At 42.2% G+C, this 489,839-nt stretch overlaps 1 protein-coding gene across 15 annotated transcripts; it reads left to right on the top strand.

Annotated features, from left to right (window-relative positions):
* The first annotated feature begins 17,726 nt into the window (after positions 1-17,726).
* Positions 17,727-433,121, top strand: ATP2B2 (ATPase plasma membrane Ca2+ transporting 2). Of its 15 annotated transcripts, XM_077184648.1 has the most exons (25): positions 17,727-17,880; positions 120,925-120,976; positions 159,646-159,745; positions 256,331-256,817; positions 310,956-311,153; positions 333,719-333,976; positions 334,960-335,085; positions 336,419-336,544; positions 345,704-345,745; positions 347,362-347,526; positions 349,604-349,818; positions 351,340-351,582; positions 378,327-378,568; positions 379,504-379,738; positions 385,397-385,576; positions 386,615-386,702; positions 393,065-393,171; positions 393,798-393,989; positions 402,409-402,622; positions 405,250-405,461; positions 407,509-407,616; positions 411,336-411,518; positions 418,361-418,532; positions 425,101-425,156; positions 429,516-429,639. In XM_077184648.1, exons 4-24 carry the CDS (start codon positions 256,619-256,621, stop codon positions 425,106-425,108), a joined length of 3,513 nt encoding a protein of 1,170 aa, XP_077040763.1. In that variant the 5' UTR covers positions 17,727-17,880; positions 120,925-120,976; positions 159,646-159,745; positions 256,331-256,618; the 3' UTR covers positions 425,109-425,156; positions 429,516-429,639. The 15 variants fall into 15 exon arrangements, 14 of the variants coding, with proteins under 14 accessions (XP_077040763.1, XP_077040765.1, XP_077040762.1 ...); XM_077184650.1 differs by lacking the exon at positions 425,101-425,156 and having other exon boundaries at positions 418,361-418,474; positions 429,516-433,121; XM_077184647.1 differs by lacking the exon at positions 425,101-425,156.
* Positions 433,122-489,839: the final 56,718 nt, after the last annotated feature.

Raw genomic sequence — 489,839 nt, 5'->3', positions numbered from 1 at the left:
AAAACAGTTGGGGTTTTAGTTTTTGTAATACCCAGTAAAGCTTGTCAGTGTTTCAGCGTTCACTTGTGAACACTGGCAGGGGAAGGCAGAGCCCCCTTGGCAGTGCTGGGTGTTTCTGCCTGGTTCAGCTGGAGCTTTGAGCACACCTGGGGGTTCTGCACCTTCCTGGGGGCAGGCACAGTGAGCCCTGGCTGTCCTGGCAGTGCTGGGAGCAGCAGGACACACTCTGCAAACAGTGGAGCAGCAGCCTGGCAGAGCAGAGGCTTCTGAGCACGATTTTCCATTGCTCTGTGAGGTTCACCTTTACACTAGGAGCAAAACCCAAAGCTGCTTCATGATAACTGTGTGTTAGTTGGAATAACTATAAATAGCTGTTCTGTGTAACTCTGTGCACTGGTGGACTGTACCAAAATTGTAAAGACTCTTTGAAGTGAACCAACTTCCTGGCACTCAGCTTACAGAAAATTCTTTTATCAGTATTGAAAATGGCTATGCCTCCTGAATCACTGGCCTGTTCAGGTTAATGGATACTGGGCCTTGCCCTCTACTTTTACCTGGAAGTCAGCTGGTTTTTAGTGACACAGTGACATGGAAATCCAATTTTTATTGGTTTGTGAGGTTTGTCACATCAAAAATGTCCAGGTTTCATCTTCTGTGAAAGCAAGATTGCTGTTCCTAAAGTAACTTTGCTTTATTCTTGATGGAGAATAAAGGGAGAAGGTAAATGATGGCAACCTAACCTCATTCTTGATGACCCAGTCTAAGGTCACAGCACTGCTTGCATTTTTAAAGACTTATTTGGGATTTAGCATTTTGTCCTGTTTCATCTCACTCTCCTTTCTTCACTGCACACACTGCACCATGTCACTCTTTCTCCTTTCCCTTTTTTTTTAGTGTATGTGTGGTTGGTTTTGTTTGTTTTGTTTTGTTTGTTTGTTTGTTTTAACTTGCTCTGCTTTCTCCCCACATCAGCACAGTCCTCATGGGTTGTGATGGCAGAAACCCAGGTGTGCTCCAGCCTGCTCACATCACAAGGATAGAAATAAAAGGATGGAAATGCCCACAGATGCTCTTTCTGTCTGGTAGGATCAGTAGAAACTAGCAGAAGGGAAAATTCAATATACTTAGGACATGTAATGGAGGAACAAGACCAGAGCTGATCAGAGGACACTGCTGGAAATGCTTTTGGGTCCATTACTTTTACATCAACATTTACATCAACATAAGTAGCATGTCATTAAAAAAAATAATTTGGAGGCAGAATTAGGGTTTAATTTTCCTTTCAGGTGCCACTGTTAGATGGCTGTGATCTCTTAGCTGCACAGCCATGAATGTTGGGAACAGGCTGTGACCCATTTGGGTGATCTTGTGCTGTCTCTACCTTCCTTCTCCACATCCATTTTTAGTATTCCTTTTTTTATTATTCTGGATAATATCTAATCATTGCATGAGAGAATTTATCTCTTGGGATCTTGAAGGGGGGGAATGTTTCCTAGTAATTTTTTTATTGAGGTTTCTTAATGCACTTCTATAACATTATCTAGGTTGGACTAATAATAGTCTCTTGGCTTGATGTGATATTCTTCAGGATTTATGTGCCTCAATTAGCTTCCCTCTTAAATAGCTTGTTACACAAATGAGGTCCCAGACCACTGCTGCATAGAGGAGCCATGACCAGGGCACTCCAGAGCTGTGTCACAGCATCTGCTGTCCCTGGAGGAGTTTGGATCCTTGAATCCTGATGTTGCTGCCTCTCACCTGGTGGCATTCCAGCTCTCCTCCTGCCTGGAAGGTGTGCAGCCTCCAGGAGCTGGGCTGCTGGGGAGCAGGAGGCACTGACACAACCCAGATCCATTGTTCTGTCCAAAAATCACAGTGCTGGAGCTCAGCAAAATGGGGACATCCCCCACCACACGGGCACAGCGTTGTGTCCCTCCCCACTCTATCTCTGGGAGCTGCTTTGAGCTCCAAGGGCTTTGTTCTGCCCCAGTTCCACCAGGCTGGGATTCTGTTGGCACCCTTGGCAAGGGCAGGGCCTGGCACTGAGCAGGGCTGAGGGCAGAGGAAATCCTCAGGCTTGGCTGAGCTGCACCAGCAAATTCTGTGACAGGAGAGCAGCAGCACTGCTCCTGTCAGTGCAGTCCCTGTCCCTCCTCAGGAGCCATCACTGAGGGTGGGCCAGGCTGCTCCAGCCCAGAGTCACCTCCCTGCCTCCCCAGGGTGGGCACAGCACTCAGAGCTGCATTTCTGCCCTCCCCAGGGTGGGCACAACACTCAGAGCTGCATTTCTGCCCTGCTCAGGGTGGGTACAACACGCAGAGCTGCATTTCTGCCCTCCCCAGGGTGGGCACAGCACTCAGAGCTGCATTTCTGCCCTCCCCAGGGTGGCTGCAGCACTCAGAGCTGCATTTCTGCCGTGCTCAGGGTGGCTGCAGCACTCAGAGCTGCATTTCTGCCCCCTCCAGGGTGAGTGCAGCACTCAGAGCTGCATTTCTGCCCTGCTCAGGGTGGGTACAACACGCAGAGCTGCATTTCTGCCCTGCTCAGGGTGGGTACAGCACTCAGAGCTGCATTTCTGCCCTCCCCAGGGTGGCTGCAGCACTCAGAGCTGCATTTCTGCCCTCCCCAGGGTGGCTGCAGCACTCAGAGCTGCATTTCTGCCCTCCCCAGGGTGGCTGCAGCACTCAGAGCTGCATTTCTGCCCTGCTCAGGGTGGGTATAGCACTCAGAGCTGCATTTCTGCCCTGCTCAGGTGACTGCAGGTGTCCTTTTGCAGTGACTGTAGGTGTTCTGCAGGTAACTTCCAGAGAGAAGAATGGTTTTAAAGAGAGGAAAAAATGAACAGGTTTCTCCTCATCCTGCAGAGTTGAGTGGCAGCTGATGAACTTTTCAGCCCTTTTGCAGCTCAGAATCTTTCTGATTTCTGTCAGCAGCAGTGGAGTTCAGTGTCCTCCTCATTACTGGTTAAGTACAAAGCAATTATTCAGTCTGTTAAATAATTTCTTGCTCTTTATGTGATTTCTTACAAGCTGGACTTTTAACACTGATTAAACAGATTGAAAATACACTGTCTGCAGCTGCATTCCAAAAGGTGGCCTGCAAAATAGCCTCAGATAATTTTCTTTCACATTTTTCTTCCTCAGCACCATCCACACACAGGAGCAGCTTTGCAGGGGGAACACAACTTTGCTGAGTTAATTTTACTCTTGCTGTGCTGTGAGTGGTGGGCAGCTGGGGTTGGAGGGAAGGACTGTCATCAATTATCTAATGTTTTCCCCAGTGAAAATGTTTATGTAACAAATATAATTATAGCTTTTATGTAATTGAGGGGGGAAAAAGGTTCCTATTTCAGTATGTCTGGATATTTCAGTTAATTTCCAGTCTGTGTCTGTACAAAGTTCTAATTAGGGGGTCACAGAGCTCCTCAGAAGCTTTGTAGTTCCTCGTAGATGGAATTAAAACTGTTCCTAAAGATATTTAATTTTTAAGACTTTCTTGGGAATTCTGTAAACACTGTCCTAATTCTGCAATTTGTTCTAGTTGTCTTCAGTGTTCAAAACAGGGAAAACAGCTGAAACCTCACAGGCAAGCAAAATGTACCCTGGCACTTAATATTTGCTGTGTGTGATCAGGTGTGACAGCTGTGCAGGGGGTGCTGCCATGGGACAAACATCCTGTTTTCAAGGCAGCAGGTTTGCAGAGGTGAACACTATCAAAATATGGACCTAGGACGTGTGTTCTGTGATAAATGTTCTGGCAACCCCCAAAATCATGGGATCTTTGGGACTCATTGCTTCTGGCTGCGTGTGCCAGGCAGGGAAGGGGGAGGAGATGAGGCAACGTGGAAAAATTGAGATCTTACACTGCAAATCTTGCTGGTGATACAATCTAAACAAGGATGAAGGATCCTGAATATTCCTGAAGGCAGTGTTTGGAAGATGAAAAAGAGAAGTTGCTCACTGTGTCAGCTGAATCAGCCAAAAGCCAAGCTCAGGCTCTTGGAAAGCAAAGGGAGCTGCCATGGATTAGTAATTAAACAAGGACCAGTAATTCCATCTTCTTGCCAAAGAACACAAGTACCAAAAAAAGCAAGTGCTGTGCTGCATAAACAGGATTGTCTGGGAGATGGTGAAGTAATCTTTCCACTCAGTTCCTGATAAAGCTCCTCCTGCAGCCCTGTGTCCAATTTTGGGAGCCCTGCCATGAGGAGGATGTTGACAATTTAGAGGGAGGCCTGTGAGGAGAATCAGGAATAAGGTCTGGCAAAGATGTCTTGGGAAAGATTGCAAGAGTTGGCATGTTTATTCTGCAGCAGGGAAGTCTGAGGGTGAGATGGGAGGAGGCTTCCAGTCAATAAATACTAATTGCAAAGAGAATAGGAATGAACAAGGTTTCAAGAGGCTTGCAGTGAAATGGGGTGGGAATTTAGGCCACACAAGAGGGGAAGCTGCCTAAGAATTAATCTGTCTCTAGGATGGGTGGCCTGAGAAAGTGACAGGGTTTTTCTGACTCACTTTTAAAATTTATTTTGTCACTTAAGGAAACGATGGATTTGCAAAAAAAAAATTCCTGATGAATTTCAGCCTGTCATTAGCTCACCCATAAAAATTTGTGAGTACAAGGAAAGAAATTGGTTGTTAGTTCTAACATGTGGTTTTCTTTGGATATCTACAATAATGTGTTGATCACATTGATATCTGAACTCCTCTGTGGCACCCTGTGCATCCTCATCATCCCACTGGATATACAAGCAAGATGCAAAAATGGATTTTGCTGGCAATATTTGGGTACCTTCAAGATTCTGTCATTCACTTGGTGTTAAACACCATGTAACTTAGACCAGCTCTGTAAGAGGAATCAAAGTAACAGAAATAAAGCACAGAAAGGAGATTAAAACCCCAGAACAACACAGGTTATATTTATTTCTGTGGGTGATGACTGCTTGCCCCAAAGGGCAGTGGAGGGGACAAACTCAAACTGGAACATTTACCTTGTGCTGCAAATCCCTGGATGATCCTGTTGGTTTGTGGACTTGGCAGGAGCTTACTCCTGATCTTAATTCTGCAAATTAATTAGAAAAGTGTCCCAGCTTCCTCTTTTTAATGGTCTTTGTAAAAAATGCCTTTCTCTGCTGCTTTGCCCTCGTCTCAGGGACATAAACTCACAGTTCAATACTAACAGAGGAGATGAGCTGGTAAACAGCCACAGGTGTTTCTATTTCCACCACCTCAAATTAAATTAAGGAGTAATTGAGTATCTCTTGGAGGCAGAAAGTCCCAAAGCAGCTGTGTAGTGTGTGTGCCCCAGCCATGGCTGTAAGCACTGGTGCCACGGTACCAGCACATCCCTATTGACTTGCTCCAGCTCTATTGATGGGCTGCACTTGGATTCTTTGCTCACCTCTCTTTGCTGCTCCACTGCCTGAATTTTACAATGCAGAGTCCTGAATCTCAGTTCCACAGAATGCCTTGAACCTCTTCCCCTCCATGGCTGAGCCACTGCCCTGCAAACCTGTGCTTTTGCTTTGATGCCTTTTTGGGACTACCTAAAACCAGAGGCCAGGCAGAATTAAGGGAATAAAAAGCAGTTCTGTTTATTGAAGGGCCTGCAGGTACATTTTGGGCAGAAAAAAACCCCCAGGGTCTACACCCAAAATGGACAATGGCTCACAGCTTTCCACACTTTTCTAAGTTTGGTCCATCTGCACATTGGGGGTTCATCTGCCAATTCCAGCTGCAGGTAATGAAGTCATTGAGCCCAAATTTGCTCCCCCCAAGTCCCTTTTGTTCCCATCTCTGGGTCCTGGGGCAGTGAGGTGTCCTTGATTGCCAGGCCTGGAGAGGAATTGTTGTGTGTGCCCAAACTGGGGAAGCTGCAGCTGACACTGGGTGTGCAGTTTGGAGTGACACACTAAAGAACTGCAGGAGTACCAATAAATGGAAAATACAAAAGCTAAAATGCTAAGGCATCAGCTTTTAGCACTTGTGTATATTAGCCAAAAAACACTGGCTATTTCAGGCTGTACATATTCCAAAGAGATGCCTTCCTTCCCCTGAGGAAAACAGCAAAGAACCAGTAACATCCATCATTTTAAAAATGGAAAAACCTACAAAGAGATACTGCAAATAGAGACTTAATGGTCTGTTTCCAAATCCCATTTTGCTGTTGGTACCATCACACACAAGACACAAACTGAGAAGAACAAGAGCAGTCTCAGAAAACAGAGCTGCACAAAATTCTTAAATATTTAGTTTGACTTGGATTATTGTGTGAAACTCTGCTTTCAGCTGCTCTCTTGGTGGGTGCACAGGCCTGTCTTGGGTAGATGTGATAGATGGGCTAAGCTGGGGTTGCACAGCACAGCTCTGAGGATCCCAAAGCGTTGTTTCCCTGCTCCCTGTTTCTCTGGCTGCACCTGGGAATGTTCTTTGAGCTGCTTCTGGCACACTGGATTTTCATCCCTGCCTTTCCATTCCAATTTCTTGTGTGTGGACCCCAGGGATTCTCACTCAAAGCTTGTCTGTGCTAACACAGAGAGGCACAAACGTTGTCACTGCTGCCAGAGGGTCCAGCCTTAGCACCTTGGGTTTTTTTCTCCCCACCATCAGTGACACACCTGGAGCTTCTTGAGGCTGGTACTTACTTTACTTTGCTGTTTGCCAGAAAGGCCTGCTGCAGCTGAGAGTTCAATAATGTGTATTTATATTTTTGAACATTAAAGTGTCTCCTTGAAGACCAGGCTCTTGGTCTGCCCCAAGGCAATTCCCACTTTCAGATTTCTTTTGTGATGTGCTGAGAAAAAGTTGATAAACTCATTAATTACATCATGCATAAACAGTGAAATCATTGAGGGGGGAAAAAATCCAAACCCAGGATTTCTTTTTAAATACACTGATTATTTTGTAGGTTTGCATTTTTAGAAGTAAACACAAGAACTTGAAGCCTGTGAGACTTGTCCTGTTTTTCCTTAGCTCAGTAGCAGAGTGCAGGCTCTGGCTGCTGGATCCTCCCAGAGCTGCCATTCAGAGCCTGTATCCAAATTAATCTTTGTTAGATGATGTAAAAACAGCAGCAGAGAAACTGACCCAGGAGTCAGTGGCAGCAGGTTAATTCTTGAATCATTTCCATCACAATAGGAGAGGGAAGGGAAAAGGAGTGAAGTGGTGGCAAAGTGAGAGATTTTCATGCAAGTGTATATAATAAAGAGAAAGGGAAGATAAGGGCACCAGACACAGAGTGCATGGAGTCTCTTTATTGCAGAGTTGTCTCCTTAAGCTCCTTTTTTAAGGTATTAAGAGTTGCAAGAGGCCAAGGTAATTTATATGGGGCAATAATATCAAACAGGTTTTTTACACCTTTGTAATAACATGCCTGAAGTATTGCCAGTTTAAAGCCTTTTCTTACATGGAATAATCACTTTGAAAAAATGTATTATTCCCCAGCAGTAAAAGCATGGAAAAGCTGCAATGTGTTATATTAATTCAGACCTGACAAAAATAGAGAGCATGATACAAAGAGGTGCATTTGGAGGAATAATTTTTTATAACTCCTGGTCAGACCTACATAAGTTAACCAGGAGTTTATCCTTTGGAAATCAGGAGCTCTGTAATAATGCAACACAGCACAGTAATGTGTACAAACAAAGAGACTGGACAGGTGAGGAGACATCAAGTCAAGGAAAATGAATAGTTCCACAAATTAAAAATATTTTAAAATTAAGGATTGAAGGTGAAGGACTTGAGAGCTGTGGTTACTGGTACATGTGCACTTGTCTGAGTGTCATATCTGGTTTTCTGTTGCATAGTCTGTTTTCCCCAGTATAAGAATGATATTAAAAATCACTTCCCACAGTTTACCTGTATTTACCATTTTGGGAGAAAACCATCTAACATCCTTCATCCTCTCATTGTATGCATCAATTTGTAAGGAAAACTTAAACCTGATCTGTTTCTGTCAGCTGAGGGTCAAACATTGTCCAGGAGTCCTTAGGAGAGCTCAATGACTGAAGTAACTTTTAAATATTTTATTAAATATTCTATATTAAATATTTTATATTGCATTTTAAATTTTATTAAATTTTATATTAAAATTTATTTTATATTAATTATTCTACAATAAATATCAAATATTTAAATAATATTTTATTTATTTTATTTTATTGTTTTAGACTTTTTAATATTTTATTTAATTTTTTTTCAGGTATTGCTACAGGAGAATGTGATTTTTTTAAATTCCTTAAACCATTGCCTCTTCCACAAATGGATAGACAGAAGCAATTCTTACCCTGGTGTTCCTTGTGGGCATGGAGGGTTGGTTCATGGTGTGTCAGATCTTGCACTGTCACATTCTCCAGTGCTACACAAGAACAGGGAATGAAGAATGGAATAAAACTTTCTCTTTGTGGTGCTGGGATGGGCATTTATTCTGTCCTTGGTATCTCTATTCACTTCCTTTTTGCTTTGCCCTGTTAAAATGAGATGTAACCAATGGTGGAAAGGCAAAGTGAGCAGGAGAACCCTCAGGTTTGTGTGCAAACCCTCAGCCTGAAAAGGGTCAGAGGGTTGGGGTTTCCCTTCCCCTTTTTCACCTCCTTCTGTCCCCTCCCTCCCATTTGCTCAGCTATGAAATGCTGCAATATTTCACAGTCATAATGATAAAAATTGGTATCTGGGAACCTTTGTTTGTCTTTGCTCCTCCCAGTTCAGACCAGGATTCATTGTTGGCTGATCCTGGTGAGGAGCATCTGAACACAGGAGCCCCACTTTGCCATGAGCAAGGAGGGTTTGCTTGTCTTTGCACACTTCAAACTTGAGTCATGTCCTATAAATACACTGCACACAATGAGGATTTAGGCATGAAACAGTCTGTACTAGTGTTTTAAGAAGCAATTTTGTGTTTTTCATACACTTGAAATCCATGCCAGGCTAATCTTAGAGTGCCTGTTCCAGCTTAGCAAGGTCACATCATGCTTTGTGCAATCACACATGTGAGTTGTATGTAACTTTTTATTAACTCCTCAGTGTGCTAAAACCATGAATAATTCATTTCCTTGCTGTTTTTCTCTAACCATATGATAAATGAACAAGAGAGGGGGGAAAAGATGAGAGACTGGTGAAGCTTTGTCATGAATGCCAGGCACTGAGAAACCACCAGCCCTGCAGCTCACAGATCCCAGTAAGTTACATAATGAAAGGAATATTAATCTGTACTAAGTACATCCACCTCAACACCCCCTTAGAACTGCAATAATTACTGCTTTAGCAGAGACTCTGATTAATGTATTGTCAGTGCAGCCCATTAAAAGTAAGTAACTGTGTATGTAGTCTGAGAGAATTTCTAAGGAGTAGATGAAGATTTCCTGGGGTTTTTTGTGTTGGTTTGGGTTTTTTTCCTTTTTAATTTTTTCTTTTTCTTTGTTTTTGTTGTTTGTTTCTTTTTTCTTTTTTTTTTTTTTGGTTTTGGGGTTTTTTTGCTGGGCTATGGAAGGTGGTTGTTTTCTGATGTAGGTTTACTCCTGTAAAATAAAGCAACCTTTTAAAAAATATTGTATCTTCATACCTAGGTTTGCTTTCTTTGATCTGAAATAACTGAATATACCCTTAAGCCTGTCCTCTGTGCATATAGGCAGGTTACAGGATGGATGTAACCTCTGGGCAGGTGCTCTGTGAGCTGATTTGCTGCCTCATCTAAACCTTGAACATTTGCCTCAGTGCAGAAATTCCTGGATTTTCCCTGCTGAAACTCCCCTAACGCTGATTCAAACGTGTATTTTCAATTTTGCCAATTGTTGGAGACTAAATGCAGACACAACTAATGAGCATTGGTTTAACCAAGAAATAAACCAGAGACAGGAGAGAACTGGAAGAGGAAACAGAGATAATTTAATTTCCAGGACCAAGGCCTGGCTGCCTCCTTCCTCTGGGAGCAGCACAGTCCATCTTTGGGACCTCCCTCTGTGCAAAGAGCTCACTCCCTTCTTCCTCCCAGAGAAAGGAAAAAGGCTGCAGGAACCAGAGCTGCTGGGGAGGAAGTGATGGTGCTGATCCCAGCCTCAAACAAATGATGGAGCTGCAAAGGGGAGGATTTCTGAAAGGATTTCTGAAAGACTCAGGGAGTTTTCAGTCACCCCAGAGCTGTTCTGGTGAGTGCTCATGGAGCACTGGCAGCCACCCACCCACCAGGAGCTTTTCAAAGCTTCTTCAGCTTTTGTTTTCCAGCACATCCCAGTTCAGTCCTCTGCTGAGCTCCAGGATTCCTGAGCATCACTGGGACCCTGCCTGTGAGCAGGAACATTTGTGCTGCCCACAGTCAGGAGAGATGGGACATCAGGTTTATTTCTTTCTTTTTAAATTCTCCTACTCAATCAAAAATTGTTTATTTTGGTGAGAGTTTTAATGGTAATATGATACATAAAAGTGATATTTGCCTCATTAGGAAGTGTTTGTGAGTGAGGACAGAGTATGCATCAACCTGGGAGTGAGAGCAGCCCAGCAGAACAAGACCATTTGCACTGAAGCCTGAACCATTCCTATATATATTAAAAAAAAAAAATTAAAAATTAGATAATATATATTATACATTACATATGATGTATTACTATATTATATAATATATGTAATATATGCTATATGATATTAATATGTTATATATTATATGATATAATAAATATATATTATATACAAGAAATCTATAAAATATATAAATATAGAAATATATATTTATAAAAATATAAACATACACTAAAATATGAATATACACATATACATATATATATACATATACATATATGTGTATATATACATATATATACATATACATATATATATTTATAAATAATCCCATTGTAAGAGAATAACACTTCTCCCAAGAACTTGTTTGTCCTGGGATTTCACTTACATATAACAAAAAGTTTAAACCACCTCTAAGAGGTAATTAAATGTTAAAACTTCAGGGGCTTGGGGAATATTTTTGTACAATGCACTGGCATTCTGTGCCAAACACTATTCCCAAGGTAATTTTGATCCAACCAGTACTGAGGAACACGAAAGATAAGGGAGGATTTTCAAGATCAAGAAGTCTGCAGAAACTCAGACCACTCCAGAAAAGTATTTTAAAATAAAATTCATCCCAATGTTTATCCATGGTTAATTAAAAGTTGTGTAGAAAGTTATACTGAGAGAAAAACTTTGGTTGGGATGCACTTTGTCCGTATATTGTTGTTGACAAAGTTCAGGTTTAAAGCTTTAAATGACAATTTTACTATTTATAGAAATAAGAAAGAATCAGAATTTATTGGCTGAGAAAAAAAAAAACAAGTAGTTTATAACTGGGAGTAGTTTTTTGTCTAAAAGTTCTAGATCAATATAAATCAATATGTTGCTGAAATGCTATAATACAGAAGGTTGAATGAAAAATAAGAGGTTTGTAATTCCTCCGTCTGTAATGTAATCCACATGCACACTTTTGCCTTTCTGCTGTTTGCACTCATCACTGTAATTTATGCCCAGGATCATTAGACAGATATATGGATTTAATTATAAAACAGTATCAGAGGTTAATTCTTAATTAATCCTTAAGTGCATAATTTAAGTGTGTAGGCACCTTAAATTCTCTCTCCAGATAATGGAGAGGTGGAAGGGGGGATACTGAGGGAGATCTGGAATTGCCAGCTGGGTGTGCTTATTTCTGTTTTCATTGTTTTAGGTCTGTGAGTATACATAAATAAAATACTATAAATATAAAAATACCTATAAATATAAAAATACATACAAATATAAATATAAATAATATAAATATAAATAATATAAATATACCTATAAATATAACTATACCTATAAATATAAATATAAATATAAATATAAATATAAATATAAATATAAATATAAATATAAATATAAATATAAATATATCCCACTCTTTTCAGAGCTGAAGGCTGCAGGTGAGGCCACACAAATGCAGATCTGCCCCTGCTGAGCCATGCAGGGCCTCTCTGCTGTTGTTTAACTTGAGTTAAACCTCAGCAACCCCTGGGACAGCTCAGACCATCAGGACTTGGGTAATTCTGGGATTAATTGGGGAGTGCTGGGTGATTGTGGGGTTAATTTGGGGATGTTTTGTACCTGAGTCTGACGTGTTCATCTCACCTCAGGGCTGGCTTGCAGTGGCTGGGAGAAGATCCAAGGTGATTTTTTATAAAATGCAATGAGAAATAAGCCCTGGGTTCATTAGCAGGAGTTTTGGCCAGAAGCTGGAGAAGTGAAAAAGCAGATTTCACTGTTGATAAATTGCAGAGCAGCTTAACAGCATTGTTACCTTCCTTCTGCAGTGCCATGGCTCTCCTGAGTGCATCCAAGGGCTTCCTGATGGTTTTTCCTGGCATCTCTGGCTTGAAGCAATCACTAAAAATGCATGCTGACAGATCTGCCTTGCCCTGGTGCTGGTGTTAATTAAGACTTGAAGTATGAAAGGTAAGGGGGCTTCCTAAAAAACCAGCAGGATTGTAATTTACAGCCTTCAGTCCAAAGGAGATATTGTAAAATGTTGTTGTTCTCCAAGCCAGTGAATTATTCTTACCCAAACAGCAGCAAGTGAAATCTGGCATTTATGAAATGAATGTGGGACCACATCTAGGTTGGTTTGCCTTGCTAAATTCACTTTATTTGCATTAATTTTATGTTATTGATAAATATTTTAGGTATTTTTGTGTAGTATTTTTTCTGGGAACTTCTGCTGCAACCATTGGTGAGGACAAGTATTTAAATCAATTATTCTGCTTCCCCTTGGGAAGCTGCTGTGGAAAGCAAGGACTGACTTTTAAATTTATAGGAATGTTGAGACAAATTTGCCAATACTCAGCTGGTTTTCCAGCACTGACCTTTATCTGCTGCTTTGTTTTCACTGCTTTTTTTTTTTACATTTGATTTCACTCTTGTTTCTGTAATGCCCTACATCCCATGTCCCAGGATTTAATGCTCTGCCACTTTGAGGATCTTTGGTACTTGCACGAATTTTGCAAACTGGTGCCTATTTCAGACTATCAGGATTGTTCTTGGAAAACAAAGTAAAAAAAATAGTTGAAAAATCAAAAAGAGAGGATCATGTTTGAGATTATTTGTGATTATTATACAACTTGAAATTGTCTTTTCTGTGCTTAACTGTAAAATAACAGTGCTGTGACTTTATATTTGGTAATTCACCATCTTTTGCCTCTCAGAATGTTTTCAGAGTTTTTAATCCAACACTTGAGCATTTTCTCTCATGTACTTCAATGTTAATAAATAAATAAAACAAAATATCTAAGTTGTCCTCAAAGCAATGTCATCCCTTACTAAAGCTTTTACTTTTGCCAGCTGATTTCTCACAATAATCTGTGGGATGGGTGGTATATAAAATTTGGGATTTTTTACAGCAATCTTGCTGCATCACTTAAGAGGATTGTCCAGGTGTGTGGCAAAAAGGTTTGGATATTGCAAAAAGCTCTTTTGCACAATTTACCCTGTGTATATAAAAGAACTGTGTGACTGCTAAGGAGTGCAGGGGTCAAAAAAGTTATCCTGCCCCCTTTTATATACACATAATTAGCAGATTATGACAAAACAAGTCAGATTATGCATCTGGCAAAAATAACTTGTGGCCCTCTCAGAAAATATATAATTATAATATCATGTTGTCACTATTCACCATATTCTTCTGATTCTTTTGTTGTGGTGGCTTCAGGTTGACTGGTCAGGGTTTTTAATTTAATTTTTAATTATTTTTTTTTTTTTTTTTAGAATAAAGGGGCTGTGGACACCTCCATCCATTGTGTTCTAAATGTGGGAGGTTTTAAATTTAATTTTAAAGATTTTTTTTAGAATAAAGGTGTTGTGGACACCTCCATCCATTGAGTTCTAATTGTGGGAGAAAATGGCCTTTTTTGCTGTTCCTGCTTTTGGTTTAATGTCATGTTTAACAAATTACAGCTTGAGAACTGCTTCTGCCTGGGAAGCACCAGATTTCTTTTGATATTTGTTAGCATTGATAGAGAAATCCATTGGTGACTTTTAGCCAGTTTTATTTCTGGCCAGGGTCAGCAGTAGCAGCAGCCTGGGAACTCTGTGCCTGACCTGAGGAATTGCTGAGCATCAGGTGCAAGTGGAATTGCCTCTGCTTTTTGTGGGGCTGGAGCTGGGCCACAGCAAGGTCATTTCATGTCAGTGCAAACAAAATGTGCCCTTTGCACTTGACCCTTTTTGCTTTGATACTGAATTAGAGCAGCAAAAGGATCGATCCAGAATATCCCAATATACCTAATAATCCCTCTGGTCAACCTGTATTTTTTCCAAACAAAGCAGAGAGCAGGTTTTTGTTCTCTTCTCCCGTTGAAACATTAAATGTAAAAATCAGTTTCCTCATGCTGGTTGCTACAAGACATCATGGCAGTATCACAGAGTGTTTTCCTGCCACAGCCTTTGGCTGGCATTGCTTTTGCTCTTCAAGCCAGCAGATATTCAGGGCTGCTTGGCTTTTCACTGGCAGGCTGGTGTGAGGGTGTGAAATTACTGCAGGAGATCTCACTGGAGATTCACAGGGATACATTTTCTACTCTATCAGATGCTGGACTCGTGCCACACTTTGGTGGCATTTGATACCATGGGAGTTTTTCCTCAATAGAAGCCATGGCTGGGTTTGAACATTCTGCCAATGAAATGTCCCAGTTTGTTGGACAAGCCCCAGTGAAATGTCCCAATGTCTCAATGTGTTGGAAAAGGCCCAGTTTGGTAGCTGGGAGTGCAGTGTGGGCACCCCAAATGTCCTCCCTGCTGCTCGTGTTTCACTCGGGGCTGGGTCACCCCTCCTGGAGGCAGCACCTCTGTGCCTGAAGGATGAGCACAGCTTTTAGGGCTGCCCTTTGCTCTCTTGATGCACAAACTGCTGGTTTGGGCAGATTCAGTGCTCTTCCCTTTCATTCTCAGTGCTGCCTCTTGGCACCAGCAGCAGTTCAAAGATAACTGTGAGTGCAGGAGGGCTCATGGGATGGAAGATGTTCTGTTTATATGTGCTGTCCAGACATCAGAGTTGTGTCCTTTCACACACACATCTAGTTGTAGAAATTTCCCAAAGGAGGCTGAAATACCAATAGTTTCTCCAATCTAACATAATACAGCCAAAATCCAAGCTGCTGAACTGGCATCCATTGTCACTTCCTTTCTGAAATTTCCTTGAAAAATCCTCTCCTGTTTTGTTGGTGTGGAAATTAAGCTCCAGGTTGTGAAAATGATGTGAAGCTAAAGCCTGAGAAGAACTGTCTGAGAAGGAAAAGTCACTGTTAGGTTATTCAAACTTGAGGCAAGCATAGTGCCAGGGTTTAGTGATTGCATGATCTCTGCTCCTTTGCATTCTTTGGTGAAAGAGGTGACCCCCACTATGCACACATTCCCCACTTAACCAGGAACACGAGAAGAATTTTAAGGAATCTCTAAGAATCACCTTAGGTGAGAGGAGGTGCAAGGAATTTAGGGAAAAACACAACACAAACAGTCCTAATCTCTAAAATATAATAAGAAGTGTTACATTTAGTCATTAGTTGATGTTGTTACTGTTAACATCACACTTTAAGTGTTTTTAAAAGCTGTATGCAAGAGGTTGAGTTCCTAGAAAAGCTGTAGTAACAGAAAAGATGTGCTGAGACCCCTGTCAGGTACTCTACAAACACATGGGGACAGCTTCTAAAGCTGGCAGAAATGTACAAAATTCTCTTCACTGTCTGCATGGGGAGAGATTTTCATAGGCAGGAGATCTGAAAATGAAGAAATCTGTCATTCATTGCTTATCAGAAGTGATAAACAGCCAGACACTTCTGCTATTTCACCATGATTGACAAAATCAGTTGTAAGGGCTAAAAACATCTCAAGATGGAGAGGAAGCAAGGAAAGCAATCATTTGTTTGTGCTGCTGTGGTGTTATTAATTCCAGCTGCAGTAGCTGACCTGCTGAGGATGTTCTGATGTGGGAATCACACGATGGAGACTGTCCTTCTGTGGGAGATTTCAACCCTGAGCTCTGCCCTGGGAGCCTGGGGATGTAACAGGTGGAGCTGGGTGTGGAATTCTGTATTTCTGTGAAAACAGTCTGGGGGATGTCGTGTTTTTGTGCAGCACAGAATTACCAGTGAAATGCATTTGCAGGCAGCTAGTAAGGATGCACATCTAATGCTTTTCAAATGGCACTCCAATCATCTGCTTTAAATGATTAATAAGCATAGGCTGAAAATAGCACTGCATTTACCTAATGTTTGCGTGATTATTTTTGTAAACTTTTCATTCAGGCTTTCTCTGCCATCTTTCTAAGCATTGTCAAAACAAGAAACTGCTGCTATTCTTGATTAGTTTTTCTCAGTTGGTTTGATCTTCCTCATGACCCAGGGAAAAGCACCCTCCCTTGTTCACTCTCACTTGACAGTAGGCATGTGGTTTAAGATCAGATGAGAAAACCAATCTAGATATTTGCAGAATACTTACAGGTTTCTGATTTTCTTCCAAAGCTGGTAACTGAACTTGGTGAGACCTACAAGTCTGGATTTTGTTAACAAGCTTGTCTGAAAGCTCTACAAATATACTGTAACATCTTCTCCTGGCTTTCAATAAGTTAGAAAGAGTTTTAAAAGATGTGGAGGGATTTGTACTTTCATGTTGCCTGTCCTACTTTTTCCTTTAGTCCTTGCTGAGATAAGGTTAAAACTGGAATTTAAATAGTGTTAAGGAAGAAGCCAAGATAGTAATCAGAATATAATTAACAGTGTATCATCTGTCAAACAACCAGGGCTGGGCAGCGCTGCTATTCACCAATAGAAAGTAGTGGAATACTTCCAGTTTTCCAAGTAAAATGCTGGTGTTGTTCACGGTAGCAGCCTGCAGGTGTTATGTGATGTGTGTGCATCCCTCACACCACACAACCCCCACCCCACCTACCAAATACACTTTTCTGCTCTTCAAAATCCCCTCTTTGGGGACGTTTGGTAACTGGTTTTAACTCTCAAGGTGAAAAGATTACGTGGCACAAGAGAACTGTTATGAAATCTAACTTAAGCCCATGTGTAAAGCCAGAACGTGTTGGTTGAATACCCGGCATTAACTACTCTGGCAGCATTTCAAAGATGCCATCCTCTTTGCAAACAGAAGTACTATCTTCAAATCTAAGTCTTCAAATATCTTCAAATCTAACCCCACGGGGTGGGGTTTTATTACTAATTTTCTAAATCTGGAGTGCTGATGCTCAGTCTGTGTTATGCACATCACCCGTACATCATAATTCCATTTTTTGTACTTCCTCAGGTGCTGTGTCCCAGGGCAGCACTCTCCAGCTCTCAGAATCCTCGCCAGGCTTTCCCCTTGAGACTTTTGCAGAATTCTGTCAGAAAAGCGCCGCGCGTTGAGGAAAAATAAAAGCCAAAGGAAGGTGCTGGTGTCAAACGTTCGGTGCTGAACAGACGCGAGGCGCCTCAGAGCCGCGCTCACCTGCGCGGAGCCTCCGCGCATCCCCCGAGCCCGCGCAGCGGCCGCGCACCTGCGGAGCCCTGAGGGAGCCCTGCGGAGCCCTGAGGGAGCCCTGCGGAGCGGAGCGGGGCGCGGAGCAGCCTCTCCCCGCTGAGGGGAGCCCCAGCCCCGCCGGGGGAGGCTCGGCTCGGCTCCGGCACCTCGCGGGGTGGGGAGAGAGAGGCGCTGCCCGCCCCCCCGGGGCTTCCCCGCTAAGTGTGACGGAGCCGCCGCCTCCCGGCGCAGCGCAGCGGCCCCGGCGCAGGAGGAGGCGCCGTGCGCGGCCCGAGTCCCCGGGCGCTGCCGCCGGTGAGGGGACAGCGCCGGCTCCGCGCTCCCGGCGGCTCCGCTCCGCTCGCCGGCTCAGGTAGGAGCGGCAGCGGCGCCCCCGGGGCTGCCCCGAGCCGCGGTGACCTTGAGGGGGGCGGCGGGGGCGGGAGCGGGGCCGGGGCCGAGCCCATCCCGGCACAGCCGGGGCCGGGGTACCGGGATGCGGCCGGAGGATGCGCTCGGGCGGGGATGGAGGCGGCTCCGCGGGGCGGGCGGATCGGGCAGCGGCTGCGGGAAGCCTCTGCTCTCAGTCCTGCCCGAGCCCGGAGGGCTCTCAGGGACGGGAACGGGTCGGGAGGCGGCGGTGGCCGCGCTCTGCCCCGGCCGGGGGCTGGGAGGCGGCGGCGGAGCCCCCGCCGCTCCCCATAGAAATATGAATTGGAGAGAGTCAGCAGGAGGTGTTTGCCCGCAGCCCCGCTCCCCCGGCGGGGTGATGGAAGGAGAAGCCCTCCCGGGAGCGCCCAGCTCCTGCGGTGCCGCTGCGGCCGCGCTGGGGCTTTTCGGGTTTTTTTCTTCTTCTTTTCCACGGGGGGATTAAAATGTTTTACAAGCAGTAGTTTCCAAAGCCTCGCAGTACTCCAGCGGAGCGTTTGGAGCGGCTGGAAGCCCGAGGAGAAGGCGGCGGGAGGGAACTTTGCCCGCCCAGGTGCCCGGGATGCCGGCTGGGGTGGCCGCTGTAGCCCCGGCCGCCTCCACCTGGGCATGGATGTCGTCAAGATGTGCTTTCCTACAGTCACCGACCAGAATGGGCTCTTCTGCTGCAATCTTGCTTTGGAGACTGTACTAGAAACGTGAAAGGAGGGGCACTGTCTTCCGTTCTGTATCTTTGAAAGGCCTCCTGTATTGTAGGGGGAAGAAAACCTCTCGTTTGCTGAATTAAACTGTCCAAAAGTTTATTTCTTTCTGTGTATTTCTTGCTGATTCTTTTTGCTTGTGGGTTTTTTTTTTTCCATCTTACTGTGCAGTTTTATCACGTTACACCAACCCGATTCTGTGCTAATACTTTCTTTACTTTCTTTTTAATTAAAGCGTATTTTGTAGTAAAGTGCTATTTGAGAAGCATGGGTACCAAGATAAGGTGCTGGGAAGATAGGCAAGCTGAAAGCAATGTAGAGTAGGGCTTAACTGCTCCCAAAATAAGCTAAAATGTAAGTTTTTAACCAGTGTGAAAGTTGATAGTGCTGTAACTCAACTCCCAAAGAGTAGAAGGGAATCTTTTAAGGAATTCTGTGTGTGGCTGGTCGATACTGCGAGCCCTGGTTACGTAAGCAGCTCTTTGAGTGGCTCTGCACACACACTGTCATGTTCTCAGCAGCACTTTGTTTCTGAGCCTGTCCCCTCACCTACATGGGACTAATTTTCATGTGCTGACTCAAACAGGATTCAGCATTTTCATGACTTTTCTGTGGAGAAGAAGTGGTTTGTGGTATCTTGCTAAGAAAGCAGCTCAATATTCACTGCAGTGACTTCATGGTCTGACGTTAAGCTCTGTTTTCAAAGTGAGCATTGCTGCAAGCTCTTCCTACAGTAAAATAATATGGATTAAATGTTCAGTTTCGTGTCAATATTAACATAGTCACTTTAACACTTAATGGAGTGAATGCAGGGTATTCTGTTACCTTGAATTCCTATTTGATACCATTAGCAGCACTGTCCTTTGCCCACATGCTGTACATCCAGGACCACAACCTCTGGATTATCCAGGCTGTTGAGTGTGATCCAAATGCTTGGCGTGTCTCTCTGTCCTGTAGGCACACGGTTTGGGTGATTGGGAGTGGGGCTGTGACCCATCCTCATCCCTAATAGGCTACAGCTATGAGCAGCAGGTGAGCAGCATTGAAGGTAACGAGCCAGGGCTGCTGACCAATCACCAAAGGGAACAGAGGGCACACAGGTGCAGTGCATTAACCCAAGGGGATAAAAGGCCGGGATAAGAATGAGGAGGGCAGATATGTGCAGCCTTCTGGAGTGGAATGGTGTTCCTCGGGATGGGCAGACCCCTGAAGCCTTCTCAAGCGGTGAGCTGCTACTGTGTATGGGTTGGAGATTTCTGAACTTGTGTGGGGATACTCTGTGTTTTGTGACCATCTCTGCTGCAACATTGTGCCAACCATATCTTTTAACCATTCAATTGCCTGTTTCCTGATCGTGCTAAGTACATTTGTATTGTTTTTGCCAAGCTCCGTGGGGAGATAATGGGGATATTTATATGGTGTCCTGTGGTGCTGTGACCTCAGTGGGTTTGGTTTGGAGGAGTGCAGGGAGGAGGCAGAATGGAGAACTATCACAGCCAGTGGGTTGGGTTTGGGCTGCTTTCCCCTAAGAGGTGTTTGGTGTTACTGCAGATGCCTCAGGGCTCCTCTCCTGGCCTTTGTCACTGTTTCAGAGGGCTGTGAGTCTCCACTGTGCCTAAAGTCACGTACCAGGCACCTCTGACAGCGTTTGCTGCCTTTTTGGAGCTGCCTGAGTCAAACCTGGTGCATTTGTCTGGCTCCTTATCCTTGGTTATCCAAGAATAAAGCACCTCAGGTCATTTACCACAGAAACTTCAGTGATGTGACTGGGAAGTTGGACTGTTTGTCTGAATATTGATAAAATCCCCTAAGTGCTTGGAGTTTATCTGCATCAACAAAGCCTGTGTATTCTGGTTATTGTAGGCAGTTTAAAGGGGGGCATGTGAGGTTGAAAAGGAAATTCTGATACTCAAAACCCTCTAAAACTTGGATTGTAACTTAAGGATAGGTTCAGGACTGCAGCTGGGGAAAAGCAATCTGCGATGACCAGAGGAAATAGCAGAGTAATTGTACAAGAGATAAGTGATTGTTTTAGTGGCAGTCTGATGGGAGATGATAGTGAAGGAGATAATTGGGAACAGAGTGAATGTTTACATTTAAACAAAATTGTGTGGCTGCTGAAATCTTTTAAAACAAACATCTGAACAAAGTTCAAACTTCTGGTGATGCTTCTCCTTGGAATGTGTGTGTCAGGCATAAGAATTCTGTTTCCAAGCAGCTTTACATTTAATGTACACTGTGCAGGAAATGGTTGTAAATTGCAAAGTTCAGAGCAGAGCTTAAGCTGTCCTTGAAAAGAAAAAGTTGGTAAAAAGTAAGTTAAATAAAAATTTTATGAATAGAAGTGGCAAAGGCAAGAGGATAAATAGTTTTAATTATCTGAAAAGAAAAATATAAGATATTTAAGAAAGGAAAAGTGAGAATGAACAAGAAATATTTGTGTGTAACAGGATGACAGAGGTGACAACAATGAGTGTCACAGTCACTGAGATCCAGGTTGGTCTCAGTATAGTCATGCTACAAAATTATCAGTTAAATCAGAATGGCTTATTTATTGCCAAAGCCTACTTTGAAACAAGTTTCATCTTCATAAATGGACTTTTTTAGTAGTGAAATATTTCAGACTTCCATTTTATGGGTGTGACCAGTTTTTCACATCTATGTGGTCTGAGACAGCATTTCCTAAGGGATGTGTGACTCCCATATTGCTGATGACCCCAGATCCAGCAGCATGGGCTTATATCTAAGGGTCATCATGTAAAAGGCTGTGTTTTCACCTATTTTGGAAGTTATGCTCAGAATTCTTGAATATTTTGTAACATCTAAATAAAACAACTGGTGTGCTGCAGGGGCGCCCTCCACACACTGGAATGTAAACCAAAAAAGCTTTAAATATTTCTAGGAGGCAGAGGTTGCTGCATCTTTAATTAGTGCAATAGGAAGTGTGTTTTGGGGAGTTCCTTGAACACCTTTAGTTGTGCAGAAAAGGCATTTCTGAAGAGCCTGCTCAGCTCAGTGCCTCCAGAGCAATTCTCCTGTGGATGCTTCTTTATCTGCTTCCAGCCTTTCTGTCCCCTGACCCAAAGGCTTGCACTGCTGGGTTTTACAGTCCCTCCATCACTCCTGGTCCCATTCACATCCCAAGAACTGCTCAGCTTCTGAGGCTGCCAAAGGCTTGGGAAGGCAAGGTTGTGGTGCCAGAGCTGAGCCCCCGTGAGGGAGCAGCAGCAGTGGGGCCGTGTGTGGGGTTGCCCAGTTGCCATAATACAGGAACCTCTGTTTGCACAGTGAGTTTATTCCCTGGGTGGTGGAATGCCCTTAAAAAGTCTCAGCAGGGGGGTTTTCAGAGCCAGACCTGCCTGATTTCATTGATGCTCTGAGGTATTTCTGCCTGCATGGAGCTGTGGGGTTGTGTCAACACAGAAACTGGCACAGGGGCTTGCAGGTTAATCAAGGATTGATGTTAATTGTTGAAGGGATGGGATTTGGAGCTGCAAGACTGAATCACATTTCCCCCTCACACTCCACAGCAGAGTGACCTTGGATGCACATTTCAAGTTTTGAAAACCTTTTGTGTGTTGTGAAGCCAGAATAATGCAGCTGTCTCTGTTCAGAGTTTCTATTTCTAAGATTGATAAATCATTAATTCCACAGTGTTTGGGGAATTGCCTTTAGCCTGATTTATTTATTAAAAAGGCTCAAATAGCTTGTATTGAACTTATGAAAATTATACCTCCTCTAAAATCATCCATCAGGGATGAGGATTGCTCCAAGACACTGCAGCTGCTGTCCACTCCAGCTGCATCTCTTCATGGGATGCTTTAGGGTTCAGGAGTTTCCTGGAGAACAGGATTTCTCCTGGTGCTTTAGCAGTGAGCCTAATGCCCAGCACATTCCTTTTGTTATCTCACGATGAGCAGGAGATTCCAAGCCTCTGCACAGCTTTCCTGTGCAGAAAAAGTCACCTTGAAAGCATTTGCTGATCCTGTGTGTTCTGTCCTGCTTATTGAACAGCCATTCTTCATTAGGGGCAGTTATTCCCACTGATGGGAAATCTTCCATCCTGGGAGGGGTGATTGCATTCAGCACAGCAGACAAAACAGGGCCATCTTTTAGATGATCCAGCATTCCATTTTTTGTGACTCAGGTAATTTGTTCATATTTTAAGCTTTTTTGTGCTGTTGTTATTATTTAAAGAGGTTAATACCGTGTAAGAGGATTGAAATAATAGGAATTGTGTTTTCAGGGAATGTTCCCTGTAACCCATACTGAACACTTCCAACAGGTTGGTGATGGGTTCCTAGAAAGTATCCCAATGGGTATTTCAGAGTACTTTTAAGCAGAAGTGTGAATGAGGAGATTTATGATAATCAAGATATGCTATCAGCAGTTTTCTTTGCAATTGCTGAAGCTTCAAGTAATTACCAGAAAAATTAAGAATTGCATTCTTTGTCATCTGATGAAAAGGATATGTGCATTTTTAGGTGCTGGCCTACAGTTACAGGAAAAGCAAAATAGAAATTTTGAGAAGCAATTTCATTATTTAAAATGAATTGGTGGCATTATTAGGTGTATTTACAACTGCTTTGCTGCATTGAATTTGTAGCCTTAGGTTCAAATGCAGTGTTAATGCTTTGCTTTAGTCTATGAAATCTGCGTGTTCACCAGCATTTTTCTCATGTGTCAAGTATTTTACAAGCTTTAAATCAGTTTATGTGAAGTAAAAATAGATGGCTGGCATGAGTTTTAGCCTATAAACAGTAGAAAATAACTACATGAAGACAAAATGTTAAAATTCTACCTGGAAAAGTTCTATTCCACATCATTGGGTTTTTCTTAATTACAGGAGGTGTCCAAAAGCCCTGACAAGAACTGGGCCCATTTTTTAGTTGAGCTTGAAAATGTCACAAGAATCAATCTGGAAGATGTAGAATGATTCCTCTAGAAAGGTTAAATACTCTGAAAAATTAATGTGTTATATACAGCAGCCCTGGTGGTTCTGTGTCAAGTGCTAAAGAATTGGAGAGCAGTAGGAACAGGGAAATGCCATTATGGGCTGTGAAGGTTGGTGTTAATGGGTGTGTTCCCTGCAAAGATCCACTGTTACACTGCTTTTTGTGTCACCCAGCACTGCTCCCCTCATATTTCCCCTTGGCACTGCTGACATTTATTGCTCCCCAGCTAAATAGGATGACAAGACAGAGTTGCATTTACTGTGAATTTTCTTGTGATTTTTTTTTTTTTCTAGTCGTGTTCTGCAAGTTTCTGGACAGTGGAGAAAAATGGAAAGGTTACTGTGGGAGTGGCAGTCCTGTTAGACATCCTGGCATGAAATATGGCATTTTTAAAAACACCATTGTACTGGTTTTTACTTATAGTCAACTGTGGCTTTTAGAACCCTTCCAACAGAACTCAGCTGATCTCTATTTAGTGTTTTTCTTAATGTCTAGATTTGCACTTGTTTTGCTTACACTTCACTTTTCAACAAGTCCTTCAATACTTTAAGTTTTAGTTTGAATTTTGATCTTGTTTTCTTGTGGTTGGAGGTGATATGAACCCTACCTGTTTCCTTCACAAACATTTTTCTCTCCTGGCATTTTCTAACATGTGCAGTGAGTTGTGAGATGAATTCCACTGGCAGAGAGTTTTAGTAATCATTTTTAATTTGGCTGGTTTTTGATTTTTTTTTTTTTTGAAGAAACTGCACCCACTAAACTGCAGTTTTCTATCAGTCCTTCCCCCCCATGAAAACACCATGTTGGCCAGTTAGAGAAAGCCTTACTGCAGCCACTCTGGTATTGGGGTTTCCTTCTGTAATAGCCCTGTTACCACATCAAAAAGGAAATTTCATTACTTTGACATTCTGATGATTTTCAGGCACCTAATCCTTGAGGTACCCACGTGGTGATTTCACTTGTTCCAGTGTCCTCTGTGGTATGAAAGGGAGGTGGTTGGGTTTGCAGTTTCTTCAGTTTAACCTTGCTGCTCCTTTTGGAGCTGCTCACTGGTTTTGCCTCTTCACTGTCCTTTGGGAGCTCTACCTCCCTCTGTGCATGATTGAATATAATAACTAATGTTTGGGGATGGCTTTAGGTAATTCCTTAGGTACTCTGTGGTGAACTTCATCATTCTCTAGCAGACTGAGTATGTCTGGCTGCTTTTGATACTTTTTAGCCTATTCTTTCTTTTCTTCAGGCCTCTGGTCCTGTCTTCTCTGTGAAAATCACTTTAGAAACATTTTTGCTTTTCATTATCCTTTAGATGGAAACATAAAAGAATATGAAGGAAGTACTGAATGCTTCAGCTTTCTCTTTGCCATCTGTTATTTTCTCTCCTTTCCCATTAAATACTAGAGCCTCTGCTTATCTTTTTCTCCCACTTACTTCTGTTGTATTTATAGATCCTTTTCCTATTGCCTTTTTATGTCCCTCATTAGTTGTTGATCCTTTTGTGCGTTGGCTCATCTGGATCAGAACTGAGCAGTTTGTGCCCTTCTAATTCTTGTTCTTTGTTAAATGTTCTTGTTTCACCTTTTGTACAATCTCTTCTGCTAGTCAAAGCCTTTGAAGATTCTGGGTGTAACAGCCTCTTCCAGTGTTTCCTCTATTCCCCCTGCACTGAGATAATCTCTGGCACTATTTTATACACTTCTCATTGGTAATTGTCAGTTTTCCTGAATTCCTCGATCCTCTCTTTAAGAGATGTTACAAATCATTTGACTGAGTTTGCTGCAGTTGCTGCCCTGAATTCCACTTCTTTCTTGTGCTTCCTTTCAATGTGTCACCGGTCAGTTCTCTTGGCTTGTGATGATGCTCACTTGAAATGTATTGCTGCCCTTAAGATCCCTGTTAATCAGAATAAAATACAGCTGCAGCCTTAGCAGTGCTTCCATGCTCATCCCTTTATCCTGTTAGCATGGCTCCAGCTCAGTGATATCCTGGGTTTCCTCCTCATGGAAAGAATAAAAAAATGCAGATTTTTGAGGGCTGTGGCATGGGATGGGAGAACAAATTGTGTGTGTTACCTGCTTTGTTCGGGGACACTTTGTGCCTTCAGACACTTGGCTTGTCCTTGTGGGCTGTTGTTTCAGATTTACCATTCAGCTGTTACAGAGTGCACATAACCTGCCTGCTTCAAGGGTTAATTAATCACTACTTGTAAAGCTGCTGGGAATTTTGGATAGAAAATGCTGCTGTAAGCACAAAGCTCTGGTTGTATGTGCAGGATATTTGTAGTGTTATTCAATAAGAGCATTAAAGCCATTTACTTATGTAGAAGTGAAGTGTAATGTGTTCTACACATACACAACCAACCAGGTCTCTTCTGTACATGAAAATACAGGTTTTTTTTGCTGCTATTCTTGAGGGCACCTTTCTGAGAACCTTTGCATTTCAAGTAGAAGAACTTGCCTAGAACCAAATTCCCTGTAGCTAAAATTTCATCCAGCCTTAGGGAGAGAATCTGTAGACTTAGCACCAAGGGTTGTGTTCTTGTCAAGTAACATTTATGGCCTGATTGTCAAATAAGTTATAGATAATGCAGTAAGAAGGTTTAATGTATTAAGGGCAGGATTTTTAAAAAGAGGAGAAATGGAAGCCAAATGGAATTTAAAGTCCTGTTGGCTTGTCAATGGGATTTGTGCATCCCTAAGTTGGATGTTTTTGAAAACAACACTGTAAATTGGTGACTAATAGAGATATTTGCATGATAATGGCTTACAAGTTACCATTAATAATTCAGCTGGAGGTTATTGCAGTTGGACTCAGTACCTCCTGAAAATGGTGAAAAGCTTCTCTCTGTGATTTTAGTGGCTTTGGGTTATTGGGCACTCTGATGAAATAATGTTCTTTTGAGGGATGATTTTGCCCCTTTCAATGCATCTTGGCAGTCAGAACTGACAGTCAGGAATCACAGGAGAAATGGATGCTGGAGCCTTCTTTAGTGCTATTCACGTGCCAGTATTTTCAGGGATGTGTAAGATCCTGTCCCCCTGAGCTTGGGAGGAATCAGGCAAAGCGAGTTTCTTGGTGGAAGATTTCCACAGGCAGAGCTTGGCAGTGGATTTCCTTGGGAAGTGGGAAAGTGGCTGTTCTGGCTGTGCAGCACGGGTTCTGCATGGCATGGCCCCGTAATCCCTGCCCTCACTGTAATCCCTGCCCTCCCTGCAGAGACCCCCTCCTCTTCCTGCATCCATCTCTACCTGTCCCATCCTTGCATCCCTGCAGCCCCCATATCATCCCCTCAGCCTGCATTCCCTCATCCCACCCCATCCCATCTCCCCGCATTCCCCCATCCCATCTCTTCATTCCCTCATCCCATCTCTTCATTCCCTCATCCCATCTCTTCATTCCCTCATCCCATCTCTTCATTCCCCCATCCCATCCTTTCATTCCCCTATCCCATCTCCCTTCATTCCCCCATCCCTTCATTCCCCCATCCCATCCCATCTCCCCGCATTCCCCCATCCCATCCCATCTCCCCGCATTCCCCCATCCCATCCCTTCATTCCCCCATCCCATCCCATCTCCCCGCATTCCCCCATCCCATCTCTTCATTCCCTCATCCCATCTCTTCATTCCCTCATCCCATCTCTTCATTCCCTCATCCCATCTCTTCATTCCCTCATCCCATCTCTTCATTCCCCCATCCCATCCTTTCATTCCCCTATCCCATCTCCCTTCATTCCCCCATCCCTTCATTCCCCCATCCCATCCCATCTCCCCGCATTCCCCCATCCCATCCCATCTCCCCGCATTCCCCCATCCCATCCCTTCATTCCCCCATCCCATCCCATCTCCCCGCATTCCCCCATCCCATTCCCGCAGCCCCTCCCCGGCACAGCCGCCGCTGGCTCGCACCGCTCCTTCTCCCCGTCTGCCTCTCCTCTGTCCCTCCGTTCTCCGCGCAGTCGGCACGGATCCTTTCCCTGTAATCCATTTCCATCCCTCACCTTCCGTTCGCTTCCGTTCCCGGCCGCTCTCCCCGAGGGCTGCGGGCTGACCCCGCCGCTTTCCTCCGGCCGGGTTTGCAGGGATCCCGGGAGCGCAGCTTTGGCTGGTCTGTGTGCAAATGCACAGAACCCGTGTGCGTTTTTATGGGGAACATAAGAGCTGTAAAACAGCAACAATAATATATACATATATATATACACAAAATAATATATATATAAATACTATATATATAGTGTTTTTAAAAAAGCAGATGGAATATTGTGAGATTTCTGAGGAGATGTGAATTTTTTGTTATTATACCAATATCTGTGAAAAGACATTAATTAATCAAAACGGGGATTGGTGTAAACACGTTCATTAACACTGAAAGATGAGCTGATAGGTCCAGATGCCTCTGCAGTGGAGAGATTTATTTTCCCAAGTGAAAGCACAGAGGTGCTGGTGTTGCACTGGAGTCATTGGGAAGTATTTCAGTATTTTCACTCGGTGCCTGCTCGCAGTCTGCCTCTGCAGCAGCACGGGCTGTTCAGCACTGATGGCTTCTCAATAAAATCGTGCCTCAGACCTGACTCTGCCTGAATTTCTCCATGGAACAGAGGATTGCACAGCAAAGGGCACTTGGGGAAGTTGGAATGAGCATTTCTGGGTGCACACATCAGTGTTTGGCTCCTCTGTGAGTGCTTCAGTGCTGGGGTGGGATGGGATTTTTCATCCTGTTATTCCATACCACTTTTGGCTTCATGACTTTCCTACCATTCAGCCTAACTTTGTTTTCTTTCTTTGCATATTTCTGTGTAAATATGATGGAAAAAATGATGTAATTGTGGGGGAGCTTACTATATCCATTCTGATTTGAAACCTGTGACTTCTGGAAGGAGATTGCAGCCCTAAAAGGTTTGCTGTGTGAGGGGAGGGCATACAGCAGGAAAAGCCATAGGATGGCTTTAAGTGTTGAACAATAAAACCGGAACAAAAAGCTTGCTATAAATAGCAGCCTGGTCCCAGCTCAGTGAAGTACTTAAGCACATGCCTAAATCCCTCCTTGTTCAACAAAGCACTTACATGTGCACTTGAGTTCTGCAGGAATAAAGCATTGGACATCAGGCCTGAGTGCTGGGTGGAATTAGGGGTGGTGGGGACACACAGACCCCTGAGAAGGGGGCTTTTTATAGGACATTTCTGACCCCAGAAAAGAGTGGTTTCCTCCAGACCCCTGGTGTGCTGGGAGCCTTTGTGGGTCCGTGTTTTATAGGGAATTTCTGACACTGTGCACTGACCAATTAACTTGGAGAATTCAAGTGTTGCAGAGCAATTGTGTTCTGATATTCCAACAATTGTGTTCTTGTGTTGTTTGCCAGTAGATCAGAGTTAATGATAACTGCTCTTTTGTGGTAGTAGGACCTGTATTATCCACTGAAGTGAATTTCCATTTTCTTTGTACAACTGATGCAGTGAGAGTTTTCCTCCTGACACCAGAGGCAGCTGCACTCAGGAGTTCAGAGCACGGGCTTCTCCACCCAGGTATCCCAGTTAACACTCTCAAGGAGTCTTCAGGTACATCTAAAAACCATCTGGATCTCAGTTTTAGAGTTACCTGCACAAGATCTCTTACAAAGGCCTAATTTCTCAAAAAATACCATCTCTTTTCTTATAAGGAAATCTAGTTTACCATTTCAGTTTTTCAAAGTATTGCCCACTATTCTACAGGGATCCTGACTATTGACAGCTATTTTTAGTCATCTTATCTCTGGAAAGGCTCCACATAAATTCCACAGTGGTTGTTGTGGCTGGCTGGATCCATCAAAAAGTGAGAATTAAAAACTGTATCTCAATCAGGCGAAAATAATGAAAATACAATATATCCTGCTTTTTTACAGCATGGACATTTACAGTGAAACAGACTTTTTTTTTTTCATTTGTAGGAATAAGAAGGTTGTAAAACTTAGATTTCCACAGAGATGGAAACTTCAGTGTGTCAGTCCCTCATCAGGGATTCTGAGATACAGATTGGCTTTTGAGAAACCTGCCCTGAGTCCCTGCTCTGACTGACAGTGCAGCTTTCACATCTCAGATCACTCCAAGTTAATCAGCCCAAGATTCCCCAAATGCATTTCAGAATATTGGTTATCTTTCACCCTCACAGCTGGAATAATTCTTAAAAAATTTTCTTTCCAGTGGAAATCTGGTTCAACTAATGAGTGTTTGGACTTTTGATAAAGCAAAGGTTTGACTACAAAATATTCTGATGTATGGATGAAATAGAGTTACCATGATGATTTAGTGGAGATATTTATCTAGATATATATGTGTGTATATATATACACAAACACACACATATCTGTCAAATGGATCTAGAAGACCACTTTCAAAAATTTTCTTTGAAGAATTGTGGCTGTTTAAAAAGAAGTCTGTAGAGCCCAAGTCATTCCTGGTGCTAATTGTCAGTCACAGTGCTGGGGCTTTGTTTACTTCACTCTTTCTCTGTTGAGCAAATCTGTGTACCTGTTTTGTGGGGGTGCTCTAAATCTCCACCAGGAAAAGCACACTGGAAGAATGGTTAATTCAAATGTTATATGTTTGAGCTGATTAAAGAAATTCTAATCTGGATCCTTATGTAGGAAGTTATAAAAGGCTTTCATAATTTAAACCAGATCAAGTCTATAAAGTCATAATAAGCTCATGTAAATCTCCCCAGTGTAATAGTTGAAAATTTTTCAATTCTATAATTAAAAACACCCCTCTGTAAATATTTGAGTGAAAGTCCCTTGTTGCTTTGCATTCTGTTTGATTTGGGCAGATTGAGGAAGGCCCATTTTGGGCTGGTACAAATCCCATCAGTGTCAGGATGGGCTCTGGCTCCATGGGCTGCCCTGGGCACTTGGAGTTACACAAAATGGGCTTTATCTCTGTGAGCTTCAAACTGTGTGAGTGGCACTTTCTGTACCAAGGATCAAAATGTCTGTTAGAAACGGGATCAAAACACCCAAATCAGGCTGTAGAATGACACACAACTTCTGTTAAAATTAATGCAGTTTCACTATGGGATGTAATTAAGCAGGTTGGTGGACAAGAAACTAATGAGCTGATCTTGATGAAATATGCAGAGAGAGTAACTTCCAGTAGGAGATTGCCAGGGAAATGACAGATTAGAATGGAAATAAACTGATGGAATATTTGATGGTCTGATGTTGAAATGTGCATGCAATGAAGCAAAGGAGTTCTGCAAAGTAGAATTCTCTGTCAGGCTTCCCCTTTGCTGAAAAGGACTGCAGTGTTTTTAATTAAATGTTCTGGAGCTGTTTTGTTAAAGCTTTATGGCAAATAAATTCTTTCATTATTTGGTCAATGGTGGTGCCAGAGGCCTTCAAGTCTTGCCTCCAGGAGAAGGGAAAATATTTTAAGCTATATATAAAGTACCATTACTAATTTTCAATACAAAAATGTTCATAATTTTTATCAAGAAAAATTATCCAAGAAATGGAATTGCCTTCTGTTCCTTTTAAGGAAAAAAACCCCAATTTTTCAAAGATAGAATTTTTTTATGTGTGAGGGAGTATTGTGAATGAAGTTGAACAAAATGGTCATGCTTATTTAGTTAACAAAAATATCTAATAAAGGAAAAAGCATTGGGGAAACATGATCAGTCATTAATTCCTTTGCAGTGCCTTCTGTGCATTTTTTCTGCAGAAAGCTTTCAGCTGACTTTAACCTAAGTAGGGCTTCATCACCTGGATATCCATCCTCCTCTTCCTCCAGCTCCTGGGGAAATTGAAATCAAATGCATTGTGCAGCAGATTAGTGGTGGGTTCAGTGATCAGCTTGCAAGGCAGTGGTGAGCTGGAGCTTGCTTGGGAGTGCTCCCCTGCCCCAAACCCGGGGCTCTGGGTTCTCCCTCCATCCTTCCCTTCTGTCCCAGACAGCCTAAGAGGGAACCTGGAAATGCACACACAGGGCTGAGCATGGGAACAGCAGGCAAAGGGTTCTGAGGGAGGGAACATGGATCTGTCAGCTCAGAGCAATTTATTTGCTCATGTCCAATTCCTCCTGGATGTGGAAGGCAGCTTTCCTCTGGCCACACTCACAGCTCCTGTGTGCCCGTGCTGGGCTCCTGCTTTGGGGTTTAGGATTGGTGGCAGCTGTTTGTGCTCACTTTTCTCATCCTCACCCAGCAGCTTTGTAGATGTTGAAGGTGCAGTGACAGTGCTCAAAATAGCTTTGGTCTGAGAAACTCAGTGTATTTTCAAGTTTTTTTTTTCCTCTCTCCCTTTAATCTATTTTTTTCTGTTTTGTTATCCAAGATGCTCTTTTAGCACACCAGGGCTGGTAGGAATTGAAGTTCTTCACAGATTAGTCCAGCTGTGGAAATCTTGGCTGGATTCATAGAAATAACACAACACTGTTGTTGTTAAATAACTATTCATATAAATAACATATAACATATTCATATAAATAACATTTGTTATGAATAACTATTCATATAAAATATTCATATATTTAAATAACTATTCATATAAATAACATTGGTTATAATGATCTCATTCAACTATTTATATAAATAAGGTCACAACTTTTATATTTAAATACATCCTATATGAAATATATACTTCCTAAGATGCTTATTAATATGCACAATAGTAGCTTGGCTTTCTGAGGGCAAATAAGTTTTTGTGTGTGTTGAAGCAGGAATTACAAGGAAGTTCTGTGAAGCACTTCCTGTCTATAAATATTTGTGAAAGCCATGTCCAGCTATAAATAGGAAGGCAGGCTGGAGATGTGATCTTAGGAGACACCAGACTCAGTGAGAATGGTGCTGGAGTTCTGGAGCCAATGAGGCACCAAAGAGGTGCTTTTTATAGATGAGTATTTGGCCCTGATGACACACACAGATTACTAAATTGATTAATTTTCTGTTTCTGGCACAAGATTTTCTCTGCATCATCTCCATCATATGTGATGTTTTCCTGTAAGTTGTAGTTCCTGGAATCAGATAATACTGCAAAACCACATTTTTATTTTTTTTTCTTTGACTTTCCTTTTAAAAAATCCTTTATAATTGTGTAGAAAAATGTTTTGAAATGCCTCAGATGTTGACTTAAAAAGAGAAACCATCAATTTTTCTTCCTTTTTCCTCATTTTTATAAGGAATTACCAGATTAGGATTTTTTAAAAAAATTTCTTGGTAATAATGTCTTTACAAGATGAATCTGGGCTGCTTTGGAAGCCAGTTCTCTGCTACAGTAGTCAGCATTAATACAGCTGCATGAAATTCCTAGAGTGTATCATTGCCCTTTTAATGTTCAATTGAGAGTGAAAAATAGCATTTAAACTCACTGGGGCAGCAAGTGCAGGAAGGTGGAGTATCCAGTTGCCAGCAGGTTTACAGACACAGAATCATTTAATAAACTTGAAAAAAGTAGCTGAAAATGAAGAAACTGCACATGAGGTTGAATCCTTGGTGTGCTCTGTGGTGCTGTTGCACTAGAGCAGATTACAGAAATCAAGTAGGAACATTCAGAATTTTCCTGTCTTTAAAAAGAAAAAAAGAGAGCTCTTTGCTATAGAAATTAAATCCCAAATTCTGTTAGATAATCTCAAACTTAGTATTGAAAACTCATGAACAACCCATTCTTATCAGCTGTGTTACAGGGAATTTCAGTGTGATTATGGCAAGCAGAAACTGGTGGTGGAATAAATCCTCCAAACAATAGCTCTTAAACTTTCAGAGGATTCACCTTTTAAAAATAACATTTTCTGTGTGCAAACTGCTTTTTAGGGAGCAATGAGGGTATAAATGAGATAGTCCCTATAGTGTCTGTCCTCTGGGCAGCCTGGAGGGTGGCAGGTCCCAGCTGAGCTGGTTTTACAGCACAGCCTGGATAATTTCTGTGTGTGCCTGTGCTGCAAACACCACAAGGATCTCTGCAGGCAGCAGAGCTCAGTGCTCTGGGATCTTTGCTCTGGGAGAAGTTTCAGCTCTGATGTGTGATGAAGTCAGAAAAAATGAATGGTGCTCCCAGGGCTCCTTCAGAGGAGCGTGCAGGGAAATCCTTGAGCCTGCAGTTCCTCCCAGGTGAGGGATGAGTATCCCTCAGCATCAGCTTCATTGCCCTGACCTGCAGCACTGGAAACTGGGAAAAAATCAGGATTTAGAAAGCTGGGATTGAGTAGGAGCTGCATATTTACCTGAGGCAGCCAGGCCAAGGCAGCTGAGGGAGATGCCCTGACCAAGAGAAGGTTAGTGGTGTAGAATGGGTGGAAAATGTTCTTTGTTGTTGTTGGTTTTTTAAATCTCAACTCAGATAGAAGATAGCCAAATTATCCAAGAACTGGATGAAAATAAAGTCATAGATGTTGAGAACCTTTTGAAAATGTCTTTATTGAATTGTTGACATGAGTGAATTCTGAGGAGAATAAGAGGAAGAGGCAGCTGATGAGGCAAAGCCTTCTCTGGCCATCATGCTAAAACTCCACAAAAATCCCTCACAGAAGCAGAGGGGAGTGGCAGAGGTTTATCTGCAGCTATTTTTGTGCTGGGTTTTCTTTTTCCTGTGTAACTCAAGATGGGCAACTGCTTCAGAGACCTTTGTGGGGAGAATGACAAACAGCTGAAACGTGTGCATTGCACTCTCTCCTGTCTCTGTGTCCAGGCTTACTCCAGGTGTGGTTTTTCCATTTCTTCAGTGCTCTGGGGACTGCAGGCAAAATGCAGATGAAGGCACATTCCTGTGTGCCTTGAACTGGGTGGGCATGCTTGATGTCTCCTCACTGTTTATGTGCTTTGGTGTTTCTGATAAACCAGTGCTTTTCATCAGCAGAAGAGTTTTTCTAATCTGGTAGTTTATAAAGTCATCAGAAGGTCTGCAGCACAAATTAACAATCTACTGTCATGTTATTGCATTAGAGAAATCAAAAGTAATATGAATAAATGTAATCTTTGACAAGTAATTAGTATATAAAGTATACAATGGACAAAATACTTACCTGAAAATAAGCATTGTTACCAAGAACAATGATATTGTTAGGCAGAGACATTAGTAGTGTGTGTCAAAATCACATCTTAATTACAAATGGTTTTTAGGGAACTTCATTGTGTTGTTCTCCTTTTGCCCACCCTCCTGATGATGTGATCTTCTGTAGTTCCCACAAAAAAGCAGAGAAGAAAACAGTTATTCAACAGCAGTAGGGTGGGAACATGGCAATTAGGGCTGAATGCAATTCCAAGTTATTGAATATATAAACAGAATTTTCATACCTCTTATTTCTAATGGTGACCTGCTCTGAGTCTGTACAGATGGACAGCCTGTTTCTCCCTCCTTAACTGTTTTTGCAAAAAAATAAACTTTCCTTTCAATTTCTGCTCTTTAGAGTGCATTAAGTACCTTTACTTTTCAGTATAGTTCCTCTTTATGTAGCTGTTTTGCAAGATGAGCTATAAACATTTATAAAATGTAATTATAGAGACGTTTCATTGCTGTATAAATAAATGGGTTTGAAGACAGACACAAGAATTCTCCATGGAGTCACTTATGGTGTGCATTGACTCTCAAATTGATTTTCTGAGTAGGAGTAACTGGCTCAGAAGTGCAACCAGTCCCAGCACAGCAAAGCTTTAGGGGTTGCTGTAAATCTGTCAGTGCCTTTTAGCAAAGTTTGTAACCTTACTTTGGTTTAGTGCTGCTCCAGTCCCGTTGTTAACCCCATGTCAATAATTCAAAATGTTTCACGGCGGCGCGGGCAAATTTAGAAATGCCAAATTTTCAAGGAAATGATGTGAATGAGAAGAATTATGGCTTGTATGAGCAGAGGGGATAAACCTCTATGGAAGTGTTCAAATGACCCAAAGGCCTTATGAATTACAGTTGCCAAGGCAGGACTGTGCTGTTTGAAGAGTTAGCAAGTATTAATTGCAAACTTTTCAACCATGACAGATTTAGGAAAGCCTAGAACCTGGTGCATTTGGTCTTGCTCTTAGCTGATTTTCCCTGTCTGTTTGATCTGGTTTTCAGAGCTCTTTGATTTGACCAAGATAAGTGTGTGTGCACAGAAACACCAAATCATTTAATTACCACTCAGGGTAAGTGGTGGATGTGTACATGCACATAAACACACACATGCTGTCCTCAGTATCATCCAATTACTACCCAGAGCAAATAATCTTCCTGGTTTTTGTGCTCTGGGGCACAAAAGGAATGTTTTCTTCTTTTGGTTTGTTTTGGGGGCAGTAGGCTAAGGGGTTTTCTGGAAGATGTCATTTCACGTCTGAGCACAGAAACATAGTGGAAGTGACTGTGAAAATTAGCAATACATTACACTTTGTTGGCATTTAAATGTTTTGTTTTGTATGAGATTGATTTGTGTGTCTCCCTTGCATCCTGCTCAATGTTTGGCATTTATATATACAGCACCATGATTAAAAATGTTTTCTTGCCTAGACACTATAGAAATATTGTGCGTATTTATTGCTTGCATGTGGACATATACAAAAGTCTGTGTATCTAGATTTCTGTTTTTCTTATCTGTTTTGGGTTTTCACATTTTTGTTTCAAGGCTATTAACAGAAAGAATAAATATAATACAGCTCTTATGAAATGCAGTTTGGCCCATTGGATGGGTAAAGGGACCTTGGCCAGTTTACCAGTAAATAGATGTTTAAAGCAGGGAACTAAAAATAAGATTAGAAAGTGATCACTAATGGGCATCCTGTAGGCTGAGCAAGAGACTACAGAGACAAAAATAATATTTCTGTGGTGCATGAGTACCACTGCAATAAAAATGAATAATGACTGAGCTGCTTTCTCATCCTTGGAGGGGCCCTTCCCCTGCTGGCCTGGAGGGCTCTTTGTGCAACTCCTGCCCTCTGTGGACTGCCCCAGCTCTAGGTAAGCAGGAGACTGCAGGCTGTACAACCTTTTAGCCTTGCTGAAATATTAATTCTTTCCAGCATTCCAGACTATGCACAAAGGAATCAAAGTACAAATGCTAATTTTTGAGGAAGGAGGAGGCTGTGAGAGAAGAGCTCAGAACTTGCTACACCAATCAAACCTACAGCAATGTTGGCTATTTTCTTGTCCCTTCTCTAGCTTGGCCCTTCCTTTCTCTGCATTCCTCACGAAGAGCTTAGAGGCTGGAGCCTTTATATTTTGCCCTTTCACTACTATAACTATTTAGGAATGGCTGTTGTTACTAATGCAAGTCCTTTGCCTTAGTTATCCCTGCTGAAGCTTTGGGTTTGAGAAGGTGAATGCTCCTGAGTCCTGGGGTTTGGTTTGTCCTGGGGTTTGGTTTGTCCTGTTGGGTTTTTCCTGCCAGCACAGGTCCCAGCTACTGACCAAGCTCCTGTGCTCTCTATGGGCCCCTGCAGGATGTCAGTGGATGATTTTACCCAGCTGTGAGGAGCAGACTTGCATTCCACACTGGACTAAAATCCCTGTGAATTATCCCTCAGATGAAGTTGGTAAATTTTGTCTGCTTTCATATTTGTAGTGACTGAAACAAAAATTTTGAAAGAAACAAAATCAGAATTGAACTGAAACGACAGTTGTGGGGTTGTTGGCAAAACACTGCATAAGGATTTGCTTTTCAGCCTAAAATATTTGCCAGCTCAATTAAAACTAAATGTTTTCCAGGTTTCCTTGAATTTAGGTGAATTTGGAAATGAAAACCTAACACTGTAAAAGATTTTAACATGAAATGTTAAATTGTCAAAAAAAGAAGCATTTTGCTTGGATTTCAAAATGAGATCTTTTACATTCTGCAACTTTTGCTCTCACATTTTTTCCAGCTTAGCCTCTTGCTCAAATACAACTTAAAGGGGAATTGGCTTTAGTCATGACCTCTCTCCCCTGCTCCTGCTCTGCCTAGCTCTCCCCAAGACAATCCTATTTTTTCCTGCTGGCTGTGTTATCACTGATCCCACTGACTTCTGCAAAATGTTCCTGTGCTAAGTGGGTGCCATTTGGGGAGTGACTTGCTCTTTACTGAGGTTTGCAGCTGGACTTCTCAAGAAAGCTCAGCCCATTTGCTTCCAGCATGCTGCTTGATAAGTGATATGGACAGCCCCTTCCCTAAGCAGTGAAAGGAGGAAAATTGAAGATGTCTGTATCTGTTTGTTCATATTCTAATTCTCTAAATGGATTAAAAGTCTAAAGTGTGCATTATTTTTAGGTTCATCAAGAAAAGCACACATCCATAATTCAGATTAGAGCAGACCTGTGCTCTGTGGCAGGGGCTTTCATCTCAAATAAGTGCAGCTATTTCTTCATCCAGGACATTTCCCACCAGCTGGTTATTGCAGTAGCTGTATGTGCTATTTATGATGTGTATAGGAAAAACAACATATGTGCTTTTATCTGATAAATAGTCTAAAAGCTTTTTTTGTTTGTTTGTTTTACAGTAGTTAGAAATTCTGCTGTTGCAGACTTGGATTGAAATTGCTTAATTTTGGAATAAATACTTTATGAAAAGTGGCTGGAATTAAATTTGAGGTGGTAGAGGATGGGAAGAGGTGCATGTACAGAGCTTCAGGCTCCTCTTGTGCACCGGTGACCACAGTGCTCAGTGGCATTTCTGTCATTTGCTCTGGAGACTTCTGTCTGTGTTAATGCTCATCTGGTAATTTTAATCATCATTCCTGGTTTTAAATGCAAAATCTTCCTGCTTTGATCTCCAGGCTCTCCCACAGCCCTGCCTAACATTGCTCTTGAGCAGGCTTTTCACAGGCCAGATACTATTTGTCAAAAAATCAAGAGAAAATGTCTGCCCACAAGTTTCTCATTTGCATATTCATCTGGGCATATTCCTGGCTCAGCCTGGGCTTCTCGTTCTTTTCCTTTCATTAAAATCTTCTGCTGTGCAATGAGCTCATCACAGCACTTTTCCTCTCCCTGTTCCTTCTGGAGAAGAATTGCCTGTGTAAATCACTGAAATGGCATCACTGATTGCCACAGTCTTGTAATGTAGCTGCAACTCTGAGAATGATTCATCCTCGGATCTGCTCAAGGTCTCCAAATATGAAAGAAAGGAGAAATAGTTTGAATTATATAGAGGAAGTTCTGCTGAGAATTCTCCACAGCCCTTGAAGCCCCCTGACTAACTCCTGCAGGTGATCAATATTGTCTATCAGGGTTTTTTTACCCAGCCATCCAATTAACTTTGCCTCCCAGTGATACATGGGAGAAATGAGACCAGAGTTTTGCTGGTACCTTCAGACTCTGCAGGTATGTTTTACACCAAGATCCAAAAGAAAAAGTTCAAATATGAAAAAATAAAAATCCTATCACAAGAAAGGCAAAGGATAAATGACTTCTCTAGAAGACTGAATGAGAATTTACTTCAGGAAATATTTCCCAGACACCTCTAGGCCTGACAGAGAGGAGGAATGGCTACCAGCTCTATCAGATAACCCAGGAAATGCTATGGCAAAATGCAGCTGCCATTGCCTCTGTGTTGGAAGGCAATTACAGAGAATGGAGCAACAGGATTGTAAGGGAAGTGTAGAGGAGTCGTGTAATCTTCCCAAACCCCACAGTCAAACAGGGGAAGCTGTCAGAAAAAATCCCTGGCACGAGCGTGTGGTGGGCAGTGAGTGCTTGCTCTAGTAAATGCTGATACACTTCTTTTCCATGAGCATTGGAAATAACCCTCCTCTAATGTGCCACACTGCTGGAAGTGCCTCATCTCCAAAACACAACACCTACAGAGACAGATTTAAAGACCTAAAATTCTCATAAGAGCTTTAATCAATGTCCTTTACTTATTCTCCAAAAGTTCTTGAAAAATGTAAATGCATGTCCTCATATTCCTCTGCCTGCAAACTGAAAAGAACCCAAAATTTCACTGCCAATAAAGGAGAGAGGGGAGAACTGGATCTGAGGCAAAAAAAAAATGTTTTGGTGAAATAGGATTAGTTCTTAAATCTCAAAAAAGCTTGTGGAGTCATGCAAAACAGAAAAGAGAGGTTTAGCCTGCATAGAAACAGAATCACATGAGTGCAATATCATTCAGACTTTCACTCATGTGACGTTTGGTTGTTGTTGGAGATAAATCTTGGAGAAAAGAAGTACAGTAGTTTTTATAGATAAGGAGCTCAATTTCCTTAGGTTCTTGCAGTACGTGAAATACAATTATTGCAAGAGGGCTGGAGTGGGAATATGGAAAATACTCTCCTAATTTGGCTGCACGTGTGTTTTCTTTAAACAGTGAGTTGTTGTTTTCTTGTTTGGGGGATGTGTGTTGATTTGTGGGCTCTAACACCAGGTGCAGCATGTGCCACTGCTGGAGCTCCATAAGGGAGTGACAAAGCACAGGAAAATGAAGACTGCCATGGTGAAGATGAGTTAGAAAAGTCTAATCCTGGGGAGAGTGGCTGGAGAGAATGAGATTTATTTGTTTGTATATGGGAGCTGCACAGCCCCTTCTGTCATTTTCTTGCAGACTCTTTGAATAACTGTCCCCATGCAGGGGTGTGTGGAGGGTTGGATCTCTGGCCAGCAGCACCTGCAGAGTGCTCAGTGTTTGCTGGGCTGTGCACATGAAGGAATGAAGGATGTAGAGCATTTCCTGGGGCTCAGCTCCTCTCAGCTGCTCCATTCTCCCAAGGAGTGCTCTGTGCCTTTGGGCTCAGGAATGGTTTGGGTTAACAAGGCTGCTCGTTGGTTTTTCTTGGTGTTTTTATAAACCTGGGGCTTGTCTGGAATCAAGTTTACTGCTTCAGCTCATTCAAAGGAGGCATAAAGGCCTCACCTTCTGTTTCCTGAGGTAATGCTGCACCTGAGATTGCTCAGTGTGGATTGTCAGTCCTGTTGGAGCTGGTCTAGATAATGCAGTCAGGTAGAGCAGAAGTCTGAGGGAGTTCAAGTAGCACATTTCTCATGGAAAGGTTTTTTCAGAAAGCAGATTGTCCCAGTGCTGCCTGCAGTGCTGAGCCCTGTGGCAGCTGTTGCAGGCACTCAGGTTTGCACAGGGTCAGAGCTCGGGTGGATACGGGGTCAGTGCTGCAGGTGCCACTCAGCCATTCTGTTCCCTTCCCTGCACTTGGATTTCCTTCAGCATAACCTGTGGAGTTGTGTGCTGACTCCTTCCCCTCCTCAGAACCTTTCTGAGGAGAAATGAATCGATGGCAGCACTCTGAGATCTTCCAGATGCTGTGGCTGAAAATGTTCTGCAGGGCACACTCACCTGCTCCTCAGTGTCTTCTTTCTGTAATCGAGAGAGCTGAGCTCTTCTGCTGTGTTTGTGATCCTGGCTCACACTGGCAGTGACCAAAGACCATTCTGGTCAAACTTGTCTCAGATTGGGTTCAGAAGAAACAGGAGAAAATTCAGGACTCACAGTCCCATAAGGCAAATTCTGTTTTAACCCCTGGATGGACAATGGTGATCCCAGCACTGAATTCTTTCCTCAGAGCCTGGCATCCTCTGGCAGGCAGGGACACGAGCCATAACCATTCCTTACAGCTTGTACCTGGCCTTTTGGGCCACTTCCAATGTGACAAAAGTCTACATTACCAAAAACACTCCCTGAGTGCCTTTTCCTGCACCAAATTCAATTTTCACTTGCACTACCAAGGATTCAATTTGGAAAAATTTTATCCACACACATTAACGTGAAAGAAATAATACTCTGATGGGAATGTGATTTTTAAAATTATTTTTATAATAATGTGATTATTTTATTAGTTTATTGTACCATGCTCTCCTAAACTCTATGAAGCTCCCATGCACAGCTTCTTGTTGTTTTCTAGTTATTCATAATAATCTGTTGTCTTGCCTTGTCTCTGGTGCTAAGGTAACACCACAGCAGATGGAAGCTAATGTCTTCTGAAGCCTGCTCTCAGAGACAGTGAAAGTTCATGTTCCTCTTGAGTTCTTCTCCTATCATTACCTGATAGCTGGTATTTTGCTGATACAATATTATTTCTATAGGAAAATTTCTATTTTTCTACGATTTTAGTCTATAGGAGATTTTTTTTCCCCACCAGAAACAAAATACAAATAAAAAAGTGGATTGAGGCAGTATGGTTAAAGGGGGAAAAATGTTTTCTCTGGTTAATAATTCTTACAGAAAAGTAAGTTCAGCTTGAAAGAATCACTGCTGGGATGTTAAATGAGTGTTTTATTTAAATGAAGTAATGCCACCAGCTATAAATCACTTGGTGGCTCTGCCTTGAACATTTTTCTCTTTGGGTAGATATGACTGATTTCTAGAGGCAGGAAAGGTTTATTTGCATTGATCCCACAGTGCTGACCTCAGTGCCATCAGCTGTGAGTTTAATCACATCCATTCAGATGGATTTCACACAAGCAACGGGAAACTTTTTCAAACCCTACAAATATTGAAGCTTTCCTTATTCTTCCTACAAAGAACAAACAGGACTGCAGTATTTTTTATATGGGTGACAAGTAGAAGTTCCAGTTGAAATGCCTTTTATTTTGTAGTGGAGAAGTGATGCTGAACTCGAGGGAGACACAGGTGGGATGTTTGAGAGTTCAGACCTGAGAGCCCTCACTGCTCTGGAGGGAAGGCAGAGCCAAATCAGCTTTAATTTGTCTCTCAGGCCAGCAGCAGGGCCATGCTGTGCTCTCAACTGACCCTATTGTTTGAAAACTGAGGATGATAAAGAAAAGGAGCAGGAAGTAAGATACTGTAAATGAACAGGCTTTCTGTGCAGCAGATGGAAAGTGAAGCCTGGGCAGAGGGGAGAGAGCTGCAGGTGGAGCAGCAATGCAGTGCCATGTGCTCCTCTGAAAATGCTCCCTGGGATGTCCTTTAGAGAGCAAACAGGGCATGGGCAGAGAGCAGCCACATTTCCAGCCCCACACAGATGTCAGCCAGGGCACTAAAGCAGAGAGTACCTGTGCCTGGGGAGGATTTGCCTTTAATTCCTTAGAACAGGAATTTGAGTCATCATGGTGAGCACAAACCAGCCAGGTGAGCTGCTGGGGTCTATCAGAGGAGTAATTGCTCAGAACATGGAGAAATAACTTTAAAAAGCCAGGGCAAAGCCATGGGGACGGTGTTTGGCAGGCCATGTGTTCAATGGTGAGAGCTCACCTCACTGATACACGGACAAGCACTTGCTACCAGTGCTCATATCTGGCTTCTGAGGCAAGGAACTGCCATGAAAAATCAAAACACTCCAAAATTCTTCACATCTAGATGGTAAAAGATTTTATTTCAATGAGTGATCTAGAACAGGAAACCGGGCTTGTGGCTTTCACTCATTAGTGATTTAAATCAATCAGAGCTGAGTTGATTTGGCTCAGAATGTCACCCAGGCTGCTTTTCCCTCTCTCACTGGTTCCCTTTCTCCTGTTTTGGTGCTCTCAGTGAGTTGCTGGTGGAGAAGAGGCTTTGGCAGCCAGCAGAGACAGACCCTGAGCAGCAGCCCCTGTGCTGAGCTCCAGCAGTCATTCACAGCCTGCAGAATTTGGAGCCAATTTTGGTGGCCATGTCAAAGAATTGGCAAAACCTGGAGCTGTTTGAGTGCAAGCTGAAGAAGATGAAAGTAGGATGTGCAGAAGATGCCATGTTCCATTTCCCAAGGAATGGGAGATGACCAGGAAGTGTTAAAATTCCTTGGACTCACCTTTTTTTGTTCTCATTTTGGTCCAGTCCCTGCTGTTCCTGCCCAGCTCTCTGCTCACAGGATGTTTTATGGGGCTGCCATTGTTTTCCTGGGCAGCTTAGGTTGTAATTTCAGGCTGTTCCCACAGTATATTCAATATGTTTCCAGTCAGTGGATTTCAGTTAAGGAGATTAGTTGCTCTTATAGAATGCTACTGGACAACATTAATACTTGAGAATTATTGTGTAAAATAAGGTTTAGGCTCCCTGGGTTGAGGGTGGTAAGCTGTAAAGTTTTTTTTTTTTCTTAAAGTGCTTAATTTTCTTGTTTGCTCCAGATGGATGGTTTCAATTGATTTCAGGCAAAGGTATTTCTACTGGCCATGCATAATGCAGGAGCCTTGTCTGAAAAAAAAAGAAAATATTTTTTACTTTGCATGGTTATGGATGTCTCAAACCCCTCTAAGCAAAGACTGCTGCAGGTATTTTCAGGCACTTTTATTTATGTGAAATAATTTAAATGGATACTGTAGGTGACTAAAGTGATGGTTGTTATTTTGTGCTGTCTTTTACTGCATCATTGTAAATCAGTTTAACCAAATATTTGCTTGAAAACCCTAAAATAGCACGTTTTATTTCACTTTTGATGTAAATGGGCATAATTTCATTTGACTTTATAGCATGTCCTCTGTCCTAAAGTTAGCCCACATTTCACAAGGGCCACTCCAAGCTGCCTGTTGGTGTAATTTCTGGAGAGCAGAGTGAATCCTTCAGGAGTCTTCCTTGGAACACAGAAAGCAAAGCCTTTTTCTGTCTTGACTCCTTTCTCCTCCTATTCTGTCCCTTTTCCCCCCATGTGGGATTTCAAGGTGCTGCCCTACAGACCTTCTCTGCTCTGGCTGTGGGAATATTGGGTTGGAAAAGGCTGGGCTTGGACTGCTCTTACACTGAGATGTGGACATCACCAATATCTCACTTTAATACCTCAGCTTCCCATACAAAACCCTTAAAACCTTGTCAGGAGCAAGGTGAATTTTCTGCCCAAACATCTGAGTGCCAGTTCCAGCAGCCTTTTCTGGGGCACACGGGGGTTTCTGGCTGCAGGAGCTGCTGGGTGTGAGAGGTCTCAGTGAGTCCTGGAAGCTGAAATCTCATGGGCAAAGCTTCCCCTGCCAGGCTGGCAGCACCTCCTGGCTTTGTTCTGCTCCTGAAACACTCAAAATGACCTTTTCTGTGCACTCTGCTGGACTCCAGGGCGTGTGAGAAACCTGAGAGCAGAGGATTTATGGAACTGCAATGGCTGGAGGCTCAAGAGCAGCAAGATCTGTCAGGAGAAGGACTGGATTTTATGAAAGCAGTTGGTATCACTGGAACTTGTAAAATTTAAAGTGTTGTGTGTGAGTGGGAAGGCAAAACTAAATAGAGAGCATAGAGTTGGCCTTAAAAAAACCCCAAAAACCAACAAAAAAACAGAGCAAAATTTAATTCTCAGGAGTATAGTCTGTGAAACACTTCATGCTTAGAATATTTTTTTTTCTCATAGAAGCAGACTAGAGCAAGAAAGAAGATTAAAAACCTCATTTCTGTAGCTTTGAATGATCTTTAAATGCTTCTTCTTGACTTTTAGCTATAATCTGTTTTTTAAATTTCTATTTTGGGCCAAAAACTTTTAGTTATAGTGCAGTTTGTCTTCTCTTAGAAGAAAACCCCAAAAAGTGGCAGTTAAAAAGGACCAAAGTATCATTTGTATGAGCTTCCAGTTCTTTGGTGCCAGCCTTACACACATGACTAGTCAGAATCTTTGCTGCATTTTGCTCAGTAGTGATAATGTACCAACTTTGCCAACTTTGTGTAATTTGAGACTTCCCCCCAGTGTTCTTCCCAACGTGGAAAATTCTCATGCTTGTGCTGCCACATATCAAAGCACTGAATTTTTAGTGTTTTTATGATGCCTACAAAAGGTACAGGGTGAGCAGGAGAGGGTGGACAGGAGTTTACAGCAAACACTCCCTAGGACATAAAGGATATTTAGCTCTTTCTGTGCAGAGTTAATGGGATTTTATTGTTATGTTTGCACATCAGTGCTTTAATCAACCATTGCTGCCTGGCTCTCTGTGTGCATAAACCAAAATGTGTTTGAAGAAGTAAAATTTGTCCTCAAGCACCAGTGACTGTTTATAAGTAATCAAAGCCCATCTTGGCTGGGCTGGGAGGTTGATTTCTGTGCAGTTGTTAGCACAGAAGAGTCACCTGTGGTGTGAGAAAGCAGAACCAGCTGCTGTCATGGCATGCACCACGGAGGCTTTTTACACTCACATGCACAGAGCTATGCCACCAAACTTGTTTTTGCATTTGAGACTGACAGATCCCCTGGACATTGCCCTTCTTAGGCAGAGCCTGTGCCCAGCTGTCACCCCTGGAGCTGGCACTGCTGCCTGGAGTGCTGGGCTGGCTCTGCTCCATGGCTTTAGCCTGTCCTGCCCCAGCCAGCACCCAAAAATCCCTGGATGTGTGTCTGGACCAACGTAAGCTCGCTCTGCTCGTGCTGACGTAAGATGCAAAGGCTGTGGCACCAGGAGCCAGCTGAGATTATCAGATCTGTGCTGAACTCTGCAGCTCGAATTTGTGCTGCAGCACAGGCAGTCTCAACACTTGATTACAAATTGTTATTTAGAGATGCTCAAAGTTATTTGAAAAATTCTTCCTTTGCAAGAAAAAAAACCCACCCCAAGTGAGAGACTGGTGCTACCCCACCCAGTGCTTACTTTGGCTCAGTCCATCAACACTGTCTGGTTCGTTTCCATGCTGGTGTTTGCTCAGAGACTAAAGACATCCTCTTTCTGCAGTGGGAAACTAATACAGAAACTTGGGCTGCTTTCTAATTTTTTTTTTTTGAGGCTTCAAGAAACTGAATGTCTTATCCAAACAGGGGCTCCAAATCCCTGTAAATGATACTCCAGTCTTGTTGTTTCTGTGCTCACCATCACTGGTCAATGGCCAATGAGTTTGTGTGCACAGGGTGATCACACTTTTGGTTGTTAGTGCATGTTTGTCATTCCTTTAACCTCGGGTTAAAGAAACAGGTTAGAAACAGGTTTTGTCCCTGAGCTTGATGGCCGGGTTTTCTGAGCTGCTAAACTCTATTTCTTCAGCCAAGTGTCCTCCTTATGTATATCTGTGTGTGTGAGTGCTACTAAATGTCTCACTCCTCTTTCTCCATTTAATGGCCTTTTTCTCAGGCAGGTCCTTGTGTTGTGATAGGGCACTCACAAGGGAGGCACTGAACACTTCCCTCATCCTTTGCCTTATCTTCAGTCCTTTTATTGAAAACTGTATTCAAACTTCAGCTATTGAGTTGACATCTATTTAAGACAGAAGGAATATGTCTTTTGAGCTATTATTGTTAAAAAGGAGGTTTTGAGATCCAGGACAAAAGACTGGATGTTAAACCTCCCTCTCTTGCAGAGAATTCATTCAGCAGCTGATAATGCGATCTGCTCAGGATAAATGAAGATAAGACATCCAGGCTCTGTCAGCAGCCTCAGTCCCCTGTACTGTTTGTTGTGGAGATGTATTTTTTTGTTGTTTTAAATGCCGCTGGGGCTCGCAGCGTTTATTGGATGCTGCTCTTCTAAGGGCTGCAGCAGCTGTGGCCTTCGTGCTCACTGTGCTGGAGCCGGCAGTGTCTGAGTTACTGACACTGGATCAAATCCCAGCTCTGCTGCTCCTGGGGCGCCGCTGGGTTTGGGGCGGGGCGGCGGGAGCCCAGGCGAGCTCAGTGCCGGCAGCTGCCCATGGACGGACGGACGGACGGACGGATGGACGGATGGATGGATGGATGGATGGATGGACGGATGAGCTCCTTCCTTTCCCGTCCCCTCCCGGGGATGCTCCGGGCTTCGCGCGGGGCTGCACCGGCCGCGGCCGCCAGGGGGCGCCGGGCGGGCAGAGGAGCCCCGGGGCTGCCCGACCCCGGCCCCTGTGGGCGCTGCCCCGTCCCGCCGCCCCTCCGGTACCGCGGCCTGGCGGGCGCCTCTCCCTCCTCCCGGGGCTGCGGGGCCGTTCCAGTGCCGACTTTGTCACCCGTGCACCGCCGCATTCTCTGCGTTTCCCGCTCCGTTCTCTCTCCGTTGCCCATTCCGCTCCCTGCATTTCCCGCTCCGTTCCCCGCTCCGTTCTCTCTCTTTCTGCGTTTCTCGCTCCGTTCTCTCTCTCTCCGTTCTCTCTTTCTCTCTCTCTCCGTTTCCCGCTCTGTTCTCTCTCCGTTTCCCACTCCATTCTCTCTCTCTCTCTCTCTCTCCGTTTCCCACTCCCATTTTCCCACTTCGTTCTTTCTCTCTCTGTTTCCCATTCCGTTCTGTCTCTGTTCTCTCTCTCTCTGTTTCTCACTCCGTTCTCTCTTTCTCTCCGTTTCCCACTCCCGTTTCCCCTCTCCTTTCTCTCTCCGTCCCCCGCTCCGTTCTCTCTCCCCGTTTCCCGCTCCCGTTTTTCCCGCTGTTTCCCCTCTCCTTTTTCTCTCTGTTTCCCACTCCGTTCTCTCTCCCTCTCTCCGTTACCCACTCCCGTTTCCCTCTCCGTTCTCTCTCTCTCCCCGTTTCCCTCTCTGTTCTCTCTTTCTCCGTTTCCCACTCCCGTTTTCCCAATCTCTTTCCCCTCTCTGTTCTGTCTCCGTTCTCTCACTCTCTCTCACTCTCTCTCTCGCTCTCTCCGTTTCCCACTCGTGTTTCCCGGCTCCTTTTCCCGCTGGCTGCGGTCTCTGACCCTCTGTGGATCGGAGCTCCCCCCCAGCACAAGCAATCCCCGAGCTCGGGTGGCCGAGCTGTGACCCCAAGGCCGGGGCTTTGGGTGCCCGGAGGAAGGGAACATTTCCAAGGGATCCCGAATCGAAGGAGTCGTTTCAAGGCCCCTCCTGCCCCGTTTATAAATCTTTCTGGCACCACCTTAATGGTGTTTTGTGTTGGTATCCTCCCAGGTTCTCAGACACCCACTTTTCCTGGTGTGTTGGCCCTTAGTGCTGAGCAAAGAGCTTCTGCCTCTTTTCCAGAATGCAAGCCCCAGAATTCTGCCCCAATGTTGTGTTGAAACCCCAAATTCTCACTGCCCAGCATTGCCATTTATTTAATGCCATATGGGAGGAAGAAATGGGGCCTTTCTGATTGTTGCACGATCTCTTGCAGTGATTCAAGTGACTGAGTAAATACAGAAGGTTTCTTTTCTATAATCTCTTTTCTACCATAAAACTACAAGTGAAAGCAGCTGATCATATTAAATCCAATTACAACTTAATAGCTTTATATGGAGTCTTCTTTGCATTTCTTAAAAAAATTCCACATTCAGGACGTGTCCTGAGAGGAGTTGATGGCAGTGTAATACCCATGTTCTTTGTAATATTGTTCTTATTATTGAACTTTAAGCCAATCTTTGTAATGTATTTTTCCCCCCAAAAGTTATCAATCAGGATCCATCACTGCATTATTAATTGCTAACTAACATGGGTGAAAACCAACCACAAATAATTTTAAATTTTTAAAATCTGAAATGACGATTATAAAACTGTAGTTCTGAAATGAAGCATCCTATTGGGATAAAACAGTGAGTGTGTTCCTTGTGATGAGGGAGAAGAGGATGGATTTGCTCTCAGCTTGCTCTGTTTCTGTACCCACTGCTGCTGGCCTGGCTGCAAACACCAGGCTCTTGAATGTGAAATGTGTGACAGAGGGTGTGTAACATTCTGCTGCACAGAATTTCTGCCATCCTCTGCAGGTGACCTGATTGTCTATTGATGAGCACAGACATTTTTTGATAATTGAGGCACCTTCCTGCTTATCCACCACTAGGGTGTAAACAAACAGGTGGGTGGCCAGAAAAAAGTGGAATTACTTTTTTTTTTTTTAAGTTGTAGCTAGAGCCAAAAGAATTTTTAGCTTTTGGACAGATATTGTTGTCCAAGATCTGCAAAGTTTATCTGAGGTTTCTGAGAGCTCTGCTCAGAGCACTTTTTAGAGGGGACTGTTCAAAAATTTCTCTGGCTCTGGGAAGCATCTGTGACTGGACATCCAAAACCCAGCCATGGATTCCAGCCTGGTTCAGAATGAAAATGTGACTGTTCCTTCCAGTTTAGCTGTGATGCATCTGCTCAGCATGCTTAAATTGCTGCCTCATTATGTGACAATTAATAGTTTTGTTGATGTTTATACACATATGTTAATATTTTCCTCAACATTGTCATCCCCCTCTGCATATTGATGAAATGAGATTTCACCCCATTTAGCATTTTTAATGTGGCAGAAACAGAGCTGTTTGTTTAAGTTTAGGCACATTCTGTTTGCATCAGTACAGCTCCTGGTTTCACCAAAGGCTCTATCAGTAAAAATGAGATGGGAAGCTGCCTCCAAAAATGTGAGTTACATAACAGGTAGAAATCCTCTTTGGCTATAAAATATTTATTCAGTATTATGTAAGAAAATGGAAAAGCTTGGAGGTGGAGAAAAAAGAGGAAAAAAATCTAATATAAGATTTGAGTGGGAAACTGAAGCAGATAAAATCTGAGAAAGTGAGCCTGGTGATGGTGGAAAACAGAGTCTATTTAAGGTTTCCTTCATGACTTCACCATTAATTCCCAAAGTTTCCAGGCTGAGGAGAGAAAAGAAGTGTACAGGGTCTGATCTTTCTGGTGCAGAGCTCTCACATATTCTTAGACTCCAGGTAGAGGAAGAAGTGTCTTTTATTTGCTCCACCAAGCTTTTGTCACAGGGTGTGAGGATCCAGTGGCAGCTTTTTCTAGGGAGGTGTGACTGAAAGCTCCTGCAGCCACTCCTGCCGGGGCACAGGGATGCTGGAATCCTGCAGAAGGATGGAATCCTTCTCCCATGCCAAGGAGCTCTGCAGGAAAGCACAAAGTGTGGTGTGAACACTTTAAAGCAAGTGAAAGTTTTGCAGGATGTGGCTGGAGTTGTGCTGCTTTCTGCTCCCTGAGCCAGGGCAGAGGTTTCCCTGCTGGATATTTGAGTTTGCTTTCTCTCCAGGCAGAGGGTTTGTACCTAGCTCTGTCTCTCAGTGCATGTATATGGGTTTCTTTGTGTTCTGCAGATAGGTAGAGAATATGGGCTTCAGGTTTTTTTTTTAAGTTTTTTTTTTTTTAATTTTGTTTTAAAATGAGAGGTTCATCTTATTTATCCCCAGTTTTAAAGCCTTGATGGTTTTATGTTCTCTTTTAATTTAAATCTATCGTGTAGAGGTAGGAAATGTCACTATAGGACACAAAACAACACAACGTGGAATCACTGCTCTTTCCAAGGTAAAAAAGGGACCTTTATTTTTCTGACTCCAACATTTATAGATTTCCAAAGGTGACAGTGGATTGGAGAATTACACTGGACAAACCAACAGTCCATCAAATTTCTCCTCCTCCATAAAATAATGCAAAACAATGAGTTATTTACATAAAGTGTGTGAAAAAGTTAGTTACAAGAATGTGAACATCAGAAGGCTTAGAAAATCTTAAAAAATCAGGGTGACAGGAAAAACCTTTAGTTGTTTTATTAATGTTTCACCTCAATGGTTGCATTTCCTCCTGCAAGAATTACAGTGGAAAGCATGGATGACATATGTACTGTTAATTTAGTAAACGATTGATTTTAAATATTTGGCCAGAAAAGTAGGGATGAATTCAAGTGGATGATATTCCTTGGTTCCAATTAATGTAGGAGCAAAGGATTCTCACTGGGGAAAGGCTTTGATTCCCTTATCTTGCTGTCAAAGCACATGATGAGGAAAATGAAATTAACTTGTCAGAAGCAAAGTTTGGTGAGAACTCATCTGCGTGCAGAATAATTCCTGTAAGCATGACATCTTAATTTCAAGATGTTTCTGACACTGCACAGAGAATTTGTCATGCAAATGAGATCCTCATTAGGAAGTAATATTTTTAGAATACTTTAAGTAAGGAGAAGTGTGTTCTTCTGAAGGCTTTCTGTACATACATAGAACAACCCTTTAGAAAGGAAGGTCATACTGGACATGGCTGTGTTCATTGTCCCAGATATCTCCTTAGGAAATCTGAATCTGGACTTCTGGAAATGGCAACAGAAATGGGATAGAAAGAGTAGATAGAAATCCTAATAATGAAGGAAACAAGAGATGCAGGCAGGTGTTTGTGTGTGTCTGTGAGAACCTGAGCCCAGGTGTCCCTGAGTGCTCCTGCAGATTCTCACACTGGTCAATGAATGTACTTTACATGATCCACCTCTCACAAAATGTTGTGCTTTAAAGGCCTAGGCTTTAATGTCCCAATTTCAGCCTACCAGTGGAAGCTGAGAGGTTGCTTTGCTGCAGGGCACCACTGGATCTGCTTCCCATTCATTCCATTCAAGAAGAAATGGGTCTGTTTCTCCTGCTTTTGAGCCTAAAGGCTTGGCTGGACTGAGAGGGGCTTTGCATTCATCTCAGTTGTGTTCCTTCTTGCCTTGTTTCGTAACACAGGTACTTGTGCAGGTAATTTCCAGCCCATTGCAGAGCTGAGGAAGCTTTCTGTGTGTCAGCAGGAGGAGGCTGGACTTTGCTGATGACAGAAAATCCATGGGTTCTGTGCAGTCCCCTGGGGTGTGAGCAGCACAGAGCAGGAGGTGATAAGAGGTTTTGCTCAGTGAACTGTCCTGAACCAACTGCAAGAACCAGAGAAATCCTCTGCCTTGTGTAGCATTCCAGCAGTGTGAAGGACAGAAATGATGAAGGTGTATGGGAAAAGTGGTGATGGAAATCAGGAACTCAGCTCGCTGCATGGTGGGAGTGACAAAGAGGAAATTAATTAGTGCTCACATCACAACATTTGCTACTTGGCTCCCTTTCTGATAAGACCAGAAAGGTATTGTTAGGGAGGAGCAGTTTGTGTGAATTTCTTATGCTGTAAATAGGAGCAGCTGATGAAAATGAATGTTCAGTTTGGTGTCAGTCTCCTGTGGGACTGAGAAAGTATCAGGAGCTGGGATGATCTCTGGTATCTGTCAGCCTGAATATTGAAGTAACAAAGTGTGTGAGCCCTTCAGCTCTGTGTGCTTAGGAAATTTTTAATTGATGAATGTGGACACTTCTCCTTAATGACGTGATCAGACCTGGAGAGAGTTACAGACAAAGTCTGGAATGTTCTGGTCCTGGCCAGAATGCCAGTGAGCACGTATGGTACCAACTGTTCATTCATATCTCTGTTGAGATGCTCTTGTTTCCTTCTAATATATATCCTGAAATTACTTAATTTGTGGGTAATTTTTTTTTTTAATGATAGTCATCTAAAAAAACCCAAAAGTGAAACTTCTACCTTGAGTAATAAAATAGTTTCTGAATACTTCTATATTCAGTTTTGTATGGTTTTGGGTTTGATAGAATCTTAAAGAGATGAAGTTTGGGGATGAGTGTGTGCTTTCCCTAAGTGAAGCAAGGCTTCTGGCAGCCACTGAAATGCAGGGACACAAATGCAGTCACTGCTCAGAGCGTGGTGCTGGCTTTGAAATGTGCTCTGGGTCTGGGCTGCCTTTATGAACTGCACTCCCTCCTTGTCTGGGAGGATGCTGATGTTGGGCTTTGGGTGGCTCTGTGTGCAGGGAGGGAAGCACAAAGCACCCTGGGATCTGCTGATGGGGAGAAGGGGGCAGAGAACTGCATGGAGCACACCCTGCTCTGTCCACAGAGGAGATTTCCCCTGGTGGGGTTCTGGTTTTGTTCAGGGAAATGGAGTTTATCTGTGTGCTTTAAATCACTTTTCATTTCTTTTGTGTTTTTCTTTTTCTTCTGTGCTTTTCTTTTAAGGAAATTCATCATTAAAAAGGAAACAAGCAAAAAATTAAAACAGAGTCAACCCCCCTCAACCCCAAATAGCAACCACCCCCCAAAAACCCCTAAATCAAACAAAAAAACCCAACCAACCAAAAAAACCCCAAAACAAAAAAAGCCCCCAAAAACCCCAACAACAACAGAAAACCACAAACAACCAATTCAGTGAAAAACCCCAGTGCTCCCTGAATCTGGGTAACTGCAGGCACAATGAAATAATAGTGATTTTAGTTAGTGGCAAATAAATAAAAATGGAAATTCTGTCATTATGACAGCAGTTTCTAGAGAGCATTGTTGAATTGAATATGCCTGTAATATATCTGTATTTGAGAATCTACAGGTAAATAGCATATATATAAACAGAGTAGTGATATGCACTCAGTCAAATCAAAGCATTATTACTTTATTATAAAAGGCAAGGAAATATTTTATGTAATTTATGTAATTTATATAATTTATATAACTTATATGTTTTATATAATTTATATGTTTTAGATATATTTATATTTTAATATTAGGTATTTTATAATTGTATATTATATATTTTATATAAAATTACATAAATATATATTTATATTTTATATTTTTATATTTTATAATAAAAGGTAAGGAAATGGGAACAGAAATGGGATAGAAAGGGTAGATAGAAACCCTAATAATGAAGGAAATAAGAGATGCAGGCAGGTGTTTGTGTGTGTCTGTGAGAATCTGAGCCCATGTGTCCCTGAGTGCTCTGCAGAGTCTCACACTGGTTAATGAATGTACTTTACTAGAAGATTTATTGGCTTTTGGGGGCCAACCCAGTGTCTCTGAGGGTGTGATGGACGAGGTGCACCATGGGTGCTGCATTCCAGGCTGCATTCCAGCTGGCAGGCACCTGGCACCCACACTTCACCTGCCTGCAGTGTTGACAGAGATAATTGCAGCGTTTCTGGAGAGAAAAAATCCAATGTGATAGCAGTGAGCTGCAGGGGGATTCCTTCCTGAGGCACTCGGGGCAGGGGTGCCTGGCACAGAGCTTGGTGCTGTCAGCCAGGGCTGCTCAGCTCCTGCAGCAGCAGCAGGAGCACAGTGGGTGATTGAAGGTGCTGCAGAGAACAGATGATTCTGCCTGGCAGAAATGCAAAGGGTTCCTCACTCCCCTGCTCATGGTGTGGGACATGAGGGGCCAGCAGAGCAGGTGCTGATGTCACCTCTTGTCACATGCACATTCTTTGGAAAATCCCTTTGCCCAGGATTTTTCTCTTGGGAAGCTGAGAAGCCTCAGAGAAAAGGAAAACAATTCTTATCTCATTTGCCTCTCCTGTATTGTGCTCCTGTGGAATGTGTTTGGAGATTGTTTACCCACAGGTGATTGTTCCATTGCATTCTGCTGGGAGTTGTTTTCACTCTTTGGCCAATCAGAGCCAAGCTGTGTCAGGACTCTGGAGAGAGTCAGGAGTTTTCATTATTATCTTTTAGCATTCTGTAAGTATCCTCGCTGTACTCTATAATTTAGTACAGTATTCTTTAATATAATATAGTATAATAAAGGAATAAATTAGCCTTCTGAGAACATGGAGTCACATTCATCATTCCTGCCTTCATCAGGGCACCCCACAAATAGAATAATCTCTGCTGTTTTCAATGAATGTTTTGTGTTTGGGGCTCTGGTCACAGTCTGGCAGACTGTGCAGGGGCTGGCACAAAGCTGCCTCCAGAAGTGGTGAGCCTGTGGCTGGGATGCCTTGGGGAATGTGGCACTCTGTGGATTTACTGCTGAGATTCAGATCCTGATTGATTTCCTGAAAGGATCAACCCCAAAGCATACATTTATCACAGGGAAACTTAAAAATGAGCATGATTCTTCAGTAAGGTGCTATTTCTCTGAGGGTAATCCAAAGTTCTGGGATGTAGATGGCTCAAGTCTGGTGGCATTTCTGTGCAGTCTGTCTGGAGTGACAAGCTGTGGCTGTGCAGCTGGAGCTGAGTTGAGAACTCAGAACTGTCCCTGCAGTTCTGGCACGGGCAGAGCAGAGGGTGGTGAGTGCCTGGGCGTGCAGGGGCACAGCCTGAGCTGAGCCAGGATCCTTTCCTCAGGGTCAGAGCCTGTCCTGGGCTCAGCCTCCGTTCTGTGGGCTTTGTTTGTCCTGTTGCACTTTGTTGATGCAGTGCTCAGAACAAACAGCATTTTAAACTTGTGGAGCACAAGGGACAGAGGATGAATTTTGTCATGCAAGCACCAAAGAGAGCAATAAGTACAGAAATAAGGCATCCCTCTTGCCATCAGTGTTTTATTTTTTAGATAAGAAGTGTTGCTAGATCTAATTAATTCACTAGTATGTAGAGCAGAGTTTGATATATGGGGTATTTAACAAAAGTTTAGTGATTGCTTTTATTAGTCTAATAAATTGGTTTTATAGATTTTTTTCCTTGTCAAATATAATCATTCAAATAATATCCTAATCATGCAGTGATTACCCATGATCACAGACTCTAGTCTGTACACAGTAGAGATGCTCCTGCTTTTGGTAAACTCTGGGTTACCACAAGAATTAGTTCTGGGTGTTGCAGCAATTACAATTGCCTTTGTGCTCTCTGCTTGATGAGTGATAGAAAGTGCAAACCATTTTGAACAGGGACACTCAGGTGTATTTGATGAGAATTTAAACTTTCCCATAGCTGTTCATTCTTTGAATTCCCATACCCAAACTAATCTGGGAGGCTGTAGTTTTTCATGTTTCAGGACAGATTTCCCACGACCCTGACTATAAATAAAACAAGATTATTATTTCTGGAGGCTGATTCTTTCTCTGAGCAGTTTTCAAGGATGCTTTTTAAAAATTAAGACAAACAAACAAAAAAAATAATTTAACCAACTTTTTTTTCTGTTATCACCCATCCATTGTCTTTCTGTGAATTGAATCTTAACCCTCCAACTGAGGCTGTGCTGACACAGCAAAGTGGTTTGCTCTTGATTGTTTGCTCTTTGGAAAAATTGATGGTAAATATGAGGAAGGTTAAGACTTGCAAAGTCAGAAATGAAGATGTATGCAACCATTTTGCATTCAAGTTCCAAGGTTGGCTGCGTGTTTTATATATAAAGTTTGCAATTCCCATTTATCAGCAAAAAATCTGAACTGTGGCCTGTGTGTTCATGGCTGGCCACTCTGCTAAGCTGGCCACAGCTACATTTGGACAAGGTTAAAGGCAGGTAATGTGTAGTCTTGATGACATATGCTTTATGTCATCCATCCTTGATGAATTTTCAGGGAAAAGGTTAGATTCTGATTTCTAGCAAGATACTGGAAAAAGAGCTTCCTGGACTTGCTCAGAAATGATTTATACTTATGGTGTTGGTCTGTAGATAAAAACCTACAAGACAGATCTGCAGGAGATGTATTTCTGTCCCTGCTGGCTGTCAGGAGAATGAAAAGATTTTGTACTCTGAATTTACTGACTCTTTAATGGAAAAAGGTAATACAGCATGATTAGAATATTGCATAGGCTCATGAGTCATATGAATTCTTTAATGAAAATTTAAAATTTTGCTAACTGCAGCAGTATTACTGATGCTGTGATCCCCTTGAGCAAAGGACTTGGCTCTATTTTTTATTGCTGTTCAAAGGTAAATAAGGCAACCAAGTGGGGAGATTTGACAATTTGCAAAAGTTGGTGGCCTTGCTTGAAAGCTGCTCTAGGTGACCCTGCCTTGGCAGGAGGGCTGGACTAGATCATCTCCAGATCATCTCCTTCCAGCCCTGGCTGCTCTGGGCTTCTCTGAAAGCTTTGAGCTGAAGATATTAAAGGAAAAAAAATTAAATCTTCCAAGTAAGAGTCACTGGTATGGGTTAAGGTAAACAAGACCTGAGTGCTGCTGGAAGGGAACAGGAGTGGCACATGCACTTGGGAGAAGAGTTCCAAACCAGTACAGAATTGTCTGCTGCAGTTTGAGAATGCGGTTTGTGCTAGCTGAACAGTTATTTTTGTAAGCAAAGCAAATCACAGCTGGGCTTTATTCATGTCCTTGGTGCCTTCCAGGCTGGGCCATGTCATTAAAATTCCACTCTGTTAATGATGGAGATGTGGTACCATGCACTAGGGCAGATGAAGTGACCACAGGGCCCTTGACATCGTGCCCTGGTGTGATGGGTTGGCCTCAGCTAAGGGCTAAGAGCAGGTGGGGAAGGGACATTCCTCTCCTGGCTTTGCCATTTCTTGTGAGCTCCACCTGTTGAAGTTGGAGGGAGGAAATTCTTTTCCAATGTGCTTCTCTCCACGGATTTTGTGTTACTAGGTGGTCCCCAGATATATTGTCAATCTACATTTGAAGGAAAAATTATAACAATTTTCTTTATTAAACATATTTTTCCCCACCCCAAATGAGTCCAATAGTATCTCAAAAGCTTTTTTGTGTTCTTCTGTTTCCCAATAACAATCCTGTGCTTGGACTTAAGCTAGAACTGCTCTGCTGATGGGAACTGTGTGACAAACAAAACACTTTTTCCCTCCTGTTTTCCTGAGCACCTTGAAGCTTGTGCCCACAGCCAGAGGGAAGGGGCATCCTCCTCCTTGTCCCACGGGTGTTGGAGGAGATGGTTCTCACACCAATGGGTGTGAAAAGGTGGAATCTGTCCCTCAGTCTGAGGTCAGAGCTCATCCTGCTGACAAGGGCAGGGTCTGTGGGGTGGCTGGCAGTGCTCCTGGCACTGGGAGTCCCAACACAATAATGCAGGAGCAATCAGGAGAGGTGAAAAGTTTTCTCTTTAAAAAGGCAGGAAGGGCTGTAAAAAGAGAAACAAGCAGAAGAGAGCAAACTTGGGAGTAGTCAGTGGATATAAACCAGGGCAAAAGGAAAAGTTGAATTTGCTGGCATAGACACATTATGATTCCTATGTGCAGGTAAAGCACAAAAGGAAAGAATTTAGGAATTTGTATTTGTCGTTTCTATACTCGAGATACATTTCTACAATTTAATTCCATGGTTTCTGCTGCCCACTTTAATAAGGATTTCTGTGTTTGATTGCAGATGTTTGTATTTCAAGGTCAGAAAGTTTGAGGTGCTCCAGCTTTATAGGTTCTAGAGGAAAATAACTCACAGCAAAACTGTACATGACCTCAGAGGCAAACACAAAATAAAATAATCCCTGGGATCTGCAGACTTAATTTAGAATGCAGAACATTTCCCAAGCAGCAGTTTACTGTTTTGTTGGAATGATGGAGCATATTGTTAATGTCTTGAAATTTTTAAGAGCATTTCAAGATTTATTTTTGTAACCATTATTTGGCTTGGTTATTCTGAGATTGGGTTGAGTTTGTTTTATGGCTCTCATGTTGGTTTTTTTTTAAATTCCTTATCAGGTCAGAGGTATTTGATAGACGTCTCATCAGGCTTGCTTTTGATTATTTTGGTTATTTTTTAATAGTGTTTTCTGTGATACCCATTTGCAGCAAAAGTAACAGCTAATTCTGCAAGTAGTGTTGTTATGTCATCTCTTTCCTACAATGTTTATGGTTTTGTTTTCTTTTTCCTTTCATTGTTACCTTATCTCTAGAAGAAAATTATTCCAAGTTTAATTCTAAACCACAATTTTCTCATAAAAATACAAATCCTGTTAAATAGGAAGTTATATAGGATTTATATCAAACTCTGTAAGCGGTGTTGTCACAATTTTTTGATTTCTTGTTTTTTTCTGAAGAGATTTTTCCATTAATAAAAAAGTTATTGGTTTTTTCTCACTTTATTTTTCTGATTTTCAAGTTGATTCTCATGTTTTACAAATATGTTTATTTGGAAACGCTAGTAGTTATTAAAGCCTCATAAGAGAAGCTGATTTTGGCAGTTAAGTTGCTTTTTTTAGCCATTTGTTTTCTAACATTTCCTTTTCCTTTGCCTTGGGCTAGAGAATTAATTTTGTTATGTTGGGGTGAGGAGAAGTCATTTGCTTAGGCTGTTTTTCTATCAGAAGAGGTTATGAAGCCATGAAAGACAGTTAATTTGGAGAGGAAAATAAAAAACTGTGCTGCATGTGGGAGCACCTTCCTTGTAAAGTGTTGTAATGTGTTGTATCTATCAAATGAGATTAAACAGTGGCAGGCTGAGACAAGTTTAATGGAAAAAAGCACCCCAAGCCATGCTTTGGTGAAGGGAGTGGGGAGAGCTGTGGCATTATTCAGTGACATTGGGATGTGGGGACATCCCAATGAGAGCTGTGGCATTATTCAGTGACATTGGGATGTGGGGACATCCCAATGAGAGCTGTGGCATTATTCAGTGACATTGGGATGGGGGACATCCCAATGAGAGCTGTGGCATTATTCAGTGACATTGGGATGGGGGACATCCCAGTGAGAGCTGTGGCATTATTCAGTGACACTGGGATGTGGGGACATCCCAATGAGAGCTGTGGCATTATTCAGTGACATTGGGATGTGGGGCCATCCCAATGAGAGCTGTGGCATTATTCAGTGACATTGGGATGTGGGGACATCCCAGTGAGAGCTGTGGCATTATTCAGTGACATTGGGATGTGGGGCATCCCAATGAGAGCTGTGGCATTATTCAGTGACATTGGGATGTGGGACATCCCAACGAGAGCTGTGGCATTATTCAGTGACATTGGGATGTGGGGACACAGCTGTGTCTGTGTGAGAGGCACAGGGGGTCTGTCCCCAGCACAATGAGGCTGCTCTGCTGTCCAGGTGCTGGGGTCACAGCCCTTGTCCTGCTTGGCCTCAGTGCCACAGGCTGGCCTGGCTGAAAGGGACCTTTAGCCCCATCCCAACCCACCTGGGCCCTGGACAGGGACACCTCCCACTGTCCCAGGCTGCTCCAGGCACCAATGTCCAGCCTGGCCTTGGGCACTGCCAGGGATTCTCTGGGTACCTGTGCCAGGGCCTGCCCATCCTCCCAGGGAACAATTCCCAATTCCCAATCTCCCATCCCTCCCTGCCCTCTGGCAGTGGCAGCCATTCCCTCTGTCCTGTCCCTCCATCCCTTGTCCCCAGTCCCTCTCCAGCTCTCCTGGAGCCCCTTCAGGCCCTGCCAGGGGCTCTGAGCTCTCCCTGGAGCCTTCTCCAGGGGAGCACCCCCAGCTCTCCCAGCCTGTGACCATCCATCACAAAGTCCTTGATTTCAGTTTCAGTGCCAGGAGTGGCTGAGACAAACAAATGTCTTAGAGGGAAGGCTGTCCCTGTGGACAGACAGAGCTCCTGCTGGTTCTGCAGCAGGAGCTGGTGCCAGCAGGCTCTGCATGAAGAGTTCTTCTGCTGTGCTGCAGGATGGAAGCTCTGGTGTTGGAATTGCAGGTCACCAATGGACATTTCCATCAGTTCTTTTGTAATACCCACTTATTGAGGCTTTGGATTTTATCCACTCTCTTTTCCAAATGATTCTTTTTTCCAAAATATTTCATAATTTATTTTCTTTTTCCATTTCATCTTGGTGTTTAAGAATAGATATTTTTCAGACATCATTAAAACTTCTGCCTCCATGAAATTTTAACAGTTGTGACACTTGAGAGGCTCTGTAGTGGGCAGCGATCATTTGTCAGGCAATGCTTTTTAAGACCTGCATTATTATTCAGTGATTAAAAATTCACAGGAGTGAAAGGATACCTTTGTAAATATTTTATTCTTTCTTTATTTGTTGTTATTTTGGGGTTTTTTTTCCCTACAAGAGTTTTAAAGATGGTTACACCTGCTATGAAAGGCTGCTAGAACTGTGGGATGATTTTCTGTGGACAATTCAGGCTGAGGTAGGCAGTGGGAAATGAGAATTTAAGGGAAGGGCTCAGCATGTTGAATTGCTTCACAGACTGCTCCTGGCCAGGTTCTTTTGAGAATGAGCAAAGAAATACTTGTAGTAATGTGCATATTTTTCTTGTGGTGCTTGGTTGAGATGCTGGGAAAGCTTTGACATTGAGTGGAGTTAGGAACTGCTGGAAGAAAATGCATATTAACATAAAATATAATAGATGCTGCTACCTCATTTTGGAGAGGTAATTGGCTGCAGCCTGTGCATTGTTTAACTAATTTCCACTTCTTTATTGCTTCTCTTTCTATCATGGAATAATGAATATTCTTGGGGTTTTGGACATTTGAATAGAAATGTTCACCTTTTCCTGATGTTCCCCTGCCAAGTTTTAAGTCTTTTGTGTGTGTTGTTAAAAAGCTGTTTTGGCACAGACTCTTTTGGGAGGGCCAATCTTTGTGCCTGTGTTTTTGTGTTTGGTAACTGTTTAGCCATAGTGTTGTCAATGGGATGAAAATGCCAAAGTCAGCTGTGGTGGGAACTCCTCAGGTTCCAAACCAGCAGGCAGTAAATTTCCAGCTGCTTTACACGGGCAGTGTTCTGTCACTGGAGAAGTTGGATCACCTTTCTTGTTTAGAGTCTTCCTATTTCTGGCTCTAACATCAGCATTTTGTTTTGACCAGCTCCCAGTAATCACTATTGGAGTACAAAATATTTTATTTTCTGACCTGGTGTCTTAGAGTTTGACTGAGCCACCTGCTTTTACTATTTCATGTAGGAAAAACCCCCATTTCTTCAGAATCCCTTGTAGAAAAGAATGTCATGTATAGAAAATCTCTACGAGTGTGCATGAAGTATGACAAGGCAATTGTTTAAAATCTTTCTTTGGGAAGCTCACTTGTAAAAAATATTGAGAATAGAAAAGATTTCCTATGAATGGAGAAGACTAAAGAGGAGTGGACCTGTGTGTTGGATCAATAGATGTGCCATCTCATCCCTTGTCAAAATCTACTTACTCTTTTTATAAAGCACAGTGGAAGTTAAAAAATGAATGTGGGTGAATAATGCTCTGTCAAATGTCTCTAACAAATGATATTTCCAGCAGTGGGGTGGAGTCAGGACTGCTGAGATGGGACAGAGCTCATAGTCAGGGAGGAACTAGATACAGGAATTCCAGCAACATTTTAAGGATGAGCTTTCAGCTTATTTATTTCCTGTTCCCCTAGGAAAATAAAGAATCTCCTGCAGCAGTGGAGCAGTGTATGATTGAATTGAATTGGCATCTTCCCAGAGCAGAGAACTTGTTGTATTGACAGTGTATATATTTCAGCTGCACAATTTTAGTTAAGCAGTTTCCTTGCTGGAAATGTCAAGTTTCAGTAGTAGTACATTTTGGGGATGGTAACTGATATTTAAGATAATTGTGCTGCATGGATGCTTCTTTTTTTTCTCCTCAGTGAGCACAGATAAATCCTTGAAGGAGACTTAAAGAGAGACACCTTGGATTAGTGCAGGTTTAGCTGTGTTTTACTGAATATTGTATTTGAACTGCTCTCTGGCCTCAAGTGTGAGAATGGCAGATGAACATGGGGAAGGTTTGTTGTGCTGGGGGTTGTGTTTTTATTTTAGGAAGCCACATTCTGGTTGTAGAGCAGGAGAGAAGCACTGCTGGTGAATGGTTAGCAAAGCTCTGGCTGCCATTTCCACTGCCATGTGTTCCCTGGGCTCTGGGCCCATCTCCCAGTGCTCCAGGGGTCACATAATTGTCACCTGCCCGTTTCTGGAATGAACACGAGCACACCAAACGTTGTTTAAAATGTGCTCACTTCAGTTGCCCAAAGATTCTGAGTGGCAAGAGACCATCAGGATCCCTTTGATGCTGTTCAAAGCTCTCCCTTTTCCCTTGGATCAGAGTGGTGCAAACCCCAGTGTTTGCTTTTCCCTTGCAGTTTAGGTCTGTGAGATTGCATCTTTGATATTCTGGGTTTCCTGCTCAGATGGAATAGCAAGGCTCTATTTCAAGGGCACTGCAGGGAACGTGTGATACTCACCGAGCTCTTCTTGAGCAAGGAGCAGAATTATTTTAGAAAGCTGTTGAGGCAAACTGGTAGGATTAAACTGGCACACACCATATAAAGGAAAGCTGGTCAATCAAGAGAGAAAACACCTTTAAAATGGATTTTTTTTTTGTTGTTATTTAGATGTAATGCCCCAGTCAAAGATTATTTTTTTCCTCTTGCACTGCTGAATAAATGAGTGGCAGCAGAATGCAAAATACAATTGACACGTTTATAATGTTCTTGTGAATTTTGGCCTGGTACTTCTCTCCCTGTTAATCCCTCAAAGACTTCTAATAAACAAATTTAATGGTACCAGTTGTGCAGTATTTTTTAAATTGAGAAGTTTTTTCCTGCTTTTGTTGGATCCATCTCAGCCAGAAAAGCAAATGCCTGCTGTTTTATGGGATTGTTGTTTTAAACTGTGTGTGCTGACAGAATAAATATTCAAGAGACAACATCATTTTGTGTGTATATATATATATAGGCAAGTTTGTTTTTTTTTTTTTTTTTTCTTTCTTTTGAGCTGATTTCTTGCTGGAGGAATAATGGTGGTTGCTGCTGTGGGCTGGGGAGGTGTTGAGGGCTCCTCCTCGACCTCTGCTCTGGTGAATGCAGACATCAGTGTTTGCTCTGACAATGCATTTGTGTCTCTTTGAAACAGGTACTGAATCGTCCTCATTGTGCTGCTGCTCCTCTGAACCCATTCATGTTTCAAACAATAAAAAAAGGCATTGTGAGAGCCAAACACTTGTATGCCAACATAACAATATTTGAAGAAGATAATCAAAGCTGTTTGTTCTGCTTTGCTGCTTTTGCTTTGTCTGCAATTCAGGTCTTCATTATGAAGCAAGATGGTGTCTGAAACAGTGTCTGTGAAAGAGGTTAAAAAAAACCCAAACCAAAATAGATCTGGGGCTAAAGCACCAAGAGAAGAATGGGTACTGGCTTTGTGGAACATTCCTGGCTGGGTGTCCTGTGTGTTCATGGCCTGGTGTGTGCTAGGCTCCTCCCTCCAGGTGTGACTTTGGAAAGAAACATTCTGAAACCTTGTCATGGGAATGTGCCTTTATATATATGGACACAAATAAATAGATAAAAATTTGTTTTATTTGCAGTTACACTTAATAGAAAAGCTTAGAGGTTTTTATCTTTCTTATGATAGGGCTTTCATATAAAATAATGATACTTCTGCTTTGTTGTAGGGGCAGAATTGTTATTTAAGCAGTGCTATAACAATGATTGGTGGAAGCTTCAGCAGAGCAGAACCCTGGAATTGTTTATATGTAGAGTAGAAGAGACAGTGAAGAACCAAGAGAGAGCCTTTGCTAACAGAATAGGAATCACTGGTTTTTTATTTTTCCCCCCTTTTGTTTGTGAGGTTTTTTTGCTGTTGTTGGTCCTTCAGCCTTTTGCTGAGCTGTCAGAATAATAGGTCATATGGTAATTGGAAATATTAATAGAGAATAGCCGGAGCATTTGCATGCAGCAGGCAGCAAGGAAGACCTGCATATAGCTCAGGCTTCTGCATCCTGACTTGAAAGTTGTCTTGATTTCTGATGGGCTATGGAGAGATGTATATATAGAGAGAGGTGGGCTGCTCTGCTGAGCTTTTCTCAGCCTTAAGATGGTAATTTTCCCAGGAAATTTAATGCAGTAGGAGCGCTTTCCAAATAAGTACCTGTAGCCACTGACACTTTGAATAAACTTGTACTGAAATAGATTTGGCTTTTTTTAATTTGAGTTGAGAGATGTGTCTTACTGGCTGTGTGGAATTGGGAATTGCTTTGTGGGGAGGAAAAGTAACCACAAAAACCCCTAAATCAAACCACCTAATACCCACTCAAAACCTGCCTGTGGATCCCAAAGCTTTGCAATTCCTGAACCTGTGTTTGGAAGAAATAATTATGATAATAAGGTCAGATTTCTAAATGTTTTTTATCTTGAAGTCAACTGCTTAATTATTCCTGGAAATTAAAAAGTAGGCACTAAAAATATATATTTATGGAAGTGCCCTGCACTATTCCAAATGCTCCACCCAGGAGCTGAGGTCATGCTTAGCAATAGATTGTCTCATACAATTAAATGCTTTGCTGGATTAGAGCCAAACTGTTTGGCTCTGATGTTTATGAGTATTTTGTGCTCATTTGTATTTTGTGTATTTTTTGCCCCCCAATCTGTTGATGCTCAATCTTTGGGGGTTTTGTGGTAGATCACAGGAGCTCTCTGGCAAGCTGGACAAATAATTTGTGATTTCTTAGTAAAGGGCAGTTAATATTTGTGCTGGTGACACCTGTTAATATTTGTGTTAATATTTGTGCTGGTGACACCTGTTCCATTAATGGCTGATCTCCAATACTCTTGGAAAGGTGAAGTATCCCTAAGTGGGGCTGAATTTGGTTCTTCCCATTGGATGAGGCTGATGTTCACATGGAAATGGGTGAAGGCCACAGAATAATTTTGCTTAACAGACTCAGAATATTGAAAATGTAAAGGGGAAAAAAGAGAACATTTTAAGACTTCTCAAAGTAATTTCTTTGATCCAAACCAGTAGCATTTTAGTGAAATAAAACTGGAGATTAAGGATGGGGAGGGATTTCTTTATTTGCTTTATTTTGTCAAACTTTCTGTAGTTTCAAGATGAGGCATGAGGCAGCAGAAAAGCACTGGAGATTCAAAGAGGGGGGTTGATGGTTCTGGAATATCTGCTGGACATCAACCAAAGGCCATACACACTTATTTCCAAATGTGGTAATAAATTCCAACATGGTAGTTTATTTCCAATAGCCAACAATTAATTATTTCAGCTTTCACAAAACTAAATGTCAGCCTAAGTATATTGTTTAAAATGTGACATGAAATGTCTGTTGAAAAGCCTGAGATGGCAGGAAGACAGAGAAAAAGAATAAAAACTAAAGCAGGGAGTGGTAATTTTGTTCCTCTGAAAATGACTTTGCATTTTGCCATTAATTTTCCTGTGTAATTTAAGTGCTCTAAATCCAATATCAAACACTGAAATTTTTTGTGTTTTCATTACAACTGAAATGTATGAAACAATTTTTAGATTGATGTGGAATTTTTGCCAGGGGAGAGCTCCACATCAGTTGTTTAGTCTGCTGTGAGAGTTTACTTTGTCATGGTGTGTGTATTAAATCTTGCCCCAAACGCCCAGAGGATGTGCTGGGATGTGCCTGCTGCCCTGTCCACTTCCCCTGCCCAGGGATCTCTGCAGCCACTGAACTCCAGGGTTCTGTGCCCTCTCCTGCTGTTGTTCTGAGTGTGTGTGCATTTCCTGGGTATGGAAAACGAGGATGGGACCCGGGAGCTGCAGCTCCTGTGGGTGTTTCAGGGAGTGCAGCAAGTGGCACTGGAGCACAGCTGGTTCAATGGAATATTTACTCAGCTTAGGAGGAGATGAATGGTTGTTTGAGCTGAACTTTGTCCCTGCCCTTCCAAGTTTCATAAAGCACTTAATGATGACTGAGCTGCCCATTAAATCCAGATGATTTCAGTCCTGGGAAGGGAATGTTTTCCAATGACTTGATTTAGGCTGCTTTCAGCCCAGAAGGTAGAATGGTGCTGAGGGTGTAACAATGTCCTTCTTTCAGATTTCATGCAATGCACCCTCATGCTTATTCACTGAGCAATGTCTGCTTGGTGCTCTGGAGCAGCAGCTGCTCTGATGGACACTTGGTGCTTCCTTGGCTTTGGGGTGCAGGTGTCACCTCCTGGCCAGGCTGCAGTGCCCAGGGTGTGTGACAGGGCCAGGCTGCAGTGCCCAGGGTGTGTGACAGGGCCAGGCTGCAGTGCCCAGGGTGTGCAGGGTGTGTGACAGGGCCAGGCTGCAGTGCCAGGGTGCCCAGGGTGTGACAGGGCCAGGCTGCAGTGCCAGGGTGTGCAGGGGTGTGACAGGGCCAGGCTGCAGTGCCCAGGGTGTGTGACAGGGCCAGGCTGCAGTGCCCAGGGTGTGCAGGGGTGTGTGACAGGGCCAGGCTGCAGTGCCCAGGGTGTGTGACAGGGCCAGGCTGCAGTGCCCAGGGTGTGTGACAGGGCCAGGCTGCAGTGCCCAGGGTGTGCAGGGTGTGTGACAGGGCCAGGCTGCAGTGCCAGGGTGCCCAGGGTGTGACAGGGCCAGGCTGCAGTGCCCAGGGTGTGCAGGGGTGTGTGACAGGGCCAGGCTGCAGTGCCCAGGGTGTGCAGGGGTGTGTGACAGGGCTAGGCTGCAGTGCCCAGGGTGTGTGACAGGGCCAGGCTGCAGTGCCCAGGGTGTGCAGGGGTGTGACAGGGCCAGGCTGCAGTGCCCAGGGTGTGCAGGGGTGTGACAGGGCCAGGCTGCAGTGCCCAGGGTGCCCAGGGTGTGTGACGGGGCCAGGCTGCAGTGCCCAGGGGTGTGACAGGGCCAGGCTGCAGTGCCAGGGTGTGCAGGGTGTGTGACAGGGCCAGGCTGCAGTGCCCAGGGGTGTGACAGGGCCAGGCTGCAGTGCCCAGGGGTGTGACAGGGCCAGGCTGCAGTGCCCAGGGTGTGTGACGGGGCCAGGCTGCAGTGCCCAGGGTGCCCAGGGTGTGTGACGGGGCCAGGCTGCAGTGCCCAGGGGTGTGACAGGGCCAGGCTGCAGTGCCAGGGTGCCCAGGGTGTGTGACAGGGCCAGGCTGCAGTGCCCAGGGTGTGCAGGGTGTGTGACAGGGCCAGGCTGCAGTGCCCAGGGTGTGCAGGGTGTGTGACAGGGCCAGGCTGCAGTGCCCAGGGTGTGCAGGGTGTGTGACAGGGCCAGGCTGCAGTGCCCAGGGTGTGCAGGGTGTGTGACAGGGCCAGGCTGCAGTGCCTGGGGTCTATCACTGGGCCAGGCTGCAGTGCCCAGGGTGTTCCCACCTGTACAAGCCACTTTATTTTAACCCAGCCACTTTATTTTAACCCAGGCACTTTATTTTAACCCAGCCACTTTATTTTCACCTTGTCCCTGTGGGGAGCTGGAGCCTCTGCAGCTGTGCCCCAGCCGTTTTGCTGCAGTGCTGTCACTGAGAGAATTCCATGAGGGAAAGGGGAGCAAGGACCAGAGGTGGGACATGAACCCTGGTGTGTTTGGGGAATATAAATCATATTCACTATTGCACACTGCTTGATGTAATCACTCTGCTGACAGGAGGAATTTTATCAGGGTGGTTTGACATTCCTGTCCAGAGCTCATCTTTATGTAGGTCAAAAATCAATTTTCTTTCTAGCCCCAAATGAACCAATTTATTCATATTGAGATCTAGACTTGAAATTTTATTTTACTTAGAATATTTTCCTCTTGTTCTAATTACTTCTAAAAAGAAAGAAAAGTAGGTGTAATTTGGAATTTAATTGCTGAAACATTCACTGGAAGAACAGGGAGATTTGAGCACGTAGTTATGATGTACTGCAAGAATAAATGTTAAACTAAATTTTGATTTTTAGCTGCCTGGTGCTAAATAATTTATCTGTTCCTGAAAGAGTTGGAGACAATAGGTTTAATGAAATGATCAACTGCACCTTAAAGTGAAGAGATTTTCCTCACATGCTTCTGAAATAAGGCTGAGAAGCAAAATGTTGAGTATGGAATGGAGGTCAGAGATAAGGAAGATCACAAGGATAATTTTTTTACTTTGGATTGATTAAGAAGGTGTTGCTGAGCACTTCTATTTGCTTTCTGCTTGTTTTCCTGCAGAGTTCACCCTGTGACATAGACTGAGCACCAGAGAACAACCCCTCTTCCCATTTTGTTTTCTTTCCAGGTTTTCTGGAGCTTTCAGCCATTGCTGGTTCTCATAATTGTGTGAGGTGAGGACTTGACCTTTCCTGAGTAAACTCTTGTTTACATCAGGCAGATCATGTGTCTGTTTTCTTTTCCACATTAGTCTAAGTCACCATATTTCTGACAAACCAGTAGGACTAGATTTTTTTTTTTTAGGAGCTTTTCATTTGTTTGTGCTGATTTGAAATAATTTGAGTTAATCAGCACCATGTGATTGACAGTGGGAATCCAGATTATTTCTGGTGATAGATGAAATACTGTCACACTCTACTCCCCCCCAGCTCACAAGGGAAAGCTAGATGGTAATTTGGAAAGGAGATCAGCAGTGTTTAACTTCCTGTGAAAATCTAGGCTCCTTATGGTGGTGTTTGTTCAGCCACTTGTAGCTCTCCTGGTTGGGTTCCAGGCCACTTGTACAGGGATTTTAATAAACTCACTTCTGTCCTCCTCCAAGGAAGGAGGTCTCTGCATTCCTGGAGAATCTGATTCCTTTCAAGGTATTTTAATTTTTTCTTAAAATGACTTTGGGAAAGCTGTGAGTTCCTGTGTGTTCTCAGAGATTTTCAACTCATGCTATTTTGAGCAATGCCATGTGATTATCTAAGAATGTATTAAAACCCCACCACCTTCTTTATGTTCCTCTTTTTCTGCCAGATTATCGCAAACATGAAGGGTGAATTTTGAGCTCATTTTGGGCTGACACAATTATTTTATTTAATCCTAAATCATGAAGCTTTTTGGAAAAAAAACTATAAATAGCCGCTGTTAGTTTGTTCCAGAAAATGAAGACCATGTCAGTCTTAGGTGGAAACCATTGGCAGAATTGTTGAGAATGAGGTTTCTGAAATGATCCCTCCTAGAAGTCTGTGCAGATTTTGGGGCTCTAGAAGAGGTGGGAAGGTTGGAGCTCTCAGTCACACTGCTCCCTGCCTGCAGGGATGAATTAACTTGCATCTCTTGGGCACTGAAAAAGAGGTTTGTGTTTCAAGAACTACTCAGCTGTGGAGTAGATAATGAACTGAGCCATTGTAAAATAAATAACTGAAACCCAAACCCATTTAATTCTGATGAACCTGCAGTTTGTGTTGTCAGGCAGTGATTGCACTCCTACTGTAACTGCTCAGAACTGTGGAGGGGTTTGGTTTGGAAGGGACCAGAAAAGATCCTCTGGTTCCACCCCCTGCCATGGGCAGGAACACCTTCCACTAATACATGAACAAAAAATGGAAAAGGTCCTTGCTTTCAAGAGCTGCATTTGCCAGAAAGGAACAAGGAGTCTGTTTAGTGCTCCTGGATTAATTCTGAGGTTTTGCTTGTTGTAATAACAATAGGGACTCCCCCCCTTTCATTCTGGTTCACAAAAGAAAAAAATATTTCTGTTGGCAACGTTTCAGCATTTCAGATACCTGGAGCTGAGTTAGTTTGAGCAGCAAGAGCTGATAAGCAGCTCTGAAGGTGTGCCAGGAAAAGATCTCCAACACCTCTCCCCCCTCTTCCTTCTGCTGTTCCTGCACTATCTCTGTGCTAGATAAAGGCCTTCCCCCACAGACTGATTATCTTTGTCCCTGGGGAGAAGCAGCCAAATCCATTAATTATTCCCATTTCCTTTGCCAGGGAAAGCAAGTGCAGTAGTCAGAAAAGCCATCTATTTTAAACTTTATTTTAAATAAATTCATCTATCTTATTATTTTAAGAGGTTGTTTACTTAATGTTCTGTTTATTTCTGACTGACCTCTGCACTGTTTAGCTTTTTTAAAAACATTCATCAGAATATGCACAGCACAACTAAATGGATTTAATTCTTCCTTACCCTGCACTTGTGCTCCCAGACCTGTGTTTGACATTAATGAACATTGCTGGGATCATGCAGCCACACTGGTAGGGATTTACAGAGACAATTATTAGGTGATCAGGCAATCTTTTTACTTTTTTTTCCCCTGTTTATTTCTGAAATGGGAATTATTCATCAAGGTCAAGCGTTACATAGAGAGGATTATGGTTGGTTGCTTTGTTTTATTGTTTTAAATATGGAAGAAATAAACAAAGATGTATTTTTCTTTAAGGCTTTTAGATGTTTTATGATATTTTCCTTAGAAAAAAACTGTTCCTTTACTCCTGCATTTTGACATCTTGAGTCCTCCTGGTATGCCTGAGCCCTTGGTGGATGCAAGTAAAGGATGCAGAACATGATAACTTGCCACAGCTGAATCTGAGATGTGAGGCAAGGTTTGTGTTTATTCCTGTTGAGAGGAGAAATGTGGCTGTAGCTGTTGTAATATGGTAATGCTGCCCTTTCACTGACCATTGGATCAAACTCCTTCTCATGATCCAAATCAAAGCAAGCTTTGCAGTGACAGATTCTGCTGCTTTAGCTGAGAACCTTTAGCCTGCTGCCAACACTGCAGTTGAGGTGGAGGAGGTTGCAGGGCTGTGCAGTTGATAGATCTATCCAGAGCTATTTTTTCAGTAGGAAAAAATAACTTTTTCTGATATATTTTTTCCCCCTTTAACAGATATGCTTGATTTATTCTGTCATAATTAAACTTATCTTTGGGTGGACCATGTTAAGCCCAAAGATTGTACTCTGAGGCTTGACAGATGGCTGTGTGCAAGCAGAGCCTGTATGCTGCAGTAAGTTTGGGGGAGAAGAATTTGTATTGCTTGTATTTCTTGTTTTATTCACTTAATTTAATGGTGCTTTTAATGCTTAGGTCAAAATAAGACAAGAATTGGGTTTGTTCAGCCTGGAGAAGAGAAGTTTAGGGGTGACTGAATTGTGGCCTGAAGGAGCCAACAAGAAAGAGAGGGAGGGACTTTATCCAAGAGCCTGGAGTGACAGGACAAGGGGAATGGCTTCACACTGGCAGGGAATAGGATTAGACTGGATCTTGGGAAGAAATCCTTCCCTGGGTGCATGGGGGGGACCCTGCACAGGTGCCCAGAGCAGCTGGGGCTGTCCCTGGATCCCTGGCAGTGCCCAAGGCCAGGCTGGACATTGGGGCTTGGAGCAGCCTGGGACAGTGGGAGGTGTCCCTGCCATGGCAGGGGTGCAATGAGATGATTTTTAAGGTCTCTTTCAACCCAAACCATTCCATGATTCTATGATAAAATCAAAAATTGCCCAGTGAGATTCTGTTTCTTGCTCAGTGTTAAATTGCTCGACTCTCCCTGATGAGACACCATCCATTTCTGTCCCTTCTCCTGGGGTAGATACTTCCAAGAGCCAGCAGCTGGTAACCCTCCACAAAACCCAGTGAAAGCTGAATATTCATCTCTAAATGGGAATATGGAGCTCCCAGAGACAAGGCCAGTGTCCAGTGATGGCACTGGCACTTCCCATCCCACCTGGGAGTGTTCTGACCCAGCCCCAGAGCTGCTGGCAAAGCTACCAAGGAGGTCTGGCTTGAGCAAAGGTACCTGTAGGACATTTCCTTGGCCCCAGATGGTGTCCTGCAGCACTGCTCACTCACTCTGCATCGCTGAGTTTTAGGGAGGTGGAGCTGTTGCTAAAATGCCTGAGAAACAGGACAGTGCCAGCCCTGCAGGTTTAATGAAGAGATCAACTGCACCTTAAGAAAATGAAGAGATTTTCCTCATGTGCTTCTGAAAAAAGGCTGAGAAGCAAAATGGAATTTAGAATGGAATGGGGGTCAGACATAAGGAAGATCACAGGGATAATTTGTCAAGGTGTGCTGGAGGTTTACCTCCCAACCACTGGTTGCATAGTTATAAAAATTTGCATTAATTCTGCATACTTTAAAAAAATATTCCAGTTATATGGTGGCTTTCACACCTTGCCATGCAAACTACAACTGGGAATTACTAAAATCTGCTTTTATTGCCATTGCAGAGAAAAGTGTCCCGGAATTAAGATTAATTCTGCCTTGCAGTGCACAGCCTGGCCAGGCTGAGCAGCTCCCAGTGCTGCTGGGTGGGATTTTGGTGTTTCCTGAAGGCTGGGTGTGACTGAACATTGCTTTTCTTGCTGTCCTGCCTCCCTTGATGGGAAATCCTGATGCTGAGTCCCTTTGTGGCAGTGGAGGGGACATTGTGCTGCCTCCTGTGCTCAGCTCTGTTCCCCCTGCCCACACAGCCATTCCTTTTAATTAACAGGCAGCCACTCTCTGCCTGCTGCAGGATTTGTATAAATGACTGACTTTAATTTGACCTCCTGGAGTGTGAAGGGATTTCAGCCTTCAGTGAAACCTTCTGAGTTGCTGTCTGTCCTGGAGTGTGCAGGGGGTGGGATCTGATGAACCATGGCCACTGGAGGAACTCCTGTTTGAGCTGGGTGTGACTGGGCTCAGCTTCTTCTCCATTATAGGGTAAAATGACAATAATGGCAGATTTATTGTGGTTATAAGGAGCTATCTGGCATGAAGGCAGCCATTTATTACACCTATTTTAATTCTAACCCGAGCTTTCGATGCCATTTTAGCAGAATAGTCTCCTACTCAGATCCTGAGGGTGTGCTCTTTGGAGACTTGGAGAGAATAAATTTTAATTCTTTCTCAGCTCCTGCTTCCCTTGTGCCACCCCCATGGAGATGTTGTCCTGGCTGACCCCATGGAAGGTGTCCTTAGGGGTAGGAGGGAAGGGCTGAAGGGCAGAGGAGAGGAGCTTGAGTGCAGCTGGGACATTGCAGACAATTCCTGCAGGCATTCCCCTCCTGCTGCTCCCCCTGAGCTGGGGCAACCAGGGAACTTTGTGTGCCAAGGACCTCAGAGTGATTCAGTGAGCCAGGTGAGCTGGGCAAACCTGGGAACTTTGTCAAGGATCTCAGAGTGATTCAGTGAGCCAGGTGAGCTGGGCAAACCTGGGAACTTTGTGTGTCAAGGACCTCAGAGTGATTCAGTGAGCCAGGTGAGCTGGGCAAACCCGGGAACTTTGTGTGTCAAGGACCTCAGAGTGATTCAGTGAGCCAGGTGAGCTGGGCAAACCAGGGAACTTTGTGTGTCAAGGACCTCAGAGTGATTCAGTGAGCCAGGTGAGCTGGGCAAACCAGGGAACTTTGTGTGTCAAGGATCTCAGAGTGATTCAGTGAGCCAGGTGAGCTGGGGCAACCAGGGAACTTTGTGTGTCAAGGATCTCAGAGTGATTCAGTGAGCCAGGTGAGCTGGGCAAACCTGGGAACTTTGTGTGCCAAGGACCTCAGAATGAGCCAGGTGAGCTGGGCAAACCAGGGAACTTTGTGTGTCAAGGATCTCAGAGTGATTCAGTGAGCCAGGTGAGCTGGGCATTTTCTGCTGAAAGGGCAGAGGCCACAAGGAGTCCCAGCCCCTGAGGTACACATGGAAGTGCTCAGGAACACATGGAAGTGTAGAACAGATTTGTCACTGGTGGTTGCTAAAATTTAATTTTAAATTGAAGTTTAAACCATAATTCCCTTTCTTTAGTAAAATATTGAATAGCTCATAAAGCTTGGAAAATGAGAGCTAAAGCTGCATCCCTGTGTGAACAGCCAGCATCTTGTGTTTAATAATGATTCTGTTGGCATGTTGAGATGGTCCTGCCTGTGTCAGAGGGAAGGCTGAAATTCCAAACTGATTTCCATTTTAAAGGGAGAGATTGAGGGCATGGAAACCAAGCTGAGCTCTTGGGAGCTGGCTGAAGGCAAAGAATTGAAAAGCTGATCCAGAATGAGTAAGAAGTTGTGACCTCAGTCACTTAGAAACCAACCTGGCAGAAAAACACCAGAAGGAATCCTTTTTTCCTCACAGACAAGATACTTAAAAGTCCAAACCCCAAACCAGATATATTTTATTTTCTTACTAGCTATAAAGGTCTGGTGAAATTTTTTATTTATTTTCTTTTAAAAAAATATTATTTCCTTTCCAAATTTGATGAATGTGGGGGACAAATTGAAATTTTTGGTAAATAGTGGGTCTTGCTGCTGTGGGGACTGTACAGCCTTGGGGACTTGTTCCCCTGTTGGGCTGTAAATCCAGCCCTGTGCCATCACTCCTGATTTCTCAGTGGCCAAAACACAGAGTAAGTTCACTAATGTGAGGACACTAATGGTTTTTAATTGTCCTAATTGGTATTGAATGCTGTCCCCTGATTTCCTGTGGGGTTGGAATTCTGGGCAGCTGGAAGGGAACCTGTGGTTCTCACAGTGCCTGTGGAACAGAGGGCAGTGTTCAGTTTCAGTGCTCACTGGGGTGGGTGTACATGGAGAATATTGCTGAAATAGCTCCATTCTGAAAATATTTTTCAAGTATAATTTGAGTCTTTAATTTTAAAGCAGTCAGAAATAGATCCAGTGTGTTCTTCCAAATCCCCCTGCTACTCTTTGGTTTAATCAGGTAGAACTTTTTTGTCTTTTAGGGATATTCAATGTCCTGGGCTGCTTTATTTTGACTTTTTTTTTTTCTCATCTGTAACTGCTCTTGGAGTGCTTCAGATTCAATGAGAAATAATGTTTAGAGCAGTACAAAGGAATGTGACTTTTGTGAACATTTGGATTTTCCTCTGGGTTTGTGCCTTGCACCTGAAATCTGATTGGCCACCTCCATTCTGCAGAATTTGCCTTGCTGAGAATTCTTCAGTTTATCTTCCTTGACTGCTTAAGAACCAGTTGCATAAATATTTTTTTAATTAATTAAGAGCATCTAAACCAAATAGCTGCAAAACATGCTCCATCAGATAAACTTAATTTCACCAATCTTCTCTTAAAGGATTGTAAAATAGTATTTTTAAAAAGGTTTTTTTTTCTGTCTGGTTTTGCCCCACATTCTTACATTGTAAGATATTTTAAAGACCTGGCATATTTCCCAGGTATTTTATTTAAAACTCAATAAAGGAGGTTTAAATTCCTTTCCACAGAATGTTTTAATTCTGTGTTAGAATTCAGATGAGGTTTTTTTGGATATGGAGGATGCTGCAACCTCCTCTTCAGCAATATGGGAGGAAGTTTTCCTCCTTTTACAGATGAAAATGCATTTTCTGTGCTGGCTTCACTTAGGTATGAAGTGTTAATTGGAGGTTCTAATTTGATGTACATATTTTTGATTTGCATTTAGGGACCCTGGTGTGGTGAATACTAAACAGGAAGCAGGGGATGATGTGAAGGCTCTTGATGCTGTTCTCTGTCCCATTTTTCCCCCATTGTCTTTTGGAAATTATTTCTCACTCCACAGAGCATCAGTGGCTTGCCATTATTCCATAATTCTTGGAAGGAGCCTGGTGTTTCTGGGATGCTGGGGGAAAATTCCCTTGGATTTGCCAGAATGAGCAGTGACAGGGTTACAGGTGCTGCTGGTGATTTCCTCCTGTGAACAATGGGGAGTGATGCCTCACACTGGAGAGGTGCTGACAAGCACATAATTGTATCTTTGCTTGTATTTCCAATTACACTGAAGGAAAAAAGAGCCTTTTCACCCAGACTGTGCTTTGGGATCCATTCCTTTAATGTGTGTTAGTTCAATAATTCTGTAAAATTCAGCTTGTGACTGAGAGTTTCCCACCATTTTAGTGGGATCAAAATGGTGCTGAAATGAATGTGTCTGGAATTTTGTGTGGTTCATCAAAATCAGCTATTTTGAGAGGAATTTTTCCTGAACTTCTGAAAAATCTCCCACCATTTAATGAACTTTAATTCTTGGCACTGTATTTTGCTAAGATTTCCATAGCACTGTCTTATCTTTTGTGCATTAACAAATTCCCTTAAGAAAAGGTGAGAAAAGTGCCTGTAATCTTCCTTACCCTTCCCAAAAGTGTGTTTAGTACTTAATCTATGTGGGATTTCATAACTTCAGCTCAAGCACTGCTATCACTGTCTGTGGATGCTATAGCTGGTCTTACCCCCACAATCAAGAGACAACAGGAAACTTCTGCACTTTGAGCTCTGCTTGGCTCAATTATTTTCAAGCACTGAATTAATGTAAATGCACCTCGTGCTCCTTCCCCCTCTTGCATTTCCCATCACAAGCTCAAGTCACTGCATGCTGGGACAAACAGATTGTGGGCTTTGAAAATGTTTGGAATTAGGTGGTGTTGAACTGAAATATTCCAGGCTAAAAGGCCAGAAATATTTTATCTGGAAAATCATGAATGTAGAATTTTTTGCCAGCCTTCTGGCAGGGATTAGGGTTACAGGATTTATATTGTGGCAACCATTTCTGCCTACAGTAATTTCAATAGTGCTTTTCCTCCCTTCATTATCAATGAAATTAGAAGGGCTTTGCTGCATTTGGTTCAGATCGTTTTCTGTTTCACAGGCTGTCATTTCAAATTGTCAAATATTTGCTTGCCTCGTGCTTGGCTGTGGTGCCAGGCTGTGTGTGTAATTTGTGTTTGTGTAGGTTTGCACCTGATGCTTTGATGCTGTCAGGGTGTGTGTAATGTGATCCCTGGCTTCCCCTGCTCCTGCCTCGCCCTTTCCCTGATCATCATCATCTGCTGCCACTCGCTTGGCTTCGCTGGCAGCTGCAGGAGCACTGGGAATTCATCCCAAATCCTGTGGGGTGTCTGTGCTCTCTGCATGCTCCACCTGAAGAACACTGTAATCCAGCCTGAACTTGGCCAGTTCAGGAGGAAAAAAACCCATTTACTTTGTAAGAAAAGAAGAATTTTTGCCTTTTTCTTCATCAGGTTTTAAGATTCTTTTTGCTAACAATATCCAAATTTTTCTTTGAGTTTTGCCACATTATGGTGAAGTGAAATGTGCTCTGTGAAGTCAGTTTGCTATTAAATCCAACTTGGACTGTCTAGCTTGGTTTCTCCTGGACATCTCTGGCTGGATTTTTGGGAGCAGGGTTTGGTTTTCAAGTCCTTATATATGGCAAAATTAGATTTTGAGTGTTCCCCTTTTTTTTTTTTTTTTTTTTGAGATCTGTAGCTTCAAATCTCTCCCTGATGCTCAGGGTGTAAATATTGGGATTCCTGCCCTTGGGCACCAAATCCTTTGTTCAGGCACTGAAAGTGGAGCCCATTTTTCTCAAGTTTTCTGTATCAGATTTCATTGATCTCTTTATTTGCATAAAGTGGGGGAAATTGTGGCTTGCAATGCCTGTGTATTTTTGTATTTGAACAGCAATAGAACATAGATGGAGCTGTAAAGGACTTTCTGACCTAAACAAATCTAATGATTGACAGTTTGACACAGCACTGGCTCTCTTTGGAGACAGTTCTATACCTGCAAGTTGATTACTTTTTGTTGTACATTTTCAATCACTTGTTTATTAATTATTTCTGGGAGAGCTGAGGGTGCCCTCTGATTGAGTTTGCTGTGTCTGTGCTTATTTCAATGCAACTCTGAAATGTTAGAAGTGTTTTGAGTGTGTCAGGGTTAAACTCAAGTGAAGTTCCACGTGCCAGGGGGTGTCTGCAGGTCCTGAGCCCACCTGGCAGGGCTGTGCACAAACTGCTCATAGGATCAGGCCAGGATCCCCCCCTGGATCCCTCCCCACCTCTCTCCTGTCTTTTTTTTTCTGCTCCAGCTCAGATTTGGTAAGAGCAGTGTTTTCAGTGTTTTTCTGTTCATTGCAAGGATCAATAGAATCACAATCCTCCAGATCTTCACCAAAGATGACCATGAGGCTTTGCTGTCAGACTGGGTGTTCTCAATCATTTTCTTCATTGGTTTTGATCTTCATCATTGATTTTGTCCTGTGTTTCTGTATGTTGAACCACTTCTCTCATGTGCTTCCTCATTTCCAGTGGATTTCTGTTCAAGGGGAATGCCCATTTGTTGAGGCTCCCATTGAAACCAGAAGATCTATTTTCTGTTTGCTCTGTGTTTCCCTTTTGCAGTTTATCTCAGGATTCAGGAGTCTTATCCTGTGAGTTATAAACTCCACACCAAGCTAATAACCACACACACCTTGCAGACAACCTGGGGGTGTCGTGGCTGCTCAGCCCTCAAGGCCAGGAGGGAGAATTTCTGTCCCCACTGAGGTTATTGAGTAATGCAGGGGTGGGAGGATGGATTTGTATTTCCAACCCTTGCAGCTGCATTCACTGTGAGGTTCCAACCCAGTGAAGTTCAAAAGGAAACAGCATTATCATAGCTCCTGCTGGGAAGCTGTAGGGGAAGATCATAAAGTATTATAGTTTGTAGTCAATCATGTATTTGATGGTTTTTATCCTGAAAATCTGTTTAGAGGCATTTCTCTTTTCTCCTCTTGTTTCTGACAGTCTGGAAGAGAGAGTCCTAAAATATTTTATGTGCTTCTGGGGATTTCATGCAGCTGGAAATAAAGATTGATGGAAAGGAGCAAAGCTGTGAGCAGCAGTTTCATTGTGCCTGCCCCGTGTCCTCAGGCTCGCTGAGCTGATCCCTCTCCCTGGTTTGCCTGTGGTGACGATGCCTTGGGTTTCTATTTTCAGCCTTTGTAGCGTCACAGGGTGGAACTGTGGCTTTTCCCACTGGGGTTTCACTCCTGACCCTGCATAAAATCCCCTGCTAGCACAGGGCACCCCTCTGCCACCTGTGCAGGAGGGACCAGGGGCTCCTGAGCTGCCACCACACCTGCACATCACTGACTGCTCTGTGTGTGCACCAATCTCTTCAGGAGGCAGAAACCCAGAACTCCTGAGGCCTTCCACAGCAGCACCCTTACCAATATATGGCATTTTCAAAATCCAAATTCCAGAATATGAAGCTTAAGCAAATGGATTTTTCTCTGTGAGGCTCCTGCCAGTTATTGGTTAAAACCAGCTCCTATATCCACCCAGAAGGGACCAGAAAAGGCACATAGAACATGAATTAATCCATGGATTATTCCTTTATGTACTCTAGATAAATACTCTCTTTTAAAACCATTTTACATTGGGAGGAATTTAATGTAATTCAAATTATATATATTATAATCTAACTTGCTAATAAATAATGACTTTCTTTCTCCATAGAAATCCAGCTGCACAGACTAAAGTGCTCTAAGAGATTTATAATGCTTTTGAAAAGAGATTTTCTTGTCTGACTAAATGCTAAGTGTTAGTCTGATTCCAAATTTGAAGCCGTCCTCTTAAAAAGTCTGCTGAGGTTGGACATCACTTTTTGCTGTGCAGGGAATGCATTATTAGTGCACAGAAGTTGGAATCAATTCTGAAACAAATAAAAAAATGCTGGCAAGGTGGGGGTTTAAAAATTATTATTATTATTTTTTTAATTGCACATTTTAAAGACCCTGTTTTCGTAGTTATGTGGTATATTCAGTGCAGAAAAACTGAAGAGAATTGCTGTAGCTCAGTTTCATTCCTTAGCAAAGAAGCCAGCAGAAAATAGCTGAGTGGCTCTTCAAACAATCTAAAGACAGAGTACCAAACTTGGCATAAAGAATAAATACTACTTATTTTAATAAATTTCCCAAAACTTAAAATACCCTGTGTATTTTAAATTTTGAACAGCATGGAAGAGGCACTTGAGCTCCAATCCTTTGGAACCAAATTAATGTTGTAGTGGAGGATGAGGCCTGAGAGAGGAGCTGACACTGCAGTGCCAGTGCTAGAGCAGTTTGCCTTGGATTGACTGATAATTTAAAAAGAATGGTCTGAATTGTCTGGTTTTTGTGAAAACACGAATTTCCAGCTCCATGCACAGCAACAGTTCTGCTGGTTCTGGTTTTGCTGAGAATGAGACTCCAGCCTTCCTCCGCTGGGGAGGATCGGAGAGGCTTGAGATGAAGTTAAATTGTCAGGATTTAAAACTATTCTGTAGCATTTAGGAAATGATTTGTAACTGAAGTGATAGAGGGCTCCAGGCTGTAAATTCAGAAGTCAGATGCAAAAGACAGGCAGGAAAGAGACATCCCTGATAAGAGATTGTTTGAAGTGCCAAACATTGCTCAAATTGCTGCAGCTCCATCCCACTGCTGGGAAAGTTCAGAGCCTGCATCTGAACTCACTCAGAGCTGCTTTTCTAAATGAATTAACTGTGTTGCAATGGTGCTCTTGCCTGGAATTTCTGTCTGTTGGGCAGTTTGTCTGAACAAAGAATAAGGTCTGTGGTATTAAAAGGTCTGTAAATACCATCTGCATTATTTTAAGGTTTTGTCTGTGTTTTTGTGGATTTTTTTTTCAACAGAGTAGGGATATGAGCAGGTAAAAACAGATCATGAATTGTTCTGACCCATCACTCTGAATAATTGCAAACCTTCCTGAACTTTGAACTTTATTAATAATTCCAATGCATAGGTCCTTGAATTTTCAGCTTGTAAGAATTTCAGGAAAAATAAATTTTCTGTTGCTGTTGGCCATGAATAACTTGTGTTAATCATGAAATTTCAGTCTTGGCTTCATAAATTCAAGATACTTTTAGAAATACCTGAGAAAAGGTGTTTTTTTCACACAGGTGGCTGGGGGACCATTTGCATTAGGACCTGATGGGAGATTACTGTAAGATCCTCCAGAAAAGAAATCAGATATTTCTAGAAACTCTGTGTGTATTAGCTTGTCAAAAGGAGAAACTGAAATCTCATTCAGGCAATGTAGTGTACATAGCTGCACACAATGTTTGCCAAAAGGCAAAATTAACATATTAGAGGCACTTAACTGACAGTGTGTGTTGTTCTGAGTTATAGTGATCTGCTTCAAAATTAGGTTCAACAGTTTTGGTTCCCTACAAGCTGTTAATTAACTTGAGAAAACTGTGCTCCAATTAAAAAGGCTGGAGAGGGTAATTGGGATTTTTTCCATGGGCTCTGTCTGGTCAAAGCAGAGCGATTGCTGTTTTTAGTCCCATGGAGAAGGAATTTTCTCTTTCTGCTGGTGAGTGTAAGAAAGGAGCAGATGATTTGGACAAAGCTGAAGCATGGAATATCTATTTCCTTAACCAATCCAAAAAAGATTATCTAGAATCAGATGCTTGATGCAATTTCAAAATAGTCCTGCCTGCCTGAAGGTAAGAACGTGCTAGAAAAGATTGGGGTGATTTAGATGGATTCCACTTGGTCAGGCACAGTGAGAACACGTTCTGTGCTATTTAAGGAATTCTTGAAAGCAAAGTATGATTTAGTGCCATTTGACACAGAGAATTTGTTAGGAGGAAGCATTCCCAGAGAGCTGGATGCTGTGGGTGGGTGGGAAGCAACATTACTTTGTAGGAGGGTAAAGAGGGCCTAACTGGGTATTTGGAAAGCTTCAGAATAGATTTGTACCAGATGTCATTAAAGAGTGGTCAGGTTTTACTGAGAACCCATCTCCTGTATGGCACTGCAAGGGATACCAAAAGAGGGGAGACACACAAATGTGGCTTCAGGAGGGCATTTAACATGTCTGTTAGGATATTTTCAGAAGAAAAACCTGATTTAGGTGAAATGACTGCAAAACAATTAGGCCAGTTTAGAAGAATATTCAGAGTTCTCAGTTATTCATTCCCTCTTTGGAATGGGTCACTCAAGGATATCTTCAGATCCTGATTCTTATGTGTAATTTTTTTATTAGGTTGGCTCTAGAATACAAAAACATGTACAAAGTTTAGTTGTTTCAGGATAAATGCATTTCAAAATTATTTTGCAGGGCAGTACTGGAATTAAAACTGATATTTACAAAAAGGTGTGGCCTTAAAACCATTGAAGAACAAATAAAAAAGGGAAATGTATTATTTGCTATTACAAGTAAAAACCTAAAATAAGAGATAATTTAGTAGGCGGGAAGGAATTGGGGTTAGAGCAGGGTGTAGCATTATAGCAGACTTTGAACATGACAGGATTGTGTTTTACAGATTTTTTAATCTGGGATGTTTGGAGTTACCTTTGTAATGTGCACCAGCTCTGAGCTCACCCTCAGAGCTCATAGAGACCCACTTAGCTTCTAATTTGAGCTCTTAAAAAAATGTCAAAGGGAAGTTAAAGCAAAGGAGAAATTGTGGTTAGAGCAGGGTGTGGATAAGGGGAAAAAAAAAAAAAAGACTTTTTTTTTTTTTTAATTAAATATTTTGAGAAAGTGTTCTGTGAGGAAGAAAACCCTGAGAGGATTGGAAAACCAGCAGCTGGGAACATATTGCTTTAAAGAGAGGATTCTGAAAAGAGGATGGGGATCAGTTGTTCCCTGTGCTCCCAGAAGCAGGGCAGGAGAAGCCATCCCCAGTGAAGGGAATTTTCAGTGGGGTGATCCCTGGGGAGAGGTGAGAGTGGAGCTGCACTTGGACACTGGGCCTGGGACCAGGGCACAGCTCCAGGCAGCTCCAAACTCTGGGAAGGACTCAGGGTCCCCCAGCCTGGCCCTTCCAGGTGAGCAAATGTGATGGTGTTTGCAGGGGTCTGAGGATGGGGGAAGAGTTGAGGATCTGACTCCATGGTTCAGAAGGTTTGATTTATTATTTTATGATATATATTGTATTAAAACTATACTAAAAGAATAGAAGAAAGGATTTTATCAGAAGGCTGGCTAAGAATAGAAAAGGAACGGAATAACAAAGGCTTGTGGTTCAGAAGGAGAGTCTGAGCCAGCTCACTGTGATTGGCCATTAATTAGAAACAACCAACATGGGCCAATCCCAGATGCACCTGTTGCATCCCACAGCACCAGATAACCATTGGTTACATTTTGTTCTTGAGACTTCTCAGGAGAAAAAAATCTTAAGGAAAGGATTTTTCAGAGAATGTGTCTGTGACAAGCAAACCTCTCCTGGCACATCCTGCATGGCCCCTTTGGCTGCCATCGTTTTGGGATGGGCTTTGAGGGAAGGAAGGGAATGTTCCCTGAGGTGGGAGCCCTCTGTTCCCTCTGTGTCTTTTGTTGTGGTGCACAAAACCAGGTCCCACCAATCTGGGCACCCTGTTCCTGCCTGTCTGTACAGGCTCTGCATGGGCACAGTGGGAAACCCTCAGGCATGCTCTGGATTTTACCCAGATCTAGAATGTTCTCTGCAGATTTGAGAAGTGCTGGTGCATCCAACAGTTGTATTATTTCACTTTGAAAACTCAAGATGAGCCAACATGATGAGACAGCAGATCCACGTGAAGTTTCTCTGAGTCTGTTCACACTGCTGCTGCTCTGAAAGGTCAGAGGGTTGAGTGCTGATATTGCCTCAGATTTAAGTGGATTGTCTCCAGATATTGGAGTAACCAAAGGTGGCTCTGACACTTTCCTCAGATCTTCAGAGCTTGGGAGTTAAGCACTAAATAACACTCAGACCTCCTCTGTCATCTGAGAGCTTAACAGCTTCACATGACTCCTCACCCATCTGCCTCACCTGCATATTTTGAAGCTGAATTGTTTGAAGCTGTCAGGAGATAAGGAATTTATGATCTCTGCTGGGGGAAGGGGAGGAATATAATTATGTACCACTTAACAGAAAGAAGCAGCATTACACAGCATCAGAGCAAACTGCAATGCCTTTCGGTGATGAAAATTAGTCTGAGTAATAAAAAAAGGTTATGTACTTAAAAAAAGGAGCAAGCTGAGGAATTATTTTTAATGTAAGTCTTTTCAAATGAGGTCTGTTAACAGCTTATAACGAATTCACAATCTTGCTTGGACTCACCACGTTCCATTTGCTGCTCTCCCTCATGCGAAGCAGCCAAGCCAGGTTTTTCTGCAGCATGTTTCAGAAAGCCACACAGTTCTCGTGATCTGAGCATTTTTTTATTTAAATCATTCAGGAATGTTTAATCTAAATAAATATGCCATTCTTTCCATTAGCCTACATTCATATATTTGTATGATCTGTGTTTAAGCAGCTGCTTAAATGGCTGCTTGCTGCTATATACTAATAATGTCAAACAAAAATTAATTAGACAGCTTAACCACTCAAAGTAAACTATTTATTTCAAGTTACCCTTATGTTTACTACTTTCACATTTAAAATCTCTCATGTGACTGTGACTTGGCCTTTTGCCTTTGCATGTTGTGCTTTAGGACAAAGTGAAAAACTCTGTTTTCAGAGATCTTGTTAAATTAAGCATAATCCTGTTCGCGTGCTGCATCTGAAGGAAAGGGACTCGTGCAGAAAGAGAGGCACGGGGAGGAGGAGAGAGCAAACAAGTGCCCAATACTTGGAGTTATTCCTGGAAACAAGTGCCCAATATTTGGAGTTATTCCTGGGGACTTTGGTTTGGAGCAGTGACAAAGGCGATGATTGGCAAAATGTTAACAAATAGAAAATTCTTATTTAGTGCTCAGTAAATTATCTTAAAGACAAACTTAGGAACGTGAGGAAAACACACGAGCTCTGTGGAACTGTGCCTTGGTGTTAGGAGGGTGGGCAGGTGGCACAGGTGGGTTGTGGCTCTCTCAGGATCTCTGCATTCTTGAGAAGGAGCAGCACCCTGAGAGTGCCTGGTGCTCCCCAGGCCTTTGTAAAAGCTGCAGTAGCTCCCAGCAGATTCTTGTACAAACCCTGCAGACAATGGATGCTCGAGTGCTGTGCTTGATCTTCACCCCTGGAGAATAGCAAGCAGTGAGAAGACCAATGCTTGAAACGTGGAGGACTCAATTTCAGCTCTATTTATGTTTTTTACGTGGTTCAGTGCTAAGAGTTGAGAGTTCAACATTGCATTAAATAAAATGTGCTGCTTTCCCTTTGCAGTAGTTAAAAATATGTATGAAAAATGCTTTTCTGTGAGTGGATTGCCTTTGTCCTTTGGAATTCTCTTAGGCAGCAATCTTGAACTGTTTTTTATTTATAGGGTTTTTTTCCATTTGGAATTTTCAGTGCTTTCCAAAGGAATGCTTTCCCTCCAGTTTTCTGAGGGAGCTCAGGAAATATTCAGCATTTAGTGTCTGGCAAGGGTGGAGGGTAAGGTAACAGTTTGGGGAAAGAACTCCAACCCATGAACCAAATGAAGAAAAATTAAAAATAAAATCAGTGTTCTGGGTTTGCTGTGGACACAAATAGGAATTGCCAGCAATCTCAGAGCTATTTAAATGTACAAAATATCAGCATATATCAGAAAGGAATAAACCCTTTCCATATATTTGGTGTACATCAGTCCTGTGAGGCAGAAATGTTTTCATGTGTCCATATATTCAGGGAGGAGACATTTCCCTCAGTAATAACAAAGGTGTGTGTGGGATTTTTCTGGCTAAATTACATTTTGGGGTAGGTTCACCCTATAAGTCACCACCTGTTCCTGTTAGAGTCACATTCCTCCTAAAGACCTTGTCAGAAATAAATTGCCAAGAGTGCTGATGGAAGAGGGTAATAAAAATAATTGATAAGCAGTGATAGATCACCCAGTAAGCAAATTTATAGCTGTTTTAAGTGTTTATCTGTAATTTTATATAAGTAATATCCATTGCCTTTTATCATCTGCATTTTCTGAGGGAAGGGGGAAGCTTTTCCAAGGTGCCTCTGGAGCAGGGCAGAGTCTCCTTGTTTTAGACAAGCTTTCATTTCTCTGTGAGCAAAGATCAGGGATCTGCTGCTCAGCCAAAGGCCATTGGAATTTTATGATTCCTTTGGTTTTCACCTCCCTGGGATGTCACTGTAAGAACTGTAAAAATTATCTATTCTGTTAAAATCTTTCTGATATGTGTGTGTGTGAGCTGTATTTACTCTTAGTTAATGATGTTAATTTCTTAACTATAATTATTACTGAAAAAAATTTAGTATTGAAAAAACCCCAGGGCTGGATGTGTGTGGTCAGCATCATTCAAAATGAATCTTCTCAAGCATTTGCTGTCCCATAACATTTCCCATTTGAGCTTGTCCTAATTGGTCTGCAAATCACATAAACTTAAAGACTCCCTGTTTTGGTTAAAACTAATAATAGCAAAACCAGCTATTCTGGGTATTCCTTTTCAAAATTATCTGATCTTTTTGGGAATATTGAAAGACTTCACTGTTCTCCCTTATAGTTCTCTGAAAGCAATTGCAATGATTATCTTAATGTTTAGAGTTTTCTTTCATTCAGCCCAGGACTAATTTTGGTGTGATTTTCTTAACTAGAATAGAAATTAAAAAAAAAAAGGGTTTTTTGGGATGGTTTAATATAATATGGCTATTGCAGTTTTATTTTTCAACTCATCCTTTCTGAGACAAAGCTTTTATTTTCTTTCCTGAAGCGTTGGTTATCATTGTTTGTGGGTGCTTGTGTACATATGGTCTAAATATTCTGTATGTGTATATACACATAGATCATTTTCCCTTTATTCACACAAAATTATTTATGGTTGTTCTTAAACTTTCTTTGTTTGGAGATGCTCCTCTTTTCCCAAAATTCCCAAAATCTCTTTTGCAAAGAAGTCAATGGTGGCCTCAAAAACTTCCTGATACTTTCTCTCTTCCAGTGTCTGAGACCTGTAACCATCAGACACCAAAACCCATAAAATTGCAAAAGTGCATTCTTATCTGCAGATAAAATTTTGCCTACAAATAAAATGTAAAGTTGAAAGAAAATTTCCCAACAGGGCCATTTTAATGAATTTTTTTCGCGATTTTGCAATATATTTGTCGGTTATGTTAAGTAAAAACTCATCTCAACTTTCAGGTTACACAGGTTGTGTTTAAGCCAGACTCTGTACCATTCAAAACAAAGATTTTGCAGTTGTCTGAATTAAAAAAAACCCACCCAAACATAAAACCAAAAAAAACCAACTTAGACTGCAATATAGGTGATATTTCCTCAAGACTTACACCATCTTTTTATTGTTTCCTTGTAATTTCCTACTTGGGCATTTTTTTTTCCTTACTAGAACATAAAGGACACAAATTTGGTAGTCTTATTTGTTGGATGTGGGGTGAAAATGTACTTTAATTACAAGTGAGCTTGGGGGTCCTGTTGGCTCAGACCTACAAGTTTTAATGTGCATTACTGGCAGGAATGGGGCTGGTTTTCACTTTGGGGAACTGAGGAGGGTTTGATCGTGGTGCTGTTCCCCAAACTGTACATTTGGAGAATTGAACTCTACTGAATTTGTAGAGTTCAGTTAGAAATTGGTGTTTAGGCATGGTTAAATTTGTTCTGGTCAATGTGCTGTAGGAGCCACAGAGGCAGCAGAAATTGTTGCTTTTTCTGCATTTCCCCACACTCCCAGGTACATTTTGCACATTAACCTCGTTCCTTGGCTCACTGCAGGAGATGGAAACAGTCTGTCCCAGCCTAAATAATTCTGTAAATCTACAGGGCACTTCAGTGAGGTCAGAGAAACCTGGTCTGGCTGGGAGCACTCAGAAGTCATTAATAACATTTTTTCACTTCCAGTGAATGTGTGAAAGAGAATGGGAAGGGGAATGGATCTCTAGAAAGGGGAAGGGTTTGTGGATAAAATCTGAACTTGTATCAGCTTTGCTTAACAGGCTGAGAGATTGAGTCAAGCCTGGAAGCTTGAGTGCTCCTCATACTTTATTTTACTTTTTCTGGTCTCTTGGCCTGTGAGTTGAGATCAAGAATCCAAGGAAAAAACACCACAAACTGACCTAAAGGGGCAGGCAGAGATTTGTGCCAACCTTGCTGTGAAAGCTGTGATGTGAGTGTTGTACCTATGGATGAGGCCCAGCAGAATTATTTTACTATTTTCAGAATTTACAAATAAAACAAATGCATTCCTCTAGCTTGGATGATGATAGGAAAGCAGCTCCACCTCTGCTCTACAGCATTAAATATTGGCCTTGCATGAAGCACTAGCAATGATATTCTTTCCTGAGCACAGATTTGCAGGTGTGGGGTAAATGCTTGGATCAGGAGAGGTTCCCTTCCTGCTGGGCAGCCTTGGAGGCCTTTCAGTGCTCCCTGTATTTTCAGTGCTCACTGCTTGCATCTTTTGGTTCTCTTTAGGGCAGAAATTTTTTCCTTATAAGTAACATTTTGAAGCATCAGTAAGGATTATGGTCTCATCTTCTCAAATGCTATTTTTGTGTATGATGTCACTGATCAGTATTGTGTTGAGTATTGCTTAAAATTAGTCTGAATTAAGTACCCTTTCTGTTCTGTATTTACTATAGAGTTCCTCAAATTTAACCTGTAGGACCTGACAATGGTAAGCATAGTTGCTGCTACTGCTGATTTGCTTTTTTTTTTTTCCATTATTATCTTGCAAAACCATGATTGTGTAAAGATAATAAAGCTGTTTTTTAGTGATGGCAGTTGGGACTATGATGTGAAATTACTGCTTTCTTGAGTGGCTCTGAAAGTCACTTTTGGATTAAATTGATTTCTTACTCACGCTGCTGTTACTGAGTTCAGCCCCCACTGTCCATTGAAGGGTTTATTTGAAGGAATTGTGCCTTGCCTGCCTTTGGTTGTGTCAGCATTTCCAGGGGAAGGTGATGCTGCACTGAAACCTTGAGACAGTTGGAGCTGTGCTGAGACACAGCACTGAAGGGTTTCCAGAAGGTGAAACTTTGCTTTGTTTCATTAACACAGGGGACAAGAACAGGAAATCACAAAGAGGTAAGGAGATCTAGAAGTCAAAGAGAGAGAAGCTAGTGTTGTTGTAATTCTAGTAATGTTAATTAATGCAGTTGAAATATTTTACAGGTAGAATTCAAGTTTCATATTTGAAAAAAGATGGTGAAAAACATCCTGGAAAAGAGGGGAGAATGAATAATTGTTGTTGTTATCCTTGGAAGGCAGAAAGCAAATATCAGAAGTAAATACGAATTCTCTCTCTTCAGTGATGAAATAGGAAAATGGTTCATGCCAAGTGAGAGTGGAATTGCAGCAGAAATCATCCTGCAAAGAGGGACAGGGTTTGTGCTGTGCCTGTGCCCTGTCTCAGCCACAGCTGCCATCACAGGGAATTTCTGTCTGATCTGATTCCCACCAGGCTGGGAAGGTTGTGGGCACAGTGAGGAGAAAGGTTTTGCTTTCTTGATTTGAGAGTGTTGTTCCAAGGCTTAATCACAGATGAATTCTCTGTTCTTGTGATGGAATATTCCTCAGAAGTTTTGCAGTGAGTGTGGATTCATGAGTGCACCACAGCTGAGCAAAGTGTGTGCCCCCAGGAGGAAGGGGGGAAGTGGTACTTGCATATGTTGTGAAAAACATATGCAACTAAATTTAGCTCATACTAGCAGATTCTACTTATTTTGAAGATTGTGGGATACTTTCAACCTTGGATGAAAAAGGGCATGGGAAGATATTTTTTTTTTATTTCTATTTGGGCTCTTGCATCTCTTTCTCCTTTTTCCCTCCCCCAAGGAAAAAAAGCCTCTGCACAGAAGACAAATTATTTCTCTGCCTACACTTGTGTCTTAGTGGTCTGATTTTAGCACTATGTCGTCATGCTGCAAGATTAATTGGCATATGCTGGTTTTTGTTTTTAGCCTTCTCCAGTTTTGTACAGTAGCTAATGCTTCTCCCACAAATCTTAGATTTAACTGTGAAGGCTTAGCTTATTGTCCAAAACAATTCCTTCCCTGTTCTTTTGAAATGCAGGAACATTAGAAACTGCTGTTCCTTGTGGGTAATATATATTTTGTGTATTTGTTATTAATACTGCTGGATAAAATTTGTACTGGATGGCTTAAAATTTATCTGCTAGCACTTCAGAACTGCTATTAACCCTTTCTAGGGGGTGTGCTGGGCTGGGAGTGCTCTGAGTGCAGGTCACAGAAATATGGTGTCAAATTGACCTTTTCAGTTCTCTTTTCATAAATTGTATTTTCCTCCCTGTCTCTTATTGGGGAAATTGAACACTAACATTGGAAGTACCATGAACCTTACTTTGATCTGGTTGGAAAACCACTGACTGCTTTCCCCTTTGAGGGGAAAAAAAAAATCCCTACTGATATTGTAATTGCATGTCTCATCAGTAGCTGAAAGGAAAAAATACTTGTACCCTATATTCCAAAGTATATAATTTCTTCTCACTAAAGATATTTCCTCTCCCTGCACATCGTGCTTTGCATGTGGTGTGCTGCTGCCTTTCTGTCTCAAGCCAAACAAATACTAGTTAGTTGAGATAGATTTTAAGGATTCTAATTGTTTATAATCTTCTTATGGAGTCAGTGACTATAATATATTCAAATTCAGGGATTGTACCTTGGATTTTCAAGCAGTGAAATAAGGTTGTTTACTCGCTGCTCTGAAGCTTTAGGAGACATTTCAGAGAATTCCCTTTTAACACTGCACTTCACCAAGCTGTTGGTATTTCTTCCTTGACAGCAGGTACCCTTAGGTGTTGAATCCAAAGATTTTTGGCATCCAGAGGCAAAAGGATTTATAAGACAAGTCTAGGAAGGTCAGTTCTGAACGCTGAGTTGCTGTTTTCAGAGGTGACTGTCTCAGCTGCTTTTAGAGCTCGTCCTTTGTCTTTGGAGGACCTCATTTTACAACAGAGCTGCTGAAGGTTGAGTCAAGTTTGTTCAGAGCTGTTTCCCTGGGAAACATATTGGCAGGCATGATTTAGCAGTGCTTGTGTTAATCCTGTGCATTCCTAGCCCTGGCACATTCTCTGAGCTTTTCCTCCACGCCGCACTTTGAGCGTTTCAAGTGTGCGAAGCTAAAGGCGTTAAAAAGATGATCCAAAAAATGAGCTTTTTTTTCTCTTTTTCTGTATTGTAGGTATAAACATCAAAAGTCTCAAAAAGAGGGGCCATTACATAATATGGAACTGTAGTTTTTGAAGTAGCTTCAGAATCAGCCTGAAATGTGAAAAATGTGACACCACTGGCTCCTGGAAGTGTTTGGGGCAGTTCATGCCACCAGTCCTCATAGATAAAATGGGTGTGCAGATAATTTTGGTAATTTGACTGCTTCATTTAGGTAAAAGACCTTTTCATAACCACCCTTTTTGCATAAAGGCAAGCTTCTGGACAGATTCAAAAGCTTCCAAAAGAATGGTTATTCAGTAGGTCTGGGGAGGTGAAGAGGACACTTGTGTTTTAAAACCCACACAAAAAGCAATGGCTTCAGGCAGACCTGCAGGCAGGAGGCACTCAAATGGTTCTGACTTCTGCCAATGTAAAAATATGAGTAGAATATGTTTGTTGAGGGTTTAATTATTGCTTTTAAAACAAGAGAATTGTATCTGGGCTCTGACTTAGAAGAAGGCCTGGATTTCATTGAGGTTAGGCCTGGGCCACAATGGAGTTTGTGAATTTGTCTCCAGTTCAATCCATCCCTTTCAGGAAGCTGGACCATGTACCTCAATAAATTAGAGAAAATTTCCTGCAGTGGAGTTCTGCAGAAAACTGAAACTAATTCCTTAGGGAATTCTCCAGCACAGAGCTGAATCCTGGAGTGGAAGTGTGTTAGCACTCTGTTGTATTTTGTGGTATTTGCACCAGTATTTATGGGACTCCCATAATATTGTGACATCTTGTCTCAATAGCTCTGAGAAATGGGGAATCACTCCTGTCTACAAAGACAAAATGAGTCACTCAATCACTGAAAAACTGGGACATCTTGTGGAGCAGGACAGAGTCATTCCCTGGGCCAGGGGTGCTGCAGCACTGGGGGACACAGCAGCATGAGCAGCACAACACAGCCTAGCTGCTTTCACAGCCCTATTTCTGCTGTGTGTTAGCCCATAATCTTGTTTTCTTTCTCATTAAAAAAAAAAAAAAGTTAAATTCTTATTGTATTGTCTGAAGTCTGAGTTGGTGAAAGGAAATATTCCAAGCAGTGTTCTCTTCCTGAGATGGAATCTGTGATTTTACCATTGGGATGAAGTGAGCAGAGGGAGAGTGGCTGTTCCTAACTCATCTAAAATGTCATTGAAGGTGGTTGGTTTTGATTATTTATTTCTCTTGATTACCAACATTTTATTAAATGAATAAAAGTAGAAACAGCTCTATTGTTACTCCCTTCATGGAAAAACATCCTGATTGAGAACCACCCCCTTCTTCATTTCTTCCTTATGGCAATGCTGGCTTTGGAAAGCAGGGCCAGGAAGGAAGCAGGGAGCCCAGCTTGCTGGGGAATGAGCCCTCACAATAGAATCTGTGTAAAATCCAGTTGCTAATGTCACCCAGTGTTCCCCCCAGGTCCTGCAGTCCAGAATGAAACCCTCACATCTTCCCTGCTTGCAGCTGTTGCTCAAAAGTCAAAACATTCTCCAAAGGACGTTTTGTTACAGAAAATGTGGGTTTCTACTCATGAAAAATTGATTTCTTTGAGTTTCTGACAGAAATTTCTGTTTTTTAAAAACTGTTTTCCTTGGTGTTTCAGACCAGCTTAGTTTGGGAAGAAGGAGAAGTTGAGAGGACTTTTGAGGATAGAAACCCTTTGTTGGGGTGCAGAAGTTGTGTGATGGAGCATCAGGGAGGAGCTGCTGGTTTGTGAGCAGAGTCTTGAGCAGGGATTGAGCTCTTCAGCACAATCCTGAGCCACTGACTGAGGTCTTTTAGTCTCAGGCACTTCCTAAGAACTGCAGTTAGATCAAAATGCACTGTCCTGTTCCAAGGGAGGAGCCAAATGCTCTGTCCAGTATCCCCAGCTGGATTTGGAGCCTAGAGATCCCAGATGATCTCTGATGCATTTTTGATTATTACTGTTATAGGCAAGTTTGTTTTACTGTAACTGTACATAAATTAGAGTGAAAATAGACTCAGTATCTGAAAATCTCTGTAAAATCCTATTTTCTGTATGGGTAGATTTTCCTGAAAGGAAGCATCATTCTTAATTTAAAACCAAAGGAATACACTAAAAAATTACATTATGGAGTGTCAGGGATGGCAACATTTGTTTTCTTCTCTGTTAGTGCAGATAAGAACATGCAGTTGTATTTCTGTTTTATTGTTGCTTTCAGTTGTCTTATTGGAATGTCCATATTATGTATAAGGTGAAAGCATAAATGCTACTCCAAATATTAAATGCTTTAATAAATCATATTTGCTTCAAGTGGGAGATCCATTTAACCCCTACAAAGAGAGAAAGGATCTTTTTGTTTTGAAATGTGCTGCAGTTTCGTGCATCAACTGTAGCTTTCAGGTGAGGTTAGCAATCCTAGAACAGTTGAAAGGGAATCAATCTAAAGTTATCTCATTGCACCCCTGCCATGGCAGGGACACCTCCCACTGTCCCAGGCTGCTCCAAGCCCTGTCCAGCCTGGCCTTGGGCACTGCCAGGGATCCAGGGGCAGCCACAGCTGCTCTGGGCACCTGTGCCAGGGCCTCAGCACCTTCATATCAGGAATTCCCAATTCCCAATATCCCATCCATCCCTGCCCTCTGGCACTGGGAGCCATTCCCTGTGTCCTGTCCCTCCATCCCTTGTCCCCAGTCTCTTTCCAGCTCTCCTGGAGCCCCTTCAGGGGCTCTGAGCTCTCCCTGGAGCCTTCTCCCCTCCAGGTGAGCACCCCCAGCCCTCCCAGCCTGGCTCCAGAGGGGCTCCTTGAGTGTCTCTGTGGCTCTTCCATGGCCCCACTCCCAGAGCTCCATGCCCTGTTTTTGTTTGGGGCCCCAGAGCTGGACAGAGTGCTCCAGCTGGGGTCTCAGTGACACCAATTACCCCAATAATAACTAATTACTCCCATACTTCATGCTTGCCGAATCAAGACTAGTATTTTCAAATCCTTGTTCCACCAAACTGTGTGTGTCATAATGGTCTATATTCCACTTGACATCCCTTCCCTAATGGGAAAGCTGTTAGAGACTGAAGTAAATATTTTGGGATGGGGGGGGATTAAGATTTTCTTCCAATAATTACTTTGTGTGTTTCCCTGTGCTCCTGGTTGGGTTGAACATGGGAGGAGGCTGGGGAGAGACCACATGCAGTCTCAGTTTGGAGGAGCTTCTGTGAAGGTTGATTTGTGTAAAATGCACAGCACTTCTCCTTTCCTTCCTTCCTTCTCCTTCCCTTCTCCTTCCCTTCTCCTTCCCTTCTCCTTCCCTTCTCCTTCCCTTCTCCTTCCCTTCTCCTTCCCTTCTCCTTCCCTTCTCCTTCCCTTCTCCTTCCCTTCTCCTTCCCTTCTCCTTCCCTTCTCCTTCCCTTCTCCTTCCCTTCTCCTTCCCTTCTCCTTCCCTTCTCCTTCCCTTCTCCTTCCCTTCTCCTTCCCTTCTCCTTCCCTTCTCCTTCCCTTCTCCTTCCCTTCTCCTTCCCTTCTCCTTCCCTTCTCCTTCCCTTCTCCTTCCCTTCTCCTTCCCTTCTCCTTCCCTTCTCCTTCCCTTCTCCTTCCCTTCTCCTTCCCTTCTCCTTCCCTTCTCCTTCCCTTCTCCTTCCCTTCTCCTTCCCTTCTCCTTCCCTTCTCCTTCCCTTCTCCTTCCCTTCTCCTTCCCTTCTCCTTCCCTTCTCCTTCCCTTCTCCTTCCCTTCTCCTTCCCTTCTCCTTCCCTTCTCCTTCCCTTCTCCTTCCCTTCTCCTTCCCTTCTCCTTCCCTTCTCCTTCCCTTCTCCTTCCCTTCTCCTTCCCTTCTCCTTCCCTTCTCCTTCCCTTCTCCTTCCCTTCTCCTTCCCTTCTCCTTCCCTTCTCCTTCCCTTCTCCTTCCCTTCTCCTTCCCTTCTCCTTTCCTTCCTTCCTGAGCTTGGCAAATAATCAGTCTTTGGAGAGTGAGTGAGTTGCTGAGCTATTTCCATGCAGGTACAGCCATACTTGCATTGATTCCTCCTGCAAAAACCTAATCAATGGTGTTAGTGAAAGGAATGAATTTGTTTCTGAAATGACTTCAGGAGCAAGGGATAATTATTGGAATTTGCAGTAACACTTTCTCAGTAGGGTCTGGGGAGGGTATCCGAGTCTGTAATTTTCATCTTGGATTAATTGTAGTTTGATGTGGCTCTGTTGTGTGGGTTTTGTGCAACATCAAAGGCAGAGAGCCAGGGCTTGTGTGCTGGGCTGTCAGTAGGTCAGTGACAGCACACTTCTCTTCATCTTGTAATCACCAGCTAGCCAAGAAAGGGAATCTAATGTTTCTATGCACAACAGTGTTGCCTTGTCAAGAGCATTAAGTTGCAATGCTGTCAGCCCTTTGAGAGGTTTTTATGTATTGGCAGAACTTTCTCTGCTCTGGGCTCCAGCACCCACCTTGCTGGGAGCTTCATCTGGCAGCTTCAGGCTGGGCACACAACATGCTCAGCACCTGATCTGTGAGCATCACTGAAAAAACTTGTTGGCTCCAGGTCATGTAAGAATTCTGCAATAGCTGCAGAGGAAGAATCCAGCTGGCCAGAATTGCACAACAAATTCATTCTTTTCATGGTTTTTCGTTTGGTGGCAGGGATGGCGGAGACTTGTGACAAAACATGTTTGGCTGAAAAATTCAAATTCATTGTAGTCCCAAGTGTTTGTGGAAATGGATCCTCTTGAAAGGGTAATAAAGGAGACCTTTGGGAGCTGCTGGTTTCCTGCTGGCCCAGCTTGGCTTGGCAGTGGCACACGGAGCCTCCGTGGCCCTGCTGTGCTCCCAGCCTGGGCTGGAGGTGTCAGGACAGGGCTCCCTGGTTCCCAACAGGACCTCCCAAAGCCTGAGCTTCCTCTGCTTTCACCCTGCCTTTCTTGATCCTTTTGGAAAGCCAGGAGTGTCCAGAAGGCACTGGTGACTCTTAGAAACCAAGCCCTGATTGTCATAGATTTCAAGAACTATTTTGATTTCTTCTCCTTTGGGAAGTTTTGCAATATCAGTCTTCTGTTTTCCAGAATTTTTTGTAAAAGTTTTTTTGTTCCTTCTTTTGCAAATCCTGTCAATAAATGAGAGGGGGGAGTGACAACACTTGTGCTATCAGGGCTGACTTAGCTGAGTTATGTTCATTTTTTGTCTCTAATCATGTTATTCAGTCACATGCACGGCTCTGTTCTGGGTGGCTGGAGCAGGAGTGACCTGTGAGGCCACTTGCAGTGACACAAGGCAGTGGGCAGGTGACAGCTCCATTCTTGGCCCTGAATCACAATCATTTCACCTTATTACTCGCAGAGTGTGTGACTGAAGTGCATAAAAGTTCATTATTCCCAGGTAATCAGAATTCATTATTTTGCAAGGGGTTGAACTCCTTGAAAAGGTTCTAAAGCCAGAATCTAGAGTGGAATAGAGTTATGTCCCTTTCCAATGACATTTTACCATACAGAAATTTTGTTCAGAGAACCCAAACCCATTGGTATTTGTGCAGAAACAACCTTCTAACCTGAATGATGTGTTTATGGAAATTTTGGGTAAGTTTTCTAAACACTCACCTGCTCAGGGTGTCCAAGGCCTTCTGCTATTTTAACTTGATTTTGCACCAGGCTCAATGTAACAAAGTGAGCATTTCTGCTCTGAATATTTGATGTTGTCACTGGAAAAGTCCCAGCTGGAAGGTGCTCCTTTAGTGGCTTTTGTTTGGAATTTTTTTAAATAAAGAGACAGACAAGGGTGAATGTGACCTGCTTTGAGTACAGCAAGAAGCTGTGAGGTTTTGGGAAAACTTTTATGGTTATATGAACAATTTTTTCTAAAGGCTTCTAAACTTTTCAGTGCTTTAGGCATTAGGAGTTCCAAGGGGGTTTTAGCACTTGAAGTAATATTTTTACCAGGTGTAGAGGTTCATTTATTGTATTGTATTGAAAATATTGTACAGCCTTGTTTCTTTCAGGTTTTTGCATATGGAAACAGGAACCTGTCACAATGCAGGTACCAAATACAGGTGCCTGACTGTAGAGCTCAGATAATGAACCTTTATCTTGAGTGCAGTTACTGTTGATATTGTTGAGCAGAAATTGCAAAGCATCCCAAGATATGTAGAAGAAAAGAGAGTTTATTATTTAGTATTTAATTGCTTTCTCTAAATTCTGTCATGTTGTCAGCCTGTTACTTTCCTTCATTATGACACGTTCCAGCAGTTATAATTGTTTGTGACTGCTTCTTTCAATGTTTTGTTACATTTCTTTTTTCAGTTTTATTTTGGCAAATTAGACTTTACCAGCTTCTTCACAGCGATCATGCAAGTGCTTCAATATTAGACTTGGTTATGCACTTTGAAAAAGATGGAGTCTGATGGAGGAAAAATTCATGTGAGTGTCCTGAGCATACTTCAGCGGTGCTTGATTAGGAAATACCTTTCCTGGTGAATCAGCCTTTTTGTTGCTTTTGTTTGGGTTCTTTTTTTTTTTTTGAGTTGCTCTTGTTTAAAAGCCTTGGTGACTTCAGTTAAGTCAGCTTGTGAACAGTTCATAATTAATTTCCATCAGTTTTCATTTCCACCTTTAAAACTGAAATGTGTTATGCATCTGTACTAGAGATGTAACACTGAGGTTTTAACCCAGGGAAAAAGCCAGCAGAGATGATAAATCTTTGAAGAGCTCTCATAAAACAGGTGTTTTCTCCAGGATCTCTCTCTTAAAACTGCTTTTACCTCTCTGGTGTAGAGCACTTCTGTATTAGCAGGCAGGTTTGAAATTTCACAGATATCTGTAGCTTCCAAATGTCTTATAAGAAAAGCAATAATTATTATTACTATAAGAAGAAGAAACATGAATGGCTTTCCTTTGAAGTGTGTAACACTTTCTATATGATCTGATACCCCACATCAGTGGAATGCTTGTACTCCTTTAGAAAATGTCTTTGTTGAGGCAGCTCTTTGGAGTTTAATAATACTTCAAGGTGGATCTATCTGTCAGCCCCAGCCCTCGTGCCCTGTTATTTCACAGACATCTCAAGGAACCTTGAGGTAAAGGCAGAGCATTGAATGCTGTTGGCTTTTTAAAGAGCTTTCCTTTTCCTTTAGAACTATTTAATTTCTTTGCTGTACTATTTGCAGACCATATTGACCTAAACCCCAAACCAAACAAAAGCAAACCAAACAAGGCAAGCCCGTTGCTTTTTCTGGCAAAATAACCTTCAGCAGAAGTTCAAGCTGGAATTTGTTGTTGGTGCTGAGCAGGGTGGATGCAGCTCTGTTCTGAGGAGCCTTTCTCTCAGACACTTAAGCATGAAAGCAAAAAACCCCAATTTTGTTCCCACTGTAGTTTTGTGCTATCCTACACCACTTTTTCTGTGCATCACTGAACATTTACAGCCATGTGCAGAAACTGAAGACAACCCCTGGGTGGTTCTCCAGGTTGTGCCAGGTCTGGGCCATGCCCCACCACTTCCCCTGCAGCTCCAGCCTTGGCTCCTGCTGGTGCAGACCCTTGCAGCTCTTTTGGGAGAGGGATGGGTTGTGTGTGAAAGGCACAGCCCAACTTTTTACCTTGCCTCACTGAAACCAAAAAGTGAGTGGGGTCAGAAGGGCCTGTCTGTCATTTGTTGCTCCATACAGGGGTTGTCGTCATGGCAAAATTCAAACTGAAAAAGTCTTGGCCAGCCCAACAGCTTGGTGCCTGTGCACAGCTGGGGTGGTTATTGCTGTATGTTGACAGCAGTTGAGTGGCTGATTTTTTGGCTACTGAGAGATTTGGCTGATGTTGCTGTGCTGTTCCATTCTGCTTTGGAAGTCAATTACCCAAACTGTCACGCAGCTGGAGAGGGGCTGGGGTGTTGGAGCCAGAGCTGCCTGGACTCATTGAGCTCAGGTGAACCTTAAACCCCCTGGCCTGGAGCAGACAGGGAACACCAGTCTCATTCTGTGTGGGGGTGCAGTGATTTAGCAATCCATGTCAGAGACAAAGCAGAAGTTTTTCCCAGGCACTGAGAAAAATGCTGCAAGGCTGCAGGTTCACCTCCCCCTGCCCCTTTGCTGTGTCTGTCCTGCTCAGGAGGTTCCTTTGCCAAAGGCATTTAGTACCTGCCATGCCTTCTCCCAGAAGCTGTCCTGATGGTCCATGTGCTCATGTTTCATGGCACATTTGGAAACCTAACTGATGTAAAAGCAAATCTGAACCAGAGTGAAATCCACACAAATGCCTCCAACAGTGTCTCTCCACTCCTGCTGTTGGATCAGTGCACTCTTGCCTCAGAACACATTTTTATTTAGCTTACAACTAAGTTTAATATTTTGCCTCAGAGAGTAGAGGATTGGTTGTTCCATGTGAGTAATCCCACAGCATTGCCATTTCATTTTCCTAGCAGTTGTGTAACAGCCAAGGTATTGTGACATTTATAATCAACAAGAATTCAGATCTGCTTTAAGGCACTGGGCTCTTTTTTTCTCCCCCTGACTAAAGTAAGGTGTTTTTTTTTTCTTCACTACATTTTCCCTGATTTTTGGAAGAGAAGAAACATTAATGTTTGAGAAAGAGCTCTCATTTTTTCAGCAGAAAGCACTGTTTGAAAAACACAAAACAGGTTACAGCAATGAGTTATCCTCTTATTCATGGATGAGAAGCTGTTCTCCCCCAGATTGTGCTTTTTGATGGAGAAGGTCATCTAAGCTTTCTGATGTTCAGCACAGCACATCTTCATCCAACAAATGAGGTATCTCCTCCTGCTGTCAAATTATTTTGGCAGATCAAACTTCCCTGGGCCTTGGAGCTGTGTGACAATAGCTGCAGTGAGAGGGGTGCTGCTCATGGACTTTGCTGCCAGACTTGGAAGAGAAAGGATTTCTGGCAGGATAATTGGACCATGAAGTTCAGGAATGATGGTGCTGGAGAAACAGAAGGGGAATTTTCAAAAATTTCATTTTGGCCTTTATCACCAGAAAAGTGTGAAGGAAAAAATTTGATTTCCACCCACCAAGTGTGGCATCCTGGTAGCAGAGAGTTTGTCAGCAAGGCAAGGAAATGTTCGTGCAATCCTGCTGAACAGTGAGCTTGGCATGGCAAGAAATGCCAAAAACGTGACACTTGTGGCACAGCTTTGTGGAGCCAGTCAGGGTGGCAGTAATGAACTCATCCCAAGCAGATGTTTCTCTATGTGTGCTTGCATTTTTTGGTTTTAAAATCAACCCATTCCTGAAAGTTAGAGGTAAATACAAGGAGCTATCTCATTAGTAGTTTAAAAACAAACTTTTAAACCAGATTTTTTGGTGTTCCACAATGTTTTTTTTTAGTGGCAGTATGATGGGTTAATCAATTTATATGTTCTAGAAAAGGTTTGTAGTTTAAGTTGCTAAAAGTAGTTTGTTTTGGTTTTAATTTTAAAATTCTTTCAGTGCCATTAAAGGGTTTAAGGCAAAACCATGAATTTTTCCCTCAGTCATACATTTCTCGAGTTCAATTATGTTCTCTCATCGTAGATTTTCATCACTCTGCCCAGGTCTGGTTGGACACTGGAAAATACCAGTAATTGGATAATAAAGCCACTTCCAGTGCCTTTAGCTGAATTCTCAACAGAGTAAGATATTTATGATCTGAATATCTTATTTATCTCATAAAAAGTGTTCAACTATTCAGTCCTTTCCTTTTTCCGTTCCACCAACGCCTTTCTTCTCTTTTTCTTTTTTTCTTCTTCTCCTTCTTCTTCTTCTCTTTTATTTCTTCTTCTTCTTATTCTCTTTTATTTCTTCTTCTCCTTCTTCTTCTTCTCTTTTATTTCTTCTCCTTCTTCTTCTTCTCTTTTATTTCTTCTTCTCCTTTTCTTCTTTTTCTTCTCCTTTCCTCCCCTTCTCAGTAGGATTTTGCCAGAGAACCATCAGAGCTGCAGCAGATTCATCGTGGTGGGGTTGAAGTTGCAGGTCAAATGAATGAATCAGACACCTAAACCCAGGAATGTGCTCCAGGATGATGCCTAGAGAATATTTTTAACTGTATTTATCACAGCTACTTGTGCAAGTGTTGGTCAATAACACACAGATTTCAGCTCGATTTATCTCAGGTTTGATGCCAAACCAGCAAAGAAAAATGTTCTTGCTCCTTTCCCCTTTCTTTCTCTTCTCCCTTCATGGAAAATGTTGGCCACAATGGAGATGTCACCCACAGGCTGTACCTGCAGCACTGTGCTCTGCAGCAACAGCAGCTCTCTATTATTAGACAATAATTCAAGTGAAGATATAACTGTGGGTCATTTCCATACATTAGATATATTTAAAAGCATACTTATTTAATTTGCATAATTAATACTTATACAAAATTCTCCTTTTCTGAGCTCAAGTGTGTTGAATGTTAATGGAGCTGCATTTGCAGGGTCCTGAGGGAGATGAGAACTGGGGCCTGCTTTGATTTGTTGTGGAGCAAAACCCTCCAGCAAAAGCCTTTGACTTCCTGTGTGTCACTGCTGGAACCCTGCAGGAAAAATGTACTTTTTTTTATTCTAAGGCAGCAACAGCTTTATTTCTAGAGCTGTCCTGTTGGGATGTTTGTGAAGTCAGACCAGGAGCTGGCTTCTGCATATTTTTAAGTGTGATAGAGGAAAGTTTTATTGATACTTTATTAAAATTTTAGCTGCTAAAACCCTTCCCAAAAATGATGCTAGTCTAAAACATTTCCTGAATTATCTCCAGGCTTTGAGAAATACTTAAATTTTCCTTGTTGTAAGACCCAAGGTGGGAAACTGGCAGTTGGCTTTGAAATTGTTGTTGTATAATATACTCCTAGTGAGAGTTTTGTTTGTTTCGTATTTAAAAAGGTGATTGTGGTGCTTAAAAAATGTAGTTTTTTTTCTTCATTAGATGACAGAAAGTCTCCCAGCAAGATATTTTTGGTATAATCTCTTAAGTAATTGATGTGTCCTCAATTAGTGTGTAAGCAACACAGCCAACAAGTTACCATCCCAGCAGAATTTTAAAATGATGTTAAATGGCATTAGACCAAAATATTTACCCTCTTTCCTCAGGAATCTTTTATAAATAAATAATGAACAGTGCAAGTACTGAATGTCACTGGTGGGCAAAGCAGTAAATTTCACTTTGCCTTTAAGTGCTGCTTTGTGACCTGCAGTGCCCATCAGAGATCTCTTTGGTAAAAAAAGCTCCTTGGTGAGACATGGAAGAATGTAAAGTAGAGGGAAGCAGAAGAACCAGTTTTGGTTTTTCTCTGTGAAATAAATACAGGTATATTGGATTATGCCCTCCATCAGGTGGATGGGACGAAAAACATCATTGCAGGGGTTCTCTGCAATGTCTTTCGTGTATCAGCCTTGCTTCAGTAAGAACAATGCTATTTATCTTCCAGATAAATGGAAGTTAACCAAGCACTGAACAAGGCTGTGGGAGCTGCAATAGCAGGGGCTGAAGGCAACAGTTGTGGCTTTGCTCCTTTTATCTGATTAATTAGTCTGAGGAATGTTCCCTCAGGTGTGGAAGGTTTTACAAACCCTTAGAAAAAGAAGTGCCTCTTCCTAGGAAGTTCCTAAGATCTGAGAAGGGACTCCAGATGCAGACACTTGTGTGTTTTCCTGGTGGATCTTGTCTCTTGAAGTATCCTGATTTGTGTCCATAGAGAGTCTGTCCTTAAAACAGGACCTGGGCTGGTGTTGGGGAGCAGAAATGAGGGAATGAAGAAAGGAGGTAAAACCTGGTGCAGGTTTTATGCCTTGACCAGTGGGATTTTAGTTCCCCTTTGGATCCAGCCTCCAGCTCTTTCTTTTCCCAGCTTTAGTGACTTTTCCCTTGAGACTGTGAGGGTAGGGAAGAGAAGGGTTGACTTGCTGAGGGTATTACAGACACAAGCCCTGAGTGTGGGTGCCATCATGAGAGAAAGGTTGAGCTGTGATGAATTAGGTGATTCCCTCTCACACAAGAAGAGGAATGAATTCTTAATAGCAGAGAACTGGAAGGCAGCCTTATTTACCAGGCAGAGGGAAAACAGGCTCCCCAAAAGGCCCTGTCAGAGCCCCTGGCTTGTCACAGTGTTTTCTGGAGGTGGGAAGCAGGTGAGAGTCTGATTGAGAAGCTTTTCATGAACTTAACCACAGCTGAGAAACTTAAATTGTGGCATTCCATCTTCCTCGTGGCTCTGGCTCTCAGCTTACTTTTAAAGACAAATCATCATTGATCCAGCAGAATCCTTCTCAGACATTATTTCATGTCCCCCTCGTAAGGAACCCCTCACAGGGAGATGGTTCTGCATTGATTCATAAACCATTGCAGCTCACACAGACCTGCATGTGTCTCTCCTGCTTCTTCAGCTGTGGAGAAGGTGCTTGGAGGTGGGGCTGGATGTGGGATAAATCCCTAAGTGATGTGTTCCTCCTTAGGAAAGTGTCTGCAGGGAAAAGCTGCTTCCTCTGTAAATTCTGATGTATTGTTATTGGAATGGGCCCTGGGGGGTGATACAGGTATGATAGAAGTGCTGGAGGGGACAGGACAGAACAAGCTTTTAAAAGCTGACTGGGAGCCTTGTTTTTGTATTATTTGGTGTGACAAGCAAAGCTTTTCTTTGGCCATTTCTTAGGAAGAAATGAGTCTCAGAAGAATGGCAAGTAAAAGTCAGGAAAAAGCTTTTGCAGTTCTTTTTTTGCCCTCTATTTCAGCCCTTCAAAACTTCAAGTTTATTTTTATCCCTACCTGGGACTCCCTATGCAAAGCTGGTGACTTCTGCCTACTGGGGCCTTGCTCTTGTATTCCTTCTTTTGAAAGCTCTGTAGCCCCTGTAGGAAATGCATCTTTTTTGTGTTCTGCATGGTTTGTACATTTTTAGGTGCTGACACAGTATAATTAAAATTGAAGAAGGTAGGGAAGGCATTTAGAAACAGTAATTACTGGTATGTCAGTAACAAAATTAGTGGGAAGCGAGTGTGAAAAGATAAATCATCCTTCTGTGAGCAGCTTTGGTGGATGCCTGTGCCTAGGGGCTTAGAATGTTATGTTTGAGCTGCAGGACCACAGATGTACCTGTAGCTGCCACTAGTGCTAAAAAGTCTCTAAATCTCAGTGAGGGAGTTAGCTGACCTTTCCTCAGCATATTAAATACTCATCAATTAATTGATCACACGTTGATATGCTGGTGCTTATCATGCAAGCCCAGTGTGGGTGGCTGCATCACAAGAGGTGTGGGCCATGAAAGCATCTGTGGAGGTTTGCTCTGGGCTCCCAGCACAAGAACCCTTCAGCTCTGCTGAATATGGATGAGCCTCCCTTGCTTGTTAGCCTTAAGCCTGCAGGGCTGTTTGAACAGTTTTGGCAGAACTTGGTTTTCCAGGATCAAAGAAAGCTGAGCCAAAGCTTAGCTCTGCTCTGGCTGCTGGTTCTGCAGCACTGCAAAGGAAAACAAATAATACTCAGTTTGCTTTCAGGCTCTGTAAACCTGCCTGTTGGAGCTGAGTTTCCAAATCAGTTTATAGTCAAGTAGTGTAGGAAAATATATGAAGGTTTTTCTGCCTTTTGTTGTTGTTTGTTATTTTTTTTTAAATGAAGATGTTGAACATTGTCTATTTGGTTTTATTTCTTTCTTTTTTTTTTGTTTTTGTTTGAATGGAGCTGCTTAGGTCTCTGCCAGTTGTGTTAAGATAAGCACACAGGTAGTTACTGGGCCCTGATCATTCAGCTTTGGCAATCAAATCTTCAGAACTCAAAATTTTTATTTCAAAAAGGCTTCCAACTAGTGTTGGTAAACTACATGTTTAAATGTACATTTAGGTTTACAAAAGCTTTATAAAGACATAAAATGCTCTGCAAAAGCTATGTACTTTGAATTTTGAAGTCAGTACCAGTCTTGACTGCCCCAGTGTTCCCACTGCAGAGTGAGTGGAGCCTGTGTGCCTGAGGAGAAACACTCCAGGCAGGTGGAGCAGCATTCTGAGAAACAAGAGCTGCAAACATGGCCCAGTCCAAATTCTGATCGTGTGAAATCAGATTGTGCACAAAGAGGCTGCAAACCTTGAGAAATATCTGATCAGCATAACAAAATCTTGGGAGCTGCAGCTCATTTTGCCTCTTTCTGCTGTTGGAACCAGAGCTGACATGAACTTTGTTTGCACTGAATGATCCAAAGGGAAATATTGGATTCTGACCCTGCAATGAGTTTTGCATGGGCTCATTACCATTGAGACAGATGGGATACATTAGAGTTTCCATTTATTGTTTCACTGAAGTAATAAATGGTAGCTTTTTTAATAGTTTATGTTCACGAAGCACTATGATTTTTATTGCACTTCAGTGAGATTTGCAAGCTGCCATTGAAATAAAAACCAAAAGAAAAAAAAGCAAGTGATTGTGAAGCTGAAAGAAGATTTTAACAATATTCAGCCCAGATTATCTAAGATAATGTTTAATTTTGCCATTTCCCTTTCCCTGTTCAGCAACTTTTCCCAGGAGCTCGTGCTGCTCCTTTGTCTTTGGGCTGTGTGCAAAGCACCCAGGCTTTGTGTGTTCCTCTGTGTGCAGGGCAGTGATCCGTGCAAATGTTGCCATTCCAAAAGCAATTCTGAGGTTTCAGGTGCTCTCCTCTTTCCTTTTTCTTCTTCACTGCCTGCCAAACTCCCTTGTGCAGCCCCTGCAGTGGGTGGCAAGGTGAGTCACCTGCTGATGGTGTGGCAGTGATGCTGCTGGCAGGGCTGCGCGCTGCTGATTGCTCCATTGTGGTGCTGAGCGCTCCTGAGCAGAGCCTGCATCTCATCCAGACCTCCCCACGGGCACATCAGCCCTCCTTTGTTCCCTGGCTTTGATTTAAAGCTCTCTGCTGTGCACTAAAGGTGCAGCAGGAACAATAACTCGAGCGAATCGGCTCGTAAAGCTGAAGAGTATTGATCTGTGTCCTGTAGAATTAGAAATTACTGGCTTGGAGAACAGTTTGCTGCTCTGAGAATCCCTGCTTTGTCTTTGTGTGCAGTGTTCAAGTCTTCCCATGATAAATGACAGTTTCCTTCCACAAATCCCAGCCAGGAGCTCACAGCCAGGTGGGGATCGGTCCCCCCAGATAACAAGAGATAGAACAAGAGGAAATGGCCTCAGGTTGCACCAGGGGAGGTTTCTGTTGGATATTGGGGAAGATTTCTTCGCTGAAAGAGCAGTCAGGCACTGGAACAAGCTGACCAACAGGGCTGTGCTTGGATCATCCATCATTCCATCAAGCCCTGTGGATGTGGCACTTGGGGACACGGCTCGCTGGTGAACGTGGCAGTGCTGCATTAACAGCTGGGTTCAGTGACCTTGCAAGTGTTTTCCAGCAATTCTGTGAGTCCTGTTGGTTTCTTGTCCCTAATCTCCATGTCTAGAAAAGCCAGACTGTTCATTTCTACACTCTCTCAGTGAACAGTGCCTGTCACAAATTTCAGGTGTCGAGGAAGCTGTGCTGCCACTCGAGTGAGAGCTTTTGTGTCCCCTGTCACAGCCCCTGTGTTCCACTGGGGCTGAAAACCTGGGGGCTGGGTTTGATTATATTATATTTACATATATAATAGATATGTAAAAAACCACAGCATATGGTAATGAATGGTAAAATCATCTTCAGATGCCCCAGAACGGTTTATTTTGATTATAAACTTGCTCTCTGAGAAGGCAACATTTATTATAACATCACACAAATTAGGTATGTGGACTGTAAGGAAGGAGATTTTATTTAAAAAGAAGACCACAAAAAGAGGAATCCTTTTTCCATTTCTGAGGGAAAATGTCTGCTTCATACAGAGTATTCTTCTGCAACAAGATCCTGCTTATAGGACAGTACAATAGAATCCACATTTTCCATTTGGCAGCAATGAGTATGGGTCACTCTGGAAATCCCTGAAAGCTTTTTATTTTGCTAGTTTAAGGGGAATGAAAGCAAGTAAATGAAAAGATGAAGACCAAGCCTGCTGTAAAGCTTGTTACTGATTTGAAATGGTCATTTTGAGACAGTTGAAAATGGACTTACTTAAAAACCCCAAACAATCACCTTCTCCCCTGCTCATCCAAAAATTGGCCATTTTGTTCATTGATGAGTGAAGCTCAGTCTCAAGCAGTGAGAGTAAGAAGTGAGAGTGGATGGTGTAGCAAGACAAAATGTCCACTCTTAGGCTAAACATTTAGATACCTAAAATGGAAGTAGAGAAATTTTAAATGAAGTTAATGCATCCTTGCTTTGAAATGTGGGGCATGGTGTTATGTGTGACTCTGGTGGGAAATTTGGTATATTCCTTTGGCCTGTGGAAATGGCACTGGTGAAGAAATATGGCTTTGTGTCAGAATACCTGGGTCCTTGTTAACCCTTTTACTCCTTAAACTCATGTTGGAGATTTATCTGGAGACAAGGGCCATGTGTCCTCAGTGGGAAATAACCAAACTGTCCGACAGAAATGTTGTGAGTCCAATGGTTGAATGGGCTATGATTAGCTTGGTCCCCTATGGGTGGAAAACTTTATGGCCTTTTATATGCTGGAAATAAATCCAGCCTGTTTCATAAGTGTATATTTATTGTGCCACTATAAATATATCAAATAGTAAATATAATGTGCTATTCACATGAGAAATATTTGGGGGAATATGTTCTTTGGAGCCCTTGGTACTTAACACAATATAGGAGGTTCTGTTTGGGAGTGAGATTTACTGCTAAGGGAACAAGTAATTATGAAAGTCTGCTAAGATTGAAAATATTAAAAATTTTGTTGCTTTTTGCTATGGCAATTTTTACTTATGGTTTTCCCTTAAACAACTTGAGCAGTTTTGTGCTTTTCTGTTTGTGGTTTGGTTTTTATTTTAATGTTGTACCCCAAGCCAAAGAGAGAAGCTGCCAGGAGACCCAATTGGGCTCTTCCAGTGCCTGAAGGAGCCCACAAGGAAGATGGAGAGAGACTTTTCACAAGGGAGGGAGGGACAGGACACAGGGAATGGCTTCCACTGCCAGAGGGCAGGGATGGATGGGATATAGGGCAGGAATTGTTCCCTGTGAGGGTGGGCAGGGGCTGGCACAGGGTGCCCTGGATCTCTGAAAGTGCCCAAGGCCAGGTTGGACATGGACTTGGAGCAACCTGGAGTAGTGGCAGATGTCCCTGCCCAGGGCAGGGGGTGGGACTTGTTGGAACTTGGTGATTTTTAAGGTCCTTTCCAACCCAACCCTTTGTATGATTCCATCCTGCTGCTTATCTGACCTTTCTGGGGACAGACCATGGCTGGTGAGTGCTGCTCTGGCCTGGCTGTGGGAGCAGAACCCACTGTCACAGACATCCTTTATGGAAAATCCTTTCCTGAGGATTTTTCCTCCTGAGAAGCTGAGAGGTCTCAGGAACAAAATGTAACCAATGGTTATCTGCTGCTGTGGAATGCAACAGGGGCATCTGGGATTGGGCTCATGTGAGTGTTTCTAATTAATGGCCAATCACAGTTCAGCTGGCTCAGACAGAGAGTCTGAGACAGAGCCTTTGTTATCATTCTTTCCTATGCTATTCTTAGCCTTCTGATGAAATCCTTTCTTCTACTCTTTTAGAATAGTTTTAATGTAATATATATAATAAAATAATAAATCAGCCTTCTGAAACATGGAGTCAGATCCTCATCTCTTCCCTCATCCTCGGATCCCTGTGAACACGGTCACATCCCAGAGACTGCTCCCAGCCAAGGATGATGCACAGAGATATTTCCCAGCTCCCAGATGGAGATGAGAGCAGAGTTAGGGAGGAGTAAATGACTTTTGGTGGAGGGGAAGAAGGGCTGTGCTTGCGTTTCAGCCACAGCTTGCAGTGGTGTCACAGCTGCCTGGAAAAGCAGCTCTTTGGGGTCTCTTTGCAGCCCTATTAGAGGCTGCAGAAATGGCTTTTCTGGGAGTGCTGCAGGTGCCTGAGGAGTCATCTTCAGTTCAGGCAGTAAATCAAAAGCAAACCTTGCTTGTGTTGCACATTCCAGGGATTAGAGGTACCTGGGAGGGAGTGGGGCTTTTCCCAGGGCTCGTTAACTGCAGGAATGGTGACAGCAGTGGGGAAATTGTTGTCTGGAGGGATCCATGTGGGGAAACCTGGGACAATAATGATGCCATTACTTATAAATAATAGGTAATGCCCACTCATAGCAACACAAGCAGCATGTGCAGGGTTTTAGGCTGAGTTTTGGTGGCAGCTCTTTATTCCAGTTTATTTCACTTGCTGCAAGCCTGATGCATTTCTACCTTTGCCTGCAGTTGCTGTAAAATAGTTCTGGTGGTTTGCCAGCTTGTATTTGTTGTCTCATTTCTCCATGTTGTGAAGACTAATAATGAACTTTTATCTTGGTTTGCAGCTTCTTTAATTTGCTATGTGGGTGCTTGTTGTGTAAAGTTAAATATTTGCCATCAAGTGGAATTTGCAGCAATCTTAAAGCATTTTCATCATTTAATCATCACTGATAAATTTCTCTGAGCACTGTGTGCAAGCCTTTCTGAGATTCTGTGAATGCTGGACCCTCTGAGGGATCTGGATGTTGAGGGTCTCAAATGAGGGCCAAAAATCCCTCAAAAAAGTAATATGTCACTTAAAATTCTTTATATCACATCTCACGATGTGATATATCTGCATTTATTCTGTGAATGACAAATTTTACCAAAAAAGCTAATTCAAGGCCTCCCAATCACTTTATGAGTAGCATTTTTGCATGTATTTGCATTTAATATCTCTAATCTCTGGTACAACAGAAATCATGTTACATTTTCTGTAGTTGATGCCAGGGGTTTTATTCCCTTGGATCTCTCTTCCATTTTTCTCTTGTCAACATGCATACTTTATCAGAACAAGAAGACAAATATATTACAGAGTTAGAACATTTCAAACAGGATCATTTTATGCCTGTATTTCCTCAAGCACTTGCTCATGTGGTTGGAAATTATCTTGAACAGTGGTTTATGCTGCTGTGTGCCCTAAACTAGAATTTTGTCTGCACAGAAAGGCATTCACTAAACCCCAAAATCTCTAATCCATAGCAAGGAATTCTGGTGTTGCTTCCTCTGCACAGAAAGACAGTAAAACCAAGAGTCTCTAATCCATAATAAGGGGACTTTTTAAAAAAAACTAAGATGTTTTACAGGGGTAAAAAAGTCCTTGTCAGAGGAAATAGAAGCTGAAATTTCTTTTAATGGTTGTGAAAATAGTGGTGACTGATTATGAAAGTCTGCTAAGATTGAAAATATTACAAATTTTGTGGCTTTTTGCCATGGCAATTCGTACTTATGGTTTTCTCTTAAACAACTTGAGCAGTTCTGAGCTTTTCTGTTTGTGGTTTTGGGTTTTTTGTGTGTGTGTGGTTTTTTTCCCTAATCTATAATAAGGGAACTTTTCTTTTAAGCCAAGACATTTTACAGAGGTAAAACCCCCTTGTCAGAGGAAATTGAAGCTGAAATATATCCTAATGTCTGTGAAAATAGTGGTGCCTGATGGGTATATTGAGATAAGGTGATTTTTGGGAAACACTAAGGCAGCATAATCATCTTTTGTGCTACTACACCAAGGAATAAAGTTGTTTTCTCCCATTTTCTTCTCTCTTTGTAGTATAGTGTGAAAAACGCCAATAATTTGTTTTTAAAATTTTAAAAGTTTAATGGTAATAAAATGGTTATAAAAATAGTAATATAATTAGAGTAATAATAATTTGGACAATTTGGATTTGGACAATATGGGACAATAGAAACAAAGAGTTACGGACGTTTGGGTACCTTTTCTGGGCAAAATAAGCCCGAAAAAGGACCCCTGTTAACAAAGGATTAACCCTTAAAAACAATAACCTGTTGCATATTCATACACCTCACACATGATGCATAAATTCCATTCAAACACAGGATTCTGTCTGGGCAGTGTCAGCTTCTTCCTCTGAATCCTGACAGTGTCTTCAGGGCTGCTCGAGGCAGGAAGAAGTTCCTTTCTCCTGATAATGGAGCAATAAATTCTCTTTCTCTGAAAGATTTGGGTGTCCTGTGGCTGCTATCTGGTGCAAGTCCTTTCTTTAAAAAAAGTATCTTACATAGCATAGTTTCTATTTTAATATTATGTTATAACCTAAAACTATATTTAACACATTACTTGAGAAAATTAATACAGCATCACTTTCTAACACAACACATATAATATTCATTTTAATATTTGCAAAAAGCCAATCATAAAATAGGCATGTTTTTACATATAGCAAACCCCCAGCAGAGGGGAAGCAGCACAGTTGTCCTACTTTTGGCTGCTGGGACACGTTGGGAGCACCTCCAGAGAGCAGGATGTGTTTTGGGGGCAGCCAGGGAGGAGCTGGAGTGGGATGGAAGGAGCTGCAGCCCCCCTGCTCCTGCATCCTGGGCTCAGGAAGCAGCTCCAAGGGTGTTGGAATCCAGAGCATTCCTCTGGCTGTGCTGGAGGGCTCAAAGCCCTGCCTGGGGGCTCAGAGACCCTGGCACAGAGCCCAAGACCTCTGTGCCTTTGATTTTGACCCTTAGAAAAAATTACCAACCATATGTAAAAATGAAGAATTACAAGCCATGAAAGTTTAAGTAGAATGATAGTTAGTTTGTCACAGCGTGAAAAGTAGAATCTTGGGTTTTTTAGAATAGGAACTTGGAGTCCCAAGATGGAAGAAATTGGGTGTGCCTTGTCCTTCTTTCTCCTTCTTCCTAGCCTCCATCTTTTAGGTGATGGTGGCACTTTTAGATTAGTTTAGAGTAGAAGCTCACTGTCTAACATAAGTGATAGGTATTGGAAAATAATTGTAATTAAATACAGGTAGTTTTTAGTATAAAATACAACACCGCCCCTGAAGGCGGTCAGTGTGCCACAGACTGACCTGCTGAACAGACCTCAGTAGATCAACACAAGAATGTTGTAGATAACAGAAAATAACCTTGCAAACCAAACCAGAAGAATCCTGGCTCCTCCTTCAGCTGCCAAGCTGAGAAAAGAAACTCTCTGACAAATCTCAGGGTCACCACAGAGAGAAGGGGCAGCTGCCCAGAGGGGATCATCCTGCCAGTGCCACCAGAGATGTCACCTGGGCCTGGCCAGGAGAGCCTGGCTTAGCCAGGCAGAGCTTTGCTGGAGCTGTGTGTGGGTGGCTTCAGCTGGAGCCTGCAGAGCTGTCAGTGCTGCCTTTTAGTGACAATGGTGTGGGGGAAAGCTGTGCAGGAGAGGGCTCTGGAGCTAAGGAATGGTTTAAAATACTTCTCCTTCAGCCTGTGCTGGAAGAGCCCTGCTCTGCCTTTGGACAGGTTCTAATCACTGCTCTGTAAATTCCCTGGAGTGCTCCAGGCAATTCTTTTAGGACAGTCCTGCAGGAGATAGTTCAACACTACTCAAAATCCCAGTAACAAACCAATATTTTTTTTCCAAACAGCCCATGTAAGCATTTTTTGTAGGTCCATCCACTGAAGGTCAAAGGAATAGTTTAGGAATGGAGTCACCTGTCAACCCCCTGGAAGTTTTTTCACTCTCATTATATTTGAATTTATTGAATTTACTGAATTTGAAAAAATGTCCTAATTGCTTTTGGATCAAAAGAATTCACCTTGAACCACTTCTGGATGTGCCATGGAAATGATTTCAGTATGTTATTTAATCAGTGAAAATTTAAATTGACCTTTTTTTTTTTTTTAACTTGTGGAACTAACTGGACTATCCTGGCAAGATACCTTGCAATAGTTCAAGTTGTAATGTGTGTAATTGATAACAATTTGTAATGAATAATTAATGTGTCTGCTTATTATATGTGATGGGCAAACCAGCCATCACAACTACATTGAAGTTAGTTTGGGAAAATGTTGGAAAGCATCTTTGCATAAATCACCTTGCCTGGCAGTGCTGTCACTGTACTTTGCTGATGCTTTGGAAGACCTTAATTCAGAAAATGAATGAATTTGCAGATAGAACTTTGTCAGAAAAGCAGTTTAACCCCACCTGTGTGACCAGGGAGGTGTTAAACCCTCTCTCAGATCCAGGATGTTTGGATGCACTTGTAGGAAGGGATATGGATAAAATAAAAAGCAGAAGTGTTAAAGCTTTGTGGGAAATGCTGGGAATGCTGCTCATTCTCTGAATTCCCAGTGAGGTGCTCATGGTGGGGATCTGGCAAACTGCTGTAATCTGTGTTTTTAGAGCTCCTTTCCTGGGAGAGGCTGTTTAGCTGAGCTGCAGGTCAGGCCTTGCCCGTGGATGTGCCCTTTCCACTGCAGGATGCACACTCTGCTGCCCAGCAAAATGAGATGGAGCACACCCAGAGCCTTTTTCTTCCTGGGCCTGACTCAGAGCAAACACACAGCTGTCTCTGGTGCTTCAGGGAGATTTCCTCTTGAATGAAGTTCTTTTCCTGCGTGCATCACCTGAGAGTGAAGGAGCAGAAAGAGGCATGAAAAGGAAAATTCCTGTTGTTTTTTTAACACCTGCAAAAGCACCAGCACAAGCCCAAGTCCCTGCTGGCACAGTGGATGGCTGTGTGAGCTGAAACCTCTCTCTCTGCATTTCTGAGAAGGTTCACAGCCTCACTGCACACTCTGGGCTTAATTGAAGGCTGATTCATCTTTCTTACACCAAGCCTTGCAGCTCTGCAAGCTTTTGAGATGTGGCCAAGTTCAGCACCTAAGCTCACACTGAACTGTGGTGTTAAAGTCAGTGCAGTCCTTTTTACAAGAGGAATGCTGCAGGAATTTTCCTTCCTGTGCACACGGCAGCATTCCTTTGTTGCAGTGTCATAAATGTATTTACAGTGAACTGTAGCTAACCCAAATTTTCAATACATAATTTGTCTTTTCCTTGGGAGGGGACATGAGTGATGTATTGCTCAGCAAATCTCTGAAGCTTCTGAAGAAATGTACTTTGATCAGCATCATTCAGGGAGGGTAACTTCTTTCCCCCTCATTAATTCTCTCTTAAACGTGGATTTTAATGAAAAACCTTGAGAAATGCTTTTGGCTTTTTTTTTATTTTATTTTGCCTTCAGTGGGTCATTTATATTCTGCACAGACTAGAATAGTGCTGTGGGGGGAGCACTTAAATAGGGAGAAGATATTTGTCATCTGTCACACTCTGAAATTAAACTTTTGATATCGAGTTATTGCCTTAGAAATAACTTCAAGAAATTTACATGCAGAGAAAAGTACATGGTGGGGGAAGCTGTTGAACCAGTTATTGCATAACACTGTGTTAAATCCTCTGTCACTGAGCAGCCTTTAAAAATATTTCTTCATGAATAAATTAAAAAAATACATTCATACAATACACATTTCTATGACCACTTACACGGATTTTTTTTTTTAAACAAAATCACAGAGAGGAGGCTGAGATTTCCAGAGCTGCTGCAGAGATTTCTAATTAGAAATTGATATCAAGTTTTGTTCGGTGCTTTGAAAATTCTTGTAGTGCATTTGCATTTATTAGGGAGAGAATGGGGCCATGTTCATTAGAAAGTTGAGGAATTAAAGCTCAGCAGTACCAGTGGCAAGTGGTGAGAGAAATATTTGCTATTTCATAATGGCTACAGTGGAAAGAGTATTTGGACTCTGGTGTGATTCTTCCGCTCTTTGGGAAGATGTTGAAGGGTTATAAATGAGTTGAAACAGCTTCTCCACAGGGCTGGGATAATGGAACTGTTCCTGGCTGCTGAGTTTAAGGCCACAGAGTGAGAATGATGGACTCTCCTTCCCAGAGCCCGTTTCATTCCAAAATGCTGCCTAAAAGCAGATACCTGTTGGTGCCTCTGCTCGCTAAACCCATCATTTACTGGGACAAGTGAGCAACTTGTATTTTGGGCTAAATCAAGTTCTTTGCTTTGTGGGTTTGCTCATCCCCCAGGAGGAGCTTCTGCCTCGGAGGCACTGCTGTTCCTGAAGGAGGGCACACAAATCCCATTTCCTGGGGCTCTGCAGGGACAGCAGTGAGGGATCACTGCTGGGAATGCTGGAAAAGCAGCATGGTGTCAGCTCTTGACTCCTGCTCTCAGATCTAGGAAAAGATGTGGTTTTCCCTAATAGCCCCCCCTGTTTTTCAAACATGATTTATGTTTTCTCAGATTTTATAAGATGATTAGGTTTTGAATCAGTTTTTATGGGGTGTTTATTGCACAGCCCTAAAGTGTCCAAAAGTGTTATTGGATCCCTGAACTGATCTCTGGGAGAAAACATTCACACATATTGAATACAGCTGTAAAGCTCTGTAACATCACAGACTTATTATCTGAGGATTCTTCTGGCCCAGATCATCTCCTAGAATCAGAAAGCCAAATTATTAAAGGAATTGGCAATAACTGCAGTTTATGAAGAGCTGGTAAATACAAACGGTGAAGGAGTTTGCAGATAAGCTGAGTCATAATTGTATCATGGTCTTTGATAGTCAAGTTCTGCTACAAATCCAGCCCCATTTGTTAGAAATAAAGGGAATATTTAGAAAATATATGTCTAATATGGCTGAGGGAAAGCTATTACTGTGCCTTTTGAGCCACTGCATTTTCTTATAACCAAAACAATTTCAGAAGAACAAAAGTCCCATCTCCTGGGATATGAGCAGTGTGCAGGCAAATGAAGGCTGGACATCACCCAGAGTCTTTAGAAGTACACAGCTTTGATTCCAGCACCTAAAATCTTAAATCCCTGTTTCATTATTTATTTTGAAGCTGATACCTCTGGGGAACAAAATGTTTATTGTCTGATAGACCCTTACATGTTTTTGTTTTTGTTTTATTTTTCCTGTTATAAATCTATAATAGATGGCCTTAGGATAAAATAGATGCACCAGCACATCTTAAGCCATTAACCACACCAAAGACAGTGCAGGTCAACATCTAAATCACACTGTACCTAAATTTGTCTGGATCTATTGTATGATTTTGGTAGAGTTGCTCATTAATGTATTTTATGTTAAATTAACATACAGAATAGTCTTTGTATGAAATACTTGAGGACTGAAGTCACTGAAGTTTCTTGGGTGATGAATACCTTTTTTTTATCATCCAAACTCTGAACTTCTGAAATAAAGACAAGGTAAAGAAATACAAAAAGAGGGGAAATCCCACCCAACAGAAAACCCCAAGCCAAAACCCAATCCCCAAATTTTTTTGCCCCTTTCCTCCATCAGAGTAACCCTTTCATTGACCAAAGCTCCCCAGAGCAAGTCCCCAGCACACTGGGATGTGTCAGTCAGGACTCCTGTGGGACAGAGGCCCTGCTGGGACATTGCACAGGAGGCTTTTACCTGCAGCTCTGCTGTTCCCTTGTTCCCACCAGCCCAGCCATTGGTGGAGGGAGGGCATCAGTCACCTCAGTCTGCAAACAGAACACATGGGATGGTTTGAAATAACCATCCAGAACTTCCATCACCAAGCAGAAAAGCTGTGTTGTCTGTTTGGTGCCTACAACCCTCTTCTAGCTCCAAGAGTGACTCAAGGTGCCTGGGATGTCACTTTTATTTTAATGTCAGTAGGTTTGATAAAAGGTTTGCATGTTCCAAAATCTGAGTGCTGTGAGTGTTTTCAGCTCCCATTTCCAGTGAGGACTTGACTGAGAGTCAAAGGAACCCTTCAGAAGAGCATCTTTTGGTAGAGCATGGGAAGCCATCCCTTGCTGATTTTCAGCTCTCCACGCAATGAGAGCTGATAGAGGATGTGGCACAGCCCCTGAGAGGCTTTGCTGCCTTTCTGTCTGACAAAAAGAGCTGCCACAGTGGCTGTCAGGTTTGTTTTGTTGTGCTGTAATTACAGATTCTGAGATCCTGGGGAACTATAGGGAGAATGAGATGCATTTCACACTGGGAGCTAAACTTGGACTGATGCTGCCCTTATGAAAGGTGGGAGCAGTTGAAGGTGTGGCAGAGGTGTGTGCCACTACTGCAGGGGGCTTTAGGGGAAGACAAAGCCCTCAAAATGACCATTTAATTTAAAAACAATGAGTTCTCCTCCTTCCATGCATCATTTGTGATGCATTTTCCAAGTATCACTGTGGTTTCTCTCCTGTCGTCCTGTCTCTCGCTTTCAGCCCTTGCGACTTCATTTCTCCACCAGCTTGAATTGCAGCTGGGCAGTTCATGTTGGGCTTTTTGCTAATGCCACACTCATGCCATCTTCAAACATGAGTAAACTTTGTCCTGGGAAGCCAGGGCCAAGTGCAGCAGGGTTTTGAGGTCTCTTGCACTGCACAGGATGGAAGCATGGCCAGCAGGACGCTTTTCCTCCTGGAGATGTCCTAACACAGCTGACTTTTATTTACACCTGCTTCACCCAAAACTCTGCCACCTTTTATATTAACAAAAGTGCTATGCTTGATGCAAAATCTCCAGCCTTGCTCATTTTGATAAATTCAATTTGTTTGGTTTGTCTTAAGAGATGGTACTGTACAGCAGCAGCATTTGAGGACATTTAGAAAATAGAAAGAAATTCAGTGGTGATGCAGTGAACATGTTTCTGGAATTTGTTGCAAATTGAAAAACACAGCAAAACTGACCAAGCTCCAGTTTTAATTTTGGCTTTGTTCAGTGTCATGTCAAATACATTATGCTCACTAAAATTTAACAAAATCATACAGAACTTATGGTGATCATTCTCAATATTTATATAAATGTGTGTTGATGAACAATATATTTTTCAGCTATACCCTCATGAGTTTGTGCATCAGGATAAGAATCTCTCATTCCAGCCTTTACAAATCCCATCTTAGGTATCTTTTGTGAGCAGAATAGTTTGGGTTGGAAGGGACCTTTAAGAGCATCCAGTTCCAGCCCCCTTCCATGGGCAGGGACACCTTCTTTGTCCACTGGCTGAAAAGGTGCAAATCAAATAAAGGAAATAATGGAAAATCTTAACTATCCAACTGCAAGGGTGCACATACTGAGTAGTGGAAAATCCTGCAAGTGGAAAAGCTCTTTTTAGGTGTTGGAATAATTGTACGTTGCTCGAAACACGCCTAGAACAGTTTAAACAGTTATTAAAGAGTGTTGCCAGATTTTATCACTGCAGTCATGCATATAGATCAGTGATCCCTGAGCAGCACTGTGAAATGTGTGAATGAGGTGCACTTGCTAAAAATAACCCTACTGAGTGCTGCTCCTAATTGCCACAGAATCCTGGGGAAATGATCCCATTTCAGCAGCACAAAATTGACTTAAAATGTTTGACTGCAGCATTGCCAGTGAATTCTCAAGAGATGATAAAATATTTGCTAGACCTTGGTCATCAGCATTTAAAAAATGGAGCAAACAATCACCATCAGATTCTACTTGGAGCTGTTGTAATTCTGTTCTTGTGTCGCTTTGGGTTCTGGTTGTGTGAAAACACCTGGCAGGGCTGCAGCTCTGGGCTGGGAGAGGCTGGAACTGCTCTGCCTTACTTTGTAAACCAGATATAAAGAAAAGTATCTGTCCAGCAGCTCCAAATATAAAGAAAAGTATCTGTGAATTTGTTTTTAAAGTAAATAAAAAGTTCTCAGGATGTTTGACAGCAGCTGAGCATCCCAGAGCTGACTGACAGACAGAGAAATGATCCTTCTGTTTCCCTCCCCCTTTAGAAGTTTCTTTTAATACTTAAACAAGTTTCCCCCATGCCCTTGTACCCCAGAGAGAATCTGTTTTCCTTTTCATAGGAAATGGGTTCATTGATGAGGAGCCCACCATTGCCACCTGTGTGACTCTTCCAGATTTCTGGATATTGGAGAAATGGGAACTCATCTATTTTGTTATAATTTTGTTACATATTTTTGTTATGATTCCATCTTCACTCTGGGAAGGTGAAACCTTTCCCTCATCAAAACCAGTCTTAAAAATCACTGAGATTCTTTTCTTTCTAGCAAATTCTTTGATTATCCATTTCTTTATGGTTATTCATATTTTAGGCAGCTGCAGCAAATGACAGGTTTGCAGGCACACTGAATTTCTGCTCCAGCAAGGGTTTAAGCTATTTAGGGAAATGAATGAAGCACAAAGGTTTTTATTTAACTATAAATTTTGTATGACTTTAATTTTTTTTCATGAGTGACTGGCTTTCTTACATCAAACTCCTTCACAGGGAATTTTACAGCAATAGGCAGTACCTTTGACAACTATAATTTTCTAAAACTCTGGGAAAGCCAGATGAAAGAATAAATAAATATTGATCTGGCTGGGGTTTAAGTAATCCCTGATTAAAGTAAAAATGCATTTTAAAAGTAGCATTGATTACTCCTGGACTCCAGTTTTGTTATCCTTCCCAGGCTGAAAATATTGAATCTTTACAGAGTCAGAGAAATATATTGAGAATACCAATGAGACATTTATTTTAATTTATCACCCCAGCGTTTGAGCACTTTTATGTGATCCTCTGAATTTATACACAAATTCAATCTCACAGAATTGGGACAACTTTACTGCTGAGGCAAAGGGAGGCAGAAGGTTTAAGGACACACCTGTGATGCTGGGCACAAACAGATTTTACAACTTAGGCCTCCAAGGCTACGTGTTGGAACTGGATTTAGCCAGGACAGAGCCAGGTATTCCCATCCCTGCCTGCATCCAGCCCCGCTGGGAGTCCCCTTTCACTCATTTAATTGTCTTTGTACCATTTCCATCCCCTCTGGCAGAGATGTTCTGACTTGCTGTACTCCAAAGCCTTTGGGTATTTGGGTATTTCCCCCTGCTGTGTCTCCCTGTTTGCTGTTTGATTCCTGCAGTCACCTGCTGATTTTTGGGACTGGTATCCAGTAGAGGGATTGCATTGCCAGCTCCTGGACAAGGTGGACTTGCTGTTTGCTCAGCTCCAGCATTGTGTGTGCAATTCAGAGTGAGAGAGCTCTGGTTTTTAGCTGTTTTCATGTATTCCCACAATGGGGAATCTCTGGGATAAATGTGCTAAAGAGATGTTGGTAGCCCAGGTGGTGGAACAAGATGTTTGCCTTGGAACTCCTGCAAGCACTTCTGTCAGCTTAGGATGGCAGAGAGGTATTTTTATCACTTGTAGTGCTTACATGGCACTTCAGTCAAGTGGGTTAGGCTTGGTTTGGTTGTTTTTTGGCCAGATTTCAATTCGATTCATGATGTGTCACCTCCCTAAGTCAGCTTTGGCTCCCAAAGCTGAAGTCGTGTTGTCCTTTTAATTTCTGACCGAGCAGTTGTGCAGCAGAACCCAGAGTCCCTGGGAATTCCTTTTTGGCTCTTAATAGCACGAGGTGCATTCTGTTTGTGCATCCCTCTGATGCTCTGGAGTGCTTTGAGGGGTTAGGAGAGAAATTGCTGTTGACTCCCTGTGTGCTGAAGCTCTGGGAGGGCTGGCACTGCTGTGTTCCTGCAGCACTCTGCTGGTTTGGAAGGGAGACATTCCCCGAGCAGCACCAGGGGCTCTGCTGAGCTGATTGCTTGGCAAGTTGTGTCTTGACAAATGTGCTTCACACAGGATTCTGTCTCTGCTGATGTGAAATCACCCCCAGAAGGGCTTGAAATAGAATCTTTGCTGAAAATTTTGTCCTGGCATTAGATTTGTGACACCTGCAAGTCTGTCCTGATGTAATTCTTGGAAGAAATGTTTGTTTTCATCTCCAACAGGAAGGGAGGAAAACTTTCATGTGCCCTGATTCATGCTTGTATTTATTTGGTAAACATTTTCCCCTCAAGATTTTGATTCTGAGAAAAATTGAGGTTATCAGTTTTGTTGAATGCTTGTAGACCTGAATGCTAGTACAAAATAATTATAAGTAGTAACAAGCATGATAGCTTTTGTGTGCATTGTTAGTTGGATTTTTCTGAAATTAGGCAATATTAAATGCTTCAGTTCTATTGGAAGGTGTGTAATATTTTATTTTTTTGAAGGTGTGTTATACTTCATTTTTTTAAGAGTCACTTTTAAATTTTCTGTTATGGAATAGCACAAAAGAGATGACCTTAATTTTATTAATTGTGCAACAAACACATTTGGGTTTAAATAAAACCAGCTGCTTTTCAATGATTGAACTGCCTTTTTCTTTGATTTCATATTCATTATACCCATAATAGTTTAAATTTCCAAAGCATAAACAGGTTTTTTTCTTTGTTTTTATCAGGTCTTGCATGCTGTGACACAAAGATCTCCTCGCCTGGTGCGCTATGGTCATGGTGAGCCTGATCTCCTCCTGTTGTCCACGTTGTCATTCCAGGGATTATTATATCAAAGGGGTATAATGTTATTTTAGCAACCAATCATTGGAAATCATCATAAACACATGGAAATGAGTTTAGTACTTGTTTTTTTGCTGAATTAGTGACAAATCTCCAGCTTTCTACAACATCCGGTGCAAAATGGGTTTTCAGAACCTGTGAAGGATCTGATAATGGCCTCAAAGTTCCAGTGGTCATGGTCAAAATTGCAGATAAGGCAGGATGGGGCCAATTTTGTAGTTGCAAGTAATCAGTGACATCAGAATTCCTGACAGGAATCAGAATTCCTGCAGATCTCTCCATGAGGAGATCTGCAAACAGCAACACCACAGGCCCAGCCTGGGCCCAGTGAATCCCCTTTTGTCCTGGTTCCAAACCCTCAGGCTCTTTAGCTGTGCTAAGGGATTCTCTGTGGCTGCCAACTTTTTGGCACTTCTTAAAAAAACTCAGTTAAATATATTCCATAAACTCATTTTGTATAGGCAAAAGAAGCCCCTGTGCTGCTCCTCAGCAGCACACCTTCCTTCTCTTTCCCTTCTCCTCCAAATATTAGCAAATTGCCCCTTTTATAAAGATATGAAAGTAAACCAGTTTTGGGGATTAGGCCTCACATTTATCAAACAGTTTCCTACTGTGTTCTGCTTTTTTTTTCTTTTTTTGAGGGGTTAGGTAGCAAACACCTTCTGTGTTTCTGGGTTTACTGATACATATTTTTAAATTGATTATTTTCCCTCATGCTTTTAACGGGAAGTAAGTGATCCTCATGTGGCTCCAGTGTTCTTTTTTTCTTTTTTTCTCCATTTAATTTTTTTTTTTACCTCCTAAATTCTCCCTTACATATGTCTCAGGATGTTTGAGCTGCTTGAGGACCTTCAGCTCTGTGATGGGATTGGGGATGGCAGAGGAGGGGACACAGATTTTTAATCTCCTTCCCCAGCTCACCTGAGCTGAGTCCTCCATTGGGATCTGCCTCACGAGGCTGTTGGGGTAATCAATGGCCACGTTCAGCTGAGCTCCCTGGTGTTTCTGAGAGCCATCAAAGTGCTGTGGCTGCCTGGAGGAGCTGTTCCATCCTGGGACGTTCATTGGGCTGTCAACAACCATCCCCAGCTCCCAGGGGAATCCTTTCCCCTGCTGAGGGGCCCTGGGCAGCTTTGGGATCCTGGCAAGGACAAGCCCTTGCTCAGTTGCACATCATTAATGTGGGGAATTTAGGGTTTTTGAATAGCTGACTAATGTGATGAAGTACAAGTTGTTTATTGTTTACATTATGCACATATTTCTAGATTCTACAAACCATTAAGTGCACACTTTTTGATTGGTGCTTTTGTCTTTTTTACTCATTTTCCGCCTGCATTTCTCAGAGTAATGGTTGGTTACAGCCCAGGTGTTTCACAGTCCTCTGTCATCTAGTTCTTGTGGTCTTGGCATTCAGTTTCTCAGCCTCTTCTTTCTGAATTTAGTACAATTTATGTTCTAATAGCCTTGATGAATTCTTGAGGCTTTGATAACAAACTTAGAAGCAGGCTGGCTGGTGCACACTGTGGCCTAACCCTTGCAAATACATTGCAACTCATCACATTCAATTACTCAGTGCTCTGCAAAGGGAGATGATGCAAGAACAAAAGCTCAACATCTGCCAGGGCTTTTAATGCCAACGTTTTCTTTTTTTTTTTTTCCTGGTGTTGTCTTCTCTACTTTTCTGACATTCCAGCAGCTTTTCCATGTAATGCATGACTTTTTCCCCACATTGTGCTGTCCATGGTGATATTTGGAGCAGCTCTGCAGGTGCTTGCTGGAGGTTTGGGAAGGCTGTGAGGATCCAGAACTGACTCTGAATTTAATGAATCTGGGAGCCCCAGAGAGACAGTTAATGGCTCCATCAATAACTTCCTCATATTCTCAGGTTTAAAATATTGGACCAGTATTTTGAGGTAGGTTAGGAGTGTCCTTCATTTTGGGGTCCCCTGCAAGCTCTGCAGATGTTCTCTGAAGCACAACTTCCTGCAGAAGGCCCCAAGCTTGGCATTGCTTGGCTAAAATATTTTTTACAACAAATACAATAAACCATTGGCATCTCAAGGGCTTACAGTTAAATTTTCCTAATGCAAATTGCTTTTGAGTCAGGCAAGTCTAGCAGTGTTGTTGTTTATCTTTTAAAAATACATTTTATCAAGGCTAGCATGAACCCCCAGATGAATTGAACTATAACTTTTTCTGATTTTGATGGAAAAAATAATTTTATGATGTTTCAATCTTTCTGTAATGATGTTGAGAGGGAGAAAATTATGATTAAAACAGAGTATTAAAAATTCTGCCCACAAAATAATTTGTGAAAAGGAATTGCAAATCCAGTGGCAAGGAATCTTTATAGCCAGATAAAACTGCTTGGGGCTTCCTTTTGTTTCTAATTTATATTCACAATAATGAATGAGAATAAAGTAGCAATCAGAGACATCAATTAAAACAATCAATACAGTTGGTTTTAAATCAGTTACCAGTCCATACTTTTGAAAATACTGCAGCCCAGGTTTTGTGATGGGATTCTATTAGCAGAGTGTGAAGAACTGGTGCAAAGGGAAATTGTTTTTCAGGGATTCAAGGATAAGCCACACATCTACACCCTAAACACACAGGTAATTTTTTATTATCTGACATATACTCACTCTGGTGATGCTGAACTTTTGAAATAGTTTTATCAGGTTGCAATTGGCACTTTCCTTGTGCAGTCCCTGGTTTCTTTGGGGATCCCATGGCACCCTGAATTGGAGCTGGCACTATTCCCCTCCTGGTGTGGGGCTGATCTGATCAATGTGGGGACTCTGATGACTTTGACTCATTTGTCATTTTTTGTCTGCTGTAAATTGTTATTAGGTTTTTCTTGTAGAATGCAGTTTATGTTGCTGAATACAGAGGGAATAAAGCATTGCTGAGGCAGAGTGGTTCCTCTCCTGCATATTCCCCATGCTGTGCCCTTTCCTTGGCTTCTTGTGGCAGGATGGGCTCAGAACTGACCTTTAAAGAAATACTGTGTATAAATAGGAGTTGTTGAACTTCTGCAGAGATGGGCTTTGGATTGCAGGTGTTCATAATTAGATTAATTTACAGAGTAGATCAAGCCAATGAAGGAGGCATGGAAAACTGATGGAGGGCTTATCAAATTAGCTAAGTAGAGCAATTAATCAGACAGGCCTTAACGGTTTGGTTTCTATTTTTTGGTTATCAGCTGGAGCAGTTTGCTTTCAGCTTGCCTTAAAGAGGACACTGAGTGCAAGGCTGTGCTTGGGGAGACCCTTCCCTCCTTGTGTCCTTGTCCCCCCTGTGTCAGTAGGGTGGCACCACTCAGGGCTCCACTGGCATTCCCAAAGCACAGAGCAGCCTCCTGTCAACCAAATAATTATCAAAAAAGGGTTTAGCATTCTCTGTGAAAATACCAGCAAAAAAGGCACCAACAGTGGGCATGAGATTTTATCTAAGCAGTAACTTGTGAGTGAAAGGGATCAATAGGCAGCTCCTCAGCAACTTCTGGCTGCAGTGTGGTAACAATTATCTTAAAGGTATTTAAAAGCACCTTAGAATGATGATTCTAACAAGTTGTTTTTATTCTAATTGAGTTCATCCAGTTTGGGGAGAATTATGCATATTGACACTTCTTTTTTTTGTTGTTTTTCTGACTCCATTTGTAAATGATTTGGTATTTTTAGATGGACTTTTCCTGCCTTTCACTGCAGGAATAAAAAGAGGGTTCCATAAGATTATCCCAAGAGTACTTTTCCTCATTTCATTTCACAATGAACCTCTCTGGTAGCTGTCAGATTTGGCCCTGAGGCCCCAGAACGTTGACATGGAATAGGGGGCAGAGATCTCTCTCCAGACATGACCCTCCCACTTCCCTTTTCCTTCATTTCAAGAGGTCAAATAATTTCTTTTCCCACGTCCACAATGAGTCCTAAAGCACATCAGAAAATGGGGAAGAATGGAAATTAGCTCTTCTTCCTCCAAAGCTGAAGAAAGATGATCTGATGAGAACAAGACCTTCCTTCAGATCTCCCTAAATGCTGAACTGCCTCTTGTCTAGAGGTTAAATATAGGTTTAAGATCATTCCTTGTGCCTTCCTTTAAAAAATACCCAATGAACATTCTGGCACATCAGCTTTGGGCATTTATATTTAGGAATCTTATCACAACCTAAAATGCTGCTGTAAAAGTGGCTTCTCCTCTCTGTAAGTCCTCTGCCATTTTATCTTAAATATCCAGAAATGAAAATCTTAACCAGGGTTATCAACTTGGGTCAAGCTTTGAAATCCCTTTTAAACATTTTGAGTGATATTTTCATTGCCCTTAACACTGAATACTTCAAACCCCAAAATGTCTTGTGCTTAAGAGTTCTTTTGAAAACTGCAGAATCCTTGAACAGCTGAAGATTAAGAGGAGGCTTTTTGGTGACTATTTCAGAATTTTTTTATAGGTTGATCATCATGTTTGCCTTAGGAAGATAAAGGATAGATCTAAAGGCTGATGCCTGAGATGTGTAAGCTGCATTTTCTTTTATATCTCTGGAAAAGTAGTCTCTGATTTTTCTGATGAATTTCTGTCTCTTGCCTTGATTTTTGAATCACTGAAAATAAGACACAGCTTCTGTTTTAACCAATATGGGAAACTGCTAAAAAGCCTGTAAATAGGAGTAATTAACACCCACCTCCAACAGTTCCTTTTTCTGCTAATTTAAATACAGGATTTCTAGGTCTAAAAGCATGTGAAGATAGTTCAGACAACATATATGTGCTTTCAACGTGCTTGAATCCAATCAGTTCTTCCTTGGCAAGGCTGCAGGGCTGTGCTAAACGTGATCTCAATTACTCTGGTAGTGATACAAACCCAGGAAGGATCTCATGTGTTTATTTGGAGCCTGTGAAGCAGCCAAGATACCTGGATGTGACTGATAAATGGATCAATAGAGAGGGAGGGAGGATGGATGGGTTGTAAAGCTAAGCATTGCTCCTGAAGAGCTTGTTCTTGTTCAAAACCCTGAAGTGCAAACTCAAGGAGGGTATTTTGCTTTGTGGAGGCTTGAATTAGTTGGGTCTTTTATCAGTCTGTTAAACATTATCTGACTGTTTCTCTCCTAAAATGCAGTCTTTGTGGGAAAACGTTTCTTGTGGTGCTGGTATCAAGGTTTAAACCCACTAATAAAACATGATCTTAGTTAATAAACCATGAATACTGGTGTGCTGTAAGCTCTGTTTGTGCATTCACAGTCTGGGGGGCTCAGTTCACTGCCCCACTCTGTGACAAAGCAGCTGCATTTCCCACTGGGAGGGTGGAGCAGCTCCCACAGCTCTGGGGCTGCACACATCAGGAGCCCTGACAGCCCAGCTCAATGGTGGGAAATGTCCCTGAGAAGTGAGGACACGAGCTCAGAGATGTCTGCTACGTGTTTGGGATGGTTTCACTCCTGGTGGCATCAGCACTTACAGCTCTGATCCACGGGAGCCCTGAGCTGGGCTGGGTGAGATCAGAGCAGAAGCAGCTCCCAGCAGGATTTTGGGAGGAGCAGAGCTCTCTGATGGAGCTGGGCTGTGCTGGTGCCTCTTGCAGGTCAGAGAGGCTCTGTCAGCTCAGAAAGCTCCAATTATCTCCTCCTCAGAATTCCTCCCTGTGGGGGAATCAGAGGGGTCTCCTGCCTGTGATCCAACACAAGGCTGCTTTGGACAACAGGCAGCTCTCAGCATGGCTGAGTGCTCTGGAACTGTTGGATTTCTCCAATTCTTCCCCCTGGACATCTGAGGCAGCTCCCTGACTGCTATTCCACAGGGTCCTGGAGCTTTCTCGTTGATGCAGAAGGAGCCTGGTCATGAATTTGAAACCACTTCTGCCCTTTGAATTTTTTTTCCCAATGATGTAATAAAATGTTTAAAATATCAGCTTGAAGGAAAGACTTGAGAGCCATAGGAATAGGGAGAGAAATCATATTGTGCAGTGATAATTACATTTATGATGTTCTTTTCATTTCATTGACTCTCTGTCTGTGTTCCACTGGTGGCAATGTTCTTCTACCACTCCAAGCAGTAAAGCTGGAATAGGGGTGGTACATTAATGGCATTCAGGAGTTATAATCCTTCTGTCTCATTTCCCACAGCACATAAGCCATTATTTGCAATTTTGTTTAATGCTTATAATGTAAGCTTGGTGTAACTGTTTATTATCCCAGTTTTCACAATATTTGTGTATCATACAAAGGATGTATTTTGCTCAGGATGCTTAATCAAGGTCATTGTTGGCTTTGGTTTGGTAGCTGGGTTTTTTTCTTCTCCATTATTTTTCTTTGAGAACCTTGATGTGCTGTAGTCAGTAAAAAGAAGGTAGAATAAAATCCCATTTTTAATGGTCTGAGTGAGGTTCATGGCATGAATACATCTATTTAAAGTTTTTTTCAAACTTACTGTTTTCTATCAAGTAAGAATGCTTTTACATTTGCCTAAACACTGCATCAATATTTCCAGCAAAATAATTCTTTTCCTCAAATTTCCTACTTAATAAAATACAGCCTCTTTGAACTCCACAGACCTCACCATCTGTTACTCAATTTTCACTCCATAAAATTTTGCTGACATCTGTTTAATCAAATATATTTTTATAGTCATGGAGAAATTTAGTTCAAACTTGGTATTATCCTGTTTCTATATGCCAAACAGAAAATATGAAAATAATGAACAGGAACTTATGGGAGAGGAGAGGGAAACATTAAAGTGGAGTCTGTAACTACTTAGGGCACCTTTCAGACCTGGAAGTGACATCCCTGATGGTTCTGTCTCCTCAGGCTGTGGAGCTCGGGGTTCCCTCAGCTCCTGCTCTCTCCATCGTTCCCTCAGCTCCTGCTCTCTCCAGCCTTCCCTCAGCTCCTGCTTTCTCCAGCCTTCCCTCAGCTCCTGCTTTCTCTGGTGTTCCCTCAGCTCCTGCTTTCCCCAAGGTTCCCTCAGCTCCTGCTTTCTCCATCATTCCCTCAGCTCCTGCTTTCTCCATCGTTCCCTCAGCTCCTGCTTTCCCCAATGTTCCCTCAGCTCCTGCTTTCCCCAAGGTTCCCTCAGCTCCTGCTTTCCCCAATGTTCCCTCAGCTCCTGCTTTCTCCATCGTTCCCTCAGCTCCTGCTTTCTCCATCGTTCCCTCAGCTCCTGCTTTCTCTGGTGTTCCCTCAGCCCCTGCTTTCTCTGGTGTTCCCTCAGCTCCTGCTTTCCCCAGCCTTCCCTCAGCTCCTGCTCTCTCCATCGTTCCCTCAGCTCCTGCTTTCTCCATTGTTTCCTCAGCTCCTGCTTTCTCTGGTGTTCCCTCAGCTCCTGCTTTCCCCAATGTTCCCTCAGCTCCTGCTTTCTCCATTGTTCCCTCAGCTCCTGCTCTCTCCATCGTTCCCTCAGCTCCTGCTTTCTCCATCGTTCCCTCAGCTCCTGCTTTCTCTGGTGTTCCCTCAGCTCCTGCTTTCTCCATCATTCCCTCAGCTCCTACTTTCTCCAGCCTTCCCTCAGCTCCTGCTTTCTCCATTGTTCCCTCAGCTCCTGCTTTCTCCATCGTTCCCTCAGCTCCTGCTTTCTCCATCGTTCCCTCAGCTCCTGCTTTCTCTGGTGTTCCCTCAGCTCCTGCTTTCTCCATCGTTCCCTCAGCTGCTGCTTTCCCCATCATTCCCTCAGCTCCTGCTCTCTCCAGCCTTCCCTCAGCTCCTGCTTTCTCCAGTGTTCCCTCAGCTCCTGCTCTCTCCATTGTTCCCTCAGCTCCTGCTCTCTCCATCGTTCCCTCAGCTCCTGCTTTCTCCAGCTTGGCCAAACCTGGCTGTTCCCCATGGCAGCAGAGTTTTGAGCAGCTGTTGGGCTGGGCTTTGGAAAGCCAGGACTAAGCTGACCAGGTTTTACCAGCCTGCCTTCATTCTGTGCCCATCCTTGTGCTTTTTTCCTTTTCCCTCCATGCCAGGGAGGTCACTCACTCCCCCAGGAGCTGTGGGGGCTCCTCTCCTGAGCAGGCAGGACACCCTGTAGGGAATTGAGGCAGTCACACGGGGAGAAGAGGCAGATGCTCCTCTTGGATCCATCCCCATGGGTTCTCTAGGGGTTTTGCTCTCTGGATTCATTGCTTTCCCATCAAATATTGTCGTGCTGGGGTTTGTGGGTGCTGCCACCACCTCTGGAGGGGATGTTGTGGTTGTTGTTAGTGAGCCCTTCCTTTCAGGCTGGTTTTCCAAAGAAAATGAGGCATCTGCAGTTCCTGGCTGTCGATCTGTTGATTTGGTTTTCTGTCAGGTTTGATTAGGAGATTTCCATCAGGATTGTGCTTTGACAGACCCTTCCCATCTCCCATATGGCATTCAAAATAAACATCTGTTTAAAACAATAATTTGTAATGTTTGATAACCAAATAGCAGTCTTTGTTCCTGTTGGTTTTGTAAATTCTCTTGGTTTGTTAAGGTACAATATGTTGTACCATGTACTCTGGATTTTGGAGAAGTTGCTGTCGTGGCTTTTCTCTTGTTTATTTTCTCTGTTGCTATTGGAGTTGGTGTTTAGACAACTTCCAGAATGATGGAGCTGTTTACTGCAGATTCATATTGTTTTGCTTGGAAACCAAATTGATATTTACAACTGAGTAATAAATTTAGAATATTGGTTTTTAATTGAATCTGCAGCAGAATATGCTGATTAACTTGAATTTAATGACGAAGAGCAATGCTCTTTGAATTTTTCATGGAAATCCCATTATCTGCACATGTAGTATTTATTAAATTGAAATTATCTCATATTTTAAAATACTATTTTGTTCCCTTTCACAAAGAAGAAAGTCAAATTGTTATTGTTGATTTTACTGATTAGGTGGACAAAATCAATTGAGATGAAACATGAGTATAATTTTGTAATACTTAGAGCCCTTCCTTAATTCATTATCCTCCATGACACTATTCATCTACCTTGAAGTTTTCTTTATTCAGGGTCATTTATTAAGGTATGCTTGAAAGAAAAACATCTGGAAGCATTCTTTGATTTGTTTAAAACCTTCAGTTTATTTGGAAGGAAAACTTCTCAGCTGGTCTTTCCAAAGCCTTGAGAGCAAAGCGAAAGCAAAGCTGAGATGCCAATGTTTATTTCTTCGTGGTTTTCTGACAGCAGATTACAAGGGGGGAGTTTGTTTTCTGGCCATTTTGCAGATTGTTTATGGTAATGAGCATGCTGTATAAGTTTAAACTCAAATTATAAGCAGAAGAGGTTTTGGCTGGATGTTAAAATTTAAACATGCTCTTTGTTTTGTGGCTGATAAAATTAGATTGTACTTGTATTTGCTTATAATGAGATCAGCAGGCTAAAGAAAAGCAGCCTCTCTCTCAGCATGATCTATGCATGCTGCTCCTTCAGAAGGTATCAGCAGAGGGAACTGGATTGATTTTGGGTGCTGGTGTTGCTGTGAGGGTTTGGGAGGAAATGCAGACCCTGCAGTGCAGCAGTGCTGTTCAGCCTCCCATGAGTGTCTGAGTGTGGGATCACCTGGCAGCCCCACCCAGGCTCTGCTGTACGTCAGGGACACAATTTTTAAATTTTTTTTTTCCCTCAACTCTATCTTTTGCTGATATGTAGAACCAAACAAATTAAACTGAACCATGATAGGAAAATCTGCTGGCATCAGGTACCAACTCAGGCTTCCCACTGACAAAGAAGCAGAGGAATAGCATTTCCTGAGGTCTCACTCCTGTCCCCAGCACAGGCACTTGGGAGGGCCCTGAAATGTCTCTCCAGTGGCCAAATCTGTGGGTGCAGGGGTGATTCCTGAGGTGCAGCTGATCACTCTCCCCTGAGCAGATTCCTGCTGCTGCTGGAGTCACAGAGGCAGAGCTGGGATGTGCTGCATTGCAGGTGCAGGAATTCGGCTCTGCTCTCCTCTAAGCCCAGCTCACCCCAATTCTCCCCTTGTTCTGCTCTACTCCACTTGCTCTCCCCTCATTCCAGTTCTTCTATTCTGCTTAAGATCACAAAGAAATCTTGGAGTTAGATATAATATGCTGATAACCTTATACCTGGGGCAGGAGAAAATGGAGTAGGAGTCACAAGGAAAAGCAGCTGATTTGGGGATGGTTTTTTTGGTTTTTTTGTGTGGTTTTTTTTTTTTTTTTTTCCAGTTTGACAATAAAAGAAGCTGTCCTGTAGAAAATTTAGAGTCAGGTAGTGCAGCAATCCATAGGTAGGAGAAGTCCAAGCAGGACACGGAGCCCCTGGCACCATCCCTTGTCTGGGTGACATGCAGTGGGACCAGATGTTCAATCAGTGTTCCATGGTGAAGCTTTTCAAGGTTATTTTAAGACAAGGCTGCTGGTACAGAGGACTTTTTGATGTGGTTTGAGGTGGTGATACATGGAATGTCACCAATTCTTGCATTTCCAAAATGCCAGCTGAGCAGCATAAGCAGATAAGGCAAAGCAGGATATTTCAATAATAAACACTTAGATTTATTTTAGGGTAGTTTGAAGGAGATGGCAAACAAGCAGAAGGAACACCACGATCCAGCAATCCTGAGTGTAAAAACTTTTAGCTTAGAAAGATAAATTCCCATTTCCTTAAGAATACAGGCTATCACAATGAGAGGATAAGATATATGATGAATTAAAGCCTAATTAGAAATTAGAAATAAAGTGGGGGAATTAAATGGCCTATTACTAATGCTGCAAAAGTGCTTTTAGGATGCCCTGGGGATCAAGGCTTTAATGATGATTTGTTAGTGAATTGCTGAATTTAAGAAAAAACTTCAAGTTGCACTGGGAATCTCTTCTTGCCACTGCAGAATTTTCCTTGGAACAGTGCATTTTCAAGGTTTTTATTTTCAGATATTCAAAACAGACATTTTAATAACTATTTTTGTAATTTAACTCACTGTTCCTGCTTTTGATCTTGGCCAATTTTTAAACATGCCCTCTGCATTTTGTATTCATGTAACCCGTTTGTTTATTAAAGCCTATTTTCCCTGATTTTTTCTTAATTAAGAGCCTGTTATTAGACTTGGTGAGCTTGGGGTTAAAAATATGTTACCATCTGCTTCCCATGGTATCCATGCAGTAAAGGGATGTAGTCAGTGCCACAGAGTGATGCAAGAAGTAAATTACTGTGAGAAATTGTTTCCTGGGTGCTGCTGCCACTACAATTTCATTTTATTTTGCTTGTTGCTTTGCCATGACATCAGCAATCTCATTCTGGGCTTTGGTGGTAATTTGGCTTGAACTTCATTAGGCAGAGGGAATGGCCCTGCACTGATGGAGAGATTCCACCTTGCTGAAATGGTGAAGTGCTGATTCTGCACTGCACTGATGTTTCTGTGACACAGCTGAGCCCAAAGGTGGCAGCCTGTGACTTCCTTAGGAGGCTCTTGGAATTGGTTTTTTTTTTGGAGGAAAACGATGGTAATACAGTGCCAAAATTGTTGGCTAACAGAAATCTGTTTTCTTCCCCACCCCCAATTTAAAAACAAAGCCAGGGTCTGGATTTCCATGCTCCATGGTTTGCCAGGTTCTGGAAGTATCTTCAGATGGTGCCTCCAACATAAAAACTGTTGGAGCAACAAATCCAGGGGAAGGCCAGGATGTTGATAAGGATGTGGAGCACCTCCCCTAAGGAGACAGGCTGGGAGAGCTGGGGCTGTTCAGCCTGGAGAAGAGAAGGTTGTGTGGACACCCCCAGCACTTTCCAGGGTCTGAAGGAGCTACAGGGAACCGGAGAGGGGCTCTTTGTCAGGAATTGGAGTGAGGACAGGGAGGAATGGGTACAGATTGAAAGAGGGGAAATTTAGGTTGGATATTATGATGAAACTTTCCTGTGAGGCCCTGGCACAGGTGCCCAGAGCAGCTGGGGCTGCCCTGCACCCCTGGCAGTGCCCAAGGCCAGGCTGGACAGGGCTGGAGCAGCCTGGGACAGTGGGAGGTGTCCCTGCCATGGCAGGGGTGGCACTGGATGGCTTTAAGATCCCTTCCAACCCAAACCATTCCATGATTCCCAACAGCCAGAGGAGCTCTGAGCGTGGTTGTTTCCTCCTGATTCTCTGTTTGCTCTTAGAGGTCCATGCTCAGGTGTTAGTGGGGTGAGCTCCATAGGGTGATAATGCAATCTCCCCACGGAATCAATCAGGTATGGCTCTCTTGTGATGCACTGACTTGGCAGTATTAAAGAATTTGGAGAAGAAAATGGCATATCTGTAGGAGGAAAATAGCATTTAGTACTGGTTTTACTCATGTTAGCAAATTTCACCTCAAAATGGCACATTGACCCTGTTGCATTGGCTTTGTTGGGCTGTTTGAAGAGCCAAATGAAAATCTAGGGAGCAAAAACGTGGAGAGAGAATAAGGAAGATAAAAGAAGAGAAAAAAAATTAAAAAATAACTGTCTTTGGACTTAATTTGGTCTCTTTTTAAAATATAAAAGTTTGCAGCATGATCTCACATTTTTTTGTTTCATTTTCCACCCCAACTTTGGCCTCAACTTTTTGTCAGATTTGACACAAATCACAGGATAGTTTAAAATACAATAATTATTTTCAGATGAGTTAAATTTTTTGGAAAGATATTTCCAATTTTTATGTTTCATGGCTGATTTTAAAACTTTGTGTTAACAGTGAAGTTTAAAATACATGCAAAAAATATTAAGTGTCCTTTTTCTTTCTAAAGTTAATCCAAGGTAAAATTAATGGAAGGTATTCACTTTACACTTAGGTGTGGAAGAGAATGGGAACAGTTTTATTTTTTTCTATAAGTAGTAACTTCATGGGATTATAATGTCATATTTCTTGATAATACATAAGTGCTTTTACTCCTACATGTACTTTCACACAATGTAAATTTAGTGAGTCACAGTCAAAGTACAAAGGCACTGGGAGTTTGAAAGATTATTTTGCTTTATGCAGCAGAAACCATTATTTGGTATCAAGCCTCCAAACTTTTAAATCATCAAAGTTACAAAAGTCTTGCAGTAATTATAGTAAATACTGTGAATAAGCTACTCAGTTGATACCTAAATTTAGTTTATGCAGAGAATTAATAGACATTTTTGTTTTACATTTGGAGAATAATTTTAATTAGAAGCAATTAAGTAAAATTACATCACTCCAAAGCAAATTGCTGCTTTCCAAATTTCTTCAAATCTCCTTATATTCCATTAGTATGTGAAAGCTTACAGTAATTAAAGTTTGACTTGTTTATATTCTATAAGAAGAGCTAGAGAGGAGTTCAGGGAACCTTTCCACGGGGAAGGGTTTTACCAGATTGCAGAGTGCTCTGATTCCTTTTATTTGGAGCATTTTTGCTCCAAAGCCTTTGGTACATCTCCACTCTTGGAGCCAGGAGAGAGAATTAAATGGACAACTGATGAAGCTCTTCTTCCAAATCTCTGCTTATGCTTCTGGTGGTGGCATTGTCTTGATGTTTTATGTGCCTGATATTTCAGCTGGAGCAAATATCTGAACCCAAAAAAGGCTCCTCCGAATGTCTGCACAGGAAAGGTTCCTGCTGAAATTTTTACAGCGTGGTTATAGCACTGCCTAGGTTATGTCCCACATTAAATTCCTCCCTTTTCCATTACCATTTTAGCAGCTTGCTTTTGCCATAAATACTTGTAGGAAGAGCCCAGGGATGAAGCAGTCCCTCTAAAGCCTCTTCCTGTGCCTCGTGACTCAGATCCTTAATGGGATGTCAGGATTTTGTCCGTGAACACGGACAGTGAGCATAAAACAGGAGGTGGGATACTTGGAGTTCACTTTTATGGCCTGAACCATGGGAAAGAAATGAATTGGTTCTCCAAAAGCTGTGGAGAGGAGCAGGCAGCTCCTGCTGCCAGCAGTAATTACAGCTCAGCCAGGTCCTTGCCAGTCACCTGGGGAAGGGAGCTGGCCCAAATGCGTTGGCCACCACTCTGAGGAGTGCAAGAAAATGTTGGTTTGGCACCTCTTGAACTGCACTTCCCTCTCCCTGAGGGGGGATTGGCAAATGAGCTTGTACATAGCAGGCCTTGAGATGAACAACAGCATTTAATGCATGCTTCAACTTCTTTTTTAGATAAGTTTTCAAGATTTTAGAGACAAAAATTAGGTTTTCACAAGAGGAAGTATAGTGGATATTTTTGCCCCTGACAAGGGGGAGAGAATGATGCACCTGACTCCATCTTATCAGAAGGTTAATTAATTACTTTATTATACTATATTATTCTATACTATATATTACATTATATTACATTGCATCTAAACTGAATCTGCCAAGCACACAACTGCACAGAAACCTGTGACTGTCACCCACAGTCCTGACACACACACACACACAGACCTGGCCCTGATGAGCCAAGGAAACAAAACCCCATCACTGTGGGTAAGCAATCTCCATATTGCATTCTGCTTTGGCACAAACACAGGCACAGCAAATGAGATGAGAATTGTTTTTCCTTTCTCTGAGGTTCAGAGAAGGTGAAACCCAGAAATATTACTGGGAAGAATTGTGCCTTGCTTTTCTCTGTGAAGAGAAATGTGGCGACAAGGAAGTTTGGTGTTTCTAATGGAGTTATCACTGCCATTCTCTCTTCTCCATCCTGAGGCAACAGACAGAATCAAATATCTGTTCTTTTCAAAAAACTCTCTGCAGATGCCTGCATGGACCAGTAGTGGTGTTAAGATCCAAGTGCTGGGAGATCCAGCATGGAAAATGAATATTGCAAGTGTGATTGTAAATATCGTTAAGTTGGCTTTAAAATTATATTTTCAAAATCATTATTATGTTTTTTTATTATATTTTTATACATGGTTCAATATTTTTTCTTTTCTACTTTGTGATTCTTGAATATCCAAAGCCAAGAAGGAAAAGGAGAAACAAAAATAAGAAGAAAGAAAAATTATGAAGAAACAAGTTGGCAGCTTTTTATTGTATAGAAAAAGGAACTTTTAGATATATTTTGAGAGAATTTAGATTTTTTTTTTCATGCCTCCTTTTGCATCCTTATAGTGGGTCATGGTACTGTTCTTGGAGCTGATCTATGTGATATTTTTAAAATTAGTGGCAGTAAATTGTCAGCTGTCAAGTTATCTTTAGTCTGTGACAGCTTTGGAAGTGTGGTCCTGAGGCCACCTTACTTTTCAGACAGGATGACCTGGGAGGGGAGTGTGTAAAATAATAGTAAATTAACTTAAAAGGGCTTCCTTTTACTTCTATGTCTTCCTGAATTTTCCTTGGCTACTCTATTCCAGACCTAACTCATATATATTCTTATATATATTTTTTTATACTTATCCCCCCTTGTTTTTCCATGTAATATGCTGCAACCACCACAAAGGAATTTTGAATTATGAAAGCTGATGATGTCTTCTGGTATGATCATCATCTCTCTATTTAAAGAGAATTTTCTGACTAGCTGAAAACATGGCATTTAGTTCTTGCTATGTTCAGGCTGTGACAGGTCCAACAGCTATTTTATTATAGTTTGGTTTTGAGGCTGGAAATTAAGTCAAATCCAGGTATGATGGCTGCTAGTAAATCTATTAAAATATCTTTAAGGCAGTAGGCAGACATATATTAAATTGCTATGGACAATGCAGGTATTTCTCCAGGGTAGAAATAGGAAAAAAAAAAGGCTGTTTATACATCATGTGCTAAAGAACATGCATTTTCCATGACAAGCTTTGACTTAAGAAGACCCAAGTGGGGATGGTGTTGCTGCAGGAATACCAGGGTGGAAGTTTGCTGTGGTTCCTCTTGAGTCTGTCCTGAAATGGGTGAAATGGGCACCCACCTTCCTGACAGAAAGGCAAATTCCCCAGGCCAGGAGCAGCAGCCAAATCTGCTGGATAATTTTATGGTTTGTCCTCCAATCCCCATAACGTGGACATACAAGTTCAGTAGTGGAAAAAGCCTTTTTATTGTATAGCAATATTGAATATTCTCATTTATTTAAGGGAACAGAGGTGTTAGGAATTTGCATGTGCCTCTGGTGATGCAGGGTCACTACATTACAGACAAAAATGCTTCTCACCAGAGTTCTAAACAGCATTTCCCAATATCCTGGTGGTTCTCCCTCTTGGGAATGGCTTGTGCCAAGCTGCAGAAGAGCAGCAGTTCCATATATTTGCCCTCTCTATCAAGCACATGAAAAAGGAGGTTTATTATTAGGACTGTAAATTTAAAAATCTTTCTAATGTGGTTGTGGATGTCCTTTGTGTCATGTATTTCATGTACCTGAGTGCACTTTGATATTGTAGTGAAATCTGTTATATTTCAGACTGTTAGAGAATTGAATGCTTATTTTAGTCACTTGACAGCAGTATTTTTTCACCTACTAGCAGCTAAAAAGTATTGCTCAGGATTTATTATCTGAATATTATTTGTCTGTTTTTTAGTAATAGAACATTTTCCATGGAAACTTAGACTTTCTTTCATAGCTTAAGGATTAGAACCAAAAAATACTATTTCAAATTGATGAAATAGTGAATTTTATTTTTAATAATATTTTATTCTTATTACCTTTCTTCTTGTCAGGTTAAATGTGTTATGTATGAAATACACGTAAAATTGAAAAAGCCCAGATATGTTTTATTCCACATTACTTTCTGTTGGATTTGCTGCATGTTACATAAGAGGACATTAGGCAGACTGTCTATATTCACTTTCAAAGTGTGAAGAAAATGATGGTTAAACATCTCTGCAAATGAAAATTTCAGCAGCTTTTATGTACTGGAATTTAATGCCAACCTAATTACCTCTGTTTTGCTAACATATAAACTAAGCACTGGAACATAAGGTATGGCAGACTAGCTAACAAGAGGGATTTTTTTTGTTTTCAATATTTAAATCTTCTTTTCATAGTTTTGATAAAATTTCCTCGAGCTTTATGTGAAATCATCTTAGGTTGGTGGTGCTGGTAACTCAGGTTAACTTTATCTTCCAACTCCCACCTTAACAGAGCTCAGTTTTCATTTAATCAGAAATGAAACAACATCTTCATATCAAGCATCCTTTGTTTGGTCAAATGAAATCACTTCAGGCTTTTCTCACTTTTTTAAAAATAAGAAATAATTTAATAATTTTAATAAGAAATAATTTTGTAAATGTAATCATGATGCTGCTGGAGCTTGACTCCCAGTGTCTGTCACAGTCCTGCCACCCATTCAGCACCGAGTTGTCACGAGCTGAGGGTTGGTTTGAGAGAGGAAAAATCTGTGTGGTGCCCATTCCTGTATTGAATAATTGAGAATGGAACACCCTCAGTTTTCAGGCTTGTTTTGAATGCCCAGCAGAAGTGAACTTTGGGTGGAATAAAAAGGGAAGGCACAGGTTTTTGGTCGGCTTTCATGAGGCAGGGTGGAGTGTGGAGGTGTCAGTGGGCAGAGCCTGGAGGTGCCAGCCCTGGGTGCCCTGGCACTGCCCCTGGGGCAGCTCTGCTGCTTGCAGGGCTCTCTCTGATAGCTGAGCACATGGGTTCCCCATTAAATAATCATTTTTGTCAACAGAGCACCAGTGTGGGGGGATAGAATGAAAGAAAAGATAGTGCAGAAGGCAATCTCACTGCTGAGGAGCTGCAGCTGTACTAATCACCAAAGATTAGGAACAGACCTGCCCTTAACAGGCCACAGCTGTGTCCAATGAGGGTGAGGGCTATAAAAGAGTGGGTGAGGTGCTTGAGAAGAGAGTTGGAGTTTGTTGGTTGTGCTGTGAGGAGCTGCCCATGAGGAATCACTGAGCAGGTATGGAACTTTTGCAATAAGATGGCAGCACACCAGAGGAGCTTGGCTGGGTCTGGAAATATTTCTGGGGAAGTTCCAGCCACCCACAAAATCATTGTAATCAAAGGCTGTGATAGTGGCAGTCAGAAATCAGAGATTTTCAGGGGAATCAAAGGAAATCTGGGATGGGAAGCCTGTCTTCACTATGAGGATGCTCATCTTGAGTCTTATTTAGCATTTTCTTGATGACCTGTCTAGAATTCTTTCCCTGTTTTCATCACTCTGCCACCTGTAGTAGTTTCTGAACAAGGATCCTCTGGACTAAAGGCTCCCTAACCTATTTCATAGCCAAGGTTACCCTTGAAAGTTCTCCCTGTATTACTTTCTCTTAGATTTCAGCCAGGAAACGAATGTTCAAGGAAAATTCATTTCAGAATGATGGAGGGCAAATCTGTAAATAATCACAGACTTTATAAATCAAGGCATGTATCAGGCTAGTCAGAAAGATTTAGGGAAGTGACAGAAACTGGATAAATTTTCTTTATGATGACACTACAGAACAGTCTATAAGAATGGTGCAAAATAGAACTCCAACAAAATAGAAGCTCACAAAACCACATTGTAGACTAGTCTGCATTATTTTATGTCTGTAATTATTGGTAACCTAATCTGTTGCACTGCTTGTGGATAAATAGCTCTTTGATTTGTTCAGTCAGTGCTTGTCTCAATTGATGGTCTAATGAATTTCCAAGATAAAATAGTGCTTGGTGCCCATGGCAGGGAACCTGCTGTGGTGCAGTTTCTTCTATGGTCACAGTATGGACCCAAAAAAACCCCAAAGTACCTTCCTATAATCACTCAGCATTTAAAGAGGCAGCTCAACTTCCATTTTCTATATTTATCCAAATCCAGGTAGATTTCTCAAGCCTACAGAGGCTGCAGTTATCTTCCCAAAAGGGAGAAGATGCACTTGATTAGTTGATGATATTCTGATGTCTCTCATAAACCATTCTGGTTCACTTCTGGTTTTTTGTGTAACTGGGTGTGTGTAGCTCTATATTTGTATTCTGTTTTTCTGTTAAGCACCTGGGATCTGTTCAGAAATAACAGAGGCATTGATACTTTCACCAAACCTTTATCTTTCATTATTTCAGGGTTTATACATGTGTATAGATCTCCTGGGAATTTCAGCCTTCTTAGAGCTTGATTATTATCTTCACACTCCTGTGTAAGAATCACTCATGCAATTCCATGCCTGCCCTGTCAAAGGCAAACCTCCTTGGAAACGTTCTCACCCTGATTCTGGTGACCTCTTTTCTCTTGGGGAAGACAGAAATGGGAGCTTTTCCCTTGAAGAACTATACACACAATAATTTTTTTAAATCTCTGCATTCTCTCAGCTGGCTCTGGAAATTGGAACTAAAGAGAAATCACAGAATGGTTTGGGTTGGAAGGACCTTAAAGATCATCTCATTCTACATGCTAGTATGGGCAGGGACACCTTCCACTGTCCCAGGCTGCTCCCAGCCCTGTCCAGCCTGGCCTTGGGCACTTCCAGGGATCCAGGAGCAGCCACAGCTGCTCTGGGAACCTGTGCCAGGGCCTGCCCACTCTCACAGGGGAGAAATCTAAAAAAAAATGTAAAATAAGTGTTGTGCAAATGCTGTCCTTTCTGCCCTGAGGTGCTGAGGGTTTGGGCAAGGCTCGTGTTCCGCAATGAATGTTAGCACTGGAGCAAACCAGCCCTTTTCTGCTCAATTTAGTTGGTAAATCACTGACAGGAAAATGAAATAATCACTCCCAAATTCCTTGGTTTAGGTTCCAATCTGAATTTAAAGTTGTGTGTAGATAATATGGTGTTAATGCTTCTGGTGCCACGGTCCCCAAAATTGTGTGCATTTTTATGTAACCACACAAAAGGGCACACATGCACACACAAACACGTGCAAATCTAAGTGGAGTGTGTGCTGGCATCTAGAAAATGATGACAAATGATGCTAAAAACTGTTAGCACTTTGTCCTTTCCAGCACTAGGCAAGCTTGCTCAATTTGTAGAGGGTCTTTCCCCCCTTGAGTATTAAAGTATCACAATCTAAAGGGGGTTAGTTCAGCTTAATTTGTTGCTGGGATGGTGTTTGAGGTTTTTTTCCTCAATATGATTACTGATAAATGTTCTCACAATTCCATAGTGGTGGAAAGGAAGAAAACATTAAGTGACTTCAGACCAGTGACATTTTTACTGTATCATGACAATTTCAGGAAATCTGTAGGTCTCAATGGCAAATTATAAACTCCCATCTGCATCAGAGAGTCTATTTTAGTGTACATCCCAGCATTTCCCTGCACAATATTTCGGTGTGTATTCCAGGATTTGCCCTGCTGCTGGATCATTACAGAGGGGGTTTTGCCATCTCTGAGTTAGGGAAATCCTGACTGCTTGGTCAAGTAACTAATTCAGATAGGAGTTCAGGATTAAGGATGAGCTGAAATGGTCTGAGTTTTACAGAAAAAATGTATTTCCAATGTATAGAGTATGAGGAAGCCTTTTTGATCACAGAACTCTTCATGTTAGACTTCTGAAGGAGCTTTTTTTCTCCTACTGCTCTCATGTGAGCACTGATGGGTGGTTAGGAAAAGGAGCAAGGAGAGCAGAAGAGGCTGGAGGAGCTGGGCTTGGCATTCAGAACATGGGCAGCACCAGGAAAAGTCTGTGATCCTTTGTCTTCAACACTTCCCCCTTCCCTGGTTTCTAAAGAGAAGGACAGTTGCTGATTTTTTTTTTTTTTTTAAAGAATCTCCTGCTGAGATAATTTTTCCCTCCCCTTGGTGCTAGGCATAAACTATGCCTCTTTCTATCTTCAGCTTCCCATCTGTTAGCAGAAAGTGATGAGTCTGAGGAAAACTGCTCTGGAAAGTAGGGTAGCTTCCCCCACGAGGAGGTGCTGGGAAGGCTCGACAAGTTCATTGTGACCATTTGCCTTCTTTGTCCTCATTGCTAATAAACCTGCAAATGGCTCTGTTTTAACTCCTGCAAAGTGTTTGTCTTTTAATTCCCTTTTCCTGGGCTTAAAATAAATCGAGTTTGTTGGGTTTTCTGTTGCATATGTATGATCTCTTGCTGAGTTTCCTGTCGCAGACATCTTTTCATGAAAAATCCTTTCTTTAGGATTTTTCCTCCTGAGAAGCTGAGAGGCCTCAGGAACAAAATGTACCCAATGGTTATCTGCTGCTGTGGAATGCAACAGGTGCATCTGGGATTGGGCTCATGTTGGTTTGTTTGTAATTAATGGCCAATCACAGTCAGCTGGCTTGGACTCTGAGACACAAGCTTTGTTATCATTCTTTCTGATGCTATTCTTTGCTTAGCTAACTTTCTGATGAAACCTTTTCTTCTATTCTTTTAGTATAGTTTTAATGTAATATATATAATAAAATAATAAATCGAGCCTTCTGAAACATGGAGTCAGATCCTTGTCTCTTTCCTCATCCAAGAACCCCTGTGAACACAGGGGTCACAGTTTCCAAAGAGGAAAGAGTCTCATGAAGAGAAGTGTTGAGAAGGTGATTCATTCCCAAAACCCAGATTCCTTCTCCTGACTTGGTGCTTCTGAGTGGGGGTAGGAGAGGGGAAAATGCAAACCTGAGGAGCTGAAGTGACTGAGGAGGAGCTGCCAAGATTTGGCAGCAGCTCCCCTTGGAAACGTTCAGACCAAATCTCTTGGTGTGTCTCTGCATTCATCCTTTTTTTTTTCTCTCCCCACACTTCAATAATTCCTGAGTCCTTGGGCCAGTGTGAGCCTGTTTGGCAGGCAGGTAGAGACAGAAAACAGGGAGCTCCTGCCAGCAGGGAAAGCAGATGACCAGGCTGAGGGGAAAGAAAGCCGTAAAAAAAAAAGGCTGATGATCCCTGCTGAATACCAAAGAGCTGCTGGGGAATCAGATCTCCTGAGACATCACTAATTGGGGAAGAAAGCTCCATTTTCATCTTGCATACAATTAGACAGCAGAGAAGCCAGCGAGGCTTCATTAGCTCAGCCACTCACAGAGGGGGTTTCTTGATTTCTGCCCTCTCTGTTGTGCAGCCATTCTCTATTCATGGTCCCTTCTCAGTGGCTTCTCATCACTGGCATTCCTGTCTGGCTGAGCTCTTAACTTAGCTTGGCTAAATTTCTTTGGACTCTTGCTCTGTGGCAGCAGAGTGCAGAGCTGTGTGTCCTCAGCAGCAAGAGCCATGCAAGGTCTGGAGCTTCCCTAATAATCAGAAAATCTTGGCAATGTTGGAAATCAGAATTTTACTTGTTTTTGCATTGGAAGTTTGGACTTTGTCTTGTGTTCTCCTATATTTTTTTCTTATTCCAGATCTTCTGTTATCTTATCCATGGGCTCTAGAGTACACATTGGCCTTTAATTGCAAAATATTATTTTCTGTACAAATTATTAATAATCTTAATAATTCTTTTGTCTCTCAGGGAGCAACTTTTTCTTCTTCTGTAGTCTCCACTTTGTGTTTTCTGGTAATAATGAAAAAATGAAACCTTGTTATTTTTCATTATTTAACACAGATATCTTATAATTCTTTTGATGAACCCGATTTGATTTTGCTTTGTATTTAAAATTGTTTAACCCCAAGACATGGCTTAATTAAAAAAAAACAAAAAAACCAAAAAAACCCAAAAAACCTCAGGTTTTTGTTTATGGATTAATTATTTTTAACTAATTAAAAAAAACAGAAAGCCATGTTTTTATACTCATATTTCTGACACACTGGCAGCAGCCATGAATTATCCATGTTTGGTGTGTGCTTTCCTTGTTCTTGTATTTAGACCATTATTTTCCTAGTGATGGGATGGCATTGCCTGAATTTCTCTTATATCCATTAAACAAACACCAAGTTTCCTACTTATTGGTATCTTTTGACATCCAAGCAAATTCTTCCAAATTGCATCACATCCTGGAGTTTGGGGGTTTGTTCACGGGAGGGAAATGTCTGTTGCTTGACAAGTTGTTTGTCTTCATGTTCCATCCTCAATTTCCTAAACTCTCCTGATGCTTTGCTTTCCATATTCTGGTTTATTGTTTTGTCATGGTGCTTTGAACATGGAAACAGTTGCCTGAAATATTTCAGAGTTTTCTATTCGACCTTTTTAGGGAATATAATCCTTCCTGGTATCTGATCTTGCTTGAATTTTAATTCTGTTTAGCAGTTCACTCACAACAACTGTTCAGACATTGCAAGGATTTTAAAGAAGCTTTAGACATTTTGTAAAGACCTCTCTCTTGATTAACTTTCATGTATATTTAGCATTTGTAAAATACATCAAGTTTAGGGGGGTTTTGCATTGGGGACCCCACACTGGGACAAGTAATGGAGTTCAGCTACATCAGATGCTGATACCTGGTGTTCAGAATAAGAAATACAGGAATTTTTTGAAGTGGTAATCAGTGCTTATTTGGACCTAAATACCTCCAGTACCCAGTATTGGGTTCCTAAGGACTATTGAAGGCCACGGGTGTTTGAATTCCTAAATGAAAACGTGACTGAACTTCTCCTGGCTGCGTTTACAGGAATATCCTCCAGCTCAGCTTCGCCTCTGCAGTAATCCTCTGGTCCTTGTTATCTGCTTTGATAATTTAAAACTCTGATGTGCTGGGTTTTTCAGCTCTGTAAATGCTGTTCCTGCTCACCAGGACAGCTCTTAGCAGGACATCAGCTGCTCTGGCAGGAGCTACCCAAGGCTTTACCCTTTTTTCATGCCAGGCTTTGTCTGGGCTCCTGCAGGTTTGTGAGAACCCTGGCACCATTTCCACTCAGGGCCCTGAATGCAGCCCTGGGGAAGGGTCTTGGGTTGTGCTGAGGTTGGGTTGGGCACTCTGGAGACAAATCCCTGGCTCTGGCTGCCAGCTCTGCCCTGGGCTCCCACCTGCACTGCACACAGCTCACACCACACTGTGCTGTCAGCCACAAACCTGCTTTGCACCACTTCTGCACTTGCTTTGCCTTTTTTTTTTCTTTGTGGTTTATTTCTCATCTTATGCCCAGTGTTAGAGAGTACAAAAGATTTGCTTTTATCAGGCATCAGGACTTAAGACTTAATCCAGTTTCAGGTCTTTAAATATATTTTGAGATATTGTTTAAAACAGTCTTCTGGAAATGGAATATTCACCTACCATACAGGCTCGGGGTCATGTGAGGTTCCTACTGGCTTTTGTTATGTTTTTCATCATTTTGCTGCAACTTTGTCACCTATGTCCCAAAGCCAACTTGCAGCAACCCTGCATTCCACTTACATAAACATCATTTTTATATTTAATGAAACTTGACTGCCTGCCCAGAGATAAATCTTTGATGCACTCTGACCTGCCTGCATTTCTATTACCTGTGTCTGTAAGATCATTGTTTAATAGTAGGAAATATAAAAGAAAATCCTTGTTGAGAATATTTGCTCAGTGAGCAGGGAAATCACTTTTGACAGCTAGAATATGCATTGGACCTTGAGGCAAGCAAACAAAAAAAAAAAGATGAATCTATACAGAAGGGCTTTTCCTTTCTTCCCAGTTCTGTAAGGGAGGTCGATGGGGGAAAGTGCAGATGAAAAATACAATTAGATGGCAAGATGCTTTATGTGGCCTAAAGCACATGTAAGATTTACTCAGAAGAAATAGTCAATTTAATTATGTTTATAGAAAGCCAGGCATGGGAGAGATAATGAATCCATACAGTGGCCAAAAGAAATTTCTGTCTAATCCCGAGTGGTAATTGGTTTCCTTTTCCTAAATGGTTACTATTTTATTTTGTAACTTCCTCTTCTTCACAAGCTCCAGAATTAGGTGGCCTGCAGGCTCCAAATCCCATTTTCAGTGCTTGTTTTTGTCCCTCTGTTCCTCTCCTTCCTCCTGTCCCCTTGTGCTCCGCTCACTGCAGCTCAGTCCTGGCCAGGCAGTCTGGCCAAAATAGCTGCAGCCATCTGGAGCAGCCACTGGGAACCTCTCCGTGACTTCCTCTCCTTGCAAATGTCAGCTTCAATCTTCTCTCCTTTGCTTGCTGCTCCTTAATTTTCTTTTCATTTTGCCATTCATTATTCAGCAAGGTGACTGTGCTGTTTGATTGTGGGGATGTACAGTGTGCATGAAAAATGCTGTGCAGGAGAGAGCTCTGCTCTTCCCCCTCATCCTAATCCACATCAGGCTCTGCTTGCCACTGATATGTCATCTCTGCTGTGAGAACCATCATGATCTACTGCAATTATATTCAGATTCAATGTGAGTGCAGAGCTGTCTGAATTTTCTTTTAAAAGATGCAAAGAAAATAAAATTCAGACAAGCCATTATTTTTCAATTAAGATAATTTTTTTCAGAGCATTCCCAATGCATTTTTGTGTTTTCAGATTTTGGTGAGTTGCTTTATTTACTGATAAACAAACCAAGCCTTGCTTTCTTTCCATGATAGTTATTCCTGCCACTTGCAATTAGATGGGAATGTTTTGCCAATTTTGTTCTGGTTTTAAATAAGCTATGCTTCTATTTGTACAATTGTTTTAAATCATTCTCTAGAACCTTGATGAAGGAAAATTAGGAGCACATTAAAAATAATCCTTGCATTAAGTGAGTTTAACAGTGATTTTAGGACAATCTTGTGAATCAAATGATGAATGTTTCAGGTGGCTCTCCAGGTTAGTGTTGGGGTTAGGACAGAGCCTAACTCATGGTTCTGGATGGTCAGAGCTGCCAGCACGAGGCTGTTGGGCTGCAATTGGCTGAGCAGGGTTTAAGCAGTGAGGACTAAATCCACACAGCTCTGCCAGCAAGGCTGAGCCCAGGGTTCCTTGGGGGCAGCAGTGAAGGAGGACTCCGTGTTTGGTTGCTTTATTGGTCTGAAGAGCAAAGTGATTTTTATTACTAGATCTGTTTTCCTGAGTATTTGCATGGTTGAAAATTAATATTGCATCCTATGTGGCTTAGAAATTCCCATTTTGTTGAAAATTGAGGAGTAATGTGACTGCCTCCTTGTATTCCTTCTAGGTCTTTGTCCTGCCTGACCTTTTGAGTTCTCTGCGCTTTGGCAGCACTCACACAATCCATCCAATGCCTCAGACCATAGCTGGAGCTGTCTGTCATTTTCCAAGAAGAATTTTCAGGGTGTAATGCACATCCATCATTTACAAAGGGTTATTTCCATTCCAGCTTTCACTCTTATGTGAAATCCATCTTCTCTGGATCCAAACTTTGAGAGCAGAATGGAGTTAGGGACAATAAATGGTGATGAGAGAAGGTTTCTCCTGAACAGAATTTTCCTTCTTAGTGCAAATCTTGGCATTGGGATGTTCCTGCTCAGGAGGGGAGTTTATAGAATCAATATATAGAGTATATAGAATGCTAGAATGGGGCAGGGACACCTTCCACTGTCCCAGGCTGCTCCAAACCCCAATATCCAGCCTGGCCTTGGACGCTTCCAAGGATCCAGGGACAGCCACAGCTTCTCTGGGCACCCTGTGCCAGGGCCTTACACCCTCACTGGGAGGAATTTCAATTTAATTTCAGTTTTCTCTTCTTCCCAAGTGGTTGCTTGGTGTCTGGGTACCTTCATCAGAGGAGAATTTCTTCATGACCTTCCTGTCTTTCCTTCCCAGCTATAAATCCTTTGCAGAGAAATGTAGGCCTGACAACTCCAGCCAAAACTTCCTCTGTAAAAAAATGGGGTTGCTTCAAGAATTGCTTCAAGGGAAAATCCTTGAGCTGCTGTTGGAGCTGCCTGTGAGGGACTCGATATCCCCCTGGTGTGTGACAGGGATGGCCACCCTGGGGAAGGCAGGGGGTCCCAGTTTGTAGCACCAGGAGCTGGCGATGATTTGGGGACCTTCCCCCTGCTCTCTGGCCATGCTGGGCTGACAACCACAGGAATTACTGTGCCAAATGGCTGCTGGGTGTCTGGGTACCTTCACCAGAGGAGAATTTCTTCATGACCTTCCTGCCTTTCCTTCCCAGCTATAAATCCTTTGCACAGAAATGTAGGCCTGACAACTCCAGCCAAAAATTCCTCTGTAAAAAAAAATGGGGTTGCTTCAAGAATTATAGGAGCAAGTCCTTGAGCTGCTGTTGGAAAACTGCCTGTGAGGGACTCGATATCCCCCTGGTGTGTGACTGTTGCAGACATCTTTTATGAAAAATCTTTTCTTTAGGATTTTTCCTCTTGAGAAGCTGAGAGGCCTCAAGAACAGAATGTACCCAATGGTTATCTGCTACTGTAGAATGCAACAGGTGGATCTGTGATTGGTCCATGTTAGATGTTTCTAATTAATGGCCAATCACAGCCCAGCTAGCTCAAGCAGGGAGTCTGAGCCACAAGCCTTTGTTATCATTCCTTTTTATTCTACTCTTAGCTAGCCTTCTGAGGAAATCCCTTTTTCTATTCTTTTAGTATAGTTTTAATATAATATATATCATAAAATGATAAATCAGCCTTCTGAAACATGGAGTCAGATCCTCATCTCTTCCCTCAGCCTGGGACCCCTGTGAACACGGTCACAGGTGACAGGGATGGACACCCTGGGGAAGGCAGGGAGTCCCAGTTTGGTGTCTGGTGCTCCCCCTGCTCTCCAGCCACGCTGGGCTGATAACCACAGGAATTACTGTGCCCAGACAGGGCTGCAAGGGACAGGGCAAAGCCACAGCCTGGTTCTCACTGGTTTTGCTGTGCCAGGTGGATGTTCCACGTGCCAGCTGGGGATCAACTTAACCATGATGATCTGGGGACCTTCGTGTCTGCTCCCTGCAGGTAGAGCACAGCTCTGGGCTGTGTCCTGCCTGGGGGAGCTGACACACCTCCCACTGCTGCTCTCAGGGTGCCTTTTTGTACCTTGCATGTACCTTCTAAAAATCTTTTCCTCCTGGAACAAGGTCAGGAGGGTTATTTTTTCATATGCCCCATTATTAGATTTCTTCACCTCATTTACAGCAAACCCTTGAGGAGTAAAGCAGATAAGGAAATCCTGCAGGATATGGAAGATTTTTTTTTTTAATTTTAGGTGTTAATTTTAAAGGAATAGACATTTAGGCAAGTATTATTACTTGTACAGAGACTCTTTCAAGTACAAGAAATGTGGAGCTGCCACTGTTTCAGAGGCAAATAAAATTTGGGATTTTTTTCCTAAGCCAGGTTGAATTAATTGGAAAGAAATGAACCCATTATTTCTGACTGATTCAGATGGGCTTAGGAAGGAGATTTTGAAGGTTGGTAATTCTGAGAGAGGAATAGGATGGCATTTTGCATGAAATATCTAAATGATTATTGGTGATTGCAATATCCAAGTCAGGCTGATGAGCTTTGTGCAAGGCCATCATTTAGCAATCTGCAGCAGCTCACTGAGCAGTTGCTGCTTTATTGGTGGCTTTGGGTAATTGTGTGAGGGAAGGAAGGGTTGCAGAGCACACAGGAATGGCTGCAAAGAGGGAGGAGACAATGAAAACTGCCTTGGTCTCGAGGAAGCTTTGCAGAGAACCTTTTAAACTCCTCTATCACAGTTATCCACACGCTGCCGGTGCTGCAGTGTCCAGGATGTGCTGCTTTAGACACCCACGGTGGCAAAGTCTGGAAAAGCACCACAACCAGGGTGACTCTGGGTGATGCTGTGAGGATGGGAGAGCTCTCAGCTCTTTGGGAGGATGCTGCTGCTCAGGGCTGGGAGAGTGCCCTGCTTTTCCAGGGAAATGGTGTCAAACCTTCCTGCAATCTGTGGTATTTTCTGGGTCCCCAGGATGAAGGAGGAATTGATGAATCTGACTCCATGTTCTTAGAAGGCTAATTTATTATGATATTATATTAAAAGAATGCTATACTAAAACTATACTGAAGGATAGAGAAAGGATGCAGACAGAAGGCTACAAAAAATGATGATGAAAACTCGTGACTGCTTCCAGAGTCCTGACACAGCTGGCAGTGATTGGTCATTAAGTCAAAACAATTCACATGAAACCAATCAACCAACCACCTGTTGGATAAACAATCTCCAAACCACATTCCAAAGCAGCAAAACACAGGGAGAAGCAAAATAAGATAATTACTGTTTTTCCTTTTTCTCTGAGGCTTCTCAGCTTCCCAGGAGAAGAATCCTGGGCAAGGGGGATTTTCAGAAAATATGACAGTGACAGCAATCCACAGGGCAAAATCAACTCATGTGGGACTCCCTCCTCCAAGTGGCCTTTTCAGTTCCCTTGACTGGAGTTGGAGGGAGATGAGGAGTTTGGAACTCTGTGCCTGCTGCTTCTTATGTATATGGAGAGTCTGTCCTCTTTCTTTAGCTGTTCTGGGTGCTATTGAGGGATTTATCTTATCTATTTTTATTCTTATCTATTTGCTAGATAACAAGCAACAAGCACTGCATCTGATATTTTCAAATCAGAGAGCAAAGAGTAAATATTTAATGTGATAAACAAGTATAAATACTGAATATAATGGGTTTGGATTTTTCCTTATGATGTTTTGGCTGCAGTTACTCAGATGCCCTCCTGCAAGGCTTCAATATGGATGGTGCTGTAGGATGGTGCTGCTCCTTCCCAGCATAATAATCCATATTTAATGTGTCACTTCTGAAATGATAATGTACACATATAGCTGCTGACAAATGTACCCCTTTTGTTTCCCAGAGTAACAAGTTGTCACACTGGTTCATATTTATCCTCTCACTCTCTGAAAATAATGAAAAATACTCTTGCAATCTCATTTACCCCTGGTAGAAGACAATGGTGAGAGCACCTGTCTATCTCCCAGCACTGAACACCTGCTGGGAGGGTTCATGCATCAGCTTTTCCTCCTGAGGAGTTTTCTTTGACTGTTTCTCAGCATCCCCAAAGAGAAGAGCAGTGTGGGTGTGCCATTGTGCTTCCTCCAATCCACAGCTCCCAGAACGTTCCTGCTACCCAGCCACTGCCTCGTTTTCCCACCTGCTCTTTCCTTCATTGTCATAAATACAGAATGACACTGCTACAAAGCTGGGTTAGCACCTCAGGGCAGGGCTTTGAACACCAGCATGTGCCCGTGGTTCTGGGCTTTACCTGTCCAAGCCTTTTAAAACCCCTGAGCTTCCCTGGCTTGGGAGGGACATTAAAGCTCCTCCAGTGCCACCCCATCCATGGGTAGGGACAACTTCCACCATCCCAGGTGGCTCCAAGCCCTGTCCAGCCTGGCCTTGGGCACTTCCAGGGATCAGGGGCAGCCTCGGCTGCTCTGGGCAGCACCACCCAACCAGCTCAGCTGAGGGAGTTTTGTTCCTCCATCAGAAGTAACTCCCAACTTTCACAGGATGGGGAGATTCATCCCTGTGTTGGTCTCTCCTTTGGTGCATGAGAAGTGTTAAACTCACAGAGTTTGGGTCGTTTCCCTGGGTGAGTCTCTCCTGTTAATGCTCACACATAGAAATTCCTGCATTATTATGTTTTTAGCATTATCATGTATCAGTTCTGCTTCAGTCCTGCCGAGCACGAAAGCTAATCCAGATCCCAAAAGCAAGTCAATGCCAAGAAAATAAAATTGACATTTACAACAGAATCTTCTATACAAATTGTTTATTTCATCCAAGCATGGAGCTGGATTAAAAATTGCTTAAAAATCCTGTTGCAGCTGGCTACTCAAATAATGCTTTGGTAAGGCTGACAAGGACTTGGGTGCTCAAACAATGCCTGGGGACAGGTGGCCCCTGCTGCTTGTTATTTAACTCTTGTTATTTTTGTTTGGCTCCTGAAATAAATCAGGTGTATGTACTTAAAATCACTTAAATGGAAAGTTTGCAGAAAGAATTTAAGATTAACTGCACTGGCAGCAATTAATGGAACTGTCTTAAACATCTTTGTGTGAGGTAGAGGCCGAATGCCAATCTCCCTCCTCCTTCCATGGGCTTTTGGCATCAGAGCTCAGAAACAAAGCTTTGTTTCTTTTGTCTTGATCATTTTTCTCTCAAATAGTTTCCCTCCAGGACTTTACTTCCATCGTTTCCATATACATTCGAAATTTTTGCCTTCCAGCTGAAATTTTTACGGTGCCTAAATCAAAATGGTCCCATTACAAACTTACAGCCAGTTTGGTAATGTAACAACTTAATATTGTTATATAAACATGTTTCCTGCAAGAAAATTTGTTTTGAGTGAAACCATATGCACATGTTAATGGGAAATATTTTTCACACTTCTGCTTTTTTGCCATTCTTTGTATTTGTCTCAATACTTATTAATAGCATCCTTCTGAAACTTCTCTGATGAGACCATACAGCAGATTTTTTTAAGCTGTAACTGGAGTACAATTTTAAATGTCTTGGATGTGATTCCAAACAGAGATGTACAAGAGTAAAATAACATGCAGTTCCTGATTGATTATATAGCTGTTAATTATGCTTAGGGACTGATATTATATAAACCACTGGAGCAAGGCTCCCTCCATAGATAAACCATAATTTGCTGTTTTATGTGTAAATCAGTCCATAAGGGCTTCTCACTGTGGAGCTTCTGCTGGGGAGCTTGATGGAATGATTTTTATTTGAGTTCATGTTGTGTTCTTTGGAGAGGTTGCAGTTCTCATTTGGACTCCTTCCCACCTTTTTCCTACGGTGAAGCAGTTGCAATACTTTAGGGGAGGTTCAAGTTGTGAGTTTTGACAGGTTTGAGGTAACCTCCATTACTTTCCAACGCGACACTGCATTTTGTTTATCCTGTAAATCAAGTCTCTGAGGAAGATCTGCTTGGCAAGCAATGCTTCCTGGAGCTTGGTGTCTCACACCTCAATTTCCTGGGAAATTTAGTGCAGATGATTGTTTAGCTGTCAGCATTGGCTGTCCACTTGATTTTAAAAATACTGCTTCATCCTCGAGAGGTTTCTGACCAACCTACAGGCAGTGGATTGTGGATTAGGAATGGTTGGGGTTGGGAGGAACCTTAAAGATCATCTCACTCCACCATCCCAGGCTGCTCTAATCCAGCCTGGCCTTGGGCATTTCCAGGGATCCAGGGGCAGCCACAGCTGCTCTGGGCACCCTGTGCCAGGGCCTCAGCACCCTCACAGCCAGGAATTCCTTCCCAATATCCAATGTAACTCTGCCCTCTGTCAGTTTGCAGCCCTTCCCTCTTGTCCCCAGTCCCTCTCCAGCTCTCGTGGAGCCCCTTTAGGCACTGGAAGTGGCTCTGAGCTCTCCCTGGAGCCTTCTCCAGGCTGTCTCCATAGAAGATGTGACAAATATGTGACTGTTTTTTGCTCTGTGTGGTTGTGTGAGAATGGGAGGGATGTTGCCCCATGTCAGGCCATGTTTTATGTCACTATTTTATCCCAGCCTCACTTCTCTGGGGAGGGGATCAGCTCAGAGCTCCCCTATTGGAGCAGTAAATGGAGTCAATTTGTTTTTTCAGGTGTTTATTATAATGTGGGGACTTGTGTTGAAGTTCATCTCCTGCCTTAACATCCAGTTGCAGCTGGAAATGTCTTTTCACTCTTCCCCATGGCTGCCCCTCCTCACTTCACAGGAAGAACTCTGCCCCTTCCCTTGGCTCTGCTGCTCCAACCTTTTCCATGTCACATTCCCTGGAGAGCTCTGCAGGGAGAACTGAGCTCTGCTTCCCCAGATATTTTCTGAAAAGCAAAGGCCTTCTTTATTATCTCATAGTGCCTTAGTTTTCATGTGACTCCCTTTGTGGGAGGCAGTTTGGGAAGCCTACAAATATCTATTGGATTTTAATAGGTGCAAATATATGGATTTTCCCTCATCACATGTAGCAGGTTGTGAGCCATGACTTCCCTTTACCAAAAAGGAAAACTTTTCTCTTTTTTTATTAATAAAAAATAGGTAATATATTATATTATTAATATATACTATTATATAATTATGTACGTAATATATAATTATGTACGTAATATATAATCTAAAATATTTTAGATTTATTTATACATATTAAAAATTATATAAATACATTTAAATAAAATTTTAAAACATATACAGTAATATTTATATAAATACAAATTTATATATTTAGATATATTTATAATTATTTTATATAATAAATCTATTTATGTGTTTATCACTAGGTGCAATAATTTCTTTTTATTTTCCTGGTATAGGTGCTGGGATTGCTCATCTGTATGAGCAATATATAGAATATATTACTGTATAATATACTATATAATTCTTCCATATCTGCTATAACTTAAAAAAAGAGAAAATAATGACCCTCCCACCTCTCTCTGCTGCTCCAGTTGTCTGCACTGGATAAATATTCCCTGTCTCCTGTTCAGTGGCAGCTGCTGCCTCTGTTCAGCAGCTTCTTCTACACCAAGCTTGCTCCTTGCGTGTTACACACAAACTGATTTTCATAAAGTCATTACTGCAACCCTAAATGTGGCCTCAAGCTTTAAAACATCCTGGATTTTAATCTTTTGGATTTTATACTTTTGATACTTAACAGATTTATTTTTCCCAAGTCGTCCTCCTCCTCCTGTATTTCTTTTTAATCCTGCTTTTCCATGCAAAACTCCTTTGCACTTTTTTCCTCCAAGTTTCTGCCCAGATGGAGAGTTTTATATGCTCTGAGCTGTCAGGTTTTGTTGTGCAGGGTTTTTAGCAGCAAGGTCAGTCCACAGGAAGTTCTGTTATTCCTAATGAAGGATAGGTGGCACTCTTGTTATTTTTGTTTGGCTCCTGAAATAAATCAGGTGTATGTACTCTCTCAGATTTCTTTTTATAGAGTAAGTGCTTTAGAGAGTGATCTTGAACATGAAGAGGATTTGATTTTATTATTTTTTTTAAATGTGAACACGTACTTCAGTTGCCTGAGTCTGTGGCTGGATCACAGTATTCTCTAGGAAGAGAAAATGTTATTTTCATGAAGACCTTATGGAAGAGTGCTCACCTATATGGCACTGCCTCATTTTACTTTTAAATTTTGGATTGTTTTTTCTATTTGCTTCCTATTTAATAAGGCAAAGAAGAAAGCAAAGCCTTTAATGTAATTTAAACTCCAGTTATTAATACCTTTATACTTTGTATTTTCTTGTTAGTTTGGGATTTGGAGCAGAGGCTTAAGCTGGCATGGTAATCCTGGCAGTGCACGTTAGCAAGTCCCAAACAGTGCAGAGAGCCTTGATTCCTTAAAGCAGGAGAGTAAATCTGTCTTGCCCTAATTCTATCAATCCATTGTACAATTGGAGAGGTTGGTGAGTGTGAGTGTTTTCTCTCAGGCTTCAGAAATGTGAAGCACAGCCCAGCCCATGCTGGTGAGGTATGGCGTGTGTGGGGTGCTTTGCAGGAAGATTGGGGTTTTAAAGCTCAGCTCCCTGGGATGTTTTCCCTCCTCAGGTTCTCTGGAGGGGTTCCATCCTTGCTGCTCTCTTGCTGCAAATCAGCTCCAAGTCTTTGCTCCCCTGGGCTGGCAGCTGCCTCTGGCTGAGGCCAAATGCTCTGCTGACCTCAGCCCTGCTCCTCCTGTCAGTCCATTGGTCCTGCTCCAGCTCTTCCCAGAAAGAGAAGAGCTCTTGCCCCAAGGCTGAAAGGATGAGAAAAGTTTCCATGAGTGTGAATCTCTTCCATGTGAGCATCTAAATACTCAGGATTTTGTGGAGTGTTCTGGCCATGGGAACATCTCTGTGATGGGGTCATGGCCCTCTCCATGGCCTTCTCCATGGCCTTCTCCATGGCCTTCTCCATGGCCTTCTCCATGGCCTTCTCCATGGCCTTCTCCATGGCCTTCTCCATGGCCTTCTCCATGGCCTTCTCCATGGCCTTCTCCATGGCCTTCTCCATGGCCTTCTCCATGGCCTTCTCCATGGCCTTCTCCATGGCCTTCTCCATGGCCCTCTCCATGGCCCTCTCCATGGCCCTCTCCATGGCCCTCTCCATGGCCCTCTCCATGGCCCTCTCCATGGCCCTCTCCATGGCCCTCTCCATGGCCACAGACTTTTCCAGGCAATTTCCCATCTGAAGCCCTCAAAGCAAAGCCATTCCCAAGCTCTGAATCTCCTGTAAAGCTGCTTTGGTTGTGTGGTTTAAATAGAAAGTTAAATAGGAAAAGTGGAAGGAAAAGGAGATGTTGGTTCCAGACATAAAAAACCCCAAACACTTGTGTGGATTTCATTGGACATTTCACAAGAGGTACTACTCTCTAAGCATGGCATAATGTGCTTTGTGGGTTTTAATATTTTTTTTTTCAAGCTTAAATTTTAGTTAACTATACTTTAGATTTCTGGACTTGACTCTATGTTGGGATGGTATGAACTTAGATGAAAGCAAATCTCTCTTGAAAGAATTTCCAATCTAATTTAGTTTTTAGGTATCTTCACTTTAAAATATTTAGTTAGTATATATTCACTAGGGAAAGAGTGCTTGATTTAATTTTCATGATGATTGGATTATAGAATTAAAAGTTGATTGAACAAGTTGTTTTGTTTTATTGGTTGAAGGAGCATAACTCGGCAGTTTATTTTGCAGTTTATATTTTTGGTGCCATCTCATGTAACACAGGCTCATGTATTACTCATCCCTCCCTTCTCCTGCAAAGCCTTTTGGATTTTTTATTTCTCTTTAATTTCAATATCCTGGAGTGTTTGAATTGAAGAGTCTCAAATAAAAATCTATTTTGGGGCAGGAAGTTTTCTTGATGTTTTGGATAACATTTACTTCTACTTTCTAATGCCAAATCATCTTTCAAGCTGATGCCATTAAGGCAGAGGATTTGGTGGTTTGTATAATAATACAAGTCCCAAATGGTGGCAGTTATTGAAGTTAACACTTTTTGCCCAACTGTGGGAGTACCAGCATCTTTGAAAGATTCCAATTTTGGTTCTTATTTATGCTTGACATTTAATGTGCTTGACATTCTGATTATTTTACACCTACCTAATTTCTTCTAGCTCCAGGGATAATGACAATATTTTAAGCATCTGTGAAGTGTAGCTGTGTGTTATGGAGCAGGTGCAAGGCTACAAATGGAAGGAAAAAGTCCCTCAACTATTTCTGGAATCATTGTTTCTTTTGTGTTGCATATCTCAGGGTCAGGTAGAGTTTCTCACCAGCTTGGTGTGGTTACCAGTACTAGCTTTACTAATATTGTCTATCCTGTTATTTAGCCATATGCCTATCTGTGTGTATATAGATACAAATAAATCACATAATGTGGACTGGGTGCTCACATGGTGTCCTTTGTGATCTAGGGGTGAGGCAGCAGAGAGAGAGTTTCCCAAGTTGTTACTGGAGATTTATATTTTCCCTAAATTTTGAATTAAAATAACAAATTATAAAATTCAGCCCTTTAAACTGAGCTCATGTGTCCATGGCACACCTTTAGTGTAGCGCTTAGAACTGTGTCTTGGTTTATAGATAATTTGGATATAACCACATAAATGAAAATATATGGGAAAAAATTACCCAAATGATTGTAAGTACACTCTGTGTAAAGTCTTTACTCTCCAATTTCAAAGTAATTTTATTAATCTTTTTGAGTCATATTCCCACTTATTATGTGGTTCCCTGCAGTCAGGTCAGGTTTTAGGCTCTTTTGAAAAGGTTAAACTGGTTATCAGGGAAAGAGGATGAAAACAGTGGGAAAACCAAGTTCTTCACAGAAGTGCAGCTGGTGGCCACAATTTGCTTTTTCATGTACTGGGAATCTTGTGTTGCATTTGACTGTTGACTACATGAGAAGAGAAAACTTAAAATACTTTATTTTACAGACCCATGTGGGTACATGTTAAATACTCACCCAAAACAATCACCATGGCCCAGCCAGGGGTCTTTGAAGCAGCCCTGACTGAATGGGTTTTAGGAACAATTTGAAAAATTCCTTTATTTTGCAATCTTGCCACCTGGTGGTACAGCCTGATAATAAATATTTGGTTAGAAACCTGTTCCAAAAGTCATATTTTCTTTGGTAGACAGGGTCTTGAGACTGGGATTTCAGACTGGATCCTACACAGGGTCCTGTTTGTAGCAGGCAGGTTCAGTGTGTTCCTCCTTCACTGTTAGTGCAAGGCTGTGCATCCCTTGGCATTAAATAGCACAGAGTCACATCAGAGGCTGCCTTGGCTTGGAAGGGACCTTAAAACTCATCCCATTCCACCCCTGCCATGGCAGGGACACCTTCCACCATCCCAGGCTGCTCCAATCCCCAATGTCCAGCCTGGCCTTGGGCACTGCCAGGGATGCAGGGGCAGCCACAGCTGCTCTGGGCACCTGTGCCAGGGCCTGCCCACCCTCACAGGGAAGGATTTTTTTCCTAATATCCCATCTAACCCTGCCCTGCCAGTGTGAAGCCATTCCCCATGTTCTGTCACTTGTAAATCATCTCTTTCCATCTTCCCTGCAGCCCCTGCAGGCCCTGCAAGGCCATAATTCAGTGAGCCCAAAGCTTCTCCTGTGCAGGTGAACACTCCCAGCTGTGCCAGCCTTTCCTCCCAGCAGAGCTGCTCCATCCTCTGCTCATCCTGGAGCCTCCTCTGGGCTCCTCCAGGTCCCTCCTGTGCTGGCCCAGGCCCTGCTGCCCTCACTGGGCTCAGCCCAGGGCAGGGGATTGGGGTCCCAGACATGGCTGGGGCATGTCCAGCCTCTCTGAAGCACTCTCACCTCCCCGTGCTTCTCCCCTGGGCTGCTCCATCTGTCCATCCCCCAAAATCACCTCCCACTGATTTCCACAGCCATGAGGGGAGGGGAAGCCTGGGGATATTGTGTGGTCCTGGAGCTCTGTGTTGTGCATGAACCTTCACAGTACATTTGAAATGTGGTTTACAGAGGAATGGTGTCCATGTCCTGGAAGTCCCAGGGAAATTACACAAACTGAACCGAGCTAAATTAGAGTAAGAATATTTAAGGGATGTTGCTATACCTCAAACAAATGCCAGCAATATGGAACTGAAATGTGTTTGGATAGTTGGACTGTTCATTTGGGCACAAGGTGGAGGCTGAATAAAGCCCATGATGTGCCAAACCTGGCAGAGCTGACACAGTGGCAGGAGCGTGGGGACAGTCGCTCCTTTATGCTAATCCAAGATGAAGCAGATGTGATGCTACTGGTGTCTGCAGGGAAATCCTCATTTATAATGAAAGATGTTTTCACATGGTGTTCAAAGGGCCTTAAACAATCCAGTTTTTGCAAGCTGAATCCAAACATGATTTACTGAGGGGTGTGATGAATTGATCATTAGCTGGAGCTCACAAGCCAGAAGTGGATGTTTGCTCTCCCAGGAGTGTCCCCTCTGGCTCTGCCAGAAGCTGAGGTTTGACACCAGAGGAACCCAATGTAATCCTGTGCTTGGGTCAGCCATGGCATCCTGCTGGAGACAACAATCATTTTACTACCAAACCATGAAAAATGGATGTATTTCTGTCTGTCCTTACAGTGTAAGGATGTGTTCCCACATCCTGTGCAAGGAGGGCCTCTCCTTGCCTGTCATTCCCTGCACCCTCCTGAGCATCTCTTATGAAAGCAGCCAGATTGTCACTTATTCACCATCACATCTCTCTGATGACCTTAAGACCTCTCAATTATTCCCTTCCAAGTTCTTATGTCATACAAGGAAAAGCAGGGGAATGTCTCCCCTCTGCTCCTGCCCTCTCTGCTGGCCTTTCCCTCACACATGGAATTTTCAGTCTCCAAAACCATTAAAAATCACATTTATTTACAAATATGAGAGGCCAGAGTGCTACAGCTCTGATAAATGGGTAAAAGAGATATCATTGACACTGTGTTTTCAAGCTTTTAATTCACATCTTTGGTCACAGAGTTGGAACTTTTTAAAATCACTTGATTTTACTGCAAAATGTCCCTAACTATTTATGACACTGGATGTTTGCTCTTGGATCTGTTTCTCCTGTGGGGCATCCTTTAGATCAATCCTTGTTTGTTCTATTAATTTGCTTAATTCTCTGGGGTTTGTCAAGTCTAATTATCTTCTTTCTTTCTTCCAGTTTTGAAATCAAGATTGATTAGCCAACAGGAGAAGACCCAGCTGGTTATGTGACTCAGAACCCTGTTCATGAGGCACTTGCTTGTTTTTACAAGACAACTGTAAGTTGCTTCTTTTTCTTTTCCTCCCTCAAATTAAAAATCTACTGTTGTAACTTCATAGAAATTCTGGAACATTCTTGAGGAATTCATTTTGATTGGTAAAATCTTGACTTTTGGCTTGGTGATGCCAGCCAAGGACCAGACGTGCTCTATTCACTTTACCAGAGATTTTTTCCACATAAGGATGGTTTTATATTTTTTAATTGTTTAAGGAGAGATTGCCTTGGCTAGGAAGATCACTCTGCTGTCCCTTCATGTTGTGCTGTGTGACATGTGGGATCAGGGAATGTGGCAAACCTGTTTGGAGGGCACTGCTGCTGGGTGGTGTGAGGAGATGCTGGATCCCAGCACGGCAGCGGTGCAGGAGGAGTTGGCTTCTCTGCAAACAGGAACCTCTGCATTCTCCCACTGCCCCCAGACCCTGGGAATTTGGACTAAATAATCCTTCCTCTGTACTTGATGTGGACAGGGTTTTTTCCCCACAATTATAAATATATTCTTCATAAAGCAAACCCTCAATTTTACTCAAACTAGAATTTCTCATGTAAAGTATCAGTTATAGCCTGGGATGCAGAAATGAAAGTTCCAGCAGTAATAGTACATGGCTTAATTATTTTTTTTATCTATATCATGAGCCATGTTTTATAAGCTCAACTTAATAATAAAATTATTAGATCCAGGTGGAGTGCTGATACATTTGTCACCATGTTTGGTGTGGTGTGAATCTAATTTGCCATTTTTCACCTGTGTGAAAATGCTCTGCCTTAGCAGTGATGAGACTTTAATTTCTGTAACCAGGTGGTTGGGGGTTCAATTATGAAATTTTGAAGCCATACATTTCCAGGATGTTCTGCTTAGATGAGCAGGAATCCAGCCAGTGCTATTAGGTGTGGGGCAGCACCACATTATCTCCAGCTTTTCTTTAATTGTAACTGCACTGAAAGCCAGGCAAGCTGGGCTGGCTGAACTTCATAATCTTGTTAAAATGGCTTTGCCCAACTGCCACTGATTGTATAAAAATTCCACTGTTTTGTACAAGCTGGTATTTATTCTGAATTTTCTCTTGAATAGCAAGTGATTCTAGTAACTTGCAAGTGGTGGTACAATGCATGTGCAATCTGTATTTTCATTTGTTACCTCTCTTGTTGCTGAAGGTTCATTAACCAAGGAGGGAAAATGAGGTATAATGGTCAAACTATTAGAGAAAAAAGGGAAAAATAGCACTCACTAGCAAGTGAGTTTTGGGCTTATGAAATAGTAGAACCAATAAAGAAAAATTAGTAAGTATTAACTGTGAAATGGAATTTTGTAGAGTGAAGTATAAGCTTAGTATTCATTTTTATGATTGCAAGGAGATGTCAGAGCAAATTTGCTTTATGACAACAATAAATATATTCCCAAAATATTGAGATTATTAGCAAGTTATCAGGGAAGAGAGAATTACACTCTTTTTTCAGCAAGTAAACAGAACAGAGATGGAGAACAGAAAGATAACAAGACAGCTTGTGGCTTTGGGTGCCTGCTCACAGAACTCTCCCTCTCCTGTGATGTGTGTGGAACAGACTTAAAGCTCAATAGGAGAAGCACAAAGAAATGAATAACTCAGATTAAAGGGCTTTGCTGGTGTTCTGTGGGTAATGAAGGAAGCTCTCCATAGATTAGAGCCCTAAGTCCTGGGTAGCTGCTCTGCAGAATACTGCACCAACTTGTTTTAGATTAATTTTTCTGTATTGTACATTAAAAAACCTGAAACAACTGTTGTGTTAGGAAGTTGATAAAAATAATTATATTATACAAAGTGGCACTTGCACAGATTTAATGCATTCCAAATATTATGTAATGTAAATGTGGAGAGAAACTACTCAAAGGCTTGCTCTCTTTTTCCACTGCTGATTTCCACTCAGGTGATGAGTGCACCTACAGTTCTCACCTCCATGTAAATGTTTGATGGGCTCTTGTGGCTAAAACCAACCCAACTTCCATCAATATGTTCTAGTGGGTGCCTATATTTTTTTCAGGATAGAGCAGAATGAAAACATGGTCATAATGACTGTGTGGGCAACTGTGCCATCAAATATTGCAGAGTGCTCAGCATCACTTCTCCCTGACAGCAGCAGTTTGTCACTGGTGCTTTAATGAAGGTTTTAATAGGTGCCACAAGCTGTGCAGACCAAATATTGTGCTTGTCTTTCAAAGTAATACAGATTTGAGCTTCATTTCCCCCCCAAACTCTTAAAACAAGTAGTCTATAATCTATTTGTCAGACGTTTAAATGTCTGTTAGAGACTGAAAAGCAAAGACAGACTTACTAGAGAGGGAACTTTCTTAGTCATTCAGCTATTAAAAAAAGAAAAGCCTCCCAAGGTTTTTGTCCCTTTTTTTTTTTTTTTTGCAGAGAAATAAGCAGAGTTTGAAATACTGTAATTTTCTCTATTTCTCAGTACAATAGTTTCAATTCCTGTTGTGGAAGGCAAGTTGCCAGGCACAACCACACAGTTCAGTGAGCTTGTAGAGATGAAAAGCTTGTAACCTCCCAAAACAAACCTTCCTAGAGCCTTCAGCCTCTCCCATCCCATTCCAGGATAAAAGGGGCTGCATCCCTGGACTGCTCAGTTTAACTTCCCTCCCAGCCAGAGCTGAGGGAGGCTGCACACATGGAAGGTGTTGCTGCTTGCACTGATCAACACAGAGCACCTGCTGTGGTCAGACCTTGGCAGGAGCTGTGGATAAGAGCCAGGAGGTCCCAGTGCTCTGGGGATGCTCTGGGAATGTGTCTGCTGAGCCCAGAAACCCACAAGGATTTGCTCTTCTCCAAGGCAGCTGCAGGTGTTGTCCTCTCCTAAAGATGTTCCCATGTGAAATCCTTCCTGGTTTTGTTTTGTCATCCCTGTGATTTATTGGAGTTATTAAGGAGATGCTTTGGGCTGTGCTGTTATTTCAGTGCTGCTCAGCACTGGAATGCCAGCTGGAGCTGGGGATGGAAAGCTGAAGGAATGGTTTTATCCTGTGTAGCTGCACCTGCTTTCCCCTCCTGGCCTGGAATTGCAGGAACTGGGGAGCCACTGAAACATTTCCAGTAGTGAGGAAACCTTTGGCAAACAGCTTTTGTCACTTCTGCCACCTCCACTGGGGGCAAACAGCCAAGCATGGGGCTCCCTTCACTGCAATTCCCAGCACAAATTACCCAGCAGCTCATCCCAAACCGTGAGAGATGGCAGGAAAGCCTGGTTTGCAGGTGTGGTGTCAGAGACAGCCCCTTCCATTCATCCCTCATCCATGGATTCCATCCCTCATCCATGGATTCCATCCATCCATCCATCCATCCATGGATTCCATCCATCCCTCATCCATGGATTCCATCCATCCATCCCTCATCCATGGATTCCATCCATCCATCCATCCATCCCTCATCCATGGATTCCCTCCATCCATTCCTCCATCCCTCCATTTCTGTGTCACTTCTGTCCCTGCATTTCAAGGGGAAGAAGAGCCTGTTCCTTTTTCTGGCACTTGTGAATGTGATGATGCTTCTTCAGAGGGCTTGTGCAGAAGCAGAGCAGATCTGTACCTACAAAAACCTGCACATTCATCTTCTCTGTGCACAAATAAATTAAATATATAAATATCTGTGAATGAATCTGAGCTCTCCCCTAGAGCTACCTGTACATTAATTTTCTCTGTGCACAACTAAATTAAATATATAAATATCTGTGAGTGAATCTGAACTCTTCCTCCTTTGAAGAGCAAACTTCCTTTAATTAGTCTTTCCCTACTGTCTGATGTTAGTGACATTTATAATCATACAATTGCTGCTTCATTTCAATTTTATGTTATTTTCAGAGGTCAGGAAGGGTAATATCCCAACATAACCGTACTCAGTGAGAGGGTAACAGCTGACAGGAGTTCTTGCATGGGGTTCTCATCAGTAGATCTTGAAGTGCATTAGAAAACTATGGATTTTTATCCCTGTTTTAAAGGTGATGGGAACTGTGGCCCTCTGAGGCTGCCCAGCATGGCTGTGCAAACCTCTCCATGTGTTTTATTGCCTAAACATCCCATCAGACTCCTGAGCAATCGATTAAAATACAATGTGGAAACACAAGGGCAAAAAACTTTAATGGAATTTCAATGGAATTAAATTAGGATTAAAAAAAAAACCCAAACCAAACCTGAAAAAATGGAACATATTCCTGGTGAATTCTGTATTGTGTGTTTGGTTCAAATCATCTCTTGGACAGATTAAGATGAAGTTATTATGTAATGTCAGTTAATTTTCTAATTAATGAGTGTTACCCTGGGATTTGAGCAATTCTCACCTGTCTTGGTGTGACCTGACTGTTAAAAATGGCAAAGAGCCTCAGTGGCAGGGGCTGCTTTTCCTTTTCCTCTCTGGCAGAGAGAACAGAGTGGTTGTGCTCCCCAGGATTCCAAGGAATGGAGCAGATTTGAGGGGAAAAGTCAGGTGAGACTTCAGTGCCTGCTCGAGGGACAGGAGGAAATGGGTTTGATTTAGATCAGTTTAGAAGTGACAGCCTGACCCTGGTGTGAGCTCTGGGTGGCTCTGGGAGCCAGGCAGGAAAATTCCTGCCATGTCCAGCAAGCAAAGTTTCCATGGACTTTTCTTACACATTAGGACATGATTGAAAGATTTTGTTTTTTAAATCATGTTTCAATACTCTCTTACTAATTACTGTGTCGTTATTATTTTTTCTTACTTTTGAAACACCTTTCTGATTTAAAAATCTTTGGAAATATTGAATGTAACTTAAAAGATAAGAGCTCATAGCAATGAAAGTACTTTTATAGTATTCATTTTATTATAGTTTTTTAAAAAATATATATATTTTAGTTTTGCATGTTGAGGATATTTATTTTTCCTGCTTTTATAGTGGATTTGCTTCACTGTCACCAAAGGAGCTGCTTTGAGGATTGTCAGGAAGTGTTAATTGTATGTTCTGAGTGTTTCTCTGGGGTGTTGCTCAGTAATTTTTTGAAAAAAGGCATTTGCAGAATTTCTGCCCTGGCTACCTCTGTAGGCACAATGGGAGGACACATTTCCCTCTCTGAGGAAAGACAAAGTGCTCCAGGGAGCAGCTGCAAAGGAGAAATTCCCCCTGACTTTGGAGCAACCCTTGGTGATATCAATAAATTGCTTGTGATCAATAAGGAGCTGCTGCCCACAAAGGGAATTGGTGTGTGCTGTTTGTGCTCTGGGGTTTTCCTTGGCAGGCTCTTTGATGGCACAGGGGTTTTAGGTGGATTTTCCTGCCTTCTGGCTCTTCCTGGAGCCCACATTTCTGCAGCTTTCTCCTAATGCAGAACACAGAAATGGGAATTTTCTTAATGTGACACACACAGAGGGCTGAGTACAATTCAAATGCTAATATGTAGAAATCAAATCTCACAAAGGAGTGTGTTAACATTTGTCTTTATTCACACTCTATTTCAAAGGATATGTGCCAAGCTTTCCTTGACACTCACAGCATTCTACACTGTACAAGTTCACCCCTGAAAGGCAGAGAGAAGCATTTCCTTTTTGCATCGTTTAAGTCTTTTGATCCCATGGAAAAGTGAATTTCTCCTTACATGACCCTACCTGAGCCTGCTTTGCTGATTCCTCCACTTTCTCTTGCATTTCCGTGTTAAATTTCCCTTTTTAAGGGAGAAACTGAACTGCAAATATCCAGCAGAGTCTGGATAGGGGATTTTTTTCCTCCCTTAGCTGATTTTATTGCTTTCCTGGGTGCTGGGAAGTCTCTCCTTGACTTTGGTGTTCTTTCCTCTCTTTTCCAATTTACCCTGCCAGTAAATCAGCCTGAGCTCCTTTCAGACAAAACACAAGTTCCTTTTTCACCTGGTCATCATTAGAATGTGCATTGAGCTCACAGATGCTGCCCAGCAGCTTTGAGCTCTGTGTTTTGCCTGCTCTTGGTTGTGGCTCCTGGAATTCCCTTGAATTCAGGGGTTGTGCTCTCTCACAGCAGCACAGTGGGTGAATTCCCTGTTTGCTGAGCCAATCTTTTCCCATTGCAATCCACTTTTCCCCTGGAGAATTCATCTGATCCAGGGATATGAATACCTATCCTCAATGGGTATTTGCTAGTCCCAGCTTTTGCAGGGTTCTGTGATCCACTGCCCTTCCTGCCTGGCTTTCCTGAGCTGGGAATTCCTTCAAATGCAGCTGGAGAGGAGCTGGTGGCTGCTCCAGGATGGGACACCTTGGCCAGCCTCAGGCTTGGCCCTGACTTCAGGCTCCTGCTTTGTCCCTTACCTGTCATATTCCACAGCACAGGCATAGATTAAAATACAATGTGAAAACACAACAGCAAAAAAATTTAGTGGAGTATAAATGGAATAAAATTAGGATTTAAAAAACCCCCAAACCTTGAATTCTTTGGCTTCTCCATGCTTTGCACCATTTGGATGGATTGGGTAGCTTGTTCCTGAATCTCGTTTGAGATTTCCCCATAATCTCTCCCTGCAGATGTTGGTGCTTCAGTGCTCAGTGAAGTGATGCTTTGCTTTTTCTGTTCTCAAGCAACACATGGTCTGCAGCCAGCTCCTGAAACTCACAAAGTATTTAAGAATGTGTTTAAATGCAAGGTCTTAGAGAAAATGCAAATTTATTACTTGTCACTTGATTCTCACCATAGATTTCTGGAGAGTGCTCTGAGGCTTTTTTTTATTGGTGCTATCACTACTTTGCCTTCATGCTTATGCTGATTGTCTTTCTTTGCCAGAGCCCCTTAGCACTTGTTATCAGTAGCTACAATTTCCTGCCACCTGTGGTGGAATATATTTCTTCATTATGAGCTTTTTGCTGCTTCCTCAAGTTTTGTCTTTGATTAGCTGCTATGGAACTTTTACACATCATCATCACTTGTCCTGCAAAACTTGATTATCTGATAAATATGAAAATTGCTGCTCCCAGCTTCTGTTGGCCCAGATCATTTAGTGCCAGTTCTGGAGCCAGCACTGACCCGAGCTGATGCTAAATCCAGTGTGAGAGAATGTGGTGGAAGGCTGGGTTTTGTAGGTTTTATTTGGGATTTGTGGTTGTGTTTTTCCCCCCTTTCCTTAAAGTGAAAGAGCACTGGAAATGCCAAGGCTGGGATCAGTGACTTAGCTGGGCTGGAATTTAGCAGAGATCATAACTTTATAGTTGGAATTTGGTGAACATTTTCTTAATCCTATTTACAGCAACTTCACACCTCTGTTTTAGAATCTGTTATAATTTCAAGTGTCTCTTTATAAATGACAATGTGTAGCAGAGGTTTGCCACTAGCTGTAAAATCTTCTGGGAATGATGTGCTGCGAATCCTTCTGCCCAGACCCAAAAAGAAGAGAGCATCAATTACATGAGCTCCTGGCTTTATAAATGCAAACATGGATCTTGATTTTTTCCATTAAATGGGTTTTTAGGGATTCAGTTTTAAAAAAACCCCACACTTTTTATTGCAGGAACAGCTGTCCAGCTTCTCCTCTGTAGCAGGTAGCTTCTTCTCTTCACCAGCATCATCTGGGATGAGGATAAAAACTGAGCTTATCAGAGTGTGATAAAAGAAGCATGTGTGTGTATGAAGGCAAATGTAAATTTCCAGCATCAAAAAGAGAACTTGGCAACTGCAGATGTGTGGCTTAAACACAGTAGGAGGAGAGGGAAGGAAGGGTTTTGTTCCTTTGTGCTGAGCTCTGCTGGAGCAGCTGGGCGAGCTCTGCAGCGGAGCTGAGGCGGCGCCGGCGGTGAAGCTGCTGCTCTGTCTGGGGTGCAATGATCCAGCAGATTCTGCTGGGAAAGCACTGCCCTGGGGCACAGCTGAGGGAAAAGGAGAAGAATCATCTCCTATAATCTTTATTGGCATTTTTATCTTTCCACTTTCTAACCTTACCAAGCCGCTGGATGTAAATTCCAGCTTGGAGGGAGATGAGTCTGTGTTAGTCTGTAAAAATTTGTGTTGGACTGGGAGAAATCTAAAAGCCTGGCCATGGAATGATCCCTGACAATGCTGGAAAAGCTGTAAGGGTGATGACCCCAGTGGGTGTCATCCTCCTCCCAAGTACTTCTGCACCTTCTGGGCTGCTCTGGCTGATGGTCCTTGGGTCTGTTTGGGTGTTTCCTTGGGGGTTTTGTTTCATTGGTTGGTTTGGGGGTTTTTTCCCAAACCTCACTGCTGAGGAATCCTTCATTTCCCCGTCATCCCACAGGTCCCCAGAGTGCTCAGTCCTGCTGGAGCAGGTGCTTCTCCCTTGTGAACCTCTCTGTCAGCACCAAAATGGGAATTTAATCTGTGCCCATCCCAATTGAACTCTTCTTTTTGGCCTGCAGGCATTTCTCCCCTCAGTGTGATTCCTGGGGGAATGGCCATGGAGCATGAGAGACTCGGGGAGCTGCTGAATCCTCATTTCCTACAAGCCTTTCAAAATTTTTCCTAAATCTCACCAAGCAGCATTCTTGAAAATTAGCAATGTATAGTTTGAGGAGAACTAGCAGCAGCTTCTTTCTTTATGGGGAGAGTTGAACAAGGAAACTTCTTTTTCCATATCCAGTTTCAGACTTTCTGGATCAGAAGTGGCATCTGAACCAGAGCTTGGAACTACTAAGAGTGGGTCCTTTGTAGGGATGATTCAGGGAATTGTGGAGAGAGCTTGGTTGGTGGATTTTGCAGAGGAGTGGGGTTGCTTCATGTGAATAGAGCAGAGCAGGTTGTGATTTTTGGGGAATCTGGTGAATGGCAGCCTATGAGGTCCTGTCAGAACAAAGAGTGAGTGCTCCAGCTCAACAGCCCATGGGAAGGGTCCTCTGATGGAAAGGAAAAGGAAATTTCAAGGAAAGGAAAAGGAAAAACCAACCTGAGGCAATCAAATTACAGCCCCAGCCCAACTGTTGTAGTGTTTCAGACTAAAGGATGGCAAATTGGGATTGCAAAGGCTAAAGGAGGAGACTGCAAGAGCTCAAAAATTAGGTTATTAAGGATCAGAGAATTTCTATCTTGTCTTCGTGGAGTTTAAGTTAATTTTGGTAAGATATGGATGGGTAAAGAGTAAAAATTAAAAAAAGAAGAACCTGAAAAAAAAAATTTATTGTAATCTGTGTCTGAAAGAAAAATGGCAGAAACAAACCCCTCCAAATCATCGTTACACTTTGAATATTGAGGCTACAACAAGGGCTGTAATGCACTGGATTTTTTTGCAGCTGAGTGTGTTTGAATACACAGGGGGGTTGGTGTGCCTGCTCATACATGCACTGCTGGAGCTCAGCAGCAGCCCCAAGGTACAGCAAGATTTAAACCTGTGAAAAGCTTCAGTTGTTTCCCATCTGGAGGCTCATTTGAATCCTTGGATTTGGCTGCAGAAGCCTTGACCCCTGTGATGGTGTTATTTATTTTTCCATCAGTTTTGTACATGATGAGACTTTTGTTATTTCTGTGGTCAAATCTGAGTAAAACAGATAATTTTCATACTAGAAATTTAAAAGGCACGTAATTTAGATTTTCATTTTTCCCTTTGCTTACAAAATGCCTGTTGTGCTCACAAAACACTCTCTCATTATACGACATTTTAAGTTTTTGTGATGGTGGCTCAGTCCTTGTCTGTTAGGAGCTGGAAACTGGTTTGAATGATTCATTTTGAGCAGCTATTTTGGGGGTACTCACATCATCTTGGATGCAGCTCCACATGAAATGGATGGGAAAATGGGAGTTGATCTCCCTCCTCCACCTGGCAATTTAAATGAAAATCCATAACACTTGAGCAGGAGACTGTCATTGGGATCTTTTTGGGAAGAACACGCTTTAAAAATACAGCAGGGGAAAAAACAAGGCAGGATCCCAGGGATGAGAGATGGTGGGAAATGGAGGAAATCCTGTGGGCAGTATCCAAAGTCACACTTGGCTTCAAGTCACAGATGTTTGCAGAGAAAATCAGCCAGAGCAGCTCCAATGAAATTAAAACTGCAGCCAGGCAGGGGAGAGGCTCTGCTTGTGCTCTCACACATTGAGGCAGAAGGATCTGCTCCCAAAAGGGGTTTGGGGTTGTTTGCCACTGGTTGGGAAGGGTGGAGGAGGAAGGGAGAACACAGGTGTGCAATTAGAGCTCTGAAAGATAATCAGAGGAGGTCACTTTGCAAAGAGAGGAGTCAGATGTTTTCTAAAGTGGGATTTTAAAAAAAGAGATGAAACTTTTGCACTGAGTAACAGTCGTGTCATTTTCATGGCAGTGGCTTCTGGCTTGAAGTTGCTGCCAGTCTGTTCTGTAGTCTGTGAAATTCAGCATTATGAGCAAATGAAATGCTGTGACAGTATTTATATGACTGTTCCTGAAGCACAGAAACAAAATGCACTTTTGCTCATATACAATCAAAATGCAGTAGTGTATTGAAAAAGGTTTATTGCCTGTTTGAATGAGCAGTGAATTTAATGAAACTTTGTTACACTGGGCTTGGTTCCTTGTAGATTAATGAGAAATAATCCATACTTCTCAATGCAGGAAGAAATCATGTATAAAAAATACAATCTTAATCATATTTTTCATGCAAGCTGTATAGTATATTATATAAACTATAATAATATAGTTTAAGGGGTTTGTTTCATCTCTGTGCAGTGTTTTTTGGTGCTGCTTTTTTTATTAAAAATAGGTTGGAAGAGTTTTTTTTTTTTTTCTTTGTTTATAGGCTGGAGCTGTAATTTAACCCAGACAAAAGTCCTGCAATGTTGCACATGCCCAGTTTGACCAGTCAGTGATGAATATTCACTGGTTCTGTGAGCAGATGGGATTCCAAGTCTGTGCAGAAATCCTGTCCAAAGTATTCCCTTTGGTACTTCTTATGTTCCAGTTCCTTTCACAGCTCTCCTTCCACTTGGGCCATGTTTGGTGTGGGAAATCTGTGTTCTGACCAAATATTGAGAGGTGAACAAAGAGGGAGGGGCAGAGCTTTCTCTTCTCCACGCTCTGGGAATGCCTGACACGTCCTGGGTGTGCTCCTGTGCTCTGCGTGGGGATTCCTACCTGGACAAAAGGAAGTTTGAGCTCCTCAGAATTTGGGTGGGCAGGGATTAAGGTTTGCTGGGTGGAAAGCAGGGATTGGTCATTGAGGAGCAACTCTGTGCTCAGCTTTGCCACCAAGAAATGAGTTATTCCCACCTAAATCCTGCATTGCTGTAAAAGAAAGGTTTTGTCCTCATAAAGCTTTAATAAAGCCAAGGAATTCTTGCCAGTAATTTTACAATGCCAGTCCCATGGAGCTCTAAGGCAATGCAATCCACAGTATTTATAGAACTTCATTAAACATCACACCTGTTAATTCCCCTTCAAATTGAGGACAGGGAACCAAAGCAACTCAGAATCAAGAAAAAACGACTCTGCCATGAGACCTTAATGATTCTTTCCATGTCTTAAGTACATTCCCTGGGATTATTCTGCTAATTTTCTACCTCTGGTTGTTTGGTAAATGAATTTATAAGGTGGTGCTGTACATTAGACTGGAAATAGTTTGGTGCTGGAGTCTCCGGTTGTGTGAATTTTGATAGACCTAAGACATTATTCATAATATAATTTCTATATCTGGAGTAACTCTGCCATCCAGGATTTAACAGCTCCTTCTAACAGATCACTAAAATTTCGTCTTTGTGATTTTTACCTTTTTCTAAAGTAGTCCTGTCACTCATATTCTGAAATAGAAGGAAATTTTCCTAGAAGAAACTCTTTATGGCACTCTCTTTGGGAAGAGCTTCTATTGCAAAATGCCTGATATCTTTGCTGCAACTGATTTGAAAGTGCAAAAGGTCAAAAATTCTCTAATGTGGTTTGGCAATCCACCTGTCAGCACAGCACATTTCAGAAGGGCTCTTGGGGCTTTGTAGAAATTGCATTTTTCATTTTGATTTTAATTTTATACCTGGAAAGGATTAGGGGAAGGATTCAGCTGATGGCCGAGTGGTGAAACAGAAAATATTTTTAGAATGGAAGATGCATATTGGAAAAGATTTGGACTGAGAGGGATGTGGTAGGAAGAAATATTTATAAACTTTAATTATGAGTAATAATTAGTGAGTGATGTAGGAAAAACATTTTTAGTGAATTTTTTCCATCTACAATGCCAGATCCCCATGTTTATTTGCTCCTGGTTAGTGTAATATTATTGCTGACCTTGTTCCCTACTGCAGAGAGATCTCACAGCAGAGTATCCTCCAACCCAAAATATCATTTCCTAGAGAGCAATATTGAGTCATTGATTCAGTTACTCACTCTGCCTTTCCATCACCCATCATTTTGCCAGAGCTGCTCCCTGGTGATGGTGACCTTGCAAGATGACAGATTAATTTCAGTGTCTGGGAATTTGTGCAGGCTGCTCTTTCACAATATGTGTATACAAAATACAAGATTCTTTAATTCATTAAAGCAGTTTAACTCTGTCCAACCCAAACTCAAACACAGAAGAAGCTTCAAAAATTCATCCCTTTTTTTTTTTCCCTGCTCTTAAGTCCCTCCTGTCACCTGACAATCCTTTGCCTCCAGTCTGTTCAGTGGCACAATGAAGCAGCATTCACAGAATTCTTACAGTGCCTGGATGCAAGATCCACACAAAATGTGTCACAAATCACACCGTGAATGAGTCTGGGGGGTCCAAATGTCAAATTGTTGATGTCACCTGTGGGGAGGAGCTGCCCAGAGCAACGAGCCTCCTTTCAGGGCAGTGGGACTGGGCTCTCCAGGCACCTCTGGGACAGGTGCTTCTATCTTGTTCTAGATCTATTACTGTATTCTAAAACCTTAAATTCTAAGTTTCCCACCCTGTGACATCACACACTTCTATCCAAACTCCACACCCACAATCCCAGTGCTCTCATTCCATTCTGGAAACTTCTCCACAGCCTCAGGTCAGATGCAGTGTTCTCCTGGGGGTCAGAGTCTGTCAGCACAGAAAGTCTGAAATTCTCAGCATCCAGAACTCCAACAAGTACCTTCAGCAGCTGCTCTTAGAAAAGCAGGCACAACACCTTCAGTCCTCCTGGCTGCTCCCCAAAATCTCTGTGACAGCTTCACTGCTTTGATTTTAATCAAAATGGCTTCTGGGAAACGGCTTTACTGCCACTGATTAATGTGGCGATTGTAAAATGTGACTTTTAGAATGGAATTTAGGGAAATTTGTAAACATTTTCACAGCCCTGATGAAAACCACTCTGGAGTTTGCAGCCAACCTGTTTTCGTTTGGGTTTGTTTGTTTGTTTTTAACTGATCCATATGGTTGTTGTGAATACATGGTCCATAAGATGCAGAGAAGAACAAATTAATAACTGGGAGCACATGAAGGATTAACTTTGCAGTTGTGGCTGTGCCCATGCATATTCTGTTTGCTGTTGTGGGAAATATTAGTGAAAAGCTGTAAGAAGTAACTGCAGAAAGAAGCTGTAACTTCTGAGGGATCCAGAGAATTCTCTTTTTGTGCACACCGTGGAGTTTCCTGGGAAGAAGGGGTTTATGTTTGATTTTGCACAGTGAATATGCACACTACATATAGATGTTCTCCACTGGGACACTTCAGTTGAGTTTAACAGCTTGAAATCAGAGCCACTTTGTGGTCAGTGAGGAATCATCATCCATGGCACAATTGCCTTCTTGTGGACGTGGATCATTGACCCTTGTGAGGTTCAGTGGGGTTGGGACACGTGCTTGTTGCAGCACAGCTTCAGCTGATGCAAAATTGGGGTTTGGCCCTTTGGGTTTCACCTCCATGGGCCCAGCTCTGGCTCCTGATGCAAAATTGGGGTTTGGCCCTTTGGGTTTCACCTCCATGGGCCCAGCTCTGGCTCCTGATGCAAAACTGGGGTTTGGCCCTTTGGGTTTCACCTCCCTGCCCTGCTCTGGCTCCTGCTCTCACCCTGGAGCTGATCCAGGTCCTGCTGGAGCTTCAAGGAGCCCATGGTGGAAACAGCCCATCCAACACCTAAAGCTCTGGAGTTGAAGGAAAAGCACCTAGAGAAGAGTTTCATTCTTTAAAAACTAGGATGGAGCTGGTTCTGTTAAAACCCCTCAGTGTAGCAGCTGTGCTCCATCCTTCCCAGGCACAGCAGACATTCCATAGGATCACAGGTCATTTTAGCTTTGGGATTAATGCCCAGTGAATGTTCTGTGGTTAATGCACTTCCAGCTACATTTGCATTAAAAGGAAAAGCTTTAGCTCTTGATAATTTCTCTCATCCTCATTTAATTTTTTTTTTAAAGAGGAGTCATTATTGCAGAAAGCAAAATCAAAACTTGTGTGTCTTTGTGAGTTTAATTTGCATTTGAGCTGTTGCACCAGTTGGCTTCCAGTTGGGATTTTCTTGTTCCTGGAGCTGATGGAATACCAGCACACTTTGCTTGGGCAGTGACCATGGCCCAATGGAGTAGTAGTTGAAATTAAGATCCATGAAGGAGTATTTGTTGATAAAAGCAGAAAAAGAATCCCATTCCCTTCTCCTTGAGCATCACTGTCCTGCAGTTAACCCTGCAGAGAGCTAGCTTGGGAAGGAAAAAAATGCAGAAACAAAGCAAAAGCCAAGCTTCAGGAAGACAGAAATGAAATTTCTGTAAACCCAGCTCTCTGAAATGAAGTCTCTGAGGTGAACACAAGCTCCAGTGGCCCCACACAGGGAGCAGGGAGAGGCTGCTGGGAGGAGGATGAGGATGTGCCACAGCTCCTGGATCTGCTTGGGTGTGCTCCATTCTGCCTCCAAGAGGTGCTCACCTTCCAAACTGAAAAATATTGCATGGTTTGCATTGCCAAAGAGCATTAACAGAACCTGTAAACCTGTATCCAAGCAGAAAGACTAAATGAGACAAAAATTCACAGTTGTTCTATCGTGAGATTGTTCTGGATACGGGAGCAGTGTGGCTCTCACAGAGACATTAATTCGGAGCACGAGGTTTATTTATCACCTCTGGGTGAGAAATCTGTGTGGTCAGAGACTCCAGAGAAGGAGCAAACTCTCAGCTGCCCGGGGCAGAGCTGTGCAGAGGTTAACGTGGTGATTCTCCCCCATCAATGTGATAATTACCTTCGGCACCTTTGTGTCTAGGCCTAATTCATCTCGCAAAGATAAAGTAATAATTTACCACTCAACCTCATTCTACCACGTTCCAAATAACACAACTGTACCATAAAAACTTAGATGTTGGGAGCAGGGAATGGAGGCCAATGTCTGGGGCAAAAGCAGTATTTGGACAGGAAAATATGCAGGAGTAGGTGGAAATTTTTGCCTCAAAACAAGTCTTGCATGGGGATTTTTAGTGGTAAACTGAGATTTGCTGTGGCGAGACGTGTCCAATTCTCCAGCAAACATTTGTGGATTTCCAAAGAGGCCATGGTTCAGGCAGTATCTCCGGGCCTTTGGTGGCATTTTATGGCAGGCTCTATAAAGTTACATGTGCCTGGTTAATTTTTAGTTTTGTTCTGTGGCTCAGACACGCTCTGTGCAAATATGCTTTGATAGAGGCTAATATCCTCAAACTCCAACCTGAGGCAGTCTTTAGTGTATTGGAAATAGGAGTGGCACAGGTTAGTCCAGATAAAGAGGGGAATATTTAAGAATTCCCGAGGTGAAGGAGTCTGTAATTGCTACCTGGCACCTGAAGAGGAGATCTAAGTGTAGTCGATAGCTGTGTTGGTGATTTCTCCATTAACTCCTGTGTGTGTGAGTTCTCTTTACAGCTGAATAATTGTTTATATGTAAATAAAGCTATTGCATCTTTCTTTCCCTCTGTAAGGACAGTTGGAGCTTAATTACCAGAGAGAGATGTGTGGGGAGCTGGGGAATGTTCACCTTGTGATTAATTTTAAATTTGATTCCTATTTATTTGCTACTTGCTACACTTAATTGAGTTGGGGTTTTTTACTTTTCTTTCTTTCTTTCTTTCTTTCTTTCTTTCTTTCTTTCTTTCTTTCTTTCTTTCTTTCTTTCTTTCTTTCTTTCTTTCTTTCTTTCTTTCTGTCTTTCTTTCTGTCTTTCTTTCTGTCTTTCTTTCTGTCTTTCTTTCTGTCTTTCTGTCTTTCTGTCTTTCTGTCTTTCTGTCTTTCTGTCTTTCTTTCTGTCTTTCTGTCTTTCTGTCTTTCTTTCTGTCTTTCTTTCTGTCTTTCTTTCTGTCTGTCTTTCTTTCTGTCTTTCTTTCTGTCTTTCTTTCTTATCTATCTATCTTTTTCTGTCTTATCTTTCTTTCTTTTTCTGTCTTATCTTTCTTATCTTCTTTCTTTCTTTCTTTTTCTCTGTCTTATCTTTCTTATCTTCTTTCTTTCTTTCTCTTTCTCTTTCTTTCTTTCTCATTCTCTTTCTCTTTCTTTCTCTTCCTTCCTTTCCTTTCTTTTCTTTCTTTCCCTTCCCTTTCCTTCCCTTCCCTTCCTTTCAAAACATGCATTCTTTTCTTCTGGTTTTAATCTAATAGGTGATATTTTCATTCTTTCTGGAGCATTAAATAAGGTGAACTGTAGCTTCTTTTCCAGGCACCCGAGAGGGCTGAGGTACCACTGTCACCTCTTGTTGTGCATGTTTGAATAACTGTAGAATTGCTTTAGAGTTAATCGTGTTGGGGCTTTTTTTTTTGGTGTGAGAGAAGAGAAATCATGAATTAATCTCTTCAGCGGACCTTGGCTCCTCTCACAGCAAAGTTTCCCTCCTGTAAACGCTCGGTATTATGTCAGCTCCCTAGAAGTGCTCATTATCACCTACACACGGGGTGTCAAGTGCTGCTTTCTAAAGAGATTAGTACCTTTTCCTCCTCCTCCTCCTCCTCCTCCTCCCTCACGCTTGCTCAGCTAAGGAGAAGAAAATCCAAATTACGGCAGCCATCCAGGATGGGAGCTGGAAAATAGTGCCCTGATTTGGTTGCTGCTTCAAGGAGAGAAATGAGATACAGGATGTGATTCCTCCTCAGCAGCGCCTTGGTGCTGACCTAATTCCACCTGACGTCAGGAGCTCTGGCAGCTTTGGGTATGGATGAGATTTGGGTAGGGCTGAGCTTTGGGTAGGGCTGAGCTTTGGGTAGGGCTGAGCTTTGTTTAGGGATGAGCTTTGGGTAGGGATGAGCTTTGGGTAGGGATGAGCTTTGGCAAGGGATGAGCTTTGGGTAGAGCTGAGCTTTGGGTAGAGCTGAGCTTTGGGTAGAGCTGAGCTTTGGTTCGGGCTGAGCTTTGGTTCAGGCTGAGCTTTGGGTAGGGCTGAGCTTTGGTTCAGGCTGAGCTTTGGGTAGGGCTGAGCTTTGTTTAGGAATGAGCTTTGGGTAGGGCTGAGCTTTGGTTCAGGCTGAGCTTTGGGTAGGGCTGAGCTTTGGGTTCAGGCTGAGCTTTGGTTCAGGCTGAGCTTTGGTTCAGGCTGAGCTTTGGTTAAGGCTGAGCTTTGGGCAGGGCTCAGCAGGGAAGGGTTTGAGGCTTCCAAACGCTCTCTGCACGCCCAGGGTGCTTCATTAGGTAAACATGAGGTGCTGCAAGCAAGGCAGTCAAGCAAACCCAGGTATTTTCTCCCTCTGGGATAGGGAAGGGAAGCAAAACTGCAATGACAGTAATGATACAATCAAATCCTAATCAAAGGGGATCTTGAACCACTAAACAATTTTTTCCCCCTGTTTTTCTTTGTGGTTCTGTAGTACACCTACACCTGTGAGAAGGTTTGGGTAATTGGGCCCTTACCTGTTTTTTGCCAACCACCTGGAAAGAACCACTCACATCTCTCTATAAGGACAGGAATTTGGTGTCCTTTGCCAGGACATCAAAACAAAACCAGACAAATGCAGGTTAAGTAGGAGAAAGAAAAAGGAGGAAAAATTCAATTTTCTTGCTCCACAGTTGATATTCCCTTGAACACTCCCTGTGCTTGCAGTGAGGATACCCAGAATGAGAAAGAATATGGAAAAAAGTGAATAAAAATATTCCAAGCAGAACACACCTGTAACAATAATGCCTGCTTTTGTAGAACAGGAAAAATAGTAGCATTCTTTGATTTCAACTCTGTTTACAGAGGTGAAAGAGAGACAACAGAATGAGCTTTTGGGAAATAGGACATGCTGCCACATTGGGAAAGTGCAGGGAGCAGGAGGAGGAGCATTTTCTTTCCAATCTCTTATTTTTTTTTTTAAATTTCCAGCCATGCTAGCTAAGCACTCAGCCTGGATCTTCCTGCTGGAGTCTGCACTGACACAGCTCTGAAAGCTTTCACCTTGTTTCTGCTCCCTGTTTAGAATCACAGGATCATCAAGGTTGGAAAACACCTCCAAGATCACGGAGGCCAAACCTTGAGCACCACCTTGTCAGCCAGACCATGGCTTGAGTTCCATGTCCAGCTGTTTCTTGAACACTTTAGCATTCCTTAATCCTTGGACTGGGATTGGGATTCTCTGCTTCTGTCTGTTTCTGCTTTAAGCAGGCTCCTGCAGCCAGGATGGTATGTTTGGATAATTCATCCTAATAAATTAAAGGCTGTGTTCCTTAGGCTGCAAATTGAAATTCTGGGGAGAAATACAGTGACACCAGCAGTCTGGGCAATGGCATTTCAGCCTTTTCCATGGAGCTTCCATGCCACAATGTTTAATTGATTTCTCCCACTCACTTTTTCTGGAGGATTTCTTGTTTTTGGAGCAGAGGTTTTCCAGCTGTGGCAGTGCTGGTGTGAGTTGGTGGCTGTGTCTGCTTTGGTGCTGTTCCTCAGCAGGATTCCTGGTTTCCCCCTTTATCCTGCTGGACCTGCTGGTAGGGAGGCCACCAGTTCTTGGTGGTGGGCAGCACCCCCAGACAGGCCAGGGAGCCTTTGGGCAGAGATTCAGGAGTTGCTCTGGGATTCGGGGTTTGGGATTTGTGGAGCAAACAGGGAAAGGTTCTGGAGGGGCAGAGGGAGAGGTCCCTGTGCCAGTGCTCATGGACAAGGAAAGGAAGTTTGGGAGTTCTTCCTGCAGAAAGCAGGGCTGGCAGCATTGCAGCTGTTTTTCAGATTTCAAACAGATTTCAAACATTTCAACATGGATAAAGCAAACTCTTCAGAGTGCTCATTCCTAGGAGCTCATAGAAGACAGAAAGAGGCACTATTAGCAAAAAAAAAACCTCAATAGTGGAGGGTTTATGGCATTCAGGAAGCACTGCTCCTAAAGGTCTTTTCCAACCTAAATCATTCTGTGTGTGGGGCTTTGAGGAACTGCTCCAGGTATGAATACAGAAGTTTTACATCCATGTCACACAAAAATGATGTGTGTGTTCTGAAGACTGTCAGGTTTTTGTTGTTTGGTTTGGGTTTTTTATAAGATATCCCAGTTAAAAGCTGAGGAAGGAGGAATTCAGTCTTATATCTGAAGAGACCTGGAAGTACAATTAAATTAACAGGTGCAATTTTAATGCAAGGAGCAAAGAATATGGGGTGTGGAAAGTAAGCCAGAAAAAGAGGAGCTGGTTCCTGAGATGTGCCAGAAGAGCTGGGGCTGGGATTCCTTCAGACCTCAGTCTTGTGTTGACTTTTATGCTTGATAAGTCAATGTTCTGAGATTTGACCAGAATATATGTAGGTTAAAAACTGGGAGAAAGGTCCCCTGAACAGGTTGAGGATCTTTAGTCCATGAAAATAAGAGGGAGTATTCAAGATTTTTAAGAACTCACAGGAAAAAGTCTGTAAGTCTGTATTCCTCTTCAGCTCTGTGTTATGTTCAGTAAAACATGGAATATTGAATTTACTCCTCTGAATTTCTGCTGCAATATAATAGAGTGCAATAAATTCCCCAGCGATTTGGCTACTTAATATTTACTTTGTGTTTACCCAGTAGATTTTATCTGCCTGTGGAAAGCCCTCAATACTGAGAGTTTATCAGAGTATTTAGCAATCTTCTGTTTGTCCTCACTGCACATTTGGGAGGTGATCTATCCTGGATATATTTAGGAAGCGGACACGGTGAAATTAAATCACTTGGTCAAGGTTACGGGGAGAATTTGAGATGGATGTTGAAATTAAGCCTGGATCTTCCTGGCCCTGAGCTAATCCTCTTGCAGCATGGTCACCCTCTATTTGAAATCTCTTCTGTCATCACAGCTTGTTTGTGGGTTTGGCTGAGTTTGCTGCAGCCACAAAGTGTCTGTGGTACCCAGGTGGGGACCTGCAGAACCAGAGCCCCTGTCCCCCACCCCAGCTGCTGGGCAGAGGGAACCCCTCCTCCTGGAGGAATTCCCAGTTGGTCTGCAAGCTGAGAGCTCAGCAAAGACTCAGTTAATGGCTCAGCTGGGTGAGAGGAAGCACTACATTCCAGGTGGCATTCCCAGAAAATGTCTTGGAGCAGGAGGAGTGCAGCTGGGCTGGGAACTGGAGGCGCTGGCCCAAACCTTGGTGCCAGGCAGTGCTACCAGAGGGGTCAGTGCAGAGGGCAGGAGAAGCCTGCAGAGGTCTCAGATTTGGTTTTTGAGTGTGTGCCTTGAGAACTGATCACAGAACTGGGGCAGCGTGGAGTTCAGCACAGACAAATTGCTCAGCTCTTCACTCCAGGATTTTCCAGGATGATATAACCAAGCATAAGCTGTGCTAGCTCTCATTCTCTTCCAGCTAAATATACATCTCTGGTGGAGCTGGAGCTGATTGTGTGCTGATGGAGAGGCAAGGCTTTATGTAAGGCATGTGTAGGAGATCTGAGAGAGATCTCCACAGGGATCACAGTAGAGCCTGTAAATGTGGGATCAGTTATTTACAGCTGAAGTTTGGGGTGAGAGAGGAAGGGATAAAGGATCTGGATCTCACTGTAACAGTATCTCCAGAGCAGTGCTCAATATCACACTATTTGCTCAGTATAAACTCAAATTGATGCCTGATTTCATTGGGTGCCATATTTATAAAAGATGGGCTATTGCTTTGAAAATTAAATTTCTAAGGTCACTTTCAATCTTGAGGTTTCAAGCTCTTAAAAAAAATATAAAAATCCAGAGCTCTTTAAGGTTATCACTAAATCTTTGTAAAATTGTATTGCTTTAGCTTAACTGGATGGTGGTTTTGCTGTCCAACAACAAATTTTTTAGTTCCTCTTGTTGGATGCACAAGTCAGAAATGGTGTTTTAAAATAACGACTTGGATTGGTTCTGTGAGGGATAGAAAAATGTGCCAGAATAATGTTTATTGCCTTGTACTGGTTAAACATTCCCTTCCTAGAGATTGAAATCCCTGCCTTGCTGCTCTCGTGCTGATTCTGCAAACACACCCAGAGTCTTTCACTGCTGGAACACCAGTGCAATCACTTTCCCTATTCATGGTGCCCAAATAAACCATGTGCTTAGGTTTTCTCATAAACCAGGAGAAAAGAAGCCAGATTTTCTTACAAGTGAGGTAATCTCGCTCTTTACAGTGAGACAGTGATTTCAGCATTTATTATTGTTTTTGCCTTCCAGGAAACACAAGCTCCAAAACTTATATAAATTAAATATCCCAGTGTAGACTCTCCAATGCTGTCATATTTGATTTGTGTATTTCATGCTTTTCCAGTGGGTTCCTTAAACACCATATTGAAGGATTTTAGGTGGTCCTTTGTAAAACCTGGCCATCCTTCCTTCCAGGGCATTCACTGAGTTTCTTCCCTCAGCTGGTTTAGAAGTACCTGCTTTTACCCCCACCAAAATGTTATCCTCTAAGAGAAATTAACTTCTTCTTTTCTTAATAATGTGATTGACTTAATTTCTGCATAATTATATTTAACTTAGCTTAGGCAGAGAGAAAGCAAATGATGTAAAGTAAAGTTCTGTTTCATCAGAACTTTATTATGAAAAAAGTCTGATTATGAATCCTGCAGGGAGGAAGAAGAGGCATCCCAAAGATGCTTTCCCAACTGTTTTAGAGGATAGACAAAGGAAATGGTTCTTTTTAATTCCCCTGCTAACAAATGATCTTTTTTTTGTTGGAATGAAGCTCTCCTGGGCTCTGGGGAGGGCTCTGCTGGTGTCAGTAGCACAACTCCAGGTGACATCAGTGAGGGGCTGGCCACAGATGTGCTGTGGGATCAGCGTCTTGGGGTTTTGTGTGAACTTGTTTAGCTATGAAAGGGTCTTTGTGACGACCAAGGGACACCTTTTTCTCTTGGGACCAATTTCTTTGGACACCTGGAGGGCTCTGTACCTCTGTTAATTAATGTGTTAATTGCCAGTTGAGCAGTGGCTGTGTCCAGCACTGGGAATGTTTTCCCAGCCAGGCCAGGGGGTGCACACTCAGTTTCCTTCCCAGTGAGTGAAACTGCCCCTGGGAGCTGAGGGGGCTGTCCCTGGCCCTGCTGAGTGCCCTGGCTGGGATCAGGAGCTGGGGAGGGATGCCCTGGGCAGCTCTGGCACAGCTCCATGGTCCCCAGGCAGCACCAGCAGGGGACACCTCAGGTGGCACCTGGGCTGTGCCAGTGCTGGGGACACCAGGGCATCATTCCTTAAGGGGGAGCCCAGGATTTCTGTAAAATGGGAAATCGAGGGCTGGCAGCTTCTGTGAAATGTTTCCTTGAGAAACCATTGCTTTTTTGAAGGATGGTTGAGCTTGGCATTCAGATGTTTCTTTAGAGAATTAATGACTTGAAGATCAGTGCTAGCAGACATCATCTCAGCAGCTTCAGGAAGCTTCTCTGTGAGTCTTCTCTCCCAGTCACAGAAATTACCAAAAATTCCATTATTTTAAAAGCAGGAAACATAGAATTCCGAAGGATGTTTCATTATATATTTTATTATTTTATCTCTTACACATATTATGATCTTCCATTGTTGCTCCTGAGCTGGAATTAATGAAATGGCAAGAGGGAAAAAAAACCTCAGTGGGATTTAATTTTGCGAATAATGTGCTGAGGGTTCTCATCACTACTTTATCTAAATATAACAGTGTGAGCATCTCTGCTGCTGGTGAATTAGAGGATGCTTGGAAGCTGCAGCAGCTCCTGGGAAACCCAATTTTCCTCTCCACAAATCGAAGTTAGGAGTATTAAATATAATTAATATGGAATATCTGTGTTTAACTGTTTTATGGTATGTGAGCACAGAACATTTAGATGTCTTTAGTGAACTAAGCTGAGGACACGATGCAGGGCTGCACAATTTATTTTTATCCTCAAGGTCAAGTAACATCTTTGAGCACTGACATCAGTGTTCAAGAGATATGGTTCCCTTCAAGGTTAGGAATTTCCCTGTATATATTACATATGTACACAAGTATATGCATTACTGATTATCTTTTTCCTTGGGCTTTTGGAAATAAAAGCTGTATATTTTTATATACAGCTGGAATGTCTGACTTAGAGAGCAAAACTCCAAGACACATAACAGAGCTATGAAGTTGATCTTTGTAGGACAGTGCTGTGTTGGAGAAAAAAAGGCTATTTGTATAAAGAAATGAAGGAATCCTTCTAAATATGGGAATTCCAAGAAGAAATGTGGATTAAAGTAGAATTTGTGCTTATCTGATGGTGCTGGACACTTTCAAAATTACTGCGCTGAAATGGCAGATGAATTCTTAATGGTATTAAATTATCAGCCCATGCATAAACCACCTTGTAACACTTTAAAGAGGAGGAAAAAAAAGATGCTCTCCTGGCTTTTACTGGCTTACAAGTGCTTCAGACTCTCCCTCTTATCTTCCCTTTTTTGGACTGATTTAAGCAAGCTTCACAGATTTATTTTCTCAACCTCCCAGCAAGGCTTTTGTAATTATTCACCAGTAAATTACTTTTTTCCCCCCCTTTAATTATTTTCACCCATTAATTCTGTTTATGGAGATCAGGATGTGTGTGGTTGATCAGGTGAGGAGGAGGGGTGGTTTCTGCCAGCCTCCAACAGGAGGAGGCTGTTGGGACTTTATCACCATAATCTGCTGGTTTATTGCTGGACATTAAGACATCCAAAAGATTTATTTGGAGCAAAAACCTTGCTAAGAGATCATGTCTGTGAGTTAGCCCTGGGAAAGGGAGATGATGCTGTTGGTCATCCAGATGGAGGAGTTCTGGATGAGCCCTTGAGTTCTGGGCTCTGGAATTTGCCTGCTGGTCCTGGAGCTCTTCCTGGTGGTCCCTGTGGAGGGGAATTTGGCTGGGTCTGGGATGGGAGCTGACAAATGACCCCCAGTGAAATAAATAACCAGACTTTTATTTCCTCTGCACAATGCTGCATCCTGTTCTCAGCGCCTAAAACAAATTGTTGCTGGTGCAGAAAAGAACAATTCTGGCTCTGAAGAAAGGGAGGTAAAAATGGAGTCAATAAATCACTCAGGATGTAATTAGGAGATCATTCAAACCTCCCAGGCTGTGCTCTCTGCTAGGTTGAACCTGGCTGTGACCCAGCCCTGGCCAGGAGTTGGGTTTAGTGCTCCTGGAGGGTCCCTCCCAGGATATTCTGGGATTCTACAAAGTAATGACTGGTTCTGGTTCCTTCTGCTTGGTATTTGGGTCTTGTGTTTCCTGGCTCCTGTATGGGGGGTAGGAGAGGTGTTACTGTGCCTTGTTTGCCCCTAAATCCTTTCTTGACTCATTTATGACCAAACTAAATGACTTTTCTGGGTTTTTTTTGGTGTTCTTTTGATTTTTTTTGGTTTTGTTTGGTTTTTTTTTTTTTAAACTCTTCCTGAAGGAATGGAACCTTTCCTGTCAGTGAGGAATCTGTGCTGTTGGAGAAGGACAATGTTAAAATATTGGACAGCTTGAAGGGTTATTTAGCTAAGGGAAATACTATAAAATGTGCCAATTTTGTTTGGATGTTTGATTATTCTAGACTAGATATTGGTGGGTTTTTTTCTCCTATAAGGTTTTTGTTCACATGTTCACTGTTCTGTGCTGGACAGACTCTTTTACTCTACAATAATGGTTTGGCAAGCCCTAAGCTCAGTTGCTTCAAAGAGTTCTGATATTTTGGCAAAATTTTCATAACTATTGCTTCATAGTGCTGCATCTGGGGTTAAGGAACAGCTCATGGATCTTCAGGACATGGCTCAGTCTGGAAGCCAAGCCTGACACCCACCTAATTTTCATTTAGAGTGTATTTTTATTTCCTGTACCGACTATATTTATTGCAATAACATTTGGGTCTTGTATTTAGTTTAATATTGAATAATGTGAATAAGTATTTTTGTGCAAATTATACGTTACACCTCTGAGTAAGTTTTCTATAGCAATAATTCTTGAAGCTTTCTTATTGTAAACCTCATTCTTTGCTGAAGAATTTGAACATTTATTTCAAATCTAGATGTAATTGTGAATACAAATTCTGAGTCCTTACAGGAGAATATTTATACTTAAAAGCTACAAACAGCCATTGTGATAATTTCAGATCAGGTCTGACTCTATGGTTGCTGGAACCCTTGCCTTGGCCTTTGTGAGAGTTTTTCCCAGCTGTTCCAGTGGGATGGAAAGATCTGGCTTATTGAAGCTCACACCTTTTTTGTTTGTTTTGGCTGGAGTGGAGCCATTCTGTCAAGAGCTGCCATGCAGGGAAGGGGCAGCACTGGTGTGAAACATTTTGGGCTGTACCAGAACGTTCCAGCCAACACCAGTGAACGCTCCCCAGGCCCTGGGACCAGGCTGGGTTCCCACAGCCAGTGGGGTGGCACTGCCAGCAGCACAAAGTGGAAACAAAGCTTTTGCTAGGCTGGAGGTTGTGGCACAGGGAAGGACATCCAAGGTTCTCAGTGATTTGTGGCGTGGGTGGGTGGGTGAGCTGCAGCCCCTCCTTGCACCCAGAGGAGCACCAAGATCTGCGGGGCTTTGTGGGCCTGCAGTGAGGAGAGCCCCTGGTGCTGGGCTCTGGGGACACCCTCTGAAGTGGCTTTAGGGTGGCCCTGAGATTCCCAGGATGGAGCTCTGGGCTCTGGGGACACCCTCTGGAATTGGCTTTAGGGTGGCCCTGACATTGCCATGATGGAGCTCTGGGGACAGGGGACACCCTCTGGAGGAGGTGGCTCTGGGGTGGCCCTGACATTCCCAGGATGGAGCTCTGAGCTCTGGGGTGGCCCTGAGATTCCCAGGAGTGGCTCTGGGGACAGCCTCTGCAGGAGGTGGCTCTAGGGTGGCCCTGACATTGCCAGGATGGAGCCCTGAGCTCTGGGGTGGCCCTGAGATTCCCAGGAGTGGCTCTGGGCTCTGGGGACAGCCTCTGGAGGAGGTGGCTCTAGTGAGGCCCTGACATTGCCAGGATGGAGCTCTGAGCTCTGGGGACACCCTCTGGAAGTGGCTTTAGGGTGGCCCTGAGATTCCCAGGAGTGGCTCTGGGCTCTGGGGACACCCTCTGGAGGAGGTGGCTCTAGGGTGGCCCTGACATTGCCAGGATGGGGCTGGGGGGACACCCTCTGGAAGTGGCTCTGGGGTGGCCTGAGAGTCCCAGGAGTGGCTCTGTCCCCCTGGGGCTGCCTGTGTGTGCACGTTCCTCAGGCAGGATGATCAGCAGGGCACAGATACCCAGGGCTTAGCGAAGCTTAACGGGTCAGATTGCTTTGCCCACTAAGCTAAACATAGCCTTTTATCTCATTAGATTGGGAAAACCCTCTCCTCAACAGGAGGCAATCCCTGCAGGTGATTAATTACTAGGAAATGTGGATGGGAGTTGGATTGTTTGCTGAGATATCAAAAGTCCTTTTTTTCATAGTTTGTTAAAATTCTGTTCTCCCGTTCAAATTGTTGAGAGTGATTGAACCTTGTCCCACCATTCTTTCCCTTTGTGTTAATAATTTGCATTTATTAGAGTAATAAATAGGTCCAGGCTCCCATTCTGAGCCATTTGACAAAAATGCTACAATGGGAGCTACTGTGTCAGTTAATGAGATTTAAGGTCAGGAGATCCAGGTATGTAGGAGAAGTCCATATATTGAAGAATGAAAGCTTTAAGTTCTGAAAGGAGCATGCATTTCCTTAATAATATTAATAACAGTCCATATTTGTAATGGAATTCTCTGCTATTATTTCCTACTGTGTAATCTGAAGTATGGCTGGAAGGGTTGAGCAGTTTCAGTAGAACAATGGGGGGTTTCTTCTCTAAGGTGCAGCCCAAGGCCATGGTGTGACCTGGCTGTGTAGAGGGGGTACTTGAGGGTCACATCTACACCACACTCATGCACAATTTCATGGCAAAGGATGCTCCTGCAAACCCATCCTGCTGGGGATATTCTTTCCAAATGGAAGAGAAGAGGTTTCCTGTACAGAAATTTAGCAAATAAAAAACAACTTTAAGAACATGGTGGTAGTATTTGGCATCAGTGATATCAGATGAAGGTCCTGAACCAAAATTCTGATTCCAAACTCTGTTATTTCTGGGAGAATGGTTTTGATGCAATAGAGGGATGAGTCCATGTAAGCCATCTACTTGTGCAAAGTTTCACCCCTATTTCCAAACATCCTTCAGAGTCAGGTTGTCTGAAATCTGCAGTTTGATATGAACTGATGTGACCCCTATAAATTGTACACTCCTATAATTTGAGTTTAATTGATTTTGGATTGCATTTCTAATCTCCATGAGGATCAGTGATATGAAACTGCAGGGGGAGAATAAAATTCTCTTCCAGAACCCAGGGAAGGGAATTCCTGTGGTGGAAACCACAAAGGACTGGAATCTCCCTGCCAGTATCACTGAATTACGTTAAGTAAACAGATTAATGCTGGAAGGCAGTTGGCACAAATTCTGTCTTGGGAACTGGCATTTTATGGGGTTTAAATGCCCACAGAATAAAGGAAGGATTCCTTTGCTGCCTATCCACAGTCCCAGAAGTTGTGGCACCCTCACAAGGTTGCTCCTCCAAGCTCTTGTCAGGCCACTCTGTTGGTTGGCCTAAGATTTGTTCTGAGTGTTGACAAATATTTCCTCTCCTCTGCATGTGAGAGGGCAGAGTCTGTCTGTAAGCAGAAAGAGGGTTGAGTGCTGGTGTAAGGTTTTGTATTCTTAGGCCTGTCTTAGGCTGTTGGGAAGCTGATTTCAGCCGTGGGTTTGGGTTTAGCTGTGTCAGATCTTGCAGATCCTCACTCTGGCCAGGGCAGATCCCTTTGGAGGAGGCTGCTAAGATGCTTCTCTGTCATTGCTGTGCCTAGGCTGTGGCAGTGAGCCAGGTTTACCTAAGCTTTACTGGGAAGCTCAGGCTAATGAATGCTTCTTCCTTGGCTTTTTGAGGTTTTTTTTGTTGTTGTTGCAAGAGCCTAAAGATTTCTCTTCCTGCTTGGGTGATCCTGGGAGCCTGGAGTTGTTTTCTGAGCTTTAAACCTGTGTCAAGGAGGGGACAGCAATGGGAGCCCAGCCTTGCAGGCACCTGCTCTTTGTGGGCATGGCTTTTATATGGTGAAAGAAGAAAAATGGGGATATTTGTAGATATCAGCTGGTGGAGATTGAAGGTGAGGGGAGAACTGCAGTTCTGGCTGGCTGGTAGTTTTACTTTCAGATATTGAGAAAGTTGGGATGCTGGTCAAGGAAGTGAGCTGCAATAATTTATCAGTAAGAGCAAGTGGCAATTTGTACGGGAAAATAAATGTGGCAGATAAAATAAAGAGTTCAAGGCAATGGTGATCTCCTGAGGTTTAAATCTCACAGCGAATGGCTGGGCTTGGGTGGGAGCTCTGGGACTCTCCCAGCCCAAGCCCTGTGCCTGGATTAGCTCCAGAACTTCCCCCAGCACAGCCAGGTGAGCCCAACACCTTCCCCCAAGGGCAGGGAAGGGTTAACCAAGCAACCAGCTCCAGAGAGCTGTAATTTAAACTCGGGAATACACTGACTTTATAGTTAGGGAAATTGAAGCACAGTGGGATCAAGTGACCTACTAACATCTCCCAGTCAGGAAACAGCAGGGCAAGTCCTTGAATGTGACTGTTCTGAGGTCCCTCTCCTCCACTCCTTTTATTAGGTCGTGTTGCTTCCCAGGATAACAACATGTTTGCACAGTTTGGGAGCACAAGCTGTTTCCTTGCAGAAATATTACTGCTCTGTGTTCCCAAACTGGAGAGACACCGAATCTGAAAACAGATTTAATTCTTGTTTTGAAAAACGTAGCAAATGAGGTTTAAAAATATGAGAGGCTGCCAGTCTGCTGTTCTAGTTTAAGTATCTGGGTTGTGATTAGGAAAATATTAGAAATCTGTTGCTGCTTTCCAGTGCTGTTCCTCTGATTGTACAACCTCACTGGAAAGGAGGTCTTGGTCCCCAAGATCCTGAAAGAGGAATTAAAATTATGTTCCTGTGTTTCCTGTCATTAATTATCTCATAAAGACCTTGAAATGTGCTTGTGATGTCTATCACCAGCACATACAGAATTACAATTTTCTCTAAAGAGATTAGGTAGGCTCTTTTGCCTCTGAATATAAATTGTCAGTTGAAGTTTTATTGGGGAAACAATTTTTTCAAGTTGCAGCTCAAGCTCAACATCTAAAGTCTCATTCCTTCTGTATCCTGTAAGCGTTGTTGTGTTTTTTAAACTTAATCCCAAAGAGCATCTTTCTATTTTCCATTCCATTTTTCTGCTCCATTTCCGCTCCTTGCCCCCAAGTTAAGGTGTTAAATTGTTTTTCTGTCAGAGCTAAATAACATGCTGCTGGATGCTTTAATAGGCATGAAGATGTGCTGACAAACCCTCATTTGGGATGGTGTCTTGCTTTGCAGGGCTTTGCTATTAAATTTGATGATGAAATATCTCAAAAAAACATCAGCCAACGTTGCAGCCATTTTGAGCTGCACATGCTGGAGGCCAGGCTGGGAAATGTTAATATTTTCATGGTTGTGTCCAAAAAGTAATAATAATAGCCCCCCAACCCTTTAAAATCTGAGCTCAGAGTGTTCCTAGAGGTGCTCTTTACTGGCTGGCCAAGTTTTGAGGTGGAATTGCTGTTTTTAGCTCTGGTTGGGGGTAGCAGGTATTCCCTGGGATTTTGGGCACTTGTAACTGAGGGCACTGAGCAGGTGTCAGCCTGGAACCAGAGAACTCCTGGCCCTGTCCCAGCAGTGCTGGGGCTCAGGTTTGGGCCATTTCTGAAGAGTTTCCACTTGGGAGCTTTAAATGAGGGCAAACATGAGGTTGTCTCTTTATTCTGAGCTCCTTGATGCACACCCAGGGCAGGCTCCAGCGTGCGCATGAATCCAAGGCTTGGGAGCTCAGCTCCCCCTCCAGGATTTGCATCCTCCAGGATGGAGATCAGCATTAAAGCTTGGCCTGGGCTGCAGGATGGCAGAGTTGTGGTGGAGGTAGAACCAACACAGCCCTGTGAGCAGGCTCCAAACAAACCTCCCCAAATCTTCCTGGCTTGGCCATCTCCCCATGTGCTCTGGGGCTTTGGGGGCCTGGGGTGAGTGAGCACTGGGAATGTTCATGTGCAAAGTTGCTTGGATTTGGTATTTAATGAAATGTTCAAAGTAAGGTTTTCTTTCCCTTTTGAACACCTTTTTTTTGGGTAATTTTTCTCCTCCTCTTATTCCCTTGCCTATTCTGTTAATTAAGAATAAGAATTAGAGGTTTTTTCTGATATGGACCTTATGGTTCTGTCTCTGGCCTGAAGTTCCTGTAGTATGACACAAAGTCTTTGAGAGCAGCCCTCCTCAAACAGGCAACAGCCAAATGTGTGGAACAAGTTTTTTATGCTGTGCTGAATTTCTTTAAGCCAGTCCTCTCTTCCTTCAGGAAAGACAGAGTAAGAAAAAAATCCTCTTTAATATATTTTGGTACTGTGTCAATCAACCTTCTATTGCTTTTCAAATTATCTTCAAAATTTCTATCAAAAAAAAAAAAAAGAATGTCAGTAGCCAGATAATTGCAGATGTCTCAGTATCTTCCTGCTTTTCTGACAGAGCAGTAGAGGTCACCAACATTTATGGGTCTGGGACCTCAGCACAAGACATTTAACTGGAGCACTGCTTTGTTCAGTGCTGGGATTCAGTTTGAGCTGCACTGCAAACTCCTCACAGCTGCAGTTTGTACTGAAAACTTGTTCTGAAAAGGGGACACGTCTCTCTGCTTAATATAACCCAAAGTCACTGCATCTGGTGTCCTGGCATGCGTGTAATTGCCTGTAGCTTCCTAATGATAAAGGCAGTCTCACATGAGAAAATTCTGCATTGATCCTAGCCCTGATTTACATTTTACTTCGTTAAGAAAAAATTGATCAGCATAGATAAAACTCCTGATCAATGATCCCAGCACTTTTTTTTTAAATAGCTTCCATTTTGGTGCAGTGCAGACTTTTGGTTTAACTGGCTGAATTGATATTCTGAGCAGCGAGTAAGGCAGGATGACAGAGCATCAGCACAGCTACTCCTATTATTGCTCAGGGAGGTGCTCCTGCCCACCCTGGCCAAGGCACAGGCAAACCATGAGCCACTGCTGTCCTAGGATGCTACAGAACACATCCCAACTTTTATCTGTGCTGTTTTACACATTCTTCACCAAAAAAAAAAAAAAAAAAAAGAAAAAAAAGAAAAAAAAATAGAGAGAGGTTTTTTCTTGCATTCAGTCACTCTCAGGATTGAATGGTTTAAGGTAGGGAATTTGAAGTTGTAGTTTGGACATGGTACATGTACTGATCACAGTTTCCTTTGAAAAGAATAAACTATTACACAGAAAATATTCTGCTTTTCAAAGGACAGATGTTTCTGTCTTATTTTTGGTGTTTGAGTTTGTTTAGCACTGCTGTAACACGGTATCCCATTGGAAAAGCCTTTTACATTTCTGAATCCTCCATGTGCTAATAATTCAAAATAGCAGACACATAATAACAACTCAGAATGGATGGTGAGGAGCTGTAGATAAAATGCAGTTATTCCCCAAAGTGCAGGGCTGTAAGGAAGAGGAGGAGAAGGGCAGAGAGCTGCTCTGGCATGTGCGTGTGGTTTTGCAGCACATGCTGATGTGACCAGATCAGATTAAACGGGGATATTTCACTGTTCCTCCTGTACGGGTTTGGATTTCTGGCAGGCATGGCAGGGACACAAACACAACACAAACCCCACAGCGCTGCAAAGCTGCTTTTTTTTTTTTTTTTTTTTTTTTTTTTCTTCCTTCTTTCTATTTTCCTTAGGATCCCCATTGTTCTTACATAAACAGAAAGAGCAGGGGAGGGCGAGCGAGGAGCCGGATCTTTGCGGAGGGTGATTATGAAGTAATTTGCAGCAGGGCCACGCCGCCGTGCCGGGCTGTCATCGGCGGGCACAGCCCGAGCATCGCCGGGCACTGCGGGCTCAGCCCCGCCGCATCCTGCGCCTGCCTGCTCGGGGGCGCCGGGGATGCGCTCCACGGCCCTCCATCCCCCCCTCTCCTCCTCCAGCGACACTGATAGGACTTGACAGCCCTTGTCCTTGAAGGTTTCTCCCGTTTCTGAGTAAGTGGCATATTCCTGGTCGCTTGCCATCTTCCGTTTTTGTCATTATCCCAAGGGGAAGCATTAAAAAAAAAAAAAAAATCGCAAACAACAAACATGGTGGTTCAGTCCATATTTTTTTTATTATTTTTAAATTATTACTATTATTATTTTTCTTATTTTTTGGTTCGTTCCGCGAGCGGCCGCGGTGCGGTGTCCCCGCGGTGCGGTGCGGTGCCAGTGCGGTGCGGGGATGCTGCGGGCGCTGCCTCCCCTCCGCGCTGGTGGTACGGTCTGCAGAGCGGCTCCTCCGCGGCCGCTGCGCGCCTGCCCGCGCCCATGCCGAGCCCCGAGCCCTCCGCCCGCTAGCCGCCAGCAGGCTGCCGCTGCGCTGGGGAGCATGTCTTAGCCGAGTAAGTAGCGACATCCACAGCACGGGAGCAATAGTGATGGTGGCGATGATGGTGATGATGATAATAAAAAAAAAAAAAAAAAAAAAATCTTTTCCCCCTTTCCGTTCCTGAGCTCGTTAATTTGGCATTTTGCTGCCGGGGAAGGCGCGAGCTGATGGGAAGATGGTGTGGGGAATGAGGCTGAGTGATGCATTAGGTTTTGGTTTGTGCCCCGGGAGTCTCTGCAAAGGTAATGCTGCGACTCGTGTAGATTATTCTGTAAGGTCAAAGAGAAACTGCATAGCTAAAAGGCTCTCTTGCATCAGAAAGCGTTTGCTGGGCTTCGGTAGGTTGAGAATTCAGCATGATCTTGTTTTTGAAACGTATGGGCTTGATTTTGATTAAATCAGTTCTTTAGTGATGAGGAAAACACGTGGATGGGATTTTGCTTTTATCATTGCTGGTAAGAATCGGATGTGCCTTTTTTTTTTCTTTCAGAAGCTCACATTTCACTAAAATGTGAGCAGTACACTTTGACTGTTGTATTTTTCTAACTTTAATGTTCTCTTGTAATAGGCAAAGCTATTTCATGTTAGAAAAATCTATAATCTTCAGCTGAGTTCCTTTATAGAGCTGTTTATAGTTTTTCAGTGCGTTTGTTTGAAAGTAAAGGGCATGCAGGTTAAAAGCCCCAAGCATTGCCTTTGTATTGAGATGGACTAGAAAATAATGTGGAAGAAACTGGGAATTTTCTGTAATTCCTTCTTACCATGCATGGTGTTTCCTGTGGGAAGATGGGGAAAGGCTTTCCTGAGGTGTATGGTATATTAATTAAGACTTCTGACAGATAGACTTCCATTATTTATTTATTTATTTATTTATTTATCTACTTAACCAAAAGAAGACTCAGCTTTAAACCCACTGAACGCTGCATGGAAAAAGCTTTTTTTGGCTGCTTGTGAGGCACCCAAGGCTTTAAGAGAAGCCCTGAGATTCCGGGAGTCATTTCCGATTATGTAAAGGGAGATTCTGTGCGTTTGATCCGCGCCTGCGGCGCTGGCAGCTCCTGCGCTCCGCCAGCAGCCGGGCTCTGCCCCAGCCTCCCCAGTCCCGACTTTAGGCTCGTCCTATCCCAGCCTGGGCACTTCCCTGAGCGTCCCCAGGGCTGCCGGGGCCATGGCTGTGGGCAGTCCCGGGGCTCCCAGGCAGCCACCAGCGGATGCTTAGCCCGCTGCTCCTGCTCCTTCTGCAAGGTGAGTGCTGGAGGGGCTCCAAGGGAACGGCTCCGATTCAGGAGAAACCTTCTACACCCCTGCTCCTCAGGGTTTCTGGGCTTTGACCCCCTGATTGCTTTCTGTGGTGGGGCTGGGGAAGGATTGCAGGGATGTGACACAAGTTGGGATGGCTGGAGGAGAGCTGGCACGTCCAACGTGGGAAAATTGCGCTTTTATTGCTGGCATGTGAGGCTGATGTTGGATGTTTGTGGTATGAAATCGGTAACGGGGGGGTGGGGGGTTTGTTAGTATTTGCTTAGAGAAGGGATTACAGATCGACTTCGTAGTCCACATGTTTTTCTCTTACTGCTGAGATGCATTCCTGATTAGCATTTAATTTGTGAGAGGTCATCCATATGCATGACTGGCTCTTGTACCTTGCTCTGGAATAACTGTTTGACTCAGGTATCCAGCAGGTCTTTGATCACAGACAGCTTCTACTTTGTTCATGCTCCTCTCATTTTAATCCAAATTGCTACCTGTGAAGAGGTGGTTCACATTTTCCCTGTAGTGCTGGTAAAATGAGCAAGTTTGTGAATAAGGCAATAAAATAAGGCTCGTAGATAAGTTGTGTAGAGCAATGCAGCATGAAGGTTTTTCCCTTTTATTTATTTATTTTTCTCTGTATGGCCCCCTTTTCATCCTTTCTGTGTGTCTGTCTTCATTTCTATAGAGAATTGATTTTGGCCCGCATCAATGCTAAATATACATTCATTTTCATGGAAAAGGTCAATTTTCTTCTCTGCTGCAAACCAAACCGGCGTGATATCCCTCATGCTTTCTGCATATATAAAAAGGTTGCATGCATGTATACTGGAACAGCTTGGAAGAGTTTCATGCTTCCCAGCAGGATTCCAGCTTGCAGAAGACATGGTAATGATGAACTAGGTATCATACTGTTCTTCTAAGAGCTGCTGTGAAGTCACTTTTGTGAGTGCTTTTTTTCCTTTTAAATTTCATACCGTGTATCCAGGAAACAGCTTGGAAAGATTTTCTTTTCCCCTTTCGTCTTCCCCCAGCATTTAAAATGTTCAGCTTATCTTTCCCAGTGCTGTTGGATTAGGGATGCAACATTTTTTGAATCCTACTCAATATATATTTATATATCTTCCTGTCTGAATACAGCAACCGCGAGCTTACATCCTGCTAACGTATGAAAATGTTAAAACTGTTCTTGCTTTTTAAATTTTTTTTTTTCCATTTTCATCCTGGAGTTCACACTGTCAAATGCCAGTTGTGTAGGTAGTAATTCCGTGTTCCATTTTGGAATAAATGTAGAAGTCTTGACCTTGTAACTCCCTCTCCCACTCAGTGAGAGCCCATTGCACTGCAGCAGGACTCCAGCAGTGGGGGTTCTCCAAATGGACCCCACCTCCCTTAGGAAATGGAAACACTTTTACAGCTTGCACCTAAAATCATCTTCTGAAGGGACCAAAGTGGTTCATTTGATTAACCTGACTGGGAAACCTTGTGGAGAATAAGCTGCCTTTTTTGCCAGGTTTTTTTATTGTGTTTTCAAGGAGACACAATGAAGGATGTGAAATTTAGCAAGTACTGCTCTGATTAATTCCGATCAGATTATACATGATCTGATCAAATGTCAACCTCTCCCCCCACCATGATTAAAAGCACACATTTCTGATTAATTTGAAATTACTTAATTTTAACCCCTTTTTCAACTGGCAAAATTAAGTTAATTTTGCCAGTTGAAAAAGGGGTTAAAAAAACCCAACAGCTAAGGATTGGAGAGGTGCTTTTGTTTAATGTAGCTATTAAAATATGATACTAAAGCTCCAGCCAGCCCCTCCGTGGGCTCCTGGTTGTGCTGAGGCAGGCAGGGAGTGATGACTCCGCTCTGAGGGAGCAGCATCTCTCCCTCCGTGTGTGCTGGGATCGCTCCAGCAGAGCAGCATCCATCCCTCTGTGTGTGCCGGGATCGCTCAGCAGAGCAGCATCCATCCCTCCGTGTGTGTGTGTGTACCGGGATCGCTCCAGCAGAGCAGCATCCATCCCTCTGTGTGTGCCGGGATCGCTCAGCAGAGCTCCATCCATCCGTGTGTGCCGGGATCGCTCAGCAAAGCTCCATCCCTCTGTGTGTGCCGGGATCGCTCCAGCAGAGCTCCATCCATCCCTCCCTTCGTGTGTGTGTGCCGGGATCGCTCAGTAGAGCTCCATCCCTCTGTGTGTGTGTGCCGGGAACGCTCAGCAAAGCTCCATCCATCCCTCTGTGTGTGCCGGGATCGCTCAGCAGAGCTCCATCCCTCTGTGTGTGTGTGTGCCGGGATCGCTCAGCAGAGCAGCATCCATCCCTCTGTGTGTGTGTGTGCCGGGATCGCTCAGCAGAGCTCCATCCCTCCCTCTGTGTGTGTGTGTGCCGGGATCGCTCAGCAGAGCTCCATCCCTCGCTCTTGTGTGTGTGTGTGCCGGGATCGCTCCCGAGCCCCTGCAGCCCGGGCTGGCAGCCGGGCAGGCTCGGCCCCGCCGCCCTGGACCAGCAGGGATGCTCGGATGCTCGCCGGGATCCAGCCGTCCCCGGTGCTCCGAGGTAACAGAGCCTTAGTGGAGCAGTTGCATAAGAGAAGAGAGTCTTTCTCTCTAGGTAGGTTGTGCTCCGCATGCTGGATGGTTTTTGGTGTGCCATAGAGATAAATAAAGGGCGTTGTGGAGGTTATATAAATGTATAGGCTTGAATTTCACCCATAAAACAAGGGTCAGTGGCATTTTATTGTGATCTTTATCGGAAAGTTCGGTGCCCTTTTGTAGGAAATGTAACCATACAGTGCAATTTTAAGAGTTCTAGGCTTTTTGGTTCAAGTTTTAGGTTAAAAAGCATGGTTTTACTGTTGTATTTTTGATAAATAACCTTGGCTTTTGTGTTAAACCTGGAGATTTGCAGTTGAAGAACCAATGTATAAGAGAAGGGTTGGGAACGAGGCGTATTTTAATAAATTTAGGAGGCCATCAAGCTCTGTGAAAGGCAGGACAGAAACGCTGCAGATGGGTGAAACATGGAGCCTCAGAAGGGATGTGGAATTCCTGCTTAGGTACCAGAGTTGGCAGAGTTGGGAAATGGTAACCAAGTTACAAAATACTTCCCTTCTACCACGCAGTGTATGAACAAGTTCATGCTGCTGGTAACTTGCTTTCCCTCGTTTTTAAAATATTCATGGCACAGTTAAAGCATCTGAGGGCTGTGCACCAGGCTCCCAGAGAATCCTAGAAACAGTTAATGGGAAAAGCTAAAGAGGCCCAGCAGTAAAACTGGGATTTCTATGGAAGAGTTTGTGCATTTTTTACCTTTTGTCTCCTTTGCCCACCCGCTGAAGGTGAAATGGCTGCAGGAAGCTGATTTCAGAGGCACAGAAGAGTTGAGGTTGGCAAGTACCTCTGGAGATGGTCCAGCCCAACCCCTCCTGCCCCAGGTGGAGTCACCTATAGCAGGGCAATGTCCAGCCAGGGTTTCAGGATCCCCAAGGATGGAGACTTCCCAACCTCTCTGGGCCACCTGTGCCACTGTTTGGCCACTACCACAGCTTTTGACCTTTAAATGGAATTTTCTACCTTTGCTCTCCTGGCCTTTTTGAGATCATTGAGAAGAGTCTGGCTCCATCTTCCTCATTTTCTCCCATTTCTCCCATCAGCTGTTCATTGATAAGGTTCCCCCTGAGCCTTCTGCTCTCCAGGCTGAGCAGTCCCAGTTTTCTGAGCCTCCTACCTGTGTGTGTCAGGTGCTCCAGTGCTTTCCTCCCCTCTGCAGGCCTTTGGAAGGCTCTCTCCATGAAGTCCAGGTGCCCTTTGCTCCCCCATCCCAGCTGGGAGCACTGGGATGCCCCAGAGTGCTGGTGGGAAGGGAGGCAGCCCTGTGCTCTGAGGACACTCTGCTGGCTCCTGCTCAGCCTCAGGTCCAACAGGAGCCCCAAGGCTTTTCTGCAGAGCTGCTTCCCAGCCAGCTGGCCCCCAGCCTGTCCTGCCTCAGGGGCACACGCTTGCCTTTCCCTTTGCTGGCCATCCTGGGATTCCTCTTGGCCCGTGGCTCCCTCTGAGAGGCAGCTCATCCATCTGGTGGCACAGCCACACCTCCCCGTTTGCCCACTCTGTGCCCTTGCACAGGGTGCTCTGTTCCTCCAGCCAGGCCATTAATAAAGCACTTGGCTATTGCATCAAAAGAAATCCCTTGGAAGGAGAGGATTAGAGCTGGAACTGCAATTTCAAGATTTAGCCCAGAATTGAAGTGCTGTGTTATTAAAAAATGCCAAAAAATTGGTCAATATCCTGAATACGTTTATGGTTGAGAGCGTGGAATTTGCAATATTGAATGCCCAATGCATTGCATCAGCATCCCAGGGTTTGAGGATGAAACAGGAAAATCAGTGATTCAGATTTACTAAGAGCTTATTTTATATATTAAAGAATGAAGACTCACAGCTGATGAAGTAATTTCAATTGATAATTTCATTCGCTGCATTTCAATTAAAGTGAGTTAAAAATAAAACCATATGAAATGAATTAAAAATAAAATGAGATTTAGTCCAATCTGATTTGGGTCTTGCTGAAAAATCTGTCGCACAGAATGAGGAAACAGGATAGGGAAGATGCTTATCTGTGGGATGTTGGGCAAAGAGCTATTTCTGTAGTCCTGGCCTGTCCAGTTCACTGACCTTCCAGCTCCTGACCTCTGGAAATTAGCTGGGCATTTGGAGAAAATGACACTCCTCATACACACACTCCATCTGAGGAGATTTTTACTTAGACAAGAGCTGTCTTAGTCTGATAAGTTATCTTCTGTGCTCTGGTTTGGATTGTGTTCCACAGCAGAAATCTGTGCAGACTTTGGACCACAGTTTGGGATCAGACTCAGCATTTTAAATGGGATTTGGGATTTGGGATCCCTCCTTCTGGTCCCCCAGCTAAAGTTTCATATGACAATTCCCACCAGCTGTCCCACGTGGGGCAGGGAATGACAGCCAATGCTGGGATTGGGTGATGGAGTTTATCCAAGATCCAACAAGTTTTGGGCTTTTACCCTGCTTGATCTCACAGGCTGTCCCAGGCTTTTGTCTCCATGCATCTCAGAATTCCAGGATCTCCCCTTACTTGTCTTTCCAAACTCCCCTTGGTCTTCTGTCCTATCTTCACTTTTTTTTTAATCCTGGATACCCTTGTTTTCTCAGAGATCACTTCTTTGCTCAGCCTCATCTTCCTTCTGGAGCTCAAGAGGCCTCAGTTTTCCAAACCTCAGAACCCCTGCCATGCTCAGTCCCTTTGGTGGTGCTGTCTCATCCCTCTGCACTAATTCCATGCCCCACTGGTTTTAGTCCAGGTATCCTCAAAACCTGAAGCCAGCACAGTGGGGCTGGAACCAGCAAGGAGCAGGCTCCTGCAGGAGGGTGGAACAGTCTGGGACACCTTCACAGCCTCACACACATGCTGGGGTCTGCTGCACTCTGCTCTGCTGCCACCTGTCACCCGTGGCTGGAGTGGGGGTCTCAGAGTCTCTGTGGTTGAGATGACCCCGAGGTGTTTTGAAAGTCTCTTTTTCCCAGCCCTGGGATTGAAGGAGGAGACAGGATTCTTTGACTGTGGTTTTCAAGGTTGTTTATTCTCCATTTATTATCCATTCCATTCTTTTTCTGACCTGCTGAGGTCTGTCCAGCGGGTCAGTCTGTGGCACACTGACTGCCCCAGAGGCAGTGTTAGTTTTTTATACTAAAAACTATGTGTACATTATTTACAATAATTTCCCAATACCTATCACCTGTGTTAGACAGTGAGTTTCTACTCTAAACCAATCCAAAAATGCCACCATCACCCAGAAGATGAAGGATAAGAAGAAGAAAGAAGGAGGACAAGGCACGCCCAGTGCTTTGTGCAGTTAGGAGGATGCTTAGGGCCAGTGATAGGGCCAGTATGAATAGGATTATGTTTATTACTCTTCTCTGGGTTTAAACCAGATTCTAAGGATTGGAAGTCGATTGTAATTAATATACTAGAAGAGTAAGGTCCTCATCAGTAGATAGAAGTGTAGAGGAATAATCATACAAGGTCTACAAAGTGTCAGTATCAGGTGGCTGCTTCAGTCCTTCCATCTTGGCTCCTGAACCCCCATTCTAATAACCCAAAATTCTGCTTTTCTATCTTGTGACAAACTATCATTCTACTTAAACTCTCGTGGCTTGTAAATCTTCACACAAAGTTGGTAATTGTTTCCATGGGTTAAAATCAAAGGCACAGGTGGTTTTGACTCTGTGCCAGGGTCTCTGAGCCTCCTGGCAGGGCCTCAAGCCCTCCAGGACAGCCAGAGGGATGTCCTGGGCTCTGACATGGGGGGATCTCCATCCCCATTCCCCTGGCTGCCTCAGCCTTCCAAGGCCAGCTCCTCCATCCTCACTCTTTGTTCAGCAGCCTGCTGTGCCCCAGTGGGCCTTGAGGGAAGGGGGACACTTCCCAGAGGGGTGGTGGCTCTTTGGCATGTGCACTGTTTGTCTTGGGGTTGGATGAATTCATTGCAATGGTTGTGCTCAGCACCTCACTAACCTTGGCCCTGCCTGGGTGCTGATGGAGCACAATAAAATGCTCTGCCACCAATCTGACTTGTCTTTCACAGTGGCACACCTCGTGTCACACAGGTCATTGGAAGGGAACAGCGTTCCCAATAAACCCTTCCAGTCTCCTTGGGAAAAGTGCAGTCCCAAGTGTCAGGAGGCAGCATTGATCTGTGTCCTCTGGAAGTCAGCTGGAGAAGAAGCTGTTGTCCTGGCTGAGGACAGCTGCTCAATTTGCACTGCAGGCTTCCCAGGTCCCTTTCCTCTGCTTGCATTGTAATGAACATTTCGCACGTTGCTCTAAAAATACCTCCAAATGATGTTTGATATTAAGGGACCAGCGAAATGCAATTACAATGAAATGATGATTTCATGGTCTTTTTCACAATGAGATTGTCATCCTCCTTCCCCCAGTGCTTGAAGCAATACCTATTTATGAGTAGTTGAGCTAACCTGGGAAATTCCAAGAAGAATTGCAGACAGCTCCTGAGATGCAATGCAAATTGTTGCAGTACCCATGGAGGACATTTGCATGATGGTAGGACTGGTTGTCTCTGTGATGCTGTCGTGGTGATTGTTATGCAGAGAACTGCAGGATAAAATGGTAGTGCTAAATCAGCAGTGCTGAATAAGATGGCTGAAAATGCCAGGAAAACAAACTGTGGGAGCAGGAGGATTACAGGAGGGATGAGATGCCCAAATCCCAATGCAGGACAGCTCCCAGCTTTCTTGGGGACAAACTTTTGGCTCTGCAGGTAATTTCCATGGCTCTTACTGAGCTTTTGGTGCCTCTCTCATGCCCACACTGCATCCCTCTGCAGCAGGCAGGACAGAGCTCCTGCCATGGAGGGGAAAGGCTGAGGGCATCCAAAAGGATGTGAAAGGACTGCCCTGATATTTGCACTGCAGCACCAAGAACTCCCCTTCAGGGCATAGGGGTTTGGAGGTGATGCTTTATCCTGAGTGTTTGTGGGGAGCTGTTACCCCCAGGGCACTGTGTTGGTGAGTTTGCACCACTGTTTGCAGAATCTTTGGTTTATTTGGTTTTAAATCTTGTTTGGGTTCATCTAAAATAGGACTGGGTATCTCTGTCTGTCCCATGTGATGCCTAAATATTACAGAATGTGGAGGGGTTGGGTTTATTTCCATGCTTGGGCTGAAGTCAAGCCCAAGCATGGAAATAAATCATATTCCCCTTTTCTGTCTTCTTCTTGGGAAGACAGAAAAGGGGAATATGATTTTTTTCAGGAATATATGATGCAACAAGAGATGACATGGATAGGCACCTGTCAGAAATGAACTGGTTTGGATATGCAGGTGGGACCTGGCTTGTCCCCAAGCTGGGGGAAGCCTGGGTGGGCCAGCTGCTGCCTGTGGCTGGCAGCAGACTTGACCTTGGAGAAGGGAGAATGTGTTGAGAGAGACAAACTGTGCTCAGACTGTTAAAAAAAAAAAAAAAAAGGGACTCTCTGCTGCAAAGCTTGAATTGCTGCCTATTGCTTTGGTTATCTTCTTATAAATCTTAATATGGCTGTTCAATTGAAGCAAGTACAGTTAGGATGCCATTCCCTACCTTGGGATGGATCCTCCCCTCCAGCAATGTTTTCAAAATAATGAAAAAAAAGAAGCAGCAATCTGAGGAAGGCACATATAAAATCTGCAATGCAGAAATAGGATTATATATTTATCTGAGTTCTCATGTAGACAGATGATTAATACAGTACCAGCTACAGGGTTTATAGCTTGGTATATCATTAAGGTTCCCTGTAACTCTACTGTGAAAAGATAATAAATTAAGTGTCCTCGTCCCTGCCCTTGTCCTCCTTTTTCTAGTTTAGAAATACACTTGGAAGTTTTAATCTGCAAACACAATTCTGGTACCGGAACTGAGGGTGGAAAGGAATGAAAGGGAAAATGGAAGACATCAAGACATCTGAAATGTTTTTTTTTTTTTCTTGAACCTTTTTAAGACTTAAAATTGAGCATGAGGTTTTAACATACAAGTCTCATTTACATATCTGCTTTAGGATTAGGAGGGGATCTTGAAAAATATTGCTAGGAAAGTATTTTTGGTTTTTTTTTTTTTTGTTAGAGAAAACTAACACACAATTTCTTAATTGGGTCCAGCTTCCTTCTAAGGAAATCTTGTTCCCCTCCTTTACCTTATGTGGAGCAGATGAAAGCTGCAGATACAGGACATGTTAAAGTTTTTAGGATCAATCAGGAAACCAGCAGTGCTTTCTGAGCCTTAATTGCCAAACCCTGAGAGAAGAATAATTGCAATATTTAAATTAAACCTGAATTAGAATTCTGTGAAAGAACAAATATTAAATTAAGTAGAAACATCCAAGCACATTCCTTTTAAAGAAGGCACTTTATAGTGGGAGGCAGTCCTGTGAGCTCAGTGCTGTTGTGGGCATTGGGAATCAGAGAGGATTAGGCTCTGGGATCCTCTGGAAAGCCTCTGTGCTGGATTTATCCCATCAGAGAACTGACCCTGCTGCCTCCAGGCAGAGCACGACCCGGGGCTGTGGCAGGGCCAGCAAATCAGATGGGCTGGAAGGGCTCCCCCTGACCCTGCACAGGGCAAAGGGCCCCTCAAGGAGGGCACATTTCACAGGGAAGCTTGGGAAGAGTCCTGGGAAGGGATAAACCCTTGTCCATGGAGAAGAAAATCAGTGTCTGTGTGTATGTACACGTGTGCACGTATGCATCTCTCAAAGCACCCGAGCAGAGAGCAGTGGCTCTCAAATCCTTCTTGCTCTTTGGTTTGCTGTGGAGTTTAATTCCATTCAAAGTTAATCTTGCAGTGGTTCACTTGAAAACAATACCAATTTTGTACTGCCTCCCACACACCAGATCCACTCCCTTCCTCAGTAATTCTTGTTTGACCTCACAGCTGGTTCTCCAGAAACTTTCCTCCCAGCTGCCAGAGATTTCTATTCAGGAGTTACCCTCAGGAGCAGCAGCACATTTCCATCTTGGTCTGGCTTTTGTGTTTGTTCTGTAGTGAACACAGAGCCTCAAAGCTCCAGGCCTCACTTAATTCAAAATTTTCTATGGATTTGACTTTCTCTCCCATGACTGCTTTTTTACAGCCCCCAAGTTCCACCACAGCAGTAAGAAAACAAATACAGGAATGCTTGTGATTACTTGAGATAAAAATTTCTTCTTGGGAGCTGTGGAGTTCATTCCTGCAGAGGACTGAACAGACCAAGGAATGAACCACATGCCCCCTTAAATCACAGAACACCAAACATCTGTGGAGATGGCCATAAGGGCTCCATGAAGCTGCTTTTAGTTCTGGAAGGAAGAGGGAGGAGATCCTACTCTTTTTCACCTGGGAGAAACCAAATAAAAGCTTAGAAATAGGGAATCCCCTCAAACCTGTTGTTATTATTTATTATCCCTTCAAACCATATTGTTACATGGCTTAAACTGAAGATCCATCAGCTTCCATGGGGAGGGGCATGGGAAAAGTGGGATATTCCATGTGTGCCCATAAGAAATAGCCTTGTAAGGAAAAAGTATGTAGAGCAGAGATGGTGGTTTGGAGGGTTTTTGATCCATGTGGAGGATGGAAAAAATCTCATTGTAATTAAGGCATTTCCTAGGATCTCTGTTATCAGTGGCAAATTCTTTTGTCTGCAAACAGGTCTTGACCCTGGCAGGCCCCAGGGGTGTTTCTGTGGGAGTTTCTGGGTGCAGCTGTAGGAGCCAGTGAGGGAAGAAGGGTTTGTGGCCTGTGCAGACACCCAGCACTGCCAGGCTCTCAGCCAAGGTGTGCAGTGAACACACCAACAGCTGGGGACAGGCAAAGTCACAGAATTCACAGAATGACCAGGCTGGAAGAGACCTTCAAAATCATGGAGTCCAACCCAGCCCCAACACCTCAATCAAACCCTGGCACCAGTGCCACATCCAGGCTTTGTTAAACACACCCAGGGATGGGGACTCCACCACCTCCCTGGGCAGCCATTCCAGAGCTTTATCACCCTTTCTGTGAAAAACCACTCCAAACCTGATGTCCCATGGGAAAATCTCTTTGGTGCCTTCTCAGAACACTTCCAGAGTGGCAGAGCTGCTGTCCATCTCTCCAATACATGCAGTCCTTGAGTCCCCAGAGCTTTGGGCAGCTTTTCCTCCCTGGGGCCTCCCCATCACAGCCCAGCCAAACTGATTTTTAGCATTCATCTCTCTTCCATGTCTGCCCAGAGGAGGGAGGGAATTTGCTGTGTGCCTTTGCAGGACATTTTGAGATGAGTTTGGAGAATTTAGGTGGTGCTGGTTGAGCCTGAGCTTGGGTTTCTCCACAGCCAGTGTCTCCCTGGGAATCTTTTGTCTGGGATTTCTTGCCTGAGTGTGTGGAGCAGCCTCTCCCTGTTTTTCAGACTGATGGATATATTGGTTGTTGCTTGTGGATCTTCTTCGGCATCATCTGCTTTCATTAGCATTTTTGAACAAAGGAATGAATCAGAATAAATCACAACTAATAGAAATATAGGAACAGATTATCATTTTGCAAAGCTGAACTCTCTCAGAGGAGATTACGTATTTAAATTGAACAAATACAACTTCATAAATAAACTAAATTAAACATCATCTAATTTTACTTTTGAAGCCAAGCAATTTTAATCCATACTCAGCTTCTTGTATAAATATTTCCCAACTCCATTTTTATTCTTTGAAGCATTCTTATTCATATTTAAAAACCAAAAATGTGCCAAATTGAACCACAGTTGTGTATACCGAATAAATGTAAAAGCTTGGGTATATTGCATAATAATCTGGGAGTTGGCAGGAGGGAGTGATTGCGTTTGTGAGTGTCCAAGTAGTGTAAAAATGCTTCTGCAGAACCCAGTATTTGTCTCTAAAGCTCTCTGACTGATGGCGTGCCTGAAAAATCCTCTCCATAAATCCCTTTTGCATCGTTCAAAAGGAAGCCATAGATTATTAGAAATCTATAGATTTCCCCAGGGATAATTGATGCAGAAACTGTGGTGCTTCAAGAGTTGCCCAGCTGGTCTGGACTGTGAGCAAATTCCAGTTGGAATTCCTGATGGAAGGGCTGGTTTACTGCAGAACTAATTCTTAGCACTGGGAGAATTTCAATCCCCCCAAATATGTCACTGTGAGATGGGAAATGTGCTTTATCAATCATCTTATTAGGCAAAAAGAGCCTTAAAAAAAAAAAAAAAAGGTGATAAGGTTGAAGAATTCTTGTTAAATGTTTCATTGGATGTTTCAAAGCTGAAATATAATTTCAGTCCACCCTGTGTTCAGTCTACAAACCACAATCAAAAGCCATTTTCCAGAAATGGCTTAAATGCTGTTCTTTCTGCATGTTCATTCAATCACTACATGCAGTTTGCAGAACTGACCCGTCCAATGACTTCAGGGCCTGCAAATACTTAATAGGGCTTTGCAAAAATACTTCATTTCTAAATAAATCAGATGTAAAGTTACCAAGAACTTGGTTTTCATCTAATATTTTGAAGATAGGACAAAACAAGAGAAGTGAAATAAATCTGCATCTTCTTTCTTGTTTTAATATTGAGCCATTTATTTATGAAGTTTTATATAAAGGTAAAAAAAATAAAAACCTTACAGGTAAGATTTATTTTCAAACTAAAATCGTTAGAATGGTTAGTTTGGGTAAAAATTCTACTTTTCCTACCACAGTTAGATTTTTCTGGGAATAGTTGAACACAGCTTTTCCCAGTGGTCAATTTGCTGTGTGTAGCAGCAATCCAGTAGAGCTTTGGGATTGTAGATTAATGGGAATGTTGGAATGGCTGGGTTTGTTCTTCAGAATGCAAAGCAGCCAGGAAGGAGGTGAGGAAATTTAGGCTGCTGCTGTTTGTTCCATCTTCCATCACCAATGAGAGCTCCTGGCTGGGAATTTTGTCATGTAGCAAATGAAAAAAATGCTCCTGTTGGTGCTAAGTGCAGGCAGGTCCTGCTGAAATCCAAGGAAATTCAATTTTCCTGGTGAAAGGTGCAGCCCTGATAGAGGAGGGCTCCTGAGGATGGGGTGAGCACTGCTGCAGTGCTGCTCCACCTTTTCAGGGTGTCCTGAGTGAGTTTGCAGGGATGGTGGGATGAGAGGAGGGATCATTTCATCAGGAGAATGCAGCAGGAAGTGGTTCAAGAGCTGCACGAGGACATTTTTGCAAGGGAAATGTTTCAGCAGTCCTGCATCTTGGAAGTACCACAAATAATCAAGTACTTGTGTCCAGGTTATGTGCTGGTGACAAATGATGTGCTCCTCAGGCTGGGGCCAGTGGGAGAGGTCAGCTGCAATGGGGAATGGGTAAAGAGCATTCACTGAGAAGGATTTTCTGCAAATAGCCCTTAGTAGATTCTGGTATTTCTTGCAAAGCAAAAATTTGCCATAAAAAGTTTGGTATTTTTTTGGTAGCTGCAGAGAAAGAAATGTGAGAGCATAATTTAATGTAAATTGTCAAAACAATATTTTGACTTTTCTCCTGTGGACTGCAATTGTTTTCTCGCCACCAAAGACCTGGATGCATCCCAGTCCTTATGAACATACCTGATCTGGACATGATTAGATCCCATCCATCAACTGTTAGCTGCAAGAACAGATTTTTGCATATTTAGACCTTCCAAACATTGTTTACAAATAAAAAAGGCCGATAAATCCCTGTATTTTTGATAGACAAAATATAGTCTGACCTTTAGTGGTTTAGTCACCATTCCACATATAAAATATATTTACATCATTTTAAAAATGATTCTTCTCAAAATGATATTGAGAAGAATCATTTTTAAAATGATGTAAATATATTTAAATATATCTTCTCAATATCATTTTAAAAATCATTCTTCTCAAAAATGATATAAATATATTTAAATATATCTTTTCAATATCATTTAAAAATTATTCTTCTCAAAAATGATATAAATATATTTAAATATATCTTCTCAATATCATTTAAAAAATGATTCTTCTCAAACAGCTGTTTTTTACAGCATGACAAGGATTTGATATTTGAATAATTCAGGCATGGAAAGTGTGGTTCTGCCTAGGATTCAGACTGACATCTTGGTCTAGAACATTAAATACTGTCTTATGCACAAAATGTTAATTATTTTATTAAAATCTGTATGCATGAATCATTCCCTGACACAAGGTAATGTACTTGCAACTCAAAATAACCTCATTTGAGCAAATGTTTCTAATCAAGGGGAAGTGGCCTGGCATGATGCTGCAGAAGGGTTGGCCAGAGTTGTGCAAAGAATATTTTAAACTGTGTTTTTTGGGGCTCGGTGAGGTTCCTGCAGGAATTCTGGCAAAGCCACTGGGGCTGCCTGGTGCCCTTACTGGGATCAGGTGTCTAAAAGGCAGTGGGAGGGAATGTCAGGATCAGAGTCAGACTGGGATTGTGGCGATGCTGGGAGCTCTGTGCCTGTGACTCCTGGGCTCTCACTGGGACCTGGCATCAGCAGCAGGTTCTGGGGGGAAATATTCACTATAGACCTTGGGGAATTTTCCTTGCTTGCTGTCCAAGGGGATGCAGAGGGATGGGGACAGCAGGGTGAGGGGACAGCAAGGCCAAGTGTGGGTCCTGCCCTGGGGTCACAGCAACCCCTGCAGCTCCAGGCTGGGCATGAGCAGCTGGAAAGGTGGGAGAGGCCCTGGGGGTGCTGGGGACAGTGGCTGGACATGAACCCAGGGGTGCCCAGGGGTGCCCAGGGGTGCAGGAGGCCAAGGGCACCTGGGCTGGGGCAGGAATGGTGAGGCCACAGGAGCAGGGCAGGGATTGTCCCCTGAGCTGGCCCTGCTGAGGCACCACCCCAAACCCTGGGGTCAGTCTGGGGCCCCTCACAAGAGGGACCTGGAGGGGTCCAGGGCAGGGAATGGAGCTGGGAAGGGGCTGAGGGAGCTGGGAAGGGGCTGAGCCTGGAGCAAAGGAGGCTCAGGGGGGACCTTGTGGCTCTGCACAGCTCCTGACAGGAGGGGACAGCCAGGAGGGTCGGGCTCTGCTCCAGGGAACAGGGACAGGAGGAGGTTTAGACTGAAGAAATGAAAAATCATCACTAAAAGAGTGGTCAGGCATTGGGACAGCTGCCAGGGAAATGGTGGAGTCACCACTCCTGGTCATTTTCAAAGAGCATCTAGTTGTGGCACTTGGGGACATGTTTGGGTGGTGATAACTCTTGGATTCAGTGCTCTCCCAGGGCTTTTCCAACCTAAACAGTCCTATCCTGTTCTGGAGAAAATGTTCCCAAAGCTGAGTAAAAGTGGAAATCCTAATTATAAGCTGAGTCAGAATATTTTTCTTAAGTGATCCCATTAACACTGTGGCCTCCCCAAAACCTTTATTCATTCTGAGATATCTTACCTCAGCTTTTGAGCAGTAATTTGTGCTACAAAGGAATAGATATTCATTGGCAGCACTTGGCAGTGCCCTACATTGTAATTAGGATCATGACCAGTAAATTAATCAGAGGTTAAAGAAAGAACTCCCAAACCTGAATTTATTAGAATTGCTTATTTTATATGAATTTTTAATTAGGTCTATCTAAAGCATTTCACCCTTTTATTTTCCTGTACCATTTACTAACTGTTTGTTATGCCATGTTTTTTCAATCTATTTGTTTTCCAGAGTTTTAACCTAAATTATTTTTATTTAACCTCAATTATCTTTGTAGTGCAGCTACACTAGATGAGGCATTGGACATAGATGTGTACAGTGCATCCTGACAAAAAAAGCCAAAATAATTCTGAGTGACAGACTTGCAGGTTATTAATAAAAAAAAAAATCGTTGTTAAAGAAACTGGATGATGGAGAGAGAAGGAAATAATTGTATTTTAGGTTTATCTCTAAACTAAAGAGAACCAGCAGAGCTGGAGTTCATTGCATGTGCTTCCTAAAAAGCTCTTGTCATGTCCTCCACTGTTCATGGACTTTCTTTGCAGATTTTCCATGGTAATGATTGAAGTTTGTGCAACGCCTTGGTTTGGAGTGGCTGGGCCTGTTTGAATATTGTTCTTGAGTGTTGATATTGAATATTGTCATTGAATACTGATATTGAACATTGATATTGAATATTGTTACTCAATATTGTTATTCAACACCATTGTTGAGTACCGTTATTGAATATTATTGGATAGTTTTGTGGAGTATGGTTATTGAGTATGGTTATTGAGTATGGTTATTGGGTATTGTTATTGGGTATTGTTATTGAGTATTGTTATTGAATATTGTTATTGGGTATTGTTATTGAGTATGGTTATTGAGTATTGTTATTGAATATGGTTATTGAATATGGTTATTGAATATTAGCAGCCCCCGGTACTCTGCTGGTTTTGAGGAGTTTGTGTGTGACATGCAGAGCCTGTACATGAAATAAATCCTGCCTGTAAACAGGTATCAGGGAGTAGGAAGGGGCTGGGTCTTGTGGGGCCAAGCTCCCAGCAAAGATGGGATCAAACCCAGAAGCAGCAGAGTCATTCCCAGAGGGAATGAAGTGTTTGCTGCCTGGGGAATAAATGGAGATGCACTGGGAATTCTTAGGAGTTTCTGTTCTGTTGAACATTTTTTCAGGTGCTGAAGGACTCCTTATGCACACTTTCCCCTTTAAAGCAGTTGATTGAAACTTTATTTTTTGGGTAAAGTCGAACAGTGAGAAATAATCTGGATATGATCTTGAGGTATCACTTCTCTGCATGTGAAGATCTTCCAAAGCTCCACACAGAGTTTGAAATCTACCCAAGTATTTTCATGTGTTTGCTCTTGGCTTTAACCCTTCTCTGAATGTTTGGATATATATAATATATTTCTACTAAAGACAAAAAAAAATCGAATTATTTTTAAAACATACATGAGCTGGCTATCAGATACCTCTTTAAAGTTTTTTCTTTTCAACAGTACTTTCTGGATAAATAAATATCACTACCACATGTATTTCAGCTATGGAAAAAAAAACCTGTGGAAAACCAACTAGGCAAATAATAATGGACTTTTGGACCATTCTCCAGATGAGACATTTCATTTCATGCAAATTCAGACTACAGCCTTTAAGGATATAGTTTATAACAGAAGTAGCAGATGAATATTTTTCTTTTCTTTGATCTTGATTTTATTTATGTTCTGCTTCAGGTAACTCAGTACTTAGGAGCTCAAGCAAAGTGGTCATACACATTCTTCCAATGTCACATTTCATCTCATGTTTTACTTTTCTCTTTATTTTCCTTCCAAAAAAGGCTCTTTCTCATGCTTATGAAGATTTAACTAGAAATTGAATTTTAAAATATGGGACAGTTGTCAAAATCCAAGTTAATCCAAGTTTTGTATGGCCAGTAGACAACAGAGAAAAGGGAGAACCCAGAATGTGTGTTGGACACAGAACTGGGAATCCTATAAAGCTCATTTTAATATATTTTTAAGAACTATATATTTATGTATGCAGATATTTTTGAAAATGAGGAGCATGGACAAGTGTAGGCAATACCTTATGATGGTTTGAGCACAGGTAATTTATAACCTGTGCTTGGCCAACTTTGAGCACTGAGTTTTGCACTTTTAACATTCCCAAAACGTTTCTTGACAGTGTGGGTATTCATATTTATATTTATAAATATATCTAAAAGCTTTGGCTTTTTTAAGGAATGCTTTCTGAATTCCCTGACCAGCCTTGAGGTGTGTTTTATTGGAAGCTGATTCAAACATTAACCAGCTAAAATAGAATGAATTATGAAGCAAAAGCTTGTTTAGCAAAGCGCTGTGAACCCACCAGGCACCATTGTTATGCCATTTTTGTTTTTAATAGACAGGAATGAGGTTGTAAGCAGCAAAATTTGTCCCAAATTGGATTCAGAAGTTATTTTAGGGCCTGGGGAGGAGCAGTGCAGGCCCAGGTGTTGTTTCGTGTCTCCCTCTGGGTGCACAAGGCTCTGCTTGGGCAGGGGGGGCTTTCAAGGCAGCTTGCAAAGATTTCTGTGATGCAAACCTTTGACAGACCCCACAGGCAAGGAAAATACAGTGATAAATTGTCAGGCAGTTATTTGGAGTTTAAAAGGCTGAAAAATCAGCTTTGAGAGAAGAGAGGGATTTTCTTAAAGATGGAGACTTTAAAAGGGCTTGGTGGTTTCTTCTCTCAGCTCCTGCTTGGTGACAGCTGCTGTTCAGCAATTTTCTTCTTTTGTTTAGTCTTGATGAGCAGTGGTGGGGGTTTTGGGGTTGTTTTGTTGTAGTTTTATTTTATTTTATTTTATAAATAATTTTATTTATTCCTTTTGAGCATGAGCTGAAAACACTTGGTGTTTCTGAATGCCAAGAAAGGTGGTGGGGGAAGGAGCAGGTGATGCAGAGGGTTTGGTTGGGGTTCTGATATTGTGTTATTTTTTTATTGTATTTTTTTTATTATTTATTGTATTATTTTTTTATTGTATTATTTTCCATTACCTCATATCAGGCATGTTCTCAGTGAAGGGTTAAAGGCTAATTAGACAAATATATCATTCATTAGGGATGGGTAAACCAGTCTGGAAAATCTAAACAAGATAACAGAGTGCTCCAAATTGCAGCTAAGCAGAGTCTTGTCCATTGAAACCAAAGTTAAGGAGCTGTTTGGCTTAAATTAACTTGCTGAAGCTCCATCCAGGGTTTTTCTGTTGCCAATCACATTATTGTCTTTCAACTCATGAGAGGAGCATTCAGAACATTTCAATAGCAGTTCTGTTTCCTTTGTGTTTTTATCTGCGGTTGATTCTCAGCGTGCTGGTTTGACAGAGCTGTTATTTCACATAAACATGTGGCTAAACAAGAGGTTTTACAAGCAAAGCAGCTTCTGAAAGTGCTTGGAAGAAGCTCTGAGATACTTTTCCATCAGTATCTGTGCTAATGGATTGTGTTCCTTCTCATCAGACCCAGCGAGGGATTCACATATTCAGGACAGCTGTCAGACCTTGTGAGTTCTCTCCACTCCATGAACTTGGCTGTAACATGGACATGAATTTGGGATTTGTCAGGGGAGGTGGGGATGGGCAGAGTTAGAAAATCCTCCTGTCCTAGGGAGAGCAGGACTGCAAGGGAAAGGCTTGGATCAAGTGATGGAGAAGGAAACTTGCTTTGTGAGCATAACCCCGAATTTTGCCAGTGTGTTGATAATAAATACAACATCTTCTGCAGTGAAATGTCAGCCCTGTGCCACAGAGACTCTCCTGGAGTGCTTACAGACAGCCTGTGCTTGGCAGTGTCAAATGCAGAAGTTGTACAGTGCTTTCAGATCTGTCATGGACATCAGAGTTCACTGGTTCAAAATGAAACATCCCAAATGATGCTACTTATGCTGGGCCCCAAATAATTTAATTTAACTGTGCATTACTTCAGTTGTTATAGTATCAGCAAATAAAATAATCACTTATGAGACATTTTTGCAGCAGATGACCAAAATGTTTTATTGCTCAATACCAATCACTGGATTAGGAAAATGGATTACAACTGTGAGTAATGAGTTCCTAAAGCCCCTGAATGATATGATTTCTGTAAATATCTGCTTGATTTCATTAACCTTGAGAATGTAGAGGAATAACTGACTGCAACAGTGGCCTGGTACCTCCTGTTTTGTACTGAATTTACTCTGTATTTATTGATATACTGGGGAGTTCTAACTGGGAGTCATTCCAGTGAATGGGCTGGGTTTGGATAAATGGCAGGAGCTAAAGAGCTGCTGTACCTGGGCATGGTGCAGTTCTGCTCAGCCCTGAGCTTGTAAAACAATAGCATGGAAAATGGAAAGAGTTTGTGTTTAGAGAGCCTTACTTAATATTTAATACAATCCTTAAATGATGTTTTCTGCCAATAATAGCGTTTTTAAGGTTTTGCCTGTAGGGATCTCTCACTCAATGGAAGTTGAGCTATGAAATCAGGGTGCAGCTGCCATGGTGAAATGTTTGAATTAAGTCTCAGTGTAGTCACAAGAGTATTTTATCCTTTTCCTGTGCACCTGTGGAGAGTTCGCTGCTGGGCTAGGACAGAAACATGTACTCAGTTTTCTCTGCCTAAAATAGCAAATACACCAGCAATAAACTCTGAGTGAGGTGTAGTCCTCGTCTCCTCTGCCTGACCTAAAGGTTTGAGATGTTTTTCTCAGATTTGAGTGGTAAATTATAACTTCAGTATTGGTCCAACTGGAAGACCAGTCCTGTAGGCATAAACTCTCTGTTTTAAGTCACTTGATGAAAAATATCCTGTCTGCAAGTGGGAAAGAAAAGCCTTAAGAATAATAGGGCTGGTAATTAAGCTTGTTAACAGTGCCAGCTTGGGGGAATTGTCTTAAGGGGTAAATGATTGCAGGACCATCTGCATTGGTATAGAACTGCAATACTCCTCACACACCTTTCTGCTGTGGGGTATTTGCCTTTCAAAATACCTTTGCTGAATGCAGCACTGAAAAGAGGCCTTTAGGGGCTGGTAACTGTGTGATTAACTCACAAAACTGCTCATGGAAAAAGCTGCTGTGAGTATCCTGCCTTTGGACCAGCCTGGAGCTGCTGTGCTCATTGGAAGGTCAGGGGAAGGGCAGCCATGGGCAGTGAGGTTTGAACTGAGCACACACTGATTTTCTGTGCATTTAGCATCTTCCCTGATGCTGTAAATGGGAAGCTGCAGCTCTGTTTAGCAGGAAAATGCCCCATCCTTGTGCCAGCACGTCCCTCCCTGCTGGAACTTGCTGTCTCCACCGAGGGTGTCCCACCTGCAGGTGCAGCAATTCCGGGGAGAATGGACACCAGGAGGGACAGGGGCAAACCCTGTCAGCTCGGCTCCTGCAGCCTCTTCTGGGCTGTGATCCTGTGCACAGTGTGCAGAAAACTGCTCCTCAGGTCGTTCAGAGCAGGAATGGACAGCAGCAGAAGGGGTGCAGAAGATGGATGGGCTTGAGGGACCTGAATTCCCCTCCCAACATATGGAATAAAGGGATTCCTGTGGAGATCAGCACTGCAGACACAGCTGCTCCTTCTCCACCTTGCTGTCTCATCCCTTGGTTCCTGCCTCTTGCAGCAGCTGTGGTGAAGCCATCAAATGATCCCACTTTTGCTTCAGGGTTTACCAAATTTTCTCTTTAGAGACCTCGTCCTAAGAACAGAATCCCTGACTCCTGAGGTTTGCTTTTGGCCTGGATTGATCCCAAATCTTTGTGGTCCTGCCAGTCAGACCTTTGGGCAGCTGAGGGGGAAAGATGGGGAAGGAGTCTTTGAAAACTTCCCAGCTTTGTGTGAGAAATGATTGTGAAAAACGCCAATCACTTGTTTTTGAAAATGTAAAAGTTTAATAGTAATAAAATGGTTATAAAAAGAGTAATATAATTAGAGTAATAAAAATTTGGACAATTTGGATTAGGACAATATGAGACAATAGAAACAAAGAGTTACAGATACCTGGGTACCTTTTTCTGGGCAAAATAAGCCCAAAAAAGGACCCACATTAACGGAGGATTAACCCTTAAAAACAATAACCTGTTGCATATTCATACACCTCATACATGATGGATAAATTCCATTCAAACACAGGATTCTGTCTGGGCAGTGTCAGCTTCTTCCTCTGAATCCTGACAGTGTCTTCAGGGCTGATGGAGGCAGGAAGAAGTTCATTTCTCCTGATAATGGAGCAATAAATTCTCTTTCTCTGAAAGATTTGGGTGTCCTGTGGCTGCTACCTGGTGCAAGTCCTCTCTTTCAAAGAAAGTATCTTACATAGCATCGTTTCTATTTTAACATTCTGTTATAACCTAAAACTATATTTTATACACTACTTAAGAAAATTAATACAGCATCACTTTCTAACACAATACATATAATATTCATTTTAATATCTGTGAAAAGCCAATCATAAAATACACATTTTTCACATGATGCTGGAGTTCTGGATGGTGAGAATTTCAGACTTTCTGTGCTGACAGACTCTGACCTCCAAGAGAACACTGCATTTGACCTGAGGCCGTAGCAAAACCTGCCAAAATGGATTGATAACACTGAGATTACAGGTGTGTAGTTGGTTGGAAGTGTGTGATGTCACAGAGTAGAAAACTTAAGAGGTTTTAGAAAAACCAACAAAACCTGGCTGGAGGGAAAGAGGCTCTTTCTGATGTTTTGTTTTGTGCAACAGCTGTGCTAAAGTCAGCACGGGGTGGGGAATGGAGGTCCTGCACCTGCCTGTTGATTCCCTTGGGAATGTTCTTCCATTTGTGCCCTTTCTCCGTGGTTCCTTTCTGTGGTGTGTGTTTGAAAGGTTACAGCTACCTCCTGACAAGACAATGTATTATTCTTCTGTCTAGCTCACTGAATTCCCTTCCCAACTTCTTTTCTGAGCTTCTCCCTCAGGTCTGACCTTGCTACTTCCAAATTTCAGCCCAGATTGCGTGGTGGTAATGGAATTAATAACAACATTTAAAAACTTTTAGGATTTGTTGTCTGATATTTTATTAAAGAGACTAAAAATACACAGTGAACTCCCTGCAGATTTTATGTAGAGAGGGGAGCTAAAGAGATCAGATTTTATTGGACTTCCACCAGACTGGGTTTAAATTCTGTCCTTTTCTGATTGCAAACAAAGGTCAAAGTGGCAGCAGGAGAGATAGTGAAAAAAATAAAGCTGTGACCTGTCTGCCCATCCAAAGCTGTCGGATTTCAGCTGTTTAGAGACCAATATTTTTAAAGCATTCAGCAACAGAATTGTTTGTCAGATCACCGTGATTGGATTTGGAATTACTGACCTTTCCCTCCTAAACACTCTCTGTTGCCTTTGCAGGCTTATTGGTGGAATATTTCTGCAAAGACTTGTGTAATTTATGAGGGTTGATACAAGTTTCAGTCTTCAGGTCTGTTTTCTCCTGAGGGATTTCTGTTCTCTTCTTAAATGATTTCTCAAGATTCCCAAGTGAGGAGCAGCAGCCATGGCATTATTTTGTACTGTGGTTACTTTGCTGCACCTGTGGATGCATAATGCCAGGTTTAAGGAGGTGGTTTAACACTTGGGCTTTACTTCTTTTGGGTTCTAACTGTAACAGTCTGGGTTTAGCCATGATTTCAACTTCAATTTTTCCAAAATACGTTTTAATTTTATCTGGTTGCTTTTATCAGCTTTTCCTTTTTCTTTTCCTCTTCTCTGTGTGGAAATGTCATCACAGAGTTCCTACAGGAGATGGAATCATAGAATGGTTTGGACTGGGAGGGACCTTAAGGCTCATCCTGTTCTATCCCCTGCCATGGCAGGGACACCTTCCACTGTCCCAGGCTGCTCCCAGCCCTGTCCAGCCTGGCCTTGGGCACTGCCAGGGATCCAGGGGCGGCCACAGCTGCTCTGGGCACCTGTGCCAGGGCCTGCCCACCCTCCCAGGGAACAATTTCTTCCCAATATTCAATAAAACATTCCCTCTTTCAGTTTGAAAACATTGCCCCTTGTCCTGTTGCTACAGGACTTGGTAACTCTCTTTTAAGCCAAATTTTTGTATTGAGAGGCCGCAGCTGGGCCTTCCTGGACTCAGAGCAAGCTGCTGTTGTGATGTGTAGCAGGATTGCTCACAGGAAAAAGCCCCAAACACCCTGAATTTAAGGAATGGATCCAGCAGAGCAGGGGAGTGCAGAGGTCAGGTGGTTTTTCACCTCTCAGTGAGCCCCATGTGGATGTTGCAAGTACCCAAAGGCTGTGTGAGAGAGAAGGGCAGTAAATCTATTTGCTTGTTCTTTCAGTAAATCCACCTCTCTGAGCACTGGCTACAATTCCTTGAAGTGTCTGTGGCTACAAATTCCCTGGAATAATAAACAACTGTGCCTGAATGGCTTTTCCAGCCAGAGACAAGATTTATTATTGTGCCTTCATTTTCATATTAGCCAGGCCCTTTCAGAGGAGGATCAAAGCTCAATGCTATGCTCAAGTCACAGAAATAGATACAAAATCCATGTTTTATATTCCTGCAAGAGCTCTCTCAATGGTGAGCACCTGGAAGGCGAGTCCCTACATTTAGGAAGTTTTAAATCAATTCCTTGAACCGAAGCTGGAGAGGAGGGAGGAGGAGGAGGAGCAGCTCTGGGGCTGGGAGAGCTGCTGGCCGAGCCCTATTACATAAAGCAGGTCTAAGCTGCTGGGGATGCTTAGTACAGCCTAAACGGGATCATCAGGATGTAGTAAACAGATTACAGCCCTGTTTATTGGGAATTCCTTCCGATGTGGGGAGTGCAGGGACCATTAGCGACGTGTACGGAGGGGAAAATGAAGAGGTGCTGTGCTGCTGAGCAGTTCTGAGTTAACTGAGCAATAACTGCAGAGATTCCTCTGAGGAGAAGGAGAAGCCAGCCAGCCTGGCTGCCGGAGGATGGAGATAAACACGCCGTGCCTTTGGAAGGGGTGTTTCGAGCACTGCGGATTAGGAGGGCTCGGCAGCTCCTTTGAGCTTGCCATTGATATTGTAAGGAGCTTGAAATAGCTGATCCCAGCTCCTCGGTGGCCCCGGGGTCACTGCCCGGCAGGGACACGGCCCCAGGTGACACCTGGGAATCTGTCAGCTCATCCTGACTCACTGCGGGACCGGGAGCAGGGATTGCAGCGCCTCCATCCTCCAGAAGCTCCCCGTGGCTCTGGAGATGTGGGTTGGGTTAGGTGGAAGGAGGAAGAGGAGGAGGAGGAAGAGCTGGAGGGATTGCAGCATCTTCATCCTCCAAACTCCCTGTGGCTCTGGAGATGTGGCTGGGGTTAGGTGGAAGGAGGAGGAGGAGCAGGAGGAAGAGCAGGAGAGATTGCAGCACCTCCATCCTCCAGAAGCTCTCTGTGACTCTGGAGATGTGGCTGGGGTTAGTTAGGTGGAAGGAGGAGGAGGAGCAGGAAGTGCTGGAGATGGAGGTGGAGGATGAAGAGGATGGAGGATGAAGGTGAAGAGCTGGAGGATGGAGGATGAAGGTGAAGAGCTGGAGGATGGAGGTGCTGTCACCCTGCACCACCTCCTTGTTAAGCTCCCCATGGCTCTGGAGATGTGGCTGGGGTTGGGTGGAAGGAGGAAGAGGAGGAATTGCAGCACCTCCATCCTCCAGAAGCCCCTCAGTGGCTCTGGAGATGTGCTTGGGGTTGGGTGGAAGGAGGAAGAGGAGGGATTGCAGCACCTCCATCCTCCAGAAGCCCCTCAGTGGCTCTGGAGATGTGCCTGGGGTTGGGTGGAAGGAGGAGGAGGAAGAGGAGGGATTGCAGCACCTCCATCCTCCAGAAGCCTCCCGGTGGCTCTGGAGATGTGCCTGGGGTTGGGTGGAAGGTGCACAGCTGTGGCAGAGGTGTGAGGAGCAGGGACATCATCCCCTGTGTCACCCTGTGTGTCACAGGCCAGCTCTCAGCGTCAGGGACAGCCTCTGCTTCAGCCTTTGCAGCATTTCCTTCCCCAGCAGGCAGGGAAATGGCAATTCCTGAGCAGGGTCTGTGTGAGAAAGGCAGCTGAGCCTGGAGCAGACACCAAGCAGAGCTGTCCTGGTACCCAGAGTGTTTAAAAAGAGGTAAAACCCATCATGTTTGTCCTGCTTCAGCAGCACCTGAGAGCCTGAGGTCTCTGCAGTGACCTCACCCTCGTGCCTGATGTGTTTGCAGAAGATGGGCAGAAGCAACCAGGAAAGAGAAATAGCAGAGGAATATTTTAAACCAGATCAAATAAATGCAAAATGATTTTGGTTAATGCGCAGAACAAATTTCTATGAAAATAACTGTTCTCAGATTTGGAGCTTAGAGTGAACCAGGCATTTTCATTCTGAAACAAATTCAGATTATTGCTGTAATTCAGCAATAGTAATTCTGGAAAAGTAAATTTGGATCATCCCAGTGTGGTGGGCAGAGGAGCTCTGAAGGTGTTGGTGCTCTCAAGGTAAGCACCAACAGTGACTTCTGTGGAAATGCAGGATTATTCCCAGAGAGTAACCCTCCCTGGGGTGTCTGTTTATCAAATAAATAATGTCACCTTGTTCTCATCAGTTTTCAGGGAATAAATTGCTTTTGTAATCTGAATTATGGTCATATTTCTAAAAGCTAAGTGGCCATGTGGTAACAGTGCAGTGACATGCTCATAATGCAGGTGAGGGATGCACCAAAGACCACGGGAATATTTTTCCTACTGTGAGTAACTCTGGAGTAGCTGGCTGTCAACATTTCAACATTTTAAATGGGCCACTGGAATTCCTTTTACATCTGTTTTGTTGTTCAGGGAGAATCTTGTGCCAGTTTTAAAAAAACCCCAAACCAAGCAGGCCCCCTCAACCTTGGAATCAAAGTGGAAAATTGAATCTACTCTCCTCCCAAAGAGGATGACTTGGGGATCTGAATTTCTAATGTTTGCTTAGAGCCACATTAAAAAGCCACTTCTAAAACTGGAACAAAGGAACTTGGAGTCATTCTCTGGAACAACTCTGCCACTGCTCTTGCTGGAAATTCCAGTGAGCATCTTCACTGGTTTTCAGTTTGCAATGGAAACAATTTGTGAGGTTCAGGATGTTATTTAATTTACCTCCAGCAAAATGTAGTTTTTCTGCCCACAAAGGCAGTGTTTTTACAGTTCCTGACAAGGTCTAACCAAAAACCAAATGGGAGTAAATAGTTACTCGAACCCAAAATTTCCATGCTTCCCATGGGTGTGATCGAAGGGGTACAAATGGGGACTTTGCTATTTAATCTTTCCTTGGATAATTTGTCACACTAAAATTTGTCAAAGAAAAATAAGAATTAGAAAAAAGAAAAATTACTTTCCTGAAAAATACACTTGTGATATAACATGGCCCTCCAAGAACACCCAAAGTTTTTTTCAGCCAGAACTTTGGGATGGTCAAATCCATGATTTTTCATGCTCCAGTGGCAAGTGACAGTTTCACCTTTGCTGTCTCTTTTCTTCCTGGCAGTATAGAATAAGAAGGGTCACATATGACAATTTTCTGTGTGTTTTTTTAAGCAGTGCAGGCACAAGTTTGGTGTTGGGAAAAACTCGTGTGATGTTGGCACATGTCAGTGAGGACTGAAGTGAATTTCAGCTCTTCCAGAAATCTGAGGTGTGAACGTTCCCACTCTGCTGAGGGTGCCACAGAGAACACTTGGGGTTTGTTTTTCTTCTAAATCTGGAGCAAATTGCTGGTCCAGAGCCCAAATAAGAAACTGAGAATCCTATGGCCAGACCCAGAAATTTGTCCCATGACCCACGAATCCAAATCTCAAGTCACACCTTGGGATATTTTTTAATATTGTTTCAGTGAACATTATTTCAAACCCAAGAGTTTGAAAAGTGAACTTTTTCTGTCCTGGGGTAACCATAGGAGATCTTGGCACGTTTTAAATCTGTTTTTCTGTTCTAAAATTTTCTTTCAATGGAGAAAAATCCATCCTGATCCTTGGAATTGTGCAGAGGGTTCTTTGGGGCCATCCTAAGAGAATTTTGAACTTCCACTGTGGAAGTGACACAGACCTGGATGAATTGGCTTGAACTTCTTCTCATGTTGAGCTTGTGAGTCTAGCAGAAAAATGTATTTAGAAATAGATTTTCTTGTTCTGCACCATTCTCCTAATTTATGTCCTTTTTTTGTGCATAAGGTTAAATAGAAAAAAATGTTAATGCAGTTCACTGACACTTGCAGAAGTTCTCCTTATCAAAGTCACCCATAATACTTTATTTATAAAGTTGAAGATATTTACAGATGTTTTATGTTTAAGCATTCTTGGTAGTGTTGAAGTTTCTACTCTTCAGTATGACTTTCCATTGTCCAAGCTAAATGTAGCACTTCAATTTTGTGACGTCTTAAGCTGTTCTAAAAATCATTTTCACAAAAGTATAAAATGCTGCATGAAAAGTGAAAGCAATTTTTGATGATTGCTAGCTTGTATTTTTGTAATGTTTTAATGCTTTGTAAGTATCAACATTTTTCTCGTTCTACTGGAAACAGATTATTTTGAGATTTTCAAGATTATTTTAAAATCACAGTGGTCAGCATTTTATTTCCTAATTCTGGATTTTATTTTTTTTTTTGCTCAGATGCTCAGGCAACCAATACAAACACGGATTAAATTTAATCTGAGGGGATAAAGAGAAGCAAAATAAACTGCATTATTATTATTAACATATTGAATTTTTAATATGGAATGATTGGTTTCATATTAATCTCAAATCTCAACAACAAATGGTTGTCTTGAGAATTTCTGAATATTCCACCTGGTGAAGTAAAAATGAACTCATTTGTTCAGAATGCAACTACTGAAAGCTTATTACATGCCCTGCTTGTTTCTGAGCCCCAGCTGGGTGGGAATTGCTGCCAGCAGGGACTGGGGGGGTTTTACAGGGGTTTTTCATCTTCAGACAGAGTCAGTCTGAAATGGGCAGTGACTTTTCTTTGCACTGTTCCATCCTTAGGGGAGGTAAGGCTTTAATTCTCTGTTTATATATATATTTATATTTACACTTTCCGCTCTTCCGGACCAATAAAATTCCAATTTTCAAGCTGCTGAGTGGCTCCCATCTTCCAGCTGAATGGTTGGATGCAGGATAAGACCCTGGCAGGGAATGAGAAACCCATCTCTCCTCCCCCTGATTTGCATTAATGTGTCACTGGGGCAGAATTTCATCCCCCAATCCATTCCCTCGCTCTCAGCTCACTTCTGTTTACAAGGAATGGTTGGCAAAGTGGCTCTGGAGGAATATTCTGGGATTGCAGCAGTTGTGGCAGAGGGATGAAGCAGTGCCTGGGTGGTTGTTTGTCTGTGTGAAACATTCCTCAGTTTAGGAAGCAATGCCTGTATCACTGTGTGCTTTTATAACCCAAGAGCTTTGGGTGAGGGCAGATTGTCTGTTCCTTTGTGCTCCTGCATCACCTCCTGAAAAATCTTTGTGTGTTTGTGGTCTAAAAGGAGGATTCTGCAGGTTCCATTTCACTTTAGGAAGTGCTTTGCCCTGATGGGGGTCATGCTTTTATTCCTTCTGCAGGAATTCAGGGAAGCAGTCTGTGAAGGCAGAGTGGGCTTTGGGATCTCTGCAGCTCTTGGTGCTCTGAGGAACAAAAAGAGAGACATTTTTATTGTGATAACTTGTATTTATTGATCTGAGTGACTTTCAGAGAAGCACAATGATTTATTAACCAGCAGTCACCCTGGATCTGTAAGATATAAAGCTCCAGCACAGGGACACTCAGGTGTTGGTTTTACCTGATCTGGTAACTGAGGGCAAAACTTCCATGCAGAGACTGGGGAGAGCTGGGGCTGAGCTGCCCTTGCTAAAGGCTGAGCAGCATTAGGCTCCAGGAGCAATTGAATATAAATATTTTAAAGCATTGCAGGGAAACACACAAACACACCTTCCTAGAAATGAGCTGTGCTGAGGGCTTGTGATCATCAGTGCTAGAACCAGCTGAAAATTCTCTTTTGCTGAATGGTTCATTAAAAATTTGCCTTAGTTTTTTAATTCTATGTGTGGAGGCAACGAGGCTGGAGAGGGGCTGGGAACACAAACCCTGTGAGTGAGGAAGCCCTGAGGGAGCTGGGGGTGCTCAGCCTGGAGAAAAGGAGACCCAGGGCTGCCCCCATCACTCTCACAGCTCCTGAAAGGTGCCTGTGCTCAGCTGGGGCTGGGCTCTGTCTCCAGCAGCACTGACACAACCAGAGCACACAGCCTCAAGCTGCACCAAGGGAAATACAGGCTGGATAGCAGGGGAAAGTTTTTCATGAAAGAGTGATAAAGTTCTGGAATGGCCTGGAATGGATGGAGTCCCCATCCCTGGGTGTGTTTGACAAAGCCTGGATGTGGCACTGGGTGCCAGGGTTTGATTGAGGTGTTGGGGCTGGGCTGGACTTGAAGATCTTGAAGGTCTCTTCCAGCCTGGTCATTCTATGAATTCTGTGGGGTTTTTAAAATTTTTATTAAGAAGAGCAGAATTTCTGTCTTATAATAGAACTGGCCTTCATCCCCAAAGCAAAGCAGATGTCAAAGGATGCACATTCCACATTGGTTTAGCTGGACAATTGGACAAGTCAGTAGCTGCTGTTGAGGTTTTTTGGGAGAGGTTTTTTTGCCAGTCCATGCTCCAGAGCTTATGGGATTTGGGAGCTGCATGGCTGCTGTGCCTGTGGGAGCTCCAAGAGGAGCCTGAGAGCTTCCAGGAGCTGCAGCTGCCCTGGAAGTGCATCCTCACTCCTGCCCCTGCTCTGGAAGTGCAGGATGGGTGCTGCCAGGTGTCTGCTGGGGCTCTGATCAGTCCAAATATTCTGATTATTCCATGCTCAGCCCTTGCCAGCCCTGCTCGTGTTTGGATTATGGAGCCTCACTCTTCATTTCCTGCTGTAGAAATCCTTATGGATATATGGAAGATATATATCCTTATGGATATATGGAATATATGTATATATCCTTATGGATATATTGAATATATATATCCTTATGGATGTATTGAATATGTACGTATCCTTATGGATATATGGAATATTTGTATGTATCCTTATGGATATATGGAATATTTGTATATATCCTTATGGATATATTGAATATATATATCCTTATGGATATATTGAAAATATATATATCCTTATGGATATATGGAATATTTGTATATATCCTTATGGATATATGGAATATATACATATCCTTATGGATATATGGAATATTTGTATATATCCTCATGGATATATGGAATATTTGAGCCTTCTCCAAGATGTCCATGTGGTGCTGGATCTACAGCTGGGATCAGAGTATGGCAACTCTGACAGGAAAATGATGGGAAATAACCACTTAAATCTATCTGGGCAAGGTTTGTTATCTGGGATTACTCAGTGAAATGGGATGAGGATATTTTTAAACTATGTTTATGTTTGGGTCAAGCATTTGGGACATGCTTATTATAGTCTGTATATTTTCATTGTCATAATTATGGAAAAAGCATGGTGGAGGATGGATTGGGACTGTGAGAACAGGCCCAAAAGTGCACAAATGCAATCTTTAAATCCTGTTCTCTTGCTGTAGGAGGTGTAACACAGCATGGGATTAAATGATAGTTTTACTGAGTTTGAAGGAGGTTTTGCAGCTTGGGCTGCTGCTGTTCTACCTACTTTAAAAAGCAGATGAATTACTCTAAAAGACTGGTTCTTTTGAAAAAAAAACCCATTAATTTTTCCAGAGCCTTAGAAAGTAGCAAACCTCTACTTTTAAAAATTACTTCTCAATCAAGAATTCTGTTCTTACATTGCAGAAAGGTTGGTCATGACAGATGCACTTGGATGAATTTAGATTAATAACATTGCTTGAGGAAATGTTTGATGGGACACAACCCAAACAGTGGCATGGACATTGGACAACAGTACAGATAAAAGGAACAGATAAAAAGATTGATAAATCATAACAAGAGAGCGTTGGGTCAAATTTTGGGTTCCAGTTGACAAATCTTTAGAAGTCAGTGGAGCAAAATTGTTTTGTTTTGCTTATTCACCTCAGCTTATGGCAAAAAACCCCTTTGTTCCTGTAACACATCCCAGAATGGTTTGGGCTGGAGGGGACCTTGAAGCTCATCCAGTGCCACACCCTGCTGTGGGGATTAAAGTCAGCATGCATGATGTGAAATATCCCCAACCTGCATAGAAAAGTGGAGTTCTAACATCTGTACTTGCACATGAGTTATATTGCAGTGGTGGTCAGCACTTTGGGACAGGTTTGTGCAATTATCTCTGAAATCTGGAGGCGCCAGGGCTGCCTCACGTGCCTCACCTCCCTTTGGGGGGAGTAACGTGACACCTTCATGAAATATTAGTGCTCAGCTGCTCTCTGTGTGTCTGAAAAATGTGCTGGGTACTGCTGCAGCAGCACAAAAACCTCTGCTCTTGGGGCTGGTTTTACCCTGCTGGAGGTGAGGCTGAGTTTCCTGCACACATGAGGGTTTTGGAGCTTGTCCTTCAGGGGTGTTACTGTGATATTTTATGAAAAATCCCTGTCAGGATTTTTCTCCTGAGAAGCCTCAGAAAAGAAATGTGAACAATGATTGTCTGATTGCTTTGGAATGTAGTCTGAAAATCGTTTACCAACAGGTGCATCTCTGATGGGCTCCATGTGAATTGTTTTAACTTAATGACCAATCAAAGCCAATCTCTGAGTCTGTCACAAGTTTTTATTATCATTTTCTCTTCTAGCCTTCTGATGTATTATTTTCTCTATTTCTTTAGTATAGTTTTATACTATTTATAGTATATAACTATACTATTATTCTATTTATAGTACATATAGTATATATTTATAGTATAAATATATATATTTATAGTATAAATATATATTTATACTATAAATAATGTATATTTAATAGTATAATATTGAATAAATATATGAATAATATATATATTTAATAGTATAATATTTATACTATTTATAGTATATATAGTATATACTTATAGCATTTTAAATAATATAATATAATATAATATAATATAATATAATATAATATAATATAATATAATATAATATAATATAATATAATAATAATATATCAGCCTTCTGAAGAACATAGAATCAGATTCTCATCATTTCCCTCCTCCTGGGGACCTCCAAACAGGGGAGCTGTTGGAATTCTGGGCTCCAGCAGACTCTGGGTTATTGGGGGATCAGGGTCCAGTTATGGGGTCCCTACCTTGTAGCTTTGGTCAGAATTCAGAGCTCTTACTCCTTCATGGATTTTACACCTGTGGTGTAAAGGGTCTACACCTTTTGTCAGAATTCATATCTCTTCCACCATTTTCAGCTCTGCTTACCCAGAATTGCTCCAAAGATGCAAAGATCTGATGTAAAGGTCACCCCTGAAACTGTAATGGATAGGATTGTATTGATTGGATCAAGCCCTCCTTTTTTTTAATTTTTTTTTTTTAATTTCAGCCTTTTGCTAGACAGTTTTTGTTTAAAAATAGTAGTTTCTTTTAAATGAGCTGTTGTATTCTTGAATTTGAAATGACATTGCTAAATTTATGGAAAAGCAGGTAAAGTTTAAAATTATTTAACTAAATTAATCTAGTTTTTCTATTACCATTTTCCATTTAATTGTTTCCCAGTATTGTTACCTAATTTATTCTTCATCCCCACACATAAATTCCATCATTTCCAGTCCTCCTTTCTCACTCCTTGAAATTCCACTCTCTCCTTTAGCCTTGTGCCTATGCCTTGATAAAATGATTTGATACAGATTTCTTGTCTTTTATCTTACATATAACTCTTTAAAAAATTGAAATCTGGTTTTTGCTGTTAAAGATTTCTGAAAAGCTACCTGGTTAAGAAGCAATATTTTATCTGTTTGCAGATTCATCTAGGCCAGAAAGTTACAATTATGTACAGGAAAATGTATATATGTCTGCCTAAAAAAGACAATTATATCATATAATGTGAAGATAGCATTCAGTTACCCTGAGCTTCATGCAAATTTTAGAGCAGTGGCAAATGTGACTTTCCCAAAATAATATCTTGGACTGGTCTTGAATGTTCTTTTCCTGTGCTGTGAACCAAACTTCTCCCCTTTGCTTTCTGTAATTTTTAAACACTCCCCACCCCAACCACCTTTTTTAAATTTTTTTTACCCCCCCTCTGTAAATTTAGATAAAACAACTTCAGAGTTATTCAGAATGGAAAGTATCCCAAAGGTAAGGGAAAGAAATTCTTTTCATTCTTAAATTTACCCTGTTGCGCTCAGGTTGGGAGAGGCTGCTGGTCAACATTTACCTTGTGGAAAAAGGGGGAGAAAAAAAAAAAAAGAGTTTATTTGTATACAGAAAGATTCAGAGCCTGCTTTGAAGTGATTTTTCCGCCCATGTGGCAGATTTTTGCCTTCTGCCCCTGCTGTGCCTTTCCCTGCCAGCTGCAGGCACTGGCGATCGCAGGCAGGGCCAGGCTGGGATCTGTGCCGTGCTAGGGGTGCTCTGTGCTCCTGCAGGTCCCGGTGCCCCCGGGCCCTGCCAGCTGTGCCAGCCCTGCTCGGGCACCGCCTGCCCTGGCACAAAGCGTGCGAGGCCCTCGTGAATCTGTGCTCCTGCAGGTCACGGTGCCCGGGGCTCTGCCAGCTGTGCCAGCCCTGCTCGGGCACCGCTTGCCCTGGGCACAAAGCGTGCGAGGCCCTCGTGAATCTGTGCTCCTGCAGGTCACGGTGCCCGGGGCTCTGCCAGCTGTGCCAGCCCTGCTCGGGCACCGCTTGCCCTGGGCACAAAGCGTGCGAGGCCCTCGTGAATCTGTGCTCCTGCAGGTCACGGTGCCCCGGGGCTCTGCCAGCTGTGCCAGCCCTGCTCGGGCACCGCTTGCCCTGGGCACAAAGCGTGCGAGGCCCTCGTGAATCTGTGCTCCTGCAGGTCACGGTGCCCCGGGCTCTGCCAGCTGTGCCAGCCCTGCTCGGGTACTGCCTGCCCTGGGCACAAAGCGTGCGAGGCCCTCGTGAATCTGTGCTCCTGCAGGTCACGGTGCCCGGGGCTCTGCCAGCTGTGCCAGCCCTGCTTGGGCACCGCCTGCCCTGGCACAAAGTGTGTGAGGCCCTCGTGAATCTGTGCTCCTGCAGGTCACGGTGCCCGGGGCTCTGCCAGCTGTGCCAGCCCTGCTCGGGCACCGCCTGCCCTGGCACAAAGCGTGCGAGGCCCTCGTGAATGGCGGCTGCTCCCGGGCAGCCCTGGCAGCCACCCCGGGCACTCAGGTGGGATGGCAGCGCCTGGCCTGGGCTGCAGGGAGCCCCCGATGGAATTGTGAGTTGATTTCAGGAGAAATCGGTGTAAAAGACCTGCAGGACACCAGGGAAAGATGAGCTGAAGGTGTTTAGTGGTGCCAAAGGAAGAGGGGCTCCAGGGTTTGGGGTTAGCAACAATCTGAAACCCACAGCTCAGCAGTTTCAGGGCTTTTCTTTCTCAGACTCTCGTTTGGACCTGGAATATGAATAAAAATTATTTTAAAATACATAACAAATAGGTCTTTATCATCTTTATCACTTCCACTCAAGAAAGGAGTCCTCTCACCAACAGCAATTGTTTCTCAGTGCTTAAGAATAATATTTTGTGAGGTTGCACATGCTGCTTTCCTGTCCAGGTGTAATTTGGTTTTATCTTGGGACATTTGCATGCCACAAATGTCCTTTTCTAACAGCTTAGTGCCATATTTTGTTCTGTATATTTTTAAATTTCTTAATTACCTAGGTTTTAACCACTTATTTTAATAGTTGGGGGAAACCATCTTGAGTATTTTTGGAGTCTCTTTTTACAGTCCCAAAATCTAAAGACCTGGGACTGTTGGTTTCTTCACCTGGAGGGTCTGTATATGTGAAATGATCTTTTAAAATTCTGTCCAGTCACACATCCATCAACTCACAGGATATGATTTTCTCAGGTAAGTCTGACAGTGTTTATTTTTAAATATCACAGTATAGTTCTTCTAGACTCTATTAAAAGTCCTTATACTTTTATAGGAGAAAATGTTACTCCTTATGGATACAAAGGTCTGTAATTTAGAGGAATCAGAAGTTAATTTCCATAGTGTGACAGTGATAAACCTAATTTGCACCATTAAAATATAATAATGTTTCCTGAGAAAATGAGACAATAGTTAAAAAAGCTGCACTAAACTTTCTTACTTTTGGATATTTTATCATTATTTTCTTTTTCTAATGACAATTCTGTCTTTTACTGATGGGAGAAAATTTTTACCTGTGAGAAAGTGCCTGGGGTTAATAATAATACTAATAATACTAGTACTACTACTAATAATAGGAACTTGATGTGTGTATATATCTCTTCCATAAAAATATTGGTTTAATGTGGATTGTCCAACTCATCCCACCTATTTTTGTGTGGACATTTAAAAAATTTGGAGGTAGTAGGAACTTTCTTTTCCTTTTCTCTATTTCTTTCTTTCCTCTGAAACTGAGAACAGTATTTCAATATATTTGTGTTGATTACAGAAAACAAAAAACCCCAAACTTGTTGCAGTTCAATTTGGGCAAGCTGTACAAAACCATAGGGCCAGGCTTGCCCCTGGTGTCCAACCCTGGGCAGAAAAGCTGAAAATGGCAGCCCTGGCTTTGCTGCCTCCCCTCTTTTGGGATGTTTTAGTGGTTGAGGGCTCAGAGAGGGAGGCTGGGATTCAGTTTCATCCTCTGCTTGAATCCACCCCCTCTAATTTCCCCAAATATTCCCGTACCACATGTCAAGCCAGGCACTTTGGGTTGGTGTGAAGGCTTTTCCTGCTGCTGGGTTCATGTTTCAGCACCTCAGTAAATAACTAAAAAGGTGAGAGGTGGTGGCTGGAACTGTCTGAGTGGTATTGATCAGTCCTTGTTGAAGCTCGGAGTGCTGCAGGGGCTCTTGTTCAGCTCTTTAGTTCCCGATGGTTTGGGGTGTGAGGAGCTGTCCTGGGGTGCGCACCCAGCCCAGGCCGGCTCTCCTGGGGTGGGCACGGTGCGTTCGGGGACCGGGCACACAGAAACCGACTGCTCACATGCATCCACCTCCCTGCAAGCTGCTGAATTCCGCCAGGGCCCCTTGGCGTTCCTGGGAAACCGTGGGATTGTAATTTTGCTGTTCGGGATGCGGCACGGAGGGAAAGCATCGCCCCCTCCCCGGAGCGCTCCTCGCTCCTGCCTCCCTTCCCTGTGCCGCCGGCTGGGAAGGAGCCAGCCAGAGACGCAGGCATGGCAGGGGGTGGAGAGAAGCAGGAAAGGTGTGTCCCTGCTGCCACACCCCGGCTGTGCTGGGGGAACGCCTCGCTCATCCCATGGCCAGCGCTGCTCCGGCAGCGGGGCTCACCTGCGCGGCTCATCCTCCGCGGCTGCGGCGCTCCAGGTACGGCACAGGGATGCTCTGCACGGCACCTCCGCGCTCTGCTGCTGCCCAGCAGGGTTATTCTGGGCTGCCTGGAGGGTTTTGGACTCTGGTTTTGGGTTCTGGTTTTGGGTTTCAGGTATGGCACAGCGATGTTCTGCACAACAGCTCCGGGCTTTGCTGCCCAATAGGGTTATTCTGAGCTGGCTGGATGGTTTTGGGTTCCAGGTATGGCACAGTGATGCTCTGCACGGCAGCTCTGCTGCCCAGCAGGGTTATTCTGGGCTGCCTGGAGGGTTTTGGGCTCTGGTTTGGGGCTCTGGTTTTGGGTTCTGGTTTTGAGTTCCAGGTATGGCACAAGGATGCTCTGCAAGGCAGCTCCGGGCTCTGCTGCCTGCCCAGCAGGATTATTCTGGGTTCTGGCTGGATGGTTTTGGGCTCTGGTTTTGGGTTTCAGGTACTAGGATGCTCTGCATGGCAGCTCTGAGTTCTGCTGCCCAGCAGGATTATTCTGGGTTCTGCCTGGAGGGTTTTGGGCTCTGGTTTTGGGTTCTGGTTTTGAGTTCCAGGTATGCTCTGCACAGCAGCTCTGTGCTTTGCTGCCCAGCAGGGTTATTCTGGCTCTGGCTGGATGGTTTTTGGCTCTGGTTTTGGGTTCCAGGCATGCACAAGCTGTGTGTGCCCTGAGTGGGAAGGTGTGAGGCACAGAACGTGGCTTGGTGACAGAGGGAGAATGCCCATTATTACTTTGCACAGCCGGAAGGCAAATGGTAATTGCTTCGAAAATGTCCCCTGCATTTGGCTTTTGGGAAGGATGGGAGTAGAAATGATGCATTAGAATGGAGCCATGTGAAAGAAAAACGTAACTATGCTGGATTTATTACCTAGAGATGATGCTGTACCTGAAATATTCATCAGCTGTTTGTTTTCCCTTTTACAATTGTCACTGTAGCCCAGTACAAATGCAGTGTTTTGGGGTGACTTTCATAGATAGCAGTAAATGGCTGATATTGCAAGGAAATGTTTGGCAAGAAAATAAGCAGCTTACTGATGAACTTTAAATAATACTAATGCTTATATTTCATGTAGATTTCTGTTTTGAAAATGTACATCCTGTCTTTTTAAACCTGATGTTTTAAAAATCCATTCCGCACCAGCTTTTGCCTTGTCAGAATTTCACATGCACTCCTGTTTCATTCTTTTCTTGCTTTTAGACTTTGTAATAGCTGTGAATTTTATTTAACTTGAGCTCAGGCACCAATAAGAACAATATTCAGGTATTTACTTTGGAGGTTAGAACATTTCTGAACGAATTAAAGTTGCTAAATGAGTAGAATTACATTAAATATTTTAGTAAAACATAGAATGCATCAGTATTCCTCCTTGTTATTGGAAGCAGGGACAGAGGAAAATAGATGACAATATTAATTTTGATAAAATGCAGCAACATTTTTCAAGCTGTCATGCTTAATGTAGTCTAATTTTGCTTATCCTTGATTTTTGCATGGATTCACAGTGAATTTTTAGCTGAAATTCAAATGGTACTGGATGTCTGGATAGGGTGATATATTTGGAGTTGCAAATGCTTCTATGAATTTTATCACTTCTCTGGGAGAAATTAGCTGAAAAGGAATTCTTAAAAAGACTTTTTTTTTTTAAGGGTTCAAGTTGGATGTGAAATATTGGCAGCCAATCTGCCATTCATCAGTTTACCTGAGCTTTTTCCATCCCCTCCAGAGAGACAATTCATACTTTAAAAAACCTTTCTGTGTGGGCAATTCTGTGAAACTGAATTCTGCCTGAAAATACCCCGAGTTGGTAAAGCATGGTTATGTAACCAGTATTGCATAATAATGCATTTAATGATATTCTAATAGGAGTTTACTTTTATCACTGTTTCTTTAGGAGAAAAGGTTGCAGGGCTGTGACTAATTACCCTCCTTCTTTAAGGTCATCAGCTGTCCTCGTTTTCAAGGACATCCCTTGCTAACAGGGACAACCCTGGGATCTTGGAGGCTTTATTGAAAATGGGGCAATGTTCTAATTTCAGAGCAATCCCATGTCAGGCAGACATCTGAGCATCTCCAGAGCTCACGTGGCTCCGAGGGCAGCACCAGCACCAGCTCCTTCCCTGGCACACAGAGCTGTGCCAAACAGAGGTGCAGCAGCACCTGTCCCACTGCTTCAAACACACACCTTAAATGAAAAAAAAAAAAAAATTAAAAATTCAGTTTTCTGTTCAGACACGTGTTCACTTTTTCCCTTCTGTAATCCCATGGCCACGGGAATGGATCAGCAAATTTGGGTTCATTGCCCCATTCTACTTGAATGGAAAGACCAGGCAGCAAATGCTGGAGCATTGGGAGGGATTTTCACAGAGGCTGAAGCTAAATTTAAAGGAGGAACAGCTCTCTGCACTCTCTGTTCTCAGACAGTTGTCAAAAGAGAAAAGTAGGTTTTGGAAGCGTTCAGATTTGTTTGACGACTTTGTTATCTCCGTGCTTGAACTCAGACTATTTTATATGTGCTTGAAAAGAAGGAAGTCCTGGGATTATGTAAGGGGTTAGCCAAGTACAGCACAGAGAGGGATGCAGCAGGGATTGAAGTCTGGTTTGAAATGTGTGTGAGGACATCTGTGACTGCATGGATCTCTGAAGGTTTCTGCTGTGGAGGAGATCACTGAGAGCTCAGTTCTGCCCTCTGCAACAGGAATGTCTGTGAGGCCCTTCCTGCATTTCACTGAGCTTCCCTGTGCTTGAGGAGACCTTGTGGAATGGTGTCTTTTACTGGAGTGAAAGCTTTTGAGTATTTCTAGCACAGAGACTTTAATAAACTTGAGGGTTTTAACGGGAGATTGTTAAAATATAAACTGCTTCGGTTTTCTCCAAATTTTAGGGAGTGATGGCTCCAAAGCCTTCATGGCATTGTGCATGTTGGGTTCCAGGGCAGTGATGGAGATGGAAAAGGCCCAGTGGGGTATTTAAATCCCCAGTCCTCCCATGTGGCTGTAACCCAATGTGTGAGCTCAGTAGCAAAGTGCATGCATTTTTCATCTGTGATGCTGTGTCAGGACACACATGGGAGACTTTCCTTTCTGGGGTTTGGGGCTTTAAATGTACCACAAACACACACACACACACACACACTGCTTGTGCTTGTGTCATAGTGACAACAGGTTTTGTAAATAAGCAATTGGAGTTACTGCAGCTGCATTTTGTAACAATATCCGTACTTGGTGTCAATTTATCAAGAGCTGAATGAGCTTAAAAGAATGTAGTTTTTTATTTACAGCACTTACCTGGGTAAGTGACAGGTCTAGTGTCCCATTACTTCCCCTTCTGTCATTTTGCAGGATAGAATTTCATGCATCTGCCAGCTCAGATTCTCCTTTGCTGGAAAGATTTCATGTACTCCCACTTCTCATAATTAGAATAACGGTGCCAAATTTTCTCAAGGTTAAGAAAACTGCTGGAACCATAAAATAGAACATGAAGGAGCTGTAATTGCCTGGTTTTTAAAGTTAAGATGTGAAACTCCTAAAGAATGACCACAGTTTTTGTGGGGATCAAGGGCAGTGTCCCTTCTTAGCTGTTGCTGATCACTGAGGGCCCAGGTTTCAGCTGAGGTGAAGGAATGACTTTGCTCAAGTGTTGGACCTGATGCATGCCAGGAAAAGCATCTCTGCAACAATTTGTAAGCTATTTAACACTGTAAAAATCAACTGGGAAGTGTTTGCATTTTCTTCAGTAATTAAATAGGGGTCACTTCAGTGATAATGCATCGTGTGCACTGAGTCCTACAGCTCTCCTTGCTGCTAATGGGATTTGCAAGTGTTGCAAAATCCACATTCATCCAGCAGAAAATGTGCTTCAGAGTGCCTCAGAAAGCTGTTCAGCCTTTATTTCTGAAACTTGGGTTGACTTCAAGTTGCCCAAATTGGCTTTGCCTTTAGAAGAGCCCTGCTCTGAGCTTCCCTGCCCTCTCTTCTTGTGAGCACCCAGGCCATGCTTGGCCAGCAAGGTGTCAGTGCTGGCCAGCACAGCCAGAGTGCTCTGTTCCTGGGGAGCATGGCAATATCATATCATATAATGTAACAAATCTGGGGAGCAGAAATGAGGATGTTTGTTTCTAACCCATGAGGACCTGAGAAATCTGTGCTGCAGAGCAGTGCTGGCAGCTTTCCTTTCTCCTGAATCCCAGGGTGAAGGCCTGTATCAATCCCACTCCTTCCCTGCCTTCTCCCTCGGGTTGCAGATATTTGGCAAAGCCTTCAATGCATCTCTTGCTCTTTAGCCACTTTGCTGACTCCTCCTTTCTCCATTTTTCCTGCTTGCCTCTCCTGACAGAGCAGAGCCTCCTCTGGGGCCATGGGCACAGCTCCCCCTCTCCACAGAGCTGCTCTCCCCGTCTGCTGGGGCTGCTCCATCCCTGCTGCCCTGAGCCCCAGGGGATGCTGGAAGATGTTTCAGAGCTGATTTCAAATCCTCTCCCACGCCAGGAGGTGCCACCACTTGTTACCTGTGCTGCCACCTGCCTCCCTTTTGCTCTTTCTGGATGTGTGCTGATTTGATTTTGGTTAAAGATCACAGCCACAGCCTTCATGCACAAGTTCTCTCTTTATTAACACTGTGGCCCCACTGAAATGCTGATTATTTTAGTCCTTTGTATTTCTACCACTGTACTCACCTCTCAGTGTACCTTTCCCCCAGCAGAGCCCCTCTGGATACATTTTGGCTTTAGGAAGTTGGTTGAGTTGTTAATTTCTGAATTCTGCTCTGATTTGCTTTTGTTTTTTGGTATATGCCTTTGCCAAAGCCTCATTCTTCAAACTGTGTTTATGAAACAAAGGCAGGGGTGATTGATTAATAATCTGCCACTGCCTTGCTCTGATCCGTAATGGTCCTGTTCAGTTTTAGATATTGCATTATCTTGTATAATGTAAAACTTCCAATATAGCAGAATTTAATATTGCTCTAAGTATTTTTGGGAATTTTGTAACCTGCTAAAGCAGGCAAACAATTTTTCCCCCCGATAATCAGAATTAATTATTTTTAGCAAGGCTATCTTGATAGGGCTGTGAATGGAGATTTGTAAATGTATCAAACTCCTTTGCTGATTTTTCAAGTCCCTTAATTCCAATACTTTGTGGATTGAGGGAAAACAAGTTTTAAAACAATCTCTTTTGTGTGGCTAATCCTATATATAAGAAATGTATTTAATCTGCATTTGCAACTTTTGACCTTGAGGTTCAAATGTGTTCAGAAAATTCACTCCAGGATTAATGTTTTGATTAAATGGATGGCCTTCATTGTATGGAAACTTTTTTCCCCTCCTCCAGTGCAAGTTATGAAGACTTATTCTTGATTCTGAAAATAAAATTCTTTTCCCAGGGACTTTGGCAAAGTTCATCCCAACTGTTCCTTTGCTCTCAGCAGCTCTGGGTGAGTGGTGGCATTGTGAGCTCAGGGAAAGCACTCAGGAATGGCAGGTGCACATCAACTGCTTTATCAGAGATAACTGAGCCAAGATTTGGGCCCTGAGCTCGTCAGTAATTGTCAATAATTGTCCTTTTCACTCCTCCTAACTTCCTTGCTCTGTGCTGGGGAGTTGTGACCAGTCTGCCCAGTACAGGAGAGGTTCTGGTGACTGGGGGGAGTCCAGAGCAGGGCCACCAAGGTGGGAGCACGTGGCACACAGGGAGAGGCTTGGCAGTGTCAGCATTCCTCTCTCAGGAGAAGAGCTGGATGTGGTTTTATTCCTTTCCTCCCTTACCCAGTGGAGGTCATAAAAGAAGGAAAATCCAGACTCGTCCCCGAGGTGCACAGCAAAAGGATTTGAGGTAAAAGCTGTAATTCCAGTAAGGGGAATTCTGGTCAAATATAAATAGCTTTCTCACCAGGAGGGTGTTCCAACATGGGAACAGTGGCCCAGACAGGGGTGGGAATCTCCATCCTTGGGGAGGCTCAAAGCTCAGCTGGGCATGACCCTGAGCAAGCTGTTCCACATTTGAAGTTGGCTCTGAGTTGGGCTAGATGACCTTCAAAGGTCCTTTCCAATCTAAATCACCCCATGGTTTTCTTAGGAACACTGGGACAAAAACCAAGCCCCAAACCAAAAGAGAGCTCTTTGATTTGAAGTGGGGTTTCCAAGCAGGAATGCAGGGAAGCCTGAGCCTGTGTTGTTGTGAGTCATGGACAGCTTTTATTCTGATGGGACCTCTGTGGGTGCTGTCCTGTGGAGTCACTGAGTCCTCTGGCAATCCTGGAGTACTGATTTGCAATGGCAGCTCGGGTTTAGCTGTTATTATGGGCTGTTACTGGCCACTCTTTATGGGACTTTTACATCTTTCCGTGATAGATTTGTGATCTTCTGCTGCTTTAATTGATTCCAGCAAGTAGAATTCATACAGGTAAGAGCAAAGTGCAGAAACAGGAGGAGTCAAAGCAGCACAGTCTTGTTCTGTGTTGGGAATTCAGAAAACATTACTGAAATTCTTCCATCTCAGACATTTTTGTGCAGTTGCTTTCAACAGTGATAAATGACCTGCCCCAAATTTCTAGATGACTTTTCCATTTATGATGTGAAATTATATAAAAGTCAGGGTAATAAGGAAAAAATGTTAACTTAATCTTGACTGCTCGAGTCCATGTAGGGAGGTTTGACACTTGTTGCTGTGGTGTTATTACAGTGGTTGCTAATTAATGTCTCTTGTTAAAGCACCCTTCCTGTGAGTGTCACCTTCCTCTGGGTGAGTTCTTCCTGCACCATAAAATAGGAAATAATACATCTGATAATCATCTTGATAAAGGCCTGTGTCTGAGGGGGAAGTGTGAGTAAAGAGGAAAATGAGTTATGATAAAACATGCTCAATTAACAGAAGGTGTCTGCTCTGAAGTGTAGGGTGGGCTCAGTAAGGTTACAGGGATGAAAACTGGTTGGAAACTACTACCCCCTGTCTGGTTAAAGGGAAAATTGCTGGGGGAAAGTGTCACCATCCTTCTGTGGCCTTAGAGATGTCCCTTTATCCCTGAGAGGCCTTGGGGAACAGGGTAGGCAGGGAGGGCAGAAGCAGATCAGGGAGAGCAGAAGATGATCAGGGAAAGCAGAAGCAGATCAGGGAGGGCAGAGGCAGATCAGGAAAGACAAAAGGCAGATCAGGAAGGACAGAGGAAGATCAGGGAGGGCAGAAGATGATCAGGGAGGGCAGAGGCAGATCAGGGAAAGCAGAGGCAGATGAGCCAGCCCAGGTTGGGGGGGCTGCAGTGTACCTTGGTTTTGGGGCAAAAGCTCTGCCAGTCAGGAGGGTTCTGTCCCCATCTTGGGGTATAGGGGGGAAAGAATGAAAAGAAATCATTGTGTACAGAGGCAGAGTGAGATACTCCTGCAGACAGAGGGCTTGCAACAATTATAGGATATCGTTGTTAAAGGGGATTCGAACTGGTTAAAGGCTGAAATATTTGAGTTGCATTTACAACAGTATCTGTCTTCCCTTCCTGCTGAGTATCTGTGATGAACTGTGTTGGGGTTGCTCTTCCTCTGATAAGATGATTTCTAATAAGGCACAGAATCACAGGATCATTTAGGTTGGAAAACTCCTCTGAGTTCATCAGTCCCAGCTATCACTGATCACCACCCTACCAACCAAGTGGCACCAAGTGCCACATCCAGGCTCTCCTTAAACATGTCCAGGGAGGGTGACTCCACCACCTCCCTGGGCAGCTCCTTCCAATATCTCATCACCCTTTCTGCAAAGAAATTCCTCCTGAAGTCCTTCAGTGCTGCTCCTTTCCCTGCCACTGCAGTGTTTGCTGAGATACCTTTTGCAACAGTCCTGCCTTCTGTAAAAGCTGAAAAGCCTAAACCACTGCTGTTCCTGCTAGGCAAGTGATCTGATTTTGAATTTTGAGCCTTATTTGAAGGATTTTTGTAGTGTTCCTTTTCAATATTTTGTTCTGATAGTGGATTTGCTGGTGCCTAAGTTGGACTAAAGTTCCTATGCCTAATGTGTCAAATAATTTTTTACAGAATCTTGTTTACAAGGGATGTGTTCTTGATAAGAAGTTGCTGGTTAATGCAATGTTAAACAAAGTGTCTTGGAAGGTTCATTCTGGGAGGGAATTTTTAACAATTGTAGTCAGGTCCCTGTAAGAGGGAGGCACAGCTCCAAGGCTATAATCCAAAAAATCTAAATCCAAATTTATGCGACTGAAATAAGAATCTGGGGATGAGACACAGACCAGTTATGCTGAGTGAATTATTTAGGAAGGGATGGGAAATGAAAAGATGCTAGAGATAAGAGGTAAAAGTGAAGTTTGCAATGTCACCATCAGCAAGGCTTTGGATGCATTAGAAGCAGATCAATAGTGGGGAGCAGCCCTGGCTCTGTGCAGCTCTTGTGTCAGGCTGGGTTCAGTCTGAGCCTTTGGCCTCAGAGTGCTCCTGCTGGGGCTGGAAGCTTTCCAGAGCCTTCTGATTGTTCCTGCCCTGTGTGTGCTGAGTGTGAACCTGCAGTGGGGCTTCTGCTCTGTCTTCTCCCAGAGAAATCTCCTGCCTGGGCTCCAGAGCTGAGACACAGCCAGAGCTGAGCTGCTGTGAGCTGCAGTGCTGCTCAAACCCAAAATGTGAATGTAGGGCACAGCAAAGTCATCTGCCTCTGAAGCCTGGTGTAAAAATACATCATCTTATCCTTTGCTGGAGAAGCAGAGGTCCTTCTCTCTTAAAGGAGAATTTATCAAAATGAACTATATTGGGTTAAATCCATTTTCTTTGAAGTTGATGGTAAAGCTTCGACTGATGTAAATGGGAGTAGAATTAGGCCAGCACTGATCACTTAGGGGAAATCAAAATCTAGGCTAGAGAAAAGGCAAAGATCAGCTCTGCACAGATACAGAAATAGTTCCTGTGTGCTGTGCCACTGGTGGCTCCTGTGTGCTTCAGCTGGAGTTGGAGGGCTCATTTCTAGGGCAGATGTCACTGAAATCACTGCACCAGGTCAGTGGTGGCACCAGGTCAGTGGTGGCACCAGGTCAGTGGTGGCACCAAGTCACTGGTGGCACCAAGTCATTGTTTCCCAGCTGTGGGATGCTGGTGTGGTGCAGCTCCAGCTGCCCACAGCACTTGTCCCTGGGGCCATTCTCCTCCCAGCCATAGCCACAGCTGTGGTGCCAGGCCTTGAGGACCCCTCTGCCACCATGAGAACCTCACTCCCTGTGTTACTTCCCTGACAAGTTGTGAGTCAGGACAAGTCCTTCCAACTTTGGGATTTGTTGTGCTGAGGTACTAAAGAGTTTAAGTGCAAAGGCTCCTAAAGACTTCAGCAAATGGATTTAGCACCAGCATTTCCCTTTTTCCTGTGCCATCTGTGCCAGCAGTGTTGGTCCCTGCAGGAGGATGCCACCTGCAAGCTGCCTGTCTGTTTTCCCCTGTGCTGGAAATAGCACTGCCAGCACAAAGAAATGTGTGGTTTTCAGTCAGTCTGATGGTGCTGAGGACTTGAGCTCCTTTTCAGCCACTGATTTGCTCCTTTGCTTGTGTTTGGACAGGGAGGGCAGGAGCAGATCTGTTGTGGAAGGGCAGAGAGGCACCTATCCCTGGAGTCAATGAGAACAGGCTGTTTATGAGGCTCTGTGGATCTGTGTGCTGGGCTGTCACCCTGGTGCATGAAATGTCTCACACAATAGCAACAGAGCTGTGCTCAGAATGTGACTCTGGGGAGAAAACTCTGTCACAAGGAATGACAAATCCACCAGTGCTCCTTATGCAATTAAAATGGCAACTTATCTCTGTGTGATCCATGTTCCTTCCTCTCCAGCTGGTGAGCTGTTCCCAAAAGGAAAGACTCCCATCTCAGGGTCCCCTGTGCATCCCTGGTTTGGTGTCTTTACACTGATACAGCCCTGGGGAGGTTTTAATCAGAAGGGAATAAGTGCTTTGCCATTCCAGCACGGCTCCCTGGCTGCTCTGAGCTGCAGCTCAATTATATTAATCTGACTGTTCCCTGTTTAAGCATATCCTACATCTTGACTGACAGTGGGGTAAACAGATTCAGCAAATAAACTCTGCTGCCTGTGCTTGCCAGTGGCAGATCAGGTCAAGCAGAGCAGCAGCTGAACAGGAGCAAACACACACACACAGAGCTTTGCCTGTGTCACTGCCTCCTGACTGGGATGGAAAGGCACAGCCTGAGCACACACAGGGCCACAGGAGGGCTTCCATGATGCCTTAGCCTTTTAGCTTTTGTATTTTCCATCTATTTGTACTCCTGTAGCTCTTTAGTGTGTCACTCCAAACTGCACACCCAGTGTCAGCTGCAGCTTCCCCATTTGGGGCACACACAACAATTCCTCTCCAGGCCTGGCAATCAAGGACACCTCACTGCCCCAGGGCCCAGAGATGGGAACAAAAGGGACTTGGGGGGAGCAAACTTGGGCTCAATGACTTCATTACCTGCAGCTGGGATTGGCAGATGAACCCCCAATGTGCAAATGGACCAAACTGATAAAAATATAAAAACCCCTGACCCATCATCCATTTTGGGTGTAGCCCAAAATGTACCTGAAGACCCTTCAATAAACAGAACTGCTTTTTATTCCCTTAATTCTGTCTGGCCTCTGGTTTTAGGTAGTCCCAAAAAGGCATCAGCCCCCCCAAATGAGGTGCACATGCTCTTGGCAGTCTCAGGGTGACACCAGGCAACTGCAGCTTCCAGGAAGAGTTAAAGAGGTTTAGATGGCAGCTGTGTGTTTTTCCTGTTTGTCTGTTTTCCTCAAGGTCACTGGAGCTGCTGTTACAGAGATGGGAAGGGTCTGTCCCACTCCCTCTATTTCCACAAATCATTTTTGACAGTGGGAATGTAAGTCCTTTTAAAATGGCTGTGCTAGAACTTGGGAAGTTTTGTTCTTGCAAGAAGTGACAAAAAGCAAGATAAACATAAGGTGATTAAGGAACATATCTGAGGAAGTGTTTTCTGTTCATTTTCAAAGAAGGCAAAACAATAATCACAGGAGCATATGTGAACAAAAGTTGTCTTGATTTAAAATGCTAAAAAACCTGCATTGATTTACATGGGGAGCACCAGATTGAGATGGGCTGAAGCAAGAGATGGGATCTTGTTTTTTTTAATCCCCAACCTGGCAGAGTTGCTCACTGCCATCAGGAGTGGGCTGGATCTGCATTTTGTGATAGCATGTGGGTTAGGTGCATGCAAATCAGAGACGTGGGCTCTGCTTTGATCAGTTTTGCTTAATTTTCTGAGATAAGCTTGTATTTTTATTTTTTGGGGGTTGTAGTTAAGCATGCAAAGAATTGACAATTCCTTTTTATTCTGGAGATTGTTGTGGGGGTGCTCTCTCTGTAAGATTTCTGATTTTAACAGATTGGGAGATTGCTGAATGTTATTAGAGGCATGGTAATTTCAATTCTCTGATGTCTGAATTATTTCAGATGGGTTCACAAAACATAACAAAGAAACCCAAAGCTGTTGCAGGAGGTGTGAGTTTGCTTCTCTAGGAAATATGTAGGAGTTGATGGGTGTGAAAACCTTGGCAACAGCTGGATTTTGTCTTTTGTTTACTTGCACATTTCAGGTGTTATGTCAATGCAGAGGGTTTGATTCAAACAGATTAATCATGGAAATCCCAATGTTTAAAACTTGTTTTAAAACTTGTTTTAAAACTTCAATACAGCAAGGCACAGATATGACCAATAATATTTCAGGTTAATAATATTGTGGTTAATAAATTTGCCTATTTTAGGCATGTTCAGCACTAGCCTGGATCTTTGGAGAATTTGGTAATTCCTCATTATCACTTCTGCCTGTAGAGGGAGAGATTTAATTTTGTTGGTCCATTGGATGCCTCCACATCTCTAATGCCAGAATTAATTTCTTTGTGAATCCTTTAGTGTGAAATATCTGTGGGCCTGGTGTCAGAGGAAAGGATGTGGCTTTCCAGCACATCTGGGATGGCCATTGGTGATGGGTGACATGAATTCAAATGGTCCAAACCGTTTGGGTTTAGAAGTGGGAATCAAAGCAGTAACCAACTGAAATCTTTGTAGGGATTTATATGTTGTCCCTGAAAGGGTTTTGAGCCCAACAAATCAATAGAGCAATGTCTCCTGGTGCCAGATGGAGCCTAATAAATGGGAGCAGTCAGCTTGTCTTGGTGTTCTGGGGTATTTCTCCCAAGCATCTCAAGATACCTCAGCCAGAAATTCTCTTTCAGGCATTTATTGATACTCTGATAAGAAAAGAACACAGGATAGGATGTCATTTTCAAATAATCACCTTATGTTCAAATGCCAGAACATTCTGTGTTGGATCACTTTTTGGGAGGTAAAAGCAACAGATAGAAATTTCTTTTTCAGAAACTTTATTTAGATTAAAAAAGGGTGAAAAAACCATGCTAAAATATGCTAAATTACTTCTGATCTCAGTATCCCTGGAGTAGCTCTTCTTACAAGAACAGTTGTTGCTTTTAGTTTTTTAATTTTCGGATCTGCTTGGAATTTGAAGTCACAGGTGTCATTCCTGGTGAATGCATAATTAACAGCACTTAAACTAATTGAAACAGAATGTTCTAATCTGGAATTGTTAATGGTGCCTGCTGGCTGAGGTGTTTAGGGGGAAGTCACTGCACACTCACTCCATCCCCACTTCCAGACCCAGGCCTGCTCTCTTGAAAAGTCATTGTGAAGTTTGCTGAAAGTTTTAGAATTTGGATGTTTCCAGTGCCTGTAGTCTTCTGACATCGAAAAAATCTGTGTGAACGTGGGAAATTTGGATTTGATCCTATATTGGTTCTGTTTAATTTGAGAATTGACAGAAACCTCAGCTGCCTAGACAATATTCTAATAATTAATCTGCAGAATTATTTTCACAGTTTCCTTTGCTCGCCATTAATTTTGTGGTGGTTTTGAGTAGTTTCTTACTTTACCTTCCCTAAGAATCTCATTATCTTGCAGGATATATGCAGGATCAACAAATGATCTATTGCAGCTTAATTGCAATATGGTTATCCAGTACTCAGAACACTTAACTATTGAAATATGTGCATGAAGAAATGCAGATTGTCCCCATGCCACCACCATTCAAATGGGACCAATTCATTACCAATTTTTTTGCAACAAATCTCTGTTAAAAAAAAAAAATCAACAAACAAACTCAACAACAGCAACAATGAACCAAAACTCTTGAAGAAAAAAGAAAAGAAAATTCCAGATTTTAATTTGAGTTGGCACCTGGTATGTAGTTTGTGAGTAAATGGCGGTCGTGTTCCAAAATGGAAGATTTAAGATTTCATTGGGAACACTCACTGTCAGCAGCCCCTCACAAAAATACCTTTTCAACTCAATTGTCTCTGCTTATCCCCATCACCGTGCTGAGGAGATGTGGAGGGAGCTGTTCCCAAAACAGACAAGTAATTTGCTGGAAACAGATTTTAGATCAACACATTTGATTACAAGGAGAAATCAAGCTGAGCTCGTGCACTTTGTGCAGCACAGGTCTATGTTCTCTGCAAGAGGCATGGTTAAAATCAGCAAACAATCATGCTCTGTAGCAGCTGAGACATCCAGATGGTCTCAGTTTATCCCTCATTAAAACACACTTCAGTGTTCCAATCCTTAGATAAAGATAGGCCTCGATGGCTGTGGCAGGGCCCATAGCCTAAAAGAGAGGTCACAAGCATGGAGGCACTGGCAGAGAACGCATCCCACAGCAGCCCCAGGGCCTGGGCTGTGTCCCAAGGTCATGGAATCAGCAAATCCAGAGTGATTTGGGTGGAAAGGGACATTAAAGACCATCTCATTCCACCCCTGCCATGGCAGGGACACCGTCCCCTGTCCCAGGCTGCTCCAAGCCCCAGTGTCCAGCCTGGCCTTGGACATTTCCAGGGGTCCAGGGGCAGCCACAGCTGCTCTGGGCACCCTGTGCCAGGACCTCCCCAAGTCCCTCACAGGGGAGAATTCCTTCCTAAATCCAACCTAACCCTACCCTCCTCCAGCTTAAGGCCATTTCCCCTTGTCCTGTCGCTCCATGCCTTGTCCCCCATCCCTCTCCAGCTCTCCTGGAGCACCTTCAGGCACTGGAAGGGCTCTGAGCTCTCCCTGGAGCCTTCTCTGGGCTGTTCTGCAGCTGCTGGGGCTCTGTGGTTCTGATGGAAGCCTTGGAGCTGACCTTCCTTGTGTCACTCCTTGCAAGTGCAAGCAGCGCTGCAGCAGGATGCTGACAGGGACTGTACAGCACTCTGCTTTAATTTTGTTCCTACAGGCCCAGAGAGGGTTGGAACAGCTTTGTACCTTCCCTTCTGCCCTTGCTGGGAGGAGGCAGCTGGGGAAGAGCAGCTGGAAGCATCTGATCTGTGTGTCAGATGGTCAGAGAGGGCCATGAGCCTCATCTCCAGCTTCCCATCTTTCTTCATTTGCTGGGCAATTAATGAGGACCCCAGTTGTGCTGAAATTTGAGAAGCTGCTGAAGGGTTTTGCTGGACAGGACTCTGTGCATCCTGCAGCTAATTATGTCATTCATTAATCTGTTATCTCTTGATGAGGGTCACTGAGAAGGATTCAGAACCTACCTGGTAATTAAAGTATTTATTCCTCGTATATTGGTAATTCTTCATTTCTGTGCTGCAGCCATGTGAAATCCTTACAGGGAATTATATTAAGGGATTCTTAGAGAAAATTCCTGTTTCTTCCTTGTTCTCCTGGGTTTTTTCCCATATATGCAGATAACTAATGTAGCTTAAGAGATGCAGAGTAGGAAGATTAATCTCTCTTCCCCCTTGCAGCTCCTAAAGAAAGTTACAGCTTTATAGCTTCAAAAGAGAACATTTTATTTTTAAGTTGCTATTAATAGCACAGAAAATTAAAAGCTCATCATGGTTAGGATGAGATCCCGATTGAACTTGACAGGGAAGAAGATATTTAATAAAAGTACCAGGCATGATGATGGCTTTAAAATAAATCTGTGTGTTAATAGCTAAATTATGAGGCGATAATCTGCTGGTCTGCCTAAAAATGTGTTTGTAGGAGGATTTTTGGGATGACCCCGTAGCTAATGCATGGTTGTTGGTATGTCCTGTCCTACAGCTTGTATTTTTTGGCTAATTGTATGATTTTAAGGTTGGGCAGCAGCATTCTACATAGCTGTGATCACTTTTTATCCATCAATTGATGTCTGCTGCTGTTTTATCAGCTTATTTTTCTGAGCCACCAGCTAGGATAATGTGCTTGAGGGAAAATTATACCCTACATCAGTGGTTTTGTTACAGCATGTTGTACATTATTGGTAATTTGAATGCACCCAGATAAAAATAGAAAGGTTAAGTCGTTTTCCAAATGTTGCTTCTGTGAAGCAGAAAGAGAGTAATGTCTGTACTCATGTACGTTTTTGAGGAAAGAATGGGCTTTTTATTTTATTTTCCCTCTGCTAAAATTGATGCTTTCCCTCAAGCTGAATGCAGAGAACACTCGGCTTTGGAAATTTCTCTTCCCAAACTCTATTTTATTTTATTTTATTTTATTTTATTTTATTTTATTTTATTTATTTATTTTATTTTATTTATTTTATTTTATTTTTCTTCCTGTTGGATGTTTAGGTCTAATGAGCCAGTTTTTAGCATGAATGTGGCAGTTCTGCCTGCATATGCCTGTGCCCAGAGTGCCTTCCCGTGGGCCAGGTGGTGTGAGCTGGTGCCAGGGAGAGGAGCTGGAGTCCCACGGTGCCCAGTGCCCTCTGCAAGTGTCCCTGGCAGCTCCTGGGCAGGGCCCTCACCCTCCTTCCTTCTGCTGGGGGGCTCTCAAATGTTCCTCATCCCCCTCAGATGCTACTGGCAAGGCCATTTTGGTCAGGTATTTATGCAGGGCCTGGCTGTGATTTCTGTCAAACTGTACTTATTCATTTCTGGTCCAAAATGATTTTGTGATTCTCCGTGGATGACAATAACCTGGGCAAGAAAAAAAAAAAAAGGTATTTTGATAGGTCTGCCTGATAGCCATCTCCTTGGGATCCTTTGTGCATGTCCTATTTAAAAGCTCTGCAGAACATCACTGTGTGTCTTTCAGCTAATGCCCACTGAGATTTAAAACCTCCTTTTTGGCTGCTCTCTTTCTCAGGAGTGACCTTGGCTGCCAGTTCCCATTGTACACCCCAGTCCTGCAGGGATGGATTTTTTCTCTCTCCTCCTTTCACACAGATTTTTGTGGTGCAGACTTAAATCTCCAGCAGCTCTGCTCCTCTTGCCTCACATGGCAGATCTTCTGAATCACAGGGGAGAAAATATGTTTATATTTGATTCTCTTAGCAGTTAAAAATGCAAAGGGGGCTGTTGGCCTCCATCCTATCTGAGGGCTTCCCTTTCTTCTCCCCTGATTCAAGGGAACCAGAATCACCTGTGGTTTTCCTGGCAGGTGAGAGAAATCAGCCAGCTGGGCAGGGCTGGGGCCTCTTGGCTTTCATTTCAGCTGGGGACACACGAGCTGGATGTTCTCTCTCCTCCACTCTCTGCAAAACTGCAAAGGAATTCTGCCCAAATCATCGCTTCAGCTGCAGTTCATTGTTCTGGCTTTTTGTTACCTGCAAGCTGGTGGCTGAGGATGTGGAGCTGGAGTTCAAAGCTGGCCAGGTTTGGATCTCTCTTTAGTAGCAAAGATGGGTTGGTTTATAAGAAAAAGTTATAAAACTGTGACAGTAAAAAAAAATTTAGATTTTTTTTTTTTAGCAAAAAATAACAGAATATGCTTGAAGCAAATGCATCTTTTGAAGGGAAAAAGCTTTTTTCTTCTACCCTGTAACTTATTTTCCATAAGATGGAGCAAAGCTAAAAAGTTATTTTTCTTTACCTCTGGTCTTGCATAATGGTCTGAGAGTTCAGTAGCATGAAGGAACTTGAAGAGATGCCAAGTTTTATAGGAGCTGAACTCTGCTCTGTGTACTGCTGGTGGTAAACTACTGGTAGTTTATTTTTAGCAGTTTATAACCTGTTAAAGCTTGATTTTACATTTGTTATACTTTCACTTGCTGCTTTTTTAATGCTGATAAATAGGTGAGGTGGGGTAGGAATGCTCTGTAGTGTGCAGGCACACAGCAGGACAGGCTTGGGATTGTACCCTTGCTTAACTAAAATGATCTCCTGCCATCAAATGTGCAGGTGGCAACAAAAATCTTTCTGAGATGGTCCCTGTTAGTTGTAATTTGGTCTCTCTATTCTCATTTTAGAGAACTGCATCCCATCCCAAGAATAAAATAGCTCACCCTTATGTAAGAATTTTTAATTTTTTTTTTAAGAAAAAGATGCAAAAGTTCTTTTCACTGTTAACAGAAAGAAAATGTAGATATATGTTCAGCCTGCAGCTTGCTTTTTCAGCCTTTATGGGAATGGTGCAAGTGAAAAATGTGCCTCTTCCAATTCTACTTATATATATATATTTCTATTCAGCCATTAAATAACTATATGTCATTTGGGGTTTTTTAAACAACCAAATGATTTGCTTTTATATTTTACTTTCTTCCTCTTTTATTTTTCTGCTTGCACTTATTTTGCATGGAAGCTCCATTTTCTGGATCTCATTAACAACCAATGGTGCTGCTTCAGTATTTGGCTTCATGTTTTTATATCTTTAATTTATATTATAATAAAATCCCTCAGACAGTGAAACCAAGGTGGCAGAAGGGAGGTCTGCAAATTTAGACTGGAGTTGGTTTAGTTTGTTAGGGGGGGGTGGTTTTTTCCTTCTTCTTTTTTCTTCTTTTATCCTTTTGTTTTCCCCTGGACCAGCTGTTTCTCATGATCTGTTTGATGCCCAGCATTTCACCTGCTGAGCAATCACACACCTGAAAAATAGGAGTAATGCCTGGAAAATTGGATTTTTCTGCAATCAGTCTTGAAGCCTCTCGTGGATAGAAGACTTTACATGTATAGCTCTGAAATGATGGCGTTTTTGGCTAAACACAGCACTCTGATTCCATTCCTGTCTTGGCTGAAGCTCTGTTAGATCTGCTTAGATCTTCTTGACTGCCATAGGCAGCAGTGGTCAGTCAGTCCTTTCCCTGCTAATGGCTGGGTGGTTTTTGTGATGGATGCTGACAGAAGGACAGAGAGAACAGCAGAACAAGGCCAGGGTTTGTTTTTCCTTTTCTTTTCTTTTTTTTTCTTTTTCTTTTTTTTTTTTTTTTTCTTTTCTCTTAATAGTCTCCCTTGGGTTGTTATGTAGAAATTGGAGTTTCTTTCTCAGGGATATGAGTGTCAACACTGATCAGGCTACAATAGCATGGATGTTAAAAGAGGAAAGGTGCTTTAACCTCCAGAGCTCACATCATGACACAACAAAATGAATTTCTCTCCAGCTGGCCAGATATGGATTTCCCCAGGTTTTTTCTTCTCTCTGTTATCCCATAGATCCATATTTATGGAAAACATGATACCCATCAACTTTTTAGTAAAAGCAATCCATCAAAATTCTATTTCACATTAATGAGTGCACTTCTGCTGCACTTCCTCATCCTCATGCTCCTAAGAAGGCAGGAAAATGCTTCAATTTATCTCTAGTTTAGTTTATTTAAAAAGGAATCAAGTCCAGGCCTCCTTAAGGTCTTTGAGTTTGCTCTTATGACAAAATCCTGTCCAGGACTGGAAATATTTCAAGTCTCATTTCACAACTCTCAAACCAGTTGTGAGCTGATGCAGCCCCCAAGGTAGAGCTGGGAGCACAGAGGAATCATGAAATGAAATTGCAGTTTATTGATTAAAAGCCTGATAGGTGGTTCAGATGTAGGTGAGATTATCTTCATTAATCTCCATTTTTAGGATTGAAAGTGCTTGTAAAATATTGTCAGAAAATTGGAGAAAGAAATGTGAAAAGAGGTCAAGATGGATGTGACCAATCAGGGGAAATGGCAATTTCTACCAAAGTATTAAATATTTGGGTTAGTCTCAAGGTATGAAGATTAGAGAGGCCATTTAATTTTTTTATAATGAAATAATTAGTAATGGACTAAAAAAAGTAATAATTAGGACCCAAACTCAGAGACTGAACAAAAGCCAAAGAATTTTAGGTGGGATGGAGCAGGAAAAGGTTAGATTGGAATTTTAGGTTGGAAGGAGCTGGAAAATCTATTTCTTTTAAGATGTTGTGCAGAGTTTTCTGATAAAATGAGCTATAATTAGGTATTTTAGGCACACAGACTCCTGGAACTCCCTGAAATTGTGTGCACTGAGCTGATAATCAGCTAAAGGTCACATGGTAACTCAAATTCTAGATTTAAGAAATCTGTGAAACACACAGATGAAGGACAGATGTAGAATGCCTCATCTTTTTAGCGTTCATGTGCCAATAATTAGCTTTTAGTGAAGCAAAGTAAAGATCTGAATTTTAGCCTGGTGAGTTTGGGCTCCTCTTTTATGGATTTTTTATCCTTGTCCCCTGGGTCTGAAGCTGTAATGACTGGACAGAACTATAATTTTGGGGCAGAAAAGAAAGGCATTTCAGCCCAAGGAAGAAATTTTCAATATTTTCCCTGGAGATGATGGTGAGGAGCTGCTCCCCAACATCCCTCTGTGGTGTAGCATCACTGTAGTACATCTACATCTTTTGGGGGTTTCTGATACAAAAAAGGTTTTCCCCCACTCTGGAAATGATGCAGGAATCTGTGCTGGGAAATGTTCCTTACCTGATCACCTACTGCTTTTAGAGCATTTAATTTAGATTTTTTTTTTTTTTCCCACATCTGCTTTATTTAATGCTGTCTGAAGTCCGAATATCCTTAAGTTTTTTTTCCCAGCTGTGTTTTTGATTAAATTGATAACACAGTTTGGAAGTTGGCACTCCTTGCAACAACTGTGCTGTGTAAAATCAATTCTACATGAAAAGGTGTAGAATGAAAGTTTTCTAAAGTTTATAGAGGCATAGGATGGGTCTTTTCAGTGCCAGAAACCCAACCCCCAAAGAGTGGGAATATGTGGTGTGTAGGAAGGCAGTGAATCAAAGAAACCCCAAACCTTTTGCAGTGGGGAATTGGAGCCTCAGGAGAGTAAATGGCTGATGGAAAATAACCTTTCATTTGAGCACTGGAAGGAAAACATCATAAATTCATGTTAGCACCAGCAGGGCGTGAGGGAGAGTTCTGAAAACTGGTGGCTGGGACAGCCTTTAGTGAGAAAATCTCATTTTCAGGGCAGATCCCACCTCTGCAGGCAGAGAGGGAGGCTCCTACAGAGGCTCTGGCACCAGGGGAGGAAGGATTTCATCTGCAGGAGCTGCTGCAGTCCCCCAGAAGTCACTGATGGAGTCATTTTGTTATTTAATGGGCCTGAATTGATTCCCTTAAAGCAGTTTTGTTGCTGTCAGGAGTTCATTTGGCTTTGCTGGAGCCATTTCCACGAGGAGCAGAGGAAAGGCCTGGGATTAAATGTAGCTGAATAACTGCACTGCAGCAGGGGCTGCAGGGACTTGAATTCACAAGCCTCATTTTAGCTCCCCTCATTACAACCTGGAAAAGAGAAAAATCAGCCCATTTGTGCAAGATTCTGTTTGGTAGAAGTCCTAGGTAAATATGCTTAGTTTAGAACTGAAATTAATGATGTTTTGTGTCTCTTTAATAAAAATTTCTCTTGTGACAAGGCTGTTGTCACCTTCAAATATTCAACAGGGTATACAGGAGGCGTGGAATCCTTTTTATTTTTCCTACCTGATAATGAAACTGGGACTGACTGGAGGCTCAGGTTCATACTGAGAGACTGGAACAGCTGTTAAGGGATTGGAACAGGCAGTTGCCTGTGATTTTTCTTCTTTTTTAATGTTTTCATTCTGCAATATTTTTAAAAGAATACTTTCACTTAATTGTCTTAATGTCATCCTATTATCAGGGGAAATATATTTCTCTCTGAAAACAACAAGTGAATGAATGTCTCATCTGTGTGTGCTCATCCTGAATGAATGAGCACAGAATCACAGACTGGTTTGGGTTGGAAATGACCCTAATGACCATTTTATTCCAGATCCTTCCATGGGCAGGGACACCTTCCACTGCCCCAGGCTGCTCCAAGCCCTGTCCAACCTGGCCTTGGGCACTGCCAGGGATCCTGGGGCAGCCACAGTTTCTTTATAGATGGACAGATTAGCTTAAATCAACCTGAAATTCATGAGGAAATAGAGGAATGAAGTCAGGAATATTTTCAGAGAACACTTCAGTGACAAAGTTCAGTTTCTCTTTCTTTATCTGCTCTTGGCTTCCTGGCATTAAACGAAAATTTCACACTTTGTGAGGTGCCAACCAGCTTTTATTCAGATGGTGTTTTTCCTTAGCTCCTTCTGCATCTTGTGCATTGCTGATAATTGAACTTCAAAGTCAGCATGGTTGAATTTTTTTTTCTTTTAAGAGAGTGTGAGTTTAGGCATTGCTGGGTACATTTAATCAGCTTTTTTGGCTGCTGGATAGAGAATCCTTTCCTCATTCTGCTCCATGAAGATTGTGTTCCCAAATGGATGGACAGTTTGGATTTGTCATTCAAAGATGCCACACCTGATTTATTTTACATATCTGCAGGCCTCCAAAGAGCAGGTTTTGGCTTTCCTTCTCCACTCTTCCCCTTGCAGAGGTCAGCTCTGAGGTTTGCATCCTCTGCAATCAGTTATTGCCCTGCTGCTCCCAGGAACTGTAGCCTCAAAACATCTCAGATGATTTTGCTCAGACTCAAGGGAAAATTCCCTTAAATCTGCTTCCAGTCCTGCTTTGTTAAGGAATGAACAGAAGAATCTGGTTATGCTAATACACTAAAATGTGTGTTTCACCCCTTACCCGGGGGTTGTCTATAGGGCTCAGCTGGAATTTTACCTCCAGCCAAATAAAGTCCAAGTGGGACAGAAATGCTCCCCATGGAGGGGTGGGAACTGCTAATTCCCTGAGTTTAATTCAGTTTCATTCCTGGAGCACCAGCTGTGTGTGCCACCTTTCAGCTGCACGAGGAGTGAGAGGGAATCACCCTTTCACCTGTAATTCAAACAGCTCCTCACAGCAAACTCTGAAATAAGGGTTGCCAGAATTTTAGAGAAAACAGTAAAATTAAAAATACAAAGATATATCCTTTTTTTTTTTTTTTTTTTTTTGACTCATGGTGAATCCATTATTTGTCCAGACTTTTAGGACAGGGTTGCCTTGGGATTCTGCTCTGGTGAAATCTGGTTCATTAAGTTGCTGTTAACTTTCCTGCCAGTAGAAGCCTGAATGAAATCAGATGTCAGAATACTTGGGGATGATATCTACATTCTAACACACTGTGAAAATATTTACAAGCTTCCAAGATGAGACTTTTCCTGATTAGGGAAATCAAAGAATAGTTTTCCCAGCAGGCCTGCAGTTAGCTCATCCAAATTGCTTCTGTTTTAATTGGCATGCATTTCCTCTAAGCAGCTAGGAGATTAAAAATATTTGACTTGGGCTCTACAGGACTGGAAGCCTCTTCCCCCAGACACAGCAACTCTGGGAAAAAAAAAAAAACCCAAAAAAACCCAAACCAACAGCCAGCTCAAATTTATATTGCATTTATACAACAAAAATCCATCTTTGAGAAGATTGCAGACCAAGAACCAGACTGATATTCTGACTTTTAAATGAGGAAAATAAGGATGGTGGGTTTTTTTACTCAGGTGTTTTGTGTGTGAAGTCTTTCATTGCCTGAGATGTATCTAAGTGGGCTGGGATTTTATCTCTGCTCCACAGCAGTCTGTTGTTTACAAACTGCACTTTGGGACTTCTTTTATTCAGTTTTCTAGTTTCAGAAGCATTGGGAAGAGTAAGTAAACCCAAATAACCTTCATCAAAAGTGACTGCTTTAGTCTGGGAAAACCAGCTACTGTTGTGGGTGAAATTAATTTGCTGGAGTTTTTATTTCTCTTTTGTTGAACGTGTCTGAGGAGGGACATTTTCCCCAGGAGTTGTTCTCACAGGGATGATGAGACCAAATCTGGAGGATTTGAGGGCTGTGACCTTGTTCTAGGATGGTGTGGAAAGCAAACCCTGTGCTCTCAGGGCTTGGGGATGGTGCCTCTTTGTGTTCCAGGAAGGTTTTGGTTATGAATTGAACCCACTGAAGCCCACCATGGGTAGAGCAGTGAAAGCAGCACCCAGAGCATGAAAACCAGCTCACTTTATTTATTGGGACATTAGGATATTAGATAATTTTGATTGAAAAATATGCCAGTATCACCTCCTTTAATCAGAATTTCTTGGTAGTTCACTTAGAACATCTTGAAAACATCAATATGTAGAACATCTTGAAAATATCAGTATTGTGAGGTTTTTTGTAAAATAGTTCCTTCCCTCACTTCCACCCAAAAAAACCCAGCAAACAGCAAAAACACCACCCAAGACCCCAGCAAACAAAAACCCCCTGGCCAAACCCAGTGTAATCATGGGATTTCATGTGGATGAGACTCCTAATTTCCCCATTTGTGGTAACTGGATGTATTTTGGAGATGCAAAGCCCCATGATGGGACATTGCCACGTGCCAGCTACGTTTCTATTCCTCAGCTTTTGGTGAAGAAATAATGAATATTCATCACTTTGGAGGGGTGAGGTGGTGGTGTGTCAGTCCTGCCAGCCTGCTGAGGAGCCTGGGCTTTGGCTAGGAGAGATTTTGGGATGGGCTGGAGCCTGAGGATCCTGTTCCAGGGGATTAGGGAGCTGCATTAGCAGGGAATAATGTCAGTCACGCTCAGTGCCTGCTGTGTTTCTCCATCTGCCTCTCAGAACCATGAGGTGGTGTTTCCCTGGTGGCACAGCATTAGGTGAGTCATGAGCAGCACAGACTGCCAGAGATTTGGTTTTGGAGCTCTGAGGGAAGTGTAAACTTCATATTTGTTGTTTATTGGTTAATATTTAATTGGAGGTGAAATTAAAAATTAAGCAGGCAAATGAGTCATGCTGAAAAGCAGCAGCACTGTCTCGTCAGCACTGTGGCTGACAAATGACAATGAATTTCTAAGAATGGAAGGAAATAAATTAATTTATAGCACAGGGAGCCTAAAGAGATGCTTTGATTGAGAGGAGTGGACGCATCCCACAGAAAGATCATGGAGAAAATATCTTTGATGCTGTGTCAGTAGCCTTTGCATCAGAAATGAAATTGGTAGATGGTTCTCTTCAGAAAACACTCAAAATTGTCTTTTCTCTATGGTGTTATGGAACAGTTTAAGAACAATTTTATTTTGGAGCAATGTTTAGAAAGATTTTTTTTTTATTAGAGCAATGGTTTTTTTCCATCTTCTTTTCTCTTCTCAAATCATGCCTGTTAGAGATGCCCAGCTCTCAAAACCCTGAACTGCACTTAGGAACAGACTATTTATTTATTTTTTTTTTTAACCACTGGAAGTAAAGAGCAGCCTGTTATTTCAGCTGTTTGTTATCATCACTGCAGCCTTTCTGACAATCAGATCTCAATCTGCATTTTGCCGTGGCTGGCAGCAGGCAGAGCCTGGGATGCTGCTGGTAGGGAGGAGGAGCCCTGTGCTGCCTCCTGGGATGAAGCCTGTTTCACTGGGCATCTGTGACATTTCTGGCCTGCAATTTTTTCCCCAAATAATGCTGCAGGCTGCTGCTATTTCTGTTCAGAATTCTGATCCATCCTGTTTACAAAAAGACAAAGCAGTAGTGTGAGTAAGGCCTTTTCTTCCTGCTGGATAGAGAGGGGAGTACCTGGGGACGGGTTGAGGCTGAGCAGTTGAGCCATGGAGAGCAGACTCTGGTTCATCATCTCCTGCTTGGCAAATCAAAACCCTTTTTAATTGCTACTTCGAGTTTCTCTTTGTTGTTTCCTGTAAAAAATATTTTGTGCTGCAATTCTCGTCTCGTGAACGTGGAAAGCATTATGTGAAATTGAGGGTGGCAGAAGTTCTTAGGACTAGAAGATGCATCAGTAAATAGGATGGGTGGAAGAAATGTGTAGCAGTTGGCTGGTATTTGAACTTTGGGCTGTAATATCATAGTGAAACTTGAATTTCCTTTTTTTTGTTTTTGTTTTGTTTTTGTTTAACTTTTTCCTCCACAGCAATCAAAGGAATTGTTGAGTTTTGAAGCTGTCAAGGAGAGGGCTGGTAGAGGTTCAGTTTTGTTAATTGAGCAAGGTAACTCCAAATTAGTGCTCACACAGGCCTGATCTTTGTCACTGCAGAGCAATGGCAACGCCCTCAGAGAGTGGAAATAGCAAATCCTGCCTGTTACATCAGTTGTAGCTGGGTGGGAGATTAAAATTATTGCACAAATATAAACCCAGGACTTGAAAGGCACTGGGCTCCTCTTGATGTGCTTTATCTGGGCATTTATATATAATTTCCACTGGGGATTGCTGTGCCTAGAAAGTTCAATGTGTGACCTTTGCCTGTGACAGGTTGGTCAGTTATTAGGCTGCTGGGGTGCCCTTTGAAAGATCTTTTTTATTATGAAAACGATTCTGAGACCTCTAGATTAGACAGTGCACTCACACTAACCCGCTTGAGGCAAAAAAGAAACCTTTAATCTCTGTTAAAACTCTGCGTGCCAAATATAATAGCTGGTTTCAGCAGTATTTAAACCAACTTCATTAGAATATGGGAAGGGGAAACAGGTTTTAAAGGCTGGCTTTAGCAAGTAATCAACTGTCTCCCAGATGGTCCAAATGGGACTCGTTCAACACTGCACATAAAAAAGAAAGTCAAAAAAAGGGAAAAAGAAGGAAAAAGAGAGCCCAGCAGCATTCTCTGTGTGTGTGTGGTGACTGGTGGTGATTGGGCTCAGGGGAAAGGGCTCCTCATGCAGAGCTCTGCCAACCCAGACATCCCAGTGCATCCATGCTGTGCTCGCTTGCACAGAAGGCAAGGCTGCAAGGTGTAATGTATTTAAATATATTCTGCATTTCTGATGGTGGCTCTATAGTTTTTCCCCCATGTTTCACAGCTTTTGTGCTAAAACCCAGTTTTGCTTTAACCCATTATGAAAACTGGTAGGGTTTAACCCGTTGTTAACCTCGTAGCCTTATCAGGGAGCCTTTGCTTTATCTGAGCCTGTGCTCAGAGGACAGCCCGGGGTGGCTGTATGGAGCAGAGCACGTACTGGGGGTGCATCCTGCACGCCGGGCTAATCGCTCGCTAATTAATATTCATGACTCATCTCATTTAGCGGCTGCTCTTTGGACTCGAGCAGCGCTGCTATTGGTGCTCGAGCCGTGGGCAGCTTTATCTAAGGCAGAGCCAGTGCTGTCCTGGGTTGATGCTGCCCACCTGCAGCACCTCCAGGACACCCGACCGTGGTGCTGTGCAGCTCCTCTGGCATGCCACCACCCGTGTGACACCATCCCCCTTGTAATGAGTCCTTTCTGCTTCTTCCCAAAGGTCCAGAGGAAGAAATGACCATGTAGATTCTACAGCTTGGGTGCAGCATAATGGGAAATGGTGAATGGAGTGGAGCTGGTCTGCAGCCTTGAGAGCAGCCGTTCTGTGACCTCCAGCCTGTCAGGGACACCCTCCACGCCAGGGGCATCCTCCACGTCGCTCGCCGGACACACGCGGGATTCTTTTTAATTTCTCCGATTTGGAATTCGAGGTTCCTCTCCTCCAGTTTTTAAAACAGTTTTAAGATTGTATCCAACTACAACGAGTGGAGCAATATAACCAGCCACAATGGGTGACATGACAAATAGCGATTTTTATTCCAAGAACCAAAGAAATGAGGCCAATCATGCAGGAGAGTTTGGGTGCACACTGCAGGAACTGCGCTCCCTCATGGAACTCCGAGGGACAGAAGCAGTAGTAAAAATTAAAGAGACTTATGGGGAAACAGAGGGGCTCTGCAGACATCTGAAGACATCACCAACAGAAGGTAAGCACTTCTCACTTCTCTTGAATTAGGGGAATTTGTGTAAATGCTCTCCAGACAGTGAAAAAAGAGATTTTGATTCCTACCTGAACAGAATTCTCATGGTGCTGCCATTATTCCCAACAATAAATAAACAAGAGTCTTCTAAGAAAGAAGGGAAACCAGTCCAGCTATAGCTAAAGCTGGCATGAGGGTGAAAGGAGTGCTTCTTGTTTTAACAGCTAAATGCATTAATTCTTCCTTAAAATGACACAAAAAACCAAATAAGCACACGTTTTAGGCATTGCAAAGAGACTTGAATCTCTCTGCTCCTGGGGGTAAGAAGGTGCAAAATAGTGGCTTCAAAGCAGCTTCTAGGTATTTGGACATCTTGAGAGTATGAAATGACCTTCTGAGATGCACATTATGTTACTGTGTAGATCAATATATTTTTTTATATTTATATATCGGTTACTAATCTTCACTTATTATATTACCATAGACAATTTTGCTTAAATCATCAATCTGTGATTGTATCGATGTTTTTAGTAGTTGCACTACTGTTGTGTGTAAAACTAAGCTCCATACTTTCTTATGTTTAATACTACCAATCTTAACTTTCCAGAATCCGTTTTCCTAACTCTTTTTGGAGACTTGATCATTTATTAGTCTGGTTTTCAATGCTCAAACCAAAGAGCTCTCCATAAGGCATTGACAATGGTGCAATGTTTCCCTCTCCTCATACAATTTTCTTTCTCTTTAAGTGCAAGTGAAATTCTGTTTTATTCTAAGAATTCTATTTTTGTCACTGTATTTTCATCTCCAAGGAGTATTAACACTTTTGGAAATTACACAGTCTTTCAGTCTATAATGTTTCTGCAGTCTTGTAAAGTAGCCAAGATGTTCATTTCAAGTTCTTTTCTTTTTTACGAAGATAGAAGTCTTGGCTTTGTTCCATTCTCTTCTTTCTAAAATTAATCATTTAGTTACCTCCAGTGTTTAAATGCCTCAAAGTCTGGAATTATTGGTGTGATCATAAACATGTCAATTGTAGTATGATACCATAAATTAGCCCAGCTGAGGGGTCCCAAAGGAGCAGCTATCAATGTCTCAGCCTCCAGGATTCCACATTTGCAGAAAGTCAGAGCTGAAGTCTCTGTCTGAGCCGAGCTCGTGGCGGTGACTTCAGTCAAGTTTTGCCAACTCATTCTAGTGGTTACCTGGTCAATGTGAACTTCAAAGGAGATGTTAATTGCATTATGTGTTCAATTTATGACATCAGGGAAACTCAATTCCTCATGTTGGAACAGGGTGTATGGATCCAGCAGCGTGGCACACTGACTCCAGCAGTAATCTATATCTGATACTGCAGATAAGGTAACTTTCCTCCAAGCATTACGTGCACTTCATCACTTGTGCATTAGGGAAAAACCTTTCCAGCTTCAAATGGCAATCAGCATAGCCTTGGAATCGTCAAGGCTCCGCTGGGTTTTAATTTTCAAGTAGATCACATAATAGGAATTCCCAGTCACACAAAGCTTACATCTTCTTTTTAATTGTTTGGCTTGGAAAAATTCTCTGAGATATGTCTTGTCAAACTCTGGAAACTTTCACTGGAGAGAAAGTATCCATCACAGAGAAACTTGAAAGGCTTATGGCAAATATAAGCTTATATTTAGTTCTAAGTCCCAAGCCATTGTTTTTCTTGATTCCAAGCTCAGTGAAGAGGATATTCTTGCAGACATGACTATTCTTAGAGAAAAAAAATAATAATTTCTTAGATGGAAATGGAATCCTAACATCAAGCAGACATGATTTGAAAATTAATTATTCACATAGCTTTATCCTTTGGTATCTGCAGCAGACTGTGGATTCCTCATTGAATACCTTTGTGAAAAACCACAATTTGCTACAGTGCCCGAAAATCACTTTTCCAACCAGGCATCATTTTTAGTGAAGCACAGTTCACTGAACTTACTTTGTTTTTCATACTTTGGTGCGTTGCACATCTCACAGGCTTTTATGGGAAATACAAAATAAAAATTACTGCAGGGCACTTCTCTGAAGGAACCAAATGTCTGAGCAGGAGTCCCGAGTGACTGTGAAACAGTAAAAAGGACCTGACTGTAGAACTTGGTTCTTTCTTGCTTTGTAAGATCTTCCAGAATTTAGCTGCATAAAGTCCTTGTAATTTTGTGGGATAAGGGCTGAAACAGATACCAGAGCAGAGGAAAAAAATGTTTCCTGGCAGCAGGGACATGATAATTTGGTAAAATGTGGCTTAAACGGAATTTACTGTTTTATTTAGAAAGAAGAAGTAGTCATGAGCACAGAGCTGACTCAATTCATTTGCCATGTTAATATTTGATGTCCCACCTATGGATTGGCAGGATCAATCTCACTTAGAAGTGCTTTCTGAGACTCTTTTAAAGGCCCTGAACTTCTCCAGTTAAGACATCATATTTGTAACTCAGATGTCATTGACTCTGCTGTGAGGCTCACTTCCCAGTGAACCCTGTCTCAATTCAGCATGGAGCTGGGGAAGTCTGCTGGATGTTGAGTAGAATAATATTTGCATGCTGAATGAATTAATAATATTATTATGGGTTACAAGACTTCAGTCTCTCCTTTAAATTTTCTTTGATTGCTCCTTTAGCTATAGATGCAGTGGAGATCCCAGCTCTCAGTTATGCCTTAGGGATTTCCTGCCCTAAAGTGATTATATCATAATGAAAAGCTCCCATTTAAGTGCTCATGAAAAGAACCTCCCAAAAATCTATGGAAATAATTTATATGAAAAAATACACATATGTGTTGACTTGAATTTGCTTTAAAGATATTTATGTTCAGATTAGTTTCACTTTCATTATCCCAGGAATACCACATATAGGCAGGATCTAGCCCTGTCACTTTGCAAAACAATGCTGAATCCCCCCTTGGGCAGAGCTGTGCTGACAGTTGTAGAATTTTCCATGCAATTGGAGTCTCTGAGGCCCACTGGAGCATCAGTGATACCTTATAAAGGACAGCTGGTAAAATGGGATGAGTTAGTTGGATGAATACCAAATGAGACTGGAATCCACTCTCTCCAATACTTAACTATATTTACCCACAATTTTATGTAGCACCCACCAATTTACAGCAACTTTTTCATCTACTTTCCCTTATAAAATGTTTATTTCTTTTAGGAGTATGTCAGTGAATTAAATTCCCTGATTTCTTGCTAAAAGTACTCGGATGCTGCAATTTCCAGTGCATGTAAAAAGTGAAGAATTCACTGTGTGAAGGATGATGAACACCCTGAGTGGGAAGGCATCCACGAGGATCATTGATCCAACCCCTGGCCCTGCACAGACACCCCAACAATCCCACCCTGTGCTTCCCTGAGAGCGTTGTCCAAATGCTCCTGGAGCTCTGGCACCTTGGGGCCATGCCCCACACAGTAGAGTGAAGCTTTTTTGATTTTTAAATTAAGGGAAGAACCTTTTCATGGTGGTATCTGTGCAACCACCCCCCAAACAGGCACTCCAGGAGGTGTTACATGTGGTGATGATGTTACAGCATGACAGAAGAAGTCTTTCTGTTGGTACTTCCTTCTAGAAATGGGCTGGTGGAGTGCACTGGGGAAGAACATTTCAACTTCATTTTGTGGTTTTTTTTTCTGGCTGTAGGTTTCAGGATACCATGGAAAGGTTTTATGGAAAGGCACAATATCAGTTCATGGTTAACTGATAATATTTCTACTGTAGAAGTTCACTTTTTAATCATCACAACTGCCCTTAGTTGTGCTACCAGAGAAGTTCTCTCTTTTCAAATGTGTGTGGGGATACAGGCTGAGAATCAATTGGGCCAGCTGGGGAGGTGTGTTTATTTTTCATTATTGCAATCTAAAAAGCCTTTCACAATTTTAATGATGAGGTAGAAGATGAAGAAAGATTGAATGTAACAAAATTAACCATCTGCTTTTAATACTCTTTAGTTTTGGTTCCTCACTCTTGCTTCCATAAAAATGCACCTTTAATAACTTAATAGTCTGTTTGGAAGCTGCTCTTGCTGGTTCACTCTGAATTGCAGTCAGGTGCACCACTGTGTTCAATCAACTACAGAGATGCAAAGAATTTGGAAAGGAAATTGGGAAAGAAATGAAAAATACTTGATTCAGACAAATAGAAGTTTAAAATAGAAGTATAAAATAATTGATTCAATGGCTGTCAGAGACTGAGCTTTATTTTAATACGCTGTCACAACAGACCATGAATGTAAAGAAATTGGTGATAGCATAATTCTCATTGTTAAAAGAATACACTTGGTCATGTATAAACCATTAAATATTATCCATAAATTCAAGATCTTCTTACATAATTTTACATTTAAGGTGAGGATGGATAGTATTTTATTGATTTTATAATCTCTTTAACATTGCCAGCTGTCTGAAAGTAGATTTGACGAGTTTCTTTGTGATGTTGAGTTGAAATACTTTGGAAACCTTCAAAGCAGCACCTTAAGAGCCCTGTAGGAGCAGACCTGCTCATCCTCTCTCCGGATCACCACACTGCCTAATTCCTCATCCTTATTTGTGCTATCAAAACATCTCTTGTACTTCAGGCCCATTTGCCAACCCCCTAGGCAGCAGCCAAGCTCCAAGTCCCCATCCAGCCCTTATCTGTACACGTTCTCCCCGCACGGAAGGTTTGGTTTGAACAATGAAATCAGCCCTGGCCATGAAAAATCCCCTCAGCACCGGCAGGGCCGAGGCCTCACCGGGCCTTGTCCTACCTCGTATGGAAAAGCCCCATGGAGGAACTTAAAACTCATATTTCACCTGGCTGCTCGTGCAGTGCCAGGTGTGGTTGAGCTGGAGAGAGCTTGGATAGCTTGGCATTTTCCTGTGGTTCCATCAGTGGGCACTGGCTGCCCCCGAGTGCCCCAACAGGCTCCCAGGGACCTGTGCTCGGCCATGGGGCTGGTTCCGTCCATGAGGGGCTGGTTCCGTCCATGAGGGGCTGGCTAGGAAGGAAGGAAGGGGGTCCTGGCTGCTCCTTCATTTGGAAGTTGCAGTTGCAGAACCCCTCGTGTGTATCCCACCTGGGTTTGTTCTCCCTTGGGAAGAGAAGACCCCAGGGAGAGGCCATTGCAGTCTCACAGTATTTGCAGGAGGCCTGTAAGAAAGTTAGGGAAAAATGTTTTACAGGACCTGTTGAAATAGGAGAAGGGGTAATGGATTTAAACTGAAGGAGGGTTGATACAGATTAGGTGTAAGGAGAGAATTTCATACAATGAGGGTGATGAAACACTGGATCAGGCTGCCCGCAGAGGTGGGGAATGCCCACCCCAGGAAATGTTTAACTCTAGCTTGGATGGCGCTCTGAGCAGCCTGACCTAGCTGAAGATATCCCTGCTTTCTTCAGCGGTTGGACTGGACAAGGTTTAAAGGTCCTTTCCCACCCAAATAATTCTGTGATTCTCTGCCTTTATCTCTGTGGGAGCCGGAGGAGTCCCTGACTGTGGGAAGAGTGGGCAGCATGGAGTGTGCACAGGGGCTTCCCTTCTGCAGCTTCCCCAGTGGCACCCAGGGACTGCTGCTGCCCTTTCTCTGCACAGGAACGAGCTCTGGGTCCCTGTTGGTGGCCCTTTGCAGCTCTGCTCTGTGGAAAGCTCTGCGCCTGTCCCCAGTCCCAGGAGTGCCATTGCCGCGGGGCGCCTGGCGGGCTGGGAAGGGCTGGAGCAGGGATGGCTGTGTGTGAATAACTCGTGGCAGCTTTGCTTTGGCACACTTTGGGGCTGTCTCAGTCCTGCTCAGCAGGCCTGGCCCAGCTGCAAGGCTTGGCCTCAGGGAGGTTGAATTTGGCTCCTGGGTCCCCATGTGTCTGTGGGGCAGTGCCAGGCAGATGTGCTGCCCCAGGGGTTCCTGAACTGCACTCCCTGGGCCCACTGGGGTTGGCAGGAATGGCTCTGTACCTTTACACTCCTGCTGCAGGCAGCATGATATATTTCCATAAAATCACATCTCCACGTTTCGTGATTTGGAAGGGGTGCGTGGAGCTTTCTTGGCAATGGGGCTTCTTTTCCTTATCTAATATTTCCATTGTTTGTATAATGGAACAGCAAACATTCTTCCAAAGGTTACCCAAACATAAGAATCTCAAATGAATGGCTCAGATTTTTCTCTGTGATAAGTCCAATTTCATTGCTCATTTTGTTTCTGGGTTCTTGCATGTCGTGCCACTTGCTGATTTACTTTGGCTTTGTTCAGTTACTTGTGGAGAACTAGAGACATATTGCATGATGCATTTTCCTCATAAAGCTTAAAAATAAAAGAAAGAGATACCTGGCCCTTTGAGAATCCTAAATGGCTTGCAAAAAAGATTTTCTCTGGGTTACAGGCAGTGCTCTAAAGTAAGGCCAGGAAGGGCAGAAAGTGAGTGAGTGTCTTCTGCTTTTTCTATAAGGCAGCATCAGAGATTTTCTGGGGTCAGTGCTGATTTATTTATGCGATTACTTAGGACATCATCTTCCTCTCAACGATTATCTTACCTCAGCAGGTGCAATGCTTAGAAAGGAGGCTTTTTTCATGCAAGCTGAAATCCTTTTTCCCCTGTAAGACATTAAATACATGCAGGCAGGGTGTACTGACCACAGACATACATTCTGCTCTTGTACCTCAGATTTAAATAACAGGGTAATAAATGAATGTGATTTTTTTTTGTACCTATTCTGCACAGGACTAGTGTTTGTTCAGTGTAGTTACCTCAATTACAACTACAATGTGTCGTAAGTCAAAGGAAAACCTGGCCCAGCAACTTTCCGTTGTTCTTTCCCGCTTTGCAAAGAGCTTATCACAGGTCAACGTTCTCCATAACGTGTCGTGCCCCAAGTTTCTCCTTGATCTGAATGCAGTGATGCAATAAAATGAGTCAACCCCTTTTTGCTGAATTAAAAAGAGATGGAAAGTGTTGCTATTTTATGGGGCACTTGATAAACCTGTAATCTCATTCGTAGGAGTAGTGGCTTGAGTTTGTTGGCATAATCAGCTCATTCATTGTGTGAGAAAAAGATGAGGCCAGGCCTGCAACATAATGGGCAGAATGTAACGAGGGGGGATGTGATCTTTGTGATCCATGGAGGCCACGTCAGCTGGCCCAGTGGCAAACTGGGATTACGTCGGTGCTGCTCCCTTGGAAAATGGCAATTAGGCCTTTGCTTGGAGGATCAAACAGGGATTGTTCTGGGCTGTGGTGTCAAAGTGGCTCCTGTGCTGGGTCAGTGACAGACCTGAAGGGGAGGGGTGGCTGCAGCCTTTCCTTGGTGTGTCCCTGTGCTGGGCAGCTGCTGGGAGGGCGACAGGACTGCAGAGGAAAACATCCTTGGGGAATGCCTCCCTCCTGTTGTACTGCAGGGCTCAGAAATCCATAAATATCTATAGACTGCCAGCCTTGAGTGAGAGCTGATTTATCTTCATTTTGTTCTCGTTTTGAGAAGGCTGCAGGAAGAAAGCAAAGTCCATTACACCAAATGAATAATCCAATCGATGGAGCCAGTGTGCCCTTGATGGAATTAAGCTTTGCCTTTGCAGTGTATCAGAGACAGAGAAGGGTTTTTGCCTGATTTTGTCGGTGCCCTGTGAAAGCAAAGATTTGCCATGCAGTGGTTTTGTCCTGGTGGCACTGGCCCTGCTGCAAGAGCACAGCTCTTAATTCATTGTCTCAGCTGGCACTTACAGGGGTGCAAAAACCTGCTTCCTTTAAAGTGTCACCTTAAAATGTAGAGGTAAAACAATTGAATCTCTGTTAGGTGTTCTCAGGCATTTTGCCAAGTGTCACTGCTAGCAGTGATGCTGCTTCCAGCTGAACCATGGAAATTGGGAAATTCTGCTGCTAAAGTCTTTGTGAGGATCGTCTCTAGATTGGACAGGTGATGAAAATGCCATTCCTCACAATAATGAAATGCTGAATTTTGGTTTTCTTTTATTCAGCATTGCATTTCTGTGTTTTCATGAAAGTGGATTGTGCTATATTTTTTTTTTTTTTTTGATAAAATGAGGCAGTGGCTTCAATGAATGTAAACTCAGCAGCCCTGCAAGAAGAATTAGCATGATTAAATGGTCATTTTTCTTTTGAAGAAACTTATATTAACAGACCTGGGATAAGAACAGTGTTAGGTGCAGTAATGATTTCCTGCCTCCTGTCCCTTTTGCAATTACTACTCACCCTTCAAATCTAGACTGTTCCAATTTACTGTTTCCATTTGTTTTCCAAGAAGTCAGAGGTTGGTGTTTGACATGCCTGTTATTTATAAAGGTGAATGGAAAATAAAGCCAAATATGTATTTTTGGCAGTCAGCTCAATGTGCTTCCAAGACAAACATATCTGCATTCCCTCAGTGCTGACTTCCTTTAATGTGGTACACTCATAGTTTCTGACTTGCCTTCGAAGTATCTCTAGAAATTATTTCCCCTCTAGCTCCAGGAGGTTTTTTTTTTTCACATCTGTGTAGGTGTTCTGGAAACTGTGCCTGAGATCCTGCAAGGTGTAAGGAGAAAGCAGCCTCCCCAACATCCTGAAAAGCTGATGATTACCTCAGACATAAAGAACCTGCTTTCACAGATAATAGGTGACATTCTCTGGCACAGCTTTCAGCAGGGTATAGGAACTTCCTTTTTAACTTTTAAAGAAGGAAGAAACCCTTTCTGAATGCTCATTATAAATCCCATTCCTTGTCCTTGCCTTGGAGCTGGTAAAACAATGCATTTCAATGTCCCATCCTAATTGCCAGTCCAGAACTTGGCAAAGCAGCCACGGATTCTATTAAATGCAGAGCATTTCAGTTGTGTAATAGAAATAGCTGGGTGTATGGAGCTGCTATTTCTGTAACAATAGCATTTACTAGCCCTTGTTTCCTCTTTGCTTTCAAATGAAATTCTTCAGGGACTGCAGATACTCTTTTCCTGTGTGGATTGGGAGCTGAGTCAGTTCTGCTAAGACTCACAAACCTGAGCTTCCACAGGCTATGCTGCTCCTTTGATTATTCCTTTTGCATTTTGTGTCAATCTCTCCTCCCCAGCACTTTCCACAGTCTCTTTGTCTGTGAGGGCAGCTTAGGTAGGTACAGTCCTCTGAGGTACCAAAAGTCTGAAAAAATGAGTATTGGGAAGGAAAACTGATCAAATTTATGGAGTGGTTCAGAAGCTGTCATGATTCTTTTCCTCTGATTAGCACTGGAGATGAGTTAAGAAGGAATAGCTCATTCCTTTACAGGTGTGCTTCAAAAGGTGAGCTTGGACTTGAAGCAGGTACAGAATAAAAGAGGGGAGTTTCCCAGGAGCATCCAGTGAAAACCTGGATACTCCATGAGTGAGGGCACAGCTCCTTGGATGGTACAAGCTGAGTGCTGCTTGTTCAGGACTGTGGCAGCATTAATGTGGAAAAAAAAAAATAAATGGGAATGCTGTGGAACTGCAGGGCAGCTGTGCAGTTATAATCTTAGCATTATTCTGGGCACCAAAGTTGATTCTTTCCCTAAACAATACAGCAAATCCACTTGGATTTTTTGCATTTTTCCTGGCAGTCTCAAGTGTTTGCCTCAGTTTGGAAGCTTGGGTGGCACCACGGGTTTCCTTGGGTTTGCTTCACTCCAGTCATGTGCTGGCCCCCTCCCTTTCCCTGGCATAGGAGCTCAGTTTTAGAGGAATAGTCATTCTTTTCTGAGCCATTCTGTTTTATCTTTTATAGTTTGCTTTTGCTTGCTTTTTAATTACACCCTGAAGTTGTTTTACTTTCATTAAAAAATCCTACAGTAATAGGAATTGCTGCATTACATCAGCATTCTACTTTGCCAGTGGGGTCATGGCTGTTGCATGGTTTTCTGTGAGGTCATCCAGCTTGACATCTGCAGCCAAAATCTCTGTCTGTCCTTGAACTGTAGTGTTACAGGTGACTTTTAGCCCTCAGAAACCCTGGAGAAAATCCCTCCTTGTCTGAGATAATGAGAAATAAGAGTGAAGACACTGGCCAGGTCAGAACCTGTGATTTTCACTCTTCAAATTGTTGAGTTTTTACTGAGAGAAAAACCTCAAGATGCTTTAAAGCCCCCTGCTGTTTGCTGCAGAAATGTGGTGTAAACTTGGAACATTCTGGAAGCATCCAGGTGTGCTCCCTGCTGGCTTTGTGCGAGCTCTCCCTGGCTGCTCCTTTGTTCCATTGTTTTCTCAAGCCAGTGAGTTTTTGGGTGTGTGTGGCACTGCAGGGACAGTGTGACAGAGCTCACCCTGCTCCCCTGGCTCTGGAACTGGTGCCCAATGAAGTGTTCAGAACACTTTGCTTTCCAGACTTCAGACACAATCACCGGGGGGGATCACAGTGCTAAATTGGAGGTGGCTATCAGTGGCACAGGTGCATCCAGCAGGAGCCATGATGGTACCAAAATCCTCCCAAAATGGGCAAAAATAGCCCATTTTAACACTGTCCTTTTAGTGTTAGCAAGGCATTACTTCAATCTTGGCCCAGAGGTGAGTGGCTGACCAAGTTCCAGCCTCCACAGCAATGCTGATACAAAACCTTTTCACTTATTTATTTTAGCAAAGAAATTGATATTCATGGGTTCTAAGTGACATGGTTCTCTCAATTAATATTCTGTCCACTATTGGTTATTGATATTTTCCTCTTCATGCTAATTTGGTCCCTATTTTTAAGTCCTTTTATCACCTTTTTCTCCAGCTTTCCAGGCCTAATCTCCCCTGTATCTTTGGTATCCAACAAGAGTCTGTGAAGAAACTCTACTAATGCTGGCTAAAAGTGGGCACTACTTGCAATTAATTAAAAGAACTAATTAGTTAGAGTCGTATAATTTCCAACAACTCAGTGCTACATGAGAGTTGTAGTTGGTCCTAGGATGATAAATCTGCTTATTTTTGCTGCCTTGTCCATTGGATAATTCCGAGCTCCGGGTGTTGAAGGACTCTAGAAATGAATTTTTAAAATTTACAGATAGTTAGGGAAAATGTGGTGCTGGGTTTTTTCCCAAGGAAGTCTCAGTGGTTGTATTACACCTCCTGCTGCTTTACTTGCTTGTGAACGTGAAACCTCATGTGCTGCAACCCCTGAGGTAAATCCCAGAACCCTCAGAAGTGAGTTTTAAAGGAATGATCATTCTTTTCTCTCTTTTCCACCCAAGCACACTGAGGGATGTGCACAATTGGTTGTGTTAGCAGAGAAATGGAGCAGTTTTAGCTGAGGAGGTGCCACAGGTCAGTGGTGTTTCCTTCCATGAGCTGGTTTGGTTGTGTTCAGTGCCACAGCACAGCTGAGCTCACTTGCTTCAATAAGAAATATCAGATGGCAGAAGCCATGAAGCTCAAATTGTCTTATTCACTGTTTTGGAGTGACCCCTCAGCAGAGGACAAATACACCCAGCTTGTTAAAGTGTGTGTGCACCACTGCTCCAAAATACCATGGGCAAGCTGAGAGTGAGCTGGGTTCGTTCACCTTTGGGTTGGATAATAAATGGTTGGGTTGGTTAAATGGATGGCTTTGAAGAAACAGAATTTGTCCCTTCAGCCCTGAAGAGTGGGCATGGTAAGAGATCTACAGAGTTTGAAAAGATTTGAAAATAACTTTGTTTAGTGTTTGCAATAGATGGGGACTCTTAAAGTAAAATCAGTATTTTTTTTTCTTCACTAAACCTAATGTTATTTTTAATTCCTGATGTTAATCCTATTTAACAAGGCTATCAGTGTGGCATGTTTTGCCATGAAATGCTGGCAGTTCTTTTTGCTGCCCCACTTTTCCCAAAGTATTGATGCTGACACAAATGTCTCTGCGGCTCACGGCTTCAAATTGCAGAGAAAAATTGGGTGGGACTGGCTGTGGGGTGGCAACCACAGCATTCCCTGGGTGGGAGAGCTCTGTGTCTGCTCTTCTGCTCCCTCCTGCCAATGTCCCCACGCTCAGCAGCTGCTGAGGGACACCTCACCTCCTGTGTGGGTGGGAAATGTCCCCTGGGGACATCCAGCCCTGCTCTGGATTCACTTCCAGCTGCTGCTCTGGGTGCAGGGAGCACTGCTGGCATCCTTCCCTGCAGAACCACTGCTGCTCCTGCAAGCCTCTGGCATCTCTTCAATCCAGCCACGCTCCTGTTGGAACAGCAAACTCCATTTTACCTGAGGGATTTGGAATCCATGCCCCAAACCTGGGACCCAGTTTGGAATCCCCTGGATTTCTCGTTATTTATCACCATTTCATGGTGGTTTAGGGAGATTTTGCTCCTCTCTTACCTTTATTTTCAGCCTCGTAACTTGCATTGTTGCTTGAAAGTCCTGAATTTTATTTGGAGGGTTTCATCAGTCTTGCTTAAATCTTCCTTAAAAGATTCAGTTGTAGGAGGCTGCCATGGGATCTTTATGAGAAATTTTTGCCAGCTTCATTTAAATTTGGGGGGTGGAAGGAGGGGAATAGGCTTAAGCCTGTTCTAATTTTGAAATATTTTGCAGAATTTCATTCTATTATTAAAAATTGATACCGTGGCTGCCTGGGACTGCTCAGGAATGTTGTAACTTTGGTGGATTGCAAGGAATGGTGGTGGTTGACAGGAACAACAAAAAAAAATATTAAGCTATGTAATGCCTAGGAGGTATTTATTCATCTTGCAAATTATCCATGTTTTCTTGTGTTATTGAACAAATGCAGATGCTGGTGTGAGTGGTCAGCAATAATAGAAATGTTTCCCTGATAAATTTAAGTAATCTAGCTGCCCTGTTATGAATATCTGTGTTTTCTACATTTAAAATTCAGTATAATGTTCCCTCTTGTGGACTCTTCCATGTCTGAATTTATGCTTATAGACAACCTGCAAAAACAAATAGCGAAATTCTGTTCTGTTGTGATTTCAGACCAAACCATTCTTGCTTCAATTTTCTTTACTTTCTTTCATTGTCCATTGATTACAATTTCTTTGCAGATACACTTTTCCTTTATTCCTCATTTGCTTTTTGGTCTATATTTGTTTGGTGATTTGGTGTTTTATTGTTTGGTTTTTTTTTTTTTAATTTTTCTGCTTCCTGATGGTCGTAAATATCTCTGCTTTTGAAATGGCAGTGAAATCACCCTTGTGGTCTCAGGTAGCTCCACTTCCTCCAACCATCCCAAGCCTCTGTAGGTGACCCTGTGCTTTCAAGTATTGATCAGGTCATGCTGAGCATCTCTCCTGTTTGAACTTGGCCCTTTTGGCAGAATTCATCTCCTTTATTTGCTCTGGCCTATTTTTCCTGTTTGAACTTGGCCCTTTTGGGAGGGCTGTGTCTCCCTTATCTCTGAGGTCGTTCTGCAGGATGATGGCATCAGTCAAATGTCCCTTGTACAACTGGGAGATTGTGGCTACATTAATTCTTGGCAGCAGATTCAGTGTTGACTGTTAAAGACAAATAGTTCAGGATGACTTTAAATAAATCTACTTGAGATATTAAATACAGTTGATAATTACAAGCTAGGTGCATTCAATGAGGAACTAGATGGTCTTCTGTAAATGGATGGACCAGTTTCCAGCTGAAACTATTTTAAGGCCAGCAGTGATCTTCAAACTGGTCTTGTGGCTTTAAAAAGAAAAAAACCCTGACCAAATCTACCCCAAACCTACCCCAAACCCAAATTACACAGTGATTTTCATACCGTTTAAAATGAGATCAGATTTTGTTTCTGAATCTTTGAAAAAAATTTAGGTTGCTCTTTGCTGGAAAGGCTGTCAAGAGAAGTATTTATACAAGAAATTAATTTTGAAAACTTCTGCCTGTTTTCACTGGGTGAGATAATTCAATGTAAAAGTTACTGGCTGAAACTCAGTATTTTAAATGACAGGGAAGATTGGCTACTTGTGTTTGTCTTTCCAGACATGCAAGAATTGGGTTTTCTTTCATTCTCTCCCCTGACTTAACCCTTATTTTATTCACATCCAAAATGAAATTTCTATTTCTTCCTTAAGCAAGATAATTTAAGTTTTTTCCTTTTGGGCATATCACAAGAGTTTTCAGTACTTTTTCTAAAAAGATATTATTAATTTAACATTTAGGGTTTATGACAAAGCCTTTTTAAGTGATAAACTTTTATAATATTGTTTAAATTAATGGATTTTGGTGCTTTGACTCTTTGGTCAACTGCAATAATCTATCCAGTCTAAGAAATCAAGATGTAATTATTAAAATAAAATAAATTAGTTGTTAAAATATTTTCATGTCTTGATAATTGGTTTTCACAGGAAAAGATTGGATGTGATAAGGTATAATATTAGCAGATACTCTTCTGTTTAAATTATCTTTATTTAAATTCAACTGTTCCTTACTTAAGACTTGTTGAAAAGCGCTCAAGGTTATTTTGGTTTGAGAACTGGGAGGAACTCTGGCATGGCAATTTATAGAACCTTAATTAATTGTGCTGAGTTGAGTGTGTAAAGCCAAGGAAGCCAGGGACATTCTGCTATTCTCTCTTTACAAATCCAAGTTTACAGCAATGCTCCTGCTTTCCCCACACCACAAAAGACTGATTGCACCTAATCCTCAAAACCAGATCAAGGAAAAACCAGCACTTTAAAAATAGCCAAAAGTGTTTAAAAGCCCCACAGCCTGGCAGTGTTCTAAGGGCTGGGGAAGCAGCAAAGGAAGTGTTGGAAGTGAAAGTGAAATGTGAGGATAATCCCTGGGTTCAGGCACGTTTCTAATCAGCAGGAGCTGTGGGAGCGTTGGTTCCTAGAGGTGTTGGCAGAGCCAGGAGCAGATAAGGGCATGGCAGTGGAGTGGGAGGCTCAGGACAGAGTTTCCTCATGGAGAGCCAAGCCCTGGTTTACTCAGTAACCAACAGCTCGTTAAGAGAAGCTGGCAAGTGGCGCTAATTAACGAGCAAGGCTGCGTCTCTTCAGAGGGGAGCACCTGACGTTGTGCTCAATATTGTGTAAGAGTAAGGTGAGTTGGCAGGAAAAACTATTTAATGCACCCATCCCTGTTAGCAAAGGTGCTGTTGTACAGCTCGTGCTGTGTGGTGGTGCCCACAGGGGTCCCAGAACAGGGGAAGAGATGGGAATTTTGACTCCATGTTTCAGAGGACTGGTGTATTATTTTATGATATATATTATATTAAAAGAGAACTATATATTCAAACTATACTAAAAGAATAGAAGAAAGGGTTTAATCAGAAGGCTTGAAAGGAATGAAATGGAATGATAATAAAATCTTGTGGCTGCTCACAGCCTCGACACAGGTGGCTGCCACTGGTCATCAGGTAAAAACAATTTCATGTGCTGGGTAAACAATTCTCCAGATCACATTCCAAAGCAGCAAAACATGGAGAAGCTGAAGCTTCTCAGCTTCTCAGGAGAAAAGATCCTGGCAAAAGGATTTTTCACAAAATATGTCTGTGACAGTGCTGAACTGGGAGACTGTAGGAAATGGAATGGCCAAATTCACCTGGTGCCACTTTAGGCTCCTGTTGGCTGTGGTTTATGGGGTAGAAGCAGCCCAGGTTGTGCAGATAAACCCCACCACTTGCATGGTCACATCTGCTGCAGGTGGAATCCATAGAGGAAAGGTTGTTAGGGCTTGGGTTGGTTTGGGGTTTTTGTGTTTATTTTGGGGTTTTTCAGTGTAATGTCTAAGGCACAATTGCATTCCCAGGTACAGCCAGGTAAAGATCCAGGTCTGCCTGTGGGTTTGTAAGCATGGGCAGCTTTGGGACAGCAGGGTTCTGGAGAGTGAGCAGACCTCAGCCCAATTATCACTGCTCTAAACTGGCAGCATATTGCTCAGTTTTATTAAAATTAACTCCTTTGTACAACAGGGCTGGATCCAAGGTGCCAGTGGCTCCCTAGGGATGAGTTTCCTTTTCAGGAGGGTTAATTGTTAAATAAAAGAACCAAGGAGGCCTGGTCCTTTATAAACAACTCTGTTTATATTGCTTGAAGTTACCAAAGAATTCATTAACTTGGATCTGCTTTTGAGCTGGAAGTCTGTTGGATTTCCAGCTGGAGTCTGCTGCTCATACTCCTCCTTTTGGGAGGTGTGCTTGGAGTTTCCCCCTAATCCTTTTCAAGTATAGAAGTTTCAGTCTGCAGAAATACTCAAAGATTTGACCCTTCCCTAAATCTGAAGCAGCAACTGATAAACAACACCTTGCCATCACCTGAAGAGCTGACAACTTTATTTCACTTCTTCTAATAAAACAATTCTAAACAAATATTTATTTGCTTAAATCAAGCCTGAATGGGAGCGGTAAGGCAGCAGGCTTAGAGGAAAATTGGCAGGTGTGGGTTAATTGTATCAGAAATTATGTCTGGCAGGGGTAAAAAGCCCTTCCTCAGTGTCACATTGACTTAATTTTGCATGTTCTACTCCCTGCAATTGAATGTGCTGCCAAACAGCCTTGAAAATTCTCTCTTGCTTCCAGTCTGACTTCTGATGTCCCAAAATAGAAGCATATTTTTTTTCTTCAATCCAGGTGTTTATGTTTAGATGGAGTGAAAATTTAATCTTTCCCTCAGAATATCTTCTGTAAACACTTACAGTGCTGTTAATGTTGTAGATATGATGTTTTTTATAGTATCTAACTCTGAGAAGGAGCACTTTAAAGTGAATTTGATTGCAGTTACTCATCTCTTTGCACCCATTTTCTGGCAAAAATCCACCCAGAATCTGCAGTAGCAATAATACTTTTGAAAAAGGAAATTATTGAAGTACTTTAGAACTTCTGGGATCCAAAATTTAAAGGAGATTTTATTAAAATATATGTAAAAATATGGGGTGATCAATCAATCAATGAACCATGTTACCATTTCCAACTGGTAGATATTTTTACCTGTAAGATATTTTTATTTTTTTCCAAGCTTGCAGAAAGAGAAGGAAGGCAGGACATAGTTCATAGGACACAGTGGATTCTCAAACTATTTTCTTTAATGGAAAAACAAGAACCACAGCTTTTCTAAAGAACTTGGGCTATTTAGAAGACTGTGTTAACAAAATTAACCTAATTTGGGGAATACCATGTTTGAAGGAATTGCCTACAAAAATTCAGGTGTGCAGAGAGAGGCAGAGATGGATTTCATTTTCAGTCTTATCTGGTTCAGTTCTAGTAATGAATGTAGTTTTGAACAGTGCAGAGATTGTCTCTGCCAAAACAGAGACAGCAATGTGCATTTCAAATGCTGGAAATATTGCCCTGATTTTATAAAGTAGCACTTGCTCCTAATTTAAGTGCTTGTACTTCAGAAGCTTGAGCTGCTCTACACAGGAGGGAACATATTTCACTGCTGTGTTTTTCACTCTGACACACAGCAGCTTCCTTGAGCGTGGCTCTGAATGAGCTTTTCTGTCATGGAAATATTGGAGGTGATCCTGCAATTGAAAAAAAAAAAAAAAAGAAAAAAAAAAGCTGAAGGGAATTAGAGCAAGAATTAGAGATTTTATAACAGACCACAGAACAAATCCTGGCCCAGCTGTAAAGTGTAAGAGAGTTAAACTGACATCTGGGGTTTAAAATATGGAAACCTGCCTCAAGCACCAGGTGCAAACATGGATTTCCATGGTAAGGAGGAGTTCTGGCTGTGGGCTGGGAATCAGATCACATCTGAGGGGCCTTGAGGCTTCTGAGCCATGCAGTGAGTTTCAAAGGTGCTGTAGTGCATGGCAATAACTCAGCAATCTCCTGCTCTGAGCAGGACCCAGCACAGGGAGGGTTTGGATACCTGAGGGGGTGTTCAGTGCCCTGCATCTCTGAATAACCAAATTCTGCCTGTCTGGGGCTGGTTCTGTTTCCATGTGCACTTTATTGCCCTGTAAATGGAGGCCAGACTCTCTCACAAAATCCACAGCAGCCCACAAGTGAGTGATGTGCTGTCAGCTCAGAGCAGCGCGGATCTTTGGGGATCCCAGTTCCCAAACTGGGGTGAGCCCAGCTCAGGGAGGAGCAGACATGGATCAGTGCATGGCTGTTCCTGCTTGTCCCACACACAAAAGGGACTTTTCTGCCATTTACAGATGAGATTTTCCTCACATGGGGTCAGCAGGGATGAGGCAGTTGTGGTGCTGAGGGTCTGGAAAAATCCATTACATGTCCAGGAATAGGTTTTTAGAGTCACACCAGCTGTGTAGGACTGGTCTTTGATGCTTTCGATCTGAAAAGACTTCAAAGGAAAAATGGTCAAATTACACATCTGCATGACCAGGAGATGTGTATGGCATTGCTTTCCAAGATGTTGTCATTTTTACTTTGTGGTTTTGTAGGGAATAAGAAAAGTGCTGGAAAATGTTGAAGTTTTCCAGCTTTCATAGATGCTTGCTGTTACAACAGACAAACTCAGCAGTGTGGTGATTGGAAATTACTCCCAAGAGACTTTCCTGGAAGAAGAATCTTTTATTTTGACTGTTTTGTTCAGATCATATTGGAAATGATGTTTTTCATCTGTTGTTTCAAAACTCCAAGCAGCTTTGCTTCCTTCTTTATTCCAAGTAACTGATTAGTTGCTGGAATTGTAAATTACATTTTTATGAAGAGAGTTTCAGATCTTCATGTTTAAATGTCCTGCTTTTCTCTGTACCAGCTGCCTCTGCTCAGCCAAAATTGGCCCTGATGTGGTGCCCTCAGCTTCTGCTGGTTTTTTTGCACAGACAGAGACTGTGCCCAGTTGTGGTTTGCCCTGTAAATGTTCTGTGAGCTGGAACCTGGGATGGTGAATTATAGATAAGAGCACCTGCGAGGGCTGAGGTGTCTGTTCCCAGAATTTTCTGATGAAAAAGTTGCTTGAAGAAAATGGTGCCTTTAATAATTTAGGAGGCTGGGATGGGCATGAGGTGTCCTTGGTGTGCAGGACATCAATGTTATTGCTGGATGGCAGAGCATGTCCTGGACATCTTCCCCCTGAACCCACCTGAGGAAGCTGCAGGACTCTCCTGGAAGGCAAAACTGGTTTTGAGTGAAGTTTTTTCAGAATATCCACTGATTGCAGCTGGTTGCCTCTTGAAACTGGAATCCAGTGTGTGGTGCCACAGGGATTGCTCTGGAATCAGGGATCTCGTGTGGGAACAGCAGAGAGTTTTTAGTGCCTCTCAAGGCTGCTTTGTTTGAGCTTTTTGCTGGTTTTCAGTCAGGTTATTTTCCTCCATTAATATTTGATTTGGGGAGATGAGCATTTGCCGTAATTTATGTGAAAAAGTTTATGTTTGTGTCTTAAACTCAGATCGTGGGTGGTTTTGGAGGGAAAGTAGAAATGCCACATTTTCCCTTGAACTAATGAAGTTATTTATCTGTTAGGACATGAGACATAGATGCTGCCTTTCTTCACACAAACATTTCTTTTGCTCAGTAAAAAAGAGAACCATAGGTTTGCATTTTACTGCAAAATATGGAATTACTTTCAAGAACCCCCTTGGCAGCATTGAAAATGAGTGAGGAATAGAATCCTCGTGTATTATTATTAATTATTATTATTATTAGCCATGATATATACAGAAAAAGTGAATTTTTTCCATCACACATTCAGCATCATCACAGTTACCAACAAATTAAGACAGGATCAGATGGCAGTTCCTGTTCTGGCACTTGATTTTGCTTTACAGTTTTAATTCTGTACACATGTGTAAGATGCAATTCTGATGAACCCTGTAATAATATTCTGCTTTTATTCTGTGATGTATTCTCCAAATCCTCATTGTTTATAGGCAAGAGGCCAAGCAAATGCCAACAATGTGGTAAAAAGGTGAAGAAAGTCAAAGACTCTGTGTCAGTACATGGGTATTTATCTTCTGTAGGCTTCATAATAAAAAAGATTATTTGTTCAATTAATTTCCAAGAACAACTTACTATTATTCTAGTAATTCTTAGCTTCACACTGTGTGCAAAATTCTTGCTGAGAGCTTTTTATGTGGAAAAACAATTGCTCTTTGTGTATTAGAATCCATGTTGCATTTGACATAACAATGTTATCTTTATTAAATTTCCTTGTTATACCTTTTGATTTATAGCCCTCCTTAAATCCTCATTTTAAAGCAACCTCTGATGTGGTACTTTTAGTGCCCCCATGCTGATACTAAAATGTGGGCTAAAATAATAGAGAATTCCACTTGTAATCCTGAATCATGGAACTGGAAATTCTGAGAGATCAGTACAGAGCAGGCAGCACAGCATTTCCTGAGGGGATTATTTTTGTGGAATTGTAATATTCTAGGATATGGTAATTCTGATTCCTTTCAGTGTTTTTGCTCAGGTGTTAAAGGACACTTTTTAGGACAAATAGTGAGTGTCTGGGGCCAGGCTCTGTTGGGGTCAGGTCCTGCTCTTCACAGTGTAGGGTACTTGGGGCACTGTGAGGAGGGATCTGTGCCTGATCCAGCACAAACCTGGGGCTCCTTCCCAGGCTGGGAGAATCCTCAAGGAAGCTGAAATAGCTGCACATTCACCTTGGAGTCCCTTGCCCAGCCATGCTATAAATACCTGAACTAGGCCAGGGAAGGCAGCTCAGGTGTCCTGTGCTGGAGCACTCCTGGATAAATATTGATAAATAAATAAATACTGCTCCAAGGCATTTGACAGGGGAAGGGAAGGCTCCAGCTAAGCCTCTGCATGAAGGAAACAGGGAATTCTCTGTTGCTTCTGAAGTTTTCATCCAAACCAACTTTATATCCAGGCCTAAGTGTAACAGGAGTGTTTAACTTTGAATGCTGAATGAGCAAAAGAAAAGCAGAGTTCCAAAAAGGAAGCTGAAGTGTAGGTGAGCATGGAAAAGTCCTGCCCATGGCAGAAAAGAGCAGTGGCAGAGGCTCCAGCAGGGTGGGCATGGCTTGAGGAGGTGTTTCCTAATGGAGTTTTTATGGATATTCATGAGGGAAGATGTGGTAGAACTGGGCCTCAAAGAAGAGCTGTTTGTTGAGGACAATTGAATGTTGCAAAATGGTGAAGGAGATGGATTTTCTCCCCACAGAATTCATAGTTTACACAGGGAAAGAGCAGTTATGTCCAAGGCTGGCTGCTATTTCGAGCTGGACTCCTCCAGTGTTCACAGCATTCCAGGAGTGTTCTGCAGCAGCTGAGGGGTGAAGAGAAGAATTTTATTTCAATGTCTCTCAACCTTTCCAACAGAGGAGGAAATACTAGAAATTTCTTAAAGCAGAGCTGAGGTTCTTCTAAATGTACAGAGAGGCTGAGGGAGAGGGAAATGATTGTGTTTGTCTCCTTGGGTAAGTACTGTGCTGAAATGTGGGATTGAATATGGGCAAAGCTCTCCTGGATGCTTCTCTGCAGGGCTCTGCTAAGCAGAGTTCCTCAGCTCTTCCCTGTCCCTCCTTCCATCTCTCTCCATTAGGATTTTTTGGGCAGGAGACCCAATCTATTCTGCAGGTCTCTCCACAGAAACAACCATACATTTGAGTTCAAATATCCCAATGCCACCTCTGTGGTGAGTTACAAAACCAAAGCACAGTCCCAGGGAGTGATAAATAAGATCTGACTCACAAAATCCAAGCTGTTGGTGCATCTCTTGTCCTGGGTGCATTTTGCCTTTCCCCCCTGAAGCCATCAAGCAGCTGCCTAGAGAAACAACCTGAATGTCATCTTGACTCTTTACCAGTTTTAGTCTAACCTGGAACAAGAGGACAACAAAGGAAAAACGCGTGCCTGGGGACAAAACTTGCCTGTTGTCATGAGTTAACAGTTAACTGGTGAGAGAACATTGGAATACTTAGAAATCAGGCTATATTTAGAGTTTATTCAGTGCAGGGGCAAGGTCAGTGCCTCGTTCCCTGCTGTGAGTGCAGGATGCAGAAGGATGAGGGTGTTCCAGCCATAATTCACAGCTGAACACATAACACATCCAGGAGGCTCCAGAGCAGAGGTGCCTGCCTGCCAGGGAGGGAAGGTTGGCCTTGAAAATCCAGCTGCTTTTAGGAATAGAAAGGAGGTGCTGTGTGATGGAGTCTGGAGTTATCTCCAAAGGCTCTGGGGACACACTTGTGTGGGGGTTCTGAACAATCTAACTCCACAGATCCTGCTTGAAACACAAAAGGAACCCCCAGCAAACCAACCAAGCCAGACCCAGGAAAGTGCTGCTAGGAAGCAGTGCCAGAAGGACACTTGTGCCTGGAAGGGCTGGGGCTGACCAGAGGTGTGCTTTGCTCTGAGTTTCTAATTAATTTTAGCTTAGGATTTGATTCTTGCAGGGCACAAAGAGAGACAATGTGTTGGGGGTTAATCAGAGTAAGTGGCAATTGCTGGAAAAACAACCATTTTATAGGTGTGTGTGTCTGTTATGGATGGACTGGTCTGAAAAGCAGTGCAGGACATTGTGTATCCATATGGAAATTGCTCTGGAGAGTTTGGGGTGATGTCTGCAGCTTAACCTCAAGCCTGGTGCTTTTATTCTGCTTTTTAGAACAGCAGCTCCACAATTTGAAGTGCAATTAAAAAATTCATGCTAGAGTGAAATGTGGTCATTCACACTTGCATTTGGATATTCTTTAGCACTTATTGTATTTGTGTGGGTGAATAATAAATGTGGAACAGAATGCTCTGGCTCTTAACTGATTCCCAACCTTCTGTCGGGGAATAAAGTGCTGATTGCACCACAGAGCAGGTTTTTGGGATAACCTGTAGGTATCAGGGGGTTGCTGTGCAAATGAACCCTCTGAATAGTTCCTATTTCACAGTTCCAAAGATTTTTCTGCAACTTCTACACATTTCCTAGTGATAAAAAGAAGTGAATAACTCTTGTGCCCTGTTGGGTGACACTTTGCTCTATTTCCTTAACTTTTCCATCCTGTTGTTCCTTGATTCACTTCCTCCTTTGGCCGTATCAAATGAGAGCAAAAGATTTTAAAATTTATTTATCTTTATATCATTCCTAACAGTTGGGCTGCTAAAAGTGATGTAACGAATAAAAGAATTTCTTTAATAAAATTCCATCTTTGTAGCAGGTTAGTGAATACAGACATAAAACTCTGAGCTGACCCACTATTTCCTAAAATATAATGCTGCTACTAAGAATATTCTTACACATCTCAGATGTAATTTGTGCATTTGTGATAAATAACTTTCTAGTTGGTTAGATGAGAGAATTTTTAAGGTAACAAGTTAAAAAAGGAAATAACCTAGTTATGACTTAGCCCAGCAGCTGCTTTAACAAAATAATGATTATTATAGACTTGGGGAGCTGTGCCTGGGGAATGGCACTGCTTTGTCAAAACAGAATACCTTGAGGGGAAAAGACACATCCATTTTCTCCAGACTGGTCTTTTAATGGAAGGAAAGAATAGGCAGCTGCTGTGGGCAGGGATGGACTGAGAATGTCTTTTCCAGGGACCATGCACAGAGGTACTGCTGGGATATTGAAAAGCATCTGATTATATAATCATCAAGTTGAATGAAAAAGAACGTTGCATAATTTTTAGCCTGCTTTGACTTCTGCTTTGGTAAAATATGCTGAAGTTCTGGCACCAGTGTTGAGGCAGGAGCCCATGTACCTGTCTGGCTTTGGAAATGTCAGTATGGTCTGGTAGGCATTTGCAGTGCTGAGTTTATAAAAGTGGGCTTCATCTCATAGTGCATGACAGGACAATCTTTACATGGAAAATATTTTCTCCTGAGATTTCATAAGTTTGATACTCTGGAGGTTACACAGTTTTGATGAAAATGGATTTAAAAATCTCCTTTTTAAAGAGCTGGCACAAGTAAAACACAGTTGAGAGCACCATTTTCACCTGGTGAAAGGCAGGGGGACACTGGCTTTTGTCAAACACTCCCACATGTCATTGTGCTGAGGGCAGCATGGCCTTTGTGGGACAGAACCATGACAGATTTTCTAAACCATGAGGTTGTCCTTGGGAATGTTTCCCAGACCTGTGGAATCTCTCAGGTGCAGCCCATCCCTCTGCAGTGCCTTGGACACACTGGGTGTGCCTCACCTTGGGAGACCCTCAGAAAGGTTTTGAGCATTTTTGTCATTTAGAGCATTTCCAGCATCTGTGTGTGTGCTCAAATAGCTCGACTGGAGTTGGATCATCCACAGGGAGAGTTAAACAGGCTGTTAAGTAAAAAGAAGGTTGTGTGTTAACTGGCTCTGTTCTGGAAAAGAATTAATTAGTGCCTGAGCAATGGTTCATCTGTGGAGGTTTTGTTTGAGCCTCCTGTGCTCTGTGATATGAGCAGGGACACAAAATCAAGTCTCTATTCATCCTCCTTTGTTCTGTGCTGATGTGCTCAGTGCACAGGGAGTTGGGCTTTTATGCTGTGACTCCAACAAATGAAGACTCCAAAGCCTTCCTGTCAGGTTGTTGCAAGTGTGTGCACATGTAAAGCTGGGAATGGCAGTAGTTAGAAAAAAAAAAAAAATCTGCATTTATTGCCTGAGAGCTGAAACAATGGAAATGAAGCTGCACATTCCAGTTCTTCAAAGGTGGTGGAAGGGATTCAGAATTTGACAGGTCCCAGTAGTCTTTGATGAGTATTCTGTTCTTAATCCACTGGGATTATTCTCCTTCCATCTTCTACAAAGCTGTACACAAAATGTGCTGCCCAAAACCATCCTTAAGAAAATTTGAATTTGTAATCACTTGGTAAATAGTTTGTTCTTTGGTAATATGCAGTTTGTCAGAAATTTGACATTGCATTGAAAGCTCCTGATTTAATTCTGTCAGCCTGACTTAATTTTCTGTTCTATATTTGCAATTAGTGGTAAAGGTTACACCTTAGGAGATGCTCTGGATTCCTGAAATCACATTAGTGACGAGTTATTTAATCAGCAGCACTATTTAAAGGTGCTTGAAAATAACATTGTGCCACTATGGCTGTGAGAGAGTTTGTATGAGGTGTTGAAGACACGTGCAATGACATGGGGATAAAGAAAAGCTGTAAGGCTAAAACAGGCAGTGAGATGCTAAAAATGTAGGGTGGAAATCAAAGAAAATCACTTGGTGGTTGCTGCCTTTTCCTGAGGCAGAAACAGAGGACTTTTGGTCAGCAAAAGGAAAATTGAGAAGTTTCTTGTTGGTAGCTCAGAGCTCCATCATCTTTCCTAGCAGTCTGTGGCCATGAGACAATAGAAATATCTTTATTTTTCACTAGTGCTGTTCTCTGCCTGCAGAACAGAGGAAGATAAGGAATTCTGATAGTGTTTATAAAGCTGCCTGGTGCTTGTGAGGAATCCTAATGGCTTCTCTGCAAGGTCAAACAAGGAGGCAGCCTTCTCATCCACCTTCCAGGAGCAATCAAAACCCTGGCCCACATGCTTTAAAGAGCAGTTGATAACTTATTATGTATTCAACTTCCATGTGGTTCTTCCCATATTTGTTTGTCTGTCTCCTGACCTTATTTGTGGGATAAAGGTGGCAGTGAACATGGAAATTATCGTAAATACTGTGTGTGCTTGAATGGGGAGAGCAAATGAATGGCACTAGATAGCAATGTTTATTGTGTCAAGTCTTTGGGATGTCATTTATGTGTAACTACTCCTAATTAGTGCCATTCAAACCAACTCAAACGACTCCAGAGCAGATGCCAGTTGTTGCAAGGGATGAGCCTGGATAGCTGTCATTTTGTACAGTCAACTGGCACTTAGAGCTCTGACACATCTCAGAGGGGGAAAGGTTTCTGTCCTGGTGCTCACATTAGAAATGTTCTAATCGGGAGCATTTCCCTTAATAAACTCTGACTGGGATGCTGCTGCTTCTTGGGTGACAGCTGCCCTTGCCTTAGGCCTCAGTTCCTCCTTGTGAGCAGCAGGAGCTTCCAGTTCCTCCTGAAAGTCATCCCTGTAAAATGGGCACTGTCATCCAGTTCTTCCTTCATGGCATCCCTGGAAAATGGGCACCGTCTTCCAGCTCCTCCTCCGTGTTATTCCTGGAAAATGGGCACCATCTTCCAGCTCCTCCTCTGTGTCATCTTTGGAAAATGGGCACCATCTTCCAGTTCCTCCTCAGTGTCATCTTTGGAAAATGGGCGCCATGGTCCAGTTCCTCTTTAGTGTTATCCCTGGAAAATGGGCACCATCTTCCAGCTCCTCCTCTGTGTCATCCTTGGAAAATGGGCACCATCATCCAGTTCCTCCTGTGTGTCAATACTGGAAAATGGGCACCATCTTCCAGTTCCTCCTCCATGTCATCCTTGGAAAATGGGCACCATCTTCCAATTCCTCTTTAGTGTTGTCCCTGGAAAATGGGTGCTGTGCTTCATCCTGGTTGGGAACAGCACTAGGGGTACATCCAACACATCAGATACTCATCCATGAAAAAAGGATCCCATGCTTGAAGTTTGGAGATTTACTCTTTCCTGGAGGAAAAGTGCTGAAAAATAACCTAAATTAGTGACCACCTCAGCCTAAACTCTGGTGACAAATAATTTAAGTGGAATCATTCAGGGATAATTTTGCTTTTGATTCGAATGCCATTTATAAACATAATCAAAGAGCAAATGTAGCTTTCTGTCAATTGATATCCAAATAGCAGTGATGCTCCCCCCCACCCCCTAAAATTGCCTTTTATTTAATTAAGGCTCTCCAGGAGGCTGCCACTCTTCAGTGGCTGAAGCAGCAGCTGTAGTGCAGAGATGAACCTCAGGAAAGCTGAACATCTCTGGCACTGCTGTGAGTCTTGGCAGAACAATGGGAAAGATCCTCTTGGTATTGCTAAGAAAACAACCTCCTGGCTTTTATAGCAATTTTCTTAGTCATTACCATAATACTCTGCACTGGGGGTTTTGATTTTAAAACCAGTAATTTTGGATGTTTCCCTAATGTAATTTAACGTGGTTTTTTTTTCAGAGGTATTTAAAGCCGCGCTCAGGCTGCCTTTGCCAAGATAACGGTGAGAAAGCCTAAATAAGAGTGAAACTTGATGTTTGCACTGCTGTTGAGTGGAGCTCACAAAGTGTGGGGCCAGAGGAGGTGCAGGTGCCAGGCCGTGATCCCAAGGCCAGTGGGATGAACCTCCCTGCCTGAGCTCTCCTCTCTGCCGCTTGTTCTGGGAGCTGCAGGGTGGTAATTGCTCTGTGCCCTCAGTGACCCAGGTCAGGCTGAGTTCTGATCAGTTTTTCTGTCTCACGTTGTGGGATGGACTCTTGAAAACCAAAGTCGAGGTGACAGCACTGATAGCACTTAGTACAGATGTCTCCAGGAGAGGAGGTGAACTGTTATCACTTCAGAAAATATTCAGGGTACTTTGAGGCCTCTGCCTCGTGTCGAGGGAGTTTCCTCAGTTCTGTGGAGCTGTGCCAGTTCTCACAAATGTTTCCCAATAGTTCCAGCCTGATCCAAAGCCTGCTTCACTCCACCCTCGGGCACTTCTTGAGTTTCTCTTGGCCATGCTGAAAATAGATTTCTCTTTGGGATGCTCGTGTGAACCAGAGGTTGGTGGAAAGAGAAAAGGATAAATTAAACAAGAATCATGCTCTACCTTTAGTATGCAGTGCTGAGTCGTATCCCTGAATTGTGGAGATGGAAAGCTCCAAGAAAAGCATTAATTAGAGAAGAGGTCTGGAAGGAAGGGTGATGCTAAGGGGCACCAAGGATCTTAGAGTCCCCCAGGATGCTGGGAACGCTGTCCTGCCACTTGTGATGGGATTTGTCCCATTAGCACAGGGAAGGACTCTGGGGTCACCTTGGGTGAACTTTAAGAGCTGGAGCAGGTGGGGTTTGCACTGCTCATCTCAAGACATGATTTTGGTGCCAGTTTGGGTCCTTCCTATATCTATTTCTTAATTAGTGTTAGCAATTACTTCCTTGAGTTCTGCTCCGCTGCACAAAATAATTTAAATATTAATATGTGCCCCTGTGTAGAGCACAGTAATTATGAAATTTAGGTGAATGATTGTTTTTTTAATAGGAAAAAAATTGCAGTGGTGAAAATTTCTCTGAGTGGTTCATTCAAAAATATCTCACTTAGGTTAAGTGTAGACAGCAAAGACATTTTGTAGTAACTAAATGAACTTTGTGTTAAATTTAGATATGAGGGTTGTGTCTCCTGCTTGTACAAGCATTTTGAATGCTGCTGGGAAGTTTCAGGAATAATTGTTTCCACAGTTTAGCAGAACACTTTGCATCCTCAGTGCTCAGGTCAGGGCTCACATGAGAGGGGTCCCATGTGACAGCCCAGCTCTGAGGTGGTTAAACAGAATTCTGTGCATTTTGAAACACAACTCTGGGCAAGAGTTCATCACTTATAAAACTCAAGTGCCATATGATTTTCCCAAGAGGCTCTAAATCCTCACACTTCAGACAATAGGCCTATTTCTCCTTAATGAGGAAAAATTCACTCTTGGCTTAACTCCCCTGAAGTTAATTTCTCTGACAATAAATTTGGCCCAATATGTCAATACAAACTTAACTCACTTGTGTTCATAGAGATTAACTCAACAGCATCTTATGTATGCCCAGAATAATTAGTTTACTGTCTCTTGAGGTTTGTTTAATTAATTTAGAATGCTTTCCATTTAGAAGATACTTGCTGCAGAAACAGGTCTGTTATAGATAAGAGAAACTGTAACTACTCCCTCAGTCTTGTGCTTTACTTGTTGGACAGAAAGTACTTGGGAGCAGGGAAATTAATTTCCTTTTGTTCAAGCTGCTCTCCCTGAGCCTTTTTTGCAGAATTTCAGCAACCTGGAAGGGCTTTCTGCCTTAAAATAATATTCAAATACATGGGTATTTACAATTTAATAGTCCTGTGCTTCCTCTGATCAACTAAGAACCATTGCAATACTTTTTAAAATTTGTTACAGCTTCAGAGAAGATAACTTATTTATAGGAAAGTCTTTCAGATCTGCAGTCAGACACTGAATTTTTAAAGGCAGGGTATGTGTCAGAAACTAAATAATTAAGATACATGCCTCCTCAGCATTTTATTTCAAATATTAAATATTACATAAGAGATTTTTTTTCCCTGTGGAAATCAAGCCTTTAAAAAGGTGCAGTCTCAGCCAGAAAATCACTGTATTGTACAGTTAAATTGACATATCCTGAATCCTACAAGTAATTCTAAAAATGTTCTTAAAATAATTCAGCGTTCTGAGTACTGGTTCCAGTTGTCCCTGTTTAGGACTGTGATGTTAAGTTGTGGTTTTGACATCAGGTCCCTCTTGTAGGGATCGTTTGGAAGCTCCAGGGGAATTTTGAAGCAAACTTTGGTGTTGGGAGCAACACGGGTAGAGGCCAGGCTGGGGCTTTCCATCCTCAGCTCACGTCAGACCTGGGCAAGGTGATTTCCCTGCACTGCCACCATGGGAAACGCAGCTCCAGATGAAACGCAGCCAGCCAATTCCTTCTGTTGTAAACCACTGTCCTCCGCTGGAAGGAATTAAAACTGCACGAGTTCTCCTCAAGATCTCTTCTGCAAACCGTGAATCCTTCGCTGGGAGTGTTGCTGGCAGAGCAATCCTCTCCATCCTTGCATGTTCCATAAATTCCTCAATGTGGAATCACGTTTGAAAACCACCTGAACCTTTGAATACTCGTGCACAGTTTCCTCAGATTTTGCTGGAATTTGAATGGATGCACCAAACACTTATGAAATGGTGGCCCAGGAAATGGCTGTGCTGAAGTTTTCTTCTCCAGCAAAGCCTGGGCAATTCAAGGCAGCAGCAGAAATTTCCAGAGCTCAGGTTCCAGCCGTGTCTCCGTTTACCATCCCTGCCGTGCAGGGTAACGTTATCCGGCCCCGCGGGCTCACGGAGACACTGGCAGCGCTCACTGCCCATGGCTGCTGCCTCCCACCACCACAACTCAGAGTCTGTTACCTGCTTGCCTCTTTCCCTGCAGGAAAAGTCTTGGAAATCTCTGGTTTCCATGAGATAAATCCGGAGGATGTTGGTTATTGAGGTTGGAGCTGGTGATGTTCTCCTCCAGCAGTGACCTGCTTTAACTTCCACAGGCTTTGCTATCTCCAGAGGGTGGAAAACCAAGGCATCAGGTTCAGCTGAGGAATTACTTTCACCCGAAGTTGTTCCTATCCTTTTGCATCCTTTCCAAATGGGTGTGGGGGTGTTTGAAGGGGGGTTGGTGTTTGGCTCCCAGTTGGAGCCACTTCCCTGCTTCCCCATCTCAGCTCAAGGTGTGGAATCAAACAGAATGGAGCTCTCAGACTTGCCCACATTTTGGCATTCTTCACATTTCCCATCAGCTGTACCTCTAACATGGAAACCCAGTCTGGCTTTCAGTATAAAAGCATTTTATGCACATATATAAATGTATGTTATTTCCAGCTGAGCAAACACTGCCCTGTCAGGGCTGTGTGGGATACCCCCAATGGTTTGGGGTTTTCTCTCCAATTTATGTTTGTAGGAATATAAACAGATGTGTGCAGAAAGGTCATGTTTGCATCATTGGAGAACTTCTGTCTGGTTCTGGGAGGGTTTTGGCTTTGGAAGTTTGTGTTTATGTGCATATGAGCTGTGTGATTTACCTCTCCTGGCAGTCCTGAGAGCAGGGAGTGCTGGGGATGAGCTCTCTCTCATCATTTGTGAGTTATTTGTCACTAATTATAATCAGTGCAGTTGAAATGGTTGGTTGGGAGAGTACCAAGATCAGTGCTGAGCATCCCAGAGGGGTGACCACAGTGACCCAGAGCATGGACACTCTGCTGTCCTTGGCTCTGGCCGTTCCTCCTGCCACCCTTTTAAAGCCATCCATCATTCCCTTCTCTTGGGGATCAATTTTCTGTGCAGAGGAGGTGCCTGGAGGATGAGACAGATCTGTAGGAGGAGGAATGTGTTTTTCACTGAGTTTTCAGCACCCTTGGGATTATGAAACATCAAAGGGAGCTTGCATGAGCCAAGCCAATGTGTCAATAACAGCCTCTGCCTGCTCTGCTGGGGCTGCAGCAGCTCTGGAGAGTATTCCTGTCACTCTGGGAAGCAGGTGTAACTTACCTGCTTCTGTATTCAGGGATCATCTTCCACCCTTCCATCAGCTCTGGGGGTTGGATGAAGGGGATGAATATACAGGAATATCCTTAATAACGATAAAAGCCTTTCAAGTGCAAGTGCTGGAAATGAGGAGGGAGCACAGGCACCTCAGGGATGCTGCTTCCACCCCAGGAGATCTGCCAGGGTTTCCCTCCCCTTTTTTGGGTGTTGTGAAGGGCACCTGCCTCTGCTCCAACACAGTCCCCTCTTCCCTGTGTGCCCTGAGCATCTTTGGGGCAAACCTCTGGCTTTGCACCTCCACTGGCTCCTCTTCACATGCACTTCTTCCTCCCACAATCAGGTGCTCATCCTTAGCTTGGAAATCCAAGTGTGTAAATTAGCTGCTCATGTCTTGTGTTTTTAATGGAAAAGTTGAACTCAAATTGGCTGATAAAACACCTGGTAAAAATAACATCTATATGGGAACTTAAACCTGTTAGAGGGTATTTCTTTTCCTTTATAAATAGGGTGGGTTTATTCCTTCATTTGCCTTTCCTTTCTTTTTCCTTTCACCACACCTGTCTGCCCCAAGGAACCCAAATGATTCTGTGCTGGAGTCTTTCATTTTTGCTGTTTTGATACATCCTGGATGTCTGGGACATTCTGTGGCAGTGACACCTGGTGCAGCATATTCTGGGAAATCTGACCCCAGTTTCCAGAGTTTTCTGACATTTATCAGAGTTCAGGCACTGGAGAATTTGGCCTTCCCTTCTTCCAGGTTTGATTGCCACAGTTAGTGCTGGGAAGGCAAAGAAAAGTCAATATCAGTCGGAGTTCTGACAAAAATATCTCAAATCCTTTTTGTTGGCTGGAAAAAGTGAGCTAGAACAAATGAAGCTCCCCAAACATTAGGTGATTCTCATTGCAATTTTTGATTTGTTGTGGTTTTAAGGCCCCTTGTGCATGGATTTAAGTGGCAGGAGTGAGTGAGTTGTTCTCTGTGCTCCAGCGTTGCTGTGTTGGTTGTGCCTCTGTGCAGACTCACAGCTGCAGAACTCAGCACCCTCCTTTCTGGGCCCTACAAGATTTTACTGTTATATTCAGCTTGTAACATCTTAGGAAATGACATTTTTTCCCTGGCACTACAACTTTTACAAGCCCATGTGAGAGAAGTTACAACATCTTACAGAAATCTTCCCAGGCACTGGGACCAAAACTGAGCAGTAAGAAAGATCAGAAGTGAACTTAACACCACAACTCTTTTAACTTTTAAGTACTTCTCAGGGTTTTTTGTTAGAAACCGTTTTATTATTTTAATTTTTTGAGCCAGTTTTTGCAGGCAGTGCAATTAGAATAGATGAATAATTTACTTGTCAGTTGCAGCTTTTTGCCATGCCTATATAAACATTTTTATCCAACCCTGTAATTACCTTTATTTAAAAAAGAGTGAATGGTCATTATTTAGAAATCAGCTTAGTCATGCAGGACAGTTTGGTGACTTGTAAGTGCAACTTGTGTTTTCCAAAGTTGTTTTTATTGGAATCTGCAAGGCTGTAATTGAAGTAGCACTGAAAATTCCTGGCTACAGAGCAGACCATACTTGAAGCTCAATTGAAGTTAACTTCAAGATCATATTTGAAGTTAAATTGCTCTGCTAGAAACTGGGAATTAAAACACCAGCATATAACAGTTAACTGGAAATAAAGATAATTATGGAATCCCAGAATGGATGGGTTGGGAGGGACCTCAGGGCCCATCCAATCCCACCCTCATCCATGGCAGGGACATCTTCCATTATCCCAGGCTGCTCCCAGCCCTGTCCAGCCTGGCCTTGGGCACTGCCAGGGATGCAGGGGCAGCCCCAGCTGCTCTGGGCACCTGTGCCAGGCCTGCCCACCCTCCCAGGGAAGAATTCCTTCCCAATTTCCCATCTAAACCCCCTCTCAGTGTGAAGCCATTTCTCCCTGTCCTGTCACTCCAGGCTCTTGTGAAAAGTCCCTCTCCATCTTTCCTGTGTCCCTTCAGGCAGGAGCAGGACATTTGAAATTAGCTAAGGGGGTAAAAACCAAACAGCTGGGGAGCACCAATGAGAGGAGCCTGTTTGCTTTCCTGTGCCTGAGATCAGGTTCTGACTTCTGTGTGTGAGAGTATGGAATCTAAACCTAAAGCGTCCCCATGGTATTTTCTGGTGGTTTTTTTCTATATTGCAAACTGCCAAGAATGCTTGAGATTCCTGCATTTTGTTAGTTTGCTGGTGATAAAAGAAAATTATTGTCAGACCAGGTTACTTGTGGTTTTTTCAAGGAAAAAATAATGTTGCTTTTTCAACATTTTGTTTCTTGCCATAAAAGTGAGCGTGAGCTGTGCCCAAGAGCAATCAGTGAAACATTGGAGTCATTAGAAATCTTCATTATCACTGCAATAAGATTTACAACAAGACTGAAATGAATACAAGCCCCCTACAACATTTAAAATCCTCTCACAATTGCTTAAATTCCTGTCTCCATGCCTGTTGTTTTCTCAGCTTCAGATCCACAAGTCTGTGGTTATTTATTTTCTGACACTAGTTAGAGATAATGCTTTTGCACTTATTCCTGGAGGTCTGATGGTTTTTTCCAGATCTGGAGATTTATGGCACAAGGAGATCTAAAATAAAGGACCTTTAATGTGATCTTCCAAGTGTGTGTAAATTTAGAAGTGACTGGAAGTTAGAATACATTTAATTTTCTGAAATCCTTCCCATCCACAGCAGAAGTGACAAACTGGATCCAGCATGGCCATGAAAACAGTGCTTTTACTCATCCCTAATTTTGTGTTGCATGTTGGAAAGGAGAATTTTCAAACCCTCACTGCTGTGCCCTCCTTGTGTGTGCCTGTTCATTTGGAATAGCCTGCTTTGGATTTCTCCAGGAAATTCCTGTGCTGACAGGGAGCCAGGGAATCTCAGGGCTTGGGAAAAGCTGATTTAAACCAGTGTGAGCCCTACAGGGGAGCTCCACTCTCTGCAGATGGGTTGCCATCAGTCTGGTCCTTTGTTGCAAAGCTATCATATTGTTTTGTGCAAGTAAAATTGAAAAAGAAAAAGAAGGGGAAAAAAAGAAGTTAAATGCACTCATGTGGGTTTCACCTTTTGAGCCTGCACCAGAGCTTTGTGTTTCATGTTTCTCATCAGTGCTCACATTCCCAGCCTGCCCCTTCCCTTGCATCTTCCCTGTGCTATTCCTGACATGGCTCCTACATCTGTGGATGTTATTTGTGTACATTCTCTCTGTCTCTGTTTACATAGAGGCACAATTCTGTGACAGATATGTGTGAACTGAGCAAGAGCAAACACTCTTGATCTGTGGTGTGACATTTATTGCACAAGCTGTGTGTGATCCATGCTGGATCAGCTTCTCCTCTTTTCTCCAGGAATAAAACTTCCTGGGATTCATGAGAAGCCAAACACTGGCAGTACCTGGGCATGTAAGGGTCAAGAAGGATTCTGCTGTTAATGGCTTGAGCATTATGTTATGCAAACATTGGAGCTGTAAAAGCCCAGGGTGTGCTGTGAGGATAAACAATCCTTGCTACGAGGATAAACACAACCTTTTGACCATCACTGGCTTTTGTACAGACCATTAACATGTGAACCTCTGCCTGCCACTGCACTGCTGGGGAAAAACCCTTTGGAGTTTGGGGATTTTTACAGCCCTGTTCCTCCGTTGGGTGGGTGCTTGTGCACTGTTTGGGACAGCACTGGTGATTTTTTTTTTTTAATTTATTTTTAATTTTTTCTTTTTTATTTTTAACACTTTGGATGCTCCAAGTTGGAGCTGTTGTCACCCTCTCTAGTTCCCAGTGTCAGGACAGCTGCTTGTGTGGCTCTGCTGGGAAATACATCTGGAATCCTGCCTGCCTGGCTTGGGACTGGCCACGGGGTGTTTCACACTTGGCTCCGGTGCCACCACTGCATGGGAATTCCAGGGAAAATTAATGAGCCCAGAGATCCAGAATTAGTTGTATAGAGCATGGGATATGCCAAACTGAGATGTAAATGGCTTCATTTTTCCATATGTTTGTGTTTTGCTGGTCTTCAATCAGAATTCAAATCCCCACTGTGCCAGAGAGTGCAGTAATGTCTCATCACAATTTGTAAGCACTGAGTGGGCACAGGAGAGGGGGAGAATATGGAAAGCTCAGCTGATATCCCACAGATCACAGATTATTCCTATTTATTGGGAAACAAGCAGCCTAATGACCACACATGGTTTTCAGGTAAATAAATATGTTCCAGAAAGCATCCTGGTTTATCCTTCCTGGAATTGCAGCTTTTTGGGCAGCTTCTTTCACCCATCCAAAGGCAATTTCCAGACAGAATTCTGCTGTTAACAAAAATCCTCACGGTCTGTTGCAGCACCAGAACACTTGGGGCTCTATTTTATGCCATTAGGAAAATTATACCTGGAAGGTTCCAGAAATACATGTAGTATGAAAGGAGTTTTGTTCTGAAGGGCAAACATCCAGTGATGTGGGCTTTGAAAATCAAAGCTGGCTGCAAACAGCTTCATTACCTGCCTGTTTGCCATTTCTTGTTTTCTTCCAGTACTTCTATGATTCAAATCCTTCCTGCTGGGCACTTTTCCCCCCTTTAAGTGGTTGCTTGCAAGGCCCAAGCTTGGCTGTGCCATTTTATTTCCTGCAGCTGAATGAAGCTGTGAATCCAGAAAGCGCCTTTGGAGCCAGGAAAATCGAACAGTAGATGCCTCTTCTCTTGTGTTTAACATCAAGAGCACTGATCTGGGTGCTGTGTCCCCTCTCCTGCCCCAGGAGGGTCCCTGCTGTCCCTCTCTCATGGAAATGTCCCTCCTGATGAGCTCCCTGGCGCTGGGCTGGGTTTTGTGCTCTAGCAGTGAGTCATGGCTGCAGAAAGCCTTTTCAAGGGCAAGCCAAGGGTGTTGGAGGCAGCAGCTTGATAAAGCCAGGATCCAGCGCTTTCCAGCCTCCAGGAATGTGGCTTGGAGGAGCTGAGGCCTTGGGAGGGGGGCTACTCACTCCAAATCAACAGGAGGCAAATCTTTGGATGTGGTTCTGTGTGGAAATGTCGTGTTTGGGTGCTGTGATGCTGCAGCAAGCAGGGTTACATAAAGCACAGCAGCTGCAGTCTGCACTCAGGGGCAGGGGACAGCGTGTGGCCCTGCCAGAGCAGAGTGCCAGAGCCCAGAGAGGTGTTCTAAAGGGATTTTATGGGGAATTCCCAAGGGGGGAGCTGACATGGAGCTTAATGGCTGGCATTGCTTCTTTTGAACATGTAAGGAGATTTTCAGTAGGATTTACAACCGGGCAATTGCATCTGGTGGCTGTGGTGTGGGCCTTGGGGAGGAAGGGCAGCTCTGCTGGGAAAGGGTCCCCTCTGGAGCCAGAGCTGCTGCTGGGCAGCATCCCTGGGCTCTGAACCCTCTGCAGCAAAGCTGCTGCCGCCCTCAGAGGTGGGTCAGGCTCTAAATTAGGTGTTGATAAAGTAATCCAGCCCTGGAGGCATCTGCATCCTCACGGAGCTGGAAATCCCTGCTGGCAGCAGGTGTTGTTGCTTTCCTGGAGGGTGGAGCTGGGTGCCAGCTCTGGGTCCCAGCCTGTGGGGCATGGACAGGGCCCTGCTGGGGCTGCACCCCAGGGTCCTGTGGCTTTGCCATCCTCCCTCCCATGGCTGGGCTGGGGAGCTTTGCTGAGCTCTGTGCACGGGGAAGTCAGAGGCATCAAGTGCCCAGTGCTGTTAGAGGCAGAGCAAAGCCCTTCCTGCTGAGGGGACCAAGGCATCCAACAACTTTCCAAGCATCATTTGTGCAGGGGTTTGCTCTCTGTTGGTTCTGGTTTGATGCTGACTGTATTTGTGGCTGTCTTTGGTTATGGAGCATTGTTATTAATTAATTAATTAATTTTGTGCTCAGGAGAGAACACTGTTTTAGGTGGCCTGGACTGATGGTTTGGCAGCAGTTAATGAATCACCTGTTGCCTTCAAGCAGAGGATGCCATGTTTTGCAGATTCAATGTTCTGGCACAGCAGAGCACCACTGAAGCATTCCCTGTTTTTGTTTTTCCCATCATTTTGCATGTGATGGTCTCGTGTGCATCATCCCCACTGCATGTAAATAAATAAGAGTGTGGAGGATATTTATCTCCAGGCAGAGAACCTCTGCTTTCATAGCATCCCTCTATAACAGCTGAACAAACTGGATGAATCTAAGATCATTTTCAAGATCCAGCACTTTTCATCTCAGGTCGCTGTGATCAAATTCCCCCTGACTCAGGATTACCTTCTCCTGGCAAATCAGTCCAGTGCAGAAGCAGGGGGAAAGGTGAGGGGATCAGACATAATTGGTCCCCTTGTTGAATGAATTGCTCAGATATCACCATCTGAATGAAACTGTAATCCCTTCTCACTTTTACCAGCCAGGTCCAACAGGTCAGAGTTTGGTAGGTCAGGGAGAAGGAGCTTGAATTACCCACCAAGGCTGATCAGGCACTGAGGGCTGGCAGGCAGTGAACTTCATCTGCACTAAGCTTAATTGCAAATAAAGGCTGTGGTACAAAGCTCAGGAAGCTGAAAGATTAATGTTGTTATAGTCTTTTTATGTTCTGCAAGCCTGTTTCCACAATTCCAGAAATTGTTCATTTTTCTAATGAGGGGCACAGAAATGGGAACTTATTGGCATGTGCTATTTATAGGTTCACATAATTACTTCTGAATTTTCCTGTTGTCTGCTGATTTTTGTAATCTTAAATGAATAGAAGATTTTTTTTTAAAGCTTCTCAGAGTCTTGCAATGTGAGAAATATTTTGTTTCCTTGAGAGGGCTTTTCTTCATTGAAGAAATGAGCCTGTGTGTGGTGCTCATGGCTGTCTTTGCAGACACTCCTGATAAGGTACGGATATTGCTCCATGCTGATCTCCCAAAATGTTGCTTATTTTGTGCTCCTGCTTCCTGATTAAAGGGACGAAGAAGCAAAAAAACCCTCCCAAAGAGGTGTGTGAGGTTAAATCAGAGCTGTGCCTCAGAGGACAGAGTGCAGGGATTAAGAAGGAGAAGGTGAGCAGTGGGAGCTCAGAGGGGAGGAGGAAGAACTGTCTGGTATTTATCCGTGTCTCTGAGGTGAAATGAAGGGGAAGTTGAGGAACATGGAAAAGGAAGGGAGGGCACATCCCTTCAGGTGGTCTTTGGGAAGAGCAGTAGGCACTGAAGGTGCGTGGGGAGGCAGAGAAAAACATAAATTTGTTTAACAAAAGGGGTATTGGAATTAGGCAAGACACACACAGACACACCAAGGCTGCCTTGGAGCACCCTGAGTATTCCAGCATTCAGCTCCTCTCTGCTCTTCATTTACATAACCTGGAGAAAACAGATGCATGCTCAAAATGTCTGCTGAAAGCAATGACTTCATCCTCAGCCCTGTGGGTTCTCTGCACTTCCTGCATCCTCCAGGATGATTTCAGAGCAGAGCAGCGTTTTCAGTGCCATTTGAGCTCCTGACAGCCTCTGCACGCTGCTGAAGCAGCCACTGAAATCCTGGCTGATTTTCTTGCCTCCTGGTTGGTGCTGGTTTGGTGTGTGGTGCTCAGGGGATGTGTTAATGAGGTTCCTCCTCTCCTGCAATGCCAATCTCTAGGCCCAGGCCCTTCATTAATGAGTAATGATGGAACAGAGGAGGCACTTGGGTCATTTTATCCTCCAAGAGCAGCGAGCAGGCCTGAAGAGAATGCTGCAATGCAGCTATAAGCAAAACTGTACAGATGACAAAGTGCCTTTGAATCACAGGCTGTGTTTCTGGAACATTTTGGGTTTTAGGATGATTGCCAGTTTCCCAAAGCATTTTTTCTTAGGCACAGAATCTTTTTTTGTTTTTGCTATTTCAGAAAGACTTATTCCAATGCCTTTTATTCTACCAACTTGGAAACCTGAGCTTCAATAAAAATAGAAAGTGTCTGATCCTGCTGTGTTCAGCAGCCATTGAAAAGGACTTGGGGAGACTTCTGTTTCATAATATTTGTACAGCAGTTGGCTCGTAGTGATTTGCATAAGATTTTGGACTGTGAATTTGGACTGACTTTCCCCAAAACATTTTGTGAGAGGCAGGAACTGCACAAGAAAAAAATAACCTGACAAGTCAAGGAACAGAGCAGAGCAAAACCTACTCTCCTACTGAAAATCAAAAATAGAATTTCCAATTAAGTTACTAATGAGACAAGTGAACAATTCTATGCTAAGTTCAGAAAATGTTTTAAGTGTTCCTTTCCTTGGGGTGAGCATAACTGGGATAACTTCATTTTTCCATCTCTTTTGGTGTAAAGAATGTAATTAATTCCTTAAGTGGTTGTTATCTAAATCTATGCCTCTGTGCTACATGATAAAAGTACTTAAGTGCTTAAAATTCTGCTCCCTTTTGGTATAATAAGAATGTTGGGTTTAGTTGCTTTTTCTTTTTTTAAATCACTTTTTGCTTCTTAGTGTTTTTTATTTCTTTTTACTCGCGAGAATTTGTTTCTAATTTAACAACATAAACCATTGTGCTATTTCAACACATAAAATTATATTGGTTCAAACATCAATTATTGTGTGGATCTGCTCCCAGATTCCATCCTGTGGGATGAGGAGGGGCCTGGCTCCAGCAGCACCTTGGAGATGCTCAGGTCAAAGTGGGCTCAGCAAACTCAGGCTGAGGGATCCACCTGTTCTCAGGTGAATTTATTCATTTATTTGTTTGTTTGTTTGTTTGTTTATTCTGGGATAGCTGTTCCCAGTGCCCACCATGGGTTCACTCCTTCTGGGCAGTTCCTACTCTGCATCCAGAGGCCCCTTCCCAGGATGAAGCACAGCAATGAGTGAATGGGCTGGAAGTCAAATGAAATGGGTGACACAACATAAACAGAGGGAACTGCTGGGCAAGGAAAAGCTTTCAGGCCATGAATGAATTAAAAAAGTTTTCAGAGCCATGAATGGTTCTCATTGGAGACCTCCTTTCCACTAAAAACCTAAACTTGCCAATTACAATGAAGGTTAGTTAATTAATAAATGACTGTTGGGGTTATTTGGTGGGCATTAAGAAAATGCAATATTTGTTTGCTCAGTGAAGCTGTCCAAGGATGGTTGTTGATGAGAACTTGGTGCTTCTACTACTACAACACAAAATAATACTTTGTTTTCTGCTGGTGTGTCTCACACAGATTTGTAAATATTTGCACACCCTTCAGATCACCCTCTGCCTTTCCTGCAGATTTAAATACAGACTTAGAGGAAGAAGGGAAGTGAAAGAAGTATAATGAAGGTTAATAATTAATTAATAACTGTTGGGGTTATTTAGCCTGCATTAAGAAAATGCAACATTTGTTTATCCAGTGAAGCTGTCCAAGGATGTCTCTTAAGAGGTATTTGGTGCTTCTACTATGATAAAATACAATATTTTGATTTCTGTTGATGTGTCTCACACAAATTGATAAACATTTGCAATGTGAGCACACTTCTGCCAGAGCTTAGATCAGAACTGCATCCTCAAATCCTCAATGTGCACTGGCCAAAGGACACACAGAATGTTCAACTTCTCAAACCACAGAGCAGAAAATTAATTAATTAATTAATTAGAATGGACAAAAAAAGTCATTCATAATGGAAAGAACACAAACACACAGATATTGTGACCAAAGAAGTCAAGAGATTGGAACAGAGACACTTCCCCCCTTTTGTCACCCTGAATGGAATTCCATGGTAGCTGAGTGATTCCCAGGGGCTTTTTGGGTTGCTGGAACTCCATCTTTTCTACCCCAAAAGTGTTTTCCATTTTTTAATTATTTTTTGTCATGGCTGTGAACTGGGAGGACTCGAAGTGGGCCCAGTTTGGTGGCAATAAAAGACCCATGGAGCCCTTGGCTGACTTTGTAATTTAATTTAATCTTTGATTTGCCCTGGAACACAACCTGGAGAAGTTCAGTAGTGATTAGAGCATTCAGATTGTGTTAATTGTGTGGAGGGCTAATCAAGGTGATTGACAATTTGTGCTTCATGGAAGAGACAATCTATTCTTCTGGGCTTTTTTGTGCTAAACTGGGAGATGTCTGTGGGTGTTGTGCTCCTGGTGGAGCTCTGCTGCATGGGGGTATAGGAATAAAATAATATAAAATAATGCTCTATCCCTCAGTACATCTTGGGATTGCTTTGGTCACAGATTCTATTTTCTCATCACTCAAAATTAAAGCAGGAGTGGAGAAAACATTGTCACTTTTCCTGGTATTTGTATTAGTGTGAAATTAGGCTGAGAGCTCTTTGGAATAATAAAATTCTATTGTTTCCAGTGGGGCCATCTTCCCAACTAAAACACTGCTGCTGCTGGTGAATCCCTGCTCTGGGACACCTGAACACCTTTTGTGTCTGAATGAACTCATTACCACAGGACATCCAAGTCCTGAGGCTCTGCTTGCATCTTTCCTCCATTTAATCTGCAAAATGGGGCAAGAGGGAGCTTGTTTGCCTTGCTGAAATATCAGTGCCCAGTGACTCCCAGCTTGGAGTGTACATCTGTGCTCAGCTTTGGGCTGCTTGCTGGAGCAGAGCTCATGTTGGCATCCTTGGATGGAATTTTACAGCCTCTTCCACTTCCCTTCTTCCTCTAAGTCTGTATTTAAATCTGCAGGAAAGGCAGAGGGTGATCTGAAAGGTGTGCAAATATTTACAAATTTGTGTGAGACACATCAGCAGAAAACAAAGTATTATTTTGTGTTGTAGTAGTAGAAGCACCAAGTTCTCATCAACAAACATCCTTTGGCAGCTTCACTGAGCAAACAAATATTCTTAATGCCCACCAGTTAACCCCAACAGTTGCTAATTAACCTTCATTGTACATTGGGAAGTTTAGGTTTTTAGTGAAAAGGAGGTCTCCAATGGTTCTGAAAACTTTTTTAATTCATTCATGGCCTGAAAGCTTTTCCTTGCCCAGCAATTCCCTCTGTTTATGTTGTGTCACCCATTTCATTTGACTTCCAGCCCATTCACTCATTGCTGTGCTTCATCCTGGGAAGGGGCCTCTGGATGCAGAGTAGGAACTGCCCAGAAGGAGTTAACCCATGGTGGGTACTGGGAACAGCTATCCCAGAATAAGGAAAAAAATAAAAATAAATTCACCTGAGAACAGGTGAATCCCTCAGCCTGAGTTTGCTGAGCCCACTTTGACCTGAGCATCTCCAAGGTGCTGCTGGAGCCAGGCTCCTCCTGGGGCCATAAAAACTCCATGGAGCCCTTGGCTGACTTTGTAATTTAATTTAATCTTTGGTTTGCCCTGGAACACCACCTGGAGAAGTTCAGTAGTGATGAGTGCCAGCACACCACAGGATGGAATTTGGGAGCAGATCCACACATGGTGCCAGGAGAGGATGGGCTGGGTGGGAAATGATGGGTGCAGAGTCACAGAGGGGCAGTGGCAGCGCTGCCAGGGCTGCCAGGTGCTCTTGGGTTCAGGGATTTCTCCCTTTGGATGCTCCCAAATCACCTCCCAGTCTGGGCAGCGTGGTCAGAGGGAAGGCACTGTCACTGCAGGAGTCAGAGCAGTGCTGAGTGCTGCTTGCAGGTGACAGCATGATCACAGCACTGTGCTTCCTGCAGCCTTCCCACTCTTTTCCAGCTGCCCTGGATGCACAGCAGGGATGCTGAGCCCTGCAGAGCTGGAGAGGCCAGCACTGTGTGGGTGACACGGTGACATTGCTCACAGGAGCACCGGGTGGCACTGATGGGGACGTTAGGAGCTGCCAAGTGGCAGCACATGCAGATAACACCTCAGCAAAGTGCAGTTTGGTTTATTTGCTGTTTTATCTAAGCCAGCTGGGAAAGAGCCATGCCAAGGAAGCAGCCTGGGCAAAGTGGATTTTGAGATTTCATTTCAACTTCCTTACAGACTTCACAGAGATGTGTCCCATCAGAATATAAATTTATTTTTCTGTTTTGTGTTTTTGTGCTAAAGATGAAAGCACCCTGTGAGGAATTAACTACCTACCCTACAAATGCCTGGCCTCATCAGAAGCCCCCTCTTTTCCACACTGTTGTTGTTGTTGTCACAGCATCTGTTATGCTGTGTCACTTTTAACCTTTTCAATAGACTTCATCAAATAAATTGAGCTCCAGACCCTCAGAACTGCTGATGCCACAGAAACTGTGGTGATTGCAATGACAAATAATAATAGGAAAGATTCTTAATGGAAGAGGAGAGATTCTTTCCCCTTCCTGGAAAGGAGATTCTCAGAACACTGCCTAAGAGCCTCGTGCTGGATTTAAGTGTCTGTCTGCTGTGTCTTGCAGGATGTTTCCCTCACTCAGGCCATGCTGTCCCAGGTGCATATCTTTCATTCTTTTGTTCCTTTCTGGCTGCCAAGAGCATCACTCTGAGTGGGCACACAAGATCCTGAGAAGCCTTTAGCAATTTGGGCCACATCACCCTGAAAGCACCTTCTGGTGTCAGAGGGCAGCCTCAGAGGCTCTCCAAGGAACTCCTGTATTGAATTGCTCACCTGGCCACAGATCCTGGGACATTTCAGTGGTACCAACACCCTTTGAACACAGTGCAAAACTCTGAGTGACACAAAGTCCCTCCAAAAGCTGTGATGAGACAGGAGAAGAACCAGAGGTGAAGGTTGGTGCCCCTGGGAAGGGCTGCCAGCACAGCAGCAGTTGTGGGATGTGGGTTTGTGGGGTCCCCAGAGCTGCAGATCCCATGCTCAGTGTCCTGCTCACACAGGGCATGTGTGGCTCCTCCTTTTCCTCTCTCTCTCTCTGCTGCAAGGATCCCTCTACAGCCCCGTGGTGCTCCCTGCTCTGCCCCCAGGTGCTGTGGGTGGGTTGGTGGAGCTGGAAGCCATTGCTGAGCCTCTGCAGGGCTTAGAGACAGGGAACTGCTCCTGCCAAGGGGAGTTAGGACCTTCATGGGACATGGCATGTGTAGATTCTTGTCTGTGCAGGATGCCAGCCTCAAAAAGGTGTTCTAAATAAAGTTTAACTGTATGTTGATGACATGTTTCATTCCCTGGGTATTTGTTTTTAATCCAGGTTTCTTTTATAAAGTAGGAAATGCTCTTGGGCCAAAATTTGGCTAGAGCCAAATAGTTCCGATTTCTAGAGGGAATTAGAAATTAGGGAATTAGAAAGCTCTAAAATTAAGAGAGAAATTTGTTTCTGTAATGTTAGGTACTTTCCACTCAGGATTAAATGTACACCCTGATATTTTACAAAGGCTTGTAATTTGCCCAGGGAATGGAGGTCCTTTTGATGTCCTCCTAGGTGAGGAGGTGTGGTATTTTTGGGGTCCTCAGTGGTAGGAAGGAAATGAATCTGACTCCATGTTCTTAGAAAGTTAATTTATTATTTTATGATACTATATTATATTAAAGAATGCTATACTAAAACTATACTCAAGAATATAGAAAGGAGACTTACAGAAGGCTTAACAAGACAGCAATGAAAAACCTGTGACCCTCCAGAGTCCAACACAGCTGATGGTGATTGGTCAGTAGTAAAAATGACCAATGATTGGGCATTAAGTAAAAACATTGGTTTCACTCTCATGAAACCAATCAAACAATGACCTGTTGGACAAACAATCTCCAACCACATTCCAAAGCAGCAAAACACAGGAGAAGCAAATCAGGTAATTATTGTTTTCATTTTTCTCTGAGGCTTCTCAGCTTCCCAGGAGAAGAAATCCAGGCAAAGGGATTTTTCCAGAAAATGTGACGGTGACAGGAGGATCTGCCTCCAGATCCTGAAGGAGGTGGGATGGGGGACAGGCAGAGACCTGGCCCTTTCTCTGGGCTCAGACCTTGCCCTCCCATGCACCTCTCTGGGTTAATGCCACATCCTTGGGGCTGTCATCCCCAGCTGTGAGCCTCAGGGAGCTCCCAGCTGGGCCTGGTGCCAACACCCTGATGGAAATGGTGCCCTGGAGCCCTGCACTGGCCAGGCTGGCACAGGCTGCCTCTGCCAGCAGCACTGCTCACCTGTGGGCTGGGAACAGCCACTCACTGATGGACTGGAGGGTCTTTTTTACCTGAAATTGCCACTGGCAGTTTTTGTGAATGGGTGATTTTGTTTTTGATGGTGTCCAGTGAGAACAGTAATAAGAGGTTATGAAGGTGTGTTAATTAAGGAAGGCTTTCCATGTTGACATCATGATGTCATTAATTCTGTGATTGTTTTCTTGACGATCGCCTTGGATCTTCCCTGTTAAACTTCCATGGGTGCTCTTTGCCATGACCTGATTTATGTGTTAATGCTCTCCAAGCCTGACCTACAGAACAACAATTTAAGTGAAATCAACCCAGGGATGTTGATTTAACTTAAATATCAAGGGCAAGAAAAAGATTTCACATTATCTGGAATAATTATACAATTATAATTCAGTACTGTGAATGATACTGTTAAGTTGTATCAAAAAGTCTCCACATTTTTGATCCTATTTCCTGCATACTCTCAGTCAACATCATTTTACTGGTGCCACATCTGTGTTTCAGTAGGAAGTCAGGGCTTTGTGGGTGGTACAAAATGTACAGAGGGCATTTGTATGGTCCACTTTAAATCCTAACGTTACCTTCTGTGGGGGGGAAATGCTGGCTTGGTTTTAATAGCCAAAATATCTATTTGAAGAATCATTCTCGAGGCTTTGAGTACCTGGAAAGTGGGACTGGGGGAAAGAAAACCTTACATTCCCTCATTTTCTGTCTATCCCTTCCTAAAAGCCCCAACACCATGCAGAAGCTGAGGCTCTGTGATGCTGAACAAACCTGGAGGATCCAGTGTCTGTGGGTATCCCACTGCCTTGGGATTGTTTGGCTTGGCTGCCAAACCCTTCCAGAACCTTCAGTTTCATTGTCTCTTATTGCTGGGTGAAGATCTCTGCTGTTACTGCTCTGGTATTTAAATATGTAATGCAAAAATGGAGTTTTATTGGCATTTTATTATTTAGTTGGTGATTGTTGGGATGATGGGTATTAATCCTGGGTTATTAATATTTCTTACAATCCTTGCCCTGAATCTAATGGCTTTATTGTACTTGATGTTATATCATGATAGAGCAAAAGAAAAATGTTTCCAGCAGGCTGGGGTGCTGAGGTGAGACTTGTGTGGATGGTTTCATGGTGACCAGGTGGGGTAAGAGCTGAGGGAATGATTTCTGCTGGGACAATTCTCTTCCCTCTCAGCAGCCACACTCCTATTGACAGCAGAGCATTTGGAAAAAAGGAAATCCTGATTCCTCTTTCTTCAGCCTGGACCTTGAGCTCTCACTGAATGCTTTATCAGCCTTTGCAGAGAGCTTCTTGCTCTCTGTTTGGGCCAGAAAACCATGAGTTGTCTGCTGCAGTGCATGTCTTGCCTTTAATATTTGATGTCTCATCTGTTGCCCCAGTCCTGGCTCATGTTCCTGTGCTGCACATAAGTCCAGTCATTAGATTATTATGAAATCATGGCATGTCTTTCACATGAGTGGCTTTTTTGGGGCTGCTTTCAGCCACTCTCAAGAACCATTTCTGGTGCTGCTGTTATTACTCATCTTATGTAAACTGTTTGTTCCTGCTCAATGGCTTCATTTCAGGGCAATTCGACTTTAAAAAGGAATTAAAAGATGATGGAAGAAATAAAACCCCGAATGGCTGATGGGGAATTAGAGATGTCATGGAGCATTCAGTGCTTCTGGGCAGTAACAAGTCCTGCCTGGTGTAAATGTAAATCAGCAAGCCCAGATGAGGATTCACTGCCCTGAACTGCCCCCAACCTGTCTGGGGCAGGAACCTCATCCTTTTCCTGCCTCATCAAATCGAGATAAAGTTTTTTGGAATTTCTACAGCTTGAGGGATGGGAATTCATGGCAGAAGTGCAGGTTGTTCTGTGCCTGTTCCTAACAGCTGTACCTGTCCCTAACATTTGCATTAGACAATCAGTCTGTAAGAACAATTGTTAAGCTCTTCAATGCCTTTATTTTTTGAAAGGTCGGGGAATTAGAGAGGAATTTGCATACTTTGTGTGGCTCAGGTGATAGCTGGGGTTGCACCCTGTCAGAAGGAAGGTTTCTAGGAGGTTTTTGTGGCCAGATTGTTGGATTTGGGGTGCTGGGGGGTGGCAGAGCTCAGAGGGCAGCACAGGGTGGCTGGGCCACTGGTTTTGTCAGATGTGAAGAGGGAGGATGATTAATGGGGAACTGGAGAGGGAGGTAATTAATTTCCTGTTCCTCTGCCCTCTTTTCTCTATGCTGGCTCTCTGGATGAGGCTGAAAAGTGTTTGAGTCCAGGAGGGTCTGGGTCCTGCAAGGTTCTGCCCACAGGAATAGTCCCAGCAGCAGCATGAAGCTTACAGGACACGTGCTTAGATAACTGTAATGCCAAAGGCTTTTAATTTTTGGATGTATTTCTTCACCTTTTAAAAAAAAGTATTCAAGTGATATTAATGAAAAAGAGTAATGAGATTCATTACACTTAGAGACAGCTTTGTAGTCCTGAGATTAGAAGGAAATTATTATTTGTTGAGGTTCATTCAGTAGTGAAATTCCAATTCACCTTGCTGGAATTAGATGATGCTCTCATTAAACTCTCTCCTACTGATGGACAGCATTCTCTCCACTGACTTTATTTGAATATGACCTGAACAGAATTTCAATGTACTGCATGGAAAATCTCGGTAAAGCTGGGAGGTACCCATTCCAGGGGTGAACATTTCCACTTTGAGTTTCCCATCTTTGGGGTAGTTTTCACTTGGAAACCAATCCTCTTGTGTCAGTTTAATGCAAGCTGTGGTTTTGTGGTATTCAGGGTGTTTGTTTTCCTTGGATAAACAAGGGTCATGAAGAATTCCTGAATGGTGTTGGGGCTTTTAGGAAGGGATAGACAGAAAATGAGGGAATGTAAGGGTTTTTTTCCCCCAGTCCCACTTTCCAGTGGCAAATAAGGGAGGCTGATGCTGGATTGCATCACAGTGATGACATCTTTACACCTCAGGGACAAACCAGACCTTCCTGAGCATTTGATCCAAACCAGAACAGTTTCCTGGGAGTGTCCCCCTGCCTTCCCCAGTTAGGCTGGGGCAGTTTCCTAAGGCAGACCTCAGGAACTGAATCTGTTGGTTCCAAGCTCTTCATTTGAATTGAAAATGTGACATTTCCAGCTCCTTCAGTCACTGTTAGAGAGATGAAGCTGCTTAGATTTCTGCTGAGGAGATGGAAGGAAAAAAGCCAAGCTATTTCTTGCTTGTTGGAGAGGGAAAAGCAGAGCAAAACTCTGCTTGCAAAGGCAGAGAGTCAAATCCCACTAAAAATATTCAGTGTGGGACTTGAACTGTCCTTGTTACCCCAGCTGATATTTGTAATTAATGTTCATCAGGAAGATGTGAGAGGCTGCAAGAGCTCTGTGGGGCTGGGGCAGGGTTTCCTAAATTGTTGTAGGGCAGCAGGAATGGCAGGGAGCTCCATGGGAAATACCTGCAAATGGTGAAACCAGGCAAGGAAAATGAAATAACTGCCCAGGTGACTCTTTGGGTGTTCTGTTCTTCAGTTTCTGTGATGGTGGGAGTGCTCATTGTGGAGAAGGGAGTTTGAGGCCAAGGGGATTTTGCCTTCAGAGATAAAAGCATGGGTTCTCACAGGAAGAACTCAGGAGGGTCATACTTAATTTTTAATTATCTCTAATCAAAATAGTTGTCTTTCCTCTCTCCCTTCATTTCCACAATGTCCCTGGAAGCCTTTCCCTTCCATGCTGAACAAATCTCACATTTCATTTTTACAACACCATTATTTACAGGTTTTGCTGTTTGAAACTTTTATTTTATTTTCTGGCTGCATCAGAAAAAGCACAGAAGGAATTTAATAAGCGATGACTGCTTTATTTGTTCAATTAATGCAAATGTAAATTCTTCTTTCTTCAGCTCCTAATTTGAGCCAATTTCAAACATTCTCTTAAAAGTTTTATGGTGGGTTTTTTTTTCATTGTTGTGTTAGATGTGCTGTGCTTTTGCTATTTTTGCAGCATCAGAATCATTCTGTGTTTGTCATGCTCCATTTGGTTGCAGTGGAGATGACTGTCAGAGAAATACAATTTTCCAGGCATTAATTGAAAAAATGGCTTTATATTCAACGTGCAGGAACTGGCAGATGTAGATAAGGAACAGAGAAAATTCATTAAGTGGCATTTCTCCAGTTCTGCGTTCTTTTTCTCCCTCCAAAAAGGCAGCAATGCCAGATTAAATCATAAATGAATTTAATATACTGCACGAGATTGTAGGAAAAGTTTTCTATGCAATCACTTTCGTTCTCCCACAAATTTTAGTGAAAACTTTTGGAAAATGAAACCTTAAGAAATTACTCAAGTGCTGGAAACATCAGTAAATTTTCACAGCATCTCCTGAACCTGTGTGCAGTATTTGTATGTAAATTTAACCCGAATCTGCACATCTGTTCTAAACACCCAGGTCAAGCAAAGTTGTACTGCACAGCTTTGACCTAGAAAAGCACTTAAATAAAATAATCATGCTTGTGTGGAGACATGAACCTAAACCCAGGCAGTCTGTGCCTTTTATTGCCACGCTGAACACAAGATGGGAGGCTGCTGCTTGTGCTGGGAATCTCTGAAATCTGAACTCCTGCTGAGCTCCTCTTTCCATTCATGTTTTTTAGTCCCCATTGGTTCCTCCCTACGTCCTTGGATGTTTTCTATCCTCAGACAGAAATGATGTTTTAAATTGCCTTCATCTGCAATGCTCTTTCATTGTTGTCCCAGGCCTCCAGGGAGAAATAAAACAATGATATTCAGGAGATGGAGTGGGTGTGTTTAACATGATAGAAACCCAGCGTGCCTGGGGCAGCAGGAGGGGCATCCCCAGGCTCAGGTGCTGCCCTGGCTGGGCCATCTGGGCACCAGGAGCCACCTCCAGCCTGGCCAAGGCCAGAACCCCCCTAGGAATAACCAAAATGACCTTTCTGAGCAGAGCAGCTGACTTGGAATAGATAAAGAGGACCCCTCTTGTACCCTCCTATGCATTCTGAGGATTGATGGGAGTTCTGCAGAGCAAACCTCTTGCCTTGCCCCTTTCCCCACATCTTTATCATTTTCATGCACTTTGCTGGCCCTTTTCTCTACACAACTCTTAAAATCCAATTTCATCACTTTCCCCGTTGTCCCCTTTCTCTCCCCCTTCTCCTTCTCCTTCTCCTTCTCCTTCTCCTTCTCCTTCTCCTTCTCCTTCTCCTTCTCCTTCTCCTTCTCCTTCTCCTTCTCCTTCTCCTTCTCCTTCTCCTTCTCCTTCTCCTTCTCCTTCTCCTTCTCCTTCTCCTTCTCTTCTCCTTCTCCTCCTTCTCTTTCTCTCCCTCATTGGAAGAGTTTGTTCATTTCTGGCATTCAGTGGGAGTTAAAGAGAAAACAACAGCCCCAAAATTTTGCTGGCCAGGATTCTGAGTGATGGCAGGGTCACAAGAGGAGGGAAACCTTTTGGTTTGAACTGAACACTGGACGTCATTTTCCAGGATTTCTAAATGATTTACAAGGAAATAAATTTCATTATTGAAGATGAATATACTCTGGTTTTTAGATGAGACTGAGTGGGTGAGTAATTTCACCAAGACTTAGAGAAAAGAATAAAATCATCTGTATAATTTACCCTTGTTTGTGGTACTTAAAGAAAATAATATTAACAGAAATGGGAGAGTCTGAAGGACTGATATCTGAATTCCAGCATTATGTGGACTATAGTCAGGGAAATAAGGATGGCCATGGATGCTTTAGACAGTCTGTTCCTCAGCTTTATGGTGTCTAAATGGACAAATTTTATCTTAGAGGAAAAGCAGCTCTTGGGTTGCAGTCTCTCCTAGGCTTTGGAGGCTCCTCAGGTGTATTTTAAATAAATCAGAGACCCAGGACAGGAGCTGTCCTTTGTGTGCCCTCCTGGGCATCATTTCAAACTCAGGAATCCAGCACGTCCTGGTAACTGTGACTGGGATTATTTAAATCCCTGCAGCTTTTCCCTGTGCTGTGCCAGTCATCCCTGCCATGCTGGAGCTGCCCCGCCAGTGAGCACCAGTGTTCTGTGGTGGAAAAAGGCATTGTTCACAGGTCTGCTCCTTCCATTCTTTGATTTTTTCCTTCCAGAGTTTTGTGTTGCTGCCTGAAGCTGCATCGGATCAAAATTCCTGCCCCAAATCCCTACCAGTGGTGCCCATGGAATTCCCCCTTCACATGGTTGAGTTTTGGGGGTGTGATGCAAATTGTGGGTGCCTTTGGTACAAGCCCCATGAGGAGGAGCTGGGAAGGGGCTCAGGCTGGAGAAAAGGAGGCTCAGGGGGGATTTCTGGCTTTGGACAGCTCCTGCCAGGAGGGGACAGCCAGAGGGTGTCGGGCTCTGCTCCCAGGGAACAAGGGCCACCAGAGGAAATGGCCTCAAAGGATTCCAGGGGAGGTTTAGATTGAATATTAGGAAAAAAATTTCTCCATGGAAGGGCTGTCAAGCACTGGAAGAGGCTGCCCAGGGGGGTGGTGGAGTCAGTCACCATCCCTGGAAGCATTTAGGAACAAGCATTTAGAATCCCTGCCAGTGGTGCCCATGGAATTTCCCCTTCACGTGTGAGGTTGAGAAGGTTGAGTTTTGGGGGTGTGATGGAAATTGTGGGTGCCTTTGGTACAAGCCCCATGAGGAGGAGCTGGGAAGGGGCTCAGGCTGGAGAAAAGGAGGCTCAGGGGGGATTTCTGGCTCTGCACAGCTCCTGCCAGGAGGGGACAGCCAGAGGGTGTCGGGCTCTGCTCCCAAGGAACAGGGTCCACCAGAGGAAATGGCCTCCAGGTGTTCCAGGGGAGGTTTAGATTGAATATTAGGAAAAAAATTTCTCCAGGAAGGGCTGTCAAGCACTGGAAGAGGCTGCCCAGGGGGGTGGTGGAGTCGCCATCCCTGGAAGCATTTAGGAACATGCAGATGTGGGGCCTGGGGACGTGGTGGATTTGGCAACGTTGGCTTCAAAGTTTGGTTCAATGATCTTGGAGGTCTTTTCCAACCTTAGTGATCCCATGATTCTCTGACTTTTAGAGTAAATCCTTCCTTTTGGCAGCCCTCTGGTGCTGCTCAGAGTGCCCTGGTGTGGTGTGTGCTGGGGTGGTCCCTGTGAGTGCCTCATCCCTCACCATGCCCACACTTCTGTGGGCTCACAAAAAGGCAGCAACTCCTGGGGCACAGGGGAAAAGATTTTCCCAGCCTTGGGAGCTTCCTGGGAGCTCTGAGAGGAGTTTGGATGCTGGTGGCTGGAACCTGTCCCCTGTCAGGGAGCACGAGGCCCTGCAAATTAAACAGGGTGAGGTAATGATAACCCTGATCCACGGGAGGGGCTCGTGTTTCTCAGCAGCTGAGGGGGAAATGAAACTTTGATGAGTTAACCAAGAGCCAGAAGCCTCCCAGCAGCTGTAAGGAGACACCTGAAGGGAAAGGTGAGTCAGGATGTGCCTGCAGTGAGGCAGGGCTGGTCCAGCCAGGGCAGCATCGCTTTCGTCCCCAGGAAACGGAGGAGACACCCAGGAGGGAATGGGGGAGCCAGGCACAGACTGGGGACTCTTGGCATTCCCTCACTGCTTGGAGAGGATATTTACAGGGTTTCCCATCCCTGAGGTATCCCACAGGCTTTGGGGGAGGCAGGGATTTGCCCTGAACCTCCTGAGCTCAGGAATCCTCATGGCGTGGGGTTGGTGCTTTCCTCCCTCACAGGCACCTTCTGTTCCTCATCTTCGGTGTTTTCCTGGTGTCATGTAAGGATGGATAGCCATAAATAATCCTAAATAACCATAAATATGTTGCTGATCATGTTCAAAACCCAAAGTTCTGTAAATGTTCCAGCTGGGTTGGTCTCTTCCCTGAGACAAGAGGAAACAGCCTCCAGGTGCACCAGGCACAGAGTGGGGACTCTTGGCATTCCCTCACTGCTTGGAGAGGATATTTACAGGGTTTCCCATTCCTGAGGTATCCCACAGGCTTTGGGGGAGGCAGGGATTTGCACTGAGCCTCCTGAGCTCAGGAATCCTCATGGTGTGGGGTTGGTGGTTTCCTCCCTCACAGGCACCTTCTGTTCCTCATCTTCAGTGTTTTCCTGGTGTCATGTAAGGATGGATAGCCATAAATAATCCTAAATAACCATAAATATGTTGCTGATCATGTTCAAAACCTAAAGTTCTGTAAATGTTCCAGCTGGGTTGGTCTCTTCTTTAAGTAAGACAACAGGAAACAGCCTCCAGGTGCACCAAGGGAGGTGTAAATTGAATATTAGGAAGCATTTCTCCATAGGAAGGGGTGGCCAGCATTGGAACAGGCTGTTCCAGTCCTGGGGGGATTTAAGGGGTGTGTGGATGTGGGATTGGGAGTGCTGGGGGAGCAGCTGGACTTGATGATCCCAAAGGTCTTTTCCAATCTAACCAAGGAATTGTTTGGCAGAAACATGGAACACTTCTTGCAGCTTTTTATGCTGCTCAGAGGGATATTTGGGCTCAGTTATTTTACCTTGATGCTTGCAAGTTTTGGGGTTTTTTATTTATTTTTGGGTTTTTTTGGTTTTGTTTTGTTTTGCTTTGCTTTTCTAGAAAGGCACCAGACATGCATCCTTTAATATAATTACAAAGGAGGGAAACAAGCACCCCAGTGGATTGTTCAGCCCAACCACCCATTGTAATCCTGCATCCTGAAAATGAAATGCTCTTAAATTTAAGCATAATGCAAAATACATGGAGCCATGTTGTTTCCTTTTGCCCTTCTCTGCATATTTAACCTGTCACTTTCCCTTTTTCCTGTGACAAAAATGTGATGCAGCTCATTCCAGGGATGTGCTGAAGTCCATTTGCAGCCAGAGGTTGCTTTGAAGTAGCACAACAGAGGCTTTATTGATTTATCCTTTGCATTCAGAACAAAGATTTCTGTGATCTGCTACAGGTATTACCAAAAGCTTCCATCAGCTATTCCAGCTTCATCCCAAAAATAATTTCTTTGTGCTTTAGGATCTATTTCCAGAAGTCATTGCTTGTACATATGTATATACATAGGTCTTATTAAAACAAACCTCTGAATTTAAAGGCTTTTTAATGATTAAACCTGGCAGGAATTGGTACTAAATGGAGCTCATGAGAATTCTGTTCAGAATATCAGGACAAATCCTCTCATGAAAGGACAATTTAACTGTAATATTTACATTTGTCTATATGCCATAGGTGCCACAGCTTGGAATTTTTCTTGGAGAAGTAATTTATTGGGATGCATTTTCTATGTCGTGGCAATTTGACCTGATTTGATTTTATTTTCTTTTCTTTACAGGATTAGCTGGAACTGCTGCAGACCTAGAAAAAAGAAAGCTTATTTTTGGAAAAAATTTTATACCTCCAAAGAAGCCAAAAACATTCATACAGCTAGTTTGGGAAGCGTTGCAGGACGTGACTCTTATCATCTTGGAAATTGCAGCCATCATATCTTTGGGGCTTTCCTTTTATCAGCCACCTGGAGAAGGGAATGAAGGTAAAAACTTTTCACAGAAGTCATCTCAGTTTAAGCAAAGCATGTCCTAAATCTCAAATCAATTCCATCACCAGCCTCCAGAAGGTCACTAACAGGAAATTTCCACGTGGTTTGTTCCTGATCCCATTACATCTGCTCCTGACATATTTTTCTTTTCATCTTGACGTTTCTTTATGCAAATCCTGAACTTCATGACGTGAGTTAAAGGAAAATCATAACTTTCTTGTGAAACTGGAGTGGTTTTGATACAGTTTGCACCTTTGAGCCTGCATTTGGAGGGTGTTTGATTCATCCTTTGTGGTTGTTTATCACGTATTCTGGATGAGAAATATGTAATTGCTTATGTAACTGCTGGATCCCATTGCAGGAGCACAGATCTCCAGTTTACACCAGATGAAGGCTTGAACTCAGTGAGATTCACACATTTTAGTATTTTTAGTGGTGCAGCTCAGGCTCATGAGCCTGGCTCCAAAGGGAATATTGGAGCAAAGTCCTGTTCCTGATAAATATTCCCCATATTCTGCAGAGCCTTCCTGGCTGCAGGAAGTTTCACCACCCTGCCTGCCCCCCTTCCTTTTTTCCCATTTCCCCCCCACACCCTCTTTGGAAAGCACTCTTGAATTCACATGCTTAAAATATTTGTTCCTCTCCATAAATGCAAGATTTCCATTTCTGGCAGCTGATCCAGATTTTTTTTCCTCCCCCCCCTCTCTCCTGCTCCCTCCCAGACTTCTAAAGCTGGATCAAACATGCTGTGTGAAATGACGTGAGCAGCTTGGCAAATGTAGGAAGAATGTCTTCCTCTAAATATAGCCCTGAAATGCTTTTTACATTTGCTGCAGTTTCCTTTGGCTGCTTTCCTTGCAGCCCCTTCCTCCTTGCCTTGCCATTCAGCAGCACAAGCAGCACGTAGCCATGCACAGCTCCTGCCTCCTGCCTGGGCTGCTTTCATCCCTTAGAAATCACTGGGAGCCTTTCACTGCTCCCTTGCTGCATTTTGAATGCTTGGCTATTGATTCAGCAGGTGCTCGATTTAGGCATGAAAAGATAAAGGAGTCATTGCTTTTTTTCTTTTTTTTTTTTTTAAACTGAAGAAAATATTATTTATTGGAATTACCTCATCTAACTGGTGGGATACCTTGGGGACATTATAAACCATGAGAGATTCTTTAAAAAATTAGGATTTAGCTTAGACTAAATGTGCAGATTGCCCTGTTTTACTTTATTTTATTTTGGAGGAAAGGAATTTTGAAAGCACGATTTCTCCAGGTTTTAGGGGAGCTGTGTCATCAGGCAGGCGAGGCTTGTTCCTTTCTTTTTCAAATTGTTATTCTTCTTATTTTGATCCTGCATTTAAAATGTTTCTTTTCCCATGGGAAGACAGGAGCCAGCTGAGATTGTGAGGGAGTCTGGAAATCTCAGCAGCACAGTCTGGGAAAATGTGTTTGTGTTTTCCCACAGCACAGCATTCTATGCAATAGTCACTGCTTTCCCTGCTTTAAGAATTGTTTTCCTGAAAGGTTTTACACAAGAAGAAAAATCAAATTAGGGAATATCTTGTAATCCAATTTGTGGAACACACTGTAAAGGTCTTCCACATTTTTTTGGGAAGTCTTTCTTTGGGCAGTTGTATAAATAATTCCCTTTAATTTGAAAATTATTATATCATAAATTGCTGCTGAAGGCACCTTTAATTGATTGGTAGATGACTTTTTGAAGAGTCCCAAACTCTGGAAAATGGACATATTAAATTTGATTTTGCCTTGGTGAAGTGGGGAGTAATCCCACTTGTAATTGATTTTAATGGGTTTGACTTCGGTATTTTCCTTTCCTCATTCTCCCCAGAATGAAAATTTCATTGAAATATGCATTTATTGGCAACTTTTATGTTGGGTTTTTTTTCCCTTGAAAATAATATATTTACTTCTGAAAGTACAGCCAGGTGTTAGAAAGGAAAGCTGGCACATGTTGTTCTCTGTTCTTGATCTTGCCTCCTCTTTAAAATTCTAATTTTTTCTTTTGTTTTTCCAAATGAAATGCATTTTCATTTTGAAAATGAGCTAAGAGGAGTTTTCTTTCCACACTGATTTATTTAACCACCACTGCCAATATTCTGAGCTCATCAACTTCTTGCTTGGAGTAACTTGAAAAGTTGTCACCCCTCAGAAGTGACAGTCTTGCTTTGGAGGATTAAAGGATAATATGGAAACAAGAGACTTTAGAACACAATATCAGGGAAACACCACTTGTAAACAGAGCATTTATCTCCCTTTATTTAATATATCTATATCAGCCTCTCACCCATCCTGAATTTATATCTACCAGTGGCATTGCTGGTTAGTATAATAAGTTGAACTCATCTAATTTAAAAATTAGTATAACTCTTTCTTCTCTTGACTCTTGAAACCCACTCATAGCAGAATTAACATTTAACTGCTTTCTGCAGTTGAAGTGCAACATATATTTCTCCTGAGGCTTTTGAAGGAGAAAAGCAGGATAAAATCCACAGCTCCAACAAACATTGGAGTGCTCAGGAGCCTCGTGTAAGGATGTGAGTGTTCACATCTTCATTTCAGCTCTGGTGAGTCTTGGAGAACATAATTTCCATGTCTGGTGCAATCAGGGAATCTGATCTAGGGGAATCTCTGGATAAAAGTGCAGCTTTATTGCTTCTCCAGAAGCCACCTCAGTTCTTTCTTTTCATATTCCTTAGCAGGAGTGCAGGTTTCAAGAATGTTGCTCTCAGGAATGGTTTGGATGATGTGCTTTGCATTCTCTTTCGCCATCTGACAGGCCATTAGAAGCAGTTGAGAACTTCTGCATCAATTATTGTCAGCCCCGTGGGCAATTACTGCTCTCATTACTGAGCCACATGAAATCAGTTTGCTGCCCTTTCAAAAAAGTGCAAAACCGAGGCTGGGTTTTAGGAAATGCATCTTGAGAGAAAATTCCCAGTGCAAGTGTAGCCTCCACTGCAGTGAGGATCACACAGGGGCAGGGTAAAAAATATTTTGTTCCTCAGGAAAATCCCTTCTGTGCCTGGGGTTTGTGGATTTCAGTGCTCCCTGGCCATGCAGAGCAGGGGGTCTGTGGTAGCTCAGAGGATTTGATGGAAGCGTGAAATAATTTAATTCATATTATTTTTTCTGTAAGGTAGATTAGAGGCAGTCCAGGACTAAAATGGAGATGTTTGTAGATCAGTATATGGTGAAATGATTTTTATGAACAGTTTGGAAAGAAATGCCCAGTCTTGTTTTTAAAGACAGTGTATGAGCAGATAGAGTGCAAGCAATGGACTCCAACCATCACATTGCTTGAGGAAACAGGGCATCCTTTAGGAGGGAGTGCTTGGACTCAGAAATCCAGCAAGGGAATAGGAAATGGCTTCTCTTGGCCATTCCCAAATCTCTGTCTTGTTGTGCCTGTAGCAATGCAAGAATGTCAGCTTCTACCTGGTCGTTTGTTATTTTTGGTGGGGTTTTGTTGTTTTGTTTGTTTGTGGGGTTTTAGGGTGGTTTTTTTTTGGTTTGTTTGGCTGGTTTGCTTTGGTGTTTTCCCTCAGAGCTCTGCTGGAGCAGCTCCTCCTGGCAGAAATGCCCTGGTGGCATTTGCAGCTCTGTCCCTTGCTGGGGCTGCTTTTCCCAGCCCCCCAGCAGGATTCTGCTGCTTTGGGGCCTTCCCCATCCCTACCCATGTGAACTGGTCCAAACATTCCCAGAGCCTTCTGCAAACACCTTCAGGGGCAACTCCTGAGCCCTCTCCAGCCCTCCTCCTTGTTTCTATCTCCAGCATCACATGTGGATCTTATTGCAAAAAGTGCTGATGTCAAGCCCTGCCAATCATCTGCTGTTTACAGGAGTGTAACAAACCTTTTAACTCTTCTTCCTTGAATTCTCTTCCCTTCTGTGGCTTGCAAAGGGGGGGAGAAAGCAGCCTGAGGTAAGATGTTTTAACATCCCAGTGTTTACCAGGAAGCCCCAGGCAGGATATCTATTTTCCAGTGTACAGCTTTTAGCAGCTTAAAGGTGGAATAAAAAGGAAAAGTCTTTTTGGTTCAGGCAGCTTCTGTTACAATTCCCAAGGCAAAGGTCTGGATTGAAAACAAAGTGAAATGATCAGTTACATTGCTCAGTGCTGCTCAGCTGGGTTTTGGCTGGGTTACCCTTCCCCTTACTCATACAACAAGTTAGAAAAACACAGAAACAGGACATGCTCCCCTGAAATTTGGGCTTCCCAAGCCACTTGCTTTGAGATGTTCGTGGTTTTATGCTGCTGCTGCTGCCCAGGGCTGGAGCTGGGGGTCCTGCTGGCCTTTCATGACCTAAAGGGGCCTTGATTTCATATTTTATAAACAAAAGAGACTTTATTTCATGGGGTTCACCACTCAGGGGTTTTCTTATCCTTTTTATAATGTGCCACATTGCTCATTGGGGACTCCAGCTGGAGATTTGAGCCAGAAAGGGCATGCAGAAACTGGAGGGAAGCTGAGGGTGCTGCCTTACCCTGATGCTGTGCTGAGCCTCCTGTGGAGGCAGCACTTGCTCAGACTCGTGGCACAACTGTTGTGGGAATGTCAAATCCCTGCTCGGATGGGATGGACAGCAGGGCCCAAAGAGCCAGGGAGAGGCAGGAGCCCAGCTGGCAGCAGTGCCTGAGTCACCAGGCAGCAGGAAAGGCTCTCCCTGCAGAAGCCAAGGCAGCCAAGGGGGGTGTTCAGATTAAAGAACTCTGTAAAAATCAGTCAGAGGGGAGGAAAAACCCAAAGCCAAACAAAGAACTTCCCCATCTCCTTGCCCAGGTCTCTGGCCTGGGGTTGGAGGTGCTGTGCTGTTCCCATCTTCTCCCAGGTTCCTGCCTGTGGAGCACAGCCCAAGATGTGTCTTTTGGCATTTCATCTCTTTAGCAGCTCTGGAAATAAATCACTGTGAGGAAGATTTGACCAGCTGTAGCTTTGGGTATCTCTGGGAGAAAGTGAAAAAAAAGTAAAACATTTTATTGATATTAGAAAGAAAACCTGTAAAAAAGAATATCTAGATATGAAAAAACACAGAGCAGTTGGCAGCAAGTTCCTTTCTCTTAGTTAGGAGTGCAAATGTTGAATGTAACAGCAGCTAGTTTGAATTTCTGTGCAGTTTGTGCTGATGTACATTTAAAAAAAATATTCCCATAAATTTGGACAGTCTAATTCTCCTCCATGTAAATTCCCTGCCTTGGAGTTCTGCTGGAGCAGAACAGCTGCCATAGTGTGTGTGCTAGGCTCAGGTACAACATTCTAAAGATGGGATGTCTGTCCTAGTCCCACAGAACTCAGTCTGGTATTCCTAAAAAAAATTAAAACCCATTGGAATAGCATGAAATTGAGCCATTGCTCCCTCAAAACACTTCAAAATGTTGGTTTTGTGCTGTGTCATTTCGTGGTTCCAGCTCTCACCTTTCTTTGGGTTACTTTGTGGTTTTCCTGCTTCCGGCTGCTGAAGAGAATTTCAGGGTTTCAGGGGAGGTGAAACAGGCAGGAGAAGCCCCTTTCTATGTTGCCATATGTGTCAGGACTGCTTGACCAGAGATTGGATAAAATTCTTCTCTATTTTCCCCAGTTTTTAAACTGTGATTTTCATCCCTTCACTTTCTTTGCCAATAGTTGTGACAGAACTGCTCTCATTTGAGTAATTTCAGGTAGGTGATATTTGGAATTTCTCACTCCTTCCATATCCAACTCTCAACAATTTCCTTCCCACTCCCCCAGCAACATTTTTCTTTCTCACACTCACTGCCCCAGATCACAAAACTCTCCCTTTCCAAGAAGCGCCGTGTCTCAAGAAATGGGTCTAGTGGATATTTATATATATATATATATATATTTTTTTTTTTTCCTGGGGATTCTAGAAACCTTCCATCTCTGTGATGAAATCATCTTGTTCTTAGATTGTACAAACACAGCAGATGCCTGGTGGGGAAACCTGGAAGTGGAGCCGCGCTTGGCTGGGAGCCGTGCGCAGGTGTGGGCGGGCAGGAGGCCGCCCTTGGATCCACCGGGCACGGCAGCCTTGGCCCTGCAGGGGCTCTGCCACCTCATCTGCTCTGGGAAATGGCTCTGGGAGCTGTGAAAGCCTCTGGGGAGAGCCTTCAGCTCCTGCCAAGGGCGGCCACCTCGGGCTCGTTGGGTTTGGCGCTGTCGCTGCCGAGCGTTTGCGCTGTTTTGGGCGTAGAAATGAGCGCGGCTCAGGAGTTGGCTGGAACAAGGAATCCTCCTGTGGCCCCTGGGTTAAATGGCCTTGGGGAATAAACAGTTGGTTTGAAAAAGGGAAAGCACTGATTGCTGAGGAACTCAAAGCAAATTTAATTAAACTGAATTAAAAGTAACCTGAGATAAATAGCCACATGAAGGTCTGGTGCCATCCTCTGAGGAAATCGGTTCATTTGCTTCCTAGTGAGGCACAATTGGATAGAAACTCAGTGTTTGAATGCAGCATTTATCAATTTTTTTACCTTGTCTTCACCTTTTCAGCCCAGCCTCCATTTCCCTTAGCATACCAATTCAGGAGGGCTATTGAATGCGAAATGAAGCACATTCATTTCTTAAATCCTTTGCCAGAACTTTCCATCCTGAGGGTCTTGCAGGGCCCATTCAAGATTGCAGGGCATTTTCTACAGGAAATGTTGCATGCATCTCCCTGTCTCTAAAAATCTGCCACCCTGAGGTTCATTAATATGCAGTTAATCAATTTGATTAATGAGTGAAAAACTAAGAAATGTCAGATATGAGTCAGCTGAACCAAAGTTAATTCTCTAGTCTTTTGTGGCAGCTTTACATCTTAATTTTTTTTAAGAGCATTTTACATGTGATAATGTAGATTGCATTAAAAATGCACAAAGGTAGGCAGCACAGAAATCTATTTTGTGAGGCCAATGTTAAAGGTATTTTGCAACCCTCCTGCATAGCAGCACACAGAAATAAACAACTGTAAATCTTTTGCCAGCTCTCCCAGTTATAAAGCCAAGATCAAGACGAAAAACTGACTCCACAATTTGTGTGTGTGCACTTTAACCAATGTCTCCCAGTAACATTTTTGGGACACTGTGAATCTGTCATCTCTTCAAGTTCTCCCCATTAAACAAAATGCATTGGAGAAAATATGAAACCTTTTCAGGAGAAAGTGAGCCAAAATTAATTTGTTTTAACACTTTGCAGTGCTTTGAAGCCTAAATGACACCCCATTTCATGGCCTGTATCGGTACAAAACCCCTACAAGAACTGAAAATATTCACAAAACTTTGCTGCAGATGCTGAAAACAACAAGTGGTGGACATCTTCCAGCTTCTGCTGTGTTTGTCTCATCCTGTAAGTGTGCACAGAGAGTGTTACATAATGTTCTCCAGGCACTGAGCAATCAATGGGAAATCATGGATATCAGGGGGTATAAGGGCCACAGAGCCTTAAAAGCTGTGTCCTAATAGGAATCCTTCATCATCTTTGCTGCTAAACAGATCACACTGATCCAGTTTTATTGTGCTGCCCAGGGAGGAGCATTCTCAAGAGAAGCTGAGCTATTAGAAAATAGCATTTTTTTTCATATAAAATAGATTAATCTCAAAAGCGGAGATTGTTTGTCAGAGTTAGCAAAACAGCTTTTAAGGAGTGTTGCTGCACACACTCAAAATTCTTCTCTCATTCACCATAAAAATTAAACTGTGAGATTCCCCCAGGATTATTTAAACCAGTCTAAGCAGTCTGTGAGCAGGAAGGGGACGAAGCAATTGGCAGCCTGGAAAATAGGAGAAACAGAAGTATTTGCCCTTGTAAAAACAGCTTGTTCTGCCAAAACCCCCATTTAACCTCCTTCCTCCCAAAGCAGGGATGAGGTGAAGCAGCATATGGCTTCTAGAGACATTACCCCAGTCTGTTTGGCTTAGGAAATTTAGTGCTTGTAAGAATTTGCTTTTTCAATTCCTGCTCTAAATATTGCTTCAATGCCAGGTGTAAGTAGCCATGAGCAGGGAGCAGGACAGGTTGGAGTGTGTGTGCTGTGTGTCCCAACCCTCGTTGTCAGCAGCACTTGTACAAGGCTGAGCTCGTGGGGAGGAGATTGTGCCCCTTTGGGTGGTCATTCCCTGGAGACTCTGCTCAATTCCTGAAACATCTTTGCTTTGGTGTTATTCTCAAAAGAACGGGACAGATTGAGGTCGGGGGCTCCTCCATGGATGAATGGGTGAGAGTCCTTTGTGCTGTGGGGTCGTGGGCTGGGGAGAGGGGCCAGGCAGGGCCCAGACTGAGCCCTCAGAGCCTTTCCTGGGCTTTGGGGTGATGCTCTTGGAGAGAGCCCCAGGGCCACAGCAGCCACCATGGCTCCTCCCATGGGTGGTGCTGGTCAAGGTGCTGTTCTGGCTGGATCTGTGGCTCTGGGGAGCCCCCAGCCCCTGGGGGGCTGTTTGGGGGTGCTGACACCAGGGGTGATGGGCAAGGGGGTGCAGGGCTCACCTGGCCATGGTCCTGAGCCCAGGAGGGCAGGACAGTCCTGCAGGGCAGGGCAGCCAGGCTGGGCTTGGCCAGAGCTCCCCAAGGTTCCCTGAGCTGAGAATGATGGCAGGAGGAATCCTGGCTGGGCAAATCAGAGAGCACTCCAGCCTGGCCTGCCTAATCCCAGCCTGGCAACGCCAGCCTAAAGCCAAGGAGGCAGGAGGTGATGAGCAAACCCACCTGAGGAGAGGCTGGAGGGGATTTAGTCCATCCCACACTCAAGAGCACCGTCAATACTTCAACCCTCCCTGACAGACATTTATCAGAATTCTCTCTAAAAGATTCCACTGATGGAAATTCTCTCAATTCCCTGGATAATCTGAGTGTCCCTTGCACTCAGACATTAATTCCTGGTGTGTAACCAGGGTTAGAAGTACCTGGTTAAATCTTGTAAGAATTTAAGCAGAACATTGAGTTTTGTGTTTTACGAGGATGTAAAGACCAATTTGTGGTGTTTTATTCCCAGCCATATTTTGTGTACTTGAAGACAGCCTGATTATAAATACCAGGGAATAGCTGTTTGTGCAGACTTCCCCATCTTTTTCTTTGGGGATTTGAAATTTGAGCAGCATGGCAGTAGTACAGAAAATGCAAATATTGCAGTGAAGCTGACAAAGGGAGCTAAAATATTACCTTAAAAATATTTACCTGTTTAAAAAAAAAAAAAAAAAATTCCCTCAAATCAATGGGAAACCAAAAGCTCTGAAAACATCTTTACTGCCAAAAGTTAATAGCTTATGAAATAAAACTAAATAATATAAAATACAGGAATATGGAATGTTTTCTTATCTCATCATGATTTAAAAATAATTTTTAATTTGGCAGCTTTAAGATACCAATTAGTATTGAAATTTGCAGAATCTTTATGATGTGACTTTTTAAAGATGAAGTATTTCTGGATCTGGTTCTAGGATTATTTTACAGTTGGAGTTGAGACAAACTGTGCTGCATCCCAAAGTCTGCCTGTGCTTACAGTTCCTCACTGTTGGTGGGCTTGAATTAGAATGAAAAATTATTACCTGGAAAAAAAATGTTTAAGCACAGAAACAAACCAGAAATACCTTTCTGAACAGGAAGGCACTTTGCATATATGCATATTTTCATGGTTATATATAAACACGCACACATCTCTCACCTGTTAGAAAAGTAGCATTTAAACGAGTAATTTTGATTTATTTCTGTTTTGCACAAGCTCTGCCTTTTCCCTCCTCTTGTTTCAGTTCAGTGTGGATAATTAATATGCAGAAAATATAGAATGCACATTCTAAATGGAGAGTATCCTAATTTCCTGCAGCTTTGGATAGATCCAGGTGAACTTTTCAGTTTAGAATTTGTCTCAGAAATCCCATCTCCTGTCTGTCCCCAGCGGAGTTCACACTGAAGGTGGATTTGGATGTGAATTCAGGGGGGATTTCATCCCATCCTTTGGGGTGAAAGTAAACTGAGACCCACAGTTCAGGACAAGTTTCCTTAGCACAGAGATCTGCACTATAAAACTGCTTTTATAGGGCCACGCTAATATTGGGAGAACTTTTTGGTGCCTGCTGCTGTAAGACATTATGACAGAATTTGAATCTTTTACTGAGCTCATTCCTCATCCTTCAAAGCTTTCCAGCATGCAGGAATGGAGATGAGAAATGGAGATGAAAGCAATGAACAGTGCAGGTTATGAGGGGGTTTTGTGGTTCAGCTCCACAAATCTTCCCCATCTCCTTTGGCCACGTTTTCTCCTTGTCCTGAGCGAGGCAGGGACAGCATCAGGAGAGGCCCAGGTGCTCCAGGACTGGCTCCAAGGGCAATCTTGGATTGCAGGGTTGGTTTTTTTTTTTTTTTGTTTGTTTGTTTTTTTTGTTTTGTTTTGTTTTTTTGTTTTTTGGTTTAAGCTCCTCAATTGCAAATTTCCTTTATCAGTGCCTTTCCAGCCCTGAACCTCTGAAAACTCTGAATTACTCTCTAGGGACCTGTTAAATCAGTCACCTTTCCTCAGTAACCTCTCTCTGCAGGGTGGAAAAAGTTGGCAATTTCTCTCTAAATAATCTGGGTGTATGAAGTGTTTCAGACCTTAGAAAAGGCTCCTGCTAGCACAGAACACAACCAAAGCAGCTGCAATCATCCAGGAACTTTTAAAAGAAATGTTTGTGTGAGTGTGGTCAGGCATCCCCACTCCATCCCCTGCTCCTCTTGGGGTTTTAGAAGCTCCAGTGAAACATCTGTCGAGATTTCCAGGCAAAGCCAACCTTTTTTCAATTTGGTTTTTGCAGATTTTGGGTAATATTTCTGTTAAATCATCCCCGTTAGAACGCCTTGTTTTAAAGCATCAAAGAATCAAAAAAAAGGAGAAGATTTTTGGGAGCGAGCACATTTCATTTCTATCAGAACACAGGCAGAGAGGGATGGAGCAGCACAAGCAGCCATCACTGAGGCAGATGCCACCCCAAAAACCTTTTTGCAGTGATTTGCTCTTTTCATGCCCGTGCTCCAGACAGAAAGGGAAGAGGCTCTGTGGACAGACAGCTCTCATCTGCTCCTGCACTTCTCAGCTCTTTGCTGCTCTCTGTCAATGTGAACCCTTCTGCAGGGCTCTATTTAAAGCTGAGTGCCCCGATGAGAGCGGCTTTTTGGGAAACATTTCTTTATTTGCCTGGGTTTCTGTGTTTCCTGGGGCTCTCAGTGATCTGAGTAGGAGCTGAGGAAGTGCTCAGAGCCTCCTCTGCCTCCAGCTGCTTTTCACAAGTGCTGCAAGTGATGCCTTTTTGGGCTACCTAAAAACAGAGGCCAGACAGAACTAAGGGGATAAAAAGCAATTCCATTTATTGAAGGGCCTGCAGGTACATTTTGGGCAAATGAAATCCCCAGGGCCTACACCCAAAATGGACCCTGGCTCACAGGTTTTTATACTTTTATAAGTTTGGTCCATCTGCACATTGGGGGTTCATCTGCCAATCCCAGCTGCAGGTAATGAAGTCATTGAGCCCAAGTTTGCTCCCCCCAAGTCCCTTTTGTTCCCATCTCTGGGCCCTGGGGCAGTGAGGTGTCCTTGATTGCCAGGCCTGGAGAGGAATTGTTGTGTGTGCCCAAAATGGGGAAGCTGCAGCTGACACTGGGTGTGCAGTTTGGAGTGACACACTAAATCTTTTTAAAAGATATAAAAGCTAAAATGCCAAGGCATCAGAAGTAGCCAGGGATTGCTCCATGAGAAATGGGAGCTTTCTTCCTGTTTGTAGAACCCAGCTGCACCTTTATCTCTGACATGGCTGCTTAGCTGCAGCTCCAAACTTAGCAGATTTTCCTGACATTATATATATTTTTTCCTTCATCTCTTCGTGCTCAAAAAGGCAACTTTATCCCAGGAGCTGCAGCGTTCCCTCTGCCATTTTTTATTTTTTCTAATAGCAAGGTTAGAATTCTAAATCAAACTTAATTAAACTTTTCCAAGTGAGTAAATGTCAACATATGGACAGCCACTTCCCTGCTAATATCAAGCTAACAGAAATTCTAATTTCTAATTGGTTTTATTCCTAATGATTTGTTTGCATTGGCACAATAGCCTATTCTAAATGTGGTCTTGCAACATGTGATCATGAAAAAAAAAAAAGGATTTATTTCCCTCCTTCTTTTACTCTGAATTAACCAATGACATTTATTTGTGTTCCATCCAAAGCTCTGGGGTCACAGTTCCCCACGTTGCTAATTCAATTTAGTCCATACATCTTTCAAACAGAGTTTGTGTTTTACATTGATTTTTTTTTTTCATAGTTATGACATTTAAACAACTTAGTCTGAAGGGGATCCCTTGTTTGTGCTGTGTGTTCTTCATTGCTGTAAATTGGTTTTTGATGAAGTCTGAATTTAAAACACTTTCCTGGTAGAGTTTCTGGGGGTATCAAGGCTGGCTGCTGAACCAGATTTCTCCATGTATTTTTATTCTGCATTGGAACTGAGCTGAGGCTGTCCAGCTTTTTTCCATGAAAAACCCTGAGAAAAAAAAAAGTTTTTTTCTAAACTGAGCAAAACTATTTAAGGTTAAGACCATGTGCACCTGTTCTGCATTCTTGGAACAGCGACTTAAATGTGGAGAATTTTGTAGCTCTATTTTTATATATCCTGCATGAGTACAAAGAAAGCTTCAACTTGCACCAGAATTTTCCTTGTGGACATTAATATTTGTGCTGAAATGAAGAGAAATGTCAGAATCACTTGTTAATGACAAATTTATTTTTATATTTGATTTATTCTTTTTTTCATTGTTTCTACAGAAAGAGTTAAATAATATTAATTATATTTCTTTATGGAATAGTTGTAGGTCCTACTAAGAGCTCTTTCTTTTTGAGAGAAGGTCACTGTAACAATTACCCCAGCACAGCCTTCCTTTCACTGTGGAGTATATTGTCCTGTAATTTTGGTTCACAGCCTCTCAATTAATCCCTCAAATAATTATTACTTGCAGAATTTTAAAGAGGAATGATTTTTTAATTTAATTATTTTGTCTTTTTTGAATATAAAGTATTTTTTGTTTGTTTAGGAGTGCCTGTGAGGCTGTTTATGGTTGTTATTACTACAGGGGTAAACATTCTTGTGTAAAACCACTTTTTCTGCAAATTCCTACTGGGCTGCAGAAATTTAAGTGAATGCAATTGCTCTTTTCTAGGTGTTTTGATGAAGATATATTCCACTGGTCATTTTAGAATACAGCTTGATTTTTGCCATATTCTAAAATGCTTACAAGGAGCTGCTCCTAGACTGAGATTGAATGAAAATTTATTAGTGGAAATTTTCTTTGCTGAAGCCTCCCATTATAAAATCCTTGATTCTTAATTTCCTGCCTTCCTGGCTGGGTATCCAGGCAGTCTGTCTGTCTTTATGACTTTCTCTTTTCTCTGTTTTGAACCCATCACCTTTGGAATGAGAGAACAAAGGAGGTTCTACTCATCCAGCACTGCTTGGGGTTTTTTGAGTCAATTGATATTTTTATTGCAATGTTGAAGTTTTTTAATTTTCATTTATTTTAGATTGGGTTTTATTTATTTTTATTTTTCATTTGTTTTTCATTTTTTCATTTATTTTAGATTGGGGTTTTTTTATTGCAATCTGTTGTTGCTCCACTGCATCCAACTCTGTGTTCTGTGGGGTTCCCCACACCAGGACAGCTTTGGGAGCCAGTTCCTGACAGAAGTTTAGTCTCAAGCTGGTGTCAGTAACAACACATTGAGAACTTGTAGAGTGCAAAATGTGCAGCTTTTTGTCATGTGGGACCTGCAGATTAAAGGATTATTTCCTAGTGCACAGGGACCTACATCTGCTTTTTGCAAATCTCTGTTGGGCTGCAAAATCTGAGGTGCCCCAGCTGCCTTCCCTTCATGAGAGCTGTGCAGATCTCTGACAAAACTTTTGGATATTGCTCATCACACATGGCCAGGGTGCCAGGCACGACTCAGCTCCCTGCTGGGGAAGAGGGACTGAGATTTAGAACTTTGGACAGCATAAAATGTCTTCTCACATATTTTCCAGGAAGAGATCCTCCAGAAATATTAATTCTGCAAGTAGGACTTGGCTAGGACGTGCCCTTGCAAGTCAAGTGCTGAATAACTGCACTTGAATCCTTGTTAATAAACACAGAGCAACTTTTCAAGGTCTGATTCCTGCATTTGGAGCCCATGTTTTACCTTTGGAATATGAGGTTTTATTTACCTGACATCTCTAGCTTGGAGCAATATAAGTGAAGGTACAACAGCCCAGCATCAAGGTTTGTCTCTTGCAATCCCTTAGAACAGGACTCATGATGAAAATTCCCTTTTTTTTAAATTTTTTTTTTCTTTCTCTCTTTTCTCTCTGGCAAAAAAAAGGAAACAAAATTGAATATAAACACTGTAGAAGTATTTGCTTGGTCTTTTGGTGGAGTGAGGACCCATCCCTTTGCCTGATCTCTCTAAAATGAATTTCCTTGGAGATGCCAGGCAGAAGAATCCTGCTTGACACACCCCATTTTTCTCCTGAAATGGAGGGAATGTTTCAATGAACATTCCTGTGCTCATGAATGTTTGTGATCAGACTGAAGAATGTGTGAATATATATATATATATGTAGATATATCTATATCTATATATATTTATAGATAGATAGATGTGTATCTATATCTATCCATATCTATAGCTATATCATCTATATCTATCTATTTATATGTATATGTATATGTATGTGTATATTTATTTATCTAATTTCTATTTCTATTTCATTATTTCATCTTTATTCTGTATATCTATATCTATATCATCTATATCTACATCTATATCTATATCATCTATATCTAAATCTATATCTATATCATCTATATCTCTATATATTTCTATTTCTAGATATATTTCTATTTCTATATCTATTTATTATCTATATCATCTATATCTACATCTATATCTATATCATCTATATATATTTCTATTTCTATAGATATATTTCTATTTCTAGATATATTTCTATGTATATCTATATAATCTACATCTATATCTATATTATCAATATCTATATCTGTATAATCTATATCTAAATCTATATCTATATCATCTATATCTATATCTGTATATATTTCTATTTCTATGTCTTTATTATGTATATCTATATCATCTATATCTACATCTATATAATCTATATCTAAATCTATATCATCTCTATCTATATATATTTCTATTTCTAGATATACTTATTATCTATATCATCTATATCTACATCTATATCATCTATATCTATATCTGTATATATTTCTATGTCTTTATTATCTATATCTATATCTATATCTATATCTATATCATCTATATCTACATCTATATCTATATATTCTGTATTCATATCTATATCATGTATATCTCTATCTATCTATGCTTTCAGGGCCCCCAGATTTGTTTCCTTGCATATAGATGCCAAGAAAGTGTAAATATTTAATAGCAAGCTGTGGAGCTGGCAGTTACATAACAAACCCACAGGGACAGCAGCTCTTTGCTTCCCCCTCCCTGCCCCCCTGGAGCCCTTACATAACAAACTGGTGGATCACAAAGCCAGCAATTCTCATATTGGGTTCAAAGATGTGTCTAAAAGTGGCTTTTAGTGAATGTTTAAACCCCCTGAATGTTGATGTTTGTAGGGGAATTTTGTCACCCTCATAAATGGAAGGAGTGTGGGTTTGGAGAACACTGATCCTGCAGGTAACTTGTCTGAGGAAAATTAACCCACAAACACCAGAGGTTTGTGTGCTAAGAGGAGACAGAGGAGTCCTTTTACTTTATTTGAATAAAGGCAGAGGCCATGGGGCATCCCCTGGGCTCTCTCACATTTTTGGAGGATGCAGCCTCCTTTTAATCCCAATTTCCTGGCTGCATTTCCCTTCTCTCTTTCCCCATTTCTGAGGTACTTGAGAGGTTCAGACTTCCCAAATCACCTGGTACCAGAGATTTCCCTCTAATGTACAACCTTCCCTTTCCCTCTAATGTACAACCTTCCCTTTCCCTCTAATGTATAACCCTCCCTTTCTATCCCAATTTCCTGGCTGCATTTCCCTTCTCTCTTTCCCCATTTCTGAGGTACCTGAGAGGTTCAGACTTCCCAAAACACCTGGTACCAGAGATTTCCCTCTAATGTACAACCTTCCCTTTCCCTCTAATGTATAACCCTCCCTTTTAATTTTTAATTCTTATGAAATTTAGGGGTTTTTCTTCCCCACTGTTCCTTTCATCTTTCAATGTCTAATTTCATTTATCAGCAAACCTGCAGTTTGTTTGTAAAAGCAAATATCTTTTTCCATCATCAATCAGGGAACCCTTCCCATTGTTTCTTTTATCTCTGGTTTTATCTACCAGCACACCCCCAGCTTGTTTGGGAGGACAAATCCAGTATTCCTCTCACAGGAAATGTTTGTCAGGCTGAGTGAAGCCTTGGAGGGAACAAGGGAGAGGCAGAAATGGGTGAAATTGCAGTGATTTCTGCCCCTGTGCCTGCGCTGTGACTCGGAGCCAGCCCTGTGCTGCTCTGCCCTTGTGGGAAGTGATTCAACATCTGCTGATGCAGCGTCATGCAGGGGGGGATTTGGGGCAGGAATGGTGCTGCCAATCACTCCTGGGACTCCTTGTGGAGCAAAAGGCCTGACACAAGGAGGAATCTGCAGAAATAAACCCTGCAGTGTTTGTTACAGCCTGAAAAGCCTTGTTAAGGAGGGGAATTTATGGGTTTGATCACCTAATTTTTGGGTTATTGTTCCTTTTCTTGCACAGCTAAAAACATTTGTGAAGTTAGAATCATCAGTGGTGCTGTTGGGAAGTAGAGCTGATGACAAAGCTTTAACTTTGAGCTGCTCCATTTGCTTTAATAACATCAGTGCTGGAGCTGCAGCGAGGGAAAAAATGTCTTTGGAGAAAGAGATTCAATAAAAAGTTTTTATCCGGGAGCTGTTGTCTTTCTGATGACAAAACCAGTTTGACTGACTAAAAAAATTACCTCTGGGGGTGTGAGGAGATTTTCCTTGGGAATTTAAATGCCACAAGGTATTCTCAGCTTAAAAATAGCAGTGTGTAGGTTGAAATGAGTAGCTGAGAGGTATGTGCTGTAGGTTGGGATTTAGGAATACAGATGTTCCCAGATTTTTAAAAATGTACTTTTTCTGATTTAAAAATTACTGTGCTGCAGCTCAGGATTGTATAGTTTGTAATTATAATCATTATGTTCTTCAAAGCAGCCCAAAGAATCTCCTGATAGCTGTTTGAAATTTTAAGCAGAAATTCTTTTTAGCTGCACTGAGCCCGTGTGCCTCCTCCTGTATGTGCCCAGATTTGGGTGATATCAGGAGAAATGTACATTGAAATGGTGTAAAAGCATTCCAGATCCAGCAGGACAGGAGCCTGCCAAGCTGTCAGGTGATGCTGTCTGGCTTTTTGTGGACTTCTATTAATTCCCTTTCTTGCTTGCTAGCTTTCACTACATTGAAATTATTAATAACAGCCACCAGGTTTTTACCTCGTGCTGCCTCTTGCTCACTGTTCCTGAAGTGCTTTAACCTGGTTTTGTTCCTCCTCCTCCTCTCCTTCTTCCCCTTTTCACCACAAGCACATTCAAGTTTTTTTCTAACTTTCCCTTTAATAACCTATTTCTTTCTTCCTTTCTATTTTTTAAATTTTTTTTTTCTCCTTCTAAACTCTTCCATATAATTAAATTCTATTCATGCAGAGGAGGTTTTTCAGGCCAGTTTTGAATTTTCTTGAGATGAAGTGCAGCCCAGGTAAGTGCCTGGGGGTTTTGCTCAGCCCTCCAGGCTCCTGGTTTGGAGGTTTGGAGCCTTCCAGTCCCTGCAGAGATGGAAATCCAGCTGCTGCCACCTCAGAATGGAAATCCTGGGCAGGTTTGGAGCCTTCCAGTCCCTGCAGAGATGGAAATCCAGCTGCTGCCACCTCAGAATGGAAATTCTGGGCAGGTTTGGAGCCTTCCAGTCTCTGCAGAGATGGAAATCCAGCTGCTGCCTCCTCAATTGGGCTGAGAATGGAAATCCTGGGCAGGTTTGGAGCCCTGCAGAGATGGGAATCCAGCACTGCCACCTCAGCTGGGCTGAGAATGGAAATCCTGGGCAGGTTTGGAGGCTTCCAGTCCCTGCAGAGATGGAAATCCAGCTGCTGCCACCTCATTTGGGCTGAGAATGGAAATCCTGGGCAGGTTTGGAGCCTTCCAGTCCCTGCAGAGATGGAAATCCAGCTGCTGCCACCTCAGAATGGAAATCCTGGGCAGCTTTGGATCCCTGCAGTCCCTGCAGAGATGGAAATCCAGCTGCTGCCACCTCAGCTGAGCTCCCTGTCTGTGATGGGTGGCAGAACTTCCCTATTCTTTCCTTTCCTTTGGATTTTTCCTTCCTTTCATCTCCCCTCTGTAGAATACTTTCCCATCAGCTTTGCTGATCTATTCCTGGCCCAGTTTTAAGCTTTTCAAAGTTCTGTTCTCCTTCCACAAGGTTCTGGAAATGTCCTTTCAGGTATTTTATGGGCACAAGAGTCCCCTTGGTCCCCCTTTGTGTTTCTGAGCCTTCTTTGAGGTTGTGCTGCTGGGTTCTCCCTGTCCTGGGGAGCTCCAGCTCACCTGGGTGCTCCTTTTGGGATAAATGGATCCATTTTAGGGCTCCATCTGCTTTTTTTGTGCCAAAGGAGTCTCAGTCCTTTACAGCCTTGACTTGCAGGTGTTCAGCATCTCAGTTTCAAGCCCTGCACATTTTCTGTGCTGTGAGGGTCAAACTTTTGCCAGGGCACAAGTTCAGAGTTGTGAGATAAAGAATTCCATCTTTTAAACTTTTTTACCTCTCTGCTTTTGGGTTTTCTGACAGATAGGGCCTCTGTTAAAGGGAATTTAAGATGAGAACATCACAATTTGCTGTCTTGGAATAAAACCCTGCCACAAATCACATCTGCATGTTAACAGCTCTTTTGTGCTGCTTTTGACTCCGTGCATTTCAATAAAAGCTCGGGCAGATTTTTGGGTAGCATTGAGAGCCACGTGCTCTCTGTGAAAGCAGAACACCAATCTTATACCTCAACATGAATTTTTCAAGCTTATATGAACATTTGTAATAAATATTAGGTGCTTTAAATTCAATTTTGCTACTTAGATGTATTAATATGATGTATTTTATTAATATTTCTTATTTTCTCCATATCTGTAAGGTCAATGCTGGGTCACTTTACACTGCAATAAGGCCAGATAATCTAAATATAGAGTTAAGATGTTTGTGTCTTTTTCCTCTATAAATACATAAAGTTCTTTCTGTAAATCCATGTAAGTATTTCTATAATTTCTAGAAAGCCATAACAGCAGGAAAAAATACTAAAAACCCAATTATTTTTCTGTAAGTATATATGAAAACATTAGACAGGCTCAAACCAATGGAGATGCAGGTTTCCTTTATTTTTTTTTCCTATCAAAAGGAGCACCTCTAAAGCAGTTTGGAATTCAAGAACACCACATAATTCAAGTAAATGTTCCCTGACAGATGGGTCATGTTGTAAAGGGCAGAGGTTGCATTTTAAAATCTTGCTTTTCATATTTTTTTTTAAAAATCTGCTCAGAAATTTTGCTCTTGTAAGAAGCAGGTAGTTTTTTTGCCAGTGTTTATTCCTAGAAAAAGAACATTTTGCATTCATTTATGCAGCACTTTTATCCCATCTCCTTTCTGTGGAGTGTAAAATGCAAAAGCAAAATTTGGGGAAATTCTGGTGGTCTGATTGACTTCTCCCTGGGCCCTGGGGTTTTAGAGAGGCCACATTGAATCTCAACAATTAACAACTCAAAAATCAACGCAGAATTTCCTCCATCCTCTCAAAGACTTCAGGTTTTGATGAGGTCTGGCAATTAATTCCTCTACTCCTAAAATTCCCTCCTCCCTTCAGACACCTCTGCTCCACCTGAATTTATCATTGTCAGATGAAAGGAACAGAAAAGAAAATTAAATGCATTTAAAATTGTGTTGTTTTCATTGGGTTCTGGAGGATTGTCTCATGATTTTAAGTCATAAACATAATTTTTTATTCAGTGTGGAACCTTGTCAGATTTAGGGACGTTTTCCAAGAGCTTGATCTAAGTTCAATCTGTTTCCTTCAGATTTTCTTCCATTGTTACAAACAATTTTTTCAGCTGGAATAAAACAAAATTTTCAGCTGAAAAATGAATTATTTTATTTGATTGTGCTTAATCTACAAGGTATCTACAGGTAATTCCTTTTATGTTAATGATAATATTTTGTATTATTTGCATGCTCTGTGGTACCGTTTGTGTCAACATGGAGATCAAACTCAAAATTAACCTCACTGCTCAAGTCAAGGAATATATTTATTTTTTACCTGTTTTTTCTTAATCAGGGTTAGGGGCTTTTTTTAATTTTATTTTTTCTTTTTTTACACTGAAGGATCTTGGAAATATTACTCAGCAGCAGATCTTTGTAATTTTGCACAAGCTGGGCTAAATTTCAACCATCTGAAAAGGAAATAAAATCAGTGTTTGACTGTGGCTAGACCAGGCCATGTTTCTTTTGTGAGAAATAGAAGAGGAGGTTTGCTGTTAAAAAACCAGAATATTAATAATATTTACTTCTAAGTCATATCTAATGAAAAAAGGAGAGTGAATTCTGGTGTTACATCTGCTGAAACAGAATTACTTGCACTAGGAAACCATTTAAAACAATCAAGACACAAGTGAATCTGCTGATTTGGAAAAGGAATCTAAAAATCCAACACAGCCCAGCTGAGATGATTAAGGTGAAACAGAGCAAAATTCACAATTCCTTCCCAAAACCCCCATTGTGCTGCAGGAGGAAGCTGCAGGGTTGGTTTCTGAGTTGCATTTGAGGCTGGTAATGAGCAGCTGAAAGCACTGAACTTCAAAAAGGTTTTAATTTCTTCCCTGAGTGCTGTAAAAGTGGTTTTAGTGTGGTTCTTGTGCTGAAGGTTCAGGTGGAGCAGCAGGGGAAGAACATCCCTGCCAGCACAGCCCTGCCCTTGGGAGCAGCCTTTGCCTTGCCCTTAGGAACTCAGTGTAAACCACAGAGAACTTGGCTAAAAACTCCCTGTATTTTCATTTTCTTCCTCTCTTAGTGGCTGTTCAGGCTCATCTTTCTTCCTTTGGCTTTTGGTAGTTTTGTTATTGTTCACATGCAAGAGTAATTACTCAGCTGGTTAATGGATTCTGGTGCTCCAGTTTGTAATTTGAATACAGAAATCAACCTGGCTGTTAATTCTCTCTAGTGAGAGGTGATGAAGAAACCAAATGAAACTTCAGAGGTGGAAGAGAAGTTGCTGAACCCCCTGGTAGCTGGGTGAGGTGGAGAAGTGATGTCAAATTCCTGCCTGGTGCCATTCTTCATGGAAAATGGGAACAATTCTTCCCAGGCCCCTGAGGAGAGGAGGCTCTGCTGGCCAGGCTGAGTTCTCCTCTCTCCCACCAGCTGGGATTTCTCTGGATTGTGACTCTGGAATGTGCCCTTGGCTCTGCCCAGTGCTCCTCCCAGGTGCTCTTTCAGTAAGAAGGAGAGCTATGTCACCTTCCTTTGGTGAATATTATCTAATTGAATTTTAATTGAAATAAATAATTAGCAGATGTATATAAAGTAATTGAGAATTAACAGTTCAGAAGAGAGTGGTTCTCTTAATGCTGTTTTGCTTTTGGCAGCAATAATGTACTTGCAGTTCTAGAAGCATCCCACTGCATTTCTCTGTAGGGAAGACTGATGAATTAATATCAGGGAATTGTTTTTACTCAGTGTTCCTTAATACATTCATTATCAAATTGAAATGCTGAGAAACTCAGTTGACCCCAGTATTTTTTAACAAGTGCTCCCTATAAGTGTGTTTAGTTCAGAACATTTAGAAATTGTGTTGAAAATTAAAAAATTGTGTTAAAATTGTTTTTTAAAAAATTAAAATTGTGTTAAAATTGTTTAATTTAATCTGGCAGGGTGTTAATGCGAATTTAATGCCATTGCTTTGCATTATTTAATGTCATTTATTGTTTTAGTCCTTCCTGTCACCTTTAGTATTATTCTTATTCTTCAGTATTATTCTTATTCTTCAGTATTATTCATGTTCTTCAGTATTCTTATTCTTCAGTATTATTCTTATTCTTCAATATTATTCTTATTCTTCAGTATTATTCATGTTCTTCAGTATTCTTATTCTTCAGTATTATTCTTATTCTTCAATATTATACTTATTCTTATCCTGCAGGTTTTGGTGGCTCAGGTGAAGCTCTGAGTCCTCTATCACAAAATGCAATTGGTGTTTTCTCCTTCCATTTGTTTAGTCCGGGTTCACCAAGGATGAGTTGCTCAGAAGGAAAATTAAAAGGACAAAGAATTCTGTTGATTTATTTATTTTCTCTTTTTTACAGATCTCTTTATTTGTCCTTTTCCTCCATTCTGCCACGTTTCATCAGCAGGCAGTGCTTGGAAAAGCAGCTCCATCCCCTCACCTTGTCACATCACCGCAAATTCCATTTCTTGTGGTACACCCGACCTTCCCTAAACCGATCCTTACCGTCTCTGCAGGGTGTGGTACTGCAACAGGAGGGGCTGAGGATGAGGGGGAGGCCGAAGCTGGCTGGATTGAAGGTGCTGCCATCCTCCTGTCTGTCATCTGCGTGGTCCTGGTCACTGCCTTCAACGACTGGAGCAAGGAGAAGCAGTTCCGGGGGCTGCAGAGCCGCATCGAGCAGGAGCAGAAGTTCACCGTGGTGCGAGGGGGCCAGGTCATCCAGATCCCCGTGGCAGAGATCGTGGTTGGGGACATTGCACAGGTCAAATACGGTGAGTGCACGGCCTTTGGAGCCTTGGCTTGCTCTGCTGGCCCTTCTGGACACGCTTCCCTGGCAGGTTTATTGGACAAAATCAGTGTTGGCCATGCTGAGGTGACACCTGAGCTGTCGGGGCCAAAGGAGATCGTGAAGACCTGCTGTAAAACTGCACTAGAAAATCAATTCAATTGCTGTAAACTTCTTTCACTGGCAAGGACTGGTCAGATTTCCAGTTCCTTCCAGTTTTCTGTGTTTGTTCTTCCAGTTTTCTGCATTTGTCCTTCTAGTTTTCCGTACTTGTTCATACGAAGGTAATTCTCTAGCACGGAGGATTACATTATTCAGGTTAATTTCTTTTTATTTCTGTCCAGTTAGGGGCAAGAGGAGGTTTTTTAAAATGTTGTGTAGAAGGGGATTGGGCCTCTGTGATCACCTCATGAGGTGCTTCAGATCCAGATTGACCCCGCAGATGAGGTGCCTGATGATTCCATGCCATAGGGAAAGCCCCGTGCTCCAGTGGAGCGAGAGACTCTTGCAGGAGCTCTGTGTGCTCTGGAGGGAGTTGTTAATTCCAGCAATATCCCCCTTCCATCAGCCATCACATTTCTCCTGGGCTTACCTAAGGGCTCCCTGAGGTGGAAGGGGAAAGGGCAGCTCAGCTATTAATTAGCTGCTCTTAATGAAGTCTGATGGAGAAACCTTCAGGTGATGTGAGGACTTCCCTGGCAAACCCCCATGATGGAGATGTCCATTGTGAGGTAAATGTGATAAATTTGGATTTTGGGATAGCATGAAGCAGAAGATGTTTGCAATAAAAGGCCTTTCCTGGCTGGACTGCAGTACTGTGACTCGTGTGGACAGAATCAGGAATAATTCCTTCCCTTCTCCTTTCATTTCACCTTTTCGTGCAATTAATTGTGATTTTATAACAAAACCCATAGTGTAATTATAAAAACAATCTCATGGAGGTTTTCCACTGCCCTTTTCTGACCACAGGTGACCTTCTACCTGCTGATGGGATATTTATTCAAGGCAATGATCTCAAAATCGATGAGAGCTCCTTGACTGGAGAGTCCGACCAGGTCCGCAAATCCGTGGACAAAGACCCAATGCTGCTGTCAGGTAAGATCTGCCCCTCTGTGCAAACCCAGGGCCCTGGGAATATTTCTCTGTCTGCTCTGGGGTGTCCTGACCCCCAGGGGAGCTCTAACTTTGACCCTCATTCATGGAGAAAGTTTCCCAGACTTCAGGATAGACTGGAATCCACAAAAGTGTGAAATAGATTATAGAGAGTAGTGTAGTTATATCACTTGGTGAGAAATTTAGTTTTGGGATTTTTAGTATGTTGTGGATGAAAGCAAGATGGAGGGCACAGGGTGTCATCCTGGGTTTCTTCTTCATGCTTCTTCTTCCTCCTCCTTCATGGGTTTGGGTGGCATTTTGTAATTGGGCAGAAAAGTCTGCATTGCAGCTCTGTGGGATCAGTTCTTGGGTTAAAAGGGAAAATAATCCCAGTGTCAGCTCTTAATTGGATAGCTCAGTCTTAAAAGACCTCGTACCAAGAGATTGTTGGCCATTTTGTGCCTCTAATGAAAAGCTGCTGACCTCACAGTAATGAGACTGTTTTACTGATAAGAAATAATGAACACTTGAGTCTGAACACGAATTACTGTCTCAAGTGCTTTCAATCCAGAGCCAGGGAAACCCACAACTCATCCCATCCCATCCCATCCCATCCCATCCCATCCCATCCCATCCCATCCCATCCCATCCCCTCTGCCTGCTCTGCCCTCTCCAGGTGTGCAGAGCTCAGCCCGTTTGCCTGCCAAAGCTGCCCTGGGAGCCTAGGAGCCAAGGGCACTTTTTGGAGGATATTTTTATCCACCTTTGTCATGAAATTCAGGAGAAGATTCCCTCAGAACAAAACACAGGGATACAATTAGCAAGTTCTTAATTAAAAGGTATTTGGAAATAGTGACACATCCTAAAGGAAGCTCTGATAAATTTCTGAGGAAGGTTGCAGCAGTGCTTTTCCTTTCCAACTGAACCAACCAAGTCTCTGCTGGCTTTGAAAGATATTTTCTTTAGATCATTTCTAAAGATATGATCTTTAGGTTTGTATGGAATTTATTTGTTTTGGGTTCTTTGGACCTAATTTGTGCATTTGTGATGTCTTGCTGAAACTGTTTTCTTGCAGAAGATAAACTTGATCAATGACAGTATTTCCTTTAAAAAGAGAATCTGATGATGATGCATGTGCAGCCTGAGGTTTGTGCTTAAGCATTAATTCTTGGTTGAGACTAATGCACAACAGGGTTTATTTTGGTTATGTGGTACTATCCCCCTCAATATAGGTTTATAAAGTGTAGCAAATCTCTCTCAATACTTTCAGAAGGCCTTGCATAATTTTTGACATTTATTTTAGCTCTCTGTAACCTGTTTTGCCTCTTTTCAGGCACCCATGTGATGGAAGGCTCTGGGCGGATGCTGGTGACTGCTGTGGGGGTGAATTCTCAGACTGGCATCATCTTCACTCTGCTGGGAGCTGGGGGAGAAGAGGAGGAGAAGAAAGACAAGAAAGGTAAATTTCCCAACACCAGGATGCTCCAGAGAAAGCTCCTGGGCTTTGTGCAGCCAGAGCTCTCCTTGGCTCTTGACAAATGAATGGGATTTTTCAAACTGCCTTTCTTTTTTTTATGACACATTTTTATCATCACATGTCACACAGAAAAACAGCAGAAGCTGTTAACCAATAAATCCATTGGATAACAAGATGTTTTTCCAGTGTGAAACTGCAGGCTCCCAGTCCATACTGAAATGCAAGGGGAATACCTGGGCATGCTCCAGTTGCTGTGGCTTCTCTACATGAATCCATGCTCACCTACAGTTTGCTAAGATTTTGTGCTTTTCTATCAATTCAATATTTTTTCCCCAGGAAAAAAACCCTTTGGCCATGGAAATAGCATCTGTCTTGGAGCTTCAGGACTAAGATAAAGATAAGCTGTGGCTCTTTGCTAGCCTGGTTGTTTAATGTCAGTGACTGACTTGAGAGGCATTTTAATTTCTTCAGGTGTAAAGGTCGAGCTAAGAATAGTAAAAGCCAAGAATGTAGCAGTAAATGTTAGCAGACAGTTTTACTTTCATGTCCTGCATCAGTTAATGAAATCAAGAAGGCTCTTTGGGCTTTTCACCTTATTACAGTGTGATGTCATAAGCATTTGCTAATTTACGGGCTGCACACTAAGCAGAAACATGATTTAATGTCTGTCCTTGCCAGTTTTTCTTCATGAAGTCTTGTAAATTGTTCTGCTTCCACAATTTCATTCCAAGTCCTAAGAACAGTTGTCTTTCAGACATGATTAAGGGCCAATTAATACAGGTCTTTCAGACATTTCTGCTCTTTCTAGTGGTGTTCACTATTAATTAAAAAAAGCAGTTAAAGCTTTACTGAACATTTTATTTGCTATCTCTCAGGCAATATGATTCCACCTTTTTTTGTTTCCATCATTTTACATGAAGCTGCAGATAGGAAGGCCAAATTCAAACGGTTTCCAGGACCTACAATTTCCATCTCTGAGTGTGTTCAACAAGTGTCTGCCTTTGACTCTCTGCTGCTTTGAGGAACTCCCTTTTTACTGAATGAAATGTTTACCATTTCATTTCTGCCCAGAAATGCACAACAGCTGCCAGGCATGGGTGGGGGGTTCCAGGAGAATTGAAAGGAGAAAAGACTGAAACTTGACAAAGCAAACCTCTTTTGTAGCAGACCAGTTTGGAGCAGCACCTTGGAGGTTGCTCTTGCTGTCGTTCAGACCTGGGGGAGAGGAGGAGCAGCCTCCCCCCTGTGTGATGGAGAGCTCCCTAGGCTGGGTTTAACTGGGCTGGCCTCCCTGGGCTCTGCTCAGGCACTGCTGGCTCTCTCAGGTTGCACAGGGAAGGCTCTGGAAAGGCAGGAAAAGAGGAAGCAGGGAGTTTTCCCCACATTGTGACTGTAACTTAGCCAGAGGTTCTTACAGAGGTGTGCTAGAATTTGGACGCAGACAGAATTTAATTGAACATGGCTCTGTAGAAACAGCTATAATATAAAGAATCCATAATATAGAGAATCCCTCCACATTTTCTGATGCAGCTTTGTGCTCGTGCCTGGGCAGAGCTGGTGGCAGAGGGAGGCACCAACTCAGATGAAAACCTCTGGAACATAAACCTGCAGTTCTCAGAAACCCTGCCCCTTTCAGTCTGTGTGGGTGTGTGCTTTTATTGTCATTAACACTTTAAAAATCATCATGCAGGTGTGAAACAGGAGGAGGAGCAGCAGCTTCCAGGTAGAGTAAGAATTTACCCCATCCAGTGATGCAAATCAGGGGGGAACTGCTGATTGAAATAATCATCTTCGAATCAGTCAAGTTGAAATTGAGAAATGATTTCAAATCAACAAGATTGCTGGTGCCAAACCTTTTGGTGAGCAGGCATTGTTGGTGTTGCAAATCTTCCCGTTCAGCTGGAAGAATCAGCTGTTTTCCAGGAGTAAATTGCAAAGTATTTCATGTGGAATACTTGATTTGCTGTGAGCAGCTCACGCTGTGCTGGTTGGGGTGGGGATCCAAACGGAATAGAGAGCAAGCACGAGTCACCAAAACAGTTTAAGTCGTTGCCACCACAGTAATCAAATTTGCAATTGAAATTTTCCTCAATGCAGTTGCACAGGGTGTGTTTTTAAATCCTGGGAGCTGTTTATTTTCTTCTCCCAATTTGCCATTTGTAAATAAAATCAGCCCATTCTTCTGCAGTACCAACCCAGTACAGCCTGAAATAATCCCTGTGGGGCAAGGACTGGAGGAGTTTGAGGTCTCAGTCAGGATCCATGGGAGGACTTGGTTCTGTTGTGAGCAATTAACCATCAGAAACAAAACAAAATAAATTTTAGCTATTATTTGCAGAGACTAATTTTATTGATCTTCACTATAAAAAACATAGTAAAATGATAAAACCTTTTTCAAGCTTTTCGATTTCCTGTTAGGAAAGATTTCTTGTCCAGTTTTCTCTAGTATGTGGATAATACCTGAAAAGAAGAAGAGGTTTTCTTTGCTGATTCTTCTTTCATGTCATCACAAACCAGGAAATGTCTCATGTCCGTTATCTGGATTTAAAATTATTCTCCTCAAGACTATATTTGCCTTTTCCACATAAAATATAGGAAAATGCCATGTTTCTACTCAGATCAATGTACATTTTACCTGGGTGATGGCAGGACATGGACTGAGCCCTGTTAGACTGCGATGCATCAGTGATGATAAATCATGATGGGCAAAATTGTTTAAAACATAAACTATGTACCATTGCACTATGTAGAAGTATGTGCAGGTACAGATATAATGCATTTTTAAATGCAAATTTTAAAGCTACACTAACACTGTGTAAATTAACTCCGAAGGAAACATTTCAACCACTTTAAAAATGCATAAATTACATTAAGGTACAACAAATAACACATAAAAGGACTGAAGCAATGTACACAGGACTGTGTACAGCCAGTTCTCACCAGCTCCTTTAACTTTGCTAAATGTGTTTCATATTTATCTTTTGTTATTATTATTATTATTATTGTTATTATTATTTGAGTTTTCAGCTTACTTTGTGACACTTTCCCAATTGCTTTGGAAATTTGTGTTAATTAATTTCAAACTCTTTGATTTTGGGAGCAAACAAAGCCACGAAGGCTTTTCGCTCTGTCACGTGCATTCGTTTGTGTTGCTGTTCTAATTTATTTATTATTTGCTGTTTTGTTGTTGTGCTTTTTTGTTTATTTATATTTTTTTTTATCCATTATTGCTCAGTAGATTCTTCCCATCCCTCCTCCCACCCTCCTCCAGCCACAGATGGTGCAGCAGGTGCAAATGCCACTGATAATGCAAATGCCAGCTTAGTCAATGGTACGTCACAACCCCCGGCTTGTCTGATTTGATGGATTTCTCTCCTGACTGTGTCAAATTCCCTCTCCCCTCGCTGACCTGCACAGATGTTGTGTTTGTGTGACTGCACTCTGAGAGATCCTGCTCCACAGGCTCTGCAGGAGCCTGGCAGAGGGGCCACAGGGATGCTGCAGCTTCATTCCCCCAGACTGCAGCCTGGCAGAGGCAGGGTTTGGAATCGTGATTCATTTGCCATTCAAGCTGCAGTTAAAAGAAACAGATATGTCAGGCTGGTTTCAAAACTTTCAGGCAGATTCCCCTGATGTTTTATCATCAAGTTTCATTTTTCAGCATAGATCTGGAGAAGAGCACCATGAGAAAGGGGTTATCTCTGCTTCTCCTCTTTTTCACTCTCCTAATTCCTCACACAATTCTGAGAGAGGGCTGGGATCAGGGATCTGCCCCATTTCAACCAACACCGTGCTAGGAACAGCTTTGCTGTTTTCAGCATCTGTTTCAGGAGGGACCAAGAAGTTTTGTGGATATTTGTGTGAGCCCTCAGTGACTTTCCCCTGAGCCTGCCTGTGTAAACTGAACCCAAAGCAAGCCTTTCCTGCAGCCAGTTTTGACTGTGTCCCAGTACAGATTCCTGACCCTGCTTGTCAGCACGCAGATATTTCAGTGTCTCTTCTAACAGTGAAATTCCAGTGTTAAATTGGATTGAATGGGTCAATATTGGTGTAGGCATCAGCTGTATTTTGCTGCTAATCAGATGCATGAGCCTTTATTTGCCAAGCAACCTTTCCTTCTTGTGCAGAGCCAAAAATACTGTGTAAAGTCATTCTACTTTTCATCATGTTGGTGAAAGATTTTTTCCATGCAGGTTGCATTTCACATGTGAAATGAGAGTTTCTGACAGCAATATCAAGTGCTAAACAAGGAACAGGATTTACTGCTGTAGGATCTTATTTAAGACAGCGACACAGGAAATCTTTAAGCCTATTTTCAAATCATTTAAAAGAAACATATAACCAGATTTAAAACCCATTCTGGAAAACTAGGATTTACAATCCCTACATCTCCTTGCATGGCAGGGACCTCCATCCGCCTGGTTCCAGATTCCCTAGAGAGCAAGAACCAGGGAATGAATTAAGTGTTTTATTCTCCATTGCCGTGAGGGTGCTGAGGTCCTGACTCTGAGCAGCTGTGGCTGCCCCTGGATCCCTGGAATGTCCAAGGCCAGGTTGGACACTGGGACTTGGAGCAGCCTGGGACAGTGGAAGGTGTCCCTGCCATGGCAGGGGTGGCACTGGATGAGCTTTAAGGTTCCAACCCAACCCATTCTGTGATGGTTCTGTGATAATTCCCCTTTGCTGAGTGTAAAATCCCTGCAGAGGAGGGATGGGAGCAGAGTTCAGCCCCTCTTTGCTGCTGCCCAGCAGGTGCAGAACGAGCCCTGGGCCCTGCTCAGAGCTGGGGCTGCCTGGTAAATCCCTGTTGTGTTTGAGCTTAATGAGGAAATTGAGTTCCAGGGGATATTAGATCAGTGTCGGAATTAGGGATGTGATTTTCCATCATCCTCCCTCCACTCAGGAACAGCAGTTACTGCCCATGTTTATCCTGGAGCTGAGGGATACAAACTCAGGGCTTTGCAGTGTGGAGTGAATTATTTTGTGCAGTTAAGGATGTTTTGGATTTGAGTTCCTCTGAGAGGGGGCAGGTCAATAATTCTGCTGCTCTTTGATCAACAAGGGCAGGAGGGGCTTTCCACAATTCAACTGCTCGGAGAACTCAGGCAGGCAAACAGAGCTCTGAGTGCTTTGGAATGATCTGGGAAATGGGCAATGTCAGATTTCTTGTAATTTCTCAGTTAGCACTATTGATTATGAGTTAAATACTGAAAATGTAGATATGGTTTGGAGGGGAGAAAGGAAGGAGAGGATAAGTTACAGAGCAAGGACCCCAAATTCATCTGCATATTCCTTTGGTCTGCATGAAATGAATATTTTTTTAAAGCCTGAAAATTCTTCCTGAGGTGTGACTGGAAAGAAGAATTTTACCTACAGTCTTTGTGTAGAAAGTATCTTAAAATAAGAGTTAATAATGATATACTTGAATAAGTAGCAAGCTCAGGAAATGTTGTTGCTTGAAAAATCAACCAATTCCATTTCAGATAAAAGATTTTCATTCTTAGTTGTCAATAAACAACTAAGAATGAATTGTAAACAATTCAATTGTAAACAATTGACACAAAAGGAAGAGTTTGTTGTCAGCCTGTGAGGCTGTAGTGATAAATTCATTTACTTTGTGACCCAGCCTGTGTGTTATGTGCTGTACCAAAGGAACTCTTATGAATTCCTATAAATGTTGGGTTTTAGGAATTTAGATCAAAATAGAGAATTGTTACTGAACTCCTTGTCAGAACTATGGACAATACATTCAGTTTTTGAAAGGTTGCAAGTGAAGGCCATAAACAGAGCAGAAAATTTGGCAGAAATTTAGTAATTCAGGAAAACTCATCTCATTCCAAAGTATTATATTTAGTAAAGGTAACTTGAAAAAATGAAAATCAGGGAAGCAGCAATCACTGTTTACAGCTTGTTTACCCCAAATTTGATTTCCTTCTAGTAGCTCAAATTACCCCAAATTTGATTTCCTTCCAGTAGAGCACTGCCACCTTCCTAAATCAGGATTTCCAGGGTGGCTTGTTGGGGTTTTTTGGCATTTGTAAGCTAGAGAATTTTCTACTTAAATGTGTGTTCAGAAAATATAGAAAAGGTATAGAAATGGCTGACCAGACTCAGAGAAATCTCTGCTGGAATATTTCACATCTGCAGCTAATCCCAGTGTAGGTGCTGAGCTACTGCTGCTCCTGCAAAGCAATTTGCTGTCTGAGCTCTTTTTAAAATATAATTTTTCTATTTTAAATACATTTTTTGTTTATATTTTAATAAATTTCTGAATTTTAAGTGAAGTTATTTATTGAATGCTTAGAAAGATTATCTAAAACTTCCTGTTTAATGCAGTGGTTCCCTCTCAGCACTTGGAACACAATTCCATTATTTTCTTTGGTTGCTTCCAAGCACTTCTTCCAGTTTAGAAATAATTTCCAAATGAGGGAAATAATTTCCAAAATAGTGATAGGACTTTGTTATTCTGTGTCATTGGCTCTTCCTCAAGGGCTACAGCAGATAAAGGGGAGGCTTTTCTTGGGAATTTTGTTTGGTGAAATCCATGACTTTTATAGTAAGAATTTAGTCAGTAAAGGTGCCACGAGTCCTTTCCAAAATACAGGAATTGTAGTGAAGCAAAGGCATGTGAAAAATATTTATATTTAAATTCAGAACTTTCAAATCAGCTGCAGAATGCAGATGTTAGAAATGCTATTCTAAACTTTCTGATTTTTCATCCTTGCTTAGAAAAGAAATAAAAAACTCAGATGGATTTCTCCAGCCCAAACAACATTTATTTATCATTCTAAACAGAAAAGAAGAAAATATTTTCAGAATGATGTAAAAAAAAAATATTGTATATTTAAAGAATTATTTCACATGATGCCATCAAAATATTAATAAATGCTCCATGTTTGGACAATTCTAAATGATGCACCAAGGAGAGAAGGAGGGGGAGTATTTGTACCTGGAAGGAGGAAGGATCTCTCAGCAGTGGGGATTCTATCACCTTTCTTTCTGCCTTCGTTTCCTTGTTCATATTTTATACCAAAATTCAGCCTTAAAATTATTTAAAATTATTACAGGAGGATATAAATAGTTTACAGCTTCCTTTTCTTCATCTTGATTACTCAAATTACCTTCTCTTTGTTGTTCTGTCTAAATAACTGAACTCTAACTACCTCTGATGACTTCCCCCACTCAATAATCTGAATGCAGTAGATTAAGAATATTAAGAATGTATTTTTTAAATACCTGAGCATAAACTGTTGTTTATGATTGTTTATTTTGTATAATGTTATTTTCAGGTAGCCAATCAATTGTTGGATTAATTTATTATCATAATTATGCTATCAAATAGCAAATATATGTCCTAAAAGTACATATTTGAATTAAGAAAAAAATCTCTGTGATGTGTCTGCCAGCTGGGACAGTCAAATTTGGGTTTTGTTGGTGATTTTTATCCTTTTGAAAGTTGAATATTGTTCCATTTTTTTGCCAGTCCAAGGTTTGGAATTGCACTCTGCAAAAAGGATCTCCAGAGCAGGAAATGGAGCAGACTGCCTGCTCTAAATTAATGCCTTCCAGTTCTTAGGGGAGGCTTTCTGCTCCAGCCAGAAATCCCAATCTCCAGAGACATTTTGTGTCTTCCAGTAACTTTATTAAAAGCCCTTCTAAGAAAAACAGCCCCCAGGCAGGTACTGAGTCCAACTGTGCCCCCCGGGCCAAGGTTTTATAGGGAATTTCCCTGTGGAAAGGAGCTTGGTTTGCTCGGGTTCATGGATCCCTCTTGTGCAAAGTGTAAAGCTCTGGAAGGTGGATTCTGAATTTTTAAAAGTGCTGTTATTGATGTGCTAGGAATAGAATTAGAAATGCAGACATGCAGCTGAGGGTTCATTGCAGTAATTCACCTGAGCTCTGAGATGATTTTAGGACATGGGAGCCTTTCCCTGGCTCTGCTTCTGGGCTTTGGAATTTCCCAGTGTGGCACTGGGGCCTTTTTTGACAAATACAGCACTGACTTGGTCACCTTTGCTCTCCCATTTAGTGCAAAGACCAACATGCAAGAGATGCATCTTAGCTTTTCCATTTTCTTATGATTTATTCACAGCAGAGTGAAAAAATTAATCCACACAGCAGTCAGAAGAACAAGATGTACCTGCTGGCACATTTTTTAATAAATTCTGATGGTACATTTCTTATTAGAATGTGTCAACAATCCTGTAATGGTACTTTAACTTAATTTTCCTTAGCATCATTTTTTATTGTGCATTTTACATAACTACCAGCAGGCATTGTCATCCATTCTGAGATAATATTTGTTGTAGCCTTTTCCATAAATTCATATAATTACCGTGAAAGTTTTGTAAGGGATCCCACCAAGAAATTTTGAATCCATTTGAAAATATTTAGCTGTTATTCTGAATCCCAAAGTTTTGTATCTGATTGGTATATTTTGCCATTTTTATCTCATGCACACTTTCGAATGACATTTCCACTTGAAAAAGGCACAAGGGAATAAGGACTTTGCTGTGGTAAAACTTTTGGTGGATAAAATGTCAAGCTGGAAATTAAAGAGGCACATGGTAAATCTATGTTCAGGATAAATCTGAATTTAGGTCACCTGGCACTTGTATTTCCAGGAGAAATTTGCTAATTAATACAACCAAGTGAGGAAGATGTAATTTAAAAATCCTATCTGATTTACATTTTTTTATTTATTAATTTAGATTTATTAACACCATTGTTTCTATTTTTTCTCAGTTTAGTAGCATGATTAATTTAATTCTGGAATACGTTAAGAAAGCCATACTCTATACTGTTGTGTGCCAGAATTTTTAAGTCCCAGCCCTCTGAAACATCAGCTCAGGAATATTATTCCAATCCATTTTCCCACCAGATCTACTTTATTAGTTTCCCCCTCTGAATTTGTGCAGACTCCTCAAAAATACATGCTGATATTCAGCATTTAAGGTGTTCCAGCCCTGAGCTTGGCTGGAATTCCTTGGCCCCTCTGTGAGTGCAGGTGTGAGGGTGCCCAGGTGCCCGTGGTGTGCTCATGGCTTTTGTCTCCCATTTTTATAAATCCCCATTTTCGTGTTCTGTCTCGGCTGAAGGTTGTTTACTGTCTGTTGTCTGTTGGAATTTTTCATCATTTAGGCAAGATGCAGGATGGGAATATGGAGAACAACCAGAACAAAGGTAATCTTCTTTGCTCTTCAGGAGGTTGTGGATTGTATTGTTAGCATGTAGTTCAACCCTGTCCCAAAGTACAGTGAGAACCTGTGGTCTGTGCCTGTGTGTGAAACTGGCCCTAATTGTTCATGCAGAATGTCCAAAAAAAAATCCCCAAACAGCCAACCCCAGCCCAAGAGATTGTAATTCCCACAAGCTGCAGAGGTTTAGGAGAGGAGCCTTTTAAAGGGACCATTTATAGATGTTGCTTTCATCTCACAAAGCTCATTTGAATTAATTGTTCCTGTGCAAGTTGTGTATCCTGTGTGTTTGTTAGTGATTTGTTTGTTAGTTTTCCAGCCCAGTTTTTTTATGTCTCATCATCTCTGGTGTCTGATGGCATTGTCTGGACATCTCTTCATTTGTAGGGGAAAGGCAAAGCAATAAAAAAAGGAAACCTTAAAGCCCAGGTGTTATCTAGCAGTGCAAAAGCCTTTTGTAAGGATAAACAACAGGAAGATTGAGAGTCCTAGGTGTTTCTTATTTAATATACAATGTCAGGAAGAAATTGGAATCAATATTTTGCTTTCTCTGAAGCAAAGTTATGGTTCCCTTTTTATTATAAGACACAGCTATCAAGAGCTCTTTGGGTTATACCAAATTAAATGACAATTTTCTCTTCTCAGATCATATTGAACATTGCAAAGGTGATGGCTCAGAAACTGGATAGAGGAACTCAGTGGTTCATGGTACAAAAGTACCAAATAAAATGCTATTAAATAATAAGCATTCAGGCTAGGTAGATAAATTAGATTTCCAGGTCAAACAAGCACGGTCTTGTACAATCTCTTCACGAAAGCAAAGCTGTTTCATCTCATCCTATTTTATTTATTGTGCTCAGACACATGCACATATATCCACTGCAATGTCATTGCTTTTCAGAAACAGTAAAAATAAAGTTTCCTTCTGCTGGCATTCTGTCAGGAAAGGAGGGATCAGCCCTGAAACTGCGTGTGGGTTTTGTGGGGGAATGGTGATGCCAACACCATCAGACCCGCAGGCTGAGCACCTTGATCCCAGAATGCTGAGGAAACTTTATAACTGAGGGATTTTCTGAAGTGGTGGATGGCAGAGGGTGGTCCCCTGCTCACTGAGGTGCCCCTGCAGCCCAGAGAGGTGACACACAGGCCACCTGTGCAACCACATTGCCTTCAAAATATTTGCCTTGGAAACGTGCCTTGCATTCTAAGAGGCATCCCAGACTCCAGAGGAATGTGGGTCTGTCAAAGCACCCGAGCTCTGCCATTGCAGGGGATGCTGCAGCGCTGGTGCTGTCACCTGCCAAGTCACCTGCAAGACATTCAGTGACATACATGTGTATGGCCCAGAGCATCATGGGTGGGGGTAAAGATGAGGGTTAAACCCAATCAGTGCTTTCCAGCCCAAACCCCCAGGTGTCCTGAGGGATGTGCTGGCACAGCTGTGTCCTGCAGGGCCCCGCTGCCTCTCCAGGCAGCCAAGGGTGTCCCTGGCACAGATTGTCCCAGGCAGCCCCTGTGATGCTGGCTGGGTTCAGAGAGGATGAGCACAGAGGGAAGGAAGGGCTGAAGCTCTGGAGTAACAGTTTTGTTCTGCATTATCAGCCAAGCAGCAGGACGGGGCTGCTGCCATGGAGATGCAGCCGCTGAAGAGCGCGGAAGGGGGAGAGGGAGACGACAAGGACAAGAAGAAATCCAACATGCACAAGAAAGAAAAATCCGTCCTGCAGGGCAAGCTGACCAAGCTGGCAGTGCAGATTGGCAAAGCAGGTATGGCTGGGTGGCAAAAAACCCCTCTGGGTCCCAGGAGGCAAAGAGTTGCAAAGCAAATGGTTCTGAAAAGAGACAGGCCCTCTTTTTTACTGCAAGATTTGGAAATGGGTCATCACAAAGCTGTTCTAAGGAGAGTATGTGGTGCTGAAGATCTTTTATTCTCCTAAAAATCAGCTTTGACTGTCAAGGAGCTTTGGGCAACTTGGATTGTAATGAATATTTGAATCAAAATGAAATGCAGCTTTTCTCAGAGTTAATATTCCCAAGTGCAGTAATTACGTATTTAATTTCCTCTCCCCTCAGAACTTGAGAGTGCACAGTTTCAGAATCTCTAATACCATCTCAAAATATCACTCACACAATATTTCCCTCTCATGGATTCTGAAGTCATTCTGTTCCCCCCAAATATCCACATTGCTGCCTTCTCCCCAAGCATGACACATCTCTGGGCTCCTGTACCCAGAACCGTCTGGCCCCTGGGTTGGAAGCAGCACTTCTCCAACATGTGGGCAGAGAGTGGAAACCTTCCAGAAGGGCCTAAAGTTCCTTAGATTTCCTTTTCTCATGGTAATAAAGAGATTTTGATCTTCTAAAAGGGATTTTGATCTCAGCTCCTTGGTGGAGGCCCTCCAAGATCCCTTTACTTCTGCTCCATCTCCCTCAGCCTTCTCCCCCAGTTTGGATTTTCCCCTTCTCATCCCTCTGTGAGCTCATCACAGGAGCTGATCACATAACCCCACAATGCCAATTCCCTTTGCCTGACCAGAGTATGCCCAAATCCAGGATTATCATCCCTGGTATCCAATTTCATGCCTTGCCCCAGTTCATATGCCTCCAACTCCTCTCCTTTGTTTCCCCTGATGATTAATTCCTTGGATTAAACCTTTTTGCTCTGCCTTGACTTCTGCTCTGGCACGTGAACATCACTCTTGAAGTAACTGTGTAGGGATTTCTGACCAGAATGTGGCAAGGAACAGGAATTAAATTAATTATCATTGCCTCATTTGGTTTTTCTTTGGTGTTGAGCAGCCTATGGGGATGTCTTGTGTTGTCAGGAGTATTTGCCTGTGCGATATTTTAATAGATTTTCCTTTATCCTCTGGCACAGAGTGATCTTCCTGACTCATCTGTTTCCTGTCAACCTTAGCACCCTTCAGCTTTACCAATTTTTTAAAAACTGCAGTCAAGACATGAAATTCACAGCATTCTCCTTCTCCTCTCTGATCTTATTAGGGAGAAATTAATTTATTCCAAAATGCAGGCTTAATTCCTTCACACAAACAGCCAAACAGGGCTGTCAGAGCAAGGCAAAGCTGAGGCTATAGTGGAAATTTTATTTGTATACTCAAACCCAGGGAGTGCTATCCCAGCAGTCTGTGCCATTGGGAGAGTGGAGAGAATGCTTGGGACATTTTGTCAATTCTGTGAAATATTTATTGGTGGCTCTGTCTCTTTGGAACCTCTGCTTATGAAAATACACACTCTGCAGATGTTCCCTTGAAAAGGGACACCTTGGAAACACCAGGATTAGTTACATTTTAAAGAAACCCAGTGAAAAACTGTCCTGTGGCTAATTCTGCATTATTGCCTCCTTATATTCACCCAGACCCATATGTAGGGCTTGTTGTAGAAAAAAAATTTATACAGCAACATGGGAGGCTCCTTTGCTCAAGCCTCTCAAGATATACTTACTTAGAAAAAAGGTGTTTAAATATGGATAGACAGGTAATTTGTAAAAGGTGGGGGTTAAAAGGACAGATAAATGTTGTACCAGGCAAAGTAATGTGCTAAATTGAATAAGCTTAGCTTCAGTGACAGCAGAGCTCCTGCACTGCCTGGGAAGTTGTAAAGGCAGCAGTAAGTGCTTAAAAATGAATTCCCTAGAATTCCTTGTGCGCTGTAAATATATTATGGCAATATTTTTTCTTCATTGTACAGTTTATCATTGTTATTGGTACTGCTGAAAAATGTCACAAAGAAAGAAAGAAAGAATTTCCTATCAAATCCCCATTTCTAATTGCTTGTGTTCTCAGAGCTGTTTGGGTTTATGGTAACTGGTGATTTCTCCTCCCAGGTCTGGTGATGTCTGCCATCACTGTCATCATCTTGGTACTGTATTTTGCCATTGACACCTTTGTGGTCAACAAGAAGCAGTGGTTGCCTGAGTGCACTCCTGTCTACGTTCAGTATTTTGTTAAATTCTTCATTATTGGTGTTACTGTGCTCGTGGTTGCTGTTCCTGAGGGACTCCCACTTGCTGTCACTATTTCTCTGGCTTATTCTGTAAAGGTAAGAGACATTCAAAATAATCCAGGGAGAAAAGTGCTGTTTGCTTGGGCTCACCACTGAGTTGGTCCTCGGGTTTTATCAGATGGGATGAAAAATGGTCTGAAAATGATGTGCTCAAAATGTTCATGAAATTGCTTTAAAGAACACTTATATTGAAAGTATTTCTAACAAAAATGCAAATACATCTTCCAGCACAACTCCTTAAAACTGCACAGTGCAGGAATATCAAGCAGTAGAAATACCTACTTAATTTGCAAGGAACCAGGAATTTATTGAGCAGAATGTACTCTGAAAATAGTCCAGTCTTTTGATATAGAATAATTTTGTATTCAAATTTTCTTGTGCAGCTATACAAAGTTTTGACAAGGGTTTGAAGTCTTCAGGAACACTTCTCAGAGAAATTGGAGCTTCTCAAAGAAATTAAGAGTTTCACTGAAGCTTTCATGTACTTTTCTTAAATGCAGTTGCAGTTCTTTGAAGTCAATGTAAATGGTTCTATTAGGAAATTAAAGAGGATTAACATCCTGGACTTCAGGATTACTTGAGCAATTTAATTAGATGATTTAAACGTTCTGGGAATCTTAGATGAAGATGGTGTAAAGTTGATTTCCATTTAGCATGTAAACAAATTAACTTAGGAAGTTTAGGAAGGAATCTCTTGGCTTCTATGTAGCCAAATATCACAATTATTAAAAAAAGGAGCAAGTCTCAAGGATGGGGTTTTGCTAATGAAGAGTGTAGCTGCTTTGAAAATGTTTTCTCATTCTCCTAGGTCCTTCCTTTGACACCCTTTCTCTTTTGCTTTTCCCCCAAAACGTGTGGTCCCTCTGTGTGCTGCCAGATAGCATCCTGGCATTCCAAGCAGTGTTAAGAAAAAATCCCAAATGTTCGCTATAACAATAATGTTTAAAAAATGCTGTTGTCTCTGGCTCCTTTGGCTCATCTTTGCTGTTCCAGCTATTCCTTAAAATGCAAACCTACTGCAGGAAAATGGTGCAACTCTTTTAAAAGTTTATCAAAGGCAAAATTATCTCAGGGATAGGCACAGCTTGGTTGTCTGTAAATGGGATTTGGGGTTATTGGCCCTCACCAATGCTCTGCTTTAGGAAACTTCAAATTCTCACCAGCAGGACTAACCATGGGCTGATTTCCTTTTTGAGACTAAAGACCTGTCAAAGTCGACATTGAAGGGTTTCTTACTTGGGTTTTGGTGGGTTTTCCCCTCAGAAAATGATGAGGGATAACGACCTGTTCCAGCTATTCCTTAAAACGCAAACCTTCTGCAGGAAAACGATGCAACTCTTTTAAAAGTTATCAAATGCAAAATTACCCCAGGGGTAGGTACAGCTTTGCTGTCTGTAACTGGGATTTGGGGTTATTGGCCCCCTCCAAAGCTCTGCTTTAGGAAATGTTCTCACCAGCAAGACCAACTGTGGGCTGCATTGCTTTGTATGACTAAAATCCTGTCAAGGCCGACACCGAAGGGTTCCTTACTTGGCTTTTGGTGGGTTTTCCCCTCAGAAAATGATGAGGGACAACAACCTGGTGCGGCACCTGGACGCCTGCGAGACCATGGGCAACGCCACGGCCATCTGCTCGGACAAGACGGGCACGCTGACCACCAACCGCATGACCGTGGTGCAGGCCTACGTGGGCGACGTCCACTACAAGGAGATCCCCGACCCCGACTCCATCCCTGCCAAAACCATGGAGCTCCTGGTCAATGCAATTGCTATCAACAGTGCTTACACTACCAAAATTCTGGTGAGTAGGTGTTGGGTTTTTTTGGGGCGGTTCAGTGAGGCCTAGCAGCGCTGCCTTGTGAGGGCTGACCTGGAACAGAGGCTGGGCAGAGCTAAAAAATAAAGCAGGGATTTATTAAAATGACCACCTCAATGGACCCACCTTGGGCAGCACCAGAGCCCAGCCAGGGCTGCACCCAAAATGAACCAAAATGGCCCCAAAATGCACAACCAGGCACGGGGTCCTCCCTTGGATCAGTTCTGCTCCATTTGCATCTTGCAGTTCATTGTCCCATTCCAGCTTTAGGTTATGAATCCCATCCTTCTTGTTTTTCTCTCTTCAGCCAACGTTGTTTGTGCTCTTGGGCTGAGATTTGGATCATTTGTCCTTGGTCCCCAGCTAGAGAAGGAGTTGTTTTGTCTTCCTACTTACTATTTTCTTATATAAAGCCCAGACCTGTGGATTATTTGTTTGTATTTTCTACTTTTATTAAGGTTGGGATTGAAGGCACAGTATTTTATGTTTGGACATAGGTGTTCATTATTTATCAGTGAAACAGTCTTACAACGATGAGTTTGGTAGCTTTTTATTAGTAAGGCACAAAATGCCTTACTAATTACTTACAATATTTTGTTACAAGGTCTTTTAAGACTAAACTATCTAATTAAGAAATGACACTTAGATTATTTTCTTTTTTAACTTAATAACTGATCTTTTGAAGCTTGCAATGCAGACTTTTCTGTTTAATTATAAAATACTACTTAAACTCATGAAGAAAAAGGAAGAAGGTGAAGAACAACTTCTGCTCTAAAACTTCTATCTTGCTTCATATTTATTTTTATATTCTAAAACTCTAAGTTTGCTACTTTGTGATATTACACACTTTTAAGTAACTACATACTTGTAATCTTAGTGCTATTATTTAATTTTGGAAGTCTTTTCTACAGCTTCAGGTTAAATGTAGTGTTCTCTTGCTAGTCTGTGCCTTTCAGCACAGAAAGTTTAAAATTTTCAGCATCTAGGATTCTAACCCAGACCCAAAAACAAAAGCAGCACAGAATCTGAAAAATATAAAAGCTAAAAACCTGAGGCATCAGCAGAAGGAGGTGTAATTTTTTTTTTTTTTGAGAAGTGTTAATTCTTTAATATCTTGTTGATTTTGAAGCATTAAGTACTGTTGAGGTCCTCAAAATAAGAACAAGTGCTTTAAAAACTGTATATCTTATTGTTTGTTTCAAGGGCAGGGATTTATTTAAGAGTGCAAGACCATGAGACATTTAAAAAACTCCTGCTGTCATTAGATTGGGGTAGCCCAGTTTTGGTGCAGATAAATTTGGGAACACAAATGTGTTGGTCACACATCTGGTTTTCACTGAGTCTCCATACGTGCAAAATGATTTTTGTGTGTCTAAGAAATTTCAATTTATGCTCAGAAAGCACAAATTGGATTGGTTAAATCAGTGAGGTCCATGACCTTTATTCATTCTGGTGTCAGGTGAGTTGCATCCTAAAGTATTTTATTCACTCTGTACAGGAGGCCAGAATGGAAAATATCCTGTTTGCTTGTGGCATTGGATTCTTTTGTACAGAGCTAATTAAGAGACTGAAAATTTTTGCAATTCCAATAGATTTGTTCTTTGAAAGGTCAAGCTGAATGTTAACGTTGCTGAACAAATAGATTTTATTTCTTTCTAGTTTATGAATACGTGTATTGTCCTTTTTATAGGTCTGTGCTGAGCTGCCAAATAAAGTCAGGCATGTACTTGATGTTTGTTTTAAAAGTGGTCTTTTAAAATGCAGTCAGAGAAAACAAATCCTCTGTGATAACTCAGAGTGGATATTTTATGGCAGCAGCTCCTTAAATTTCACTTGTGCATTTCCAAACCAGCAAGAACAGTTTCCTTTTACTGGGTAATTCCTGCTCTCACAAATCAATGTAATATTTGATTGCTGGGGAGAGGAAAATACACCTTGGTTATTTAAATGTTGTGACAGCCTCAGTCAGCTCAGGGGCTTCCTTCTGGAGAAAGGGAATGGAACACCCTGAGGAGCCAGGATCAGGCCCAGGCAGGGGGTTTGACTTTGGGAAGGCTTTGGGAGAACATTCCCAGTGTCAGCAGAATTTTCCTCCTTCCCAGGGAGCAGCAGGGCAGGCAGGGGTTGGTTTCTCAGTCAGGTGTGACTGGCAGAGGTTTCTACAGAGTTTCATATTTTGCTGTTCATTCTGAGATCAAAGCCAGCACCAAAGTGTTTCTGCTCAGCTTCCACACCAGTTCACCCCTCTGAATCCCAGAGTAAATGGAAATCATCAGACCTTCCACATCTGCAATATTAGGTTTAATAATCTGCCTTTTTCTTGTGGTTTACTGAAATATTTCTGGTCAATACTAGCTCTAAAACTGTCTCAATATAATTGTTTTTTTCTCTGGGTTGTCTTCTTTGCTCCTTGTTGGAATTAGTTCTGTGTGCCTATTAAAAAGAGTCAATATTTCATAATTTCAGTGCTTTTTTAGCTTTGCACAGAGACTGATTCTAAACTGATAAAGGGGTGAAATCCTCTGGATGCAGATCAGTGACTGCTTGAACTTTTCTGTTTCAAATTAATGGAGATCTTTTAGATCTTATGAGCTAAAGCTTTGCAATATGGACTCCACGAGAACCACAGCCCCAATCTCAGGGGATTTCATTTTATTCACAGTTTATAACAAGCTGACCTTTAAGATACAAGATATTGTTCCATAGCCCATTTTGCATCCCAAATAAATCCAGTAAAAAGCACCTGAGGGAGTTGTTTCCAGGATAAATAGGCAGAATTCTTGTCCTTCCTGCTAATTCAGAATGCACGCTCGTGCACTCGTTCTTGCAGCATGTTTAATCAAATTGTGAATTTCAGCTGAAACCCAAAGGGCATTGGAAGGGTTCTGTCGCCAAGAGTGAGTTTTGCATATTCTATTTTTAGCTCTCCAGCTACATGTGTGCTGCAAATTGCTCTTTGTGTGAACTTCTGTTCACAAGGATCACATATGGGACCATAAAATTAGTCAAGATGCTCTGCTGAATGAGAAATATTCCCTCTTGCATTGTCTTTTGATTAAGGGGCAACTGAACCATTGATAAAAATATAAAAAGGGAATAATATCAGTGCTTGGCATAAAAGATTTGAATTTCCCTGAGAAATTAAACACAATTTATTCCAACTGAACAATAGCATCATTAAATATAGCTCTTTTTACTGCTTTCCAAGATTAAGTTGCTGGGTGAGCTGATTTTGCATCCCTTTAGCTACAGAGCAACTTTTTCTGCTGTTTGTGGGAAAGGAAATTTCAGGAAAGGAAAGGAAATTTCAGGAAAGGGAATTTCAGGAAAGGAAATGAAATTTCAGGAAAGGGAATTTCAGGAAAGGAAATTTCAGGAAATTTCAGGAAAGGAAAGGGGAAAGGAAAGGAAAGGAAAGGAAATTTCAGGAAAGGAAATTTCAGGAAAGGAAAGGAAAGGAAAGGAAAGGAAAGGAAAGGAAAGGAAAGGGGAAAGGAAAGGAAAGGGGAAAGGAAAGGAAAGGGGAAAGGAAAGGAAAGGAAAGGGGAAAGGAAAGGAAAGGAAAGGGGAAAGGAAAGGAAAGGGGAAAGGAAAGGAAAGGAAATTGAAAGGAAAGGAAATTGAAAGGAAAGGAAAAAGGAAATAGGAAATTGTGAATTGGCAGCAGAAGAGTTTTCAGGATTCTCCACGTTGTGCCCCTCTATTTCCAGGTGCTTTTCTCTGTTTTTCTGTCCCATGTGTGCCCCACAAATGCAAGCTCTGTCCCCAGGGAGCTTTGCAGTGCTGGTGTTGGTAGGGAAGGGCTTGAGGGAATTTTGGTGGCAATTCAGCAGTGACCATCCTACAGAATGTTTGTGTGAAGCTGTTCTCCAGCAAACCTTGGTGTTCAATATTCCTGTTTCCACATGGAAATAAAATCAGGTTTTGTGCATTTCTGCCTGTGAGCTGTGGTGGGGACTGCAAAGGCTCCGAGAGCAAAATTTGCATTTTGGGAATCCTTTGATTGCACTTGGAGCAGGAGCCCATTGATCTTGGATGCCAAGGAGCAGTGATGAACCAAAACCACTGATTTCAACTTTCCTGTGCAGCTCTCGCTTTCATAATTCCAGTTTTAATTAGAGAGGAATTTCTGCTTTTAATTTCCTGGCTGGGTGTGATGTGCCTGATTAAGAAGACACCACAATTTGGGTTTAGCTGAGGGATTTTCAGCACCAGTGGAAAAGTCCCAGCTGGAGCTGTTACTGTGAGGATCTAACACTGACTTTTCATTTGCTGCTTGATGGCTGTGAGGGATAAAAGGCTCCTTTTGCCTCTGCTGGGTGAATTATCTGCATTTTTAGTGCTGTTCTGGCTGTGGTTTGGTGCATTTGCACAGAGTGGGGCAGGGTGTGGTGGCAAACCTTGAACCAAAGGAAGAGACATCACAGGAAAGTGCAAAACATTCACTCCCTCCCATCTTCATCCCTTTTCCCAGAGGAAATAAAATCAAAATATGCTGGTGTATATGTTAGTAAATACTCCTCAAGTTATGAATGTGAGCTGTTGTTGGATAAAACCTAAAGGGGAAAATGAAATAAACCACAAAGAGTACAAACAATTTTATTGCAGCTGAAAGGCAGAGTGGATAGGTGATGATATATCAGACACCCAGAATATATAGAAGCCACAAGAAGCAATGACATTCTACAAAGGTGAAATGCTGAAAGGAGAAAAAAATTAGATTTTAGCACAATCTTGCTGCTTTGTGAGGATTGATGCAAATGTGTTGCTGGTATTTGGAACATGGATGTGGTGGCCAGGTGAAAGTTCTTTTTATTTGGGAGAATATATTTGCATGCCAAGCTAGAACAGCTCTGTGATTGTTGGGAGACACAATGTTCCTGTCAGGAACAGCCTTTGAGAAGGTGTGCAAAGTACAAAATATGCTTCTTTCTTTGAGACTTATTTCTTTTTTTATTCAAAGACTGAATTTTATACATCAAATACTTGAATAATCTTGACTTTAGAAAGATTATTTATTTTTTTTTTAATTCGAAGACTGAATTTTATTCCTCAAATACTTGAATAATCTTGAATTTTAAAAAAATTTTTAATCAGATAAGAAAGTTGTCTCAATAATTACATATATATGTATTACATATTATATATATATGTATAGATAATATGTAATACATATATATGTATTACATATATATATGTATTACATATATATATGTATTACATATATATATATATATATATATATATATATATATAACATATATCTATATTATTTAGCAAATAGAAAATTCCTGGCATTTCCTTTTACCTTTCAGAATTCCAACAATCTCAATATAGTGAGGTCTAAAAAAAACACCCCAACTTTAAACTTTTTTTGGGGATATGGATATTTGGAAGTTTCCTACCAAATAATTTTCAAACTTGAGGTGAGGCAGGTACATTTATGGATTTTTCCATAGATTTCCCCACATTAATGTATAAAGTTTTTTGTGATGGGAAGGAGAATTGAGATGTCACTTTTTAAACAGTGGTTGCTTGTGGCTTATCTGACAGAGAATAGACTTTATCTCGTTACCTTTATTTCTATATATATATATTTTAAAGTGTCACTTTATTTATTTGCAGTTTTGCTTTGCAAATAGAAAGGAAGATGGAGAACCCTGAGTGTTTAGGAATGGTTTTTTAAATTTCATTTTTAAAAAAGCTCAAGCCCCCACAGATCAGATCAGGCCAGACCTCTCAAGAGAAAATCAGGGGATTTCTGTGGCCTGAGGCTACAGCAGCAGAGCTGTCTGCCTGGGGCTCTCTGCTAAATGAAATTGCTGTTCTGTGTCACTGGAATTCCCTTTTTATTCCAAGGAGAACCATAAGAAAACAGCTTTTGACCTCCAAACTGCCTTTTTGAGTTATTTTGGAATATGGAATTGCAAAGATATTTTTACTCACAGGTAGGGTTTGCTTAAAACCTATTCTCAAGCCCTTTGTGGCTTGTGCTAAAGATGATTTTCCCATTTATTTTTGTTGCACATGAAGGTTCAAGCCTTCTCTTATTTCACCCAGCTCGGTTCCCCCATTGCTGCTAAAAATGAGAAATACTTAAAATAAAATAAATATTAAAAATAAATTTAAAAGAACTTTAAAAAAGAAATCCAAATAAATCCTTAAAAATATGAGGACAGAAATGGCCACAAAAGTGGTAAAAAAATAAATTAGTAAGGATAGATTAAGGAAAGCTTTCATTTATGATCATTTAAATGACAACAGAGTCTCTGGCATGGCCTAAGTGCTGTTTTTTCCTTCTGCCACTGATATCAAGGCACAAGGGGCAGTTCCAGCTGTTATTGGAAGTGTTTGGGAAAGATCAATCATTTGTTTAGCAGGGGTTTAGTGGCCAGCCCAGCCTGGGGAGCAGAACAGATGATGGGAAAAGGAGTGAAAACCCCAAAACCAGGGTACACAGAGAGGGAAAAGGGAAAACTGGTGGGGAAAAAGGGGAGGAAAAAGGGGAGGGAAGGGAAAAGGAAAGGAGAAAGGGGAAGGAAAAAGGGAAGGAAAAAAGGAAGGGAAGTGGGAACAGAAGGGAAGGAAAAGAAAAGGAAAAAGAAAAGGGGGAAAGGAAATTTCAAGGAAAGGAAATTTCAAGGAAAGGAAAGGAAATTTCAAGGAAAGGAAAGGAAATTTCAGAAAAGGAAAGGAAATTTCAGGAAAGGAAATTTCAGGAAAGGAAAGGAAATTTCAGGAAAGGAAAGGAAAGGAAAGGAAAGGAAAGGAAAGGAAAGGAGAAAGGAAAGGAAAGGGAAAGGGAAAAGGAAGGAAAGGAAAGGAAAAGAAAAGAAAAATTCTGAATTGGCAGCAGAAGAGTTTGCAGGATTCTCCACATTGTGCTCCTCTATTTCCAGGTGCTTTTCCCTGGTTTTCTGTCCCACGTGTGCCCCACAAATGCAGGCTCTGTCCCCAGGGAGCTTTGCAGTGCTGCTGTTGGTAGAGAAGGGCTTGAGGGAGTTTTGGTGCCAGTTCAGCAGTGACCATCCTGCAGAATGTTTGTTTCTCTCTGCTTCCTTTCCTCAGGCAATGCTCAAAAGCAAATTCTCCCTTCAGACACTGTCAGGATTTCCTGATTTGTGTTTTAAGGCTGGTGGGGAGGAGAAGTGCTCTTTGACAGGTGTTTTAGGGAAGGAGAGGCCTGTCCAAGGTTTTATGCTCACATAATAATACAGGAAGTCAGTAAACAGCAAGAAAAATTCATTTTTTTCATCTTAGCCCGTGTAATGACATTGGAGCAGCACATTGGTGCTGCTGGTTTTGGGTGAGGGAGGAGAAAAAGGCTGGAATCACCTTCCTGCACTGTGGAATATATTGGGGCTCCTAAAATCCTCTCCTTGTGTCATTAAAGCCATGCAGAAAACGGCTCAGGAAAATGCCCTGGGAGGAACTGGTGGGGAAACTCAGGGATCCTCATTGAGGATCAACCCTGCCTGAGAGAGACCAAGGGAGTTTGGGGGGACTCATGAAACTGCTCCAGGTTTTACAGCTGGGATCCTGCAGCCTTGGGGTACAATAAATTACTAAATATGGGATACCAGGAGAAACACAGAGGAAAATCAGATTCACTTATGGCTCTTTAAAAATCACTTTTAAAAACTTACATTTAAATTTAAGCGATTTAAAAAATCACTGTTTCCTGCAAGATGCTCCACAGTGTTTTCATCTGGATTTATAAATATTGCTTCTTGCTGCTTCTGAGCATTTAATATTTTTTTTTTTAATTTTTTAAGCAAAATATGTTGGTACAATGAAATATTTGATTGTGTTGGGCTTCTTTTTCTGCCTGTGAAACCCTGCGTGATTTTCAGGGTGGGTTTAGATCAGGAAAGGCATCCCAGGAATCAAACAGTTTCTAGATAGTGCTACAATAATTGGCTGTACAACAATTATAAATACAAATACAAAATACAACAATAGTACAACAGTTTATTGGCTGCTTTCAGCACATTAGTTTGGACTGGAAATTTGTGAACATTTTCTTTTTGAAGAGCTCAGGTGACAGGGTTAAAAAATATTGTCTGTAAATCCAGCTAAATGGTGCATTTGAGGCATTTAAAATGAAAAATTAGCTTGATTTTGTCAAAAACTGATTGAACTGATTATTAAAAATCTATATATTGATTCACTGATAGATATATATTCAATCACTGATTGAACTGATTATTAAAAATCTATATATTGATTCACTGATAGATATATATTCAATCACTGATTGAACAGATTATTAAAAATCTATATATTGATTCACTGATAGATATGTATTCAATCACTGATTGAACTGATTATTAAAAATCAGTGATTTTTAATATTGATTTTATTTAATATTAATATTTATATATTGATTCACTGATAGATATATATTCAATCACTGATTCAATCACTGATTGAACTGATCATTAAAAATCTATATATTTTGTAAGAGGTTGGATTTCCCAGGCAAAACAATTCATATTTTAGGTAAATTTATATCTTAATCTGATTTTTTTCTATTTTGTTCCCAGCGTTACACAACTGTGTAAGCAGTTATAAATTATGGATGGGAACAGACAATGCAGGCCAGAGAATATTTCTAAATATAAGCAAGACAATCACCACCCAAAAAAATCCCCCCAACATATTGAAAACTTTTTCTAAAACCCTTGGTAAGCATTTTCTCAGGATAAATTAGGCAGGGAAAAAAGGAAAAAAACCCAACCTATAGTGTCCATCTTATTTACTGTGTAAATAATAATTAGTAGGGATAATAGATGATGCAGTTAATTATCTGTGCTTCTAGGGGTGGTAATTAGCAGGAAGTGATGATCTCCACACATCACTTGCCATTGGGGTTGTGTAGAATGAGAGGTACAGACCCAGCTTTTCTCCCTCAATTAGCAGCTGACTCCATAATTGAAATAATTGTGTTTGGGCAAGGCTGGGCTGGGGCCGGGCTGGGCAGCCCCTTTACCCCTGTACCCCTGTACCCCTGTACCCCTTTACCCCTGTACCCCTTTACCCCCTGTACCCCTTTACCCCTGTACCCCTTTACCCCTTTACCCCTGTACCCCTTTACCCCTGTACCCCTTTACCCCCTGTACCCCTGTACCCCTTTACCCCTTTACCCCTTTACCCCTTTACCCCTGTACCCCTTTACCCCTTTACCCCTGTACCCCTGTACCCCTTTACCCCTGTACCCCTTTACCCCTGTACCCCTTTACCCCTTTACCCCTGTACCCCTGTACCCCTTTACCCCTGTACCTCTGTACCCCTGTACCCCTTTACCCCCTGTACCCCTTTACCCCTCTACCCCTGTACCCCTTTACCCCTGTACCCCTTTACCCTTTACCCTTTTACCCCTTTACCCCTGTACCCCCTTACCCCTTTACCCCTGTACCCCTTTACCCCCTTACCCCTTTACCCCTGTACCCCTTTACCCCTGTACCCCCTTACCCCTGTACCCCCTTACCCCCACCCTGCTCTTCCTGCAGGCACGAGGGGCTGGCCCTGCCAAAAACACCGGGCTTGGACAAAATCTCCTTTCTCTGTGGGTTGGGAGGGCTGGGGTGGAGCCAGCTGCCGAGGAACAGGGGATTTGGGAGCGGGGATGGGGGATTTGGGAGCAGGGATGGGGGATTTGGGGCAGAAGAGGGAGATTTGGGAGCAGAAGAGGGGATTTGGGGGCAGAAGAGGGGGATTTGGGGGCAGAAGAGGGGGATTTGGGAGCAGGGATGGGGGATTTGGGAGAAGAACGGGAGGATTTGGGGCAGAAGAGGGGATTTGGGAGCAGGGATGGGGGATTTGAGGCAGAAGAGGGATTTGGGAGAAGAAGGAGGCATTTGGGGGCAGAACAGGGAGATTTGGGGCAGAAGAGGGGATTTGGGAGCAGGGATAGGGATTTGAGAGCAGAAGAGGGGATTTGGGAGCAGGGATGGGGGATTTGGGGGCAGAAGAGGGAGATTTGGGGCAGAAGAGGGGATTTGGGAGATAAAGAGGGGATTTGGGGCAGAAGAGGGAGATTTGCGAGCAGAAGAGGGGGGTCTGGGAGAAGAAGAGGGAGATTTGGGAGCAGGGTTGGGGATTTGGGAGCAGAAGAGGGGATTTGGGGGAAGAAGAGGAGGATCTGGGAACAGAAGAAGGGATTTTGGGAGCAGAAGAGGGCATTTGGGAGCGAGGATGGGGATTTGAGAGCAGAAGAGGGGGTTCTGGGAGATGAAGAGGAGGATTTGGGGCAGAAGAGGGCATTTGGGAGCAAGGATGGGGATTTGGGAGCAGAAGAGGGCATTTGGGATAAAAAAGGGGATTTGGGGCAGAAGATTTTGTCTCCTTTGTTTTGTCACATTTCCTCAAGTGACAGAGCCCATGGTAACAAACAGCTCCTTCATCCTGGCCTCCTTTGCCTTTAGTTTGGTCATGGCAGATTCCATCAGCTCCTGCTGGAATCAATATTCACTGCAAGCTTTTAGGCAGTCTAAAATCACTTGGAAGCTCTTTGATATTAAATTATAATTTTATACTTTTGTTTTTTTGGGTTTTTTTTTTGTTTTTTTCTTCTTGCTGGTATGCAAATGAATAAATTAGATTTTGAACTTGCTATGATGCAACAAAGGTTTTTCCTATTGCCTTGCCTAGAAATCTCCTTTATGTAATTTATCTGATGTTCTTCTTCTGCACAAATCCTGTCCTGGCATGAGGAAATTCACCTGTGGGGATAACCTCCAAAAGTGCAGGCTTTAAAAATCAGTGTTTCCTGCAAGGTGCTGCCCTGGCTTTTCATCAGGGTTTCTAAACATTGCTCCTTGGCTGAGCATTTTAGGATTCCTTTTTTTTTTTTCTTTTTTTCTTTTTTTCCAAAAAAAATGATGCACAATGAATGATTGGAGTGTGTTGGGCTCCTTTTCCTCCCCAGGAAGGAAGGAAAGGATGAAGCCATCCCAGCCTGGAGCTGATGGATGTGCTGGTGGCACTTTTCAGGGAATATTCTCAGGGAGCCCATTTCCCTGCTGGGAGCTTTTGTTTTCACACGAGTTGGTGTAAACCAATTACTTCAGGCACATTTTGGTTTAATGTGAATTTTCTTTGTGCTCTCAGTCATAGGAACAGGGAGATCATGCCTTCCAATGGGATGATTTAATACCAATTTCACAGAAAATGGTGGTGCTTTTATGAGCTACACAAAGAGGCTGATTGGAAATCAATGTGGTGGGTGAATCACCTCGTAATGAAATAGGAAATTAATTTCCTTTCACATTTATATTGTGTAAACATATAGTTGATATACAATGCAGTTTTAGTAGGTTTTTCTTTACTCTCAGAGCTCCAATGTGGTTTATTCCTCTGGGGGGGAAAAAACCAGTCAACAATCACCAAAAACTGCAAATGGCACAAGATCTGAAGTACAATGGATCAGGAATAAAGTCTGACAGGAAATGTGTTGATTTCAGGGCAATAAATGCAGGAGTGATTTGCAGACTTGAAGAAGACTTTAAATTGACTTTCTTTGCTGTTCTTTGTGACTGACCTTGCACTTCACAAGATCTATTCATTTGCTTTTAATGTAAACAAAAATATTCTTTTTGAGTCACAGATAACTTAGAAAATTGGTATTAAATGTATGATAAATGAAATCAGTGCTTCAATTTCCAGTTCCTGCTTTCTCCTGCAGGTAGAGCCCATTTTTCTGTCAAGCTTGCAGTTTTCTCTTCTTGTGTGTGAAGCTCTTGCCTCCTTTGGGATACAACCAGTTTTATGTCTGGGTTATTTGTGAGTGTGGGACGGTGTCCAAAAATCCTGGGCATTTCTGCTTTTAGGACAGCAAAAGTTCTAGGATGGGTGGAAACCTGGAGGATTGTTCCCAGGGATCCATGAGGAGCTCTGGCTTCCCAAAGGCAGTGATGGATCCAGATCCCCAGGGCTATGGGACTGACAGGGAGCAGGCAGGACATGTGTCTCACAAAATCCTTTTCCCAGCTGGAGCCTTGCAGAGGAAACAGGAAGTTTTCAAATTTTATAAGGATTATTTTAACTTAGTCAAAGTCATCTAGTCCCTTAGCATCACTGAAAAAAATGGCAGAGCTGCTGTGCAGACACCTTGCATGGAAAAGAAGCTTCTAGAAACTGTAAAAAATTAAGATAAATGGAATAAGCACTGTGAGCCTGCCTTAAATAAATGGAACGGGATAAATTGAATAAATCTGTGAACCTGACTTAATGAATTGAAGGAATGGAATGGGGTAAGTGGAATAATTGGAAGAAATGGAAGAAATGGAATGGGGTAAGTGGAATAATTGGAAGAAATGGAATAAATGGAGGAAATGGAATGGGGTAAATGGAATAAATCTGTGAGCCTGCCTTACCTGTGCAGGTGCAAACAGAGCAGTAGAGTGTGCCTGGCTCCTGGTGAGTCCGTGTGGGGACATTGGGACACCTTATCCTTGGGAAATTCTGGATGAGAGTTGGGCAGAAGATGTGGCTCATTTGCCATAGCACCAAGGAAAGCCTTGAGCATGTTAAACAGCTCCACTGCAGATTTTATTTTTTTTAATGCCACTTTTATTTTTCTGTCTTTTCCATTTATTCCATCCCTCTCCATTTCCCCTCACTCCAAAGGCTGGCAGTGCTCAGTGCTGCTGTGATAGGGGCTGTGCATTTGGGAGAGGTGAGAAATGAGATTTTTCTGGGAGAATTTTTTCTCTGAAGAAGGACAGGATGTTCCCAGCTCTCCATCACTGCTGTCCCGTTTCCTCCTGAATGAATAATCAGGCACAAATTGGCTGCAGCCTCCGTCTGCTGCTCTGCCCGGCCAAGGCATCATTCCTGGTGTCCTGACAAGGAGAGGGCCTGGCCAGAGCACTGAATTTACAATGCATCCCAAACATTATCCCACCAATCATGCAAAAAAAAATCCCTCTGAGGAAATATATTAGCTAAGCATGGCTCTGACAGATTATATCCACTCGAGCTCATCCATTTGCCTCCCAAAGCCCAAATGGAACAGACCCAAACCAATTTAAAAATAGTTGCAGCTGATACGTGCTGCTCAAGAGGAGCACATTTTGTATCAGCACTGAAAATTTCTGCTCTTGGTGGTTTTAGACTCCTTTGGAGATGGGTGCTTGAAGGAGCCTTCTCCTTACTCTGGAAATGAGTACTATTAACAGAGATCTGTAATTATGATGGGCTATAATCAGGAGCTTCAATCAAGTGAGAAAACTTCCTTTTCCATGTGGCCAGATTTGCTTGGCACTCACTAAATTTAGCTCCTTCCACTGTACAAATGGTTTGTGGCTGAGGTGCCACCAGAAAGGCAGCAAGTATTAAGATTAATCTTTGCCTTGCTTTGGTCTTTCTAGAAATTTATTTCCCCATCTGGTTCTATTTAATAGAAAAACAGACAATCCCCAGAGTATTGATAAGTTTTCTGCATGTGAAAACTGGATGGACAGATCAGCCACGTGTCAATTCTCTTTCTTTTATGGAAATTCAGGTTTTTGATTCCTGTAAATTCTTTTTCTTTTATGGAAATTCAGGTTTTTGATGCACATCTGTAAAGGTCAGGCATTTTCTGTTGTTTAATGCATGATTAAATTCTTGTACGTTACGATTATTATCACAGTTCATATTTTTCAGATGGTGGGACTGGGTTTTGATGGATTTTTGATTAAATTCTTGTATAGTATCATTCTTATTATCACAGTTCAAATTTTTCAGATGGTGGGATTTTTCAGTTTTGGTGGATTTTTGATTCAATTCTTGTGTATTATCATTATTATTATCACAGTTCATATTTTTCAGATGGTGGGACTGGGTTTTGGTGGATTTTTGATTCAATTCTTGTGTATTATCATTATTATTATCACAGTTCATATTTTTCAGATGGTGGGACTGGGTTTTGATGGATTTTTGATTAAATTCTTGTATAGTATCATTCTTATTATCACAGTTCATATTTTTCAGATGGTGGGACTTTTCAGTTTTGGTGGATTTTTGATTCAATTCTTGTATAGTATCATTCTTATTATCACAGTTCATATTTTTCAGATGGTGGGACTGGGTTTTGGTGGATTTTTGTGCAAGGGGATGTTTGGTTGATTGGTTTTTCCACTCCTAATTAGCTAAAAGAAGCTATAGGAGAGGAGGCAATACAAATAGCAATGAGAGTGGGTATATGTAGATGCCATGGAATGGGTGATGGGTTTCACACTTTGTGGTTGAAATTCATGCAGGATTGCCAGACAAAACCAGGCATGAGAGGCAACTCAGGCCACCAGTGGAGGTGTTTTTAAAAAATGTGCTTAATTTTGATTACAAGAGTAAAATAGTTAACAAAAGGTGATGAGATTTGAGGATCACATGGTCAGAATTATTGAATATTACTATTGGCTTGGTGGGAGAAAGGATTGAGAAGTGAGGGGAAAATCTGTTGATAAATGATTTAAGTGTGTAGTAGAGTGGCTCCAAGGACATTTTCCAGATGTACAGGTGCTGATTAGACTGGAGAAAATGTATCTCTGCTTTTCCTTAAACCTAAAAGGTGAGGTTTCAGCCCTAAGGCAGTAGCTTTGAGGCTTTTAATGTTGGCCAACCCCATGTAAATCCCAGTGTTGGGTCTAATTTGGAAATATGCTTTTTGAACTGGCTACATTGCCTTGGAACTGGAGTTTTCCTACATGAAAACTCCACCCCAGGCAGTTCCTGTCCTGTTTGCTCTGTCTGCAGCTCTCACAGAGCCAACCCAGGACCAGCAGGCTGTAAAACCTGAGTTTAACAGATCTAACCCAGGTAGCAGCTCTTGGGTGCCATTAGTTACAGCCCTGCCATTCAGTGCAACTTCTCTTGTGAAATGAAAAATGCTCAGCTTGGTTGTTGCTCATGACAGTTTGGGGAGTGTTTGCCAAAGGTATTGAAGAATTCATTAGAAATTTATAAAATCTCTTCATCTGTTTTAAATTTTTTGCCAGTTTGGTTTAGAAATTGTCCCTTTGTCACTGTGGTCTGAGTTCTGCTGATATTGGTGACAGGAGAAGTGCTGAGGGTTTCTTTACAGAAAACTCAATGAGAATCCTTTTACTAAGACTATATTTAAAGTCAATTAGTTGTTGATTAAAGTAAGTTAATGACAATTGCCATTGCCTTGGAACTGGAGTTTTGCTACATGAAAGCTCCACCCCAGGCAGTTCCTGTCCTGTTTGCTCTGTCTGCAGCTCTCACAGAGCCAGCCCAGGACCACCAGGCTGTAAAACCTGAGTTTACCAGATCTAACCTGAGGTAGCAGCTCTTGGGTGCCATTAGTTACAGCCCTGCCATTGAGTGCAACTTCTCTTGTGAAATGAAAAATGCTCAGCTTGGTTGTTGCTCGTGACAGTTTGGGGAGTGTTTGCCAAAGGTATTGAAGAATTCATTAGAAATGTATGAAATCTCTTTATCTGCTCCTAATTTTCACCAGTTTGGTTTAGAAATTGTCCCTTTGTCACTGTGGTCTGAGTTCTGCTGATATTGGTGACAGAAGAAGTGCTGAGGGTTTCTTTACAGAAAACTCAAACAGAAACCTTTTACTAAGACTATATTTAAAGTCAATTAGTTGATTAAAGTAAGTTAATGACAATTGCCATTGCCTTGGAACTGGAGTTTTGCTACATGAAAGCTCCACCCCAGGCAGTTCCTGTCCTGTTTGCTCTGTCTGCAGCTCTCACAGAGCCAGCCCAGGACCAGCAGGCTGTAAAACCTGAGTTTAACACATCTAACCCAAGGTAGCAGCTCTTGGGTGCCATTAGTTACAGCCCTGCCATTGAGTGCAACTTCTCTTGTGAAATGAAAAATGCTCAGCTTAGTTGTTGCTCATGACAATTTGGGGAGTGTTTGCCAAAGGTACTGAAGAATTCATTAGAAATATATAAAATCTCTTCATCTGCTTTAAATTTTTTGCCAGTTTGGTTTAGAAATTGTCCCTTTGTCACTGTGGTCTGAGTTCTGCTGATATTGGTGACAGGAGAAGTGCTGAGGCTTTCTTTACAGAAAACTCAAAGAGAATCCTTGTACTTAGGCTATATTTAAAGTCAATTAGGTTTTGATTAAAGTAAGTTAATAACAATTGGTGTGTCTAATTACTTTGATTATATAGGTTCCTTGTCAACAGTTCTTGTTGCACTTACAGCTGGGATGGTGCCAGGATAAATCCAAGCATTGCCAGTTCCCTGGGGCTGCACAAAAGGACAAGAGTGCAGGTTTTTACTGGAAAGGGAATAGGGAATATTCCAAATTTAGAGCTAAATTGTCATGAAATGGCACATTTTAAGGGAGTGTAGGAATGGGTTTGATCAATAACAATAGGAAGATCCCTAAATACAGATGAATGTCTTACAGTGAAATAAGTATGCCAAGTTTCCTCTGAGGGAAATGTAGAGAAAAATCTGTGCCAGTAAAATTCAGTTGAATCTCATCTGGAAACAGCAAGGCTGGAGGATCCTGGTCCTAACTAAGAATTGATCAGTAGTGTCATAACAAGGCAGAGTTCCTTCTTTGCACTGTAGTGCATTAATGTACCCCTGGTGAAACCCAGCCACGAATTATTGTCATTTGGAATGGAGAGATTTTTCATAATTAGTTTTGGTTTTTAAATTAAAAGACTTCCAGCCTTCTGTTTGAATTATATTTATCTTGAAATGTAGACAATTTATTACAAAAGGAAAAAGTTCAAATGAGAGAACCAGAAAGGATTAGGAAATGGAGAGGAATAATTCATATCTTTATGTTATGGAATCACTGCTGAACTGTGATGTATAAATGTAACATCTCTGTCAGTGTTTGGTTCCTTAGAATAGGTATTGTTGAATTACATGTGCAGGACCTTATGAATAGATATTATTAATTTTTAAAAGTTATCAGTTGTTTTATTTATAGTTTGAAATCAGAAAACCTTGCTCTGGTCCAAATTAAATTAATTGCATCGATAAATGTGGTTAAATTTAGCTTTGTTAACTACTTCTGCTAGAGCTATCCCTCTATTTATCTGGCTGTGAAACTGAAAGAAATAGTAATTTTTGTTTGAATTAGTGGTGAGGGTGGTCAAACATTGGCACAGGTTGCTCACAGAATTGGGGAGTTTCCTTCTCTGCAGATATTCAGAATCCCACTGGACACAGCCCCGAGCAACTCTCTAATTTAAAAAAAAATGCATACAAACCTGACATATCCATCTTAAATCAGTGAGAAGAATTATCAATTTTCATGTTTGTGGAAGTATTTTGCCTTTTTTTTTTAAGTGAATCAAAGGCAGATACATCCTTCAAATTAAAAGGACAATTAAATTATTTGCTATTAAACTTGAAGGGTTTTTATTAAAAAAACCCAACTCTGTGAATGTAAAAATAGGTGAGATTCAAAGAGAGGGGGAGTGGGGACTGTCACACCAGCCTCTCAGCCTGTTCTTCATGCCTGATTTCCCCTTCTTCCAGAGCCACTGGTGGGGGCATGCATGGGCTCTATCCTTTTATTCCCTGTTCTGTGAGCTGAAAGGAGCACGAGTCCATCTTCCCTGAGCCACATCAGCACTGCTCCCTCAGCCTTGCTGCTGGGAAATGTCACCCTGATCCATTGCACAATTCCAGCTGGCCCCTCTCAGGGGAGCACTGCCTTGCTGGAGTTGCAGGCAAGATGCTGAAATGCACCATTTTTATATCAATTTATAGCTGACCAAACTTGTCCCCAGCTCGAGCAGCAGCAGCAGGAGAATGATGTGGTGCAAAACGTTCCCTTGGTTTGGGCGTCGTTTCCAGGTCGTTTTTGGATAATAGGGAAAAGCATTTCAGATCATAGGGAAAACCATTCCAATTATCCTCCCAAAATTGAAATAATTACCCTGCATCCCAGCTAATCTGAGGCAGGAAGCCTTTGAATATCCTGCAACTGTTGTGGGAGAGCTGATGGTGTGCTGGAATTGTACCATCAGTTGTACCTGGATAATTCCATGGTGTGCTGGAATTGTACCATCAGTCGTACCTGGATAATTCCATGGTGTGATGGAATTGTACCATCAGTTGTACCTGGATCATTCCATGGTGTGCTGGAATTGTACCATCAGCTGTACCTGGATAATTCCATGGTGTGATGGAATTGTACCATCAGCTGTACCTGGATAATTCCCTGGTGTGATGGAATTGTACCATCAGTTGTACCTGGATAATTCCATGGTGTGCTGGAATTGTACCATCAGTTGTACCTGGATAATTCCATGGTGTGATGGAATTGTGCCATCAGCTGTACCTGGATAATTCCATGGTGTGATGGAATTGTACCATCAGCTGTACCTGGATAATTCCATGGTGTGATGGAATTGTACCATCAGTCATACCTGGATAATTCCATGGTGTGATGGAATTGTACCATCAGTCGTACCTGGATAATTCCATGGTGTGCTGGAATTATTACAGTTATTATTATTATTATTACAACCATCAGTTGTACCTGGATAATTCCATGGTGTGCTGGAATTGTACCATCAGTCGTACCTGGATCATTCCATGGTGTGATGGAATTGTACCATCAGCTGTACCTGGATAATTCCATGGTGTGCTGGAATTGTACCATCAGTTGTACCTGGATAATTCCATGGTGTGCTGGAATTGTACCATCAGCTGTACCTGGATAATTCCATGGTGTGCTGGAATTGTACCATCAGCTGTACCTGGATAATTCCATGGTGTGATGGAATTGTACCATCAGCTGTACCTGGATAATTCCATGGTGTGCTGGAATTGTACCATCAGTTGTACCTGGATCATTCCATGGTGTGATGGAATTGTACCATCAGTTGTACCTGGATAATTCCATCACGCCTGAACCTGCTCTTCAACTGATACAGGAACGAGACAAAAATTCCTGCTACCCTTTTCCTAGGCAGTTTGGGCAGCCCTGATATTTAAATAGGTTTAATAACCATGAGGGATATTGAACCTGAGGGAATTCAGGAGCCTCACCAGCCACCAGTGTTGGTTTTCCCAGCTTTTACAGAGATGGGGCAACTGAGAGGCATTTTAGAAGATTTTATTCCATTATCAGTCTTGATTAAGAGTGAGACACAAGAGATGTAAAACTCAACACCATCCCATCAGAATCAACCTATTTCTTAGTTACAATCCCTTATAAATGTTTTTCCCTATTAGCTTTTGCCACACAATGCTGCTATTGTTTCTAATACCAGTAACCTGGATTTTTTTCCCCATGTGGTCCTGTTACAATGCATCTTTCACAGCATGCCACTGTAGTTCCCATCAAAAAGTCACTTCTATTTTTATTCCCCACTAAAACAATACATCTCTCCCCCATACTATAAGTTTTTACACCACAAAAAACCAAATAATCATTATCTTCCCTTCACAAATATAACAGTAATCATAAATTCACTTTACAAACAAAATAAAACTCCTCCAATTCCTATAAAACACCCATAAGTACTACTAAATTCCAATCACTCAACCAAAACACATAAAAAATTATAAAAACATCTACATCCAACATACTTTTAATATTAATTATATAATTAGACCTATATTCAATTATACCTATATATATATTAATACCTATAATATTAACTATTTTACCACAAGAAATCAAACTACAAATCAATTATAACCATTCATTACTAATACATTCCACCCAAAAAACATAAAATACTAAATCAAATCTCTCACACTAGAGCAAACTCTAAATGTAGAACTTTGTTATTATGAAATAATCTTGTTTATATTTTTGATTCCAGTCTTCAGATTTTGCATCCTCGCTGGGGGTTTCATTGTGCTTTCATTTTAGGTTGTCTACATGTGGCATGAGCTGGGTTCCAGGGTTTGGAATAAATTCCCTTGGTTTTGAGAAGCATTTGGTGCCTAAAGCAAATAGTGAGAACTTGAGGTGATTTGTTTGGTGCCATTTTCCCAAGAGATGGAACTGCTGTGGATCTTGGGGTTTTGTGGGTGATGGGAAGCAGAAGGAATTAGCTTCTAAATCTCATTTTTTCTGTTTTCAGACTAGAAATATGGGGGACACCAATAACGGGCAGCCCTGGGGAAATTTTAGCTCTTTATTTATTTAGGTGATTATTTATTATTTACCTCTCTGCATCCTGCTTTGGTTCAGCCCTGTTTGATGCCTGGGAGTGCTGCTGATGTGCTGGATCATTGATACAATCAGGAAAACCCAATTTTTTCTCTTGATCCTGTTCCTCCCTCCAATTTTGAGTTTAATCTTTCTCATATTACAACAGCTCCGTGCCCTCCTGTCTGCTACAGAGATGTTTAAGTGTTTAAATCATGCAGGAAATATATCAGGAGAAAAGGGAGAGAACTGGCAATACAGTGGGAATTAGCAAAAACCACTTGTGCTTCTCCCATCACCCTCTGTTTGATTCTTTTTCTCTGCAGATTCGTGGCACTGTGAGAGGTGAATGTTGTCTTTTTGCTGTTCTCTGCCAGAAGCTCTTCACAATCAAAGCTCCTGGTTAAGCCTATAATGATTTTATTTTAGAGGAGCTGTATTAACACTTCTAAAAACATTTCATATTTTTCTGTCTTCTGTGCAAGCACTGTGTAACACCATTATGTACCACATGTAACAAATCCAATCATATTTGGAAAATATATCCAATCTCAGGTACCAAGGCATGTAAAGCATCTGCTAAAGGCTTTCCAAACATTTTTTGTTGTCTGTTTTCGAGCTAATTTCCAAATGTATGAGCCATAGGGCTTTGAAATTCTGGAGTTGCAATCATTGGACCCAAAAATGGTGCAAAATTGTCAAAGTCGGGGATTAAGAAGCTCGTTCTCCTTAAGGGTTGTGGACCTCTAGTTCTTGGGAATTGTGAAGGGAGAGATCTGTATCAGCTCAGTGTAAAAATATGCTTAATCTTTTGAGGGTTAAAAGGAGATCAATTTACTTTCTGGTGAACAGGTGATATAAGTGAACATAAATATAAGTGAACATAAATATAAATGAACATAAATATAAATGAATATAAATATAAGTGAATGGGAACACTGACGTGGAGCTACTCAGCACTGTGCAAAAGAACAGGAAAAAGCCACCTAAGGTTCAGAGTTTGAAGTGCTGGGTTTTAAATGCAGTGAGGGAGCTCAGGAGAGTGTGGAAGCCCTGCAGTCTGGGTCCCCTGGTGCCAGGCAGGTTACACAACCAGCCCCAAGTTCATAACTGCTCTTCTCCAATCCCTTCTGCTGACCCCAATTCAAGCTGACTTTTGACTTTATTTGAAGTGAATTTCAGCAGCCCTGTACCTTGCAGGGCTGGTTCTGAGCTGGGAAGCAGCTGTGTGGCCCCACAAATCATCCTGCTCTGTGTAAAGCACAGGCAACTTGTTCACCATGAGCATGGAAACCTCACAGAAACTTCCAAACCGTGCAAGGACAAATTGGGATCAATGATGTTATTCCAGGCCTGCCCTCGAGCTTGCAAGGATCCCAGTCTACACAGATAGAAAAGGTTGTTTTTATTCCCATGTGGAAATAAATTCACAGCATTTTAAGGGTGCACAGCTGCTGCCAGGTGTTTGCAGGGAATCTGTTCTATCTCACTCCGGGGGTTGATGCATTTCTGATTTTCCTCCCCACACCATCTCAGGGGAAGGGGCAGTGAGCAAGAGGCTCCTTTTTGTGGTTTCCAGCTGGGGTTAAACCATTGCTCTGGCTCCAGAATCCCAGAGAAACTCCAAACACAAATTCCCAACCAGCTGAGGGCTGGTATTTCACTGCCTTCCTCTTACCAACAGAGCTTCTGGAACCGTTTCCCAATTTGTAATGGGAAAATTTATTTTGTCAAGCAAAGTTTTCAATTCTTAATCTTTGGCTAAAAAAGACTCACCCCTTTCATTTTGCAGCTTTTCTCTAAGAGAAACAGGCAAAATCTCTGTTGTTTTAGCTTGAAGTCAGTTGAAGGAAACTATATCTGCAAAAAGCTGGAACATTTGGTTATAAATTGGGAGGTTTTAATCTTGCTTTAGATGTCTTACATTGAAATATTGATTAAAATTATGTACCAAGGGAATCTCTCTGATAGGACCACAGTTCTTTAGTAGTTCTTTTTGCAATATTAGGAATTCAAAAATAAAAATATCACGTGGTTTGAACAGCATTCAACCTTGTTGGTTATTTTAAATTTTACATATGACATGTTTAATTATACAGAGAAAAATTCCTGTGCATCCTGGTCCATTTTGTCTTTTGTTTGAGTAATTAGAGTATGAAGTGGAAATCTTTTGCAATTTAATTTTAAACAGTTTTTGTTTTCCTCTGTTTTCCTGTTGAGATGCTGGGCTGAAATAGAACACTCAATAGTGATATGGTATTCCAGCAAAGCTCATTTTCAGCGTTAATAAATTAGAATATTTAATGTCATTGTTATTCTAAAGGAGTAGTTCAACCTGTAGAACACAGGAGAATTTCATACAACAAATTAAGGCTTCAGATAATATAAAAAATCCTGACATTTTAATGTAGAAGGACTTCTTGGGTCTTCTTGCAGAGAAAAAAGGGAGGTTTAGCATGGAGTTAGGACAAAAAAGGGAATTATTTCCTAATCTAATTTTATAAGTTGGATCACCTCTTTAAGTTATGCCCAGAATGTTATCTTTCTTCTTAAAACCTTTTATTAGTCAATTATTTCCTAGTGCAACAATTCTGAAAATTCCTTTGTAATCCAAACTCAGTACCAGGTCAATACTGGCTTTGGATTGGTATTTTTAAGCCTTGGTAATGCAGCTGTAGTTTGACCTAGAAACCTATTTTGATGTGCTGGGTGTAACCAGGGCTTTTTAAACATCTGTCAGGGGGTTCTTCTGCATGTGAGTAGCTGCTTGCAGTTGAAATGTTGTGGGGAAATCATCCAAAGGCTTGGGAGAGATGTTTGAAAAAATTTTGCAAGGGTCATGACTGGGGGAGGGTCCTGGCTCAGTCCCTTGCAAGCAGGTGATGGAACAGATTGCAGGTGACCTGTGGGGAGCAGAAGGGCCTTGCTGGAGCTCCCTGTGGTAAATCTCAGCTCAAAGCCTTCCCCTCTTCCTGCTTCCAAGGGTTGTGGTGCCTTGTTGGAGCTGCCTAAAACCAGAGGCCAGTGAGAATTAAGGGAATAAAAAGCAGTTCTGTTTATTGAAGGGCCTGCAGGTACATTTCAGGCAGATGAAATGCTGCAGGGGCTAAACCCACAAATGGACAATGTTTCACAGGTTTTTATACTTTTATAAGTTTGGTCCATTTGCATACTGGGGGTTCTGCTTGGGGTTTTGCACTTGTCATCCCTGAATTTCCAGCTAGCCCATTACTCTGTCTCTAATTAAACTCAAATGATGAATATTTGTCAGGCTTTAGAGATGTTTGTTGTGAAACCAGCTGCACCTGTTAATAAATGGGGGAGCAGCACTGCCAGGAATGTAGCAGTGTAAATAATGATGGCAGTGGTTGTTCAGAGTTCCCACTCTGCTAAAATCAATATTAAATTGAGGAATATCAGAGTGATGCCTTGTCAGGGCCATCTAAATCAGAGGCCAGTGAGAATTAAGGGAGTAAAAAGCAGTTCTGTTTATTGAAGGGCCTGCAGGTACATTTAGGGCAAATGAAATCCCCACAGGGCCTACACCCAAAATGGACCCTGGCTCACAGCTTTTTATACTTTTATCAGTTTGGTCCATTTGCACATTGGGGGTTCATCTGGCAATTCCAGCTGCAGGTAATGAAGTCACTGAGCCCAAGTTTGCTCCCCCCAAGTCCCTTTTGTTCCCATCTCTGGGCCCTGGGGCAGTGAGGTGTCCTTGATTGCCAGGCCTGGAGAGGAATTGTTGTGTGTGCCCAAACTGGGGAAGCTGCAGCTGACACTGGGTGTGCAGTTTGGAGTGACACACTAAAGAACTGCAGGAGTACAAAGAAATGGAAAATACAAAAGCTAAAATGCTAAGGCATCAGTTCCATGCTCTGAGGGGTCACTGAAGCTGCCCCCAGTGAATCCTTCCACAGTAACCCCATTGGGCTGTCCTTGTTTTCCAGGTGCCATGAACCGCAGAATTCAGCGAGAAATAAATTTAGCTGCAGCCCAGCAGGAAGTTTCAGAGGCAGCAGCTTCTGCAAGGGATTGTCAAGAACAATCTGCAAGGAGGCTGCTCCTGGCATATAGATTTTGAGCTGGAACAGTGCAGGGAAGGAAGTGCTCCGTGCCAGCTCTCAGCACCATATGCTTGCCCCTAATGTAATGCACAAAGAATATGGAGACAGCAGCTGCTCTGCAGGGAGGTGGCCACTTGTTAGATTTTGAAACCCTTCTGAAGTGTCTGTTCCTTTTCTTTTCATGGGTATTTTTTTTTCCCCCCCTTGCTTACGTATTTGCATTCAAAAGATGTTCCCTGAAAGGAATCTATTTTTAGGCTGTGGTAAGAACAGGGGAGTGTGATCTACTTTTTGTTGAAATAAAGGTGATTTTGGAAGGACTCTGGTAGTTTTTTGTATTGAGAAATTGTATTGAGCAGGTTTTTATTTTCTTGATTTCTTTGGCATCAGGGCATGATGAAGTCATATCTATAAATTAATTATTGTCTAGAACTGTCTGACTTTGATGGAAAACTTTGTCTTTCTTTGGGTTCCAGGAGTGTTCCAGTGGCCTGACCACATTCACATTTAATTCAGTGACAATTTTCATTGAGTTCAGTGGCAAAGAGAAGCCTAAATGAGGATTTAGGTCCAAAATGAGAGCAGTTGGATTTAATATGCCCAGGGGAATGGATCTTCCCTGGCACCCATCACTACCCAGGCACTGAAGTTGGTTCCTCTGTTGCTTTGAGAAATATGAAGTTCCTGGCAGATTTCAGGAACTCTGTGCCTGCAATGCCAGGAACACAAAACTTATTTAAGTAAACAAAACTGGATTTTAAAAGGTATTTTTTGACTCCACTGAATTCCAGATACACCTCCCTATGAACACTTCCATTTTGAATTAGAGATTCTTAAATGAATTTGAGAATCCAGAGGGAAGTTACATCACAGTATAATGAGGTTATAGCAGGAGAAGTTGTTATAGCAGGTAATAAAATTAATGTTATCTCCCTGGCATTTTTGCTGAATGTCAGTGTTTTACAGTGACCCTGGAGTGATGTTAAAATGTCACAGCAACACCAGAGTGACCCACATTAGTCAGTAAAAATGATGGTTCACATAAAAGAAAGATGTTACAATCCTTTTTGCAAGGATAAATCTCTTTTTTAGACAGATTTTTGGGTTATTCTGTGTTGTTCTTTGTAGCTGCTTCTCTCTGAAAAAAACCAAACAAAGACATGAATCTACCTGTCACCAGGTATGCAGGTATCAATCTTCCTGCTGGTAGGGAGATGATTCTTTTAGAAAAATTAATGTTTATTTGTTTGCTTCAGTTCTAGAAGTCTGTTATCTAGCTGACCTTCGTTTTCAAACCAGCTGCAGTTGGTGGTTTTCTGGGATAATTAATTCCTAATGCTCATTTAAAAGGCCCCCTTTTCCCTTTTGGTGGCCATACTTGTTGCAAGAATTCAAATCCAGTAGGGTGGCTGATTTGCAGCTTTAATCATTCCCTTTGTGTGCCCTCATCCCAGTGATGGACAATGTAGGAAGTTCTATCTATTAGGAATCCCATTGCTGAAGTAAACTGGATTTTAAAGTGAAATTAAATACGGATTCTGAATACAGTCCTGCAGTGCTAATTCTGCAAAACGTGAGGTAAATGTTTAACTCACATTGAGAATGATGACTTAGAGTCTTGGCTTGAGCCAAATCAAAATCTGTTTTCAGTGCAAATTAAAGCTGTGAGATGATTTCCTGTTTTTATTCCCATAAGGGCAGTTTAGCCCTGGCTTAAGGAACACTTTTTAATTCTACTGAGCATAAGAAACTGCAAGTTATCATTAGCTTATAGTTCACACATTGGCCACTTGAAGTCTGGGGTCCTGGCACAGGAATATTTTGTTTGGGGTGTACAACACTCCCAAGAAAGTTTGTAAATTAAGTGTTTATTTCTGTTTTGAAAAGGAATTTAAAGTCTTCCTTGTCCTTCCTTCTCTCCTTCAGAAGGATTAAGAATTGGTAGAAGTAGCACAGTGTTCAGTCTACTCCATTTTCACTAACATACATAGAATTTATTTGTCTGAAGCAGCAGACTAAAGTAATTCTAGAAACGAATACATTTAGATACAGGACTATTATTTCATAGATTTTTTTTTCACTGAGATTTGTTGTTATGGTTGGATGGAGATTTATTTTTATATAAAAATGCCTGGCAGGAATAAAGAAAAAGATAGAGCTTTCTTTAACTCACTTTTAAAGCAGTGAAAATCAGCAAACCAATGGAATTCTAAGCAAGAGAGAAAAGGAAATCCTCTGTTCATGACAAGTGAGAATTGCTTGGTTTTCAGCCTAAGGAAAGTTACTTCCTTTCTAATGGATTGCCCAACCATCACAAGCTGCCACTGGCTAATTTAAGAAAAAAGAAATGCAAGAGACCAAATGTGGCAAATATGGTCTAGAGAAACGTTTCTCCTTGTGAGGAGATGCTTCAGGTCTGTTGGAGCTCCATGGAATTTTTACCTCGATTTTAAAAACTGCAAGACTCATGGCTGCACAGCTCAAATGTTAAACTTAAGAATTGTGAGAAAAATGAGAGAAATTAATCTCCAATTTTTTTTCTCCTCTCTCCAGCCACCAGAGAAAGAGGGCGGGCTGCCTCGCCAGGTGGGCAACAAGACGGAGTGTGGGCTCCTGGGGTTTGTGCTGGATCTGAAGCAGGATTACGAGCCCGTCCGCAGCCTCATCCCCGAGGAGAAGCTCTACAAAGTTTACACCTTCAACTCCGTGAGGAAGTCCATGAGCACGGTGATCAAAATGCCCGACGGCAGCTTCCGCATGTACAGCAAGGGAGCCTCCGAGATTGTTCTCAAGAAGTGAGTGCACTGCATCCCTGGCCTCGTTTTTTTCCAAAATTCAAAGCATCCTGATGCTAAAATGTGGGAATTCTGGTGTTTGGAGTTTGCTGCCTGCACCAGAAATGGGACACACCTTAGCAGAATGAGCTAAATTATTGTTTTTTAAATTTTTTTTAAGTGCTTCTGGGAAATTGATTTGTTTTTCTTACCAAAGAATTGAGTCTGCTCTTGGTAATTTGTAAATGGATTCTTTTCGTTCAACCCATTTGGAAAATAAGCACTTTTCAATTTCACTGTAAGCAGCCAGCTCATTGATTATTGAGAAAATAATGCATGAAGGGTTCTTGGTGTCTGTGCAATAAGTTTCAAATTCTCTCTGATATTTCAGCAGTGAATCTTCTAGAAATTTACATTAGAAACTTAAAACCTGACATCAGAAGAGGAAAGCATTGACTGAAATGAGCTTATACAGGAAATACTTTGGCAGTCATGCAGATGCACACTTGATGCTTTTTTGGGACTACCTAAAAACAGAACCCAGACAGAACTAAGGGAATAAAAATCAGGTCTATTTATTGAAGAGCCTGCAGGTACATTTGGGCAGATGAAGGTCACAGGTTTTTATACTTTTATCAGCTTGGTCCATTTGCACATTGGGGGTTCATCTGCCCATTCCAGCTGCAGGTAATGAAGTCATTGAGCCCAAGTTTGCTCCCCCCAAGTCCCTTTTGTTCCCATCTCTGGGCCCTGGGGCAGTGAGGTGTCCTTGATTGCCAGGCCTGGAGAGGAATTGTTGTGTGTGCCCCAAATGGGGAAGCTGCAGCTGACACTGGGTGTGCAGTTTGGAGTGACACACTAAAGAACTGCAGGAGTACAAACAAATGAAAAATATAAAAGCTAAAATGTTAAGGCATCACACTCAGTTTTCATTCTCTTTTCCCTGCCCAAACCAGGTGTTCCAGGATCCTCAACGCGGCTGGGGAACCGCGCATCTTCAGGCCCCGCGACAGGGACGAGATGGTGAAGAAGGTGATTGAGCCCATGGCCTGTGATGGGCTGAGAACCATCTGTGTGGCCTTCAGAGACTTCCCCAGCAGCCCTGAGCCTGACTGGGACAACGAGAACGACATCTTATCTGACCTGACTTGCATCTGTGTCGTTGGCATTGAAGACCCAGTAAGGCCAGAGGTACGTCCAATTTTTATCTTGTGGAAAACTGGACATAACCTGAATGGTTTTTTACAGGTTTTATCTCTTTTTTTTAAATTAGTTCTTTCAAAGAAGCTGAAAATCAGCTTTAGAAATGGGTTTTACCTGATAAAAAGCCAAATAATTAGGGTGATAAAATTCAACTATATTTAAATAAAGGAATACAGGGCTTTCTGCAGTGCAGGATTGAAATGATCAGCAGAGGTTTTGTAATGCTCCCACATGTTAAAGAATTTTCCTTTAAGCAGTGCAGTGATGTACAACTCTGAAAGAAGGGAAGACAAGTGCAGTGATTAAAATTGCCATGGTTATAATGACAGTTTCCAGAGAAACTGGAGTTTTTGCCATTTATTGTAATAGTTGTCACTTTACTTAAGATTGTACCTGGTGACTACTCAGGAAAACTTGTTTTTGATGTTGTATTTGAAGAAGGAAAGGCTGCAGTTGTCATGGATATCACATTTACATGGAGTGTACAAATATATATAAAATTTCAGAGTAAATCAGTAGTAGGTGTGCACATGGGAAACACACCCCTGCTTCTACACTTGTAAATTACATTCCTACATAAATAGAAAGGGTTGAGTTAGAGAATTCTGATCTCTCTATTGGTGCTTGATAATTAATGGAGAATTATGAATTCCAATGTGGGGTTTGAAAATAGTGACAGTACCTTTGGAGCTACCTTTGGACACAACCCCAGGTACCAACTGCACCAAGACTGTGCCTTGCCTCAGAATGGATTGCATTGGCTTTTTCTCCTCAATATGAAGGTTAAAATAAAAAGTAAATCTTGTGTAGGTGACAACTGGATGATAAACTCCTTATCTCCACACAGAGCAGATAAACAGCATCCACTTTATCTGTCATCAGATGGTCTCCTGCTGCTAATGCATCTGTCCCCACGGCTGACATTGCAAGCCTTTCAAAATGTTGGAAAATGTCCTTTAGAAGTTCTGTCTACAGTGCTCCTTTAATGCTCCAGCTCACACAGACGGGTATTTTGCAGAAAATATTTTGCAGAAAATATAGATATTTTCAGAAATATTTTGTCAGTGGCCACTGGAACTGTGAATCAATCCTCTCCCCCTCCTAAATTAAATCATGATCCACGTTAGAAAACAGCTTTAAGTCAGGTTCCGTGTGGTGTGACAGACTGAGGGATTGGGGAGCAGTGGGATTTGCAGTTATTATGGAAAATAGCTGCAAACTCTCCTTTCATGTGATTGTTAGGAGGGTGTTTTGTAAGAAAGCTGCTCTTATCTTGCAGAGAATAATTTTTGAGGAGCTTGAGGTAAAAGTGAATAATTCTGCTAAAAATAGAGGGCAAATCTGACTTCTATGTAAAGAATCAAAGAGATGAAGGCAGGAAAACATCTTATTTCTAAACAAACACTTGAATATTGTATTGAATTTCTTGTAGGTTAGCACCAGAACATGCAGGAACATTTCTATTTTAGTGCAAGACACAAGATAAAATATTTGCAATTTCAGAATTTTACCAAATTTTGGACATTTGGGAGTTGGGTTTTTGTTTTTCTCCTCCTTGTCTCTTTTGACTGCTTCGAAGTAGCAATAACAAAATAAAAATATTTAAACCAATATTTAAATTATTACTACTCTGCACATTATAAGAAGCAGTACCTTAGGGGAAATAAATGAACCAATAAACCCTGAGCCAGGAGAAAAACATAAAGTTCAGAAAACTCTGTAAGTTTGGAATATCTGGCTTGGTTGGAATATTATAATGTGCGTGTGTGAAATCCCCATTGCTGATGCAAATAGCAAGATGTTGAGCAGTTCTAGGGAATATTTTGCCAAAATGAAATCTGCTCATTAAATTGACTCCCCACTGGAGCTTATGCATTTTCAAAGTGCTTTCTGTAGGGGTAAAAAAAAGAACACAAAAATAAGAATTCCTACTAAATGTGCTGCTTTATCAATATTCTCAATCTTCACCGATGTCAGGATTTATTTGGATGGAGGTGATAATTCAGGTAATTCTAATAAACTTGTCCCAGTCCTGGCAGCCTTTACCTTCCCTTCACTTGTATTCCTGTGTTTTCTGGGGAAGAATCAGGATTCTCCTTTTCCCTGAGGGAGTGTTGGGCTGTGCTGTGGATCCTGTAGGACATGGCTCCTGTGCATCCAGGAATGATCCCATTCTTGGGATACTCAGGGAGCTTTCTGGCACTCACATCTCCCCCATACACTAAAAAACCACCATTTGAATGAGTTATTTATCACTGATGTCCAGCAAGTTTTGAGTTTTCTCTGGAATGCCCACCATGGACACCCATGGCTTTTCCATATTCTCAGGTTAATTCAGACACCAGCTTTGTCATCAGCAGCTGCTGGATTTAGCAAGCACTGAACTTCTTGCTTGATATTTATATTTTGTGGGTGTGTTTTTTATTTTTCTTTGATAAATACACAGGAAGAGAACAAACAGAGTGATGCCCTTCTCCTGCAGAGATTCTCTGTTGATCCTGACACTCTTTCTGGCTTGATTTTAATGAGCCTGAACTGGCTCACACTGATCTGCCAGAAAACGCCTCCAGTCTGTTATTTCTGGGAGATGAACGTAAATCCCTTCCAAATATCTCCTATTTATTTGTCACCTGATTGGGAAAGATATTCCTGCGTTGGATACTCGGTGCATGCGTGCTTGCATTGGAAATTTTGCTTTGCAGAGGGAAAATAAACCCCAAAAATTGTGAAATGTGTACTTCAGCTCTGCAGAACTGATGGAAAATATCTGCTTCCTCTGCCCACTCAGTCTGCCAACACTCTTTCTCCCTTACAGCAATAAAAAAAATATGAACAATATTTTAACTGTAATTACTGTACACACTATTAAATCAGATACCACCCACCAGCTGTCCAGAAAATGACAGGAGAGGAAAACAGGATGATTTCTCCAGTTAGATGTGAGTTTGAGACCTGTTTGCAACTGGAGCTGTCCTCCCCTGACCTTGCTCAATGGGACTGACCCTTCATGGGAATATCCTTTTTTTCTGCTTGCACTGTAATTTATTTTTCTTCTTCACAGTCCATCCATTGGGCTGGTTTTCCAGATTTCCATCTAAATCTGTCCTGTCCTATACATGAGGGTCACCACAGCTCCAAGTGGGTACCAAAAGCATTTCCAATTGACAAATGGGATTTAGGCAGGATTATGAATGTGGAAACTGGGGAGATCAGGGGTCATTTGCTTAAGGAACAGACTGGAGCTGATCATATATTCCCTTATAGAAACCTATTTCACATCACTAAAGGGCTTCGGGTGGAAATAATTTTTCCAGGGTGTACAATTTTTGTGGGGAAAATATTCCCAGTTAGAGGTGTGGAAATGGGAAGATAAAGCTCTGTCCCTGAATTCTGCCCTTGATTTTGTGATCTGTGTTGACAGAGTCCTGCAAACAGAACGTCCTGTGGGTGGAGGGATCTTCCTGGGAATCCTGGGGAAAGTTCTGCTCTGGTCCTTACTGAGGTGTTGGTTTAGGGAGGCATTTTGGAAAGCAGGAACTCCACAAAATGCCTTTAATAAATATTCACAAACCTGGTGTGAAATTATTCCCAGGTTGGGAGAACCATTATCTGTGGTGTGGTGGAGGAGTTTAGGGTTTTCAGTGCCTTCCTGGCCCCAGGAAATCCCTTAAAGCCCAAGGTGTGCTACACTGGCTCAGAGCAATACACTCAGTAGTGTATGTGTAAAGCATTTGTAATATATATAAAAAAATATAATATATATTATAATATATAATAAAACACACAGTGCTGTCCCCTACTTGTGGCTACAGAGGAAATGAAAATATCTAGAAATGCATAAAATTAGCAGTATAATGTTTTGAGATGGTTTTTCCTTTCCTCAGCATTTTCTGCACTAATGGATGAGATGAATCCACTCAAATTGGCATTGAGTTTCACAACACATTTATATCTGAATTCAGACAATAATATCCATTTTGATACCTTTTCTTAAATAGTTGTGTGGTTTTAAAATACTTTTTAATAATTGTGCATTGCCATCTTCTGAGTAGGGCAGTTCACTTCCCTGTAGCTCTGTGAAGGGCTTCAGCCTTCATGATGAATCCTGGGCTGCTCTAGGCTCTTGTAGGTAAAAATGAAATTTGGAAAGTGGTGCTGTGCTGAACAATGACATCCAGGCTGTTCTGGACATGTTAAACACATTCCTCACTCTCCCACTTTAAATATCTCCCACTTTAAATAATATTGCTGTTTTTCTCTTGAAGAAATAACGCTTTTATAACAATAATGCAAAATAATGCAAAAATGTGATGAGACTGAATTAATTGGTTAGTGATATTTACTTAGAAATTATAATTAATTAGGATGTAGTTTAAGGGAACAGAATTTTTTTTCCCCATCTGAAACTGAGCTATAAACATGGAACCTTTCTATAGCCTTCATTTACTGAAGTACTGTATTAAACCAGCTTTATTTAATTATTAGAAATCAATCTTTTCTTTTAATTCCTGAATTTATTTTTTTAAAATAAGATGTGTATGATGCCAAGTCAGAATGGAGCCCCTACATTAATCTCACAGCTCCTGTTATACCCTGAATATATCTCTTTCCCTGATACATTTCCTGTGCAGCAGAAGTTTATCTCATGCATGAAAAGGCATCAGTAAAATCAGGCTTCATTTAAATGATTTTGAAATATGTAAAATATTAATTTTAAACTCCTGTATTTAGGAATTCCACCTGCTGATAAGCATGAATTAAGTAGTGCTAAATCACAATAACTTTAAAATCTTGAAAGGAAGGTTTGGATCAGAAGTAATTTTCTGTACAGAATGTTTGTATTGTCCATTCGTATTTACACGTGTTGAGTAGTTTTGTTCAGCTTGCTAAAGGTCAAAAAAGCTGCAGAGCACTCATTTTCATTCAAGCCAGGAGAAAGTTGAAGGAACTGATCTAAAAGACAATTTTTTTACTTGATACAAGATTTGCCTTGCTTGTGGAGTGACCCCAACTCCAGAAGAGTCAAGTTACAATAAAACACATCTGATTCCCCTTCCTGCTTCAGGCATTCCTTAGCCTGAAATTTTTCTGGATGGGGACACCTGCCTTGTGTTTAACTCTGATCCAGGAGTTTTCTTTGCCCTTGCCTTGTTTCTGTGATGCCTTGGAGGTGCCCCCAGAGCAGAGGCCAGGCCAGGTTCAGGGAATAAAGTGGGGATTGATGGAAGCCTTCAGCAGGCACAGCTGGGGCAGCCACAGCCTCCAGAGGCTGCAGCCAAGGGGGGCCATGGGCACGAGTTTGTCCCACCATGATCAGTTTGGCCATGCACACATCAGGGGTTAATGCTCCCATTCCAGCTGCAGGGAGTGAAGGCATTCACCCCCAGTTTGCTCCCCCCAGCTCACTTCTGTTTATACTTTTTGGGGCCTGAGGCAGTGAGGTGTCCTTGAGTTCCAGGCCTAGAGAAGAACTCTTGTATATCTTATAATGTGCACAATTTATGAGCGTGGCAGCACTTTTGTGTAATCAATAATTTTATCTGACCAAAATGTGAAGACAGTTAAGTAGCACTCTGTATGGAGTTTAGAGTTACAGTCCAGGATTTGAAAAATACAAAAGCTAAAACCCCGAGGGATCCTCTGCAGGTGCCAGAAGCCATCCGGAAGTGCCAGCGAGCCGGGATCACCGTGCGCATGGTCACCGGGGACAACATCAACACTGCGCGTGCCATCGCCATCAAATGTGGCATCATCCACCCCGGAGAGGACTTCCTCTGCCTCGAGGGCAAGGAGTTCAACAGGAGGATCCGAAATGAGAAGGGAGAGGTAAACAAAACCCAGTGAAAACACCAAAATATTTGCTTGCACTGGGATGCGCCTCGTAACATAAAGACTGCTTGGAAAAATTCCTACTTTTTTCTCCCACTAAATTTTTGTGATTCAAAGCAGTGGTGAAATTCCACTCTTTACTCTTCCAGTATCAGTTTAGTGCAGCCCTAATTCTGCAGTTTTTAGAACCACTGCAGTACTCCACAAGAAATCAAAACAAAGCCCATTGAGGCAGGTTTATGGCAGGGAGGAGAAGGAACCTTGCAGGTTTATGGCAAGGAGGAGAAGGAACTCAACAGCAATTTTGCTCCTAAAATGCAATCTCTACTGAGAACCTGCTCCTCTCATTTCTTTAATTTATTCTTTAATTTATTCCACTTTCAGCAATGTTTTGCATTAAATTAAATGTTTTGCAATAAATCTCAGCAATGATTTGCATTAAAAAAAATCCATCCTTTGGAAGGTTTTTAACTCCTCATCAAAGATGGAGCTCAGACACAGTTCTAAAAAGAAAAATTTATGCTGGCTCTTGAGTCCACCTTAAATGAGTGGACACAGTCGTGTGCTCTCTGCATGGATGGGAGGAATCCTGGGAATGTTAGTAAATGCAACAAGTTTGGTTTTGTTCCTGTTGTTACACAAGAAAATCTTGCCATTATTGGTGCTAAATGAAGGATTTGGGTTCTCCTGTGGAGTAGAACAACAAACTTGTGAACAGGTTTGATCAGCTTTGAGAAACTCCAGTACCCTTTATCTAGAATGATGATTCTGGGTGGAATTATCCATAAAGATGATAAGAAAGGCTGGTTAGATATTGTGGAAGAATTTACCTATGTTAGCCAGCAGCTGAGGCCTGTTAGTACTGGCCTTGTCTTCCCTTGCAGCATCGATGGCTGCTGGAATTTTTCTGTGCTTTGGAGAAAAGCTGCAGGTTTGAGCAATCAGGGGAATTTTCTGACACAATAACATAAACTCTGCTCATCACAGGCTGGAGGTTTTACTCTTTGGATTCTTTTTTGTGTTTCCCCCCTGCAGATCGAGCAGGAGCGGATTGACAAAATCTGGCCAAAGCTCCGGGTGCTTGCTCGCTCTTCTCCCACGGACAAACACACTTTGGTGAAAGGTGGGTGCAAGCTGCTTGTGGGGGGCTGGAAATCAATGATGAAGGTGTTGAAGCCCATCATCTGCTTTGATTTCACTGTTCCAAATCCACCTGAGTTGTCATCTTTAACTGCACCACACAAAGAAGTTTTCTTGCACTCTTGTGTTTGTGTTCTACCTCAGCCTTGACATGGAAAATAATAGGAAACTCCTTGGCAGGAATGAGAGAAATAGCAACAAGATGCCTGGCAAGTGGATTTAGGCAATCTCATATTTGCCTTGTGACTTTTAATTGGAATGAGACTCGAGCTGGGAGGGAAAATGTGCATTTGGAGGGCAGAAAGAAAATATTGCTGGGAAACAGGATATAAACAAGAGGAGACGTAGATTTTTTTGTCTTTGCCTGCACTGCTTTATGAGGGAAGCAAGAGCAATCTCATTCAGAGTGAATCCAGTCACTCCAGTGCATTTCCTCCCAGAATTATCCTAAAGAGCATTCAAAGAGGAAAAAAAACCTTTTCCTGTCCCAGCAGCAGTTATTGGGATGGTGGAACTGGGAGCTGCCCAGTGGAGATGGGGATTTTCAGCCAATTCCATTTTTCCTGTAGGCTAATTTAACTGTGGGATTTGCATAGGCTCCCTTTAGATTCCTGTATTTGTAGAGTCTGCCCTGTAGGAATGTACCATCCAAACTCCATTCTCTCCCCACACTGTCTGCAGATGGAATGCTGCCATTAAAGATGGTTTGGTTTGCAGTTTCCTTCTTTCTTTTGATGACTTGGCATCTTATTCAGTTGACTTGGAGGCTCACACTTCATGGCTGGTGAAATCAGGCAGTTTCTGAGCAGGAATAACATCATTTTTGGCCATGCTCAGGTAGAAGCCCTGTCAGCAGGTTGCTGTTTCCTGATGAAGAAAGAGCTGGAATACTTTGCTAATGCCCTGGAAAGTCTGGAGAGCCCCTTTAGCAATTCTTGGAGCAACTAAAGTTCAGGCTAAGATCCAGCTGATCACATACCTGTTTTCAGCTGTTGACTACTCCAATATTATTCCACATTTAGGTAGGAAATCCTTTAGGTTTTGTTTCTATGATTCCAGATATGGCTGATTACAAAGGCTTTTGAGCATCGTGCAATTTTTAAAAATGCTTAAATGAACGCTAGAGCAGAAGTTCCATTGTGAAGTTGAAGATTGGATCAGTTGGGTTATTTGGGCTTGAGACCAGGTGGAAATGGATGGTACTGGATGGGGCAGCTGGAGACAGAATGTATCATCTCCATCCCCCCCTTTTATATGTATATCTTATAATGTACACAATTTATTAGTAGGCAGTACCTATGTGTAATTAATAAATAATACACATTTCTGGGGAGGTGTGCTCCAAAATAGTTTTCCAGCAGAGGTTTGTTCAGGATTAGAAAGGTTTGGAGGCATTTTTATCTTCATGGGTCACTGTTAGACCTGCCCAAGGTCAGCTGAAGTCTCCTCAGCAGTGCATCTCAAACCCTGTGCTCCAGGATCCTGTTCTCAGAGAACAGCCCTTGTTCAGCCCAGCAGCTGATTTGTTTCAGAAACACAACAATTTGTGTTTCATTAAGTGGATTAACCAAGTCCCTCAGGAGTGCTCGTCTGAATCATTCAGGATTTTCCCTCAAGAGGAGCAGGAAACCTTTGCCAGGGAAATTGAAATCAATAGAGAGCTGGAGAAAACAGGAATAGCAAATTGTTGATGGTTTGTAGCATAAGTACTTGGACAGCCCAAAAGATATTTACTCCTACTGAATGCCACATGCAAGTACCACAATTAATGTTTTAAAGATGCGACAAGGTCGAGAGAGCAATTAAGTGTCTTCACAAAGTTCAAGAACGAGTCTGTGGAAATCATGATGGAATTTTTTGGCTGGTAATACTCCAAGGGCCATTAAAAGTTACAAGAAACTATTTAAATGTTCACTAGTTTTGGGCCTCTTATTAAAATGTTATGTTTTTCTCAGACACTTGAGGGATTGAGAGGATTTTCTCCCCTTTGATGTATTCTATCTGCTCTAGGCTAAAAACACACATCAGAAAATAAACTTTTTTTATATTTAATTTTTAATGACATACAGCTGCTGGAGGGAATCTTTTTTCCCCTTAACATAGCACAATCCCACCCAACAAAAGGATCATTTTTATTTTTCACTTTTGTTTTCAGTACTGCTCAGGGACCAGAGAAGGGCATGGTTCAGCATTTCAGCCTGGGCAGACACTTGCAGTCAAATATTTATGGCTTTGAAGTAGAGGTAGATTGGAAAAACACCCATCAAAGTGGTTTATCATCACAAACTGCTTCAGTGAAACCAAAATCCCAGTCTCACTGAAATACAATTTGGGATGGGTTTTAAGACACCTTTTCATATTTTAAAATTTTCATATTATTATTTGTCAAATTAAAAATTTCATATTTTTAACTCTGTTTCAAAATATAACAAGTAAAATCACATATCATTTATACTGATGTGAGGTTACAGCGCTGTTGCTGAAATAATTCAAAATTGTCAGTTTATCTTTTAAAAACACTGCAGGAAACAGTTGCTTAACACTGATGGGAAATATCATCAGAAGAAAAGATCAAAGAAATACTCAGTTAACCAATTAAACAAGTGGTACCTTCCAATATATTTAAATTAGACTGGAATTATTTTTTGGTGATATTAAAAACAGCTATTGTCATGTAGGGCTAATTTGTTATCAAACAGAAAGGGAACTTTAAGAAGAAAAGATTTTTAGTAATTACCCTTAATTACTCAAACATTTCAACTGTTATTTCATGGCATGGTAGTATGTTCATAACCTCATTAATGTGGAAAGCTGTGAGATGGGTACAGTAATCAAAATATAGAAAATGGTATTAATTGATATTCTGAACTTTGGGGAGGAATTTTCACTTGATTCCCAATGCTGTTTGTAATGTCATATAGAACATTTTTATATAAAAAAAACCTTTCAACTTCTATCCAGGCAGGTACCCAAACATGTAACTGAAATAAATGTGAGCTTTCTCCTTCAGACAGACTTTGCAAATTCTCATTACATTAACAGGGAGCTTCCAGAAGTTTGGAAATATTAAAAACTAACCTGAAGAGGATGTGTTCATGAAAATACATGGCTGTACCTCTGTTTAGCTTGTCAAAGAAACACAAATCTGTGTGATCCTGAGGGAGGATCAGCTTTCCTGCCTCCCTAACCCTGAACTGGGCTTCAGCTCTGAAATCCTCAGCTGGAGCTGAATTTTCCTGCTTGTTTTAAGCAGTTGAGACAGAAAGAAATCTCTAAACCAGGATTTTTTTTTTTTCTCCCAAGAGTTTCTAACAGATGCAACTCAAAGGGTGACGAGCAAGGATTGTTTAAGTAGAGCAGCACTTGTCCTGTGACTGAGGGAGAACCTGGGGCTGACTCTGATGGGTTTGAGCTGAGCCATGGGTGCAGAAAAGACATTGTTGGCTATTTATTATCAGTTATTATCCTGAGTGGATTTGATTTAATGCTTGCTTAGTGTTAGCTGGGAGGAAGGTGGGAGATGTAGGATATATTTCCGTTTTGTATTGTGTATTTTGTACTTTTTTTAGCAGACTTATGCATTTAGAGCCCTTCTTGACAGCCCTGCATGGTTGTTTTAAATCTGATCTTTGCCCTCATCTGACACAAGCTGCTTGCTCTGAGAAACTTGCGTCTTATGCAAGCCACAGGATAAATTCCTGCCCAAATTTCCTGCCCAAATTCCTGCCACATCAGCGGGATCCCTGTGTGGAGCACACTGTCATGTTCTGCTCAAGGTGTGCTCCTGGGGCTGTTGAATGAAATTCTTTGTGACAGGAGAAAGTCATGGCCAAACAGCTCAACAGAGGGAAGAGGCCAGTGAAAGAGCAAAGGCTGTTTTGGCAGGAAGCTTTGCTGAGAGTAGAAGAATTCCCCGTGAAAACCTGTTTTTATTAAAATTCTGTATGTAAGCATTCAACTGGAGGAAAGCTGTATAGTTGGAAGAAATTTCCTGGTTGTTAGACATGATTGATTATTACTGGAGCTTCTTTGCAGCCACTTGGACTGAGTGCAAAGGCCAGGGAATGTTCTCTTTACTGGCAGCCTGTCAGCTCATGCCCTCAGTCACATTTTTCCCTGATCACATCAGAGATTAATCCCCACAGCTCAGAGAGAGAGCCCTTCCTGGGCATCCTTCTTCTCTTTGGTCTCCTCACACTGTGAATTTTATCTGTGCACATTTCTCAGTACTGAAGAGAATTCTTGAGGTGAAACCTTATCACAGCCACTGACAGCATATTAAAAACAAACCTTAATGTGTTTGGAGGGAGGCACGTGCTGGGAAGAAGGCAAACATTCAGCAATGGGAGGAAGCAGGGAGGAGGAAGAGATTAGAAAGAGCAGGCAGAAGTCAGGGAGTGTTGGTAGAGCTGTGATAAATCCTCTGAATCCCAAATAATCGTGGCTGCTCCATTTTAGAAATTTGTCTGACGTACAGATGGGTGTTTTGCAAAGTCCTTCTCTCTTCCATGGGCAGCACTGAAATCCATCCCCAGAATTCCACACATTTCCTGTGGCACTCCCAGTGGGCACTGTGGGGAAGGTCTGGGACTCAGGTGCTGATGATACCCGAGACCTTTTAATGTCTGGTTTTCCATGGCTGCATTTAGCTCTGGGCTCATCCTGGCTGCATAGTTTGGATTTTGGGATAAAAATGTCTCCTAAACCTTGTGAATGAGTTGGCAGCACCCAGGAGCTGGCTGATGGAGGGCAGTTGGTGGCACAGTCATCAGCACAGTCTCTATTTATATCCATTTATCTCTATTAGGAGATCATTTGTTTGAGCCTCTTCAACTTGATTTGGGTTGTGCTCCCACTTGGAGCCCAGTTGTGAGCAGATACTATCGACCTCTTTGGAGCAGTTAATACCTTAATGAGCCAGAGATTTTAATGACTTTTTTTTTTTTAGAAGCTTAAACTATTAATTTAACATCAAAGGATGTGTTAATAACAAGACAAAGTAAATGCTTTTAACAGTAGTGACAGATGATGTTCCTGTTTATTTAGTAATACCAAAGGCAAATCACCCCAACAAACTGAAAGCTCTAATTGTGAGATCTTATCAGAGTAATTGCCATTTTTCTGAGATCATACTACCAGTGGAAAGTGAATAGGGCTTTTTTTTCTCATTTTCATAACTCTGAAAAATACAGGGCACTAACTGCTTGCACAGGCCACTGCAATCTTCTGGTGCCTGATAAGCCTGAACCTTGCCAAGAGGCAGCTATTGCTCTGTAATCTGCAATTTCCTATTTCTCCTTGGTTATCTGATATGGAAGGGAATTTTTTCTTTAGAGCAGAGTGAAAGCTTTTCACACTGGGTAGGTTTGGATAATTGTTTTTGGAGGTAATGACTTTGTGCAAAATGTGTTGCAAAAGGAATTCTGTCATTTTCCTCCCCTAAGTTATCAATATGGAAAAGAGTTCTTGTATCCTACACAACAAATCCTATGTTCTGGACTTGTACTCAAATGGACCCTGACATGGAAATAGAAACATGAATTGTGAATGATCTTCATCCTATAAAAACCTGGGCTGCTTCTGTAGCCTCTGAAAAATTCTTCATTATTTTCCTGACTTTCATTATCTGCATAAGTGGAAAATAATTCCCTGCAGCCTTGTTGTGTGAAAAACTTGATTCACCAAGTGAAAAGGGGTTTTTATTTCTCTCAAATGATCTCAAAATGAAAGTAGAAATTATTTTATTCTATCTCTTTATTAAAATGCTTGGTTTCAGAATTTAAAGAATTAGTTTGTATCTCCTTAATCATTGTTTGGCAAAACTGAACATGGCTGCTAAAGTTCTCCAGCTACATAAAATTTGTGAATGCCTTTTGTTATCTCTAGGTTAAGAAGGCTTTTTAGTAAAGCTGATATTACAGCTGGGTCCCAGTTTAGGAGAGCCCTAAACATGAACTTAAGTTTTTGGCAAATCCTTTCCATCGATGTTTGATCAGTGCTGGGCTGTGACACTTTGAATAGCAGGAATCTGCCAGAAGGACATAACGAGCTGCTCTCATTGCCTTTGAAGCCTGAGCAGGTTTTGTTGATGTGTTGATGATGCAGGATCAGAACTTTCCATGTAAGCCCTAATGGTGATGTTTAGTAGTGGATGGTGGTGATGCTGCAGCTTTCATCATTATTTTCCTTAAAGATCTGCCTTTTTAATCTCTGTAAAACTGTGTGGTGTTATCCAATCTGTATTATACAGAGCCTGCTTTTTTACAGGGACCTTTTATCTTGCTAATTATTGCATTGACATTATAAATGTCTGTAAACACACACCCATACATACATTTTTTGCAGGTATTATTGACAGCACACAGGTGGAACAGAGGCAGGTGGTAGCTGTGACTGGGGATGGAACCAACGATGGACCAGCACTTAAAAAAGCTGATGTTGGCTTTGCAATGGTATAATCTTGATGTTTGTGCCATTATGAATTTGCTGTAAGGGCTTTTCCATTCATTGAATGTGAAGTTGCTTAGTTATGACTTGTCAGTGAAGGAATAGATTGGTGGGAATGAGTTATGTTGACTCAGAATCTTTTAATTCACTTGGATTCACTGGCATTGCTTGTTTTGATACTTCTTCAGGATTTTGTCTAATTAATTATTGGCTTTATGCAGAATCCTGTGCCCATACAGAAAAAGGAACTTCTTCTTCACAACACTGGAGTTCTCTTTTGCTGTGGTAAAATCCACCACTAATTGGAAAGGTGTCTTCCATGTGTACTCTGACTGTATATAAAGACACATAATTGTCATTTTTGTTACCAGTTCTGTTCATGGATAATAAAAAACCACCATCAATGACAAAAATACCTCAGATAATCAGCAGTCTTTAAGCTGATAAAATACTCAGAGCCATCACCACATGAATTCCTCTGCTGTCTCTCAATTCCCTTTTCTGCGGCCTAACTCACATCAAAACCAGGCCGAATTAGCGAAATTCCAGGAAATATAAAAACCTGTGGGGCTTTGACTGTGGAGATTCGTGCTGTCCAGCAGGGAATCTCATTCCCAACCCCTCTCCCCAGGGCATCGCGGGCACGGACGTGGCCAAGGAGGCCTCGGACATCATCCTGACGGACGACAACTTCAGCAGCATCGTCAAGGCCGTCATGTGGGGCCGCAACGTCTACGACAGCATCTCCAAGTTCCTGCAGTTCCAGCTCACTGTCAACATTGTGGCCGTCATCGTGGCCTTCACTGGAGCCTGCATCACCCAGGTGAGCAATTCCTGCTGGGATCCTGCTGAAATCTTGCTGGGATCCTACCAGGATCCTGCTGGGATCCTGCTGTGATCCCGCTGCGATCCATGCTCCCAGTGAACGGGGCCTTGCATTTGATTCCTGCTTGGCACACAGCAGGATACTTTTTCCTTGGTGCTAAAATGAAGAGCTAGGCATGGTTGAGGGTTAAAGGGCTTTTACCTTGGTATTTAATAAGGATTTTTGTGGTGTAACACCTCACCAAGGTGGAGCATGCTGAAATGCGTACACATGGTAGATCGTGTGTGCAATTTTATGGACCTTGCAAATTAGCATGTCTACCAAAGATGGCCCAATGAGATGCTTGAATGAATAGTGTGGTATCTTTTTATCTTGAAGTACTTTTTCCTGAATGAGCTTAATCTTAGTTTACAGGATGTATTTTAGAGGAGACCTTGGTTTTTCAAGATAGCGTAGGGCTTTCTGGCCTCTAACTGTGAGGCCTTTAGGATGTTTGGCTTTCTGGCTTAATAGAATACCAGGACTATGCTAAGTTATCAGACTTGAGGAATTACAGGTACTATGAGGATGCCTTTTCCTTGGTGCTAAAATGAAGAGCTAGGCATGGTTAAGAGTTAAAGGGCTTTTACCTTGGTATTTAATAAGGATTTTTGTGGTGTAACACCTCACCAAGGTGGAGCACGCTGAAATGCGTACACATGGTAGATCATGTGTGCAATTTTATAGACCTTGCAAATTAGCATATCTACCAAAGATGGCCCAATGAGATGCTTGAATGAAGTGTGGTATCTTTTTATCTTGGAATGAGCTTAATCTTAGTTTACAGGATGTAATTGAGATGAGACCTTGGTTTCTCAAGGTAGTGTAGGGCTTTCTGGCCTCTAACTGTGAGGCCTTTAGGATGTTTGGCTTTCTAGCTTAATAGAATATCAGGACTTGAGGAATTACAAGTATGCATGCTAAGGACACTGAGAATACATAAAAGGTATAAAAAGAAAAGACAATAAATTGTTTTGGTATCAAAACCTTTGGAAATTCTCCTGAGCGTTCCAAGGATCAGGGTGCTGAGGGTTAAAGAGCTGCTGACGTCAGGCTGGATTAATCCCTTTTTTTTCCCAAATGAACTCACTTTTAGGAGCTATTTTGCCTCCCTCAGTGTTTTCATCCCTGAGCCTGTGATGGTCAAACTGAAAACACCATGGGTTGGGAAAGGAGCAAGTTATGTGAATGTTTTCCTCTCAGAATACCTCACCAATGAATATGTATTTTTTAATGCATTGTGGAATGAGGTTATTTTCAAGACAGCAGTGCTGACCATGGAAGTAACCCCAATCTTTTTGACTGATAAAATTGTTTTGTTGCTTTCAGGCAGTTGTTTTTAATTCCAGATGCAGATGACAAAGCAATTAAATGACACATAGAGTTGGTCTTAGACCTCTCTTTCTGGCACTCCATTAATCCTTCATTGCAATCCTGGTGCAGATGCAACATATCCAGGTCATTTGCAAGAAGCATATCTCAAAGCAAACATCTTTTTTTCTCAATTTTTCTTTTTTTGGGCAATAAAATTGCTTTTTTCCTCTAGAGAGTAAACAGGATATATGCAGTACAGTGTGAGGTTTTTGGTTTAATGAGAAAATAAAAAAATGTGGGTTTTAGTGCTGTCAGTCCCTAAAATAATGTATATTTTAGATGCTGTCACAAAGTGCCTCCCTGGATTGGGATGCACTGTGAGAAAGCTGATGCTTCCCTCATGGTGCATCACCCAGATGGCCATACCTGTTTCAGCAGGTACATTTCAGCCCAGGCACACCTGAGCAAAGCAATGAATAAGTCATCAGCTCTGCTCCAGGCTAAACTTACATTGGAATCATGGAATTGATCCTTGCAACCAGAAACCCAGGTACCTTAACAAACCCATGAGGTCAAACTTCTCCTGTGCCCTGGATGACATTCAGAGGCTTTGGAGGTCCCTTCTTGTCACCACTGAGCCTGTGCTGAGGGACAAAACTTTGTGGTGTTGCAGCAAAGTTGGATGAATTTCCCTTTGGAAATATTTCCTGGCATATTGAGGAAATGCCCAGCTGTGGAATGATTGTTGCTGGTAACACAGGAATGAGGACTGAAACTCTGGGAGGTTTTTACATGTGGTACAAACCCAGCCAGAACAAGGTACTGACAGCAGCACCATCACTGGAACTGATTTTATTGACAATCAGTGTCTGACTAGAAACGTTTGTTTAAGGTGAAATTTCTTGGTCAATGCCCAGCACTTCTTCATTTTTTTTGTGGAAGCACAAAGGGAAACTCATTCTATTTGTTAACCAAATAATTTTTTATCCCTGAGGAGGTTAAACATTGCTGGATCAGTGCAAGGACTATTTTAATTCAAGTTAAGTGGATGTGAAGTGCATTATCAGTACAAGCATAATCCCCTTTTTAATTCTGGAGCTTTTTTCATCCTTTGAATCATTCCTTTGGCTTCTAGAAGGATTTGGATCAGGCCCAGTGCATTTCTCTTGCCCCCAAGGTCTGTGAGACCATCCCTGGGCCTGTTGTCCCTGCTCACAGGTTTTAGTGGACACCTCCTGGAACTCCTGGGTTGCTTTGCAGGTTCTTGTGCAATTCCTTCATTTGTCAGTAAAGGTGCACACCCAAAGGAAAGGTGTGGGGGAAGCTGAAGTGGAAATGGAAGCAGGAAGGCAGCAGGTCTGTCTTTGCCACTGTTTACACTCAGTGTGAATAATCTTGAGCTGCTCCCGGTTCTGTCTCATTCAAGAAGGATTTTGCCTCACAAATGCACATTATTGTGTTAGGCTTTGACTCCAGCCAGCCAAAGGACATTCTGTTTGGCTTGAAAGCTTTGCTAAAAATTGCACTTGGGAACATGCTGTACCCTCTGGTTGCTATGAAAATAGCTCCAGCACAAAGTGCAGGGCTCTCCCAAAAAAATCCTGCCTACAACAGTCTAGGTGCACACGTGCACATCCAAATCTGCAGAACTGTGCACAGGTCTGACTGAAAGATTTTGACTGAAATGTTTCAGTCCTTAACAAAACAGCAAGCAAACAGAGCTTAAATCTATCATTTCCAAAAGGCAGCAGAGCTTCCTGTGACCTTCAAAATGAACACAAAGAAAGTCTTCACTGGACTGAGCTGTCCTTTGATTTAGGCGGTCAGTTTGTCTTTCTCTGACACACAGAATGTAATTTCAGTCCATCATTAAGATTCAGGTTAATGAACATTACACAGGCTGTTCTTTTGGTGACATTTCATATCTAGAATGAGAAAAATTCTCTGTAGATAATAACATTTGTTCTGTTCTTCCTCATGCCACCTCTCAAGTAATCTGTTCTGCAGTTTGGGACCAGCACACTCACCTACTCTTTTTGGTTTGTGCCTGAAGGAAGTACAAAGATAATAAAATCTTTGCTTGGACTAATCTTTTTTTAATACTTGGCTTGTGCTTTGCAACATAATGGGCTTAATTTTATTCAGTCTTGATCCTGCACTTTCTCTGGTGCACATGTAAATATGAGGATGTGGTCATCTCCCTGCAGAACTCCAAGTGAAAGCACTGCAATTCTGCATTAATGAATTAATTAATGACTGTGTGAGTGTGGTGGGAGTGCAGCCAGCCCTCCAAGGGGCACCCAGAGAGTGCATTGCCCACACAGGAGATGATTTGTTTGGTCCAGGGCACCTTGGGAGGCCCATGGAGAGGCTTAAGAAAAACATTAGGCAGAACCTGGGACCATTAGTGGCCATTTTAATAATCTGCTGCTTTTTTCCTCCAGTAGATTAATGAAGTGAAGGTCCTTGCCAATTCCACTTCAGGGAACTGCTGTTTAGTTTAATTCTGTTAATTTTAAGCAAATATAATTTTATTTTTCATCTACCCAGTGCCTGCTTCAAGAAGATGCTTCTGTTAGAGAATATCTGCCATATCTGTGATTTCTCTTTTGTTCTGGTTTGCTCTTTCAGTGGATAGTGATCTGTACAAAATGTCTCTGTACTGCTCCAGTGCCAGATAAAGCATAAAGCTTCTGCAGGACAAACAGTGGGCTGTCAAAGAACTTATTATGCACAGGACCAATGCAATGGTTGTTTCTCTTGTCTCCCCTGGCTCCCAGCACGAAGTCATGTTAAGGTGACAGCAACCACATTCTAAGCAGCATAAGAATTTCAGATCCAGTGTCACCTGCTGACAAGCTTAGCACAGCTGCTGCCACAACCACCCCTCCAAGGGATCTCACTTACATGGGGCCCTGTTTCAGTTTACAGCAGCTCAATCTATAAGCCACAAGATCTGAATTTTCAGCTAATAATAAACTTCTGCATTGTGAGTCTGTAATTATGTAAGAGGCTCTGAGATCTGGGTCATCCAGGAAAGCAGAGCTTGGAGAAGTCCCTGGTGGGAAGCTGGCTCAGGAGCCCTCAGTCTGGGGTGCAGGGGTGCTGTTAGCTCTGTGTCTGTGTGTGTGCACAGACCCCAGAGGAGTTCACACCTCTGCTTACTCCCAGAGAGGTTCATGTGGCTCAGTGCAGCTGAGCTGGGCTCATTCACCTTATTTTTAATTAATCTAACTCAGTTCCCTCTTGCTGTCCTCCCTGTGGTGGCCATTGCACCCTTTTAGTGTGGTCAGGGTGTGGTGGTCTGGACCAGTTAGTGTAGAATTGTCCTTTCTCTTCTGCAGCCGCTGCCTCAGCTTAAACCCATCGTTTGTTTTTCCAGTGGATTTATGAGCTACAAACTTTTATATTCTGACTTCATTCTCTGAATAACAGTTTTGCAGAGCCCCTGATTGATGCAATGAGGGTGGTTCTTTGGAGCTCTGCCTACGATTCTTGTGAGTTTTGTGCTTGCAGTGAGTCACTGCTCCACATCTCTGGGTGTCCCTGTTTGGGCTCACCCCTCTCCCTGTCCCCAAAAACCACACAGCACCCAGAGGATATCAGTTCATTACCTTTGGAGCTGTCCACAGTGATCTGGCTAGGAACAAAATGAAGATTTTAAAATGCAGCTCAGTCAAATGGAAACAGTTTTTTACTGGAGCCATGAAACAAGAGGGTTTCTCTCCGTGCCAGGTTCGGTCTGTGGCTCCAACTGTTGAGGCAATTGTAACTCTCCAAAAGGCTTGCACTGAAAAAAGGGAAGACAAAGGCTGTGTTTTAACATTTTACATTCAAATTATTATTCTTGCACTTTGAGAGAGACTTAGTGTTTTAGCAGACATTAGGAGCTGAAAACAGTGACTCCATAGGACATTATGTTTGGAAAATTAAATGTTAATTAAAAGGCACTGTAGCAATGAACTGCTGCATGAATCACTGATTGTTTTTACAGATCTTGTTCAAAAAAATGAGGATGATCTATACTTACATGTAAAAGGGAGTAATTTATGGGGTTATAATGTTTTACTGCAGAACTGTACTTGGCAAATTCTAAAATAATAGCGCAGGCAAACCTGAAAAAGCTGTAATATAAAATCAAAGTCTGTACTGTTTAGCTTTGTTTTGGCAAGGCTTGGGGATGGAATTGAGGATGCCACTTCCATACAATTAGCAGACAGTGTGATCTAGCAGCACAGGGACTTTTTTTGCATTAATGTATAGAAAGGTAACTCCCAGAAATGCTCATTTTTCTGGATACCTGCATGTGTTCTGTGGCAAATGGGAGTAAAAAGGTAAGGGTGAAAGTACCTTTTTGTTCCCTTGCAGCTTGTCGTCTAAATCAAAAGTAACAAGCTCTAAAATTTGTGAGGCTCTGCATGTCACAAAAGATTTGTAGTTTATTTCCAGCCTTTGGCAATTTGTACTTTTAAGTGTTTCCAAGATGAAGTGTAACATCACTTGATTTAAGGGACATTTTCCTTTCACCTCTAGGCCAAGGCTAACCTATTCCAAGGTCAAGTGAAAGGAATTTGATGAATAAGTGGTGATTTCGGGTAGTTCACATCCCCAAAGTGTTCAGAGAGGGAATTAAGAATTATTGGCTGGTCAGTTAGTGGCTAAAACACAAAGAAAAGAAGGTTGATTTGCATGCCACTTGCATGAGTGACTAAAATCTGCAGTGGAAGCCTAAGCTCCTTAGCTGATATGTATTTCCCTCAGTTTCCACCAACTAATCAGAAATCAGATAGAGTTACAGTGGAAATTTCATTCCACTGCCTGCCCAGACTAATGTGTATTTAATGTTTTGGCTTCAGCCTGGAATGAGCTCTCACACTCCACTGAGCAGTGTAGCACTGCCAATAATAGATAATTATTAGGGGCACCACAGCCACCCAAGGTGATTGGCAGTGTGAAATGGTGAGAACGTGTTGTTGCCAAAACTGATGACTGCCAATTACAGTTGTGTGATTTAGAGACTGAAATACCCTGCTTTTCCTGTTCTGCTGGGAATATGGCAGCCTCTGATAGACACCTGAATCTCTGACTCCATCTACTAAATCTAACGGGGAAATTTGGTATTATTGACAGAGAATTCAGCGTGTGAAGTGGAAATTGAGTTTTTGTAACAGATCAAAGCAGAGGAGCTTGCTCAAACTTATTAATGAGACAGGCAAAAACATGATAAGGAAAATTCTTCAGCAGAAAAGATGTTTTCCTTTTTACCTGTGTCCCATCGAGGGTCTGTGAGCCCCAGCCACAAACTGCTTTTTACTGCAAGTGCTCTCTTTGTTGGAGCCATTAGTGTTAATAAAAATGAATGAAGCCTCAATTTGGGATGAAGTTTGTCCTGATCTCCTTTAGTTTTTTAGCCACCTCTAAAGACAAAGACATTTCCTGTTTCTGCAGCTGCATTTCAAATGAGTGAGCTGAGCTCTCCAGATAAGTGCAGTTAATGCAACCCATAACTAAGAGGTCAAGAATCTATTAATGCTAATTGTCCTCTTTGCTGTGATGAGCCCAACCTGTAAGACTGAGAAACAGGAGGTTGCTTTTCTCCATCCCTCTGAATAACCCAGAAGTTGTGGTTTTTTTACATAAATGAAATGCATCAAAATCTGTGTAAATGTGTTAAAAATGTGTTTTTAAGAGCAAATAATATTTTATCTCAAGGGAGAGTTGGAATCTAAGCCAGATGCTCAAGAGACCAAAGCACTTACCCTTGTTTTCTGTCAGTCCTTGGGATACTGAATGCATGTTCTTTTATGGTATTTCATTAAAAATGAACATTTAACCCTTTGAAGAAACGGGCAGAGTTCTCAGGGAGTTTTGTTGGCTTTGCTTTGGTTTGTATCCTGTCCTCTACGTTGTTTTGGCTTCGTTGCTGCAGCACCACGGTAATGAAAAACATAAAAATAGTGCTCCCTCTCCCAGCTTTCACGCAGCAGAGTAACTCAATTTCATGATGAAATTTATCATGTTGATGCCTTATTACTTTGGTGATTCTTTTTCCCCTCATAAAAACGGCTTGTTTGGAACAGAAGCAGACCTGGCTAATGCTGCCTGTTTGATACAGTCTAAAGGCACAGGAGTTTGGTTTTTTTTTTTTGTTTTACTCTGCTGGCTCTTTGAAACATTTCTCTCTCTTCACAGCTGCCCCAGTGAGTTACACACCAAAACTTTGTTAAGGGTTGTCCAGCATCCTCCTGAGATCTGTGTAACTTTGCTTTATTTAGTTAATTTGGGGGTTTTTAAACATGACCTAAAGTCCTCTGTATTATGACCACAGACTTTATGGGATTGTGTGAGGAAAGAGCTCCTTCTAGTGACTGGAGAGCTGCTTCCAAAACCACAGCCTGCATCAAATACCAGTATTTGGGGTTTTTCATTCCATTTCCATAGTGCCAAATGTGCTTTCCTTTTAGTAATAAAAGAATAGGTCTTGCTTTTGCACATTTGATATAGTTTAATAAGTTTAAGATTTTTTTTATCAAAATATCAGGCTTATTTTTTTTATTATGTCACTACTGTAATGATCTTCTTTAAGTGTAATTTATCACAATGTCACCGCAATTGTTCCATAAATTTTCAATAATTTCAAGCTTTCTCTGAAAAAAAAAAAGGCAGGTTTTAGTTTAAGGAAATGTTACTTTTTAATCTGTTTCAATAATATAATGATTCTTCCATGAGAGAAACTTGGATTTTCTAGTTATATCTAATTTCAGCTGAAAATTCAAGCACGATGAATGAAGGAAAGGAGAGCATAGCAATAGGTGTTAGAAGGAGTTACTGTCATGCTTGGTTTGAGTTTTGTGGTTGCAAATGGTGCTGATGAAATGCCTGCAGGCAGATAATTTCTCTCTGCTCGGGACATTGTGCTCCTGGTCCTGCAGAAGGAAATACAGAAGGTATACAGAAGGAAGAAGGGTCCTCAGTGCTGGGATTTCTGAGCCCCATGAGAAAAATGAACCCCCAGCCAGGCTTTTCTTGGAAAATACAAACATTTTTTGATTTTTCCCCTCAGGACTCTCCCCTGAAGGCCGTGCAGATGCTGTGGGTGAACCTGATCATGGACACGTTTGCCTCGCTGGCGCTGGCCACGGAGCCGCCGACCGAGGCGCTGCTGCTGCGCAAGCCCTACGGCCGCAACAAGCCGCTCATCTCCCGCACCATGATGAAAAACATCCTGGGCCACGCCGTCTACCAGCTCACCCTCATCTTCACCCTGCTCTTTGTCGGTGAGAAGCTCGCCCACGCTCGCTGCTCTGCTCACGAGCAGCTGGGTTGGATGGCTGCAGTGTCAAAATGCTTTAAATGTAATGAATTTATGAGCGCTTCTTCCTTCGTGATCCTTAAACTTCTTTTTGGATATCAGGAAAAAGTGTTTCACAGAAAGAGTGATAAAGCACTGGAATGGCTTGCCCAGGGAGGTGGTGGAGTCACCATGCCTAGATGTGTTTAAAAAAAACCTGGATGTGGCACTTGGTGCCATGGTTTAGTTGAGGTGTTAGGGCCTGAGGTGCCATGGTTTAGCTGAGGTGTTAGGGCCTGTTCCAAAGGTGCCATGGTTTAGTTGAGGTGTTGGGGCCTGTTCTAAAGGTGCCATGGTTTAGTTGAGGTTTTAGGGCCTGTTCCATGTGTGCCATGGTTTAGTTGAGGTGTTGGGGCCTGTTCTAAAGGTGCCATGGTTTAGTTGAGGTGTTTAGGCTGGTTGGACTCGATGATCTTGAAGGTCTCTTCCAACCCAGTCACTCTGTGCCTCTGTGAATCCTGGTTGATGGGATGGGAAGCACAGAAGGTATCATGCTGTAGATACTTTCCATATATTGTTAGCTTGGGAATGGCCTCATTGAGCTTTTTAGCCCTTGTAAAATACAGGTTTGGACTTTGGCAAAAGTTTGTATCCAAACACAGCATAGAAGGTTATGCTGTAATAGGAGTGTCCACCCTGCTGCTTCTATACTGAGATTTCATTGTGAGGCTTCTTGTGGTGAGTAGGGACGTAAAAACAAATTTTAAAAAACCCACTAAACAAACCACAATAAAAATCAAGATCCATTTTACCAAGAGCAAAATGTTGTCCACAGTCCAGAAATAATGTTGATCTTAAGTGGTATGGAAAGTAAGTAATCAGTGTTAAGTGATACAAATAATACTCTGCTTTGACATTTAATTTCTGGAATGGATATTAAAAGGGGGTGAAAAGTCTAATTTATTGGATTACTGGATTCTTCTTCAGGCCTTGCTGGCAATGAATGCTTTTTATAGGTTGTATTTTGGAGAGGGCAGGGAAGGAGGAGAAATGTTTCTTGCTGCAGGGAATAGTAGGAGCTAATAATAGATTCTGTTGCTCCACAATAATAACTGAACCCTCTCAAAGGACAGATGATTTTTTCAGTTGGGTATTGTCTTCTTGTCACTTTGTAGTCACTGTTAAATCACGTGTTGTCTTTCAGGTTTGGTTTTTTTTTCCTTATACACAGACTTACAGAGAAGCTGCAAATGTAAATTTATGATTTTTTTTGGAGATTTTTGAGCTCCATCGTGAAAGCCTTGTCCACTTTATGGCCATCTGGCAGATTATTTGGGATGCTCAGAGGAGGCAATGATCTGTTCACAATGGAGTTGAACCAAAAAAATAGCCAGGTTTCTGAAGTGAGGTGGTCTCTAACATTGTTAGATTTACAGGGAATTTTGAGAATGTCTGCATTAGGAAATTGGAATTTCAGGTTCTCTAAAACAGGTGAAGAAATTCTTGGTAAATCATGTCATATGCATCTTGGAGCAAGAACTTCTGTGAACTTTATGGGGAGTTAGAATGGCTTTTTGATGAATTTAATGGTTTAAAATATTTTATATTGAGCCAGATGAAAAGCAAACCAGACTTTCCCCCCCTATTCTAATTGCTCCTGGGTGTCTTTGGAAAACTCCTGCATACTTTGAAGGACACATCCCAGACAATTTTCTGATAAGCCTTGGAAATAATCTTTTCCTTTCTAAACTCCACAAGGCTCAGCTTTGCAGTGACATGATGTGCAAAACTCAGTGCCTCCATAATTAAATTTCTAATTAATGAGAATTATTTCTATTTTGGTCAAATAATAATTCCTTTCTTTTGTAGGAGTTTTCTTCAGAGACCAGTACATCAAGTTTTTATCTTTTTTATTTTTAGAAATACATTGTGTTTGAACATACAAAACATAAATGTCTTTGAGACATCAGAAATCCAGAATTCACTGTCTGGTCCTGTCAGGCTGTGGTATAAAAAAAAAAAAAAAAAATTAACTTTATTTTTTCCAAGCTCACCACATTTTTAGTTACTCATCATGGGTTGTATCTTGCTTTTTGATTGGTCAGATCTATGAGTGAAAGCCAAATTATCAAACTAAACAGCAGTGCCTGCTGCTGATCAACCCCAAATCTCTTTAAAACCAGGAATGCCTGTGTCTTTTGTGACTGATATCCTTCAATGCTTGGCAGAAGTTACTGGATTAGTAAATGGGTAAAACCTGATGAAGAGAGGTGCCTTCTAACCACTGTAGAAAATTCAAACACTCTGGCAATGCCCTTAAGATTTTTGTTACACCTGAAAGAACTGAGTGCTTAGAGTAATTCCTTCTTGGGAAGGTAAGAGTAGGACTGACAACGTTGTGCAGGTGTTGTTAGATAGGAGTTAGGTATTGCTAGATAAGAGTCAGCATTTGAACAGCTTCTTGCTCAGCTGAGATGTGTTTTGCTCATTGGTGCAAGAAAAGTTTTATCAAGAAAAAGCAGAGCAAAGAAGGCAACAGGCTGAAGAATACGAGTGGAATATAAATTGGATTGCTTCATTCTAGAGGAAACTTTCTTTTTGTCTTCCACCTAGGTGAGAAAATGTTTAAGATTGACAGTGGGAGGAACGCCCCTCTTCACTCCCCTCCTTCTGAGCACTACACCATCATCTTCAACACCTTTGTCATGATGCAGCTCTTCAACGAGATCAACGCCCGCAAGATCCACGGCGAGAGGAACGTCTTCGACGGCATCTTCAGAAACCCCATCTTTTGCACTATTGTCCTGGGCACCTTTGCTATTCAGGTAAAGCTCTGGGCAAGAATCACTTGCTCTTCATCCCAAATCATCCCAAATCCACTCAAAAAAATCAAACACAAAGTTATTTTGGGATTTTCTTCTCCGTGTTTTCATTTTTTTCTTTAATTTTAAATCTAAGTGCTGCAGGAGGTCCATTTAAGAGTAAACCACCTGGTTTCTCAATCCATACAAGTGTTAATAATGGAAAATGTTATGTAGCCATGCTAATAAAACAGAAATTTTGATCCTTATAACTGGGTTATTTCTTAAATTAATCTTAGCATGGACAATAATAACACCCATCATTGATATTGTAACTGTTTTTTAAAGAAGAAATTGTTTAATACCATACCAACAAAGCGTTTTACAATTATTTTTTACTCCTTGAAAAGACAAATATACCTTCAAACAGCTGATGCTGAACTGTTCTTTTCAATGTCACTGCCCAATGCTCCTCGGTATTCCCAGCAATGATGCCCCTGGATTGTGATTCCTCAATTTTGATCCTTATAACTGGGTTATTTCTTAAATTAATCTTAGCATGGACAATAATAACACCCATCATTGATATTGTAACTGTTTTTTAAAGAAGAAATTGTTTAATACCATACCAACAAAGCGTTTTACAATTATTTTTTACTCCTTGAAAAGACAAATATACCTTCAAACAGCTGATGCTGAACTGTTCTTTTCAATGTCACTGCCCAATGCTCCTCAGTATTCCCAGCAATGATGCCCCTGGATTGTGATTCCTCAATTTTGATCCTTATAACTGGGTTATTTCTTAAATTAATCTTAGCATGGACAATAATAACACCCATCATTGATATTGTAACTGTTTTTTAAAGAAGAAATTGTTTAATACCATACCAACAAAGCATTTTACAATTTTTTTTACTCCTTGAAAAGACAAATATACCTTCAAACAGCTGCTGCTGAACTGTTCTTCTTTTCAATGTCACTGCCCAGTGCTCCTCAGTATTCCCAGCAATGATGCCCCTGGATTGTGATTCCTCATGTTCCTCTCCTGACTTTGCTGTCCCATCACAAGTGAATATTATCACACTAATACACATTTTCCCCAAATTTTTCTTCTGTAAGAATTCCCCCTTCTCTCCTGCATCCATTCTTTTGCTGGCATCCATCCTGTACTTGATACTATTTGATATGATCATTTAGAAATCTATTTTTATCTCGTTGTTATTGCTCAGCTCTGCAGTGGCAGCTCAGCATTGGCACCTTTCTCCTGGGAGGAGGAAGGAGGAGGAAAGAGCAGTTTGAGCTTGGGCCACAGTGATTTAAAAAAGGAAACTCCTCAATAAACTGAATATTGGAGGAAGGGCAGCAGTGACAGGAGCAGAACTTCACAGTGATGGTCTTTAACATCTAATTCAAAATCATGAGTTTAAAACTTGGACAATTTAAATCTCTGGGTTGATTTCAGGTCCCCAATTTTGCAGCAGCAATATTAACAAGAAATATCAATAATATCTGAGTTTCAGTTAGCAAAACCTTCTCAGTCTGCTCAGACTCTGTGTGTTGCTATCCTGCTGAAAGTGTGGGGTCCTCCCAGCCTTTTCCTCCAACAGATCTAGAAATTTCTGTACCCTCTGTCTCTCCATGATGCACATCTGTCAATACACAATAAAATGTTACTCAGAGGGAAAAGCCTCTCTTTCAATGGACATTCCAAAATAAATTGGATCAGGGTCAATAAATCCAATAAATCAGGAGCTGGGAGAGCACATGGGGACTGTCCTGTTCTCTTTTTTCCTGACCATTCATATCTGACCACTGTTAAATATGAGGCTGAGGAACTTCAGTCTGAACTGCTGCTGATCAACCCCAAATCTCTTTTAATTGGGCATGCAGAAGTTTGTGGGGTTTGATGGGGGTTTTTGGGACCAAAATTAAGCAGGTTTTTTTGGTTTTGGTTTTTTAGTTTATTTATTTTTTATTCTTTTTTTTTTTTGGTCTGGCTGCGTTTGTTTTTGTTTTGTTGCCTTTTCTCCCTGAAAAATTGACCCCTTTTCCCTCGTGCTTCTCTTTGTAGATAGTAATTGTCCAGTTTGGAGGAAAACCATTCAGCTGTTCTCCCCTGCAGCTGGACCAGTGGATGTGGTGTGTATTTATTGGATTAGGAGAGCTGGTGTGGGGTCAGGTAAGCATTCAGGAAGCTGCACATTCAAAGGTGTGATATTGTTGATATTCCTGTGATTTCCTCTCTCAGTGCCCAGTGCAGCCCTCACTGAAACCCAAGGTGCTCTCTGAGAGCTTCAAGGAGAGATTTATTAGAAAGGATAATTTATCCCTCTGTTCCTTTGGGGTTTTTTGTTAATTTTCAAATCTTTCCTTTCTAGCAGGGTGTGCTATCACCAGGGCCATCTCCAGTTAGGCTTTTTTGTGAAGGATGTTGAGTCACAACTTCAGTCTTTTAGTCACAAAAAAATGCAGCAAAGGGAAATGCACTGTGACCTTTCCTGGAATAGAATTCCTCCTGTAGGATGTGGCAAAGTTTTGGAGCTGAAATGAAGTTCCAGTTCTAGGTCAAGCAACTCATTCCCTTGCTGAAATTGTCATTCTGGCTACTGTCATAGGAAAAATTCCAGTGCCTACAAAACATTTCTGCTGTGATTCTCCAGCCACCTAATTCTGTGTGTGAAGGATGGAAGAGGGAGTGCAAAAAAACAAAAGATTTTTTTTGCCTTTAATAGTTGTAGAAAATGGCAGTTAAATTAACATGTCCTTTTCAATTTCTGCCATATCCTCTGTCATCAATGGCTAATATAGAATTATGTATTGATGAAGAAACAAATGGCAATGAGATATCCAATAAATTGGGATTAACTCTCTGGAAGTGATACACACACACAATCAGTATTGCTAACATTCTACATTGTTCTTTTATATGCAAACACAGGTTGCAAAGTTAACAACAACAACAACAACAACAACAATAATAATAATAATAATAATAATAATAATAATTTTTCACCTCTGAATGCACCAACAGGGTATTTCAGTTGTTGCCACCTGGTGCAGTAAAGAAAAATGTGAAGTTACATTTTTTTCTCTCAGATGTAGAGAGATTTGTAGATCCACAGTTTGCCTCTATGAAGAGTCAAGAAATTGCTCACTGCAGTTGAATTCTGCTGTGGTTCTACTGCAATTGTAGTGAATAAATGCTTGCTTTCAATTCTGATTATTTGTTCTCTTATGGAAAAAAAAAACCAAAAAACTTTTTTTGACAGTTTGGCCTCAGTTTTCCTTAGAAATTAGCTCAGAATCAGAGCAGCTTTTAATGCAGATCTGGCTGAAAACCATCACTAGCAGATGATTCTGCTGTAATTCTTACTTGAGGTCAGGATTTGACTTAAGGCCTTGTAGGAGGAAGACCTAAAATCAGTTTGATAATCTCAGAAAGGAAGGATTTATTGGGTTTTTTTTTCCTACTGCTTGGAAGATATACCAACTTTTGGAGAAAGGGAAAGTCAAACAGGGAGAGGGACAAGAATCCAAACTGCTTCATTCAGCTGTGAAAATTTCCCACAGCCTTTGATCAAATTTTTTGGCTTCTAAATTTTGTTATCCATGGTTATTACATAACCACCAAGAAGTAATACTAATATCAGCATCTTTTTTTCACTTGACTTGCCCCAGGTTTCCCAGGTTTATTGTGAGACCTTAGACATTAAATTAAAACTGGTATTGGAACACCTGCACAGTTTTATTGCTGAGAAGAAAGCGAATACAGAGGGAAAAATATCTGTCTTGTGGTCAATATTTAGTAACAAGAAAAGAAAATGGGATGCTCAAACCAATCAATTTTGTCCATATTTACATGATTTACAGTCTGTGGCAAGGCCTTTCTTCATGAGCTCTTCAGTGAGAGAGAATTCTTTTCCTTTAGCAGTGATGCTTCGCTTCTGTCTCTGCCTTTTCTCTGCTGCTCTGACTCATTCAGCACAAAACAAATTTGTTATTCTTATTTTTTTTTCAATCCACGTGCTGAACCTGCTGTTCTGTTGAGCCATGAAAGGCAATCAAGATTTCAGAGTCTGGGTGTCAAAGCAGACACTTCTGAAAGGAATTTAAGGAGAAGTTTCTAGCAAGTCATTTTGAGATGCTTGGAGGGACAGTTTTCTAACAGCTCCCATCCCTTCTGAAAACCAAGACTTTCTAAAGTATTTCATATCCTGTTCCCAGAATTATTGATCACTTATTAAAACTGTGATCATTTTCCTGGGAATATTATTCAGTTCTTTAATCTGCCTCTATTGAGTCTGTGTCCTGAACTGGGTGGGTGTTGGCAGATACCCAGAAAATAAATGAATAATAAAAAAAGCCATGTAAACACCTTCAGGAAAGAATTAAAGCAGAGTCTCATCAGCTTGGCTGAGGTGCTGCAAGAGAGGAACATTCTGTTACACACAATTCTGACCCAGAAGAGTTATTTTTATGAATATTGGTTTAAAAATCCTTTATCACCATCACTTTCATCAGATCCCAGAGTTTGCAGTAGTTTCTCTCTGTAGAGTGCTGGCATTGTAGTTTGAAAGCTGGGAGGCTGAAGGACTTGCAGTAAGTATTTAATTGATGAGCATTTCCCCTTTTTTTCCCTCTCCTGTTCTGTCTTTGCTTGTGCCACACCATTAATTCTCCAGGTTTGCATCCTGTTTTTCAACCCCCCCTTTAAAAAGGTTTTATAGTAGTGTAGAAACTGGGTTTGGTTTGGTTATTTTGGTTTGGTTTTCATTTTTTTCAATCTGTATTTAAAACATTATAATAAAACTGGCCTTGTGGATTGTGAAGCTCAAGGAGACCCTCAGCAAACTCAGAGGTTTGCTTTCATCCTGAAAATATCCAGAACATTTCAATGTGTCTTCACTGCATCCATTCCAATTTTCCAAAGCTCTCCTCACCAATTTTCTGGCAGCTGTCTTGGTTCTCTCTTCATTTTTCATACATTTGAGCTTCACAGTTGTGGTTGCTCGCTGCTGAAATGAAGACAAAAAGGAAAATTGCAGCAGTTTTTTGCTAAGTGGGTTTAAAAATTTGCTTTGCAGGAGATTTGCTTTAAGCATTCAGTGTGTTCCAGGTAATGTCTTGTTTAAATTGCCATGATTTGCTCCTGGTTTTATGCAAGGAATCAGAACAAAGAGAAAATGACTGCCCAACAGGGTAACACTGAAATGGATTTAAAATAATTGTCCAGCTACAGTAGCTGGAATTTTTAAAGATTATTCTCCTGCATTAGTTACTTCCGAGGACCACTTGGGTGGGCAAGCAGAATAAGAAGAGAGGTTAAGTTAATCAGAATTTATTGGTGGTAAGGACACAGAGTGAGAGACAGCCCTATGAGAAATCCAACAACTAGACCCACAGCTTTCAGAAAACTCAGTTTTGATAAATGCCAGAAAAGCATTCCAGCTGCTGGAACAGAGGGAAGCTGAATCCATGGACCAAGGGAGTGTGAGAAGATTTGTCAGCATGAGATACAATGAATTTTCACCTCCCATTACCAGACAAATACCCAAACTCTAATTGCAGAGCTATCAATCTGTTTAAGTTTTCTTTACATTCAAATATTCCCATCTTCTTTTATTTTCAATTGCTTTTATTGATAAGACTTTTCCAGCTTTGGGAAATCTGCTCCACACTGTGGTTTAGTGGTGCAAGTCATGCTAATTGTTTACACAGTAAATTAAATATTTTTGGGACTAAAATGGAGTTATCCAGGTACAAAGTGCTGTTAGGAACAAGCTTAGCTCACCTTTATGGACCTTACTAAAATATGATTAATTACTCTGTAATTAGCAGATTGTTATACTGTTGCTCTTGAATGAGGCTTATGTTTTCAGTACTTTTTTATAATTTTAGGTCATTGCAACCATCCCAACAAGTAGGCTAAAGTTTTTAAAGGAGGCAGGGAGGCTCACTGAGAAGGAGGAGGTCCCTGAGGAAGAGCTCAATGAAGATGTTGAAGAAATAGATCATGCAGAGAGAGAACTCCGACGTGGACAGATCCTCTGGTTCCGAGGGCTCAACAGAATCCAAACCCAGGTATGCTAAACATAAATGCCCACAAGGTCTAGAAACAGCCAAAGAAATGATTAATGTGAGATCAAGGCAAAACAACATTAAAAGGAAAGCCACGGAGTGTTTGTGTGTGCGATGGCACTGGTTAATTGCTCTCGAAGGAAAAACATGAAAAACAAAATAAGGGAACTGAGCAAAGGGGGTGTGTGCAGCAGAAGAGATAAACTGAAAAGATATAAAGGGATAAAATGCAAAACCAGGGATCTGTGATTTGGGAATACCATGACTGGATGTTCTTTTTCTCCTAGAGTGATGACAGCTCATGAAATTGTGCTGCTTGGCCAACGTCAGCTCGCAGAATGTTATGAAAGCTTTCTAAAATGTATTGCTTGATTTGCTCCAAAAAAAAAAAAAAACATTGTTGCTGCCATTGCTGCACTAACAGAATAATTGAAATTGAGTCTGAAGTATGATGCACAATTTGATTAAAAATATAAATCTGTTCAGTTCTGGCACTGCCACACATCGATCACGATTAAAAGGGATTGATTTTATTTCCCATTAGGTAATGAAAAATGTGGTTCTGGATTTTAGTAGGAATTAAGCAGCCATTAAATATTGAGGTGTAAGAGTTGGCTATTAGGAACGATTCCTGAGAAATATCTCTCCCCAACTTTTGCCAAACACAAAAATCCACGGCATTTTTTAATATACCAGACCTTTGCACTGAATCCTGCTGCTAAATATAGTGCAGGTTAAGGAGCTGTGAAATTTGTCCTGGAGTGCTGAAGAAAATCATGTGAAGTATTTTGCCTTTTCCATTGCAGTGAAGTGTTTCAGTGCACTCAGGTGTGCTCTGCTTGATCTTTCTAAGATCAAGCATTTCTGGCAGCTTGCAGCAGAGAACAGCTATCACCACATCAGATGTGCGTGTTTTACATGAGCCTGACAAGAAAAAGAGGTGAATAATTAAGAAAATGATCTTTTTTTCTTGAAAGAATCTTCTAAAGAACATTTTTGTCTCAGAAGATTTGGGGTTTTTGTATTCATCCGAGATAAACAGCACATTCTGCTTTTTCACATCTACAAATTGATACTTTTTTTTTGGGAGGGGGGAAGATGCAGCCATGAATTTAGAATAAAATGATGGAAAGAAGCCAAATTAGGGCAGTGAGGTCTCTTGGCTGCATCTGCAGAGCATAAAATGTAGAGAGATTAAAAGCTGGGGGAATTCCCAAGGTTCTGTGGTAAGTGATTAAATATGGATCTTCAGCTCTGAGCTTGTGTGTCTTGACTCCATTGAGTCAAGAGCACTCATCACTAGAGAAAATTCAAATTTCAGAAGTGACAAAAAGTTCCCAGGTGCTGGTGATCTTCAGGGAAAAATGACCTCTAAATGTGCATTCTTTTCTCCCTGGTGGCTGTAGGAGGAGTGTTGCCTGTTGGCACTTCTGTCAGGATGTCTTTCTGGTTGGGGTGAGTGTAAAAACCTTCGAGCAGCACAAAGCAAATGACATCCTTCCAGTTCTCTTTCTAGTCTGAGAGGTAGCTTTTAGTTCTGCATCTCTTTGTCCACTTAATTCCCAGAGAAATGATTCTTTTCCACTACTTAAACCCAAATGAACATTAATTATGTCTCTTTGCTAACATCCATCTTGGTTTCCTTTCTGCTCCTAGTTGTAGAAGCACCTCTAGTAGGATGTCTCCCTCCTCTCTGCCAAGAGACCTCTGTGATTTTTCTTCTCATTTTATTTACTCAATGACTTTGATTTTTTTTGCATCCATTTCACATCTGTGGAATGAAAAAAAAATAAAAAAAAATGGACCAACAGATTCCAAAGCAGTGCCCAGGTGTGCAGAGGAGAGTGATGGACTTAGGTCAAGTTTGATCCTTGCTGTGTGTGGGGCCCATCCAGGTGGATTCATTCCCTTATAACACATTTCTCACGGGGCCAGCAAAAGAAGAGCTCCTGGAAAAGATTGGGATGGCTTTAGCATCCCTGGGAGGATTTTTAGGAATCCTCTGCTATCTGATGCACTCCTGGAGACATGGAGGAAGAAGGTAGAGCATCCCCTCATTTTATATCTCTGGGGATGGCAGATTAGGATGAAACTCTGGGCTCAGGACCAGATTGGTCATTCAATCCTAACACCACTTTCCACACTTGTGCTGTAAATTGGATTATTTGTCCTTATTTTCTCTTCAGTCACTCTTGGCCAGGTGGCCCCAGCTCCCAGCAAAGCCCTTCACTGCTGAAACAAAGAACCCACACAGGCTGGGTGTTATTTTCAGACAACCAACCCATCTTCCTTGGAGTGCTCCCTTTTAAACCCATCCAAACTGACAAGAGATTTTGCAGTGTTAAAGACATTTTCTATCTACATCCTCTCTCAAACAGAGGGTTCAACCCAAGGCACCAGAGGAGGGATTTCCACTTGGAATGTTCTGTTTCTGTGAAGACATGCATACATTTACTTAAAAGAAAGGTGTATGAAAAATGCACATAACTAGGCCAGAGACTGGCTATCAACTGATGCTCTTTTTGGCCTCCTTTTGTTCATTTAGATATGAACAAAATATCCAATAGGGAATCTCTGATAAATATCCAGTAGGGAATCTCAGATAAATATCCAACAGGGAATCTCTGATAAATATCCAATAGGGAATCTCAGATAAATATCCAGTAGGGAATCTCAGATAAATATCCAACAGGGAATCTCTGATAAATATCCAATGGAGAATCTCAGATAAATATCCAGTAGGGAATCTCAGATAAATATCCAACAGGGAATCTCTGATAAATATCCAATAGGCAATCTCTGATAAATATCCAATGGAGAATCTCAGATAAATATCCAGTAGGGAATCTCAGATAAATATCCAATAGGGAATCTCTGATAAATATCCAGTAGGGAATCTCTGATAAATATCCAATAGGGAATCTCTGATAAATATCCAGTAGGGAATCTCAGATAAATATCCAATAGGGAATCTCTGATAAATATCCAATAGGGAGTCTCTGATAAATATCCAATAGGGAATGTCTGATAAATATCCAATATGGAATCTCTGATAAATATCCAGTAGGGAATCTCTGATAAATATCCAGTAGGGAATCTCTGATAAATATCCAATAGGAAATCTCTGATAAATATCCAATAGGGAATCTCTGATAAATATCCAACAGGGAATCTCTGATAAATATCCAATAGGGAATCTCAGATAAATATCCAATAGGGAATCTCTGATAAATATCCAGTAGGGAATCTCGGATAAATATCCAATAGGGAGTCTCTAATAAATATCTAATAGGGAATCTCTGATAAATATCCAACAGGGAATCTCAGATAAATATCCAACAGGGAATCTCTGGAGGGATGCGTGCTCCCCTTCTCTGAATGGAAGAGTTTCCTTTCTGGAAAGCTCTCTCAGATGGCCACTGAGTGGTGAAGCTTCACAAATGCCTTATCTTAGAGATGCAAGTTTGAGGAGGATCTAAAATCGCATACAGACAGGATTGCCAACAGTTTTCTGCAATTTTCCCCAAGTTTTTGTTGTCTTGCTCAGAAATTCTTCATTCTGAAGGAAGACAAGAGTGATCACACCCTCTTGGCAGGTCTAAAAGCCTTTGGGAAGTTCACCAGGTTCACCTTCAGGCCAAACTTCATAATCTGAGTTTAAAAAACAGAGAAAAAAAGATGCATCTTACCTCTTTTGATTGTGTACTGAAAGATTCTCCAGTTCCCTCACATCTGAGAATGGAAACATTCTGAAGTGGAGATTCAAAAACTTCTTATGTTTGTCAGAATTTCACACCCCCAGCCTGATTCTTTCCTCTTCTGCTTCATTCATCCTGAAATTCAGTTTGCTTCATCTGCCCCAGGTGGGAAACAACTGCCTGGAATGTTCTGAGAATAAAAGGAAAAGCTGAAAAGGATACAGGTGACAGGGTAACTGCTGCCTAAAGATTGTTCCTCTTCAAAAAACCACAAAGGCTAAAATACTAAAAAATGCTAAAAAACCATACAGAGGTGCTGGACTGCATTATTCACCCTTCATTTTTCATGTAGAAAACATGAAAACTTTTCCTTTGAACCAATTCAAACCTTCCAGCAGTGAAAGTCACTCCTGGCAAGAGGTTCTCAAGTTGGATAAAAAGCCAGCACCTCATTTTAGTGTTTCCATGTAGCTTTTAATATAGAAAACATCATGGTAGCCCCATGAAATTGTTTTATTTCTTACAGAAAGGTGGTTTTTCTTTTTTTTTTTTTTTTTTAACTTTTAAATTAATATTCTGCTTGGAGATTAAGGGAATGATACCTGGGTTCTACTCACATAAATGACAACAGAAATGCTTCTCCAAATCTGTTCTGTGTTAAAAATCAGGAAGAAGTATCTGTTCTGCCAGAACTATTCTGCTACTATCAGAATTTTTTTTTAAATTGCTAATCACTGATATTTCTATTTGCTGTGCACACCTAAAAAATTGGATCTTCTAGAGTATAGAACATAGAGAAAAATGAGACAGGTGTGAATAATGTCAACCTTATGGATAAGCTTCAAATGTAGGACAGTATTTTTCCTCTACCTGAAGGCCTATAATCAAAACATGATTGCATCCTATATTGTGTTGGAAATCTTTTAAACTTATGAATTTTTATTTCCTTTCTCCTCTTTAGCAGCTTGAATTGTTCTAAATAAATGCATTCCTTTGTCATGAAAAGGTTCCATCTCAATTCAAAATGCACTGTTTATTTCCATGAGCTCTTTTCTTCTTTGTGATTTTCTGCTTGGAGAAGATAAAGTTTTGGGCCAAGTTCTTCTCTTCTTTCTTGGCTTCAGGCAGAGCACAGCCCTGTATGTTCAGCTTTTAGCATTCTGGGGAGGTTGTCATCCTCCCACCAGGAATTATATCCATGAACAGCTGGAGTTCATTTCTTCAGGAGAAAAGCAAATTACATGGCTGTAATTCTTCTTCTCTGAAGAAACCATTAAATACAGATCTTCCCTCATCTTTTCACTCTTGTACCAAAAGCTCCCGGTTTGTCAGGAAGGCTTTTGCCCATCTCAGGGTTTAGCACAGAAATATTCATTTCATGCCCTCAGTGAGAGTCTTTAGAGTCTTTTTTTGAATGGTCTCTCTTGAAGAGTGCTCTGTCACCTGGGTTAGACCCTGAGAAGCCAAGATCTGTATTTAATTCTACTTTTGTAGAAGATTCCAGGTGAGTATTTAATGTGCCACATCAGCAGTGGTTTGAGCCGTGTGGTGTTTCCATGAGCCTGAGCTGAGGATCCCCTCGTGCCCTGCCCCATGTGCAAACTCACCTCACATTTTATTTACTGTGATTCACCTTGGATTCCCTGTGAGATTTGCACTGGACATGTAACTCTGCTGCCAAAACCAAAGCTCTCCACCCTTGTGGGGACTGCTGAACACTGCCCAGCCCCGGGTGTGCACAGAGAAATGGCACCGGGGCTCAGACAGAGCAAACCTGGGCTTTGTGGAGGAAAATTCACTGTGATAATTGCACAGCAGTAACCTGGGATCCCTTTTCCAGCTGGCTGTGGTTGATTATTCCCATAAAAACACACAGGAAAATAAAAAATGATGGCCAAAGAAAAGATTAGGAAGGACAAACATCCATATTATTAAAGATGCAGCCCTACAAATTGGTTTATTCCTAAGTGTGACCACAGCAGAAAATCATAAATTCATTCTAGTGCTTCCCCCTTGGAAAATTTAGGAGGATTTTCACCAAGATTTGTGCTGTTTAAATTGATAAAAATGCCACCAATTTACCTCTTTCTAGGCTGGGAATCTCCAGAAATGTGGGTTGTATGGTCTGGTACCAGTGGGTTATTCAAACCAGTGGTTGGTTGAATTCCTCCCGTGGATATTCCCCTGCTTTGTCTGTTGTGGTTGCACTGATGCAACACAAAGGACATTTTGGGGTGTAGGGATTTGTGGGATTTACTCCTGGCTTTCCCTCTGTACCCAGAGCCTGCTTTTTATGGGTTTTTACTGGTGCCAAAGGATGCCTTGAAATACTCAGCTCCGTTTTTAACTCCTCCTCTGTGATGGGGAGGAAAAAGAAGGTGCTCAGGATGGGTCTGTCAAACAGGGAATACAGCAGGCATAAGAAAAGAAGTGGAAAATTGTCATGTTATTTGCTGCAATAGTCAATCCAGTTCCACACCATTTTCTGGGTGCTTTTAATTGTTCTGTATAAAGATAAAATATTAATACTTTTAAATCTCCAGTTACAAAACCCCAACGTTCTTTATCACTATGCTAAATTTTTACAAATTTTCATTACAGAAAAAGTCAGCTAAAATAGTGGAAGAATTATTTTATCAAACTAGTGTACTGGCAACCCTGGGTTTGTAGACAAAATAGAGTCATATATTGAATTTTAAAGTTTTTCTGTTTTGGTTGAGTGTCATCCCCAACCCCATCCCCCAAATTCCAACTGAGTGACTGAATTTTTCTCCCCCTGGAGAGACATAACAGCATAATTTGAATCTCAGTAGGAAAAAAAGAGTGGAGATTAGTTACATCAAGTCTTCCAGCTGATTTTATTTACCTCTAAATAAAACGGTTTAAACTTTAAAAAAAAACCCTGTTATTTCAAATCTTCTACTTGTTTAAAGTGATGCAGCTCCACTGCCTCCTACAGAGCTGCCTCATTTTATCCAGACAGAAAATTTGAATCCTTTCTAAAACCCCTTCCAAGGGGGCACTTGGATTCCAGCTGGAGTAGAAGCGCGCGCACGGTTGATTTGTTGTTTTTCATGATTATTCCTGTCACTTATGCAACTGTGTCCGTACTTTAAGCAACTTGTCTCGTTCTTTCCTCCGTTACAGATCGAAGTAGTCAATACTTTCAAGAGTGGCACTTCCTTTCAGGGGGCTCTCAGGAGACAGTCCTCCGTCACAAGCCAGACCCAGGATGTAACCAATATTTCTAGCCCTAGTCACGTATCGTTATCCAATGCTCTTTCCTCTCCTACCAGCACCTCTGCTGCTGCGGCTGGGCGTGAGTGTGAATTCTTACTGCACCCGACCCTCAGAGATGCCAACTTAGCCAGAGTCGCCTCAGACTCAGCTCCTGTGCCCCTGCCCAGGCTCTGCTCCCACTTCACTCAGCTCCAAAGCCCGGGACATGGTTGCTTTGTGTACAGTAGATGCTCCCCAGGAGTTGCTCTCTCTTTGTCTCTTTGCTAACTCGCAGTGGGGACAGGAATTTAGGGTAATTTTTTACCCATTGGGAGGAGATTTTAATTTTGTTTGAGGGCTCCCTGTTAGGTTATATTTTCTATTGTTTCTAAACTACAGACTTTTAATGATTCTAAAGCTTTTTCAGATATCAGAGCATTCTGTGACCGTGGTCACAGGGGTCCCAGGATGAGGGAAGAGATGAGGATCTGACTCCATGGTTCAGAAGGCTTGATTTATTATTTTATGATATATATTATATTAAAACTATACTAAAAGAATAGAAGGCTAGCTAAGAATAGAAAAAGAAGAAATAACAAAGGCTTGTGGCTCAGAGAGTCTGAGCCAGCTGACTGTGATTGGCCATTAATTAGAAACAACCACATGAGCCCAATCCCAGCTGCACCTGTTGCATTCCACAGCAGCAGATAACCATTGGTTACAGTTTGTTCCTGAGGCCTCTCAGCTTCTCAGGAGGAAAAACCCTAAAGAAAAGATTTTTCATAAAAGATGTCTGTGACACCATTCCACCAGGAAAACTCTCTGTGACTAGTCCAGGAAAGACATGGAAACGAATGAACAAGAAACAGGAAATCTAGTTTATGATGCCAGGCTTAAACTTTACATGAAAGATGAAAGACTTCTTTAAGTTTATTCCCTCTATCTTAGATATATTTTAGATATATTAGATATATAGATATAGTTTTAGATATATTAGATATATAGAAATAGTTCTAGATATATCATCTCTGTCTTAGCTTTAGATTTCTTCTCTCTGTCCTAGTTAGATTTAGATTTATTATCTCTGTCTTATTTAGATGTAGATTTATTCTATCTTATTTAGATTTATTATCTCTTATTTAGATGTAGATTTTTTATCTCTAAATTCACTGGCAGGAGAGCATTGAAGCAGGAGGGACCTAGACAAGTTAAAGGACAGTGTTGAAACAACAAGATTGGTGAGGTAACTAATTTTTTTAGAAGAAAAGATTTCTGAATCCTAACATCCTGGGACAATTTGCTTTAAGATGCAAAATATCTACTGAAGAAGTACTGAAGTGAAAGAAAAATCTTTGAGGCAGCTGATAAGGAAGGGCTTCAGTAACAGAATAATTCCAGTTGCTCAGAAAGATCTAACTCTTGTTTCTAGATTTTTATTTATTCAGGACTGTGAGCAGCTCTTTTATTACAGCATTAAAAGAATATTTAAATGTGTAGAACTCAGTTTACAAGCCTGTCACACATTTCAGAAGCTAATTGGGTATATTCCTTATACAGGTTTTAGTAGTTGGCCAAACAGAGAAGAAACTGCTCTTATCTGTCTGGCCAGCAGAGAAAGGGAAGGAAGGCAGACAGAGAAAAGGCAGACAAGAGAAGGGGGTGAAATTCCAGAACTCCTGCAGGAAAAAGGAAGCTTGACCTTTCCATCCTGTTTGAGTGCAAACCCCCTCAGTATTTGCACACCAGACATTCAGACATGACTTTTATAGCAGCAATTAAAATCTTATTGAACAATCACAAATAGTCTTAGAAGTATTTGTTGAACAGACAGATCTTTGAAGGGTATTTTTGCTTTTTTCATGTCTGGTTGATTGGTTTTTTAAAGTGTTTTCATGCAAGAGCAGAGCCAAAGTTTTGTTGGATTTAAAGGGGCAACTTCATTTTTTGCTAAAGCTATTTAGGCTCCAACTTTGGCAGTTGCAGAAAAATCTTGGAGATTTTTCTATATTTTCCTATTTTTGTCTTGGGAAGTTTGGCCTGAGAAGTTTCACCCCAACAGCCCCAACTACTCCAGAGCAGGAGCAGCGGAAATGAAGCCATGGAGGTTCCTGAGCCCAGGTTCCCTCATTTCCACACTGAGCAGGGCACAAAACCCCAAAATCCCAAAGCAGCTTTTCATGCAGGGAATGATTGCCTGGGATGGAATTTCTCCATTTGAGCAGGAAACTGGGAGCTGCTCATTGTGCTGTGCTAAATGTTTCCTTCACATGCTGGAGCCAGCACTCTAGGAGGAAAGATCTAATAAAATTTAAATAGACAATTTATCTTCCCTCTCTACTCTCCACTGCAGCAAAGCAAGAATTGGATGTTATTGTGTCTTAACAAGGGCCTCACTCGTTTATGGGCTGAAGTTAATTAATAGGAGAGAGCAGAATCTGCTCCAGCCTTTGTCACCTTGCATTTGGAGAGATAAAACAGGTGTCCAGAGCTCCTCGTGGTTATAGCCACGTTTCTTCTCCAAAATAAAAGCCAGTGAGTGATTTGTTAAACTTCCCAGAGATAAGGATCTCTATAGCAGAGGGCAATTAGAGATTGGGATTTTAAAGTGCTTATTCTGGACTTGTTGGTGTTTTATGACCACAGCAGAATGTCTGCTGATATTAAATCAGAAATTGTAACACTTAGGGAAAGTTTGGATTTATTCATACAAAGACACAAATTTATGAATGGCAGTGAAAAAACCACCATCAAGTGAAACCCCAAATGGTTTTATTTTTAAATGGGGTATTTACAGTGGGTTGCCCAAATTCAAGAACCTGTAAAACTTTTCCTAATCCAAATTTCATAGAAATGGGGGATGGTTTTGTGAATTGGCATTATTTGAGGAAATCCCAGCTGCAAAATGCTCACCTAGGGCTGCTCTCCAGCTCTGTGCTTAAAATGTGTGTGGGCACACAGGACTGGCTGCTTTCCTCTGAGCTGCTCAGAACAGCTCAAACCCCATTTTCTTCTTCCTATGGGGTGGAGGGAATAATGGGATAATTGTACTTCTGATTTTGAAGCCTTTCCCAGTCCTCAGGATTGTTAAAAATATATGTAAATATATTATGGGGAGTATCAAGGGAAAACCTTGAGAGTATAGGAGGGAAACAGGGTCTAGTTCTTGAAACTTGCTCAGGATGTTGCAACAATTGGGATATTTCAGGTGGCATTTTGGGTGCCCAAAGTGGAGAGAGTCAGATATCAATAAATACTTAATTAAAAATTAGGAATCACATGATGCTCTATTGATATGTCAGTCTAATTTAACAGAGCATTTATGCAGCTCTTTACTAATTGTCTAACTAATTTTTAATACAAAGTTCATTGTGACACCTTACCAATCTGTGAGATGTCTCCTGCAGGTTTATAGTAAAATTTTGGATTTTTTTTTTTTTAATGGAATGTTTTTCTAGTATTTTTGAGCAAACTCATGTTTGATTCAGAGCTAAGTGCTTGCTTAAAGAGAAATCTGCCTGTGGAATGCACCCACCCCTAGAGTGGTTTGTGGAACAGGTCAGCAAGTTATTACATGTAATTAGCAGCTATTTACAAATATGGCCCATTCAGAGATGTGGAATCCCTTAATTAAAAGCAGTTTGTACAAGGGAATATTTGATACAATATTAAAATTTCCCTAGTGAGCCATCAGGGTGTTATTTGTAATAACAAAGTACAAATTGCTGGATGTCACCATTAGTGGATGCCAGTGAGGTCTGTGAGTCTCATATCTCTTTTGAAAGACATTGCAGCTTTAAACAGAGCAAAAATCCCTGCAAATTAAAACTTGGCATTTTGTTTATTCTGATCAAATGATGAAATTCATTTAAATGCACACTAAATATGTGCACCTGTTTAATATGCAAACCTTTAAGCTACCAAAAATGAAAATATGGGGAAGTTAGCTAGGTGGTCTCAGATCTTCTCAGACACAGATTTACACACACAAACTTCCATCATTTGAAAGCTCTGCCACTGCAGATTTAAGGGTGGGTTCAGGTACAACCTTTGCTGGATTTGAGTTTTATATACATTTCTATCTATGTTTTATTTGGGAGGGGGGATACCCCAGAACCTTGGGGAAGTGGAGCATCTTTTTTTTTTCCTTTTGAAGCTCAGAATTAGTACCACCAAAAATTATCTTGTGCTTAAAATTGAGTATGTGATTAAAGCTTTTACCACTAGATTTTTTAGTTAGGTAGAGGGTGAGAATATCTAACTGTACACAAAGTAAACAAGTCTTTATCCTACTCTGTGTATTCCTGGTTCTCAGATATTCCTGTTAGCAATAGGTAACCCCTGCAAAAGAACACAGTTGCAGATTTTCCAAGACAGACACACATTTAATATTCCTTTGTACTTGCTCTTCCCCTCATTCTCATATGGAGCTCATGCTCTTCCCAAGTGGAATTAATCAGGAACTGCAGGTCCCTGAAACCAATCTTTCTTTCAGAAAATATTCTAATTTTTAAGTTTAGGGAGCATTGGGGAAACAACAAACAAACCAAACCAAACCCCAGCAAAAGAGACCTCCCAGAGTTCCTTTTTCTTGGTTCTGATGAGAATTGTCTTGTCAGAGGTTTTTAGAAGTGAATCTTTAAATCAATCACTTGAAGCTTTTTACTACATGAACCCCAGCAGCAGTGGCCTCAAAGGACACACTTGTGTGGTGAGACAGGAGAAAACACAGTCAGGACTCCAAATTTTATAGAATGAGTTAAAGCCTCACCAATCAACCACAAAATGCTCTCAGAGGTATTTGCATACAAATCTCAGAAGGTTTTTTTGGCTTTTTCTGTCTGGTTGATTGGTTGGCTGGTTTTTAAGAAGTGTCTTTGTGCAAGAGCAGAGCAGGGCACCCTTAAGGCTGGATTTGTGCTCTGCCTCACTTGGAGGGGCCACAGCCTCCAGAACTGGGGCTTCACCTGCTGGGCAAGAGAACCTTTCCCATTCCCCTTTAATCAAAGAATGGTTCTGAGATGTGCCAGAACATGTCCTGTGTTGAACATTCAGCATTTGCTGGGGGTGGCACGAGGGCAGGAACAGGAAATAATTCAGAATTCAGTTAAAACTTGAGGTAAAGTCTTGTTTGGATGGAATTTTTTCATGAAGAAAAATGGGAACTCATTTCTTTTAAAGAAATCATCTATTTTAATAAATATTGAGGCAAAGATGGAGATGTCACCCCGGGCTTTGTTGAGGCCACGAGCATCTGCAAATTGTGTCACACCCACGTGAGGCACTCAGCAAGCTCAGCTCCAGAGGCTCTCACAGCCCATTTCCCAAGAGAGCATCTTAAAGAGTCCATTTAACTGTTTGCAAGCTGTTGTGGATGAAGAGCTTTTATATTTCGTACATATTTAATTTTCTATGAAAGAAATAATTCAGAATTCAGAGTTAAAACTTGAGGTAAAGTCTTGTTTGGATGGAATTTTTTTCATGAAGAAAAATGGGAACTCATTTCTTTTAAAGAAATCATCTATTTTAATAAATGTTGAGGGAAAGATTGCTGCTCAATATTGATCTACATTCAGATCACAGACCATGCCCAGTGGGCAATTTCTGTACAGGAAGGTTTAACCATCACAGGAGGAAATGGAACAAGCAGAACTTCAATCAAACCCACAGCTAAAATTATGTTTCTAAAAGTTGCACCATTGAACCAGAGACTGGGGTTCCGTACTAAAGCCTGGGGCTTCCCACTGGCTGTGACCAAGGTTTCACAAAACCCTCCTGGGATATGCAAAAAATCAAAATCAACTCCTGGATCTCCTCCCTGAAGGATAATTAAGCAAATTTTGAGCCTAAATATAAACCCAAGGCCTCAAGTGGAGATGTGCCATGGCAGGAAGGGTTAGATCCTAAAGCATGAACAGGTTCTTTTAAAGGCTTGTGTGAATTATTTAGATCTGATACAAAAATGTTCCAACTCCATAATTTTGCAGTGTTCCTGCTGTGGAAAGTGGAAGCCCTGCACAGGGCTCTGCTCTTTTGCTCTAAATACAGTGGAATTCAGCCCTCTTGGAAATGAGAACCAGGCCTGTGTGGGTGCTCTGCTTTCCTTGCTGCCCCTGGTTTGAATTTTGAGCAGCACTTGCAGGATTTGCTGCATCTTTATGTGGGAAGAGAGTAGCACAGATAATGTTATGCATCTGTTTCACTCGTTAAAGCAGAAAACTAGAATTTCTAAGTTTTATACATGTTTTTTTAACTTTATATTTGAATTTGCTCAACTTCTGCATCCTAGTCCCCAGAATAGATGAGGCACAACACTTACAGGTGACCCCAATTCAAGCAGCATCTCCTGTGGAGACCTAATCTGATTGTACTCACCTAAAACTGGGAGGATTCAAAAAGAAATCCCAATATACTGAAGATGTTTTCTATTTCAAAGCTTTCCATATGCAACCTTTCCATAGTTCTAGACCAATCTCCTTTACCTTTGCACAGTTTAGTCTTGACCTAGAATAGTCTCAGTTACACCTAAGAGTTGGCATCTCTTTGCAAAATTGACCTCTTGTTTACAATTTTATACTAATCACCTTACTGACCTTTCAGTATTGAATTTATTTGCTGTTGCAGTGCCCTACTCTCTACTGTCTGAATATTAAATGTGTTTGTTTTCCCAGAGGGCTAGAGAACATTGGACAAAAGGGTTCAGCAGGAGAGAGTGAAATAAAAAGAGGTTGTGAGTCTTTAACCTTGAGCCTGAAATGAATGTGAACCAAACTCCAGATACTTGGCTTAGATGAAGCCAGGTAAACATTCGAGTATAAGCCCACACACTACCAACCAGAACACAGCTCTTGGTGCTTACCAGGCTTTGCAGATTTTGCCTAGATGGTTGTACTTAGGACTGACATTCTGAATATCACCTTTTTCTTCTGATGGGAAAAAAAAAATTGTAGTATCTAAAATTCTATTTCTTTTTTTTTTTTCTTTTTTTTTTTTCTTGCCTGATGCAGTATAATAAATCTGACTTTCAAGGTGGGATGAAGCTGAAGAGTTTTTTTCTGTTACAGCTCCAGAGAAGAAAGAAGTGGAAACTTATAGCAATGTCAAAAATGTCCTGAAGTGTTGTCCCTGCAGTCTTTTGTTAAAAGCAGTTCATTTTTTTCTGTTGTCTCCATTACTGTGAGAAAAGGGAGCTGTATCTCACTGTTTGTCTTCCCTTGGCATTGTCAGTCTCATAAAGAAACACCATTACATGAACTCTACATAGTTCATACTAAACCAACACTTCCCAGGTTCTATCCATCATGGATGTCCCTGCTTTTCCATGCTTTTACAGCCATAAAAACATCCCAAGTTCATCTGCTTTATTTTATCTTCAAAAAAAAACCTGGCTGGGCTTTGTTTCAGCAGAGCCCCCAAATATTTTGACACCAGATATTACCTCAAATCTTGAATTTAAAAGAATTTGTTGCTGTTGGGCCATGTAACTCTGGGTAACTCATATTTTTAAATCTGGGAGTTGTATCAGCTATAATAGGTAAATTAAATATTGTAGTATTATGGTAGAGAAATTAAAATGCCGCCTTTATATGCAACAAACACTCTGCCTTTGTTTCTACTAAGTTTTGTCCCTGAAAGCAATAATTTGATCTATTGGGGGACAGGCTTGAAGGAGATTTTGAATTTTATTGCAATGCAGGAATTCTGCCACTGAATTACATGTAACATTAAAAAACAAAAAGGTTTTCTTCTGGATGCCAAGCTCAGTATGCAAAATTTAAAGTTGAAGAGGAAGTTTCTTCTAAAGTGAAAAATCAATGGAAAACTAATATACATCTCTGTAGAGAGATTTAAAGTGAAATTATGGGTTTCTACAGCTCCCTTGTGAAGAAAACTCTTTAGAAATGTAATTTGATTTATTGTCAGCTTGAGGGACTTGCCCAGTTTGGCCCTTCCATTACCATTGCCTTCAGAAGGTGAATTAGCTCAGGTGTCAGCAGAGCTGAAGCAGTTCCAAGCGAGTATTTCCAGTGCAAACCAGTGTGAACAAGTAGAAGCCATTCTAGAAACATCTCGATGTTCTTACAAGACCCAAACAGTCCAGGCCAAAAATTTTGCCACACACCTTCACCCAAAGTGAGAGGCTGCAGTTCTATCTTCAGACCATGCAGCTCAAAGTCATTATTGCTCCCCTGCAATGGCTCATTAATTAATTAATTAATTCCAGAGTCACTGCAGAGCCCCAATTCAGGTCATGGCAGGCACGTTAGCAGAGCTGCCTGTCAAACACAGCTGGAATCTGCAGTTTGCCCTGCACTGACTAGGGGCTGGGAATTAAATCCAAAAGAGATGCCAAATGTTGGTTTTAAAGCAATACAGATGCTTTTCCCACTGTGGGACGTGGAGCTTACAAATTGACATCAGTTCCTGCCCTGCTAAATCATGGAGACCTAAATATATTTTGTGTGATGAAGAAAAGCTTTCCTTTCTTTGGATCCTGCTGGATCTGTTCAGGATAATATCAAACCCTTTTATTTAAGTAAAAATTGACCTTCACCATAAAGATCCAGCTGGCAAATAGAACCTAAGTCTGTGCCATAAGGAGTGGCTGTTCCCAAGATAACAGAATTATCTTGTTAATTGATAAGCTCTAGCATCCAGCTGCAGCTGAAGAGGTGACTGGTATTTGTGTTTAGAAAGCAGAAATAATGGGGAGATTTGCAGAAATGTCACCTCATCAGCCCATGTTATAAAGTACCCAGGGTACAAAAAGTTTCCTGATTTAAACTAGGGCAATATGGGGATGTGGTTTTAAGGCTGCCTCAACAGTCATACCATTTTGTTCCTCATTTAGGCTAATTACTCTGCACTTTAAAAGACAAGCTAGGAGGGTACAGATAGTGAAGGGATTTGTCACCTTTTCTGGCTTTAGCAATGCAGACCAATCCCTTACCCCACTCTGCTGACTCTGCAGAGCCCTCACACAGCTCAGATTCAGCTCTGATAAACCCCTGGTTTTTAATTCCAGGAGCTCTCTTAGGTACACTGTATGATTGCAGTGGGTGAAACTGCTTTGAAATGCATTTGTTGATATTTTTTTTTTTGTGCAAGACAATCTTCCCTCTTGCACCTCTGCCAACCTAACGTGTTCTCACACCCCAAGGTCTGGCTGAGCCGTTCTGTGCCACTCCAATCCTCTCACCTGGAGCATAAGCAGTCACATGAGCTACTTTTTGTGCTGTGCCCTGCTGTTACCAAATGTACCTGTGGAGGGAAGGGAGAGTACTTGGGCTGACCCAATGATCTCAACATGGCAGGACTTCAGCTGTTAGGATTTTTACAAGATGGCGAATATCCAAATTTAGAGAGCATAAACAAGGACCGAGATCAAAGAGAAAAAAACCAAAACCAAACCAAGTCAGCCTCCTCCTCAAACAGGCTGAAATTCTGTACAGCTTGGCCAGCTCCAAGCATGGGATCAGCTGGACCCCACAGCTGGACCCCTGTGGCCCTGTGCCATTACTGAAGTGCAGTCTGCCAAGGCAAAGAGGAATTAAAGCTTTCCAAAGCAGTGGTGTATCAGGCCAACCAACAATGTGCAGCATATTTACATGTAAAAAGATCCACATGCCAACCACCAAACCATTTCAAACGTGTGTGGAGAAGCTTTCACAGTACCTGCTTGCACCTTTTCTGCCTCTGCCTGTGTTTTAGTCTCCCCCCTGAGAAATGCTCAAGGTTTGCTCATGGACTACATGGAAGTAGAGGGATAGAACTCATACTTAGTCATGAAACATTTGCCAACAGATCACGTTTTGCCATTCTGTTTTTTCCTCTCTGCCCCTCCACCCCCTTCCAAAAAGTTCTGTTTTTTTCAGCAGTAACCCAGCACAACCCTTCACTTCTTTTGAGAACTGGTAGGTCCCTGGGACTAGAGAGCATCCCTCCCTTTGCCCACCCACAGAGGACGTAGCATCCCCACTCTTGCTCTACTCCTCCCATTTCCTACTGGGAACACAGTGGGCACCATCCTTGAGAATCGCTGGGCTGAGTCTTGAGTTGATTTTCACCTCTGTTCTTCCTGCCAGGTGGTTTCTGGCATTAGGTGGCCCCTGGCCCAGGTCACTGACCTGCTTTAAAGACTGCAGAAATGGCATAAATCATGTGGCTTTCAGCATTTAACTGCACGACCGAGACACCAAATCCAAACAGCTCACTGTTAACAACGGGACTCAATTCAACCCAACAACCAATCCATCATTTTATTACATGTTCTTCTATTTATTAACAAGCTGAATGGCTAGAACAGTGGGTCTATACTCGAGTGTTTACCTCACATCTGCATGAAGGACAAATAAAAGTTGGTTCAACGATACTATGTTCACATTATCCAGGCTTCCAAGTGTAGTTGTTGTGTGCAAGTTATCTCTGTTCATGTGGAAACTGTGATTTTTATTTTTTTTTTCCCCCTGTGGTAGCATGATTGCGCTTAGTACTTTGTCTGCTTGGCTTTTTGTGCTCTTGGCTGCATCCATTTAGATTTTGCTTTAAAACATTGATATTCTAGTTTTTACACTTGGCTCCTGTGTGTGTCTCATACGTACCCATCCAACCGTGTCCGTGTTCCGTGCTTTTCTGTTTGTGAAGTGTGATATGTTATGTGTAATGGTTTTTTTAACAACAATACAAAAGAGACTTTTTAATTTGAAAAAAGCCTTTCTACTTACTCACTGCAAAAACAAAAAAAAAAAACTATCAACATGCATGGTTTGACATTTGCATTACAATTAACATGGCTTGTCTTTTACTAGGGATGTACCACACGAGTGGACCTTGGCTTTCTTTAACCACTCCTCCCCATCAGTTCTTTGATGGCTTTAAACCTTGGTTTATTTTAATATTGCAGTTGGTACAGACATTCAAAATGCACATAACTGAGCCACTCGTTTATGCATATAACATCCAGAGACTTTGGACTCCAGCTGCCTGCACTGCCCTAACCATGTGCTACATTTTTCACCAAGTGTTCTCTGCCCCGCTGTGCCCTGGGGAGGTGCCCTCTGACAGCCCTTTCCTTTTCTCCCCCCAGATCCGCGTCGTGAAGGCATTCCGTAGCTCTCTCTATGAAGGTTTAGAAAAACCAGAATCTAGAACCTCTATTCACAACTTTATGACTCATCCTGAATTTAGGATAGAAGATTCCCAGCCCCACATCCCACTCATTGATGACACAGACCTAGAAGAAGACCCTGCTCTCAAGAAAAACTCGAGTCCACCGTCCTCGCTCAACAAGAACAACAGTGCTATCGACAGTGGAATCAATCTTACAACGGATACAAGTAAATCAGCTACCTCTTCTAGTCCAGGAAGCCCAATACATAGCCTGGAGACATCACTTTAGCTGAAAAGGTCACTGCAAAAAGGAAAAAAAAAAAAAAAAAGAAATATAAAAAGTTAAAGTAAAATAAAATAAGAAACCCCACAGCAACCGAGATATATAAATATATATATTAAAAACATTGCTGGCTGAAAAGCTGTTTGAACTCTTATTCACTCTGAGACAAGTGAATGAATTGTTGATCACAATGGTTTTGGGGAAAGAATGAATGGCTGATTTACATACCCCCTGTTCCCTTTCAGAAAAACAAAAACAAAAAAAAATCCTCCTGCATGAATGTACTGTACACTGCTGGCCCTTCTTTCTCTCTTTTTGTTTGTTTTTATTTCCTTTTTGGTTTTTTTTCTTTGGGTTTTTTTTTGTTGTTTTTTTCCTCCTTAAGCAGGAACTGCAGAGGACTTCTTTCTGAGGCTATTTATCCAATTCACTGGTCTGTGAGTTTTTGAAATGCTTGTGTGGCATGGACTCAATTGTATAGATTAATTTAAATAACTTTTTTGAAGTTGCAAAGCTTAACTTGCACAGTAGATTTGCACCAGTTGGACAGAGGAACTTAAACATTTATGAGACTATATATAGAGATATATACATATAAGTATATAGATAATTAATTATATATATGTATATATCTATCTATATATATATAGTTATATATATATAAAGTTTCTTTGTTGGCATGTTGCCTTGTTTCTGCTCAAATTGCTCTGACTATTTTAACTTATTTATGTCCTAAAAAAGAATGTAATTTGTTTACAAACCTGTAGATAATATCCTTAACTATTTGTAGGGTTAAGAAAGCACTTCCTGCCGAAGTAGTATAAAAATGGCTCAGCTCAGCTCATTGAAAATGTCTGTACTCTCGCACCCTGGATATTTTATTACAACCGTGCTCTGATTTCTGCCTGATTTCCTTTTTGGGTTGTTATTTTGGTCTTTTTTTTTTTTTTTTTTTTGTTTTGTTAATAATGTAGATACTGCTAGTAAATAACAAAAGAAGCCAAAATATAACACATTGGATGTAGCATTGTGATCCTATATACAGGGAGGTAAACCAGGCTTCCTTTGTTTCAAATAAAAATCAAAATGATCAGGTTCTCTCCTTTTTTTTTTTCCTTCCTTCCCTCTGATGATCTGCTTGAACTCCTTTTGGTGCAACATACAATAATGGAGGCTATTTCATTCTTCAGACATACAGCAATGGCTTCGGAAACTATTTTTAGAGAGACATTAAATGAGTTTATAATTTAAAATAAGTTATATTTGGTTTGTCTATATGGAGATAAAAGAAATGTTAAAATCTTGTGATATACTGTGTTAATCCTTTTCAATTAGTACTTTAGGCATTTATTTCCTTCTTATTTGCAAAGTATGGGCTGTTGGCATTTTGGATGAAAATCACTGTAGGTTGTTGCTTTGATTTTTTTTAAAAAGAAAAATATAATTTCTGCACTATTAGGACTGAACAAATCTTTATGAATTGTGTATTGAGATGTGCTTTGTGTGATTTTTTTTAATCAAGCTTGTGTTCCTGCAGTAACACAGTAATACATTATTTTACCTTCAGCTTTCTCCCAAGAAAGCTGCTTTGAAAACCTGCAGTATGGAAGGCGAAAAACATTTTTCAAGATGGTAACAGCCCTCGAAACGTAAAAATTATGAGCTTATACAATTGCTATGTCAACCACTTGAATGCTAAGCACTTTGTGGATCACAGATTTTTCATAACTAATTTTTGTATTTAATATAAAGTTTGCTTGGAGACTTTTCAGCATATGATTTTTTCCATAACTGTACAGTGCAAAAAGACATTTGGAATTCCACAATCGATTATGCCAGGCGTGTTGGGACAAAACACCCTCCAACCATCTCGATCCGTTGAGTTGTTAAGGTGTTTTTTTCTGGTTGGCTCCATAACAGTGGTGCATCTCTGCAGTCACAGCAGCTTAACCAAGCCAGAACTCTCCAAACCAAGCTTAGACCCATGGCCAAACTGCAGACTGATGTTTTCAGGGTGCATCAGGACCCTCAGCCAGGTAAAGCTGTGAGCAGCTTCCCTTGCCAGCTGCGGGATTCTGGGCTGGGAGCTCTGCTGGCTGTGCCTCGTGGCCAGCCCCAGGGGCAGGCAGGGTGCCCGGGGCAGCAGTGGCACCTGGCAGGAGCCCCAGGGGCAGGCAGGGTGCCCAGGGCGGCAGTGGCACCAGCAGGAGCCCCAGCTGTGCCCCAGCAGCCAGGGCAGGAGCCCCAGCTGTGCCCCAGCAGCCAGGGCAGGAGCCCCAGCTGTGCCCCAGCCCAGGCAGGAAGGTGCTCTGGAACTGGGGACACCCATGGGCTCCCTGGGGCCAGAAGACAAAAGTGGTATCTGTATTTACAGGGAAGCCTCTAGCTTTGGACTTGAACATCTACAGAAGCTATTAATACTGGAACAGTTTCTTTTCAGCATCTTAACACACTGACTGTTTGCCTTTTTGTTTTCCAACACTCTTCATGGTTTTTTCTCGGTTCCGTTTTTGGTTTTTTTTTTTTTAATTATTTTGGAATTTTTTCCTGTAGGAGTACCCCTCCCTAAGGTACCATTTGCAGACTTGAAAACTGTTATAAGAAAATGAACACTGCATTCTGTGTATATATAGTAAAACATATATAAACTGAGATGCATAGAAAACTTGGGCTTTTGTGAGCAGAGACTGTGCTTTATGTATATGATAAATGATAGACTTTTTTTTTTTTTTAAAGCAGAATAGCTATGACCTTTCAACTACAAGTCGTGCATCACAATTCCTTTCTTTTATTGCTTGACCTCTCTGTGATGGGAACAATGGATCAAAAACCAAAATGATCAGTTTGTTAAAATTCCCTGCAATATATAAATGCTCGCTCTCTACGTACTGTACTTAGCAGCATGAGATTTGTGGACAACAATACAGTGGTACATTGGCAATCCATCCCACTAGGGGTTATTAATATATGTTCATTCATCTGTTTTTATGAATTTTTTTATCTAGACAATAATTGTAAATAAAGAACTTACTCTGTCTGTTCATTTAATACTATGCAAAAGGTTATGCTTTCTATTGTTATTCTTATTCCTACAGTGTGATGCTGGAATGTTTGTGGTTTCAAAAAAAAAACAAACAAAAAAGACAAAAGTAAGTAAAATATGTGATGTAAATTATTTTATAGTTTGAAACAAAATGATAAAGATTTACTCTTGCTGCTTTCTGTCTAATAGATCTCTCTTGGCAGGAGCACAAGTGGAAAATTTAAAGAAATAAATTCACAAAGCAGCATGAACAATAATGGTCTGAATGTACCAGCTTTCTTTATTCTCACCTGAACTCCCGAGGTGCCGCTCTGGATTCCTGCTGGGATGTTTGGATGGATGCACATCTGGACTGGCAGTGAGGACTCTGCTCCCCAGGCACTCTTGGCTTTCCTTGCCCCAGGGGCTGAGCAGCCCCCAGGGTTTCATTCCTGCCTGGGCTGGGAAGCCTGGAGGTGGGAATGCTCCTGGCAATGCTGCAGGAGCCAAACCATGAAGTGAATTTGCTTAGGGAACAACAATCTCAATCTTGGCCCTAGGAACAGCAGCTCTCTAGGGCTGTCATTGATGGCTTTTCCTGTCATTCATGACAGCTCTGCACTTACACTGATTTTTTTTCAGCTCTTTCTCCCTCTGTCAGAGTGAGAAAAATGAACTTGGAATTTTTAGAACTGGGGAGTGCATCAGGACTCTCAGCCAGGAGAATTAGAATTGGGGAGTTCAGTCCAGGACTCATCCTGCCACTGAAGACCAGGGAAAAAAGAGGGAATTCTCATCCCAGTGCTCAGGCCCTGAGCCCAAAGTTCCTTCCCTTTTTTTTTTTTTTTTCCAGCTTAGGTTGATGCAGTTGTGCTCATAAAATATTGTTGCTATAGGAGATAGCCAAGCAGGCCAGGTATGAGGTGAGCGGCTGTCAGATAATCTCATTTATAAAGGTAAAATGCTTCAGATTACAGATTTTCCTGTCTTCTCACTAGATTTCAAACTTGAATTCACCAATTCTCTGTCAGAAGTTATACTTGATAGGGGCCAAAATGAAATAGTGCTACACTGGGAGGAAAGTTACCAACAAATAAAAATGGACTCAGTGAATTCAACAAAACCCCAGGAGAAAACAATTCTTTAGACAGCAGATTTCTTGGACTAACAAGCTGTAACTTACAGCTACATTGGAATGAAACTGTTTTGTGATTTGATTTTGGGAGCTCAGGGTAGGTAATAATCAGAAAATATTTTACTTTCATGCCCTGTCAGTCATTTCCCTCCTCCTTACACACTTAAGTTAATTTGCAGTGTTAGTCTGAGTGCTTTGGGCAGGACTCTCCAGCTCTGCAGAGAAGCTCCTGTGAGCAGGTGCTGGCAAGAAGGAGCTCTGGAGTTGTTGTCCAGTGTGATTTGAGCACTCTGGGAATGCTGCAGCCCCAGAGAGGTGCTTTAGGAACTTCACCTTGGCAGGAGAGTTTGTGAAATATGGGATGGATGTGAGCTGTAGGTGCAAATTGGGAAGAAAATCAGGAATGAAATTCCCCACAAGGCTGGGGAATTCCTGCTCTATGCAGCAAACTGAGGCTGCAGAAAGGCAAATATTGGAAACTGTTCATCCATGAGGGAGGACCAGGGCAGCTACTCAGATTCAAAACAGCAATGCTGGAAGTTTTCAGCTGTTTTATGCCAAGAGCATGAGGGTAAACATTGTGACCTCTGTAAGAAAACCAGGTGGAGATTTGTTGAGGTGCTGCACTGATAAAGAAGAGGGAAATGGTGCATAAATGGCAGATAAAGGAGAGGAAAAAGGGGGAAATGAGGGAGAAAGAGGAAGAAAATGCAGGTGCAACTATAATATAAACATATATATCTTCTGAAATGAAATGGAGCTATAATTGCTGGTTACTGCCTTGATCTGGCACTGAGTTCCATCCCAAGATCATTCCCTGTCTGAAGCCCCTTGCAAAGAAGTCCCAAAGCAGCTGGGAGCAGGTGACCTCCAGCACCCCAGTGGCCCTGGGTGCCCCATGGCACCACCTGAGGAGCTGCCAGTGGGGGCACAGGGAGCTCCAGGGCTCAGCTCTGCCCCCTTCCCCTTGGCTTTCCAGCACTTTCAGAGTGGCTTTTGAGGAACCACTGAAGGTAAGCACTGGATATTTGCCATTTGTGTTTGTATTCCTGCAGCTGTGTGAGACATTGGCAGAATGGAACGTCATCATCATCATCAAATAAAATAAAATAAAATAAAATAAAATAAAATAAAATAAAATAATAATAATAATAATAACAATGATAATAATAATAATAATAATAATGTATTCCTGGCTCAGATCCAGACAAGGGTCCATGTGTGCATTGCCCTGGGATATGAACTACAAATCCATATTTCTGATTTTATGAAATCCATGTAGGGAATGCTCAGGTTTGATCACCAGCACACTGCTGTAGGAGGTGCTGGGAAAAACAGGGAAGTGTTTGATTCTGTTTTTCTTTTTACAAGCAGCTTTTAACAGGCACATTATGCTCTAACCTGATGGGAACTGAAGAGAAGGATGATTACACAAATCATTTATTAAACAGGGCAGACCGTTGACAAACACAAACCCAAGGAAATATTTACAATAACATTTTCTCCCACATGTTCAAACAAACTGATTTTCTGTCAGTCTGGGAGCCCATTTTGCCTGGTAATAAGTGAAGTGTTAAATCCAAGTAAGGGAATGTACTTCACTCCTTCCTCTGATGGATTTGGTTGATTTTTCAGCAAATTACAAAGCACCTCCCTCTACCCCTGGTGTGTGGGCATTTAAGAATCTCTGAGTTGAGCTGGTACAAAATCAGCATTGTTGGTGCACAGCAAACAGCTTTTACAAGATTATGAAAATCAGAAAAATCAGTTATGCAGCTTCCTGGAAAATTGTCACAGAGCATTTATGGCACCTGCTAAATCCATGTTAATCTGCCCTTTATCCCAGAATCCCAGAGCAGCCATTGGGTTGGGTTGGAAGGGATCTCTGGAGATCACCCAGTGCATCCCTCACCAAGGCAGGGTCACCTGGAGCAGGTGACACAGGGACAGCCCCAGGTGGGTCTGGAATGTCTCCAGAGAGGATGACACGTGGATTTATAAAGCCTCCAAGTGCTTCCATCAGGGAGTTATCTAAAATTATTCCAGCTTCAAGTTTCAAAGGAGGCATTTAAAATAATTATCTAAAATTGTTAAAGAAAATTTATTAAGAATGATGGGATAAGTCATCACAGGAATGAGTTAATACTTTCTCACCATAGCACATCAAACAGGGAAGCTCTCCCATGCTTCTTTGCATAGGGAGAGTTAATTACAATTTTTATTTGATAAAATAATTTGATGGAATTATTTTCTAGAAGACAAAGATTCCAGGAGTTCTAGGAGATGTTACTGTGCACACAAATAGTGCTCTGTGGGAAGGAAGGGAACCAAATGGAAACCTCCAAATCAAATGAACCTGCTGAGTGCCCAGCACTGCTGCACAGCCCTGTGCCAGCCCTGCTGCTCCCCAGAATCACTGCTGGGGCAAGAACTGGAGTTCCTGCCCTGGATAGATTGCTTTCCCACTTGTTTGTTTGTTTGGGCTGTTTCTGGGCATTTCAGGGGCTCTCTCTCCAGTTGCAGGCCTGGTCTCACTGCATGGTTTGGTGGGGAGTGGTGCCTGCTCAGGGAATGAAGCCATAATTCATTCACAGTAAAATGGCTCTTCTACCAAGCCTAAAAAAAAACCAAAAAGGGAATTAAAGAGCTCCCCAGCAGAGCATTCAGTGCTCTGGACTGTCTTTGTGTCCTGCCACCTATCAGAGAGGACTTTGGCTTCAGAGGCAAAGCTGCAGAGTCACAAACATCTGCAGGGAGGAGGGATTCCTGCCTGGCAGGGCTGACCTGTGCCAGGATTGCTGCCAGGCAGGGCCTCACCTGTGCCAGGATTGCTGCCAGGCAGGGCTGACCTGTGCCAGGATTGCTGCCAGGCAGGGCTGACCTGTGCCAAACCCACCACACCTCCTGGGAAGGGACAGGAAGCTCTGGCTGCTCCTTGGGAAGCTGCTGCTGGTGCCATAGGGACCTTTTTGCAGGTTTTATTCTAATAGCAAGAAATAAAGTCCCTCCCAGCTGGTTTTCTTAGCCTGCTGTCTGTGCTTGGGAGGCATTTGGAAGGTTTCAGTGTTTCTCTATTACGTTTTCTGGGCTGTTTTCTGCAAGCCTGAGGTGATAGAAGTGGCCATAGTGAAATATTCCTTCTGACTGCTTTGCTTGTATTAAACTCCACAGTCTCCTGTACCCCACAACTGCTGGATATAAATTGTATTTTCACTGGATGAGAAAACCCAGTTGGGCTGAGCAGGCTGCAGGCATGATTCAATTGCCTTTCTTTTCATTTTCATGTAGCAGGACAGAAGCACTCCCCAATCATGCCAAAGCATTTTGTCTCCTCAGTGTTCCTGCCAGGACATTTTGTTCCTGAAAATTTGGAGGCTGATCTATGATCTGCCACTGGCAGAGCATCCAAATGCTAATGGTGAGCCTGGTGGAAATTTGCCATCCCTCCAAAGAGCAGACATTGAAAATAATGGCTGGGACAGCCCTGAACCCCCTCACACCAGAGGAAAGCTTTGCTACCTATAGTCAAGAATTAATTGAATTCCTTCATCAATGCAGAACCTCTGCAGTCCCACCACACTGAAGTGTTTGGTTGTATTATTGAATATTGAAATGGGACAAAGCTCAAAGCTGTGGTCACAATTTGAGTTCATGTTACATTTTCCAAATCATGGATTTATTTAAAAAAAACAACCAAAAAACATTCTTTAAGTTCTCCAGCAATCTGAGGTTTAGTAGGGAAAACAAGCAGGTACTTAAACATCCTGAATGATCTCTCCTTGTAAATTAGTTCCACAGAATATCAGTCCATAAATGCTGTCAAAGTCGAAAAAATCTGGCTGGTATTAAAAAAAAAAACAACCAAACTACTGGGTTGAATTCTCAAGTCATTGAATTCTCCTGGGCTCAGAAAATGCCTACTTTTGATGTCAAGACTTTGCAAGCAATGTTGGAAGGGAAAAGAGAAGAAATCCTGCCTTTTCCAATGGTAGCTTTAAAAAATATTGCTTTTTCTCCTGAGGCTGCAATAAATGGTGTCAGAATGGCAGAAAAGTCCTCATATTGAAATGCTGATCCAGCAATTTCAACACAGGAAAAAAGTCCATTCTTTGAAGAAGGTGACACCATTAGAAAGTTTTCAAGGTTTGAGCAGCTGAAGCTCAATTCCAGGCTAAGCCAAAAAGCAGACAAAGGGAACAGCAGGTGCCAAAAGGGAATCTTATGGCAGAAATTCTAGAAACTCTAATGTATGTAAGCAATTAAATCCAGAGCTCAGAGCTGCACCATCTCTGCTGCTCGCTGGGACAGGTCTGTCTCATTTGCATCCCTAAGGAGCATCAAAGCCACATTAAAGGCATTTAAGGTCAGAGAGGCTGCAGCAGGTGAGGGAAGCTCTGGCACAAACTGCAGAGCTCAGCCTGCAGTGCTGGCAAGGAAGGGAAGGGAAGGGAAGGGAAGGGAAGGGAAGGGAAGGGAAGGGAAGGGAAGGGAAGGGAAGGGAAGGGAAGGGAAGGGAAGGGAAGGGAAGGAGCTGAGCAGGGGTGAAGGGAGGGAACATTTGATTTCTTGGGGAGCTCAGGGCAGTGATTCCCTTCTGTTGTGTCCTGCAGAGTGCTGCTAATGGAGTTTGGGGGGGAATAGTGAGGGCTGTGTGCTGCATTCCCCACCCACCCTGCTGGGAGTTATCATCTGGCACATCCTTGCTGTTTTTAGGGGGTTTTTTTGCCTTTATTCTGCTGTTTGCCATTAGATACTTTGGTAAAATTTTGGCTTTTATGGGGCAGAACAGTACAGCAAAGCCCCAGGGAGGAAATCCTGCCAAAATGGTGATTACCTTTGATGGCAACCTGATATTCTGGATCCTCAAACATTATTTCAGTTCTTTGGAATATTCCAGTTATTGCTACTGGTCTTTGCTTCTAATCTGCTGGTTTGAAATTGCACTAGAGACCTAGAACTGAAATCATTTCCATAAGCCATGAAAAATTCCAGTGTTCCAAAGTTAATGCATGGTTCTGCAGCTTTTGATAACTCAGTTAATCTTTGCTCCACATTTCAGCTGGCAGAGCACAGGTATCTTTGATTTCTGGGGTTGCCCCAGGTTTTCCTCTTTACCATCCCTAATTTCCCATCAGTGTCCATGGGTGTTGTGCACCAGGGAAGGTTGCACAGGAACTGTGGCCTTGCACTTTAATTCTGTAGTTGTTTGGTGGTTTAGGATCTCTCCACTGATGGGAAGCTGTGGTCAGTGATTAAAAACAATCCTGAAGCATAAGCAAGGCACAAATTAACATTAATGATTTATTTCTGACTAAGCAGGGAGGCAGAATTCAGACAGGAATTATCTACAGTGGAAATCAATATCAGATTTCAAAGATTCTGCTGCTACATCTTAAAATTCACTGAAAAAACCTGATCTCATCAGACTCCTGTTGCTCATTCTGGTGCTTAATCTGTCACTGACAATGCCAGCAGTAGTTTTATTTAGGATTGATGTGAAATATTTTCAAATCTGTTCAAGCAGAGAAAGGACATGAATGTGTTGGTTTAGATTTAAGAGAGATTTGGGAGCTTTGGTTTTTTTAGAACCTCCTCATAGTGGATTTCTCTTTGCAGTGATACTTTTTTAATTCTAGTCCCTTGTCTTATTATATCTTGGAGTAATTTATGGGTTAGGTTTTCCAATGTGTTCCTCAGATTATAATACTGAAAGACAGCAAGTATCAAACTCATTTTTCTGTGCTTCTTGTGGCATTAAAGACTGAAATGATGCCATAGAAATGCAACAAATTGTGGGCATGAGGTTTGTATGCTCTGGATTCAGACCCTGGGAAATGCCAGGACCAGGTTTCTGAATGAAAACCAGCTGGTTTCCAGCCAGAGCACACAGATGTGCTGTTTGATATGGAAAACTGAATAAAAAATAAACAGCAATGCCGCATTTCAGAAACGATGGTGATCTGTTCTTGTCCTGCCAACCTCTGAGGAACCCTCAGGGGCTCTGGACTGGAAATCCTCACCTAAATCCTACAGGTGAGTACCTGCAAATGTACTCACCTAATCTAATCTAATTATGGAGAGATTATTCAAAAATTCTTGAACCAATTATGAAATCCATTACTTATTGCTGCAATAGATGAGGCCTGCACATTTTAACAGCCTCAAACTGTTTTCTTCCTAAAAAACCTGATCTTGTCCAGGAGCAGGGTGCCACAGGGGCTGGTAAAGCTGTCAGCTCTGTGGCATGGCCATCCCCCTTGGTGGCACATCCTAGCAGGGAAGCATTTGCTGCAGAGGGAGGGCAGAATGTGAACCCAGCAGCATCTTCAGACAGAACATTTGGATTACTCTGATTCCTGACATCCCAGAGAGGCTGGGCTTGGGTCTGAGGAAGGGAGGAACATTCTGTGGCAGTGCCAGAGTGAGGGGGTTTAACCATCAGAAGATGCTTTTGTTTGAATGCTGCCCAGCCCAGGCTGAGTGCTGCAGGGCCTGTGGTGGTCCCCAGGCTCCCCTCATGCTGCAGCCCCTGGCAGTGCCACCAGTGAGGGGACAGGGCATTTGTCACCCTGCCAGTGGCCCAGGCTGGGAGAAATTCTCCTTCAAATGGAGCTCAGGCATCCCAGGTTGGAAGAATGTGTCAGTAATAAAAACAGAGGGCACAAATGTGAGATCAGTGAGGTTCCTGATGCCTTTTTGGGCTGCCTAAAACCAGAGGCCAGGCAGAATTAAGGGGATAAAAAGCAGTTCTGTTCATTGAAGGGCCTGCAGGTACATTTCAGGGAGATGAAGCCCCACAGGGCCTACACCCAAAATGGACCATGGCTCACAGGATTTTATACTTTTATCAGTTTGGTCCATTTGCACATTGGGGGTTCATCTGCCAATCCCAGCTGCAGGTAATGAAGTCATTGAGCCCAAGTTTGCTCCCCCCAAGTCCCTTTTGTTCCCATCTCTGGGCCCTGGGGCAGTGAGGTGTCCTTGATTGCCAGGCCTGGAGAGGAATTGTTGTGTGTGCCCAAACTGGGGAAGCTGCAGCTGACACTGGGTGTGCAGTTTGGAGGGACACACTAAAGAGCTGCAGGATTGCAAATATATATTAAAAAAAAAGCTAAAATGCTAAGGCATCATTCAATTCCCCAGCACCCCTGGCCATATTGCACAGCTCTGTCACCAAAGTGCCAGCCCTATGTGTCCCTGTGAGGGGTTAATGAGGACCCTGACATCCCATTCCTGCTCCTTCCCCCACAGCAGCACTTCTGTGTGCAGTAGAAATGCACAAATGATCTCAAGCTCATCTTCAAATGGAATTTTTATTTCTGTAGAATAGAAATGCTGTTCATTCAGCCATCCTGGGTGCCCTGAGCAGAGATTAAAATGCAGCTATGAAAGACCTGTGACATGAGAGCTGAATCTCGTTAGGGCCATTTTGTGCAGTCCACACCACCAAAAGAGCAGATTATCACTTGAAACACTCTCCTCAAGCTTCAATAATTCCCAGAAAACTGCTGGGCTTTGAAGCAGTCTCTTCCATGTGAAGTTATTCTGATCAAAAGGAAGAGCTGCTTCTAAGACTTGCTTTTGCTTTCTGATCAGTTTGCTTTCTTTTCTTTTTATTTTACCTTTTTTTTGTTGGGCTGGTTTTTGTTTTAATTTTTTTTTAATTGCTGTGGGTGGAATTTTGATTTTGGTTTATCAAAGTAGGACAAACAAAAATCATATCAGTAGATTATGGTCTTATTCAGGAGGGGTTTTTTTACAAAACCCAAATCAATGCACGGGGTAATCCAAATTCTTTGATTTTGTTTCTTTTTGGGGGTTCTTCTTTTCCACTTGGTGCTTCAGTGTGGCTGCAGCAAAGGCTGATGATAGTCTAATGACTGAATAATATAATTTTAAATCTATAAGAAATAATGCTCAAAACTTTTCCTCACAAGGACAAATTAAATAATTCAGGTTAAGGATAGCAAAGATGAAAAAAAGTTCATCCAATCATTTTTCTTTTCCCACTGGGCTGCAAGCAGAGGCTTTTCCAGATCCAGCAGCTCCTGTGTGGAATTGCCAGCATTGTGTAGGATCTGCTGGAAGTACAGATGAGCATCCCACACATCCCAAACCCCACTCCAGAGGGGGAATCCTGGCAGCCCCTGCTGAACTCACAGGGCAAAGCACACAAGAACACTCAGAGCTTAACAGGGAGGGTGGACCCAGGGGTTTGGGGAGCTGCAGGTGGAGAATTCTTTATGGGATTGCAGAGTGTGCAGCAATTCAAACTGGAAATTGGGTTTTATAATCAGAGCTCTGTGCCCCAGGTCCAAGAACTCAATTCTTCACATATTTGATAAATGCAGGGCTGAACTCAGACTGGGAGCTCTTCTGAGCCCTTTTCAAGCAGGGGAGCAGCACCTCTCAGCAGGTCTGAATGAATTTCTAATCATTTAAACAGATTAAATCCCTTCTGATCTTTTAATTGTATTTTCTTATCATAGTTTTGAATGCAGACTTTCAAATGTACCCCCAATTTCTGCAGATAATAACAGCTTTGCTGTGATTTCACACCTTGGAGGAGGCAATCAGGCTGCTCTGTTTGCTGAAACCTTCGTGACAAGGAGACAGAGGGACACTGCAGCATCCTGCCAGTGGAAAACCCACTGGGGCACTCATGTCTTAGTAGTGACAGTCCATGAAGGAATTTAGGGAAATTAACAGGTTAGTGTTGAAATTCAAGTGAGGGAAAACCAAAATTGTCAGGTTGGTTTTCCCTATGTAATAAATGCAAGGAAAAGTGTCTAGTGAAGTAACCAGAGATTCCCTTTGAACAAAGAAATCGTTTGGGAAAGGACATTTCTGCTGTCAAAGGGATCTCTTGGGATGGAGATGCCAAGAGCAGCAGGGGTAGCTCAGGGAGGGGCTGAAATCTGAGATGTCTCAGGTGGGCCTTGCCCAGCAAAACCTCCAGGGCTCTGCAGGAGGGAGGGATGGGTTTAAAACATGAGACTGGGAATTGTGAGCCCAAACTGCACCAGTGGATGTGGCAAAGGCTGGAATACAAATCAGCTGTGAAGGGACACCAAAGGAGCACCAGAAGCACAATGGGATTTGTTCCTGCTGTGGGTTTCAGTATGAGCAGAGCAGCTGAGGGGAAAATCTGCTTCAGGATGGTCTCTGAACCGAGCCAGACTCACTTCAGCTCTGAGGGAAACTCTGCTGCAAACTGGGATGAGAAATTTCAGTGTAAACGCTTCTAAAACAGCCTCACTCAGAGTTTAAGCCAAGTGAAAAGCAGGATTTAGTTATGTAGAGATTATCCAAAAATGCTTGAACCAATTATGAAATCCATTACTCATTGCTGCAATAGATGAGGCCTGCACATTGTAACAGCCTCAAACTCTTTTCTACCTAAATCCTACAGGTGAGTACCTGCAAATGTACTCACCTAATCTAATCTAATTATGTAGAGATTATCCAAAAATTCTTGAACTAATAATTATGAAATCCATTACTCATTGCTGCAATAGATGAGGCCTGCACATTGTAACAGCCTCAAACTCTTTTCTACCTAAATCCTACAGGTGAGTACCTGCAAATGTACTCACCTAATCTAATCTAATCTAATTATGTAGAGATTATCCAAAAATTCTTGAACTAATAATTATGAAGTCCATTACTCATTGCTGCAATAGATGAGGCCTGCACATTGTAACAGCCTCAAACTCTTTTCTACCTAAATCCTACAGGTGGGTACCTGCAAATGTACTCACCTAATCTAATCTAATTATGTAGAGATTATCCAAAAATTCTTGAACTAATAATTATGAAGTCCATTACTCATTTCTGCAATAGATGAGGCCTGCACATCGTAACAGCCTCAAACTCTTTTTCACTCTAAATCCTACAGGTGGGTACCTGCAAATGGAGCTGCAGCTGAAGGACAGCAAAGGATGCTCTCAAAGCATGGTAGTGCAATTCAGAGGGGTGGTTTCTGTCAGGCTGAGCTCCTCACCTGCACAAAGTGTCAAAGTGGGACTGTTTTTCCCAGCTGAGTGCACGCAAACTGGAACTGGTGTCTTTGCAGTATTAAAAGTTATGGCTGCACCCACCACTGACTCCTGCAAAGGGATTTTTCCTTGCATAAATTCACAAGTTGATGACTTTGGATTGCTGAGGGTAGAACTGGTGAAGCTGTGCTGAAATCTGTGCAGTTCTGAGCTACATTCCCTTCAAGATGTATGAGCTGAAATCAACTGTCCCCAAAGCCGTGTGAGGCCAGCCATGAGCTGCAGGGATGAAGGAGAATCCATGGGAATGGGGAGGTCTGGTGTTATCTGCACAGTAAACTGCAGGTCCACGTGGCTGGGTGAGCCAGGAGCAGGGATGGGGCAAGAGGAGGGGAGTGTGAAACCAGGGAACCAAACTGAGCCAGGAAACCAAACTGAGCCACAAAACCAAACTGAGCCAGGAAACCAAACTGAGCCAGGAAACCAAACTGAGCCAGGAAACCAAACTGAGCTCCAGGCCAGCAGCAGGGAGGTCAAGGTGAGGGACTGGGAGCATTGCCTGCCCTTTGTTCCCCAGCACCCCCAGGAAAACCCAGCTGATGTCAGATAAAGAGTGAGGCCTGAAGGAGCTCTGGAGCTCAGCTGGGCCTTTCTGGGAATGCCAGGCCCCAGGGTTTGCCAGATGCCTCACTGCCCCATCTGGGTCACCAAAACGATGCCTCCAGGAGCTGGAGCAGAGGCTGGATGGAGTTAAGGGGAATAAAGTGGATATTTATTAAAGAGCCTTCAAAGGCCACAGCCATGGCCCTGCCCAGATGGCTCCAAGATGGAAGCAAGAGGGCTTGGTCACAAGATCTCACATTTTTATCAGTTCTGCTCCATTTGCATCTTGCAGTTCATTGTCCCATTCCAGCTTTAGCCCCTGCAGTCCCATCCTTGTTTTTCTCTCTCCAGCCCACGGTGTTTGTGCTCTTGGGCTGAGATTTGGATCATTTGTCCTTGGTGCCCAGCTGGAGCAGGAATTGTTTTGTCTCCCTGCTCTGTGCACAGAGCTCAGCATGCCCTGATATGAACCCAGACCCACACACTAAAGCAGCACAGAATCTGAAAAAAAAAAAAAAAATAGAACTAAAAGCTGAGGCATCAAGACACACTGACAAAGAAATTCCATCAGGCATTTTTCCCTTTCTCTCCCTTAGCCAAACTCTTCTGTCCTTGTAAAAGGCACTTCCAGTGAGATATTCCCTTGTTTCAGGGATTTCTGCAGGTTGAAGTTGAGAGCAGCAGTTCAGACACGCTGACCACTCCACACCACGCTCCAGAAACATGAGAAGCTGCACACGTGCCTGCTGAGGATTTTAATCAGGAGGTGAGATCAGTTTCTTCCTGAATTCTCCCAAGAGCTGACTTGCAATTGATATTTCAGTGCTCGGATTAGCCACCGAGTGTCACCCTAGACCATCACACAGTCTAATGAGAGGCACTCAACCAAATCCCAGCCTGGGAATAGGCTGGGAAAAGGTTTCTGCTTCTAAATAAATTAACAAGCTTCCCGTGGGAATCTATTTCACCCTACAACACCTCTGAAGCCAGTTGTGCTGCCCAGGTGTTGCTGGAATTTTGGCATCTCATTATTTGTGCTAATTGCCATCAGCACAGGGCTCTGTGCTCTCCTTTCTGCCTGACAGCTCGGCCTCTGCACTCCTCAGGTGTCAAGAGAACATTCTAGGCCTGCTCCTTGTGATCCCTGGGGATTTCCTGTCAAAAGCAGAATTTTCCCAAACTTTAAGAATATAATTTAGGGTTTGAAGGCATACAAAGGGTTCAGAGCAAGCCCAGCCTTTCAGCTTGACTCCAATAAATTCCTCCAGTGATGCTTCAGAAGTGATCCCAAAGCAAAACCTCCTGTCTGACTTCTTTCTAATTAATTTCTGAAATTATTTGGAATACAAATGGATTTATATTTCTGGGCTTTCTCCATAGAGCTTTCATTGAAAATGAAGCTGGTCATGTCCACAATTAGATCTACAGATTAAATTCAATTAAATTTAGATTTAGATGATGCAAAAATCTTGAAAGAGTGATCATTTTAAGTCTGCAAAATCAGGGGTTTGGCTTTTTGAGCTTTGAAAGGTACAAGTAGAATAGAAAATACATTTTAAAAAGTTTTAAATGTTTACAAAGAGGTAAATATTGTAAGGAAGACCAAAAGTGAGTTATTTTCTAATGCATTCATGTTCAAGAAAATAGCATTGAACTCACAGAGAAAATGGATTAACAGCTTTCAGGCAAGACCAATGCCCAAAACAAAGTGGATTTTTAAAGGGAAAATTGCTTTGCAGCACTGTTTTCTTGCCAGTTTTGTCCATAATCTGTGCTTTAAAATTATCCAGGTTCAGCTCTTCTATTCTATAGATCAGGGCCCATTCAGGATAAGATTCAAGAGGAGAATATTTTTAACAGAGGGTTTTTTTTTAAACCAAAGAAAAATTAATTTTCTAACAATGATGTTGTAAACCTGGACTAATTGTCGTCTTCAGTACTGAAAAAAGGAACTAATCAGTATTTAATAAGTTCAATCAGAGCTTCTGAGATCACATGCTCTGTTTTAAAAATATTGATTTTTGCGACAGTTCTTTGCTTGTTGGTTAATAAGGGGCATCTTTGATTGCAATACTCAGGAGAGTGTTTTATTCCTTCTAAATTTAAAGTACAGTTGGATATCAGAAAGTAGAAGCCAAAACTAAATATATGTCCCAGGAGGAAGAGAGTTTTAATTTCTCAAGTTTTCTTTCTACTGTGTAACATCCATGAATGAGACCTTATAAATAAAATATTATTTTTTTTTAATATTACACTGAGCATGGACAGATAAAGAAATGTTGAAATTTCTCCCCCAAAATAAATGTTGAGCAGAAGCACTTTATCCTAAACCCCCTGAGGTTTCCTGTCGAGGTTTTATCAGTTTCTGAATTTGTAAGCAGGAGAAAAAAAGCTGGAAAAGTGTTTCCAACTTTGAAGAGATTCCTGTTTTTCATGCTGCTGCTTTCAATTAAATTTTCATTCGTGTGATAGAAATGTAATTAGTAATTCTGGTCCTTTTTCTACTATTTTAATAGAAAATTGCATAGGAAGGAATTCAGAGTAAAGGCTCATCAACCTTACCCTTTCTAACAGAGTCATCAGTGAAGAGTGTGGAACTCACCATGCCCTTGGGCTTGGCCTTTAAATGTCCTCAATATCTGTAAAAAAACACCAAAATTCCACCTGTTTGCTTTCTAATCTGGAGTCTGATCAAACAATCTGTTGACAGTTTCAGCTTGAAAAAATGCTCTTAATTTTAATTTCCATTCATGGGGAATTTTTCAAGCATTTTGCAGCTAAGTTGAATTCAGGGAGTCCCCAGTGCTAAAGCTTTTTTTGAGGCTCACTTCCAACCTCCAGTAAAAGCAGCTGAAGGAAGCTGGAATAATATTTTTGCCTGGAAACCTCCACAGAGCTGTTTTCCAAAAGGAATATAGAGGATATATATTCCTTTTGAGGAATATGTGACTATTTCTGTGCTTTTGATCAGGACACTTTTCTGGGAAAGGTTTTCTAAGTCAGCACAAAGGCAGTAGATAGGCAATGGCCTTGTGCAAGGATTCTTTTCTCAGGATGCAAAGATTTAATCAAATTGCCTTTTTTAATGCTGATTCTCTTTGCTCAGCACAAATTAAGTGTTTTAAGATTAATTTACCTGCTGAAGGCCCTTTTTTTGCTAAGGTTTTTTATTTTTGAGGCTCACTCTCAACCTCCAGTAAAAGCAGTTGATGGAAGCTGGAGTAATATTTTTGTCTGGAAACCTGCACAGAGCTGTTTTCCAAAAGGAATATAAATGTCTTTATTATTATTTATTTTTATATCTTTATTATTATTTATTATTATCTTTATTCTTTCATTTGAAGAATATGTGAATATTTCTGTGCTTTTGAAGAGAACACAATAAACAGAGGTTTTTCTGGGGAAGGTTTTACAACTCAGCACAAATAAGCAATGGCCTTGCTGAAGGATTCTTTTCTCAGGATAGAAAAATAGAAAGATTGAAGTAAATTTAAGTAAATTTCTCAATGCTAATTCTCTTTGCTCAGCACAAATTAAGTGTGTTTAGATTAATTTACCTGCTGAAGGCCCTTTTTTTGCTAAGGTTTTTATTTTTGAGGCTCACTTCCAACCTCCAGTAAAAGCAGTTGATGGAAGCTGGAGTAATATTTTTGTCTGGAAACCTCCACAGAGCTCTTTCCCTCCTGTGAATATTTCTGTGCTTTTGAATAGAACACAATAAAAAAAAAGAGGTTTTACTGGGCAAGATTTTGTAAATTTTCACAAGGGCTGTAAAACAGGCAATGGCCTTGTACAGGGATTCTTTGCTCAGGATAGAAGGATTTAAATAAGTTGCTTTTTTCAATGCTGGTTCTCTTTACTCAGCATGACAAATTAAGTGTGTTTAGATTAAATTACCTGCTTAAATCCTGTCACTGAAATGTCCCTTGCCAAAGCACAGATCCAATTCTCTGTTTCCCTGTTGTTAATAGGGGACAGTTCATATTGGCCCTGTTATCAGTTTTTCCCACTGGAGATAAGGCAGAAAGCACTTGCAGCCCAATGCCATCTCCAAAAAACCTCCAAAATTCTCTTTTAGGCCTGGCAGATATCAACAGAGCCCTACAAACTCTGCAGTGTTTGGCTTGATTTTTAAATTATGTTATTTTCATTAAGTGTCCAGCCAGGACCAGCTCAGCCTCTTAAAATCCCTGGAGTTTCTGCCTGCTTGGCTCCAATCTTGGTGCTTTGGTGATCTCCTGAGTCTTTGTTTTCATTAAAAAGAATTAATGTCTGCACATCTCTTACAAACACTCCTAATAATAGACATTAGAAATTACCTGAATTTGTATCATTTTGGATTTATAGATTTAATAAGGGCTATTTGCACTTCCTATTTCTGTTTCATTGGATTTCTTCCCTTTAATTAGAATTTAATTTGATACTCTGTGGGGGATTTAATAATGTCATTTTTTTGTACTAGTGTTGTTCACACAAAGAAACAAAGAAATGAAAACTTGCAGTCCATAACTCAGAATGTGGATTCAAGCTGGAAACCTGACTAACTATTGCAACTCTCCAGTCACATTGAACAAATTTTAATGCCATAAAAACTGTCCTAGGTGGTAAAGTCCAGGCCTCTAACAAGAAGGGAAAGAGAATCCTTCAGGAATCCCCTTTCATTGTACTGAAGGGTTTCCTGTAGCTCCTGTAAATCTGTAAATCAATTTTTCTTTATTTTACCAACCCACTGATAGGTAGAAGCACCGCTTCTCTCAGGTGTGCCACACTTTCAGATTTGTTCCCATTTTTTTCCCCATTTCCCACTTGTTTTCCTCAGTTATTTCCAGGTGCTCCAGACATGATCACTGCTCTGTCAGTCTCTTTTATTTTTTAAATGACAAATCAGCCATAATGCAAATGATGCCTCCAAAGAATCAAAGTAAAAGCCCCATCAAGGGATCACAATTGTGCAACATCTTCATTCCCTTGTCAACTGTGGCAATCCCATCCCAAATACAATTAAATTAATTTGCCTGTGCCATGTATTTCCTGCAGTTCATTTCAGTGTAGATTTGGATAATCTCCTCTACTCCTGGGAAGAATTACATATTTGTAAATAGAAATCGATGCCAATCAAGTGCAGCAAATTATTTCAGATTGATGTCTTCAAAAAATTCTCAGAGGGGAGAAGAAAAAAGCCCCAAACCCTTCTGCAGTTCATGATAGGAGGGGATGTGCTCAGCATCAGAGTTGTTTCCTTGGAAACAAGGAGCCACATGATGCCCAGGGCTGGGGGAGCATGCTCAGGGCAGAAAGAAATCAGATTTTGCTTCTTTTGTTCTGAAAGCCAGCCCAGGTTTGCTGCTGGGAAAGCTCTGCCTCGTGTGTGAGTCCAGGTGATGGGCACAGAGGGGATGATGCCTCAGGTTTTGGTTTTTATATTTTCAGGTTCTGTGCTGCTTTAGTGTGTGGGTCTGGGTTCATATCAGGGGATGCTGAGCTCTGTGCACAGAGCAGGGAGACAAAACAATTCCTGCTCCAGCTGGGCACCAAGGACAAATGATCCAAATCTCAGCCCAGGAGCACAAACCCCGTGGGCTGGAGAGAGAAAAACAAGGATGGGACTGCAGGGGCTAAAGCTGGAATGGGACAATGAACTGCAAGATGCAAATGGAGCAGAACTGATCCAAGGGAGAGACCCCGTGCCTGGTTGTGCATTTTGGAGCCATTTTGGTTCATCTTGGGTTCATTTTGGTTCACCTTGGGTGCAGCCCTGGCTGGGCTCTTGTGCTGCCCAAGGTGCATCCATTGAGGAGATCCTTTCAATAAATCCCTGCTTTATTCTGTAACTCTGCCCAGCCTCTGCTCCAGGGCAGCCTTCTCACCCACCATGGGTGCTGGAGCCCTGACCAACATGAGGTGCAAAACTCCTGTGGGAAAACTCTGCCCCCCTGCACGCAGAGTTTCAAAGGAAATCTCAGCAAAATGAATTTCAGTTCCCACTCTGAAGGGGAAAATGACCCCAATGACAGATCACAGCAGCAAGCTCTTATCTGCCAAAACAGATAAACTCAATTTTTCTCCCCCATTTCAGTTCTGCTCATGAGCTGCTGCTTTTCCTTGTTTACAGCCTTACATTGGGACAGTATTTGAGATGAAATCACAAAAAAACCCCACCATTGATGAGGAAAAATTCCTGAAATGAATCACTCAGTCCTCAGAGGATTTTAAAGTGTGTTTTCAGAAAGAAAGTGGTTGCTTTAAGATGGAGAAAGAGCCTGATCTGTGTAGTGCAGCTCTGATGGTTGGCATTTGTAGCTCACAGTGTGTCTGGAATACAAAATGAGCCATTCACAGACACCCACAGGCTGAATTTATTCAAGCCCATACTCAATCTGATTTCCCTGAAGAATAAGACCTCTGTTGGAGCTCTCTTGAATCACACTTGTTTTTCCTTGCTGACTAGAGGTGGATGGGCTTTTAAAAATAGCCCAAACAGGGACTATAAATAATATAAAAATAAATATATGTTTTTATGTCAATAACACACAGGTTACAAAAGTACATTAAAAAAAAAAATAAAAAACAACATAAGATTGAGGTCAGGGTTTCTTTGCCCCTAGTTCATGGCAGTGTTGCTGTTGTTGCTGCTCTTTCTTAACTCTTAAAATTGCCATTTCATCTGCCTGGATCATAATAAGGAAATTAAGAAGGAACTCCTGAAAAAGCTTTGTTTTACCTGACAGATAATTCCTGTTGTTCTTCATTTTTTTTCCTTGTTCAGCCCTTCCTTGGGCCTTAAACTATATGCTCTCCAGCTGGATGCAAAAAGAGCAGTTGTATAGATGAAATATACACCAGAATGAAAGTATTTGAGGGAAATTCTGAGTGTTGTTCTTTCTATTCCCAGTAACTAATAGAGGCAATGGGAATATTTGCAAGAAAATAAGATTTATTCTAATACCTTTTCCAGACTTCAAATGCTTAATACATTTCAGCTAAAACAGCAGGCTGCACAAATCCACCCCAAGACAAAATCCTAAAATTCCTGACAGAGAGAGAGGAGCAAGGATAATAATCATAAATGTGGCTGCTGCAACTCCAGCACCACGGGACCCTATTGCTGGAATTCCCCACTTTTTTTATTTTTTTATTTATTTTTTTTTGCTGGATGCTGGAATTCCCACTTTTTCTGCTCATGGAGAAGCTCTAAACTCTCTGCTGGAGTTCTTGTCCATTTTATAAACATTTATCTCTGTCTTGGGCACAGCACATGCAGAAAGTCCTTGCAGCATTTCTGGCTGGACTTTTCTCCTGGGAGGGGAAATTTGTGATTTCTGGCCCTAAATGCAGCAGTGTCTGTTTGTACAAAGTGCAGTGCTGTGAATTTGTGACTTCTTGCATGATTTTATCTCCCTAGGTAGGGGAGTTTGCCACTCTCCTTGGCAAACTCTGTGAACACTGAGAAATGAGCCCTTTGTGCCCTTATTTCCCACTTTCAAAAGCATTTTATTGACATGAACTATCTATGGTCAAACTAAATATTTTTAATTTTTTTCTTTTTTTTTTCAATGAGGAACCAAATGGTTTTGTTTTATTTGATTTCTGTCCATTTTCAGAAGATAAAAAATCATAATTACTGCTCTAGCATTACAAACCCATAACTTTAGAAGCAATTATAAATTCTGCTCCAAAAAATTCTGCCTGTGACGGCTCAAAACACTTCCCAGCCACATTTATGGATTTGCTCCATGCAGTTTGGAGTGGCCTTGTGTGAATTTATGCAGTGATCCCACAAAACTGATCATCAGAAGGGCACAGCTGCTGTATTTAAATAGAAATCCTGACCTATAGAACCCTGTTTCAATTAAACAAAAAGGGACATTTTTAGTGCTTTCCTGAGTTTCTCAAACTCCCAAAGCTCCATCTCTAAACTTAAAGGTCGCCAAATATTTCAGAGGGCTGATAACAACAATGCTGATAATGAATTAGCAATTTGTGGTGCCAAAAGTTCAGGGTCTGCCTCTGCAGCTGATTTGCAGCTTCATTTCTTCTCTCTCTTTAATGACTTGCTCTGCAGTTAATTACATTGTTCTGTTCTGTCTGCACTGATATTGGTAATTTTACAAAACTGCTTTCAATTTGAACATGTCAGCAGCACTGAAAACTGAAATTGCACACGTTGGAGGGCTGGGATCTCCACTGCATCCAACAGGGAGCAAAGGAAAATGAAAGGGATTGTTGAGGAGAAGCAGCACAAGAATTGAGTTAATGGAATGGCCATTGCCTGCTCTCAGGGGGTTTCAGAAATATCTGCACTTCATTCCAGCCTTGTCTCAGTCTAAGATGATTTAGCCATTGAATAATCAAATGTTTTCAGTTTTCAAATAACAATTTGGGCTTTTGAAGTCCAGTGTTCAAGAAGAATATTCAGCAATTAGAGCTAAGTGATTTGTTTTATCCTAGTCCTACCCAAAGCACCTGCTTTTGCACTAAACAACACTGGAATTAGTACTTGCATTTATAAAGGCAATTAAATATATTTTAAAGTAAAGTGTGCTTTGTGCAAGTCATTTTTACAACATAATTTTTTCTTGAAATTATTCCAGCCTCCTGATGCTGTGGGAGAAAACCTTTCCTAATTTCTGATGGGTTTTTACACCTGTGCACAATGAATATCCAAAGAAGCTTTATTGCCTTTTCAGTGTGAAAGAGAGAGCAGCTTTTCCTTGAAAATCATCTTGGAATGGAATAAAAAAAAATAAGGAAAAGCCAGATTATTCTGGGATCTTGTGAAAAGCAGACACAAGAGACAGAATCGATGGTGCTGGGACAAAAATTAACTTTGTGGCTGTACTAGAGGAACAGCCACCAAGTTTTTTATTATCCCCAAATATTTTTATTATCCAGCTGAAAGCCTCATGTGCCGAATGAGATAACAGAGATTTCTTTAAGGATGAAATTTTATTTTCTGGAAGTATTATTCCAACCAAAAACCACAAGTCCTTCTATGGCATAGGAACTTTTGGATCCCCTTTTACACCTCTGTGTGTCCACTTTAGAAAAACCAATTGTTTTACAATAATTTAATTTTTTTTTTCATTTTTTGGACTGCTCAAAGTCCAAAAAATGAAACAAAAGTCCAAAGTCACCTCAAAGTCCTGCAGAGTTCCACTGTGTGAAACACAGGGCCCACACTCAGGACCTTCTCTGAAACTGTAGAAATCTGCCTCAATTTATGAATATCTTTGGTGCACAAAACTTTCCTTTTGCTCATCATATATCTTACAAAAATATTGGGAAAACATTTCTCTGCTTTACTCAATGCTTTTTCTACTGAATGCTCAGACTAGAGTTAATAGCTTAGGATCAGGACTAGCAAAAAATAAGCTTGGCAAGTCAGGCCATCAAATATTGCAAAAAAAAAAGATGTATTTACTTGAAAAAATATTACCCCTCCCCAAAAATATGGTTTTAAAAATATTTAAAAAATTATTTCCTATCTACTTCACACAGAGATTTAATCTTTCCCTCCTCATTGGTTTTTAGGGGGTGGTCAGGTTTTCTCTGCTTTCAGAACCATTATACTGGAACTTATACCTGAAGAAAAGAAATGTCTTAACTTATCAATCAAAATATAAATTTGGGGCTGCAAAAACCCTGCAGTCAAATAAAAGCACAACTTGCCAGTGACATATTACCTCACCTGGGAGAAATTCCTGAAGTTCTACCTCTCTTACACCTGCATTTCTTAACTGGAATAGAGAATAATCTTATAGAATTGGAATAGATAATAATAAATAATAATCTTAATTTGATTTTTTTTCCCGAAAGCTGGTCTAGAACTCAAATAATTACCAGGGAAAAAAAGTGCATGGCTGTGCTACCCACAAAGGTTGTCAAAAGAGATTATCATAGTCTGGCCAAAAAATGTAATTATTTCAACACACCACTGTATAAATAGAGCATTCAAATAACAAACTTGAGGGAGGAATGTTTTGACTCTTGGAAATCCTCCAGGAATATTTTTGGGAGGAATTACAATTTAGCCTCGGTGATGCCTTGTTGCTGCTGACGTGGTTGGCTGAGGTGCTGTGCAGATGGTGGAGGCAGAGCAGGAATTTCCCTGCCATGCCCTTCAGTTAATGTGCAGCTCCATTTTTCAAGCAGAGTAAAAGAATTTGTAAATCTGAGTTGTCACCAGCACCTCCAAATCGCTAAAACTGCATTTTTGTGCTGTTCCCATGGCTGGCACTGCTCTCATTCCAGCACAAACCGGAATACTGGGGGTTCAGGCACGTGCCATGGATTGTGCCTGGTTTTTGGCAGGTTGGTGCTGCTGAGCGGGTGCTGCCACACAATCCCAGCTGGGAGTGCCAGGCCGTGCTGCCCTGCTGTCACTGCACACAGGGCGAGCTGCATCCCCCAGCCATGGAAACTCAGACATTCCAATTCCTTTTGGAAATGAGCTTTTCCAATTCCTTTTGGAAATGAGCTCATGGGCACAGATTGCTCGTTTTATAAACATTACAGAGATTTTTTATCTGATTATTACACCTTAAAGTGCAAGTGTGTACTATGCTCTTGATGCCTTAGCATTTTAGCTTTTGTATTTTCCATCTATTTGTACTCCTGCAGTTCTTTAGTGTGTCACTCCAAACTGCACACCCAGTGTCAGCTGCAGCTTCCCCAGTTTGGGCACACACAACAATTCCTCTCCAGGCCTGGCAATCAAGGACACCTCACTGCCCCAGGGCCCAGAGATGGGAACAAAAGGGACTTGGGGGGAGCAAACTTGGGCTCAATGACTTCATTACCTGCAGCTGGAATTGCCAGATGAACCCCCAATGTGCAAATGGACCAAACTGATAAAAGTATAAAAACCTGTGAGCCAGGGTCCATTTTGGGTGTAGCCCCTGGGGGATTTCATCTGCTCTAAATGTACCTGCAGGCCCTTCAATAAACAGAACTGCTTTTTATTCCCTTAATTCTCACTGGCCTCTGATTTAGATGGCCCTGACAAGGCATCACTCTGATATTCCTCAATTTAATATTGATTTTAGCAGAGTGGGAACTCTGAACAACCACTGCCATGGTTATTTACACTGCTACATTCCTGGCAGTGCTGCTCCCCCATTTATTAACAGGTGCAGCTGGTTTCACAACAAACATCTCAAAAACCTGACAAATATTCATCATTTGAGTTTAATTAGAGACAGAGTAATGGGCTAGCTGGAAATTCAGGGATGAAAAGTGCAAAACCCCAAGCAGAATCTCAGCTCTGGCTGACATCACGTGCCAACTCCCAAAATTCACTGAGTGGCACCAGTGATGCCCCTGTTTGGTACCAAAGTTTCTGGTTTTGTGGCCTCTTTTTCCACCTGCTGCAGCTTCCCCTGGGTGCTGTGTTGGGCAGGGACATTCCTGGAGCAGGAGATCTCAGCCCTCCTGGCATTCCCAATCTCATTCAACTACAAAACTGATTTTTCCAGTGATCACCTCATCTCTGCTTCTGCTCTTACCCATTTTTTTCAGATAGGTGGGAATTATTAATGATAAAATACAAAGTTTCAGCTGCAAGATCTCCTTTATGGCTCCAAAAACACTGAAGTATAAAAAGTAAAATCCCAACAGTCTGGGAGCCAACTGCAGCCCTTTCTGCATGATGTCCTTGGGGTTTTGATTTGGCAGGATCCCTGCCTTCTGGGTGGTCTGCAGATCTCCAAGTCCTCTGGCAAGTGAATGGCCTTTTTTCCAAAGCAACTGGCCATATCCTCTTTTTTTTCTTTTTTTTTTAATTAAAAAAAGTTATTCAGCCACTTAGTCCTTTCAGTTTCACTCAGGAACTCCATTCTAGAGAGACTTTTGGTGGTTCTTAATTCAGCTAGACAGAAAGTTTCTAGTGACACTGCATTATGCAAAATCCCCAACAAACACAGAGGGGAGGAACAAGTTAAATATGTTGGTAGAGGAAGAAGGATGTTTTTAAAAGTCTCTGGAAGGAAATCAACGGAAGTTTCATGTCTTACACGCTCTGCCTCTTAACTGCCCCTGTGAAATATTTATTTGATATTTTGCTTGCATTGCTCCATCTCCTCAACAAGGGAGATGTGGAGGTATTAATGCATTCATCCTGGCCCTGTGGTGTGGTTACAATGAGAACATTTCAGTGAGATGTTTTAGCAAGGAGGAATTGAGCAACTTGTCCTGTGATGAACCTGCCAGGGGAATTCAGGAGAGGGATTGGGAGCAGGGGGAACCAAAGCTTGGCAGGTCAAAGCTGGGGGTCACCACAAGCCCAGGGAAGGCTTGAACAGACTCCTCAGTGTGCAGATTTGATCCCTGCTGGAAGTGGACAGGATGTGCAACCCACATGGAGCAGGGACCGAGGTGACAGCTTGGTGGCATTTGCATTTTGCAGCCCTCCTGTTTCAGGGGAAAGAGGACAGAAAACTCCTGTTTGGCCATAGAAGAAAAAAAAAAAAAAACAAAAAAACCACTCCATCCCTGAAGAAGAAACCCCTGAAAACACTTCAGTGTTACAGGACTCGTTCAGACCTTTGCAAAGTTCTAATACCAACTTATAAAGTGAATAAAAATGGAATTAATTAATTAATAAAATTAACTAATTAATAAAAATGGAATTAATTCCTGCTGGAAACACGAAACACTGAGACCAGATTAGTATTAATTCTTGCCCTGTTGTAGAAATGTTATAGGTGTTATAGATGTATATAGATGTTATAGAAATACATTTATTTCTATATTTAAGCTGTATTTAATAATTTAGCTGTGTTCTGGGAAATGGGAAGATATCAGCTTAGTAAAATTCCAGAGTTGTCCCTGTCAGAGAATTATATATTTTTTTAGATTGTGCTGTAAATTCTAAAATCCCAGCAGGCATTTCCCCTTTCCCCATCACTCTTGACTGTGAGCACATGACTGGAAAAAGCAAAAAAATGTTTTATTAGCATCTCTTAAAACATTTCAGCCAATAAAACCTGAATTTCAGCCACCAAAGCCTCTAAAAATATCCCCAAGGAGTTGTTTCGCCTCCCATTCTGATTACAGCATAAAAACTCTTTATAGTGCAGAGCTGTGGGTTCACTGCCCCATATTTTGAAGTGGTTTAATGCATTATTTCTGCACAGGTTGTACAAAATAGCAGCTCCTCAGAGAAACCCAAGTTTGAATTTTTGAGCTGAAGTGTGAAGCACCAGACTTTCACCACCCTGAAAATGCCTTTCCTGTGGGAGGATGTACTCACATTATTCACCTGTCAGAGTTTTCTCTCCAAGGTGTTTACAACCCCTGGCTTGTGCTCTGAAAGTTAAGTGGGGCTCAGTGGCTGTGCTGCACATTTTTGGGAAGTAAAAAGCAATTCTAAAAAGCTATTTAGGTGTAAATTGGCGAAATTTGTCATTTTCAATTAAACTTAAATGTGGATTAAGACAATAGTGCAGCCTGGAAATCAAGGCTAGCACAGGAATAATCCATGGGAATGATGAAATCCTCTGGAAATGTGGCACTGCAGCCTGCCCCCCTCAGGGATCAGTGCCCTCACTGATTGCCCTGAGAAGATTTACAGGGTGATTAAAAACTGCAGGAATTTCAACAGGAAAAAAACAAACAACAAGACACAAAACCAGCAATCATGTTCCCCAGTTATGCTTCCTGTTAGGTTCCCCAATTTTCTCATTTACACTGAAATCCAAAGTGCTGGGTCCTCCCAGACCTTATTTCACTTTTGAATTTAGCAATCATAAAGTTGTAATATCAGGAATTCAGTGCTGGAGAAGAGATTTACACTATAATGCTCTTTTTTTTTTTTACCCCAAGACATGCCTCATTTTGAATTTTTTTCTCCCAAACACAAATTATTACTAAAAGTTTATCTATGGGCATGCCATAGATATTTTCACATTTTTTTCCTTTCTCCACCAGGTCCCTATATGCTTGAATAAAAACAAATTAATCAAGATCATCTTTCAGTCTTTTTGAGTGAACAAGAGAGACATCAATCATTTTAATCTTAAGATTCTTAAATAGAAACAGATATTCTGAAGGAGTACTCCAGCTACCTAACAAATAATTGGAAATTCCTAGAGGCTTAATCAAGTACTATGATGGCTTGAATTGTTAATATTTATCCCCTCCACCCCTCCAAATAATAAGAGTCTGGCATATTAAACGTTTATTTATCCTTTAAAGATTATCCTTTAAATATTATATTTAATGTCCTCTCAAAAGCATGGTCAATGAAATGAGGATCATCACATAAAAATATTAAACAAACTATTCCAGGAACCAGGATCTTGCATTATATATGTCCCTTAAAATTAAAAAAAAAAGAAGAAAAAGGGCATGTTATGGATTTTAGAATAGAAAAATTAATTAAGTTTTGCTTTATGTCCAATCCTCAGGCAGGAATTTCCCCATGGAAAGGGAGCTCAGGGATTGGAACTGCCCAGGGGGGTTTGCAGTGCCCAACCCTGGGGGTGTCCAAGGAATTCCTGGATGTGGCACTCAGAGCTCTGGGCCGGGGACAGGCTGGGCATGGGGCACAGCTGGGCCTTGGTGGCCTGGGAGATCTTTTCCAACCTCAGTGATTTGGGATCTTTGACTCTAGGATTCCATGGTTTATTCTGGGATCCTTTCACTCCAGGATTCCATGTTTTATTCTGGGATCTTTCACTCCAGGATTCCATGGTTTATTCTGGGATCCTTTCACTCCAGGATTCCATGGTTTATTCTGGGATCCTTCACTCTAGGATTCCATGGTTTATTCTGGGATCTTTCACTCCAGGGTTCCATGGTTTTTTCTGGGATCTTTCACTCCTCTAGGATTCCATGGTTTATTCTGGGATCCTTCACTCTAGGATTCCATGGTTTATTCTGGGATCCTTTTATTCCAGGATTCCATGGTTTATTCTGGGATCCTTCACTCTGGGATTCCATGGTTTATTCTGGGATCCTTTCACTCCAGGATTCCATGGTTTAATCTGGGATCTTTCACTCTAGGATTCCATGGTTTAATCTGGGATCCTTTCACTCTAGGGCTCCATGGTTTATTCTGGGACCATTTCACTCTAGGATTCCATGGTTTATTCTGGGATCTTTCACTCTAGGGCTCCATGGCTTATTCTGGGATCCTTTCACTCCAGGATTCCATGGCTTATTCTGGGATCCTTTCACTCCAGGATTCCATGGCTTATTTTGTAATCCTTTCACTCTAGGGCTCCATGGTTTATTCTGGGATCTTTCACTCCAGGATTCCATGGTTCAATCTGTGATCCTCTCACTCTAGGATTCCATGTTTTATTCTGGGATCTTTCACTCCAGGATTCCATGTTTTATTCTGGGATCTTTCGCTCCAGGATTCCATGGTTTATTCTGGGATCTTTCACTCCAGGATTCCATGTTTTATTCTGGGATCTTTCGCTCCAGGATTCCATGGTTTATTCTGGGATCTTTCACTCCAGGATTCCATGGTTTATTCTGGGATCTTTCTCTCCAGGATTCCCTGGCTTGCCTGCAGCCCTGGGTTTCTGGCTGAGCCTGGGACCATCTCTGGGGCTGTTCTTGCCTCCCGTGGCTGCTCTGGGCAGGGCTCTGGCTGCTGCTGCCCTTTGCTTCCCATTCCTTAGGGAGCAGTGAGCCCATGGAAGGCCCTGGCTCTGCTCTTCTGGAGTTCTTTTAAAATGACCTGTTAAACCTCAGTAATTCTTAATTCCTACAGCTCATTTTCCTTTGTAAATCTTGAGCTTTGTACTATTACAGCCTCTGCATTTTTAATTCAGTAAGCACTGCAGAAACACAACAGTATTACAGTTTTTGCCTTTTTTTTCTAAAGGAGATTTACATGTCCTGATTTGGCAAGTTTGTAATTATCCAAATGTGTTTCCATTCCAATTTGCTGTTTTCTCTCTTTATGCAGCTGCATTCGGATTCTTCCCAATTTGCCCTCTCAGATTGTCACTACTCCAGTTCCATTTATGCATGCAAAGATTATACTTTTTTTTTGTTTTTAATTTTAAAAACCCAACAAAACAACTAAAAAAACCCAAACCTGCAAACTCATTCTTGTGAGGGTGAGAGGAAGAAGAGGAAAAAAATTCCATGGTTTAAAAGGGTCAAAGAGAAAAATAAGAAAGTACATCAAGGGAAGGCTCCTGGTACACATTTTTCTTGTCTGAAATATTTGTATTGCCTCAGCTGGAGAAAGGAAATAGTCAAGCCAGAGCAATTGCATGATCTCCAACTTCTCCTGCAAATAAAGGAGCCCCAAGCCTCCATCTGTGACTTCTGTGGCATCAGGAGGAGTGCAGCACAAATCCTTGCTGGCATCAGACATGGGAATGGCAGAGCCATGGGAATTGATGGTGAAACTGGCAGTGTTCTTCTTCCCTGAAAGATTTTAAAGTTCTCCCTGGCTGTCCAGAGAGAGGGAATTCTGAAACCTTCTGCCACAGTGAAGAGGCAGAGGCGCCTTTTATTGCTGAGCATCTGCAGAGCAGAGAGCTGGCAGGACTGCCCTCCCTCAATCCTGCACCCAGGCCAGCCATCCTCCCACCTGGGACTGAGCAAGGGGCAAATCCTGCTCCATTTTCATCCAAATGTTGGTTTGTTAAAGCCCAACCTGCTCTGCCTTGTGGTTCCTCTTAATAATGCTGTGTAGAATCTCTCTGGACCAAAACAGCAAACATGCCCCAGCTGTGGAGTGCTCCTGAAGATCTCCCATGCACACGGGGGTTTTGTTCAGGCAAAAAGGGAAGAAGAAAGAGCCCTCAAAGCAGATGTGCTTGCTGGCCTACCAATCACAGCTGCATCCAAATTCTGGAGGGAGCAGGGCAATGATGGCTTCATCCTTTGCCTGGATCTGATCAGAACCTGCTCAGCTCAGTGCAATAGAGAGCCCTGGAAATGATGAGGTTTGATAATCCCAGCAGCTCTCCATGAGTGCTGCCTCTGCCTCAGGGTTCATGCTGGCAATTGGAGCTCTCTGCTGCCGTGGATTTGAATATGTAAAATGAGAATTCCTTGAAATAAGCAGAATTTTTACTACACTGAAAATGAAGCAAAATATGCAGGGGTTGATTTCTTGTCAGTGTTTCAATCAGTTCTGCATATTTTAGTGAAAGGAAGGAATCTCCATCTTCAGCTTTACTTTTCTTGTGGATTTTTTGCTGCCAAAGCTATAAATGGAGAAAAGTTCAGCAGAACTGAAGTGATATAAAATGAGAACTCCACAGCTCTGTACAAAAGTCTTTCATTGAAGCCTTACATTCTACCTGGTTTTAGGGACTCAGCTTTGCTCAGCTGAGCTCAGTGTGTTATGGAATATCTAAAACTCCAAAGTTCCACTTCCAAACAGGGATAGAAACAGAAATATATAAATTTAGAAATAATTATCAAATTTTCTGCCAACAGAGGGAGAAACTTACCATTGAGTTCATCATATCTCAAACTTAATGCAGTGAGGCAATGCTTTAAAATCCCATATGCCTGTGAAATTGGGGCTCTATGACATTCTGCACTGCTTTGTCTCCAAAAGAAGGACCATGAAATTTTGGCAGTGGCTGGAACTGGGTGTTTAACTCAAAAGGTTAGAGATTTTTAATCCTTTTGTTTTATTTCTAGTGCAGCTAATTTGCCTTTTTGCAAGTATCCTAGCAACCTTTTTTTCCCCTCCCCTTTCTCCAGCACTGTAAAGGTTAGGTAAGGATTCTGGAGAGATTGGCCTAAAATATAAAACAAACTGACAGAAGAACCTTTCTTAAAGGCACAATTTTCTTTAGTACCATTCTGACAATTCCGACAGCTTTTAAGGGAAAGGAGACAAGAAGCAAAGGAACAATCCTGGAAATAACTTCCAACAGTTTGTGAAATATTAAACTGAAGAAGGGTTTATGCTTGACAAAGGGCAACCTCAGCACTAGGGATCATTCCCTGTGGACACTCAGGGACAAATCCTTTAGAATAATATTTGGTGAGGTGAAAACTTGAAGCGACCAAAAATTGTTGAAACCTATTGAAAGCCAGAGTTTGTTCTGCTGCAGCCAAAATATTTCTAGCCAGAATTAGGAACTCTCAAAGTTCTCCTGGATGAGATTTATATCAATAACACAACATGGGGATGGTGTGAACAGAAACCATTTCCTGCTCACTGCAGGTGCAGCCCCAGGAGCTGTCAGACATGACCAGAGTTTGTCACCATGATATTTTCTGAAAAATCCTCTTTGCCCAGGATTTCCTCCTGAGAAGCTGAGAAGCCTCAGGGAGGAATGAAAACAACAATTATCTGATTGCTGCTCCTGTGTTTGCTGCTCTGGAATGTGGCTTGGACATTGTTTACCAACAGGGGAATGTTTGATTCGTTCCATGTGAATTGTTTTTAATTAATGGCCAATCCCAGCCTGGCTGTGTTGGACTCTCTGAGTCAGTCATGAGCTTTTATTATCATTGTTCTTGTTAAGCTTTCTGATGTATCCTTTCTCTTTCTTTAGCATAGTTTTAGTATAGCATTCAATATATAATATAATATAATATAATATAATATAATATAATATAATATAATATAATATAATATAATATAAATATATATAATTAAATTATAATCCAGCCTTCTGAGAACTTGGAGCCAAATTCTCATCTCTCACCTCATCCTGGGGACCCTCACAAACACCACAAGAGTTCACTCCAGTCTGGTGTAAAATGTTCTGGATGTGCTTGGGTTACCTGTTCCAGCTCCACACCTGCTCCTGCCCTGCTGGAAGGTTCCATCCATGCAGCATTTCCTGACTGGCAGGTTATATTTAGCCACATATGAAATTTTAACTACTTCAGTCAAAATCTTGGGTCGGACCACATGGGATCAAGGCTGAATAGCAGAGTGCAAGTGCTGGAAGCTGTGCAGTGATGTTGATTATACAATCACAGGGCCTTTGGGTTTTTCTTTTTAAGGTGGGATGTGGTTTGGGTTTTTAAAATTATTTGTTTATTTATTTTGATATCTTGTTGAGCTAAAAGACATGTACATGTCCAATATCAGCTCTTCCAAGTGTTTATGCTTTTGGTTTGTTTCTTTTAAAGTTTTTCAATCTTCTATTCTGAGCCTCATTCTATTCCTGTACCTCCAAAAAGTAGCAAATATCAACTTTGAAGTAATCACAAGGATGTAATTTTTCAAATAAAGCAGGGGTGGAATTAATAATCAGCAGTTTTAAGCGTTATTAAATAAAATTAGACTGTTTCACAGTTAATATACTTGTTTTAAAAGGCTTTTATTTTTTAAAAATGAAGATTCCTCTACGCTTTCACAGCCTGCATAGCAACAACAAAGAGCCTGTACAACCCCCAAGTCTTTACTGCTAATAAAAGAATTAATTGTTCAGCGCTTTACAAAAAACCCTAGATCTTCCTGAACCTACGTGCTCTCAAACAGGTTCCACCTCATGCGGCCAGCTCCAAGCGCTTGGACTGCACGGAACGGCTTTTTTGGGGGAAAAAATGTCATTTATGGGAACGAGCCACTAGAGGGAGCCTGTTCCTGTGCTGGTACAGATGTGCTTTTCTAGGAACTTCAAACCCAACCCGACCACAAAACCCCAAACAAACAAACAACCAAAACAAAAACCAAAACCAAACCCAAAATAAAATAATAATAATAATAAAAAACCAAACCAAAAAAAGCACCCCAAACCAAAAAGAAAAAAACCCCAAACAAAACAGAAAAAAAACCCTCAAGCCAAAGCAGTTTTGCTCTCAGCTCAATGGATTTGTGTTAAATATGCTTCCCACACTGAGTGCACACCCCTGCTGCAAACTGACAACTTCAGCAGCAGCCACTTTTAGTTTTTGGTGGTAGGAAGTTGGATAATTGCCCCTTTTCTATTCCCAGCTTAGATTTCTGCCTTTCTGAGCTGCTGAAACAAGTGGCACCATCAGGAATGAGCCCCACTGCCCTGTTCTCCCCAGATCTCTGTCCTGTGTTTCCTGGATACTCTGGATTTTCTGCTTTCCTGGAACAGGGCTATTCATGGTCTGTTCCTCAACCAACAGCCTGGAAATGGTGTGGAAAAGCAGCTAGGAACAGCAGCCAGGGTCAGGAGGGGGCTTGGGAAACCTCCTCTCCATATTTTCCAAGGTATCTTTAGGATAAATGTGAGTGTTGCAGGAATGCCTCAATACAGCCAGGCCAGGGGTTATATTTATATATTTAATGGCTTTATATTTAATGGCAATGGCTTACATTTAGATATTTAACACACAGGCTATATTTAATAAAGACTACAGCAAAAAAATGTTGCACTGAGAAGCTTTTTGAAAGGCTTGTTCCATCCATGATCCATCGTTTGTGAGTCCTAGAGCTCAAAACACCTTTGCTGCAAAGCTGGTGAAATTCTGAGAACATAGAGGGATACATTCAATATAAGAGACTACCAAAGTCACACCTTTACATTGGGGCTTCACAAAAATTATCCCCCAGCCCCTGCAAGCCTTCATCTTTTCCTGAGGTTAATTGGTGTAATTGCAATCAGACACCTGAAAATGGAGCACAGAGGGGACCATGGGGTGGGAGCACAGGGACAGCTCCTTGTTATCCTTAAAACACAACACCTGTGCTTCAAAACCAACGTGGGGAGGAGATAAAAGCTGAGGCTGGGCGTTGTGTCTCTCTTTTCTCAGGCTCACACAGCCCCAGGGAGCAGCTCCCGCCCAGCTGTGGCCAGGGAAGTGTTGCCAAGGCCCCTCCGAGGTGAGAACGACTCAAGGAGCCAAGAGAAAACTTTACCATGAAAACCTGTTGGGAAGGATGAAAGTTTGACAAGAAAGTCTCACAGATATGTGTGTGCTTGGCAGAAAGATTTTTAAATGTGGAGTCTGATGAAGGAATAGAGATGGAAGCAAGTTTTGATACAGAAGAAAAGAATTGCTGAGCCAGTCTGACTGGATAACCAAGGAGGCAAAGGGTGAGTGAGTTAGAAGGGGTTTTTATGGCTTAGAGCAAAGGATAAACCCACCCCAAACAAGAAGATGTTTGTACCAAGCAGAAAGAGAGCACAGGCAAACAAGGCAGCAAAGTTGCAAGGAGAAAAAAGGTCTCAGAATTTTCCACTGCAAGAAAACTGAAAAACAACTTCCAGCTTAAACTGTGATGTACTGACTGTTAGTGACTGGAGAACAGTGACATGAATATGGTAATTACAGGAGTTATGATGGGCTATAGATAACAGTTAAGGTATGGATTGGTTCTGCTGTATGAAGATGCTCAGCAAAGAAAAGTCTATAATGCACTGGAACCAAACCCAAAGGGTCTGCAGGCCTGCCTGCAGCTGGGGCTGACAGCTGTGGGCACAGCTCTGTCACCCACCACCCTGGGCTGCTGGAACCTCTTGGATGGAATAAACTGCATTTTGGATACCATAAACTGCATTTTGGATACCAGAAACTGCATTTTGGATACCATAAACTGCATTTTGGAGAGCCTCTGGAATCCCACATCCCTCATTTTGGCTCTTAAATACCTGTTGCTGCAGAGTGGGCACAAGGAAAACTTTTGCTTCCCAAGCCCACTCCCAGGAAATGGGGCAGGGATTTGAGACTGGGGAAGCATTGCCTCAATAGGAGGAGTCCCCTCTCATTCCCAGAGATGTGAGGTAAGGATTTTCCAGGCAAACTTTCAGCATAATCCAACTTTCTCTTTCTGTTCTCTAAACCAAATACCTGAACAACATTTCCCAAAAGCCCCTGTCAGTTCACATTTGTCAAGCAGCTCCTCAGGCACCTTTATTTTCATCAGTGAAAACCTTTATGAGTTGTGTAAGGAAACCTCTTCCTAACCTGCTACAAAAAGACACCTGGCATGTGAACACCTGGCATGAGTTTGGGTTTCATGCATGTTCCTGTGTGAACAGATGTCCTGCCCCACTTGCTGGATAGATTTAATTGTATTGAGGAGATTAAAGTGAAACTGAGATGAGTCAAATTAGGTCACCTTGGTTGGAGGGGGAGGACTGAATTCCATGGTGGTAACTTTGGGAATTTTAATTAATATTCTGTGTGTAGTTTCACCAAATAAAGGGAAGAATGGGTGATACTTAATTACCAGCACTTACTGCTGCACAAAAGCTTTTGCCTGTGTTTTCTCGTCTATGAACCATCCCCAAATTCTGATTATAGTCATTATGTAATTCATCCAAAGCAAACAGGGATCCTGGTCTGACTAGATAAACAATGGGCCTCCCCTCTCCTGCCCCAGAACTGGAAATGCTGAATCTCCTAGGCTGGTACCCCATGACAAACATCAAAGGGAGGGTGGAGAATACTCAGGGTGTTTTATGTTTCTAAAGTTCAGGTAAAATCAGCCTTTTCTAGGAAGACCCACTGAGGTTCCACTGCATGTGCAAATGAGGCAGATGAGCCCTTCCATTTTCATACTAGTCTGAAATAATGCTGGAACTTCTCACTAAATTCAGCACGTGGTTTTCTAAGTGTGGTTGCTGGGATTCTACTGCTGCCATAAATGATGGTGAGGACTGCCAAGGGCTGCCTGTCTTTCTGTGAGAGAGAGATCTTTTGTTCTCCACAACATTTTTAGAATTTGAGAGACTCTGATCGCTCAATTATGCACAGGACCTCTGACAAGTGGTTTGGCCTTCATTTCTGAGTTATAAATTGTTAGATAACCCTGTCAGCAAGGCTTCCTGATCAATAGGTCATTAACTGAGATTTGAATCTCATAGCCACTTAACAAAAACCACAGGGATTTGGAAATGTGGTGGTTTGATTGTTCCCTTTGGTTTATTTTTAACACTGTACTGGGTGAGCAAGTGACCTGGAGCCAGAGGTGAGCAGAGGAAGTATTTGTGTAGCACACAGAGCAGATCACTGTAATCTGGAGGGCGGTGAGGAAAGGAATTTTTGTTGAACATCTTGCCTTTGGTAGCTCTCTGTGGGTCTGCAGTTTACCTTCCTGCTTTTACTGCCTCGTTAACACCTCATTAGTTTCTCTGCTTTGCTTCCAAGGGCAAATATTTCATCTGTTTCAGGGGGGTTGTGATGCTAAAATTGGGAAAACGGCAGAAAACCCTTCAGTCTGCTAATCCTCACCCTCTCAGCTCCTGCCCTCTGGGGATTTGCTCCTGTCTCACCCTGCAGCACTGCCTGTGCTCGTGTGATTGACAGGAGTCAATCACTGCCCCAGTGGTTTTAAACCAATTTAGTGCATTCAAACAAACTCTGGGGTTTGAAAGCTAAACAAGTATTATGTTTTTATAAATTTCTTGAAAATCAATGGAAGAGCAAATGCTAGAATGTAATAGAGCTCCAGCCTTTTTGAGTTTGGAAAGCTCTATTGAACAGTTCATTCATAGGAAATGTACCAGGACTTTTTAGTACTGGTTGACTGAAAAATGTATACTATATCATCCACAATGAAATTCACTATATAAACAAAACTTTATTCTTGTTAAATATGAGCATGTGGCAAAAAATTGTTAGTGCGGTTCTGTGGAGTGGAGGATACAGAGGTAACCTGTAATCTTGTGCTTCATTCACATATTTGTACTGAAGATAATTGAATTTCGAGGCACAAGAATTGTTAGCTGTGATCTGGAATGGTGCTGTGTCACTGACATATTTTCTGAAAAATACCTTTGCCAGGATTTTTCTCCTGAGAAGCCTCAGAAATGAAATGTAAACAATAATTATCTGATTGCTTGGAATGAAGTTTGGAAGATGCTTAGCAACAGGTGCACCTTTGATTAGTTCCATGTAGATTGTTTTTACTCGACGACCAATCCCAGTCCAGCTGTGTCAGACTCTCTGGTCAGTCACAAGATTTTATTATTCATTCCTTTCTAGCTTTCTGATGAAATCCTTCCTTCTATTATTTTAGTATAGTTTTAGTATATATATATTTTAATATAATATAATATAATGTAATGTAATATAATATAATATATTAATAAATCAGCCTTCTAAAACATGAAGTCAAGGTTCTCATCTCTTCCCTCATCCTGGGGACCCTCAAACACCACCACAGTACTGTGCCTCTACCCTTGTAGTAATCCTTTTAATGTGGTTATAGCAATTAATGTAATGTTTGGTGTGAATAATTTCTTCACAAATTCACACCACCAGTTCTGTGGGGATCATCTCCATAAAGAGGCAGTTCCAGAGCACCTCATCTAAGACTACCAGTATTGTGGACTGAATAGACAAACAATTTATCTTTGCATTCATTAGTGCTGAGATTAATTAACTATTGTCAAATAGCAACATTTTATACCAAATTTGACTTCCTTTCATCTTGCCATGAATGACATGGCTTTGATACACTTGCAGTTTGCCTTTTTAAGAGAGTGGCACTGGATGGATGCTCGTAGGGTCTCCCACCCTCTGGGACAGGCTGAGCTTGTGCTGGGAGAGAGAAGATTCCTCCCCAAAATCCAGCATGTGTCTGGAGCAAAGCCTTCATCCCAATGAGCTTCCAATGGAAGGAAAAGGCTTTGGTCATAACAGGACTGACACCTGAACCAAAAATCCCAAGGATGAGGGAGAGAGGTGACTTAGCAAAGGTCCCAGAGGAGAACTGTGAGTACAATCAGTGTTTTGGATGGGGTTTGAGGTGTAAATATTTCTCTTGAGGCTCTAGCTGTGTGTCCTAGCAGCCAGGGGGACATCAGTGTCCTGAGGGCACCAGGCCCTGTGGGAATGTTCCTCACTCGGGGTCACCAAAGGTGGTGGTGTTCGCAGGGGTCCCAGGACAAGGGAAGAGATGAGAAGCTTGACTCCATGGTTCAGAAGGCTGATTTATTGTTTTATTATATACATTATATTAAAAGAAAATGATATATTAAAGCTATACTAAAAGAATAGAAGAAAGGATTCATCAGAAGGCTTGCAAAGAATAGAAAGGAATGAATAACAAAATCTTGTGACTGACCAGAGAGTCTGAGACAGCTGGGCTGTGATTGGCCATTAATTAAAACAACCACATGAGACCACTCCCAGATGCACCTGTTGCATTCCACAGCAGCAGATAATCATTGTTTTTCTTTTCCTCTGAGGCCTCTCAGCTTGTCAGGAGAAAAATCCTGGCAAAGGGATTTTTCAGAAACTATCACGGTGACAAGGCCCAGCATGGCTGGCCGGGCCAGGGAGGGCATTGTCCTGCTCTGGTCTAAGTTCATTTTCTGACCCCCTCATGTCTCATTGGGACAGCCTCACCTTGAGTACTGTGTGAAGTTTTGAGTGCCAAAATATAAACAGAATATTAAACTATCAGAGAGTGTCCAAAGGAGGGGCACAAAGATGGTGGAGGGCTGTGAGGGGAGGCGGCATGAGGGGAAGCGACATGCCCCTCATGTCTCATTGGGGCAGCCTCACCTTGAGTACTGTGTGAAGTTTTGATACTGTGTGTATTTTTCCAAAATACAAACAGAATATTAAACTATTAGAGAGTGTCCAAAGGAGGGGCACAAAGATGGTGCAGGGCCGTGAGGGAAAGCCGCGTGAGGAGCAGCTGAGGGCACTCGGGAGTTCATCTGAGGGGATGAGAGGAGGCCTCAGGGATCTGCAGCTTCCTCCTGGGAAGGAGCAGGAGGAATGACCAGGGATTTGGAATCACCTGGCATTGTGTCAGGAGAGGTTCAGGTTGGATAGCAGCAAAATGTTCTACCCCAGAGGGTGCTGGGCTCCCCAGGGAACGAGCACGGCCCCGAGGCTGCCAGAGCTCCAGGAGAGCTTGGAGCCCACTTGGGTGGGATTGTTGGGGTGTCTGGCAGGGCCAGGGCTTGGACTGGATGATCTTTGGGCATCCTTCCCCCCTCAGGACACTCTGGCACAGTTGGTGTCCTGCTGGCAGCGCTTGAAGGTGTTTCTGTTGTCCTCGATGTTCTCAGGACCAACACTTGCTCTCTGGGCACTATTGTGAGTGCCTGAACTGTAACATGAGTGCAAGGCCCCACAAGGTAATTTTTAAAATTATTTTAATGCCTTTCAGTGCTGCTGGCTGCCCTCTGAATGAACACTGCTCTTCCTGCTCAGAGGACAAAGTGTGTGTGAGCTTCTGCTCCTCTAATCAGCCTCATTTAACTCTGTGCTTTTATCGCAGAGATTAAACTCCTGGTAGTGTGTTCCCATTCCTCCTTTCTGTGTAAGAAATACAGGGATGAGCACAAAGGAAGCCATTCCAACACTCTCCTTTCTCTGGCATGTTTTCTGGCTGCCTGGAGCAGTTGTTCAGGGAGCACTGCAGCCCTCCTGCTCCTGATCTGCACCGTCACCCTTGGATCCCTGCCCGCAGGCTTCAGGAACGCATCCAGTCCCCGTGTGACACCTGGGCCTGGCTCTGGGAATGCACAACAGGCTTTGGTGATGTGTTCAGCTCCTAAAAATAGCCCCATCAGGTAGCTAGCAGTCCTTTTCCAAGACTCAAGAACACGGTAGCAGACTGCACTAGGTCACTGTAAAGCTGCTCCATTTCTCCTTTTGAGAAAAGAGAATGATATAGGGAAGAAAAAAATATAAAGATGAATATAGCTCTAACTTCTTGACAAGGAATAATTTTTTTAACTTTTGACCATTTCCTTCAAGGTATTTCTGTTTGTAACAGATATTTTTGAACTCCGTGACTCAATTAGTTTTTAATTAAAAATGAGTGCATGTAATATAGATTACTTCATGTGTCATGTCTGAAAAACAAACTGTTGACCAGACTGGGAACAAAAAATTCTGGAAGTTATGAACAATACCAATCCTTTCTGTTTCAACTTTGAGTAATTTTGTGTGTGTTTTCCAGACACTGTCTTTGGATTCAGTGTGGTAATACAAATTTCCACACACATTTTTTTTTAATTATGGAGAAATAACAAAGCTTAATTGATTCACTGGGATTGAATGTTTCTACAGTCTGGTCATGTATACCAAGGCTAAGCAATAATTCACTTCCTCATAGTGAATGTACCCTCTCACAAGTTTCTGTGTTTCCCTGGTGATTCCTAATTTTTAAATTTTTTTTGTAAGGCTGCAGCTCTTGATTTCCATGTTTTCCACATTCAAAGATCAAATTATTACACAAGGACTATTGGAAGAGATCTCTTTTGTGCTAGATACATGTATCTTTCCCATAAGGTCACCAGGTATGGGTTTTTCCATAATGTGGGTAACTTTTGTTGTGAATTTTCTCATGTCCATGGGTACACTTAAATTGTTTTTCAAATGGCTTCACACTGCTTTGATCTTCCAGGGAAGATTCATATGAAATGTAGCATTTGGTTTCAGAGTCTATACTTAAAAAGTGTTGATTTCTAGTTCTACAATGATTTTTACCCTTTATTTTTACTTTTGAAGAATCTCTTTGGTTTGGGGTGCTGGTGCTCAAAGACACATCTGAACCACAAGGAAAATATGAATATATCTGTATAGTGGGATAGCTAATTTCTAAATATTTTCGCAGGAGAAAACTGGAATATAAATGTTAGATAAATTCTGAGAACCTTGATCTGCACACAATTACCACAGAGTATTTCCCACAAGGCACAAGTGGAACAACTTAGAAAATAATTAAGCAAAATGCTCACATCCAGACTAAAATCCTGTTAATGAAGTCTGAGAAACATTGTATGTTGTTATTGTAACAGTGGACTCCTAAATGAGCACCAGCAGCTTCAGTGAAAAAACAGAGTTAAGAAGCTCTTTCTAATCAGGAAAAGTAAAACAAATTTTCATTTTTTTAGAGGCAATAAAAATCCAGAACATGAAAGCTGCTCACTCAAGCCCAGATTGAGGTCAGGATTATTTGAGATTCACAGCAAAAGCTGCAGGTGAAATCAAAACGTGCTGAATATTTTAGAGCAATTTATAGATGCTCAAAAGAGGAGAAATGAGGCTCCTCCATTGTGCAGACATTTGACCAAGCTTTGGTTTATCATCTCCTGTGATTTTTGTGCTGGCTATTCTCTTTTATCACAGTTGATATTGCACCTCCACCCACAGATTTTCTGCTGCTACTGCAGTGGAATATGATGGATTTCCAAAGCAATCAATAGTGGAGTGTTTTAACTCCTTAAAGCCCAGCAGTGCCACCACATTCAGTGGGGTTTGTTTTGAAATGGAACATGATTTCCCACCTCCTTTCTCCCCAAAGCTTTTATCTGTGATATGGTGCTGCCTTACCAAGTTATCCTTTCCTAACTCGCTCTAACCACTGTCCAAATATGCTATAAATAAATGCAAATAAAACTCTCTTTGCCTTCCCATCACCTACTGCTTATTACAGCCTTTATTTATTGGCTGCAAGGAAAATTATAACCTGCAAAGAACGTTATGAGGGTGGTGAGAACATTTTTCTTTGTGGACAGCAACAGCATTTAGAAATATTTCTGCAGGGATGTGAAATTACAGATGAATTATTAAAAATCTCTCCTGCAGTTTGTGTGCAGATCTAGACTGAAATCTGTTATAGAAAACTCAGGGTCTTTATCTTTCATGAGGTTTTCATCAGCCAAACCATAAACCATAACTGCCTTTCATAGACCTCAGCTAAACTTTTCTAAGCACTATATTTTGCTGAAATTTCTCCACCAAATATGTAGAAAATCTGTTTTTTAGAAGCCACAAAACCCAGTGAATCCTCACTGAACAATTGCTGCATTCAATCATGTTTAGAAAAGGCAAAAAAAAGCAAATTCTATTTCTTCTTTAGGCTATTTTATCCACATATTGTTATTTTTTTTTTTTAGTATATGTGTTAAAAATATGTTACATATTAAAACCTGCATGTATTCTTAGATTCCTGTGGATTTCAAATGGTTGTGCTGCAGAAAAATAAGTTTTGGTAACTCAAAAGACTATTACCAAAATAATTAAACCAATTGCAACAGTCACAAACCATCTTGACTGTGATGTAAGGAGATAAATGGGGCCATGCAATGAAATTATAAACATATAAAATTATTTTTATTGACCAAAAATAGTCCCTTATTGTCCTACGGAGAATTGAGCTTGACAGAGTTTGGGCCAGGGAATAATTACTTATAAACCCCAGCAAGCTACTCAAATATACAATAAAAGGGCTGAGATTATAGCAGCAAATGTGTGGATTTAGAGAGAAAATATCCCCCAAGTCCTGCTCAGGATAGCAGGATTAGCACACAACATGTTCCAAAGATTAAACAAAATCCTTTTTTTCTCCTTGAATTGGCCAGGCAAAGCTCCATTTTCTGAAGGATCAAGCTGACTGAATCTGTCACATTGTAATTGTCAAGTTTTTTTAAATTTCTCTTTAGGGTTACTGCTTTACTGGGCAAACCCCCCATGAGAGAGCAGAAATGTCCTTTTTCAAAGAAAAAGGGGCTCCAAAGCACTGACTGCTCAGTGTGGTGTGTGGAGCAATAAAAGCATTCACTTGCCTTGGCTGTGACTGCTTTTATTCTAATTTATTTTATTCTTATATTTATATAAGAATGAATGTATTTTTAGTAGAACAACTTCAACCTTTTTGTTTTCCAGAGCAAATGAAAACATTTATCTTCTGCTGAAAGATAAATAGACAAATTTAGTAAAGGATATGGATCCCTATCCTTCCATCAGGTGATATTTATGAGCAATGCTTGATATACATATCATTTTTGGAGTTTGGCTTTGCTTGGCATATTTTATCTAGCAATTTTCTGCTTGAGAAGTAACTTTGTTCTGCCTGTTTCCTCTTCTGATGGAAAGAATATATTCCAGCCTTCTAGAGGTGGAATAGCTGTAATTTTTTTACCATAAACAACAATATCATGAAGTCAGTTTAAATCTGTTCATAAAAATACATTTTCTGGGAGTAGAGGAAATGTTTGGAGGAAACAGATGATTTCTTTAGCATGCAAATGGAGTTTATCAAGATAATACAGCAATAGATATCTGCCAGCTGGGGTCAGGCCATCAAACCTGATTTAAATCACCAAATTAATCCAGAGGAACTGGTTTGATCACCTGCTCTGACCCCTCCCTTTGCAATGAAACCCAGGGATGCCACCAAGACTCACAGCTTTGACAGAGCTGCCAAATTCCTGGCTGTTCCTCCACTGAATTTGGTTTAAAGGTGGTTTTGGAATTTTTATATACCAAATCCAGGAGTGGAGTTAGGACCTCTCTAATTATTTTTAAGCACAGGCAGGATCTCCTGATTTTGTTAGCTGATATTGTATTGTTAATTTATTTTATTGATATTTTATTGTATTGGTATTGTTGCACCCCACAGCTGGTGTTCTGTGCTGCAGAATTCCCCTTGCATTAGAGGTGAAAGTGCTTTAGGAGACTCCAGCTTTACCCACATGGTCTCTTCTCAAATTCATTTTACAAGGTAAAGTCCAGACCCCAGTTCCTAACTCCTCTCTGTAGAATAGCATTTGAAATCAATAGCATTGTGGACTTAAAAAAAAATGTTTCTTTTTTTCCTTAATGGTGTTTGCACAACACAAATTTGCCATAGATAGATCAATGGCTTTAGGCTACAGGAGTGTGGTAGATCAGCATCTATGAAAACTCTAACATTTATATCCAAACTATTTTTAACTCCAAGATCCTTTCAATTGTCATTTTTAAATCCAGGACCCTCTCAGTTGTCATTTGAACTGACACTCGTCCAACACCTTGATTTGTTTTGTTTATGCTGCAAGAAGTTATTCTGAAGTCTTTCTGGAACTGTGTAAATGTTTAATCAGTCAGACTTTGCACAGGATGAAAATGATCTCTTCCTCAACTTGAAATGAGATCAAAATGACACAGATTTGCCACCAGTAAAAACTCATTTTCTGTTTGTTTTAGCAGAGTGGTTCCAGAGGCTAAAGGAGGATCTGTTTGTGGGTGGCCAGAACTGGTCATGTCTGTGCGTAATCATCGGGTAAAACCAGAATTTTGCATTTTGGTTGTTAAGAGATGTTGCTATTTGGAATTCTTAAATGCTTGAAGCTAAGCATGGGTTAGGCCTTGGAGGCCTGAGGCTGCAGTTGCTGATATTTTAGGGAATACTGCTAATGAGCAGGCAGGGAAAGATGGGATTTGTACAGAGCAAGGCCACACAGTCATTTGGTGGCTCAAGGAGTTGACAAATTCATGATGGTCTGCATGAAAAACCCTTGGAAAATAATCCAAGAAAGTGGTCAGGATGAAAAGAATTTTTGATAATTTTTTGTTCATGTATGAGTGATGTCATTGGATGTGAAAATGCTCTGAATGATGTTGTTATGACCATAATTATTGCCATTATTGCCCTGTAGTTAATGGACACCCCAGATTTACAGTGACTCAGTTTACCCTGTTGTAGCATTCACATTCTCTGAACAAATCCCTTGGCCCAGGATTTTTCTCCTGGGAAGCTGAGAAGCCTCAGAGAAAAGGAAAACAATTCTGATCTCATTTGCTTCTCCTGTGTTGTGCTCCTGTGGAATGTGTTTGGAGATTGTTCACCCACAGGTGATTGTTCCATTGCATTCTGCTGGGAGTTGTTTTCACTCTTTGGCCAATCAGGGCCAAGCTGTGTCAGGACTCTGGAGAGAGTCAGGAGTTTTCATTATTATCTTTTAGCATTCTGTAAGTATCCTTGCTCTATTCTTTGGTATAGTTTAGTATAGTATTCTTTAATATAATGTAGTATAAAAGAATATTAAATTAGCCTTCTAAAAGCATAGAGTCAGATTCATCATTCCTGCCTTCGTCAGGACATTCCCAGCAAATACAATTTTGAAGTATGCTGAGGTCAGGAAGGAAATATATCCTGAATTTCCAGGATATATCCTGAATATATCCAGGAAGGAAATATATCCTGAATTTCCAGGATATATCCTGGAATATATCCAGGAAGGAAATTTATCCTGAATTTCCAGCTTTCCCCTCAGACACTTGCTGGGTGTTACACACCCTCCTGGCTGGGTTTGAGGTGCTGCACAAGGAATCACCTGAGTGGGGGAGGATTGATGTGGCATTCACATTCTCTGAACATGATTCCTTCACCCAGGGTTTTTCTCCTGGGAAGCTGAAAGGCAGTGAGAGGCCTCAAGGAAAAGGAAAACAATTCTGATCTCATTTGCTTCTCCTGTGTTGTGCTCCTGTGGAATGTGTTTGGAGATTGTTCACCCACAGGTGATTGTTCCATTGCATTCTGCTGGGAGTTGTTTTCACTCTTTGGCCAATCAGGGCCAAGCTGTGTCAGGACTCTGGAGAGAGTCACCAGTTTTCATTATTATCTTTTAGTATTATCTGTAAGTATCCTTTCTGTACTCTTAAGTATGGTTTAGTATAGTATTTAATATAATATAGTATCATAAAGTAATAAATTAGCCTTCTGAGAACATGGAGTCACATTCATCATTCCTGCCTTTGTCAGGGGGGAACTCAAATACAATACTCTGTTACTGAGATGAACAACAGCAGCCAAATGTGCATTATTGGAGCACGAGCAGAATTCCTGCTGTTTTCCAGTCATTTTGCTCACCTGTAACAGTGATGAGCACAGAGGCAGCTGGGCACTGGGCACTCCAGCACGGGGGGATGTTTTGGTGCAGGGACTGCCTGTGCCCTGCCTCAGCAGCCAGGGCATTTCCGAGGCACTGAGGCTCCCAGCACAGTCCTGGAGAATGTTAATGACTTTTAGCAGTTTCATTGGAGCCCTGCCCTCTCTGGGCAGCCCAGGCTCTGCTCTCCCCACCTCCCTGCTTATAAACCATGTCACAGCATCCTAGGTGGTCCAGGGCTGTGCTTTGGCTTTGCATTGATACTTTTATCTTCCTAGGAAGTAGAAAAGGTCAAACAGTTAATGAACTGATTTTAAGGAATATCAAGTCCTGTTCCAGGCCGATATTCAGCTCTGACAACATCGGGTGGCTGAGCCAAGGCTCATTTTGTTGTCGAGCAGCTCCTGCTGAGAAACCCATTTTGTAATAACAGAGAGCCCACTCGGGGCTGGGAGGGGGTGGAGGAAAGCTGCCCCTTGGAAAGGTCTCTCCTTCAATAGCTGCAAGTTCAGGGGAGTGTTTGCATTTCCAGCAGTCTGGGATACCTGTCAGAGCTTCAGCAAGCAGGTTTCAGAGAGACAGGAGCAGCTTTTAGAGCTGAGAGCTCAAATTCACTGCTGCACATCACACACTTAAAAAACCCCAGTACCTTTCTGTTCTGCCAACACAGGACAAGGTGACAGCAGCAGGCTTTTCTTTCAAAAAGAACTCATGCCATGAAGAGTCAGCTATAAATCACAGATCTGAAGCCTTTGGGGGAGTAGTCATACAAAAAATTTTCTAAGCTGTTCTTAGAGTCAGTGGGAGATTGAGCCAAGCTTAATAAAACAGGGATGTAACACTGGGGCACTCATGGTTCACACAGATAAAAAATCAGGGAGGAATCAAGCAGGAGATTTCTCTCTCCTCCTTGATGAAATGTTGGGGCACTCATAGTTCACCCAGATAAAAATCCCACAGGAATTTTTTCTCTCCTCCTTGATGTAATGTTGGGGCTCTCATGGTTCACCCAGATAAAAAATTCCTGGGGGAATTCTCTCTCCTCCTTGATGTAATGTTGGGGCTCTCATAGTTCACCCAGATAAAAATCCCACAGGAATTTTTTCTCTCCTCCTTGATGTAATATTGGGGCTCTCATAGTTCACCCAGATAAAAATCCTACAGGAATTTTTTCTCTACTCCTTGATGTAATGTTGGGGCTCTCATGGTTCACCCAGATAAAAAATTCCTGGGGGAATTCTCTCTCCTCCTTGCTGCTGCCTCTCTCACAAATCTACAGTTGCACATCCCTGATGAATTAAGAGTTCTGTATCTACATTTCTATCACCCATTTCTATCCAAGTGAGGTTTTTAAATCAGTTTATCTGCCAGCATTCAAGCAGTGCTGTGAGAACAGCTCCAGCCACTGCAGTGGGTGAGCTGCTGGTGACCCAGAATGTTCTGTTTGCAGGAGTTTATTGGATCACAGCACATCTGGGCAGAGTTCAGAGCTGCTCAGGAAAACAGGCAAGTCTGGCTCTGTTTCTTTTTGAAGTGCCAAGGTTTTGTTCAGCTCTGTGGATCCCTCCTTGCAGCAATTAGGCACGGAGCTCCCGAGTTAATGGCAGAAATTAATGGAGGAAGTCCATTCCTTAGCAAGGAATTTTTTGCTGTTTGTGGCATTTCTTACAATCTTTAGAAACACCTGTAGAAGCAGCATGGGACAATATAGAAAATTAGAAATATTCTATGTAAGTAGTTACCTGTTTCATCCAGAGGTGGAGCAAACACAGCCTGATTTGGAAAATGATTTAGAAAATCAATCAATACTAGTAAAAAGGACAGTGGGAATGGGAGGCCCATTTTCAGAGAAGTCCAGAATGGTTTGGGTTGGAAAGGACCTTAGAAATTACCTTGTTCTTTCCCCCTGCCATGGGCAGGAAACATTAGGTCATTAATCATGTCTAAATGTAGGATATTTTAATATATTTTTTTGTATTTGTGATTATATTTTAAAGTAATCTACAGTGAAGGCACTAAATGCAAGATGCAACCCAAAGAATAATTTCAAAATTATAATGCTACAGTTAAAATAGCCTATAAAATACTTATGGATTATATTTATAAGCAAAGTTATTCTCATGTTAAGTAATATCTTAAGTAACATTAATTAATATATTCAAATATTAAATAATGCATTAAATAATACAATAAGTAACATTAAATATGTTAAATAATAAATTAAAATCATGTTATAAAACCACAGAGAGCTCTTTATGGCCCAGGGACATATTTCAGTTAATGGAAAAGCTGTATCTGATTACATTCAGTAATTCTGCCTTGCAAACCAATAACAAAAATTGTTTTAGGGAGGCATCATCGAGCATGAAGAGAAATAAAGATAAAATACTGATAGGGCAATCAGGCTGGACTATTCCATTCAAACCCTTTACTTCAAAACAGTGAACTTAGAAATCTTGGAAGTTATTACTTTCAAAAAAACCCAAAAGCTTTGAGAAAAATGAATTCAAATCAGAAGAAAAATGAGCCTTAATTTGTCAGGGGAGTTTTAGGTGTGCAAGGGTTTTGATGTCTGGCTGTAGAAAATCTCAGGAAAACAAGGCTTGACTTTTACAATAGGGATGGAAGCACTCTGCAAAGTTTTAGGAATATTGTAAAATGTCCTACTTTTGCTGTTTAGTTTTCAGTGTCATATTCAAGACTGGGCTTGCAGGGATTAATTTTTCCATACTTTAGGGATGCACCAATGAGCAAGGAAAGGCCATTACTGTTATTGAAAGGGAATTTTACCAGGAGCTGTTTTTTAAACACTCCACCCCTAAGTCCTTAAATAAAACAAGAACATTAATTTGCTGTAATTGTGTGGAAATCCTTCCATTTGGGTAAGGCCCTGCTGTAAAGGATTTGCAGGGCTGGTATCACAGGAACAACTGATGATGAATCATTTGGGAAAAGGCATTTTTAAATAATCTTAAAGCCTGCAAACATAAGAGGAAGCAACATACACTAAAATGCAACCCTTTAACACAAACACTATAATATAACCCTAAAAACAAACATAGGTGAAAGATGCATTTACTTCTAAAAAATCTAAATTAGGAATTGGAACATAATAAATACTTAAATACTTTTCCCCCCCCCAAATTTACAATATATGTTTAACACTATGAATTATTTTAGATTCTTCATAGTGTAGATGTAGAGTGAGAATTTATTTTCAGCCTGGTAATTTGGGCAGATTTTCAGATATTTCAGTGCACCTGACAAAGGGTAATAACAACATCTATGTTAGAATAATATCTTGTAAAACAACAATCTTCATTAAGATTAAATTAGCTATGGGAAAGTAAGATTTATTATAGCACTCAATTGTGTCTTAAGTTTATTGCATTTAACTATTCCAGTTTCCCCAAAGAAGTTTTCTTGAATATCTCATTTGTTTTAATAGGAGACCATAATTTACATCTGCTTCAGCTAAGAATAGAGTGGTAAATGTTGAAGGTGGCAAAAAGAGTTCCTGAAAGCTGTTCCACAGATTAGGTGCCATTCACTCTGGTGTTTTGACCTTTAACATTGGATTTGGAATGCAGCTCAGGAACTTGCTTTGGCCTCTTCATTTTAATGCAACCCAAATGCTTCCTGAGCAAGCCATTAGGCAGCAGCCAAATTTTGTTTTAATCAAATGGACTCATAGATGGGTTGTTTTCTGTGTCTGGCCAGGATTCTGATTTGCAAATAGAAAAGGGGACTCAGGACTTCAGGATGCTGTTAGCAAAGAGGCACTGAAACAATTCAAGAAATCATGGAGAGCCCCTGTGCTTAAAAAATTCTGTATGCACAAGGGTATAAAGGGTGAACAAAGAGTTTTAGGGGTTGGAGCTGTGCCAGGGCAGGTCTAGGGTGGAGATCAGGGAAAGGAAAGTGCTGGGCACTGCCCAGGGAATGGTCACAGCCCTGAGGCTGCCAGAGCTCCAGGAGAATTTGGAAAGTGCTGCCAGGGATGCACAGGGTGGGATTGTTGGGGTGTCTGTGCAGGGGTGGGACCCAGTGCTCCCTGTGTGTCCCTTGAGCTCAGGATGTTCTCTGATCCCTGTGTGTCCTTTCCAGCTCAGGATGTTCTCTGATCCCTGTGTGTCCTTTCCAGCTCAGGATGTTCTCTGATCCCTGTGTGTCCCTTGAGCTCAGGATGTTCTCTGATCCCTGTGTGTCCCTTGAGCTCAGGATGTTCTCTGATCCCTGAGGTTCCTTCCAGCTCAGGATGTTCTCTGATCCCTGAGGTTCCTTCCAGCTCAGGATGTTCTCTGATCCCTGAGGGTCCCTTGAGCTCAGGATGTTCTCTGATCCCTGAGGGTCCCTTCCAGCTCAGGATGTTCTCTGATCCTGAGGGTCCTTTCCAGCTCAGGATGTTCTCTGATCCCTGAGGGTCCCCTCCAGCTCAGGATGTTCTCTGATCCCTGAGGGTCCCCTCCAGCTCAGGATGTTCTCTGATCCCTGAGGGTCCCCTCCAGCTCAGGATGTTCTCTGATCCCTGAGGGTCCCTTGAGCTCAGGATGTTCTCTGATCCCTGAGGGTCCCTTGGGCTCAGGATGTTCTCTGATCCCTGGGGGTCCCTTGGGCTCAGGATGTTCTCTGATCCCTGAGGGTCCTTTCCAGCTCAGGATGTTCTCTGATCCCTGAGGGTCCCTTGAGCTCAGGATGTTCTCTGCTCCCTGAGGGTCCCTTGAGCTCAGGATGTTCTCTGATCCCTGAGGGTCCTTTCCAGCTCAGGATGTTCTCTGATCCCTCAGGGTTCCTTCCAGCTCAGGATGTTCTCTGATCCCTGAGGTTCCTTCCAGCTCAGGATGTTCTCTGATCCCTGAGGGTCCTTTCCAGCTCAGGATGTTCTCTGATCCTGAGGGTCCCCTCCAGCTCAGGATGTTCTCTGATCCCTGAGGGTCCCTTGAGCTCAGGATGTTCTCTGATCCCTGAGGGTCCCTTGAGCTCAGGATGTTCTCTGATCCCTGAGGGTCCCCTCCAGCTCAGGATGTTCTCTGACTCCTGAGGTTCCTTCCAGCTCAGGATGTTCTCTGATCCCTGAGGGTCCCTTGAGCTCAGGATGTTCTCTGATCCCTGAGGTTCCCTCCAGCTCAGGATGTTCTCTGATCCCTGAGGTCCCTTGAGCTCAGGATGTTCTCTGATCCCTAAGGTTCCTTTCCAGCTCAGGATGTTCTCTGATCCCTGAGGGTCCCTTGAGCTCAGGATGTTCTCTGATCCCTGAGGGTCCCTTGGGCTCAGGATGTTCTCTGATCCCTGAGGGTCCCTTGGGCTCAGGATGTTCTCTGCTCCCTGAGGATCCCCTTGAGCTCAGGATGTTCTCTGATCCCTGAGGTTCCTTCCAGCTCAGGATGTTCTCTGATCCCTCTGGATCCCCTCCAGCTCAGGATATTCCATGGTTCCATGATCGCCCCTCATGAATCAACACAGAATTCAGTCTGTGTCCTCCTGCTGAGGGATGGTGCAGCCTTCCATGGGTCAGTGTGCTGTGACACAGCCACAGCCCTGCCAAAAGGTCAGTGCATAAACCCCAGGGTGCAGAAACGTTGCAGACTATAGAAATATTTGGTAGTTAATGATTTGTGTTGCAGCTCACAAACCCCACATTTAACAAGTGTGATCTGTTACAGATTTATTGGCCATGCAACAAATGAACATGAATTGTCATTTCTCTGAGGGTACAACAGCACAGGAGAAAGTTTCCAGAGCAGCTGCTGTCTCTGTATGAATTCAGGTCTTTCACCTGTAAGTTCTGCCCTCATTGGAAGCAGCTGAACCATCCCTGTGTGCCCAAGGGCTGCAGGAGACAAACACTTTGCTCCTTGCTCAAGGCTCTTGTAAAACCCAGGGCTGAACTGGGAAACTCTTAATAAGCTTAAAGAGACGTAAAATAGGAATCAAGTTGGAATCAAAAATCCATGTAACACAAGCAGCTGCAATGTAATGCTTCCTTATCATCTGAAAGTTAATACTTTCTTATCATTGCTAACAAGGACCTGAAATTAATTACACTGAGAGCTGGCTGCTCCACACCCTCCCTGCTTGGTGTAAAAACAAACCTCAGAAGAAAACCTTGCCTGATTTAAAACCTTTATTTCTATAGCTATGTGGATTACAGCTTTTTATTCTGTGTGTAAAGTCAGTAATGAACTGAGGAAACTCACACTTTCTGCAAAGATAAAAACACAGATATAAAGCTGTATCTCCTCAGACTCAGCTACTTTAATCATCAAAACAATCAATGTGCAAGGGGCACAAACCCCTTTTGAACTGCAAACAATGAACCAAGTGCCATATTCTGCCCCTCTTCAGCAGAAAAGGCCACCTCAGTATTTTAGCTTCTGAAAATTTGACCTTTAAGCCCCAAATCTGCAAAGTATCTTTAGAAATGAATTTCAGGCTGAACACGCTGAAAGTTTTGTAAATGAGGCACTGGTGAAAAATTTTATTGTGTTTATTTGCAGCATATTCTGTAGCCTGTAAGAAGTTAAAAGGTTGTGATTATGGAGACCTCTGCAGAGGAAATTTTCCTCTTCTGGGTGCAATTTTTCTACTCTTAAATGCTATTTAATCTCAGGAGCAGGTGGAGAAATTGACTGCAAAGCACAGAATGATGCTCCCAAAAATTGTATGGTTGTGATACCAGGGCTGGTAAAGATGGGATATTTGGGGATGTGTCACTGTCACTCATGCTCTGACATTTTAGGGGAGCCCTATTTGCCTTGACTTCATTAGCAAAGTCTTCCTTTCCCAGTGGGACAAGTAAAAGTGACATTGAATAAGGAGATCTTTGTGTTCTTCCTATTTTAGTGAACTACACACTTCTAATCATGAGGAAATGATGGCTAGAACAATATTCAGAGAAATGAATATTGTTCTAAAAAATTGTGGTTTTTTAAAAAAAATCATGCCTAGCTTTCCTCAGCATAGGGATTTTTTCCTATGGAAAAAATTCCAAGTAAATTTTAGAGAAAGAGTTTAAGAAATAGGTGCTGCTTTGGGAATTCCATTCACCAGATATTGTGCTTAAATTAAAACATGGGGCGAGCACAGAATCTCCACTGATTATTTCTATTACTGATTATTTCTCCTACTGCCTTCCTTATTACAGGCTGCAAAAAGAAACAAGCCCAACTTCTTTTTCCTGCTGCTGTGAAGCCAGAACTCCATGTCTCAGGTAATATGGGATGTCTTCTCTCTGCCTGACTTATTATAAGTCACCCTAAAAACATCAGGGAGTCAAAAATAGGCAGAATTTATGCATGAAAGGATTTCCAGCAAAATTCCTTCACCTCTTCTGAATTCAGTTTTCCATGGATTAGGCTCTGTGTTTCTGGTGGGGTGATGATTCTCCTCAGTGCCAGACACTTGGAAAAGAAGTGGAAACAAATGTATTTTAAGCTTTTCTTTACCACATAGTCAAACCCTGGAGGATCTGTTTCAGTTTTCCTGTGGCTAGGAAAGGAACTGAGATGAGAGGGAGTAAGAATGGTCAGAAATATCCTGAAATATAAAAATAGTCCTAGAATATCCCAAGTTGGAAGGGACCCACAAGGATTCTCCAGTCCAGACATTCCAACCCATCCCACCTGGGCATTCCTGGGAATGTTTTCCAAACTCTCCTTGGGCTCTGGCAGCCTTGGCAATGTCACCATTCCCTGGGGAGCCTGGGCAGCCCCAGCACCCTCTGGGGGAAGAGCCTAAATCCCACAATTTCCAGGCAGGCTTTTCCCACTGACAGCAATCTGCCTGTTGTGTCCTCTGTGCCTGAGTTGTTCATCCACTTCCAGAGGAGTGCAGCAGCAATTCCCTCATCTCCTGCTGCCCTCCCACCACAGCCTTTGTCAGGCTCCTGCAACCTGTGCCAGCCAAGTCAGGATCTCCCTGCTGCTCTTTGTTCCTCCTGGCCCAGCTTTGTGCACCCAAATGTGATTTTTGCCTCCTTACTGGAGGCTTCTTCTCTCACTGAGTTTCTTTGTTCACCTTTAATGAGACATTGGGAATAATCATTGTCCAGCAGAGATGGAATTCTGGATAATCTTTGTGTCTTCTCCATTTGCCTTCCCCGTGGATTAGAGTCTACAATAAAACATTCCTCTTCTAGCTGGGAAAGAAAAAGAAGTCCATGCATTTTTAGTAAGTAGATGTAATAAAATTGGAGAGTATTTTCTCTTTTGGCTCTTGAAGCACAGATGTTGCTTTTGCTGGGCATAATTGGGTGGGGTTTCACAGTAATTAATTTTCCTGGTTTGCCATCCAAGTTCTATTTTGACCCAATTTTCAGGTTATAAACCTACAGGTGTCAACCAACAACTGATGATTCACAGCTGTAAAAAAAAGTATTTTATTAAGAGGAATTTCAGCACTAAAATACTGCAAAATACATTTTAAATAACAAAATTTTAAATAACAAAAAGAATATATGTATTTGAACTAAAAATACCATTACAAAAGGCAAAACATTAAAAGAAATCTTTGGGCACTTTGCAACGCTGCAGAGAAACACAAGTTGGCTGAAACATCTGCAGTATCACATCATCTGCTCTGCAGGAGTCTTGTGGAAGGCAATTAATTGTTAATTAGCAATGTGCCAGCAGCCAGCTCAGGACAGGATTGTTTGCTGAGTTAGTCTGAGTTGTCACATGTAATTTATGTGGCAGAGCCCTTGCAGGGCTCAGTGTCTGTGGGGCTGCACTGGGGCTGCTCTGGAGAACTCAACACACACGGTTCAACTCCTGCTAAAGCCAGGGCTGAATGCTGACAGTGCTGAAATGGAAATACTGAATAGCACAGGGGTGTTTGACAGGAGCTAATCAATATTTTCCAGGCAATTACTTTGCTTTACTGACATGCAACTTCAGCCAAAAAGATTTCAATAAAGGAAATGTTCTGAAGATATGGGACCTCTTTTGAAATTTGGAAGCAATATATTGCTGTTGCTCTCTAGTTCGAAGTAAAATGTGATGGAGTTGAAATTTTAGGGGGTTATATATAATTATTATTTTGCACTGGGGAGAAAATGAATTATCTTCATTGAGGGTTGAACTGTGTTTTGGAGCTTTTCCTGTTTCAGGTCTGACACTGAACCAAACCACTCCCTCACTCACACCCATCATTGTGTTTCTAGTGGTAACTTGCTTTGGATTTTGATGTATTTCAAAGCAACACTTGGCAGAGTGTGCAGTATTGCTGCCACCCCTCACTGAACCTGAATATTGCACAGGTTCCTGTATTGGCAGGGTGGAGAATCAGAGAGGGAAAACTCATGGGATGAGAAAGCCCAGGGGCTGAGAGGAAGCAGTTTAACATGTAAAGCAAAGCAGCAGGTGCAGGCAAAGCCAAACAAGGAATGAATTCCCTGTTTCCCATCAGCAGGTGGATGTTCAGCCATTTCCAGGAGGGCAGCACCTCATCCCATGGCCTATTAGGGAAGACAAATACCATCACCCAAATGATCATCCTCCCTCCCTCTTGGTCCCATTTTTACTGCTGAGCATGACACCTCATAGCATGGAACGGTCACCTTCATCTACCAGCTGGAATTTCATTTTTTAATTCCTGCTCTATAAACTCAACCCAAAGGCAAGCTGGTTTTGTGAAATTCCAGGATTATCCCAAAGCCTGGCTCAGTGGGCTGCCTGTAGAAACAAAGGGCAAGCGTGGGGGGAGAGGATTCTTCCTACCAGAGCTGTGGGAGTCTTTCAATTCCTTGAAATTTAATTCCTAACAATCTTCCCATCCTGACCTGGAGCATCCAGTGCACAAAGCAACCCCTTACCCTGCTTTACAAAGAGTGTCTGGGATGAGATAAAAGATTTCATAAGCCTGCAGAAACCTTCTGCAACCTGAATTAAATTCTGACACTGTTCGCTGAGTACCTTTAATCATGTTCATTATTAAAAATTCTAAAATATTTATATATAAATATATAATATTTATATAATGTATATAATATTTATATAATGTATATAATATTTATATAATGTATATTATATAATTATTAAAAATATTAAAATATTTTAATAGGGTTGAAAATATATCCAGAGGAGCTGAGCACAAAGTCCCCTCAGAGCTCATTCCTTTTCCAGGCTGGGGCAGCTCCCAGTGCCTGAGTTGGGCATGCTGAAAACATCTGTATCTGCAGGAGGGCTGCAAATTCAGCTTTAATCTGGAGCAATGATGGACTACAGGCAGTTGTGGTGCTATGCAATGAGTTCTGCTCAGGTCTCTCTGGTAGTTCTTTTATTTATTTTTTTATTTATTTTTATTTATTTTTATTTTTATTATTCTTTTATTTCTCCCTCGTAAGTCCCATCAAAACCTTTCAAAAGCGTCTTCTCATTTAGTGCTGTCATTTATTTGCTATTTCCTAGATTTCAGTTCACTAGGATGAGTGACTGCTAACTCTTGGAAGTTGTGGATTACCCAGGATTGGAGGCTCTCTCCTGGTGTTGTTCTGTATAAAATTCATGTTTAAGAAACTCAGGGTACCATTACCTATTAGCAGAGGGGTGTGTCCCTAGAACACAGTGGGAATGGGTGAATTAACTCAAGGAAACCCCAATTTGTGCCACCTTTTCCAGGGAATCAGCAGAAATCCCCTATTCAGAATATTCTCACCCACTCCTGTCCAGAGGAGGGGGTAGAAGACAAAGTACAGGTCTCAGATTGACAAGGGAAGGGCAGCATCAATAGATGGAAAAGTGATTTTTGCAGCTCTCCTCAGCCCCAAACTCAGCATCTCAGCCATTGTGAGGCAATAAATTGGATGGAGAGATACCTCCAATGATAGGGGTTAAACCTTTCTAAACAGGAGCCAAACAATCAGGTGCTGCTTTCCTTTCATCTGCAACAAAGAAATATTTTTTTTCCCGTTACAGCAAACTGATTAGGCCCAAATCAGCCTATTTTTGATTGAAGTCAGCCTCGAATAAAACAGCTAAATATGTTGGTGTTGTTCACAAATGGCTTTGTGATTTAGGCTTTTGATCCAAACTGTTGTCAGATTATTATCACTGCTGAAATTCTGATGGTATTTCTTTGCTTTTGTGTCGCTATTTCCCACAAAGAGTTCCAGCTTTATGAAATCTTTATAGAAGGCTTGTGCTTATAGCAAATCTAAATTGAAGTTTTTAAATCTGGAGAGGATCTGGAGTTGTTCCCCCCCTAGTTATATTGTCAAAGGGTTTTCTATTGCAGAAACACAGAAATTCAGAGTTGCAATAAGGGGAAGAAATGAGCCAAGCTCCAGTTTTAAATTTCCAAAGCTATATCACATGTGCTGACATTAATTTTGCCAGCCTGGCAGAATCCTGTGGACATGTGGATTTTTCTTGGAGGTTGTTTTCCCAAGTTACTCTAGGTATGAATGACTTCTCTTGATTAATTTTAGTTTATAAATCTAAATAAATGTAGCCTTGGAACATTTGGTACTTCACAGCACCATTCTCTGGTGAGCAGAAACATCTGATTTCCACCCCCACCCCTGCACTTTCTGCACAGAGTTGTAAAGGATTCCTTGGGAGATAAACCTGAATAAAGCAGGACTTGAATTGCTTTTTAGGACACATCATTCTAATGGCCAGGAAACTTGTGCAGGGTGTCCCAACAGGCTGAGAGGAACAGGCAGGAATTCCTGATGAGGAGCACCAGAGACACAGTAAGAGCATGAACTGACACCAGGGAATTTCCCTCATTGCAACAGCAAAGGCTCCATCAGAATTTTAAATAAATTGGTTCTCAACCTGCTCTAAAATTTGTCATTTTTTGTTGCAGACACTGGGAAGTGCTCACAAGGATTAGCAGGCAGCAATTACTTCCATAAACATTTCATTTGGGAGGAGACTGAATGGGAATTGGTGCAGGAATAGAGCAGTGGATAAAACACCTGACAGCAGGAATCAATCATTTCAAATACTGAACAAACCAGCAAATAAACACCTTCAGCATCTGCCTGCAGACTGTCTCTTGCAGCAGGCCCTTCAATTTGGGATCAGCAATCTGTTTGGTGAAGGTTGGTCTCTCCTCTATATTCAATCATCCAATGTTTACTGTCCCTCAGCTTCCCTCTGTTTTTAGAATTACTCTCAGGAATAAAATGAGAATTCACTGTTAGCTTTGATGTTTAAATGTATCCTGTTGAGTTTGCTAGGCCTGGCTGGGAGACAGAAAAACAGGGTCTGTTTTGATCCCTGCTGAAAACAAGATGAAGAAGGAGGTAAAAATAAATCAACAAAAAAGCCCTCCAAGTTGAGTTTAGTTTGTGCAAAGTCAGCTTAGGAAAAATTGATCGATTCCATCCTCAATTAATGAATAACAGCTGCATTGAAAACAAAGCCACAAATACAGCAACCAAAATCAAAATTACCTCTGGTATTATCTGTGGTAAGGATACTTTAAAAAAAAAATATATATATATAAGAATTTAGCATTTTTTTCAGTTTTCCCACTGGCAGATCTCCTTTCCCAAGATAGGTTTGACTAGAACTCTAAATGCTGGCATCAAGAAGAAAAGAGAGAGGCTCATCCTGCACCTGTTAGGTTGCAGGATTGATGTGACAGAGAGCTGACAGGGTGAGGCCCCAGCACCCACTCTTGTGACAGGCATCACTGAAATGCCAAATCCTGGAAACTTTACCCACAGCAGAAGCTCCAGTGGGTAATGTACAAGCAGGGTACAAAGTCAGCTCAAGTTAATTTAAAATCTATCCATGGGCACCTTTCCACTGTGCTCCAGGAGCA

The sequence above is a fragment of the Agelaius phoeniceus genome, chromosome 11 (assembly GCF_051311805.1).
Source record: "Agelaius phoeniceus isolate bAgePho1 chromosome 11, bAgePho1.hap1, whole genome shotgun sequence".
Classification (NCBI taxonomy): Eukaryota; Metazoa; Chordata; class Aves; order Passeriformes; family Icteridae; genus Agelaius; species Agelaius phoeniceus.
Note: the sequence above shows the minus strand (reverse complement) of the source record. Positions and strands in the feature narration are given on the sequence as shown.

What these genes read in the sequence shown, in the direction of transcription:
- ATP2B2 (XM_077184650.1), top strand. Translation starts at nt 256,619, where the DNA reads ATGGGTGACATGACAAATAGCGATTTTTATTCCAAGAACCAAAGAAAT. An exon ending in CTTACACTACCAAAATTCTG is followed by an intron (nt 351,583 to 378,326) that starts GTGAGTAGGTGT and finishes TCCTCTCTCCAG; the next exon opens with CCACCAGAGAAAGAGGGCGG. An exon ending in CAAACACACTTTGGTGAAAG is followed by an intron (nt 386,703 to 393,064) that starts GTGGGTGCAAGC and finishes CATTTTTTGCAG; the next exon opens with GTATTATTGACAGCACACAG.